This window comes from Mesoplodon densirostris, chromosome 15, assembly GCF_025265405.1.
Source record: "Mesoplodon densirostris isolate mMesDen1 chromosome 15, mMesDen1 primary haplotype, whole genome shotgun sequence".
Taxonomy (NCBI): domain Eukaryota; kingdom Metazoa; phylum Chordata; class Mammalia; order Artiodactyla; family Ziphiidae; genus Mesoplodon; species Mesoplodon densirostris.
In genome coordinates this window covers 40,443,474-40,899,586 of record NC_082675.1, presented here as the reverse complement: position 1 = coordinate 40,899,586, position 456,113 = coordinate 40,443,474, and the positions used below count along the sequence as shown (strand labels likewise).

General features: G+C 44.0%; 5 protein-coding genes and 1 non-coding gene across 17 annotated transcripts; 3 read left to right on the top strand and 3 right to left on the bottom strand.

The window, feature by feature from the left end:
- Nucleotides 1–14,746: 14,746 nt before the first annotated feature.
- On the bottom strand, nucleotides 14,747–257,259 carry LAMA3 (laminin subunit alpha 3). 5 transcript variants are annotated; one of them, XM_060119677.1, is made up of 75 exons: nucleotides 256,888–257,259; nucleotides 236,741–236,893; nucleotides 201,300–201,417; nucleotides 199,904–200,022; nucleotides 198,504–198,674; nucleotides 195,890–195,981; nucleotides 192,515–192,630; nucleotides 189,165–189,283; nucleotides 180,378–180,468; nucleotides 178,324–178,455; nucleotides 176,909–176,971; nucleotides 163,845–163,979; nucleotides 153,312–153,358; nucleotides 152,275–152,374; nucleotides 151,533–151,585; nucleotides 151,216–151,321; nucleotides 150,164–150,263; nucleotides 146,730–146,886; nucleotides 144,494–144,547; nucleotides 144,140–144,272; nucleotides 141,513–141,655; nucleotides 138,216–138,313; nucleotides 137,561–137,714; nucleotides 130,893–131,053; nucleotides 127,834–127,942; nucleotides 125,634–125,731; nucleotides 124,622–124,766; nucleotides 122,898–123,024; nucleotides 122,676–122,815; nucleotides 121,053–121,168; nucleotides 119,704–119,915; nucleotides 118,543–118,747; nucleotides 105,891–106,035; nucleotides 105,051–105,191; nucleotides 103,423–103,584; nucleotides 100,444–100,542; nucleotides 98,155–98,238; nucleotides 95,585–95,815; nucleotides 91,484–91,597; nucleotides 87,828–87,937; nucleotides 85,304–85,384; nucleotides 78,795–78,901; nucleotides 75,874–75,924; nucleotides 74,810–74,961; nucleotides 69,210–69,320; nucleotides 68,982–69,093; nucleotides 68,603–68,770; nucleotides 66,957–67,153; nucleotides 65,659–65,775; nucleotides 64,523–64,677; nucleotides 64,103–64,244; nucleotides 63,157–63,259; nucleotides 61,072–61,188; nucleotides 60,807–60,986; nucleotides 60,114–60,256; nucleotides 51,807–51,977; nucleotides 49,988–50,139; nucleotides 49,663–49,825; nucleotides 49,102–49,235; nucleotides 48,101–48,245; nucleotides 45,927–46,046; nucleotides 45,032–45,165; nucleotides 39,028–39,145; nucleotides 38,513–38,653; nucleotides 36,143–36,282; nucleotides 34,359–34,490; nucleotides 33,383–33,536; nucleotides 29,124–29,293; nucleotides 24,780–24,963; nucleotides 22,437–22,577; nucleotides 19,670–19,829; nucleotides 19,424–19,554; nucleotides 17,540–17,633; nucleotides 16,179–16,298; nucleotides 14,748–15,181 (listed from the first exon to the last, which is right to left on the bottom strand). In XM_060119677.1, exons 1-75 carry the CDS (start codon nucleotides 257,179–257,181, stop codon nucleotides 15,036–15,038), a joined length of 9,933 nt encoding a protein of 3,310 aa, XP_059975660.1. In that variant the 5' UTR covers nucleotides 257,182–257,259; the 3' UTR covers nucleotides 14,748–15,035. The 5 variants fall into 5 exon arrangements, with proteins under 5 accessions (XP_059975663.1, XP_059975660.1, XP_059975661.1 ...); XM_060119678.1 differs by having other exon boundaries at nucleotides 105,093–105,191; XM_060119679.1 differs by lacking the exon at nucleotides 144,494–144,547.
- On the top strand, nucleotides 153,981–154,053 carry TRNAD-GUC (transfer RNA aspartic acid (anticodon GUC)). Its single transcript has one exon. It is a non-coding gene; the product is annotated as a tRNA-Asp (tRNA).
- Nucleotides 257,260–280,543: 23,284 nt separating the features above from the next.
- On the top strand, nucleotides 280,544–324,658 carry ANKRD29 (ankyrin repeat domain 29). 7 transcript variants are annotated; one of them, XM_060119410.1, is made up of 11 exons: nucleotides 280,544–280,699; nucleotides 284,326–284,449; nucleotides 291,455–291,565; nucleotides 295,021–295,119; nucleotides 297,916–298,014; nucleotides 301,445–301,543; nucleotides 305,629–305,727; nucleotides 313,722–313,820; nucleotides 315,442–315,537; nucleotides 317,773–317,871; nucleotides 323,662–324,658. In XM_060119410.1, the coding sequence occupies exons 4-11, from the start codon at nucleotides 295,039–295,041 to the stop codon at nucleotides 323,743–323,745; spliced, it is 756 nt and encodes a 251-aa protein (XP_059975393.1). In that variant the 5' UTR covers nucleotides 280,544–280,699; nucleotides 284,326–284,449; nucleotides 291,455–291,565; nucleotides 295,021–295,038; the 3' UTR covers nucleotides 323,746–324,658. The 7 variants fall into 7 exon arrangements, with proteins under 7 accessions (XP_059975393.1, XP_059975395.1, XP_059975389.1 ...); XM_060119412.1 differs by having other exon boundaries at nucleotides 291,455–291,584; XM_060119406.1 differs by lacking the exon at nucleotides 284,326–284,449.
- Nucleotides 324,659–338,545: 13,887 nt separating this feature from the next.
- On the top strand, nucleotides 338,546–388,516 carry NPC1 (NPC intracellular cholesterol transporter 1). Its single transcript, XM_060119078.1, has 25 exons — nucleotides 338,546–338,714; nucleotides 349,516–349,638; nucleotides 350,562–350,668; nucleotides 352,617–352,792; nucleotides 360,486–360,653; nucleotides 361,220–361,469; nucleotides 363,241–363,314; nucleotides 363,895–364,265; nucleotides 365,715–365,941; nucleotides 368,659–368,759; nucleotides 370,964–371,066; nucleotides 374,152–374,341; nucleotides 374,802–374,984; nucleotides 375,756–375,870; nucleotides 377,989–378,116; nucleotides 378,212–378,352; nucleotides 379,650–379,739; nucleotides 380,143–380,333; nucleotides 380,651–380,766; nucleotides 381,418–381,547; nucleotides 383,512–383,712; nucleotides 384,591–384,822; nucleotides 385,791–385,904; nucleotides 386,945–387,107; nucleotides 387,712–388,516. Exons 1-25 carry the CDS (start codon nucleotides 338,658–338,660, stop codon nucleotides 387,792–387,794), a joined length of 3,834 nt encoding a protein of 1,277 aa, XP_059975061.1. The 5' UTR covers nucleotides 338,546–338,657; the 3' UTR covers nucleotides 387,795–388,516.
- Nucleotides 388,221–409,840, bottom strand: RMC1 (regulator of MON1-CCZ1). Its single transcript, XM_060119079.1, has 20 exons — nucleotides 409,650–409,840; nucleotides 408,879–408,955; nucleotides 406,100–406,184; nucleotides 405,199–405,255; nucleotides 403,781–403,867; nucleotides 400,179–400,319; nucleotides 399,766–399,869; nucleotides 398,067–398,156; nucleotides 397,870–397,975; nucleotides 397,014–397,125; nucleotides 394,055–394,099; nucleotides 393,749–393,802; nucleotides 392,998–393,126; nucleotides 392,401–392,507; nucleotides 390,371–390,490; nucleotides 389,981–390,058; nucleotides 389,577–389,681; nucleotides 389,422–389,490; nucleotides 389,105–389,330; nucleotides 388,221–388,379 (listed from the first exon to the last, which is right to left on the bottom strand). Exons 1-20 carry the CDS (start codon nucleotides 409,749–409,751, stop codon nucleotides 388,300–388,302), a joined length of 1,974 nt encoding a protein of 657 aa, XP_059975062.1. The 5' UTR covers nucleotides 409,752–409,840; the 3' UTR covers nucleotides 388,221–388,299.
- A 13,895-nt stretch (nucleotides 409,841–423,735) lies between these two features.
- RIOK3 (RIO kinase 3) lies at nucleotides 423,736–448,152 on the bottom strand. Of its 2 annotated transcripts, none has more exons than XM_060119384.1 (13): nucleotides 447,923–448,152; nucleotides 440,250–440,365; nucleotides 439,486–439,631; nucleotides 439,285–439,392; nucleotides 438,989–439,098; nucleotides 437,409–437,552; nucleotides 436,614–436,741; nucleotides 431,149–431,346; nucleotides 429,772–429,931; nucleotides 427,534–427,614; nucleotides 427,354–427,443; nucleotides 426,364–426,471; nucleotides 423,736–425,400 (listed from the first exon to the last, which is right to left on the bottom strand). In XM_060119384.1, exons 1-13 carry the CDS (start codon nucleotides 447,983–447,985, stop codon nucleotides 425,293–425,295), a joined length of 1,560 nt encoding a protein of 519 aa, XP_059975367.1. In that variant the 5' UTR covers nucleotides 447,986–448,152; the 3' UTR covers nucleotides 423,736–425,292. The 2 variants fall into 2 exon arrangements, with proteins under 2 accessions (XP_059975367.1, XP_059975368.1); XM_060119385.1 differs by lacking the exon at nucleotides 423,736–425,400 and adding an exon at nucleotides 425,426–426,202.
- Between the last annotated feature and the right edge of the window lie 7,961 nt (nucleotides 448,153–456,113).

Below are 456,113 nucleotides of genomic sequence, written 5' to 3'. Positions count from 1 at the left end.
AAAGATCTTAGCTCATTAAAATAGCTGAGCTCCACTTCATTTTAATAATGTTTCTTTAGGGCATTGCGTTCCTTCCACATAGCATAAATCATGGTGACAGCATTTAGAAATAATCAATCAATAATATGTGTAATTTGGGGCTTCCCTGGTGGCGCAGTGGTTGAGAGTCCGCCTGCCGATGCAGGGGATGCAGGTTCGTGCCCCGGTCCGGGAAGATCCCACATGCCACGGAGCGGCTGGGCCCGTGGGCCATGGCCGCTGAGCCTGCGCATCTGGAGCCTGTGCTCCACAACGGGAGAGGCCACAACAGGGAGAGGCCCTCATACCGCAAATTAAAAAAAAAAACCAAAAACAATAATATGTGTAATTTGAAATGATTACATAATTCTTAAATTATCAGAAGCCAAGAGCATGTTAATTATTCATTTGAGAAAGCTGTGGGTTTATTACAACTTAAAAATTTGCCTAGAAGCCTGGAGTTTCAAGACTCTTAGCTGCCCTCTGAATCAATTCCAGAATCACTGAAGACTAGGAAGAGGGTTGCAGTGGGGTGAGGATATGAGAACTACAAGGTCAGTAAAAAGTGTATCCAGCGTCTTGGTTTGGGTGCCCTATTAAACAACACCTGAGACAAGTACTTGGCTGTAGGTAATTATCATCCTGGGAAGTAGGAGTTAAGGAACGGGGAGAGACAGGGAAGAAGGAAAAACTGATATAAGTGCATGTGATTAAGGGGATGGAGTGTATTTGTTATCATTGTAGTTTGTGGTCAACTATAAGTGGCCATAGATACAGTGGTGGAACACAATAAGACTGTACTATCTTATAGCTCTGAAGAGCAGAAGTCCAACTCGGGGCTCACTGGGCTCAAATCAAGGTCTCAGCAAGGCTACATTCCTTTCTGGAGGCTCCATCCATTTCCATTTCTGGAGGGGACCATCCATTTCCCTCCCTTTCTTTCCCAGAGGCAGGCTACGTCCCTTGGCTGGCGGCCCTTTCCTCCATCTTCACAGTTGGCAACATCAAATCTCTCTGACACTTTTTCTGTCATCACGGCTCTTTCTGACCACAGCTGGGAAAAATTCTCTGCTTGTAAGGACTCACGTGATGAGACCGAGTCCACCTGGATAATTCAGGATACTCTTCCCAGCTCAAGGTCTGCATTTAATCCCATCTGCAAAGTCCCTTTTGCCAGTAAAGTTAACATTCACAGGTTCTGGGGTTTGGAAGTGGACATCCTTGGGGCCGTTAATTCTGTCCGCAAGGCGGGGCAGGGGATGCCAGGCAGTGAGGGGGAGGGCTCTCTTCCCCTGGAATTCTGAGGAGCACACGGAATGTCAGAACTGTCCACCTGAAGGAAGGGGCTGGAGACTCTGTCTACCAGCTCCCAAGCCCTGTTGGTTGCAGGTTCCTCCTGAAGATAACTCACCAGCACCTCCAGGCTATATACCTGGATGGGGCAAGTAGGCTCTGGTGTGTTGGGACATGGAGCATACTGGACCCTATGAGCACAAAGTGAGAAGAGCTTCCAAGGAAGGGTCTTGGCCCAGAAAGCAGAGACAGCCAAGAGGATGTGAATCGAGCAGCTGCTACATCATGGAATGGTGGCATTTAGTGACCTAAGAATCCCTTCCGCCTGGAGCTTGGCTACTAGCTCAAACCAGGCTCCACCACTGCCTGTGAGGTCTTCACAAGTGTTAGACCTTTCCTAAGCTTCAGTGTTCCCCATTTGTTAGATGGAGAGGCTACTCTGAACCCCCGGGAGCTGTGATGAGAATGAAATGCACTAACATGTGCAGAGCTGCTGATGTGTAGTGACTGGTCATAAAAATGGCAGCAGGAATTTTTACTTATTGATCCAAAGAAACACTTACTGGTTGCCAGACACTGGGGATGCATTGTGAACAAGACTGACAAGGTCCCCGCCCTCATGGAGCTTCTCTTCCACAGACAACTTAATAAATAAATATACAAGGCCTCACGGATTACAGTTGCTGCAATAAAGGACATGAATAGGGTGACACGATAAAAGTAAAGGGGCAGGGATGGGGCAGACACTGTCCAGTGCCCCTCCACTGTCCCCCTCTTTCCCTTCTAGCAGAACCTAGTGCATTCAGGTGGCACATAGGGATTCCTCGATTGTGGGAGGGTAGCCCCTACTCCAACCCCAGGGGTGAACCGTGCCTGGTCTAAATCAGTGACTGGTGATCCCACTCCCCTGGCTGAGTAACTGGCATAAAAGCAGACCCGAGAGCCAGTAAGATTCAAGAAGCAGCCTGCGTCTGGGGGTAAGTGAGGACTTGCCCGGTGAGGATGAAGATAAAAGTCTGACAGCGCAGAAGCCTCTGAAAGGCTGTGTCCTTGATGACGTCACGGAGCAGCTAAACCACAGGCAGAAACTACCTCCCAAGATGGCTCACGTAGGAAAAATAAGCCTCTATTGTTTCTCTATTTTTTATAATGCTAAAACTAGCATTTTTTTTTTTTGCTGTTGCCTGCAGCTGAACACATTCTTAGCTGATGGAGGTAGTCCAGAAGGGATGTTTAATGTGAGGCCGGAAGGGTCAACTCTGAAAAGAGCCAGGGAAGAGCACTTAGGCAAGGGAAGAAGTGGAGTATGGGACAAGGACAGGGCAGACCTGTGGGTGACCTGGGGTCAGGGAAGAAGGGACGAGTGAGGTGGCCAGAGGGCACCCTTCCATGGCCTTGACTTCGGGATGAGGACTTTCAGAAACCAAGAGAAGCTACATAATGGCTTTAAGCAAGGGAGGAACATATGGTCACAGGAGGTTTCAAATCCCACATTCTCTGATGTAGAAATGGGAAACCATAAAGATCTATAATTCTGAAAAGGATTTTAAAATGGAGTTATTAAAAATTATGCTGAAGCCAGAAACTGCAGGCCGCTAATAAGCAGCTGTTAGCAAAGAATGTTGAAAAGGTAGGAGGCTGATGACTCAGATGTCTTTGGGGGGATGATGCTCTGAGCTGTAAAGCCTTTAACATCCAATTGCTAAGGAGAAAGGCTAGCAATGTTTACAGGACATCTGACTTGGCCAGCCTTAGACTATAAATCCTAACTCAGCAGGGTGAATCCTAAACACCACTGTGTCAGACTCACTTGTTTTCATATTTGGTTTTATGAAAATGTGCTGTCTGGTTTCTAAGAACTATTCTAGAGACATCAGGGCTTTAAAAGTGTAACCTAGCTCCTTTAGAAACAAGCCATCAATCCTAAAGCAACATGTTAATTGACTGGCACAGAAAATTGTACTCAGCCCACTATTTATAATTCCTATGGGACTTGAATTCTTTTTTTTTTTTTTTCCTAAGAAAGTATCAAGGCTTTGGCTTTCTCCCTTCCACCTTGATTGAAATAAATGACTAACACATTCATTGGAATAGGTGTCTCTAACATTTATTTATTAATAAAGAATTCTTCTGACAGATGTGATCTGTCTGTTGCATTAAAAAAAAAATCATCACTGGCCGCAATGTGAACAATGATTTGTAAGGGAGCCGGAGATTATGCTACTGTGATAGGAGGAAGATGGACAGCCTGATGTGGGGAGGGCGGGTAGTGAAGACACACACTTGTGGACAGACTAGAGATGTTTGCAGGAGTTAGAACTGAAAGGATTGGCTGGAGGAACCAAAAATGACTGAAGATGACTCAGAGGGTTTTGGCTTGAGCAAGGAGCTAGATAGTGATACTGAAATTGGGACATTCAGGAGGTGCACAGCTTTGGGTGAATCAACAGTTCAGATTCGGGCATATTCGGCTTAAGGTATCGAGTTGGTATCCAAGTGGAGCTACAGAGTAGGCAGCTGGATGTACGTAAGTCTGGGGTTCAGCACAGAAGAAGCGTCTGCACAGAGAAAGGAGCTCAGGTGGGTCACCAGGACACTCCAGTGTTTACAGAAGTAACACCACCCTCCTTTACAGATAATAGGCGTTTGATACCCAAAAGAATAATGCCCACCAATTTGTCTGGGCTGCTTCTCTTGGAAGCCCTGCACATGCAACATGTGGTTTAGGTGTACCCCACTATAGAAACTGCCACTCCATGGTCCCCAAAAGACACTTCATCAATTACTTAGGTACAAATAATAGAAGCTCTCGATGACAGTGACCACCCAGGGTCAAACCATGGACGGCAAGGCCGTGTTAACGGTGTGACTCATGTCACTGAAAGCTGGCTCTGTCTCGGGTGACTAAGCCTCCTTTGAAAAGTGTGCCTTTGATAGAAGATGTGGGGTCTGGGTGGTGATTCAGTGCTTGGATTTGAGAGCATTATGTGGTATTTTTCTATTTGTGTACAGAAGTCACTTCAAGCAAGAGAGGATGAGAGAGATCAGAGCCACGTCAAAGCCTTAAGATCACTTGTGTGTCAGCTGCTTTCTTTCGTAGATGAGGTATTGGGTGAGAAGGGCTCCAGGAAGTGCACACTCCTGTGTGTGTCAGCCCAGAATGGTGTGGAGGGAACCAGGCTGAATAAAGTTATTTTGGTGATTAATTACTATTTTCACCTGAAGTCTTGGCTTAATTATCCGCTGTAAGTATGCTAATTTGGCCAGCTGTCTCCAGGTAGCTAACTTTACCCTTCATTTAAGAGCTTCCATCCAGAATGGAAGAAGCCTTTCTGGAGGAAGGAAGAATGCCCATCACCAGAGGAGAAGTATGACTTTGTTTCAGGGCAGTGTTCACTGTCTTTTCTAACCCCCTTTGGATGAATGTGCAAATCAGGGTCCCCCAGATATTCTGACACTCCCCTTCCCCATCACCATGATGCCACCAAAACAAAGGGGGAAACAGATGGCTGCCGTCTGGGGCTTGAGAGGGTTAGTGGGTGAGATTAGCAGTGGCCCTTCATGCCCTTGGAATATACTCTTGAAGGCTTTCATTTGTCTTTGAGCACAGCAATACTACTAACATACTCCTAGTACATGAGATACGATGTTTCTCTCTTGTGGTTCGGCCTTCTTGAGTGAAGTTAATGCAGGGATAACCCTGGATGTATGTACTAAAATGTAGGTCTTAGTCTCTTCAGCAAGTGGTGTTGGGAAAGCCAGACAGCCACATGTAATTCAATGAAGTTAGAATACACCCCCTCACCATACATAAAAACAAGCTCAACATGGCTTAAAGACTTAAACATAAGATATGATACCATGAAACTCCTAGAAGAGAACATAGGCAAAACATTCTCTGACATAAATCATACCAATATTTGCTTAGGTCAGTCTCCCAAGGCAATAGAAATAAAGACAAAAACAAACAATGGGACCTAATCAAACTTACAAGCTTTTGCACAGCAAAGGAAACCATAAACAAAATGAAAAGACAACCTACAGAATGGGAGAAAATATTTGCAAACAATGTAACCAACAAGGGCTTAATTTCCAAAATATACAAACAGCTTATACAACTCAACAACAAAAAAACAAACAACCCAGTCGAAAAATGGGCAGAAGACCAAAAGAGACATTTCTCCAAAGAAGAAATACAGATGGCCAATAGGCAAATGAAAAGATACTCAACCTCGTTAATTATTAGAGAAATGCAAATTAAAACTACAATGAGGTACCATTTTGCGCTGGTCAGAATGGCCATAATTAAAAAGTCTACAAATAACAAATTCTAGAGACGGTGTGGAGAAAAGGGAACCCTCCTACACTGTTGGTGGGAATGTAAGTTGGTGGAGCCACTGTGGAAAACAGTATGGAGGTTCCTCAGAAAACTAAAAATACAATTACCATAAGATCCAGCCATCCCACTCCTGGGCATATATCCAGACAAAACTATAATACAAAAAGATACATGCACCCCGATGTTCACAGCAGCACTATTTGCAATAGCCAAGGCATGGAAACAACCTAAGTGTCCATCAACAGATGAATGGATAAAGATGTACATATATACAATGGAATATTACTCTGCCATAAAAAAGAACAAAATAATGCCATTTGCAGCAACATGGATGCAACTAGAGATTATCATACTGAGAGAAGTGAGACAGAGAAAGACAAATACCATATGATTTCACTTATATGTGGAATCTAAAATATGACACAAATGAACTTATCTATGAAACAGAAACACGGACATAGAGAACAGACTTGTGGTTGCCAAGGGGGAGGGGGTTGGGAGAGGGATGGATGGAGAGTTTGGGATTAGCAGATGCAAACTGGTATATAGAGAATGGATAAACAACGAGGTCCTACTGTATAGCACAGGGAACTATATTCAATATCCTATGATAAACCATAAGGGAAAAGAATATGAAACAGAATGTATACATATATAACTGAGTCACTTTGCTGTACAGCAGAGACTGCCACAACATATCAATTCAACTATACTTCAAAGAAAAAAAAATAATTGCTTAGTGGAAAAAACAAAAGCAAAAAAACAAGAAAAGGAGGTCCTATTATTATTATGCAGGTGAGATCAGGAGACAACTGCCACTGAAAACAGCTTGTTATACTCACGGATCCCAATAGGAGGGGACACACCGTGACACGGGGGAGCCACATGAGGAAGATTCAGGGTCTGTCAGGAGGCAGAAGAAGGGAACAATGTGGGCAAGGACCCTTCACTGTGGTTTCTGTGGAAGAATGGGTGAGGCAGATAAACACGGTTAGGATTGGCTACCTTGAATAATTTCAGTAGACCCTGGGGCACAGGAGCTGTCCCTAGTTGTCTGCTACCTGGCCCCAAGGTGATTATGGTGGGGGGGGGCACAGGGAGGTGGGCAGGGAATGGCCGAGTGTGAGAGGCGCAGAGGAAGTGGTGAGGGTGTGGGCTCTGGCTTGGTTGGTTAGCATATGAAAGGCACAGTGCTCACAGCTGAGCCCTCCACTCTCTCTAGGAATCAGCTAACCATGGGAGGGGCAGCCCCTCCAGGGTCAGTCAGCAGGCCCCTACCTCCCCTAGGTCAAAGCATCAGAAATACACGGTTAACATAATGTGGTCAGCATTCTGTGAGGACTGGACGTGTAACCTTGGGGCTTACTCGCTGAGTCTCAGTTTACTTCTCTGCTAAATGGAGTAATAATACCTGACTCTACTGTAATTGTTGAGATTGAATGAGACTGTGTGGGCGAGAGGTTGGTACAGTGGCACCTGCCAAGTGCTTAATAAATGGCACATGTTTGTTAGTGGGGTGGTTGTGAGCTCTGGTTACAGAGTTTGAGTTGTTCTGGTTACAGAAGTTTGGGGGTTGTTTTGGCACTGAATGAGGAAGGGTGGATATGTTCCTTCAACACCTGATTCTCCTAGTTGGAAAGCAGCTCCCATCTGTACCCAGAAGTTTCTTTTTTCTTTTTAATTATTTTAAATACTTGAAGGGATGCTTTGCATATAGGTGATGGTCTCACCTTCATGAATCCATAGGCTGAAATGAATCCGTTTACCCCAGAGAAATTTGGACCCAGGAGGGTAAGAGGTTCCCTTAGTTTTCACCAAATAGATGAGTAGCCAAGTCATTTCTGAAAAGTCTTCCATGGATTGATTAATGGATCAATTTCCCATTAACCTTTAGTAATAAAATCCATGATGCTAGAGAGAGTGAGGTTTGGGAATCTCTACATTTTTAGTTCATCTCCCACTTGTGTAATTTCTTTCCTTCCTTCCATGAGTATTTATTATGTCTGAGGCACAGGGAGGAAGCAATTTACATAAAAGAATTTTGTGGAAGGGAGCAGGGCAAACGAAGCTCAGGATGCCTCACATTTTCTTGCTAGGTAACCAGGGTTTGCTTCTAGTTTAGATTTATCTCCATTTTTGTGAGTGTGTAAATGAAAATACCAAAAGAAGAAAATAAAGTCTGAGGCCAGAGAACGGCTGCCCTGAATAGTAATTCGTTTTAATTTTCTTTTCATTCCACCTGAGGGCTTTATCCAGCTTGTAATTATTCTGCAGTGTCTTCAGAACAAAGGGATGTTAGCTCTTGGATTTGTGGAGCAATTGACAGCTCAACAACAGCAGATAATTAGGACTTGAAATAGTCCCCGCTCAGCTGACCCTGGCAGCCAGTCATCTTTCTCTGCCGCCCCACCTTCTCCTGATCCAAGGTCAGCAGACGGTCAGGTTCAGATGCAGAGAGACTTCATACTACTACTTCCCTTCATGGACCCTCCGACTTGCTCTTTCCAGTTTTTGTCCCAGTTCTATAACCCAGAACCTGACTTTGAATTTGGCCCATCGCTCAAGCATTCTGAGCCTGAGCTTCCTGGGGCAAGATGGGGCTAATGCACCCACAGTCAGATGTACTCCTGAAAGAGATGAGGTCAGAGCGCCCCCGTCCCCCGGACTCTGGCCAAGCCTCCTCTTGGGCTGTGGTTGGGTCCCTCGGTGTACAGAGCACAGAGGGCGTCCTAGGCAAACGCACTCTCTTCCGTATCAGGCAGAGCTTTGACTTCTGCCCTGCTAACGCACACTGTGTGAGTCTCAAGAAGTCTTTTGCCTTTTTTATCTTAAAGCTACAGGTGGGCCAGGTGAGAAAACCTGCCCAAGATTATAGCTCCAATCAGAACCAGGGCCAGGCCTCCAGCCCTTCTGCTGAGCTCACAACCCAGCCTCTTTCCTCTGTATCTCCATTTTATCCCTGTGGGGGCATGAAACCCAAAGGGACCCGCTTTAGTGGTTGAGATATTAGTGAGAACTCAACAACAGAGCAAACACAAACAGTAACAACAAACAAAACGAGAACGCTCCAACTGACGCTGGAGAAGATGCTCCAAGGACCTTCCGCCTTTCGAACTCTTCGGCTTAGATTATCAAGGCAGACGGCCCACCCCGACCCATCTGCTCCTGGACTTGCTGGATCCTCAGCTACTGCATTCCCCACTGCAGCTCTGCCCTGTGGCCCCTCCCTCACCAAAGACTAACCTCTTGTGGCCAAAACGAGTGACAAGTATGGTGGGACAGGGCAGCATCCAGCATGCACCTTGCTCGCTCTGCAACTCCTGGTGAAATCGGGATGGCGTCCGGGAGGCGGGGCTTAACGATGCCGCACAGCTCCCCCTCTGGTCACCTGTGGGACTGCAGGCTCAGCGGTGGGAAAGCAGGCAAGTTGCCTGCTCAGCTGCCTCCCCCTCCCCAACTGTCTCCAACCCACAGCCAACACCATTGCTCCCGCTCTCAGGGGATCCCGTGGTGGCAACTCCTATAAGCTCCCTGGTTACAGCCTTTCAATGTCCCTGAGGTAAAAGCAGAGCCTTTAATGTGCAACAGCGGTAGAAACTGGGCAGCTACTTTGCAAAGAGCGCCCACAGCGGGTGGCAAGACATAGTCAAGGTCAGAGGAAGGCAAGGGGTCATCTTCCCCTTCCCTGAACCAGAGTAAGGGTCAGCCTGTAGTAAGGGTCAAAGGTGAGAAGAGACGTGAAAAGGTTGTGTAAACGGTGACGCGTGAGACAGGCCCTTGGAATGGTTGTTATCCTAAAATCTTCAACTAAATCCTGTGCTAGGCAACCAGCCATGGAGGTGACTGCCACAAGGTCAGAAGCAGCTGATTTTACTCAGACGGCTGCGGAGTTCCCGGACCACATCCCTCAGCAGAGACAAGGAGACAATTTAGTGGCCCTTCGCTTCCCTCAATTGAAACATAACTGCAAAGGGCAGGTTCAGCACGTTCTATGCTCTCCCTGTCACACACCTCCTGTTTCCACTTCTGCATGTTGAAGGCCTAACCCCCAATGTAACTGTATTTGGAAATATTGTCCTTATGGAGGTAATTAGGGTTAAATGAGGTCATAATAGTGGAGCCCTGACCCAAGAGGATTAATCTCCTTATAAGAAGAGACACCGAAGGGCTCCCTGCCTTCCCCACCGTGTACACACACCAAGGAAGGGCCATGTGAAGACACAGCAAGAAGGTGACCAGGTACAAGCCAGCAAGAGCTCTCACCAGAAACCAAACAGGCCAGAACCTTGCTCTTGGAATTCTAGCCTCCAGAATTGCAAGAAAATAAATTTTTATTGTTTAAGCCACCCAGTCTGTGGTGTTTTGTTATGGAAACTTAGCTGATTAAGATAAAGGTTAAAGGCGGGAGACACTTGTCCAAGTTGGGGGACAAGAAATGGGACTGGAGTAAAGACAGTAGCCTGTTGAGCAGATGGGAGATGGTAACCTGTTTTCAGAAAGACCTGGACACAATGAGGTACCATCACCCCACTCTGGGTCAGTGCTTTCTCAGAGGCACCCCAGCTTTCATGCTTTTAGACATTTGAATTCCTCTCCTAGAGTAACTAAAGCCATAAGGAAGTACTAACTTTGGATACCTCTGCTCCATGTTTTGCAGTGTTCTTAACAGTGGTAAAATTAACAATGATATTCTCCCAACATTCTTACATCTATCATCTCAGTTAATGCTGAGAGAAGACCTCTGAAGTAAAAGACTTAATTTTTTTTTTTTTTTTTTTTTTTTTTTTTTGCGGTACGCGGGCATCTCACTGCTGTGGCCTCTCCCATTGTGGAGCACAGGCTCCGGACGCGCAGGCTCAGCGGCCGTGGCTCACAGGCCCAGCAGCTCTGCGGCATGTGGGATCTTCCTGGACCGGGGCACGAACCCGTGTCCCCTGCATCGGCAGGCGGACTCTCAACCACTGCGCCACCAGAGAAGCCCAAAGACTTAATTTTTTATCCCTCAAACTTCTAGAATATTCGAAACCACATGACAAAAAGCTTGCATGCTTGAAATGCAACTGGAATTATAGGACCAAGGGAACGAGAAGTAGCTCAGAGCCAAGTGATTTCCAAGAGCAAAGGTTTTTCCTGAAGGTGGAGGTGGCTTTCCTTAGGGGCTTTGCTCTTATGGAGGGGAAGTGGGACGAGATGGATGACAAGGGAACAGTGCAGCAGGAGACAAATCCTTCTGGGGTCTGGTCTTGTCAGGAGCTATCACAGCGGCAGCTGGACTTTTTGGTCCAGAAAGCTGCCCCGAAGTCCCATGAGACACTTTCTTCCCTGTCAGGGGCCTGGCCCTCACCACGGACATTGTAAAAACATGACATTAAGGATCTCATTTTGTTGACAGCACTGCAGTTGAATGCTAGATAACGCAGTCACTTATTTTCCAGAATATAGACTTTATTTCTGAGGAAGCATATTTCCTGTAGGAATACTAAATTCCTACTGAGATTTGCCTTTGGAATGGACAACACACCAAGCTACATCACCAGACACCCAGCTCCATTATGACTGTCCAGGAATGCATGCTCCCTGAATATGGAACGATGCGTTACTGATTAATTAGCAAAAGCCTTTTGAGCCAGGGGTGGTTTAATCAGTAAGTGTGTGCTGAGCTATCATGTGCACGCATGAAGACTGAAGTTCCAGCCTTTCCCCCCTGAAACTCCCAAGCCTCATTTTATCAAGGACTCAGTGTAGAGCAAAATAAACCACACATTCAAAATTTATGGGAAATAAAACCTTCTGGCAATGGAAAGGTACGCTTTACATTCTGGGGTCATAGAACTCTTCATGAGCCAAGGAGAAAAAAAAAAAGCATTTTCAGTAAATAGTATTCATCATCTCAGGACCCTGCCCTTTACTCTGGGAGAATAATTGTTTCTCACTCTGAGAATGATTAACAGGGATATTCCAATTCTCTCTCTGCCTTCCATACAAAGGCATGAGGACATTATGCTAGAATTTTTATGCTGAGAAGTTATATTGTTTGGCAAATTAAGCAAATTAAGAATACATGACACACCTGTCACCTACCACCACTGTTATTACCATAATCACTCATGTTAAGAAAAACGAGTTCCTGTTTTGGATTTCTACTGGGGGGCAGGGTGACGGGAGGGATGGGGACTTGAGCTTTTGCCCCGGAAATTTTGCCTGAGCAAATCCTTATGAACGTTTCAATCACAAAGAAAGCAAACTTACAAGGTGGAGGAGGAAGAAGCTGCTACGGCTGAGGTTTGGCGGCTGCTCAGGGAGCACAGTCCACTCTTCCAAGCCTCCGAGGAGTGCCTTGCTCCTTTCCGGAAGGACTGAACTGCTCCCTCCCTTAAGGCATTTTGCGGAATCACCCATCAAAGCCCATCAGCTGCCCCTGCATTTCCAGGTGGTGTGCATTTGGTCAGATGAGCCTGGAGCGTGGCGGATCCGTGTGAGCTGACTTGATCCAAACACTGCTCCCTGTTTTGAAGACCATGAGCTGACCTTGGTGAGTTTATATTTAGTGATGTCAGGGGCTAAAGTCAGTTAAAAAAAGATTTGAATGTAAGGGGATAGAACCTTTTAGGAAGCAATTTGACAATAGCTAACAACAAATATAAAAAGGTTCATGTATTTTGACTTAGTAGTTTTACTTCTAAGAATTTATCCTAAGAAAATAAGTAAGTTTACATTCCAGGACTTATTCATTATGGTGTTGCTTATAATTGCAAAAATTTGAAACGACCCAGTTGCCTAATAATTGGAGGTTGGTTAAATATATTATAATAAATTCATCTGATGGCATGTTCCACAAAGACTTGGGAAACACCATATAGTTTTAAAAAACATAAAAAGTAACATTTACAGTATAACTGTCATTTTGTAAGGAACTATACATGCATTTAGAATCGAATAACAGACATGTAACCAAATTCAAATAGAATTCTGAGTGATGAGATTATGGGTGATTTTATAATTTTTCTATAACCGATATTTATACCATTTGTATTCAGTATCATAATGTTATTTGAAAATGGTTCCACTCATATGCTGGCTTTAAGTTCTCATTCCTGAGAGAGAACCTGGCCTTTCTGGGGCTAGCATGGACCCACCCAAAGTTGGAATTAGTAAAAAGAGAACCGGGGAGCTGGAAGAGAGGGGAGTGAATGTGGTGGGAATGGCAGAATTTGGGGTTCTTTACAGGGCAGCACTGGGCAGGGTTGGTGGGAGGGAGAAAGGTGCTGACTCAAAGTTCTCTGTGGGGAAGTGAGGTGACTTCCTTTCTGGGAGGATGGGAAGGTCAGCATGTTCTTCCCGGGGCCGCCGTCCTCTGACATTGGGTTATCATGAGTGTGGCAAAAACCCAACCGCCCTACATCCTGAGGAATGGGGTCAAGAGGTGAAGGAGGCAGCCCATGAAGGCACACGATTGCTCCATAGTCCCTGGGTGCCCCTGAAGTGACTGTCACCTCGGGAGATGTGAGTTGATTTTCTCACAATCCAGGCCCCACTCGCCTGGACCAGAATGACACCAACTGTGGAGGCGTCATGAACGGGTCAGGGTCAACCACCGGTGATCCTGCTGACCCCTAAGCCTCTCACCCCAAGGTCAGCCCAATTTGTGATAGGCTGTGAGCCAGGAGGAAGATAATAGCGATGATATTTATATGCACTTCACGGTTTACACATAATTCCCGTGAGGGTCCAGGTGGGGAGCTGTAGCATTCCTTTCAGAGAACAGACATTTACAATCTGAGAAGAGCCACGCTGAGGGCTCTGGGTCTCAAACTCCATCTGTGACACCCTCTGCTGCCTTCTGGTGGCTGGGATTATATTCAGCAAACGCAGAGGGACAGCTGTTCTTTCAGCCAACACAAAATGGAGGGAAGAGCAGTGGTATTAATGAAGACTCAACTGCCCCTTTAAAATGAATCTGGGAAGTACTCATGAATAACTCTGTAGATTCACTTAAGTCAACACCAGGAACCCGGAACAGAGAATCAGCCATTTAGTGTAGACCTGCCAAAGGCAGGTGAAATGGATGTTCTTCACACAGACTCAGGGTCTGGGTGGTCATCACCTGGTTGAATTTTCATTTGAAAATCAATGATTTTGGAAAGCACATGACTTAAGGTCATGAAATTCAGCCTCTGACCCAGCATAGCATCCCTAAAGCCCACCAACCAGCCTCTGTTGAATACCCCCTGTGATGGGGACCTTGCTACCTGTCCAGGAGAACGGTTCATGTTTGCATAGGTATGGCAGGTAGAAAGCATGCCCACGAGACTGCAGTGTGAGGGTCATAAAAGAGCACTGGCTTGAAGGGAACGTGCCTCAGTTTCCCTCCTGGAGGTGGAGGGCAGGTAGCTGTAAGAATACCACATAGGATTACTACATCCAAATTTTAGAATTGTTGTTTTAATCCTGATGAGCAAATGCTATGTAGGAGATACAGAAGGGCTTGGATAGCCTTCTTTGCTAGTGAGAGTGGTGCTGGGTAATAATATTGGTCTAGTACATGGTTCATTATTTTGTAGATAAAACTAGATTCCTACTTCCCATTGACTTCTGTTAGCTTCTCATGCAAAGCTTTAATTATAGTATATACAGTACATCCATCTCAGCTCCTCTACTAGACAGTTTTTGCCCTCAAGGAATTGATAATCATAATCTAGACTTAGTTGGTAGCAGACTGTATGTGGGAAGCCAAGTGGAGTTACAGGTTCATTTATTCACTTTGTTACTTACTATTTTATGAATAGTATGTGTCTCCCCGATTGGATTGCATATTCCTTGACTGTAGATCCAACATTGAGCACACACAGTACCTCACCAGCATGTGCTTGGTAATTATTTGTAGAAAACTGCATTGTACATAGCACATTGAACAGGTGCTGAAGAATTAATACAATTAAAAATGACCAGCAAGCCAATCGTTTTATGTGAATAAAACATCATAATTTGAAGAGTACACTGCATTTATTTAACCCCATAAATTATAACATCTTAACACATGTAAAACTTTTGTATTTTTAAAGTGCTTTGAAAGATATTTATTTTTTTAACAAGTGGAAAATAATGTTCTTTAAAAGACATCAAACTTTTAGTGGAAAATGATATTACCAGAAGCATGTAAGGATTTGTTCATCCTCTTCAAGAAATGGGATTTTTATGTAAAATATATATGTAGCACTGAATGCCAAAATGATGGGTATGTGTGGTTGGAATTAAAAATGAGATTTGCTAATAAACCCATCGGGATGGTGTCTTAAGTCAAGAATGACCTTGAGAGGGGAGAGGGAGGGGCGTTGGGTAATCAGTGCTTCCGGAGGTGAACTTCCCTGCCTTGTGATGGGTTTAGTTAGTGGTCAGGACAGCCATTGAGACTCACAGTCCCCCGAACTTCTGCAGCTTCAGTGACAGGGACAGGAATGTGGTTGACTTGAATATTCTTCAGGCAGCCAAAAAAGGATTTCGACACGGGAAGCTTCAGGGTTTTCAAAGTAGCTGAAAGGCAAAAGGAGAGGCATTTGATGGCTCATTCATACTGTCAAGTGAATGCACTCCGTTAAGAAAAGGTCTTGGGCTTCCCTGGTGGCACAGTGGTTGAGAGTCTGCCTGCCGATGCAGGGGACATGGGTTTGTGCCCCGGTCTGGGAAGATCCCACATGCCCCGGAGCGGCTGGGCCTGTGAGCCATGGCCACTGAGCCTGCGCGTCCGGAGCCTGTGCTCCGCAATGGGAGAGGCCACAACAGTGAGAGGCCTGCGTACCGCAAAAAAAAAAAAAAAAAAAAAAGAAAAAAAAGAAACGGAAGAAACAGTCTTATTAGAGCTAAAGGGACCCAGGCTCTCAGTCCACCCAGTCCTCTCCTGCTTTAAGCAGGCACCCAGCACACCCCCTGCTGTGAAAGGTCAGCCACAAGGCTACTCTGCACATCCTTCAGAGAAGGAGATTCCACAGCCCAAATCAATAGATAATGACTCTGAACTCTAGTGCTTTTCATGGGTCATGGAAGACCTATAACATTAACAACCAGACCATTTGGAGGCACATAAATCAACGAAGGCTGACAAGGCTCTTTCCAGGCAAAATTCCATTCTTGAACTTGACTCCATCTCACCCTGCCTGATTCCCCCACAAAGCTTAATAAGTCACCAAAACTAAGTGCCTGGAGGGGAGAGACCAGTTTCTCAGGCCCTTTTCTGATTCTTTATGATATCAGGCTTCTAGGTTCATGCAGCCTCTTAGGAGAGGCTTATAAATTATAGGCTTGGGACAAGAGGAAGCAGCAGCCACGTGGCCTGGGCTGCTGGGAAACGTTCTGTTGCTGGCAGTCGGGTTTCCCCACAAGCTGGAGAAAGAGTCTCACTGTCTACACGGTCCAGCCAATGGCTGCCCTGCTGATAACCCAACAAATGTGATGCCCCCACCCATGGGTTAAGATGGAGATGTTAAGAGTTGACATGGGACAACATGGGTGTAGAAGTCAGCACAGGAGTTACCTGGGACACCTCCAATGTGCAGATGCTCCCGCGTGCGGGCAGTGGGGACGGGGTGCCGTCCAGCGGTGGAACTATAGTCTGCGTCCAGTTTCAGGTGCAGGATGTGCTGTTTTATGGTGACTGCAGGGAAAGAAAGCAGGTCAGGTCTATCACCTGAGAGCCCTGCCCACTGTATAATGTCTACACCGTGCATCATCATTGGCTTCTTTCTCACTCACTCCTGTTGGACCTGAGGGAGCGTGGCTCGCAGGAATTCCGTCAACCTAAACACAAATTCAACTAATTTCTCCCCGCCAGGTGCTGTTTAGGTGCTTCCACATATATTACAGAATTTAATCCTTAAAATGAATCTGTGAGGAAGATATCATCACTCTCGTTTCTCAGATAAGAGACTGTGACCCTCAATCATTGAGGAGCTTGGCAACATGGCTTGGTTATAAATTAAACAAGTTGGGATTCAAGCCCTGGTTTCCTGTCTCCAGAGGCCAGGGCTTATTTCACATGATCTCTGGTTCCTTCCAAGAAGACACTGACTGACTGCTGAAAACAGACTCCAAAGACAGTGGCTTTTGACCCTCCCAAATAAAACTCCTCCAGCGTCAACAATCTTAACCAACTGCAATGCAGTTAGCTTTCAAATTAGCCAAGAGGCAGCTACTTTTAACAAAAGATATTTTAGCCAGTGCAGGTTAATATATCTCCAAACGTGTATGCTCAAGTTATTCCTAAAATAGCAGATTCGACTTGAGAGTTTATGCCTGTTCCCCATCAAGTGGTTTGTCTAAATCGTTGGCATTAATATTAAATGTTGTTGAAAAAAACAACCCAACAATGAACTTTACCGATAGTAAGAGCAAATATTTACTGAGCACTTAGTACGTACTGGACACTGCTAAGCACTTCACACACATTATCCCATTCATTTTCACAACCTTGGGAGGTGTACACTATTTTTACCTCCATTGTACAGATGAGAAAACTGAAGATAAAGAGAAACTAAGTAGCTTGCCCAAGGTCTCACAGGGCTGGAACTTAGACCTGACCTGTGTTCTCTTTGACTTCAGAGCCAAAATCTCAATCACAATGTTATGCTACCTTGAAAACAAACATAGCTTATCAGTTTGCTGGGTTCCACCCCCCCCAAAAAAAAAACCTCAGTGTGTTATGGAGAACTGGAGCCATGAATTACATAAATACGACTGGAGTTGAGAATAGACATGTTCCCAGCACCTTAACCTGGTGGGCTGACCCTGGTCAGACGCTAATGGATGGATGAACTGAGGGAGCGTTTGGGATGTTCGAGTCCAGATGGAAAGGGAGACTGTTTCCGTCTGTGAACAATAGGCTACTGGACGTCATACCTGTCACTGAGTGCCACTGTCCGTCACACAGAGATTGCTTTGGTGTGACCGATGTCAGGATCCCACCTGCCTCACTGCCCACAGAGGCCGTGACCTGAAACACACATGCATTTTCCTATTTCCTTCAGAAAGGCAGGTGGAGCCCACTTCCTGCCATCTTCCCTTCCCAGCCCTTGCACCCTGACCGCCCAAGAGCACTTGAAATATGGGTACACCCTCCCGCACCAGGTGACCATAGAGGGACTAAGGCTTTGCAGAAATCTCTCTGTTGCACCCCTTTCCAGGCAAGCAAGCTGCAAACCCAGGGCCTGGCCTGAAGTTACTGCCAAAGGTAAGGAGCCTTTCCCACCAACTCCCTACCCCAGTCCCATCAGGCCCGACTCAAAGGTTACTGATTAGCATTGAAGAGCTGCCTTAGTTAGTAGCGTGTGACAGTAGCTATGTTGAGGAGGACGTGTACAATTTGGAAGGCAAAAACGTTGGCTGAGGCCTACATCCAGCTGCAGGGGGCAGCCAATTATAATAATTCCACGAACGCAGGACTTCAAGAGGGTTCTCGTCCAAGGAATTCAGCAAGCTAACTGACTGGGCATGTGTCAGGGGTCAGGCACTCAACGTGCTGTTGTGCAGAATCCCGCATTCCCACTCTGGGCCAGGATTCTCCAGGGGCTGAATCAAGGTCAATGAAATGAGAGGACTAAAATAAGCATGTTGATAAATAATTTACATCTAATTTGCATGTAAGCAGACAGTGCAGCCTTTTCTCCGGCAATTTTCAAGCTAAACGGTGTCACAGCTGTTAGGAAGGTTATCAGGTCTTGATTTCGTTTTGGGGGGATTATTTCCTATCCAGAAGCTCTCACCAAAGACGCTCCCCAACACCTCCCCTGAAAAGTCAGCTTTGTCTGAACCACCGTTAAGCGTAGTTCTTTGCTTCTCGGGCCCGCAAGAGGCCTGCTCAGACTTAAAGCTGTAACTTAAATAAAAAGTGTCCAAGAGTTTTGACTACTGGATTTTATTCTGAGAGTTTTCCCTCACATTCAATAAACTGGAAGGATGAAGGTAAAAGAAAATGCTATATTATCAATCTCTGCTTTAAGGCCTTAACTAAGAGAGACTTCCTGGAAGGATTTGGTTTGAAAGAGCTTGTTTTGAAAAGGAAAGAGATTAAAAGTTGGTGGTGAACATAAGATATTGAGTAGGCCTGTGAGCAATGGGAAAGATGGAGCAGCAAAAGCACATGGCTGAAGAAGGAAGCCATGAAAAGCTAAAGGAAGGCTTGGGGGGAGACCCTGTGGCCAGCTTGGCTGCAGGGACCAGAAGGGCTTGGTGAGCTGTGTAGAGAGGATAAAGGGAATCTGAAACTGACCCAGCGGATGTGGGGCAGGGACAAGGGTGTGACATGGTGTAGACGGCTGGTGAGAAAATCCATCCCATGAATTCTGGTGCTGCCCTTATAAATAAAAGTAGAGGTGTGACAAGTGTGAAGGGGAGGTGAGAAAAATGAACATTTATTGAGTATATGGTAGCTTCTCTTCTCTTGACAAAAGCCCTTAAATATAAGCATCATTCTCCACATTGTAAAGATAAAGAAATTGAGTCTGAGAGAGGTTAGGTAACTTCCCAAGGGCCCTATAACTAAATGGTGGAGCTGGAATTCAGCCCAGCTTGTTTGAATTTGCCCAATTTTAAAGATGAAGAACAGAAAACATGATGACCAAATTACTTAAGGAAAAGGGTAAGTTAGCCCTGAAGTCAGGCCTCTTAAATACAAGATTGGATTCCACTCTCTACCATAACTCCACCTACTATGGTCTCCAGAAGTGGAATCTGGTTCTCATATAAATTCACACACCCTTCCCATGTCATCTGACAGCTACACACCTTTCCTGCCTCCATATAAACACATAAGTGCTCCCCGGGTTGACTTCCGATGTGAATTAGAATTCCAGTGAGACTTCTCGGGCGAATGCTGAAAACAAGCTTAAATTCTGGCCCCAAAAGCACGGAGTTAGCTTTCAAAACAAAAATAAACAAATAATAGTTTAAACATCATAATTCCAAAAAAAGGATAAGAGTTCTTCAGAATCAAAGCTATAAAGATATAAAGTCTTCCAAACTGCTCCTTACCTAGGATGACATGACCTCCTTCTTGAGAAAAATAGATGCCTTTCTCCAAAGAGCCATCCAAACAGGGAGACACCCCAAAGCTTGCAGAAGCCGTGTCCAGGGGTTTCAAATCCAGCTGAAAGTTCCTCAGGCATCCCACAAAGCTGTTTTGGGGGAGGGTCTGCAACCAAGCAGAAGAGAAAGCAAACTGTATTACCCACAACTCCCAGAAATCCATGCGCAGCCAAGGTTAAGGGCAGGGGCAGTTGTCCAAAAAAGGAGGAAGGAGGGGGATTCATCCATCCTGCTTCCAAGAGTCAGGTGGGCCTGACTGGCTCCATTTTGGCTCCCTCCACGGCGCCAAAAAACCCAGATACCAGGTGTTTGGTGGGTGGTCGAAGTTTGAAGGTGCCACCAAACCAAGGGCAGGGGCAGTGGAGATGGCTACCTAGCATGGAAACAAGAATACAGAGGGTGACTTGACCCTGGGCCACAGTCAGAGCTGCAACAGGGGATATTTCCACCTTGCTGTTCACAGATCTCACCATCTCTTTGCAGGTACAAAATACTTCTTAGGGTTTCATGAGCCCGTGTGATAGCTTAATGCAGGGCGGCTGGCTGAAAAAAGAGGCCAAAACATTCCTAAAATAATGAAGTGTAAAAAAGCTCCCTAGGGCTTCCCTGGTGGCGTAGTGGTTGAGAGTCCGCCTGCCGATGCAGGAGACGCGGGTTTGTGCCCCGGTCCGGGAGGATCCCGCGTGCTGCGGAGTGGCTGGGCCCGTGAGCCATGGCCGCTGAGCCTGAGCGTCCAGAGCCTGTGCTCCGCAACGGGAGAGGCCACAACAGTGAGAGGCCTGCATACCGCAAAAAAAAAAAAAAAAAAAAAAAGCTCCCTACACTGTTGGGCCCAGTGCACCATCAACAAATCATGAATGTCACAGGGTTAAGATCAGACACAGGGTGCGGGATCAGGGGGCTTGCGTGGAGCCCCCATGGCTGCCTAGAGCTGGCCTGAGGCTCAGGGATGAGCTTCTGGGGTTCTCTGATCCCTTACATTATATACCAGATGTCTTTGTATTTTCCTGGAGAAAGGGGCTATAGCTTTCATGAAATTCTCAAAAAAGTTAATAAATCACTGAACAAAATCCCTCTACTCTCTTCTGGAGTAAATGCCTTTAGGACTCTAGAATCGTACACGATGGATGCAAGACATGATAATTTAAAGGGAATCTAGTGGTATTATAGATGCATGTGGTGTCAGCGTCAACAATAAAGTACTGATTGGGGCCCCTAAGAAATGTTAGTTTCTTCAGATTTGCCATCATGTATAACAAAGAGTCTGTATCTGACACCACGCTCCGGCTCTCCAGTTCACGTCATAACCCAACACGGAATCACCAAAGACTGGCTGCAGGTTTTGGTATTTGGAGGCAGCCACTGGTTGATTGGATGTCGCCTGCCCTTTGAAAGGATATGGAGGAGGGTATTCAGTGGTTTGCACCCTTGGGTTGAAGGAAGGCTGCGAATAGGACCTTGCTTGTAAAGGATGTTGTAAATGGGGCGCTACTGATTGTCTCAGATTTTAGGATGTTGAGTGTGATTTACCCAAGTCAAAAGAGCACCCAGGGCTTCCCTGGTGGCGCAGTGGTTGAGAGTCCGCCTGCCAATGCAGGGGACACAGGTTCATGCCCCGGTCCAGGAGGATCCCACGTGCCACGGAGCGGCTGGGCCCGTGAGCCATGGCCACTGAGCCTGCGCGTCCGGAGCCTGTGCTCCGCAATGGGAGAGGCCACAGCAATGAGAGGCCCGTGTACCACAAAAAAAAAACAAAAAAAAAAACAGAGCACCCAAATTGTGCCCCTGGATCACTACCCCATCCTGTGATTTCTCTGAGAGGGAAAAAGGTACAGAGGTTGCAGAGAAGCAAACACTGAGTATCCTCTTGAGCAATTATTAATATGTTATACGTTATATATGCATTAGAGACCATAATACATATACTATACTATGTTATATATTATTTATGATACATATATAAAAGTTATTACATACAACAAAGTAAAACAGTACTTTGACTTGCTGGAGCTTTGGCCCAAACCACAGTGCAAAACTCAAGTGGGCCAGGCTGAGCCCTGTGGAGACACCAAGGTCAAGGCCAGGTTAGCCTGACCGCCTAGAATCCACGCTGGCAGAAGTGACCTGCTTTGATTACGTCCATTTCTGGCCCAGATTTGAGTCTCGGCCCTTCCCCCCAGCTGCTAGCGCACATCACACCAGAATGGGCACCAGCGGAGTGGGAAGGGGCAGGAGGGGCTCAGCGCCTGGCAGCGCATTTGGAGGAGGACAGTTCCTGGGCCGGAGCTGTTGACGGGCCATCTTCACTTTGTGGGCAAAAAAGGCAAATCTGGGAGAAGAGTGACAGGCGGGTTCAGCCACGCCAAGTAATCAGGGGCAGTGAGCCCTCTGGCCACGTGGAGAAGACAGGGGGAGGGCACCCACAGAACGCCACCCTGGGGCCACGGTCCCACCGGAGCCTTTGAACCTGACAGATCCTGGTACGCACCCCTCCTTCTTGGGGACAGACAGACTTGTGACTTTCTCCTTAGCCCAAATTTTCCCCAAGTTTGGTTCTTGAGATAATTTTATTTCAGTCACCAAATAACATTAAAATACAGATTCAGTTATTAAAATAATTTAAAGTATTTTGATATCCTTGAATATATGGTATAGTTATAAAGCTTATAGGGAGACTTGTTCTTATCTGTGGCTCTGAAGCATAACTATTTACCTTTGGTTTCCCTGATGGAGACGATCCCAGGTAAACTGGTCCTCTGAGGCTGACGGTGGAAGTTCCAGGCAAACTTCCCTCCCGGGCCCTCAGACCATCCACAACCAAGCGCCCCCTTTCTCCATCTTGCCCAAATGCCACCTTAAGGATAAAGAAAATACGTTAATCGTATTCTTACCTTTGACAACTGGCATTGTAGTTTATTAGTGGTCACAGGAAAGTTTTTTTAAGTTTTTCGGTCCCCTCAAGTACCTTTGAAAAATCAGAGTTTTCTCCACAGTGTCATCATCATCATCATTTTGTGAGATTATGTCAGATATTAAACAGAGTAAGCTTAAAACATGAACTAAAAAAAGATTTCTCAAAAGTGAACAAAAATATATAAGTGACTGGAAACTTATACAAAAGATAAATAACTGAAGAACCAAAGGATCATAGATAAACAGACATCCATGCAACAGAGAGGAAGGAAGAGAGTGTACAGAGCTGAGACGGGAGAAAGTCACATGCTCCTCTGAGCAGGGGTCCTGGAGCAAGGGGCCAATGGCTACTCCTCTTCCAACAAGAGGATCAAGTGTTTTAAACTCTTTGCTAAAAGTCGGGATCCCTGGGCTCTGGTGTGGACTCTGCCACCTCATGGCTACGAGACTATTCACTAATGACTCCCCAGTGTAGATGCCCAGCTGTGACCTCTGGCCTCTACTATCTACGGACACCTGGGCTTGAATGTCTGATAGGCAGCTCAAGCGCAGGATGTTGACAACAGAGCTCCCACTCTTGCCTAGCGACACCCACCTCCTGCCCATCTTCTCCCTCTCAGTAAAGGTTCCACTATTGACCCAATCACTGGTCCCAAATCACAGGACTTGATGTTGACTCCTCTCTTTCCATCAGCCAACCCTCTTGGCTCTGCCTTTAGAACACATCCTGGGTGGTCTACTCTCTCCCCCTCTACCTCAGCCTCTTGAACCAAAGGCAATAGCATCCATCTGGTTTACTTACTTCTATTTTTACTCCCTTTTAGACACTTTAGCTAAAGAGGGTTTTGAAAATATCAATCTGTTTGTGTAACGCTTTTTTAGTTTTAGACTCTCTAAAAGCTTCAGAGACTCAGAATAAAATCCCAAATCCTCACCTTGGCCTTCAATGCTTAAATGACCTGGGCCTCCCCCACTCTTTTTTTTTTTTATTTTTTATTTATTTATGGCTGCGTTGGGTCTTCGTTGCTGTGCATGGGCTTTCTCTAGTCGTTGCGAGTGGGGGCTACTCTTCATTGTGGTGCGCTGGCTTCTCATTGCGGTGGCTTCTCTTGTTACAGAGCATGGGCTCTAGGCATATGAGCTTCAGTAGTTGTGGCTCACGGGCTCTAGAGCACAGGCTCAGTAGTTGTGGCGCACGGGCTTAGTTGCTTCGCGGCATGTGGGATCTTCCTGGACAAGGGCTTGAACCCGTGTCCCCTGCATTGGCAGGTGGATTCTTAACCACTGTGCCAGCAGGGAAGTCCCCCTGCCTCACTCTTGAATCCCACTTCTTATCCTTTCTGTTCTGTTCATTCAGCTAATTCCTAACTTAGGGTCTTTGTACTTGCTGTTCCCTCTGCCTGGAAATCCTTCCTATAACTTTATATGATTGTCATCTCTTGGAGGAGGCCTTCTTTTACTGTGCTATTTGAAACAGTCTCCCTACTTGGCCACTTCCTTACCTTGCTTTAGTGTTTTCTCAAAGCAGTAGCTGACATTATGTTGGGGATTTTTTTGTTTATGTGCTCCAGGATGGCAGCTTATTACATATTTGTTGAATGACTGAGTGAGTGTAACTTATCAAGTCACTTAAGTTTTCTGAGTTCCAATTCCCTCATCAGAAAAAAAAAATATATAGGTCCCTTCTTGCCTTAAACTGTATTTCTTTAACCCTGGGATGCCTTCAGGCAAGAGCTGAGATGCTAGGGATGTGGGTGCTTACACCTGGGCTACAGAGAAGGCATTCCAGACTCACAGGGGGCCTGGAGACTGGAAACTGTCCTGAAGGAGAGAAATGGTCCAGGGAGCAAAGGGTGGGAATAGGCAAGGGGAGTGGTGCAGCCCAGGGAGGTGCATGGGGGGTTGGGGGTGGCGGGTAAAGAAGCAGGGAGGAAAGTCTGTTTTGGCATTTAGGATGTCATCCACACACGGCATGTGCAGGAGTCTCTGGGGCTGAGGCGCTGGGGCGCTCAGTGCCTCTGACCCCATGAGCTCTCCCAGTGCTTGTGCCCTCTTGTCGGGAAGAATGCTGAGACTCCCGTCTTCAGCTATTCAGCAGTGAACTTGGCCCCAGCAGAGGTTCTAGGACAGCCCCAGCTCTCACCGTGTGCCACTTCCCGTCACTGTACTTCTCTTTGCTTTTGAGCTTCAGTTGTTTCCCTCCTGCCCCCAGTGCAAAGACCAGACGTCCTTTCGAAAGATAAAGAGCCATAAAGGAGTTCTTAGTGCCTGTGTAAAACACGAGCCCTCTGGACGCCGTTGTCTGCAAGTCCACAGCAAACTGTGACCTGTGGGGAAAAGAAAGCAAAAGGCGAAGATGGAAAATAAGAGGTTTTTAGTGTTTCTTCAAATCTCCACAGCTGGGAGAGACAGTGAGGGACAAAACCCTACAACCTCATTATTTAAATGAATAAACTAAGGCACTTCTTGATCAAACGGCCCATCTCTTTGGGAATTTTTAAAAGCCATTGTATTTCAGCTGCTAAAAGTTTTGTTGTATAATTTCCTTACCATATTGGGAGATAAGAGGAAGTTTTATGACAAACTCAGCTAGTGGCGTTAAGTCCCAGCACATGGCAAGAAGGAAGATGCCTTACTTTAAAAAAAAATCTACATTTTAGGGCTTCCCTGGTGGCACCGTGGTTGAGAGTCCGCCTGCCGATGCAGGGGACACGGGTTCGTGCCCTGGTCCGGGAAGATCCCACATGCTGCGGAGCGGCTGGGCCCGTGAGCCATGGCCGCTGGGCCTGCGCGTCCGGAGCCTGTGCTCCGCAATGGGAGAGGCCACAACAGTGAGAGGCCCGCATACCAAAAAAAAAAAAAAAAAATCTACATTTTAGAAAATTATGGTAAAATATACCAAACATAAAGTTTACCATCTTAACCATTTTTAAGAGTACAGTTCAGTAGTGTTAAGTACCTTCACACTGTTGTGCAGCCAATCTCCGGAACTCTTTTCGTCTTGTAAAACTGAAACTCTCTACACATTAAACAACAACTCTGCATTCTCTCCTCCCACCAGCACCTGGTAACCACCATTCTGCTTTCTGCCTCTATCAATTTGACTATTCTAGGTGCTTCATAGAAGTGGAATCACACAGTATTTGTCTTTTTTGCAACTGGCTTATTTCACCAAGCAGCCTCGATTGTTAAACCCAGTGAATATGCTTTCTACTTTGTATACATGCAGGGAGAGGAAAGTCGTGAGGAGAAGTCGGGGGACAACTTGAATAACAAGGATTTGATTTAAGCATCAGGTAAGCATTTTCCTCCCATAAGACATATTTAACACAGTGGCACAGAAGTCCAGATCCACCTACCCTAACGTTTCTCGGACCTTAATACCTCATCTATGGTGGAACAGGAATTAAGCAAGCATCATGCAGTAAAAGCAGAGAGTGAAAGTTAATATTCCTTTGCATGATGGTTACATATCATAGGTACATGTGGCTAAGCAAGCTTTACTTTCTATGAAAACTCACATCCATCCATCCATCCATCCATTTATTCATTCATTCAACAAATATTTAATGAGTGGGCTGTATGTACAAGGCACCATGGTGGGCACTAGGAACGCAGCAATGGATGGTTCATTCTTTGAGTGGTTTGTGGTGTGTAGGTGCCTGAGGGGGTGCCTAAAAGTGTACTGGGAAAAGGTAATGGGAGATATGGGTGTCAATAGGCTACCATCAGGGACTTCCCTGGTGGTCCAGTGGTTAAGTCTCTGTGCTACCACTGCAGGGGGCATGGGTTCCATCCCTGGTTGGGGAACTAAGTTTCTGCATGCCACATGGCGCAGCCAAAAAAAGAAAAAAAAAAAAAGGCTGTCATCACCCATTCCTTGTGGTTTGTGTCCAAGTGCACACCAGACAGAGGGCAGGAACGGGGTCTATCCTGCTTAAAGCTGTATCCCCAGTGCATGATACACAGGAGGCCCTCAAGAAATAGTTACTGAATTGAATTAAATGGCAAATGGAAAATGCGGAGGCAGAATCAGGAAGTGGAAGAAATAATTACACTGTTACATCTGTTTGCTTTTTAATACCATGAGGCTGGGCAAACACAGACATGCACTTTCATTCTTCAGATCTGCAAGTTTCCTTGAGGGTATAGTTCTTCAAAATGCAAAAGAAATCTATATTTGTGAAATTAAACCAACCCAATGGTGACACGGCTCAGTATTTCTCTTGGTGTAGCTGTGTATTAGTGCGGAGGTTTGGAGAACGAGGGTTAGCCAATTTAAGGAGGACAGTAGAACTTGCTACAGAATGAAAGTACTTTACATATGCGGGCTTGGTTATTAGACTTGACATTTGCTTTCCAGAATTATTTCTTAAAGCAATTTTCTTTCAGAAAAGACTAACTGACTAACACCCAAAAATGACATCAGTAGCTTCAAATCCTGGCATATGACACTGTAGCTATGAGTCTTTATTGCTAGAGGATAGGAGGGAAAGGCAGAGAGCAAAGTAGCATTTTTATACATTCACCATGAGGTTAAAATAGTGGTACAGGGTTTTACAGGAGAGGCCAAAAGTTTCTAGAATAGAAACCAGAATGAGAATAATAGAATAGTCCAAATCTTGCAACATCCTGAAAATATACTCTGGTTGCTACAATACTGGGGACTAAAATAATTTTTAAATTATATTTACTAAGGATTATTTTTTTCCTGCTTTCCTTTAAGAATGTTAGTTTTTCCATTTATCATATATAATTCAGTTTTGGACAGGAAGATGCTGGGGTCGAATCATCAGGAGAAGCCGGTTGACTCACCACAGTGAATGTGCTGAGAGAAGATGTAAGAAAGGGGCCACGGAGGGAGGGGGACGGCAGAGATGGGGGGCCGGAGGGTGGGGAGGCCAGGAAGAGGACAGCGTGGGCAGCATCTGCAGGGAGACTGTTGTCGTTACGGTCATCTTGACCAACAGAGCAGTGATATGGAGTGGAACAGCCCCGGGAGGGGCTGAGAGGGTCACCGCTTCTGCCATCTGTCTGTCTCCGACTAGCACAGTTTTGGCAAATCAGGGATCCCCAGAATTTCCATGGATCTACTGGAGATGCCAGCAGCTGGCCGAGGGTCTCCTTTAGAACTCGGCCCCTCCCCTTTCCAGCCTTCACACCTGCCTGTGAATCATGCACTTGCTTACTGAGTGCACCTCCAAGGGCCAGCTCATTACAAGCAATGACCTCTCCTCCCTGCAAGGGAAACATTATCAACCCCACTTAACTGATGAGAAAACTGAGGTTCGAAGAGGTGTGGCAATTTGCAAAAACATGTGAGACAGGCATAATTATGCCAAGGTTATGGAGAGGAAGCTGAGGCTTAGAAAAGTTGAACAGCAGCCTGCGGCGGCCGTGGAGCTGCAGCTCAGAATTCCCTTCAGGAGACCCTGCTGCAGGGGCACGGCGGCCTGGCAGCCCGCAGCTGCCACACTCTCAGAACCTCAGTGGCACACAGGTGACCCCCAGCCAAGCACCGAGCTCAGCGGCAGAACTAGAGCCGGGCCATCGTGCCCAACGCTGGACTCTTCCACAGGGTGATCTTTGCCTGTGATGCCCACCGGCCTGCCTGACTCCCTTGGAGCTTCCCTGCTGTCTGAGGCTTGTCCCACCCACGCCTGCCTTTCCCTCTCCTTTCCCAGGCCTCAGGCCTGTGTCTCAGCTGAAGGCTCTCCTTGCCAGCTCCTGCTCTCCCCCTTTTATTCTGCACAGGAATAATAACTCCGTTGCACATCTGATCCCATCTTGACCTCTGCATCCCCAGGACCTGAACTGGCCTGTGGCCTGAGGTCACGCAGCCAGCAAGTGGCTGAGTGGGTGGATTGAAAGCCAAGGTCTTAAAGCCAGGTCTTTTGGACCGCTGGGCCATTCTGCCTCTGTAGAGAAGTCGTAAAGGAATTTTGGGCACCTTTTTGTTTATGTCTCCTTCGAATCACATGAAAATGACAAGCCTTGTTTTCCTTTTATTTTTCTGACAGAATTAATATCTCTGCTCATTCCCTCCTCCCCAAAAGAGATGCAACTTGTTAGCACAAAAAATCCAAATGTGTTCTCTAAAAATGATGGATCTGGCACCGAGTCTTCCTAAAAGAATGATTTTCCTCTAACTGTATAATGCAGGAGAAGAAAGGTGATTTATCATAGAAATAAATAGCACCTTTGGAAAGAAACATCAGCCTTATGTTTAGGACGCCGTCAATTCTAAACCAGAGCCGAGCTGATGGCTTCAGCCTCTGAGCAGCACGTGTCCTGTGTGCCTCCCAGTTGCGGGGAGGAAGCAGGCTCGGGCCCCCAGGCTCTGTGTCTCAGGTAGGCCAGCACCTCTTTTCGCAAACGTGGTAGTGCCCCCTTCATTGGTGACAGGTGCCTGCTGTCGTGCTGGCTAGCCTGCCCTAGGGTAGAATCAGATTCTGAGTTGGCTTGGGACAGGAAAATGAAATAATACCTGGGTTTCAGCAACTCCTGGGGAAGCGTGAATAGCAAGTGGCTGGTGGGACTGTCCCCAAACCTGAGGGCTCCGTGGCTGGCCTGGGTCTCTGGAAGTGGTGGGCAAGACTGGGCATCTCCCCTCACCTTCAAGCTCCTTGGGGAGGCAGCTGGCGTGTCACACAATGGCTGTGTGGGAGAGAAACCAAAAAATCAGGACAGCTGATTATCAGGGGCAAGAGTTGGAAAATGCCTATCTTGCTAAGTGCCTTGCTCAGTTTTGACTTTTGATCCTAAGAGCTGAATTCAATAGAGATGAATTCATCCTTGGGGAGGATGCATGTTATTCCCATCCTACACAGGTCTGCTATACGTAGGACCAGTGGATACCCAGAGCACCTCTCCTCCATGGAGCTTCGGAAGAACCACAGTGTCCCTCAGGAGGGCCAGCAGATGGCCAGCGGCACTGAGGCCCACACAGACAGACAGCGGACCTGGAGCCGCCAAGCTGCCATCTCCCCTCCAGGCCATTCACTTGGGCTTTAGCATCAGGGCCATGAAAGAACCCAGAGAACAGGAGGGGACCACAGCCTGTCCCCACTTTCCTCAGAGTTGACCCACACACAGAAGTCTCTCCTGACCTGGACGATGCTTTGAACTTTTTAACAGGAATGAGTTTTAATGCAGAAAAACAAGCATAATAAACATCACATGAGTCTAGAAAAGTTGTTGGAAGGAACTGAGACTCTCCAGCCCTTCCCCCTCTTTTCTCTGCTGCAAAGCCCAGATTTTGATGAGGGGTCCACAGTCCCTCCCATGGGGCTCAGGGCTCAGTGGGGCTCTCCATTCATGGAAGCCAGTGATGGGAATTCTCCCTGCTGGGGATTGGTTCAGGAACGAGCATGTGACACCCTCCTGGCCAATGTGCCTTAAGAGGTGGTCAGGGGGCGGGGCCTCTGAGAAATGTTTCCTTCCAGAATAGAGAGAAAGCCACAGATCTGTGCTTCTGGTGAGGGAACGCCCTGTCCGTAGCCCCGAACTGTGCGGGATGGAGCCGGGATGGAGCCAGGATGGCTATGGGGAAGCAGAGCCCAGTCCCGTGGGCCAGGCCTGCAGCACACTCATCCTCAAGCTGTCCCTTAATGTGACACTATAGATCCCCACAGAGGGTTAAGCCCTAGCAGCTGAAATCTTCCTAACAGATTCAGATTCCTTCAGGATCAGGTTTTCCAACCTGACCAGATTCCTGGATAGGGTGCTTGGGATGCAGACTTAATACCAGTTATCTGCTGAGTGGAGATGTTCCATCACCAGAAAGTTAAGCGAGTTGTTTAAAATCACAGCCAGACCTGGATCCTCCAGGAGCTTCCTGCCGGGGGCTCACACCAGTGGGGCCCACTCCCTCCCTGAAAGATTCTTGTGTGTCAGCAGCAGTAACATCAAGATGAACAGTTTTCATAGACACTCTTGGTACCAACTTCTCCTTAATTCTCTTAATGGCAGCATCATCCTTCAAGGCACCCAGGCCTCACACCTTGGTCATCATGGACACCCTCCTACCTGGCCTCTTGCACGTGCTCTGTGTCCATGTCCTACTGTTCATCTCCGGGACATATTTTGTTTCCATTCCTTCCCTTTCACTCCCAGTCCCTCTACCTGAAAGTCAGGCTGCTGACTGTCTTGCCTGGACCATTCCAGTACTTTGCCAGTTTGATGTTACGTCTGTAGAACTTTCCTAGGCCAAACCATTCCATAGGCTGCTGCCAGTTTATTAGTCTTTAAACATGGCTTAAAGCACTCCTTTCAATGGCTTCACACTGACTACAGAAAAAATGTCAAAATTACATCAGGCCACCTGAGGCTTGTCTGATCCGGCTGCAGCATGGGACTCTGAGCTTACCTCCCCCTGAGCAAGTGCCTATGAAGGGCACATTCTTTGGGGTTCCGTAGCCCTGAGTTTCAATTCTGACTCTACAGTTTACTTACTGGGTGCCCTTGGGCAAATTTTTCTTTTAACCTCTCTGAGACTCAATTTCCTGATGTGTAAAGTTGGCATTCTATTCTGCTCTCACAGGGGTGTGGTGGGAACTGAAAGAGAGAGAGTGAAGGCTTGTGAAGATCAGAGAGGATGCATGCAGAGCATCTACACCTGTGAGTTCCACCACACCCTGCCTCCCAGCTATGGGCTTCTGCTCACGTAGCAACAACATTCACTCATCTAAACTCAACCCATGCTCCAGACCCAGTCTCTGTCTCACCTCCTCCAGAGGAACCCCCCTGATCTCTGTAGCAGGAAAATACCTGGCGTGCCACTCCTGTAGCACGTTTTGTCCCCTTCACTTAGGTTATTAGTGTGCATAATAATGATAACAGCTAATAGTTATTGCACGCCTACCACGTGCCACGCATTTTATATTTATTACCTCATGAACCCTCACAACACCGTGAGATCGTACTGTTCTACATCCTCATTTACGCTGCAGGAAATAGACCCACAGGGAGGTTAGATAATCATTCAAGATCACACACGTAGTAAGTGACAAAGCCAGGAAGTCTGACACCAAAATCCAGTACTTAACCACAAAGCTTGGTTGCCTTGTCTCTGTCATTGGGCTTTTGGAGGCAGAATTAATGTCTTATTCCACCTAATCTGGGGGCTTGCACGGAACAGGGGGAACATTAAATACAGTGTATTCACTGGGGCTCCCACATCAATAGCCCCAGTCCCACTCTCTCTGCTGAGGCCCCCAGAGACACCTGACAGTCTCCCACCAGCTTTCCACGTGGTTGAGGCACCTGTCACTCAATATGCCACAAACTCCACTCATTCTCGTTCCCTCCAAAGGCTTGTCTTTTTCATCTCTTCATAACTGGCTTCTCCCTCCATCCAGATGCCTCAGAATTATATTAACTCCCACCTCTCCCTTGCCGCCCACCTTCAATTATTATATGAGTCTCGTACATTCCATCTTCTATATAGCTTTGAATCCATTCCTTCGCTCCATCTCCACCATCACTGTGCTAATTTAATCTCTCAGTAATTCTCAGCATTACAGGGAAATAAATGAATCTATGACTTCATTCCTGAGGGGGCAGGTCTAAAGGTGTTCTTTTCCTAAGAGTAAAATGACAACCCTTTGGGATTTATGAAATATATTTCTTCTTAAAGCATAAAACACTTCTCTTTATGTACTATCTCTTCATCTCCCCAAATCATTGTGCAGCAGGAGAAATATTGGCAGACAAGCAGCATGTGATTGATGTTAAGTGAAACGTGGGTTGAATGGAAGTGCATTGCTCTCGAGAGGGCCTGGGCTTTGGGGTCAGGCTGCCTGGGTTTGAATTCCAACTCTGCCTTCCATCTGTGGGAGCCTGGGCAAACTGCTCACCTTTCTAAGCCACAGCATCCTTTTCTGTGAGATGTGGCTGGTAATAGTACTTCTCCTATACGGTTACGTGCGGATTTAGTAAGAAAATCCACTTAAAGAGCTCAGCGTGGCACCTGGCACATTGGAGGTATTCAGTGTTATCCATTAATCATATTAATTGTAACCTCAGGTATGCGGAGGTCACATTGTAGACCTCAGGCAGAGCAAGGAATTTTTTAAGTTCTAACCCTGTGTTCAGTGTATGACAAAGCTTGCACTCCTCCAAACAAGGAATTTCCTTTCCTTTCAGCCTCTCTTAGTTCTACACACTAGAATCACCCTGGAGCTTTACAAACTCCTGCTGCTTGGACCTACCCGAAGAGCATCTGACTTAATTGAGTGGAATGCAACCCAAGCATTGGGATTTTAAAAGCTCCCCAGGTGTCTCCAATGTGCAGTCAAGGTCAAGCCACACTGGTCTTGGCAAGGCCTGGGGGCATGTGTATATCTTGTCATAGGATGCAGGCAGAGGAATGTCTGTGGGCAGGAGAAGGGTCATGAGCCCTGTATCCTAGAGACCATCATTGTACTTGCTGGAGACACAGCAGAAGTGTCAAAAGAGCAAGACATCAGCTGCAGACACTGAGAAACCGCAGTCAAGGTTCTATTTGTTCTATGACTGCAAAAATTGTCAGACGTTCAAGATACAAAATAAAAGCTAAAACAAAAACCACTTTGACCTTTTGGTGTAATCCAACTGTTGATGACCCATTATTCCTGGAGGCACTGGCCACCACCAGATCAGGTGACCTACATCCCTCCCTCCCCAACATCTCCGGTGAAGCAGGACTCTCTTATGAGAATCATCTGGAAAGAAGCAAAACCCAGGGTAAGGCTTTTTGATACTCACCTGGTGGATATTGAAAGTCTCGGCTTTGTTAAACCTTGTAGACCCTTTAAGCAACGTTAGAAAAGGTGATTCGTTCAAACTGCAGCCTCCCAGGGACACATCTCTCTTGGTGGATTTACTGGCCAAATCTAGGACTTCGGGACTCTCTGATAATCTGGAATGAGGGCAGAAACGAACGCTGACATGTCAAGGAAGACGCACTAGCGGGGAGGATTTGTTTCAAAACTACACATTCTTACTGTCCTGATCTCTGGGTAAACTTTCATCTCCTCCCCGTACAGGATATCTAGAGGAAACACTAGGCTCACAGTGGATGAGAATGTGCTGTGCCCACCTCTGCCTTCCCTTAAATATCCAGCACCGTGCCTCGCCAGCAGGAGGCCTTGGGAAACTTTTATTGCCTTCAACAGCCAGTGTTGCAGCAAAGCCAGAATATTATAGTTCTTTGGAGTGGGAGCCACATAGAAATATGAAAATGAAATATGCAGAGAGGACAAACACAGACGCTGGATGACCTAGAATGACGGTGAACAAGAGGAAACCTCAGAAGTGAGTTTGTGGGAGGATTTATCTCACTGCATTTCCGTAGGAAAATCTCACGGGTAAATCTGCTTTATCTGATGATTATTGCTGAGCCCTGATGGCAGCTCACAAGCTTGCAACAGGCTGCCTAAGGTTCATGACCAGTCCCGGGCTCTCCCTCTGCCCAGGGTAGAGTTTTGCTCTTATCTAAAAAGGCCATAATCTGAAAGTAAATTTTAATTAAACCTTTTCCAAGGTTGTGTTCCAAGGCTGCTCCTACGAAGGTAGGATGAGCCCAGAAGCTTTCAGTTAGTTTGCTTTTAATGTGTGTATCGTGCCAAAGAGGGCATCTTGAAAGTCAGCGGGATGAGAGCGGCGTGCAGCCCGCCATGACAAGTCCCCTGGGTCGCAGGCCATTCTCATCAGCTGTACGCGCACAGAAAACGGCACCCACCTCTGGATGAAAACGTTGCTGATGCAGCCCTCAAATTGACTCCCGCCCAGACGCAGGGATTGCTGGGAATGTGAAAAGCCTAGCAGCCTTTGGCTATTTTTCAGAGGCTGGTCATCAATGAGGAGCCGGAGCCTAAAAAAAGAGGAGGAAAACAAAACAGGAGTGAGAACAGCTGTGGAAAACGATTCTCGCCAGGTGGGCAACTGAGTGTCTTTGATTTAGACTCAAAATCTTTTACCTGAAATAACTCACTAAACTATTTTTAAAGAGCGTTTAAATTTTTTTCACGTGTTTCTTTTTGCACATAACATTTTTATTAAAGTACTCTACAGGCATACCTTGTTTTATTGTACTTCATTTTAAAAGTATGCTTCGCAGATATTGCGGTTTCTTACAAACTGAACGTCTGTGGCAACCCTGCCTCAAGCAAGTCTATTGACACCATTTTTCCAACAGCATTTGCTTACTCCATGTCTTGGTGTCACATTTTGGTAACTTTCACAATATTTCAAACCCTTCACCAGCAAAAAGATCACAACTCCCTGAAGGCTCAAATGATGGTTAGCATTTTTTAGCAACAAAGTTTTTTTTTTTTTTTTTTGAGGTACGCGGGCCTCTCACTGTGGTGGCCTCTCCCGTTGCGGAGCACAGGCTCCGGATGCGCAGGCTGAGTGGCCATGGCTCACGGGCCCAGCCGCTCTGCGGCATGTGGGATCCTCCCGGACCGGGGCACGAACCTGTGTCCCCTGCATCGGCAGGTGGACTCTCAACCACTGCACCACCAGGGAAGCCCGCAACAAAGTATTTTTTAAGTAAGGTATGTACATCGGGGATTTTTTAAGACATGATGCTACTGCACACTTAATAGACAGTACAGTGTAAATATAACTTTCATATGCACTGGGAAACCAAAAATTTTGTGTGGCTTGCTTTACTGTGACACTTGCTTTATTGTGACATTTGCTTTATTGTGGTGCTCTGGAACCAAACCTGCAGATATCTCCGAGGTGTGCCTATATACGTACAGAAAGCACACATCCTAAGTGCACAGCTCAATGAATCTTTGAAATGTGAAAACACCAACATCGCCAGAAGCAGAACCAGCCAGCACCCCAGGCACCCTGCCTGGGCTCCCTTTCATCTCTAGACTTCCTCCCCTTCCAAGAGTAACCACTATCCTGAATTCTGATAGAATAGACTGATTTTGCTTGCTTCTGAATTTTGTATAAATGAAATCATGGGAGACAAACTCTTTCACGTGTGACCTGTTTCGCTCAGGCTTTAGTGCAAGGTTCATCCGTGTCGTCGTGCACAATTGTAGATCTTTCATTCTCATTCTCCCATTTTGAATGTACCTCAATTTATTTATCCATCCAACTGTTGATTTTTTAAATGAGAAAATTGATATAAAACCAGGAAGGGGCTTCCCTGGTGGCGCAGTGGTTGAGAGTCCGCCTGCCGATGCAGGGGACACGGGTTCGTGCCCCGATCCCGGAAGATCCCACATGCCGCGGAGCGGCTGGGCCCGCGAGCCATGGCCGCGGAGCCTGTGTGTCCGGAGCCTGTGCTCCGCAACGGGAGAGGCCACAGCAGTGAGAGGCCCGCGTACAACAACAACAACAACAACAACAAAAAAAAAAAAAACCAGGAAGAAGGCCAAGATTTACTAGTAAAATAGTGTCAATGCTAAGGACAAATATTTCTCAGAAAAGATACTAGAAGATTCCATTAAACAAAATAAAGTAAAATTCTTCGTGCTCTGGCAGAAGAGCCATTCCACTCACCCAGAGTTGTCGCTTATTACGGACACGTAATGCAGTAAACCATCCATGTACGTCTGTGGAGATGTGAAAATTGGGCTGCTGCTGTCCCTGCGGCTCAGTTCAATGTGGCCATCTTCCAGGGTGACCTGTAGGCTGCTTGCCTGAAGTCATCACAGAACGTACCCATCAGTGCAATCCATCCGCAGTTAATGATTATGAATGTATTAATACTGAATATATGATCAAAACTAGGTACACAGGATGTTTTGACCCCAATGTTTTGACTTTGCTCTTTTGATCTAAAGATTATTTTTGGATATTTGGACTCCATGTTTATGAATATAAAAATCTTAAGCAAATTATTCCAACACTGATGAATCTGTCAAAAGCATTTTATGGACCTACATTCATAAACCACCTTAATTTCTCCATTAAATTTTTTAAAATAAATTGATCCAGGCATTCCTTTTTTAAAATTTTATTTATTTAATTGATTGATTGATTGATTGACTGGCTGCGTTGGGTCTTAGTTGTGGCACGCAGGCTCTTTGTTGCGGCACGTGGGCTTCTCTCTAGTTGTGGCTTGCGGGTTTTCCTCTCTCTGGTTGTGACACACAGCCTCCAGGGCACGTGGGCTCTGTAGTTGTGGCGCATGAGCTCAGTAGCTGTGGCGTGGCGGGCTTAGTTGCTCCATGGCATGTGGGATCTTAGTTCCCTGACCAGGGATCGAACCCGCATCCCCTGCATTGGAAGGCAGATTCTTTACCACTGGACCACCGGGGAAGTCCCTTAATTTCTCCATCAATTATACAAAACAGTTAAAATATTTCTAAATTTTCCTATTTTCACTTTCATTTTGCTGAAGTTATTTTCATCAGCATCGATGTTCTTCTGAATACATTTTTACAACGAAGACTTGATTCATCAATTTTTTTTCATAGATGACTACAACGATAGCTTCTCTTCAGTCATGAATTTTTTACTTTCGGATCCTAATTTCTAGGACGTTCAATTTTCCAAGGTCAAACTCTGAAGATCCAAATTTTGGCAAGATGATTTGATTCTTTCTGTCAATTCTTAATTTTTAAAGATGTGTGTAGTTTTAGCAGTTGTCATTTTAATTTTGTTAATTTTTTTTCCTACCATGTACGATTTTTGCAGTTTTCAACCAGATGTGATTCGTCAGTGAGCTTTTAGCCTAAAACAATTTTTATAGTGTGTGTTTATAGCCATTGTCAATTTCACTTCATGTTGATTTTTTTTTCAATTGGCAATATTCATCATAAACTGGATAAAAGAAGGCTAATTGAAATGTATTCCTTAGCTAATCCATTAAGAAGTTGAGGGCAGTGTTCCTAGGATATTTGAAGGGTTCCTGCATTGTCCAGGAGTGATCTCATCTTTTTTTTTTTTTTTTTTTTTTTTATCTCATCTTTTGCTAAGCCCATTCTTCCCCGTTTTGGACCATTTTGTATATTGGGTACTAAGTGTCCCCACTCTTGGTAGAGGAAACAAGGAGTGTGTGTCAAAAGAGCTGGGTCAAAACATCCTGCTCTGATGGAAAAGCCACTCTCACAATCTAAATGTTGGCATGTGCTTTTTCAGGGGTATTTTTGTTGGTTTTGTTTTTAAAAAAAGATCTCGAACTGCTGATGAACAAAGACAGCAAGAGAGGAGAAGCGTTCTACTATGACATAACCACAGAGGCAGCTACGTTCTTCCTTTCAACATATACTAGTTGTCCGTTGTGCTGGCAATCCTGAAGAAACAAATCCAAGAAGAACAGTGTCCTACTTCTACTTCTATTTTAAAATCCCACTCGTTCCGCCAGGCGATTTCTGAGTATTAGCTGACTTTTACGCTTACATGACCACGCCGGCTAAATCCTCTTAAGTTATAGAATCTCTGTGGCTTGTTGTACAGGAACAAAGAGCAAAGGACCTTACTCTCTCCCATTCTCCGATGTAAATATTGTCCAACTAGCTGCTGCTAAAAAAGGAATCTGAAGAGCTACCTTTTGTGGAATAACAAAGGAATAATGGGGGTACATTCTGATTTTTTTCTTAGATCTAAAAATTAAAGCTACATTATTACTTGTAACAGTTCTAATTCACCTTCACTCACAAAATATACCTAAAAGAATGAAAATGAGTTCATGAATACACACAAATTCTATTCTGTAAACGATAATGTATTTTCTAAGCCTGATTTCTTTTAGGACCTACCCCAGGATGGGCAACAGCTTCCATGTTTGAAATCCACAATAGCCTTTACTGTGTGAGGATAGATAAAATGCCTAACAAATTTACCTTCAAAATCCCTCTATTGTTTTTGACATCAAACCTTGAGTCAGGTTTAAATCTTGTTCAGTATTCATGCAATATTTCATACCCCTGTCTGATGATTTAATAAGATGCCACTGGGTTGAAAGGTCTGAAACCCAAAGGAGGCCTGGAAGTGGCTGGGCAACGGGAAGTCCAAATTGGTGAAGCTCAAGTGTCCTCCCCTGGAGAATGAGGCAGATCGCACGAGCTGAAACGAAAACACGGAATAAATTACTGGCACTGTAATCATGTCATGGCTGAAATACAGTATCTTAACCTATGTCACCTCACTTGAACCAATCCATGTGATCCATGGGAAGAAATAGTTTGCTTGTCTGCATGATAATTTACCAATCATCTGTATGTTTTTATGTGTACAGCTGGTATTCCTACTTTCCTACAAATTTAATATGCAAGCCTGAAGAGGTTTTGCAAGTACGTGGGGAGTGTAATAAATGAACCGGTTCACAGTAACACTGTGTGCTACCAGAAAACGTCAAAAGTTGGTGTGTTAACGAATGCCAAGCACGGGTTAGCTGGGGAGCATTCCTCTGCGAGGTTTTGAATGAACTCTTCACTTACCTTCCAGTCTTCCGAGCACTTTTTTGTTACGCCCACAGTATCATTCAGTCTAACGACACCAGTGGTCTTCTTCAGGTTTTTCACGCAGCCTCGGAAAGCAGGTGTAGAAATGTTAAACCTGATGTGGGATTCGACAAAAGGGAGAGATGGACCACAGCAGGCTTGACGGGGAACTGGAGCTGAAACACGGTGCTCATTCCCTACTACTTGTCACCCATGAACAAGTACGTGTTTTACAGTTATCTCTTCTCATGGGATTTCTAGAATGCTACTTATTTTGTGATGCTAGAGAAATCTATTTCCTTTCTGTGTGATTTGCATTCTCAGCTTTAAAAGTGAACACAACAATGTTGACAGAAGAATGGCCAGCATCCCCAAAAGGTATAGAGACATAGAAGATGTACAATATCTGGAATTGCTCCTCCATCCCCTCCTGGAGTCATGGTAATGCATCATGCATTAAAAGTATATTGGGCTTCCCTGGTGGCGCAGTGGTTGAGAATCCACCTGCCGATGCAGGGGACACGGGTTCGTGCCCCGGTCCGGGAAGATCTCACATGCCGCGGAGCGGCTGGGCCCGTGAGCCATGGCCGCTGAGCCTGCGCGTCTGGAGCCTGTGCTCCCCAACGGGAGAGGCCACAACAGTGAGAGGCCCGTGTACCGCAAAAAAAAAAGTATATTAATAACTTACTATACTATAAATATTATATAAATATATATTCAATATTAATAACCTAATAAGTAACTTATAAGAGCCAGAAATACTGTAGAAAACTGTTTGCTCTTTTTTTCCTGTCCACGTTTAAGTCAGCCACTGTAAATGCAGAAGAAACAAACTGTTACTTTTTGGTCCTAGTCAATTATGAAAAATGCGGCTTGGTATTTAATCAGTGCCAGGCTGGAACAATGGAAAGCATTGTCTGGCCTCGTATGCTGTATCCACCACCTCCTAACTGTGCAAGCTGGGCAAGAGGTCATTGTGAGGATTAAACAAGTTAACATCCGGGAAGTGCTTGGAACCCTCCGTGGCATGTGGTCATGAACATGCACTCAGGAGGTGCTTCTAAGAGGGGTTGCTCTGGAGCCATGGACTCTGGAGCCAGGCTGCGTGGGTTCGAGTCCTGTCCCTGCTGCCTCCTCTGTGCTTCTGTTTCCTCGTTTATACAATGTGCATGTGGTAATCTGCTTCCCAGGGTCGTCCTGAGTTTAAATGAGATATTACGCATTAACACACTCAAGTGGTAGCTGGTACAGAGCAAGGACTCAGTGTGAGATGGCATAGTCTATAACTATCCCCATATCAGCACATCATTATAACGAAACAATTTCTAAAGCAGCTCTTCCTACGTGGCTGCTTTGACATTTCCCCTTTGATTTGACTTTTGGATCTGTCTGGAGCTGACGTCACATAAAAACATTCACATACATGAAATGACTGAAGTCCGGGCAAATATTTGTGTTTCTTAAGCAAATGATGTACTAAGATAAACACAAAGCTGACTTCATTATAAATCCCTAAAGCAGCTCACTTTTCTAAATGGAAAGGGGTCTGCCTTCATTTTTATTCAATTCTTTGTAAAGAGTTGAGCTACATGTAATATGCATAAAATTAAATTTCATTAAAAGGAAAAGGAAGAAATGAATCCTCACTGGCATTACAGCACGAGCTTGATTATTTTATTAAGTTGGCTTCCTGCCTCAGGAAAGGAGGAAAGTTCATAGCCATTGCTGGAGCTTGTCTATTTATACATATATTTAGATGCATTCTCTCTTGGGTTTCAACATGTTTTAGACTCATCAACATCTCCTGATTCCTTTTTTCCATAAAGCATAGGTTGGAGGAAGAATAAGGTGGCAGAAAAGTAAAGGGGAAAGAAAGGCCACCGACAGATATGGAGCACCTGTTTTGTGCAAGGTACTATTATCTGATCCTCACAATAACCTTTTGAGAGAGATATTTTCTTACCTGACATTATTAAGCACTTATCATGTGCCAGGCACTGTGCTAACTCCTTTACTCTGAATCTCACAACCACTCTAAGAGTTAGACCATCACTGTGCCCACGTTACAGATGTACAAGGAGGCTCGGGAAGGTTAAGTGACTTGCACGAAGTCATACAGCAGGAAGCGGGCAGCACTGGGATCTGTGTGGTCAGGGTGTCGCACAAACTTGTGTGACTTGAAGCCCTTGCTCTTTACGCTTATACAGTCGTGTACCCACAGCACTGGGATGATCCTGACTCTTTCTTTGAGGAACAGTTATCTACAGCAGAGGTGTTAAGAGGGAAGATTTATTTCCACTATTTTTTGAGGTGTTCTTGTTACTCTGGCTCATCTGAGGGCCTAGAGTTCCACGTTTGCTCCAGGATTCTGGGTCTGAGCACACTTGCTAGAGGAACATGACTGCGGAGGAGTGTAGGTTGTGGTATGAATGGGTTAGTACGCTAGGGTGTGTGTACACACTACGGGCCAATCGGTTGGTTCACAAAGGCTTAGCCAGGTCCAACCTGCCGTGGGCAGATCTCAGAGGACAGAAGAGCAAAATCTAATCCCAAACTCCAGGTTGGGTTTTAGTAAATGCCCAACAGATCCCTGCCTGGGGTTTACTTTTTGAATTATTTTCATTTTAACGTTATATTATTATACTCTGTGATGCAATGATGTAGGTCCGCAGGAAGTATTTCTTGTTGGTCTGAGGCCCTCTGGCATTCTTAGGGGAGGATTTGCTCTTCTCATGGGAAGCAGATGGGATTAACAGATTGTGACTTCTGACTGTAATCCTAAACAAGTCATTCCAAGATCTGGGTCCCCATTCCCAGAAGGTACACGACAGGGAGAGAGGAGAAAACACCACACCCACAAGCTCTCTTGTCAAAGGTACTGTATTTAGAGATTACACGAGGCTTGCTTCTCTCCACATTAGGTTCAAGCACTGACTGTCTTCCACTAACGCCAGGGGTCGGGGCGTCTCCCTCCTTTGAAAGAATTGCTGGGTTCTCGGGAGAAATCCTCTGTGACCCACGTCAGAGGGGGTTCTCAGGACTCTGAACCAAACCAGGGGGATGAAGCAGGGCCAGAAACAGCTGAATATTGTTTAGCATGTTACTTTTGAGAGAGTAAAAGCTCAGTGAAATCTTTCAATTGGCCTCTATCTCCTGTATGTTCCATGTCATTGTGGTTTGAATCAAAAATCGAAGTATAAACTTGCCCAGAAAAAGGAAACAGTCCCTGTTTGGAAGACCTTAAAACAAATGACTAGGAAGATTCTATATGTCTATCTGTACATATACGTATAACGATAGCCATGTGTATTTCTTTAATGGACAGAGATAAAAAGTCAAAGAAAGGTTGAGTGTTGACTTAACCCAAGGTCACCCCGCTATTTGGTGGCTGAGCCGAAACTAGAACCATTTCTTTGGATCCTCACCCATTACTTTTGTCTAGTAAACCTTGCTTGGTTGGCACCCACATTGCTGTCTGTGGACCTTCTGCTGACACCACACAGATGCAAACCACCCACCAGTGGCTCTCGTATCGCCGCTGAGATCCCTCACGGCTCTGGGAGCCCACCTGCCCGCCTAATCTCAATGGCCACCTGTTCCCAAGCTTCGTTCATCCTTTCTCCAGCCTGGTCTTCTCTGCAAAGGTCCAGGCCTTCTGTCCAACCCCTTCTTGGCATCTCCACCTGCTGTCTCCTGGGCTCCTGGGACTCAGCCTGTCTGAGACTGAACTCACTGCCCTGTTTCTCTGCTGGTGCTGGCCATCTGTCCAAGCACTAGATCAAACCCCAGGTGTCCCTCTTGGGTGCTCCCCGAACCCAAGCAACCATTTAGCACTGCCCATCCACTGCCCTGAGTATATTGGGACTCCACTTCCTTTTCCCCAGCTGCGCTGTCCTTTCCGTGGTCGGGCCACCTGCCTCTCTCACCTCTGTTACACTCACCTTCCAACCTTTCTACCTGCCTCTGCCTTTTCCCTCTTAATCCAGTCTCCTCCCTGCACCAGAACAAGCTACTGAAAACCCAAATCTGATCATGTCCTTTCTCTGCTGGAGCCCCCAATGGTTCCTTACTGTGACTTTCAAGATCCTCTGTGGTCTGGCCCCTGCTTCCCACACCAGCCATGCGTGGCATCCCTGGCCTGCTTCATGGTGCCCTCTGGAGAGTTCACACTTTCTCCGATTCTTATCTCCTCACATATGTTGACTTTCATATGTCAGTGTCTTTCGGGTCTAGCCAGAGACCACTTTCCTGATACCCCAAGTGGGTGGATTCCCTCTCCGGGCCCTCTATCACCCTGAGCTTCCCCTCTGATTGCACTGGCCTCAGTCTACTGTCTCCCTTCCGCTATACTTGAGGCTCTGCCCTGTTCGTCGTTGTCATCCCAACACCGACCACACTGCCTGATGCCACTCGACACCCAGTGAGTGCCTGTATGATGAACAAATAAGTGATAGACTCAGATGTGTGCCATGGTGCTACCTGAGGTAACTCTATTTATTACACTTCATTGAATAAAACCAAGATTGTTGGCCATTCATAACTAGCTATTCATGGTTGAATTGCTATTTAACACTGATAATATTAAATATTAATATCACCTCTTTGACTCTCAATTTCTTCATTAAAGTTCAGAGGTGACATACCATGATCTGCACGGTCCCTTCCACTTCAAGGAATCTAGGGAGTAAAGACACTCACTCCCAAACTCTATCAAAGTGCTGAACTCTCTAACCCACATTTCTGTCTTGGGGGGCAACCCCTGACAACTGTAACACAAAGATTAGCGCCTCCGTCCTGAGGCTGGACAGCTGCTCAAACATAGAAGGAATTGAGAAGAAAGACCGCCTTTGCACAAGGCCTCATACATCACAGCCAGTGCTCCTTCCAACTGACTAATAACAGCAAGAGAGTTAACTCGCCTCAGATCTTGTATAAAAGTAATCATCACCAAACGTTTTGGGAGTGCTCTTAGCTTAGTCATGAGGCTGTACCACACACATCATTGTCAGCTATCTAAAAGCCTTTTTTGTAGGATGCAAACATATTAATAAAATGTAGAAGTTATTTTTAAGTGTATCCTCAAAGTGGTGTTCGTTTTTCTCATTCAGATTAAGCTTTACTTCCATTCAAATTAATTCATTCATGTATTCATTCATCCGAGAAACAGTTAGGCCCCTAGTCCATGCTCAATAAACGTAAGGGGGCAGGTGATACAGATGTGCCTTGCATCCTAGGAGGTGCTTCCTGAAGGAGTGGCCCCAGCTTTCAGTGTGCAGGGCCGCCTGTCAGGCCAGGGGCTACCTGCTCTCTCCTCTGTGTCTTCAAGGGCCCCAGGCCACAGCCCCTGTTCTTACTGGCAGCGTTGTCAACACCAAGCCTACGCCTCGTGGATTTTCTCCTCCCAGGAATGACCATGGGGGGGTGGCACACAATTCCTCCCCCTGCCGCCCCGCCCCAGGCTCTTTCAAATGGCCAGTCCAGTTATCCAGTATTCACAGCCTGTTCTACTCTGTTGGCTAACACCGTAAATACTGAAAAGTTAATTCTTTGTGTTTGCTTTTTGCTAGAATTAAAAAAAGGTAGACCCCGCCACTTCCCTGGTGGCGCTGTGGTTAAGAATCCACCTGCCAGTGCAGGGGACTTGGGTTCAAGCCAGGGAAGATCCCACATGCCACAGAGTAACTAAGCCCGTGAGCCACAACTACTGAGCCTGCAAGCCACAACTACTGAGCCCACACACCGCAGCTACTGAAGCCCACACACCTAGAGCCTGTGCTCTGCAGCAAGAGAAGCCACTGTAATGAGAAGCCTGCACACTGCAAGAAAGAGTAGCCCCCGCTTGCCGCAACTAGAGAAAGCCCGCACGCAGCAATGAAGACCCAACGCAGCCAAAAATAAATAAATAAAATCTACGTAAAAAAAAAAAAAGGTAGACTAATCAGTGTCAATCGTAACTCTTAAGAGAAGTGATTTGCTTCTTTAAAAGAAAAAATCACCTTACCTTTCCCTGATTGTAATTGGAATTCCTCCCAGATAATATGTGCTGAAATCAAATATATCACCTTCAATTTTAATGTTTTGAGAATCCACATTTATCCGCATAACTTTTTGGGCTTTTCCAATTTTGATCAGAATCTGAAATAAAGGAGAGATGAATCAGCAAGCAATGAGAAATAAAAGAATCCTATTCACAGTGGTTCGGAGCTATTATGTGTTTGCCTTCCTTCAGGTTCATTTATATACATGGTATATATACATGGGCTCTGAGCAGTAGCTCATTTGCATAAAATTATACTATTAAAACACTTAAATAGAAATGTTTGCTTTTTTTTTTCAATTTTGTTATTTTGTTATTTTTGGCTGTGCCATGCGGCTTGAGGGATCTTAGTTCTTTGACCAGGGATCAAAACTGTGCCCTCGGCAGTAAAAGCGCAGAGTCCTAACCACTGGACCACCAAGGAATTCCCAAAATGTTTGCATTTGAAATTAATCATGTTTTATCTGTGCCACACAGATGTTACATATTTCATGCCCAAAATGTTCAGATTTTAAAAGGACGTGTCAGGCTTCCCTGGTGGCGCAGTGGTTGAGAGTCTGCCTGCTGATGCAGGGGACACGGGTTTGTGCCTCGGTCTAGGAGGATCCCACATGCCACGGAAAGGCTGGGCCCGTGAGCCATGGCTGCTAAGCCTGCGCGTCCGGAGCCTGTGCTCTGCAACGGGAGAGGCCACAGCAGTGAGAGGCCCGCATACCGCAAAAAAAAAAAAAAAAAAAAAAAGGACGTGTCTCTCAGTTAATAACTATAAGTTCATCTGGTAATAGAAAAGGGTTCTGAGCACTGACCTAAAGGACTAAGAACATTTAACAGTTCAAATAAACAGACTCGAAGGATATACCAAATGATCTTTCCCGTCGTTTATGATGCCTCTAATTCCTTTTTCTTTTGGTTGCTCTGAATTCAGTTTGTATCGCACCATGAGACTGCCATCTTCTATACTGAGAGATATGAAGCGATCCTAGAGCACGGAAACAATGTAGATTACCATAAGACTCAGGAAGAGCTAGAACGCTGGAACCAGGGATGCTTTCAAATTCCAGACTGCCCTCAGCTTCAGCTGCCTCCTTAGTCCAAAGGAACAATAGTGCTGTGATATCCAACTCCGAGGACGAGTATGACAGTTAAATCTTGCAAATCATGTTGAACATCATATACAGTGGTTGGCACACAGGAAGGAAACAATAAATGCTAGCTATTGTCATGATTTTGTTTTATAACAATCTATACCCAGCAGGCAAAAATGGAAACTGAAAAGCTACAGATCATTAATATCATTTGAAAATATGACTGCTACCTGTTGGAGAGAGGTAGGGTCTTCCTCAAACCCCAAACATTTTCCACCATGTGTTTTCTGACATATGCCTATGTCTCCTCTAGCTTTCACTTAAGTGTTCCTTGGGGACCCCAAATAGGGCCTCTTCCCTCCCGCTACTCTCTTTGCCTTGGCAATCACAGTCGCTTCTGTGGTTCCAATTCAGGTGTGCCCATGAGCCCAAATATTTTTCTCCAGCCTAGACCTGTCTTTTCAGGGCCAGGTCTGTACATCTGATTGCCTATTTGCTATTGCTTGCATGCCTCACAGATATCTCAAATTCAGAATATCTCTAACAGAACTTATGTTCTACATGACTCCCAAGCCTGTCTCTCTGTCCTTCACCCTGTTCTCTTCTTCTTTTTTTCTCTCTCTCTTGTCACTAATCACCTTGCTTAGCCAGCCACAAACCTACTAGGGGTCATAATTGCATCCCCATCATGGTGTAAGGCACATACTTGAGCCAACCATTTCCTTAGTGGAAGGGTAAGCTGAGAAATGTCTGGTATAGGACTTGAAAGTTGGCTCTTACACAGTTTCCTAATGAAACTCTGTTTGAAGTCTACTTCCAGAGTCCTTACCTAAAAGGAAAATCAGTCCTTATCTGGACCCTAAACCTTGCTCTTAGAAGCCAGTGAGGGTTCATCACACTCATAAATAATAGAATAGCATCCTACTTAAGAGCAGCACTGGAGATAATTTTCTCTTATCTGGCTCCTAATGGCATTTCATAAGTTTTCTTCTACTATAAGTAGTATTTCTGGTTCTTAGTCTCCCAGAACTTCAAAATGTAATACAAAGGAGACCTTGATCTGGAAAACAACTGCCTTGCTCTGAAGATGCTGTGTGACTGCTCAGCTCTTTTCATTCTTCAGGCAGGTCAGGACCTCCCCAAACCATCAGAACTGGTTCAGCCTTGGAATCTCCTGAGGCGTCCAGACCAACCCCAGAGAGGAGAGTTTGACCAGGTCTGTGTCCCTACCCTGCAGACAGAAGGGTCTGGTAAAATCCCAAGCTCCATATCAATCCTACAGTCTCAGACGGGAGATCCCACGGGCTGATCCACATTTCTCCACAAATACTACCTACACAGCAGCTACAGAAGCACTCTACTCTCAGGAGAGGTTAAGTCCAGCACCACCTACCAGCAGATGGCGCTGACGATCACTCATAGATGGTCACTTTTGGCTTTTTCTAAACTAGGAGACTTAAGTATGGCCTCTAGGAACCTCAGCTGCTTGAAAACAGAGAAGCTTCCTAGACCTGGCAAGTTAAGGGTCAGACAGAGACAAAATCCCATACAGCCTGGAAACAGTCCGACCAAGAATCAAACAGCGGGAGGTCAAACAGTCTAGCTTTCAGAGACCCCCAGGAGGTCTTAACGTTTTTTAGGCAGAAAATAAGTAGATTACTAGGCAAATAGTAGTTTTCAAAGAATAAAACTGACAACACAAAAGAATGGGAAAGGGGCAATTTCTCCCACATTTTGGTGGCATCTTCTCAAATTACGGATTACTTGCCTTACTAAAACACACACTCGCACAGGCAAAGATAGTAGAATTGGGCCAAGGGAAAGAATGCAGCTAACATTTGTACATTGTTTTTCAGATCCGTTGGTTGTTTGTAATAACCCAGTTACCCCCAAATTGCTCAAATGAATGGACATATTTGGTAGTATTTGGATGCTTGTTATAGATTACCTGGTTTTCTGCAAAGAACAGCAAACCTCTATCCACGGTGGTCTGAATTGTCTGTCCAAATATTGGGAAGGGGGCATTTGGTTGAGTTGGAACTCGAGCATAGCCTGTACCTTCAAAATAATTTTTGTCTGATTCTTCCTTTCTCCTGTGAACACCAATCATCGTAAGTTAGAACACAGCAGCAAAGGACTGCCAGGAAAGCGCTCTTATTAATACGAGAGGGAAAAGGAAGCAAAGCCCATGCAATCGAGTTGCCACAATTTTATTAAAGAGGAAACATCTTTTTAAAAAAATTTTTGTTGGAGTATAGTTGCTTTACAATGTTGTATTAGTTTTTACTGTACAGCAAAGTAAATCAGCTATACGTATACATATATTCCCTCTTTTTTGGATTTCCTTCCCATTTAGTTCACCACAGCCCACTATTTCTCCTGGATGTGCCCTTACACTCTATGATGATCAAACCCTAGCTCAACCCTAGAGATACTATTCAGGAGTCCCTTTTGAAAATGTCTACTTAGGAAGATGTGGCCCAGCAGCTGAAGATCTTGTAATATAAGGAATTATTAACTTGAAATATAATTTTATTCTGAGTAGCAAATACTCAGTCTGTCTCGTATTAGAATCTTCCAAATCTTTTAAACTATAGGGTAGGTCAGGAGCTCAAGGCAGCAACTTTCAAATAGGTTCATATGCCAAAGTCATGGTGTACTTTATGGACCACGATTTTTTTTTTGAAGTTTACAGTAAATAAATAGTCTGTGCCTAAATCAGGTACCAACTAATGCTGAATATTTTGTGGTAGGAGGCATCAAAAATTGAAGAAAGATTTATTTTTTCAAAATCGAGAAAATTCTATAATCTAATATTTTATACAAATAAGGAAAAGACTTTTTCTTATTTAATTTATATTCCTTAAATATCAATTACACATATTTAATGTAATATAACTGCAAGCTACCGAAATCACAAAGAGACACCAGCTTATAGGTTTTATTTACCTTCTACAAGGCTCCACTTTTGTCGTGTTGAGATTGAAGGTCTTTTTGAAGTTGTACAAGCTCAGAACATTTTCATTGAGGTCATCTAATTCAATACAACCTTTGTATGGAGGGAATCTCAGACTACTAGGAAGCTAAAAAAAACAAAATCAAAAAATCTTCCACTAATTGAACAAAGGACAGTGAACAGGCTGACCAGGAAACAGTATAATTTTTATCACTTTTAACCATCAACATAGCATAGGGGGTAAGCATGGGGACCCTAGAGCCAGATACTCTGGCTTTGTTATTTTCTAGCTGTCTGATCTTGGGCAAGTTATTCAACCTCTCTGTTTCAGTTTTCTCATCTGTGAAACAGGAATGATAGTGATGCTTGTTTAAGTTGATATACTTAAGCCTAGATCACTGCACATAAAAGAACTCAATAAGTGTTAGCCATTGTCACTGGATATCCTGTAAGAATACATAGTTAAATCCATTTTGTATATAATTGATTAAAACATCATTATGCCAAATTAAATTTTAAATATTTTCATTCCATGAAAAAACATTCACACTTACTCTAAAACCAGATGGGTAACCTCCAACATAAAATACAACATTTTCAGGATCCAAATCGAGGAGTGTGTTGCTATTCCCACTATCCATGTCATGGAACTGAGGAGTTTCTGGCTTACTGGATGTGGCTTTTCGGGTGTAATTAAGCCTTGCAAACTGATAAATTCTGTTTAAAAATAAATTAGATAATAAAGTTATATAAAAATTTATGAGAAGATGGAAGAAATCAAAGCCAAAATACTAAAAATGGGGTTCAGCAATGCATACAATGAAAGTTTGGCGAGTGTAGGTCAGATGAACAAACAGTAGTAATCAATCAGACTCGCACCTCTGGAATTTCACCCGGTCCATAACTGCCTCCTGAGTTTCGCTCTTGGTCAACGTCTGGTCCACTTGGAGTTCAGCCTCGCGTTCTCCCAGGTTGTAGACGCTCGTGAGCTGGCCATCTACGACTGCCATGCCTATGTAGTCCCTGGAGGCCTGGAGACAAAAAGGCCACCTCAGAGCACTTCACATACTGAATCCTCTCAACTTCCCATCCCAAGAGAGCGCATTTCTGATAACTAACAGCTTTCATTCAGTTCACCCTGGGTAGACAGAATGAATGAGGCGCATCCTGGTATAAGATAAGACAGACAGCACAGTTAATTAACAATGTCTGGGCTGTTCTTGCTCACGTTATCACGAGGGCACTCATTTATCCACTCCTCCGTTCTCTCAATCTGCAAATATTTGCCAAGCACCTGACATAAAGATGAACCATATATGGGTTCAGGCCTCCATTTGATTTTGTTCTGGCAAGGGAGATAAACCATTTATGTTATTCCTGCCCCATACAAGGTCCCCTCAACACTCTGGGCATGCCTGTTCACCCTATGTTATCACGGTCAGCTACGTATGTACCTTACTTCCCTGTTAGAATGTGAGCACCTTAGGTAAAAACGAATTTTTGAAAACTGTGGTAAAATATATAACAACATGAAATTTACCATTTTAACCTGTTTTAAGCGTACATGAAGTACATTCGGGAAACACGTTTTTGTTCATCATCAATACAGGGTATGGTACCTAGTAGGTATACGGTATACACTCGCTGAGGGAGCAGAGTCACGTGCATTTTGCCGTAACACAAAGCAAAAAGTCACGTCGTAAGAAAGGTACAAATGAAGTCCCAGGACCTTGAAGCATGACCGGGTGACCAGTAACAGTGCTGATTTTAGGAATCCTTAAATACGAAGTCCACAGTGACAGCCAACCATTTTCTAATTGCCCAGAATTTTTGAGAACCATGTTTCAGGAATTTCTTTTCCAATCATGTAGCATAACCTAGTCAGTGATTACCTTTTCCTCTGACACTTAGGTGGAATAGATGTATTTTAAGAGGAGGGATTCAAAGCTAAAATAAACTATTTTAAATGCCTGTAATGGTGGTGGTTTAACGAATTTAGAATTACAGAGATGGGGCGACTCTATTTCTTACTAATGAGGCAGGAGAGGCTGCATTTCACTCCAGGTCTCATTCACAGATGGTCCCCACCCCAGACACATGGAAGGGTCTGCGGCTGGGTGCCCTGAGAAGAGGACAGAGTCCAGTGCTATGAGGAAAAACTACTCTGATCTCCATGAAGCCTTGGTACTGCTGCCCTGGTTGTAAGGGGAGGAGGGGTGCTGATCTTCAAGCCCAGGTGTGGACATGCTCACGTGTACACACATGTGTGCCCACATGCCGGGCCCGTCAGGCCAGGCCTCTAGATCCCCCAGCCAAGGACAATCGGTAATTGATGGGAGATCCCCCTGTGGAGCCATCAGAGGCGGCGGGATTTCCTCCTGCTGTGCCAATGGCAGTGACACAGTCGTGTCACGCATCTCAAAAACCATATTCTGTTTTTTTGTTTGTTTGTTTGTTTTTTGCGGTACGCGGGCTTCTCACTGTTGCAGCCTCTCCCGTTGCAGAGCACAGGCTCCGGACGCGCAGGCTCAGCGGCCGTGGCTCACAGGCCCAGCCACTCCGCGGCATGTGGGATCTTCCCAGACCGGGGCACGAACCCGTGTCCCCTGCATCGGCAGGCGGACTCTCAACCACTGTGCCACCAGGGAAGCCCCATATTCTGTTTTAAAAACAAGAGGAACGTCAAAGCAATACTTACATCTTTATTTCCGAGGTACATCACAAACATATTCTCGGTCCTCCCACTTTCTGTTGATTCAGGTCTTTGGAGAAACAAAGAAAGAGATGTGTATCCTTTCAAATCCTCCAGGTCATTTGGCAGACGCACTTCCACTCCAGATTTACCGTTGAACCTCATGGGGATGGCGACCTGCAAGGGACAAGATCCAGGGTGTTAGCTGTTCCAGATGAGGAAGGTGAGGGTGCTCAAGGTGGTGGCTTGTGACTGCATAGCTGCTCCCAAGTTGCTATGATAGGGAGCAAAGGAGTGTGGATGCCTCCTAGGCCTGGAGTCTACACTCAGCTGCATGAGGAATAAAGCATTTGTGTTCTTCCTGCCTCGGCCGAGGGGCTTTGGGAAGCACGTTTAGTCCTCTGTGCCAGCAACAGTAATCATCATAATAAATTATTACTATTATTATCACTATGATGGTTATAATATTAATTTGTATTAACCCTATTGTTATAATATTTCTATCATAATAATAATATAATATATTAATATAGAGAATAATATGGGCTTTAGATGATATATTATTATAATATAGGGTATTATAGTTATAGGGTTATAATACATATTAATAGGGTTAATATAATATTAATATTATAATCCCATTAATATTATTATACATTATAGTATAATATAAAACTACATTATATGCAAAGTATTATTAATAATAGGGTTATGATATTAATATTATATTAGCCTTACTAATAGGTACTATAGCCCTATTAATATATAAGATTAATAGTATATAAATATAATAATAATTATTATTATTCCAAGCCTAGAAGGTTTTTGTGCAAATGAGCTAACATATATGGAAGCACTTAGCATGATGCCTGGCATAGAGTAGATATACAATACATCAAAAATATTTTTTAAAAAAAAGGACTCTTTAAGGAACCACTTGCCATTAACATATTACATGTTATGTCTGCATTTATTACAGGCACTCAGTCCTTAAAAATATGTGCATCAGGGTTCTCTAGAATATGTTTCTTAAACTCAGGGTGAAGGACTATTTTTTTTCCCTCTACTCTTCCCTGGATCAATACTTTTATAAAATATATGAGAAATTAAATTACTAAAAAATGAAATAAAGGAGGTATGCAAAATACACATCCACTGATCCCATGCTTGGATATTGAAGCAATGCAAATTATTGAAAGTTTCTAAACATTTACTCTCAATTTTGTACGTATATATAACGGAACAGTAATAAAAGTTTTCTGACTAGCTCTGGTCTTTGGAACCCCTTGGGTAGCTCTGCATTAAAAACACAGAAAATAAATATTCTCTAACAATCTAAAGAATAACTCTAGGAATGATACTTACACCAACTCTACATTTTATCTCCTAAGCATTTAAGTATTTATGGAGGACCTTGTATATGCAAGGCATCAGGCAGGGGGCTTAGTGATGCATGAGCTGTAGTCTCTCCAAGGTGCCCATGACTGATGGAGCTCCCCTCCCCTACACTCACAGGCTCATTTTATGCCCTTCTCTTCTACTAGCCCTCTACCCTCCATATACCCCACACATCCTGAGTCTATCCATGCCCTTCTGCTTTCTGTCACCTGGAAAACTCCTACTCATTAAAAAAATTTTTTAATTAAGAAAACATTTTATGGACAAGCCTCTTAGATAGCCTCATCCACCAGAGGGCAGACAACAGAAAAACCACATTCACAGAAAGACAGACAAGATGAAAAGGCAGAGGGCTATGTACCAGATGAAGGAACAAGATAAAACCCCAGAAAAACAACTAAATGAAGTGGAGATAGGCAACCTTCCAGAAAAAGAATTCAGAATGATAGTGAAGATGATCCAGGACCTCAGAAAAACAATGCAGGCAAAGATCGAGAAGATGCAAGAAATGTTTAACAAAGACCTGGAAGAATTAAATAATAAATACCTAGAAGAATTAAAGAACAAACAAACAGAGATGAACAATACAATCAGTGAAATGAAAAATATACTAGAAGGAATCAACAGCAGAATAACTGAGGCAGAAGAACGGATAAGTGACCTGGAAGACAGAATGGTGAAATTCACTGCCACGGAACAGAATAAAGAAAAAAGAATGAAAAGAAATGAAGACAGCCTAAGAGACTTCTGGGACAACATTAAACGCAACAACATTTCCATTATAGGGGTCCCAGAAGGAGAAGAGAGAGAGAAAGGACCCGAGAAAATATTTGAAGAGATTATAATTGAAAACTTCCCTAACATGGGCAAGGAAATAGCCACTCAAGTCCAGGAAGCGCAGAGAGTCCCATGCAGGATAAACCCAAGGAGAAACATGCTGAGACACATAATAATCAAACTGACAAAAATTAAAGAGAAAGAATAATTATTGAAAGCAACAAGGGAAAAATGACAAATAACATACAAGGGAATTCCCATAAGCTTAACAGCTGATTTCCCAGCAGAAACTCTACAAGCCAGAAGGGAGTGGCATGATATATTTAAAGTGATGAAAGGGAAGAGCCTACAACCAAGATTACTCTACCCAGCAAGGATGTCATTCAGATTCAACAGAGAAATCAAAAGCTTTACAGACAAGCAAAAGCTAAGAGAATTCAGCACCACCAAACCAGCTCTACAACAAATGCTAAAGGAACTTCTCTAAGTGGGAAACACAAGAGAAGAAAAGGACCTACAAAAACAAACCCATAACAACTATGAAAATGGTAATAGGAACATACATATCAATAATTACCTTAAACGTGAATTGATTAAATGCTCCAACCAAAAGACACAGGCTCGCTGAATGGATACAAAGACAAGACCCATATATATGCTGTCTACAAGAGACCCACTTCAGACCTAGGGACACATACAGACTGAAAGTGAGGGGATGGAAAAAGATATTCCATGCAAATGGAAATCAAAAGAAAGCTGGAGTAGCAATACTCATATCAGATAAAACAGACTTTAAAATAAAGAATGTTATAAGAGACAATGAAGGACACTACATAATGATCAAGGGATCAATCCAAGAAGAAGATATAACAATTATGAATATATATGCACCCAACATAGGAGCACCTCAATACATAAGGCAACTGCTAAGAGCTCTAAAAGAGGAAATCGACAGTAACAGAATAATAGGGGGAGACTTTAACATCTCACTTACACGAATGGACAGATCATCCAAACATAAAATTAATAAGGAAACACAAGCTTTAAATGACACAATAGACCAGATATACTTAATTGATATTTATAGGACATTCCATCCAAAAACAGCAGATTACACTTTCTTCTCAAGTGCACATGGAACATTCTCCAGGATAGTTCACATCTTGGGCCACAAATCAAGACTCAGTAAATTTAAGAAAATTGAAATCATATCAAGCATCTTTTCTGACCACAACGCTATGAGATTATAAATCAATTACAGGGAAAAAATGTAAAAAACACAAACACATGGAGGCTAAACAATACATTACTAAATAACCAAGAGATCACTGAGGAAATCAAAGAGGGAATCAAAAATGCCTAGAGACAAATTACAACGAAAACACAATGATCCAAAGCCTATGGGATGCAGCAAAAGCAGTTCTAAGAGGGAAGTTTATAGCAATACAAGCCTACCTCAAGAAACAAGAAAAATCTCAAATAAACAATCTAAACTTACACCTAAAGGAACTAGGGAAAGAAGAACAAACAAAACCTAAAGTTAGTAGAAGGAAGGAAATCATAAAGACCAGAGCAGAAATAAATGAAATAGAAACAAAGAAAACAACAGCAAAGATCAATAAAACTAAAAGCTGGTTCTTTGAGAAGATAAACAAAATTGATGAACCATTAGCCAGACTCATCAAGAAAAAGAGGGAGAGGACTCAAATCAATAAAATTAGAAATGAAAAAGGAGAAGTTACAGCAGAAATACAAAGCATCTTAAGAGACTACTACAAGCAACTCTATGCCAATAAAGTGGACAACCTGGAAGAAATGGACAAATTCTTAGAAAGGTATAACCTTCCAAGACTGAACCAGGAAGAAATAGAAAATATGAACAGACCAATCACAAGCACTGAAACTGAAAATGTCTTTCAAAATCTTCCAACAAACAAAAGTCCAGGAACAGATGGCTTCACAGGTGAATTCTATCAAACATATAGAGAAGAGATAACACCCATCCTTCTCAAGCTCTTCCAAAAAATTGCAGAGGAAGGAACACTCCCAAACTCATTCTATGAGGCCACCACCACCCTGATACCAAAACCAGACAAAGACACTACAAAAAAAAGAAAATTACAGACCAATAGCACTCATGAACAAAGATGCAAAAATCCTCAACAAAATACCAGCAAACAGAATCCAGCAACACATTAAAAAGATCATACACTGTGATCAAGTGGGATTTATCCCAGGGATGCAAGGATTCTTCAGTATACGCAAATCAATCAATGTGATACACCATATTAACAAATAAAAACCATATGATCATCTCAGTAGATGCAGAAAAGCTTTTGACAAAATTCAACACCCATTTATGATAAAAACTCTCCAGGAAGTGGGCACAGAGGGAACCTACCTCAACATAATAAAGGCCATATAAAACAAACCCACAGCAAACATCATTCTCAATGGTGAAAAACTGAAAGCATTTCCTCTAAGATCAGGAGCAAGACAAGGATGTCCACTCTCACCACTATTATTCAACATTGTTTTGGAAGTCCTAGCCACGGCAATCAGAGAAGAAAAAGAAATAAAAGGAATCCAAATGGGAAAAGAAGAAGTAAAGCTGTCACTGTTTGCAGATGATATGATACTATACATAGAGAATCCTAAAGATGCCATCAGAAAACTACTAGAGCTAATCAATGAATTTGGTAAAGTTGCAGGATACAAAATTAATACACAGAAATCTCTTGCATTCCTATACACTAATGATGAAAAATCTGAAAGAGAAATTAAGGAAACACTCCCATTTACTATTGCAACAAAAAGAATAAAATACCTAGGAATAAACCTACCTAGGGAGACAAAAGACCTGTATGCAGAAAACTATAAGACACTGATGAAAGAAATTAAAGATGATACCAACAGATGGAGAGATATACCATATTCTTGGATTGGAAGAATCAATATTGTGAAAATGACTACACTACCCAAAGCAATCTACAGATTCAATGCAATCCCTATCAAATTACCAATGACATTTTTTACAGAACTAGAACAAAAAGTTCTTAAATTTGTATGGAGACACAAAAGACCCCAAATAGCCAAAGCAGTCTTGAGGGAAAAAAATGGAGCTGGAGGAATCAGACTCCCTGACTTCAGACTATACTACAAACCTACTGTAATAAAGACAGTATGGTACTGGCACAAAAACAGAAATATAGATCAATGGAACAAGATAGAAATCCCAGAGATAAACCCACGCACCTATGGTCAACTAATCTATGAAAAGGAGGCAAGGATATACAATGGAGAAAAGACAGTCTCTTGAATAAGTGGTGCTGGGAAAACTGGACAGCTACATGTAAAAGAATTAGAACACCCCCTAACACCATACACAAAAATAAACTCAAAATGGATTAGAGACCTAAATATAAGACTGGACACTATAAAACTCTCAGAGGAAAACATAGGCAGAACACTCTTTGACACAAATCACAGCAACATCTTTTTTGATCTACTTCCTAGAGTAATGGAAATAAAAACAAAAATAAACAAATGGGACCTAATGAAACTTAAAAGCTTTTGCACAGCAAAGGAAATCATAAACAAGACGTAAAGACAATCCTCAGAATGGGAGAAAATATTTGCAAACGAATCAATGGACAAAGGATTAATCTCCAAAATATATAAACAGCCCATGCAGCTCAATATTACAAAAACAAACAACCCAATCAAAAAATGGACAGAAGACCTAAATAGACATTTCTCCAAAGAAGCCATACAGGTGGCCAAGAAGCACTTGAAAAGCTGCTCAACATCACTAATTATTAGAGAAATGCAAATCAAAACTACAATGAGGTATCACCTCACACCAGTTAGAAAAGGCATCATCAGAAAATCTACAAACAACAAATGCTGGAGAGGGTGTGGAGAAACGGGAACACTCTTGTGCTGTTGGTGGGAATGTAAATTGATACAGCCACTATGGAGAACAGTATGGAGGTTCCTTAAAAAACTAAAAATAGAACTACCATATGACCCAGCAATCCCACTACTGGGCATATACCCAGAGAAAACCATAATTCAAAAAGACACATGCACCCCAATGTTCACTGCAGCACTAGTTACAATAGCCAGGTCATGGAAGCAACCTAAATGCCCATCGACAGATGAATGGATAAAGAAGTTGTGGTACTTATATACAATGGAATATTACTCAGCCAAAAAAGGAACGAAATTGGGTTATTTGTAGAGATGCGGCTGGATCTAGAGACTGTCATACAGAGTGAAGTAAGTCAGAAAGAGAAAAACAAATATCGTATATTAACGCATATATGTGGAACCTAGAAAAATGGTACAGCTGAACCGGTTTGCAGGGCAGAAATAGAAACACAGATGTAGAGAACAAACGTATGGACACCAAGGGGGGAAAGTGGTGGTGGTGGGGGTGGTGGTGTGATGAATTGGGAGATTAGGATTGACATATATACACTAATATGTATAAAATTGATAAGTAATAAGAACCTGCTGTATAAAAAAATAAATAAAATTTAAAAAAAGAAAACATTTTATGAACACAAAAAAAGAGACTATACCTGCATATGCATGACCTTCTTAAGAAATTAAGCATTGCTGCTATGACTGAATCCCATCATGTATCCCACCCTGTTCCCAGTCTGCTCTCCCTTCTCAGAGGTCACCACTGCGCTGGATTTGGATTCCCATGCCCAGCTTCTCATGTGTGTTTTAATATTTTTACTAAATATCATTTATCTGTAAACTGTAACTAGTCTTATTTTCATAAGGGACAGAGCAGAGATCAAAACAAGGCAGCCTGCCTCAGTTAACCAGTTCTAAGCCACTGTGCTATTTACACACTTCAAATTATGTTCAGTAAATTAGTGAATGAACATAGAAGGGCAAAAGCTAGAAACATGCTTTTTCATTTGCTTTTTATAAGATGTGTATGGGTATGAAGAGGGTAGTTTCTGCCAAACTGTGCCTTAGGCTCTTTGTTTTTCTGCTAAAAATTTTGGGTTGGGAGTCATTCTCTTTCCTAAAAGAAAAGGCAGATTTTGAGGCTCAAAAGACATAATATTGAGCCTGCAAATCAACCATGGTGCCTCCAGGGCAGTGATATTCTGCCTTGGCCTTCCAACTCTCTATCTCCAAATATCTCATAGGGAGGTGGCTGAAAAATACAAGATATTTCATTTACATTATTTTAGGATAAAACAAATTGTGAGGGAGAAGCATAAGGAATTCAAGTAAATAATGTCAGATTAAAATTAGAAAGGCTGATGGAATTTTCCAATGAAGGAAAATTGCTGTAATCTCCTATTCAGAACACTGCTCATGTTGGTAGGAACCATTCCTCCATCCTCAATAAAAGTGGACTCTACAACTTCCAAGTTAAAATGAGAAGGTAGGTCTTGTTCAATATCATATCTGCACATTCCAATCACAGAACCCTTACTCAAACTTGCAATAACACTTTACCAACTGGAGCCTGGAGGAGAATCCTGCTTCCTGTCTGCATGAGTCAGTGAGAAGGAAACTGCTCCAGGTCCTTGATGTACCAGATCATCTAAGGGATGAAGATGACGTGTATTTTTGAAGGATGACAGGAGGAAATGAACTTGCACCTTGGGAGCAATCAAAGAATTATGGCAAGAAAGACAACCAGGGGACTTGGGCGCAGTGGTTGAGAATCTGCCTGCCAATGGAGGGGACACAGGTTCGATTCCTGGTCCAGGAAGATCCCACATGCTGCGGAGCAACTAAGCCCATACACCACAACTACTGAGCATGTGCTCTAGAGCCGGTGAGCCTCAACTACTGAGCCCACGCACCACAGCTACTGAAGCCCGCGCACCTAGAGCCCATGCTCCGCAAAGAGAGAAGCCACCACAATAAGAAGCTCACGCACTGCAACAAAGAGTGGCCCCCACTCGCCTCAACTAGAGAAAGCTTGCGCACAGCAACAAAGACACAATGCAGACAAAATAAATAAATAAATTAATTAATTAATTAATTAATAAAAAGACAACCGGTTCTTGAGTACATAGATACCTTTCCTTTCTTAATGAATGGAGTAACTTATCAAAGAATGATCCTTGGTGCCTGGCAATGTGGGGACACACCCACCTTATTCGCAGCATCTCTGGCCTGCTGAATTAGCTCCCGTATGCGGTCCATGTTGTCAGAGATGTTGCCCAGTGGCAACAGCTGTTGGTTGATACTTTCAATTTTGTTCAAAAGATCAGGCAGTTTGTTGGTTAGTTTCTTTACTGTTGGTGAGATTACAAAACAGAAATTTATCATTGTGAGTTGAGAAAAGGTTAAATACAGATGTTCTCATTGATCGTACTTGTCAAGTGGTATGTCTGGGTCCCAAACGTTGGACAGGATGACTCAGAATCAGGTAATACAGTTTCTATATTATAGAAATATATATTATACATATTTCTATATAAATACAGCATGGATCTTATTCTGCAATCTAGATATCAAATCATCTTTCTTGACCACTATAAAAAAATAAATCTTTGCTTTTTGATCTTTAATATTAATAATAATTCAATTCCTCATGATTCAGGGACCTATATCTCCACTCTATAAAAGGGAAAATCAATAGCAATGTTCATGGATTTTTTTCAAAAATCCTACTTGGTTCTTTTAACTAACAGAATAGCCATACTCTTTGAATGGATTATGTGAAGTTGTTTTTAACATTTTAATTTCTAAGATCAGACTTTACCAGGGAAAAATTAAAACTGACCAAAGCACATACTGATGGAGAAAATGGATAATATGTCCTGGGCAGAGAATGCTTGCTACCTGAATTATCTGCATCAGTGAGAGCCTTGTTGAAGTCTTCACTCCCGGTGCTCCCATAGGTATCCTTAATTCTTTCCACGTCTGTCTGAATGGGGTTGAGCCCATCTAGAACATCATTTGTGATGTCGTTGGCATTTCTGACCATGCTCTTTGCACTATTGATTATACCATCGATGTCATCTAATGCACACACAAACAGGGAGGGGTAAGTATCTAAAATGTTTGACAAAAGAAGCCAAGTCCAGTGGGTTAGGGAGCTGCTGACCTCTCTGTATCCCACGAAGATCATCACGGATGGTCGTGAGATTGGTGTCTACCAGCCCTTTCTGAATGGTCATAATTTTCAGAGTTTGCTGCAGGTTGTTGAGAGCTGGACTGATTTCTAAAATAAAATAAAGCAGCAAGAGGCAATTACCCTAAAGATCTTGATCCTCCGTGGGTATTGGTGACCCCTGAAGTAGCCAAGGTCTGCACAGCATTGAGCAGACCTGCATCTTAGCAGCCATCCCCGAGATGCCCACTGCATGCATCTAGACCCACAGGTCCTCCAGTTACAGAGGCCAGGAGCATATAGAGCCTGTGGTACCAGTCTCCTTGGAAATGCACATGAGGAAATGGAGAGGCGTAATAACTCAGAGGGAGGCTTAACTTCCACTCTGCTCAGGGTGAAAGTCTCTGCTTAGTAAAGAAAAGGGATGTGTCTGTCTTGTTCGCTGCTGTGTCCCAGCACATAGTGCCATGTCTGGCACTCACTGGGGCTTAATATTAGTATGTATTTATGGAACAAACGAATGAATGAACAAATGAATGAATAATGCATAAGGGATGCCCCTTCAGTCAAAAGTACAGTAAAGGACTGTTGTTAAGAGAGCCTCACTGAAGCAAACACACAAACAGTAGGCATTGTTTCTGCTCATTTCCAAACAAATTTAAGGATATTTAATGAAAGGAACAGAGTTCATAGACATTCCTAGCTGATAATATTGCCACTTTGGGGTCATGGAAAATGACCAGTGAATGCTTTAAGATCAAGTTGACGATATATGGCTTAAACTGTGATTCCAGGACTGGTTTAAATAACAATGTAGTTAGTATCCTAATCCTTTTCTTTTTAAGTTCATATGCATGCATGCATGCATTCATGCATTCATTCATTCATTTATTGGCTGCGTTGGGTCTTTGTTGCTGCCCGTGGGCTTTCTCTAGTTGCAGCAAGGGGGGCTATTCTTCACTGAGGTGAGCGGTCTTCTCACTGCAGTGGATTCTCTTGTTGTGGAGCAGGGGCTCTAGGCACGCGGGCTTCAGCAGTTGTGGCATGCGGGCTCAGCAGTTGTGGCTCGTGGGCTCTAGAGCACAGGCTCAGTAGTTGTGGCACACGGGCTTAGTTGCTCCGCAGCATGTGGGATCTTCCTGGACCAGGGCTCGAACCCGTGTCCCCTGCATTGGCAGGCAGATTCTCAACCACTGGGCTGCCAGGGAAGTCCAGTATCCTAATCCTTTTAAAAACACATATCTTCACCTCTTAGCTCAAATTTTATAAAGAGAGCAGACGTCATACCAGGAAATTTTAATTTTTGAAATTTGCTAGGCAAATGACTACATATTGTTTTGTATTTTCTTTTTCTTGTTTTCATATTTATTTTTCATTTTAATTTTTAAAAATGAAAAAAGATAAATAAATAATTGTATTTATTTACTGGTAGAAGGCATCTAACTGCTTTGAAAGGATTAAGAAGGTAAGTGAGGGCTATGAGCTTGGATGGCTGCTCAGCTATGAGTGACTACAGGAGACCAGAGAAAATCGACACAGCATTTTCTGAACACAGGAATTTGGTGAGATCGAAAGAGTTTAATTATTTTTTTAAAAATCGAATTAAATAAGTAGAAAAAGTTTAAAGACAAAAATTTAAAAATCTTCATGCTCCATAGTGGTAGTGATTTTTGGTACTTTCAGTTGCTAAGATTCTAGGGCTTAAGAAATTTTGAAGCAGTTGCTCTAATGACCTGAAACTAATTACCTGGGCCTAAAGAAAAGAAAGCAGCACTGTACATACCTCAATGCTATGTGGGTCCACACGGGATTAAACTAAGAATCCCCTCCCCCAAACCCAAGGCCAGGCCGAAGCAGGCCTATCAGCCTCAAGATTTACTTAGATTTCTGAGGTTCTAGTTAATTTGGTATATGTTAGAATATTGGGTAGAAACACCCCAGCTATGAGTTTGCAAAGTATCATTTGCATATGGACACTGAGATTCAAGAAGTGCGTTTGCTTCTGGGGCTGCCTCTCCTGGTCTCATAGGTTGTTTCCAAGTCTTGGACTATCCCAGCCTCCACCCTAACCCTCAATACCTTGCTGTAGCTTCTTCTGGGTTATCTTGGCTTCATTTAACAGATGATCGCTGTTGGAACTCAGGGTTTTAGCTTTTCTTGGAACATCTTCCTTTATCACTGTCTGAAAGCAAAGTGTTTATCAGCTTTAAATGTGATACACCTTAGGAAATATAGTGTAAGAGTTTTCATCCTACCCCAAAGCCCTTATCTTTAATCTTTAAAGAATGAGGTTAGACGGTAAGGAGGAGGTTTAAAAAGACTGTTCCTTAAAAGATACAGTCAGGGCTCTAAGAAGACATCTGTGGCTTGGGGAGGCGGACCCATCTCTGCTGATATAATGACCAATTGTGTGACACCTTCTCATTTTCTCACTGTCACTTGTACAATACCCTCTGCAATAATGGAGGACAGAGCTAAAATGTTTTTAGGCTTTTAATCTTCGGGAGATAAAAATCTTCAACCTTCTGAGGTCTGTCCCCTAATTCTCTCATAGTTAAAAATTTGTTCTTTACTTTTAGACACAGGAATATTATATGATGCATTTAAGATCCCATAGGACTCCACAGACATGCCCAGGTGTAAGACAAATGACAGGAAATAAATGGTTATAAAATTGTGTACAAAAATTTCTCTTCTTTGGTAAATGTTAATACTCAATACTCAGTCACAGCATAAAAACATACCTGGTAAGAAGCAGGGTATAATACTTTCATGGTTCAAAATCAATAATCAGTGTGATTTCTATCTGGTTTTACAAATGATTTTTAAAAGTGGGCTACATTTATCAAACGGCCAAGTATATACAGAAATGACTTATATCTAGAGCAAGTTCAAGTCTATTCTATATAACAAATTCTAGTCTAAAATAATGCTTTTTTCTATTCCTTGGTGCACACAGAAAGAAGATAGGAAAATGAGTCGTCTCCAGAGTGCCTGGAGAGAAGGTACCAGTGCAGGTGCTCACCTGGAGGGCAGCCTCAGACGCGCTGGTGGCCTTGTCCGCTGCGTCCTCGGCTGCTTTGATGGCATTGAGGATGTTCTCATAGGCGGTGGCAGCGTCCACGGCACAGCGTACCAGCTCATCTCCACTGGTGTTCCTCTTGATCCTAGAAAATGGTACAGGAGAGGGCTCCAGTGGCCTCCCTGCCTGCAGCTGAGCCCCCTAACCTCCCGATTCATTTGACAGATGGAGACTTGGGGCTGCAGGCTCTGCAGCTCTGCCCCTAAGATGCAGCTGGGAATCAGGCCCCTGCGGCTGGTCGGGTTCAGACCTGGGCCCTGGGCGCCGCCCTCCACCCTGGTCTGGAGACCCCACTCCCCCTGAGAGGCCTTCCCACCAGGCTCCAGCGCCCCTGCAGTTAGACCCGTCAGGCCGGCCACTCACTCCTCCAGCTGCCTTGCCAGCTCCTGTAAAGACTGCGCGTGCTTCTCTGCCTCCCCCACCAGGGATGCTTTACTGGACGATTTGGAAAGTTCTCTCACTTTGTCATTTAGTTCGTGTCTTGCTTCATTTAAAGTGACAGCTAGTTTTTCATATTCCTATATTTTCCAAGTAAACAAGAGGTAGTGTCAACTTAAGCAAAGCATGTATATGCCATTTTCTTGACCTCTGTCGTAAATGACGTTTCCAGGAAGCAACAATGAGAAACTGTTTTCTGAGCCCACTCAGCACACCAATTACTCCTTGGTTACTTGAGATATTGACACTGATAATATTCTTCCAAGTTTTACCACCATTTTGAACATTTTCCATATGGTGGGTACCCACTTTGATAGATTTTATAAAAGCTCATTATCATCATTAGTGTATAGTTGTACTAAACCAAAATACCTTTTTTCTGATTTAGAAATAGTGATAATAAAAGATATTTTCAAAATGACCAATGGGCTGCTAAGAAATGTTGTCCATCTTTTACCAGTCCTAAATGTCTTCTGTTAATAATGTATGCCTGATATCTTATTTTATTTTTTAATTGTTTTTCAGCTTTACTGAGGTATCATTGACATATGATTGTAAGATATTTAAAGTGCACAAAGTGATGATTTGATATACGCATACATTGTGAAAGGATTCCCCCACTGAGTTAACACATCAATCAGCTCATATTTTATCCTCTTAACTTTTTTGGGAGTGGGGGTGAGAACATTTAAATTCTCTTCTAGCGAATTTCAATTATACAATATAGTGTTATTAACCAGAGTCATATTGCTTTACATTAGATCCTCAGACCTTATTCATCTTATAGATGAAAATGATATTTTAAAAACAGCACCACATTTTTTTTGTTATCACAAAAGTAACATTCACTCACTGCAGGCAAATTAGATAATAGAGATAGATATAAAGAAGATACATCATTCACCCCTCCCCCAAGGGACAACCACTCTTAACATTCTGGTATATTTTCTTCCACCTAAAAGACATTTATTGGAGAAAAAATTGGTTAGCCGATCTCATAGTTTCCTCAAAACATAATTTAAATGCTTTTTGATTTTCTAGAGAACAAGTTTTGCCTCTACCTCATGGCTTTTACTCATCAGCTGCAAGGCAACATTAGTTTGCAGTAAGGAAGAGTCTGCAGTGGCTAGATGCTTGGTGAAGTCACTCTGGAGGGAATTCATTTCTTTAAGTTGTCTCTGGAGAGAATAAAAAGAATGTCTGTGAGCTTCATGATATATTGTCAGAAGGCACAGGCATATTTATTGGACAACAGCATAGAAGTAATTTCAGAGTCAGAATGTCTTCTTGCACTTAAAGGTCATCTAGGAAACTCCAAAGCCGTGAGACATCAGTTCAATTTGTTGTGTAGGTGTGTTGTCATAGTTTCCACAGACAACATGCCAATGAAACAATGGTTGTCACCCTGGAGAAGGTTTCTACACTGGGGTCAACCAGGCCCATGAAGTGGATATATGATTAAGCTCTGGCTAGTGAATCAGAACGAGGGATTTTAACTAAGGAAATCAGCACCAAACATCAGCACACTCTACATGCCGGTCCCAACGAAGATGTTGGGACGCTTCAATAAGGAAACACATAGGACTTTAGGATGCCAGGGTGGAGGCTGCCAGAGTTCAGGGACCCGTAAAATTGGACCCTGCTCCCTTCCCCTTGACAAAATCAGTGACTTCCAACAGAGGTGTTACTACCTGAAGAGGCTTTGGGAGTTAACCATATTACCATCTGTGAAGATATTAATCATTGTCTTTTACGAAATTCTTGGGTTTTTTTTGGGGTGGGTGTTCAGTCCTATGTTATTCCACTTTGATCTTACTGTCATTTCATAGCCCCTCACACTTTTGTTGTTGTTTTAGCCTACAGTGTTCACCATTGAAATACACACTATAGGATTCGAGCTTTAAATCCTCATTGCAACTCCTGCATGTGGTCTGTATTTTGACGTATTTCCTATAAAGCAAGTAATGGCTTAAAATGCCTTTGCTGGTGATTCTGATGATGATGTTTACATATAGGACACAAAAAGTCAGTTATTTAGAGCATACATTGTACACTTTGAATTAATTATAACAATATTAATTTCTCACCTATTTGGCAACATTATTGGTCCAGCACTCTATCAGCCAGGGGTGGGGGTGAAGCGATTTGCTCTGCTTTCTCTGTGGTTTAAGTTCAGAAACTTTTCTGGCCGCTGAGGAGTACCAACTACTTTGATTTTGCATTTAATGCCTCGCTCCTATTTGATTAGGGCTTCCCGTACAGACAGCTGCCTGGCTCTGCCACTTTATTAACGATAAAGATTCCTGTTCCCTCATCCTTGTCATTAACCAAACCATGCAGATTCTGACCGTGACCTCACCTTGATGGATTCCAAAGCCCTCTCGTTTTCTCGGTTGAGGCCGGTGGCCTGCTTTGCTTGGGCACTGGCCTCCTGTAGAGCGGCACGGAGGTCACTGAGTTTGGCTTCGTATTCATTTAAAGAATCTCGTATATTCTTAACAAGCCCATTGTTCTCCACCTGGTGGTTTTCCAGCCAGCTCCTTATCCGAATCAGCACTGTAATACATCACCTTTTTGTTTTCCACTTGAGAGATGAGTACATTGGAAGCTAACTTATAAAGACTACAGAAGCAGAATTGAGTTTCTACTCACTTCATGGTTTTCCTTGAACTTGCAAGGGAACAGGAAAGGAAACTAGCATTTATGTTATGTTATACACACACTGTCTCATTTAACTTTCGTGACAACCACACGAAAACAGTAATTATCATCCTCATGTTTCAGATAGGAAAATGGATGGCCTGAGAAATTGGGTGACAAGGTTTCAGCCTTGGGACTTGAACTTGACCTGCAGAGCACAAAGCACATGCTCCTTCTACTACTAACACTGTCTCCTTGCAGCTAAAAGCCAAGGCTAATATTAGATTTAAACAATACAAATGCTAAAAGAGAACTGCTACTATCTGTAACCACTGATACATCATTTTACTAGAGAATAAAGGTCAGTATTTGGAAAAATATACACCAAATTATTATTTCTTACAGTTTTGAGCTAATGAGGCTTTTTCCCTAACCCAAACCTTTAGATATATTCAGTTAATTTCTAGTATATTCATTTCTGGAGGTAACAGTAGTGCTGATATCAATGTATGATTCAAAAGCTCAATGGTGATAAGGTGACCATTAAAAACGATATGAGAGAGCTGAGTGGACATGAATGAAAGAAGAATGAAAATGCAGTTAAAAAGGAACAAGAGGTATCAGTGTCTAATATCTAAGAAGAAACTTTTTTTTTTTTTGCATGATGGTAAGATATTCTATTCTATGGATAAAGAAGATGTGGTACGTATATACAATGGAATATTACTCAGCCTTTAAAAAGAATGAAATAATGCCATTTGAAGCAACATGGATGGACCTAGAAATTGTCATACTAAGCGAAGTAAGCCAAACAAAGACAAATGCCATATGATATCACTTATATGTGGAATCTAAAATATGACACAAATGAACATATCTATGAAAAAGAAACAGACTCACAGACATAGAGGAGACTTGTGATTGCCAAGGAGTGGGGAGGGAGGAAAGGATTGAGAATCTGGGATTGGTAGATATAAACTATTATACATAGGATGGATAACAACAAGGTTCTACTGTAGAGTACAGGTAACTATATTCAATATCCTGTGATAAACCATAATGGAAAATAACGTGAAAAAGAATGTATATATATGTATAACTGAAGTCACTTTGCTGTACAGCAGAAATTAACACATTGTAAATCAACTATACTTCAATAAACTAAAAAAAAAATGTTGTTCTGTCCTACGGCTTCTCAGTAATCTGAAGGGGCTACCTATTTTCACCACATGATCCTCTACCAGTAATATACGCTGAAAAGACGAGCCCCTCCACCTGGCACCGGTGACTAGATATTGCACTCTGCACACTGTATTTCAAACCAATTAGAACAGATTGTATGTAAGAATTTGGGAGGGTCCTTACGAAGCTGAGCCTCTCTTTTTTCAGCTTCTGCTTCCCTCAGGTTCTTCCCAAAGTTGCGGTTCCTCAGTTCCCTCAACATGCGTTCCGCTTCAGCCAGCTTTCTGGAAAAATCTTCCAAAGGCAAGTTGTTTCCTTCTCCTTCTGTCCCAGAGATCTGCTTCACAAGAACTGGAAAACATCAAGCAGTTTATTAAACTGGGAATTCTGGACTCCAGCAGACTACTAAAAAAAAAAAAGGCCGAGATTTTTATGGAGGGATCATATTGGTTTTTTAGTATCACTACAGGCTCTTTTTCATAATGTTGAACTTTTTCTTTATACAACAAAGGCTACAAAGTAATACAAAAGATGTATAATTGGGCTGAGTAACTCTTCTTACTGTGCACATTCCGGATGACATTTTTAATCTTTGTGTCCAGCTCTTTGGCACTTTGGGTTGTCCGATCAACATTGTTATATAATGTTTGAGCTTTTCTGGAATTTATTTGAACCTATATGAAAAACAAATTGATGAGCAACAAAGTAAGTTGATGGGAGGAAAAGACTAACAATATTCTGAAAGCAAAAAAAAAAAAAAAAAGGTAATGTTATTGACCTAACACATTACCTTTTCTTGCAAAGTTTCAAATTCGCGATTCAAGCTACTCAGTTCTTTTTCCAAGCCATCCAGTTTTGATTTATGGTTTGAAATGGTGGAACTGTAGCTGAGCAACTGGCTCTGAAAGTAATATACAAAGTTAATCTCACTTTAGAGTAGAAATTTGGAGGGAAGTCTTACCAACTTGGTAAACCTGGTGATGATGTGAAAAGATTCATTTAGCAAGACCAATGCTGATCATTAGGAAAAAAAATACAGTTCTTTGAAATAGGCCACATGAAGAATAAATTTCTGATGTAAGTTGTGATATGGCTCTAAAATAAAGTAGTAAAATTTAAAAACATGAAGAAACAAGAGATACTTTACTTGAATTAACGATCTAACCTTATAGAAATGAGGGTGATCCCACTTACTTGATGTATTAAGGTTTAGATTCTATTATAAAGAATTGTTCAGTTATTTTTAACCTATATGTTACCTGATAATACTAAAAAGAAGTGCCTATGGCTACCCTGTTCAAGGACTCATTAGATTCAAAGAATTATAGAGCAGGAGAGAAATTTGTAGCTCATTTAATTGGATACCCTTATTCAATATGAAAAAAAATGAGAAAACAGAAGCCCAAAGAAGTTGGGTGACCCATCCATGCCACAGCAGTACAGGTGATTACTGATTGCTTCAGGACTCAAATCCTGGCCCCCTGTCCTTTTCGGGGAACTCAACATCCTTGTTACTTTTAGAGGGTGACATTGCCTCATATAATATCTAGAGTAGTAAATATATTCAATTTTTGGGAAAAAATATGTTAATACCTTGAGAATTTTTACAAGAAAAAGCAAAATTATTATCTCTATTTGCACACAAGAACCAGCGTTGGGTAAAACAGCACAGGCTTTCCAGCTCAGGTTCACACCCTAGGTTCACCACTTAATAGATAAGCTCACTGGACTTTATCTCCTTCATCTGTATACGGGTGATTATAATATTAAGCTGCTGGGTTGTTTTCAGTGGTAAGTGGGCTAATGCATTATAAAATGTCACATACATATGACCGTTCAAAAAATTAGTTGCTTTCTCATACATATTCCTACTGAATTTTCATAGTGTTTGTGTGATATTGCAAGAAGATAGTTCTATTTTAATTTTGTTGTAGGCAAATGAGGCATATCGTTCTAAAGAGTGTTAGTAGAAGTATCAGAAGTAAGAAGTATAGTGGGTAAAGTATGGTCTTTAGAATTTCATCTTGTGTATGAATAATGGTTGACAATCAATCACCCTACTTTCAAAACCCTCACCAATCCCAGACATCAGAGGTTACAGAGAACAAAATGATCTGTTGGATCTTTTTTACACTTTCCTCAAGTTCATACAAATCTATAAAAACAGACTGACATTTTCCTGAGTAGATATTCTTTTAGTTTGTCAAAAAAAGTTTACAATTTTCTGTGACTTTCTACATTCACAGAGCAGGTTAACACGTGTAGATTTTACTAATTCTGTTTTATTATAATCTGTACTAGGGGACAAACTGGAATTTATGGGCAGGAATCAGGGCAACAATGCCCTGATTGTTTCAGATGTTTTATTTTTAATTTTTGCAGACAGGAAGACAAAAGTCATTCTTACCTTTGCTCTCCTTTCTGTAATGCATCTTTTTATTTTCAGCCTGCTTTTAAGTATATCAACTTATTTTTGTTTTTAAAGCAATTAATTAATGGTAGGCTTTAGTGAGACTTTTATTCTGTATCCTGCTTGGAATTCACAGGACTTCTTAGAGCTGTGAGTTAATAGTTTTGCCTCAAAATTGGAACATTTTCTACTGTTAAATGCACAAATATTTTTCTGCCCCTTACTCACTTATTTTTTCTTCAGTGACAACAATTACATATAGGTTTGGTGACTTGATGTTGTCCCACAGGTCAATGAGGCTCTTTCTGTTTTTGTTCGTTTGATTTTTTAAAAGCTTTACTGAGGTATGACTGACATACAACAAAAGGCACGTGTTTAAAGTACACAATTTGATATGTTTTGACACATGACCCATGAAATTATCTCCACAATTAAGATAAGAAACATTTCCTCATGCCCCTTGTAACCCCTCCCCCCGATTCTCCCTGACACTTCCTTCCCCATCACCAGGAACAAACACTATTAGATTACTTTTCATTTTCTAGAACTGTGCACAACTTATGATTGTCACACATAAACACACACACACTCATTAGGATATGAACTTTTCTTGGTCTGGCTTCTTTCAGTCAGAGTAATTATTTTGAGATTCACCCATGCATCAGTAGTTCACTACAATTTATTACAAACTAGTATTCTACTTTGTAGATGTACAGCCATTTATTTATGCCTTCACCTGCTGACAGACTTTTGGGATGTTTCTGATTTTTGCTTATTGCAAATAAAGTTGCCAAAAAAAAAAAAAGGAATTTCACCTTGGCTTGAATTCTTCTGGAACCACCACATACTAGCTGTGTGATTGAAGGCAAGTTACTTAGCTTTTACAGGCCTGTTAAATAAAGATAACACTATTTTCCTCATAGGATGTTGTGAGACGTAGAAAAGCACTTAGCACAGAGCTTGGCACATAGGTGGATACCAAAATGTTGGTTTCCTTCCCTTCATTGAAAAAATGCAGGGTTGTACTGATGACATCAAAGTAACCCGAGTGGCTTTTCTTTTTCTCTGAAAACTTAAAGACTTTCCCCCCTCCTCTCCATGTTAAGCCTGCAAACCATGCACTAAAATTACCCTAATGGGATGGAAAAGAACAAGTTTTCTAGCATTAGTTTCTGCTGTATGTACTCAACCATAGCCACTAATGGTTTACAATCAGCCCTCATTCCAAAAGCACTTATTAAACTTTCCCCAAACTCTCTTTCATTATGTCTAGCTTAGGGTTTATCTCATCTACTGATTTGTTTTACTTTGAGTATATTTTTTCATTTCCACGAGTTTTACTTAGATCTTTTCATATTTACCTCTTCTTGTTTGGTTTCTGGTGTTTTAAATTTTTTTCTAATTTCTTGTTCCTTCTACTGGATGTTATTCTTTAAAGTAATTTTCAGATTGTCCTATGATTTTCATTTTCTCTAAAGGGAACTCATCACTTGACTGTTGCTTCTGCTGTATGTCTTTCTTACTACCTGTCTGTTACAGTGTTTGCAGGCTCCTTCCGAGAGGGAGATTTCTTCTTCTCCCTGCACTCTCTGTGCCCTATCCAGTGATCTTGTGGTCATCATCACTCCCACCCCAGACCCCCCAGTCCAGGACCAAGTGTTATATTGACAGCTTAGGACTTGCGCATTATGGTGATAGTGAGAATGTCACATTTCAGCACAGATCCTGGTTTGTGAGTCTTGTCCACATCCTGCTGCAAGGCTGTCCTTTCTTAGGTTCTCATACAGCCATTGTCCAACATTGGGAATTAGAAAGTTTCAAGGTTGCTTTTTCAGCCTCCATTTATAGGCAGAAGAGCCCCCGTTTTCCCCCCAGGGAGCTTGACTCTGGCCCGTGGGGCACTTTCGGCCCTAGTACTTCTTAGGATACCCTCTTGACCAACTTCTTTCCAACTGTACATAGTACATGTTCTGAGCTATGAAACAGACATCAACACATTTAAGAGAACTGGAATCATAAAGTATGTTCTCTGACCCCAAAAGAGTTAAACTAGAAATCAATAACAGAGAGTTATCTGGAAGATCCCCAATTCAGAAATTAAACAATATAGTTCTAGTCACAAGAGGAATTAGAAAATTTTACTTTTTTCTTTGGCCACACTGCATGGCTTGTGGGATCTCAGTTCCCAACCAGGGATTGAACCTGGGCCACAGCAGTGAAAGCCCAGAATCCTAACCACTAGGCCACTAGGGAGCTCCCTAGAAAATCTTTTGAATTGAATGAAAATGAAAACACAACATTTTAAAATGTGTGGAATACAGCTAAAGCGGTGCTAAGGGGAAAACTTATAGCACTAAATGCTTATATTAAGAAAGGTTTTGGATAAGTAAATAAGCTTTTATCTTAAGAAACTAGAAAATGAATGGCAAACTAAACCCAAAGCAAGCAGAAGGAAGAAAAGATATGGATAAGAACAGAAGTCAATGAAATTGAAAACTGAAGAAAAGCAGAGAGAAATCAATGAAATAAAAAGATCAATAAAATTGATAAACCTCTAGCCAGAATAATCAAAAAAAAGAGATAAGGGCTTCCCTGGTGGCGCAGTGGTTGAGAGTCCACCTGCCAATGCAGGTGACACGGGTTCGTGCCCCAGTCTGGGAAGACCCCACATGCCGCGGAGCGGCTAGGCCCATGAGCCATGGCCGCTGAGCCTGCACGTCCAGAGCCTGTGCTCCGCAACGGGAGAGCCCACAGCAGTGAGAGGCCCACGTACCGCAAAAAAAAAAAAAAAAAAAAAAAAAAGAGATAAGACACAAATGACCAATAACCAGAATGAATGAGAAAGCATCACTACAGATTTTGCAGATATTAAAAGGATAAGGAAAAATTATAAACAACTGTATTGCAATACATTTGGTAATTTAGATGAAATAGAAAAATTGTTTGAAAGGCACAAATTACTAAATATCACTCAAGAAGAAATAGATAAATCCTAATTGTCCCATATCTATTTTTTTTTGGGGGGGGTAGGAGTTTATTCATTTTATTTATTTACTTTTTGCTGTGTTGGGTCTTCGTTTCTGCGCGAGGGCTTTCCCTAGTTGTGGCAAGCAGGGGCCACTCTTCATCGCGGTGCGCGGACCTCTCACTATCGCGGCCTCTCTTTTTGCGGAGCACAGGCTCCAGACGCGCAGGCTCAGCAGTTGTGGCTCACGGGCCTAGTTGCTCCGCGGCATGTGGGATTCTCCCAGACCAGGGCTCGAACCCGTGTCCCCTGCATTAGCAGGCAAATTCTCAACCACTGCGCCACCAGGGAAGCCCCCATATCTATTTTTAATTGAACTTATAGTTTAATTTAAAAAAAAAACTTTCGGGGCTTCCCTGGTGGCGCAGTGGTTGAGAGTCCGCCTGCCGATGCAGGGGACACGGGTTCGTGCCCCAGTCCAGGAAGATCCCACATAACGCGGAGCGGCTGGGCCCGTGAGCCATGGCCACTGAGCCTGCGCGTCCGGAGCCTATGCTCTGCAGTGGGAGAGGCCACAGCAGTGAGAGGCCCGCGTACCGCAAAAAAAAAAAAAAAAAAAAAACTTTCAACAAAGAAAATCCCAGGCCCACATGGCTTCACTGGAAAATTCCATCAAACATTTAAAGAAGAATTAATAACAACTGTATTCAAATTCGTACGAGTTTTCCGAATGCAAAACAGCAAGCTAAAAGATTATGAGAAAAATGAGCCCAGAAATATTCAGTACGTAAGGAATGTTCACTTAGAAGTGTTAGTTTTGTGCGTTCACTGGTACTTTTCACCAGTAAAAATCTAATCTTCATTTAGATCAGAGGAAGGAGGACAGCCCCCCTGAGACTTAAGTGGAGTCAAGTTCCCCCCTTTCTCACGTAAGGAGTATTTGTTCATGCAGCATTTCTCTTCACCAAGTATCTGCTCTGGGCCGGGCATCATGCTGGACCCACAGAGTACTTACCCTCAGGTCCTTGGTCTGGGTCTCCAAGTGCCTCATCTGTTCCAGGCTCCCCACGCTGGCACTCAGGCCCTGCAGCTGAGACTTGACCAGGAGGAGCTCGTCCTCCATGGTGGCCAGGTCGTTCAAGAGCGTCATCACACAGCTGTCACAATCTGTGGGGGCCACAATCAAAGGCACATGTGCTGTGGGCTGGAGCCACGGGAATGCAAACAGAGCCCCAGGGCTGTGCCGCCCAGTTAATACACACATAGGCCATCACAGGCAAAAATCACAATCCTGGACTTCTCCGGGAAAGATGCAAATTCTGAAAAAGGGAGATCTCTAGACAGGGGGCATTTGACAAAGAAATGGTGGAATGCGGAAAAAGGGTGAGGGTGGTCAAAAGGCACAAACTTTCAGTTATACGATAAGTAAGTTCTTGGGATGTAACGTACAGCACAGTGACTATAGTTAACGACACTGTATTATATACTTAAAAGTTGCTAGAAGAGTAGATCTTAAAAATTCCTAATGCAAGACAGAAAATTTGTAAATGTGTGAGGTGATGGATGGTAACTAAGTTAATTGTGGTGATCATTTCACAACATATACAGATATCAAATCATCATGTTATATACTTTAATACAATGTTGCATGTCAATTATATCTCCATAAAACTGGGCAAAAAAAGAAATGGTGAATCTATTCAACTTGTTGCTTATTTTGTATGTGGGAAAAGAGTAATAAATAGTCTTTATTTCTTGAGTGCTTGCTATTTACCAAGAATCATGATAAGGGATTTATAAGCATGTTTTCAACAGCTCTATGAGGTTGGTATAGTTATTACCAACCTCAGTTTTACCATTTGACAGATGATGAAACCAAGGCTTGAAGAAGTAAGGTCATTTGCACGAGGTCATACAGATTTTAGTTGACAGAGGCTGGATGTGACTCTAAGTAGCCCTCCTTCCACCACCTCCCACCACTGCTTCCCCAGACTCAAAACTGCATGTCCCAGTGTAGGGCTCACGGATTTTAAGCTGAACCCCACAACTTGGAAAGGAGGGGGCCCTTTCTCTTCTCACCGTCACATTCTTCTCCAGGGCCACCGTCTTTGGGTTCTTGGTTTATGCAGTCTGAAATGAGGAGTAACCAGAGAAGACAGCGTTATTAAACTAACTCTTCATGTGCTTTTTGACTTGGTTTTCGGGAAAGCTAGTTTTGTGTTCAGTCACCCAACCACACAGCATTGCCGGCTCTTCCCTTCTCCCTCCCTCCTCGGTGCCACTGCTTGGGGAGCTGTCTCATCTCCCAACAATCTTGCTACAGGAACTTCTCTTGTGGCCTCTCTGATTATATATTCAGTTTCTTCTCTACAAAGGGTCATGCCATTCTTATGAAATGAAAATTCCTAATCGTTGGCGTTGTCCTCATTTGGTAGCCTCCTATACAACTGCCGATGTCTCTTCTAATATCATTCAAGAACATGCAATAAACACTGAGCACCTTTGAGCATTCCCAGTGTGCCATGGCCCTGTGCTAGGGGCAGGAATACAAAGATAGCAAGGCAAAAGTCTCTGGTGTCCTGTAGTTTAATGGTCCTATGGGGGAGACAGGCACATTTCACAACAGTGTGATAGATGCTGTAAGTGAGATATGCACACAAAGTTAGTGGACTGACTCCACCACCTACCGCTCACATATGCTGAATATTGAGGTTCTCAGCTATAGACGGGAAAGCCTAATGGTCATCCCTGGATAATCTTTACTCCTCCCACTTCTACTCCTTTCCCCATACCATGCATTCTTACACGGAAATGCCCTCTCATTTTCCTGTGAAAAATCATCTGACTTTATTAAAGGAAAACTCTAAGCTTGAAACTTTCTTAGACATGCTACAGGCAGGCTTTCAGGTGTGTTCTCAGCAGCCACACCTTGTGTGTATACACATACGTTTTGAACCACATTTATTTTTAATTGTAAAAAAATATATAAGTTCACTATGAAAAATTTGGGAAAATCAGCAAAATGAGATAAAACATTATCTTTGATCCTACCACTCAAAGACGATAAGTGTGTCCTCACAGTATATTTGTAGCCATTTTATTATATGTAATCATAGGTTTCTCTTACTCATCCTTTTTAAAAAATCTTTTACTCACTCTTATATGGACATATAGCTGTGTCACTTTTATTTCCTCAATTAGACCGTAAATGCCTTACAGGCAGGAAACATGGCTTTATTTCCTTCACAAACTCCTGCAAACACAGTATATGGGGGACTTGGCTTATGAAGAGGACTGACTTATCAGTGCAATTTTCTCAACAAGTTTGAGTTTTGACCACCAAGGAATCTGTATGTTATTAATTGAAAGAAAGAATGAAAAAGAGGGAAAAAAGCTCACAGGAACAAACGTGTCTCACAGGTGAGCATTTTCTTCCATTTCTGGAACAAAGAGTTCCCATCCTCATTTTAGGTTGGTTACTTTTGCTATTAGAAAAAGCATTCATCTTGCAAGTACGATGTGTCTGATGTCGAAACTTCTCCTGAACACCTCCAGTGACAGTAGAACTCATCTCCTTTTAAACCAGTCCTTCTCATCTTTAAACATTTGACACTTCTTCAGAATGATTTAAAATAGATCTCCCTCTAGCTTCCACTCCTGGATGTGAGTTCTCTATACCTTAAGCCACACAGAACAAGACCCACCCTTCTCCCACACATGTGCCTTTCAGATCCATCCTTTCCAAGTCTCCTTTCCACCGTCCTGGTCTGTCAGTCCTTCCTCATGTCACAGGGCTCCAAGTCCCTTCACATCCTCTCACCTTCTTTCTGAACAAACTTGTAGCTTGTCTATTGCCTTGTAAAGACACAGGACCCTCGTGGGGACTTGCATGGGCAGCAGACCAGGGAACAGTGGCAGGCCACCTGGTTTTGGACACTAGAACTCAGTGGAGATAGTACAAGGCACCTAAGGGGCCACGTTACCCTCTTGATTTATATTGAACTCACTGCTGACTGAAACCTTAGCCACGTCTCATTTATCACAAACTTATTTTTTTTTCCATTCAACTATAGGACCGACTGCATACTTACCCCAACATAATTTTGTCTGGTTAGAACTGGCTCCTCATTCCAGGCTGTTGAGGCCCTATTTTATTCTAAATGTGTCATAGGAGGCATTTGCTAGCTCCTCCAACTTTGTGTCACCTGATAACTGGGTGGGCAGGCCTTCTATATTTCCATTCAAATCAATGATGTTGAATAAAACAGAGCCCAGATGAAGCCCCAAACATGACAACAGACACCTCGTTCTAGACTGATAAGACTCCATTTACTCTGCATTCCTCTGGGAACAGTCACTTGACTGGATCTAATCCACACATCCAGGGTTTAGTTCTTCATCTTGTCTATAAGATGAGAGATTTTATCTAAGGATTTGGCATTACACTATATCAATGGCATTTTCCTGATAAACCACATTAATATTCTCCATCAAAGAAGGACGTGGAGAGTCTTCCTGTTTTTCGAACTTCCTTTTTTTCCTAATGAACCTATACTAACTCCCAGTTAATGTTTTTTTCTTGGTATGTAAAAGCCATCTCAATTACACACACACATCCTAGAACAGTTACTGCTTTAAGAGAAAGAACACTCTGACTTCTTCAGATACATACACGAAGGAAGCTAATGAGATGATTACCTTATAATGTCAAAGGGAGATCTCAGCAAAAATCACCAAAATAGGGTCTGAAATTATTTTGGCTATAATTAGTGAAGTTTTAAAAACAATTTACCTAAAAAAAAAAAAAAACCTACTTGAAGTAAGTTATTTACCAAACCTGTGAATACTACCTAAGCATTCCCAACTTTGTCAAAACAAGGGGACAACTTGTTAGCTGGAATTGTGCATGTGCTTGCTGAAAATATTTGCTTGGCTTCTTTGCCAGCTATTTTATACCAGTTTGATAAAGGTAGGTTAACAGAGGTGTGAGACGATCTTACCTCCCGTCAGGGGGTCACAACTGCCCAAATGGCCGTTGCTGTTACAGCTGCATGGTTGGCAGCTGCCTCCAAATTTCTGGGGATTTCCAAAATATCCTGGTGCACACCTACACAGAATACAGAAAAAGAGGGGAAACACCCAAAGGGCTCATCATTTATTCCACCCAGTTTCTCAACTTCTAGCTCCCTGTTTGGGATATTGTAACCCTATGAGAAGAAGGGCTGACATAGATTTGCAAGAGTGAATGTGTCTCAGTACAGAGCCATTATGACTTGAATGAGAATGGTGAGGAGGGGGAGGCAGGCAGAGATTGCTCCCTTCCTCCAAAGGACACAGATGACACCCCAGATGACAAGGTCCTCAATCATCCCGACAGCCAAATGGCAGATGAACAAAATGCATACAGGAGCCAGTGGTTTGACCAATACGGAAATCAGGGGTGGGTGAATTTTACACAAGAGTTGTGTTCCTGAAGATATCACACAAATACACACTGCTTAATTTATGGCTAATTTCCTCCAAGAAAAAAATTAAAGTAAAATTCATACAATTTCAATATTTTGCATAAAGGGGGATTTTATTAATATTTCCTATTGTACTATTTCAAGCCTGCATAATTCACATTTATTTGCACTAATTGCTGCAGTGATGTACATAAGAGGCTTAAACAACTGAGCAGTTACAACTGCCACCTCAGCCTGAGCCTTTACTATTCTAGATGATTTAGTGATGAGAACTCAGTTCCTTATTTATAAGGTAAAAGATCATATTTCCTTGATTGTGAGTTTCTGTTTTCTTCAAAAAATAACACAAACACATGTTAATGTTTCTGGAACTGGGATGTAAATTAAAATATTTCTGTTCATTAGCAAAATTCCACTTCCACTCTATCCCCCCTAAATTGTCATTAAATTTATGTGTGTGTGGTGTTTTATCATCAATGGAATTGATAGAATCAAGGAAATATGGCATTTGACTTTCTCACATTTAAGCTTTTCATCAAAGAACTTTGAGGCAATTTAAATATGCTTTACCAATGGATAAACTGGTGATATAGTGCAAAGGACACAGATTTTTTGGGGTTTTTTTTTTTAACATCTTTATTGGAGTATAATTGTTTTACAATGGTGTGTTAGTTTCTGCTGTATAACAAAGTGAATGGGAGATCTTTTTTTTTAAATTTATTTTGGCTGCACCGGGTCTTAGTTGCAGCACGCAGGGTTGCAGATTTCTTAGTTGTGGCTGGCATGTGGGATCTAGTTCCCCGACCAGGGATCGAACCTGGACCCCCTGCACTGGGAGCACAGAGTCTTACCGACTGGACCACCAGGGAAGTCAGGACACGGGTTTTGAATCAGGAAGATCTGGCTAGATCTCTGTCTCCACCACAGTCCATGTAATATTGGGCTGTTATCTTAACCCCTCAAGCTTCCGTTTCTTCATCTGTTCCTCTTATGAAAATGTTAAGCTCCATGAGGTTGTGGATTTTTTTGGGTGGGCTGTTTTGCTCACTGATGCATCCCTAGCACCTGGGATAATGCCTGGATCCATATTAGGTGTCAGATGTAAGTATATGCTGAATGAATGAATGAAAAATTATACTAACAATACCTATTTTGGTGGGTGGATATAAGATAAAAGATAATATAGTAAAGAATCTAGTACAATGCCTGCACATAGTAGACATTCAGTAAAAGGTAGCTACTGCCACTTTAAGACATGATAAAATATTCATATATATGTATGTATGTGTAATTGGTGTCATTTGGAATTCTACATTTCGGAAAATGGATAGGAAGCAGAAAACCCATGTATTTCCTAAATATCAAGAAGGTAACTAAGCTGAGGTGGCTTATCCAAGTCTACTAAGCAGGTTGTCCTGATAATAGGGCTTTATTTGAAGTGATCAGCCCCATATTCTGCCTAACAAACCATGCTACGCAGAAGATCTTGGTTTAAAATACTTTTTCTTTAGATGTCTCACCTATATCTAAACTTTCTATGTAAAAGATACATATTTTTAAAATACCTTATTTAAAGTTACATAAATATTCAGGAAGTTTGATTCTGCTTCTTCCTTAATCTTGCAAAGCATTAGTTACCGATTATGAAATAACCGGTTCTTTTATTCTCATTTTATGGTAGTGCTAAACACAATGGACTAAACTAAAACTTCCTGATTTCATAGATGACATTGGTACAGCAAATAAAGAGCAGACAGCACGTCTGTCACCTGTGGCTCTGTGTGGCCAAGGGAGAAATGTGTCCCAGAGCACGGGATGAGGAGGGAAGCCTTTCCTATTCCCTCCCCACCTCTGCCCAGCTAGCTCCTGCATATATGCTTACTTTCTTTTTTTTGCGGTACACAGGCCTCTCACTGCTGTGGCCTCTCCTGCTGCAGAGCACAGGCTCTGGACGCGCAGGCCCAGTGGCCATGGCTCACGGGCCCAGCCACTCCGCGGCATGTGGGATCCTCCCGGACCGGGGCACGAACCCGTGTCCCCTGCCTCGGCAGGTGGACTCTCAACACTGTGCCACCAGGGAAGCCCTGTGCTTACTTTTCACCTTACCCTGTGCTTGTATTTATCATTGCATAGTTAACCACTAGTGCCAGATGACGCCTGGCAGCCTGGCACAGAGTGGATGCTCAGTAAGTGTTAACAAATGAAAAAATTCGACATTAAAATGGCATTAAGCTGTGGAAAAGTTTTAAAAAAAAACAAAAAAACAATAGCTTGCTTTCCTGAGACATCAAACTTAACAAACCTAAGCTGAGAAAACTGTTAATTAAGAATTTCCCTTTTCAAATCAGTTGCCTGTCAAATGGATGTCTCCTCCAGCCTGGTGCCGTTTTCCACTTCACTGTCTGTGCAAAACCATAAGGAGGATTAAATTAGGAAGCCTCTCCCAGGTGGGAGTCGCATAGCTTTTAAATCACGGAGCCTGGAAGACCCTCCCAAGCCCATTCCCCACCCCACCTGTCCTTCCCGTCTCAGTGTAGCTGCGCCTTCCGTCCCTCACCCTTCAGGGCTGGTTGATGCCCCTCCTGCTGCAGCCTGATGCAGCCCGGTTATGTTCTCTCTCTATTTTAACAGCTTATTTGTCCACCACTAGACTGGAAAACCCTTGAGGGCAGAGTCTGTGCTCTGGTTGCTGATGTGTTTCTAATGCTTAGCACAGGGCCAGGCTTACACTAGGATCTCCATCCATTTTTCATCGAAGGAAAGAATGAATAAGTGTGAGCAATGTTCCTCCGGCAGAAATGAAAAATAGAAGAACTTTGAATTGCTCCTTTTTACCATAGGATAGTGTCCAGACTCTCAGCTGATGCCCATAACAAGGCACTGCCTCCTTCTGCCCGTGGCAGGTACACTCTAGGCCCTTGGACTTTCTGGCATTACTTCCCTGACCTGAGCTGCCTTCCCCCTCCACCTCCCAGGTCCACTGGGTTCTAGTCATCCCTTTGACATACCTAAGTCCCACCTTGTCCATAAAATGTTTCAGATAACCCCAGTCTAGAGTAGCCCTCCCTTACTATGAAATCCAGTTGAATTAATTTTGTGGGTTTTTTTAAGTAAAATTCTTCTAAAGTTATCCAGAAAAATAATATGCCAGAATGGTCCAGGAAAAAATTTAAATAAGGGTTACGAGGGGAGACTTACTTAACCAAATAGTCAAAGTCATTTTATAGTTTCAGAAGTGATACAGAAGTGGTAATGGCACAAGAACCAAATAAAATGTACAAAACAAATCCAAGTTTGTATAGAAATTTCGTACACATTTACAGGACTTCCCTGGTGGCGCAGTGGTTAAGAATACACCTGCCAATGCAGGGGACAGGGGTTCAAGCCCTGGTCCGGGAAGATACCACATGCCGTGGAGCAACTAAGCCCGTGCACCACAACTACTGAGCCTGCCCTCTAGAGCCCATGAGCCACAACTGCTGAGCCCGCGTGCCACAACTACTGAGCCACCTAGAGCCCATGCTCTGCAACAAGAGAAGCCACCGCAATGAGAAGCCCGTGCACCGCAGCGAAGAGTAGCCCACGCTCACCACAACTAGAAAAAGCCTGCACTCAACAACAAAGATCCAACACACCCAAAAAATAAATAAAAACTAAAATATAAAATAAAATCTGAAATCAAACCCCTAATTAAAAAAAAGAAATTCTGTACACATTTAGCTTTAGTGAATTCAACTAACGGTACTTAGCCAAAGATGGATGAGAGGATGACAGCATGAGTGTAAGGGAAAAACAGCTCGAGTGACACCCCATCTCAGTGAGCACACGTCCTGCAGTGAGCATGACATGAGAGGTGTGAACCTGCTATTCCCCCACTGGTCTAGTTTCCCTGTGCATCTCCTAGAGTGACTGTTTCACCCTACAGGGTGTGATTCTGGGTGTAACCAAATGACATATGCATTTCATGCAACATGGCCCCTGTATTACTGAGATATGGGACACTGGGATACTCAAGGTTATGCCAGCTCCGGTCAAGGTTATGCCAGCTCTGGTCAATTTTTGCCTGACATGTAGACCCTAAATCTATCTGCCCTGTGAGATGCAATACCACAAAAAAGTTGAGGTTCCAAATTTTCACCATCAAGATCTGAAGGTGAGAAATAAAACCAGAGAAGTACTAAAACAAAATATGCATACACATTTGCATATGCATAAACCTCTCCAAGCATGACACGAATGGCTGAAACCCTAAAGAATAAAAGAGTAGGTACAAGTATAATAAAACCTAACTACTGCAGGTCTAGAATTGACAAAACCAAACCAAAAAATATACAAATGAAAAACAAGACAGAGAAGTATATTTGCAATATATAGTATGAAGCATTCGTTTCCTCTAAAAGATTTGTACAAATCAACAACAAAAAAAAGAACATTCCACTAGAAAAAAAATGGGTAAAAGACCTGGAAAGCAATTCAAAAAAAGATTTATAAATGGTCAATAAGCACATGAAAAAACCCAATCTAATTATTACCAAAAAATGTAAAATAAAACGACATACAATGTTTCCCTATCAAACTGGCAATATTTTAAAAAAGTGAACAGTCTTAGTATCCACTGGAGGCAGGCAGTTGCTCTTTTGCTGCTAGTAGGATGGTAAACAGACACAATCTTTCTGGAGGGCAATTTTGCAAAATGTATCGAAAGCCTGAAAAATGTCCCTATGCTTTGGCCCAAGGGATCGCTTCTATAATTACATCTTGAGGATTTATGTACACAAATATTTAGATAAAAAGGATTCACTTTTAGTGCTGCTTTGAATGGAAAACAGTAAAACTATTTCAAAGGCCAATAGTGGGGGATTATGGAACTTCAGTGGAACTTCCTGGTCCTGACATGATCAATGAACGCTTATTGATATGGAAATATACTATTAACGTACTATTAGATGAGAAAACAAAACAGAAAGCAAAATAGGAATCTACCTTTTTCTTTTAAGAAAAATCTATGCATATAGAACTGATCTGTAAGAACATACAACAAGCACTGTAGGTGGGCAGGCATGAGCATAGGGCAATTGCAGGGGTATGGTACATATTAGTTCTTTGCTCACCTGTATTATATCATTTCTATAATAATTATGTATTGATCTTATATTAAAGTTATTTTAAATTTTAAAATGTTATCCATATGATTCATTTGTTATACTGTTACTTTTCCAGATATACGTGTGCTCTCTTCCCCTCTAGATGACAAGTACCTTCTATAGCCTTCACAATACTTGGCAGTGCCCTGGGCATAGTAGCTAATCATGAAATACTGTTCAGGAAAAACTAAAGCTTGGCTCTGTGGCCCTTTACGATCAAGTATGTACTTCCCATTTTGTAACATGAATTCTTTTGTTTCACAAACACCTACTGTATGAATAGTACCACACTAGGTACTGGGGGTTCAGAAATGAGTGAGACACAGGCTGTCCTCCAAGTGTCCATAATGTCGTGTGGGCATTAAGAGGGGTGTGTGTGTGTGTAGGAATACCTAGGGCTGCTGATATGTGTGCGTGTGTAGGAGTATGCAGAGTTGTACATTTGTGTACAGGCAAGTAGGGATGTATATATGTGAGGATAGGAGTATGTAGGGATGAGTTTATATGGTGGTACGAGTATATAGATACATGTTGGGGGGGTATGTAGGGGTGTGCCCGGGAGTAGGGGTATGTAGAGGTATATATATAGGTATGTAGAGGGGTGTTTGCTGGAGCGTATAGGACTATGGCATATTGGACCTCATTCTCAAATGGCTAAAACAGGTACAAAACAAGAAAGAGAAGGAAGTTAATGATTTACCAAGTGAGCACACTTGTATTTTTCCCAAGAGACTTTTTTCCAGCCTCAATGAAACCAGCAGCCCCAGCCCTAGCTCTGAGCCTCAGCCCAGCAGAGCCCCACTTACAGCCAGGGTGCCTGCAGCAGCCTGCCGGAAGAGCCCACCCCTACCTGCAAGACGCGGGGAGGAGAGAAGGGGGCGGGGGAGGGGCGGCACCCACCTTTCGCATTGTGTTCCTGTGTATCCAGCTTTGCAGGAGCACTTCACGTTTCTCCCAGTCACAGCACAGCCGGTGGCAAAACTTGAAGAACGACAGAGAAAAGCCCCAGTAGAAACATAAGCTGATAGACTTTACACTCATTATTTTTTGCCATAAAGAACCTGACTTGCCTTAAGTGAAATTGGAAACCAAGTGTCTGACTACCTTTTGTGTGAAGAAAATTTTGCCCATCAAGACTTGTAGAGATAATGATGAATGCCTTTAGCTGACATCAGGCAAATTTGGCTGAATAAGGACTGAAGGCATTTACTTTGTTTCATTTTTTGGCTTGGAGAAATACATTCCTTCCCTTAAGACGGAGTAAAGTAACACACTTTGGAAGAGATGATTAGACAGCATTTTTCCAGAACTAACAAGGAAGGAATAAAACAAGTCTAGGCAGAAAAAAAAGAACAGAGTTCTGGTTCTTTAAAGAAAAAATTTTTTCTCCTTGTTTATTTTACTTCTTTTATATTGGGCACAATCTCTTCTGGGAAGAAACAGTGGTAGGTGGGCCAGGCCCTCAGAGCCTCAGAGGCGGCTGAAGCACAGAGCATGCTCGATGCCCAGGTATTTCTGTGGGCACAGCCGTTGGTGATTTCCACACTTTTCCAATCGGGCTGTTGGAATTTCAATTCCCTTTTAGTTCTTAACTGGTGTATTTTGAGAAGCTTCTTTAAAAAAAAAATTAAACGAAGAGACCATGAAAAAGTCTTGTTCCTTATGAAATGTCTGTGACTACTGAACATTACACTGACATAAATCTGAGGGGAAATAACTCCATTTATCTTTGGCTGGTAAAAGAATTCTTATTTGGGGAGCTTCTCTTGGCCAATTAGATACAGTTACACCTCTAAAGGGACAGTTAGAAATTTGTCAGCAGTATTAATATCGCCAGAAGGAGAATTAGAAAAAATAGTGTTTTACTGATAAATCTTAGGAACTGAATGTTACTTAAACTGCACAGATGCTAGAAGCTGACCTTGATGATAATATGCTTTGCAACTAAAGATGAACAGCTTTACCCCCAAAATTTCACCCCGTGAAAATCTTGCTGCTTCTTATTCTCTCTAGCTTCTGTTCAAACAAGCCTGGGCAACTGTCAAGTGATAGATCCCTTTACAAATAAAGCCACAGGACTGGGCAGGTTTAACGAGTATCAAATACACAGAGAGCAAACCAGGATACACATTTCAAATATGGGTCTCCAGAAAAGCCACATTGGGCAGGTGACCTCTGATAATTTTGACTTGCCCAATTTCTCTGCTAACTCGGCTAATATCAATCAATCAATATCTGGTCCATAACTGTTCCACGGCCTGTGCACTACTGATACTTTATCAGCATCATTCTGATCTTCAAACCAAATCTTGCTTCACTTAGTTACCTGTTATATTTTGTTTGGACCCACAGTGAACATGTCATGATGAGAAAGACCATGATGAAGTGCCAAGGCCAAGCAGAACCTGGATTATCGTGAAAGGAAAATGGTGGCTTTCTACCCACAGCATCTACTGGCCTTACTAGAGCCTGGATGATGATGCAGATCACATCTCTCTGCGGCACAGAACTGTCCATTGCCTTCCATCACACTGAGGACAAAATCCATAAAATCCAAGTGCCTTATTCTAGCCTGCAAGGTACAGGATCTGAATCCTGGTTGCCCCGCCAACCTCATCTCCTGGCCGTCTCTCTCTCACTGCCATCCAGCCACACTTGCTTTCTTACTGTCCACAAACCCATCATCACAGGAGCTTTCTCGTCTGTTTTTTTTTTTTTTTTCTTCTTCCTTGCCTTGGACCCTCATCATAATGCCACGGCTTACTCCATCTCATTGTTCATTGGTCCCTGTCCAACAACTCCAGAAAGCCCTCCTACCACCCTCTGTAAAGAATCTACTCACTACCCATAACATAACCCTTTTATCAAGGGCATGACCTATCTCTATCTGAAATTATACTTCAGATTGATTTGCGCACGTATCTACTGAGTGTGATGGTTACCCCCACCCCTCTCCCCATACTCTCCAGGTAAAGCCTCATGAGATCGGAGTCTCTGCCAGCCTTCTTTACAGCAGTTTCCCCAGCATCTAGAGAGGGCAGCCTCATGATGGGGCTGAATGAACAGCAAAAGAAAAGAGGAAAAGGCAAAACCCAGAAGCATACAACTGGGAATGTCTGTTTTTGTCTTGGTTCTGGTTTGCATTTCTTGTTAGTTCTTTTTTTTAATAGAACTGTTTTATTAAGATAGCATTCACATACCATAAAATTCACTCGTCTCAAATGTTCAATTCAATGGCTTTTAGTATGTTCCCACAATTGTACAATCACGACTGCAATTTTTGAGTGTCTTCATCACCCCTCAAAGAAACCTCATACCCTTCAATAGTCACTAACCATTTCCCTCCCACCGCCCCCTCCCCAGTCCTAGGCACCCACCAAACTACCTCCTGTCTCTATAGATTATTTTCCAACTCCCACAGTACCTGTTTGAATGAGGACACGGGCAGACCCTGCAGGATCCGTGGACAGCGTTCCCATAGTAACCCTCTTTGCAGTGCTCACAGTGCTCCCCGGCAGTGTTATGCTGGCAGTTCTTGGGACAGATAAAGAGTAACATTAATAACAGCTTTACTGCTGTTTACCTTTACTGCTATTGAGATCATTGTCTTCTTAATTACTCACACAATTATAACTCAGATCTGCTGACACTACAGAGTGATATTGGTTTTGCTAACCACATGCTTTTCCTATCTAGCCAATGATGGTTGGTGCTAAAAAAAGGAGGTGCCCTTCTGTTAGCTATTTGGTGTTACCATCGGGAGACAGGATGAAATGAAGTGAGACCAGCTGGGTTCAAATCTCACTCTAACATTTAGTAGCTGTGGGATCTTGGGAAAGTCCCTTCACCTCTCTGGGCCTCAGTATTTTTTTTTTTTTATAAATCAATATTACTGGTGTGTGATTTACATACAATTCTAATTTTCTTAAAATGTACAGTTAAAATAATACCCACTTTCCAAGGCTGTTGGGAGGATTTGTGGGATCCACAGAGGAGTCTCTCAGGGCATCAGATGAGGGTGCTGGCAGCTTCCTTTACTTTGCTCGGCTGCCCTGACTCTCTCAGAAACATCTGTTCTTTTGAACTAAGTGTTTACCTTTCCACATTAGTTTCCTTTCTTTTATAACTCCAAATGACAATTTTAAAGAAGAACTTCCTGGAGAGAGCTATTTTAGTCCTATCTCTACTTAGTTCTGAGCTGAAAACACTGGGGAAATAAGAACGTGGAGAAACAAGAATTGCAGTGAGGCCACCTGTATCCTACAAAAAATCCCTCTGAACTCTGGTCCTTTATGGGGGCACAGGGAGAGGAGTGTAGGAGGGGGTCAGAACATGAGTCACTTGCTAAAGTCCCATAAGAATGTCTGAAATGCCCCTCAACCTCAGGTGAAAGTATCTGCCCCGGAATCTGTCTTCATCAGTCCTGCAAATTTGAGGCATCTGCCCATCAGGTTTCCTTGTTTTACTGTGAATAAGTAAATGAGTGAATGAATGAATGAATCCATATCCACTCCCACAGCATGTGCTCTCCGAACTCCATGGGACACCAAACATCTACTGGGCACGAACTAGATGCCCAACTATGCTAGGTACCAGGGATGCAAAGACGGATCAGTACCCTGACTCAGGGGTAGACAGAAGCCTGTGAATAGACATCTTCAATATAATGTGGGAAAGACGATGACAAACGTGTGGCAGCATGTCATAAGAGCAGAGGAACCTCAGGGGAGGCGATGATGCCTGCGTGGGGACAGAGGAGAGGAATGAGCTGGGTGGAGAAGTGTGGAAGGGCATTCTGGGCACATGGATCAGTGTGCACAGAACCTCAGTCTTGCAGGAGCGCAGCGGCGTGTGTGGGCAATGCGAAGCAGTTGGTATTCCCTAGGGTGAAGTGCAAGGGGGCGGGATGCGGCTGGAGAAGCAGCAGCGCAGATCAAGGGGGCCCTGAGGTCGCCCGAGGAGTGTGGACATCTGGCTGTGAGCCTCAGGGGAGCCCCGAGTCAGCTGTGAGTTTCAGATAAATCATCCTGGGGGCAGGGGGAGACAGGCTCCAGCAACAGGGAGTAAAAAGGAGGAAAACTGAAGAGAGAGGATGAGAAGAGAAAGGGGAAGGGACTGGGAACCCAGGGGAAGATGAGGGGTGACTGGGCACAGAAGGCAGGGGAAGTGGGGAGAAAGGCCAGGAGAAGAGGGCGAGGCAGGGCCTTGGGTGGAGAGAAGGGAGCCTGTCATCAGAGCTCCCTCCAGCCTACAGCACCCCCGGGATGCATCACCACCTCCAGCTCCCTCCCCACTGGACACACACTGCTTTATTGGCCAGGGATCGGGCTGGTTTCTTTTCACACATCAAAGCTTATTCTTGAAACAACAGGGAGATTTGCACATGTGTGAAGGTCCCAGATTTTAAAATTGACTCTGGACCTTGAGAGGCAAAGGCCAATCTGCAGATCGTCCCATCTGCCAGTGGAAGGTGCTTGGTTTCCTCGTTTCTGTTCTTTGAGGATGAGGGCTGCATCCTCAGCTCCCACACGAAGGCCACGACGGAGAGCAGTGCCAGCAATCACTGCCTGCCACTGAGCAGCACCTGTGTGCCTGTACACGTGTGTGTACATGTGTGCAGGTGCATACATGCATGTGTGCACACAGGTACATCCCCCCACGAGACAGCAAGCCTCCTGAGACTAGGGATTATGGCCGATGGTTTTAACCCCCAGCACTTTGCTCAGTCCCTCCCACAAGAGCAAATACTCAGGAAGCGTTCCCTGAATGAATTGTTTCTAGAGGCTACATGGCCATTAGGGACAAGTGTAGATGGAGCTCAAAGAAAAGTGGGAAAGAAAATCTTGTTGTTTGATTAAAACATGAATTACGACTCTCACGAGTGATCTTTTCACCGGTGGCTGAACCACAGAGAAAACTCCCTTTTTTCTTCGGCAGTTTTTATAAAGTGGACTCGACATCTAGCAATGGTTTAACGACAAGATAAGTATTTTCATGAAATTGTCTACCTGTGTTACACACATCATACAGTATGAAACACAAACTATTATTTGAGATACCTAAGAGCTGGAAGACAACATCACCCAACATCTTTTATTCCTTTTGAACTCATACGGTTAAAATCCTACAGAATATTCCATCAGGCTCTTTACAACAATTTCCTGTCCTGGCCTGTCCCGTCTTGCAGAAGAAGCAGCTCCCCGGGACATGCCAAACGCGCATAAAATAGTCTAGGAACTCAAAGAGCTGAAACACACTCTAGTTGCCTTACACAAGGCAGAGGAAACCTGCGTCAGGAGAATGGATCTCCAAACGGCACAACGGAAGCGGGGGCTCTGGTTTCCTGGGGGCACCGGTGAGCTCTCCTTTCCTTGGAACTGTCCGTCCTCCCTCTAATGGGGAGGCCCTGGCCCCCAGGGAGAGGACCTCTGAGGACAGGGAGGAAGCCAGCAGAATAAAAACTGTTCTGCGTCAGGATGCATGAGAAAAATCTCCTGAGAATCTAATTTCCTGTGCGAGAATTTTCTAACATGTTCCAAAACAAGATAGTTTTCCAGTGGCTAAGTCGTAAACCACTGGGACTCCCCTCGCCTGTCTTCCCCCATAAACCCACTGCCTTGGCGGCCGTGGCGGTGAGTGAGTGTGTGCCCTCAGCCCTTCTTAGCAGCTCCTCCTCCTCTCATCGCTTTCTGGAGCTACCTGACAGCAATGAGGTCTCCTCTCGCGACCTCCTGTCACCCCAGCAAAACTGGGGTCCAAAGTAGTAGCTCTGGTTTATTATACCCTGGCAAGAGTTAAGCCCCAGGATCTACCCACTACTATCATCTAATGAGAAAGATTTAGAATCTAAGGTATAAGTCAATTGCTCAGACAGGTGTTCTCTGACGGCACACGTTAAAATGGAGGGAAAAGTGAGTGGGAAATAATTCAGCTTGGTTACCTGGAGACCCCTGGGTTCACACGGCAACCTTTATCTAGGGTTTGGTAGGAGATGCGACATTTGATATCTCAGGGCCTAGTAGAGGGGGATGGGGAGACATAGATTGTCTGCTGGTAGCATGAGGGCATCAATTTACTCACAATGCATATTCCCAAGCCATCCTGGCAGCGATTTGAATGTCCGTTGCAATTGCAGGGAACACACCGTCCGGTATATAAGCCTTTGTTATCCCGATAGTATCCAGGGCTACAACCCTATTTTTCAAACAGAGCATTTAGTCAATACAGAGAAAGAAATTATCATCCAAAGCAGGTGACCATTCTGACTGTCAAGGATTCACCTTTCTATCTTCACTCCTTTAGTTGGTATGTGGATTTCTACTTTCAAATGTGAGCCAGGTCCACTTGCTATTTTGGTCAGCTTCTCTGTTGTTTTCACACCATGGTAGGTGTGTGTGTTGGTGCCCACGTTGGAGACGTGTGGTGAGGAAATCAGAGCAGGGGGAGGGGTGGGGGGGGAGTATGGAAGTAGGATGCCTCTCTCCTCCCACCAGTGGTTTTGAGGGCCAGTGGAGGGGTGGAGTGCTGAAAAAGCAGAGGATCAGGACCTCAGTCCTTCTGGGGGAGGGCCTCTGAGCAAATCCCTTCAAGTTCAAGTTCTCTTTGGGTAGCCAGTCCCTCTCCAAGTGTGGGTTTGGGCTGGTGGGGAGCAGTATGGGAGGAGGAGGAAAGACGGGGTTTTCACTGGGATCTATACAACAGTGGCAGAACCGGTGGGACCCTTTCACTGCCACTCACTGGTCTATGGGCTACAGGGAACCCCAGGGAAAGCAACCAGCTTGCATCCTAGTACAGAACTTGGCAGGGATGTCTGGTTCCAATTGAACACCAAGACCCAGCCTGAGGAAATCTCCAGAGTGTGGTCTCCTCTTGTTCAATACTGCTTCGATTAATTCTATCTCCACGAACTGTCTCTTTCCAGTGTAACACACGTGATTATTTTTCATGTGGATGAAAAGAATTACGGTTTTCTTTTGATGAACAGATATTTTTTAAAAGGATTCTAGTGAAGAATGTCCCCAATAGAAAAAAAAGCAAGTATCATTATACCAGCCATTAAAAATTATTTAGATTTCTGTCTTTAAAGAGAATGATAGCCATTTTCTTTATTTTGGCAGAGCCAATCAGTGCACTGATTAAAGTCAGATGTTAACCCTAGTTTCTTTCATTAATCTCCTATACAGCTTTTTTTTAAAGCATCAGGAAAAATTAATACTTCAACATAAAAGATCATCTTTTATCTAATCTCTTTAAACAGCACGTACGTCTATGAGACTCTGAGGTTACAGTCAAGGGAAATCTGCTCTCATTCATCCATGGCCTTAAAGGTCTCTAGCTGGCCAGGCTGGGGAGAGGAAGAAGCCAATGTGCTGGGGGAGAAAGAAGCTCACATCTTCCCTAGAGTGGAATATTCCAGTTTTGGCTAGAAGCTCCTTCCAAAAATGACACAATGATGCCAAATTGTACACAATAACAATACTATAATTTACAATATAATTTTCCCTTCAGCTATTAAGAACCATGTTTAGGCAAAAGAATGCATTGCAAAAACTTAGATTGCTTTATGTGTTCTATGAATAGGCTTGTCTAAAGGAGAATCCAAATATGAAAGGAATGTTCTTGAGCTGAAAGCACGACTGAGATATATTTGAATGAAATTCAGCCAGTGGTGGTGTGATCGTATATACAATCTCTACTAACAAGGGACAAGTGCCTTATAATTATCACCATATATCACATTAGATGCTTATAAAATAATCCAATTTGGTAAAGAACAAATTATCCAAATAAATAAATATATCTGGTTTGATTATGACAACATGTCCAGTAAAAGCCTTAATTAACTATGCTTTGTGGGGGTAGGATGGTCTATCCTGGTTAAAGTAAATCACCCATCTTAATTTGCTCTTGATTAGAAACAGAAAAGTACTCTGCAAGTTATGCATCATGTGACCCTCAGAATGTTTGTCAGTTACTGAAATATAATCATTTTCTCACCTCTATAAGGCAAACAAACTCCAGATTTAACATAAAATGCCGTTCAACTAATTAGATTGTACTGAAGACTTATTCTAAGTGGAAATGAATGCATCCTAATATATTATTTCGGTAAAGAGGCTTTGCAACTAATCATTTTCTTAAGTGATAATTTTTCAGGATAACTTTTCCAATAAACGTTTGTAGTACAAATGATAAAATTACGTCTCTATCAAGTTTCCAGGGCTACTTCCACAGCCATATGATCCATTTCTCTGTGAATATACATGTACCATCCGGAAAGTTTAAAGACAGTGAAAGCAGAATTTACGAGTGTTTAATGTCTGGCAAATTGAAGCACATCTGTTAGGTATTAAAGAAAATTGATCTCATCACTTTCTTAAAAAGGGATTTCACTGATTCTCATGGTTAACTTTGTGGGTAATTTCTCTCCCAAGCAGAATTCGGAAGCCTATAGGCAACAGACTCTTTTGTCCTGAGGCCTGGGTTACTCTCAAAAGGGCACAAAGTTTCATAGATATTAACATCCCACAGGCATTCAAACTCTAGCTGTCTCAGCACTTCCAGGTGGGCTGATGTTTATAGGATTTGTGGTTAACAGCTCAGGAGAGCAATCTGTCAGGCACCGTCATAAACACTGCCTGTCAACGGGATGGGGAGCCATCAGCCCTTCCTCCAGCCCACCCTCTCCTCACTCATCGCGGTAACTTAAAATCTCACGGAGCTGGGAACCCTTCCCCATCCCAACCCAAAATGTAAAAGGGACGTTACCTGGCTGGGTTTAAACTCCACATAACTTGCTTGCCGTTGGCTTTGACCGGGAAGCTGAAGAAGCACTACCCTTTGCTGCTGTGAATTGTATCCCAGACACTGCCCCAGGGCTGCCCCAAAGATCCACAGCCATCCCGCGCTCCGGGTGGACCCCCACACTGCCGGGGGCATCCTGGTCTCTGGGTGTCCTGCTGGCTGCACGCAGACCTCTGCCTCTTCCTCTTATACCTGCCCTTCCCACTCAGTGCCCAGGCCTGGCTGACTCAGGTAAGGCAGGCTGTCTGCGGCAGGAGGCCCCACCTGTAAACTTCACCCATGAGTCAGCCTGTGAGAGAGCGCACATAACAGTCCCGTGGGGAAGCGCGCCGCTCTGTAATTCCTGCCAGGTGGGGCAGGCATCACCTTCTACCCACCTCACCCCCCAGACAGCACAGACCGCTGTAAATCACAGGCTGAGTCATGCGCCAAGGACACGCCCTGGCAGGAGGGTGGTAATCCAGAGGTCCCTCTCTTTCCCTTGGGCTCCGAATTTCTTTTAATCGGGCTAGAAAAGAGGGAGAAGGCAGGGGGAAGAAGAATAGAAGCATCTGTGGACTAAAAGTTACATGGTAGGGGTCCTGAGAAAACCACGGTGGGTAGATCATATTTTAACCTGCAAAATATATTATAATTTTAACCTGCAAATATATTGTATTTGCAGGTTAAAAAAGAAACTGACGTGCAGATCACCTTGGGGTTTTCTGCAATCCAGGGGTCAGGATGCAAAGTGAAGGTTGTCGCTAAATCCACATCCGAGGCATGTCTGGAATTCTCAGAATGACAATGCCTGCTATTTCCTGTTAATTGTACTAACCACTGTGGTTTTTTCCCCTTTCTTCAGGAAGAGAACATTATTTGCAGTTTGAGACATGAAATGGTTTCATTTTGCGGCACCTTTTAATCACTTGAGGACAGTCAGGTTGACTGGGCCTCAAATGAGGATCTGCTGTGAGCTGGAAACTTGGACTGCAATTTCCTTTGAATAATCAGGATATTCAGTGGACTGTAACTGTTGGGGTGGGTGGTGGAGGGAGGCTCTGGATTAGAGAAAGGCTTGAGAACCCTGGGTCAGCTACTGGGAAAGCAGTGGCCCACATACGGGGATGCCCATGGGCGGGGTCCTTCCTGCTTCCCAGAAAGTCCAGATTTCTGCAACCCCCAGGATCCACCGAGCTTCTGCGGCTTTCCGATGGATTTTGAGACATTTGTGGTTTCTTTTTCCTATTTAACACCTGCAAGTGGTCCAGGTAAGATAGAAGCTAGAGCCCAGCAGAAATTTGTTTGATGGTCAGAGGGCCCCAAATCGTACAGCAGACAGGAACACCAGCCACAGGAGACCCTGGGGGGATTTTATGGTTTAGGAGCATTTCCTACCTGACATGAGTCACCTGTGTAGTCAGGGGGGCAGGCACACATCTCTACGTTCTGTGCTCGACGTCCACTTCCTGTTTCCGAGGCCTCCTCCAGCCCCACCCCGCTCAGGGTGAGCCGCTGTGTCTCGGTGAAGTAGAGGCCCCGGAGGTGCACACCTTGCAGTCTAGACAGCACCATCATCAACTCTTCCCGAGACACGGGGGCACCGCTGCTGGTGCGTCTGAAGTTTCCCTACATGTGAAAGCAGAGAGGCAAGGTCTCCCTGTGGTAAGCTCACTCCCAGGGCCTTCAGAGACAGCCAGCCAGAAGGAATCCAATAAAGCCATTTAAAATGCATCAGGGGAAAAATAAATAAAATGCATCAGGAAAAATACTAAAATAAGATAGGTAAGTAGACACAGTGGATTTATATTCAGAAGTCACATGTCCTGGGTTATTTCCAAGAAGGGAGAAGGCCATGAGGAAGGGGGAAAGAATGAAGGCAGGAAATAAGGAGCAATAAAATGAAATCAGATTTCCCAGTGTTAGGCTTATTGTAAAATGCACTTTTATTTGTGCAAGCAGTGAGAGTGAGAAAGATACAGGAGAGAGACATGGAAACTGAATAAGTCACACAGCTCAGATGGTTCATTAAATGTTCATTATTGTGATAGTACAATCTTTTCTTGCACACACACATTCATATTATTTTATTTTTATGATGGTATATAACATGTAACATAAAATTTACCATCTTAACCATTTTTAACAGTAGGGCACAAGAGTGTTAATTATATTTACGTCATTGTGCAACAGATCTTTAGAAGTTTATCATCTTGCAAAACTGAAACTCTGCACCTATTAAGCAATAACTCCCGTTTCCTCCTCCCGCAGCCCCTGGCAACCACCATTCTCCTTTCTGTTTCTATGAATCTGAGTACTTTTTTTTAATATAAATTGATTTGTTTTTATTTTTGGCTGTGTTGGGTCTTCGTTGCTGCACGTGGGCTTTCTCTAGTTGCGGCGAGCGGGGGCTACTCTTCCTTGCGGTGCACAGGTTTCTCATTGCGTTGGCTTCTCTTGTTGCAGGGCACGGGCTCTAGAGCGCAGGCTCAGTAGTTGTGGCGCACGGGCTTAGTTGCTCTGCGGCACGTGGGATCTTCCCAGACCAGGGCTTTAACCCGTGTCCCCTGCATTGGCAGGCGGATTCTTAACCACTGCGCCACCAGGGAAGCCCTGAATCTGAGTGCTTTAAATACCTCATACAAGGGGAATCACACAGTATTTGTCTTTTTGTGACTTGCTTATTTCACTTAGTGTACTGTCCTCAAGTTTTATTCATGTTCTAGCATGTGACAGGATTTTCTTCTTTTTGAAGGCTGGATTATATTCCAGTGCATGTACATGCCACATTTTCTTCATCCATTCACCTGTCAGTAGACATTTCAGTTGCTTCTACCTTTTGGCTATCGCGAGTAGTGCTGCAATGAACATGGGTGTGCAAGTATCTTCAAAATCCTGTTTTCAGTTCTTTTGAACATAGAGTTGACCCTTGAATAATGCGGGCGCCAACCTTATGAGCAGTCAAAATTCTGCGTATAACTTCACAGTTGGCTCTCCATACCTGTGGTTACAAATTCGCAAATTCAACCAACTGCAGGTCATGTAGTAGTGTGCATTTACTGGAAAAAGATTCAGCCATTTTTCTTGAATAAATGCTTTTCAGATTCCACAAGCCTTTGGTTAATTGTCAGAGTTCTAAAATAGTTGATTTTGACCATTTCTGCCACATTGCTTTTATGGAGGAAAAACAGGTTCTTCACCATTTTTGCTGGCATCACCTCTCTCATATAAACAGAATCACACAATAGATGGGCTTTTGTGTCTTGCTTCTTTCCCTCAGTGTAATGTTTTTGAGGTGCATCCACAGTGTGGAAAGTATCCATACTTTGTTCCATTTATTGCCAAATAGTATTCCATTGTATGGGTGGACCAGTACAGAAATGTTACAGTGTGTCTGGGAGTTCAAGGTACTTGAAAAAGTATCACCTTGAGGATGTATTTACTAATCCTCACTGGACGTATTTAATAATATAATTGGAACACTCTAAAGGAATAATTGTAACCATGTAGGTTTAACACAATGCTTTATAATTTGATGAGCTCTCCTTTATTTAGCTATATTATTCTTACTTCTTTTGGTGTTAGATGTTTTTGTGACTTTTTATTCACCCCAAGCATTTGTTGGACAGTCACCAGGTCCCAGGCACTGAGGGAGGCCTGAGGATGACAGGGAGCTACGTCATAGCATTTACAGACTCACAGAGTTGACAAAACAAGGATACTTAGGTGTAAAACAGGAGAGACAGTGGTAAGAGCCATAAAGATGGTGCAACAAAGCCCTGTGAGGATGGAGCCCTGTATATTTTATATAATTTATGTTTTTAATTTAGATATCTAAATTACATTTATATAAATATAGTTAATATTTTAAATCCATAAAATAAGTCAGAAAAACAACTCTTTGAAAGAACTAAATCGTGGGACAAAAAGGCTCATCACGAAGAATTTCATGCTTGCTTTTCCATTACCTCTACCACCTGCACTCGCCCATGATGCAGCCGGTCTGGCCGGGGGTGATTCGGCCCCTCATAGATGACGGACATGTGCTGACCCTGTTTAAAGAAACGCATGAATGTGTTAGTGGCTTGGTTGGGATATTTTGAGGTTTATGATTGATCTAGGAACAAATGTCTATGGACCTGCATTACATGAGATGCCCGATTCTAAAAAAGTAGCTGCAAAATGAACTGACTGGCAAAAGGAGTAGTAACGTGGAAATGGAATAATAAGCCCTAACACGGTTCATTTTCACAAATAGGAAACCAGGAAAATTCTCTTGACTGAAAGTGGCTTAAAAAGATGGAAACAGTTTTTTTTTTTTTTTTTTTTTTTTTTTTTAATGATGCTTTGTAGTCAATGCATGAGGTGCTGGTTTCCTTACTGCCTACAGGACCGCATGGGTAGCAAGAAAGTGCTTTGGGGGGTGGGTTAGTGGGGAGGGCGGGGAGGGTAGAAAGTTGGCAGGGCTGCCTGTGCAGGCTGCATACATAGGGAGCAGCAGAGCTGGCACGTAGGGGAGGAATTAGCCCTGCAGCCCATACCCTGCAGGACCCAGCCCTGCTCACTTAGCCTCCGCACGCTCGTCCCCATTACGGTGGCTCTCGAGGTCCCATGGGAGGGTCAGCACCCACGAGCAGCACTCTCACCCCACACCCACACACACAAGTACAGCTTTTCTGTTGTAGCACCAAACCCCAAAGGGTTTCATTCATTAGAGCCAGTTTTCAGAAAGAAAAGCATTATCTGCGATCACTAATTGAAAACCTTAATCTAAGAAACATGCCCATAGGCTTTTAACTTCAGTGGTTTGGAACAAAGCAGCGGAGTAAATGTTTCATGAGCCTAAAGTACTTTCCATATTTGAAGATAAATTAAGAAGAAATTTTGGTCATCACTTCTCCATGAATTCCAACAGTCTGCATAACAATATAGGCAGTAAAATATAGGCATACTAATGGCCTGAATTTGAGATGCTCTGCAAAAATAATGAAGCTGAAATACAACATGTCATAACAGTATTTTTATCATGGAACTATTTTTCCTTAGACTATAACTCTAAAATCTTGAATGCTTCCTTTTCAAGTTGTTTTGCAAAGGTTCCTTTGAGAACCTTTTAAAACAACAGTTCAATACACTTGGGTGCCAGTAGAAACAAAACACAACACGGCCATGCCTGAACACAAAAGCTACCAGAATGCGAGGCCCTCATCTGGAATGAGGCATGTGGGATTTTCCAGTCCCCTCTTACACCGTGAATGACACAAGAAAACCCTTCAGGAAGCTGGAATTGCATCGCATTAATTATAGCACAAGTTCAGGCTATGGCACCTCACCCCATGTGCGAGGCTCTGTACATTGTAGGGGATTCAATGCAGGATGTGATATCACCCCTTACCTCAAGGAAATTTTCCAGATTGCAGTTCTGAACTGTGTGCCTGGCACACAGCATGCGGGTGTCACTTCTCAGAAAACCAAAGGGGCTCCCCACTGTCTACCTCAGGCCAAACTCCTCATCATGGCATTAAACACCCCCCTTCCTACCCTTCCGGGCTTGTTTTCAATGGCCCGGCACATGCTGATAACACAGCCAACTTGGACTGCTCACCCCTGGAGCGCTGCTCCTCTGCCTAGGTTCAACTTACTCTCTGCCGGGGAAGGGGAAGGGTGTTTCTCCTCTCACGCTCATTCTTAAAGGCGTGGCTCAAAACTAACCTTTTCCATGAACTCTTCTGAGGGCACCGACTACATAAGCCCCCACTTGGACTCCAGCTCCCACAGAGTCTTGTCTGAACTTTGTCTCAAAGGCTTACTGTTCAGTGGACTGTAGGTCTTTGGTCATTTCTCTCATGTCCCCTCCTGGTTACACTTTTTTTTGAGGGCAGGGATCACCTGTCCTTTATGAGCCCAGCAATGTGACTTGGCAAACAGGGAGGTCTCAAAAATGTTTGTGAGACAAAATTGAAAGATAGAAACATAAAACAAGTTTATGATGAGGCAGTGATTGTGAGACTCCAAGTGAGAGATGGTTAAGTTCTCTGGAAGGGAAGAAAAGAGAAACCATTTGGGGCTGGGATGGTCAGGGACCAAGGATCCTGAGGAGGTGCCACATGCTCTAAACTTCGCTTTGAGTTTCTACAAAATATTGGAAATGACTTAATCCAAACTTTCTGTGGGCCACTTAACAAGATATCCTAAAATTGGACTGGCTCCAATTGCAACCGCCACTTTCTGCTACTTGGGTCATGTCTGACACCTACGGTGAGCTGCACATCTGGCTTCTTTTCCAGAAGAAACATGTCACCAGGCAGTCCAAAGGACTTCATTTGGTAGGTGAGGTAGCCACCATATGAGGAAACCTGAAATTGAAATAGTAGGATTAATAGCACAAGCATTAAAAGAGAACATGGCAACATTAACTCATCTACGAAGTACACTGGCACATAGATCTGGAAAGATACACAATCAGCCTGTTAACAATGGTCATTTCTACTGAGTGGAATTGAAGACGGCATTTTAACTTTCTACTTTATACCATTTTATATCAATTAAAATGTTTAATATGAACATGATTGAGTTTTACAAGCAAGAAGATACTTCTGTTAAAAAGAAAAATAGTCACGCAGAAACAAATAAGATGCTTTTATTCTAGATGATGACTAAACCAAAATGTCTATTTAATCCATGGCTATTCTAATAAATCTAGGCCATTGCTTTCCTATTTAATGGAGAGACTTTGTTAATATCTATCAGTTACAAAATGAACCTCTAAAAATAAATTGTAAAAAAAAAAACTTCCCGGGCTTCCCTGGTGGCACAGTGGTTGAGAGTCTGCCTGCTGATGCAGGGGACACGGGTTCGTGCCCCGGTCTGGGAGGATCTCACATGCCGCAGGGCGGCTGGGCCCATGAGCCATGGCCGCCGAGCCTGCGCGTCCAGAGCCTGTGCTCCGCAACGGGAGAGGTCACAGCATACCGCAAAAAAAAAAAAAAAAAACCCCGATAAACAAAACAAAAAACAAAAAAAACCCTTCCCCTGAGGGCAGATGGTGAATATTTCCTAAGTGATTCTGCATTCTCCTGGATGCATAGGCCATGTCCGCCTGTACCACCAGGTATACGGGCCTCCTCTCAGGGCTGCCTCCGCAGCATGACGGTGGTGGAAACATGGAGGTGAATGATCATGGGTTTTTTAGACAGCGACTTCACCTCTGGTCCTGATATCTCCCACCCTTAAAGTAAAAACTGATCAAGAAGGAAGGAGTGACTGAAAGATGGAAATCAGAGGCAACATCATCTCAGGGAAGGCAGACAAAATACCCTTACTGGAGATGCAGATAAGCTGGAGCAGGGAGGAGGGGCAGCCCTTCAGGGCTCCCAATCCACTGAAGTTCTTCCCTAGAATCTACAGCCTTCACAGCTTCACAGAGTTATGACCTTAGAATCTGGAAGTATTCCAAGGTAACATCTTGAATCATCTTATTGAGATTAAGTATTGTCTTTCTGATGGACTGAGGAGGTTAAAAATATGTCTACATATTCTTTGATATTCTTGCTTTCAAGAGGTGGAGCTTAATTCTCCTCCCAGAGTGTGGGCTGGGCTTTGTGACTGAACAAAATATGTTAGCAGTGACGGTGTGTCATTTCTGAAATGAGGTCACAAAAATGTTGTTCTCCCTCCCTGTCGCGCTCTCTCTCTCTCTCTCCTCTCCTCTCCCACCCACCTCTTTCTCTCTCCCTCATTTGCTTTGGAGGAAGCCAGCTGCCATGTCATGAGGACCCTCAGGCAGCCTATGGTGGGCCTCACGTGAATAGGAACTGAGGCCTCTGACCACCAGCCAGCCAGGAACACTGGCCTGCTGACAACCACGCCAGTGAGCTTGGAAGTGGATCCTCCAGTCCCAGATGCCTGCAGCCCTGGCTGACATCTTGACCACAACTGCATGAAAGACCCTGAGCCATCCACTCCTGGATTCCTGATCCATGGAAACTGGGCAAGAAAATAACGGTCTGTTGCTTTAAGCTTCCAAGTTTGTGGGTCATTTGTTAGCCAGGACTAGATGACCAGTAAGTACAGGGCTCGCCATGTGGACGTGAAGAGGCATATCACATGAGGGAGAAGTGGGGATATATGAGAGGAGCAACATGCCCCATACTCAGAGGTCAAAATCCATAGTCCTTCAACCTGAAGACAGAATCAGAGAGCTCAGGCTGCCAAGGGACAAATATTTAGTCATTGTAGATGTGAGACTACGGCATCACCTGGGCTGGGCCCTGTGAAATCCACCCCTTCTCCAAAGCTCTATCCTGGGCCACCAGGTGCATATGTCACCTGAGGATGTCTCTATGGGATGCTCACACTTCTGTCCGTATAAATGAGTGTAGGTGGTCAGATCCTGGAATAATAATTTACGCAGCAAAGGAAAAGCAACTCCTTTATAAGCTCCCCAAGGAGCGTCTAACCACACGTGACTCCCAGTCTCCCAGTTTATCCCTCTTGTCCCCCTTCCCCCCTTGGTAACCATAAGTTTGTTTTTTACATCTGTGACATATACACACTACTACATATAAAACAGATAACTAATAAGGACCTACTGTACAGCACAGGGAACTCTACTCAATACTCTGTAATGACCTATATGGGAAAAGAATCTAATGAAAGAGTGGGTATATGTATATGTATAACTGATCCACTCTGCTGTACACCTGAAACTAACACAACACTGTAAATCAACTATACTCCAATCAACATTTTTTAAAAAGAAATAAAATGTATTCATAACCACACGTGACTCTACTAATGAAAGCCGTGCCGTCACTGGATCCTGTGCTTCTTTTAATAAGCTCATGAGTCACTTCTCGGCTTTTGTTTTCCTGACAAGGGGCCCTTCTTCTGCTTTAAAACAAAGAATTCTCAGCATTGGCATTTAAACGCATACATGTGCCATTCGCGGCAGATATTATTTAAATGGTTATTTCCCCAGAGGAAATTTCTTTGGCATTAAGTGAAAATCAGGAAGAACGTGGTGCAGGATTTCCTTTGCTGGTGAGCAACCATGTGGGCCCCTGAGGCCCGTACACACTCAGCCTCTCTATCTTCTGCATTTGTGATTAACTGAAGTTCTTCAGTTTTAGTAACCTGAACTTCCGGAACCTTCCTTCCAGACATCCAGTAAATGATGCCCTGCAGTGACGGAGGAGGTCCAGCAAGAGCGCGGGAGAACAGCAGGACATGGTTACCTTGTCCCCCAGGTAGGAAGCAGGGGCGACCCACGACACGCTGTGAACCGTTGAGGGCAGCTCCTGGAGGTCGGCCACCACGCTGCTGCTGCCCGGGTTGAAGGAGATGGGGATGTCCACTCCGTCTGCCGTCTCCAGGCGCCAGCCCATCATATCCACAAACTGAAACACAGAGGCAACGGATGGAAACGTGTGCCCATGGCGTCTTTGGCGATGGTTGAATTATGCAGAGTAGAAAGAGCTGTGGGGCAGCCACCTTACTTCAAAGGCTTCCCTCCAGTATCTCCTCTCGTGTCTGACTCCAGTGAGGGAGCCCACTCCCACTCAGCCCCCACCTGACCCATCGCAACTAGGAATTCTCAAAGGGTAGTGACCAGATGCACGTGGGACTTATCCTTGTTGCCCAGCACACATCCTGGTTCCTGACATTTAGTAGGTGTTCAGAAAATATTCAAATAATACACAAATAAGGGTGTGAATAATAACGAGGACTGTGGGCGCATTTTAATGGTGAGCTCCTTAGAAAATGTGATGTGGAATACAGTGGACCGCTGTCATTATTTTTCTCTAAATGGAGCATCAAAATTATTATTATTTTTAAATATTTATTTACTCATTGGGCTGTGTTGGGTCTTAAGGTGCAGCAGGCAGGATCTTTAGTTGCAGTATGAGAACTCTTAGTTGTGGCATGTGGGATCTAGTTCCCTGACCAGGGATCAAACTCAGGCCCCCTGCATTGGGAGCACGGAGTCTTAGCCACTGGACCACCAGGGAAGTCCCAAGAAGCATCAAAATTAAATATTCCCCAGATCACAAAGGAAGCCAGGAGTTAAACTATGAGGGGAAGAAAAAGAAGGAACTGACAAGACATAGAGTCAGAATAATGCTTCCGGGTTCCCCTGAGGGTAAGAAGAGGAGACTTCAGGGTGGATTTACAAACTTTTTTTTCCCCCCCCATTACAAGCCTGCATTCCTTTCAGGAGGCAGGCAGTAAAATAGAGAAAACAATCTTTCTTTGAATATTTGTTGGACATTAAGACATGTCACACAAGAAAGCAAGCATGAGACTAATGATTCATGGAATCATGAAAGCAACAAAAGTTTTAGTTTCCTGGAATTAATTTTACAAGTGGCTAAAGAGAAGATGTGGTTAAAACAGGTGAGAAGGAAAGTAAAACCGGAAGATAAGCAGATAAGAAGAAACAAGGGGCAAGAACAACTAACTCCATTTATTTAATGAGTTTTTATTGAGCATCTACTATGTTTCAGATCCTACTCAAGGCACTGGGATTGTATCAAGGAGCTTACATGTGAGTGGTGGAGAAAATAGATACGTAATAAACAGCCTTTAGAACTGTGATACATGCTACGAAGTACACAGAGAAGGGTGAAGCCACAGAGTGAGGGATGGCGTCTCTAAGCACTTGAGCAGAGAGCTGATGAACTGAGGGACATGAGGACATCTGGGGACAGAACACCGCAGGCTGAGGGCCAGCGAGCACAACGCTTAACATTCTAACCAAGCAAGATGTTAAAAACCCCACAACCCTTCACGTCTCATGCCAATGCATTACTTCCTCATTTGGAAGTACTAAGTAGAAACAAAAGGAGTCTAATGCCCTGCCTACCTTAGCTCTTCTCTTATGTGAGCTGTTACAGTGATGACTGACCCCGAAACAGAAGCAGCTGGTGCAACCTTTGGGGTTCGCTGGGTCCAGGTAGAATGACCCTTCCTGACACACGTTACATTCCGTACCTTCCACATTTTCCTATTGAAGAAAAACATGAAACGCGATCATTCCTTCTAAAGGTTCTCTGATTGGAGAGAGCTACGTGCACAAATTAAGTATCAACATAAGATGATAGAACATGGATGCTAACAAAGCATGCACAGTTACATGGCTGTTAGGCTTTTTACCACATTCGTTATTTAAACTTTTATACCATGTACAAACGGAAGAGAGGACTTCCTAAATTTCATAAGATGCCCTTTGGCAACCTGAAGGTAGAGAAAGAGCACCAGAAGGATTCACAATATGGGGGAACTACCGCTTTAGAACATCCACTGGGACTCGGGAGCTCTCCTACACCCTGCAGAATGCCTTGGAGCAGAGATGATTAACCTGGGTTGCATGGGACAGGAATAGGCTTCAGGGGAACCCACAAACCTCTTGAGATTATAGACAAACGTTTGTGTCGATTTTTCTGAAGACAGTATATATCTGTCATCAGATTCTTAAGAAGGTCTGTGGCCTCTTCAAAGGACAAGAGCAGTGCGGGGGCGGGGGGGAGGTCTTCGCTTCTGACTATTTCTATCCGATGAGAATGACTAGAAAATGCTATAGTCATTATGGAAATCTATCTTGGGTCAATCCCATTTCCCACCGATTTTTATACAATGACTCAGCATGAAGACCCTCCACAATGGTCAGTGGCCAACGTCCCCAGCGTTGCACATTCCGTCTTACCTTGCAGAGGCAAGACCCTGTCTCCAGGTCACAGCCTGCTGGCTCAGTCCCATCTCTGTTGCATTGGCAGGGGAGGCACTCAGGGAAGCGGTAGAAGCCGGAAGCACACCGGTCACACTGCCGCCCTGTGATTCTGGGCTTGCATCTGTACTTAAGCAAAGGAAGCAAAGGTCCTCGTCATCTTTCTACACACACTTCTAAAGCCGACCTGCACTGCCGCAAAGCAGTTGCTGTATGAAGCCAGTTAAATAGACACAGGGCCTGTCCACGGGGTGCTAGCGTCCAAGGCAGAATGGAGAGAAGCGGATACAAGGCACTCACACAAAATAGCTCAAGGTGACCGTCATCCTGATGATGAAAGGGGTCAAAAGATACACACTTCCAGTTATAAAATGAACAGGTCCTGGGATGTCATGTACAGCATGGCAACTGTAGTTAATAACACCGCATTGCATATGTGAAAGTTGGTAAGAGAGAAAATCTTAAGAATAGTTATCATGAGAAAAAAAAATTTGTAACTGTACGGTGACGGGTGCTAACTAGACTTACCATGGTGATCATTTCACAATGTACACAAATAGCGAATCATTATGTATACACCTGAAACTAATATAATGTTACATGTCAGTTATACCTTAATTAAGAAAAAACAATGACCATCATTGATGTGATTCCAAGGGCCAGGCTTGGTACTAGGCTCTGGGGTGCACAGAAGGACACAGTCTCTGAGCCTGAGAGCTCTTAAGTGTTGAGGTGGAAATGTGAACGATATACACACAGGATCTAAACAGGGGTTAGAGGGCCAGCTCAGACCCAGCATCCCTGGGGGAGGTGATGCCTGAGCTGATTGTAAAAGGCCAAGTGTCCCGGGGTAGGAGGTGGGGCAGGCGTTCCAGACAGCAGGGACAGGGGGACACGGCTTGGCATGTGCAGGGAACACAGCAGGTGCTCCTGGAGCAGGGGTATGAGCAGGGATGCTGAACCACGAGCCTGGAGAGGCGGGAGGGGGCCGGCTCATGTGGACGGAGGTGCCGGCCATTGAGACGCTGTCCCGGGACCCTGGAGTGCGGGGCTGAGTCCTGCACACTGAAGGCAGACTGGCCGGAGTTCCACCCCCGCTCTCACATGTATTCGAGACAGCGTCTCAGCAAGTTATCCAACTTCTCAAGGCCTTGCTTTCTCGTCTGAGGGAGATGCGAAGCAGTAGCCGCTGCCTCCCGGGACCACCGTCATCTTGAAAAGCTTTCAGAGAGGAAGGAGGGCGGCTGGCTGTGTGTGAAGGACTGAGCTGAGATCGGTTCCACGGCAGGTAGATGAGGGCCCGAACGAGGGCAGAGGTTCTCAGTATGGATGGGGGGATGGGTTCCAAACTATCTTAGGGGGAGGATGCTGGGGCCCGTCGTGGTCTGGGTGAGAGGACAGAAGGCAAGGAGGACCCCCAGTAGTCTGGCTGGACAGGGAGGGAGGGGGGCAACGGCCTGTGTGGGGCTGGGCTCCAAGGAGGCTCCAGGGAGCTCTGAGCACAAGAGTGGCTGAGAAAACACTAGAGGCTTCTCAGGGCTGAGAAGCCCAACACCCGAGAGGTGAGGAGAGGAAGAGGCAGCTGGGTCACTGAGCTCCACAGCTGAAGCCTGATGGATCTACATACTGACTTTTTCTTGTGGGTCCGAAGAAAGTATTAGGAAATCTGCTTTCTATTAGACTGTTAGGAGTACAATCTGATTTGAAATATTTTCTCGTTAACTTGCTACCAAATGTAAGCTATCACCTATCTCACTCGAGGATAAAGAAGATATGGTATCTATATACAATGGAATACTACTCAGCCATAAAAAGGAATGAAATCTTGTCATCTGCAGCAACATGGATGGACTTGGAGAGTGTTCTGCTAAGTGAAATAAGTCAGACAGAGAAATGCAAATACTGTATCATCTCACTTATGTATGGAATCTAAAAAATACAACAAACTAGTGAATATAACAAAACAGAAGCAGACTCCCAGATATGGAGAACAAACTGGTAGCTATCAGTGGGGAGAGGGAAGTGGGGAGTAAATGGTACAAACTATTATGTATAAAATAAGCTGTAAGGATATATTGTACAACGCCAATTTTATAGTAACCGTAAGTGGAGTATAACCTTTAAAAATTGTGAATCACTATATTGTACACCTGTAGTTTATATAATATTGTGCATCAACTATACTTCAATTTAAAAAATAATCTCACCCCAGGGACCATCCCCAAAAAAGACAAATATAACTTTATATCGCAGTAAGTTTGTCTTGGGCAAATATCTGCTTATAATTAAGTAAAGAATTCTGTACGTGATTAAGAACACAAACTTGGGACCAGGTGGCCTAGGTTTGAATCCAAACTCTGCTACTTACAGGAAGCTCGAGCAATTAATCTCTTTACAACTGACTTTCCTCATCTGTAGCTCATAATACCCACTTCATAGGATTACCGTGAGAATTTAATAAAATAAAAATCTAAAAATCTTAGAAGAGTGCCATGCACATGTAAGTATTTGCTATCATTACTCCTGTCATGGTATCAGTTAAGGGGAGCACATGTGTTTCCCTTTATCCCACTCACCACACCTAAAAAGACAAAATCACTTTTACCCGCAAGGCCTGCTGACAGGTCAAATGTCATTCAGCACAGCCCCACCCCCTCATCTCCCTCCCTCCCTGATACCTGCAGGGACTGTTTCCATGAGGAAGAAAAGTATTCTCCAAATCACACCTCTAGTGCTTTAGGTGGAAGGTGGAAGCAGTCTCCTTGGAGCAATTGCTGCAGACTGTGGACTGCAAACTCTGGAAGAGGTCAGGGACCCTCTGGGAAGCTGGAGAAACTATGGGCCATCTCAGAAAAGTACTTCCACCCACTCACAGGTTACATCACCTCTCTCTCTCTCTCTCTTTCTAGTGCACACAATTTTGTTACTAGGCGCAGGTTAATAACAGGTACTCTCTTCTTGTGAATCCCAAACTAAATGCAATCACAGGCCAGCAGAAAATTGACTGTTCCCAGATGACTCCGTATTTCTGGAGCACAAGAACTCTGGTGGGTGAGAGATGGGAAGGGAGAGTACAGATAACCCCTCCAAATAAAATGGTCTGGAAGAAGAAACCTAGGTCAGAGGAGGAACTTTGGCAGTGACCCGACTCAGCCTGGGCGTTCCCTGCTCCTCCCACCCAGCAGTGAGGAAAAGGATGCTGTGCTCAGTGCTCTTGTCACAAAGTGCCATCCAGGCAGCTTGTCGTCCTGAAGTCCAGGACACTTCTTTTAGCAAACACACAGGGCTGCTGGCCAACAGGTGCATTCACGGAAGGCTGGTGCCCACGAGCCTCTCACACCCTGAGTGCCTCTTGGGGACAAGTGACCCTGAGTGTTGACCTGGACCCCGGCCTTGAAGGTGAGGACAGGCAGACGGGAGCCTCTTTCTTATATTTTCACTTCACTGGAAAAGAAAGGAAGGGGAGTATTTTGCAGGGCGGACAGCTGCGCAAGCCCCTTGTCGAGACCAGGAGAAACGTCTGCCTGTTTATTTCAGGGCATCCGTGGGATGACGTGGTGGGAGGGAGAGCTGGGCAGAGAGGGTGTAACCGCGTCAGTAATATGGGATGAAGCGCTGAGTCTCACTCAGCACGTAGGTAGCAAGCGAGCACAGAAGAGTGGATAGAAAAAAGCTGAACAGAGTGATAGCAGCAGTGGCCTGGGAGCTGAACCCGGGGACCTCGGGTGGGACTGATGGGCGAGGGTTCACCACAACATGGAAAACACGATGTCTGGATTCTGTGTAGTGCAACGCCGACGAGCAATGAACACGTGAATCCTGCGCAAAAACAGGCAACCAAAGGAGTTTTGGGTGGTGCCATGACAACAGGGAATAAAAAGGAAACTTCCTCCTCCAGGTCCGGCTGAATGCCTTTTAAAAACGATCTAAAGTCAGCCTGACCTTGCACACGCCTCCAGGGAGACGCTGTGCTACCGGGGGAGCTGGCCTTCCTGCAACGGCAAGGAGGTTCCAGTTGCTGCCGCCAGGAGGTGCGGAGGAGCAGCACTGAGCATGTGCGTCAAGTGAAGTCATCTCCACGGCAATGAGCTCAGGGCCAAACATTACGAAATGACACCTGCACGTGTGTGGGTGCTCGTGTGTCTCACAGGTCACCAGAACTTCAGGCGTTAGGGTGAACTCTACCCTTTGCTCATTAAATACCAGGGATCCCTTAATATTGCATTCCATTCAAGTCCAGTTTTCAACTAGCATCCAAAGTCTACCTTATAGTCATTCATGTATTCATCCTATAATTACTGAGTGCCCTCTATTGATATATACACATCCTCGTGTTAGGGGACATGGGAGGGAGGGGAAAAAGTAGAATAAGCCAGTCTTGACCTTCGTGCATTTTCACTGAGGACATGGGACATAGAGATGCAGAAAGTTAGGTAATCACGTGAGAGATGGGACGGCTAAGCTTAGAACTAGCTTTCGGCAAGGAGATGACAAGGGTACCTCTGTGGGCTTGCAGTGGCTTCATGCCTTCTTCGCATTTGTACCTTTCATACAGAATCCTTGAAGGATGTGGATAATTTGGGGGTAACAGAAGAGGGGAAAGGAGAGCTGAGAACTGAAGAACTGAACTTAGGCAAATAGTGTCTAGAGAAAGTGAGAAAAACCAGAGAAGCTGAAAAAAGCCTTAAGTTAGGTAAGTGGAGGCCAGATCACCACGGAACGCTGGTCTTTATTTTCTCAGACAATGGAGACTCGAGGAAGGTTCTTATGCAAAGAGTAATGTGATGGACGTGGTGCCAGTCGGAGCCACTTCCACCCCCCAGCAGCCTGCCCACAGTATGGCACTCATTATGCTGCACTGTCATTATTGATTAGTAGAGGGTCCCCTACCAGACCATGACCTCTCGTTAGCAGGTATGTGTGCCTTCGGCACGAAGCACAGCACCCAGACTGGAGTAGGCGCTGGATATGGTTTGAGTCATAAAACATACTAACTGATAAAATAGAATTTAAAGCCAAAAAAAAAAAAATCACAGGGACTGAAGAAAATGTTTCATCCTAGTTTTTTAAAAAACCCACACACCAAGAAGATGAAATCATAAACATATGTGCATTTATCAACATTCTCTATTCACTAATAAAAAATTATGGAGAAAATCGATTTTTAAATCCCAGTATAATTGTGTACTAGCATATTCCCCTTCAATTAAGGAGAAAAGAAGGAAGGAAGGAAGGAAGGAAGGAAGCCAGGAAAAGGAAGGTCAATTCGGAGACTGTCAAGCTCATTCACACAGGAAGCGGTAATAAAGGACTTCACCAGGTGGAAGTACCTGCAGGGGGCCATCGAAGGAAAGGGGATAATACACACTTTGCTAGAAGCTGACACCCGATTGACTGTAGGAAAAAGGAATTGACTCTAAGGTGATGCTGAGATTTCAGGCTTTGGGGACCGGGAGGAGGCTGTCACCAATATATAGAAATTTTTAAAAAAATTCTAAGAGAGGAATGGCCTGAAAGGCAAGACAATGGCAAGGGTTTCAGATATGGAATCAGTGTAGAATTTAGGAGTAGAGAGGGCCCTTAAAGATCATCTAATCTAACACTTCATTATACATGTGAGGGGACAAGAGCTCAAAGAGGTCAGGGGACTTGTCCGCCAAGGCCCCCCCCTAAGGAAAGCCAATAGGGGAACCCAGGTAGAACTGATTTTCAACGAATGGGGGATAAGACAGCTGTCAGGGACCAGAACTGGAGCTCTGGATCTGGGAATCATCAAGGGTCAGGTGGTTGAAGCCAGGAGAATGGGTGGGGCTTCAGGAGGACAAAGTATAAAGGGCAGAAGGCAGACAGCCAAGTGCCTGGCAAATAATAACAACAGCTAATACTGGGTGCAAGTGTATGTCAGGTACTATTCTAAGGGTTTTCACACAGGATATTTAATCCTCTAAAGAACTTTAAAAGGTAGGTGCCTCTGGGACAGAGGAAACGTAAGTGAGAACTCTGAGCTCTGTCCATCCCCATCCATCCTGCTCACCACTGTGTCCCAGCACCTGCCTGCACGCCATCTGGAATTTAGCATTCCTATTGTTTGATGAGGTGCCTCAAAGGGATTGCTTCTCCAGGTTGTTAGGGCTTGTGGATTTCTGCCGACCTGGAAGTACTTCTGTTCCCAGAATGCCAAGTCTACGACCTTTTCTGGTATTTTGTTTCTCCATCTAACACATTTAGTAAATCTGTGAGACTGGCTGAGATAGAGGTCCCCCCAAAACGGCTTTCCTTTTGCTGCTGCTCTTCTGAAGAGGCATGTTTGCACACGTGGTTTCACTGGACGTCCAGGTGAACTGCCATCTTCTATAATCGATCTTAAAATGTCTTGAAAGTCATCGACGTGACGATAGTCTTTTAAAGCAGCGATTCCCAGCATCTGTGTATCTGATTGATAAAATCTTCTGAGGCTATTCTAGCTCTTTCATTTGTTCAAAGAATCTGATGGCACAATCATCCACTATTAAAAGCAGATGCAAATGTACTTTTTCATTGCTATTATATCTGATTCAATTACTGTGATGCTATAAAAAAATGAAATTTTGATCAATATAAGCATCTTTAAGACCACAATCCCGATTGAGTTGTGCCAAACAATGGACTTTTCATCATTTATACAATATACTTCTGTAATATTTTCCATGATACAATCAGAGACTGAAGAAGAAATAGAATCAGAGTTTTAAATTTAGGTGGGAAGTTGGAGATGATTTTACCAAGCTTCATTTTATAGCCATTAGGAAGCTGAGACCAAGGAAGGCAAAGCAACTTGCCCAGAGTCTCCTGGCTAGTTCATGACAAAGATAAGCAAGAACTCAATTTTATGGCTCCAATTGAATTTATTTCCAATTGTGTCTAAAATTACAGCACTAGTTTCAATTAAGAACAAATTGAGTATTGTGGATTGCTGCAATTATTTCTGTAATTCATTTTAAAGGAGATTAATATTTGTAATAGTTTGATTTCCCTTTAGTATGATAAATGTTAACACTTCTAAATAGTCAAATAAAATTTGAAAATTCAAATTTTTCAGCTTTGTGATTTGTGATAACTTGTACAACTGTAAGAGAGTCTGTTGTATCACTGAGAAAGGATATGTTTTTCTTTTTATTGCAAGTTCCAGGTATCTTTGATTACTTCTTTTACTTGAATGTTAGGGTCCTCTAAACACATTCTTCATTTTCATTAGGATATTTTCAGGGGCAGCAGGGAGCATTCTTTCCTCTAATATTTTCTAAAGAAATAATCCTTTAGGCAATCAAAAGCTTTTTTGGCATCAACACTGGAATTATCATGGGTAATTTGTGCAATTTACAGTCATGTAATAAACTGAAGTTTTTCTTACATTATCTGCCAAGGCCCTTTCATGACAAATCCACTTTGATCATGGAAAGATGTGTCATCCCATTAGGTGATTACAGTCTTTTTGGTAATGTCAGGATAAATAATTTCACATCTTGGTTTGGGCGTCATACAGGTCAATGAGATTCCATTTCTGTTGATGTTCCCTCGGGTGTGGGCAAAACTACTACACAACATGTCTCAGTCCTGAGTTAGGAATTTTCTAGTCTACTAAACTGTCATTGGCTAGTGAAGGTTTGTTAAATTCTTAGAATTTGTACCTAACATCCTATGGTAAATCTCTCTCTCATAGATGGTGCCTTAACTGATTTTTACAGTTTTTAATGCGTTCTCAGTTTCCTTTTTCTGTGGTGGCAGCATTGAGAAACTGTGTGTGAGGTCCTATTTGCAGCAATTTCTTCTGCTGACCATCCACGTCCTTTTAAAACTCTCCCACTGGTTCTCAGACAGTGAATTCTCCTGCTTCTCTTCCTGCCTGAAAACTGCTTCTCTTTGGCTCCTTTGCCTCCTATGATTAAACATAGGGACCCCCTCCAGGACCCACACCTGTTTTCCCTCCTGTGTGTCCACACCTTCTCCTTGGGGTCCTCTCTCACTCTAACCCATGTACATGGTTCCCCAGCCTCTACCCCCAGCCCCAAACTCTTCACGTGGGTGTTCTGTTTTCAAAAGAAAAACTGAAGTAGTCACTATGGAAAAACAGAACTTTGTTGGACTTGTTGGCACTTATTTTGTGGCTTAGTGAGTTTTTATTTTTAATTAAATATGGAGGCACTGTAATGTTTTCAGTATTTAGGGCTCTGAGTGTCTTCATGCAGCTGTGATTGGAGCCACTACAGAGTCTTGGGCTTCGTCCTCTGCCAGGATTCCATCTCCCAATAAACTGTTTCACGTCCCCTTGTTTATCTCCTCTCCTGTTCTTCCGTCTAGTTTTTTTCTTTATTTTTCCCAAGGTTATGCATTGCTCATTCTGCTGTTCAAACGGAACCTTGTTCTTTCAGCCTGTCTTTTTTTTTTTTTTTTTTTTTTTGCGGTATGCGGGCCTCTCACTGTTGTGGCCTCCCCCGTTGCGGAGCACAGGCTCCGGACGCGCAGGCTCCGGACGCGCAGGCTCAGCGGCCATGGCTCACGGGCCCAGCCGCTCCGCGGCATATGGGATCCTCCCAGACCGGGGCACGAACCCGTATCCCCTGCATCGGCAGGCGGACTCTCAACCACTTGCGCCACCAGGGAGGCCCTTTCAGCCTGTCTTATATCCAGATTCCTCGTCCCTTGAGTCAGCAAAGGATTTTAATGCTAAGACCTCCCTCTCTGCTTATCCCGCTTATTTGTCAGACTATTCTTTCCTCTGAATGATTCATGTAAACCCATTCCACATAAAGATGTTGGATTCTTTCCTTAGACTTCTTTTTCAAATATACGAAAAGGAATATTATTCCTAGTTCAATCTGTTTCCCTTTTTATAACACCCTGGATTTCCTTTTCTGAAGCCAGTTCTAATCCTACAGTTTCTTTAGGTCTGGTCTCTCACTTCTTCTACAAAGTTGATTGGCTCATGACTGGCACATCTAGGTCCTTTGAGCTTCCCACTTATCCATCTTCTCCAGCCACAAGACAGCAAGCAACTCCTGGGCACAGTGCATCTTTTTGTTCTGTAGCATCCCTGCAGGTCCTGGTAGAAGCCTGTGCTTCCACACTAAGTGCCCATGAATCAGGAATTTACTGGAAATAGGTCAGACATTTTCACAGGCCTATTGGTGCATTTGACACCCAATGCAAAGTCTTTAGTAATGAACTAAGTGCCTGACTTCCTTCCAGAGCATAGCGTAAGCACTGGAGGGACCAGAACCAAATGTATGTGATGAAAACTCTCTGATGACACCTCAAAATTCTTTGTACCAGTCACATTACATTTAGGCTCATAGTTGGAGAAGGATAGGCAACCGACTTGACTCACGGAGGACTCACAACCTGTGGTTTTAAAGACTTGGAATCTTCCATGACTCAAATTCTCACTCAGCTTCCTTCCCAGAGGACAAAGGAACTGTTAGACGTTGGGCAACAATCAGAAGTGTGGTTAAAGGTCCTTCCTCAGGAAAAGAAAACGTTGCTGCTATAGAGAGTTGAATTTTGTCCCCAGAAGGTACATTCAAGTTCTAATCCCCAGTACCTAGATTGTGACCTCATTTGGAAATAGGGTTTTTGCAGACACAATCAAGTTAAGATGAGGTCATACTGGAGTAAGGCGGGCCCTAGTCCAATAGGACTGGTGTCCTTATAAAAAAAGAAAGACACAGGTATATACACAATGGAATACTACTCAGCCATAAAAAAGAATGAAATTTTGCATTTGCAACAGCATGGATGGACTTGGAGGGTATTATGCTAAGTGAAATAAGTCAGACAGAGAAAGACAAATACTGTATATCACTTATACAGGGAGTCTAAAAACTAGAACAAATTAGTGAATGTGACAAAACAGAAACAGACTCACAGATATAGAGAACAAACTAGAGGCTACCAGTGGGGAGAGGGAAGCAGGGGCAAGATAGGAGTAGGGGATTAAGAGGTACAAACTACTATATACAAAATAAATAAGGGAACCCTCCCACACTGTTGGTGGGAAAGTAAATTGGTGCAGCCACTATGGAAAACAGTATGGAGGTTTCTCAAAAACTAAAAATAGAGTTATCATATGATCCAGCAATCCCATGCCTGGACATATATTTGGAAAAGACGAAAACTCTAATTCGACAAGATACATGCACCCTAATGTTCAGAGCAGCACTATTTACAATAGCCAGGACATGGAAGCAACCTAAGCGTCCGTCAACAGATGAATGGATAGAGAAGATGTGGTGTATATAATACATGCAATGGAATATTACTCAGCCATAAAAAAAGAATGAAATAATGCCTTTTGCCACAACATGGACGGACCCAGAGCGTATCATACTAAGTAAAGTCAGACAGAGAAAGACAAATATTATATGACATCACTTATATGTGGAATCTAAAAAAAATAGTACTTATTTACGAAACAGAAACAGATTCACAGACATAAAAAACAAACTTATGGTTACCACTGGGGAAGGAGAGAGGGATAAGTTGAGAGTATGGGATTAACAGATGCACACTACCATATATAAAGTAGATAAATAACAAGGTCCTACTGTATAGCGCAGGGAACTGTATTCAATATCTTGTGATAAACTATAATGGAAAAAATAGAAAAAATATAGAAATACATATATGTGTATAACCGAATCACTCCCCTGTACACCTGAAACTAACACAACATTGTAAATCAACTATACTTCAAAAAAGAAAAATAGGAAAAAAAGATAAAATAAATAAGCTACAAGGATATATTGTACAGCGCAGTGAATATAGCCAATATTTTAAAATAATTATAAACAGAGTATAACTTTTAAAAATTGTGAATCACTATGTGGTACACCTGAAACTTAGACAATACGTATTGCACATCAACTATACGTCAATCTTTTTTAATTAAAGTTTTAAAAAATTCAAAGGCTAAAAAAAAAAAAAAGAAAAAGAAAAGAAAGACACAGACCCACACAGAGAGGAGAAAGCCATGTGAAGACAAAGACACACAAGGAGAATCCATGAGATGACAGAGGCAGAACCAAGGAATTCCAAGGACTGCCGGCAACACGGGAAGGTAAGAGGCAGGCAGGGAACAGTCTCTCCTAGAGCTTTTAGAAAGAACAACACCTTGATTTCAGACGTTTAGCCTTTCGAACCATGAAAGAATATATTTCTGTTGTTTGAAGACACCCAGTTTGTGGCCATTTGTCAGCAGCCACGGGAAACGAACACAGCTGCCCTGGAGCTGGAGAAGCAGACGCCTGCCACTCACAGCCACGGCCCCTCCTGGCTCTCTCACCGGGATCACAGGCACCAACGCCTACGTCCATGTGCCTGGGTTGGGGGAGGGGGGAGTGCAGGGCCGGGGCAAGCCTCACGCTTTCTCCTGCACAGGTCACACCGGCCTGGATGGCAGAAGCTCTGCTTCAGCTTTCCTGCCACATAACCCCTATCAGATTCTTTCCAACCTTTTCTTCTAGGAGACTGGATCCCGTTCTTCACCCCCTGTGGCCACTCTCTGGTCCTGCCAAGATCAGGCTGATGACCTGGTATCACGTGACAACACCCTCTGGTTTCCAATGCGGAGCTGACCTGCTGAGCGAACCTCTTGGCCCCCTGGCATCTGTTTGCGCCGCAGTTTGCCTCTTGTCTCTCAGCAGCTGTGTGCTGGACCTCGGTGGCCCCGGAGGCAGCCCCGCCTCTCAGGTCAGGCTCTCCAGCGGGTACTGCCCACTCTTCCGCCCTACCCAAATGGAGCCCCCCTGTGGAGGCCCCTGCACCGCCTCCGGCTCCCCCATCTGAGTCAGGGCAGCAGGCTAGGGATTTTAGACTACATCAAGCACCATCCTTAACAAAACTACCAGCCCTTGAGGATATGGGGAGGGGGAAGGGTAAGCTGTGACAAAGCGAGAGAGTGGCATGGACATATATACACTACCAAACGTAAAATAGATAGCTAGTGGGAAGCAGCTGCATAGCACAGGGAGATCAGCTCTGTGGTTTGTGACCACCTAGAGGGGTGGGATAGGGAGGGTGGGAGGGAGGGAGACGCAAGAGGGAAGAGATATGGGAACATATGTATATGTATAACTGATTCACTTTGTTATAAAGCAGAAACTAACACACCATTGTAAAGCAATTATACTCCAATAAAGATGTAAAAAAAAAAAAAAAAAAGAGAGGAGAGGGAAGATATACATGATTGAAAACAAAAAACAAAAAAACTACCAGCTTACGAGAGTGAAGGTTTGGAGCCCAGACCTCAGTACAAACGAACAGATGGCTCACCACCCAGTGACCAAGGAGATGGAACTGATCACGTAATCATGCACGTATCGCATGCACACGCGGAACGAGGCTGGAGTGGACGGCGAGGCTGCTTGGGCCTCGGGAGACAGCCATCTGCCCACCTAGGCTCTGCCAGGCCACCCGAGCCTGAGGGGACCAGACACTCCACACACCATGCCCATCCCAGGTGGGAGCAACACCCTGAGGTCAACTCAAGCAGTCTCGGGGCCCATGTGAAGCGGGAAGTAAGGGGGAGCGGTGTGGGGACGGACAGCATCTTCCCTTCCCACCGTAGGATGCAACAGGTTAGTCCTCCAGGCCTCACCTGCACCGTCCATGGTCCCTGTCACATTCTGGGATGGCAGCCCCGTCGGTGCCTGTCCTGGAACAGTTGCAGCCTTCGCAGCCGGCCAGCGGGTGGAAACTGAAGGAATGTGTCTCACACGCATCACACTGGGGCCTGACCGTGCGGGGCGGGCAAAGGCACCTCCCCATCGTCTCCTCACAAAGGCGCCGGCCGCAGGTGCATGCTGGCCAGGAATGAAGAGACACGGTGAAAGGGTTAGATGCCCCTGACCTCCAGCAGGACTGCACCAGGGTTTCCAGAACCTTCCAAGGGGTCTGGGAGAAAGGTCTTGCTTTTCTTCCCTTATGGTATTATTGAGTGTGGTTGATCTGAAAGGCCCCTTTCTTGGGGCCAAGACCGACCACACCCAACGCTCATGGTGGACACAACGTGCAGAAGCTGAGTGAGGCACAGCTGGAGCTCCTGACACCAAGGTAGACACCCTAAGGCGCCCCCTGACCCCGAGCTGCAGTTACAGGTCATTCTTACGTGAGGCCTGTCCTCCGTCAGAGGGTCCGCTCTTCTCAGGCTCCCTGAAGGGCCTCCACGTCACCCCAGTGCACTGAGCCCAAGGTCAGGACAGGACGCAGCAGCGGGGCCCTTGTTAGGCAAAGGCTGGCCTCCATGCGGGGACTCTGCCCCCTTCACGTGGCCTGGGCTGACCCTCATCAAGGGCTGCAGCACATTTCCTACATAAAGATCCATGGCCTCCTCATTCAGTGAGGAGTACGCCCTGTGACCCTGGCTCTCCTCCCACCTCAGCTGAGCTTTGGTTAGGCTGCAAAAACTGAAGCCTATCCTATTCCACTAAGAAGAGAACTGAGCTGTCCAATATTTTGATGCTTAAGGCTATCTACCTTCACCTGCTTTACCAAGCGTATGGGACACATAGCATGGGAAACATAACTATTTATCTTCTAGAACCTTGCTACTCATAGTGTGGTCCCTAGACCAGCAGCATGGGTATACTCTGAGTGGTTACTGGAAATGCAGACTCTCAGGCCTGAGAGTCAGAATCTGCATTTTCACAAGATTCCCAGGTGAGTCTCCAGCACAGTGAAATTCAAGAAACCTGGCCCTAGGTGAGCGTCATCCATCTGGGACCAGAGATGACCCTGGCTGACCTGAACATGCACTTACGCTTGCAGTGCGGGAATCCGTAGTAGCCCACTTGACAGCGGGTACACTGCCGCCCAATGACATGGGGCCGGCATGGGCACTGCCCGCCCTCTGGGCTGCAGTGATGGCCAATGGCCCCGGCGGGGTGGCACTCACAAGGCAGTGCACCGTCATGGTAAAGGGCCACCAGGGACCTGGCAGAATCCTTACAGAATCCAGAGGCTTTCTGGGGGCTGTGGAAACAAAAACTCATGGTGAGATCCTGGGAGGCGTGCCCAGAAACAGTCCCAACCTTCCTCTTCCCACATGCCTCACCAAGCAGTGTTTTGGGGGAGGGGCTCTGGAGTTTGGATGGAAGTTAGAGAAAACCCCACCCCTGGACTCACAGTGGGTGCCAGCCACCCCTCCTCCCATCCCCATCCACTCCAGGACACATCACAGGATGGTGGGTGGGAACTTTCGGTGGCTGGAATAAATGGGTGAAAATTCACCTATGGGATGAATTGTATGGTGTGTGGATTATCTCTCAATAAAGCAGTCACCAAAAGAATTTACACCTACATGTGTAATGATACACCAGTTAGAATAATAATGAGGAGGAGGTGAATTGCCAACATTTATTGAACATGTGTGTTAGAATTTTTGCCTACACCTCACTTAACCTCACAACCACCCAACCAATTAGTCCCTAAGCCCCATTTCACAGATAAGGCAACTGAGGGTTCTAGAAATTAGGCAACATTCCCGAGGCCACAGAGCTACGAAGTGGTCGAGCAGGTTCTCAAACCCATAGCTGTTTGACCTCAGAGCCTTTGTTCTTAATATTTTCTATGCAGGAGGCATCTGGCCCCCGGCAGCCTCAGTTCCTCGGGAAACCTACAAGGGGGCAGGGTGGGTCTGCAGAAAAGAATGGCAGGAGTTGATACTCAGGGCTGTTCTAGGCTCTTAGCATTCAGGGACCCACAGAGGGAAGATGGGGAGGTCCACCCCTCTGTATGCTCCCCACTCAATCAGAGGGCAAAGGAGAGTGGGAATCAGGGCTCACATGCCTCCTCGCGGAGGAAGCCCTGTGTGGTATCAGGAATCTGAGTCGGCCAAGAGGAAGCAGGGAAGAGGAAGAGAAACTCCCAAGCAGCCTGTGAATCCCAGCTTGGAGGGTGATCTGCTGAGATCAAAGTTGAGGGGGGAATCTCGCCCAGATGTGCACAACGGCTATAGCGTGTGCCGAGGACCTGGGACTCAGTGCCCCTCCCTCAGGCTCCCAGAGGAAGAGACAGACCCAAGGGCCACCTCTCCCCGGGCCTATTGCTCTGGTCGGGAATGTGGGAGAGCTGCATGCCTCCCAGGGCCTTTCCATAAAGGATACTTACTCAATATAAAAACTGTCCCCTCCACAATTGGTGACAAACTCAAATGACTTGTCCACTGATTTTCTGTGAAGGATTTGGTAGTCGTAATTCTCCGCAGGCACCACTAGGACACGGACCTAAAGGGAAGCTGTCGGCATGTCTTTGGATTTCCAACGGCACGGCATACCTACGGCTCTGCATCACACTTTCTCTTCACTAAGATCAACGTTCTTTATTGTTAAGCCCAAGACCATATGAAACAGGGTTTATGAAAAAAGAATCACAAAATAACCTTAAGCCAGTGTTGAAGGCTCAGGCCATGTTTCCGTGCAGGAAATGATAACAAGTTGGGGGCAGACCTCCTGGAGCACCTGCTCAGAGAAGCAACAGCCTCAGGTGCTGGGCGGGGACAGGAGACGTCAGGGGTGAGCAGGACAGCCAGGGCCCTGTGTGATCCATGCCTGGGATGACCCTGGATCTCCAGAGGTTGCATTTTGTGTTTTTAAATCTGAGCGAACCGAAATGGCAGGACCAATGGGGAAACTCACATGGTGGCTTGTCCCTGAAATTCATATCCTATCAGATACTCTATCATGAATAATTGTAGCCCCAGTCTTTAAAAATACTGCTCAGTTCTCTGTACCTGTATAAACCAGACTGCGCCAGTAACAAATGCTGCAGGAAATTTCAAACATCTTCATCAACTACTCACCAACTTACAGCTTACAGAGTCTACTGCTCTCATGTTATTCAGTTCAACAAACATTGCCAAGTACCTATGCCAGACGGTGTTCCAGGCACAGGGGATACAAAATGAATAAAGCCAGGCCCCTGTCCCTAGGAAGGTGACATCCTCAGAGAGAGAGGAGGTGTGAGCAAGAACTGGAGGGCCACAGAGCAGGCCTGGGCAGTGCTTCCTGGCTCTCCAAGGCTTTACAGGCATTGGGTGACCATGATTCCATCGACCAAGGTAATGAACAGGGTAGAGGATGCCTGGGGCTGGGCTGGTAACAGGCTAAGCTGGAGGGACTTGTGAGCTCTCTGGCTATGGGGATGTGCAGTAGATGGTCCAAGAGCTCAGGAAAGATGAGAAATGAGTTCACAGATGTGGGTGTCATTCTCACAGAGGAGAGAACAGAATCGACAGGCACAGACGATGTTATTCAAAGAGAAATCTTAGAACAAGGGGGCTCACCGTCGAGCCCAAGGGAACGGCGACATATGGGGATGAAGGGAAAGAGAAATCATTGAAGGAGCAGTGGAGAAAGTGGGGAAAAAAAAAAACAAGAGAAAGTAGCTATGGAAGCCAAAAAGAAAGAAATTTTCAAGAACAAATGAGTGTTCAAGGCTTCAGAGAGAGACCTGTCAGAGGAGACTGAGGAGGGGCTGAAGGAGAGGGCTCCGGGCTCGTGCAGGGAGGTTTTTCTTCCTAGGCACTTCTCTGTTATTCTGCTTTCCCTTGATTTTAATTGTCAAAGAAAGACGTTTTTTTTTTGGTAAAGTTAGCTGCAAAATTTAAACACTTTTTTATAAATCTGGCTTCAATTCCTTGGAGGAATTATTGTCACGAGCCAAAACTGACACACAGAGCAGCCAACCAAGGCAACCACGTGAAGAGCAAGCTGAGAAATAAGCAGAACGCACCCAAACTAAGGACTTTCCTTCTGGAAACTTCACAGTCACAGCCACCTCCGGCTCCGAGATGTCAAACTCAACCTGATCTCCGGCGATCACTTGGTCCCAGCAGCCAAGCACATGGGGGCAAAAAGAGGCACGGAAGATGCCTGGGGGCAGAGAGAGGCGTTCCTATCACACTCCTGCCAAGGCAGGTGAGCCCTGCAGCCGGCCCTGCTCCCCGCAGCTCACCTGGCTGCAGCCGCCCTCTGTCCACAGACACCTGTGCCAGGAACGTCGGATGCACTGGTTGATAAAAATGGACCACAATGACATATCGACCCGGACGCGGTACGAGTCCTCGCAAGGTCACTTGGTTCTGGGTGGGAAAAAAAATACTCCTCAAGCTGCAGAGTTATGAATAATTAGAATCACGGGATATTTTGAGGTTAAAAACCAAAACAACCTCGGTATTTACCCAAGAGAAGTGAAAATCCACATTCACACAAAACCTTCCCTTGAACGTTTGGAGCAGCTTTATTTGTGATCACAAACACTGGAAACAAACCAAATAACCCTCAGCTGCAGAATGGACAAACCAACCGTGGGACAACCATAAATGATGCTGGAGGGAGTGACATTTGGTAAGATCACTTTGGAAAACTATGTGGTGGTTTTTACCAAAGTTGAACATATAACTGAGCAATTGCATTCCTAGGTATTTAACAACAGAAAGGCACACTGTGTGTGCAAAAGGCCATACAAGAATGTTCCCAGAACTCAAGCACTACTTGTAATAACTGTGTAACAAAGGGTCAGACTCCATTTTTTATGTTTGTCAGTTTTCAAGCTCCATCACTCACCTATTGCCTTTTGTCCTACACCTGGACAAGCTGATAAGAAAGCCCAGGTGTTCATCCCTTGGCACATGTGGCAAGTTCTAACCACACAAATTCCAGCCCATGGGAGAGGGAGCCCTCACCCAGACTCCCCTCCACCCCCTCCTAACCACAACGAAAACCAGATTGAGACCCCAATGCTTGCTCAGGTTTGAGTGTGAGCCCTGCTCTCCCCAGAAAGCCTCACTATGTGAGTAATAAGTCTTTTCAAACCACAAAAAAACCCTGCAAGAATAACAACAATAAAAGATTATCTTTCGGATGAGAGCTGTGCCTTGGAGGGTGACTGACTAATTTTATAGCAAAACCAGGAGTAGAGATCTATTGTCATGATTTCAATTCATTCCCCCCTACTATTCTAGGTTGCCTTGCCCATACGGGATCTTATGAAATTTTCTCTCCCAAATCCTGTTAATTTCCTATCTTGATGCAATGTGAACTGACACAAGCCATCTCTAGGATTAGAAGGACATAATGGCATCAGAACAAACATTAAGTCCAGCAACTGTGTAGTTTACAGTGAAAAAAAGGTATATTCCCTTCATATACTTCACCTTTGTGCTCTAGATGATTAATCAATATGTGTTTATTGGGAATGTCCTGCCTACACGTTGGGGCTGCAAAAAATTTGTTAGAGTTCTAAAACCGCTTATGTTCTGATCTGGGAAGACAATTAATGACTCAACAACGTTAAGTAGCAGTAGCCCATGAAAATATGACCTATCCTGAGATCGGTCATGAAAAATTGCCAAATGACTATGTAGACAGCGATGCAGAAGGGAAAAGGAGCATCAGGATGGGGCGGCCACAGACAGGATTAACCGGATGCCTCATGCCTGGGATTCTCCACAGTTGAGAGCAGAGGTGCTCAAACTTTAGGGGCATCCAAATCCCCTGGAGGATTTGTTAAAGCACAGATTCCTGGGCCCCTCTCCAGAGTTTCTAATTCAATAGTTCTGGGGTGACGCCTGCAGATTTGCATTTCTAACACGCTCCCAGGGGATGGAGACGCTGCTGGTCGGGGCCACACTTTGAGAACCACTGGTTTATGAGTAACACACTGAGGGGGAGCCCTACCTGTGGGGCCTTCAAGGTGACTCCAGTAACAGCGTCAGCAGAAGGTAAAGGGTCCTGGGGCGGGAGAGGGGAAGACCCACCACTCGGAACATCCAAAATTAATGCTGTTGGAGGAGCTTCAGGGACCAAGGAGATACAGGTGGCACTGAAAAAGAGAATACTGAAGAATAACCAAAACCCGAACAACTGTCCCCCCGTGAAGATACAGAGTCTAAGCATCAAAAGGACCCAGAGAACCACCAGCCTGTGGAGATCTTTATACAAACATACTCAGTGCTCCGGCTGCCCGCTTAATACAATAAGCTAAGAGAGAAAAAAAAAAAATCTTAATTTTGAAGGAAAGTAAGCTAGATGGAAACTTTTTAAAACTTCCCTCTCTAGGACTAAAATTCATTGTTAAATGAGATCAATGCAATGAAACATTATTATTCACCTCTAAACATCAATGTTGACGTAAAACTATACAAAAACAAAGAGAACACATGCCTATCATTTCTTTTAGGCACAGCCAGATTTCATTGTCTTGGTGGTTTCAACCATATGCATAAGATGTCATGACTGTATCCATAAATTATTTTTGAATCTACATCCAAACAACCTTCCCAAAATCCCAATAATCATTGGGATATCTAATTCTCATAACAGAGTTGTGAGATGGGTCATTATTTTCATGTTTTTTTAAATGAGAAGTCTCAGACATAGAGATTAAAGGATTGGAACAAAGTTGAGTCTTGATGAAGGCTCGGAATAGAACTTCAGAGTAACTGCCCTCAAGGGTGAGGCTTAAACATTTCCCCCAGTTGCCACTGTGTCAGCTTCCTGATATAATGCAATTCTGGAAAGATTGCTGGGATGAATGATTTAGCTCTTCTTTTTTTTTTTTTCTTAATGCATCACCAGCCTTTAGCACCTTGGCCTGTGATCACTTCTGAAGTCAAATATAAATCTACAGCCTTAAAAGCATTAAGTATCACTCAGCACAAACAAGGGATAAAGGAAGGAAACACATTACCTTTCATTAACAAGTCTCCCATAACTGGCAATGCATTTGACGTGAGGTCTCAAATATTCCACTGAGAATTCTTCAGTGGGTACGATACAAATTTGATGCTGTTGAGCAAATACAAGGGACATCCCAGTTATCAGCAAAGTCAAGGTTATAGCCAAACACATTCTTTTAAAAAAGCTGTTGAGGGCTTCCCTGGTGGTGCAGTGGTTAAGAATCTGCCTGCCAATGCAGGGGACACGGGTTCAAGCCCTGGTCCGGGAGGATCCCACATGCTGTGGAGCAACTAAGACCGTGTGCCACAATTACTTAAGCCTGCACACCCGCAGCTAGAGAAAAGCCCGCACGCAGCAATGAAGACCCAACAACAACAACAACAAAAAGCCGTTAAGAATTCATCCAGAGGAATTATAACTATTATTGTAAAGCAGTAAAAATCATAGGAGAGCACTCCCTCTGGCATCATTACGTCCAACAAATCCTTTTTACTATTATGCAGGATCACTGACTAAATTGCTCTTGGAATAATTATATGAATAAACAAAATCATGTGAAAGTTCAAAAGCAACTCTCTGTCAGCGACTTCTGACAGTTTTTTCTCTCCTGCCTTGGGCCGATGCTGGCTCTTCAGACCCCTTGGCAGGGAGAGGCAGGGATGTGGTGGGCAACCAGGGAGCCTGCTGTTCAGAAAGAGGGTTGCTCCTGCTACAAACAATCCTTCTCAATAGAGGATGACTTTATCTCAGGCACATTTGGGCTCTGTGTCCAGAGCTAGTTTCTGAGTCACACAAGAAATTCAGTCATTAACTTAATACCTTTTATTTTATTTTATTTTATTATTTTTTTTGTGTGTGTGGTACACGGGCCTCTCACTGCTGTGGCCTCTCCCGTTGCGGAGCACAGGCTCCGGACGTGCAGGATCAGCGGCCACGGCTCATGGGCCTAACCGCTCCGCGGCATGTGGGATCTTCCCGGACCGGGGCACGAACCCGTGTCCCCTGCATCGGCAGGCGGACTCTCAACCACTGCACCACCAGGGAAGCCCATACCTTTTATTTTAAATCAAAACTATTACCAGCTTGCTCACAAAGCTATTCGGTAACAACAAAATTTTAATTGAACACCTACTATATGCTCGGCACTGAGACGGTGGGATTCTGCAAGACCAAGATGGACACACTCCTACTTTCATGGAGCTTATTTTCCAGTCAGCCTTGACTCTGAATGACATCTGACTATTTCAGAAAGGGCAAACTTATGCTTAAAAGAAGGACGTTCAGCCCCATTATAATTTCCAAAAATGAAGAGGTTAAGATTCACTTATTATGTTTAGTCATCATTTTAAAAAGTCTTAAATTATTATATAGTTTATATAATAATGTTTAAAAACTAAACTCCAGATAGTTCTTAAGAGAAAGCTCAACATTTTTAATACTGTCAAGCACGAATAACTAAAACATATTAGAACAGGCTGGCCTGGCATTTCCCAGAGTGATACATGCTTAATATTAGCAGTATCAGGAAGCTGCTTCATGCTTAGATAATCTTACGTTCCCTGAGATATTTACTGTAAACCTGACCACTCCTTCGTAGCCCAGATCCCACTGCCTCTGTTTATCACAATTCTCAATATTTAAGTTATGCTATTAAAAGGGTATTTAATCTGCCGAAGCTGGCATTTTAACTCTTAATAGTATATATCTAATTAATTGAAAATACTCTTCTTGGAATTGAGTAACAATGGTCTCAATGAAAAAAAATACCAGGTGATTACAACCTTGAAAATTCTGAAGGAATCTGCCAAGAAGCTAATAGACATAATAAAATAGTAAAGTGGAAAGAAAATAAACAGTAACTAATGGCATTTCTATACACCAGCAATAATAATAAACTAGGAAATATAACAACAAAAGATAGTTCGTTCCTAATAGTAACAACAAATACAAATTAATGAAATGGCATTTTGTGAAATGTGTTCAAATTTGATGACTAAACTTTATTGGATGCTATAGAAAAGGCTCCAACAAATGAAGAGGCAAAACAGATTTCTAGATGGGAAAATAAACATCATAACACTGGCAATTCTCTGCAGGTTAACTTTATAGATGTAACACAAACCCAGCCAAAACTTTAATAAGCTTTAAAAAATATACATGGTTACCAATAAAAATACTTCTAAAATTCAGTGGTCAAAACAGAAGCGTACCAGAAGGAATGGAGCCATCCGTGCTTTGAGCCAAACGTCTGCATCTTCTAACAGCTCGTACACAGCAAGGCGACTCCTGCTGTCGGTCACAGCGCTCCGGCAGAGGACGCTACAAGGGGAAACAGTTTTCTTATCCTTACTCCCCTGGTCTCCGTCACTTTATGCCCTCTGGGGTGGCTGATTGCGCTTCAGTTTCTCCTGTTGTTAACCAGGTCACTGACAATGAATTTCCCTGGAGGTGGAGTTTAGGAGGGATGCAGCCCATGATCAGTAGGGGAAAAAGAACCTTCCCACTGTGCTCTGAGCTGCACCTCTCAGGGCTGACGGCCTTGCACACCTTCTCCACCCAGCTTTATAATACTTGGTTTGGTCATCTGGAGAAAGAGCCCCAGGGCCAGTAATGTCTGATGTCTAAGACACAGCCTTCTTGGAAATTTACCAATATCATTGGTACTGTTGGAGATTAAAGTTGCCTACTGACCTCACAATGACCATCTCATGCCGCGTCAGTAATGAGGCTGAGAAGCCCCGAGTTTGCCTTTAGAAGCTCAGTCTGTTCCTCCTAATGCTCCTTCCTCATTCTACCAGTGGCGCTCCTTCCCTCCACGGCATCAGAGGACATACAGAGCTCAGGAACGTTTAAAGTAAGATTTTGAACTAAAGAATACAGCCTCGTAGTAAAACCCATAAAGGAAGTATTATGTGAGGAATGCTTCTGACTTCATCCTCTAAAGTAGCAACTTTTCGGTCTATAAATATAATTTGGAACTAGAGACATACTAAAAGAAAATGACCATCTCTGCAAAACGTTTGAAATAATTAATGCAATACTTTTGAGCTGAGAATTAAAATGAGATAACATATAAAGATCCATGGTTTGTGGCATACATTAGAAACTCAATAAATAGCTGTTTTCTTTTCCCTTTTGTGCATGTGTGTGGGTGTGAATACATGTGTCAATTAAAATGCATTTCTATTGGATTCAACCATAACTCTGGGAGTTAAATATATCAAGTGATTACATTAAGTGACTCCCTTAGATTGAGTTTTATCCTCTATTCAATTCTTACTAAGAGTAGACTAACAGTAATAACTGGATTGATTGGATCATTAGTGATCACCTCTCTTATGGAGGGCAGATCAGATTTATCAGTTATCACAGCACTATTTTGGAAAGCGGTGTTCCTACGAGCACCACTACTTTTCTGTTGGGATATTGTTTTATAACAACATAGTTAGACCTCACTTGAGAAATGCTGGGAAAGGTTCAAACCTCAGCAGGAGAAGCTGCCACGTTGAAAGGGTCTGTCATTGAAATAGGTTTTTATGGGTCAAATATTTTCCAAGTGCATCATATTTTTGGACTCTATTACTTGCAGCCTGTTCATTTTCACTTATCCACATGACGTGCAAAGTAGAGAAAAAGGACATATTTTAGACAAGTGAAAAGACACCATGGGACTTCCCTAGGAGTGGTGAAATACAATCATAGTAATTCCTAGTCTAATGCAGTATTGTCTTGGAAATCTAATGATTGAGAACTTTGGTGTTGTCACCACGTCCAAAGTCCAAATGATCTGCAGAATATCAGGTACTTCTCTCCTTAAAACACCATTCAGACAAAGGTCCTGAAACAATGCTTATGGCTTGCGGAACCCTGGAAGGGTGTTCTTTCTTTCTTTAGTTTTGAAATCACTCCTCTGCTTGGCATAGATAGTCTCAGCCTCTTCTGAGATAGTCAAGAGTCATGAAGGTCATTAAGAATGTTTCCTCCTGTTTGCTGGGCCATCTCCACTTCGTACCCTGTGGAGCAGGGATCAAGCCCTGATCTGCAAGGTGGAAGGGGTCAGATAGCTGAACTGGAGGGTGGGCTTGGATGGATGGGGTATGGAGAAGCCATGCCCTAGGCCCTGTGGCCAACAGTCTCCAGGACTCAGGGGGTGAGTGTACATCCCAGTGGTGGCTGATGTCACCTATAGATGAAACTAGTATTTTTAGAAAATGACAGAACATTCTAGGGAACTTTTCTGGGCCATCTGGTGTTCCTATTAAAAATGCATATATAATTACATTCTTTGTTTCTTTTTTTAATCATTATCCCAGAGAAAAGGGAAGATTAGATTTTTTAAGGTTTTGAAAAGAAACTTTCACAGTTTATTTTGTAGGGTTGCCAAGAGTGTGATATTAATTTAATAACCATTTCATCAAGTCTCATAAAATTTTCCATTCTAAGCTACCAAAAGTAATATTTTTCATAAGTTCTTTTATTTGCAAAACAGGGAAAATGTCCAACTACCTCAAGTCATCTTGGGTTTGACAAAAAGCACATGAACATAGAGGTTATAAAATGTTCAAGGTCTTGGCCAAGAATTGGGAGGGTTCACTGTAGTTATCACCCCCCTGCCCTCTCAGGAGCCTCTGCCTTCCAGTGCCATTTATTCTACAATTAATTTCATGGGGAAACATCCCTTGCACTGATTCTTTAATTAAAGTATACTCTGAACATTTGCATACATCTTTAAACATTATGCAAAGAAAACAATTTTTAATAAACCTTTGTCAGCGCTCTTGGAAGAGATGAACTTTGTCAGGGTGAATCTGAGATTCCTTTGTCAAATTATTTTTCACCTGACGATCATCAAACATTAATGATCTCCAGTTCTGAAGGGCGTGTTGTGAAGGCAGGAGTAGTGGAGAATGTGCCAGGCACCCATGTACTCTACACGGTGTTTGAGGGGAGAGCCCTGGGTTCACTGCCCCCCATAGGGTGACACAGAGTAAAGCAAAAAGGTTGTGCTGCTTCATGTGAATCTGAGCCAAAATGGTAAGTAGAACATACAGCTTTTCAAGAAAATGCAAGATTTTCAAGGTACTGCCTAGGGAGAAGCCTGCTGATACCACGCTGGGGAAGATGCTGGGTCGCACAACTACTCCCCTGCTGGTTTTCAAGCTCAGCCTCCAAAAGGAAACAACTTTCCAAGTTAGATAAAAACTAAAGTCCCCACAGCTGACCTCCTGCCTGTCCAGTTACAGAGGACTCGCCCAGGCAGGATGGTTACCTGTATTTGCAGCTGTAGATGTTCACCCGGCCTGCCTGGTCAGTCCCGGGGCCCTGCACGTGCACGTCGGCCTCAGACAGCTGGTCTGCTTCCGTGGCATACTCGACCACGACCACGTAGTGGCCGACCCCCGGGACCCGTAGCTGCAGGCGCAGCTCCACCTGTTGGAGAGCCCAAGTGGACAGATGTGAGACGTACTGGATGCGTTTCCATAGGCAACGGTGAAACTGGGGCTGAGCAGACCCCAGGAAGAGTTTTATATGTCATCAGACTAAGAAATGCGGTCCTGTAGGTAGGGATGCCCAATAAAATACAGGACGCTCCGTTAAGTGTGCAATGCAGATAAGTAACACACAATTATAGTTGAACTGCAATTCAAATTTATTGGGGCATCTGGTATTTTTATTGTCTAAATCTGGCGACCCTAGTCTCTACTCCTTCTACCCATATATTTGCCTTGTTTCCCAAGGCCAAAGATCCTCCAAAACTTGAAGTGAAAAGGAATTTCCAATGGGAGATAAAAGGAATGAAAGTATGCCTTGAAGCTCTTTAACTGTTCTTTGATTAAAAAAGAGACTTTTATGAATGCAAATAATGACTTGTATGAATGCAAGTAATGTAAAGTGATACACACACCCCTCTCCTGAGATGATGACTAATAATAGCTTGGTTTTCATACTTCCAAACCATTTTCTACATCTGAAAATGCACAGTGCACACATATGTACTTTTTTTTTAAAAGAAAATCTGTAGGCAAACATGGATGCTTTCGTACCATCACAGCAGAGCTGAGTAGTTGCGACAGGGTCCATATGGGCCGCAAAACTGAAAATACTTACTACCTGGCCCTCTACAGATAAAGCACACCCACCCCTGACATTGCCTAATGGTTAGGAGCATGCAGTCTGGAATCACTGTGCCTCCAGCTGTGTGACCTTGAGCAAGTTACTTAACATCTGTATGCCTCAGTATCCCCCTGGGTAAAAATGAGGATAACGTAGTACCCACCTCTGCAGATTATGAGGATTAAGTGAGTTAATATGTGAAGAGCTCTTAAAACTGTATCTGCATGTTGTAAGCACTATATAAACGATGATTACAACTCTGGTTCTTGCTTTTTGCCACGACTTCTTTTTTTAACTCAGTAGTATTTAGTGTGTCTATACCAGTACATACAGATATACTTCAGTTTTCCATTGGCTGCCTACCATTCCATAGTATGAATGTAAAATCATTTATTTAACTAATCCCCTATTGATAGACACTTAGGTTGTCTCTAACTTTTCCTAAAACATATAAGGCTATATGATCATCTATCTATATCTATATATCTATGTATATATCTGAATCTATATCTATATTTATATCCTTATGCTAGTATTTCTGTAAGATTCCTAGAAGTGGAATTAGAATTGCTGGATCAAAGTGTATGTGCATATTTAATGCCTGAGCCAATATTAGAACTACACTCCTTAGCAGTTTAACCCACTTCAGCCCGTAAGTGCAGGCCCGGCCAAGCTTCACCACACTTAATTAAAATCCTCTTGTCCCTTGCCTTCAGGAAATTCACATTTACTGTTCCTTCTGTACAGCTCTGAAGCCCACAACTGCTGTTTTCCACAGTGATTTTTCTATCACTTAAATATAGAAAGACTTCCCTCAGGGAGAAAATGTGGATTATCCACACCACCTTTCCACTCTGTGTTTTACAGTGAAATATGACGCTGCCATTGGTCCATGTGGGGAGGTTATTGCCAGCATCTCTCCTCTGGGCACCTCCAGACCAGGGCTTGTCTGTCTTCACCCCACCATGGAACACACACAAGCCAATGATGAGCTTTCTCCCAGGAGTTATCATTGGCTGCCAGTTCTATCATAGCACTCTATTATAAATTTCTATTATTCTTCCTACTCTGAGTCCTATGGGTTGATTTCTGGAAGACTTGTTGGAAGGGTTTTGAATGTATTTGATGGTAATAATGGGTTTTGACAAGTCAGACAAAAGATGTAAATGATGGAAAACAGAAACCCTGCTGTCGCTATTTGCTATCAGTTATTAGCTTTGAAAAAGGGAACTTTAATGAAACCAGTGTCACTCTGGCGGGAGCTTTCCCATTTTATGGCACAAAACTGTCTTCACCTAGTTATCAGTGTTTCAGGGTAAAGACATTAAAGGTGGGTGTACCAAATCTGTTGCTTACACAAAGCTAAGAGGGATAACTAACCTGCCTGATGTTAAAGTAAGGATTCAAAATGATTTGGTCAACATATACTTACTAAACACCTACTCTATGTCTGCCCACCAGCAAAGTGATGGACATGCAATGGTAAACAAGACAGATCTGGTCTCTGCCCTCAGACAGACTTTAATCAAATAATTAGATAAGTGGACAAACGCAATGTGAAATTACATGTATGACAAATGCTCTGAAGAAGGGCTAAGAGGGGTGCCTGAGCTAGTCAGGAAGATGAGGGGGGAGGGGAAGACTTCCCTGAAGAAGCAACAACCAAGCTGAGTGCTGGAGGACAAGGGACAGACAGCCAGACCAAGAGGGGAGGGAAAAGCATTCAGGCATAGGGAACAGCCTACGACATAAAGGGTAGCCTATAATGTACGTCCAAGTGACTGAAGGTAGGCCACAGTGACAAGGAACAGAGAGCAAGAGGAGGTATGATAAAATTGGGAGGTAAAAGGGGCAACCTTAGAGGACAATACAAATTTTTGTCTCTATCCTAAGAGCAATAAGATGTTATTGTAACGTTCCAACTGTGTATGTGTGAGGGTGGGGTGAGAAAGTCAGTGATGATTAGATACTTCTATCAAAATGAGCATACTGGGCTTCCCTGGTGGCGCAGTGGTTGAGAGTCTGCCTGGCGATGCAGGGGACACGGGTTCATGCCCCGATCCGGGAAGATCCCACATTCTGCGAAGCGGCTAGGCCCGTGAGCCCTGGCCGCTGAGCCTGAGCGTCCAGAGCCTGTGCTCCGCAACAGGAGAGCCCACAACAGTGAGAGGCCCACGTATCGCAAAAAAAAAAAAAAGAAAGACAGGCAACAATATCATCAACTGAAGATGAGTTCACTTCAGATGAAATGAACTTTATGAAACAGTCTAACAAAGGCTTTAAAATAAATATACTGGTCCCTTATCTGGAACTCCCAAAATCTGAAAAGGAAATCCTGTTTTTGTAACTCATTTGATGGCAAAACCTAACCTAGCCCTAACCAGGCAGCAGTTGGTGGCAAAATCTGACCTGAACTGATATAAGTCCATGTATATAGTCTTCATGTATCTCCCTTGGTGTGCCTACTCATGCTTTTCATTGGAGAAATATTAACCTGTTTGATTACAAGGTGCTATCCCAGACCCCACTATAGATGTTATGCATGTGTGTATCATTTTATCTTTTTAATATCTTAAAAATTCTGAATTCTGAAATATACCTTGCTCCAAGGGTGTTCAGATATTCAAAAAGATCAATAGAGTAACTCTTCTTTGAAAAGCAAATGAAGCTATGAAATAAAAATTGGCAGCGGAGAGACAAGAAAAAGTAAATATGAGAAAGAGCCAATGAGAAATTTTTTGAGACTAAAAGTACAAATTACATGGAATTGGTAGGCTGAATAAAATCTAGACTGGAGATAGTGAAACAGAGCATTCATGTATTCTAACAGAGTCTTGAGGATGTCATCCAGAAAGCATCACAAAGAGCCAAAGAGATATAAAAATACAGGGCCTCCCTGGTGGCGCAGTGGTTAGGAGTCCGCCTGCCGATGCAGGGGATACGGGTTCGTGCCCCGGTCTGGGAGGATCCCATATGCCGCGGAGCGGCTGGGCCCGTGAGCCATGGCCACTGGGCCTGCGCGTCTGGAGCCTGTGCTCCGCAACGGGAGAGGCCACGACAGTGAGAGGCCCGCATACCGCAAAAAGAAAAAAAAAAAAAAATACGGAAGAGCAGGGCTTCCCTGGTGGCGCAGTGGTTGAGAGTCCGCCTGCTGATGCAGGGGACACGGGTTCGTGCCCCGGTCCTGGAAGATCCCACATGCCGTGGAGCGGCTGGGCCCGTGAGCCATGGCCACTGAGCCTGCACGTCCGGAGCCTGTGCTCCACAACGGGAGAGGTCACAACAGTGAGAGGTCCGCGTACCGCAAAAAAAAAAAATACGAAAGAGCAGTCTGGAGACAGATTGAGAGGCTCCAACATTCTTCCAGTCTGACTTTCAGAAAAGAAGATGTAAGGACAAGCAGCAAAGTAATATCTGTAGAGATACTAACTGATAATTTCCCAGGATGAAAGACATGACTCTTCATATTGAAAGTGCACTTTGAGTATTAAACTAATAAACAAAAATAAATCTGCACCTAAACATATCGTAATAAAACTTCAGAATATCACAAATAGAAGTCCATCTTAGAACTTATGGTTAAACATACTGGATTTAGCACACATATTTATTGATCCTCTCTCTCAGAAATCCACAAAAATAAGAGTAAATATTTTTTGAATCATAAACCCACAAAGAAAAGAGAATTGAGAAGAGGAAAAGAACAGACCAGAGATATACAAAAGTTTGGAAGCTAGAAAGCAAATGGATGTTAACTAATTAAACAGACCAAAGAAAGTTGGAACCTAAGTGTGTGTGTGTGTGTGTGTGTGTGTGTGTGTGTGTGTGTAGGGTTGAGTTGGGGTTGGGGTTGGAAAAAAATCTAGGAAATCTCCCCAAACATAAAACTAGATAAAGAGATTGGAAAGGTGGACGAAAGATAAAGAAATAAATTATCAAAGAAATAACTCAAGAAAGTTTCCCAGAGAAGTTTCTAGGCTAAAAGGGTCTGCCGAGAGCCCAGCACACTGGCTGAAACTACCTATATCAAGGCACATCCTTATGAAATTTCAGAATACAAAAAAATAAAAAGATGATGCCAAAAGGTTTAGGAAAGGAAAAGCAGGTTGCATCCAAAGAACTGGGAATCAGAAGGTACCACAGGTGCTGCATTAGGCTATCTCTAGAAGAAGTGAGTCCCCCATCAATTTAAGTATTCAACAGAGGATAAATGAATAAATATCTGACAAGGATAATGTAGAAAGAATTCTTTCACAGGAAGGGAAATCCGACGATTCCTAAGACCTCTTCTATCTCCATTTGTCTCTGAGTTTTAGCACAGTGATCTATTAATGCTGTGCAATAGAGCTTTCTGTGATGGCCAAATATTCTGTAATCTGTGCTGTCCAATAGGGTGACGACTAAACATATATGATTATTGAGCACTTGAAATGTGATTAGTGCAACCACGGAACTGAATTTCTAGCTTTACTTAAGATTAATTAATTTAAATGTATATAGCCACATGGGGCTAGTGGCTACTGCATCAGACAGCACAAGTCTATAAGCATTCAGATAAAACAGTAAAAATGACTGTTAAATAAAACTGGACAGCCCAGGGCTTAGTTTTGTGCATCATGCAAATAGAATAGCTCAGTGCTGTGGCTCTGGGCTAAGTCAGAGGTAGGGACAGCCCTGATGAATCATCAGCATCACTTCTTGGAGATCAGCCCTTCCCAACTGTACCTCCCTGCTGTGTGGGGAACACACACACACATGCACGCTCACGCACACACACACACACACACGTTTGTATATATGCGTAGGCATGTATATGCATCTGTATACACACAGAGCATGGGTAGGGAGAGAGACAGTGGACTGAATATTAGAATGGAGAGGAAGTAAGATCGCTTCGTTTTTCTTTATGCATATTGTTTTACTTTTTATAACAAGTATATATTTTTGTAAAATAAAACTCAAATAAAATAAAATGAAATGAAGACTAAATTTAAGAAATGTCCTTAAAATCCTATAACTTCTACCTTGAAAATGTTAGGAATGTAGTTTACAAAAAGGTACACATCTAAATGGTCAGTGAGAGTACCATATATATTTTCATTCCACAGATTTAATCCCCCAAATAAACATTTTCCTCAAGGATAAGAAACACAGAACATTGTAGAAAGTCAGGAATGGAAATATGGTGGAGGAAGTTTTCTTTTCAGTGTCTTCTTTTTGAGGTGATGAGTTCTAATTGTTGATACACAATACTTCTAACTCAATCTTAAAACAGTGTAGTCTTAAATTGTTTTGAGGCTCAGAGAACTCCTGGAAGAAAAGTAATGCCAAGATCTGTACTAACCGGTCCTCTGAGCCATGAAGGAGGTCCCTTTGGGAGTAGCAGTTCCAGATTATGAGCTCAAGGAATTCAGCTGCTACAAATCACCTAGCCTGAGGGGATGAGCAGTCAGGGAGCATTGTATCCTTTTAGGGTAAGCTGTGTAATTTCTGGAAGCCTTGTAGAGAGATCTTGCCCTGAATCAGACAGAACAGGATGCCCCCTTATAAGCCCAGAGGATCAAAAGGAAAGGATTCTGTGGTCGTCCATGTTCCCCACCACATCTACTGCAGAATGTGCTCAGAGCCTAGCCCTCTCATGGGTCAGTGTGCTGGACCACCCAGCCCCAGCCCGAATCAGAGAACTCAGCACACCTTTAATTAACACCTCTGAGGAAGTCTTCCAGGTTCCCCTGAATGTGAGAAGCAATTACAGCCAAGGGTTTTCAGCAGACGGACTGGGAAGTAATAACAGTTTTGACAGTAAAGAAAAGGTTGCCCCACCTCTCTCCCACTGAGGTCCGCCATGACTGGGTGTTCAGGGGTGGGCTGCCTCACTGCCAAGGGTCTTGGCTCCCCGTCAAGCAGGAAGTGTCTGGCCTCAGAAGCCAGGGCACAGGGGAATCGGGTCACTGGCAAGTGCTGGTAAAGCAAGCAACTTCAACAACAACAATAAAATACGACAGTTACGACCGAGAACAGAACAGAGAACACCACAGTGCATCCCCGGGGCTCTTATCCTTTCCGTCTTTCATTCATTCACTCATCATTCTTCAACAAACTCTTACTAAGTGCTTACTATAGGAATCGGATGGTCCATTTTCATCTGCATGAGGAATGGGAGAAGCAAAGGTCCACAAACCTAGATACCATTTTAAGCGCTTCCCCTCACCGGATGCATGACCCTGAGGGTATTACTTGGGCATGCGTCGCCACTTCCTCATGCGAGAGGGTGAGTCACTCTTACGCGCCAGAAACCGTGTGCAAAGTACTTTGTGAATCTTACACAAAAGACAGTCACTGCCACAGAGAAAAACCACAATTAAGGAATTAACCAGAGCACTCTGTTCAGTCGTGACCCTGAAGCCTATTGAAAATCCTTGCACCCAAGGCTCCTGAGTTAGAGGCCCCTGACAATGCACCCGCTGCCCATACTAACTTCTCTCGGGGAGGGCCTACGTTGGCGCATGGCTCTGTGACCGGCAGCTGCAGTGAGGGAGCCTCATAGTAGTCCCTGGGGAGCAGCACCAGGTAGTCCTAGGAAATAAAGACCAAAAGGACGATTACTCATTAGGAGGGAGGCCATAAGTTAGTAATAAAATAGCTACACATACTAGCTAAACTAATAATAACCAAGTGAAGCACTCTAGTTAAACTGTCCGCATCAACTGCTTTGTTCTGCCCCCGATTCACCGGAACACACAAAGCAACCTCTCACAGGAGCTTCAAGCATTGGAGATAAGCGCCTTAGGCAAACATTTTTATTTTCAAATCACAGGGGAAGTTTTACCAGTTCTTCTGGGTTGTTAATAAATTCAGAAATAAAGACAATAATCACCTGTCAATTGATGAGACCTTCCTTTGACATGCTGGTTGCCTTCATCCCTATAGAACCCTGAGTTGTAGGGTCATGTATACTGGCTTTTTATTCCCACACCAGAGCAACGCTCTCCTGGCTTCGTGTAAAAAAGTGATGTTTGGCGATCCTGGTAAATCATAGCTTGAAACTGGCCCACTGCCTGTCCTAGGTCAGGAGAGGAAGAACATGTGTTCCACTGAGGGTGCCACGTGGAGCCCACAGCGGGAATTCAGAAGCAGCTCTTCCGGAAAGGGCAGAGTTTGGGCTTCTACAAATCCTGGCATCACTGACTGTCTACCAAGGGAAGAAGGGAGGGAATGTTTGCCACAATGGTGAGAGACTTGTACATGGGCCATGAGGCTTTTGTCTCTTCACAGCCCTCAATATGTCTACAGCAGAGAGGAGGAGACTGTACAGGAGAGGAAAAGTAGGGGCTCAGCGGGCTTCTATCTGAGTGGGGTTTAATTTAATTAAAAAAAATTTTACTTGAAGTATAGTTGATTTACAGTGTTGTGTGAGTCGCTGGTGTACAGCAAAGTGATTCAGATGTGTATTGATATATTCTTTTTCATATTCTTTTCCATTACGGTTTACTACAAGATACTGAATATGGTTCCCTGTGCTATACAGTAGGACCTTGTTGTTTATCTATTTTATATACTGTAGCTTGTATCTGCTAATCCCAAACTCCTAATGTATCCTTCCCCCACCCCCTTTCCCCTTTGGTGACCATAAAGTTTTCTATGTCTGTGAGTCTGTTTCTCTTTTGTAAATAAGTTCCTTTGTATCATATTTTATTTATTTATTTTTTTTATTTTTTATTTTTTTTTATTTTTTTGCTGTACGCGGGCCTCTCACTGCCGCGGCCTCTCCCGCTGCGGAGCACAGGCTCCGGACACACAGGCTCCGCGGCCATGGCTCGCGGGCCCAGCCACTCCGCGGCATGTGGGATCTTCCGGGATCGGGGCACGAACCCGCGTCCCCCGCATCGGCAGGCGGACTCTCAACCACTGCGCCACCAGGGAAGCCCTGTATCATATTTTAGACTCCACACATAAGTGATACCATATGGTATTTGTCTTTCTCTTTCCAACTTACTTCACTTAGTATGATAATCTCTAGGTCCATCCGTGTTGCTGCAAATGGCATTATTTCATTCTTTTTTATGGCTGAGTAGTATTCCATTGAAAAAAACATATATATGTGTGTATATATATATATATATATATATATACCACATCTTCTTTATCCATACATCTGTCAATGTACATTTAGGTTCCCTCTATGTCCTGGCTATTGTAAATAATGCTGTTAGGAATATTGGGGTGCATGTATCTTTTCAAATTAGAGTTTTCTCTGGATATGTACCCAGGAGTGGAATTGTTGGATCATATGGCAACTCTATTTTTGGTTTTTTAAGGAACCTCCATACTGTTTTCTATAGTGGCTGCATGAATTCACATTCCAACCAACAGAGTACAAGAGTTCCCTTTTCTCCACACCCTTTTCAGCATTTGTTATTTGTAGACTTTTTAATGATGGCCATTCTGACCGGTGTGAGGTGATACCTCATTATAGTTTTGATTTACATTTCTCTAATATTAATTTTTAAATGGCTATTGCTCTATTAGTAAGCTTCCTTTGGTTGGGACCAAATCTCCTCATTACTTTATGGTCCCAAAGATCCTAAAACAGTAAAGGTTGATAGTAAGTGCTCAATAAAATATTTTTAGAGAAAATGAGATCATAATATGGAAGCATACATATGAATTATGACACAACTGCAGTGGCTAAAGGTCATGAACACTCTTCCATGCCTATGCAGTAATTTTACCATGAACCTCTTCTTTCCATTAGTCCAACTTTGTGCCCTGTTACTGGACTCAATGGAATTTTCCTCTTCCTCATGTCTAATATCTGTGAAACATTCAGAAACTTTAGTAAAGCAACAAACCTTTCTACCAAGAAGTGCAAGAAAAATAGGGACTGAATGAACAGCTTAAACCTTCACATTATAAGATCTCAGATTTGGAAAGGACCTACATGGATAAGCATGGTCTCTACTGTATGGGGCAGACTTGGAGTTAAGGGACTTGCCTGAGATCTGCTCATTTAGCCAATCAAAAGAGTTGTGCCAGAAGGAAAAGCTTTCTGTTTTCCACTCTGAGTGCATGAAGCCAAGTATTGCCAAAGACGATTTTGAAAAGACCTTGCTATAAGTGAAAGCAGACATCAAAGAGGGGTATCTGAAATAGCAGGCTTCATCCCTACAACTCCCCTGGCCTCTCTGGCTATTCTATTAATGCGCGAGGACACAGCCCTTCCCCTGATGAAGAGTTCTTTGTCCAAGGCAATCTGTTTGATGATGCTACTGCCACGGTCAAGGCAGAAGGGGCAGGAAGCATGTCACAGAGAGGCACTGGCTCTTCGTCTCTCCCTTCGCTTTTCACCACCAAGAACTTCACTCATGTTAGGATCTTCTCTTCCTCTAGCTCCTTCTGATTCGTTGTGCACAGTTCCCAGAGAGGTTAATTTTTTTCTTAGTGCCCTTCTGATTCATGATGAAAAATCCCAAAGAAACTTTTGAAAGGCTGGGACATACGCTCATAAAGGTTGTGCATTTATTTTAATATCTTTGAGTCATTCTGAGTAAAAAATTTCTTTTTTTTTAGCCTGTGAGATAGTTGGCTGGAAGAATATAAAAGCTATTTTAAGTTGGCTCCTATGTCATTATGTCATGTGAGGGCAAATGTCACCATAGGTTCCTGTGTCTAAAAGGGAACCAGCTATGATTTTTCTATCTTCTGGTCACTGTGGGTCACTGTGGATGGACCCTCTCTAAGAGGGGAAGAATCTCCCCTCAGAACCATCTCTTACCAGGAGGACTCCTTCCGCCTTAATACAAGCGATCCATGTTCCTGGTACAATTGAAAATGGATCTGCAAAACCATTTCCGGGTACGGTGACAAAGGCCGGCTCCTTATTCGGCTGGAAGATGGTCTCTTTGCTTTGAGCAGCATCTATCAGAAATAAAAAGAATTGCTTAGGGCATTCTTCTAGCAGCCAGTGTTCTGACTTTAGATACTCAGCTTTGAACATTCAGTTGACATCTTAAAAGGTTTCAGATCGTTTACTGATAATATGAATTGATCATATTTACTGATCTTATTTTCAACAATTGCATGAATGCATATATCTATGTATAAAATAGACTAGAAAGATATCACTAATAAGATGTTAGCAGTGGCTATCTATGCTGGGATTGTAATCTTTAAATTTATAAAGTATATTAAGACATGTACACTGCTTAGAAAAGTTCTTTGCACATAGTAAGTATTCAGTATATTACATTAGATATTAAACTATCTTTTTCCTTTTTTGTTTATATGTAATTAAAATTTTTTTGATTTCTGTTGAAGAACAGGCAATCATTTTGAAATAAGAAAAAGTTTCGGTTTTCTTTTGTTTTCAGGATGCAATGTTTTCTTCTGCATTAAACAAACAGAGGACCTTCTGTAGAAGGTTCAGAAACAAAACTGTTGCATCGGAGTCCAATGGAGGCTTCTTCTTTAGAAGAAATGTTTACTCCAAATACCTGCATTCACTCTCCTGTTCTACAAACATCTACGGGGCCCACTATGTGTCAGGGCTGGAACTAGGTTCTGGGGACCAGGCAGTGAACACAGCCAGCATGGCCTTTGCTCCCTGACAGTGGGGACAGGGGAGGTGGTGGGTTGCAGACCAGAAGAAAATACGGTATAGCGTGGACAGTGACATCTGGGAGGAGGCATAGGTTACTAAGGAATAAATACACAACTGGGCTCCTGACTCAGACATGGGGGCTTAGGAAAGGTGTCCCAGAGAACAAGAAAACAAACCTGTCTGAGTTAACGGAGGGCAGATTGCTGATGGCATTGTCCCCTGGGAGGCAGTGGGTCCATTAGAAAGGGTTTGGGCGTCCATCAACAGATGAATGGATAAAGAAAATGTGGCCCATATATACAATGGAATATTACTCAGCCATAAAAAGAAACGAAATTGAGTTATTTGATAGTGAGGTGGATGGACCTAGAGTCTGTCATACAGAGTGAAGTAAGTCAGAAAGAGAAAAACAAATACCGTATGCTAACACATATATATGGAATCTAAGAAAAAAAAAAAAGGTCATGAAGAACCTAGGGGCAGGACGGGAATAAAGACACAGACCTACTAGAGAATGGACTTGAGGATATGGGGAGGGGGAAGGGTAAGCTAGGACAAAGTGAGAGAGTGGCATGGACATATATACACTACCAAATGTAAAATAGATAGTGGGAAGCAGCCACATAGCACAGGGAGATCAGTTCGGTGCTTTGTGACCACCTAGAGGGGTGGGATAGGGAGGGTGGGAGGGAGGGAGATGCAAGAGGGAAGAGATATGGGAACATATGTATATGTATAACTGATTCACTTTGTTATAAAGCCGAAACTAACACACCATTGTAAAGCAATTATACTCCAATAAAGATGTTAAAATAAAAGAAAAAGAAAAAAAAGAAAGGGTTTGGGGTCTGAAGATTGGGTCTTGTCTACAAAGACCAGCTGTGTGCTTAGAAAATTTACTACGCCTCTCAGCTGTTTCCCTCCTCAACCTTCTTCGGTTTCACAAAGTTCTTATCATGTGAGGAAATGGGTGCCAAAGTACTCTGTAAATGATAAAGCAAGCTTGCCAGTTCTTCCTAGTAGTTACTGTCTAATCAGCCTCCAGCCTTACAAGCTTGGCTGACACAACTGGGTACATCATTTCTTCCCCAAGTCCGACTCTGCCATGGATACTAAACGAAGGCGCTTAAATTTCGCACCTAAATTAGATTTCTACTGGCGCCATTTTGTGTTCTTGTGGAATTCCCAGTAGTCTGTTCCTGGACTAGCGGAAGCCCTCACTCTTTGCAGAGCAGACTTCCAGGCCTCATCCCTGACTGTGGTGAGATCTGCCCTCTGACTGCGGCTCCTCGTCTGCCCTCAGGAATCCCTCACCCCTGAATGAGGTTGGCATATTCCTCCCTGGAGCTCTCTTGGGCTTTATGCTTTACCCCATTCATCTTAAGAATTCCTGTCCTCACCTATTTCTCCTTGAATTACTTGGTTTGCCTGAAACAATGGGAGAATTTAGGGCAGTAGGCCAGGGGCTCTCAAGTAACACCACAAAGGTGACACCCACTTTACCTGAATGAGTTATAAATTAGCTTTGCCCTGTGGTGATATCGTAACCCATGGGGTTCAGCCAAGGTACATAGGTTGTTACACTGATTTCTTTTATGACAGTTAATAACAAATCTAACAGTAAAATTTCAATACTCAGAACATTTAGAGGTTGAAAAGGTACAAAGGACAGGGCATCTGTGTCTCAAACAGACTATATCCCAGGCTTCGTGTTTTCTAAAGATCAACTCTGTGAAAATTAGAGAAAATGTTTCACTAATTAATCACTTCTTTATCCAAAAGAGGCTTGAAAATTTACTCACCTGCCTTAGCCCAGGATGGATAAATAGTTACACGGCCAGATACTGCTTCAGCTCCAGGGTTAATATATCTCAGAACAACCCAAAACAAGGAGAGACTTGACTTCCCCACATTCAACACGATCCTTACTTCATTCTGAAAAATACCCAAAACCCATAAAGTATAGAAGAGACAGCTGGTTAAAAGAAATGTTAGCCAAACAGTGATGGCATTCCAGTTTCACTACTGAGCTTGTAGTGAAACCACACACACACACTCATATACACACACATTCACACCCACTCAACAAACACCAAGTGACTAACTCTGCGGAAGATGAACACAGGCTAGTCAGCCAATAAATTAAAATCACTTACAATTAAAGGTTCAGTGAAAACGCACTCCCTCAGCAACCGAGATCCTCTTTTGACCTTTTAGTAATCAGGCAGACAGAGCGGAATGTTAGATGGATTAGTTCAGGGAAAGAAGCAGTGACGGGGCAACCACCACTAGCTGGGAGAAATAAAAAGGCAGAACAGAAGGAAAAGGAAGTATGTTATTTAACACCACCAGCCCCAGAGAGACAGCACTCCAGAGTCCCCTTCACATACGTAACGTCTGAAACAGTCACAGAAACCAGTGGTGGCTAAGGAGAGGTTATAAGATCCCAAACACATTAGCGATGAAATCTAGATGTAACTAAAATCTGCCTGCTAAATCATATAGAATTTATCTCAGTCCCTGTCTAAGAAGAATATGGGCTCTCTGCTGGGGACAGGGGTTCTTGCTGGTCCCCAGGTCCTGTTGCCAACACAATGCTCTGTAAGTGTGGCTGGGCCCATGATCTTGAAGGAGACACTAGACTATTTCAATTCTGAACCACAGACCACATGTCCAGATCCAGCTGTGGCCCAAGGAAAGTTCATGAAACATGGAAATTTCTAAACCAGTGTTCTTTAGGTCTTTCCTCCAACTCCTTTGGTTGAAATGAAGGGGACTTTTGTTGAACAAGACATCCATGGCAATAAAGACTGGCATTGGGTAGAATCCTTTGCTCTGGAAGCAGGAGTTGCAGCTGACCCACACTGAGGAACTCCAACTGGCCCTCTCAGTTTGACAGAATTCATCTTTAAGGGTTAGTTCCACATCGGAAAATAAAAATGCAAGAACATATTAAGGGCAGAGTAAAGTAAGTGGTGATTCCAGGGAACACCACCCAAGTCCTCTGACTAAAAATACTTACAGAAAAATCCATCATTAGAAATTCATTCCTTTGTGTTTACCAGCTATTCTTTCAAACTGCAAACACCTGTGAGGAGGTATATACCTTGACTGGGCTCTTAGTCATTCACATCCTATTATGACTCAGTGGAATGCACTGCTTTTTTCTGAATAATGAAGTAAAAGCAGAGAACTAAAGAAACTGAATTGCTGTATTTGGGGAGAAGGAGAAAACAGTGAAGTGTCTTAAGATCCCAGGTACTGTTAGCAAAAGGCATCTTAGATGGGGCACTTTGCCAGGCAAGAAGCAACATTAGAATCAATGGGGGCTCCTAGGGAACTGTGACCCCACCCCTGTTTCTCTAAGGGCTGCCTGATTTAGAAATAGCAAGCACTAGTCCTGGATCTGCTAAGGAAACATACAGAGCTACCATCGTCATCAACTTGCCTCTTTTATTCTGAATTTCTCCACTGAGAAACAGCTTGAAGAGAGCAACCTCAAAGAGAAATTCTGAGGATAAAACTACTCCATGACTATGAAGAAATGTTCAGTTATAAATGTTGTATAAGTTCTAAAGGTAAACAGACAATGTGTAAATTCCTTAATCATTCCACTGCAAAACCAAGAGAGATGGATACAGTAGAGAAGACTGAAGGAGAAATATGGGAAAGAAAAATTAAATAGCACTGACTAAAACTCCTCCTTTATCTTAGTTTCTGTTCACATAGTAATTCGGAGTTATAAAAAGTAAAAAAAAAAAAAAAAAGCATTGTTCAAAATTCAGCAACACAAGTTTACTGGAATTAAGTTAACTCATTTTTTTTTTTTTTTTTTTTTTTTGCGGTACGCGGGCTTCTCACTGTTGTGGCCTCTCCCGTTGCGGAGCACAGGCTCCAGACACGCGGGCTCAGTGGCCATGGCTCACGGGCCCAGCCGCTCCGGCATGTGGGATCTTCCCGGACCGGGGCACGAACCCGTGTCCCCTGCATCGGCAGGAGGACTCTCAACCACTGCGCCACCAGGGAAGCCCAAGTTAACTCATTTTTATTCTCCACAAATGGCTTTAAAGAAAAATGTCTCTCATGTTAAAATATAGCCTAATTTCATCTGGAAAACTTCTTATAAAAAGTCTCCAGAGATAAGCACCATCTTTCTTTAATCCCTTCATTTTCTGATTTGGTGACCAAATTAAAGCAACAATAAGCTGTGAAATCGATATATATGCTTATCAGTTAAAATCCAACCTTACCCAGCACCCCATCTACCCTCTCAAGAACAAGAGTCCTGGAATCAGTTTTGAGAGAGTTCACCTTTTGGGGGTCTTGCTGAGAGGGCTGTGGGCAAGTGTATGGGCTGCTCTACCCGGAGGCTGCTTCCTCCTGGCTGCTCACCTGTACCGAGGTCATCTGAGCATACCCTCTCCAGCTGAACTCAGGAAACTCCAGGGGATCAAATCCAAACCGAAGCGCTCTTCCGTTGGGTGTAGTGCCATCTTCAATCTCATACCTCATATGATGCAAATCCGGGAAATAGTAGTTGTTTTCAGGTCTTTTATAAATAAAATGTAAATGTGGATACAGAAAGTGAGGTTCGTTGATAATCTGGATATCCTTTAATCCCAATAGCTATCAGTGAGAGAACTCCCACCAAACTGACAGAGCACATTAAATAAGGACAAATTGGCGGGGGGGGGCCGCTTTTTCTCTAAATTATTGCTTTCACTCATGTAAACATTCACAGAAAACACCCAACACTACTCGTTCCAAGCAGTCAAATGAGAGAAGCATTTAGAACAGCCCATAGTGGTAGCACCCTTTAAAATGTTTTAAATGGTTGCCAACGATTTAGCAAAAAGTCAAATTGGGCTATTTACCATAAATTCATTCATTTATACTCATATTCACTGATTACACAAATATTAGTATCTTTGCCAGGCACTGTTGCTAAGCACTGCAGATATAATAGTGAACACGACATAAAATACGTCGTATGCCAAGTTTACAAATTAGATACATTTTCTCTACATATACATATATATTTTGATCATTAGAATGACTTTTCTATGTCTTGTTTTCTCTTAAACTATATGCCTATAAATGGATTCCTTTCAAGAGTCTGGTAATGGTGGTCACAGAGAGGGATCAAAAATATTCTAATGCCTGTGTGACATTTTATATTCAAACTACTTGAAGTTCTTCAAAATGGCACATTTTGACAATCCAGTCCCAAGCTAATAGCTGTTAGTGGATTTAAAGCCATAAAGACCAATTAGTCAAGGGAAATAAAAGGGCATGCTCCTATATTGCAAGTAGAATTAGGAGTGCTTACAATTTATGAAGGTAATTTATGAATGTAATTTATGGAGGTAATTTATGAAGATCCCTAAAAACGTTCATTCCCATTGACATAGAAATTCTACTTCAGGGAATATATTCTAAAGAATGCTTTCTATAGGGTCAAAAATTAACATAGGGCTTGCCTGGTGGCACAGTGGTTAAGAATCTGCCTGCCAATGCAGGGGACTTGGGTTCGAGCCCTGGTCTGGGAAGATCCCACATGCCATGGAGCAACTAAGCCAGCGTGCCACAACTACTGAGCCCACGTGCCTAGAGCCCATGCTCCACTACAAGAGAAGCCACCGCAATGAGAAGCCCACGCACTGCAACGAAGACAACAGCAACTAGAGACAAGTCCACGCACAGCAAAGAAGAGCCAACACAGCCAAAAAAAAAAAAAAAAAAATTAGCATAAAAGAATGTCTACAACAGTGAAAACTTGGAAACAAAATATATGTACAATTATGAAATAAAGAAATTATTAAATATTATATAACTATTAAATATTTTGAACACTACTTAATTACAATGGAAAATGTTCATATGTGAAAAAATTGATATAAATTATATGATAAAATACAATACTAATTTTTATTCATAGAAAAAGCCTAGAAAATATACAAAATATATTAAAAGGGGTTATCTCTGGGCAGCGGAATGAAGATTTTCCTTTGCCTTTTTACTTTTAGGTACTTATTAAAATTTTACAATGTAACACATATTACATTATCACAAAAACTATTTAGAAAATAAAGTGAATGTGAATGCTTTCTAAACTTGTAAGAAAAACTAAAAATACACAAATAATACCGTAAACAAACATTTGGAGGAATTTAGGACAAAAAGACGCAAGATTTATCTTGCATCTGGAAAAAGGTGCTGTGACATCCATGTTGTTGGTGTGCTATCCTTTTATGTCATTTATCATTTACTACTAAATCAAAGGATAATCTAAATTCCATATATATATGTATTGACTGTAATGTCAATATTTTGGCCTCAGGGTGGGTAATTTATTCTGACGCATTATTTCAACCCCCAAATTAGCCAATCACCTACATAGTTGGAAGGAGAAAAAACTCATGCTGATTAAGTAGGGCGAAAGCTCACTTTATCAACAGGAAGGCGGGAAGAGGTAAAATATGGATGGAAAATGTTTCTGAGCCAATTTATGAAGTTCCTCTGGTCTATGGTGAACCTTGCTCGTCTGCAGGAAAACAAAACTACAGACGTGCCTTTCTTCACATACATTTTACTATGAGGCCCTTTTACTGTCATTTAGAAACAATGGAAGAAAGCACAGCTGAGCTGCTCTGATCCTGAGAATTCAAATGTTGGAAACATCGAGGAAAAGAAGAGACGCGTCATTCTAAGTACTGGGTTGGCCAGAAAGTTCGTTTGGGTTTTTCTGTAAGATGTTACAGAAAAACATGAACGAACTTTTTGGCCAACCCAATACATATGGTTCGCCTTGATTACATTAAAGATCTCTTTATTAACCTGTTGACAATGCAGAAGTAGTGAAGGTACTTGAGATTTAGAAGTTGCATTTCACAAGAGTTTCAGTGTATGATTAAAAGTCAGAGGGCTGCGCTTCCTTGGTGGCGCAGTGGTTGAGAGTCCGCCTGCCGAAGCAGGGAACACAGGTTCATGCCCCAGTTTGGGAAAATCCCACATGCTGCGGAGCAACTAAGCCTGTGCGCCACAACTACAGAGCCTGCGCTCTAGAGCCCACGAGCCACAACTACTGAATCCCCTGCTCCTAGAGCCCGTGCTCTGCAACAAGAGAAGCCACCGCAGTGAGAAGCCCGCGCACCGTAACGAAGACCCAACGCAGCCAAAAATAAATAAAATAAATTTTTTTTTAAAGTCAGAATATTAAAAATTTTCTTCCTTCCAGTATTGGACAATTATGGATGGATCATGGTTTCATATAAATATAGAAACTGCTAAACAGGCAGCACAGAGGCAGCGTGCTCCATACCTGCTATAGCCCCTCTGGGACCTCATCCTCCACTTGGCTCCCTTGCTCCTTCCGTTCGTTTTGATTTGCTTCTACATGAGATGAGGGACTTCCTCCCACTTCTAAAGTTGTCTTAACCCCCAGCCCCACAGTCACGGATCCCGTGGGAGAAGCAGGAGCTGCATCTGCTGGGCTCCTCCAGGCTGTGACTTCCACGTGGAGGTTCAGCTGTGGGAACCCACCTCATGCATCCAGCCTAAGTCTCGCTCACCTGGCTTTTTGCACCTCTGGGAACTTTCCAGTGAGGCCACTCTGTGATCTACAAAGTGGAACCATTTTTAGGGCAACTTTACCTCCTGTTTTAATTGGCCTCACTGACAAGTGTCCAGATTGCAAACGACAGTACAGCTTCACTGGCCCTCTTACCTTGGGACCGCTTCTCTCTCCCCCAGAACTGTCAGCACAGACAGGACTCTGAGAGAGGCTTCACGACGTCAGTATGGAGGGGACCTCCGTGAAGACTCACCGCTGGCAGGTCTTCCCTATGATGTGCTCTCGGCACCGGCAGACTCCAGAGGGTCCGCTGCACACAGGGGTGACGGCTCCACCAATGTCACACTGACACCCTGAGAGTCGGGAAACAGCAGTGGTCACCCATCAAAGCATCTCCACGCTGGAGGCTTCCCCTCCCTCTACGAGAAGTGGAAATCAGGAAGCCCAGGGTTGCAGGGCTGCGCCTTCTTTCCCTTGCCACACCTTACATCTGGCAGGTGTTTGAAATACGTAGGAACCTCCCAAAGTAAGACAGCAAGTCCCCCCAAGAGTCCACCTGAAAGTTGGAGGTGCACTTGTAGACCAGTTCCAACACTGTTGTCCCACGTAAGGCAACAGCAGCCCAGGAGCTAAACACGATTTCACAGCATGGTGCTACTGTAAACAGTGGGTACTAAGGAGAGGCTGCTTGAGAGATACCAGAGTAGCCTTGTGGGGCTCCTGCAACTTCATTATTTAACACAATATTATTGTGTGAGCTTTTTTTTTTTTTTTTTCTCATGGTACGCGGGCCTCTCACCGCTGTGGCCTCTCCCATTGCGAAGCACAGGCTCCAGACGCGCAGGCTCAGCGGCCATGGCTCACGGGCGCAGCCGCTCCGCGGCACGTGGGATCCTCCCAGACCTGGGCACGAACCCGTGTCCCCTACATCGGCAGGCGGACTCTCAACCACTGCGCCACCAGGGAAGCCCTGTGTGAGCTTTTTTAATATTTCAAAATTTATCTTTAAAATCTCTAAGTCTTGATGTTATTTACATCTCCCCTATGGCTCCCCCGCATCCCAATTATGATTTTTTATAATTAAACCAACAGTGTGCTGGTAGAAGAAAAGTGGAAGCAGCCCTGTTTGCAATTTATTTCTAGTTTTAAGGGAATGTTTGGTCAATTTCCCTGGACAGATCTTTTCAGTCCCATCCCATCAGAAAGTCTGCAAGAAGACAGTGAACTCAGAAGCAAGGTTACTCTGCCAGTCTTTCTCCATCTTTTGTCCTTTTGCCTTACTCAGGACCCCCTGGAAGGATTTACCTTGACACCCAAAGTAACTGCTCTTTTCCAAAGCAAAATATCCATCTTCACATGTGTCACAGGAATCACCACCGACGTGGGACTTACAGTGACAGTCACCATCTAACTGCAGAACAATGAGAGGATGACAAAATTTGGTGAGATTACAGAATTTGCTAATCTTCAAGATTTCAAACTGGCTCATTGTGTCATATGAAGCAGGGTAGCTGGGATCTGAAAACTTCCATGAAGATGGCACTAACACCCTCCTGCAGAAACCCCACAATTAACTGCTAGTATATTCTACCGGCATCCCAGGAAAAATAGGCCCACATTACCTGCCCGCACTCTCCAATTCCGCTCACGGTTCCCGCCACATGGCACTGGCATTCTGGGAAGATAAGAGAGCATCCTTGGACCAAGGTTACAAAAAGGGCTCTGGGAACAGGACACACCAGCAATACTACAATCACTTTCTAGCATGCTTCAGCAGAACTCCACTTTGCACCAGTCAGACCTAAAACTGAATTGCTTTCTGGGGTCAGCAGAACCCAGCAGCCAGATCAATACCATCTACCTACAAGGAGTACTGGTTTGTTCATGAGCACTCATAAAACACAAAAGCTGCAACATCATGGGATTTTTAAATGATTCTTATGTCAAGGTCATTATCGATATGCTTACATGAAAATATACCCTATTAAAAGATATTCACTCCACTTAGCTGTCTTAAGCTTGGTGTTTCCAAGTTCCTATACTGGCTTCAATCTAAGCATAAAATGAAAATACAATTAAACCGGGAAGTGTGGATTATAAAAACAAGGCAGAAAAACCATTTATCAAGCAGCTGCCTTCTCAAACATGATACATATGGAAACAGGATATAAATCCCTTGCTGAGATTTTGAAAATGACAGAAGTTCTGCCAAAAGTGGCGGAAAAAAAATCAAGACATTTATACAGAATTTCAAACAAACTGAACAGATTAACTCAGTAGCTGTTTTGTGAGTTTAGTCATTGAGGTAAAGAAAATCAAGGGGAAGTTACAATATAGTAAAATATTGTTCATAGGAAACCTCACCTGAACATCCACTGGGGTTTTCTTTGGCCAGATTCCAATATAATGGTTTGCAGATGCTACAAGTAGGACTTTCAACATGAAGCTTGCATCGGCAATGCCCCTTTAAAAGAAAATCAAACTAATGCTTGACATCTCAGAATTAAGAGGTGTCCAAACAAGTGTTCTGAACAAAGCTTGTCACAGAAATATATTTTGGTCATGAAATGTAAACTAAGTGTATCCAGGCGGAATAAAAGTACTAGGTTGATTTCAACAGTCTGCTAATTGACTTTGTCTTATTATTTATTTATTTGTTACACACATAAGCCATATACGTGGTTAAAGCAAAATTGGAAAATTCAGAAAAAGAAAAAAATTTTTAACGACCCATTTATAACACTGTCATTATTTGTTGATTCTGTTACAGCATGGACTATAAATCTTAACGGAAAATATCTGAATATTTAACATGCTGAGAGCTAGTAGAAAATTGTTTATCTGCAAGTGTGTCTATAATATGCCAGAGTCACTGCCTTGCTTAAACATCGTGAAGCCCCATAGTGAAAAGGCAAAATGTCTCTCCCCTTTCCCTCCAGGGCCTGGAGTTCCAGCTTCTCCAAGCTCTGAGGCCAAGAAGACATAATTTCTAAAGTGCTTAGAAAATGAATCAGAATGCCATGGTATTGTGCTTGGAGTAATAGCAAATAAATTGCAATTACTTTGTACACAGCTTAATTAAATGTGTACTGGCCTCTGATTTCCTTAATTTTAATTATGTATGGCAGGCTTATGTGCAGGTTTCCAGGGTGGCAACGCCCTCAGAGTAACGCTAGGACTCTACAATTCAAAGTTTAAATAAACCGTATTCTTTCGTTTGGGGCAGAAAATCACAATATCACATATGCACTTTGAAAAAGAGCAATGGTCTCTTCAAGCTATTTGGCCTCAAGTCTTACTTTAATTTACTTTTAATTTCAGGAAGCTCCCAAATGTGTCGGTCTCAAATAAGTATCAGAACAATAGTTAGAATCGCAACCCTTTTACAATCCTCTACTTACCAAACTGGAGTCCAGGGTTCCGGCTGGGTCACAGACACTGCTGGAACCTGTATATGATTTAGAAGTGGTGTAAATGTCTGGGGTTTTAATGTTTGTTTGTCCCTTTGTTTTGATGTTTTGAGGGGTTTTTTGTTTTGTTTTGGTTTTGGTTTTTAAGTTTTACTTGTTTTTAAAACTGGTGCATCTACATTTGTATTTTTTGATAGATGGGTGGCAAGGACTTTGCATGTAATTCAGAAAAAGACACCTTGAACAATCTTCATGGTCCTTAATCCCCAAATCACCCCTTTGGCCACTGAACAACTCTCTTCCCTGCCTACTACTAAAAGTTCACTTCCAACTGATAACAAAGGAGACTGGGTAAAGGAGTCTAGAATTTTGAACATCGTTAGGGTTATCCAGAAGAGGGCAGTATTGTACCAAGAGATTTTTTAATTGTCCAATTAGATGTCACAGAATTTGTAAGAATATTTTTTAGTTACTCAAGACAATTCTTTAACTATCACAGCCCCCTTGTCCTCCACTTGTATTAAAATTATTTCTAAAATTAATTAATTTGCTTTCTTGCCTTAGTATTATAAACCCAATGTAATAATCTCTTTTCAACAAGTTAGGGTCTTGCAGTGTCTCAGCATTACTATCACACTGCATTAAAAATGAAGAGGGAACTCCCTGGTGGTCCAGTGGTTAGGACTCGGCACTGTCACTGCCGAGGGCCTGGGCTCAATCCCTGGTCGGGGAACTAATATCCCACAAGCTGTGAGGCCAAATAAATAAATAAATAAATAATAAAAATGAAGAGAGTTTGGGTAAGCCTGCTCTGAGCCTTTTTCAAATAATTTAAATAAACCCATAATATGATCTTGTTTTCTTACATGTTGCTCCCTAGACTTTTTGCCTTTATTGTCTCCTCTCTTTGTTTCAACTTCCCCCTTGATGATATTCTCTCTGTCTCTTCCATTTTTTTCTTTTTACAAATTTATTTATTTATTTTTGGCTGAGTTAGGTCTTCGTTCCCGCACGCGGGCTTTCTCTAGTTGCGGCAAGTGGGGTCTACTCTTCGTTGCGGTGTGCAGGCTTCTCACTGCGGTGGCTTCTTGTTGCGGAGCACGGGCTCTAGGCGTGCGGGTTTCAGTAGTTGTGGCTCACAGGCTCTAGAGCGCAGGCTCAGCAGTTGTGGTGCACGGGCTTAGTTGCTCCGTGGCATGTGGGATCTTCCCTGACCAGGGCTCAAACCCCTGTCCCCTGCATCAGCAGGCAGATTCTTAACCACTGCGCCACCAGGGAAGCCCTGTGTCTCTTCCTTTTTTGATGCTCCTGAATTCTTCTGTAACAAGCCAACACAACCTTCCAGCTCCTTGTTGCTTTCCAACCTGGCCCCGCCCAGCCCTTGGCTCCTCCCCAAGCTGCCCAGCAGCCCATCCAGCTCCAGGGAACTTGTCCTGGCCGACCAGCCCCTCTGCCCACTGCTTAGCACTTCCTTCCACTCCCGACCCCGGGGAGGTGAGGACACCCAGCATGGGACAGCCTCCCTCTCCAGGGACCTCCAGGCCCTCTCCAAAGTGAGCAGTCCCCTCTGACTGCTGGCTACTGTTGCCACCGGCAAGAAAGCCTGGTCTCTTGAGGATTCTGGTCAGCGAGGTTCTGGGGAATCAAGCTGGAGCTGCAGCCCTGTCTTCAGATGGTCCCGCGTGCCAGGCTCCAAGCGCCATCAGGAGCAGGAAAGGGTGTGAGAAAACCAGTCTCCTGACGCAAAGTCTGGGTCAGCCTTTCACAAACACCCGCTTCTCAACAGAGAAAGGGTCTCTGAAAGCAGCAGTCAGGAGCTACTTGCCACTGGGGGCTGCACACTCCAGGGGCACAAGGAGATTCCTGGGCATCTTTTTTTTTTTTTTTTTGCGGTACGCGGGCCTCTCACTGTTGTGGCCTCTCCCGTTGCGGAGCACAGGCTCCGGACGTGCAGGCTCAGCGGCCATGGCTCACGGGCCTAGCCGCTCCGCGGCATGTGGGATCTTCCCGGACCGGGGAAGAACCCACGGGGCACGAACCCACGTCCCCTGCATCGGCAGGCAGACTCTCAACCACTGCGCCACCAGGGAAGCCCATCCTGGGCTTCTTTGGTCTGTGCCCTGAGTCACCGAACTTGGCACACTCTCATCTCTCGTCTCATTGCAGGCATGAGGATCAACCCAGGACAGTGTTTCAATCCTTGGCTCCCTCTTTCCAAACTGAATGGACTCTGGTCCACCCCACTCCCCGGCCCCTCACACCTGGGCTGATGTGGGATGACACCATCCCCCAGGAGGCCAGTAGCAGGCAAGAGAGGGGAGCAGAACCCCAGCAAATCCCTGCTCTGCCTGTCTGCAGGGGGACCTGTTAGAACACCTGCAGGAAATTACGGAACAGACATATCGGTGCCGCCACCCAGGACCAGAGAGAAGCCACTTTGCCTTGGGAAGGGGGACAAGATTGCTCAGCTTAGCTAAAAGGGGTCACCTCTGCCACACTGCTACACAGAGAATTTACTTGCAAATCAAGAAACACAAATTTATGGGGACTTCCCTGGTGGCGCAGTGGTTAAGCCTCCACGCTCCCAGTGCAGGGGGCCAGGGTTAGACCTCTGGTCAGGGAACTAGATCCCACATGCATGCCACAACTAAGAGTTCATATGCCACAACTAAGGAGCCCGCGAGCCACAACTAAGACCCAGTGCAACCAAATAAATGTTAAAAAAAAAAAGAAAAAGAAAAGAAGAAACACAAATTTATAGCACATGAAATAATTTTTAAAATTTTTAGGAATAAGTCATTTTTAGATTTCTTTTAAGATGTATAACTGGTATACCCGTTTTCAATGGACTCAAATTGGGGAGGAACCAGGCAGATTAGGGTCAAAAGTGTAGCAGTGACCAGTGGTGGGTCTACAGGGGTCTGCAGGCTTCTTTGGGATGCTGCCCGCACATACTTTAGAGAGGAACCCGCCCTCCGGCATTCTGATGTCTTCCCTACCTTGGCAGTGGGGGAAATCAGAGGCGTCTGGGAGACACCTGTCACACCATTGTCCTGTGATTCCCAGCTGACACTCGCACTGTCCAGTCACTGGGCTGCACAGCGTCTGGTAGGAGCCAAGGGCTGAACACTGGCAGGCCGGATGAAAAGACCTCAGTAAGACCCAGGGCAGGGGGGCACAGGACCCGGATAAGAGTATGGAGGCGGGGCCAGAAAGACCCAAATGCAAGTTCCAGCTCCACCTCTTATCAGACATGGAACTTGAAACAAGTCGCTCAATTGCTCTAAGCCTCAGTTTCCCCTTTCTTAAATGGGAATAATATTAGCATCTACTTGACAAGATTGTTGCCAGGATTAGATAAAGATAATACTTGAAAGAGCTGGGTCCAATGCCTGTCTCATACTGAGCAATCAATAAATGCTGTTTTTTTTCTGTTGTTAATTTCGTACTGACCAAGACTGGCTGGTTGTGGATGAGGATTTGGGGGATGCTTCTTGCACTCAGTAACGGTGCTCATCAGAGGAAGATGCAGGGAACAGCTGACTGGGGATGTGAGTCAATGGAGAGGCCACATTAATTCTACATCCCACTGGGGATCAAATGCAAACCATTCCAGCCCAGATTGGCCTACAGTGATCCCCTCCTTTTTCCCCTCTCCTCATACTTAGTTTCTCAAGGTGAGGTGTAACTGAATAATCACGAAAAAAGTGATGCAGGCAGGGTTGGGAATGGACAGGAAAAGCATCCCAGGTTCCCTTCTTCCCCCTCAAGCAGGTGACTAAACACGCGTGGATGGAGAGAATTCTGGACATTCCCCTCTCTGCTCCTTCCCACTGGGTCAGGTTCCTACCGGTCCCTGCAGCTAACCTCCCACAAGGTGGCAGTTACTCAGCTTCACTCAGCACTCACTCTGCGAGGACCAGCTTCTGGGGAAGAGGAGAGCGGTGGAAATGGCCCACTATTTCCTGAGCTGGAGGGTTTCACACCTTAAGCACTGGAAGGGACTGGAGAGATTATCTCGTTGAATTCCAGGGTTACATAGTGAAGTTCAGAAGTTCAGTGACATGTCTGTCCAAGGTCACCGAATGAGCCTGTAGCAAAGGGCTTCAGTCTCTGGGGCAGACGCATCCAGATTCAAGTAACAGCTCTGCCACTGAACAGCTGTGTGATCACGGGCACGTTGCTTAGCCTCTCCAAGCCTCAGGTTCCTCTTCTAGAAACGAGCTGATGACGGTACCCACCCCATGAGGTCACTAGAGAACCAGCAGCCACAGACAAGAAGGGCAGTGTGCGCAGCGCTTGCTCAGGGAGCATTCACTCTTGCTAACATTACTACCGTGACCATCCGAGTCCCCCAGTGCTCGGGATGTGCTCTGTACACCATCCCATGCTGCGTTAATGGGAACCAGTGGATTAGTGTTCCCGACTTCCAAATTTATATTCGGTGTATGCAGTTAAAAAAAAAAAAAAAACCACTTAACTATATATATATATATATATATATATATATATATATATATATGTATACACACACACACACACACACACACACACACGACCTTGTTTGCAAGGTTTCAAAATTTCCACACTTGCTGAGGCCTTGGGAAAGAAAAGATGAGATAAAGTGCCAGTTCCAGTGATTTCTTTACAGGCATCCTTAGGATCTGTAAAGGCCCACATCGTTAAGCCTTGAAGCACAGAGCTCCCACAGGGACGAGACCATGCCATTTTCATTCTCTTTGACAGCACTCGGCCCAGGCCCGTAAGCGGTGAGTTACCCTGATAGCGCTTTTCTGTGATAATAACAGTGGTAGCGTTTACCCGAGTTGTCACTAGAATCACCAAATAAACTCACTGCTGGAAGGGAATTTGGCTCGTTTTCTCATTTACAAGTTACCTGGGACTTCAACGGGCTATGTGACTTGTCCTGAGAGGCCCAGTTAGGAAGTGGCAGGCCTAGGAGCGTTTACCATCCTTCCACCCTCCTATTTTACATGCATCCATCCAGCAGACCTTGATTGAAGCCCTATTGTGTTCTACGGCCCCATGACCAGGTGTCAGGGTGGAGGCAAATATGAGAAACACACATTCCCTGACCACATCGAGCTAGAACTCCAGGAGAGGGGCTAGAGCATGACTGACATGGTGCCGAGAAACTAAACATAAGACAGAGGAAGAAACGGGCCGAGTGCCACTCAACCAGCTCTTGGCAGGCAGCAGGACAAGGACTCAGCTCTTCTGCCGTCTAGGTCAGCATTCCTTCATGGCCCCATGTTCCCCGCAGGCCTGTCTGCAGAGATCAAGTCCCTCCCCAGGGTCAGATTACTGAGGAAACGTTCTTGGGCTTTGTGATGGTTAATGTTTTCATGTCAGCTAGGCTATAGGGCTCAGATGTTTGCACACCACCAGTCTAGATGGTGCTGTAAAGGCGTTCTGTTAGACGTGACAAACATTTAAATCAGCTGACCTTGAGTAAAGCAGGTTACTCTCCACGAAGTGGGTGGGCCTCATCCCATCAGTTGCAGACATGAACGAGAAAAGCGGGAGGTCCCAGAGGAAGAAGAAATTCCGCCTCCAGAAGGCCTGTGGGCTCCAGCTGCGGCATCAGCTCCTTCCTAGTCTCCAGCCTGCTGCCCTGCAGACTTTAGCCTTGTCAGCCCCCGCAATCCGGGAGCTGAGTCCTTCAAATAAATCTATCTATCTATCCCCACATCTATCTATATATACAGACACATATCCTGTGGGTTCTGTTCCTCTGGAGAACCCTAACACAGGTTCTTTCTGCTATTCTTCCTTTAAGGAAAGTGAAGGCAGAGAGGACCCACTCGTGCAGGCAGTCAGGGTAGCAGCAGCAGATCCTGGAGCACAGAGGTGGCAGCTCCAGCCAGCATCACGTGGGTGACACCGACCCTGACTCCCAGGGCCAAAGGGGTTGTCCAGGCAGCCTCAGGAGACGCAGTTACACCCCAGAAGTGAAAACAAAGATGCAGCCTTAAACGCAGGTACATTATTTTAAGTCCTGAATTCCTCAATCTGGCATCACACTTCGCATTTCAATCCAACTATCAGCGAAAGTTGCCAGATCCCAAACCCGAACCCCAACCCCAACGTTGGCAGCCTTTTCTCACTCTTGGAAATACTACACGTCTTTGTGCATATTTTAATTCTGCTCTTTGTTCTGAGCCAGGTCCTTCGGAGTTTCTGGAGTATTTTCTTCTCGTCTGCTCCTCACTGTGCTTTTGCTTTAAGACACTTTTATTCCCAAAGAGTATTAAAGAAAAAAAAAGATAATAAAGGTCCAGGGAATCAGGGAGCTTGTCTGCTGTGCTCCCCCCAAATCTCCCAGCATCAAGCACAGTCCTGGTCCCTAGTACATGCCAAACAGATGTCTGTTAAATGAAGGGATAAGAGCTATTGAAATGCTCTTCCACGTCCAGCCCTGTAGTTCTACTGATGTGCATTCTCTCCTTGACTCTTGCAGCGCTGCTGTGAGAGGCATTGCTCTGAGGGAGGCCAGCTTCTTCCCCTGCAGGGAATAAGCTCACAGAGTGAGACGACAGTACGAGACAACACAGAAATGGCAAGGGACACAGAACTCCTTACTGTTTCAGGGGTGCTCTCGTCGCGCGTGACTTTAGAGCTTTTCCTTCTGTTGGAAAAGCAGGCTGGTGCCTTCTTTGGCGCTCTTGACTCAGAGCCGCAAAACCATCATTTCAGTTCCACGATACTTAGCACCCTCCACTTCTCTGGCTAACTGGGCTGAGAGCAGATCAGATCTACAGAAAATCCCAAGGCTTCTTGCAATCACCTCAATGTTCTCCTAGATACACGTTGAATTACAAAGCAAAGGGCCAGTTCAAAGCAAAATTGCACAGAACTTGGCCCAGACCTATGGATTTTGTTTTCCCCCTTGGAAAGGCCGGGAGGGCTCTCCCGGGAGCATCTCAGGTCAGAAACGTTCCCCTGCGGTGCCTTCTGCCATCTGCCGGTGCATTTGGCTTCTTCCTGGGGCCAGTTTGTCGGATTCATGAGAATATGCTGACACTCAGAAGGAGGTTAATCTTGCACTGGCAACATATGTTGCCAGGACTTTTTTAAGGAAAAGTCTGCAACTACAACCCAAGGACTAGAGCAAACTCCAATGGGGACAGTTCGGGCCCTGGGCCACTGCGGTTTGGGGACAGCTGCACTTTGAGTGCCTTCAGTGCCAAGTCATGGGAGGACCGCTGTCTCCACACTCCCACCCTCCTGGCCTTTGTTCTAAGTGCTGACTAGTTGCGACTTAGCAAACTGCACCAGAAGAAAAAGGGGGGAGGAGGAAGGAAAGAAGAGGAAGTGAAAGATGAAGGACAGGAAAGCAGGAATGACGATGGACAGGACGGAGAGGAGGAAAAGGAACAGCAAACCCCCAAAGGACCAAGTTCCCAGAGAGTCGTGGTGTGTTTTGTGGTTGCACATAAAGAGCTGAGTCAGACGTCAACACAAACGTAAAACTGAAATACACAGAGACAATTCTCTATGTGGCCTCACATCTACGATTTGACTTTCAGCTACAAGAAAGAAAACTGCAGGGCATCTGAGTGAGTCAAAAATAAACTGAGGGCTTCCCTGGTGGCGCAGTGGTTGAGAGTCCGCCTGCCGATGCAGGGGACACGGGTTCGTGCCCCAGTCCGGGAAGATCCCACATGCCGCAGAGCTGCTGGGCCCGTGAGCCATGGCCGTTGAGCCTGCGCGTCCGGAGCCTGTGCTCCACAACGGGAGAGGCCACAACAGTGAGAGGCCCGCGTACCGGAAAAAAAAACAAAAAAAACAAACTGAGAAGGAGATGGCCTTGTGCTTAAAGTCTGGAGTAAATTAAGTTAATGCAAAACATAAACGCTGGACTGCAGTTGGCAAGCGCAAATGAGAAGGGTTTTAGACTGCTTTTTAAGAAGACTTTTTAAATTTTTAAAGCAATATAGAACAAAGCCACACAAACATTTTTTGGCTAGAATATACCAGACCATCTGATGTAGCATTTGGGGCCACACTGGTTTGATTCTAAAACTCCATGGGCCAAGCAATCAACTTCATCTAAGAAAGATCACAAAACACTGGGTCAGACCTTGATGCTAGACCAGATTCAGATTTCAGCATGTCTGGGCTTCAGCCACTGGCTTCAACGCTGCCCCCGAGGAAAAAATTTTAAAGATCACAAAAGCTGTTAGAAAAAGCAAGCACTAGAGAAGGGAGACCATCGCTGACAGAATGTAGGAGCATCCAAAACACTTCCAGAGCCTAATGGTTCAAACCTGGAAGAACAAACTTTAGGGCACACCTCTACACCCCACCAGGAAGGAGGCTGACCTGAACCTTCTCCTTCTGCTTTTGTCCGACAGACCTCGTCTTCACTACTCTTAACCTTGCCTGCTCCCCACAGAGGTCCCTCTAGACTTGGCCCCTAGTGGACCCTGAAGTGGAAGGCCTCCATCCCGTCTCCCTCCTGATAGTTCTTCTTCATTTGGTCAATGAGAGATTCAGTGCCTCCAGCTTGAAACAGAAATGTAAGCACCCCCAACTCGTGCTCCAAAACTTCATTATTTGGGACATCTTTCAACAGAAACAATATATGTACAAGGACAAGGTGACCACACCAGGCCGTAGCGCCAGCTCAGCACTGAATCTGCCTCTAGAATGATTCATAAAACTCCAACATAGGGGCTTCCCTGGTGGCGCAGTGGTTGAGAGTCCGCCTACCGATGCAGGGGACACGGGTTCATGCCCCGGTCCGGGAAGATCCCACAGGCCGCGGAGCGGCTGGGCCCGTGAGCCATGGCCGCTGAGCCTGCGCGTCCGGAGCCTGTGCTCCGCAATGGGAGAGGCCACAGCAGTGAGAGGCCCACGTACCGCAAAAGGGAAAAAAAAACCCTCCAACATAAGCATCACCTGTACTGAGGTTTCCACAGGAAATGTGCTGGGCATTCCAAATTCTAATACTGAACTTCTCTGGTTGAAGTCAAGGCAGGGAAACAAAAGATACCCCTTCCTTTCCTTACCCTTCCACCTGCCAGGTGACCTAAATCTCTGGGCAGGGACTGCCGAGAGCTTCTGTGGCCCAAGAGGCAAAGGCTGGGAAGTGGGGCAGAGGACAGAGGTCCAGGACGTGTCAGGGGATCAGGAGGAAAAAGAAGGGCTTGGGATATGGCACACAGGCACCTATGCAGACAGGGAGATCAACCAGGATTGAGGCTACAGGCTCTTAAAATGATGTAGAGGGAAGGCAGAGAAAGGAGGGTTAAAGGAACAGCAGCTACCGTACAGGTGAGTGCTTCCCGGGATCTGAGAATTTTACACATCAGTACACACGTAACCCACACGACATGTCACAGGGCGGGCACTATTACCAGGAAACTGAGGAACAGCGTGGGTAAGAACTTGCCCAGGTTGACAGCTACTGTGAACCTTGTTCTTTGCCACTTTGTCTCCTGCGTCGGGGAGGGACCTTCCTGCTCCTGCCCCACTCTCCCAGCTCCTTAGCGTGGCCGCCCTCATGGATGACATGCCTCCGTACCGATGCTACCCTCCTCCTGTGCTCAGAAGCTGGAAGCTAGAAACAGCACTTCCCAGATTCTCCTGGAGCTGGGCTCTGGGTGCCAATCGGGTTTTGCAAATAACTACTTGAATAAGATTAGAAAGGCTGAGCATTTCTGCTGCTGTGCCCTGGCTGGCTTCCTGGGGGCCTTGGATGGCCGTGGAGGCAGAAAGACCGCAGTCCCCCTGTCCCTGAGCTGCATGGCAGGAGTCTAGGCTTGACACCAGGAGCCTCCTTGGAAGCCCAGCCTGGAGGCTAACTGAGTCGGTCAGCACCTAATAACCCACAGCAAGTCCCTGCTGGGTTTAGTTCCGGCCCTGAGTCCTGACTGATCACCTTCCCTTCTTCTCTCCCCTCGTTTTCCCTACGACATTAGCCACCGAGGAGAACAATGGCAGGCAATGGGAAGGAGGCAGAGAAGGAGAAGGGGGGCAAATTCATTCATTCATTTGCCGGTCGCCCAACATGTACCGCACACCCATCATGGCCCATCATGCTCTAGGGACTGGGCCAGACTCCTCCCCTTCCCCTCCAGCGCCTTCAGTGACTCTTACTAGGATGGGGGACTAAGAGGCCAACCAAGTCTGTGGCTTTGTGTGTGCCGTTCCCTCTGCCGGAACACCCTGCTCCCTGCCCTTGTCTCCTTGGCAGTTTCCTCAACACGATCCAGGTACCACTTCCTGCCCAGAGCCTGGATTTGTACCCAGGTGCTGACTCCAGAGCCCATGGGCTTGACCACCTGGGAGGAGGAAGAGTAAGGCTGAAAAGGCAAAGGAGGGGAGGTGACATGGCCTGGCCCTGAGGACAGTCACGTGTAACATACATATATAGACCAGGGGCTCATTTATTAAACAATAGGCCACACAGCTCTGCCCAAAGGAGCCTCTGCATCTCCTCAGGGGGAAACTTACCTCGGGGGACTGATGATCACTACGAACGTGTGGCCCACTTACCTTGGCAAACAGGGAAGGAGTAGAAACCCCAGCGGCAGGCATCGCACCGAGGGCCCCCCACCCCGGGGCGGCACAGACACCGCCCGTGGGCATCACATATCTCGGGGAGCACTCCTGCCGGGTTACAGTCACAGCCTGCGAAGGGAAGAGGTTTTCAGAGGGGTCTCCACCCTCCATCCCCTCACCCACAGATTCTGAGTAATCTGTGGTTTACATACATTCCTAACCCAGAAGACTGCATCTTAAGGGGAGTAAAACATCTCTCCTGGCAAGATCAGAGATACCATTCAGAAACATCCAGGGCAGGCACTGGTTTGCAAAGTACCTACAATCTTCTAGCATCTACCCCCGTGGGAACAATTTTTTTTCCCCAAACTGAGCCTTGTTTAGTAAAACTTCAACTTCATAGATTCCCATCGAATGACAATCTTGAATTAAACATATTCCTACTTCCATTTTTCAGAAGCAAAGAGATGAACATACATTTAGCCCTAATAAGTGCCAGATGTGGCTTTGGGGGACCTCACTCGGCTTGTCTCAATCCTCCAGGCATGAGCCCTTCCCAGCAGGCAGGCTGCTTCCAGTCCTACCTCAGCACCTCTGCTCTGGCCGGCAGGTAACACCCCTCCCCTGGTTCCCTCTCAACCTTCAGGTCTCGGTCAGGAAGGCCTTCCCCACCCAGTCTGTACCAGCAGCTCCCCCTTCCCTCTCCCACTCTCTATTTAGCTGTGTTTGTCTTTCACACTTTAATTATTGAAATCACTTATTGGCCTCATGACTGACTTTGACCAGTGGAATGAGAGGAAAGTGCTGTTGTGGGATTTCAGAGCCCAGGTCACAACAGGCTTTGTGGTTTCCATTCTCACCCTCTGGGAACCCTGAGACCACCAGGGAGGTACCCTATCTGACCTCATCGAGGATAAAAGGCCACATGGAGAGAGACACCGAGCCCCAGCAGATCCTCCAGCAAGTCCGGCAGAAAGACTGCCCAGCCAAGCCACAGGACTGCGAGAAATAACCCTTATTGTTTTAAGTCACTAAATTTTGGGATGATTTATTACATAGCAATAGAAGAAGGAAACACCTATCAAACTGAAAACTTAGGGAGAGTTCACCTCAGGACTCCCACTGCCATGTACAGTATGTCTCAATCAATAAATATTTCCCAAGAAGACAGGGCTCTTGCTTGACTTTATTATGGATGGATTAAATAATGAAGTCAAGCAAAAGCCCTGCAAGATAGGTAAGCATTTTATAGTTGAGGAAAAAGATGCTCAGAAAATTTTTTTTAAATAGATCTTTATTGGAGTATAAGTGCTTCACAATGCTGTGTTAGTTTCTGCTGTACAACAAAGTGAATCAGCCATATGTATACATATGTCCGCATATCCCCTCCTTCTTGAGCCTCCCTCCCACACTCCCTGTCCGACCCCTCTAGGTCGTCGCAAAGCACCAAGATGATCTCCCTGTGCTATGCAGCCGCTTCCCACTAGCTATTTTACATTCGGTAGTGTATATATGTCTATGCTACTCTCACTTCGCCCCAGCTTCCCCCTCTCCCCACCCTGTGTCCTCAAGTCCATTCTCTATGGCTACATCTTTATTCCTGCCCTGCCACTAGGTTCATCAGTACCACTTTTTTTTTTTTTTTAGATTCCATATATGTGTGTTAGCATACGGTATTTGTTTTTCTCTTTCTGACTTACTTCACTCTGTATGACAGACTCTAGGTCCATCCACCTCACTACAAATAACTCAATTTCATTTATTTTTATGCCTGAGTAATATTCCATTGTATATATGTGCCACATCTTCTTTCTCCCTTCATGTGTCGATGGACATTTAGGTTGCTAGAAAGGTTAATTAAGTTGCCCAAGGTCACACAGCCAGAGGAGCTAAGTAGGGCTCTGAACCCAGGTCTGTCTGATTCTAAAGCCCATGCCCTTTCTATGATGCCAAGAATACAAGCTGATAACTGATTTTAAAAGCTGTGTTCAAGGTATATTCCAGATTAGTGTATGTATTCAAACCATTCTCATATTTAAAAATCTACATTTCTATCAAGGACATTAGCATCAGTGGGAAGCAGCTGTGTAGCACAGGGAGACCAGCTTGGTGCTTTGTGTCCACCTAGAGGGGTGGGATACGGAGGGTGAGAGGGAGACTCAAGAGGGATGGGATATGGGGATATATGTATGCATATAGCTGACTCACTTTGTTGTACAGCAGAAACTAACACAACATTGTAAAGCAATTATACTTAATAAAGATTTTTTAAAAACCAAGAACACTAGCATCTAAACCTGCAACATGGTCCCTTGAGGAAGATCCTGAAAGACTCAAAGATTTGACTGGGTTCCCCCTACTTCTCATGGAAGGGAAGTCTCATGCATTTCAGAAAGGTTTTCTACAAGGGTTAGAATAATAGATAATCTGAAAAGTTAGCTAAATCCCACTCCTTCCCTTTGCCCTTTTTCAGGTAAAAGGTTAGTAACAAAGTTGTGGAATTACTTTTTTACAATAATTAAGAAAAAAAAGATGAGGGTAAATCAGAGCAACTTTACAGTCTTTGCATGATCTCTAACTTGTTTATACTTCAACAGTCACCTAACTTGACAAGAAGGGCACTGGATGTGTCCAAGGGCATGTTCATCACAAGAGAAGCCTTGGAACCCAGGCTGGCATGAGCACCGCCCTGACTGTCCATCACAGCAGCTGTCCATCACAGCTGCCATACAAAGTCCCAATGCCAGGGCCCCACAGGCTGAGAACACCGCAGGGAAATGCAAAGGTTTACTGTCAATTACAGTCTTGGCATTAGACCAGGCATTGGAATTCAGTAGGAAACTTGAACTTTACAATGGCATTGAAGTCCAAGGAATCCAGGTTTACAACCACTTGTAAACAGAAAGGAAGCATCTAGTGCCTATGCATTTCTAAATTTCTGTTTCTGAAATTCACTTTTTAACTTAGGCATGGTTTCCATAGTGTAGTGGTTACCACGTTCACCTGACACTTAACTTATCTGGCAAATACTCCTACACGGTGCAGGAGCCAGAAACCGTTGAGGTCCCTCACTTCTCCCCCACCCTCACCTCCCACGCCTCCTCACCAGGCCGTAGTGCTTATATCTCAGGAAAGCGCCCGCAATCCTCCTCTCCTTCCAGACTTCCAGAGCCTTCCTCCAGGACCTCATCCTCGTTTGCCTGGATTATTTCAAGAGCCTCCTGACAAGGCTGTCTGCTTCCTGTCTTCTTCCAACCCACTCTCCACCCTGGTGTCAGGAGTGATCTTTCTAGAAGGCCAATCTTTGCATATCAGTTTCCAGATTAACCCCTCAACGGTGACCCAATGCCTTCAGTACACAATCCAAAGTCCTCGACATGTGTGACACAGCAGACCCTTCAAAATCTTCAGGCTGCCAGAGCCCATGCAGCACCTCTAGGCAAACTAGAAAAAGGTGTCTCTTCCTCAAGGTGCTTTCCTGTCACTTGCTGTAAAATCGTCACCATATATATATACAGATCTGCCACATCTTCAATGCCCCCTCCTCCTGGTCCCAGGAAGCCCTTCTAGAACCTCTGCCTTTTCCCTTCCTCCTTTCCTTCCCTCCTCCTTCCACTGTTCCTTCCGTACTTCCTTCTCTCCTTCCCACCTGCCTTCCTGCCTTCCCTGCCTCCCTTTGTAAGGAGCTGTAAAGATGCCCCTTGTGTTTGCCCCCATGGCTCCGTGTTCTTGCCCTGTCATAGCATCAACTCCTGCTGTTCTAACTGCTTGTCTGTGTGTCTCCCACAGGCCTGGGGTCTTCCAGGGAGCAGGGACCATGAGAGGCAGCTGCCTTGGTCATGCCTAGTATAGAGGAGGCACTTAATAGGAGTTTAATGAATGAAGAATATGCTAAATATTCAAGATGACAATTCTCTTGGGTAAACACCATTCCTTGAATTTTATTTTATTGGCACAGAGCTGCCAAACCGAGATATCAGAATTCACCTGTTCATCTCTAAGCTGTATCTGGTTTGTCTCCATGCCAACAATGAATGCCCCACCCTGCCAGGCAGGTGAAATGCCCAGCCTGGGGACAGGCAGCAGGAAGGCATGCCCTAGTGGCGGTCGCCCCATCTCTCAGAGTTCTCATCATTAGCACATGCCCCGGCCCCAATCACACTGACGCAACACTTCGGCAATGGCAAGTAGCTCCTTACAAAGTGATGGGGGAATCAAAACCTTTTCATGGTATTTGTCAAGAAACCTCTGGGCAGCCATGTCTTCAGGCCAAATGGGCTGCTTTACAAAATCATCCCAAGACTGTATCAATCTCCTAAGGTAAGCACCTGGAGTTTTCCTGCAGCTGTTGATTTTGCTTGTCACCGCTCTTTGATTGAACTTGGAGGAATAAAACTGTTCCCATGCCCAGAGGCCAGGGTCCCTCTACAGTGAATGTTTTGTGTATCCTGTCATTTTCAAAAAGAGCCCTTGAAGATGTGTCTACTAAACACTGACTTCCTAACAATAAATGTTAAGTGGTTATAAATGATCACTTGGACCCAGAAAATCCAAATAATATCCAGTCATGAAATATAACAAAAAATCTAAAAACATTCTGATCTGCAAAATTGTTCTGTCCTTTTGCTTCATATCCCCTTTGGTTCAAGTGTCTGGAATTGAGCCTATGGATTTTATAAACCAGTAGTTCTCAATTGGGGCTGCACACTGGAATCTCCTGGTAAAATATCATTGCCTAGCTGTGGAATCCCACACTCAGAGATGCTGATATAATCCCAGGATCTATAAACTATGGCCTGAGGGCCAGATCCATCCCTGTTTTAGTAAACAAAGTTTTACTGGAACACAGCCAAGCTCATTCATTTATTATACATACTGTCTATGATTCTTTTCATGTTACAACAGCAGATTTGAGTACTCGCAACTTTGCCTACAAAGATGAAAATATTTACTATCTTTATCTTTACAGGAAAGTCTGCCAACCACTGAACAGGAATTTCTACTAACTAGAGCAGTTGTTCTTAACAAGAGACATATAACAGAATCATCTGGAAAACCTGTGCAAAATACCAGCCTAAACTTCACCCTCGAAATCTAGATTTAAGATCTGGGGGTGATATATGCCATCTACAAGAGACCCACTTCAGACCTAGGGACACATACAGACTGAAAGTGAGAGGATGGAAAAAGATATTCCATGCAAATGGAAATCAAAAGAAAGCTGGAGTAGCAATTCTCATATCAGACAAAATAGACTTTAAAATAAAGACTATTACAAGAGACAAAGAAGGCCACTACATAATGATCAAGGGATCAATCCAAGAAGAAGATATAACAATTGTAAATATTTAGGTACCCAACATAGGAGCACCTCAATACATAAGACAAACGCTAACAGCCATAATAGGGGAAATCGACTTTAATACCCCACTTTCACAAATGGACAGATCATCCAAAATGAAATAAATAAGGAAACACAAGCTTAAAATGACACATTAGACAAGATGGATTTAACTGCTATTTATAGGACATTCCATCCAAAACCAACAGAATAGGGCTCCCTGGTGGCACAGTGGTTAAGAATCTGCCTGCAAATGCAGGGGACATGGGTTTGAGCCCTGGTCCGGGAAGATCCCACATGCCACAGAGCAACTAAGCCCACATGCCACAACTACTGAGTCTGCACTCTAGAGCCCATGACCCACAACTACTGAGCCCACGGGCCACAACTACTGAAGCCTGTGTGCTCTAGGGCCCATGTGCCACAATTACTGAGCCCGCGTGCTGCAACTACTGAAGCCCAAGTGCCTAGAGCCCATGCTCCACAACAAGAGAAGCCACCGCAATGAGAAGCCCACACACCACAATGAAGAGGAGACCCCACTCGCTGAAACTAGAGAAAGCCCGCATGCAGCAACAAAGACCCAACGCAGCCAAAAATAAATAAAATAAATAAATTTATAAACAAAAACAAAACAAAACAACAGAACACACTTTCTTCTCAAGTGCTCATGGAACATTCTCCAGGATAGATCATATCTTGAGTCACAAATCAAGCCCTGGTAAATTTAAGAAAATGGAAATTGCATCAAGTATCTTTCCTGACCACAACGCTATGAGACTAGATATCAATTACAGGAAAAAAACTGTAAAAAATACAAACACATGGAGGCTAAACAATATGCTACTAAATAACCAAGAGATCACTGAAGAAATCAAAGAAGAAATCAAAAAATGCCTAGAAACAAATGACAATGAAAACACGGTGACCCAAAACCTATGGGATGCAGCAAAAGCAGTTCTAAGAGGGAAGGTTATAGCAATACATTCCTACCTCAAGAAACAAGAAAAATCTCTAATAAACAACGTAACCTTACACCTAAAGCAATTAGAGAAAGAAGAACAAAAATACCTATAGTTAGAAGAAGGAAAGAAATCATAAAGATTAGATCAGAAATAAATGAAAAAGAAATGAAGGGAACAATAGCAAAGATCAAAAAAACTAAAAGATGGTTCTTTGAGAAGGTAAACAAAATTGATAAACCATTAGCCAGACTCATGAAGGAAAAAAGGCAGAAGACTCAAATCAACAGAATTAGAAATGAAAAAGGAGAAGTAACAACTGACACTGCAGAAATACAAAGGATCATGAGAGATTACTACAAGCAACTATATGCCAATGAAACGGACAACCTGGAAGGAATGGACAAATTCTTAGAAAAGTACAACCTTCCAAGACTGAACCAGGAAGAACTAGGAAATATAAACAGACCAATCACAAGCACTGAAGTTGAAACTGTGATTAAAAATCTTCCAACAAACAAAAGCCCAGGACCAGATGGCTTCACAGGCAAATTCTATCAAACATTTAAAGAAGAGCTAACACCTATCCTCAAACTCTTCCAAAATATAGCAGAGGGAGGAACACTCCCAAACTCATTCTATGAGGCTACCATCACCCTGACACCAAAACCAGACAAAGATGTCACAAAAAAAGAAACTACAGGCCAATATCACTGATGAACACAGATGCAAAAATCCTCAACAAAATACTAGCAAACAGAATCCATCAGCACATTAAAAGGATCATAGACCATGATCAAGTGGGGTTTATCACAGGAACACAAGGATTCTTCAATACACGCAAATCAATCAACGTGATACACATTAACAAACTGAAGAATAAAAACCATATGATCATCTCAATAGATGCAGAAAAAGCTTTCCACAAAATTCAACACCCATTTATGATAAAAACTCTAGAGAAAGTAGGCATAGAGAGAACCTACCTCAACATAGTAAAGGCCATATATGACAAACACACAGCCAACATTGTTCTCAATGGTGAAAAACTGAAACCATCTCCTGTAAGATCAGGAACAAGACAAGGTTGCCCACTTTCACCAATACTATTCAACATAGTATTGGAAGTTTTAGCCATGGCAATCAGAGAAGAAAAAGAAATAAATGGAATCCAAATTGGAAAAGAAGTAAAACTGTCACGGTTTGCAGATAACATGATAGTATACAAGAGAATCCTAAAGATGCTACCAGAAAACTACTAAAGCCAATCAATGAATTTGGTAAAGTAACAGGATACAAAATTAATGCACAGAAATCTCTTGCATTCCTGTACACTAATGATGAAAAATCTGAAAGAGAAATTAAGGAAACACTCCCATTTACCATTGCAACAAAAAGAATAAAATACCTAGGAATAAACCTACCTAAGAAGACAAAAGACCTCTATGCAGAAAACTATAAGACACTGATGAAAGAAATTAAAGATGATACAAACAGATGGAGAGATATACCATGTTCTTGGATTGGAAGAATCAACATTGTGGAAATGACTATACTACCCAAAACAATCTACAGATTCAATGCAATCCCTATCAAACTACCACAGGCATTTTTCACAGAGCTAGAACAAAAAATTTCACGATTTGTATGGAAACACAAAAGACCCTGAATAACCAAAGCAATCTTGAGAAAGAAAAGTGGAGCTGGAGGAATCAGGTTCCCTGACTTCCGACTATACTACAAAGCTACAGTAATCAAGACAGTATGGTAGTGGCACAGAAACAGAAATATAGATCAATGGAAAAGGATAGAAAGCCCAGAGATAAACCCACACACATATGGTCACCTTATCTTTGATAAAGGAGGCAAGAATATACAATGGAGAAAAGACAGCCTCTTCAATAAGTGGTGCTGAGAAAACTGGACAGCTACATGTAAAAGAATGAAATTAGAACACTTCCTAACACCATACACAAAAATAAACTCAAAATGGATTAAAGACTTAAATGTAAGGCCAGACACTATAAAACTCTTAGAGGAAAACATAGGCAGAACACTCTATGACATAAATCACAGCAAGATCCTTTTTGACCCACCTCCTAGAGAAAGGGAAATAACAAAAATAAAGAAACGGGACCTAATGAAACTTAAAAGCTTGTGCACAGCAAAGGAAACCATAAACAAGACCAAAAGACAACCCTCAAAATGGGAGAAAATATTTGCAAACGAAGCAACTGACAAAGGATTAATCTCCAAAATACACAAGCAGCTCATATAGCTTAATATCAAAAAAACAAACAACCCAATCCAAAAATGGGTAGGAGACCTAAAAAGACATTTCTCCAAAGAAGATATACAGATTGCCAACAAACACATGAAAGGATGCTCAACATCACTAATCATTAGAGAAATGCAAATCAAAACCACAATGAGGTATCACCTCACACTGGTCAGAATGGCCATCATCAAAAAATCTACAAACAATAAATGCTGGAGAGGGTGTGGAGAAAAGGGAATCCTCTTGCACTGTTGGTGGGAATGTAAATTGATACAGCCACTATGGAGAACAGTATGGAGGGTCCTTAAAAAACTAAAAATAGAACTACCATACGACCCAGCAATCCCACTACTGGGCATATACCCAGAGAAAACCATAATTCAAAAAGAGACATGTACCACAATATTCACTGCAGCACTGTTTACAATAGCCAGGACATGGAAGCAACCTAAGTGTCCATCGACAGATGAATGGATAAAGATGTGGCACATATATACAATGGAATATTACTCAGGCATAAAAAGAAATGAAATTGAGTTATTTGTACTGAGGTGGATAGACCTAGAGTCTGTCATATAGAGTGAAGTAAGTCAGAAAGAGAAAAACAAATACCGTACACTAACACATATATATGGAATCTAAAAAAAAATAAAAAGGTTCTGTTGAACGTAGGGGCAGGACAGGAATAAAGACACAGACGTAGAGAATGGACTTGAGGACACAGGGAGAGGGACTGGTAAGCCGGGACGAAGTGAGAGAGTGGCATTGACATATATACACTACCAAATGTAAAATAGATAGCTAGTAGGAAGCAGCTGCATAGCACAGGGAGGTCAGTTCGGTGCTTTGTGATCACCTAGAGGGGTGGGATAGGGAGGGTGGGAGGGAGATGCAAGAGGGAGGGGAGATGGGGATATATGTATACGCATAGCTGATTCACTTTGTTATACAGCAGAAACTAACACAACACTGGAAAGCAATTATACTCCAATAAAGATGTTTAAAAAAATTTAAAAATAAAAGAATGAACTATGCTACATGTGCTTTGAGTATGCAAAGATTCATTCCAAAAATAGCCTCTCAGAGTTTGTGTAGCTGACTTCAGGCCCAACTAACCTATAAGAATGCAAGAACATTTATTTTAGCTAAATAGTTAGATATTTGCCTAGTAAAATCTTTTAGGATAATTAGAAAGTTATACTATTTTTTTTAGAAAAATGCATCACTATTATTAACATAACATGGAATTAGTATCTGCAGAAACTAAAAAAAAAGAGTAAAAGAAAAAAGAACAGTGGAACTTCAAAGGAACAAATACATAAGAAATTTATAAACAAACTTTAGGAAATTATATGTATATATGGAAAACTTTAAATAAGATATTTAACTGGGGAAAAAAAAAGATCTAGGGGTGAAACACAGGAATTTATACTTTGTAAAAGCATGGGGTTCTAAAACATAGCCCTGTTTAAGAACCACTATATCAGAAAACACAAAAGCATTAATGAGCCTTAATGAAATAAAATTCTCTGGGGTGGGAGGGACTTGGTATCATCCAGTGCTGTGTATCTCCTGGCAGTTGAGATGTCTGTGCTTCTAATGTTCACTGCCAGAAGTTAGGCCCCAAATTGGGTGTTTTTAAAATGCATTAGTGGAAACCAAATTGAAGTGGGTATCTGTGCCTTCAAATGCCCAAATAAATCTAACTGCACCAATTGAAACTTCTTTTCTCGAGGCTGTGTTCTGAGGCTTCCCTCATATTTTGTAATAGACGTCTGAACTTCCCTTCAAGTTCAGTTAAATTTCCTTCCCTGAAGTCACCACCAATCTAGTTGGGGAGAAAAAAGAATGGGATAACAAAGGGATTACTGGAAACAGACCAGAAATGAAAGATCTAAAACATGTTTGTGGAAGGAAACCAGAGATGTGTGTCATAATCCAGGCTCAAAAGTTGAGTCCCATTCTAGTCAAATGACAAACATTTAGGCAAGCACTTGCTGATACCCGCTGTGGGCAGGATACCACGGCAGGTGCTGTGGGGATTAGAAAGCGAGTCAGGCACAGCTACTGTCCCCAAATGACCAAGTGTCTGATGAAAGCTAAAGACAATACCCCACATAATACCCCAGCACCGTGGTCTGCTCAGAGGAGCTGGGTGTGGGCAGGGCACAAGCAGGAAACAGCACAGGATGGTAAAGTGGGTCACGTGAGAGCTGACCTCCGGTGAGCCCTTGTGCTGCCCCAAATCCCGTGACACTCCCCAAGCCCATTCACTCCCCCACGTTCCAGGATGCCTCTTTCATACCTTCTCTCTCCTCAACTCCAAGGCCTTCTCCCCAGCCTCAATTTCTGCCCCCATCTTGATTCTTATTTTGCAAAGAAAAAGAGAGAAAGACCAGAAGAGAGCATCCACGTGCTCCCGCCACGGGTCTGCAGGCCCTTGCCCAGCCCGTCCCCGCGCTCCGCCTTCTCCTTTCTGACGGCCTTTCCCGCTCAACAAATGGCACCCCCTCCCCTTCGCTCCTTGTGTGCTCCATCCAGAAGCCGGGAGCCACCCCCAGTCCTCTTGCTCTCAAAGTCCACCTCTGCCCAGCAACCCCCAGGCAAGTCCTGTGGGTTGCATTCTCAGATTATATCCACGGTCTGTGCACTGCTGGTCACCTCCACTGACACCTCCGGGGTCCCAGCCACCACCATCTCTTCCTCACGGATCATCATCGTGATGGCTTCCCTGCTTCTTCTCTCCTCCTCCTACAGTTGGTCTTCAACACAGTTGCCACACCCCAATGAAACGTTGTTTCCCTGTGCCGAACTCTCCTGGCTCATCAGAGTAGAGGCTACGTCTGCGCAGTGGCTGACGAGGGCCTGCAATCTGGTCCCCGGGTTGCCCCCCTCACCCCTTCCCCTTTGCTCACTCTGCTTTCACACCCCTGGTCTCTCTCTGTTCAGGGAACACTCCCAGCATGTCCTGCCCCAGGGACTTTGCACTTGCTCTTTCCTGCATCTAGATGCTTCTCCCCAGACACCTGCAGAGCTCAGCCCCCAGCCCCCTGACGATCCTGCTTAATCATCTCTTCAGCGAGGCCTTCCCTGACAACCTACTTACATGTGCAAACCTCACATTCCTACCCTCTCTCTCTCGGCCTTATTTATTCTACAGCACTGATGGCCGACGCACCTGGAGCTAACATACTGTTGTAGAACCTGAATTCCTTGACCAAGGATGGGCCTTCAGAGACCATGTTCTTGTCTGGCCACCAGTGCCCCTTCCCTGCCCACTCACACTCCAGACGCACCAGGAAGAGGGGTCCATGTGCTCCCAGTGAGATGAGCACATGACCATCAGGCCTTTCCCCATCCTGGGGGACGAGACCAGGTGGGTTACCCAAGCCTGACCCAGATGGTCGTGGGCTGTGTGCATGCAATGTGCCACGCCCTTCTGAGCGTGTGTGTCCCTGTGAGCACCACTGTGGGTTCACATAGCAAACTGCTCACAGCTCCAGAATCGAACCCAAAGGCCTGGAATACTCTCATATGGGTTAATTTACACCTACAATGTGGATGACTCCCATTTAAAAGTAACACCTTGTGCAGGACACAACCCTGCATATCATAATCTATCACATTAGTGATTTTACTTGTTTGTATATTAAATATGTTATTGTAGGAGTCACCCCCACCCCCGACTGAAATATAAGCTCCAGGAGAGTTGGGACATTCGTTTCACTAAGTCCCCAGCAGCCAGAACAGTGCTATGCACATAGCAGGTGGTCATAAAATACTTGCAGAATCAGGGATTAGGTAGGTGTAGCACCTCTCCACCCCAAAGGCTGCTTCCTGCATCCCCCTGCCACTCTCTTCCCTGGGTGTTTTTCTGGCTGCAGGAGCTCCTCTGACCCCCTGCAGGCCGGGCCCAGAAAGTTAATGCCCCAGAGGTAGCCCTCCATGCACATCAGGTGACTGAAGTTATCCGTTCCATTGGGATAACGCTGAGCAAGTTCTCTGCTGCCTCCCAGAGTTGTTCCGAGGGCTGCAGCTCCAGGAGCTACAGCAGGACCATGCCCGCTAACGCGTCTTCATAAGGGTTCCCTTCAATCTCAGACTCATTCCTTTACTGATGTTTCCTGGTGTCACCTCCCAAATTAACTACTTGCACTCAATTCTTTTCTCAGAGTCCCTTTATGGAGAACCAAATAACACAGCAGGCAACCGACCGCTACTGAAGGTTTTTGAGCAATCTAGCAACATACAATCTAAAAACTCTTCTTAGTCTCCATCAGGTGGTGCCATTGCAAAGGACAGACTGGAGTAGAGAATGGTGGGAGGTGAGAAGCCCAAATACGACACACCTGCAAGGCACCACCATGGTCCCATGAGGATGACTTGAACTTGGACATAGCCATGTGCACAGGAAGTAGAAAAGGGATATGGAGCATAACATCTTCACTGAAGTTAAACCAAAAGAGAAGTTACTTGCCTTTTATATCTCCAGCTACTGGATCTTCTGAACTTGGTGTAGAAATAGGGAAAATGGGAATTCCTAGAAAAATAGTTTATCAAAAAATACAGAGAAGGATGATTAAGTAGACAGTAAAGTAAAACATTAAATTGCACTACCTAGGAAGATGCCCTCTCAGACTTAGTGAAAGCAGCATGTGGAAACTAACTGAAAGAAAGGAAATGTTGCTACACTTAAAATGCATCTAGTAATAGAACCAGGATGGTCAGACATTCTGATTTGTATATTAATGAACAGAAATGGATATTTCGTGCTCACAATAGCTCAGACATTCTAATTTGTATATTAATGAACAGAAAGGGATATTTCGTGCTCACAGTAGCTAAGTCCCAGTCTAGCAGGGCTGAGCTGGACTTCTTTAGTATCTTTATTATTTTTTAATGTAACATCGAGACTAGCTTTTTAAAAATGTTTTCTTTCAAGTCTTTTTCCCTAAAACTTTGCTTATGAAAATGCAATTTCTGCTCAGCCTCTATCCAGTCATTATAGATTCTAAACTGATTGAGCCCTGATTCAGTGTCACTATGTTTGGGCTTAAAAACTGGTTCCTTTAACTTTAAGATGATCATGTAATTCATCCTCCAAACTGGGACACTTGACAGTGGAAGTGGGTGCTCGTTTAACAATGACCCTGGGACAGCAGGTGGGAGCCAGGACACGTGCACTCCTGTCCACAGAGCCCCACAACTCAACATGGTTTTCCGGGGATGGCAGAGTTGTGAGGTGGGAATGGGCAAGAACTAACGCAGCAATGGGGTAGCTTCTTCCTGAGAGCGTGTTTCTCCGTCCTGACCCCAAAGTCCAGGTTTTACACTAATTGCAGAACAAATAGGGTCATGGCTCTTGGAACAGTCTGCACAGCTGACTTCACACACTCCCCTGCTCCACGTTCTACGCTGTTTCTAACAGACACGTATATATCTCTCCAAGATGCCGAGATGTTCTCTTAGATCACGGCAGTGGGATAAGAACAGATACATCCCCCCGGCCACTGGAACTACAACACACACTACGTGTGCCCACGCGAACACCTGGAAGCCTGCGACATTTACTCTAGGTTTATGAAGGAAAACCCCACACATGGATTCCTATTACTTTGAAACTGCCACTATCTGACCCTTTGACCTGCTGAGATGGTAATGTCTATGGTACAGCCTAGCACTCTGGAGATAAATAACACTATAAAACATACTTATAAAAATGTAATGTTCCCAACTTTGGGGAACATTTTCACACAAATAGAACCTTCCTGGCCCTATTTCTGTCCCTCTACCACCCCCCTGCCCCATGCCTGCCATGCACTCAGGGATCGATGCACAAAGCCCAGGTCAGCGCCAAGAAGCCAGGCCTCTCCTTCCGCCGCTGGGACTTACTGGAGCAAACCGGGAAATGGTGGTAGCCGGCCGCACACTCCTCACAGTGGTCTCCGCGGAAGTTGGGCTTGCAGGTGCAGCGGCCCGAGCCCTGCTGACAGTCCTCCGCGTGGTCGGGGTGACAGCTGCAGGCTAAGAGAAATCCCCAAGAGTCCGTCCTTCACTGCACCTCTTAAGGCAAATACGTCCTAATCCTTCTCAGGCAATGTTTACTACTTCATCACTGGCTTCCAGGGATTCCTGAAAGGGCACAGCCTGTTTTCCACTTCACACCTGGTTGATGGTTTGCATTGACTGAACCCCATGGACCCTCAGAGACAAGCTTTAATGAGCAGTCACACCGAGAAGTTCTCGAGGATGTGGTTTATTACACTGAGCACCGCCCAGTTCACCGTGTAGGGGGCAACCCTGCACAAGCCACCACCGGAGGGGCGGGGTGGGCGCATGCTATGGCTCCTGGCAGGGCTGTTGGGCACAGCCTCTCCCAGCTATGAGCCAACTATGAATGTCCACAGAGTGGTCGTCATTACACAGCTGTGATGTGGACACAAGTGTGGGATGCCTAGACATTGATATATGATCTGTGCACAGCACAGCAAGATCGTGCCCGTAACCCAAATGTTAGAATCCAGTGATACAGTTCACTGAAAGCAGTTTTTGCAACCAGCCTGACTATTGGGTTTGCATTCCAGAGGGACACACTTGGGTGTAAAACACTCGGGAACCCCCTCACTTGGGAGCTTCCATTGACCTGGCAAAAGTCCTCACCTTGGACAGCAAAAACACTGTCATAGCTCAGCTGAGTCCCTGTCCTGTGAGGAACTGGGAGGCTGGAGAAGTCGTGAGCACCAAGCAACCCCCTAGCCTGGCTTCTCCTGGTGTCCTTTGCTTAATTTGTTTAGGATTTATGTGTCCTGTGGATTCTTTATGCTAAGCCTCTAATATCTCCACAAGACCACTTCAGTGATGAAGGAAGAAATGAGAAAAGTGATGGAAAACTGAGGCTCCTAATAAGGCATGAGTTTATTCACGATGTCCTGTTTTCCTTTGCCAAAGCTGATTCTTCGTGGGCACAAGATAAATCATGGGCATACTTCATAGGATGATGTGGAAAAGCAAGGGAAAACAAGGACACACTTTTAGTAACTAAGATGCCCTACAGAGGAACAAATCAGAGTTTACACATTCTTTGGATTTTGATGCTCTCAAACATTAATGATATGATGAATGAATGTGGGGGGGAAGGTGGGCACAGAAGCCAATTTCAGGACTGGAACTGTTTTCTAACTGCCATAGCCAGAGAACATAAAAGAACCAAATAAAATACACATACAGAACAAAGTCTATAATCTGATCTACAACTGATAATTCCACAGGGAAAAAAAAAAAACAGTGGCATTCTTCTGTATAATGGAAGTGGTATGTTACAGCAGTGCTAGACAGATATGAACTATACCCTGGACCTACCAGTTAGTAGTTCTCTCACCTGGGCCAAAATATTTAACTGCTCAGACCCTTTGATTTCTTGATATCTAAAAATGAGACTAATAATACATTATCTTAAGTTTGTTATGATAATTAGATAAGACATTTGGGAAATTATTTAGGCAATGCCTTGCATATAGCAAGTGCTCAATAAATCATAACTATTTTGAATATTATGACTATTATTACATCCTTGTGAAATCATTACTATGTTGCCTTGAGTCTAATTCTGATGAAATTTAAAATTACCGGAGATCATAGAAACGTGTCAAAACAACAGAAAACATTTGTTGCAGGCCTAGTATGCGACAAGCCCAATGCTCAGTATTTTCCTAGGTGGTTTTGATTGCATTTCATTTAATCTTAGAGACTAGATTATCATTTCCATTTATATATATGAAATCTGATTCTCAGAGAGACTATGTAACTGCCTGAAGTCACACAGCTAGTAAGGAGTAGAACCAATAATATGAAGAGAGAGAGAAAATGAAGGAAATTACTAGCCAATCAGAATTTAGCCTGATGACCTCCCTGAAGTCTAAGACACACCAAGTTGGAATGAAACTTACGGATGCAGCCGTCGGGGGCACGGACCGGAACGCCGTAAGGGCGGTAATAGCCCTTAGCACACTTTTCACAGTTTACACCAGCTGTGTTATGCTAGAAATAAACAAAAGAAACTTAGGGGGAAGAGTAGTGGACAAGTGCTATTCATCCAGAGAAATAATTCTGTCATACACAATTGTAATGTAAAAGTCACCACAAAAAAAAAAAAAAAAGCACTGATCTTGACCTTGAATCTCTAAGATTTACCACAGGACACTGGCTTGAACTTGGCTCTGGGATTTTTTTTCCCATTGGAAGAGGAAATGAGGGTAATTTCCATGAACTGGACAACCCAAGTTTTCCTCTCTACCACTTAATGAAGCACCTGACATTTGAGTGAGCAAAAATTCTAGAGGACCACTCTTCAAAGCTTCATTCGGTAGTGATGAATGGATCATACATCACCCTTAGGTTTAACCCAAGGAATAAAGGGTTATGTGTGTATTTTTATCTTCTCCAATTTTGGAAAAGACTGCACATACAGATCCTCTTCTCTCGTCATTCCAAAATTTTATCTCTGCTTTAGTCTGAAAACATTTCTCAAACATTTCTGCTACGGGAATGGAAAATGTAGGCATGTGCTTCATACACAGAGCTCATTTTAAAGTACAATACAAGGCAGGCTTTCATATTTCACAGCTAATCCTTGTAATTGCCAGAAAATCAAATTACCCAACATGCATCATCAATTTCCAAGTACTATATACCATGGATCTAGCTCAATTCCACCTCTCTCTCTCTTTAATTTGGAAACAATTAGAACGACAGTGTTCTTTCACTAATGAAAGGAAAGGCAATAGGAAGTTAAAAAGAACAAATATAACACACTGACTTAAAAGGAGTCTGCATAGAAACACAGAGAGGAGAACAAAGACCCTTTCTGTATCCTCTACCCTTTTAGATGATTTTATTAATTACAGAATTTTATTTATTACCACTCCTTGTCCTGCAGGCTAAAATCTGAATTCACTTTAACATTGAGGTCTAAAACCATACTGGCCACTTCTCTGACCTAAGGTTTACATGCATAAACATCTTGGACAAACGGGAAACAGCTGTAGTCCACCCTCTCTTCCATCAAATGCCAATGAACCTCTCAACTCTGTTGTTTGCTACTGTGGCTTATAATACACAGAGGACATCAGGTTAACCTTGGCTCCCAATTTTTTTCCCATTGGAGTAGGAAATGAGAAAAAGTTCTCTCAAGTGGGTACTCCCCTTTACCACAAGGGTTCTCCCCTTTACCACAAGGTTTGTCTAATGAAGCACCTGCCACAAAGAAGTTATATTTTTAAAACACAAAGAACAGCAACAAATCACCCTAAGAATACCTGTAGTTTGCCTTCAAGTTTTGGGTGGTTCTCTAGGACCCTCACCACCTGAGGGCAAGATACACCACTTATCCATGGACGCCAAGGTCATGGTTGGACCAATACCAGAGGGAGACTCAAGGACAGTAGTGGCTCCAGATTTCAACGTTGGAGGTACCTAGGAAGCACTCTTGCCGGGAGGAGTGGGTTTCTGGATTTGCATACGTTCGACACAACACGAGATGAGAAAGCCTCCGTTACCCAAGCTAAAAAGTGGGGTGGACACCGATGGGATCTGTGCAGGAGGTAAGCCCACCCCCACCTACTCCTTTTCCCTTGGCACCATCTAGAGAGGCTTTCTAAGGAACGCCCACCTAGAAACCTCAGGCCCTGCTCTGATAATTCTCAGGTCCTAATTCCTCCAAGCAAAACTTTTCCTACATGCTTTTCAATCTTCAGTTAAACGCCATCTCTCTCTGACTCTCTCTCTTTCCTTCAATTCCTTGACCACACGTACAACACTGTTGCTGACTTCTACTTCCGTGAACCTCAAGTACAACAAGACTATTGGCTAGTCCACTCGTTGGCCACACTCTCCTGGGAAGACCCCATCTGATATTCCATCTGAAGGTCAAAGTGATCTGGCCTCTGTGACCTCTCTGACGCATCTAGCCCTGCTCACTCCCCTCCAGCCACGAGGGCCCCTTGTTCCCTCTCAAAGTCCTTTGCCCTGCCGTCCCCTCCACCTGGAAAGCTGTCCCCCAGAGAGATGCCTGGTCCATTCTCTCGCTTCTTTCAGGTCTTTACTCAAATGCCATATCCCAGAGAATGGACCACTCTATTTAAAATGTCACATACCCCCAAACCAACACTTAAAATAGTAAACCCAAGAAACAAAAGCGAAATCAATACCACGTGAGAAAACAGCCATCTCTGACAACCACGTGCCCTGCAGGATAACGATCTGGCTCTTACATGCTGGTTGCTTGGCTACCTGAAAGTCCCCAGGACCAGCCTGCCTGTGATGTTCCCACTTCCTGTTACCTCCCCAGACTGATGGCAGAGATTTCATCATTCTCCCATTACCAGCACTGCACAGAAAAGGCAGGAAACAGTCAGGTTAGCTGGTGCTATGGAAGAAATGTTCGTGTTCCCCCCAAGTTCATTTGTGGAAGCCTAATCCCCAATGTATATGGAGATGGGGTCTGGGGAGGTAATCAGATCATGAGGATGGAGCCCTCATGATGGGATTAGTGCCCTTATAAGAAGAGACAGAGAGAGCTTCCTTCCTTTCTCTCTCTCTCTCCTCCATGTGAGAATACAAGACAATGGCCATCAGCCAGCCAGGAAGAGGGCTCTCACCAGACACTGGATGTGCTGGCACCTTGATCTTGAACTTCACAGCCTCCAGAACTATGAGAGATAACTGTTTATTGTGTAAGCTACCCAGTCTATGGTATATTTGTTATAACGGCCTGAAGTGACTAAGGCGGCTGGGTTTCTGATAGGCAGACCTTGCTGTACGGTATGCGTGTTCTACCAGCAAACTCAAATTTCATCTTGAAGCATCACCACGTAGCTCACCAAATCATCTGCCCTGCTGTAGCTGCACCTGTTCTCCTCCCTTCCTGTGCAAGACTCCCCATGTCCCTCTGTATATGGCATAAGATAGGGTTACATTTTCTTCCCAAATGAAGAGCCAATTATTCAACATCATTTATGTACTATCCATCTTTCTCTTCCATCAGAAATGCCAATTTTACCACAAACCAAATTTTAATATCTGCATGAATTTGTTTCTAAATTCTCTATTAGGCTCTATTGAATTATCTATCCCTGCATTGAGTCCACACTCAATTAATACAGATTCACGGTATATTCTGATATCTCGCAAGACAAATTTCTCCCGTCATTGTTCATCTTTTCTAAGCTACTTGTCTATTCTCATATATTCTTTTATTGATAAGAACTTTAGAATCAGTCTGTCAGTCTTCATTAAAAATCTGATTGAGGGCTTCCCTGGTGGTGCAGTGGTTGAGAATCTGCCTGCCAGTGAGGGGGACACAGGTTCGAGCCCTGGTCTGGGAAGATCCCACATGCCGCGGAGCAACTGGGTCCATGAGCCACAACTACTGAGCCTGCGCGCCTGGAGCCTGTGCTCTGCAACAAGAGAGGCCGCGGCCCGCGCACTGCAATGAAGAGTGGCCTCCGCTTGCCGCAACTGGAGAAAACTCTCGCACAGAAACGAAGACCCAACAGAGACAAAAATAAATAAATAAATAAATAAAATCTGATTAAAATTGCACTGAATTTATAGATTGGTTTTGAAAAAATGGTATATTTACAATACTGAGTCTGGAAACATATTATGCCTTTCCATATAGGTCTTCTTTTATAAACTTCAATAATGTTTTATAGGTTTAAATGTAGCTCTACAGTTAATTTCTTCTATCTGTTGCCTCTTGGAGTACCTCCAAATTGTTCCAATAATCACAGCTGTGTTCTCCTGCATGTATCTGTTTCTGCTTTCTATCTTTCAGGAATCTTTTGAAACTGCTGGTCTGTTGATAACACTCTTTCTTATTTTTCATGCTATTGTGGATTCTGGAAGGAGAGAGTATTTTGCTTGTTTGGTATCTTTTCTGTCATTTTGTAGGATTTGTTGCAGAAGGGAACGTAGCCATATGTGCTCCGTCTGTTTCTTGATCCCATCTCTTAGCTTTGTGTGGTATGTGTATGTGTGTGTGAAAGAGAGAGAAAAACAAACAGTTTGGAAATAGTGAGACGAACACATTAGGGACACACAGTTCAAGACTTAGATTAGAAGTCGTGTCTCCACGGAAGAAGCTAAAGACTCTGTTTTAGTTAATGGAGATAAAGTATCTTCCAGCATCATCTAAAATAACATGGGTAATCTTCAACCTTAATTAAGAGCAACAATATTTTATCAGACAGAAAGGAATCAAGGAGTCAATACAAAAATGTTGTGCTCTTGCCTTCTTTCATTGCTCTTTCCCCCAATATTTTATGACCAAAAAATTCAAATTTCACAATAAACACCTATACCCCCTCTACTAGAGTGTACCATTAACATTTTACTACACTTGTTTTTTCACATAATTATCCATTTATTCATTCTTCTATCCATCCATTAATCCATCTTATTTATGCTTCTCAAAATAAATTGCAGATATCAGTTACCGTCCCCTAAATACTTTAGCTATTTATATTAACTGTTATTATAATAACTCCAGTTAATTATATGCATAGCTAAAGTTATGCATATAATTAACTGGAGTTTAATGTTTGTTCATAGTTTTTTTTCTTTTGGTATAAAATTTATACACGGGGCTTCCCTGGTGGCGCAGTGGTTGAGAGTCCGCCTGCCGATGCAGGGGACACAGGTTCGTGCCCCAGTCCGGGAGGATCCCACATGCCGCGGAGCGTACCGCAAAAAAAAAAAATAAATAAATAAATAAAAAAATAAAATAAAATTTATACACAAGGGCAAAACTCTTGTACATTCACTGAGTTATAACAAATGCATATATCTGTGAAACTCAGATGTCTATCTAGATACAGAACAATATTACCACCCGTGAAAGTGTCCCCATGCCCTTTCCCAGTCAATCCCCACCACCAGCTCCGACAGTCAACCACAGTTCTGATTTTTTCCACTTTTTTTTTTTTTTTTTTTTTTTTGCGGTACGTGGGCCTCTCACTTTTATGGCCTCTCCCGTTGCGGAGCACAGGCTCTGGAAGCACAGGCTCAGCGGCCATGGCTCACGGGCCCAGCCGCTCCGCAGCATGTGGGATCTTCCCAGACCGGGGCACGAACCCGTGTCTCCTGCATTGGCAGGTAGACTCTCAACCACTGCGCCACCAGGGAAGCCCTCCACTATTGATTAGTTTTGCCTGTCCCAAAATTTCATCTAAATGGTCTTCATACTATCGGTATTCTTTTTGGGAAGGCTTTTTTTCACTTAACACGATGCTGTGAAGATTCTTGCACGTTGTTGCACCATCAATAGGTTGTTGCTTCCTACTGCCCGTTGGTATTCCACTGTATAAATATGCCAGGGTGTGTTCCTCCATTCTACTACTGAAGGCCACCAGGGCTATTTCCAGTTTGGGGCTATTGTGCATAAAGCTGCTATAAACTTTTTGTAAACACACATTTCCATTTCTCATGGATAAACGCCTAAGCATGGAATTTGTGAGTCATGGTGTAGGTGTATGTTTAATTATATTTTTAAAACTGCCAGATATTTTCCCAAAGTGATTGTACCACTTTTCACTCACACCAACAATGCATGATAGGTACGGTTGCTCCACATCCTCACCAAAATTGGGGGTAAGTCATTGTAACTATAATTTATATTTCTCTGATGACTCATGATGTTAAGCCCTTTGTTGTATGCTCATTGGCCATTCATACGTCCACTTTTGTGAAGTGGCTATTCACATCATTTGCAATTGTATTGGGTTATTTGTCTTTCCATTATTGAGCTGCGGGAGTTCTTTATATTGTGTATCCTGGATACCAACCATTTGTCAGATTTATGTTTTCTGAATATTTTCTCCCTATTCATGGCTTGCCTATTCATTTTCTTCAGTGTCTTTTGTGAGCAGAAGTTTTTAATTTTGATGAAGTCTAATTTGTCAATTTTTCATGGTTATTGCTTCCTATGAACTAAGAAAACTTTGTTCATCCTCGAATCACAAAGATATCTGCCTATATTTTTCTCAAAAGCTTTAATTTTACTTTAGGTCTGATCCATATCAATTTAGTTTTTGTGTATGATTTGAGGTCGGGGTCCGAGTTAATTTTTTTCCCATATAAATCCAGTTACTCCAGAACCATTTGTTGAAAGGACTTTTCTCTTCTCTCCCACTCCCTGTCACTGTATTGCTTTGGTACTTTTATCAAAAATAAAATGTCCAGGGATTTTCCTGGTGGTGCAGTGGTTAAGAATCCACCTGCCAATGCAGGGGACACGGGTTCGAGCCCTGGTCCGGGAGGATACCACATGCCACGGAGCAACTAATCCTGTGCACCACAACTACTGAGCCTGCGCTCTAGAGCCCACGAGCCACAACTACTGAAGCCCGCGCACCTAGAGCCTGTGCTCCACAACAAGAGAAGCCAACGCAAAAAGAAGCCCGTGCACCACAACAAAGAGTAGCCCCTGCTCGCCGCAACTAGAGAAAGCCCGCGGGCAGCAACAAAGACCCAACGCAGCCAAAAATAAATAAAATAAAATAAATTAATAAAATAAAATGTCCACGTGTGAGTCTGTTTCTGTGCTCCCTGTTCTGCTACACAGACCTATTCTTCTAGTCTTATGTCAATAGCACCATGTTTTCATTACTGTAGCTTTATAGTTAATCTTTTTTTTTTTTTTTTTCGGTATGCGGGCCTCTCACTGCCGTTGCCTCTCCCGTTGTGGAGCACAGGCTCCGGACGCGCAGGCCCAGCGGCCATGGCTCACGGGCCCAGCCGCTCCGCGGCATATGGGATCCTCCCAGACCGGGGCACGAACCCGTATCCCCTGCATCGGCAGGCGGACTCTCAACCACTGCGCCACCAGGGAGGCCCCTATAGTTAATCTTGAAGTAAGATAATATAAGTTCTCCAATTTTATTCTGTTTCTTCAAGATGGTTTTGGATATTCTAGGTCGTTTACATAACCATATAAATTTTAGAATCCATTTGTCAACTTCTTTTAAAAAAAAATAACCTGAATTAATTCTGTAGAGCAATTTGGGGAGAACTGGTATCTTAATAATACTGAATCTTCCAATCCACAAATATATTACATCTTTCTATTTATTTAGTCTTTCTAGATTTCTCTCAGAAAAGTTTTTTTTAGCTTTAATATAGAGGTCTTGCATGTCTTTTGCTAAATTTAGTCCTAAGCATTTTATGTTCTTTGTTACTATTTTTAATTGAATTTTAATTGCATTTTCCTATTGTTTGCTACTAGTATATATAGCTGGTTTTTCTATATTACCATTGTATCCTGCAATATTACTAAATTCAATTAGTTCTAGTAATTATTTTGTACATTCCTTAGGTTTTACATAAAGAATCATGTCATCTACAAATAGAAACAGTTCTACTTCTTCCTTTTCAATCTTAATACCTTTTGTTTCTTTTTCTTGTCTTATGCAGAGGTTAGGACCTCCATGGCACTGTTTCACAAAAGTGGTGAAAGCAAGCATCCTTTCTTGTTCCCAATCTTTAGAAGGAAAGAGTTCAATATTTCATCACTTATATGATGTTAGTTGTAGGGTTTTCATAAATACCCTTCATCAGATTGCAGACAGTCCAGTGCTTCTGCAACTTTAATGTGCATGCAAATCACCTGAAGGTCTTGTAATGCATAGCTTTAAGAAGATCCTGGGATCTTTCACTTATCCGTGAAACCCTGTGATTTGTAACAAACCTATGACTTATATTTACTTGTATTTTAATTAACTATGGTGACAGATGATATAAAATGTGTGGAGTGGGAGACAGGTGGAGAATAGTGGGTCTCTCTAAGGGTGTGTAGCCCTGGTTCCACATAAACGGGCATCTCACATAAAGAGTGCCTCCTTACTGGCAACATTAATGAAACATCACTCTAAAAGCACACAAGACAGAATGACAATATAGACCAAACTCATGAACGTTTTACACAATTTTTTTTTTTTTTTTTTTTTTTTGCGGTATGTGGGCCTCTCACTGTTGTGGCCTCTCCCATTGTGGAGCACAGGCTCTGGATGCGCAGGCTCAGCGGCCATGGCTCACGGGCCCAGCCGCTCCGTGGCATGTGGGATCTTCCCGGACCGGGGCACGAACCCGTGTCCCCTGCATCGGCAGGCGGACTCTCAACCACTGCGCCACCAGGGAAGCCCTCATTTTACACAATTTTTAATGAATATCTCAAGGCAGATATACATATACCCTCCTCTGCCATACACTCCTCTTACCTAAATTCCAGTGAACCCAATCGTCCTTATAGGAGGGATGAAAAATCCATTTTTCTTATTTAGTGTCAACAGCAGACATCATTAATTGATCATGATATACTTCCTCTAGATTCAGAATCCATTTGAAAATAGGATTTAGAGTCAGCACAGAAGTTGATACCTATTTGCCCTCCTATCTTAGAGCCTTTCTAATATACGATGGATAGCAGTCAGGATGACAGCCAGGAATTCTCCCCTCCATTTAGGCAAAGACCCAAATGAAGAATCTAATCAATGGAGTTTGGACAAACATGCTTCAGTCCATTTTCCCTAAATTACATCCAGCTAACGAAGCTTTCTGTGTACAAAAGTGGAGAAACGGCATCAGAAAACCCTTAGAATTGCATATCACTTTCTTGACATCTTTTTAGAGCAGGGCTTACTGAGTGTTCATTTCGTACTTTGACTTAAATCGTGCCTCACCTGACAGTCAATGCAGACCCCTCCACCTGCGTAGATGCCTTGGCTATTCAAGCTTGCCCGCTGCCTCTCAACTTCTGGATCATAGTAGCAGTCGATGGCGTGGCCATGGCAGTTGCATGCTGAAAAAAGAGCATTCTAAGTTAGTACTCCACCGTGACTATGAGAGCCTTCGTAAATTCCCCCAGAGAGTATTGTTGCTCACTGAGCTACAAGAAAGTCTATTCTGGAACACCAGGGATACCCCCAGTGGAAAATTTGGGGGATTTTTACACAAAGACCCGCCTATAATCATATGCAATTTATACCTTCTTTCATCTGATATTAAGTGAGAGAGGTTTCTCTTTTTTAAAAAATAAGATATATAATTACAAATTAAGTTAAACCAAAATGCCAATTAAGCTTTATGCACAAAGAGAATATTACTACTACTGCTATTGTCAAGAATAACTGAGGGACTTCCCTGGTGGTCCAGTGGTAAAGAATCCGCCTTACAATGCAGGGGACGCAGGTTCAATCCCTGGTCAGAGAACTAAGATCCCACATGCCGCAGAGCAACTAAAGCCCAAGTGCCACAACTACTGAGCTCGTGCACCTCAACTACTGCCTGCATTGCCACAAACTACAGAGGCCATGCGCTCTGGAACCCACGTGCCACAACTAGAGAAGAGAAAAACCACACTCCACAGCTAGAGAGTAGCCTGCGCACCACAACAAAGAGCCTACGCACTGCAACGAAAAAAGATCCCGCGTGCCTCAACAAAGATCCCACGTGCCACAACTAAGACTCAAGGCAGCCTATAAATAAATAAATAAATAAATAAGAATAACTGAGTTCTTGGTACACTGTGAAAAGCATTTTACATGCATTATCTCATTTAATCTGCACAATAACTTTCTAAGGGTGGTGCTATTATGCCTGTAGCCCAGATGGGGAGGCTGAGGCTTAGAGAGGTTAAGGGACGTGCACGACGTAGTCACAGACTTCACGAGTAAGAGAGGCAGAATCCTGACTTGTCTTTCTGTGACTCCAAAACCTATTCCCAGTCAACACTCTAAGCCTTTCATCCCAGCACTATCTATAATAGTGATCAATTGGAAATAATCCTAATATCTAATTATAGGGAAATGGCTAAGCAAACAACAGTATACTTGCTTGCCTGTCAGTTTTGTGAAGTCAAGAACTGCTCCTGTGTTGTCTGTAATAGAGCATCGTCCCCAGCACACAGTAAGTACTCAAACACTTTTTAAATACACTTGAATCCAGAGAACAATACTATTGAATATGTGCCATCAAAAAAGATGTCAAAGAGTTTTTAATGATATGGGAAAATATTTTAAAATATCAAGTGAAAAAGCTCAGGATATAAAATTGTATAAATAATATACCCTTGAGCATTTAAAGTATGCATGAAAAAAACACTAAAATACCTAACAAAATATTAATAGTGGTTCTCTTTGGGTAGTAAAAGTATTAATGATTTTACTTAAAAAAAATTTCCAAGTTATCTACAAGTACTGTATGATGCTTCTAAAATTAGGAAATATGATTTAAACCCCATTTAGGATTTTCATCTTTGCCAAGATGAAAAAAGGTCTAACAAGTAAAACACTCATTCTCTCTTAGGCAGAATATATATTCACTACTTTCCACCCAGATCCAATTTTCCAAGTCTTTCTAGGAATTTATGTGTTTTAACCAAGTTCTCGGATAAATCTATTAGGATTAGGTTTTCAAGTTACCCTGTTTTTAACAGACTGAGCTCTTTCTTATTTTCATTTCCTCAGTGGTGCCATGATTTTTTTTTAAATTCTAAGCATTTACATTTACTATGTCAGTTATTTCTTAAGAAGTCTATTTATTTTGAATTGCAGTAACTCAAATGGAATTTAGAAAGCATCTAACATATATCTTAACAGGTCTGATTTCCATAGGCTGTTTATAATTTTTAACCATTTTGGCAAGTGTAAAAAGAAAAGTGTACTTATTCAGTCAAAGTATCCTAAACCAGCACCTGAAAGTATTGGAAGAAACAACCCCCAATTATTACTTTTCCCTCTTTGGGGCCCTGTTATCTAGGGGGAGGACTCAGGAATTCACTGCACAGGAACCTGTTAACTATGACTCTAAAGTGAGAATGGCCATCCGGGTAACGACCTGGACCTAGAGATCACCTGAGCGTTCACCTTGAGCAACACCTTCCAACAATGTTAGCATCTCTCAAAGTGTGCTCAGAATTCCCCACTGGAAATGCATTTTCAGTAATTTTGCTGGTCACAGAGATCATCAGTCTCATCTCTTAAAATTACAAGAACTATTTGGCCAGAAAGTATGAAGTACAGATTCTTTCTCACACATCTAGTTCAACAAACCTGGATCCAAACGCCTTTTGGTCACTTCAGAAAAATAAATCCGGGCTTCCCTGGTGGCGCAGTGGTTGAGAGTCCGCCTGCCGATGCAGGGGACACAGGTTCGTGCCCCGGTCCGAGAGGATCCCACATGCCACGGAGCGGCTAGGCCCGTGAGCCATGGCCGCTGAGCCTGTGCGTCTGGAGCCTGCGCTCCGCAACGGGAGAGGCCACAACAGTGAGAGGCCCGCGTACCACAAAAAAAAAAAAAAAAAAAAAAAATCCGTCTTCAAATGCTAAGAATATTCAGAAAAAATAGGCCACAGTCTCCAAAGCCAATAACTAAAAGTTCCAAAAATGTTTCCAGCAATTGGAATAAATATATGGCCTTCTAAGAAGATGGGTTTAAAAGAAAATCTTCAGTTGGTTGTCATGGGCTTGTTTGTTTAAATAACAGTCTTCTTACTTTATATTGTGCCCATAATTAAAAGCAGCCTCTCCTCTTTCTTCCTTCCTTCTCTGGTCCCCTCCATCCTGCATCCCCCTCAGTCCTATTTCCTCAATACTTCCAGCTCTCTGTTTAGACATCAATCTCACCACCTTCTCTGCATCTCGGTCCTCAGAATAATTAGGATTCCAATCCAGTATCACATCCTAAGAAATAAGGGTTTACCATTTAATAAAGGCTGCAACACATTTTAGATTGCTAAAAAGGAAGGCCAATTGTCAAAGCCCAATCCTTGCATATAGTGAATGCTTAATATATATTAACGAGCGTTACTGTTGTTATTTTTGTTCTCATATTTGTATCTGAATTTAGAGTGGGGCACTGTTACCTCCAGTCTGTGAGTTATTTGCTGCATCAGACAGTTCTGAGCCCCTAAGACCGACATGATCTCGCCCTCTTCATGAGCATGGGGAAAACACTGCATCAGTCCTTAGAGATGGGGGGATGGGGACCATGGGTGGGGCCTCGCTTCCTAGCACCCCTCCCCCACACTCACCTTCACACTCATTGCGCTGCTCCCGCGTGGCAGGCCGCCAGTGCCTCTGATTGTACCCTGCACAACAGCGATCACATGTCTCCCCACAGGTGTGGTGCTGGCATTCACACTGAAACCTGGGCATGTAGCAAAGCACACCTCAGTTACTGAAAAGTTGTTTGTTTGCTTGTTTAACTGAAGTATAAGATCCGTTGCTCCTGTGTGAAAAACTGAGTCAGCACGGTCACGCATGGTACCATTGAGTGATTATGAGAACAAAGCACTTTGCAGACGCTATTTCAAGTCCCCCAATCTCGCTTACTATCTCCATTTTACAGGTGGTGACACTAAGATCCGGAGATATTTAAACACTTGCCAAAGGTCAGGAGGTGATAAACCGAGGGCCAGATTTCTAACTTAAGTTTGTCTGACTCCAAAGTCCCAGCTGTTTCTTCTTTATTATGTTATATAATGATAAATCAACACAGGAGCAAGCAAGTGTTGAGTGTACTGAGGTGTGTTGAATATCAACATCTTCACAAAAATCTAGAGTAGTCCTGTGAGAGGGGTCAGGTTTTTTACTTTCAACCCGGGGTCTAGTGCAGAGATTCACCAAATCCAAGAGACAGTTACTAACAAGATCTCAGAGGACCCTGCTCCAAGAGTCCATGCCAGCTCCAATAAACAGCTCCATCACAGGAACCAAAGCTCAGATTACTCAACAAGGCAATGGGGTAAAGACAAAACTCGACATTCAAAGAACTATACACCTGCCTTAGAACATTTCTGAGCTAAAATGAAATCGTTGTAGCCATGGTGTTAGATGAGAACTCCAAGCCCTGAGCTTCCATTCGTCTGTGCTTGAAAGAGGATTCAAAACAGAGTCTAAGAAGACTCTTGGCTGTGCCCATGGGGATCCCCTCAGCTCTTCTGAGGGGAGGTGGGATGGTTATGCTCCTACGGGAAGGAGTCATCCCTCTCCCAACTCAGCTCCCCGTTAAAGCAAATGGACATAGATTTAACTGGCAGCACAGAACAGCTGGAGTCCAAATGGGCTTTTGTCAGAGATGCAATTTCAGCTCATTGCCAATGATGTGTTTATTTGCAAGCTGAACTGAAAGAATATTTAGGGAAAATTGCTTGAAGAACATATAGCCCTACTACTCTTTTTTTTTTGGAGGAGGGGTTTATTGTGGAGTCCAGCTACTCTTATAGGGAGATTCACATTGAGCACTGAAAAAGAAAACAGAGCTGGGAACTTGTCTGAATCATATTGTCACTCCCAAATAATTGCTTTTTCTGACTCTCAGCCCAGGTTGATGGTTGATGTAGAAAATTTGTCCTTGCATCAGTTGTAAGGATGTTATTGAAGATGTTGACTGGAGAATACTCTTCACGATGGCCACTCCATCCACCTCCAGGTAGATCTCATCTGGCCCTAGCATCAACACTCATCTTCTCCTACACAACTGATTACTTTTTAGATTATGATCATAGTGAAATATGAAACTGAGCAGGTCTCCCTTTTTGAGTTGACTGCCAGGAAGCTCAGAATTAAATCTGTGATCCATCCATGTTTCCATACATCAAAGTCAGCATGGTACCCATGCTTGATTAAATCCTCCTCTGCCTCATCAATAGGTTCTGCTTGATTTCTGATTGTCCAGCCATGGCTCCCTCCATTGTCACTGAATCCCCTTCAATATAAGATTCTTTCCTATTCATGGAGGCCTCCATGAGTCATTTGTGCAGGTCACAACAGGCAGGGGAAGGCAAGGCAGTTGTGCTGATATAGACCAGTGGCAAACTGAGCCTTTCACTGAGGGATGGGGAGACAGCCTCTCCACTCACACACACTGGGAGCAGTAAACTGCTCAGTGCAGAACCCCCCAGGTCTGCCAAGGGCACAGGGCTCGGCAGCTCTTCCAAGTGGGAAGCTCAACCCCTCTCTGATGGCTTCTCCTCCTCTCCCAGGTGGCACCACTTTATCTCAGGCTCAGGGACCAAGAGTGACCTCTTTTCTCCCCTCTCGTTCCAACTCAGGTCTTCCCTGACCCGGTTTCTAGTGCCTTAGGGCCTACCCTTCAGGAGTCTACATGGCAGTGATGGTTTAATCATTAATAAGCTCCTTGCTGATTAAGGACTAGTCAGTTGATGGATTCACACTGCTATCTCAGAGAGCACCACCGGATCCCTGAAGGAGGGCTGACAGCCTTAGGGCTGGTTTCTAGACAGGGAGAAGGGTGCCACAAACTTACCACGTAAGTTGGTAGCTGGCACCTCTGCCTGACCATGAAGCTAGGCCTTATGATGTACAAACCTGAATCTGACTAACAGTAAAATGTAGCCCTGGTAAATGCTGCTCATGTGTAATTGGAGACTTTAAATAAAACATTGAGAGACGATCATTACTATATCCAGCGTCTGGTAATTTCCAGCCCTTCAAAGTATCCTTCCTAAGGTGATAACACGAGTGTATACAATTGCATAACACAATATTTGAGATCCATGCATCTTACTGTATGTGAAATATACCTCAATTAAAAGCAAAACAGTGTTACACCCACGTTCATAGCAGAATTATTCACAATAGCTAAAAGATGGCAGTAACCTAAGTGTCCATCAACAGATGAACAGGTAAGCAAAACGTGGTGTATATATAATAAAATATTATTCAGCCTTAAAAAGGAAGGAAATTCTGACACGTGCTATAGTGAGGACAGTATGCGAAGTGAAATAAACCAGTCACAAAAAGACAAATATTGTGTGATTCCACTTCTACAAGGCACTGAGAGTAGTCAAATTCATTGAGTAGAATGGTGTTGCCAGGGGTTGCTGGGAGGAGGGAATGCAGAGCTGCTGTTTAATGTGTACAGAGTTTCAGTTCTGCACACTGAAAAGAGTTCTTGGCTGCACAACAATGTGAGCGAACTGAACACTAGTGAACTTAAACCACCCCCACTTAAGAAAGGTTAAGACGGTAAACTTTATATTATGTACACTTCACCACAATTTTAAAGATGAAAAAGGATTTGAAAACATATACCCCTGATCTCACTAGACCAGGGATGACAAACAAATATTATTTTTCTTGCCAGCTCTACTCAATTATTTGTGGCTGCCTGGGGCAGGGGTGGGGGAAGGGGGTTTGGGTGGCTTTGTACCTGATCATGCAGAGAGTGCTGTGATTGATTAACTATGTCTGCTATGGGCTGGTTGCAGGTGAGAGGGAAGTGTAGGGGTGGAGGAGGGGAGACATACACATCACCTACTTGTTGACATTGCAACATTCTTGTTGCGGCCAGGAACTTAGGAAGTATTTAATAGGATGTAAACATCTACTGAAACAATTAGATTTATTCATAGAAAGCTGAAAAATGTGTACAATGTACTCACAGTTTTTCAGGATTGTTTGCACTGCACACTTCAGCATGGCCATTGCAAACACACCGCCCACCAATGCTGATATCCTTTATGCTATAATAATACTATAGAACAGAAAACAGAATGTGTCAGTTTTACTAAACCCCAATGTAAACTTTCCTTTACTAACCTTTAACATACATCTGTATTGACCCTGCTTCCTTCCATCCTGTACTCCTGAGCCTCCCTCAACAAAAAAGGAGCCACGTTTGGGTGTAACTTTTCTTACAAAGCAAATACATTCCCCAATCAAATTTAATAGCACACTGCTGAATTTGTCCATTTTTAAAAATCAAATGCTTTAAATGCATGGAGGGAAATTACCTCGGAAAAGAATCATACGCTATAGCCTTTGGGAAAGGGATTAAGTGCTTCCTCGTTTCTCTTTTTTTTTAATGTAAATCTGAGTTCCATAAATTGGACATATCTATTTACCAAAAAACATAATTTTTATAACAAAAATTTTGTAACTACTGTGTTTATGCTTCAGGAAAGGAGAGAATATTCACAAAGATGGATCAGATACAGCGCTGAGACTGGCAGGACCCGCTAGCAGTTGCGGAAGCCTTACTAGGTCAGGGTTAATAAAGCCAAAGGCAGAGGTTCAAGCTCCAGAAGGCCAGACAGTTTCAGACCCAGCTGAGGCTCGGTCCCTACACCAGGCCAACGATATGCATAGCCCATCTCGTGGACAAGGCATGTCTCCAGCGTAGTGGAGGCCTCTCCACTTGTGACCATAGGTGGCACCATCCGCCAGCTCCCTTACTCCTCAGACTTGGCAGGAGGCACAGGACTCAGTAAGGAATTCAGAGGGTGTGAAATCATCTTTCTCACTGAGGTCATGCCACCAGTAAGAATATCTGTCAGTGAGGAATTCTGTGAATTCACAGGGACAAGAGGGGTTTTGTATCTTTTTGTTGTTGCTGAGATTAGTCATCCTAAACCTCCCCACAGTCACTCAAGGTTGGGGTCCTGTTCTGATCTCCTCCCTAAAAGCTGTTAAGTGTCTTAGCTTCCCGGCAACGTCTTACTTAGTCTAAAGGCATCAATAATCCCTCTTGTTCATATGGATAAAATTCAGTATTGGAGGGCTTCTGTGACAAGTTCACACTCAGAAGCTTTCATGCTGATCACCACAGAAATTTCTCTCTACACATGGGTTAGGGCAGCAGCGGCAAGAGAGAAGCCCTCCATCAGCCTTCACCCCAGCACACATGATACGTGTGATAGGACGCCTGGTATTCTGGCTCGTCCACTTAAAGAAGCAACCTAGACCGCTGGGGAGGGAGTGTCAAGATTATATATGTGATGCGTTCCACAAAAAATTACTTCATAGAGAAGACTACGTTCACCTAAGTGAAAAGAAATCTACATGCATACGAGTACCAGTCTTGCAACCCTAAAAAGACAAAAAAAAAAAAGTGATGAGGTACATTTGTGGCGAGGCTCCAAAACAACTGGAGGAATGGAAACGCAGTCTGGCTACAGTTCATCAGAAAGCCCGGCTCACCCCTGTAAATTGCGTTCTTGGATCCAGTTGTAGTTCCCACATACAACGGCTCAGAGGGAGCTAAGGGGGCTTAAAAAGTCAGAAAACAGGCCACCTACACTCCAGATGACTGGCCTTTTTGGAAAATGCTCAAAACTGTAGCAAAACTTAACTTTTCTCTCTCCCTTCCTTTCCCAGCTCCCTGACTTACTTCCCTAAGAAGCCAAACTCTATAAGGTAAGCTGGCATCTTCCATTCACCCTCCCAGGTCCACTCTCCACCCCTCTCCACCCTGCCCTTTGCCCTGGGGCTAAACTTTATGGGATGACAAGGGCCTCTTGCTCTCTGGCCTCCTGTTAGGTTTGACCATTGGGAGGAACTGGGAGGGAATGGGAGGGTGGGAGAAGAGTGAGCTCAGGGTATTTATTCTGCTGGTTCCCTCTGTGCCCAGGCGACAGGGTACCGTCCTGACACTGAGAGTAAACGATGTTCATCTAACCCTAGTGGAGGGTACTTCTGCTCACTGACGCCCACACCCCTCTGCTTTGGCTCGATTACATTACCCAGCCTCCTGCATCTCCACGGGGCTCTATGACCAGTTCCTGCCAATGGAAGTGAGCTCTGCGGTTAGGAGATGGCTCCTCCCTATGTTCTTTCTCTCTTCCCCCATCTGCTGACCAGGTGCAGGAGGTGCAGAGGAGGACCCTGAGGCACAGGATGGCTGTGCCTCTACAGAGAAACAGCCTGGTTCCCTGAATAACTGTGTGGAGCTGATCCCACCTGCTGACCCACATTAGACTGTGACATGAGCAAAAAATTAACCTTTATTGTGTTCGCCTCTGAGACTTGGGGATTATTTGTTATAATAGCAGACTAATACCAGGACGGCTGTCCTCTTTTGCCTTTCATCTTCTCTGAGTATGATTTGTCTTTAACCACCAAACCTCTAAGCTATACCTAGTATTTCAGACAAGAACAACTCCTACGCCTATGACATTACTGGCTATAAAGTTTACTTGAAGGAGTTCGAGGCAATGAATTTGATAAGCAAACAAGGTACCAAAAGCTGCTGTCTTGGCACTTAAAAGCACTACTCACCCGCCGAGTGACGGTTGGATCTCTCTGTGCTTTGGAGATGAGGTGTCCAAGAAGAGTGTTGGTTCGGAGAAAACGCAGGCGGATGTTTGTTGCCTTGGTGAACTCCCTCAGGGTGTGAGAGAAAGTAAAATTTTTTGCGCCTGGACGACCATTTATCAAGGACACCACAACCTAAAAGAACCACACACATATAGAGGGGGAAAAAATTCTTTTATCAAAACTTAGCTGCAAGTAGCTAAAAATAACTCACATGCCCCCAAACACTTAACTTGGTTTCTTTGAGTCATTAGATGTTTCAAAACCTGGGCTCTCAGGTTTTGTAAATCATTTCATTTACAAACCCTTTGTTCTATCACTGTCATTGCGGGGCTATAAACACTATGAAATGTTCAAAGTATAACATTAAAATCTACAAATATAAAGAAACAATTTTTGTCAAGCTGCATCAAAGAAACAAAGCTAAAGTAATCTAAAATCCCGAAAGAGGGTGAAAAAAGGAAGTCTTTGGATATAAAGTTGGCAGTGAACAGGACAAAAAAAAAATCTATATAAAACCCAGGTTTAGGGTTTTTTTGTTTTTTTTTTTTTCCCCACACCACGCAGCATGCGAGATCTTAGTTCCCCGACCAGGGATCGCAACCCCTGCAGTGGAATCGCGAAGTCTTAACCACTGGACCGTCAGGGAAGTCCCCCAGGTTTTGTTTTAAAGCTTGAGGCGATGAAGTCCAAGTCCCAACCAGTTACTGAGACATGGAACACTGACCGATCACTGGAAGATACTAGATACAGCTGCTCAAGAAAGATCCCTCTGCCTAAGGAGAACGAGACTGACACCCTTTAAAGAAGTTCATTGGAAACTCACTCCGTGGGATGCTTCTCTGATCTTCCCCACTCCCTTTTCTCATCTTCCCTAACAACAGCCTGGCTGACTTCACAAGGACCACATGCCCCCAATGAGACAGCAATCGTTTGCTCCCCTACAGATGATGCCCATCCTGCCAAAAAGGATCAGGCATTTGTTCTGCCACCAACCCCTCCTCTCCCCACTCTTACGGGAGGCAATGTGCTTGTGAAGCAGTGGGAGGGGTCTTCACCACAATCACCAGTGACCCACTTTCTAAATAGTCCACCAGAAAAAAGAGTTCAAGACCTGTGGGCCGTGAATCCAGAATCCTGAATTCCCAAGGAAAATTAGACCTCACATAGAATTTGCAATGTCAATTATACCTCAATTAAAAAAAAAAGATTTCCAACCCAACTCAGTCTGGGAGTCTTCGATGTGATTCCTTTCCATCTAGGTTAGATTCCCTTGAAAGTGCAAGGTTCACAATTATGAAAAATGTGGCATCTTCATGTTCATTTCTGAGTCTTATCTCTCAAGGCCTCCCAAATCTACTTACCTCACCATTCTCCAAGGGCACGATCCGGGAATAATAAGTAGTGCAAAGTACATCATCGTCTCGCGTGATCGCCCTATTTGCTTCCTGTCCAAACTGTTCCAAACAGTCTACTTTAGAATCTAGGAAGGAAACATGTTAATATTGTATAATAAAATATTATCATCTTGCTGTAAATCTCTTAAGAAATCTTATGTTTACTTAAGAATATACATGAAAAGGGGAAGAACAGAGAAGCATTTAAGATTTTTAGACAGAAGCTTAGAATGAAATTCTTAATTCACGAAAGAAAATACCAAGCCATTTCAGGCCACGTGACTTTCAACAGAAATGTTTGGAGATATGGCTCTAAATCCTCACTCCTCATTAGGCAAGTTTACCCTCTAAGGAGCATTCCTGGAAAACCCAGTGCCTTTGTAAGCCAAATTCCTGTCCACCTCAATTTGTCACAGGGTTCAGAGACCCAGACATTCTTCATTAGTGAAAAAGACAAGGTCAAGGTAAGTAATGTGAAAGGCAGGATCCATAAAGATGGAGCTTAGTTCCTAACTCTATATAAAAGGAAATGGACTGGGACTTCCCTGGTGGCGCAGTGGTTAAGACTCCATGATCCCAATGCAGGGGGCCCGGGTTTGCTCCTGGTCAGGGAACTAGATCCCACATGAATTGCCACAACTAAGAGCCCGCATGCCTCAACTAAGGAGCCCGCCTGCTGCAACTAAGACCTGGCACAACCAAATAAATAAATAAATAAATAAAATATTTTTAAAAATAGGGACTTCCCTGGTGGCACAGTGGTTAAGAATCCGCCTGCCAATGCAGGGGACACGGGTTGGATCCCTGGTCCAGGAAGATCCCACGTGCCGCGGAGCAACTAAGCCCATACGCCACAACTACTGAGCTCTTGTGCCACAACTACTGAAGCCCGTGCGCTTAGAGCCCGTGCTCCACAATAGAAGCCACCACAATGAGAAGCACACATACTGCAACAAACAGTAGCCCCCACTCACAGCAACTAGAGAAAGCCCACATGCAGCAACGAAGACCCAACACAGATAAAAACAAATAAATACAATAAATAAAATTTTTAATATATATATATATATTAAAAAAGGAAATGGACTGAAGCTATGGCCCAGTTATAGGTACACTGCTTCCCCCTAAATAGTAGCAAGAACCATTATCATAAGAGGTGTTTCAACCCCAGTTATACATGTGTATCCTTGGAATTCATGCAAATGCGCTTGAGAAACAGGGATGTTCCAAGGGTAACCTAGAAAGTTAAAATTGACCAGCCCCTGACTAGCCACACTGAGAGACTAATTTTCTACTTAAACCCAGTCTTGATCTGCTGCCAATAATTCAAACCCCTCATAACATGGTAGGCTAGATTACTTACGAGCAAAATATTGCCAAGGTGAGTAGGTGCTTCCGAAGTCGACGGATCTTTCCAAGACCCAAAGATCAGGGCGAGGAGAATTTGCAAATTTAATTAAAATATAGGCCACCTGGAAAAGCTGATAAAGCAAAGGACATACAGTTACTCAAGTCACCACATCTGTCCACACCCTCCATCACCTCTATATGATGCTGGTTCCCAAGGCAACACATCTAGCCACACCTCTCCCAAGATCCAGATCCCATTTCTAACTGCCTACTGGACATCTCTAATTGGATGCAGCCTCTCAAGCTTATGTTCAAAACCAAAATAATCATTTTTTCTCTTTCCACCGAATCTATACATTAATCTTTGTCACATCTTAATCATTATACCCTTGAATTTCAACCAGCCTACACAGCACCTTCAAGTCTGTACATTCAGAGAAGTCTGATGTCAAACAACAATCATCGTGGGCTAAGCTCTTCCAGGAGCAAGAGCCGATAGTACAGCCCTGAGTGTCTCCTGCGAGTGACACAGCCCTGGTTCCAGGTCTTGGAGAGCTCACGGCTGCAGAACTGAGACCTGAGCGGCTGCTTGGTAGAGTGTGGCACCTCCTTCTCCTGTGCCATCTCCACTCACCCCCTCTTCTCCTGATTTCTCTTCCTCTTACTGATTTTCTGGTTCATCCTCATCACTCTTTGCCCACGGCCAGGACAATGCAAACGTATGGGAGAGATGAAGCACGGCTTTGGTCCAGTTTCTTCATCCTCCCACTCTTGAATCCCAGTATGCCTCCATGATGGACCCCAGGAGTCCCTGCAGTCCACTCCCACCCCCTTCCCTCAAAACTTATATCTGGCTTGACTTGTGGACCCTGAGAGTCTATAGGCTTAGCAAAGTGCCTAGTATGAGTTCATTGTTCATGAACATGGGTGTTAAACAAATCTGCTAACATGTTAAGAAGTGGGGATTATCCCCACCCCCCACTCCCCAACCCCAAGGAAGAGATTTCATAGTGACTTTCACAAGAAGACTCTGCCACCTTATTAACTAGCCCAGTAGAGCCATTTGAACAATGAGCTCAACTAGTTAGAAAGGCAGTACTCAGACCCTGTGGGATCCTTCTATTTCTTAGGGGAAAAAAAATAAGGGATTTTCATCTGTATATTTTTCACATACAATAGTATGGTAAGAGTCATATATATATATATATATATATATATATATATATATATATATATATATATATACTTTTTTTTTTTTTTTTTGCAGTATGCGGGCCTCTCACTGTTGTGGCCTCTCCCGTTGCAGAGCACAGGCTCCGGACATGCAGGCTCAGCGGCCATGGCTCATGGGCCCAGCCGCCCCATGGCATGTGGGATCTTCCCAGACCGGGGCACGAACCCATGTCCCCTGCATCGGCAGGCGGACTCTCAACCACTGTGCCACCAGGGAAGCCTCCATATATATTTTTTAAAGTCTCAGAGCTACTAGTTGATTGTGAATGTTCCCAACTCGACACTAGAAGCCAAAATCTCTAGGGCAATGGTTCTCAAATTTTAGTCTCAAGATACCTTTACATTTTTAAAAATTATGGAGGACTTTCAAAAGCTTTTCTTTACGTGGGCTATGTCTATTAATTAAGAAATACCACATTAAAAATTAAGGCTGAGAAATTTTTAAAATACATATTACTAATTCATTTAAAATAATAAACCATTACATGTTAACATAAATACCATATTTTATGAAAAAATTCTATATTTTCCAAAACATAAAAATTATAGTGAGAAGAGTGGCTTTGATTTACATTTTTAAAATCTCATTCAGTGTCTGCCTTCATAGAAAACAGCTGGATTCTCATAGCCACTTCTTCAGTTTGTTGTAATATGTTGTTTTGTTTGAAGTATTTGAAGGAAATCTGGCCTCCCATAGATCTGTAATAGGAAAAAGGACCTAAGAGCTTGTGGACCTCTGGAAAGGTCTTGGGAACCCCATGGGTTCTCAACCGCACTTCGAGAACCACTGATCTTGGTCACAGAGATTATCCTTTGCTCTAAGAAGCCCCTTTGCTTACTTCACTGTGGAAGGAAGAATTGTACACCAATTACTGAAAACCCTAAGTTCAGCCAGTTTTGTCTCAAACACTTGCTCTTTGATCTTGAAAAATCTGCTTCCCTGGGTTCAGATTAATGCTCTCAGATTGTCTACCGATCCTTGGAAAAAAATGATCCAACCTCATGTAAAGTAGCAGGATACAAAATTAATGTACAGAAATCTCTTGCATTCCTATACACTAATGACAAAAAATTTGAAAGAGAAATTAAGGAAACACTCCCATTTATCACTGCAACAAAGAGAATAAAATACCTAGGAATAAACTTACCTAAGTAGACAAAAGACCTGTATGCAGAAAACTATAAGACACTGATGAAAGAAATTAAAGATGATACAAACAGATGGAGAGATATACCATGTTCTTGGATTGGAAGAATTAACATTGTAAAAATGACTGTACTACCCAAGACTATCTACAGAGTCAATGCATCCCTATCAAACTACCAATGGCATTTTTCACAGAACTAGAACAAAAAATTTCACAATTTGTATGAAAACACAAAAGACCCCGAATAGCCAAAGCAATCTTGAGAAAGAAAAATGGAACTGGAGGAATCAGGCTCCCTGACTTCAGATTATACTACAAAGCTACAGTAATCAAGACAGTATGGTAGTGGCACAAAAAAAGAAATATAGATCAATGGAACAGGATAGAAAGGCCAGAGATAAACCCACGTACATATGGTCACCTTATCTTTGATAAAGGAGGCAAGAATATACAATGGAGAAAAGACAGCCTCTTCAGTAAGTGGTACTGAGAAAACTGGACAGCTACATGTAAAAGAATGAAATTAGAACACGTCCTAACACCATACACAAAAATAAACTCAGAATGGATTAAAGATCTAAATGTAAGACCAGACACTATAAAACTCTTAGAGGAAAACATAGGCAGAACACTCTATGACATAAATCACAGCAAGATCCTTTTTGACCCACCTCCTAGAGGAATGGAAATAAAACCAAAAATAAACAAATGGGACCTAATGAAACTTAAAAGCTTTTGCACAGCAAAGGAAACCATAAACAAGACCAAAAGACAACCCTCAGAATGGGAGGAAATATTTGCAAATGAAGCAACTGACAAAGGATTAATCTCCAAAATATACAAGCAGGTCACGCAGCTCAATATCAGAAAACCAAACAACCAAATCCAAAAGTGGGCAGAAGACCTAAATAGACATTTCTCCAAAGAAGATATACAGATTGCCAACAAACACATGAAAGGATGCTCAACATCACTAATCATTAGAGAAATGCAAATCAAAACCACAATGAGGTATCACCTCACATCAGTCAGAATGGCCATCATCAAAAAAATCTACAAACAATAAATACTGGAGAGGGTGTGGAGAAAAGGGAACCCTCTTGCACTGTTGGTGGGAATGTAAATTGATACAGCCACTATGGAGAACAGTACGGAGGTTCCTTAAAAAACTAAGAATAGAACTACCATATGACCCAGCAATCACACTACTGGGCATATCCCATGAGAAAACCATAATTCAAAAAGAGACATGTACCACAGTGTTCATTGCAGCACTATTTACAATAGCTAGGACATGGAAGCAACCTAAGTGTCCATCGACAGATGAATGGAGAAAGAAGATGTGGCACATATATACAATGGAATATTACTCAGCCATAAAAGGAAACGAAATTGAGTTATTTGTAGTGAGGTGGATGGACGTAGAGTCTGTCATACAGAGTGAAGTAATACAGAGTGAAGTCAGAAAGAGGAAAACAAATACCGTATGCTAACACATATATATGGAATCTAAAAAAAAAAAAAAAAAGGTTCTGATGAACCTAGGGGCAGGACAGGAATAAAGACACAGACATAGAGAATGGACTTGAGGACACAGGGAGGGGGAAGGGTAAGCTGGGACAAAGTGAGAGAGTGACATGGACATATATACACTACCAAATGTAAAATAGATAGCTAGTGGGAAGCAGCTGCATAGCACAGGGAGGTCAGCTCGTTGCTCTGTGACCACCTAGAGGGGTGGGATAGAGAGGGTGGGAGGGAGATGTGAGAGGGAGGGGAGATGGGGATATATGTATACGTATAGCTGATTCACTTTGTTATACAGCAGAAACTAACACAACATTTAAAGCAATTATACTCCAATAAAGAAGCTTAAAAAAAAAAAAGCTAGTTAGGAATTGTAAGGTACTCTGAAAACCATAAAGCAATATCTAAAGGAAGGAGAAATAATTTCCAGAATACATGTACCATTATTACATAGTGAAGGAATTCATAGGAAATCCAAGAACTCCCAGTTTAGAAAGTCAGAACAAATATATTTCCCTAAAGACTGCACATCTCTCTTAGACCACATCAAAATAAGACTGATTTTACATATGTAAGAGAGAATACAAATGAAACATTTTTGGATACAGGAATCATTTAAAACATTCTTAATCTCTTCCATCAAAATCCTATAATCATAGCATGTCCCCTAAAAACCCTATTTATTTAATAGTGTGTGACCGAATGGTTACTATGTTCTAGGTACTATGTCAAGCACCTCAGAAACATTCTCACAATGAAAGTGGGATTTTATTAACCCCACTTTACAGACGAGGAATGTGTGACTTCGAGAGGTGAAATAATGTGTCCACATCTTGCAGGTGTAAAAGTCCACCACCTTTGTATATTCTACTCACTGATCATTAGCATATACCACTGAACCTGATAGGTACTTAACATTTAACCTGTTTCATCCTGGGGAAAATAACTGTCAACGAAGTTCCAAACATCATTATTTCCAAATATGCTAAAAGTCCATTACAGGGAGCCTGGAGGCAGAGAGCTATGTGATAATACACCTCGATGGTTATTTGAGTGTGTTGATTTCTAAAGCTGCACTTTCTGCTAGTACAAATCCCCGTAAATGAAATAGCCTTGGTAGCTCAGAGGGAACCTCTCTTTGTTTTGTTTCATCCTGTCTGAGATAACATGTGATCCCTTTAAGGCAGCACATCAGTTAAAAATCCCACATCTAGCAGCAAGGGGAGGCATGCCACAGTGTGTCCCCTCTGCATGTTACATAAACCTGCCACCTGGACCTAATTTAACAAGCTCTGGGGTTCCACCAACTCATCTTCCAGCACCTACCAGACAGGACTTTCCACTCCAAAATGCTTCCCTCCCACTTTCATCTTAGGAACTTGATTCTGAGATTCCTCAGCACAGGATTATGTGCCCTGACACTGGGAGGCTGCCTTTCATTCTTGCTGAGCCCATCTGCACTGACAGACTCTGTTTCTCTCTCCCTACCACTGTGGTGCAACTTGCCAAGCACTCCAGCTCTGCAGCCAATCTCCCCTCGATGTGTAGATTCAAAATGGTGCTGAGAGGCGGCCTCCGGAGTGGGTTCACAGGGGGGTCACGCGTGTTAAACCAACAGGTATGGATTTATTCTCTTCTACTTGATAATTTTAAATGCTGTGCCTTCTAAATGGCTCCTTCTGTTAAAGCCCTGTTATCGGTTACTTATGTTTGCTCTTTGATCACTCAACATACTTCAAAGCACACCTGAGTGACACTTGAGATGCATGGATGTAAATGAGGGCCCTTTAGGAAACAAGAAAGCACCAGGCGATGGAGTCACTAGAAGCAGAAAAGCAAAGGCCAAGTTGTGCATTTTCGGAGAAATAACGTTTGGGAGTTAAGGTAAGGAGGGAAAAGTGACCGAGAAGGATTGAGTTGCATCCTCTCTCCACATGCTTCTGAAACAAGCTAAAGATGGCTTGACCTTTGCTGATGAGCATTTAGATGGAGGTACAAAGTAGTCTTTTAAATAATGTTTTAATGAAGCAGGTAATAGTCATAAAAGGTGCAGCAAGAGGCACTTTGACTTCAAAAGCCTTCAGGGGGAACAGGTGAGACAAGCCAGCCCTTTCTGATCCTCATGCTCATCACGCTGAAGCCTGTGAGATTCCAGCTCCTACAGCCCAGCATCTATCTCATTCCATGGCCTTCCCAGATGCAGGTAGTAGCTGTTCAATAAGTACCATGAGTGAATGGATGAATATTAAAGTTGTGCAGTCACCACCGAGTTTGGGAACTGGGCACCAGTTAGCACCGTTGGGTGCCATGCTCAGCAGTGGACTGCTAATGGCATAGGAGAATCAACTCCTGGTGGCAAATCTTTGCTCTGCTACCCACCAGCCATGTGACTCTAAGTCTATCACTGAAGCATTTTGCGACTTTATTTCCTTGCCCATAAAATAATAACATAAAACGATCAAAAAAGATATTTAAGTACACAGGTGAGGGACAGTAATATCCACTTCATACAAATCTTACATCCTCCATCTAAAAGAGCACTTACTATGCTCTGTGACATATACGTGTTTTCATATGTCATTTCCACTAGACTGACATCTTTGTGTCTCAATCACTCCTGTTTCCTCAGAGTAGATGCTTAATAAATGTCATTGAATTGCAATGAAATTTAATAAATGGGACACGTGAAACTGCAAAATATTGTGCACATGTATTTAAAGTCACATCCAAAATTAGCTTCTTACTCAACTAAACAGCACTCTCTCCTCCAAGAGTCTAAGTTATAATGTGAAATAAATCTATTATCATAGCCTTATAATTTGATAAACATACTGTTCCACAATGCAGTGTTTCCTGATTTGCTTCTTCCAACTTTTTATTTTGCATAATTTTCAAACCTATAGGAAAGCTCAAAGAACAATACAATGAATATCCCTACACTTTTCGCTTAGATTCACCAAATGTTAACATTTTGCCACATTCGTACTTTCTCTCTCTCTCTCTCTGTCTACACAACACACACACACCTTTTTGTAACCTCTGAAAGCAAGTTTCAGACATCATTATGCTTCAACCCTAAATATTTCACCATGTACCTCCCAAGAACATGGACATTTCTTCTACATAAACTCAACATTTTGATGCCTAGGAACTTTTACCATTCATACAAAAATCTTACACAACACACTGTACATATTAGAATTACCCTGATCCTCTTAATACCGCCCATTGCATTTTTCCAATCTGGGATGCAATCAAGGATTATATATAGCATTTACTTGCCAAGTCTCTTGTCTCCTTTAATCTAGAGCAGTCCTCCCACGATTTTTCTTTCCTGACATTGGCATCTTTCCATAACAGAATATTCCCCCATCTGAATGTGTTTGATTATTTTCTCATCATCTGATTCAGGGTAAACATTTTGGCAGGATTACTACCCATGGGACATACTCTTCTCATGGCATCACGCCAGGGAGCACGGGATGCCAGGTTGTCCTGTTATCAGTGATGCTATGTTTGATCACTTGCTTGAGAAGACGTACACCAGATTACCCCTTTACAAAGTTATCTTTCTACCTTTGTCATTAATAAGTAACCCATGGAGAGACATTTTGAAACACTTATTTTTATTAACTAAATTACAAACATTCCTACTATCCATGTAAAAATCCAAATAAGAGTTAAGAAAAATAAGTCCCAAGATACAGAATCAAAGTTATAGTTCCTTTAAGGTTGATGCCCATTTGAAAAACTTATCTAATGAGCTAATTTTATAAAAACTTTTAAAAATATTTATTTATTTATTTGGTTGCACTGGGTCTTAGTTGCAGGCTGGCTCCTTAGTTGTGGCATGCGAACTCTTAGTTGCAGCATGCATGTGGGATCTAGTTCCCTGACCAGGGATTGAACCCGGGCCCCCCGCATTGGGAGCGCAGAGTCTTAACCACTGCACCACCGGGGAAGTCCCTATAGAAACTTTTTAATTGAGAAGGAAATATGCAGGTCAAGTGGAATTAAACTCCATTTTAGTAAACTTGTTTGAAAACTTCTTATAAAATGAAGTACAATCCTCATTAAACGATCAAGGCCAGTGATGAAAATATGACTCAGCTGGCCTGAAAAAGGATCCTTTTAATCCTGGTGCAAAGAGCACATCGGCCAATGGCTTGGCAAGGGCACTTCTTTTGGGTTTATCATCACCCTGTCCTATAAAACCCAGAACTTGGCACCATCGAAAAGAGAGTGCTTAGGAGGGAAGTCACTGTGTCCTTCAGGTCCTCTTACTGTTTCCCAAAAGCACCTGCTCACCGTTGAGGGAAGGTTGCTCATTCCAGAAACTTACAGGAAGGGACTCAAGAGGTCCCAGGTCAATCTCTCACCCAGGGTAAGAACCTTCACGCTAGAATCTCCTTTTCAGAGGAAAGGAGACCCACTGCGTTGTTAAGTTCTGGCCACTACATGCTTCCTCGCTGTCCTGAAAATTTTTCCTCATAATTCCCCCACCTACCCTTTGGGGTAGCACAGATTTCTACCATTTATCCCACATGACAGCCTGCCCAGAATTTAAATACCAACACCACATCTCCCTAGGTTCTTTTTAATGAATTAAGATTCAAGTCAGCAGGAGGCAAGGATTAGGGTAGGAACTGGAAAGGGGAAGAGAATTAAAGTATCTCGCTTCCTCATTAAAAATAACTACAATAGGGCTTCCCTGGTGGCGCAGTGGTTGAGAGTCCGCCTGCCGATGCAGGGGACACGGGTTCGTGCCCCGGTTTGGGAGGATCCCACATGCCGCGGAGCGGCTGGGTCCGTGCGCCATGGCCGCTGAGCCTGCGCATCCGGAGCCTGTGCTCCGCAACGGGAGAGGCCACAGCAGTGAGAAGCCCGCGTACCACAAAAAAAAAAAAAAAAAAAAAACTACAATAACCTTAGAAATAAAAATCCTGAACCAAAATCGAGTCTAAAATGTTGGATCACTCCAATAACTTGGAAAATGACAAGCCCGCTATTTTTTAATGGAAGATTTCAAGAAAAAGATCAAAAGACAAGGACAAGGTGAAACATTTGCATCTGTATTCTATGACTGATGAGTTCTTAACTTTGGAGGAAAAAAGAGATTGAAGACATATAGCATGGTTTTCAGTCCTTGTGGACATTATTATTCCCCAAGTAGACTCAAAGGGCAGAGCTTGAAACGAACATATGTTACTCAAGAGCATTTTATCCACAACTAACAATTTACAGATAGATTTGGTGGTGATTTTAAATAAGTTGAAGCCCATTGGAATCCAAGAACTGAGCTCAATTTCACAATGAAGTCTAATATTTTATCCAACGCTTTACAGCTACACTCAACTGTCAGGGAATTTTTTTTGTCCAGGACCTGATTCTCCCTATAAAACTCACTTTCCCTCATTCACGCTTTTTTTCTTGTTGTTGTTGTTAACTTATAATAAAATTGGGTATGACATTTAGTTCACTCACTGAACTGATCAACAGCCTAAGAATTTGTCTGACAAACTATACAGGACAAGGGAAATGATAATCTTGTTCTTCCAAGGCAAAGAGATTTAACTAACTCAACTTTCGTAACAAGCAAACCAAGTTATCTAATTCCTCCTTTAATCGAAATTTTTTTAACTCAACAACTCCTAAAAAATATGTTGATTTCTACAGGTGACTCACACTGTGATAAAGTTCAGCAAAGTATTGCTCAATGATGATTTACCCTAAATCAGATTCTAAATGATGTTATTTATCAGCATTTTTCATAAATGAGTCCACTTCCTTCATAATGTTCCAGTCCTCCTCTTGGCCAATATCTTTCTCCCTAAAGGGTATTCTCATTTCTAACCTGCCCTCATAATGGTCCTTTCCTAATTTTAGTCACATCTCTTCCTTTCTCCCTGTGACATCTTTCCTGAGATTTAGCATCCATGGTTAAATCAGAGTGTTACCTAAAGCTAAAATTTTCCTTTTGGCTGTGTTTCCATTGCTCTTATTAATGGCAGGGCACTTCGGAGACCTTTTTGACAATAGCTGTGCATATCTGTAAAGCATAATGCTGGTCACTTAAATTGACTCAGCATATTCATTTTTATTAGTCAGCTTTTTTTTTTTTTTTTTTTTGGAATAAGGTTTAGGCTGAAGTGTGGTTTCAAATCAGCTGGGCTATAGATTAAATATTCGTCTTAGAACTTGTCCTTCGGCCAAAAGCTGTCCTTACTTTCTGAACACTAAATCCCCTAGCGTGGCAGTTCTCCAAATGGATGGTATCACCATCTGGGGTATTTTGTGGGTTGTCACAATAACAAACCCAAATAAGGAGAGAGACCATGCACCTGAAGAGGCATCAACCTCCACCCTGAGAAAGACCACTGCCAGTTCTGGGTGGGGAGGCTGGAGAAAGGGGCCTGTTGGAGGTTTTGTCTTTTGTCTGTTGGACTTTTGAGGATCCAAATGCCCTTCCCACCTTATGAATCCTGCTGGGAACAGAATGCACCCCCACCTTTACAAGCTGAAAATGCCCGTTTTTCCAGCTCTCCTGGCAGGTAAAGCAGCACGGGTACCTGACCCAGGCTCAGTGAATTGGATGTCTCCTTCCGAGATTTTGCATCTAGAGCAAATGATACAAAAAGGCAGGGACACTGAAGAATTGTTTCTAGAAGCAACAAATATGGCGGCCCCCTCTGGCTTCTGGGGACAGTGGTTGACCCCAGCAGGGACATACTGAGTCCAGGATCCGGGCTGACTGTGTCGTCACCAGCGGCAGCAACCAGCATTCAGCCACAGCTCTGTCCTCGCAGAGGGACCTGTGATTCTGGCCGTGCTGCCTCCTTTGCTTCTGCCCATTTCCTGAACCTGATTCTCTACGATCCTTAGATCCTCACCCACTACCCCCCGTCCTCTCCTTCCACCCTCAAAGGTGACTTTTTCTCTTTCACCAGTACAATTAGAACTATCGAAAAGGAACCCCTTGCCTTCCCATCCCCAATCCGTGAGCACTTTTGCATCTGCACATCCTCCTCCCTTCCCTCTGGACCAATGGAACAGGAGCCTCCTCCCTCTGCGCTCTGGATCTCATTCCCCTCCTGCCTTCTCCTGGATCCTTCCCAACAGCTTTTATCTTAGGTATTTATGTTTTAGTTAAAGTACAGTTGACTTACAATATTCCATTAGTTTCAGGTGTACAACATAATGATTCAGTACTTTTATAGATTATATTCCTTATAAAGTTATTATAAAATATTGACTATATTCCCTATGTTGCACCTTACACCTTTGATTGTTATTTATTTTATACCCAGTAGTTTGTACCTCTTAATCCCCTTTTCCTACCTTGCCCCTACCCCACCCCCTTCCCAACGGTAACCACTAGTTTATTCTCTGTATATGTGGATCTGTTTCTATTTTATTATATTCACTCATTTCATTTTTTAGACTCCAACTATTAGTGAAAACATATAGTATTTGTCTTTCTCTGTCTGACTTATCTCACTAAGCATAATACCCTCCAGCCATCAGCTTTCAACTGACTCTTCCATCCGAAGTCAAGAAAATCCCTCTCCTTCCATCCAAACCCTCCTCTAGGTCCACCTACCTCCTTCTTCCCGATGCAGCCACACTTCAGCAAACGGTGGAGTATCCCCCTTCCTCACCTCTCCTCTAGTTCACCCAGAGTTCAGTCCTCAGCCTTCTCTCACCTCACTCCACGCTATTTCCATCTTACACCACTGACTCCCGATTTATACCTGTAGCCCAGACTTCTCACATAAACTTCAGACCCAACAGCCTAGTTAATCTCCACTTGAGATACCTTACCACCACCTCAACTCAATGTGACCCAATTGAAGCCTCATCCTGGCCCTCTGGAGCCTGCTGATTCCTATGGAAACTGTAGGTCTCAATGCAGCTTTCCTCCTCTTCAGTGAGATATCTGTGTTTGATGCTTCTTGGAACACTGTACTTTTCCTTTAAAACACCCATCCCATACGGTATTTGTCTTTCTCTTTCTGACTTACTTCACTCTGTATGACAGACTCTAGGTCTATCCACCTCATTACAAATAGCTCAATTTCGTTTCTTTTTATGGCTGAGTAATATTCCACTGTATATATGTGCCACATCTTCTTTATCCATTCATCCGATGATGGACACTATGCTAACACATATATATGGAATTTAAGAAAAAAGTGTCATGAAGAACCTAAGGGTAAGATAGAAATAAAGACACAGACCTACTAGAGAATGGACTTGAGGATATGGGGAGGGGTAAGGGTAAGCTGTGACAAAGCGAGAGAGAGTCATGGACATATATACGCTACCAAACGTAAAGTAGATAGCTAGTGGGAAGCAGCCGCATAGCACAGGGAGATCAGCTAAGTGCTTTGTGACCGCCTGGAGGGGTGGGATGGGGAGGGTGGGAGGGAGGGAGATGCAAGAGGGAAGGGATATGGGAACAGATGTATATGTATAACTGATTCACTTTGTTATAAAGCAGAAACTAACACACCATTGCAAAGCAATTATACTCCAGTAAAGATGTAAAAACGAACAAACAAAAAAAACAAGAGTTTGAAATTAGCACAGATAGAATTCCATAAACCAAATATGTAATAGACAAGACCTACTCCTTGCTAAATAAACTGGACTCAACACCCCCTTTTCACCCCAGAAGAATATATCTGACTAGTAGGAATCTGAAAACCTATTTATTGATATCTCTCTGTAAGTGAATCAAGTGTGTGTAAAATGGCATAAACACAGCAGTGAAAATCAGCTAAACCCCATGATAAAAATAAATTTCAAAAACAAAACACACACACACACACAAAAAGACAAAAACACCCATCCCAGGAGTAACTAAATAAATACTCCTGGCTCGAGTGCACTTGGCCTGTAAATACAGGATGTGAGCTTGATTATCCTGCCCACTCACGAACTGCAGCAGGAATACTCTGGCTACACGTAGCTGTAGGCCAGGCCAGGTCACGGTCCACACTTGGCCTGGATCAGGGTGATGCTGGTGGTCGGCCAAAACCCTAAGGATTTCACTTACTTGGCCAAAAACAGGATGCTCAAAGTCACTTTCACTGTGATAAAAAGGTGCATCCCCAGCTGAACTCTCGGATCTGGACATGAGATGCCCTCCTGTGTCCCAAATGCTCCCACTTAATGCTCTGGCTCCCGCAAGGACCCCGAGCAGGCATCCTTCATAGCAGGGCGAATGGGGAGGCCTGGGTGTGAAGGGTCAGAGTGGGGTGGGTGAGGGACAGTGTCTGGGCAGCGGAGAGCAGTGTGGCTGGGCTGACGGGCATCAGGAGAACTGGAGAGTCCTGTGCCTGGCTCGGAATCAGTGGGGAACCAGATGACCTTGGGTGAGTGAGCTGAACTTTGAGCCTCAGTTTCCTGAAATCCAGCTCCTCCGGGCAAGACACTGTTAGGAACTAGGGCAGGGATTCAAGCCTGCCCCAGAGGGGATGAGAAGTGGGACACGAGCCAGGGAAGTGGGCAGGGCAGCCAGATGGATCCTCCACCGCAGGTGGGTTAAACGGAAGAACTGGGCCAATCAGCTCCAGGCACGCCTGGTGGGCAGGGGCGCAGCACACTCCCGCTCTGCCCACTGGTGGAGAAGGGGACTGACGTGGGAAAAACACCTTAAGTGCCAGCAGGAACCATCCCACTGAAAGCAATGTGGCCACCTCGCCAGGAGTGAGGTCTGGGTCTGAAGATGGTAGATGGGGGTGAGCGGCCAGGCTCCGGAAAGGAGAGTCTGGAGCTGGAGGATGGGTGGAGCCCCAGAGTTCCATCATCCCAATGCCACACAATGGCCTGCCCAACCCCCTCACTTCCTGGGGGTCCACTTCTGCCCCTCCCCCACTCTCTTACTCTCTGGTCTTTCTTCCCCAATCCGGGGCCCCTTTTCTCCTCATACCCCAGAAGCTACACAGAGGGGGGAGGATTATACCATAATGTTTATACCACCCTCCTTGCAAATATGGAATATGACACTATTATAAATACACTAGGGACTAAGTGGGTTTTAAGGCATAGCTTAGAGCTCCTTATTTATAAATTTTTCTGGGAAAAAAATGCAAATTAAGTTCTAAACATCTGGTGTAACTTTTGGTGCACCTCATTTACACCCATATATGACTCCCCCAGGCAATATTCTATTAAATAAAATCAACGTGAAAGACAGTCTAACTAATGACCATACAAATACCAACCATGTAGTGGTGAGAAGCAAGGAAATAGATACACAGACACCATCAATGAACCTTCATAACATGAACATAACATGGCCAGTGTTGGGGCCAGAATGTCTCGCTCCAGGTTCTGAGCTGTGCAATCTGGGCGATTCCCTTCATCTTTTTATGCCTTGGTACCCTCATGTGTAAAAAGGAATAATAATAGTGCTTAAAGTGGGAGTGTTTGAAAGGGCCCAATAAAAAGCATCCCGCTTCCCTATCTGGCTCAGAACCAGTTGAGCAGTAAGACAAAGGAAGAAGGGCAATGGGGACAAAATATCGCCTTTACTTCTGGTGAAGCTTATACTGGAGGACACAGGTTGCGTCTGCTGATGGTGACCGCCAGGTGAGATGTCCCAGGCCGGTGGCCCATGTGTCTCAGGCAGGAGAAGCAGAGAAGGGCACGTGCCTGCCTCTGGACACCTGCTCTCAAGGGACAGGACAGAGCCGTGCATGACCAGTTCCTGATTCACACTCACCACCCAGAAGAGGGGCCTGATAGAGGCTGGCAGCATGACCCAGGAGGAATGTCGGTGACCACGTCCCACAGAGGGCTGGTGTGAGGGGTAAAAGAGCCGATGCCCAGAGAGCACTCAGCACAGAGCCCGGCACGTGTGAGGACCTAACCTGTGGAAGTGAGTGTGTCTTAAGGGCGCAAGTGTTATTTCAGATTAAGTAGCAAAGATGTTAGAACAGATGCTTGCGAAGGGCCATGGAACAGGAATGGGAATTGAGGATGATAGGGGAAATAGAAGAATAAAGCACGAGAGGGGCACAGTTCATAACATGCTGTGCGCTCATCTCCAAGTGGGGACCACATCTCTAAAATCCTCCAACAACTGCTTCCCAAGGAGATAAGACAATACAAACCTAAATGGAACATCAGCCTTTAGTCATCACAAAATATATATTGCCTCCTGTCCTGGTCAAGTGACTTGGCAAAAATCCCAAAGAACCATTCGAAATGGCCACGAGCACCTTGTGCCCTGGTTCCAGGCTGGCAGCAGGAGTGGCCTCTTGTTCGGGAGGCGGGGAGATGCCCTGACCGGGGTGATCCTTATGAATGCAGACACCAGCGTGCACAGGCACCCTAGAAGCAATTGTTTTCTTGTGGTTTGGGCCGCCAGTAATGGAGAGGGGTTTTTTTCTCCTCATTCCCACTGGCTAAGACACGTGGGTCCCTTCACTGCCAGACTTGCAAGAAAAGAAAGCTGATTCCACTTGAACTGCAATTCCACTAATGGCCCCCAGGGAATAAATCCACCCCAAATCTGGGAAAACACCCTGAGCTTGAAACTATCCATTTGGACGGCTCGATCCTGCTCCTGCCTTACAGCTCCATGACCTTGTAACCTCTGGCACCTTCCTTTCTCGGTGTTCCTTTCAGGGTGGCAAGACCTTTCCATGAGCCAAGCCTGCAACTGGTCACTTCTTGAAACTGCTGGTGCAGGTGGGAGGGCACAAAGGCCTGAGGATGGGCACGTGGGGCTATCTCATCATCAGAATCGAAGTTTCTGTTCAGGGACTTCTAAAAGGAAATCCTTGCTTTTTTCTCCTCCATTCCAGGAAATCAATGAGGGAAGTTCTGTGCACCCGCCTTTTGCTTTACAGTCAAGGACTTGAAAATGGTTAGAGAGTCACAGTCATTAGAATGGAGGCCGGTCCATTGGAGTGGGCTGGTTGCGTTGCAGTGGCAACACCAAAATCTCAGTGGTTCAAAGCTATACGTCTGTTTGTATCTCGTCCGTGTGACATGTCTCTTGAGGGTGGACCCTGCTCCATGTCCTCCTCACACAGGGACACAAACCAATGGAGTCCGTATGTCTGGAACGCCACTGAGGCAGGAAGGGAATGTGGTATGTCATGCACCAAGGCCGGTCCTGCCCCCAAACTTTCCTTCAAAGACACAGGCAGGTGCGGCCCTGTCCTGAGCCTGGAAGAAGAACTGGGGGGCTTCCCTGGTGGCGCAGTGGTTGAGAGTCCGCCTGCCGATGCAGGGGACACGGGTTCGTGCCCCGGTCCGGGAAGATCCCACATGCCGTGGAGCAGCTGGGCCTGTGAGCCGTGGCCGCTGAGCCTGCGCGTCCGGAGCCTGTGCTCCGCGACGGGAGAGGCCACAGCAGTGAGAGGCCCGCGTACCGGGCAAAAAAAAAAAAAAAAGAAGAAGAAGAACCGGGAATCCTGCTGAGCCAGGAACGCAGAGGTGCTGATGCTGAGAGGACCCTGGTTCAGGCCAATTTGGCCCTGCCGTTCCTGCTAAGTCGGGAATTAATGGTGGTGGAGGTTGAGATTTCAAAGGGGTTGGGTTCTTTCTTTTATCACCCAGGCTACCTACACTGGCCATAGAGGATGACAGTGGCTGAGAGAAGACAAGATCAATTCTGGGCATTCGGCCAAACTAGGGGCAAAATGTCACTACTGCACCCTCAGACTCAAGTGTGCATTAGAAGCACCTGGGGGTGTGTCACAGTGAAGATTCCCAGGCTACAATTCGAGACATTCCAGTTCAGTAGGTCTGCAGTGAGGCCTAGAAACAAGGCCAGCTGTACAATTTGCAGAGCTCAGAGCAAAATGAAAACACAGGGGTCCTTGATTAAAGGCAGGAAAAAAGTGCTTTTAAAGGTACTAAAATATGCTTTTTCCTTTCTTCCACAGTTCCTCTCTTGACCTATCATGGTGACTTTTATTTGCTATTTAATGTTGCACTCCCTTGGGCAAGGGTGAATGCAGACCCGCACAGGGACCCCACTCTGCCGCTGGCGGTGCACACGCCAGGATCCCCTCCCGATCGCTGCTGGGTTGACGTGACGCACCGTGCCCTGGTCAAGGGCGAGGTCAGTCTCCCCTTCCCTCCCCTTCTCATGGGCCCACCGCCCAATCCACACAGACAGACGATCCCCAAGGGACTGGAACCTCCACACTGGGATGAGCTTGGTACCTGGAGGCAGGATGGACAAGAGGCTCGTCCCTGTCAAGTCGCCCATGGTTCTGCTAGCTTGGGATGCAGATAGCACCGCCCTGCCCCTCCTCCTCACGGTGTGCATGCAGCCAACCTTCCCTGCACCTGCTCCCAGACCCCAGCCAAAGGGTGGCAGGGTGGGGACAGGGAGGAAGAGGATTGGAGGAATTGAGGCACCAGGACTTGGGGGAGCAGGTGGCCTAGAACCTGTCGGGAGGCAGGGTGGCTCATGAGGCAGCATACACTCCGTGATGGACTGGACTTCACTTCCCAAACACAAACTCAAACATAAAGTTATTAAGGATTTCAAGACGGCATTAAGCCCCAAGCTTGGGTCCCCCTCCTTAGCACAGGGATTCAAGGACCAACTCTGAGAAGCACTGACTTAAAGACAGACTGACCCAGTTGAAGCAGGTAATCAAGACAGGTCCCAGCACCCAGGAGAGGGACAAAAGGGTTGCCACTCTGAGAGCTGGTGCCGCTCCAGGCAGGAAGTCTCCCCGTGTTCTAGAATTAGATATCAGGGTCCCAGCCACAGACTACATGCTCTCAGATAACTGATGAAAGAGAATAAGACTCTCAAGATCCAGACAGATCATCATAATGAACTCGTAGGGTAACCAGCCATTCTGGTTTGCCTGGGACTGTTCTGGTTTTAGTAACAGAAATCCTGCATCCCAGCAAAGCCCTTAGACTCCAGCAAAGTGGGACGGTTGGTCACGTTATGACCAGGCCTAGTACTGACCCAACGAACTCCTTTTTATCCTTGAAAGACCAGTGGAAGGGCTGCTGCCTTGTGAAATCTTCCCCACACTCCCCAAGCAGAGGTCGTAGCTCACTCCATGGTGGTTACACTTCTCAGGGTGCACGCTGATTCTGCATTCGTGCATTTGACTCCCCAAGAAGCACGTGAAATCCCAGAATTTTATGTGAATATACCGGAGGGAACCTGTCATAAATGCCGGGGAAGGAGAAGAGAGGTGGAGAGGACCCCGTTGCTAAGGTGTGACGTGGGGACCTGATGTTAGTGGGGCCCCAGGACAGCTCAAGGCCAAGCAAGTGCGGTCCCCGAGCCAGAAACCCGGGCTCCTCCGCTTTGCTCACTGGCCTGCAGCTCAGTCCACAACCTGAAGCTCTGTCTGCTGGGATTAGTGCCCCAAGATTGAGGAAATGCAGGGCCACGAAACAGGAAAACGGAGCAGGTGGCTGTAGTCACAGGGAGAAGAGGGAGAGGTGATACCTGTGAGAAGGAGTCGTCAAGTGGAATTATTACCATAATAGTAAGGAGGAGGGAGGGAAAAACTAGCATTTGTTGAGGATTTATGACGTTCCGGGTACTAATGCCTCTGTGTTTCGGTAGCCTTTACAATAACCCTAGTGTTTTGGTACTAATATTCTCTCCACTTCATAGACGCAGAAACTAAAGTTTGCAGAAGACGCGGAACGTGTTTATGGTCACAGAGCGTTGGTGACAAAGCCAGGACTCAAACCCACGTCTGATTCCAAAGCCCAGGCTGGTATGCAGTTAGCTGTGCAGGCAGCCCCGGGGCCAGACGGGGCCAAAGGAGGAGTGTGGTCCTTTCTTCAAGGAGTCATTCCTCCCTGGTTGTCCTGCCAGAGTCAGAAGTTGCTGCACAGCCTGATTTTCTGACCCTGTGTGTACCACGCACAAGAAAGCCAGCAACTGGAGGAACACAAAGAGTTACCTGGCTGTGAGGACGTTTGCCCCAATCTCCAGGTCTGTGTGTCCCTAGCAGAGTATCTCTTATCACTGGCGATGGGAGGCTTTGCCCCCCGCCCCGGACCTCATCTTCTCCACTGCCCGCCCTGCTTCTGGCTCAGCCTACGCCCCGCTCTTCACTCCCCAGGGAGGCCGGCTGATGAGCAGAGAGCCCTTCCGGCCCCTCCCTGCTCAGAGTGTGGCCCCCAGGCCAGCAGCCAGGCATCACTGGGAGCATCTCAGAAATGCAGAATCTAGAGGCACGCCTGCAACTTCTGAGTCAGACCTGTCATTTGAAGAGATGATTCAGATGTACATTCAAGTCGAGAGGCACTGGCCCAGCCCACAATATATATCCTTTTTTCCATCAGGCGCACATTGCCAGCGCTGTTCTTTCTCCTGTGGAAACCCAGTCTCAAGTGAGTTTTAAGTCAATGTATTACGTCTCCCAACAGCATTAGCCTTTGAACAGCTTTATCCTCGGTGAAAGGAATTCCAGGGGTGGGTGGACAGGCTGCTCTACACCCTGAAATCACACCATGCCCACAGCCGCCAAACCATCTCCATAGAAAGCTAGCCCAGTTTTTCCAGCAATGGACTATGTCTTCTCCATGCTATGATTACAGACCAGTTTGGGGGACAAAATAAGTATTTCAGGTAGCCAAATTACAAGCTAATTGTGCGAATCTATCTTCTCTAGGATAACATGTCGAGCAAGAAATTTCAGCAAAGAACATGTTTTATTAAATAAGCTCCAACTGTTCTCCAAAGTAAGCAATAACTCTTAGCAACAGTAGCAATAATGGTAGGAAGAGGTACAATGTGGGCGAGAAGGGGTCTTTTGAAAGAATGCCTTGAGGAGGTGTTATGAGTCATGATATGCATGCTTAGGATAAATCCCCATATATTTAGAAATGAACCCTCTCTCAGCTGTCAACACACACATTATTATCCTACTGTCACTGGAAACATTTAGGGGCAAAAGAAAAAATATTTGGGAATGAAATAGTACAATAGCTAATGAGGCCTTATAATTAAAGGATATATTTGCTCAAGGGAAAAAGACCATATCACATCAGTTCTGAAAGGAAATAGCTTAGTAAAAGCAGGTTCTTTGTCAGTTACGTATTGTAAAAGGAAAATTATAACCTGGCATGCTCTTCAGACAGCATTTAATGCTTGGTCATTCTGCTTGACTCTGAGCTTCTCTGTGACAATCCACTTAAGAAGAAGAAGAATCGAAAACTGAACCTTAGCCAGCTTACAAAGTCTGAGTGTTTTCTATAGGATCTCACTGTACTTCTCAAAATGACTCAGAAATATCATTAACACTATAAAATAAGAAATGCTTCTACATGAATATACAAATCTTTCAGGCTTAGAATAATCATGAAGTCAGGTAAAATACGTCTTGACAGTTTATTCTAAGTGTTAACCAAATGTATGACTGGAATGAAAACAGTGATTATATTTTTACTGTTTCATCAATATACTGCTTGTCTTCATCTACATCCCATTTTGTTTAAGAAAAAAGGGTTGGGAGGGATATAGAACCCTAAATCCTAAAAGATGTACAGAAAACAGCAATATGAAATTACCCAAGAGCAAAAACAAACAAACAAAAGAAGTGAAAGGAAAATGATCAATAGTGATGAAATCTTGAGCCCACAGTGAAGTTTGCACACAAAATACGGGTCATGAAGTTCTATACACTTGCACAGCGTAGCCATAAATTTGCTTTTAGTAGCCAATATAAATAGGGAAACAGGATCCCAGTGTCCATATGTTTTGTTTAGTTTTGGTTTTTGTTTTGTTTTGTTTTGTTTTGCAGTACGCGGGCCTCTCACTGTCGTGGCCTCTCCCGTTGCGGAGCACAGGCTCCGGACGCGCAGGCTCAGCGGCCATGGCTCACAGACCCAGCCGCTCCGCGGCATGTGGGATCTTCCCGGACCGGGGCACGAACCCGTGTCCCCTGCATCGGCAGGCGGACTCTCAACCACTGCGCCACCAGGGAAGCCCTAGTTTTGTTTTTAATGCCCCCAAAGAAGCACAATTATTTCAGGGACTAAAGGGACTTCTCAAATGGATCTTCTTAGGGGAACACTCTGGAAGGTGATGGACAACATCCTGAGAGAGGGACATGGTTCTAACCAAACACACACACACACCCCAGCCCAGGGGCCATAGAGGTTCATAGAACTGGAGCAGGGACAGAACGGGAGCATCACGTGCAACATCATCCCACAGCACCTAAGGTCGGCTCTGCAGCCAGACTGCACAGGTGCCAACCCTGTGTCTACTGAGTGCTCACCTGTGACCATCAGTCATAGGGTCAGGAGGCTACATAACATCCCTGAGCTTCTGTTTCCTCTTCTAGGAAATAGGAACCTACCCTACAAGGTTGTAGTGAGGATGAAATGAGTTCATACTTGAAAAGTGCTTAGAACGGTTTCCAGCATAGGAAGGATGTTAGCATTAAATTCACATTATAGCTGCCATAGAACTTAAGGTTCTCAATTCTAAATTATTCATCTTGTGAAGCAAGGTGTTATGACTGTTGCTTCATCTTGTGAAGCAGATGTTGAAGAATTTTCTAAGACTCATAAGTGGATCTACCACAAGGAAAAGGGCAACAGACCTTCTTGCCACCTATTTTTTCTAAATGTTTCAATGAATACTCTAAATGTAAGTGACCAAAAATCCAACTTTTTCATTATGTCTTCAATATGCTCCAAATTGCAAGGGATAAATATTTTACAATCTGTTGCATATGTATGGCTTTTGGTGTACGAGGGACATGTGTACACTGGACAGATATAGTAAGGAACTCTCTGGACACTCATTCATTCATACATTAAACATACATTCACTGAGTTATTTCTGTGTACCAGGCATTCTCTATAGGAAGGAACACAGTACTGTTCCTTATTTCATGGTCATAATTCAACTGAGCCCTCTCCCTCTCTTCCTCTTTCTCTCTCTCTCTCTCTCTCTCTCTCTCACACACACACACACACACACACTTACATTATATGTACTTTCTAAAAATTTACAGTTAGTCACCTCCTCAATAATTCCCTTTCAGAGGTGACAACTGGGGGGATTTTGGTCACTTTCAACCAGTCAAAAAGCATCCTTCAAAAGTCAGAGTGCTGGTGTCACTCAGAGCCCCAGCGGGAGACGGAGGACCTACTAGAACGAAGTACTTGAGGAGACTTTCATAAAGCAGCTTTCTACAACGGAGTGAGCAGGGGTGACAGCTAAGAGCATCTGAGCGCCGTTCCCACCCTGGACCTGAAGGGCAAGGACAGGAAGCTGACACAGAGCTGTTGCTGTAGGAACCAAGCGCCTCAACAGAAGCACTGAGATCCTGCAGTCGGTGGGGGATAGACGCCCCAGCCTCACTCTCCTTCTGCCCTCTGAGCTGAGCACGTGCATGCACATCCCACTGGCCAGACTCTGCCAGAAGCCCAAGGGCAGGGAGAATATAGATTCTGCCCATGAAGGTCAGCTGCTTCGGGCACTGAGCAGGGCGGAGGGTGGCTGGAGGGAGGGGAGGGAGACCATCCCGGTCACAGGGGGACTCGAGGCTACAGTCTTAGACAATTACCAAACGCACCTTGACCTGCGTAACCAAGTCTGAGCCAGAGAAGAGACTCATGGTCACAGAAAGGAGAAGCAGACTTTTCAGGGCCAGCATCAATAACGCTGAAGTTCATGGTCTAGAGCAGCGCTACTCAGAGTGTGGTCCGTGGGCTGCTTGTGACTCATCCACAGTGAAACAAGGACAGAAACCAAGGGTGAGCACTGAGAAACCTTCATAACAATTGGAAAGAATAAGTTGGCATCTATTGAATCTGATTTTATTAAATGAGGCTTATATTTTGTATGTCTTTAGGCTTTATTTTTCAATTCATTTTTCTAAGAATTTCTTTTTATTGTATTTTACAAAGGTACTGGTCTGTGACAGCTTAGAAATGTTTAAAAAAAAAATGGGTCCCTTGTAACAGACGGTTTGAGGAGCCCTGGTCTAAGCAGTGCTTCTCGAATCTTCATGTGCCCTTGGATTGGGCGGTGGTTTTTTGCAGCCTTGGGGAGAGGAGGGGACACACACGGATGGAGGAAGTGACAAGAGAAGGGAGGAGAGCAGAATCTGGGGCTGAGGTGGAGGCTGGCTGGGAGAGTAATAAAAGGAGTTCAAACCACAGCAACCTAGCAACGGGGGCAAGCCGGGCAGCCCGGGCAACTTGTCAAACCCACCTGTCTTAAACACCAGACGCTTCCAGGTCCAGCCCTGCCCAGGCCGCGCAGAGCTGGGGAGATACCCTCGCCCTGAAACACAAGAATTTGCAAAATGGCTGCCCTCTACCCAGTCTCCCTGCCCTGGCCTCCCTCCACAGTAAGGAGGCTGGACTCTGCTTTCCTTGTGGTCCACCTGACCTCAGCCAGGCCCTGGGCTCTGCTCTCTCACGCTGATGCTACCTGCCACCTGGCTCTGCCCACCTGCATCCTCTGATAGAGACACCAGCCTGAATTCGTGCTGCTGGGCCACCCCAGATGGTGGTGAAGCAGGAAGAGGTCCCGAAGCAGAAGGAGGGCGCTGCATCTCCCCGCCCCTGGTGAGCCCCCTCCATCTCGCTGGAGCTCCTGGGACACCGTGTGCTTAGAACAGGCCATGCAGGGACGGCGAGAGGCTGCTGGGCCAGGGTGATTGCGAGAGGCAGGGGAAAGACCCCAAGGTTCATTCCGGTTATTCCACAATGTTGAGGAACTGTAAAGGTAAACATGCAATCTCATCGCTCAGGGTGCTTAAAGTATATGGCACAGAGCTCGTCATGCAGGATGTACTGAATCGGGAAATTCCTACACTGCAGGACATTGCCGTTAGTGGTTTGAGAGTTAAAGAGAGGAGTGCAAATAGAACGGGAGCTTGCTGTTGAGTTAGAGAGACAAAGGAGCAAGCATGAAGCATCTCATCCGCAGGCTGCATGCCAAGGAGACCTCGCGAGGAAGAGTGGCAGAAACTTCGGGACGGGATGGGGGCACGTAAAGCCGGGCCCCTCTGGTCTGGAGGGAGCTGCAGAGGTCCCAGAAGGTAGGATGTCCATGCTGCCCACGTCGTGAGGCCATAGGAGGCTGGGCCAGTGGGTAGGGCTGGAGCTAGGCAGGGAGCCTGGTCCTGGTGGAGCCCTAACCCTCCCACGTGGCTCCTCGGGCCACCACTCTGGGGCTGGGAGGGGCGGCCGGGGACACGCACAGCACCCCTCCTGAAGGCGGGCAGGAAAACCAGGAAAAGGTGGTGGTTTGATTTGGTTCTAGTTTTTCTCTAAAGGAAGGAAATGCAATGGAAGAACGGAAAGTGAAAAGCACAGAAACAGGACTAGGGAAAGGAGAGGCTTCAGGAACGAAAGAGTGAAGGAAAATGGTGGCACAGGAAGGCTCCAGGGCCACCAGCAGAAAGAGGGGCAGAGGCTCTGGTGCGGGTCCTGGAGGACGGCGGGCACAGGAGGGAGGGCGCCGGGGCCAGGGATGCTCCGAGACGTTACATTTAACACAAGCTCTCGTTGGAACCCTTGTGAAGAATTCATGAAATTCAGTTTTTCCTTATATATGCTTTCCATTAATAGTAATAGGAAAGCTGCCATGATTTAAAGCTAAAATAAGCCTGAAATCACGAAAGTTTCACAAGGGAAGAAACAGTTTTCAAGATTAGCTAAAGAATAAAAGAGGCTCTTTTTAAAAAATTTCCATTTACTGGGCATTTCTCTGATTCTGTTGGCATTTGAAGATCTCTAGCAGGCTGACCTCATTGAGGGAGGAAATGGTCAGAAGTTTATATGTGGGGGATGGAGGGCATCAGGAAAGCTCCAAGTGAGCTTTTCCATCAATACCTCCAATCCCACCGGGAATAACTGTGCCTTTTGCCCTCTCTGTATTGAACTCTTCTTCTTTCCCCAAAAGGAGAGATTTTCCCAATTGTCTTTACTGTCTTTCTAACTCTAAAAGTAATACATGTTCAGTGAAAAAAAGTACAGATATAATAGCTAACATGGACTGAGTTCCCATAGTGCATGAGGCATAATTTTAAGAGCTTTTCTGTATGACCTTATTAATTCCTCACAACAACCCTAAGTGGGTGGTTCTAGATTCATCCCCAAATCTCAGATGAAGAAACTGACCCCGAGACATTAACTAGAGGGCCTAGTGTCACACAGCTGGAAAGTTCTGGAGCCAGATTTGTACCTATGTAATAACCCAGAGCCATGCAGCTGAATCACACTGTAAAAGAGATTCACAGAAGAAAGTAAAAATCAATCATTGCTCCATCCAGAAAAAGCACTCAGCATTTTAGATTCCCTCTTTCCTGACTTTTTGCTTTGCTTATACACACAAAGAAAATGAAATCATACCACGCTATATATACAGCTTACATATAGTTTGCTTTTTTTTCTTCACACTATAGCACGAACATATGTCAGATCAACAAAGACCCCCTCTGTGGCACCCTTCCAATGGTTGCCAGTTAATCCATTCAATGAATCAGTCCCCTTTTACTGGACGTGAGATGGTTTCCCACGTTATATAATTATAAACAATGCTCCCAAGAATATCTTTGCTCAAACATTTTAAGCACTTATTTCATTATTTCCTTAGGATAAATTCCTAGAAGTACTAGTTCCATGGCAAACGTAGATAATAATTTTTTAGGATGCAAACGTTCTGGGAAGACGTAACATCAGTATTGAGCTTCCAGAACTTTACTGTGAATATATTTATAGATCCTTCACTCACTTGGAAGAGATAAGGCAGTGTAAGCTTATTGGAAGCCTAGAAAAGGAGAGAAGGAGGGGTGTCAGTGACAATTTCTCTAAGCAATGATAGTACTAGTCTATGTTTGCCTAGTGCTTCACAAGGATCAAAGCACGTTCACCAACACTGTTCACAAGCGTCTCCAGCCATAGCAGGGAGTCCTCCCCACACACACGGGGGAGGGCCTGCCAGGACACTCCAACCCCAGCCTGCCCGGGTTCTATGCCTCAGTCAGTCTCTTCTCCACCCTGACCACCCTGCTGGGGCCAAAGGCTGGCACAGCAGCCTGGGTCCTTCCCAAGAAACCAAGTGGCTCTCCTTCTGGTCAATTCCCAGTTCCACAGAACTCAATACCAGTGCCTTGACATGCCACCTTCCTCCTATCTTCTTAACGGCATGGCCAGTCCTCAAAGAAAGAGGATTAACCTTTTCTAGAAGGTACCAAGGGCTTTGTTTCTGTTTATTTTTCTCTCGGCAGCTTGAGCCATGATCCAGGGAGTTTTCAAGAAATGAACCCCGGTGAGTGTTTGCCATCTAGCTCTTTGAGAGACGAATTCGATGGGGGCTGACCCACAGCCGGGGGGCTACCCCCTCTAGTGCCTCTTCCTGGACTGTAGACCTCACCTTCCCATGGGAGGCCAACCCTGGTTATCACCCTTCCTGACAAGAAAGACCCCTCTGACCACTCTGCCATGGCCTTAATCCTGGCACACAGCTGAACACCAGAGTCACAATGGTGTGAGACTCAGGGTGACCTGGTAAGAGTCCCAAGAAAGTCACAGTGACCTCTGTTTAGCACTTTATCATATTAACATATATTCATAGAGAGTTTGGGAGAAAATTCCAGTAGAAAAGTATTGCTGCTTTCTAGTACAATTCCTATCCCTGCTTCTGCTTCTTGGTTTTATTTTGTCTGACTACAGCCTACTGAATGTTTTGGAGGGAAACATATTTAACTCATTTTCTGTTATGTCTGTTATACTTGTGGTGCTGGTTATATGGGAACTAGCAAATGTAAATGTAAATAGGGATATTTAAAAAATAGAGCCCAGCTGTTCGTGGTTAGAGCAAGACACATAATCAAATGGGATACTATAAAAAGAATAGTATTGAAATGTTTCTTTCCATTTAATTCATCATGTATTGAGGATGTAGGACCTACCAGGACTTTTTTTTTTTTTTTTTGCGGTATGTGGGCCTCTCACTGTTGTGGCCTCTCCCGTTGCGGAGCACAGGCTCCGGACGCGCAGGCTCAGCGGCCATGGCTCACGGGCCCAGCCGCTCCGTGGCATGTGGGATCTTCCCGGACTGGGGCACGAACCCATGTCCCCTGCACCGGCAGGCGGACTCTCAACCACTGCGCCACCAGGGAAGCCCCCTTCCAGGGCTTTTAAGGTCCATGGAGAAAAAGAAGACTATGATATGCTCCTTGACCTTAAAGGAGCTCACGGTGTACCGAGCCTTCGTGACAGAGCATAGCAACTGCCTCAGAGTAAACAAAAACAGAAGGGAGGGAAGCAAGCAGTCAGGGAAGGTTTCCAGCAGGTGATACCTGAGTTACCTTGGGAAGGAGGTAGCCAGACCAGGTGGTGAGCATGAACAGCACCCAAACAAGGCCACAAAGCAGGAAATGTCATGGAATGTTTAGGGAATTACCAATAGGTCCCTACTGATGTGACGTAGAGTCTGCGGGAGAAAGTGGCATCTAGAAAAGAGGCTGGTGAAAAGGCAGGAGCTAGACTGTGAGGGGACTTATATGCCACGCCAAGAAACCTGGACTTTATTCTGAAGGTAATGCGGAGCCAACTAGAGGATGTTCATCAGGGAGAAGGACACGTTTAAACCTTTGTTTCGCTCTGGAAGCAGTGAGAAAGATTGACAGGTAGATGCCTGGAAAACAGCCAACCTCAGTCATCTCTATTGTTTCTCAGCTCATCTTTCTGCACCATGAGTGACTGCAGAACTAGGGGAGGGACCTGAGAGCAGAGGCTGGGAGATGGGTTAGAAGGCTGGTGGACTAATCACAGGTAAAGCTGTCAAAGGACCAACTAGGATAGCATGGTATCGATGAGAGGAGGAACGGGACTCCAGGATATTAAGAATCAAGATGTAGGGCCTCCCTGGTGGCGCAGTGGTTGAGAGTCCGCCTGCCGATGCAGGGGATATGGGTTCGTGCCCCGGTCCGGGAGGATCCCATATGCCGCGGAGCGGCTGGGCCCGTGGGCCATGGCCGCTGAGCCTGCGCGTCCGGAGCCTGTGCTCCGCAACGGGAGAGGCCACAGCGGTGAGAGGCCCGCGTACCGCAAAAAAAAAAAAAAAAGAATCAAGACGTAATAATTAATCAGCTGGTAAGGAGCGGCAGGAGGGGGAAATGCAGGAATGTGGAAGAGACTCAGTGAGTCGTATGCTGGTGTACTGGCTCCTGGAAAGAAGCCTTGATGTGTAACATTGGCTAATTCCTGTGGTGTAAATGCTCCCACCACGGCTGCTGTCAGTGGATACAGGGCTGGGAAGAGATACACAATCTCAGCTTTCACCACAGGTAGGGGCCACCTGCAGCACACAGAAGAGACTGCCTGGCTGCCTAGAAAGCTTGCTTCCCTTCTAGGGCAACAGCTAGACTACGTTTCCTGCCTTCTCTGTAGTTAGTTAGTCTAAGGCTTTGAACCATTGTTTGGAGGGGGTGACCAGGCCAGGATCGGTTACGCTTCAACTATTCATGAATGAGAAATAAACTAGCATTGTGTTTAGCCACTAGCATCAGATCTATCTGTTTCAATCTTAAGTAACCTTAGGTAATAATCTTATGTAATATATGGAGTCAACGTTAATTCAACTTCATGGCTTGAGGAAATGGGTAGATGGTGGAAAAATATATTGAGAAAAAAGAATACATCAATTGAGGAAAAAAATACTGAAAACAACCAACATGGCCAGAGAATACACCGTTTTTAGGTCAGAAACTATTTCCCGGGCATTATTTTCTATAGTAGTGTTTAAAGATCTTGGAATCTATTCACAAACATACATTACCGATGTTGTTTGGGATAGTGATTCAGAGACCAAAGCAAAGGTGACATCTCAGGATTCTATTCTGTAGCTATGGGTCCACTTAGCTTCTTTGAGTTTTTCACACATAAAAAGAAAATGCCAGGGCTTCCGTGGTGGCGCAGTGGTGGAGAGTCCACCTGCCGATGCAGGAGATGCGGGTTCGTGCCCCGGTCCGGGAAGATCCCACATGCCGCGGAGCGGCTGGGCCCGAGAGCCATGGCCGCGGAGCCTGTGCTCCGCAACAGGAGAGGCCATAACAGTGAGAGGTCCACGTACCGCAAAAAAAAAAAAGAAAAGGAAAGAAAATCCCAGACTGCCAGATTCTTCCTAATGTGTAAGTTCTTTAAAAAGCACTTCAAAAGCAAATTGCCATTTTTAGGTTATTACAGTAGCATAAAGGATAAAATTGCATCCCTAGTAGCTCAGGAGATTTTATCAGTCCCTATTTTTCTACCCACTAACAAATTATTTGCTTTCAAGGGTTGAGTCTCATGATTATATGTTCATTAATAGAATATTTTTAATTATAAATTTGCTCTGAATAAGACATCTATCTTGTGTTATTCCTCTAAAATACTTAAATGATGTTGCAAAGAGACCCAAGTATTATAAGTGGAACCAATTATCTAGTTAATTACAGGGCCAATGCTGGTCCACTCCCACCCAGAGATTTGGTCTCACAGCAATATGCTTCCACTGGTACTACATGCCCAGGAAATTCAGACCGACCCTGAGTCATCCTTGGCTCATTCTACATTCACCTGACAAATATTTATTGAGCATCTACTATGTGCTGAACACTATGCAAGACGTTGGGAGCAGAATATCATGTAGTGAACACAAGAAGACATTGTCCCTGGCTTCCTGAACCTTACAGGCTAGAGAATTCCTAGAAATTCTAGAAGACTGAGTCAAATCCAATAGTCATCCACTTTCTGGATTGAACTGTATCCACCCAGGGACCCAACTGAGTCAGACTCTTAATGACTCAGGCAACCCGAGAACCAATTTAATCCCCCAAACCCACACACTCAGGAAGAATCAGAAAGTAGCCCAGGCCTTCCTCCCATCTGAGTCAGAACTGACAAGGGCTACAAAGAATGTTTTGGATTCATCCACCAAAGTCTCATAAAAGTTGAAGAGGACCAGGGGGGGAAAAAAAAAAAAAAAAGCTCCTAGAAGGCATCTGAATACTAAATTCACTCTCAGATGCATCTGGACCCTGAGGAGTTCACAATCTATGCTGAGTTCATGAAAAAATAGGTAGACTAATGGGAAATTTCTCTGTGACCTATTTTTTTTTTCTTTAAAAGTTATAATGCTGTTTCTTTCGTTACTCTTAATCTGAGAGATTTAGAAACATTTTTCTGGATTTTCTACTTACTGCATTTTAAATAACTTGTTCATAGTATTTGCTTGTGTGGACACCTAGTGGGGTTTCTGGACCTCAGTCTTGGCCCCTTTCTTCCCTGTCTTAGTTTGGGTCCTCTCTAAAACCAATTCTGGGGCTTCCCTGGTGGCTCAGTGGCTAAGAATCCGCCTGTCAATGCAGGGGACATGGGTTTGAGCCCTGGTCTGGGAAGATCTCACGTGCCACAGAGCAACTCAGCCCGTGTGCCACAACTACTGAGCCCGTGTGCCACAGCTACTGAAGCCTGTGCATCTAGAGCCCGTGCTCTACAACAAGAGAAGCCACCACAATGAGAAGCCCGCGCACCGCAACAAAGAGTAGCCCCCACTCACCGCAACTAGAGAAAGTCTTCGTGCAGCAACAAAAACCCGACACAGCCAAAAATAAATACATAAATAACTTTTAAAAATAAATAAATAAAACCAATTCTGAGATAAAGACTTGGGTACAGGTAGTTGATCTGGGAGTTGATCTCAAGAAGTATAAATTGGGAGAGGGACACAGAGGAGGGAGAAAAGCCAATGACTGAGGTGTTAATAGGCAGATTCCACCAGGGCCAACTGGGGCTCCATCCTGGTGGAGACTCTGAAGAACTGTGAAGAAAGCTCCTCGGAATTGTCCCAAGAAGGGGCAGGGAAATGAGGGGATTTTCCACCAACTCCTGTCTCTTCTGGGCTGAGGGTTGCCTTGGGGGCATTAAATCCTGCACTTCACAGCTAGCTACTCTAAACACAGGCTAAGAAAACTCCCAGGGCCTGGAAAGAGCCCTCAGGCAGGAAGCAGGGAGTCAGCTGGAGGCCCTGGAGATGGTACATGTGTGAACCGGCACAGGAGCTGTGGTCCGGGCTGCACACTCAGAGGTCCCGGAGGGCTGAAGGCAGGGCCTGGCCTCAAAGCCTTTGCCTCTAACAAGGCCCAAAGGACTGTCTTATCTACGGTAAGATAAGATAAGGGGTCTGTGTTATCCAGCCAGGCCCCTTTCCCCAGCAACCCTGCAGAACAGGGCGCAATGGCATCTTTTCATACCTCCAGCCTCTGCGGCAAACATTCATTCCTTTTGCGGTTTTGGGGGGGAGGGGTGTTTGTTTGCTTTGTCTTTGTTTATTTCTACTACTAATAGGTTAAAAACAGTACTCTTGAGGGCATGACAAGTTGTGTAAAAGCCTTAAAATTCTTCTTGAGACGGTTTTCCTGTTGTTCCCTGGAACCCATGAGTCAGGCTTGTTCTGCTGGGGATCCTGTCTTGCCCTGTGCTGGTCCCCCTCTTCCTTCCCACCTGAGATCCAGCCCCTCCCAACCTCCCGGCCACCTTGACTTCAAGGGACCATGAGAATCCCTGCTTCACCCACATTCACGTGTTTTTCCTTATACCTCACCCTGGGGGAGGAAAAGCAGAGTGAATATAGGGAGTCCACAGAGTAAGATTCGTTCTGATTCTGAAGGAAATCCAGGAGCGTAACTCAAGCCCATTGCTACACCTTCTTATCTCACAGGGGGAGATGGCCAGAGGTCACGCCCCACCAGGAAGAAACAAATGTCCCTACATTCCAAAAATTCCCCTTTTAAAAACTGGACATCCACATTTTGCTTCAAATGTCAAAATGAACTCATTATACTTGGCCGGACAAGATGAAAGTTTCCAGTAACACATTCTGTTCTTATTCTATAGCCTGAAACTGATTAGTAATATACAATGTAATGAACTTGAACGGCCCCAGAATATGCCACTGCCCCTGGAGAATTGCAGAACCTTCCTACGTTTGCCACCTTGTAAGGAGGAAAACTGCCCTTCAAGATCAAGTCCTGAAGGCAATGTTTTCACTTGTCAAACTGTGTTGGCCAAGAAAAACAACAATGAAAACCACCAAGCAGTCCAAAACACAACAGAGAAAAGTAACTGCCTTGCGACAACGTAAGCTGTCAAACTGACTACAGCACATCAAAGTCAAATTCCAGTTCTCAATAGCTAGAAAAAAAGCGGTTTTGTAATAACAAGTTCATGGCCTATATTTGATTTCCCAACTGTGCATCAAGATTCGTACTTCCTTAAGTCAGAAGGAGAAAGACAAATACCACATGATATCACTTATATGTGAATCTAAACTATGACACAAATGAACCTATCTATGAAACAGAAACAGAATCACGGACATAGAGAAGAGACTGGTGGTTGCCAGGTGGGAAAGGGTTGGGGGAGGGATGGAGCGGGAGGTTGGGGTTAGCAGATGTAAGCTTTTATATACAGGATGGATAAACAACAAGGTCCTACTGTATAGCACACAGAACTATATTCAATATCCTATGATCAACCATAGTGGAAAAGAATATTAAAAAAAGAATGTATATATATGTATAACTGAATCACTTTGCTGTACAGCAGTAATTAACACAACATTGTAAATCAACTATACTTCAATTAAAAAATAAATTTAAAGAACTAAGAAAAAGAAAGATTTGCACTTCCTAAATCTAAGGTCTGTAGGTCGCTATTCAATTATGAAATCTAACCTCTCAGTGACACTTTCATGGTTAATTCCAGCAAAAAAGGAGAAAATACAGATCCCACTACTGGGGCATAAAATGATTCTTACAAGATAAAACATGCTTGTTAAAGCACGTGTTGCTCCAACACAAGGAAAAAGAAACATCCTCAGTCTGACATAATGTATATTGCGTTCCCTGCTTCTAGACTTTTCTAGAGTACTTTCTACAGGATTATATACAGTATTTTCTAGAGGAGCAGAGGTTAGGAGTCGGTCTGTTTTAATAATGAGTGTTTACTAAAGTTCACTTTATTTTATTAAATAAAAATTTACTTAAAAACCACCAGCCTGAAGAGGTTTAGAAACAAAGTAGTCACAACTCATTCAAACCTCACGGCAATCCTATGAGTTGAGCACTAGTATCATCTCACTTTATAAATGTGGAAACTGCAAGAGAGAGCAGTGAAGTCTGTGGCTCAGGGTCACAAAGAGAGTAAGCAGTGCATCAGGGCATGAACCGGGGTGGGCTGACCCTAGGACCCACACTCTCAGTCACCTACAGAGGAGCATCCCAGCCAGGATGGAGGTGGGTGGGCACAGTCTTCATGAAGATGTTTACCATGGCTCATGTCTGTCAGAAACCAGCAAATTACTAAATTGTTCCTATGCTGGTGTTTTTTTAATTCATCTATCTGAATTAAGGATTTTTCGATACATCAAAAGGGTACTTTTAAAAGGTAGGTTTAAAAAAAAAAATAGCCTTAAGGGAAAAAAAGCAAATCCACAAGGCACTGGTATGTTCAGTGAACATCATTTAATGGGTTAAAATTCCCAGCTAACTACAGAAATCCTCAGTTTAAAAAGTGGTATGACAGGTAAATCCTAGTCATTATAGGCAAAATCTCTACTGAATTATTGCTAGAAGGATAAGACTAATTCATAGTTGAAACTGGGGTTATGGAGTCTTTCACACCATGACAGATCTCCCTGAATTATCTCAGATGCAAACTGACAGTGAAAATATTCTCAGGAGAGGCCTGAGTTAACAAAACATATGGGCAGAAGAGGTGGAAAACCCTTCTATCACCAAACTGAAGATAGCATGTTCATTGGAAGGAATCTCAGTATCATTCGATTTCCAGTCTGTGGGATGCATTTCCCTTTTGTATTTCTTATGTATCCCAAACACCAAGAACAGTACCTGGAACATAGTAGGTACTCAAGAAATATTTGTTGAAGGAATAGGGTGAAACATATGGGAGGCATTGCCTGGTCTGAAGGAGGAAAAAAGAAGGTGCATTAATTTTCTACTGCTGTTTAACAAATTACCGCAAACTTAGTGGCATAAAACACCATTTATTATCTTGTAGTTCTTTACGTCAGGAGTCTGGGCATGATGCAGCCAGGTTCTCTGCCCAGGGTCAAGGCTGCAATCAAGGTAATCACCAAATGCCTGGGAAGACCCACTTACGAGTTTGCACATGTTGTTAGCAGAATCCATATCCTTAAGGTTGCAGGACTGAGGTTCCTGCTTTTTTTTGCTGGCTGTTGGCTGGGGCCTCTCTCAGTTTCTAGAACCCACTCTTAGGTCCTTGCCATGTGGCCATCACCACAGGCAGCTTTCCCCTTCAAGGTCAGCAGGAAAATTTCTCATGTTTCAAATCTCTTCCTTGGGGTAGGACTCAGTCACTTTTAAGAGCTCCCTTAATTAGGAGAGGTCCCTCAGGATAGTCTCCCTTTTGAGCAGCTGACTTGGGACCTTAAACGTATCTGCAAAATCCCTTCATCTTTGTCATATGATGCCACTTTATCAAGGAAGTGACATCCATCATATTTCTAGTGTTGTCCACAGTCAAAAGAGAGGGCCATGTACACCAGGAGGGAGGCACTGTGGGGACCATCTTAGCCTACCACAGGAGGACAGGTCTGAGTCAGGTACCCTCGTGGACCAGCTGGCCAAACAAGGACAAAAACTGTGGTAGTCAGTGTCCACAGAGTCAGAATTTCCAGGAAAGAGAATGCTATAAAAACATCTCTGCCATACCCATGTTCATAGTAGCATTATTCACAATAGCATAAGGGTGGAAGCAACCCAAGTGTCCATTGATGGATGAATGGATAAACAAAATGTGATACCCATACAATGGAATATTATTCAGCCTTTAAAAGAAAGGAAATTCTGACACATGCTGCAACATGGATGAACCCTGAAGACATTCTAAGTGAAATAAGCCAGTCACAAAAGGACAAATACGGTATGATTCCACTTATATGAGGTACCAAAGGTAGTCAAATTCATAGAGATAGAAAGTAGAATGGGGAGTTGGTGTTTAATGAGTACAGAGGGCCAGTTCTGCAAGATAAAAAAGAGCTCTGGAGATTGATTTCACAACCATGTGAATCTGTTTAACACTACTGAAGTGTACTCTTAAAAATGGCTAACATGTTAAATTTTATGTTATATGTACTTTACCACAGCCAAAAATAATAATAAAAAATACCTTTGCCAATTATACTACTTACAGCTATTTTTTAACTCATTTAATAGACAGGTATGGGTGTCTGCCTCATGACAGGCACTGTGCTGGGTGTCAAGGGACACAAATATTAATGTAACAGGTTTCACAGTGATTAGTGAACTGAAACTGAAGTTTGTTTTTAAAATAATCATTATTATATCAGAAAAAACCACAGAGGATATACGTATATGTATGACTGATTCACTTTGCTGTACAGCAGAAACTAACACAACATTGTAAATCAACTATACTCCAATAAAAAAGTAATTAAAAAAAGAAATAACCACAGAAACAATGATCCAAACTGATTTTTCCTCATTCCAGATGAAATGCCCCAACTCACCTGCCCCAGATCCAAGGTGACGTTGACTTTGTTGTATCGCGTGCCTGAGGAGAGAGGAGGGCTTTGCCACCAAAGTTCGGATCCATCAATTGCGTTGGTGATGGGGTGTGCTTTCCTGGGGTCCTCGGAATTGCAATAGTCACAGAACTGGCCCTGAAATAATAAAGCTCTTGTTTTATTGTCAAGTAGTTTTTCTTATCAATTTAGTAGAAGAGGTAATTGAAACAAAGACTGTTTTCTATAGCTTAGAGAATTCAGCTATTGAATTTCATCATAATGTTTTCTGAAGACAGTAGTAAGGCTTTCTCTTTCTCATTCAGTCTTAAACCATATCACCTGTTTATACCTCTGTTTATCGTGTTTCTAGGATACACATTATATTTATCTTCCATCAGTTAGAGCTATGTTTTTCTTGTCTTGTATGACACTTTAAGAAGAGCCTGTTGGGCCTGGGATGCAATGATGTTCTCCTTCAGCAAATCCTTTTTGCTCTTTACATCCTCCTCTGCAAGTTCTGTGTCAAGCCCTGGGATACAAAGAGGATCCCTGCTCACAGCCCCGGTGGAGGTGATGCGCATACAAGTAACCATACAGGAAGTAGGTTTGGCAAGAGTATAGAGCGCTGGGTCTAAGGCAGGGCAGAAGAGGTGGGATTTCAGCTGCCTGTGAGGATGGAGAGGAGGTTGGTAAGTGTCAGTGAGCAGTCAACAAAGAAGGTGTTCCAGGTGGAGGAACGAGCACCAGCAAAGGCATAGAGACCAGCTGGTCCATTTGAACAAGAGCATAAGTAATGGAAAACCACACCTGAGGGGTAAGTGGGGGAGATGTGGCTGGGCTGTGGATACTGGAGTGAGAAGTCGGCAGTTAATTTAGTAGGTAAGTGGGAATCCATTTTTACCTGGAGTGGTATTTATTTGATATTATCATCTCTACTGAATTCTGATTCTACTGATATCATCTCATCTTCTTACTGAATTACTCTTTTTTAGTAGGCAGATTCTCTTGATTCTATTTTGTTTTGTTTTTGTAATGAATTTTAGCACCATTACCACTCAAAAAGCTGAACATAGGCCTTTCTTATATATTGAATATACTTTTAACTGGTTCAAAGCCTTGTGCTTACCCAGTAGTGGATGTCACATATTGAACTGCTTTGCTCCCCAATTAAATGATCTAAGGGCATAACTACCACATAGGAGAAGGATAGAGAAGCAAACTTAGACCCGCAGCCCCTCCAGAAACGTGCTGTGACAAAAGGGTAACTCTGCCCCAGACAAGCATCTTGGAAGTTAATTTTTTAATGCTCAAGAATAAATTCAATCCTGGTGTGGAACTAAATGTGTGGCCGAATGTTTTCATCGAGTGTGTTACAGAGGGTTCTTTCATATGTGGTGATATATTATGTACAACTTTATCTTTTGACCCTTCATGAAGATACTTCTGTAACTCAGAAGCAGCACCATGGGGTATGCAGTCCCATCAGTTCACGAGCCCAGAGTCCACATGTGTCTTGCCTTCCCTATATCACTTTAGCTTAGACTGTCATAGAAGCCCAATAAAGGAATAAACCCCTCAGGGTTTTTGAAAAAACTGTTTGAGTCCTTTCTATGAAATTTTATTATTATAGTAAGTATAATTGATAACTATTTAAGCTAGGACATACTAACATTTATGAGTATTTTGCCCTTTAATGATTTTTATTTTTCCCATTTTCTCCCTAGAAATCATTTTACCAGTTTAATTATTTGGTGAGGGAATTAAATTATTATTTCTTCAAGTTTAGAAGATTTACATGTGATAGAAGCAAATCTCCTCCAAGGATGTGGATGCTTATAATCTACATTCATTTCCATCTCCAGAGTATAGATATGAGGAATGCAGATGTTCCTGTTTTGTTGTTATAGGTGAATTAAGGACTCACCATTAGAAATAAAAGTTTAAAATCTCTCAGTGGAAAATAAAGGTGAATACCTTTAAGAACTTGGAGCAAGGAATGAGTTCTTAAACAAGATTCAGAAAGCACTGACCACAAAGGAAGAGACAGATTTGAGTACATTAAAATTAAGAACATTGGGCCCATCAACAGATGAATGGATAAAGATGTGGTATATATATACATATGCACATACACACACACAATGGAATACTACTCAGCCATAAAAAAGAGTGAAATAATGCCATTTGCTGTAACATGGATGGACCTAGAGATTATCATACTAAGTGAAGAAGTCAGACAAAGAAGGACAAATATGATATCACATGGAATCTAAAAAAATGATACAAATGAACTTATTTACAACACAGAAATAGACTCACAGACATAGAAAACAAACTTATGGTTAACAAAGGGGAAGGGGGGAGAGATAAATTGGAAATTTGGGCAGATACACACTACTATATATAAAATAGATAAACAACAAGGACCTACTGTAGAACACAGGAAACTATATTCAATATCTTATAATAACCTATAATGGATAAGAATCTGAAAATATATATATATGTGTGTGTATATATATATATATATATATATATATATATATATATATATAATTGAATCACCTTGCTGTACACCTGAAACACTGTAAATCAACTATATTTCAATTATTTTTTAAAAAGAAATTAATGTTAAACAATAAAATCATTCTCTCCCCCCAAAAATTGATTAATTAATTTTAAAAAATTAAGAACACTGGTTCATCAAAGGCACCTTCAAGAAGTAGAAAGAAAAATTAATAACTGAATGATAGTCACAATACACAGTGGCAGATAATCCCCAATGATGGCTGCCATCAATTCCTTCTCTGTGTGTGTCTGCTGCTCCACCTATCAACAGGTGGAGGCTATTTACCCTGGAGGTTATTGTCTCCCCTTGAATCCAGACTGACTTTATTATTTGCTTTGCTATAGCAGAAGCATCATTCTGGGATTTTCAAGCAGAGGCCTTAAGAGGACTGACAGATTCTACTTCCTTCCTCTTGGAAGACAGCCTCCAGGTAAGAAGTTCAACCACTCCCAATCACCACGCCATGAGAAAGCCCAAGCTAACCAAGTGGAGAGGACATATGGAAGAACACAGGGGCACTCGGCATGTTAGTGAAGCCCTGGACTGTCCAGTCTACCCTAGCCAGCTGCTGACTACAACTCAGTGAGTCTCCCCAGCTGACAACACATGGAGGAGAAGAACCGCCCAGCTGAGCCCAGTCATCCCACACAATTATAAGAAAAACATTGTTTTCATTTTAAACCACTAAGTTTGGGGATGGTTTGTTACACAGGAACCAATAACTGAACAAAGAGCACAAAATCAACAAGGAATTCTCATCAGAAATACATATCAAACTCCTACAAATCAATAAGGAAAGTATAAACAACAGTTCAATAGAAAAAATGAGCAGAAGAAAGAAAAAGCATTTTACACAAGAGGAAACACATTTGTCAATAAACATTTGAAGAAATGTTCACCATTACCATCACTAGTGATCAGAGCAGACCACAGTGTAATACTGTTTTTTATACCCAATCAATAGGCCCAAATTTAAAGTTTGAGAATAACAAGAATTGGAAAGGGTGTGGTAGGAGTATGAATTGGTGCAAAGACTTTGGGAACTATTTTGACATTACCTCCTAAAGTTGAAAATTCACATTTCCTATAACCCAAGAATTCTACCCTTGAGCTCACAACCTAAAAAGAAACTTCTGCACAAACTTGATGCATCATGTTTAAGAATATACATGGCAGCACTGTTCACAAAAACAAAAAACAAAATCCTGGGAGCAGCCTAATTACCCAGCCACGGGAGTGTGAATGAATCAACAGAGGTATAGTCACACAACAAATGAAGACATGAACAGTGATGGATAAATGAACATACACAACAACATGCAACAATACAGATGAATCTTAGCAACAGAACATTCAACAATGATATACTTTTTATACAGTTAAGAACAACCAAAATGAAAGGCACTTACTTTTTAGGAATATGCATATAGATGTAATAAAAACTGTATAGAAAGGAAAAATTAATAAAGGATTCAGGATGATGGTTACCCCAGATTGAGAGAAAAAGAGAGACAGGAGGTGGGGAAACCATATGGTTAGGCATAAGTTATTGCTAAGGCCCTATTTTGAGTTTTGGTAGCAAGTTCATGGGTGCTTATTATACTATTAAAATTTTATTTTGGCTGCACTGCACGGCATGCGGAATCTCAGTTCCCCGACCAGGGATCAAACCCTTGCCCCCTGCTGTGGAAGGGTGGAGTCAACCGCTGGACCACCAGAGAAGTCCCTTGTTATACTATTTAAAATCCATCCATCCACATACACATTAAGGCTTATCATGCAAGGACCAATGACGAAAGCATGTCCTAAACTGAGGGTCATGAACAATCCATAATCTAATCTAATTCTGCACCTGAGGTCAAATATTTTTTAAATAACCATAAATAAATAAAAGCAGGACAAAAACTGGTAGAAGTCAGAGAAGAGGGGGACAGACAGAGTACAAAGAGGATTCTTACATCCTTGTGTTCAGTTATTCATCCATCCAGGCAACAAACCGGTATTGACCATGTACTCTGTATCAGAAGCTATTCCAGACAGAGATGAGAATATTGAAAGATAAACAAGATAAGGGACTCACGCTCTGAATTGTGTCAAAGCTATTATTAGCCTAGTCGTGTGGGAAACAGCAAATGTAATAGAAGGGGCTAGAAGGAAAGGGGACAAAACTGTTCAAATAAACAACAAAAAGAGAGTTGAGATCCAAGGCTGGAGGTCCCCAGAGGACAAGCTAGTGTTTGCCCAGAAGCCCACGGAGTGACCTACCCTCTTTTAGAAAGATGGAAAAAAAAAATAGTCTCTCCTAGTTGCTCACATTTTTGATGATTCTCCTTAACCAAAAGCCTCTCGTATATAATACTGTGCAGCTGAATTCACAGCATAAACACTGGCTTGTTCTAAGAAACTAGAGGTTGATTACAGCACCACTCCCTAACACGACTTCTTTTATTGTCTGAACAGTCATTCATTTATTCAACTTTTCCAAATCGCCACCAATGTGTGGAGCACTGTGTTGGATGCTGGGGTAAAAACAAAGGAACAAATGCTAAGAGCTGGACCTGGCCCCGGAAGAAATTCAGTGGGATAGAAGAGAAGTAACTCAAACACAGCCTGTTACCAGCAGGTGCTGGGATCAAGCGAGCGTGTGGGGCGTGGGAGCCCAGGAGAGACACGCCACGCCTTCCCTGCCAAATCTCCACCACATTCTCAGATTCGTATTAAATCAGGACCTAAAGACCCAGAAGTGAAGGCTCACAGAGGTGAAGGGCCTCACCTCACACCACACAGCCAGGACGTGCAGGAACCAGGACCCGTGTGTGGGTCTGGCCACAGTACTTACAGCTCAGAACGCTTTCCACCCTGGCCTGGCTGCTCTGGAAGCTGCATCAAAGAGCCCCGTCTTAGATTTGGATGGAGTGTGAGGCCGCACTGCAGTAGCAATTATGTGGTTTTCCAAACACCTGCCCACGACCAGATGTGTGGGAAGAGATCCAGCTGAGGAGAGAACCGCGTCTGACAGAAGCTTAGCTGCACCCATGCCCTGCAGCAGGCACAGAAAACACGGCAAGATCTAACCACGCTCACCCATCGACAGCCCTGTTTCATGATCACCACGTTTGCGCTACCACGAACCCTCCTCCTCACCATCACTCACCGAGGCTCCTGAGGTTACGGGCCTTAAAGGCACTGTCTCAAGTGGCCAGACCCAAGGCAGCTGGAGCCCTGATGTGGAGGACATTCTGGAGTGCGCCCATTCCAAACTTGGGATTGCTCCTTTACCAAAACCTTGTTCAGAACGTTCTCCTTTCTGAGAGGCACAAAGCACGTGGGCGTGGTTACCTACAACTAAGACAAGCATCTTGTAAATGTCCTGAGCACCTAAACATCTGCACAGAGTGGGGTGAAGGGCGATCACACAGCCCAGGAGAGCGCCCAGCTCTGTGGCCCACACACAGCTTTCACCCCACCAGAAGGGGGCGCTTTGCCCTCTAGTGTGCCGGGTAGTGGAGGAAGGGATTTGAGAGACCAAACAAGGGGCTCCAGGTTGGTTCCAGGTACGTATATTTTAATTAATTTATTTTTTATTTCTTTATTTTTGGCTGTGTTGGGTCTTCGTTGCTGTGTGTGGGCTTTCTATAGTTGTGGCGAGCGGCGGCTGCTTTTCTTTGCAGTGCGCAGGCTTCTCATTGCACTGGCTTCTCTTGGTGCAGAGCATGGGCTCTAGGCACATGGGCTTCAGTAGTTGCAGCATGTGGGCTCAGTAGTTGTGGCTGGTGGGCTCTAGAGCGCAGGCTCAGCAGTTGTGGCGCACAGGCTTAGTTGCTCCACAGCATGTGGGATCTTCCCGGACCAGGGCTCGAACCCGTGTCCCCTGCATTGACAGGCAGATTCTTAACCACTGTGCCACCAGGGAAGCCCAGGTATGTATTTTTTAAGGCAGATAAGCAAATATCTGCAAAATGTATACCTATTACTCAAAAACTATGTCCACTCAGACCAAATTCCAGAGGGTTTTTCTTTTAATTTGTTTCAAAGAGATGCATTTTGGAGTAGAATGATGGAGGTCTAAATCCTGCCTCTACCAGTTACAGCTTCAAAATGTTAGTCAAATTATTTAGTCTCCCTTGGGTTCCATTTTCTGTTTGTTAAAACGGGCTAACACCACCAACCTTACGTGGTGATTTTGATGATTCAGTGAGACGCCATCCACAAAGTGATCACACCGCCATCAGAACCACTGGGGCGTTTATCCATTCATCTGTTCATCAACACTTAGGTTGCTTCCATATCTTGGCAATTGTAAATAATGCTGCTCTGAACACTGAGGTGCCTGTATCTTTTCAAATTAGTTTTTGTTTTTTTCAGATATATACCTAAGAGTGGAATTGCTGGGTCATATGGTAGTTCTATTTTTAGTTTTTTGAGAAACCTCCATACTATTTTCCACAGTGGCTGCACCAATTTAGAGTCCCACCAACAGTGTACAAGTAAAGCCCATCTTTTTAATGGTTTCCATATAATCCTCTTCCTTCTACTTCTCCCTCTATTCTCTTGTTCCCTATACGTAGTGTTGGCATATCACTGGCAATAAGGGGTCGCTTGGTACCTGTAGTTGCAGGTAATTGGCCTGCTCGCAAATAAACTCAGGTTTCTGAGGTGGGCCAGGCCACACTTAGGCCTGTCCGCTCAATGCCCCAAACCTAAAGCACTTCCTCTTTAGAGCTTCATCCCAAAGCCTAGATTTACAAAAGCAGCTCTGCCTTGACAGTTTATTCGTCCAACCGTCAACTATGGACCTGCTAAGGGCCAGATACTGTCCTCAGGAGGGAGTCTGACCTTGACCTGATGCATTCCTCAAACCAAATATTTCCCCCTCAATTCCATGTCAGTTATTAATCTCCTTATGAAATAACTACATTCTTTACCACTTTATTTTCTCATTGTCCTAATGCCCTCAACTCTCTTTCAGCCTTTTAAAATTTTATCAGTCACCTAAATTCTTTTGAGAACCAGAAAGGGAATACATACATACAAAATAAAATGAAGTATTTATAAATTCTGGAAAGTGGTCTCACTCAGAGGTAACATTCAAAACATATAACAACTAGGGCAGCGTGGCTTTCTGAGTTCCTAGAAACACCAAACATGTTCCCACCTCAGGGCCCTTGCACCTGCTGGTCCTCTGCCGGGAACACATTTTCCCAGCCTTTTCTTGGGGCTGGCTTCCTCTCAACCCTCAGCTTTCTGTACCAATAACACTCCTTAGAAAAGCTTCTCCAACTACTTGACCTATAGAAGCTTCCCTCTTTAATCTCTATCGCAAAATCCCATTTATTCTCTCCAAGACACAATAACAATCTATAATTATCATATGAGTTTGCTCACTGGTTACAGTCTCCCCATAGAAGGTTAGCTGCTTAAAAGCAGGGACCTTTTCTGCCTTGTTAGGAATTGTACTCCCAGCTCATCATATCCCTGTCCTCTGTGCCTGGCACATAGATGTCAATAAATATTTGTTAATATGGTAGTGGATGAATACTGCACACAAGTATGTGTACATGCATGCTTCCAGGTGGCAGTTCTTTCCTTAGGTGATAAAAAGCTACAATAGGGATCATCCACAAAAGACAGGCTGCCAGCTCTGGGTGAGCTGCCAGGTGTTAGGTAGTCAAGGAGGACAAGGGGCTAATTTGAAAGCAGCAATCAAGACCATTCACTTCCTGTGCCTGACGGTGCAGGCAAAAGGCAAAGGAGAAAGGTGCCAGCTCCCCAGGGTTCCATTTCCCCCATGGAAGGGCACCAGGCAAGGGTCAGATGACAGGAGAATGATCTCACTGCTCAGGAACCACAAACAAAAGGCTCCTGCCTTCTTATGCACTCAGGGAGTTGGGAGGGGGATGCAGAGAGGAGTACAACAGTACCGAGTCGGAGTGGGGGAAAGGGCCTCACCCATAGCAGCCCGATAGCGCCCCAAAAAGGAGTCTCAGTGGAGGCCTCCGAACAGAGGCTCTAAGGCGGAGAATGCAGATAAGTACATGAGCATGGCTGGTCCACGGGGGCTTGACTCCTTGACTGCAGCTCCCTCCAGAAGACTGCAATGCACTGGTATGGGGAGGGCAGCTGTCCCTGCTAGGCCCCAATTAAAGCCTTTGGATTGCCTATGATGCAACCTAAAATCACACAGACGATTCTGACCTGGAGACAGCCTTCTTGCCCTCCTCTCTGAAAATCCTTTCAGTGGTGCAGTGCACTGAAGGCAGTCCTTCTCCACAGCTGAACTCAATCCTTCGCTCTGCAAAGCTACACCACCCTTTGTATTTTGTCTTCAGTGAAGATGGAGAACCATTGGTTACAAACATTCCTATCATGATTGTGAAGGCCCTTGGCCTCATCTTCCTTGTGGTTAATCAAGCAGATTTACTCTTTCAGCTATGGTCTTCCTAAACTACAGTGATAGTTGCTATCTATTACAGCTAGGGAAAAACCACACTCCAGAACCAAAGCAAGCAACTGATCAAAGAAAAAGGTGGCTGCATGTAACACCAAGTATGTGAGGGGTACGAAGAGTTACTTCAAAGCCAGCATGGTGCTCAGAGAAGGGGAATGAAAACTTTACCAGGTCCTGGTATTTCTATTAGAAAAAGTGCCTTCAAGGTATATTTTTATTTAAATAAAAGTCTACTATTTGACCTAAAAGATCATGAAATAAAACAACAGAAAAAAAAATCAACTAGTTTCTCGCAATCTCACTAAAAGATTTTCCTAAAGAGGTCTCTCAGCAACTTCTGCTATTTTTTCCGGTACATTAAAAACATTCGAAATTCAATGTCACGTTAAAGATACATTAAGTGATCAGCTGTCACAATGAAATAGGAACATCACTTAGAAATAGATAAGACATATAGGAAAGTTTGATAGTCTAAAATTTTTGTGTTCTCATCAAATCACTAGGCAAACTACCTGGCATAGAATCTTTGCCACCAATGTCTTTTGTACACACAAATCCTCAGCCACATTCAGTCTCTGCAGAGCCAGTCTCAGGAAACAAGGAGCTGGGCCTTTCATTTCACAATCCCACACCATCCTTCCCCTGATGCAGCCCCCAGAGTCCTCACTAGTAAAGGAATCACCCAACCACTGGGCTGTGTGCAGTTCACTGTGTCCAGAGCCCCCAGACTCCCACCACCCCGTCTGTGTGATTAGGCAATCCTTATTTTATGCCCCGCTGATATGTTCTTCATATTTAAGGATTACTCTCAATATGGGTGATCCCTAAATATTTGTTCAACCAAGAGCTCTCCTTATTCTGTTCAGGGACTAATTTTGAATATCAGATTGCAAAGTCTCAAAAGCAGAGACCCTAGGACCACCCAAGAACTTCATGTAGTCCCCCCATCCTCCACCCTCCCATACACAGATAACTCACACGCTGGTCAATAAACACTGCTGACTGACCAAGAGGTTGGTTATCTGGCTCAAAGCTGAAGCTACTGCTAGGGACTGAATATCTGTGTCCCTCCCCCAAATTCATATGTTAAGACCTAACCCACTAGATGACGGTATTAGGATGAGGGTTCCACCTACATGAACGGAATTAGTGCCCTTATAAAAGAGGCCCTGGAGAGATCCCTCACCCCTCCCACCTTGTGAGGACAGTGAAAAAACAGCAATCAGCGAACAGGAAGTGGGTCCTCATGAGACACTGAATCTGCCCACACTTTGACCTTGGATTTCCCAGCCTCCAGAACTGTGAGAAATAAATTTCTGTTGTTTATAAGCTATCAATCTATTTTTTGTTACGGCAGCCCAAACGGACTAAGCTGAGCTGCCATAACAAAGTACCACAAACTGCGTGGCTTAGAACAAGAGAAAGTTATTGCCTCACAGTTCTGGAAGCTGAAAGTCTGAAATCAAGGCATTGGCAGGGCCCCTTTCCCTCTGAAACCTGTAGAAGAAGGATCCCTCCTCGCCTCTTCCAGCTTCTGGTGGCCCAGTCCTAGTCATTGGTCTCTGCCACTACATTAGGCACTACTTTGAAATTCAACACACCAGGGCCACAACTGTCTTCCAAAGGCAGGTTGTTGAAAGTCAGGTATTTTTTTTGTCAAACAGCACTTCCATCAAGGTGTTGCTCTAGTAGGAAAATTCTATGATGGTGTTGCCCTTTGAACATTTCTCCAAAAAGCATCTATGAAGTGTCTGTGATAAGCTGCCGCAGGGAAGACAAACAACGGGAAAATGTGGCCTCACACTCAGGAATCTCATGAATTAATAAGGATACAGACATGAAAATCAATGGCTCCAAGGCCATGAATGGAGTTAGGGAGGTGGCCCAGAGTTTGGCTGGAACTCTGAGGGAAGAGTAGTTGGCTGGGCAGTGGCAGCATAGCACAGCAGGTAAAGGCATGAACTCTGCAGCCAGAGTACCTGGCTTTTCCACGTACTAGCTGCATGACCTTGAACAAATCACTTAACCTCTCTGTGCTTCAGTTTCCTCATTTGTACACTGAGTATGCTAAGAGTACCTCCTTTATAAATTGTGAGGATTAGGAAGTTTGTGAAAGGGGCTTTAGAACAGTGCCAGGTATCGGTTAAGTGTTAAATTAATACTCCACATTAAACAGGGGAGCTATTGAACAAAAAAAAAAGAAAAAAACAACAGGGGAGCAAGTCTCCTGGTTACTAGGCTTTTCTCCCTATTCCCCATTCTGCCCGTCTCCCTTAATTTGGTATCACTCTTGTACACAGTATATAGTGCAACTTGAAAGTAATGGAGAATTACATCTATACCCCACAGTTAAGATATGCATAGATAATCTAATTAAAACCCATATTTCTCTCAAGCTAATATTCATTTACTACGTCCACATGTATTTTCTAAACATCTAGGATGGGAAACCAAGAGAATACAATATGCTTACGATATTGAGAAACAGGCAGGACACATGGGACTCAATGAGTTGGCTCTCCCCAGGGCAGGTTCCACCCTGTTGGCAGGAGGGATCTAATCAAGGATCTGCTAGCTCATGCAAACAGCTCTTTTTTTTTTTTTTTTTTTTTTTTTTTTGCCGTACGCGGGCCTCTCACTGCTGTGGCCTCTCCCGTTGCGGAGCACAGGCTCCGGATGCGCAGGCTCAGCGGCCATGGCTCACGGGCCCAGCCACTCCGCGGCATGTGGGATCCTCCCAGACCGGGGCACGAACCCGTATCCCCTGCATCGGCAGGCGGACTCTCAACCACTGCGCCACCAGGGAGGCCCAACAGCTCTTTTTTGAGAAGCAGAAAAAGGCTCCCTGCCTCTGAGCAGATACAGCCTTGCCTGGGCTGGATTTTCAGCCCCCTTGGCCAGGAGCCCATGTATACAGCACAACACAGGCAGTTCTATTGACTAAGACCACTGAGGTATCATTTAATAAATCTTTTCCTCACTAGGCAAATGGTTCCAGAATGTTGAGCAAAAGTTAACACAGATTTCGTGAAAGCCTAAATCACAACAGGAAATAAATTTATGATCTGGAAGAATGTATTAGTGCTACCAAAATTCACCTTAAAAATTTAATACCTCCCCAAAAATGTTAGCTTAGCTGATAAAAATGAGTGTATATATGATGTGTGTGTATATAGGAATTAGTAGATATACATATAACTCCTAGCTCTGTCCCCTGAAAGGGTCTAGAAGCAATGACACACCGGTAACAATGAGCACACCTCATATCCAGACTTGGTTTCTACATACCACACTCAATTAAAAAAAAAAAAAAAAAAAAAAACAGAGCTTTTTGGAAAAGTAGTTAGTTCCAACACTGGAGCAAAGAAAATTAAAAGTGACCCTGGAATATCTTGTGGTACCAGAAAGTACATAAATAAATGAAGTCCCTACATAAATAATATCTGAACTAGTTATTAACACATTACCAAAACAATTCAACATTGCTATTCTATAGAAGGCTATAAATGTCTTTATGCCTGTGGATTATTCAGCTTGCCAAACGTGTTCAGTGTATAATGCACTGTACACTTCATCATTAAAAGAACTTTTTACTCAAAAATTTAAAATGACTATTGTGATAAATCATTTTTGTAGCTTACCACTTTAGAAGTCTTAAAAAGAAATTTTTCTCTCCATGAAAAAACACATTTATTGAGCACTAACTATGTGCCAAGAAAAATACTAAGTGCTTTTATCCTCCAAATAAACCTGTGAGATACACAGGTTTATTAATCCTGTTTTATATATAAGAAAACAGAGATTTTGCAATTTTCCAAGGTCAGAGAGCTGGCAGAGTTAGAATTCAAACTCAGGTCGACATGATTGTAGAGCCAGAGTTCTTCATCTCTAAGTGAGAGTAGTTTAATAATATCTACAGTGAGATGATGTTGTATTTTCCCTCACAGGAGTTTCCCTGGTCTTTTAAGAAAATTGGGCCATAAAAAGGCTAGTCATCTACAGAAAGATCCACACCAAGACACATTATAAACAAACTGTCAAAAGACAAAGAGAAAATCTGAAAGCAACATGAGAGAAGCAATTTATCACATATAAGGTATCCTCAATAAGATTAACAACCTATTTTTCACTGGAAACCATGGAAGCCAGATGGCAGTGAGATGATAAAGTGCTGAAAGAAAAAACTGTCAATCAAGAATTCTATACCTGGTAAAATTATTCTTCAAAAATGAAGGAGAAATTAAGACATTCCCAAAGAAAAGCTGAAGGAGTTTGTTGCTAGTAGACCTGCCTGACAAGAAATGTTAAAGGGAGTCCTTCATACTGAAATAAAGGACATTAGACAGTAACTCAAAGCCATATAAAGAAATACAGAACACCAGTACAAGTAACTACATAGGTAAATAAAAAAGCCAGCATTATTGTATTTTTGGTTTGTAACTCTTTTTTTCCTATATGATTTAAAACAAAAATGCATAGAACAATAATTATGTTTTTATCTTAAGGGGCAACAATGTATAAAGATGTAATTTGTGACAATAACATCATAAAAGGGGGGACAGACCTATATAGGAGCAGAGTTTTAGATGCTACTGAAATTAAGTTGATATCAACTTAAATTGGATTGTTATAAATTTAGGATGTTAATTGTAATCCTCAGAGTAAGCACTAAGAAAATTACTTTTAAAAATTTACAGGGGACTTCCCTGGCAGTCCAGTGGTTAAGACTCCAGCTTCCACTGCAGGGGGCACAAGTTCAATCCCTGGTCAGGGAACTAAGATCCCGCATGCTGCATGGCACAGCCAAAATATAAATTAAAAAAAAAAATTAACAGAACAGGAAATGAGGAGGAAATCAAAATGACACATTAGAAAAATTAATTAAACACAAAAGAAAACAGTAATAGAGGAACTGAGGAACCAAAAAATATATAATGCATATATATATGACATATATAAGACATTTGTCTTATATATAAGACAAATAGCAAAATGGCAGAAATAAGTCCTACATTATCAATAATCACTTTAAATGTAAATGGATTAGACTTAGTTAAAAGCAGAGACTGGCAGAATGGATTTATATATATATATATGTATGTTCTAAAACTAGACTCTAGTAATAGTTGCACAACTCTATAAACTTTCTAAAAATTACTGAATTCACACTTAAAATGGATGCATGTTATGGTATTTAAATTATGCCTCGGGGCTTCCCTGGTGGCGCAGTGGTTAAGAATCTGCCTGCCAATGCAGGGGACATGGGTTCAAGCTCTGGTCTGGGAAGATCCCACATGCCACAGAGCAACTAAGCCTGTGCGCCACAACTACTGAGCCTGCGCTCCAGAGCCCCTGAGCCACAACTACTGAGCCCTCGTGCCAAAACTACTGAAGCCCACATGCCTAGAGCCGTGCTCCGCAACAAGAGAAGCCATCACAATGAGAAGCCCGTGCACCACAACCAAGAGTAGCCCCCACTTGCCACAACTGGAGAAAACCTGAGCGCAGCAACAAGACCCAATGCAGCCAAAAATAAATAAATAGATTTATTTTAAGAAAAGAATCATTTGTCCTTCAACTGCTGACTGTAATCATTTGAAGTTTTGAAATAACTCTATTAATAATTGTTACAGGGCTTCCATGGTGGCGCAGTGGTTGAGAATCTGCCTGCTAATGCAGGGGACGCGGGTTCAAGCCCTGGTCTGGGAAGATCCCACATGCCGCGGAGCAACTGGGCCCGTGAGCCACAACTACTGAGCCTGTGCGTCTGGAGCCTGTGCTCCGCAACAAGAGAGGCCGCGACAGTGAGAGGCCCGCGCACCGTGATGAAGAGTGGCCCCCGCTTGCCACTAGAGAAAGAGAAAGCCCTCACACAGAGACAAGGACCCAACACAGCCAAAAAAATAAATAAATAAACAAATGTGGGGTTTAAAAATAAGAAAGAAAAAGAATTTTTAAAAAAATAATAATAATTGTTACAAATATATCAATGAACACAGTAAATGTTTTAGATTTCCCCAAAATTTTCACATCTATATCACAAAGGAAAAGGCCCTTGTTGAAGTTAACACGTGGCTCTCTTTCACAATAGTTCTATAAACAGAGCCTTAGTGAAGTTGAGTTTCCTTTATGGCTATTAGTGCAAGTTACACAAACACACAACTGGGACTGCTTTGTGGCAAGCATGCTCGCTCTTAGCCATAACTCAGGTGAGTGTACTTCTCTATCAATATCATTTAGGTTAAATACAAATTCTTATGCATAAATCAAAGTGCACTGAAAGAACTTATAAAAATATGTTGAACTGTCGATGTACAAAATCAAGATCATATGTTTGCTGGGACTTCCCTGGCGGTCCAGTGGTAACACTGCACTTCCACTGCAGGGGGCGCGGGTTTGATCCCTGGTCAGGGAACTAAGATCCCACAAGCGGCACAGTGTGGCCAGAAAAAAGAAAAAAAAAGATCATATGTTTGGTAAATACATGCAGGTCATTTCTTGTGAGCATAGTGTTTATGTCAAGCTAAACCAAACCCAAGGTTATATTTTCAACACAGCCTTCCACGTCCATTTTATCATCACCTCTATCAGATGTCAGTAAATTCAGTCCTCCCCTGGTATTTGTGAAGGACTGGTTCCAGGAACCCTACAGATACCAAAATCTGCAGATGCTCGAGCCCCTTATATAAAATGGCATTATAGTATTTGCATATAACATACATACATTCTCCCACGTACTTTAAATCATCTCCAGATTACTTATAATACCTAATACAATGTAAATGCTATGTAAATGGTTGCCAGCATAGGGCAAATTTAAGTTTTGCTTTGGGGAACTTTCTGGATTCTTTTTCTCCCAAGTATTTTTGACCCACAGTTGGTTAAATCTGTGGATGCGAAACCCAAGGATACTGAGGGCCGACTATAATGTCTTCACACTCCATAGGTAAGTAAACATTTAAAGTTAAAGTGCAAATTGTGACATATTTCGGTTATAATTACTTTTCATCAGAATAGAACTAATTTGCATACTTTTCTTGTCTACTCTTTATATTAACTTCAACTGTACCTTCACTCCGTCATCCTTTCATTCAATATTTTCCAAGCACCTATTCTGTTCCAGGCTTTTGTGCTCAGCACTGGAGAGATAGCCGTGAACCAGACAGATAGGATCCCTGAATCACAGAGCTCTCAAACACCAAAAACTTAATGTCTGAGCAGTAGCAAGTATATAAAATCTTATTTAATGAATCTTAAGTCCAGAGAAGCCACAGCAAACATTTTTCGCCCAACAAACAAAATGCAGACTTTTTAAATGCTCTGCCTGTTGACACACGTTACCGTTCAAGCATCAGCATTTGTTATTATAGAATCAGGACCATAAACCCTGGGTTTTTTTCTAAGATGTGACTTTTATCCATTTTTTTACATTTTTTTGCATCCTTTTGGCCTGAAATTCTAAACTCTGGCTGGCTCCCAAAGATCTATTTTTAGAAAGTTCAAAGAAGTAGAACTTTTTTTGTTAACTCTTCTCCATTCCCCATCTTGAGCTGTACATGAGCAGATTCAAAATGATTATCACTCAGGTACAGCCACATGATTAATCACAATCTCTCTTCCTTTCCTCCACCCATCTCCCACCACACCCACTTTTCTGAAAGGCAGCTCTGCACCAGCTGCTGCCAGCACTGGGCTAGAACAAGTGTCTAACAGCCCAGCTTCTGGAATTTGCCTTCTCCTTCTTGTCTCCAACTTGCTTCTCTCCTCATTACACGAGAACCTCTCACATCAACAATCAGTGCACCTGCTCAGGCCCTCAACTGTGAAAGCAGAAAGCACTTTTGTTCACCCCGTTTTTAGAGAAAGAATAAGGCAAAACACCAGATAGCATCCTTTTCCTGCAGGCTACACCTTGGCCTAGAAATGCAGTCTGTTGTGTGAGCTCAGAAAGGCACTTCCTACTCTATCTAGGCCTGTGGACCCAGGTTTAAGCACCTATTCTGGAAACTCAATCAGAACAGGAAATGTGACTTTTCTGGACTTCCCAAAACAGTAGTGCCAACTTATGACACTTAATTAAAATTCCAGCTGAGGAGAATGAGAGTTGGCCCAATTCTAGGCAAACCTGGGGAGAAGAGACAGCTGAAAATTTCCTCGATAACTTCCTTCTCCTTACATTTACTCTCACCACAATTAGAACAATTCTCTCCAAAGTTGTGTGTGCCAGGCAATCTAGTGGGGTGCAAGAAGGGAATATTAAAACTGTTTATTTTGGGTTTCCCTGGTGGCGCAGTGGTTGGGAGTCCGCCTGCCGATGCAGGGGACACAGGTTCGTGTCCCGGTCTGGGAAGATCCCACATGCCATGGAGCGGCTGGGCCCGTGAGCCATGGCCGCTGAGCCTGCGCGTCCGGAGCCTGTGCCCCGCAGTGGGAGAGGCCACAACGGTGAGAGGCCCGCGTACCACAAAAACAAACAAACAAAAAACTGTTTATCTTACTTAAAGTGAAGAAATTCAATTTTTCTAATATTTAATATACAGATTGCCTAAAGGCCTTCATCCAGTCCACAAGTTAGCAGGTCACAAGAGTCCTGAGTGTCTGTTCAAGGGAAGAGGAGAGATTTCACCAGGCTATCATCTGATCAGGACACACGAAGTGTATGTGCACCTGGCAAAGTGGACATGTGGATTCTATTCTCCTAAGTAGCAGAAGAGTAAAAACCTTGTACTGAAATGGGGAGTGATTATGAAATACTTTTGACTACACAGGCTCACTGGTTTTCTCACGGAAAAGTACTTAAAAGACCCCTTAAATTTAAAGATGAGTTATACATTTTTTTTCACAAAAATTCCAAATTGGCTGACTTTTGAAAACTGGGATGACAAGTGACTGCCAGTAATATACTACCTGATAGATATTTACAAAATAATAGAAGTACTTTGTTCCATCAGAGAAAAGGTGTTGTTTTAAAAGTGTGTGAAAAAGTAAATACTGTTCTAAAGAAATGCATACTTTGGAAAGAGCATTTCGTAAAACAGATGTTTGGAAATGTGTCATCTTTTGTTGCTGAAAAGATGGAACTGTGTTACTCTAAAAGTTCTTATATTTGCACATTTTAAAAACACGGAAACAGAATTTTGTAACTTTTTTCCAAATGAAGAGTGAACTTCGAATCTATTGTTTAGAGCATTAAAACACAACACTTTCCTATCAGGAAGTACTGAATTCCACTTGAAAAATGAACATATACTGGCCAAGTTTCTACTTAAAAAAAACTTTTAGAATAATTGGAGGATGGAGCAGAAGTATGAGTCCCACAATTTAGGAAACTCTCACAGGGTCCCACTCCTAGAAAGGCCCCTCACTTGGTTTAATGCTCTGCTATCCCCACATCTTGAAATTCATAATTTTTGAACAAGCAGCTCCATTTCCTTTTGCAATAGACTGTAAATTATGCAGCTGGTTCTGGAACTCAGGAGTCAATGCAGTTCTTTCATTTGAATTTACATATTTTTGAGGTATTTTTTCAGTGATGACAACTACTAAATTCCAGTATTAATGTAAAACTAACTATGAATGGCTGTATCATATGTGCTAAACTACACTTGCCAAAAATAATTATATATATGATTAACACTTGAATATTTGTTTATAACGTTACACAAAATCACAAAACATTTAGAGAAAGCAAAATTATTTGGGGCTTTTTTTGTTTTTTAAGGGAGGTTGCAATTTTTAATTTATTTATTTATTTATTTATGGCTGCGTTGGACCTTCATTTCTGTGCGAGGGCTTTCTCTAGTTGTGGCAAGCGGGGGCCACTCTTCATCGCGGTGCGTGGGCCTCTCACTATCGCGGCCTCTCTTGTTGTGGAGCACAGGCTCCAGACGCGCAGGCTCAGTAATTGTGAGCCACAGGCCCAGTTGCTCCGCGGCATGTGGGATCTTCCCAGACCAGGGCTTGAACCCATGTCCCCTGCATTGGCAGGCAGATTCTCAACCACTGCGCCACCAGGGAAGCCCTATTTGGGGCTCTTAATAAAGAAAAAAGCATTTTCATCATTATTATTTTTATTTCTATTTTTGTATATTTTATAGTACACACAAATTAATAAAGTCATACATGCATGTAATTTATAAATAAATTAGCATCTATCGCATAAGAATATACTGCATGTTCAACAACCTGTCATTTATGGGAGTGCTTAGTCAAAAGACCTTCTAAACTACTGAACTAGACTCGGAATGATAATCTTTCGCTTTTGGAGCCCAAACTCCAAAATTACTCCCTCTTCTGGCAACAACTTCCTCAGCAATACTTCCCGGGAGAGGGAGGGAGGCAACGACGTCTTAGTGTAAAGAGGATTTGGAGTCAGGACTGGGTTCAAATCCAGATGTCCTCCATGATGACGTAGGCACATTTCTTAACCTGGTCACCTGATCCAGTGCCCAGCGCTGTTGTGAGGCTCGTGTGTAAGGACCTGGCGTATTTCCAGATGCTGATGAAGCACCAGTGACACTAGCATTTACACAGGTGTTCGCAGGAGTCCGATGGACTCTGAGCACCGTGTCTCTGTCCACTCGCGCCTAATGGCTCTGGATGGTGGCACTTCAGGCTGTGGGGTGAGGCGCGTTTTTCTGGTGAGATGGGAGTGGTACTACTGATACAATCTAAAAGTTCTCTCTTTAAATACACCACGGAATCGAACTGCTACCAGCTTCTCTGCATAAGGCCGGGGAGATGAAGGGCCTCGAAGGAGGGGCGCCAGTGAAGCCCAGGGGGGCTCAAGCCCTGGCCAGGCGCTACCTGGGTGACGGAGGCAGGACAGGACCACAGTTCAATACATCCCGAGAGCGCAGCTTCGGACTTTCTCCTGGGCAAGCCCAAACTTAACCTCAGCCTGCATTCACCTCGGGATGGGCAAAGAATACCCATCCCGGCCCCGAGCGGCGCATCGGCGGAGGCGGTGCTCCCCAGTACCACTCCCGGGGTCGCCGACCCGCGCAGGGGTTGGGGGAGCCCTTCCCGGTCGCCTCGGGTCCCGAGAGTGCGGGGAAAAGGCCCGACCCCTTCGCCCAGGGTGGCTGGCCCGCGCGGGGAGGGAGCCCGTCCGGGAGGGACCTGGGACCTTACCTGGATGGTATGGCCGCTGCTCTGGACGGTGGGCCCCCCCACCAACTTGCAGTAGAGCTCGGGCCGGGGCCGCGTGCTGCCGGGCTCCTGCTCCCCGCAGGTGGCGGTGGCCCAAATCCTCGCCGCCTCGGCCAGGTTGAAGTAGGGCGGATGCAGGCTGAGCCGCGCCGGGGCCGCGGGGTCCCGAGCGGTCGCGCACCCGGCGGGGGGCGGCGGCAGCAGCAGCAGCAGCAGCGGCAGCAGTGGCAGCACTGACCGCGGTGCCCAGCCCCGAGCCCGCCCGGCTGCCGCCATCTCGCCGCGCGCGGTCCTCCTGCCTCGGCGGCCTGCGAAGGGGTTAGGGGACACCGCGTTCCCGGCGGACGATCCTCGAGCGCGGCCCGAGTGTGGGCGGTGTCGGCGGAGGCGCGCCCGCGCCCCACGCGCCGGGAGCCCGCGGCGAGGGGGCGGCTCCTCCGGTTTGGAACGTGCTGCGGCCGCAGCGGGCACCCGCCGGATGAGGAACTGACAGCGCCCGGCCTCGGCCCGCAGACGTTGTCTCCGCCAGCGCGCTGCGCGCTGCCAGCTTTGCGGGCTGGGAAGGCGAAAGGCGTGTCCCCGGCTCCCACCCCCGCGGCTGAAGCGGGGACCTGGACCGCCCCACCTCCCCACGGCCGGGGCAGAGATCCGAGAGTCCTCTTCTCCGGAGCCTCACGCTGGATCTCGGACTAGCGGGAAGGAGGCTCGCGGCGAATGGGGTGAGACAGCAGAGGCAACTGCCACTGCCTGCAGGACCTACACCAAAGACACTGTGGTTTCCCAGATGAGTTTCAGTTGTCAAAGGACAAGTCCCGTCAATCCTCAGACCCTGGGCGCCAAGGATACCTATGGCACGGCACACGCGTACTGAGTGTGGGATCAAAGGGGCTCTGGGGAACTGGGAGTGGCAGAACGTACACAATTTAAGGACGGCCACTAGTGCAAGTTGTAGTGTGCCCAGAGGTAAAGGTACTTGGAGGAAACTCTTCAGATGCCCCATCTGCTATATTTTACAGGTGAACAGAGACGTCGAGTGTATTACTCGAGCTGTCACGTTGGCCTCTGGGGAGAAGGATGCGAACCCCCCGCCTCCCAGGGCTGAGGCTTGGTCTTGCATGCAGGACACCTCACCAAAACGGAGCCCTCAGAGGCCTCTAACAATTAGACGGAGGTGTCATTGCCGCAGGCCAGGGCGGACGCAAGTGCCCCAGAGGAAGAAGGACGAGAGCTTCGAAAGATGGAGAAGGAAAAACGAGGGAGTGTGTGAGAGCACTGCTCGGACAAAGACTGAGATGGGGATTGAGCGGGAACAGTTGAAAGAAGAGAGAACTAACCAGTCACGAACCTACACTGCTTTGCCCTAATAAGAACATTCATATTTTAATAAAGCAACTGAACGAGTGCCCAGCACTACCTGGAATAGTCTTGCAGAGGTGGTGTGGTCCTATCTAAACTGATGAAAGAAGATTGCAGAAAAGTGAGAAAGCTTTTACATTCTTTTTATAAAGTCCTTCCCGACAAGATCATTTGCAGGAAAACGTTCAACAAACAGCTAAGATTCCAAAATTACTTTATCAATAGGCAAATAAGAAGGCAAAATCTACATTGAAGTAACTGTTCTCGACCCAGCCAGTAACTCCCCACGCTGCCAGGCCTGTTCACTGAGAGGTTCTGATGTCAGAATCCTCAGCAGCAGAACTGACCATCTGTGGATTCACAACAACGCTTCTTCCTCATAGAACTTCGCATTTTGCTCCAAAAGGCAAAAATTACGAGCGTGACATACAAATTGCTGTATTGTACCTGACAACATTTCTCTTTGGTATGTTTTATTACACTCCCTAGTCAGAAGGTATATAATATCATTGCAATTGAAAAATAACTTTGTGAAGTCAGGGCACAAAAGGTGTTTTTGCCCACTGAGAATAGCTTTAAAGATGAGCAAATAAAAGGTACATGTCTAAAGTTCATATTTGTTAGTAAAGTTCTCTCTGTAAAGGCTATGTATCAAGAACAAACATCCCAGGAGCACCGACCCTCCGTGGTTCTAGATATGGGAAATATGATGGGAATAATGATACTTTGGTTGGGAGAGGGGAGAAAGGCTGCTCTGAAGTTTAAATGAAGAAATGTATGAGCAAGTGCTTTTAAACACTAAGGCAGCAAACAGAAGGGACACTTGTGTTTTTAAGGCAAAATGGGGCTCTTATGTTTTCATGGGGAAAGATGATGCTTGAAGAAATTAAATGACTTGCCCATGTTTAAAGAAAAATAGGAATAATAAGCAGGACCCATAGCTTCTGATTCTTAGTTCATGCTCCTAGGAGGACTCCGGGTGGGGGGGGAAGCCACTTGGGTGAGGCCCATGTGAGGTGTGAAGGCTTCAGAAGTGTCCCAAGCACAAGAGGAGCTATTGGTTTACTTAGCTCTAGAGGGGTGGGTGCGAAAGACATGCATAGTTGGGTGTAAACAAACCCAAACTAACACAGTGAATTTGGGGTTTGGCTGACCTCTCAATACTTCAGTAGTGATTCATGCATAGCTGTGTCCTTCAGATCTTAAGATAGAAATGCAACTTGCCATGCCATTGTCACAAAGAATTTCCCTAGAATCAAGAAGGTAGACACGCAAGGGTGGCAAACTCACTGTCTTGCAAGGGCATAGTCAGACTCGATCATGTGCCATTAATACAGTGATGGGCCTAACATTATCCTCATGACTGATGTTTCTTTAGGTGAAAGCATAGATTTTCTCCTTCTCCTTCTTTTCTACCCCCTCCCCAATATGGCAGCTCTTCCTTCTGCCCGCCCAAGTCGTCCTAGGAATATGAACTGGGATTATATAAATCCTGGGTCCTGCTTATTATTACTGTTCTTCTTAAAATTGTATTGTTAAACTACACCTTACCATTGGTTGGTCTCACTTTAAAAACAAGTTGCACTTTTCCTCTTGTATCATCACTTCACAGAGAAAACAATGACATTGTTCTAAACCAACAGCAGTATGTGGGTCACCAACAGCAGTGAAAAGAATACAAACAAAACAGAAAAACAGAAGGTGTTACTGCTGCTTGTAATACCACACAAGAGCCCGGCGAGAGCTCCCCCTGAAAACCAGGGGTAACTAAACGATGAGGGAAGTTCTGCTGTCCAACTGGCCAGCTTCACTGCAAACCCAAAGATCAACAGCATCTTTTGGAACCCAACCATTCTATCATAAAATATAGGAATATAAGGATATATATTAATATCCTTTTATTACTCTTCTCCCATGACCTCCTGCTTGGAAAGAATTTCACAAACTGTATTTCTTAAATATTTTCCATGTTATCAAAGATCTATATAACTGTCAATATAGGCTTTGGCTTATCATGAAGTAATTAGCATGACCACCCTGAGCTTTAATCATTCCAGCTCAAAGTGGAGAAAGTGAGCTTCCATCTGCCTATGTGGCTAAATAAAGGCAGGGTTTCTACTGGTCATTTTGAAAACTGAGAATTGCCCCTAGACCCCTGGGCTTTGGAAAACATGAATCTAACACCACCCACTTTTATTTATAGATCAGAAGTCAAGGTTAAGGGACTTGACCAAGTCCTCATTACCACAAAATGGTGTCCAGAGCCCAGCCTGTGCCTGCCTGGGATTACAGCACCCCCACTGCCTTTTGTGGTGGGCCCCCTGCTCCAGACCCCTAATCTAATGGCTCCTTGTAAAGTAGTGATGCTCCCTTGGCACATGGCCTGTGTCTGATTCATCGTCTCAGCTCAGAAACCCCAGTGTTAACCGAAGTGGAGCGGAAGTCTCAGTATCCAATGTTTCTGCTCACTACAGGCAGATCCCAGCTTCGGTTGGAACCTTGACACTGGTACGTTGCATCAGGGCACTCTCTGGTAGTTAGCTCCGCCGAAGGCCCTATGAAGCATTCACATTCCAATTACATGAATTTCCTCCCCAGCTCTTGCTGCACACACTCCAGTTTGGCCTTTATGTGAAATATGCAGTTGGGCAGAGAAGGTAATTTTATACATTTGTTATTAAGGAAGATTCCTTTTTCCACCCCAAGTGTGTGTTACTACAAGCAGTAGTGCTAGGATAAAAGAAAGGCTAAACCTAGGTAACAGTACCTTTTCTTTACAATGAAATTTTTTCCTATCAGCCCAGAGCTAACCCTGAAAGGTAAGTGGACCATTATTCTCATTATTATTATTCTCATTCTGTGGATGAGTGAAAATAAGGTAGTGAGTAATTAAATCATCTGGCTCAGGCTAAGTGGAGATTTAAGAAACAGAGCCAGGGCCTCCCTGGTGGCGCAGTGGTTGAGAGTCCGCCTGCCGATGCAGGGGATACGGGTTCTTGCCCCGATCTGGGAGGATCCCATATGCCGCGGAGCGGCTGGGCCCGTGAGCCGTGGCCACTGGGCCTGCGCGTCCGGAGCCTGTGCTCCGCAACGGGAGAGGCCACAACAGTGAGAGGCCCGCATACCGCAAAAAGGAAAAAAAAAAAAAAAAAGAAACAGAGCCTTGGGCTTCCCTGGTGGCGCAGTGGTTGAGAGTCTGCCTGCTGATTCAGGGGACACGGGTTCACGCCCTGGTCTGGGAAGATCCCACATGCCGCGGAGCGGCTGGGCCCGTGAGCCATGGCCGCTGGGCCTGCGCGTCCGGAGCCTGTGCTCCGCAACGGGAGAGGCCACAACAGTGAGAGGCCCGCGTACCGCAAAAAAAAAAAAAAAAAGAAAGAAAAGAAATGGAGCCTTCATTCTCTTGACATGAAGGTTAAGTAACTTATCTGGCAGAGATTTTGAGTGAAAATTAGAAAGCAGCCTCTAAATTATCTTCTTGAGTCATTTTCACATTTTCTCCTTTTGGGCCACCCTAAGTTTAAGGATTTGAACCCAGTTGAATTATCTCTGTGACCACAGGAGGCAACACTACTGGCAATGTTTAGCCATACTGCACGCTGTTTCCATGTCCAAAATACCTCACTTCGACAAGGATTAAATAAAAAAATGATTGGAGCTATCTCAGCCCAATGATGGTACCCAGAGAAGACCAGCAAGAGTTTTTGCCATGTAGAAAGAATCTCAGAATATTGGGTAGAGTTCCCTGTGTTATACAGTAGGTCCTTGTTGATTATAACCTAAATGGGAAAAGAATCTGAAAAAGAATGGATATATGTATAACTGAATCACTTTGCTGTACACCTGAAACTAACACAACATTGTAAATCAACTATAATCCAATATAAAATAAAAATTTAATTAAGAAAAAAAATACGTAACTTCAGAGACATGTATTTTGGTAAGGATTTGCCCAAAAGATCCAATAAAAGGTTATTTCACAATAAAAGATGAAAACTCTTGTGGTCAGAGGCTGGCCCAAAGATTTTTTTCTTGGTATCCTTTGAGATCTCTATAGGAGTACCTTATACAGAGCAACAGGTTGGTAGATACCTGTCACAATTTACCAAGATGGAATTAATTTCACTTGAGCCCTAGAACACAGTGTTAATAGGTAATTTTGTAACCATATAATCAATGAAATCTCTCATCTCTTTAATAACCCTCTTAATGCTGAACAGTTCACAGAACAAATTGAGGTGCTAACTTCAATACTTTTTTTAATTGAAGTATAGTTAATTTACAATGTTTTGTTAGTTGCAAATGTACAGCAGTGTGATTCAGTTATACATATATATTCTTTTACAGATTCTTTTCCATTATAAGTTATTACAAGACACTGAGTATAATTCCCTGTGTTATACAGTAGGTCCTTGTTGTTAACCTATTTTATATATAATAGTGTATATATGTTATTCCCAAACTCCTTATTTATCTCTCCCCCACTACCCGCTATCCCCTTTGGTAATCATAAGTTTGTTTTCTATGTCTGTGAGTCTATTTGTTTCATAAATAAGTTCATTTGTATCATTTTTTTAGATTCCACATATAGGTGATATCATATGATACAATACTTACTTGTTAAGAAGTCAATGTAGATTCAACTTGCTCATTTCTCTACTTTTTTACTCTAGATTTATAGTAGAGTACTGAATGATGTTTATGGGACTCACAAGCTATTTCCTTATCTCAGACACTGCATTCTTCATGGATGATTCTGAGAGTGGCTGGTTAGACAACCAGGCCTATAAATCAACTGGAAAATATGAGTGAACTTCATGCGTGGCTCTGAGGAGGTAGGAGGAGATGAGGGAGGGACAGAGTCAATAGTACGTAAATAATACGAAGAGGTGAGGAAAAGAGACACCAAAGAGTCATGGGGACTCGCAACATAATCTAGTCTGGTGGGATAAAATGACTATCTGCCCACCAAGGAGCGGTTCTCCCTTTCCATAGCGTAGAGTTGTTCTGAGAAGTGGCTGGTGGCTCCAGGGATACATTTCCCACCCGACTTGCATCTAGGTGTGGTCCTTGACTGATTCTGAACCAATGAAAAAGTGAGAAGTGGTCCATAAAAACCTCTTGCATGATCCTTCATGCTTTACCTCTTTTCCTGCCTGAAAGCCCAGGGCTCCAAAGCCCTAGAAGGTGGAGGACCACAGGATGGAAGGAGCCTGGGTCCCATGTGGGAGTCTGCTTCCTACATACCTGCACTGCACTCTTATAAATGAGAAACAGACTTTCATTAAATTAAGCCACCAAGATTTGGGGGGTTTTCTGAAGTTAAAGTAGTGTTACCTTAACTAATACATCTGAATTATTATTGTTGTAATATTTTTACATATACGGGAGCAGAAAGAAGACCCTCCTAATGAAATGTTCAATGGTAAATAAGAAGCTAACCAAGGCCTTACAACTAAGTTATCACATGGGTCATGACTCCATTTTTCTCATCTCACAAACTAAGTAGGTTTATTGTTTTATTTTAAAATTATGTTGGGGCTTCCCTGGTGGCGCAGTGGTTGAGAGTCCACCTGCCGATGCAGGGGACACGGGTTCATGCCGCAGTCCGGGAAGATCCCACATGCCGCAGAGCGGCTGGGCCCGTGAGCCATGGCCGCTGAGCCTGCGCGTCCAGAGCCTGTGCTCCACAATAGGAGAGGCCACAACAGTGAGAGGCCCACGTACTGCAAAAAAAAAAAAAAAGAAAAAAAAATTATGTTGGAATATTGAACTGGGTTCACTTGGGTTTAGCTGGACCAATAACATTAAACACCTGTTTGGTTTAGTTGTTGCCTGTTACTTGCACTCTATTATGCTTAGCATTCTTTATTTTCCTATTAACTCTGAAGGCCAAAGACCTTTTCGCTATTTCCATTTATGTGGGCCAGCAAATAAAATAATATGAGATCTGTTACCTTGAAACTACCCACTATCAAAGAAATCTCTTAAAACTGTTCATAATTTTTTTAATCCTACGGTTTAGACATCCTTAATTGTCTTTTCTCACCTCCTCAACAAACATACACAGAAAAAGATCTTCCACTTAGGATATACCTCATTTTCAAAACATATGCAGTGGGACCTACCAACATGCCCCCTTCTTAACTGATCCATTTCCATCAGTGACAACACCAATTTGTCTAGTATCCCAGAGAAAAATTTTTGTGAACATATGTACCATAGCGCTAATTAATAGATGCTTAACAATCATTAATTCACTTGTCCCTTTTCTTTCCTCTATCAGACTGGAAAACATGGCCTTCTCATTGATTATTCTTTTTCCATGATCCCTTATGTTTAAATGACATCGGTTGCCATTCACCTGAATTCACTTACTTATCTTCCCTCCTGCTATCTCTACCTTCATCCAGACCACCCTCAACCACGCCAAGAGCAGCTACCCTGCTGCTCTCGCTGCCTCCAGTCTCTCTCTCTTACAATCTATTTTGCGTAACAGTGGAAGACCAGGATTATGTGCCAGATCAAGGTGTTGCCCAACTTCCTACTGCTCCACAGACTCTGGATTTGGCCTCATCCTCCTAAGTGTACTTATTTGTCCCTACTCTTGAGTACCCATCTTCTTCTCATGATCAGGGCTGCTCCCTCCTGTCAAATAAGATACCAAATTCTGTCCATTTCATTTCCTAAATAGTTCTCAATTTGGTTGCCTCAACTGCATTTCCATGGCCCCAGCCTTAATTCAAGACCTCATTTTTCCCACCTGAGTTGTTACAGTCTTCCAACTCCCTCCAGTCTTGTCCACATCCAATCCATCCTCCACACTGCTGCCAGAGGGATTTTTCTGAAGCTGACATGTCCAATATGGTAGCCAAGGGCTACATGTGGCTATCTAAATTTAAGTTTAAAAATTAAAAATTTAGGGCTTCCCTGGTGGCGCAGTGGTTGGGAATCCGCCTGCCGATGCAGGGGACACGGGTTCATGCCCTGGTCCGGGAAGATTCCACATGCCACGGAGCGGCTGGGCCCGTGAGCCATGGCCGCTGAGCCTGCATGTCCAGAGGCTGTGCTCTGCAACGGGAGAGGCCACAACAGTGAGAGGCCCGCATACCACAAAAAAAAAAAAAAAAAAAAAAAAAAAAAAATTTAGTTCCTCGGTACACTGGCTGCATTTCAAGTGTTCAATAACCACATGTGGTTAGTGGTTACCATATTAAACAGAGAAGATTATAGAACATTTTCATCACTGCAGAAATTTCCTTTGGGCAGTGCTGTTGCTAGAATGTAAATTTGATCATCTCTCTACCCTGCTTAACACATTTAATGTTTCTCATTGCTTAGGATAAAGTCTAAACTCCTTAGTAGGTTGATTTGTAAGTTGGTCCATAAGCTGGTCCTAGGCTTCCATTCTGCCCTATCTCCTTATTACTTGCCTGCATTGGACCATAGTCTTCAGCCTTATTGAACGATTTCCTGTTCCTCAGCGAGTCTCCATGACTTTGCACACGGCTATATCTTATGTCAGGAATGTCCTTCTCCACCTAGGTGACAAGTATACTCCAATTTGCTCTTGAAACTTCACTTCAAGCATCACCTTACTCAGCAGACTTTCCATAGTCTTACCCAGGACTCTCCCTTTACTCTCAGAGTTGGCCGCTCCTGTCACTGTGCCCACACAGCATACTATCCACACCTCTATGGAGCATTTAGACCTGCCTACTTATGAGACAGGGAGCTCTTTGGGGACAGGCACCAGGTTTAATTCACTTTGTATCCCCAGGGTCTAGCAGAGTGTCTGGAACAGAAGCAGGTGCCTAGAGGAGAATCAGTGTTCTTTCTTCCCTGCTCTTCAGCTGCTCCAAATGCCATCACGTTCTCCACAATTCGGTGTAACTATCCAGCTGTTATCCCCTCCCAGTGCACTTGAACGTAGCCCTGTGGCCAGACTGTAGGTTACTAACAAAAAGGAGAACCAGGAAGATGCTTACAAATTGACTTGCAAGGCACCTGCCTTCTGAAAGAACAAGGACTCAGCCTTGAGAATGTATAACCACCTTTCTTTAAGTGTCTGAGTGCCCTTGTTCTCTGCATTCATAAAACCAGTGTCCATCACCCCGGAGAGGAGTACTAGTAGAGCCAAACAGGTATTGTAGTCAAGTCTGCATGCACAGACTTGGATTAGTAATGGATTGTTCCAATTCTGAGACCATATCTCCTATATTGAAAGGAGATGACTAAAAGTCTGAAATTCTTTACTGCTTTGTAGTCTATATTGCACAATTTAACACATGGTTATATTGTCTTACACTGTTTCCAACATTAAATATTATTTGTATTCAACTCTATCATAGGTATCCTGAATGCAAGAAAAATGTGTCTTCCATACCACCTTGCATAGTGATAATAACTTAATAGGTGCTCAGTAAATATTTACTATTGATTTGTTGGCTTGGTTGGTGTAATCTGGTGAGTTTTTATAGTCCTTCATGCCATTAAGAGTGTTTCCAAATACTGATGCCACTTTACAATCTCTAGAACATCAACTGGATTTTCCAAGTAATGTAATTCTGCCTTATTCAGAAAAACAGAATTTGTATTTATATAACTTTTAAACATAATTTAGTTAAAAAAATTTTTATTTTATAATTAACTGTTACATCAGTGGCCCCCAATGAACCACGCCTCTCAGAACTCCTGCCCTTGTGTTGTTCCTTCCCACCTTGAGTCTGAGTTTGGTCCAGTGACTTGCTTTAGCAAATGAGATATTGGCAAGTTTGATGCAAGAAGAGATTTGGCAAGTGCTTGTCATCTTACAATTCTCCCTCTTGGAACATAGACTGCATACTGTAAGGAAGTCCAACCATACCGCTGGAGAAAGAAGGTATGTAGAGAGAGATTCTGGAATATGTGAGACCATGCAAAGCATGTGAGCAAAGCCAGCTTGGTCTTAAAAGACCTATTCAAGCCATCAGATCAACCTGCATGAGAGATCCTAGGTGAGACCAGCAGAACTGTCTAGCTGATTCCAGCCCAGGTTGCTGAATCATGAACAAATGAAGAGTTGTTGCTTTAAGCCACTGGCTTATGGTCTCTTACACAACAGTAGACAACCACAACAGTCAGAAATTTGTCTCTTCTTATTCATCAATATGAGCTGATCAGTATCACCTACTACTTGCAGGTTCTATTTTTAAGTGCCTTGAGTTAGCATTAAAAGTGAAATATGAATACTCTTTCCAATTAGAGTGAGAAAGTTTTTATTTCTAGACACTTCTGGGAAACTGAAATTTTAGAATTTGACTTTTGCATTTAGAATTTTTTCTATGTAGTTGATGTCTTTAAGACAAATTAAGTTTAAGTTTATCTCTTCTAATTTTTTTTCCTGGCTTTTGCCCCTGGGTAAGCATCTAGGGAAAAGAAAAATTTGACCTCATGAATTTTAGGCCCTGTTTTTTGCTCTTGCCAAAATGCTCTGTTAACTTCATTCCAAGTAAAAGAAAAAAAGTTCTTGTGAATATGATTTCTGCCACGGCATCAAGAACTGTGCCAGAAAGGACAATTCTATAAAAATAGGTTTCTTCATTCTGTATCTATGTGAATTCCACGCAGTCAGATACTCCTTTAGCAGCTATCTTGTAAATCATAGTTTTTCTGTGAAAGCAGGATTTTTACCATTTGTGAGACCTCGGCCTCCCTTTTTCCCCTCAGCTTGGGTTTATATTTTATATTTCCTTCTTTCATTCTTTATGTACCTTTCATAGGTTGGTCTCCAAAGGAACTATTTCTCCCTTATCTCTCAGTTGGTAAAAGTGTGGTTTACCTTGAATAATAATTTCTTTAATAGGTTCATCAAGTATAGGAAGGTCCACTAACATGATAAGCAAAAAGAATTCTAAAACTGGAAGAAAAAGCAAAAGCTCGTTTTTCAGTTGTTGGATGGTTTCAGAATGGTCATGCCTTGTTTAAATCATTACTGATCAAAGCATGGTCTGTGGACCACTTCCAGTCCATGAACTGTTATTGCAATGAGAAAAAGAGCGAAAACTAGAGTGTTTATAAATGTTTTTAGCAATTTCATATTGCCATGACATGTGATCATTTTTCTCATAACCCAGTTTTATTGTGTATTACAAAATATTGGTCAACGATGGATTGGAATTTTTTTAATGGTCTTTCTTCACAGATGGTTTAAAAAGCACTAGTCTAAGTGATCTCTCCAAGTGACCTTCCAGCCTCAGGCCTAGAACACTGTGGGACACAGAGTGGACAGTTAAGAAACATTTGTTGATTGATTGATGGTTACCTGATGGGTAGTTTCTAATCCTATGATGCTCTAATATTGTGTTAAATCTTTACTATTCACTAAACAGTACATATAACAAATGTACTGTTTTAGTCAGAGTTTTACAACCTTTTTTTTTTTTTTTTTTTTTTTTTGCTGTACGCGGGCCTCTCACTGTTGTGGCCTCTCCTGTTGCAGAGCACAGACTCCGGACGCGCAGACTCAGCGGCCATGGCTCACGGGCCCAGCCGCTCTGCGGCATGTGGGATCTTCCCGGACCGGGGCACGAACCCATGTCGCCTGCATCGGCAGGTGGACTCTCAACCACTGCGCCACCAGGGAAGCCCTACAACCTTTTTTTAAAAGGGCATGATAACCTGACTAATTCTCTTGGCTTGGTATGACTAATTAATGATACCCAAATTTAGAGAACTCAAAAGAAAGGGCACATATGCTAAAGTTAAAATTAGCTTTCACTTACTCCATAATAGCACTGACGGATTCAGCTGTCTTTGAGCAGGGAGATGGCGTAAGGTGCTGAGCTCAATGTAAGGACTAAATCCATGACTCATTCCTTATGAAGAATAAATGCATCATTGGGTTATATCAGGTGAAAGCCTCTCCTTACACCTAGTACAGGAAGTCAGACTCCTTGAAGTTGTCTGTCTTTAAAATCACTCCCTATCCTAGGGGATCTTTACTAACTCAGATTCCGGATGAAGAAGGTCTGAATGCACAGCAGGTATTACATTTTGATGTGTAGATCTCTTCCTTCCCCACAGCACATCAGCTTCAGGGCAGCCTTGCTGCTGGTTTTGCTCTGACCTGTGCCCCAGTCCCATTAATTGGGCTATTGCCTCCTTCCTGTGTGATTTTAGGCAAGCCACTTAGTCTCTATGTGCTTCAGATCACTCATTGGAACATTTTTTTTTTAAATGAGGACAAGGGCACTGTAAAGAGTAAATGATATAACGCATGTGAACGCGTCTGTGGCAGCGCTGGACTGGCCCCAGTTGGAGTTCACTGTCATTCGCCCTTCACCTTGACGCTGCTCCCCAACCAAGCTTTCACCATGCAGTGCAGTGTAGTAGTTAAGCCCACAAACTGCAGAGCTCTAGACTTGGGTTTAAGTCCCAGCTCCCCCATCTACTAGGTTCTGTGACCTCATGACTTTGGTCAAGTTCTTTAGGCTCTTTAACTCTCAGTTCCTTCATCTGAAAAATTTTACCCATGGTGAGAGATTTGTGACTACTGAATGAAGTCATCCTTCTCAAGGATCAAAAGCAATGACAGCACATAGCACGCCTCGAATTAAGCCAGCTATTGTTATTTTATGCCCAGTTCCAGAAACAAGTTTTGACCGATTGTGTCTGCATATCTGCCCCAGGGCCTGCCTAGGATCCTGATTTCTCAGAACCTGGAGCTTTCTTTGCTCTTGCCATTAAGCATCAGTCCTTAGCGACCGCATTTCTGCTTCTACCTGCTGACCACCTCTGCTGCTGCCCTTTTTACCTCGCCAGAGCCCCAGCATCCTAGAGGGCTGTCAGGAGTCCTATGGAAGCTCTCACAGCCTTCAGATCCTCTGGTCAGCTGGTCTGCCTTGCCGACCACCTACGGTCTGCCCCCAGATTCCCCAGGACACGGCACTGGTCCCCAGGCTTCTTCACTTTCTGTTGGGAGCTTCTGGATCCCTGCCCCCTCAGTGAGTCCGACTAGCCCCGGGATTGAGCCAGAGTGGCCTGGCCCTCAGGCCACCTGCTGAGCCCCAGCTCTGACAGGACTTGCTATGCAACTAGTCAAGGCCTTGGTCCCATCCTGGGATTGGTACATCACCTCCGGGTCAGAATGCTGGCACAAGACTGAAGGCAGATATTACAAGACCCGTTTTTTGTTTTTTGTTTTTTTGCGGTACGCGGGCCTCTCACTGCTGTGGCCTCTCCCGTTGCGGAGCACAGGCTCCGGACGCGCAGGCTCAGCGGCCATGGCTCACGGGCCCAGCCGCTCCGCGGGCGTGTGGGATCTTCCCAGACCGGGGCACGAACCCGTGTCCCCTGCATCGGCAGGCCGACTCTCAACCACTGCGCCACCAGGGAAGCCCTACAAGACCCGTTTTGTCTAGAAACCATGTTTGATCGTGGCTCTCCTGGGAACTTCTGCTGACATTTCCCTTTCCAATGAAATCCTTTGGATTTCCCCACACACATCCTACCACTTTTTGTTTAGGGTTCCTTCTTCAGCCCCATCCCACTTTCTGGGGGAAGTGAGAATCCTACACCTGCATAAAAGGCATGGAAGCCAGCAGTGGCCAGTGAGGGGCTGTGACCTAAGTTTGTTTGAGCTGCACCTTGTGGGGCGTCGGGGGGAGGTGATGGGAGTGTCCCGTACCAGCACAACGTCCCTCATTCAACTCAAAATTCCAGAGCACACCCCCACTCACACACACGGAGCACACATACACATACATGGAGTATCAGTTCATTTAAACACACACAGACACACAAAGATAGAGTCACAGCCCCTTAGTGCAAAAATAGGACTTTTTTTTTTTTGCCTGCCCAATGGCCTCCCTTACAGGCTAGTAGCTACATGCCTTAGATTCCTGAGTAAGAGAAGAACCTCACAAATACAGACTCCAAATCTCATTAGAGAAAAGAGCATCAGAAGCTTTGATTCCGTATCTGAGAAGCTTGTAGATCCTCAGGTAGTCTGAGAGAATTCCTTCAAAAATACTCAGTGAGCACCTACTTTATGCCAGGGCCTGGAGTTGGCATTGGAGCTACAGAGAGAATGAGGCAAGTATGGTTTCTGATTTAAAGTGGCTCACCGTCTAATTTTCAGTCTCAGTGAAGTTCCTGTAACCTTATGCTGCCTTGCAGCGTAACCCTAGACTTACCTCTAAGCTGTGAGAAGCCAACTAAGAAGTCTTCACTGAAAGAATGAAGCTCCTGCCACACTCGAAACTTGCACAATTTTAAGACACAGTTTGGTACATTACTATATAATTGCCAAACAAGAGCTCCAAAGTCAGTCTGTTATCTCCACAAACAAAATTAAACTTGAAGTCCACTCTTGCTCCCATGTAAGACTGTGAGAGAATTTCCATAGCAAGGGAGTCTTCTAGTCCATCTTCCCTAAGGATTGAACTCAGCCTTTTTGGCTTCTCTTAAATGGTTTTTGTTCAATTAAAGATTAAGTGAGGGACTTCCCTGGTGGCACAGTGGTTAAGAATCTGCCTGCCAATGCAGGGGACACAGGTTCGAGCTCTGGTCTGGGAAGATCCCACATGCTGCAGAGCAACTAAGCCCGTGCGCCACAACTACTGAGCCTGTGCTCTAGAGCCCAAGAGCCACAACTACTCAGCCCACATGCCACAGCTACTGAAGCCCATGCTCCTAGAGTCCACACTCCACAACAAGGGAAGCCACCACAATGAGAAGCACGTGCACCACGACGAAGAGTAGTCCCTGCTCGCCACAACTAGAGAAAGCCAGCACGCAGCAATGAAGACCCAACGCAGTCATAAATAAATAACTTTATTTTAAAAATAAATAAATTATTATTATTTTTTTTTGGCGGCACGCGGGCCTCTCACTGTTGTGGCCTCTCCCGTTGCGGAGCACAGGCTCCGGACGTGCAGGCTCAGTGGCCACGGCTCACGGGCCCAGCCGATCCGCGGCACGCGGGATCCTCCCGGACCGGGGCACGAATCCGCGTCCCCCACATCGGCGGGCGGACTCCCAACCACTGCGCCACCAGGGAAGCCCTGAATTTATTTTTTAATTAAGTAAATAAATAAATAATAAAGATTAAGTGAAACCAGTCACAACTTTGGAAATAATTTAACCTGTGTGCACATTTCTGCTACACTTTTGCCCCTATGGGTTTAACAACTTGGTAATAAAGTGTAAGGGCTGAGATTTCAGCTGATCAGCATTCAGGGTCCTCCAAACATTAAAAAATAAAGCCCTTGCATGGTACTGCAAAGCCTCAGCGGAATGCTGAAGGCAGCTTCACTTAGGATGCGCCTCCTCTGGGCCCACCCATAACACATGCTTTTATTACCAAGGGCCAGATTACCAGCCCAGTGATAGAGTACTTCCCAGTCACTAACCCAGACTCTCTTTAAACAAATGTTGGAAACCGAGGCAGCTGAGAGAGTTACACGGTAATGCTAGACATAAAATAAAAATCAAACACTTCAAGCAAAATCTGGACATCTGACCAAGGGATGAGGGCTCCTGGGTTGGCATTTCGACCCCAGCACTTAGTCCACTGGGTCAGAGTAGCGCTGCGTAGGGGTAAGAAGGCTGGGTCTTTATACTCCCATTGTCAATGTCATGAGATGTGGGCCCCAGGAAGACAGCATGACCTTAGCAAGGTGGCTCTCTGTAGCTGAGGCCGTCCCAGAGGGCTAGCAGCTGAGAGTTATCTGCCGACAGCACTTGAATAACTGGGGTGACAGATCCTTCTGCAGAAGAATCCAGTTAGGGACACACATGTCCCAGACACCCCCCCGCCTTGTACATTCAGAACCACTTCATACGTGTGCCCGGAGCAGCTCCTCTAGGATTCTGGGGGGCCCCTCTTCCTGGGAGGAAACATGGAAGAGGAAAGTTGGTGAGACACATCACAGCCCCCGCTGCTGCAGCTGGTCTCAGGACTGCAGCTAACGCTCCTCATCTCACTCCTCGAACATCTGTTCCAGATTCCCCTCATCCTCAGCCAGCATGTCTGCCCATCCTGAAGACTTCTCAGGCTGGAGTTTCATCCTTTGTCCATTTACTATCAAATGGTCAAGAGATACCCAGGTAGAGCAACTGAATTCCGTAAGTATTCCCCTCGCCCCACTGTGTAACTGCAGCCCGCCCTCCTCCTTATGACCGTGGTCAATTACACCTGCCAAGATGGTGACTCCCCTGCTCACCTGCTGCCCCTGGACACAAAGAACCTAAAGTGTCCAAGCAATGGCCATAGGTTATAGTTCAATAGAACTATTACTAATGCCCATTGGTAGAAGTCTTCCCCTTTTTGGAAACTGGCAGAGCCTAGAGTTGCAGAGACAGGAAACACAAGTGGATCATTGCGAGTGATGGTAAGTGGGGCCACTCCCGCTCCCCTCCCCCCGGTCTGCAGACCCTCATATTCTTTCTATGGGACACAGCACCATAGACAGCTCTTCATTCCAAACTGCATATTGTGTCCTGGAAGATGGTACCCTATGCTTGTAAAATACCATCTCCAAATTGGTCCTTCAGCTATGCTTTCAACAAGCCACCCCCAACAGTGAAATGTGTGTCAGCTTTGGGTAATGTGAATGCCATGGGCTTCAGCCCATGATGGTACCTCCTTTGCTATAAAGTGGGTCTCTTGGTTTAACATAACATTATTCTGGATCCTGTGCTAGTCTACTAGTCCAACAAACACTCCATAAGCTCCCAGATAGTGGTGCTGGCTGACCCCCCACAGGCAGGAGTAAGGGCAAACCCATACCTAGAATGTGTCTATTCTTATCGAAAGAAATCATTGGCTTTCTAGGATGAAACATGTCCAATATAGTCAATGTGCCAGCAAATGACCAGGCGATCTCCTCAAGGGATGACGGCATACTGGAGGCTCAGTATTGAGGCCTGTTATTTGCTATGTAGTGGCCACAGTAGCTAGATCAGGCTTGGTAAGTGGGAGCCCATACCCTTGGGCCCATTCAATGACCTTCATCCCTGCCACCACAGCTGCATCACTCACAAGCCCATCATGTCAGCACTGGGGAGGCCAATGATAGAGGCTGGTTGATGTCAACTGGTAAGTTATTTTTTCTGTTTGGTCATTTAGTGCCTTTCCTGTGGTGAATGCTCTCTGTTGAGCATTAATATGTATTACAAGTCTCTTCTTACTTTCTGCCCACTCTCATGAGTCACCCACAGGACTCCTCCAGAGCTCCTTCTCCCCCGTCCTCCAACATTTCTTCTTCCTAGGGCATGACCACAAGTCCAGGCATTCTCCTCTGCCATGAGTCATAGGTAGGCCACTATGGGCCTATCTATGGCCCATAGATAGATGGGCCACTTCTCTTTCCATGCAAAGTGGATGACCATGTCCTCCACCTGCAGTTCTGTTTTTCAAGCCACCTCTGAATGGAACTACAGTGCAGCCACAATCCATATTAGCTTATACTCATATACATCCCCCATCCTACCAGGCAGGCCAAGACCCAGGCTTCAGTTCATTCCTGATCCATCTGGTTGACCAAAGGGCTACCCCATAGATCAGCAAGTGTAAGCTGAGAGAGGTACAGTCGTACAGGTTTGCTTGTGCCCTCTGATCCTGCTCAGACTCAACCTCAGATGTACCACTTCCACCTTATGATGGATTATTGCTGGGTCCACTCAAGCTTATGACAGAACCTAGCTCATGATGGAAACTTCTGGCCATATTGATACTTGATGTTCATGGTCAAGCACTCTGTCTTTACCAGGGCTCAGTAGCATCCATCTTGGGTTCTTCCAGGGCTTTATCTACTCTCTGGCTGGGTGGGTAGTCTCCCGTTTAAGTTCATGTCAGGTTTCTGAGCTATTATTAGAAAGGAGTTCTCATTTCCATGTTTACATGATTTAACTCCATGCCTAAGCCAGCTGAGCTCCAGGTACCTGCTGGAAAATGAACCTCAAACTGAGCCATTCAATGACTTGAGAAGAACAGTATTTATAGAGGATCATTTAAGGGTCAGTGGTCCCCCCCAACCTCCTGGAAGCCAACCCAGCAGATGCTGTACCTAAGCTGCACTATTTTGAGTTCTCCTGAATTCCTCTGATGTTAGGTTGTCAGCCTGCATGAAGGAATAGCCCCAAATCAGCTCTGTGAAATTTACCAATGCATTTACCATAACGATAATGCTGAGGAAGCTGTGCATTGCTCTGTATAGTTTTAGTTTTGCCTGTAATAGCTGACCGTTTCACAGGCAACTGGAGAGTTTTGATCTTAGGGACACTCATGAACCATAAAAATGATGGTGTCCCGGCTCTGTGTTGGTTGTTGAAAAGCCAAGTGTGTCCCTCCTGCCTCCCCTTTTGTGTTCTCTCTTATTCCTGGCTTTGTGTTACCTTTCCTGTTTTCAATTTCTCTTTGTCCCATTTTTTTATTTCTTATTTTATTTTTACCTTGTTTTATTCTATGCAATTGTTTAAGAGAGTTTAAATAATGTCTGGCAGGGGTATAAATAAGCAAACAAATAACTAGAAAGCTTAGTGCATGTAATGTTTGCCTACACAGTCAGCATTCAGAAAAATCCAAAATAATAATTTAATCAGCCTGGATGGAGGTATAAAACTGCCAGAGAATTTCTGTAAAGCAATTGGTAGATATGAATTAGCAGCCTTTACAATGTTCATATATTTGGCTCTGGAATTCTAGAAATTTATCCTAGTATGAAATAATGAGAGGTGTGGATAAAATTTAGGTATGAAATAATTATTCTAGGATTATTTTTAATCACAAAACTAAAAGCAATGAAAGGTCTTGTAATAGGATAAAGGTTAAGTCAATTATAGTATACCTCAATTTTAAATGCAGTCATTAAAAGCAAGATTTTCAAAGTATTTTTATGCCAGAGGAAAACGTCCACTTTAGCATGTTTGTAAAAAAGCAGAATACACGTGATTCCAATTATGTTATTATATGCTTTTTAAAGATCAGGGGCATAGTTAGCAACTGATAACTCTAGGAAGTTGTATTAAAGGTCATTGTTATATACCTTTGTTCTATATCATTATTTTATATATATATATATATATATATCATTGTTATGTACAGACCTGGAAAGATAGCATAGTGGAGAGAGCAGGAGTTTTACTCTCAAATTTGCCTGGGTTCAAATACCACATTCTTACTTTTTGTCCCTGTGATTATAAACAAATTCTCACCCACTCCGAGTCTCAGTTTCATCATCAAGAATGCTTTCATATAAAACTGGAATGAGAGTAAAATGTAATGGCACATTTAAAATGCCAGCACGTAATGGACATTAATTAACATGGGTTAAGTTCCTGACCCTTTGTCCCCCACCCCTTGCTTTCATTCTCACCCAGGATCAGAATACTTTCAATGGAAAGTAGCTTAAACAGCAAGAAGTCCTGGGACAGGGCAGCCCCAGATGGTCCACACAGACCTTAGTGACACCATCTCTTTGCTCTGCCACCCTCAGAAGGTAGCTCCCCTCATGGTCACGAGGTGGTTGCAGCAACTCCAGGCATCACATCCGTTCAGGACAGCATCACAAGGAAGAAAAGACTTTCTCCTCCTGGGTATCTCTCTTAGAAGCAAGGAAATCTTTCTCAGAAGCCCCCAGCACACCTCCTCTCATGTCTCAGAGACCAAAATATGCCACACGCCCACACCCAAACCAAGCATTGTCACTAGCTTAGATTAGAAAGTTTTGGACAGAAAATAGGGCTGGGGTCCCTGAAGCATATCCCAAGGTGCAGTACAGTAGATGCCTGAGCAAAATTGGTGTCTTGATCAGGAAAGAAAGGGGCAATGGGTGTTGGGCAGATTGTTCAATGCCGTGTCTGCTACACTCCCAGCTGTAGGAAGCCTTGTCTGGTGTAAATTCCAAAAGGAGAGACTGAGTTAACCAGCTGGAGATGTGGGGTGGGAAAGTAGACAAGGGATGTAGACAGGCAAATTGTCCAGGGTAGACTCTTAATTGGGGTGAAGGGGCCTGATGACAAAAAGAGGAGCAAGAGGGCTCAGTAGACCAGCCTGACCTACTAGAGCAAGTCCTGCTAGGGCGTAAACTGAGAGTGCAAAATTGAGAACAAACACATTACAGTCTGTGCTGGTATAAACCGCGGTGATAACAAACACGGCCTCATTTGAAATGAACTCAGATGGCTGGGCTTATGTGTCATGGGTGTCTGCAAAGGAGTGGTGGGCTTTCTGACCGTGTAGATGTGGAGAACACAATTCCTGAATCTTCTATTCAATCAACAATGAATACATTTCGACCACCTACCGTATCTCCATAAACTAACCCCTGAAAAAAATAAAAGACATATTATAAGACTCAGAGTCTGGCTTTGAAGAATTTAGACTCCGCTGGAGTCAAAAGTAACAGAAGCAAAGTGTAGAGAAATACCTCGGGCTAACGGATGTGGTGCAGAAAAGAATTACAGCAAGAACTCAACAAAGTTGGGAGAGAGATGGCTGAGGGGCAGGGTGCAGGAAGGGACTTGAGCTGGGAGTAACTCCGCTAGGTCAAGATTGGGGTTAGGGCAGACAGAAGAGGGAAGACACGAGCGAGCCATGGGGACGGGGTGGGGAGGATGATAACAAGGAAACGCCTAGGACAAGTGTGGAGCCCTTCTTTTGGGGGAGTGAGAAAGTATTTGAATATGGAGGGTGGGGCTACAGGGATTGAATTTCCTGTGTTAGGCCTGGTGGGTTCCTGCTAAGTTCCAGAGTAGAAGACTTTAGAAGGAGATGCCTGGCTCTGGTCATGAGAGTTTTGCTCTGTTTGGGGGCTTTTTCATGAAGACAAGCTGAACCACGTGTATGGGATGGTGTATATGCACATTCTTTTTTTTTTTTTTTTTTTTTTTACCATTTAAACTTTTTATTCAGGCATTTTCTTTCCTTTGACAAGAATCCCATCAGCAGCCTGGCCAGAGACAATGCCCAAAACAACTCTGAGTGGAAAGGAAACAGGCTTTGAAGCCAGAAAGACTTTTTTTTTTTTTTGGCTGCGTTGGGTCTTCGTTGCTGCACGCGGGCTTTCTCTAGTTACGGCGAGCCGGGGCCACTCTTCGCTGCGGCGCATAGGCCTCTCATTGCGGTGGCTTCTCCCGCAGCAGAACACGGGCTCCAGGCACGCGGGTTTCAGCAGTTGTGGCACGCAGGCTCAGTAGTTGTGGCTCGCGGGCTCTGCAGTGCAGGCTCAAGAGCTGTGGCACACGAGCCCAGTTGCTCCGCGGCGTGTGGGATCCTCCCAGACAGGGCTCGAACCCGTGTCCCCTGCATTGGCAGGCAGATTCTTAACCACTGTACCACCAGGGAAGCCCACAAAAAGACCTAATTAAAGGTCTAGCCTGACCACTCATTAGCAAATTACTTCATCTTTCAGAAACAGTTTTTTCCAGCTGTGGACTGAGCATAATACACACCTCATAGCATTCTTACAAGGGAAGCTCCTGGTACATAGCACTCAAAATATTAATTCTTACCCTTCCTCTTTTTGTTTATCAAAACTATTAATAAAGTAAAGCTTCCAATGCTTGATTTTATATAATAATGTCATGTAGCTACTTCAAAACTACCTCATCCATAGGCACCCAGGGCAGGGGAAAAGTTTTGAGCCTTTTTTTTTTTACTTTTTGGCAGCACAATGCAGCACGTGGGATCGTAGTTCCCCGACCAGGAATGGAAACCGCGCCCCCTACAGTGGAAAGGAGGAGTCTTAACCGCTGGACGTCCAGGGAAGTCCCTGAGTCTAACTTGATTTTAAAAATTAGAAATTCCTATCAAATTTTGGAACGTTCCTTAAAATTGTTTTAAACACAAAGTAATACAATTTATCCATACAAGATAAACATTTTTATGTTCTTTATGAACTTTAATTTTTAGTTATTTTTTAACTTTTAAATTAAAAAATCATTACAAATTGATTGGAAAAAAGAAGGAGGCTCAAACAGAGATGAGGGGGAGGATGAGTGGATTCCTGTAGTGTGAGGGTGTGAGACGTTCACTTTTACTTTAGCGTTCGAATTTTCTAGAAAGGATATTATTGCTGTTTATACTTTAAAAATAATATATTTTTTAATTAAAAAAATATGACTCTCCCACTTTTACTCCCCTCAGACCAACCCTGGGCAATTAGCAAGCAGTACGTTCGAGGGAGTGGACAGCTCCTGTGATACTGCAGGTGTGCAGGATAAGGCCAAGAGGAGGAGGTGATCGGTGTGGTAAAAAGATAGAGTAATATGTGTCTATTTCAAACTGTGCCCTTCACCTTCAAAAAGGAAAATACCACTTATCATTCCTTTAGTCAAAAGGCTTGTTTCCCAGCTCTTTCCCCAGGAGGAAAAATCCCAGATTCTTATAAAAGAAAAATAAGAAAAAGAAAAGAAAACCTAGAAGGTCAGAAACAAAAATGAAAATAGTTATTTGAAAGAGTGGTGGGATGATGGGTGAATATTTTTCTTATGTTTCATTTCCATCATCATCATATTTGTGCTGTAATGAAGGTTAAGAGTCATCTGATGAAGACCATGCCCTTCTGGAGGATGTGGGTGTGTGTGGATTTGTGTGTGGATGTGTGTGTACTGTGTATACATGGATGTGAGTGTGGAATTATGTATTGTGTGTGAACCTGTGTGTGTGGAATGTAGAGTCTGTGTAGAGACTGCAGTGTATGTGTGTGAGGAATGTGGATGTGCATGGAGTGTGTGCATGAGAGAGAAGGTGGGTGTGTGAGGGGTGTGGGTGTGTTTTTTTTTTCCTCCTGAACCAAAATTTTATTTTAAATTAAGTTTTTAGTGCATACGAAAATTTTTCATAACACATGACATATAAAGATGTTAGCACATTGAACTACAACAGAAAACATTTTTATCCAACTTTTGAATCATTAATATGCTTATTTCTCCTGTGAATGAATGCAGTTAGCTTAAATCAACTTTGTCACGGGGTATCAAGTAGGTTTAAAACGTGGGGCTAGGGTTGAGTGTGTGTAACCTGGAAAGTGTGCACAGTGTGAGGTGTACAGTTTGGAGTGGGAGAGAGTGAGCCTGGATGTGTGAAGAGTGATGTGAGGTTGTGAGCGTGCAGTGGTGTGTGTGTGAACCTGTGTGTGTGTAGAGTGTGCACAGTGCGTGCGGAGTTGGGAGTGTGTGTGTGTAGTAGGTACGCGGAGGGCGGTCGCGTGTGAGCCCCCGCCCCTCCCCTCCCCCTTCCCCTCTTCTCTCCCCCCGCCCCTCCCCTCCCCCTTCCCCTCTTCTCTCCCCCGGCCCCGGCCCCGTCTGCGGCGGCGAGAGCGCGCAGCGCCGGGAAGGCCGCCCCTCTGCGGAAGGCGGCGGGAGAGTGGGGGAGGGCTGGGCCGGGCGTCCGGGCCGGAAGCGCGCCGGTCCCGGCGGGGCGGTCGCGGACATGTGCAGGATGTCGTTCAAGGTGAGCGCCGTGGGCTCCGGGAAGGGCGCGCCGGGCGGGCGGCAAACCTGCGGCGGCGGGGCCCGCACCCACCGTCCGCCCGGACCCGCCTCGGGCCCGCAGGGTGGGGTGGCCGCCGCCCCGGGGGTGCTGGCGGGGGACGGGAGGGAGCGACCAGGCCTGGATGGCTCCTGTGGTTTGTGGTCTAGGGGTGCGCTTTTTGCCCGAAAGGCTTTCAGTACTTCTGGCTGCAGGTGCGGTGAGCCCGCCCGCGGGGCGCAGGGGCGGCGAGGACTGTTGCCGGGCTAACAGTCGGGCGGGGGCGGGGAAGAAGCCCCGGGTCTGCGCTCCTCTGCGGCCGCCCCTCTTAGGGACCAGGGCTGCGGCACCGATGCCCGATCCTGCGTCCGCGTTCCCGAACGCCAGCCGCACCACTGCTGCCTCCTCCCCACACGACTTTTTTTGACCCTGAAGCTGAGTGACCAGCGCAGAGTGGAGCTGCGATTGATTACCAGACTTCAGTGTCCAAAGAGGTTATTAAGGTCATTCATTTAACGCCCACATTTTAGGATGAAAATGAGTTCATTGATATGCCTCTATTGAAGGGTTTAATAAAAATAGTAGTTAAAATGTATTGAGCACATAAAATGTGCCCGACTCTGAACCAAGGGCATCATGGTGCATCTTCTGAATCCTCAGGAGGACCCACGAGATGGTACTTTGGTGCCCCCCACTTTTTTTTTTTTTCCAAATAAGAAAACTAAAACATGGAGAAGTTAAATAACTCCTCCCACAGCCGTGCAGCCAGTGTGTGAATGGTGTTCAGATTGAAACCCTGGTGTGTCTGGCTCCAAAGCCAGTGTAATCCCACCTTTTACAGTAGCTCGTGTAAGCAGAAGAATGACACGGTGAGATTTGCATGTTAGAAAGATCTCTGGCTATGGTTTGGAGAAGAGAATGGAGCTAGGAGACCAGTCAGGATGATGTTGGGGTCATCTTGTTAAATGGTACCAGACTAGGGCACAGCTTTTGAGGATGGGAGGAAGCAGACAAATGTGAGTGACAAAAAATTTTTTAATCAGAAGAATTCGGTAATTGATGTTATTCACTGAGTTAGAGAAGGCCAGAGAAGTAAAGATAAAATGTTTGGGGTGGGACGTGTCAAGTTTAAGGATGGATAGGAGTCCAAGTAGAGATGTTGGTTAGACAGATGTACAAACTGGGAGCCCAGGAGAGTAGTCTAGGCAGGAGATAGAGATGAGATTTAGGAGTGAGCAGTGTTAAGTGGTCATTGAACCCTTGGGGATGAATGTGATTGCCTAGTGAGATCACGTAAAGGTAGAGAATAAGAGGACTGGGCTTCCCTGGTGGCGCAGTGGTTAAGAATCCACCCGCCAATGCAGGGTACACAGGTTCGATCCCTGGTCCGGGAAGATCGCACATGCCACGGAGCAGCTAAGCCCGTGTGCCACAACTATGGAGCCTGTGCTGTAGAGGCCGTGTGCCACAACTACTAAAGCGCGTGAGCCTAGAGCCCGTGCTCCGCAACAAGAGAAGCCACTGCAATGAGAAGTCCGCGCACCGCGACGAAGAGTAGCCCCCGCTCACCACAACTAGAGGAAGCCAACGCGCAGCAACCAAGACCCAAATAAAATTTATTTAAAAAAAAAAAAAGACTGAGGACAAAATCTTAAAGAAGCTCAAGACTTTAAGAATGAGCAGAATAAAGGAAACCCATTGAGAAAATGGAGGAGCAGACAGAAATGTATGAGAAAAATCAGAAGCATGTGCTATCATTAAGCCAAGAATCTGTAGTCTTTCCATAAAGGCAGAGAGGGATGCAGAGTTAAATACCACAGAGAAATCAAACAAGCTTAGAATCGAAAAGTGCCCCTTGAATTTAGTAACAAAACAGGCTCTGGTGACCTTGCTGAGAGCAGTTTTAATGTAATGTTGAGTTCAGAAGCCAGATTGTAATAGCTTGAAAAGAGAGTGGGTGGAAACCACAAGTGGAAAGAACTCTTTCAAAAAATTCTTCGGGAAACAGTGGCTGCAGCAGGAATCCAGACTTGGCCAAGGGTTTGTTTGCTTTAAAATGGTAGAGACTTGAGCATCTTTAAATGATAATAGACCTCTCAACAATAAACAAGACAACCCAATTTTAAAATGGTCAAAGGATCTGAATAGACGTTTGTCACAAGGAGATATACAAATGGCCAATAAGCCACTGAAAGGATATTTGACATCATTAGCCAACAGGGAAATGCAAATCAAAACCACAATGAGGGCTTCCCTGGTGGCGCAGTGGTTGAGAGTCTGCCTGCTGATGCAGGGGACACGGGTTCATGCCCCGGTCCGGGAAGATCCCACATGCCGCAGAGCGGCTGGGCCTGTGAGCCATGGCAGCTGAGCCTGCGCGTCTGGAGCCTGTGCTCCGCAACGGGAGAGGCCACAACAGTGAGAGGCCCGCGTACCGCAAAAAACAAAAACAAACAAAAAAACCCCAATGAGATACCACTTCACACCCATTAAGATGATTACAGTCAACAGGACAGACAATGACAAGTGTTGGCAAGGATGTGGAGAAATTGGAACCCTCATACATTACTGGTAGGAATATAAAATGATGCAGAAATAATAGAAAACAGTCTAGTCATCCTTCAAAGAGTTAAACAGAGTGCTACCATATGATCCAACAATTCTGCTTCTAGGTGTATATGCACAAGAAATGAAAACATATGTCAGGAATTTATATCTCATGGTGCTGGAGGCTGGGAAGTCCACCATCAAGCTGTTGGCAGGTTCAGTGTCTAGTGAGAACCCTCTTCCTGGCTTGCAAACAGCCACCTTCTGGCTATCTCCTCAGAAAGGGGAGAGAAGGAGCTCTAATGTCTTCCTTTTCTTGTAAGGGCACTAACCCCACGATGGGGGCTCCACCCTCAGGACCTAATCTAAACCTAATTATCTCCAAATGCCCCACCTCCAAATATCATCACAATGAGGGTTAGGAATTCAACATAGTAACTTGGAGGGGGGAGGACACAGTCATGCAGTCCATAACATGGTATATCCATACAATGGAATATCATACAACCAACAAAAAGAATGAAGCACTCATACATAGCAACATGCATAGACCTTGAAAACATTATGTTAAGTGCAAAACGCCAGATACTGAAGGCCGGTATTATCTGGTTCCCTTTATACAAAATGTCCAGAATAGGCAAATCCATAGTGACAGAAAGTAACTTAGTGGTTGCCAGGGACTGGGGAAAGAAGGGGGTGATGGGGAGTGATTGTTAATAGGTACGAGGTTTCTCCTGATTGATGAAAATGTTCTGGAATAGTGGTGATGGTTGTGAAACCTTGAGATTAAACTAAAAACCACTGAATTATATGCTTAAAAGGATGAATTTTATAGTATGTACATTATATCTCAATAAAAAAGTATTTTAAGATGACAACAGGGAGTGCTGAGAAGGCTTGCACACAGAGGGGATGATTGAGCTGAGTGCTGAAGTTCTCAGGAGGTTGGGGGGGCAGAGATATTGATGTTTTGTAAAGTGAAGGCCAGGATGCGGTCAGAATTTGGGGTGGGCAGAAAGGAAGGTGCCAACATTTTCAGTGAAGAAAATGTTCATTTTCAGCGAAGAAAATGTCAGGAGGCGACAACTACCTTGAGGTGAGGCAGAGGATGAGAAGGTGGGATGGCCTGAGTCTTGAAGCAGCAGAGATGTACACCTGGTGAGAAGGGCAGTGTCTGGAAGCCAGGTGAGGAGGGCCCAGCCCCATTCTCCACCCTAGGGCTGGGGTGGGAGCAGGCCCCGCCTCCACCAGGGAGGCAGAGGAAGCTCGGTGCTAAGTGAAGGAGAAAGACAGTTGATTTTCCAGCAAGTGGAGGAGTTCCAAAAGGCACAGAGGGAAGGCTTGAGGGGGAGTGGGGGAGGGGAGCAGTCACAGGACGGTGACTAACCCTGCACTAGCCCCAGCTCACATCATACCAAACGTATTAAAATGTACCCTCAGCCCACAATGAGAATAGCAACTTTTGGGAATTCCCTGGCAGTCCAGTGGTTTGGACTCAGCACTTTCACTGCCAGGGGCCCAGGTTCATTCTGTCTGGGGAACTAAGATCCCACAAGCACTTTTGTTGTACATTTTTGGAAGGATTTGTATACTATTGCTTTTTAAATTATTTAGCAACAAATAACATTTAATTTACATTTGTCCAGGATTTTTCTGCAATTCAGTAGTTCTTGTATAGTGAGAAAATCAGACCTGCCGATTATATTCATGTGTCAGCAGCGACATTTTATGAATACCAATTTTAGCAATTAGTAAAGTTGACAACATGTTACATTTCGTACATACTGAATCAAGTTTTCATTAACTTTGATTTTGGAGCCATAGATTAACTGTTTCATTTTCATCGGCAGCTGAAAGGCTTGTAGGCCCGAGGCCCTGGATCTCCAAGGCCTGCATTGAAAAGACCCAGCATTGTTGGCTGAGTCTGTGGGAGGATAAACAGAGCGTTAGAAGCCACAATTTTGCTTCTTCTCGATGACTGAGTCACCACTTGTAGGGCTATTTGCTTCTGAACCATGTGGACACCCTTTTTTTTTTTTTTTTACAACTTTATTGGAGTATAATTTGCTTCACAATGGTGTGTTAGTTTCTGCTTTATAACAAAGTGAATCAGTTATACATATACATCTGTTCCCATATCCCTTCCCTCTTGCATCTCCCTCCCTCCCACCCTCCCTATCTCACCCCTCCAGGCGGTCACAAAGCACTTAGCTGATCTCCCTGTGCTATGCGGCTGCTTCCCACTAGTTATCTATTTTACATTTGGTAGTGTGTATATCACGTGGACACCCTTTTTTATCCTTTGTCCATTATGCTGTCAGCAGTCCCTTCTTGCTGGTAGCGCTTTGCCTCTCCAGTAAACTTCCTGTTTCATGCTTGGCAACTCCCAATTTGTTCTGGTTGGGAAAAGAGATACATGTTTGTTGGGATTGTTTTTAAAGTAAAAGCAAACTCAAAGTGCAGGTCTGAGTCTTTTTGTGGAATGAAGCTCGTGGATTTCAGTACATTAACTTTTGTCTTTATAACAACTATTTCTCCAAGGCTGAGGTTGCCAAAAGTCTGGCACAATTTGGGGGTTAGACCCTAACCCAATGAGGGAGGTCACCATTCCAGGGGAATCATCACTAGATAAAGAATAATGCCTAGGTCTTTCTCGTCTTACCCAAGAGGATAAAGCATCTCAATACCAGGCTTTATCTTGGTGATGGAAATTGCTCATGTCTTGGCCAGACGTACAGGAACTTGTATGTTTCATCTATGTTCTGAAGGTATGTAAATTATCTCAAAATCAATTCCAGTTCATCAATCACCTGAAATTTTTTGGATGAGCCACAGGAGAATAAATTAACAAAGCCATGTATTTCTTTAACAGCTTTATTGAAATACAGATCACATACCATATAATTCACCAAGCTAAAGTGTTCGTTTCAGTGGTTTTTAGCATATTCACAGAGTTGTGCACCCACTAGCACAATCAATTTTAGGATATTTTAATCACCCCAAAAAGAAACTCTATACCTCTTAGCAGTCACTGTATTCCTCCAAACACCGTTGTTTCAGAAAACTGCGCAACTACTTTCTACCTCTATCGATTGGCCTATTCGGGACATATATGTGTTAAACAGACCTTAAACGTGGTCTTGAGTTCTGAGTTTGGAAACGCCAGTGTTATACAGGCCTACCTCTTAGGCAGAATGCCTGGCTGAATAAATCACTTCCTTTTTCCTCTTAGGTTTCCTATCACTTACAGAAGTGTAATGATGCTTACAACACAGGGTTAACTCTCAGTTAATGTTTATTAAGCAATTCTGTAAATTTCAGCCATTTAGCACAAAGTGGAATGGTGACATATCCAAAGCCTCCTCCTGCCCCGTGGTCCCTCAACCCTCCTTATCCCCTTGTTTAATGCGGCTTCGAACATCAGAGAAATTCATCATTGAACAAAGCTAATGTTCTCTTGATTAGATTAATTATACAAATGAAATCCACATTATTCTCAACCCTTTTTTAAACCAGTAGTTTAGATCTCTACCGCCTCTTAGCTTTTAATCAGAATTCCAGTTCTGTACAAGTAACAACTTCCCTTCTGTGTTTCTCTCCCCTTCCTTCCCGGATTTAATTTCTGGTAGTGTGCTGATGACCACTGTGTGAGCCAAAATTCTGGCAGTAAATAGGGGGAAAAAAGAGAAGGGAAGGTGGCATATGTGGAAGGTTATACTCAGGTTTTCTCACAGCGGATAAGATTTAGCATCTCAGACTCTGGACCCAAACAGACCTGGGTTTGAATCCCGTTACTTCCTAGCTGGATGACCTTACATAAGTCACTTCTGTGCCTCAGTTTCCTCATCTTAAAAATGGAAACAGTAACACCTACCTCATGGGGTTTTTCTGGGAATTAAAAGCATTAGAACAGTGAGAGTACTCAGCACACCGCCTGATACAGAGCAAGAACCCAACGTAGGTTGTCACTGCTGTGATGACAGTGTCACAGCCAACAGCCTGCTTGCAGAGACCCGAAAAACCAAGGAAGAGGTTAACTAGTAATCACACGATTGGTGAAGTGCCTTAAGATTTGTGTGAAGCATTTTCACGTGCATCAGCTCCTTTAAAGGCTTAAAGGGCTGCCCTTTGTAAACAGCATTTTATGATTATGTGCAGATTGTACCCAGAGGAGGTTTGGAAGTTAACCAGGCAATGTGGTCTGTAGACCCCAAAGAGAAAAGAAGGTTGTGGGACTTTCCATCTTGGCAGAAGAGGACTTGGAATGAGGGTAGGAAGGAGGTCACTGGGGTCCACACTGCCTATTCCTTGCTGTCTCAGGAGGAGAATTCCGCAGGAGGCAGGACGATAGGGTGGCTGAAAGCCCAGCCTCAAGCACCAGACTGCCTGGGGCTGAAGCCTGCCTTGTTGCTTCTCGCTTCTCGCTTACGTCATCTGAGCAGTGGGATAATAATGCACCCACTTCCCCGAGCTGTGATGAGCATTAAATGAGCTAGTCTGCAGAGGATGTGCCACTGGTACAGAATAAGCACTTGGTAAGTATTAGCTCAGGATTCCTGCACTCCAGTAAAACGGGTTGGCCGCAGTGTCATAGGAGAACTTATGCATTGCTTTGCTGGACATTTCCACCTTGATGCCCCATAGGCATCTGAAACTCGGCATGTGCAAAGCTGAACTCATCACGTTTCCCCATAATCTGCCTTTCAACCGGAGCTTCCGACTTCCATGAGTGGCACCACATCTGCCAGGCTCCCTCTCCCTCTGCTCCTGCACAGACAGTCACACCGAGACTATTCAGTTTAGCTCCTTGAAATTTCTCCCGTCTGTCTCATCCTGCTGTCCCCACGATCGTAGCCTCAGCTCACCATCTCTTCCCTGTCTGTACAGTGTCTCCTAACCTTGTAGACACCAGTCTCAGTCTGGCTCCAGTCCTCAGACCGGCTCCAGTCCTTCCTTGACTCCCTAGTACCCACCGGATGAAGTCCAAGCTCCATCACATAGCACAGCAAGTCCTTCAGGATGTGGCCCTGACTACCTGCCCTACAGCATCTCCTGTCCTCTCTCCCCCCACGTCCTTCACTCCAGCCCTTCCGAGCTAGTGACGGTTCCCAGGATGCCCCCATGTCATTGCATCAGCACCCTGCATGCCTGGGATGCTCGTTTCCTACTGGCCCATAAAGCCATTGGAGCAGAGATCAAGGTTGACTGGTACCTCTAGTCCTAGCCCCTGGCCAGTGCCACTGTCCCAAGCACATGCCAGTGACCAAGCAAATGAATTCTCCTGGACAAGTCTTAAAGGGCTGTGAGGACTGTGCATCTAGAGCTCACATCTCTTGAGCGTTTGCTGTCAAAGTGCATTTGCACGTATTACTTCATTTAGCCTCTTAACAGCCCATGACAGAGGTACAGTTGACCCTCCGTGTCTTCAGGTTCCACATCTGCCTATTCAACCACAGATCAAAAGTATTCAGAAAAAAAATTCCAGAAAGTTCCAAAAAGCAGAACTTGAATTTGACCTGCACTGGCAACTATTTACATAGCATTTACATGTGTAAGATATCACAAGTAATCTCGAGATGATTTAAAGTATGTGGGAGGAGATACATAGGTTATATGCAAGTACTGTGCTGATTTATATAAGAGACTTGAGCATCCACAGAGTTCAGTATCCGCAGGGGGTCTAGTCCCCCGAGGATGCTGACTATACCACCACTATTAATATCATTCTCGCTTTCCTAGGGCAGAGAGAAATTAAATAACCTGCCCAAGGTCCCAGAACCGGGAAGTAGCAGGGCCAGGACTTGAACTCAGCTCTCTCTCACCCCAAATCAACTACTCTATCATGACTCCACCTCCCAGTATATCAAGCTCTTGAGGGAAAATGAAGGATTTACACCTTTTCCCAAAGCTCAGTTTCTAGAACCTTTTAGGAAACCAGGATGTCTAGCCCGTGCAGGAGAGGAATCCCCGAGGCCATCCTAAAGGCAGGAGAGGCTCCTGGCTGGAGAGCTTGTTATGACAATAGAAGTTTGGGGCTTGCAAATGGTTTTTTGAAAGGTATTTGGGGTTAAAGGGAAACAACAAAATCATTGAAAATGATTTAGTTTATGACTCTCAAGGTTTCGTGTTTCCAGACAAGCCAACAAAGCTGTTCCATGGTGCATATTAACTTGTCTTCCTGATTCACCCTCCCAAACTTCATCTTGGCTTTGTGCAGTCTCTCTATTTAAGGGGCATTGTTTCATGACTTATTATACAAGTCAAACCAGCCTTGCCATTGCTTCACACACTTACTAACAACTGTAACATCAGACCCAGCCTGGTGCAAAAACCACAGACACTGGGTGTGAAAACTCCTGGGACAGTAACACTTACAGCTTCAGGGGAAGCAAATTATTCACCCGGAATTTAAGGTGAACTTTTTCCTCCTAACTGAGCCAGGGAAGCATTCCAAGTATGTTTGTCATCTGCTTATCACGCCCCACTTTGCCACGCTCTTGTCCAAGAATGCACAAGAACACTAAGTTGTGTTGTGCATGTGCTGAAGAGCTCCTGAAATTAAACCCTCACACCTACAGGTGCCGTCACCCCTCTGCTGCCACTGGACTTTCACTTGTGATGGTTCGGTGAAGCAGCTGAAATTGTCGGTGTTTTCTTTTTAACTTAGCATTGGTGAGTTAGGTTTTGTATGTAATACCTTATACATATACTTAGAAGACGTATTGCATAAAAGACCCTCTGGGTCAGATATGTGCTTTGAGCCCACCCCAAAAAGTGTTTTTGTTAAACAATTTGAATACTAGAAAATTTCCTGAGACCAGCAGAATTCTTTATTAGTACCAATACTCTGAGTTCAGTTTTGCCTGTTGATTCTAACTTTGTAAAGAAAGTGAACAGAAGGAAAGAAACTAGTATTTGTAAGCATGGATGATGTGCTGGGCACCGTATTAGCCAATTAACCTGCATCATTTAATTTTTACCATAAACTTCAAGGCAGTAATGTGATCTCCATCTGAGCAAGAGGAATCCAGGCCTCAGCAGGGCCAAGTCCGTTGCCCAGGGCTGGGGTGGAAACCCTGAGCTGTCTGGTTCTGTCTGCCCCTCACCCCCACCAGGGACTGTTCTCTGCAAATTCAAATTGATCTGTTTTAGAGAAGGTGGTGGTACTACAGTCAACGCTGCAGCTCTGATTCAGGAGAACTCTTCTCCAGCTCTGTTCCTTCCGTAGTTGTTCCAGTGTTAACTTAGCAACTTTAAAATAACCCAGGAGTGGAGTGAAGGATCCACTGGAGAGAACTGGAGTGGGAATGCCCGTTTTCATGGTGGCCTCACCCACTGACCATGTGGCTGACCACTTTACTCCTTTTTCTTTCTTTCTTTTTTTTTTTTTTTTTTTTTTGCGATACGTGGGCCTCTCACTGTTGTGGCCTCTCCCGTTGCGGAGCACAGGCTCCGGACGTGCAGGCTCAGCAGCCATGGCTCATGGGCCCAGCTGCTCCGTGGCATGTGGGATCTTCCCGGACCGGGGCACGAACCCGTGTCCCCTGCATCGGCAGGCAGACTCTCAACCACTGTGCCACCAGGGAAGCCCCTACTCCTTTTTCTTAAAGGACTCACAGCAACATTTTCTGCCCAGAGTTCCTTGTTCTCAGCAGAAACCTCTGGCAAGTTCCAGCTGAAACAGAGAAAATTTGGTGGAGGGAAAGTGAGGCATTTACCCAGGCAGCTGGAATCAGGTAGAAAGTATTGAGGGCACAGAAAAGGTACCTGTAAACTCAGAATTGGGAGAGATTTCCCTCTGCTTAGAGGCAAAGAGAGATTTGGGAACACTTCAGGGAGGAAATAACCTTTAAGCAGAACCTTGGCCGTGAAGGATGGGGGAAAATTCATTTCACACAAAAAGGAAACTGTGAACAAAGACACAGAGGCAGGAAAGTGAGGACATTGGTGGGAAATAGGGTATTAATAGTGCTGTGTAATCAACAACACGGCTCTTCATCACAGCCCCATGGCTCGGGTATCTGCATCCCATAACCAAGTACACGACAATCACCTGTTGCCAGAGGAGCACTCTCAAATGATCAGACACATCTGGAAGGTCTCCCTTTTGAATGGTAGTGCGTACTTGCGTAGAAGTGGTCGTGTTAATGAAAGTCGATTTTAAGATCCTGTTTTGTTTTGCTTCTGCAGAAGGAAACCCCACTTGCCAACGCTGTGTTCTGGGCAGCGAGGAGGGGCAACTTGGCTCTGCTCAGGCTGCTGCTGAACAGTGGCCGAGTGGACGTGGACTGCAGGGACAGTGTACGGACCTGTCCATTCGGTACACGCATGCTGTACCCCCGCTGGCATGAGAGCGCCTGCTGAGTACCCTTCCTTCACAGTGTTTGTCCGCTTTTTCATGTGTTTGCTTGCTTCATCCTTTTCAAAAAGTCCGAAGTACCATGGGGAACTTCAAAACATACTGGGGGGCTTCCCTGGTGGCGCAGTGGTTGAGAGTCCGTCTGCCGATGCAGGGGACGCGGGTTCGTGCCCCGGTCTGGGAGGATCCCACATGCCGCGGAGCGGCTGGGCCCGTGAGCCACGGCCGCTGAGCCTGCGCGTCCAGAGCCTGTGCTCCGCAAAGGGAGAGGCCACAGCAGTGGGAGACCCGCATACCACAAAAACAAACAAACAAACAAACAAACATACTGGGAAAGCCATTACCTGCATAAAACAGGAGGGGCCACAATAGGGGAAGAGACACGTCACTGGGAATCAGAATCGGCCAAGTCCGAGAAGAAAAGGGGGAGATGATTCAGAACGGAAGGGGGCTGCCGCGGATGTGGGAGTTGGGTTTTTTCTACTGAGAGATGGAAGCCTCCACCCAGCCTCTTATCCCTTCCTTACCTTTGCAAACACCAGTACCCTCATCCGTAATGAAGGGGAACTAAAAACAGGTCCTCCCACCTACTTTCAGGCATCACTGCGAGAGCCCTTTCTTCCCCGGCTAGAGGCAGCAATTTCTCTGTTCTCAGCAGGACGTCGCACCTCTGGGGACTAAGAGGACCTCAGATGAGGAGAGAGGAGATGTTTTGATTTTAAGGATTAAATAGAAATGTTTTCACAGGAGCCTTCTTGTTTTCCTGATAACAGGGTGTGCCATTTCCAGCTTTTATTGCGCAAATTTGGTAGGTGATGTCAGCCACCAGCCCAAGCGAGGTATCAAAGTTTGCTCCACTTTGCCCCACCCCGGGCATCAGTGCAGGACAGCTTGGGGTGCACCTCCAGACCCACTTGTAACTTTCTCCAGCTTGCTCTGTGTCCCAGAGTTGGAGCTGTCTGGCCTGCCCCAGGGGACTGGCTTCCCTCGGGCCTCCAGTAGGGTTTGGCCAGTGGGAGCGTTGGCAGGAATCAGAGGGAGGGAGGACAGGGATGTTGAGGAGTCTAGACCCCCCCATCCTGTCTGGCAGCAGGACTCTCACCCTCTCCATTCTGGGAGCCACCACCTGTCCCTCGCGCCTTCGGGTCTAGGCTAGCAGTGCAGCTCCGCTGTTCCTAGCTCCCAGTGCTGTTCTTTGTGGTTTCCCTACATCCAGAGCATAGCCTTATAAATAGTCTCTTTATTAAACTTTCGTCCAGTTATCCCAGTTTGAATGTACCATCTGTTCTTTGCCAGGACCCAAACTGATATGGGGTCCTGGGCATCTGTGAACTGGTCGTCGGGTCTTACTTGGGTCTTGCTGGGCAGCAGTGCCACACTGGACAGAACTGGAGTGGGAATGCCCGTTTTCATTGTGGCCTCACCCACTGACCATGTTGATGACCACTTTACTCCTTTTTCTTAAAATCACCCCTTTTCAGACACCCCCTACGACCTTCTCCTGACTTCCAGCTTTGTGTAGCTTAATACATCCACAGATCCCTCCTCTTTTTTAAATTAATTTATTTGTTTATATTTTTGGCTGCGTTGGGTCTTTGTTGCTGCACACGGGCTTTCTCTGGTTGCGGCTAGCGAGGGCTACTCTTCGTTGCGGTGTGCGGGCTTCTCATTGCGGTGGCTTCTCTTGTCGTGGAGCACAGGCTCTAGGCGTGCGGGCTTTGTATTCTATTTCTCCTTTGTCCCAACCTCTGACTTTTCCTCAGTCGACCATGATATAGAAGTGAAATACAATGTATAAAGGAGCATTTTGGTTATTTGTTTCATTCATCTTCCCTTACTGTAAAATAGATGAGCCTGATGTTTTTTATTTTCTTTTTAAAATATCCAAGTTAAGTGCTCTGTGGTTCCTCTAGCTCATGATTGATTTGTATTTTGAGACCAGTGTGACCCATGATGAAAAAATGTTCTCATCTCTCATGCAAAGGATACATTCATAGCTTGCCTGTTCAGACTGGCTTTAAATCAAGGAATCTTCTGTCTGAATGCTGAATAAAAATGTTCTCACATTCAACAGGAAGTTGGTAACTCCAAGTTTGCTACTCTAATCTTGAAGAACATGGAGGAAGGAGTACCCCTGAATGACAGGTGGTACAGCCGACATGAAGGTCTTAACATTCAAATACCAAATGCGGTCACATGGGGTAGAAGAATATCATAAAGCACTTCTGTGAAGCCACTAACTCTTCTTGATTCTACCTGTACTTATAGCAAACAAGACTTTCCCCAAACTAGGATTGTCTTTCACACGAGTCAACAAAAACCAAATAATAATCTAACATTTACTGAGGCATCATAATATTATTTTAACATCTAACTCTTACTGAATATTTAACATTACTAAGCTAAGCACATCGCCTGAATTATTGCTTTTTCCCATTTAATTTAACCAGGCAGATACTTTTACTATTCCGCATTACGGATGAGGTGAATGAGTCTTTGAAAGCTCAGATAACCAGCCCAGAATCATACTGTCAGTGACCACTCAACTATACTGCCTTCCTACAAAATCCCACAGATGTATTGAATATATAGCATGAGGCTTCTAAGAATCACCACCCCGTACCTAGTGAGGCTTCCTCACAGGCAGAGCCGTCTGTCTCTCTCTTATCCTCTCCACAGAAGCAGGCTGCTGACCACACAGAAGAGGTGGTTCAGATTACAGTTTTGAGCCCTTGAAAACAAATGTAAATTAAACCACAAAAGTCCACTTGAATTGGAATATCAGGTGGTACGTCTCAAGTCCTTGAATCTTAAAGCTGGCAGGGACCTTGGCAATCATGTCATCCAGCTCCTCATTTTAAAGCTGAAGTAAATGAGCCCCAGGAATTGTGAGCAGTGTGCCCCAGGTTACGCTGCTGGTTGATGACAGAGATGGACCCCGGGGCTCCTGACTCGCACTTCTGTAATCTCTCGTTGCATCTTTACCTGAATCAGTTTGAAAATAAAGAATTCTAAACTCAGAAAACCAACTAGTACCACTTAACCCACTTTTTTGCCATTAGTAACAGTGTTTTGGCTCAGGAATCATAAAACGAGGCCACTACATTACAGCCGCCTCAAAATGCAGTAACCATGGTTCACTTGGACTGTGTGTCTGAGGGTAATGGAAGTAAGTGAATGTTTGAACTGAAAATTCCAGCCTCAGCAATTTGTCACTTTGCTTTTTCCTGTTTGGTCTGCATTATAAGATTATTCACGAGACACTTTTATTTACTGCGGGAGATGTTGCGCTCAGCTCGGACGTGTCCTGGGAAGAGCTGACGTCTGCGGCATCTTCTCCAGGCCACCTCTCTGGTGTCACGTGGCCTGACTGCTCATCTGTCTCTTCCCCACCCAGCACGGCACAACACTCCTCATGGTCGCCTCCTATGCTGGCCACATAGGCTGTGTGAGGGAGCTCATCCTGCAGGGAGCTGACATCAATCTCCAGAGAGAGGTAAGTCAGGTTTTGCACGTGAATAAGAATAACGCAGCTCTATTTACAATAGCCAGGACATGGAAGCAACCTAAGTGTCCATCGACAGTTGAGTGGAGAAAGAAGATGTGGCACATATATACAATGGAATATTACTCAACCATAAAAAGAAACGAAATTGAGTTACTTGTAGTGAGGTGGATGGACCTAGAGTCTGTCATATGGAGTGAAGTAAGTCAGAAAGAGAAAAACAAATACCGTATGCTAACACATATATATATATATGGAATCTAAAAAAAAAAAAAAAAACGTGGTCATGAAGAACCTAGGGGCAAGACGGGAATAAAGACACAGACCTACTAGAGAATGGACTTGAGGACACAGGGAGGGGGAAGGGTAAACCGGGACGAAGCGAGAGAGTGGCATGGACATATATACACTACCAAACGTAAAATAGATAGCTAGTGGAAAGCAGCCGCATAGCACAGGGAGATCAGCTTGGTGCTTTGTGACCACCTAGAGGGGTGGGATAGGGAGGGTGGGAGGGAGGGAGATGCAAGAGGGAAGAGATATGGGGACATATGTATATGTATAACTGATTCACTTTGTTATAAAGCAGAAACTAACACCATTGTAAAGCAATTATACTCCAATAAAGATGTTAAAAAAAAAAAAAGAATAACGCCGGTGGCAGAGATGCGAAGCTCTCACAATAGTGAATTGTTAAAAAGGACTATAGAGTACAGTCATCCCTCCGAATATGCAGGGGATTGGGTCCAGGACCCCCCGTGGATACCAAAATCTTCAGATACTCAAGTTCCTTATGTGAAATGGCATAGTATTTGCACATGGCCTACGCATATCCTCCCATGTACTTTAAATCATCTCTAGAGTACTTATAATATCTAATACGATGTAAATGCTATGTAAATAGTTGCTGGTGCATGGCAAGTTGGAACTTTATGGAATTTTTCTTAAATTTTATTGGAGTATAGTTGATTTACAGTGTTGTGTTAGTTTCAGGTGTACAGCAAAGTGATTCAGTTATACATATACATATATTCTTTCTTTTTCAGATTCTTTTCCCGTATAGGTTATTACGGAATACTGAATAGAGTTCCCTGTGCTATACATTAGGTCCTTGTTGGTCACCTATTTTACATAAAGTAGTGTGTATATGTTAATCCCAAACTCCTAATTTATTCCTCCGCACCCACCACATTTCCCCTTTGGTAACTGTAAGTTTGTTTTTGAAATCTGTGTCTGTTTCTGTTTATAAATAAGTTCATTTGTATCATTTTTTAATTAGATTCCACATATGAGTGATATCATATGATGTTTGTTTTTCTCTGTCTGACTTACTTCACTTAGTATGATAATCTCTAGGTCCATCCATGATGCTACAAATGGCATTATTTCATTCTTTTTTATGGCTGAGTAATATTCCATTGTATATATGTACCACATCTTCTTTATCCATTCCTCCGTTGATGGACATTTAGGTTGCTTCCATATCTTGGCTATTGTAAATAGTGCTGCATTGAACACTGGGGTGCATGTATCTTTTCGAATTATGGTTTTCTCTGGATATATGCCCAGGAGTGGGATTGCCAGATCATATGGTAGCTCTATTTTTAGTTTTTTAAGGAACTCAGATTCTTCTGAGTAATTTCCACAACACCGAATCATCGTTTTAGGTCATTTTCACTTCAGTAGTTGATTTTCTTCTGGAAGGAAGATGTTTGGGCCCCCTTAGAATTCTACTTTAAAACTTCCCTAATCTTTTCATTTTTCCTCTCTGCTTTACAGCCTTTGTTTATTTTAACTTTAAAGAAAAGACAGATTTTCTCTAATAAAAAACAATACAGTCCAGGTCTGCTTACTCAAAGACTTTATTGTGAAGGGCTAGTTCAACATACACAAAAATCTCTTAAGAAGAACAGAGAGAAGCTGGGAGAAGAAGAGAAACGTTTGTTTGATTTCCACCCAATGTATGGTTCTTATGGTCTTTATATTTATCTGTTTGGTTCCAACTGCTCAACTAATGTTCTTGGAGATGAAAACTATTGTGCATTGAACACAGTGGCCCTTGAGGACTTAAGTGTGTTGGGTTTAGAGGTAACCTGTGTGGCGCAAATAACGATGACGTGTAGGTCCCCGGTGACCCCCTGAATTCCCTGAGCCAGGTCAGTCTGGAAAAATAGCCAAAGAGAGGCCCTGACCTCACCCCGCGTATTTTGGAAGCTGAAAGAGAGTGCCTGGCAGTGCTGTGGAACTGACGCTTAGAGCAGACTTCTTCCTCGGTTCATCTGTAATCCATTTTGCAATATCAGAATATTTGTCTCCTGAAGATGTACCTGCCATTGTTTCCTTTAGTTGGCTCTCTAGACACATAGTGTTTGCACACTTTGGTAGTCTCTAAAATTCATGTCTATTAAGAAGGTGAGGGATTTCCATGGCAGTCCAGTGGTTAGGAGTCCATGTTTCCACTGCAGGGGACACGGGTTTGATCCCTGGTCAGGGAACTAAGATCCCGCATGTGCACAGGGCAGCCAAAAAAAAAAAAAAAAAAAAAAAGATGAGAATTTTCCTATTCTAGCCCAGTTTCCTCATCCAGACCTTGTTACATCTTAACATTTCTGGAACCCAGCAGCCTTGACACTGGTCACTTACCTGAACAAGGAATACAGTCTGTTCAATATAGCCCCCTCCTAGGCTGGAAGTTTATATGCAAGGATTTTGTTTTGTTTACAAGCATATAAATCAAATGTAATGTAGCCAAATATCTTTTAAAGCCAGCCTCTCTCTCTCTCTCAGTCAGGTACAACTGCCCTGTTCTTCGCTGCTCAACAAGGACATAATGATGTTGTGAGATTTCTCTTTGAATTTGGAGCATCCACTGAATTCAGGACCAAAGTAAGAGAATTTTCCTGATTTTATACCTTGTTGAAGACTTTCAGCAGTCATGAGTTTTCATTTCTCTTCATCTATAGTATGAATTTTTGCTTTGCTTTTTACAAGATTTTCAAGCCTAAAAAGGTGGGTTTCACAAGGTTAAGTTGTAATGATTCAGGGGTAGTCCTAGGAATCCAATTCAAAACATGACATTTTTACTTTGGACTCACAATTGGAGAACTCAGGGTGGGAGGAATTGCTTAGATTCTTTCTTGTACTGGTAACTTTCTACTCTGGGACACTAAATTTTGTTATCAGGATGGATACAGTAGCAGGTGCTTTATAACTTTCCCTGTTTTCATATGCTTTTTTCTGCTTCAAGGTTAATCCCAGTGCTATGATAGGAATTGTTGGAAGTATTAAGCCAATCCTAGTGAATCTGAGAGATTTCTAAGGAGGGTTTGGCAGGCAGTTTACTCTCTGACATGTCCTCACTGAAATATATAACATATGATTACAGTTTATATAGTTTATATAGTTTTTACAGTTTATATAGTTTAACTGTAAACTATAAACTAAAAACTGTAAACAGTTTTTACAGTTCATATAGTTTATATAGTTGGGCAAGTTGTGGTTCTTCCTTTGCAGAAGTCATTGATTCTTCATGTTTGACATGTGGATAAGAAAACTGAGCCTGCAGAAAGATAAATTTTGTGTTCACAGCATGACTTTTCATGATAATGCTTTGTAGTAGAAGAATTTGAACTGCCATCACATTGTAATTGAAAACTTATTTCTGTCATAAAAAATGACTTCAGTCATAAAAAATTCCTAAAAATTTGCCCTAGTTGGAAACTTTTAGGTTTTCTTAATTCATTGTATGTGATATTTTGATATCAAGGGAGTTTCCAGTGGAGTTTTTTTTCCCGTTAAAACACTATCAAGTAGATCTGAATTTCAGAAAGGGTTTCTGTCTTTTCTAAAACCTACTGTTGGACTGTGTACATGCCTCCAGACATGCTGAATATAATATACAGTAATCCAAAATACATGTGTACAAATATTTTATATTAAATATCATTTTATTTTTAATTATAAAAGTGATACAACTAAAAATAAAAAGTTCTACAAACCTGACTCAACTCTGAACTACGTCAAATGATCGTGTGTGACCACATGGCTGCTTCATTCTTCTTAGCTAACAAGTTAATGCTGGCCTTTGTACACGAGCCAGTTTGTGCTGTCCCAGAAATCCATGGAACATGGGACCCAGGGCGAGCAGTTCCACATGTTTCCATTAGGTCAACTGCAGGTGGCCAAGAGTTTTCCATGGGAAGAAGACAGTGTCAGGACGCTTTGAGTTTTAATATGATCCTGTCATCAAAACTGACTTTGTGGGCTTCCCTGGTGGTGCAGTGGTTGAGAGTCCGCCTGCCGATGCAGGGGACGCGGGTTCGTGCCCTGGTCCAGGAAGATCCCACATGCCGCGGAGCGGCTGGGCCCGTGAGCCATAGCCGCTGAGCCTGTGCGTCTGGAGCCTGTGCTCCGCAACGGGAGAGGCCACAACAGTGAGAGGCCCGCATACCGCAAAAAAAAAAAAACCAAACCAAACTGACTTTGTGTCAACTGTTCTCATTGTAATTGAACCTATGTCCCCCAAAATGTGTTTTTTTAAATAAAAGGTATCAGCTCTTCTATGACGATCATCATGTTTTATCTGTTCTCTAAACCCATTAGGCAAAGAGCTGGGAAGATTGACACAACAAAACTTGGAAACGTTGGTGCTCGTTGCTGCTAATAGCTTAATAAGCAACTTCTTAGTGCCCACCAGCCTCCACCTACACCCACCCCCACCAGCCTCAGCCCTCCAGTCTCTCTCCTCCATTCCCCACCCTTCAAAACGCAGCTCTTCCCACCACATAGCCGGGCCCTTGCTGAAGCCTTACTCAGCCATGTGCATCCCCCAGCACCTTGCCTACCTGTGAATGCAGGACCATGTGCAGCAGTGTTTCTTCAAAGGAGGCCCACCTGCCTCCTGCACCTCTTGGTCACCTCACATGGCTGGTCAAATGCCTCTTTCTGGGCCTCACTCCAGACCTACTGAATCTGAGGGTGGGGCTGCGAGGGTAGCCATTTTGAATAAACACTCTATGCCCAAATTTAGAAACCACACTATCTTATATCTATGACTTGTATTTTAGAACCACATTCCACGTTCTTCGATTGTTTACAGTTGGCTCAAATGTCCACATACCCATTCACAGAGCCAAAGAAACAACACAACAATCCTAGATGGGAAAAGAGAAAGCCTCAGCCCAGCACATGAGAAAAACCATTAAGGGCTTAACGGACTTGCCTGGTGGCGCTGTGGTTAAGAATCCGCCTGCCAATGCAGGGGACATGGGTTCGAGCCCTGGTCCGGGAAGATCCCACGTGCCGCGGAGCAACTAAGCCCGTGCACCACAACTACTGAGCCTGCGCTCTAGAGCCCACGAGCCACAAGTACTGAGCCCGCATGCCGCAACTACTGAAGCCTGCGTGCCTAGAGCCTGTGCTCCACAACAAGAGAAGCCACGGCAATGAGAAGCCAGCGCACTGCAACGAAGAGTAGCCCCGCTCCCCGCAACTGGAGAAAGCCCACACGCAGCAATGAAGACCCAACGCAGCCAAAAAAAAAAAAAAGAAAGGGTTTCAGTTGACCACAAACTCAGTGAGTCAGTATTTGGTGTGGTTGGCGTAAAAGCTAATTCTAAGTTAGGCACAGAGATAAAAGTAGAGGAGAGGGAACCAAGGAATGTCCCATCAGGCCGCATCTACTTTGCAGAGCTCTGTTGAGTCCTAGCGCCCACATTTTAAAAGAGGTCTGGACAAATTGGCACATGTTCAAAGGAAAATGCAAAGCAGGAGAGTGAGAAGCACATGGAATAGGCTGCAGTTATCCCCGCTTTCAGTGCATGCAGATCTCGTCCCGTGAAGGCAGGGGCCCAAGAGGTCTACTCCCTAAAAACACCTTAATCTCAGAGACCCACAACTGGGTGGACCCACAGGGAGAAGCCAGTGTTTGTCAGTTGGGTCTCTGGTGAAACCACAGGAGATGATTCTGGTGATTCCAAGATACAATTGGTACAGACTTCCTGTTCTGTTTCCTTTATTGAGAGGCAAAGAGATGATTCTGCATTTGACATGAGAAACTTCTAAATTAATTATAATAACTTAGCAAATAGCTATAATATATCTCAAACAAGTCACCCCAGTATACAACATAATGATGCCCTTAAGATGAACTCTGTCATGATTATAAAGAAAAAGTAAAAGAGATAAAAGAGGAAAAGTGAGTTTGTTATTATGTATGGGAAGTTCTTTTCCAAAGTTCTCACCATGTGAAGAGCATCTGCTGGTAAGATGTGTGCTCTCACTGTTTCTAACGCGTTTATACTTCTCATGACCGCAGGACGGGGGCACTGCCCTGCTGGCCGCCAGTCAGTATGGGCACATGAAGGTGGTGGAGACCTTGCTGAAGCATGGAGCCAACATTCACGACCAACTTTATGTGAGTGTGTTTCAAGGGGGCTCTTGGAGGACACTTGCTCATTCCCTCATCACACATAGCGTCGCAGTCTATGCCAGAAGTGGCATCTGATATAAATTATTACAGTTATCAGAGAACTTCAGGGGAGTTGTAAACAGTGTAGAATGATAGAGAAATTAAGAAAGTTGGTGATTAAGATATGACCAGTGGATTTAGGCATTAGGATATATGTATTAAAAGAGCAAAACACTCAGAGGTCACCAAAGAGACCAGTACTGAAGTCAGAATGTCAAGGGTTAAGAGAATGGGAGGTCAGTGAGTGATAGTAGAAGGACAGCACTCACCTGAGAAGTATTAAAACAAAAAAGAGAGAAAGTTGATGCAAGATAGAAGTTTCACTCATTAGTTATATGCTCCTTTCCTTCTTGACAACCATAGACAATATAAATGCATTTATGTTTTACTGGCATCATAATCAAAGATGTCATTAAAGATGTCAATCTACTGTATCATTAAATTTTTTTTCCAGGACCAAAAGCATTATGACATTTAAATAAAAATGTTCCTGACAACTTTATCCACCCTTCCAAAGTTCAATACCTATGAAATGAGTGATGGGGGAGGATCCTCCGGTAAAAACCCTGTTGAGGACTTGCTCCAGAATTTCTTGTCTGATCATCTCATGGATCTAAAAAGAACAGAAGAACCAATAAAATATTCCTTGGTGACCTTCAGCTTACAATTGTATCAATGCATGTTAGGCAGAATAAAGAACAGTTTGAATATGGGTAAAAAAAAAAAAAAAGAATTGGCGTCTGAGACATCAAAGGAAAAAGATAGAGTTAAACCAGGTGAACTTTTTCTATGTAGAAACCCATAATCTTATTTACCCATCTTTGCTCTGCCCTTTTAAATCTCTTGCACATATATTTCATGTACCTATGTAATTAAGAGCTTCAAAAATAATGTGATACATACTTATTTGTAACATGACAAGCCCAGTGTATGGACTTGCTGAAAACCAACATAAGTCCTCCTGTTGTAGAGTTATTTGGGAGGAAGAACACAAAAAAGGAGAAATCAAGTTATTTGGAAGAGAAGTGAGGATGGTTGAATGAAGACCTCTGAAATACATGTACGCCATTGACCCTGAAAGGCATTCACTGCCAGTGTGGGTCTGTTTGCAGCTAATTGACAATTAGCACATTACCCAAGCATTTTTTTTTTTTTTTTTTTTTTTTTGCGGTACACGGGCCTCTCACTGTTGTGGCCTCTCCCGTTGTGGAGCACAGGCTCCGGACGCGCAGGCTCAGCGGCCATGGCTCACGGGCCCAGCCGCTCTGCAGCATGTGGGATCCTCCTGGACCGGGGCACGAACCCGTGTCCCCTGCATCGGCAGGCAGACTCTCAACCACTGCGCCACCAGGGAAGCCCCACCCAAGCATTTTTAATGGTCACTCTAATTCCGTAGAATTTATGGCAAATGTTATTCTGGTTTTGGAGGAAAAAATAAAATATGGGGAGATAAAGTGACTTGACAGACTCATGGTGAGGAGTGGAAGAATTCCTGCTTCCATTTGTCTAGGAACCATATTTTAGGTTATTGTACCACTAGACATGAGCCCTATGCCCAGGGGTGCTATACTTTCATAGACGTGTAATGAGATGAGTAAGTGTGAACTTTTCCACTTGAACACCCTTTCCAGAGTTTACACAGATACCTCTGACAAATCACCGGCCTCTTTGAAATCCATAGAAAGTAGCCTTAGGCTTTGCACTTCAAAATCTGTTACCACTCTGTGAACCTGTAGCATTCCTGGTTCAATGACTAAACTACTTGACTGTGGTCTGAAGGAGTGATTCTCAACTCTGGCTGTCCATTAGAACCAGGGATCATTAAAAAACAATTCCACTTCCTGGGCCCACCCCTGACCAACTAAACTGGATTCTCTGAGGGCAGCTTGGGCAACAGGTGGTTCTGACATGTGGCCACATCTGAGAAACAGGGGTCTGCAGCTCTGTATTTCTTCAACTGTATATAATGAAGTTGTATCTGAGAGTGTGTATGAGTATATGTATGTGCAGGTTGAATAGGAAGAGCCCCTGTCTTTGGAAAAGGAAAATGGGTTATGATTTTCATAGCATTACCATTAATAGTCAGCAACCCAAATTGACTGTGGGTATAGATTTTGTACTGTTAGATTACATTCTTCCGTAAGGCTCCTTGAAGCAACACTTAATTTTAGAAATGTAGAGTTTGGGGAGATCCCATTCCCATGGTAAATTCCTCTCTGTTATAAGGTAACCTAGAAATTTCATGCACCAGAACTTCCATTTTGTATTAAGACTTTTACCCTTACCTAAACAGTCCAAATATAAATGTTTCCATTAAAAACAGTTGAAATACAGGGCAGGGGGCAGGGAGTGTCAATGATTCTTGAAAACTTCTAGGAACAGAAATGTGTAACGCACAGTAAAAAAAAAAATCCAATGCATGGAGATCCGTCTTGGAAAATTCCTAAGAGTTATCGGCTGCTAAGGGCAGGGAAGACTTTCTGTGGCAACACAGTAAGGAACAACTGAAAATTGTATCCCCATATCAAGCATTTGCTTAAAAATCTGTACAGGCTGAGGCTTCCCTGGCGGTCCAGTGGTTAAGACTCTGAGCTTCCACTGCAGGGGTGCAGGTTTGATCCCTGGTCAGGGAACTAGGATCCCACATGCCGAGTGGCATGGCCAAAAACAAAGAAAGAATCTGTACAGGCTGATTACTTTTTTAATGATTGCGTTGAGGGCAATCTGGCAGCTCAACTGACACCCACTGGAAATTCAGCACCCTCTGCCTGGTTGGACTAGTAGGGAAGGTGCTTTGATCCTGTGGTTAGTGTTCCTGACCGAGAGGGGTGGTAATTAGCTGGGTTAAGTAGTTTTCCACTTAGGTCTGAAAGTAATGAGGCTCACTCTGTCCTGTGAATGCTGTCTGTGTGAAGTAAGCACCTGGACAGGAGGTGTGCTCTCGACTGACCGATGTACTTGCTGAAATTAACCAATGATACGTCTTCAAGAAAAAAGAAATGCCCAAAAGATGTACAGGCCCAGTTAAAAAGAAAACTAAAGAAAATTGGAAACAAGCACTTGCTTTGGGCTTTTTATGTACGACTGCTTAGTTGTGTATATAAGTATTGTTGGCGTCCGCTGGGCTGGCACGGAGAGAATTCATGGACATTCTTACCAGGGTGGGTATTCTGGAAGCATCTTGTGTTTTAAAGCTTAGAGGAACTGCATGTTGGGAGAACATGGATAAGGGAGCACGAAAGAGAAAGGAGTAGGGAATATCTAATTAAAAGGATACTTTTCATTCCCAATTCATTAGAGCACACAAAATAGATTTGAGGGATTTGTTTTTTGGGTTTTGTTTTTTTGTTTTTTTGAGGTACGCGGGCCTCTCACTGTTGTGGCCTCTCCCGTTGCAGAGCACAGGCTCTGGACGCGCAGGCTCAGCGGCCATGGCTCACGGGCCCAGCCGCTCCGCGGCATGTGGGATCTTCCCGGACCAGGGCACGAACCCGTGTCTCCTGCATCGGCAGGCAGACTCTCAACCACTGTGCCACCAGGGAAGCCCTGTTTTTTATTAACAGATTTTATTTTGTTTTTTGTTTTTTAATGAACACTTAGCTCTTAGTGACAAAAGGATTGCAATGGAAAATTGTATTAAATGTGTATGTTTTTTAAAATCTAAATACAAGAGGGTGGACTCTGAGATCATGCAACAAAAGCAGAAGGCAGCTGATGAGAAACCTATGCAGACAGAGGAAAATGATGATTATCTGGAAAACCTGAGTTTTCCAACTAGATGTATCATAAGCTGTATGACCAAGATTTTATAGAGTGAACAGTCATTACATATGTCGTAACTCATCCTTATACAACTGTCTACTTTAAACTTTACCTTTCAGCCTGACTTAGTGTGATGTTTTAGAATGGTTCTTCAATGAAGAAAACGCCACACATGTTAAAAGGGGGGAGGGGAGGAAATAAAAATCTAATTTCTTTTATAATAAATGTGAAAGATGACTTGTTAACACTTTCAATTTGCTATCTGTCAGGATGGAGCCACCGCACTCTTCCTAGCTGCCCAAGGTGGTTATTTGGATGTGATTCGATTACTGTTGTCCTCAGGAGCAAAAGTCAACCAGCCGAGGCAGGTAATGTTTGCGCGTGCGCATGGGGCGGTAGGCGGGGGCGGGCCTGCGGGCCTGTGGCAGCACGTGCCTAAGATAACCAGTCAGCACTGGGCATCTCTAAACCCTTTTGCCTCTGGGGAAAAGTTCATCTTTGATTAGGGTTTTCCCTGTTCTTTGCCTTGGGCTCACCCGAAAGCCTAGGAAATCAGGCTGACGCCACTATTCAGATGTTTGGCGTCTGAGGTCAAGTACATACTCTGCCACCTCCTGTTCAAATAAATGATGGCTGTACTGGGGTCAGGAGAGTAGGCTAGCCTGGGACATAGGTAAATAGAGGCTAGCCTGGGACATAGGTAAATAGAGGCGGGTCAGGTAGCCTTGCCGTTGCTCAGTCCCTCTGCTGATATGCTGCCTTATCTCTTACCCACCACTTCTTGTGCTGAGCCAAAGAGGAGTCCATGTTCTTGGAATTATTACTGGGTTCTGCACCTTTATCTCTCATGATTACAACACCATTGAGACTTCATTTACCAAAAGAAGTTGTTATCTGGCAAATCAATTAACTGATACTTAAAGGAACAGGACTAAAAGGTAATACAGGCCACATTTATAAATGGTAAAGAACCATCCAAATTATATAATTTATTCTATATTTATTATAAATTATAATACATTATATATTTATAAATATATAATTATATAATTATAAATATAATTATATATAATTAATATATACATATATATAATTATAAATATATAATTTATATAATATATTTGTAAAATATATAAAATTATATATTATATATTTATTATTATTTATTATAATTATAATTAGCCTCTCATAACTATTTCTGCGCTAATCCATTTGTTTTTAACGAAACATTTCAGATTAAGGTAACATTACTTTAAAGGTAGTTTTCTAGGGAAAAGTCAAGCTGATAACTTACCAGTAAATGACATGCAGGCAGATTCCCACTGTCATGTGGCCTGATATGGGAAGACCTGTATGCTCGTTAGTGAATAGCTATAGGAACCTTAAGGTCGGCCTGAGCTCTTGGCCACAGGCTTCTTCAGACTTCAGAAATCCAAGTGCATAAGGAATCTGAGAAAAGAAGGAGCCTTTGGGCAAAGTGGATTGGAGGTCAGGAATCCTGAGTTGTAGATCCAGCTCTGCCACTAACTAGCTGTGTGGTTTTGAACATGTAAATGAACCTCTCTGGACCTCTGTTACTTTATCTGAAAATTAGAAGGCTGGACAAAATGATCCTGATAATATCTTCAAGTTCCCAAATTTTGATAGTTGTTTTATTCAATGTTCAATCTGTATTTCTTGAGCACTTGTCACATGACAGACACTGCTATGAATATAAGATCATAATTTTAGAATTTTAAAGATGTTCTTAGGTTTGGATGGCCCCAGTAATACTCCTGGGAAAGGATGCTTTTAGAAAAAAACAGCACTTCCATACCTTCCAATGTTGACATTTGGGAATTGGAATTTAGTATTTTCTTGTTGGTCCTTCTTATTTTGAAATCATTGATTGATTCTGAATCAGAGTCTTCATTTTTGAAAATTAATGAAAGGAATTTATTTTAGATTGCTTAAGTTTGATTTGGAGGCCATTATTGAGGATAACTGTGAATTTAGAAATGAGAGATTATCAAGATGGTCAAGTCTCTCTGTACATCTGGCACTTCAAAAACTCTGGTTGTAAAGATGCATTATTTGTATGCCTAAGGTACTGTTTGTAAAAAACCAAGTTGACATAAGAGATCATATTTCAAATGTTGCCTGAATTATGTCCATTTAACCCTAAATTGAGTCGTGTGATGGCATTAAAGCCAAGAAGTTAAAGAGTAAGCCATCAGCGCCGTGGTAGCCACAACACACCGCAGCTGTATTTCATCCCTCAGGAGTGAGGGTAACCTGGGCAAAGTGGGCTACCCAGCCTGGGAACGGGAGGAGCCCACCCTTGGGTCAAGGAGCAAGTGACATGCCCTTCCAACAACTGCATCTAATGCAACTGTTTGGAATTGTGAGTGTCCAGATCTGAAAAGATTGTTATTTAGGGAGAGGTGTTTTATAAAATAAGAATTGCTTTAGTGGGGGAAAGCGATGAAATTTTTCCTTTTCATAGAGTGCAGTAACCCCTTTGTACCCTCACACCATAATCTTTTTACTACCACAAGCTTATAGTTAAAGGTGATCTAGCCAGGTCAGACTAGTCCAAGTTCTGTCTTCTGTAAAAGAGTAAACTTTGCATGTTTAATTCCATTCCAAGAAAACAAGAAGTGTCAGGAATACAGCAAAAGTGATATCAACCCCAGCTGACTTTGTCACAAGTTATGAAGAGGTTAAAAAAAAAGTCTAATTAAAAGTTTCCATTAAAATGGCCTGTACGTGGTAGACGGTTATATAGGTAGGACATTTGGAAGCCAATATTTTATTCTGAAATCTCAGCTGACACATTGAATCATTGTCAGAAAATTCTTGAATTTACAAAATGAGGACAAGGATATTTGCCTGGTTTAATTTCTTAATATTTTTAGATAAATCTGATTTCTAATTTTTGCTTTGCCATTCCAAAGAGTCCTGACATTTTATGGTACACTGTGCCAGGATGTGAATGAAGCTGCACTGAAATTATTCAGCTAACATTTGATCTGAGCTTCAGGGAACCTGAACGGTAGTAGAAATGACTTTTCCTCCTAATTCTATCACTGAAGAACTAACTGAAAACCTTCTTAGTACTCTTGTAGAAGGAATCATATGCATAAAGCAAGCCATAGGCAGATTTTGGAATGACTAATTTCTTTTTTTTTCTTTCTTTCTTTTTAATTTTTTATCCCTGGAAAGACTAAATTACTTTTGAAACTTGAAAAATTTCCCTTCTAAGCTGTCCTGAATAAAGAGGTCAAGAGTCACAGACATAATTGAAATCCACAGTCATTTAAAACCTCATTTTCAGTTCTTTCTATGTGTCCTCACCAAGTAGAGTTGATATGACTCAAACCTTTTTAATCACTAGCTGAGATGGCTAGTCTGTTTTCCTACCAACAAAATGCTTTGACATATACTTTTCCTAACTCAATTCACGCAGCCCACTAACATGATGCTTTTATAGAGAGGCGAAGGTCGGGCTCTGTTTACCTGGGGCTGAGGTTGGCCTGTCATCACTCACCTCTGTCTAGTCCTCTTAATATGCTAATCAGCATTTCTTTGAAGCCTGACCAAAACGCCATCTCATAAAGTGCCTTCTCTATCAGAAGCCTTGGTTTGGACTTGTATGCAGAGGTGCTGGGACCCAGACAGTATCCTTTCTCCCAGGTTGTAAGCTTGGAGGGCAACCCAGTGGTGGGCAACGGGCAACATAGAGTCAGCAGATGGGTGCAGTGTCCTGAGGGTTCCGAGAAGGGAGCGGACCACAGTAGGGAGGCCCTGCTGCTTGCATGCCCTCTACTCTCAGAAAAACCATGTTGACCGCCAGAGGGCACCCTGTGGCCTGGGCAGAGCGCCCATAAGGCCTGGAAGGCTGCAGGGCATGGTGATCAGTACTGGGAACTGGAACAAGGCTCCGAATCAGGGCCCGGGCTCCTGAGCAGGACAGGAGGATTCTAAGAGCCAGCTAGGAAGCCAGAGCCACGTCTCGGGGCTGGGACTGCGGATGGGGCAAGTGGGCAACTTGGTAGTTACAGGGATATGGATAAGAAAATGAAACACAGTCCCAGTTTTGCTTATGAACTGTATGACCTTGAACAAATTGCTTTCTCTCCCTGAATCTCATTTTTTTCATCTGTAAAACCATGATAATGATGGTACCTTTGCTATAGGAATACTGTGAGAATTAAAAAAATAAACAGTCCCTGCAAAACTCTTCATGCAGTGGCCAGTATAAACCGAGTACCTAGTAAATGTTAGGTATGGTATTATCATTTCTATTCCATCCAGGCCTTCCTGGAATAGAAAACCCATCAGAAATCAAGGCTGCTCTCTTTCCCTCATAAGCCAAGTTGTCTCTGTCATCTCAAAGTCCCTTCTTTCCTCTCATTCTCTCTCCCTACTCCTTTTCATTTGGATCAGCTTCTTCTGCCTACGTATCTTGTATGCGGTCCCCAAGTTTACAGGTCAGACTCCCAGACTCGGCGTAGCCATGTCACTGTCGCAGCTCATCCCTGCCCTCCAGGCCACAGTGGACTGGCTGGCCTGCCCATCCTCAGTCTGATCACTTGTGGCTGGGAGAATGGGTCAGGGTGTGGGCAATGAAGGCATCTAGTAACATCTTTTACAGATTCATTTGCTGGACCAAGGACACAGAGTAGAGGGACCCAGTACTGAGAAATGGGCTCCAGGGCCGGTAGCAAAGGTGTCTCCATATTGAACCCCCTGTGTTACTGATGAGGTTCCTTATAATCTCTTGAACCCCCAACTTAGAATAGAATTGGTCCCCAGCACTTGCTGTCTGGCTCAAGCCTGCAGGTGAAGTAGTCTAAGTATAGGTACTGGAAGGCAGTAGAAGCAAAGAGCTAGTGCCACTTAATACACTTATTGCCATGGGAGAGAATGGCTTTATGGTTTTAATTCTTTTTTCTAAATCATCTTTAGGAGCCTAAATAAGACCAAATAAAATTTAGTCTCTAATACAAGTCACATCATATACTCCATCTCATGCTGTGACCTCTCTATAAAAATATATTAGAGGAGACTTGAAAATATTATCTCAAATGGAATGAGGGAATAACAGAGCTGGAAGGAACTGCAAAGTTCCCCTATTTAACCATCCATCAGGTACTAGAAGCTGATTGGTAATCAGCCACTGTCAAACCTCTCCAGGCCTGGGGAACTCATTACTACCTCATCAGCTCATTTAGTCTTTAACCAGCCCTCCTTATCATTCCTTTCTTACATTGAGCCAGTGTACCACTTGGTATGCAAAATAAGTCTAAATTTTTTTCCGCTTGTCATGCACACAAATAGTAAACAACAGCTGTCATAACCCAGGTGAATCCCATCTTCTTCAAGCTAAATGTTCTATTTCTTCAACAAAAAAAGTACAGCTGAGATTGTAACGTCTACTTCATGACAATTTCTTTGATTTAATATACTTTAAAACTGTATATTTTTGTCAAGAAGTATTTAAAAACTTACATAAATATTTTCAGACGTTTTTCCTATTCCGATTCTCTCCAAAGCTCTACAAAAAAGAAGCTAAATCGACTTAATTGCCCTCATTTTTATTATGAAGGCATCATCACAATGAAGATTCTGACTATTGTAATAGAAGGGAAATATATGACAAAGCAGAAATTGAGGTGTACGGAAGAGGAAAACCTCTCCTCTTCACAAACTAGATAATCAACTGATAAGTAATTGGATCTGACAAGAGTTCTCTAATTCACATTCAACTTCCTGGGTTCAAAAATCAGCTTTGGGGCTTCCCTGGTGGCACAGTGGTTGAGAGTCTGCCTGCCAATGCAGGGGACACGGGTTCGTGCCCCACTCTGGGAAGATCCCACATGCCGTGGAGCGGCTGGGCCCGTGAGCCAAGGCCGCTGAGCCTGTGCGTCCGGAGCCTGTGCTCCGCAACGGGAGAGGCCACAGCAGTGAGAGACCCGCGTACTGCAAAAAAAAGAAAAAAAAAAAAAATCAGCTTTGAAGAAGTAAGCACCAGTAAGGAAATACACAGGTTTTCCCCAAATCTCATTTTCCCAATCGTTCCTACCTGCTCTATCAGTTATCTCACAGGGTAACTGGGAGAATCAAATTAAATAAAGCACACGGAATGCTTTGTAGACAAAAGTACAAATTAAATTACTTACTGTTTTTCATGATAAATAATATTCAGATCCATTTTCTAAGCATCTGTTGGCCACTCCTTGTGCTTAGCACATTTCTGTATGTTTTCTCCTTCACAAGTATCTCTGTGAGGCTAATGTTTTTGCAGAAGGGGACAATGAGGCTCAGAGGGATTTCCCTAAGTTCTCACAACCAGGAAGTGGTGACTTCTTTTTCCACCTACTATGACTATTGCAATTAAGGTGATAACATTTGATAAAATATAGAGACATTGCTGTTATGATATTAATAGTTGTTGCTAATATAGCACCTCTCAGCACTTTCCCACATATTAGTGTCAATTAATAGAATTTAACTAAAAACAACCAAACCCTTGGAAAGCACAGGGAACAGCCTGCTGGCTGCCTTTCCTTGCCTGCCCTCTGGCGGCGATGACAAAGAACAGATGAACCCAGAGCGGGCAGGAGGGGAAAGTGCATCCGCACCTGAGCCCAGGAAAATCCTTTGTGGAGCCCAGACCCTCTGTCCGGCCTCCCGGGGCCCTGCCCACAACCCTGGGCTGTAGCCAGCTGGATTTCCCCCAGATCCTTCTAGGCTCCTGATTTACCATCACCCCACTCAAAGGTCTTGGTCCTCTGTCCCTTTGCCAGGACAGCAGTGGGCAGTGACCCTGTGCCTGCTGCAGGTGGTTCACTGGAGCTGAAATGATATCCTCCAGCAGAAAGTGACACTTTAGCTTCTGTACCTGAATCATCTTGCTCTTCACCCCGCAGTCCCACTGATGAATAATTCAGTCTTATCTGACTAAGGCAGTCTCTTTGGGTCCCATTACCTTAACTGCATTTGAGGTTGTTAGTCAGTTCTGGGTTCTCCCTCTTCCTGACCTTCTCTCCAGGTGACCCAAGTTCTCAGAGGTCAGACTATCACCCTGGCATTGGAGTTGGGGTGGGGATGCTCGTGTCTGCTCCCTGTGCTGGCTTGTCAGCCTCCCTGGTCCCTGAGCATCCTTCATTGGTCCCCAAAGGCGCAGCTGGTCCACCATATGTGGGCCCTGCCGTCATCTATGTCCCTGACGTCCCGTGGCCTTATCTCCCCAACCCAGGCTTACTCCAGGCCGCTGTTCAGCCAGCACTTCTGATTTCCTGCAGGCAGGCAGGTAGGGACTCCTGGGGGGATGTGGGCCCGGGGTATTGGGGGCGTGTCCAACATGGGTCCAGACGGCTTCCACGGCCGTTTCTCTTCTACCTGTGAGGCACCAGCCAAGGGCAGAGCTCCTTAGGGGGCTTGCAGTGTTCCTGGGTTTCATTCCAAGAACGGGAGAAAATCCTTTCCTATCTGGAATTCACTATAATTTATCTGGGTGTTTCTAGCACCCTAGTTTACCCAACCCAGATTCAACCCAGAGCAGGAGGAAAACATAGATGCTCATGACCCTGCCTCTCCCATTCCTCTCTAGTGCCTCCCTCCTGCACTAGAAGGGTTTTCTGGTTTCCTTTCTGTCCAGCAGGAACCACCCTCCTTCCTGTCAGCTCCTTCTCTGTCCCTTGGATGTTTCACCTCTTCTTCTCTGGAGCAACATACCTCAGCTTCATGGCCCAGTGTTCACAGAAAAAGGGTCACTGGGCACGTAATACACAGCAAGTTTTACCAAAACTATCAGTCTGCTGTAGCTGGGCACTGTGCAGCAGCCCCCTGAAGACACAGTATCACATCCTGCATAAAATTACGGTCCCTGAGAATGGCATGGCTTGGAGGGATGCTGGACACAAGAGCAGAGTGGGAGCAATGTCTTTAGCTTTCTGACCCTCAGACCGGCCTCAGAGGAAATCGCCCCCTCTCCTGTAGGAATGAGGGGGCCCCACGAAGCAGGGTGTGTTGTGTGAACCCACCAGTAAAGCAAGCAGGCAGAGTCTGGGCAAAATAAGGACAGGCTGGCTTCTCCCCGGGTTTGTCGAATTTGGTTCTGCTTGGTATGCCTGCAACACAGCCGCTTCCCACGCCTGTTCCCTGGAGCCCCGCAGCACACTCGGCCATGAAAGGTCCTGCCGTGCAATGGCTTTTATAAGCCAAGATTTGAATACTGGCACTTACCCAAGTAGTCCGGGCACTGCCAAATGCCAGCCTACTTACGTGGGTTAGAATCACCCTCGTCGTGGGCCGTTGGGAGCCCTCCCCGGGGCGTAACCCGCCATCCCGTGGATGCTGTGTCCTCTCCCCGCAGGACGGCACAGCGCCGCTGTGGATCGCGTCGCAGATGGGCCACAGCGAGGTGGTACGGGTGATGCTGCTGCGCGGAGCCGACCGAGACGCCGCCCGCCACGTGAGTGCGAGGACGGCCGCGTGCGCGGGCTCGGATGGGGACGCCTTCCTTTGAAGCCTTGACCTCCGAGTTTAACTCAGCCGAAACGTGCGGAGGAGACGCAGCTTTATTCTGTCTCTTCCTCACTGGGGTTTTCTCCCAACCTCCTCCTGCTCTTCAGCAGGAAAACAAGGGAAAGTTCTGAATCAGTTGAAACCTAGCAACTGCTGCTCAGTCCCTCTAAGGGGAAAGTGTTGAATTTCTTGAGATCCTCCTCCACCTGGGCTGACCTCTGGATGACCCGGGAGGACCAGGTAGGAGACTCAGGCCTCGGCTGCCCTTGGGGATGTGTCCCCCAGAGGCTGCTGGTCTGCCTGACGCTGCGCCTCCTGTTGGCCTCCAAGCCACAGTGCAGCTGGCTCGCGGGGTCTGTGGTTTGGGGTCCTCGGTGCCCCGGCTCCCCGAGCTGCAGACCCCCGCACCACATCCCCCATCGGCCTCCACTTAGCCTCCGTTGGGGTCACTTCATTTTTTTCTTTTTTCTTTTTTTTTTCTTTTTTTTACAGTATGTGGCCTTTTTGCCCTTAATATTACCCTTGCCTGTGTGACCCACCTCCACTCTCCCAAGTCTGAGCCCACAAAGGGGGAAACCAAAAGACACATTCCCGACCACTTCTCTGTCCTCTCTCCCCTCTCTTTTTTCCTTCCCACAATCTCTGAAGTCAGAAAGGAAAAATCCTCTATTCTCATCTTCCTCCTGATTCCACCTAAACCTTTAGAGCAGCCTGGGGTGTTTCCTTTACTACAGGAGAACTCTGTGAGCAAAATCCTCCAAACACAGAAATTGATGCGTGAAAGTAGGAGAAAGGGGGAATTGGAAAATCTCTTCTCAGGCCAGAAGAGGATGACAGAGCTTAATATTAATTTTTAAACTTGTCTTTGCATTCTTTTTTAACAGATTTCAATCTATCCCCTTCCTACTCTTCCCCCCATCACCACTACCACAGGCAGGCAGGTACCCAGGACAGACTAGAGCAAGGCTGTATACACAGGAAGGCAAAAAGAAAAGCAATTTAAAATTTTAAAACGGTAGATACAGTTCAACAATTATTTAAATCATTAAAAACAGTTCAACTGGGAATTCCCTGGCGGTCCAGTGGTGAGGACTCTGCACTTTTACTGCCGAGGGCACAGGTTCAATCCTTGGCAGGAAACTAAGATCCCACAAGCCGCACAGTGAAAAAAACTTTAAAAAAAAAAACAGTTCAACAATTAATTTCTAAGTCATGAATTGCAGAGAATGCCTCTTTAGTCCATCTATGTTCTAAAAATATTCTCCTGAAATTCCCCTTGTTCCTGTACCCAATATTCTAAGGGACTAGAAGACCATGAATTCCCAGATGGCAGGGTTTGAAGATAATGTAATAAGTCACATATTTTGTCTGGTATTCTTTCACGCAGAATTAACTGTTTAATATGCTCTAAAATGATTTTAGATTAAGAGACACTGCAGGCCTCTGCTTTAGTTTACACATTTTGCCTCCTTCTGACAAGCACATTCCCAGTTCTCAACCAACATTTCATTATTATCCAACACACACATATGTTAATAATCAACTTTTCTTTTCCTCTCTCTGTAAAGGATGGTACAACAGCATTACTGAAAGCAGCCAACAAAGGGTATAATGATGTTATAAAAGAGTTGCTGAAATTCTCACCCACCCTCGGTATTTTGAAGGTAAGACCTACAGAGAAAATTTTACCAACCTGTAAAAGAGAGAGGTTAGAAATTTAAGAAGTCCACACTGGGGACTGCAGTCGAATCTGGGTACCATTTGCATGGTTAGTTGTATTACTGAGAGGATATGCCTACAACTTATCCATGTTAGAGATTCCTGGGCACTGGTAGAAATGGGAAGGTAATAAGAAGAGTGAACCGGAGTCTGTAGGTACCTAGTTTTCTAGGGGGAAAAAAAATTAAACAATAGTACTGAAATTGCTAAATTGGAAATCACCCATATTGATATATCATTGGAAGATTTGTGAAATCCTCCACAAATGAAACACATGATTTGTGTCCCAGAAAACATGAGAGATAGGAACTCACATTCCTTCTCTTCATTATCTGGGGCAAAGAACCACATTGTTACCTTAGGTGGAATGAAAAAAGCCTCAAACATCTGGACACGTCAGAGAATGTGTCATTCTGGAGGGCTGTGTCTTCCAGAAAACAGAGAACCAAAACTCCTTTTTTAAGTTGTAATCATTTTGGATTAAAATATTCCTCAACTAGAGTATCTACCAGAGGTTGGCAGTCTTTTTCAATAAAGGACCAGGTACAAATATTTTAGTCTTTGTGGGCCATACAGTCTGTGTTGGAACCGCTCCACTCAGCCATTGTAGAAAGCAAGCAGCCATAGAAAATACGGCAACAGCAAAAAGTTTGGCTGCATCCAATCAGACTTTATTTATGGATGTTGTGTTTCTAAAATTTTATATTTTTATGTGTCACAAAATAGTCTTCTTTTTTAAATTTTAAAATGCTGAGCTCATCAGGATGTAGAAAAACAGGCGGGGCAGGGGGAGCGGGGAGCTAGATTTGTCCTGCGGGCTGTAGTTTGCTGACTCCTGGTATAGACTCTAGTGTTTTGTTAAATAGAGGACACCAAACCTGTTCTAAACTTGGGACAGTAGTTTAGCACTTTTTTGGATTTATTGATGTATCTGAAGTCTACTTGCCCTTTGGATGCCTTCTGTCTGATCTTTATGTGTTTAGGCTCCATTGTTGCTGTCAGCTGATACGGAGCTGCTGTTGGTATGCCGTTCTCTCTTGCCCCAGTGAGCTAATTCTAATCTTCCATGAGCTTGCGAGTCAAAAAATCTGTACTTTGTCCTTGTAAAAATTGTTTGGAAAGTAAGAATAAACAGTCTGTGAAAAAGAATTCTCTATGAATAAAAGAAACTAGCTTCAGAAATGGACTTTGCAGTAACTAGTCGTGTTGCAGACAGCTCTTTTTAGGCTTGGTTTTTTATTCTTAGCCACACTGCACTTTGGCAACACTGATAAGTTGGTTAAGATTTTGATAGGTGAAATATTACCAGATTAGTGTATTGCTGCACATGGCAAACATGGTAAAGCAAACAGGATAAATGGCTACTTTGCTGGAGTTTTTCTCTGGGTATGATATTTAACATGCCTACAAGATCAGAAAGTGTTTTACGTATATATATGAAGTAGTTAATTTGAAAACTAAGCTTGCATTTAAGTACTATTCACAGACATATGTACCCTCTAGAGCAGATGTCTTGTGACTGCTCATCGTTCTTATATTGGGTTTGTTATATTCTCTTTTCCCCTCCCAGAACCCAGCTACATGCTGCACATAGCTGCTTCCTTATGTCAATAAATATTTGCAGTAAATTCCATAAAATGTCAGCAACCTATCCACTAGACCCCTCAGTACACAGAAATGCTCCAACTCAGGGCTGGGGTCGGGGGTGGTCCTCAACGCACCTACTCTTACTCTTAAGCCATGTAGCTCCCAGTCGCTCTCCTGCCCACCTGTGCATGTGGAGTGTGTACAGCTGGGTTGACAACTCGGCCCATAGGTGAGCAGGCTATTCCTCCAGCCTTGCAGAAGTGTGCTCACCAAAAGCACAAAGACCTTAAGAAAAAAAAAAGTTTGACGTAGCATTGTTGTTTTTCCCACAGCAAGTTCTGATGCCTCTACAACAGACCAAGTGAGCATGAAGTCATGTACATGCTGGGCAGATGCCTTATTTCACTTGCAAAAGGTTATTGGCAATATTTACACTGACCGTACACAGTGTCCCTGAGGACACTGTACTAGGTGCTGATGTGACTTTGAAAAGGGAAGATAAGGATGAGCAAGGCTCTAGCATTACAGTCTCATCAGGCCGAGTGCTGATGGCTGTGAGCTCTCTCCTGACACACACTGTCCTTTTCTCCTAGAATGGGACCTCGGCACTCCACGTGGCAGTGCTCAGCGGAAATATTAAGGCAGTCGCGCTGCTCCTGGAAGCAGGGGCAGACCCAGCCCTGAGAAACAAGGTACCGTCTTAGTCATCTTTTCCCTCCATCGGGCGCCTGTGCAAAGAGATAAGGTGGCGTCTACTGAAGCCAAGACAGCATCTCTGGCTCCAGTCACTATCCTCATCCTTGGGCATAGTAAGGGCATAAAATGTTGTCATTATAGGTGATGAGTGAGCAGTACATTTGGACCCAGAGGATTATACTAAAACCCCTATATTATCAGTGATTTTCAGCTAACAGTGGAGCAGGGGTAGGGGGCAGTGGTTGTGGGGAGTAAGGTTATAAGTATTCTATCATCAGAGAAGTGTCCTAAAAATGTCAAAGTTCCGGTAGTTTAATCACCATCCTCCGTGAGTTGGATACTGGTACCTTGAGAACTGCCTGTGCTCTATTTGGTGACCTCATGGGGAAGATGTTGCTTTTTATATTGTTAACAGGACTTTGCCCCACAGTTCCAAAAACAACCCATTTTTTTTTTTTTTTTTTTTTTTTTTTTTTGCTGTACGCGGGCCTCTCACTGTTGTGGCCTCTCCCGTTGCGGAGCACAGGCTCCGGACATGCAGGCTCAGCGGGCCCAGCCGCTCCGCGGCATGTGGGATCTTCCCGGACCGGGGCATGAACCTGCGTCCCCTGCATCAGGCGGACTCTCAACCACTGCGCCACCAGGGAAGCCCCCATATTTTTTTAAATTGAAGTATAGTTGAGCAAAACCAACCCATATTTTTTTATAGCTCAAAAATTTTCTTAGTTTTCAATTAAGCCAAACTTGGAGGTGGGAGGATGCCCAGTAAAAAATGACTGTCATTGTATTTCCTCCTACTCAAGAGCTGCATAAGCAGTCACATGTAGAGACTGGGGGTGGGATAGTAGCCTAGGAAAGGTCTAGAGGAAGCACACTGAAACTACTGACTTTTGAAGGAGAAAGTATGGTGGGGACTTATTAACAGGGGAGAGTATGAAAAGCAACTTTCGCTTTATACTTAGATAGTGTTTGAATTTTTATAAGCATCTATTACTGTGTTAGATTTTATTAACAATAAAACCAAAATCATATAACATTTCATGATATTTTTATTTTTATTTATTTTATTTATTTTTTATTTTTTGCTGTACGCGGGCCTCTCACTGTTGTGGCCTCTCCCGTTGTGGAGCACAGGCTCCGGACGTGCAGGTTCAGAGGCCATGGCTCACGGGCCCAGCCGCTCCGCGGCATGTGGGATCTTCCCGGACCGGGGCACGAACCCATGTCCCCTGCATCGGCAGGCGGACTCTCAACCACTGCGCCACCGGGGAAGCCCTTCATGATATTTTTAAAAGAAACTATTAAGAAGTGCAATTAGACAACATGCCAAGAGCCGCTTTTTCTCATTCCACTTAGCACGTGGAATTATTACTTCCCATGTTCCTACCATTGAACTGCTTGAAGACAACATTTCTGTTTATTTCTTCCTGAGATACATGGGTTTGTTTTCCATTAGCTGGTCTGGCTGTGTGATGAGCCCGCTGAAATCACAATTGCTCTCTTATCTTTGCACCTTGGACACAGATGTCCTAAAAAGATCAGTCTTCATTGCTAAGCCACCCAGTACTGAATTAAGGCAGTTTCTTTACATAGAAACTGAAAGATGCAATTCCTTGTGTGTCTTGTGGAATCTCAGCAATAATGGTTATGGGGAATTTCCAGTGACCAAAATGCTGGTCTTTGGAGTGTCTGTGTAGCTGCCTGTGTTGGAGTTTCATCCTACAGAAGCCCTTGGAGAGCCGGGAGTAGCTTCCAGGAAGCTGCCCGCCTGCACTCCAGGCAGCCTGTAGAAGCCAGGCTCTTCAGAGGCAGCTCCAGAAGCAAGGGTGTTGGGATTCCAGCAGCCACTCAGGACTCTTGAGGGGGTATCCTTGACCTTTATTCATTCATCCCACAAACACTTATTGAGTGCCTGCTAGATGCCATGCACTGTGCTGTGACCATTGTCTATGGGAAGATAATAGTGAAAGAGATTCACATAGTGTCTGTCTTCATGGGGCTCAGAGTTTACTGGGGAATAAAGATAATTAAACAAGCAATTGCAACACACAGTGACAAGGGCTGTCAGCAGGAAGTGAAGAATGCTATTGAAGGCTTCCTGGAGAGAGTCACTTTTCAGCTAGTACAGAAGCACCCTTCTGCTCTAGGGGCTCCAGGACTTCTGCTCTGGGGCAGATGCCAGAGGAGAGGGTAACCAATGGCCCAGTACCTCTCCCCACACCGTAGCCATCCCCATGGGTGTGGGGATCCTATGTTCCTGATACTCCCAACTGAGGACTCAGAACACATCTTCTCCCAGGAGCAGTAGGGACAGAGAGTGGTGTGATGCTGTGGGTCATGAGGATGGACCTATGGTCCTGCTCCATAATGAATAAGATGGCCTTTAGGGGCTAGCCTGGGCACTAGCCATCATTACCTGAGCAACTTGAGAATTCAGTGGGGACCCTCCTGAGAGAGGAGGAGTGAGACCAGGTTTTTAAAACTATGTGGATGACACACAGAACAGTGATGTGATTGACTGAAACAACACAATTTGAGAGTATAAAGCCTATTTTAATGGTAATGGATATGGACATTCATGGAGATGGTCACACACACTGTAACTTAACAAGCTTGTAGACAGAGGTACAGCTTCTTAGATCCACTCCTCTCCCTGACTGTAGAGGATCCTCTGGCTACCTGCCAGCCTGTCACCAAGGACCAGTAACGGATGCAAAACACTTAGTTCTTCCTGAGGGTACTCTGACTGGATGGTGCTCAGGTCCATTCTCCAGGAGCATTATTCTTAGCCCCAGGCATTAGGCCTGTACAACATCTGCTCCTGCAGGAACTAAGCTAATACCAGAATTAACCCCACAGAGGGGTCTCTGGTCTAAGGCAGCATCGAATAGCACCTCTTGTTAGAGTCAGTCCAGCACCAGCATCAAGGGTCCTTTGGGTGGGCAGGAGTGCAGCTGCAGGACATGCTGCACAGCAGACCACCGTGGCAAACTCATCATTCCCAGCAAGTGAGGTCCCAGCCAGTAGGTGGGGGTCAGAGAGCAGGATCCAGCCTAGAAGGTAGGTATTGCAGGAGCTTCACCTAAGATCAGGGTTTCAGCTAAAGCAGCTGGGGTTCCAGGTTTAACTGCAGGGGAAAAAAAAAACTACATCCAAGTTCTCTCCCTGATTTGGTTGCCTTTCTACCCTTTAATTGCCTCTCCCCTGAATTCCCAAGAACATCCTTTTATTCATCTGTAACAACTGTTCTCAAAGTGTGGTCGGTGGACCCTTGGGGTGTCCTCAAAACCCTTTCAAGGGTTCTAATATGTTGAAACAATATTCTTAATAATACAGAGATGCTATTTGCCCTTTTTCACTGTGCTGACATTTGCCGTAATGGTGCAAAGGCAATGGCAGATGAAACTGTTGGCACCTTAACACACATCAAAGCAGGGTCACAAACTGTAGTGGCAAATGATTTTACAAACCTCTAATTCATTTTACACGTTGTAGATTATTTTATAAAAATACCAGTTTTACCTAAGAATGTCTTTGATGAAGCAGTAAACAATTTTAATTTTATGAAACCTTGACCCTTGCTGTATGTCTTTTTACTATGTAACAAAATTCGAAGTTTGCACCAAGCACTTCTGCTGTAGGCTGAAGCACATGGTTGTCTCAGGGAAAGCACTTGTGCCATTGTTTGAATGGGAGCCAGGCACTTTTTGGGGGGATCTCCACTTTTCCTTGAAAGAACGGGCTTGTATCCATCACATGAGCCTGACAGCTTCCTGATACCTGTAGCTTTTCTGATGAATCAGTGATAATATTAATGAATGATGTGAGCTTTGAGGATTGTATAATGAAATGTGTCAACATTTGGGAGATCTGTATAACTCAGTGAGCTACTATTTTCTAAATGGCCGGTACATGATGTTACAAACATGCATAGGTAAAAAATCCATCTGCAGATAGATAGACCTATGGATTTTAATGCAACAGAGTAGAAAAATTCATTGATGTGGTTTCAAATTCCACGTGGCAATTTAGCTTTAAGATAATTGATTGGATACAGAAGCAGATATAAGAATCCAGTTATCTTCTTTTAAGCTACACAGTGAAGAAATATGCAAAACTGTTAACAGTGCTACACTTCTAACTTTTCTGTTTTTGAAAATTTAGTTCTTTTTCATAAATATGTTATTTATGTTAACCTGCAATGGGTTTATTATTTTTAATGAATTAATAAATATACTTAATTTTTTTTCTTTTTTTTTTTTTTTCTTTTTGCGGTATGCGGGCCTCTCACTGTTGTGGCCTCTCCCGTTGCGGAGCACAGGCTCCGGATGCGCAGCCCCAGCGGCCATGGCTCACGGGCCCAGCCTCTCCGCGGCATGTGGGATCCTCCCAGACCGGGGCACGAACCCGTATCCCCTGCATCGGCAGGCGGACTCTCAACCACTGCGCCACCAGGGAGGCCCTTCATTTTTGATTAGTTAAAAACAAAAGCTCTTTGGGGTCCTCAATAATTTTTAAGAGTGTACAGAAGTCTTGAGACTAAAAAGTTTGGGAACCATTGCCCTATAATGTCTATTTCTTAAGATAGGGACTCGCTCACAAAGTAAACACTTAGGGAATGTGTCTCAGCAGCACTGTGAAAAGAAAGGACATAGAGTGAGGCTGGATCAGGTGGGGTGTCGGGCCACTGAAGCTTTCTTCCCCACGTGTCTTATGCTCTGGATGTTTCCTAACTCTGCCTTCTCATCAAAAGATGAGTCTCAAGTCCCTAGCAGAGAGACTGCCTTATATAATAAACAAACAGGTTATCAAATCTATTTGTTGACAACATACTAGATAAGCTAGGCATTGTGCTAGAAATGAGGATACAGTGATTAATAAGATATGGACCCCGGCCTCCTGGAGATTATAGCCTAGTAATGGATATGGCTAGATAGAAAACTCTAAAAGACAAATATCACATGATATCACTTATAGGTCAAATCTGAAATATGATACAAATGAACTTATTAATAAAACAGAAACAGACTCACAGACATAGAAAACAAACTTATGGTTACTAAAGGAGAAAGGGAGGGAAGGATAAATTAGGAGTTTGGGGGGCTTCCCTGGTGGCGCAGTGGTTGAGAGTCCGCCTGCCAATGCAGGGGCCACGGGTTCGTGCCCCGGTCTGGGAGGATCCCACATGCCGTGGAGCGGCTGGGCCCGTGAGCCATGGCCGCTGAGCCTGCGCATCCGGAGCCTGTGCTCCGCAATGGGAGAGGCCACAGCAGTGAAAGGCCCGCGTACCGCAAGAAAAAAAAAAATTAGGAGTTTGGGATTAGCAAATATAAACTACCATATATAAAATAAATAAACAATAAGATCCTACTGTATAGCACGGGGAACCATATTCAATATCTTGTAATAAACCATAATGGAAAAGAACATGAAAAAGAATATATGTATATGTGTTTGTGTGTATGTGTGTGTGTGTGTGTGTGTGTGTGTGTGTGTGTATCTGAATCACTGTGCTGTACCCCTGAAACTAACACAACATTGTAAATCAACTATACTCCAAAAAATTTTAAAAAGAAAAATAACTAACAATGAGATAAGAAAGTAACTGGTGATATTTATATTTAAATATATCTAAAGAAAACCTTTAATGCCTTGATACAAAAGACTGAGTCCAGTGGGGTTTTTCATCAGTGGAGGAGCAAGTGTGGGTCAGGGGCCCCTCTTTGGAGTCCCTGAAACCACACCAACTGTGGGAACTCACTCATACCTATCTTATCTTCTTTCAGGCCAATGAACTTCCAGCAGAACTAACCAAAAATGAACGTATATTGCATCTCCTCCGAAGTAAAGAAGGACACAGGAAGAGCTAACTTAGTTTTATATTAGACTGAAAGATAGAAAGCTTAATCATATTGTCCAAAAAGAAATTGCTTTTCAAATAGTGTTGGAAATTCCTAGAAGAAAGAAAATGCCCAGAATGCCCATGCTGGGTCCCTGACCAAGAAGAGCTGTGCTTCATGCCCTGAGTCAAAAACAGAGCAGCTCAGGGGCCCCTTCCTCTCATGTAGTGGACTTCTCACACTGGCCTGTAGCCCCACTCCAGGGGGCCTGGCATGTTCATGTATTCCACAGAAACTCGTTTTAAACTACATCAACTTGGGTCTTTCAGTTAAACTCTAAGATAGAGTTAAACCCTCTGTCTTAAAAATAGAAACAGAAAGGAAGCAGAAAGCTTTGTTCTTTTAAAAAGACTGAAAGTCTGACCTTCAGTGAATTGGTGCACTTTTGCTTTTGTGTTAAATGTATGTGTGCTCAAAGATATGGCTCCATCGTATTTTACATATATATGTATGTCATTCCAGTGTAAAATGTTCTCCTCTATGAATCAATAATGTATAAAGTTATATTATTGAAAAGCCACTTCTGACATTCCACCATGTGCTTTTCAATGATGGACTGTTGAACTATAAAAAAAAGAAAAATTGTTCATTTTTACCTGGAGTCAATGTTGTAGGTATGGTAGGATACAAGTGGCAAATTTGGAAATTCAGAAAATTACAAACCACAAGAAATGTAGGCTTGTCTCTTTGAACCATTACTTTGGGCCTATTGCTGGGAATCTATTTCCTGTGCCGTAACTAAGTATGCTGTGGAATCTTGAGCTTCCAACACCAATTGCTCGATACAATAACTTTGGAGTCCTTGGATAAAATGTGATATAATATGTTGCTATTACTATTGCAGAAGTATAAGTAATAAAAGACTGTTACTAGTATTTAATAAGTGTTCATCTATGCGTGTTTTTGGGCTGATTGATTCCAAGAAAGAAACCTGGGTTTTGTTGAATTATTCCTTTGAGGGGGGTCAAAATTTATACTTAATGCACTTTATAATCAATGGTGTCTAAATGCCTCAGTCAGTGCCTAATTGCACACACAAAAATTAAACCTTCTTTCTATAATCTGCCATAATAAACACTGATGGCATTTTGTTATATAAACACATCTTTAGTTTTCTTGTTCATGTTCTGCTCTGTTTTCCAGCCAATGTTCTATGTTAAGATGGAGGGAAATGTTCTAAACCATATATATATATTTTTTCAACCAACTTGCAGTGGTGCTGAAAGTATTATCTTTATGTCAGTAAATGAATTATAATTTTGAAATTAGAAGATATTCTCTTAAAGTTTGTTATGATCAGTAAAACAATCAATCAACAAAGATCAGCTTATTTTAATCCATGTCACAAGTGAAGCCAGTAATGAGCAACCCACAGGGCCCCCAGAGAAGCCTACAGCCCAATCAGCCAGGCAACGAGCCTGCAATCTAATTTCTGGATTAAAAAATTAGAAAGCTGTCTGTATTGCTAAAACATCCAGATATAAACATTTTAGTGGTTAAAAAGCAGTGCCCATCTCCTCGCTGGCTTTCTTTTATTCAACAACGTTGTACAAATACATCTTCTTTTATGGGAATTTCATAAAGCTATATTCATTTCGAAGAGGAAAATAATGTGGCCTGAAGTGCTTTATTTTTTTCCCCAACCAAAAAAAAAAAAAAAGTTGCTCATCACTGATATAAATCAAAACAGTATAATGGGTACTGATAACAAAGTTCCAAAAGACAAAATGGGATGAAATGACAAATGTAATGTTGACAAACTTAATGTTTTTCACTAGAGCATGTTGTCCTGGGCCTATTTGTTAGATCCTTTAAAATGGATAATGTTCTTGACCAATATTAGGGGCATAAAGAATGAATTCAGTAGCTTTAACAATATTGAAAGGTGGCCTTCTTAACTGTAGGTAAGAGGTCTCTAGCTTAGAAGGATCACATTTAGTCTAAATGAGATGAGATGACAATATTATCCATAGCAGGGAAGAAGATTGTATTAATCCCTCACCAAAGACTGAACAAAAGTTCTGTTATTTGAAATTAAATTGCGTTTTTCACTTTTTTTAATACAGTTGAATTGCATTTATTTTGCACACAGGTGGATGATTCTTACTTTATGTTCATCTAATTCACAGTTCAGTGCTCTGCATCTGAAAACGTAGAAGCAGCAATTCCTATGCAAATCGTTTGCTTAATTGAACCCCCAAAGCTTTTCATTACATTCATTTGTTTGATGACAAATTCCATGTTATAATTCAAAATAAAGTTAACGTACTACCCAGTCTGCCTTTGCTGATTTTTCCTGTTTGTTTTTTTTTTTTTTTTGTTTTTTTGTTTTTTTTTTCTTTTTGCGGTATGCGGGCCTCTCACTGTTGTGGCCTCTCCCGTTGCGGAGCACAGGCTCCGGATGCGCAGGCCCAGCGGCCATGGCTCACGGGCCCAGCCGCTCCGCGGCATATGGGATCCTCCCAGACCGGGGCACGAACCCGTATCCCCTGCATCGGCAGGCGGACTCTTAACCACTGCGCCACCAGGGAGGCCCTCCTGTTTGTTTTTAATCAGAAGTTCTTTCAGTGTGATTTTTAATAGTATGGAATTTTAGAGTGAATAATTCCACTCTGTTGATAAATATATTGATATGTGGAAACTGAATAGGATTGTTAAGCTTTATGGACCTATGATTTCATTACTTCTACCATGGAGAACTTTTGTAATGATCCCAAAAGGTTTTTTATTCAAACAAAAATTCCTGGGATAGTCATGAAAGGTACTGAAAGGTACCTGAAGGTACTGGAAGGTACTGAAAATGAAACTCTAAGCTGTACGTCTTGACGATTTGATATTTGTAGACGTTGTGAAAGTATTCCCCCAGCTAGGTAATTAACACATCCATCACCTCACATATCGATCTTTATGTGTGTGTGTGTGAGAAAGTCTTAATATCCATTTGTATTATCTGTGATGCTCCTGGCTCTTCAGTCCTTTGCATTGGCTCTTTCTTCTGCAATAGTTGAGGATTTTTGCACAACTTCATATTTAGGAAACAAGTATTTGCAACGGTAACTCTAGGAATCTGGAGCACTCCATGGCCGTTCTGGGGTCCTCCCCTGTTCCATCCACCCTCTGCAACTGAAACCGCACAACTCAGATGGGACTCAAACCCAGCCAAAACCCAGATGGAGACTTGAATCCTGTCGTTTAATTAAGATTGCACACGTGGTCTAATGCTCACGTGGACTTAATGAAGCTCAGGTTCTTTATGTCTCAGCACAGAAGGAATTCAGGGAGAGGCAAAGTGGTAGGTAAGAAGTGGATTTATTTAGAGAGATACACTTTCCATAGACAGAATGCGGTCTGTCTCAAAAGGCAAGAGCAGCCCTGGGGGAAATGCATGCCACATATAGAGTGTGGCCCATCTCAGAAGACAAGAGGCCCCGAAATATGGGGCGGTTAGTTTTTACAGGCTGGGTAATTTCACAGGCTAAGGAGTGGGAGGATTATTTCAACTATTTGGGGGAAGGGGCCGGGATTTCCAGGAATTGGGCCACCGCCCACTCTTTGGCTTTTTATTGGAAGCCTCAGAACTGTCAGGGTGCCTGTCAGTATGTCATTTAATATGCTGATGTATTACAATGAGCGTATGACGAGGTTCACCGCGAATCTTCCGCTATCTTGGACCGAATCGGTTCTAACCAGTTTTTGTCGTATTCTCAACAGCTATGTTATTCTTTTATTTCATTTTGTTTTATTTTAAGAGAGCTTGGGAATAGGCTATTTTATTTTACTTATTTATTTATTTATTCTTTTTTTTTTTTTTTTTACCGTGCCCCGCGGCATGTGCACTGGAAGCGCGGAGTCCCAACCGCTGGACCGCTAGGGGAGTCCCCTTAACTGCTGTGCCCTGCCCCCTCCCTCCTCTTTCACAACCACAGAAGAGTTATGTCTCATCATTACCCCACACTGGGGCACCTACTCAGAGGAAAAGAGAACCCCCCAAAGCCAGGCTACTTGGAAAGTGACGGCGATGCCTGCATTTCGGGGTGGGCCTGCGCTGCAGATTACAGGGGTGAGAAGCTGAGGTCCTAATTTCATTATGAAGTGGTTTTGGTGCTGGAACTGGCTGAGCCTCACAAGTGGAGTCTACAGATTATTAGTACTAACAATAGAAAAAGCAGTTAACATTTGTTAAAGGATGTGCTCAGCACTCTACAGATAATCTCATGAAGTTTATATGCATTTTCTTTTTTTTTTTCTTTCGGTACGTGGGCCTCTCACTGCTGTGGCCTCTCCTGTTGCGGAGCACAGGCTCCGGACCCGCAGGTTCAGCGACCATGGCTCACGGGCCCAGCCACTCCGCGGCATGTGGGATCCTCCCGGACCGGGGCATGAACCCGTGTCCCTTGCATCGGCAGGCGGACTCTCAATCACTGCGCCACCAAGGAAGCCCTATATGCATTTTCTTATTTACCCCTGATAACAACCCTATGGAACAGGCACTATTATCATCATCATCTTGCAGCTGAGGAAATGGGCTTTGAGAGTGTTTTTTAAATTAATTAATTAATTTATTTTAAGGTTTGTTTATTTTAAGATTTATTTATTTTAAGATTTATTTTATTTATTTATTTACTTTATCTGCGCCGGGTCTTAGTTGAGGCATGCAGGCTTCTTAGTTGCAGCATGCATGCAAGATCTAGTTCCCCGACCAGGGATCGAACCCAGGCCCCCTGCATTGGGAGCAAGGAGTCTTATCCTCTGGACCACCAGGGAAGTCCCAAGAGTGTTTTTAAAAATAAACAACAGGCCCAAAATGGAGTCAGTTGCCCCCAGGACAGCAAACCAAGGTTTAATTTCAATTTCAGCTACTCCTCGGAGTGTGAACTTTAAGCCGTCAATCTGGAATTACCACATCAGCACCTGTGAGGTGAACTGCATGATAGATCCCCACCCTTCCCCCAAAGGAAGGTGACTTTGCCTGAAATACTGTAACCTTTTTTCTTTTTTATGACTTCCTTGTCCCACTCCCTTTCTACCTTTAAAAAACTTCCATTTTGTACAGCTCCTAAAGCTCATTTCTACTTACTAGGTGGGATGTTGCCCAATTCATGAATCCTTGATTTTTTTTTTTTTTTTTTGGCTGCCCCGCGTGGCTTTAGGGATCTTAGTAAACCAACCAGGGATGGAACCCATGCCCTGTGCAGTGGAAACGCAGAGTCCTAACCACTGGACCACCAGGGAGTTCCCATGAATCCTTGAATAAAGCCAAATAGGTCTTCAAATGTACTCAGTTGAGTTCTTTTTTTAAACAGGAAATAACCTCCCAATGCTATGAGGCCAATGCTAAACCCTCTGATCTTTGGGTTTTGCTTTTTATAGTGGGGGAAACGGGGGAGAATGGTGCCCAGATGGAGTCATGATTATGGCATCAAGGCAGTGAGAGTGGAGAATACGGGACTTTTTTTGTTTTTAATATTTAGAGGTAGAGCTAATGATAATTAGGTGATTAAGTGAACAGGGAGGGTGAGGAAAAGAAAGAAGAATTAGAAATTATACTAAGGTGTGTCAGGGGACCCTAAGACCTCTCCCAGGTTTGGTGATTTGCTAGGAAGACTCAGGAGGCTCATTGTATGGTCATATTCATGGCTAAGTTTACAGCGAAATTGATAAATAGCAAAATTAGAAAAGGGAAAGGGAAATGAAATGGAGATATAGAGGAAACCAGGTTAAAGCTTCCAAGAGTCCTCTCCTCTAGGCAAGTCTTGTGACAACATTTCGAAGTGTTATCTGCTGCGGAAGCTCATTAGAGACTCACTCAGGCTTTTAGCTGGGAGCTAGTCACATAGGCACCCTCTGCCTTAGCATTTACCAGAATTCCAGACTTCCAGAAGGAAATCAGGCATTTGGCATAAACCACATTGTTTGTGTAGACAGCAGAGGAACAGTGAGCCATTATCACTTAGGGAAAATTTTCTATCAGTGCAGGGAACTATTTACCAGTCAAGAGTCCAGATGCCAGCCAGCAGCCAACCTTGTAAGCAAGACTTTCTATAGACAGCAGTCTCAGGTCTGCTGTGCTCTTTCCCACATACAAGGTTTACATGGAGAATGGTGAAATTTTCTCTAGGAAATAAAGAACAGCAGAGTTGGGGTGGGGACAGAGAGAGAGGGAGTTTGGACACGTTCAATTTGAAGAATATGTGAAATAGACGCCAGAAGGCAGTTGGAAATAGCAGCTTAATGTTTAGGACAAGACCCTTCCTGATCTGGGCATCATCTACATAGAAGTGATGGTCAAAGTCATGGGACAAATGAGGTCCCCAGAAAGACTCTGGTGAGAGGAAATAGCTGAGAAGGAAATTGGAAGGAAGAAGGGAATCAGCAAAGGAGAAGAGATGAAATGGACAGGAGTGGGAAGTGAAACGTGGGTCAAGGGAGGAGAAAGTTTCAAGAAGAGGAGAGCAGGCAACAAACCCCATGAAGAAGTGTCGCCATGAAACACTAAGGCCGGCAAATTCCAGACCTCCTTTGCTGCACAACCTTGCCCTTGGTGAACTTGTTCAGTCGTCAAAGAACTCTGGCCCTGTGTTGGAGAGGAAAAGCATGGGGTCTGGTCAGGACCTGCAGCTAATGATAAATTAAATGGTTGACTTGAAATGATTCTAGTTCTGTTGGTAGAATTGTTTTTTGAAACCACTCCTAACACTTTCTAGGGATTGTTGGCAGCCATCAGAATGTATTACCTCTGCTTGTCACCAACAAGGAACTTGGTGCAGGATCTGTATGGTGCCTGAGAGTTAATGTTTTACTACCTTCTTGGTAAAGTGCAAGAAAATATACTTATCTATGCTGGTCAGTTGGTCTTAATTAGTGAGTTCTATCTCACTGTGAGAAGGTGCTAAAAAATGAGCATGTAGAACCATGCTGAGACCCAGCTATGTACAGACTCACACTGTGTGATGATTATTCATGCCATTTTCCCTCATCAGCTCACACTCATGTACTTACCTGTGCTTCAAAATACAGAGAAAATCAAAAACCAAAATCAAAATGAAATAAGACAAAAAATATGTTCTATGCTCTCTGGGCAAATTTAGAATAATTTATTTCACATTCCTCTGACTGAGACTGGCCTGTCTCTTTACTCTGTTTAACTTACCAAACATAATGAGAGAAGCCAGTAATACTAACTGAGGTGTTTTCTCCAAGCTCTCTGACTGTAGTTAGTCCTCAGTTAAATAATTTATGCATTACTGGGCCTGGAAAGTCTTAGAATCTTTTCCTGGTGACTTACCCTTATTTTTTGGCAATATTTTAAGACAATTTAAAAATATAAGTGAAGTCATGTTTTAACAATTGAAGGAAGTTAAAGATCTTCAGGCTTTTTTTTTTTTTTTTTGGCCACGCCTTGAGGTTTGCGGGATCTTAGCTCCCCAACCAGGCAGTGAAACAGCCGAGTCCTAATCACTGGACTTCCAGGGAATTCCCAAGATCTTCAGTTTTTATTAGATGCCTTGTCAGCTTTATCTCTGGCAACAGAAAGAATCACTTCTCCCATCGCTGGTCTCTTCTTCTCTCCCTCACTAGAATTTAACCCTCTATTTTTTAATGAAGGAAATGCTGTTATTGTTCCTATTTCTCGCAGTTGAACTTTTAAGAATAGCCTTAGAAAAGTCTTGCGTTTACAAGTTAGACTCCCTAGTTTAGGAAAGATAAGAGCAAAAACCACCCCAGATGAGGGAAACTGTAATATGTGACTGAATCCTCCAGATTAGGGAATGCCAAGTGAAAACCACTGACAGCCATGTTTCAAGGTATCCCCATGCTAATAGCATCCTATGTGACTGTAAGCTACACCGCAACCCATGACTGGATTAATCACCAATTCAAGTATCCTTAGTATGGTGAGTAATACTTTACCATAAGTCTGACCAAAAATAACCCATTCCTGAAACCCTCATAAACCACTGACACTGAAGTCATGAGTTGTGTCTGTAATCTATTTTAAATGAAGATGTCTGTAAAATTTGGCTTGCTTAAATATGGAGTTTTAAAACTCTATTGCAGAACCCAAAAGAATTGAGGGCTTATTTCAAAGAAATGACCTGTACAAGAATGTTCATAGCAACTCTATCATAGCCCAAACTGGAAACAACCCAAATGTCTGCCATGGTATTTTTATACAATGGAATGTTACTGAGCAATAAAAAAAGATGAACTATTGCTATAAGTGATGGGGATGAATCTCACAGACATAATGTCGAGTGAAAGAAACCAGACACAAAAGAATATGACTCCATTTGCATGAAGTTCAGAAACAGCAAAAGCAATTTATGATGATAGAAGTCAGAATCGTGGCTATCTTTTGGTTGGAGGAGGGGATGATATTGACTGGGAAAAGGCATGAGGGAGCCTTCTGGGTCCTGAAAATGTTCTATAGGCTTCCTCTGGTTGGTGGCTACATGGATCTGAGGTAACTAGCCTCCAAGAAGGTCCCCAATGCTCCCCTCCTCTGGAATTCTTGTCCCTGTATAGTCCCCCTCCTACATTGTATCAGGACTGTTCGGTGTGATCAGCAGAATATGGCAAAAGTGATGGCATGCCACTGAGTTGAGGCTCTGTCTTGCTCTCTCTTGGATCACTCGCTCTGGAGGAAGCCAGCTGCAAGTCTTGAGAACACACAAGCAGCCCTGTGGAGAAGCCCACACGGAGAGGAACTGAGGCCTCCTGCCAGCAGCATGTTGCAAGCAAATATTCCAGCCCCAGTCAAGCATTCAGATGATGTAGCCCAGCTGACATCTTGACCAGAACCTCACAAGCCAAAACCACCCAGAACCACACTAATCCCTGGCTGACAGAAACTCTGATATAGTAAATGTTTCTTCTTGTAATCTACTACATTTTGGGATAATTGGTTATCAAGTAATAGATAATATAAGTATATTATATGTAAGAATTCATTGAACTGTACAGGCAAGTTTTATATACTTTATATATGGGTTATATAATAATAAAAAAGAAAAAAGTCTATTACTAAAAAGAGGCTGTCAAAAACACTCAACCTGAAACTCCCTAGAGGTTTGGCAGAAGCATTAACTCAAGGTCTCCTATATTTCACCAAAATGTGTTCGCAGTGTGTAGCCAGACGGAGGGAGACAGGTGTGAGCTGGTCACCTTCTCCTGTTCCCTGTGTTGAACTGGTCATCCTCTGACTGTCTACAGGTGGTGCTTTTAGAGTCAGCTCTAGCTGCTCTTCCTGGACCTTTTTGGGGGCTGTTAGCAAAATTTACAATGTCTACAAAAGTGGGGCCGACTTCTCCATTAAGCCCAGTAGGCCTAGTGCCTAGGGCCCCTGACACTTTCAAGGTCTCATAAAATGTTTTAACATCAACTTATTTTAAAATCAGAAGAAAAATAAAAATATAATAATAATAAATATATAATAATGAAATCAGCTTGGATTATATCCATCTTTATACCAAATGAAGTTGTAAAATATAATTTTAAGTGTTTTTTTTAAGGAGGGAGGGGCCCCCAAAGGCAAGGGTACTTAGAGCCAACAAAAGTCATAACCCAGCCCTGAGCATAAGGAGGCGTGCTATGGACTGAACAGTTCCTCCCCCAAATTTATATGTCCCCCTAACCCCCAATATAACTATTTAGAGACAGGGTTTTAGGAGGTAATGAAGGTCAAATAAGGTCATAAGTGTGTAACCTTAACCCGATAGGATTCCGTGACTTTCTACAAAAAGGAAGAGATTTCTCTCTCCACATACGTTCACCAAGGAAAGACCATGTGAACACACAATGAGAAGCCAGCCGTCTGCAAGCCAGCAAGTGGAGGCTCACCAGAAATAGAACTCACTGGCAGCTTGATCTTAGACTTCTCTGTCTCCATAACCGTGGGATATAAATTCCAGATGTTTAAGCCACCCAGTCCATGGTATTTTGTTATGGCAGCCTAAGCTGACTAATACAAGGAGGGAAAAGTGGAAAAAAAAAAAAGAGCAAAGTGAAGACATGCTGAGTCCAACAGGAACGGTCTCAGGTATCACCAGATTAAGTCAGTTGCATCCTAGTACCCCAAAGGCCCAGCTCTATCTTCATTTCCTATTATTGAATTTCAGCCTTCAAGTTAGAAACTAGGCAAGCTTGCAATCTGTGCAGAGGTTAGGCATTCTTTTTTCTTTGCCTACTTGAATCACTGCCTACTTTGCAGTTCCAAGTTAGCAGCAGCAGCAGCAAAAAAAAAAAAAAAAAAAAAAAAAAAGTTTCTATATTAAAAGAACTCAAAGTTATTTTATTGGAATAAAATTTTATTAACATGAGTATCCTGCTCAAATCACATCCCTAGTCTAGAAAATGAGATGCAGTGGTTGCTTAGCCAATGAGGTAACCCAGGAGAATGAGGGTTAAAGAAGACTATGTTTTATGAAGACTATGTGATCATCTGCTGAATGTTACTAAGAGGGCAAGTGAGATGAGAACAAAGGAGTTATCATTGATTTGGCAACACAAAAACCAGTGATGACTTTTAGAAGAGCAGGTGTCCATCTGATTGCTGAGGCTCTGGGGGGAGGTGGAGAGCCAGATCTTTACATCACTCCTTGCAGCAAAATAATTCCAGATGGATCATTATCTTCATGAAATCATTAAAACTCTAAAGGAAAACATGGAACAATTTTTTTTTTTTTTTTTTTGCTGTACGCGGGCCTCTCACTGCTGTGGCCTCTCCCATTGCGGAGCACAGGCTCCGGACACACAGGCTCCGCAGCCATGGCTCGCGGGCCCAGCCGCTCCGCGGCATGTGGGATCTTCCGGGATCGGGGCACGAACCCGTGTCCCCTGCATCGGCAGGCGGACTCTCAACCACTGCGCCACCAGGGAAGCCCGGAACAATTTTTTATAACCCTGTAAACTAGTAAATTAGTAAAAGTTTCTGCACTGCATTTGCTAGATCAACAGGTGAATTTTCTTAAAAAATAGTTTTTACAAATCAATATAAAAAAAACTAACAGAAAATGAAGAATACAGAAAAAGAAATAAAATTTATAAGTGTATGAAAAGATTCTTAATCTCACTTATAATTAATAAAATACAAATTAAAGCATCATAATAAGAAACAAAATAATTAAAATCACAGATACTATTTTTCACCTAACAGAATGGCAAAGATAAGTGTTGGCAAAGAGGTGGAATCAAGTACTTCCATATGTTGTTAGCAAAAGTGTAAATTGCAATCTCTTTGGAGGGCAATTTGGCAATAATCAAAACTAAAAGACACATTTCCTTTGATCCAACAATATATGCATTTTTCTGACAGTTCTATTTGTATATGATTGTAAAGATTTAGGTACAAGGATGTTCACTGCATCATTGTTTCCTGTAACAAAAGTGACAAACCAAACATAAAACAGGAGATTGATTAAATAAATTATGTAATGGATCAAAAACTATTAACAGACTATTTCTAGCCTTCCCCTTCCATCTGCTAGGTAAAAAGAAATTTGTTTTGGGTCAACGTTCTCATCTCTCTCCCTAAGGAAAATGTTCAATAGCTTTTAGACTTCTGTGATGCAATACCATGAGGAAAGCAGAGGGCACAGAAAGATGCAAAGCTTTGTGGAATCCAGACAAGCTCAGGAATGTGAGGAGGCATAAGGAAAAGAAAGGTGAATTTATACAATATTACTAGAGATATACAAACCCTTCCCATGTTTCAGAAATGCAATTTTGAGGCTTAAGTCATTTTGAAATACTTTTTGGTGGTGAACTCTATTTCACTGACTTAGGCACAGCTCTGAGACTGGCCTACAGTGCTAGCTTCAGAAATGTCATATACACACAATGAAATCCATAAAGCTAGTAAAAGTATTGAGGTGGAAAAGCATATTGCTAAATGTAAAAAAATGCAAGCTGTAAACTGTATACCGTATGTTCCCACTTGTTTAAAAAGCCCATCCATATATTATTCACGTACATGTTTTCGAATACATAGATGTTTTCTGGAGGATGTTTCTGCACATTTATAAAGATGCATACATGTAATAATTTCATTGACCCTCTTATTTTGTCCTTTATTTTTATGCAATCAATGCTGAATGGTGTTTATAATGATAGAGGTATTGAGTATTATTTAAACAAAAAGTCTCTCTTAGGACCTCAACCATGTGTCAACTGAAATAAAAACGCACAATGTAGGACTTCCCTGGTGGCGCAGTGGTAAAGAATCCACCTGCCAATGCAGGGGACACTGGAAGATCCCACATGTCACGGAGCAACTAAGCTCATGAGCCACAACTACTGAGCCTGAGCTCTAGAGCCCTCGTGCCACAACTACAGAAGCCCGCGCACCTAGAGCCCATGCTCTGCAACAGGAGAAGTCACTGCAGTGAGAAGCCCGCGCACCGCAATGAAGAGTAGACCCCCCCCCACCCCGCTCACCGCAACTAGAGTAAACCCATGGGCAGCAATGAAGACCTAACACAGCCAAAAATAAATAAATCTATATATATATATATTTTTTTTTTTTTTTTTTTTTTTTTTGCAGTACGTGGGCCTCTCACTGTTGTGGCCTCTCCCATTGCGGAGCACAGGCTCCAGACACGCAGGCTCAGCAGCCATGGCTCACGGGCCCAGCCGCTCTGCGGCATGTGGGATCCTCCTGGACCGGGGCACGAACCCGTGTCCCCTGCATCGGCAGGCGGACTCTCAACCACTGCGCCACCAGGGAAGCCCTAAATCTATATTTTTTAAAAAAAATGCACAATGTAAATGTTGTGAGTCAAGTTTTGTTTGGGGACCTTCCTGAGGACCAGAGCCTGGGAGACAGCCTCTCAGAGAGCTCTGAGAAACTGCTCCAAAGAGGTAAGGGAGGAACCAGGATGTATGTGAACTTTTCTGCTTGGAAAAAAAACTTGTAATCAAGCATAAAAAGATCACTGCTAATCACAAAGAACGGACATTTCAAGTTAATGATTTTAGTGCTTTTCTAAGTAGGGGAAGATGAAAGAATCTAGGGTCTTTTTGAAATTTTTCCTTAGCTACCTATCTTAGCTACCTAGTGGTCAGTATATCCAATGCACAGAATACTTCCAGTTTTTCTCCATCCTGAATGCCCCTCAGGGTGCACACATTAGCAACTGCAGTGGTTAAAGGCTTCATTCTTGTAGAATTGGGATGGCAGGCAACTTTTTTTTTCTTTACATGAGTGAAAACAATTTCCAGAGAAGAAGAAAATACACCATGATGTGACATAGATTATCCATAATGGTGGAATTATATATGACTTTTTTATTCTTGTCTGTAAACTTTTGTGTATTTTCAAAGTTTCCACCATGAGCATGGATTACTTTATCAGCAAAACAAATTTCTCTTCAAAATATGATAGTTTATTTTTAAAATATATTCTAGCCTTTTGGATATTGTCAAAGCTGTACAAAAAAACAGAACCAGAAAAAATATATATAGTTAAAAGATCTTTTAGTTACTATTTTGGTGAATAGTAGACATAATTTGTTGGGTATCAAAATTTCTGCCCATCCCAGAAATGTTTCATGTGGTGCTTAAAATTACCTTTATTCAAGTCAATTATTTAGTAAAGGTTGTTTGTTTGCTTCCCCCATAAGGACTTTGGTAAAATTGGAAGGGTAACTAACCCACCAGGATCCAGGGAATACATTACAGAGGTAGTTCTTGAATTGGAATGTGAATTGGAACAATCAGGACGGCTTGTTAAACTAAAAAGGGCAGCTTCATCCCCTAGGCTTTCTGATTCGGTGGGTCCAGGGTGGGACCCATAATTTGCATTTCTAACAAATTCCCAGGTGGTGGTGCTGCCAGCTGGTTCAGTGACAACTATTTGAGTATCTCTGCATGAAGCATACTACCTTATGATACATATAACAAAAATAAGTGTAGAAAGATATAATAAGTGTAAGACTTAAAAACGTAGATGCTTCTTTATCTTTGTGTTACTTCACTTCACCTAGAACTTAACGGACTCTGGTCCCACCTCAGGGTCAAACCTCCCCCCGGGCTGGTGGCGGGCTCTTCTGACGTCCGCACATTCCCTGCCACGCTTGGCTCCGCCAGCAGATGGTGCGGTTCTAGCGCTTTTCCAAAAGTGGGCTGAGAGGACAGAAAGCAGAGATTGGGTAGCTCTGAGGCATCGTCCACAGCCACGCACCGCCCGTGGAGCTCTCGGATCACAACACTGTCATGCCACTGCGTGGCGCCGCCCCCCGCTTTGCTAGAAGTGCCCGGGCATGGATTCCTTTTGGGCTACTGGGTTTGGAAGGAGAACTTGCTTAGGGTGCTAATTGGACCCGCTGAGAAGTGGGGTCTTAATTGGGAAGATAGTCCGCACGCAATCCCATGTGCTAAAACCTCGCCCACCGTCTCCAATCGAGGAAAGACAAAAAGGGGAGAAAGGAGTTAAACCATCAAAACCACACGCCGTTGGGACAGCTCCAGAAGTATCCTTCCCGGGCCGGATTCCAAATGTTCAGGGGCCCGGGTCTGCGAGTCACTGGCCTGAGGCTGCGCCCCCAAGCGCCTCAAGGCGGAGAAGTGCCGAGCTGGGACTGGGGAGGGCGCTGTGGGATCCGGCGGTGGGGTCCCGACTAGCCCCGCCCCTGTCCCGCTCCCCACCCCGGGCCGGCCCCGCCCCAGGACAGGTCTAGGGCGGGTCCAGGCAGTGCTGGCAACGGCCCCACCCAAAAGTGGGAGGAGCCGACGACGCCTTCGTCCTTCCTGACCTGCGCGCGCAATCAGCCGCAGCTGGCGTTTGTTCACTCCCTCCGCCGGCGCCGGACCCAGACAGACCCGGATGCTGAGCGGAGCCTGCCAGCCGACTCTCACCGACGTCTGCAGCCCGGCGCCACGGCAGCATGAGTGCGTGCGGCCCGGCCCTCGGTCTCCTCCTGCTGCTGCTCTGCCCGGCGCAGGTGAGCGGCCGCCGGCGACCCGGGCAGGCTGTGGGGGACGTAGTGAGGCCGCGAGGCGGGGAGGGTGGCGGGCTGTCCAGCGGCTCAGGCGTCCCCGGCCCCAGAGAGGACCAAATGCGGGTCCAGCGGGTCCCGGGGAAGTTGGTCTAGCGATGGAGCCCCTGGAGGTCCACCCCCCCCAGCTCTCCTGTGCCTTTCTCCGGCCACGCAGTTTTCCCTGTGGTCTGGAAGAAGGTGGCAACTGGGGGCTGCTTGTTTGACCTGTTTGGAGCTCCTTTCACCTGTGGTCACCTCGTTTCTGGATTTAGGGTGTGGGGTGAAGAGAGGAGGAAGAACATGGGCAGAGAGGAAATAGGGTTCGTATTATTTAACCTGCCTTTCCCCCCGTAATTCTGCCAGATGCACGCGAATTCTTTGTAAATGTGTTTAGAAGATCTGACCACTTTATTTCTTCTCCTCTTCCCCTAAAGGTGAAGGAGGGAGGGGAGATAAAGTTAGCAATCCGTCAGGCCCCAGCTTGGAACAGCCCTAAGTACTTTACAGAAGGCAGCTTGGTCTTCTAAAGAGTGCAAGTTACCTCTTACCGACTCCCTTTACATCTCTAGAAGCTGAGGCCGACAGGTGCACGTGTTAATTGGATTTCGCAATACCAGCCGTGGAGAGGATGGGGCCTGGAACTCCCTGGGTCGGCTCTCCCCTGGTTTGGTAGAAGCCCTGGGCATGAGCGCCTCGCTGCTGTTTGTGTGTCTACAGTTTTATCCTTTAAAACTGTGGGTGTTCGGAGGGATGTCTAAGGATTTAGTGCTGTTTAAACCAGATCCGGATGGGAATCCCAGGTTCTCGTGCCCACTCATAGATGTGTCAGTGATGAGGGGGCAGTGAGTCCCAGGGGAAGGCAGATGAAGGGGTTTCCTGCACCAGAAAAAGCCCTCCTGAGACGTCTGCATAGTTCTCAGCAGGGGGGTAGGTGTGGCTGACCCGGGAAGGGCCTCCTGTATGTGCGTGTGGGCATCGCCAGGGGTGTGGGCTTGTGGAAGAGCACACACCTGGTGGGGAGGGGAGGCAGAGGAAAGCAGGTTTCGGGGAGGTGCTTTGGAATGGGGTCAACCGGTAGACCGCCTGCTCGCCCTGTGGCTTTGGGCTCATTACTCTTTCAAGCCTCACTTTTTCTGAAGATAAGCAATACCTCGTACGATTATTGAGGTCCCTCCATGCATAATGATGTTTGGAGAGACCGCATCACTGTAGTAAAAACTCAAGAAATAGCAGCAGTTATTTGCTTTGAAAATACAACTATTCAATTTCCCGAGAGTTTTAGGTTAGGATCTAACAGGCAGACTTCACGTGGTTAAGTAGCTTTAATTTATCTCTGAAATTCGTTTACCTCAAGGTAGCAGCCAGGGCTGATGGTAAATGAGTGCCTCTGCTCCTAGGACTTTTGGGATAGGTCAGGGGTTGGTCACAGGTTTCTTGCAAAACGCCTGGAAACCTTCAGAAGGTTTGCAAATATGAACTGGAGACCCTCGTGTTGATTTTTTTTTTTTTTTTTTTTTTTTTGCGGTACGCGGGCCTCTCACTGTTTGTGGCCTCTCCCATTGTGCGCAGGCTCAGCGGCCATGGCTCACGGGCCCAGCCACTCCACGGCATGTGGGATCTTCCCGGACCGGGGCACGAACCCACGTCCCCTGCATCGGCAGGCGGACTCTCAACCACTGCACCACCAGGGAAGCCCTCGTGTTGATATTTTTAAGATTAGCTCCCTCATGTCTGCAGAGGCTTTCAGTACCTGCATTTCCTCACACCTGCAATGTGATGGGGGGGGCGGGTGGTTCCCGCTTTTAGAATTCTCACCAGTGATAAGCAGCTCATCTGGGTTCAGTCTGAGCACCAGTAAAGTTCTGTCACGGAATTGCAGACTAACTGTTCTTCATAAAGTCTGAAATACCTTTGGGGGGTGGGGGATTTTTGCTTTCCTTAACTTTTAAGTTTTACAGATGATGAAATCACATTACTAAGACTGCGTGGTTTTTAAACCTTGTGCTCATCCAAATAATGTGTGTAGTTTTGAGAAGTAGTACACATCTCTCCTGACTGTAATATTTATAAGCTTTTTCCTGAGGGACTTGCACCATAATGAGGCCTGGGTAGGAATTAAGCCATTAAAACTGCTTTCCCTGAGGAGATCAGGAATGGGTTAATCTTTCAGCCTGAGAGCATTGAAGAATAACTTTCTGAAATTGGAGCAAATGTGGGTAATCTTCCCCAGTCTCTCCCATTCCTTGATTGATGCTGTGATCAGTTATTTTACTAACATAAGTAATCAAGGGAAAATGAGGCTTTTTATTATTAGCAAGTGGGCAGAAAGAAAACGCCTTGCTGAATAGGTCTTTGTATTCCTTCAGTGTTTGTCATATTACCCAGAACAAAGAATCCTCTTTCCTGGATAACCCTTCCCCTCCCTCCACTCCTCCTAAAAGGGATGCTTTTCATGGGTGTTTTACAGATGACACATTACCTGTGCGGAAGCCTGGAGTGGGCCGTCTCTAACCTGAGCTCAGGTGCCTCGTCTGCTCCTCCACCCACAGATCTGTGAAGGGCACCAGCTCTCCAGCCAAATAAACTACTTGCTGTCAAAACCCTGCCCATCTTCCAAGGCCCAGTTCAAAAGTATCTTCATCTGTGACATTGTCATTCTGTTCCCCCAACTAGAATGCCTTCCCTCTGAAGTTCTCAATCTTTGTTTAACCTGCTGCAGCAGGAGCAGCGTTTACGGCCTGGCACAAGACTTGGAGTTAAAAGACCTGGTGTGGGTCTTGACTCTTCCTCTTACCAGGAGTGATCTTGGGCAAAGGCAGTCTCCTCCTCTGTAAAAGGGGGTTAACAACTTCGCCTGCTTCTCAGGGTGCTTGTGGAAAGACAGAGAAATATTGTTTGAATTGAACTACCATGCTGCAGGCTCCCTGAGGGCAAGAACTATATTTTACCATCTCCAGCGTGGCCTGAATCAACAAATCATTGGGCCTTCATGGATTTGGGTGAGGGGATAAGATGGGTGGGGCATTCAGAGGCTAGTAGAGATCAGAATTGGATTTGCATTTGTTGTCTGGGTGTTTGCGAAGATCAACGGTGGCCCGACAGGCTTTCCTTTGCTTGCAACATGCTTGTTATTTTCAGTCTTTAGAATATTTGCTTTGGCAAGAAAACTTTAAAACACACACACACACACACACAAACCCAAAAAACCCCTGCTCTCTCTGATGCAAGTGTGCTCTTGGGGGATTTGAGAGGGAATCTTTAGAATTGGGCCACGGAGGAACTCAAATTACCGTCATTCAGTAATTTCATAAATGTGAAGTGAGTGCAGTGTAGGATACAATAGTAGATCGAAAGAATCACCTAGCCAGAAAGTGGTCTGTCTATAAACTGTAAAGTGCTATGTAAAGGTTAGTAGTCACTATCCCTGTCTTGTTCATAGTTGATGGGAGGACGAGTGGATACATAAAAAAAATTACAGTGCAAAGAAAAGTGTGCTCTAATGAAGGGACAGAATGTGCTGGGGAGTCCATTTTCGAGCTGAGTGTTGGAGGGTGAATTAATGCTTATCAGGCGGATGCAAGGAAAACTGGAGAAAATAGGGGGGAGAGTTACCCAGTTGTTACTAAAAACCATTAAGCTGTACACTTCAACGGTGAATTTATGGTATGTAAATTATCTCAATATTTTTAAATGGCATCCTGGATTACAAGAGACTAAGGAAAAAGGAATTACCTAATTTTTGCATGGTACTCCATTGCAGTGACACCTCTGATCTTGTTTTATGATGCTGTTTTTCCGGTTTTACAGATGTGGATATTAAGGCTGAAGTTTGTCTCAAGGTCATAGTTGGTAAATGGCAGACTGGGGCTTGAGCCACTGTCTTCTGACTTCCGGGCTCTATTCAAATTCAGAATATTGCTGCCAGGTTATTCATATTTAGCAAGCTCTGTTGAATGGGTGTTTAGCAGATGTTCTACTTGGCCAGTAACATTCAAGGCATGTTCCTGGCTCCAGTGTGGCTTCTCCAAAAGCCTGTGATAGATCAGGTGTGGATTTAGCCTACTGGCCTGACCCTTGGTTTAATTGTCACGTTGTGTGAACATTCCTTAGGAAAAAACCTGCGGACAGTATATACCCCCACCCACTTTCATGGTTTTGATTTAGCCTTGTGGCTTTTGGATTATTTTTCAAACTTGTGAGTGTGGGAGCTCAGAAATGTCTAAGACTAACTAATAGTGTGACCTTGGGCAAGTCAGTTAAACGGCAAGCTGGAGGGGTTATCTGTAAAGTGAAGATTGGCTGAGCCCATCTGACTCGAAAAATATATCTAAAATACCCATCTAAAGGCGCGCCTGGTGCTCACACAAATTATCCTTTGTTATGTGTGTATGTTTACCCCAGATTGGCTATAAAACAGAGTTCCAGAGAATTCCGTCATTAAAAGTCAGAGCAGACCAGCCTCCACCCCAAATGTCCTGTCATATTTGTTTGTTCTGTGTACCTGACCCCGAAGGACACAGCAGGCAGCTTAATCTCTGGACAGGATTCTCTGGGCCACCGCCTCCTGGGTTATCCTGACTGGCCAGGTCAGCCCCTCAGCTCCACCCCTCGCCAGAGCTGCAGCTGGGTGTGTCTCCAGGTTCCATCGTGAGCTTTACTCATCCAGGACAGCAGCAGAGGTGAGGGGCCCAGGCCCTGCACTGCATCTGCATGGGATGGCCAGGTACAGGCCTGGGGCTGAGGACAGTCAGTGGTCCTGAGAAAGTGAGTCAGGACTTGACGGCTGCCTAGAGTTGTATGTAAATGGTAGTCATTGGTCCTGTAGGTGAACAAGGCTGTGTGGAAAGAGGGACACCTGTGTAGGATGATAGTGGAGGGGACAGCCCATCCCCAGCACATTGTCACAATCTAAGGATACGTCCGTGTACAAACTGAGCTGAAGTTTGAACAGTGCAGCAGCTGGTGGGGTGGGCATGGGGGTGAATAGGAGGGAGAATGCTTAACTTGGCGTTCAGAATCTTGTTTCTCATTACTGGTTTTGTCACTTATGAGCCACGTGACCTCAGAGAATCCTCTCTGAGCTCCAGTTTCCTTACCTGTAAAATTCTGTGATACTACTCCATGGGATGTCCGAGAAATAAACGAGGCAATGAGGGAGAAATCACTCAACTTTGTGCCTGGCACTCGGTTGATGTTCATTAAGCATTTGAACATGAGTTAATATTCACCCTGGAGTATAGAATTCTGTTGCTGATGTTCAGAGCTTCTCCATGTGATAAGATGTGCTTTCAGGGAGCTCCCAATTAGAGTCTGTTTAGCAGCTGCTAGAGTTGCTGACATGTAGCAGAAGGGGCATTTTTTTTTTAACTTTCCTGAACTATTCCTATTATTATTGAAAGATGCTTCCCTGTGCAGTCATATATCCAATAATTAAACTCTAGAGCATGTTGTGAAATAAAGCAGAGATGGCCTAGGCTTGTAACTACTAAATTCTCGGTTAAAGCCAAAGCAACTTCCTGCATAATCCAGTCAGGCTCCTTTAACTCATCTTGTACGGTTTGATAGTTTCTGAATCAGTGAACACTGGATGCAATACTATAGAAAATTTCAAAGGAAGTATAACACCTGGGCTCTGCCCTTTAGGATTCTGTGGTCTTACAGGGCATTCGAGACAAACACAAGAAAATACTCTTGCAACCTCTGCCTTCATGCACAACTTTGTGATACTCATAAATTCTCCTTGATCTTAGAGCAGGAGCCAGCAAATTATGACCTGGCTAGAGCCTGTAGTTGTGGATAGTTTTCTTGGGACACACCCACGCCCATCTTTTACCCATTGTCTGTGGTTACTTTTGAGCTACAGCAGACAAGGTTGAGTATGTAGCACAGAGACCTTAGGGCCCACAAACCTATCATATTTAATATTTGGCCCTCTAAGGAAACGTTTATCCACCGCGTCCTGGTGGATCCCCAGGGGAGCTTGTGGAATGTAAGTCACAAAGAAATGGTTCGCCTGAGCTCTGGGTGCAGGACACCTGCTGACTCAGTGAGGATGGATGCCCGTGAGCACCAGCCATGTGCTGCCTGGGGCCAACCTGCCTCTGCCCCAGGACAGCTCACCCGACGGGGGGAGCACCGTGACCAGATCCAGGTGATAGGAGTCAGAGTTAAATTTAGTGGAGGCAGTGAGTCTTGGGTGAGGCTTGTAAAAAGGGAGGCCGTTCCAAGATGGGGGCGGGGACTGAAATGTGTGGAGAAAACGAGGGACAGCAGACAAGGGCTGGAGTCCGGCCTTGGGGACCCCGATAAATACAGTTACAGGCAGTTCAGGTAGAGTCAACAGCCAGTCACGGAGGGTAGTAGAGATTATGTAAAAGTTACTGCATTTGTGTGTGTTTGCGTGGATATATGTCTACAGGTTTGCCTGTGCGAGGGAATTGAAAGCCCGGAAGACCTAGATCTAATAAGTTAGCATTGGTTAAGTCTGAGGAATAGGGTGGCAGTGGAGAGGTGAGGGGGAGCTTCCGGTGTTATCTCATATACACCTGTAATGTTTGAATATTTGTGATGGGTGGGTACTCTGTAATTAAGGAAAATAAAATCTACACTCATTTAACATTTTAGGAATCGGTCAAATGTTTAAATGCTTAAATAAGACAGTTCTTGTGGTCATGAATAGCTCTGTAAGACTGGTCGGTGCCCATGAGATGAACTGTGAAGAATTATCATCCTTTGGACTTGTCCCCCACAACCCCAAGTGGAGCTTTGGCAACACCTGTTATTAGAGGCTCTGGCTGTGTCACATGACACTCAGACCCATGGTGTTTCAACTGACGGTCACCCTTCTCTGTTTAATCTCAGTATAACCAAGAACGTGCTGTCTGCAGTCCTTGCCACTGGCTTTTCTCTTCCATGGTGAAGGGCATCCGAGCTCATGTTTTGTGATAAAATACACATAAAATCGACCGTTTTAAGTTCAAGTACAGTTCAAGGACATTAGGTACATCACACGTTGTGCAACTACCGCCACCGTCCATCTCTGGAGCTGAGCTCACATGCAGTCTGGTGCCCTTTGGGCTCTGGCGGACCTCCGGCCTTGGTGGGTTTATTTCAGTATCGGGCAGGAGATGGCCTTCCCCAGGTGAGTATCATTGGTGTGAAGTCAGCACCAGTTGTTCTTGTATCAGAGTGAAGGCAGCTTTCACCCAGACACCTTGCTTCCCTGAGAAAGGAAGTACGTGGCCTGTACCTGAGCCCTTGATTGCTCGGCGTGCCCTTGGTCTTGGTGTCGGCTTGTGCCGCCCTGACGTTCCAGGAAATCTTCCAGGGATCTTGAGGTGAGCCGTTGTCTTCGTTGATAAAGTCTGACCGCTGGGCCCTGGCGCTTTGGAGCCTAGAAGCCCCAGTTGTTCGGATGTCGGCTAGGTTCTTGACAGGCTGCGTAGATGAGCTCGGCCTAGTCAGTGGTCCGCTGAGGAGTGACCCTCGTGCAGCGTAAGAAGTAAGAGCTCCAGCTTCCAAACCAGCCAGGCCTTGGGTCGGGTCTGGCTCTGCCGTTCTCACATGTGGCCTCAGGTGGGTCACTTTACCTGTGTAACCCTCAGTTTCCTCATATGTGAAGTGGTGTTATTTTAGTGCCAGCCTCACAGACCTGCTGCGGGATTGAGGTGACAGGGGCACCCTTATCCAGTGCCTGGGTGCCGTGGGCGTGGTGTACCCCCATGGGAGCAGACCACGTGGTGGGAGGTGATGAGGTGGACAGAGGATGGCTGTGGGCTCGCAGGGAAGGGGTCGGGGGGGAAGGGGTGAGGGAGGCTGCACCGGCGAGGCTTCCCGGGAGGTTGGTGGGGAAGGTACCTGGGCCTGAGCCCCTGATGAAGAGGGCCTGGCGATGGAGGAAAGACTGCTTTCCTTTTGAGCACCTGGGCTGTGCAGCAGGTGGTTGGAGGTACAGCTGGAGAGGAGTTGTGTGTGGTCTGACTGAGCAGGAGGGTGAAATGGAGCAGCCTTCGTGGGCAGGAGCAGGTGAAGGGACCAACACAGAGATGAGGTTGAACATGTGGATGAGGAGGAAGCCAGGTGGTGGAGGTCCCCAGGGGGGCTCAGCACCAGCCGGGCCCTGCGGTTGAAGGAGATGCTCGGGTTTCAGCTGTAGGTGAGCCGAGGGGAGGCTGGGAGAGAGACTTGAGGTGGGGAAGAGGCCTCCCAACCCGTGCAGCCGTGTGAGTGAGTGCACAGGCGCACAGGCCTGCACAAGGGATGGGTGATGGACCCCCTTGAGGGAGGACCTTAATTATATATTGAGAGTCTGTTTCTGGAACTAGAATGTTCTGGTTTGAATCCTGGCTCTGCTGCTTTTGGACAAGTTATTTAGCCTCTCTGCCTCTGTTTGCTCATCTGTAAATTGGGCATAATAGCACCTCCCAGGACTTCCCTGGCGGTCCAGTGGTTAAGACTCTGTGCTTCTACTGCAGGGGGTGCGGGTTCCATCCCTGGTCGGGGAACTAGGATCACGCACGCCGCGTGGTGTGGCCAAAAAAAGAAAAAACCTTCCCTCATGCATTTGTTGTAAGGATTCATTGGGTTAATATGTAAGAACAGTTAAAACAGTGCCTGGCACACAGCGAGTGGCCTGTGAGTACCTTTGGGCCCCGCTGGTTCATGCTTCTTTAGGTAGGTGACTTGGGAAAGCAAACCTAAGAGCAGTGACTCAAGCCCAGTTTTTTCCTGGCCCCAAAGAAACCACGAGCAGTTTATTTTCTTCAGGTCTTTGGATCCTCTTTGGTGAGGTCCCAAACAGTTGGAAGGCATTAAGAATAATTCCTTACGTTTGAGTGGTAGTGCTTTCTAGTTTCCTAAGCACTTGCTCCTTTATTCCCGCATTCAGTGTTCACACCAGAACTGTGACATAAGCGGGGTTATGAGTGCAGTTCACAGGTGGGAGACGCCTGCTCTGCTCAGCCAGGTTACCTGCTCCAGGTGCAGCCGGGCTCAGCATTTATTGAGGAACCCAGGACTCCTGATCTCCCACCCCTCAAGCTCAACCCTCAGCCCTTCCTCCCTACCCGCCCCCCCCTCCGCCCCATCTCTTCTACTTGGTGGGTGGAAACAACTTTGCTTTGAAACAAATGGTGTAGATTATAAAGGACGATCTTGTAAATAGGGACCAAACAGCATTGGGTCATCTTTATTTTCCCGTAGAGTGCTAAGTGCCGAGGAAGGGGAACTTAGACTCCAGATGCCCGTCCTGTTAGTCATGCCAGAGTTGCAGTTTTATGACTGGATTCCTGCCACACCTGTGGGTGACGTGCCAGAGTGCCCCCTGGCCGGGACCTGCTTGCCCTGTTGGTCTGTTGAGAATTCTGTGAGGGGGGGTCCAAGGGACGGGTCCCTTGTGTGTAAATTATGGGTCAGTATCAGCAGTTGTCACCCCTTCTTAGCTTATTTGCCTTTTCAAACTTCAGTAGATGGATAATGACCTTTTAGTGGGAAACCCAGAGTTTTGGAAAGAGCAGTACTTTCTCTAGATTCGCTAGGTTTATGGACATAATTATGAGTCTTTTTATATAGAAATGGTGGAATTTTGCAACTTCTTGCCAAAGGTTTGGGATATGACGTTGTTAAATGCTTGTTGCTTCCTCATTTGTATAATTTCCCTTCCTTGTGGCCTAAACATATGACTTTTAATGAAACAAGATGGGGTAAGTCATAATTTCTGTTTTAAAATATCTGAAGAATGAATTCAGAGACAAGTCATTTGGGCCTTTAGATTTCCCCTCAACACCCCTCAACCTCCTGCCTGTTTTTCCTTTCATGTTTTCAGGGCCTGTTGTGGGATTTGTGTCTTGATGCCGGCGACCAACACAGCCCAGCTTAACTCCTTGCGGTGTGCAGCCCACGTGCTACTGCCCCTGGAGAGAATTCACTCTCTTGCTTCTGTGCCGATATTTCTTTAATGGCTTTTCCACCAGGTATCTTGGGATCCATGGTTGCTTCTCGACAGTCCCTGTTTCCCTACACAATAGCTGATTGCAGGGTCACGCTGGCCGTGACCCTGGCCAGCTTGGTGGAGCTCAGTGGCCTTGCTGATGGGATGAGTCACGTGGTGCCCTCCTCCCCCCAACCCCACTGCCGTGTGACTCTCACGTGGGGAAGAGGAGTGGCTCTTGAGAAATCTTTACACAAGAGGTTTTATATTTTTAAGATTCTGAGGGGATTTTCCTTAAAGTGAGCACATTTCTTGCCTTTTACTTAAATCTCAAGGACAAGGTATTCATTCTTCTCCTCCTTACGGTCTTTTCTTCACATTACTCATGGTGTGCTGATATTAATTAACCTTAACAGATACGCAAATGATCTTTCATTATTTAGACCTGACACAGTTCCTCCTACAGATGTGCAAAAATAGAGCCTTAGTAATCACAGACTCACATACTATCTTGCTTTCTTCTACACTGATTGTTAGTGACTCTTATGTGGAACTGTAGCTTCCTCTTGTTAATAAATAATCTAGCAGGAAGTAGAAATCATGTAAACAAGGAATTTCTATTACCTCCTTCGCTGACTGACTTGACAAGTCCATTTTGGTCTATTTTAATTAATATTTGTCAAAATGTTAAACTAACCAGTGCCTCTTACTGTTACTTGGCTTTGCAGGTAACCTTGGAAGCTTCTGTGAATGGGGCTTGAGTGGGTGCCCTTTGCTGTTGAACTTTGTGTTATCCCTGAGGCCCTAATGAAGCGAGTTTTGGCTTGACTTTTGTAGGTATTTTCACAGTCCTGTGTTTGGTATGGAGAGTGTGGAATTGCATCTGGAGATAAGAGGTACAATTGCAGATATTCTGGGCTACCAAAGCCGTTGCCAGAGGATGGCTATGACCTGGTGCAGGTGAGTTAGTTGTCTTGGGCGTTGGGAACACAAAATGCTAATCAGAGATCCTCTGCAATTATACCTTAAATATTACTGTGGGGTGGGGATAGAGATGAAATGAATGGGCTTTTCCTATCCTAAACTCTTATCTGTAGCACAAAGAAGATAACATAACTCCAGAGGCGTAATTTTTGGGGGCTGACTATACCTTGCTCATAAAGTTTCCCATTATCAGGTTACTACTTAGGAACTGATCTTGGTACATCAGATGTTGCTTTAGCAGCTTCTTCAAAATACACTCAAAGTTACCTCTTTTTGTTCCTAGATTTCAGGACTTGAGTGGACGAGGCTGCTAAGTGGCTGTGACTCCCTTGTCCTTTGTTCACTCTAGTGATTCCTCCGGTTTCCACCAAGAGCCTATGAACTTTGGCTGCTACCAGGAATCTGTTTCCTGTTGTCTCTTTCCCCATCCCTGATACACAGGGATATTAGAAAAGAACTGGAAAACTCCAGGTGGAAAGACGGGTCTTAGAGGCTGCAGTTGACACGATAGCAGGTCACCTGGACTTACTCCTTTCATCAGAATTATTAAAGGCATTCGACATTCCCTGGAGTGACTGAGGGAAAGAGTAAATAGCATTCTGGTTAAACTTAACCAAATAACCTAAAAAGAGGTAAAATGATGATCAAGGGAGGAAAGTGAGCTTCCCAATTAGAAAAAAAAAATTAAAATGCTTCTACTGCCTCTACTTTTGTGAATCCCTAGTTATAAACAGTAAATCTGATAACCTTTTAAAAGAATTCTGCAAGCACTTTGCATATAGGTGTCTCACCCTTGTGTACCTAAAAAGGGCGATATGAATAAAATGGTCTTATATTTGAGGAATGCTTGTCCTTGTTTAACTGTGCTCCTCTGATGTCCGTGCTTTCTCACCCGAAAGGAACTCTGTCCAGGGTTCTTCTTCGGCAACGTCAGTCTTTGCTGTGATGTTCAGCAGCTTCAGACACTGAAAGACAACCTGCAGCTGCCTCTGCAGTTTCTGTCCAGGTGGGTTGACTGCCAGGCATGCAGGAAAAATGGGTTTAAAAGTTAGTTCTTGTTTTAAGAATGCTATCTTACGACTTCTCAGAAATAAACAGTAACTTCTGATAAAGTAATAATTATCAGACTCAGTTCTCTCTTTACATTCAGAGTTGCTACTTGGTTTTCCTCTGAGATGTCTTCATCCCAAAGGGGACCTGCACTGGGGTCTGGGTCCTTTCAGACTTGATCCCTTTCGTGCTGTGGGGAGGAGAGGGGTTTCTGCCCATTTCTCTGACCTGAGACCCTCCTCCGAGCAGTCCCCTGCATTGCCTCCCTCCCCTGCTTTGTGCGTGGTTCTCTCTTCCTGTGGTGACCCAGGCCTCAGTAGAGCTGGCCTTTGGTAACTGCTCAAAGCTTGTTTTGGCAGAGTCGGCTGGTTTTGTCAAAATTAGTTTGCCATCCAGTGTGTTCTGTGTGACCCGGGCAGTGAAAAGGGCTTCGTAATACATGTTCTCTAAGCTTACCCAGCGGTTCTCGAATGTGCAGAAGAACGAACTGGTGGTGGTCTTTAGAACAGCACGTTGAGCACCGTGATAAAGGCAGATGGGAAGGACATGTGCTTCTCTATGCAGGTGTCACTGCAGGTGATAGGGCACAAGTCGGTGTCCGCTAGGAAACCTTGCTTCTTCTCAGATTTTCAGTCGGCAATATAGAGTGGAAAACCATCTGTAAATTGTTCTCTGAGGACAACAAACAATATAATAGGTCAGAAAGTTGAGACTCTAATCAGGCCAGCTTATCTTGTGGAAGGAAGCCTAGTGGAGGTTGCTGTAGCCAGATTGGAGCTGTCAGTTAGCCAAAATACATTTATCTAGCACCTGCTCTACGTGAGGTATTATGGGCATAAGTGAGGTATTATGGGCGTAAACATCAAAAGATAACCAAGTTTTCCCCATGTTGTCAGAGGTAGCAAAGCTTTATTTATAATAGCAAACAGTGAGATGCTAATATGGAATACTATGCAGCTGTCCAAACTGATGACTGTAGAGATTAAATGGAGTAACATAGAAAGAGGTTTGTAATTTACGGAAAGTAGTAGAAAACTGTGCACCCCAAGAGCGAATTCTGTTTGAATGGTGTAATTGTTGTTCCTGTTTGTCACAGTAAAGCACGGAACTCCTGAAAGCAAGTCATTGTGGGTGTCTGCTCCTTCACTAGACCAGAGGCTTTGAAGGCTGGGACCACACCTTCCTTGTTCTGTGTCGCCGCGTGTGGTCGTCTGGATGGGTTCAGAGTAGAGAGCAATCTTGATTGGTTTTGTTGCAAGAATGCAAGTCTGATGAAGCAATAGCTTTTGCAGATAATGGTGAACCAAAGAGGAGAGAGAGGTCTTCTGCCACATAACTGGTCAACATTAGAAGCTTAAACTTTGAACCTGGAAGACAGCAGACGGTTGTGGTTCTTATGAAAACCCGGGTGCTTCTGAAATGCATGCAGCCAGGGGATACCACTGCTATTCTCTTTATCTTCTCATGTCACGGGGAAATCCTCTTGTGTTTAGAGAGAGCCTAGGATTATCTGGGGATCGGAAGAGAGTCCTTCAGTAGGTTATAAGATGAAAACTAATGTGTAAATCTCATTTTTTCCCTTTTTTCTTCTCAATCAGAATTGTCACCATGATGCTTCTAAGTCCTTCTAACTTCAAGACAGAGAAAACATGTCTGAATTATAAAGTGCAGAATTCAGAGAGCATTTGTCTCTTTTTGAAATTACATCTGGGCAGCACAAATGTAGTAATTAGGGCAGTTTCTAAACAGGTGTCTATTTTAACATGAGGTTTTAGGTTTGGAATTGCTGGGTTTAATATGTCCTCATGTTAATCCATTTGCCATTTTACAATAAATTTTAAACATTCTTTTTGCTGGCCCTATTATCCGTGAAATCATATACAGTAGCTTACTTTTCCTTTTAGATGTCCATCCTGTTTTTATAACCTAATGAACCTGTTTTGTGAGCTGACATGTAGCCCTCGACAAAGTCAGTTTCTGAACGTTACAGCAATGGAAGATTATGTTGATCCTGTTACAAACCAGACAAAAACAAACGTAAAAGAATTACAATACTATGTTGGAGAGAGTTTTGCCAATGGTAAGTAAACTTTTAAATTATTCCTCTTTTATATTTGGTATCAGGACAGTGGATCAAATCGTCCCTTTTTGTTGTCCTGTCAACTCTGTGAAAATGACAGTTTTTAGTTCCATTGGCCTTGAAATGTGAGTTGTTGCTTTGCTTGTATCCTGGGACTTGAGCTACAACCTTTTATACAATCTCCTTAAAGCATTTGCTTTAACGCCTTCCTAAGTATAAGTTCCCACATGGAAATTTTTAGTATGTGCAAGCTTATTTCTATACATTTTAGAAACCATTGGAACTTTGGTTCTAGTGGACATGAAAGGCATAACTTCATGAATTACTGCAAGACTGAGGAGATGGGGTGGAAGGTAGAGCTAGTTGGCAGAGGAGAGATTTTTGACCTTAAAGAAACAGATCACGAGAAGGGAAAGTAAGCAGGTATAACAAATAGGAGGAAGGGTACCCCAGCAACTAGAAATCATAGAACACTCTGAAAAAGACCATGTCATGTTTGTTGAAAATGACTGAAATGAAAGAATTCTAAAAGAATAGGACACTAAGGAAAAAGAATGAACAGATTAGAAATAGAACTGTAGGGCTTCCCTGGTGGCACAGTGGTTAAGATATATAACAGGCAGGCAGTGGTTAAGAATCCGCCTGCCAATGCAGGGGACACAGGTTCAAGCCCTGGTCTGGGAAGATCCCTCATGCCATGGAGCAACTCAGCCTGTGCACCACAACTACTAGGCCTGCGCTCTAGAGCTGCGCGCCACAACTGCTGAGCCTGTGTGCCACAATTACTGAAGCCTGCGTACCTAGAGCCTGTGCTCCGCAACAAGAGAAGCCACTGCAATGAGAAGCCCACACACTGCAACGAAGAGTAGCCCCCACTTGCCACAACTGGAGAAAAGCCCACGTGCTGCAACAATGACCCAATGTAGCCAAAAATTAAAAAAAAAAAAAGGAATAGTCATTTAAGTGGATTAAAAGAAGATTAGATGCAGCTGAATAAAGAATGTGCCCAAAAACAATAAATAAAATAAGAAAGTAATTCATCAAAGTTGTTGACTATAAGAGCAACATATAAATTTAATTATAATGATCAGTTAAAAACGTAACAAAAAAACTTACTAGAAAAAAGATCCCATTCACAAAAGCAACAAAAAGTAGGGTACCTAGGAATAAATCTACCAAAAGATGTGACATAAAAGACACTCTGACAGGATGAAGAGAGATCATTCTGTGTAGAAACAGAACCATCCATGTGGACAGTTGATACAGGTGTGTTGTTATAAATCATTAAGGGAAAGAGTGGGCTAGTTGATAAATGGAGTGAGCAATTAATTATTCATCTAATTTTTATTTTTGATTAACAAAGTAAAAATCCTAATCTTGGAAATTTTTAGAAGTAAATATAGAATGTCTTTATGACTTTAAGGTAAGAAAGGATTCTAGACAAGAGAGGAAAAGCAGAAACCAGAAGTGAAAGGATTTATAAATACAGATAATTAGCATCTGTAGCAGTCAGTGAAATGCAGATTAAAACAGTGAGCTACCATTTCACATATCAGATTGGCACAGATTTAAAAATTGGTCAATTCGAAACATTGGTGGGGATGTAGAGGCAGAGGAATGCTAATATGCTACTCCACTGGAAACTGTAGCTCGGTGTGAGTGTTTGAAACCCATTTGAAAAATAGTTTTGCAATACCTGGTAAACTTGAAGATAAATATACCCTCACCGCAGAAAGTCCACTTAGAGGTGCCTACCTTAGAGAAACTCTTAATGCATGTAAGGAGGGAGAACCATATAAAAACGTTCATTGTAGCATTTCTGTGATCATGAAAAATTGGAGACATCAAGAGAATGAGAAGACAAGCACAGACAGGGAGAAAATATTTGCAAAAGACATAATCTCATAAAGGACTGTTACCCAAAATATATGAAGAATTCTTAAAACTCAACGATAAGGAAGTGAACAACCTGATTGAAAAGTGGACAAGAGACCTGAACAGACACCTTACCAAAGAAGATACATGAATAGCAGATAAGCATGTGAAAAGATGTTCAACATCATGTCATTAGGGAATTCTAAACTAAAACAACAACGAGGGACTTCACTGGTGGCACAGTGGTTAAGAATCCGCCTGCCAACACAGGGGACACGGGTTCAATCCCTGGTCCAGGAAGATCCCACATGCCTTGGAGCAACTAAGCCCATGCGCCACAATTACCGAGCCTGTGCTCTAGAGCCTGCGTGCCACAACTGCTGAAACCCACGTGCTCTAGGGCCCGTGTGCTGCAGCTGTTGAGCCACGTGCTGCAACTACTGAAGCTCACACGCCTAGAGCCCATGCTCTGCGCACCACAACGAAGGGTAGCCCCCGTTTGCTGCAACTAGGGAAAGTGTGCACGCAGCAATGAAGACCCAATGCAGCCACAAAAAAACAAAAAAACAATGATACCACTACACACCTATTAGAATGGCCAAAATCCAAAACCCTGACACCCCCAAATGCTAGCGAGGATGTGGAGCTACGGGAACTCTCATTCATTGCTGCTGGGAATGCAAAATGGTACAGCCACTTTGGAAGACAATTTGGCAACTTCTTAGAAAATGAAAAATATTCTTTTTTTAACATCTTTATTGGAGTATAATTGCTTTACAGTGTTGTGTTAGTTTCTGGTGTATAACAAAGTGAATCAGTTATATGTATACTGAAAAACATTCTTACCACACATTCTAGTAATCATGCTCCTTGGTTTTCACCCAAAAGAGTTGAAAATACATATCCACATGAAAACCCACACGTGGATGTTTGTAGCAGCTTTATGCATAACTGCCAGACTTGGAAGCAACCAATAATGTCTTTCAGTAGGTGAATGGAGAAACCGTGGTACCTCCAGACAACAGAATATTATTCAGCACTGAAAAGAAACAAGCTATCAAGCCATGGAGAGACATGGAGGAGCCTTAAATGCATGTTACTAAGTGAAAGAAGCCAACCTGAAAAGACTATATACTGTGCGATTCCAACTCTCTGACACTTTGGAAAAGGCAAAACTATGGAGACCGTAAAAAGATCAGTGGTTGCCAGGGGTTGGGGACAGGGAGAGACGAATAGGTGGAGCACAGGGATTATTAGAGCAGTAAAACTAATAGTTGATACTATAATGGTGGATGTGTGTCATTATATGTTTGCCAAAACTCTAAAGAATGTACAGTACCTAGAGTCAACCGTAACATAAACTGTGGACTTTGGGCGAATATGATGTCAATGTAGATTCATCATTTGTAACAGATGCACAACTCTGGTGCTGCTGATAGTGGGGAGGTTGTGCTTGTGTAGAGGCAGTGGTTATATGGGAACCCTCTGTGCTCTCTGCTCAGTTTTACTGTGAACCTAAAATGCTCTAAAAAATAAAGGCCATTTAAAAAAAACATTGGAGACACTAAATGCTAATTAAGAGGAGAACAGATAGTATACTGGAGCATAGTCATAGTCTGTTACGTTAAAATGGATGAATTAGGATTGTGTCAGTCACGTGAATGACACTTAAAAATACTGACTGAAAGTAACAGAACATATGTAGTATGTTTATATTAAACAGTACTACGTATTTATGGATACAGTATATCATAAAAGTACACAAACGTGCATGGGAAAAATAAACATCAAACTCAGGATTGTGGTTACCTTGGGGAAGGGGGGCTGCCCATAGGAAGGGATAGTGAGGGAGCTTCAGCTATATCTATAATGTGTTTTTGTTAATGTTAAGGCAAATGTTGTAAAATAGTAAGATCGGTAGAGATGGGTGGCAAGTACATGAGAATCATATTCTCCATATTTTCCGTATCCTTGAACTATTTGATAAATTAAAACCTGAAAATCAAATGGTTAGCTGGAAGATATGAGGGAATTACTCAGAAAACAGCATAGAGATATAAAGTTCTGGAAATCATTAAAAGTGACATATGGGGGTAAGAGAGCTGGGGAGAGACAGTAAGCAAAAGGATAATGGCTGGGGATTTTCCAAAATGGATGAGAGATGAATCTTCAGACTTAGGAAAAGAAAATGAATCCTTAAACCAGGTAAATTAAGAAGAAATAGAATAGGGGCTTACCCGGCAGTCCAGTGGTTAAGACTCCTTGGTTCTACTGCAGGGGGCGTGGATTTCATCCCTGGTCGCAGAACTAAGATCCCACATACTGCGTGGCGTGGCCAAAAAAAAAAAAAAAAAAGAGAGAATATATATATATAAATCAGTTGTATTTCTATACACTTGAAATGGACAATCTGGAAGTGAAATTTAAAAAAAATTCCATTTACAATAGTATCAAAAAGAATAAAATATTTAGGAATAAATTTAACAAAAACAGTGTGAAACATATTCTAAAAGCTAAAGAACATTATTAAAAGAAATTAAAGAGGATCTTTATAAATGGAAAGGCATCTTGTGTTCATGGATCAAAGACTTAATATTGTTATAAGATGGCAGTACTCCCCAAATTGATCTATAGAGCCAGTGCAGTCCCTATCAGAATCCCAACTGACTTCTTTGTAGAAATGGACAGGCTGATTTTTAAATTCACATGAAATTACAGGGGACCCAGAATAGCCAAAACAATCCTAAAAAAGAAGAACAAAATAGGAGGAATCACACTTCCCAGTTTCAAAATTTACTAACCAACGAGTGGAAATCAAGATGGTATGGTACTGGTATAAGGATAGACATACAAAGAAATGAGACCGAATTGACAGTAATCCCATACACCTGTGGTCATCTGATCTTTGACAACGGTGTCAAGACCATTCAATGGGGGAAAGAATAGTCTGCAACAAGTGGTCTTGGACAGTTGGATAGCCACATGTAAAAGAACAAAGTTGTACCCTTACCTCACACCATATACAAAAATTAACTTAAAATGTTTGCAGCAACATGGATGGACACATTATGCTAAGTGAAATAAGTCAGACAGACAAAATTAAATACTGTATTATCTCACTTATATATGTGGGATCTAAAAAATACAACAAACTAGTGAATATAACAAAAAAGAAGGAGACTCAGATATAGAGAACAAACGAGTGGTTACCAGTGGCGAACGGGGGCGGGGCAGCATAGAAACCTGGGGGAGTGGGAGGTACAAAATGTTGGGTATAAGATAGACTCAAAGATGTACTGTACAACATGAGGAATATAGCCAGTATTTTGCAATAATTTTAAATGGAGTGTATCCTTTAAAAATTGCATTTAAAAACTTAAAATGGATCAAAGACCTAAATGTAAGAGCTAAAACTAGAAAACTCTTAGAAGAAAACATCAGGATTAAAAATTAAAAAAAAAGAAAAAACCATCAGGATAAATCTTCATGACCTCAGATTTGGCAATGAATTCTTAGATATGACAGCAAAAACACGAGCAAACAAAAGGAAGAAATAGATATCTTGGACTTGATCAAAATAAAAAACTTGGGCTTCCCTGGTGGCGCAGTGGTTGAGAGTCTGCCTGCCGATGCAGGGGACACGGGTTCGTGCCCCGGTCCGGGAAGATCCCACATGCCGCGGAGCGGCTGGGCCCGTGAGCCATGGCCGCTGAGCCTGCACGTCCGGAGCCTGTGCTCCGCAACGGGAGAGGCCACAACAGTGAGGGGCCCACGTACCGCAAAAAAATAAATAAATAAATAAATAAAAAACTTGTGCTTCAAAGAACACCATCAAAAAGAGGTGAAAGCAATATTTGCAAATCATGTATTTAATAAAGGATTTGTATCTAGAATATACAAAGACTTCTAACAACTCAATAAGTAGATAACCCAATTTAAAAATGGGCAAACGAGTAAACATTTCTCCAACATGTTATACAAATGGTCAATAAACTCATGGAAAGATGCTTGAGATCATGAGTCATCAAGGAAATGCAAATCAAAACCACAATGAGGTACCGCTTCACACCCACTAGGGTGGCTAGAATCAAAAAGATAACAAATGTTGGCCGAGATGTAGAGAAATTAGAACCTTCATACACTGCTGGTGGGGATGTAAAATGGTGCAGTCACTTTGGAAAACAGTCTGGCAGTTCCTGAAACAATTAAACACAGAGTTACCATATGACCCAGCAGTTCCACTCACAAGAGAAATGAAAACATATGTTCATAATAGGTGGAAACAACGAAGATATCCATCAACTGATACATATATAAACAAAATGTGGTACATCCATATGACGCAATATTATTTGACCATAAAAAGGAATGAAATATGGATCCATGCTGCAACATGGATGGACCTTGAAAACATCATGCTAAGTGGTAGAAGCCAGTCAAAAGACTGTATATTATATGATTACATTTATATGAAATGTCCAAAATAGGCAAATCTATGGAGACAAAAGTAGATGAATGGTTGCTTAGGGCTTGAGGGGACGGGGAGATAAGGGAGCATTAGTTAAAGATACCAGGTTTCTTTTTTTAAGGTGATGAAAGTGTTTTAAAATTGACTGTGGTGGTGATTGCACATATCTATGAATATGCTGAAAGCCATTATATTTTAACTTTAGATTGAGGAATTCTATGGTACGTGAATTATCTCAATAAAGCTATTTTAAAAAGGAATCCATACCTAAATATAGCTCATAAAAACTATAAAATTCCAAAGACAAATATCAAGTAGAGAAAAGATAGAAATCACTTCAAAGCAAGTAGAGAAAAGATAGAAATCACTTCAAAAGAATGACAATTGGAGATTTTCTAACCAGCAATGATAGAGGCCTGAAGGCAATGGAATTATCATAGTTCTAAAGAAGCTACTATCGCTCTAGCTAAATTGTCTTTCAAGAGTGAGGGTAAAGCACAATGAATTTATAAGTATCTCCTTAAAGTTTAGGGGAAGAAGGTCCTGAGAGGTTTCTAACAAGCAGGGACGGGTAATTGAATATTAAGATAGGACCCGGGGCCTCCCTGGTGGCGCAAGTGGTTGAGAGTCCGCCTGCCGATGCAGGGGATACGGGTTCGTGCCCCGGTCTGGGAGGATCCCATATGCCGCGGAGCGGCTGGGCCCGTGAGCCATGGCCGCTGAGCCTGCGCGTCCGGAGCCTGTGCTCCGCAACGGGGGAGGCCACAACAGTGAGAGGCCCGCATACCGCAAAAAAAAAAAAAAAAAAAGATAGGACCCGTTACCACTGCTTCCTTATGTGCAAAATGTCATTGACATTATTACTTCGTGTGTTGTCTTTATGCATACTAAAATAAAACCCCAAAAGAGAGTGGTATTAGGGTCATTCACATGTGAAGTCTGTCCTGAAACCAATTTTTACCCTGGAAGTGCCAGCATTCTCCAGCTGTAGAGCTTCCTGGAACCAACTTTGCTGGCTGAAGAGGCACTCAGATCCTTCGCTTCTCCTTGCTCGGCCTTCAGGTTGCTGTTGCATGCCCTGGGGGTGATACCGGGATGACGTAAGCCTTTACTGTCTTTGACTTTTAAGTTGCTTGGAACCTGGCCTGATGTTACTTGTAGGGTGACAAGCTGGTTTCAGAGGTGACCTCCGATCCCGCCCTTAGCGTTTACTGTCCCGAGTCCCAGCCCGCGGCTCCCGCTTGCAGTGTGTCTGGATTTCCAAGGTCACACGTGAGAGGCCTCTGGTAAGATCTCATCTGGTGAGTTAACGCAGCGCAGCTTCAGCCTTTTCCCTTACTCCCCTGCCAGCCATGTACAATGCCTGCAGGGACGTGGAGGCCCCCTCAAGTAACGAGAAAGCCCTGGGGCTGCTGTGCGGGAAGGAGGCCGAAGCCTGCAACGCCACCAACTGGATCGAGTACATGTTCAACAAGGACAACGGCCAGGCGCCCTTCACCATCACGCCCGTCTTTTCAGGTGGGGATGAAGACCTCCACGTTTGGTGTATTAGGATTTCTTTTAAAGCCCAGGAACCTTAACCTGTAGTAGGAAGATAAATTCAGATCCCTAGGTCCTAGAGTTTCCTCCAGCGAGAGAGGTAACTAGAGCATTTATCCTACCCCTGGTTGGTTAGGGACTGGGCATGGGAGTGGAGAGAGAAGAATTGCCTTCAGGTGTTGCTGCAGAATTGAAGGAATAAGCTGTTTTTAAAAAAAAGTTTTTTCAAAAGCTCTGCCATAGCGTTAGACTAGCTCCTCAGTGGAGATAAAACTTGATTGAAGGTTTACTGTGGAATGTGGTGGACTTGGATCTCAGTGACAAACCCTATGCCCAGAGTTATAGAGGTTAACTTAAAATTTTACAGGACTAAGCAGCAAAACATAACTTGATCCCCCAGAAACCTCCAGTCCTTTTTATTCTTCCATTTGTGTTACTTCTTTCAGTGTGCTTGTCATTGGGTTTAAATAGAATTTAATACAAGCCTTGTAGTGTTTGCTTTTTTTTAATGGAAATTTTCTCACTCAACACAATCCTTCCCACAGATCTGCCAGCCCATGGGATGGAGCCCATGAACAATGCCACCAAGGGCTGTGACGAGTCCGTGGATGAGGTCATGGGGCCCTGCAGCTGCCAGGACTGCTCGATCGTCTGTGGGCCCAAGCCCCAGCCCCCAGCCCCTCCTGTTCCCTGGAGGATCCTGGGTCTGGACGCCATGTACGTCATCATGTGGAGCACCTACATGGCATTCCTGCTCGTGTTTTTTGGTGCATTCTTTGCCGTGTGGTGCTACAGGTAATCCGTTTTGTTTTTCCTCCAGGACAAGAAGAGCAAAATTACCCAAGTGGCACTTCTAGCTTTCGCTCAGTAGACTTTGGTTCATTAGAATAGGAAACAAATATCTGCATGAATACCATTCCACGAATTGCTTATGCCCTGCAACTAGTCAATAATCAAAAGCCTATTTAGCCATTGAAACATTTGAAGTCAGTTTTATTGATTTATTCAAAATGGCATGTGATTTAAAGCAGCCATTCTTTAACAAAGTCTCATGAGCCAAATCTGATTCAAATCCTTTCAAATGCAATACTGTAGTCCTTTTAGATATCTGCGTCTTGACTTAGGACAACACATGTTTTTAAAACTTTTTATTTTGAAATAATTTTAGACTCACCGAAAGGGTACAAAAATAGTAGTGTTTATTTATATCCTCTACTGGCTTCCTCTAGTGTTACAACGCACATCACCCATGGGATATAATTTAATCAAAACCATGAAAATAACATTGGTTTACTGTTGTTGGCTAAACCACAGTCTTTTTTCAAGTTTCACCAGTGTTTTCTCTAACACCCTTTTTCTGTTTCAGGATCCCATGTCACGTTCACTTTTTGTTTTATTCATCTCCTCCAATCTGTGACAGTTTCTCGTCTTTCCTTTTCTCTTATGGCCTTGACACTTTTGATGAGTGCTGGTCAGTTATTTTGTAAAATGTGCCCCAGTTTGGCTTTATCTGATATTTTCTCGTGATTAGGTTGAGGTTAGGTGTTTTTGACAATATCACAGAAGTGACGTGTCTTTCTCAATGTATCATATCAAGGGCTTATGATGTCAATATGTCTCATCACTCGAGAGGTTAGCCTCGATCACTTGGTTAAGAAGGTGTCTGCTGGGTTTCTCCACTACAGTAATAGTGAAGTTACTATTTCTCCCTTTGGAGTTGATAAATATCTTAGAGGAGGTATGTTGAGACTATGTTAATACCTTGTTTCTCCTCAAACTGTCGCCCACTGATTTTAGCATCCATCCGTGGATCTTGTCTTCAACACTTATTTCCTGTGGTGTTTGCCTGCTGGTGCCTTTGTATTTCCCTCGTTCCTTCTCCATTTACTAACTGGGCTTACTCTGTACAGAGTTATCCCTTCTTCTCTACTTATTTATTTATTCAGTTACGTTTACATCATGGACTTTAAAAAAAAATTCTGTGGTCTCTGTTCAGTCTCATCATTTATCTTATTGCTAAATTTTCCCAGTTTCAACCACTGGGAGCATCTTCTGGTGGCTCCTATGCTTTTTTAAGCATGCCCCACCCCACCCCACCCCCCCAATTCTCAAGCTTGTTCTTATTTTCTGGAATCACAAGATGTTCTCTTATTTTCCCTGCTCCAGCCCTAGAAGCATCCTCTTCTGCAAGGAGTCCTGGTTCCTTTCATTGGAGAATGGTGTTTAGAAACCAAGATCTAGGCACTAGATGTGCTCATGGCTCCTGCAATATAGTGTTTACTGTGTTTTTAAAGAACCTAAAACTTTTAAATGTAAATGAGGGCTACAAGGTGAAATTATCCTTTATTAATTTTTTTTTCTAATACCCTCATAAATTCTCCCCTGAGACTGATGAGCAGAGAGACCCAGAGCAAGGGAACTTAAGGGAAGGCAGGCACCAATTAGGGAGGAAGCAAACAGGATGAGGAAGTGAGCTTTCAATGGGAAAGCTCGCGTGGGAACGTCAGAAGAACAGCCTCACTGTGCCGAGGTCCATGAACACGACTTGCATGCTTTTATTTTCCAGAAAACGGTATTTTGTCTCCGAGTACACCCCCATTGATGGCAATATTGCTTTCTCGGTAAATGCCAGTGACAAAGGTAGGCACGTTAGTCCTTAACTAAAAGGGTTGGGACCATGTTGGCACGAGAGCATTCATTTCCTTGACAAACGTTTACATGCCTGTTCCAGGAGAGGCCCTGAGCCTGTGCCGAGGACACGGCTGTGATGGAGACAGGGTCCTTGCCTCTGTGGCACTAACAACCTGGTCAGGGTGGCAGATCAGAGCCATGCAGTTAATAATAGCAGTAGAATGATCCTGGCCTGGGATGAGAGCTGTGGAGGCGCCAGCGTGGCGGGCTGAGAGCCAGGGTAGCAGGAAAGGTTGGAGGGAACTGCTCCGGACAGAGTGCTGAGAGCACTTTGTTTTTCCGAGGCTTGTGTGTGAGCACTGTTCCTCTAGGGGTGGGGATAGGTGTGGGCAGGTGAGCAGGGCCGCTTCCAGAGCAGACAAGTAGCTGGTGGGGGGCGGGCAGGGGATCGTCTTGTGCACGTCCCGGTGTGTCCTGTGTGGGCGCAAGTCCCGTTATGGGCAGTGGTAGCTGATGCTCTCCCCGTTCCGGCTTTCAGGAATGGCTTGGCTCTTAACCTCCACCCTCTCTTCCTCTCCTGCTCTTCCAGGGGGGCCGTCCTGCTGTGACTCTCTGGGTGCCGCCTTCGAAGCCCGTCTCCAGCGGCTCTTCGCACAGTGGGGCTCGTTCTGCGTCCGACACCCCGGATGCATCGTGTTCTTCTCCGTGGCCTTCATCGCCGCCTGTTCTTCGGGCCTGGTGTTCATGCAGGTCACAACAGACCCGGTGGACCTCTGGTCTGCGCCCGGCAGCCAGGCGCGCCGGGAGAAGGAGTACTTCGACACACACTTCGGACCTTTCTTCCGCACCGAGCAGCTCATCATCCAAGCCCCCCTCACCCAGCCGCACGTGTACCAGCCCTACCCCTCTGGAGCCGACGTGCCCTTTGGGCCTCCACTTGCCATAGACATCTTGCACCAGGTAATCTGCTCTTTGCAGAAATCAATTCCGGGGGACGTGGCACTTTGTCAGCTTTTGACCAGTTTATTTGATGTGGGTTTGAGGCTGAGTGTGGTGGTTTATCTTGTGAACCTTAATGATAAAAGTAAAGGCGCTTTTCACTTAATTTTCAAAAAAGTGATAGCTGTTGAATTTAATGAAAAATTTACTGTAGACCGCTTTGGTGTTTATTTCATACAGATGGTCTTGCTTGAAATTGAGATGAGCGTTTCTCTTTTGAAACAGAATGTATTTATAATTCACCTAAGAACTTACGGATTTTTTCCCGTGATAATTAAAAAGTAATACACCAGGACCTAAAGGGATAAAGCCTCTTACGCTGTCCGGGGGACCTAGGAAGGAGCTGCTGGATCACTGCTGATCCACCTGCAGGAATGAACTTAGTGTTGCCTGAATGTGGGCTCCGTGCCTGCATTTGGTGGGAGGTGCATTTGGAACGAGATCCATCCCGTGGTCTTACAGAGGCTTTTAAACCTGCCCGTTCTCCCTTATCACACTTATCTGTAAATAAACTGCATCCACTTATTTTTTAATGAACAGTTGCACAGTTGCATGGTTTTTCCTATAAACATTGCTCTTGCCCTACAGAAAGTCTTGATAGCTTGAAAAAACATCAAAATAGTCTCAGGACTTTAGTAGGATCTTTTTTCCACCCAATGACTGTCTGTTGCTTTTTCCCAGCTTGTTGCAAAAGGTGCAAATGTTGTCATTTACCTCCTGGAATATATTCTCTATTAGAAAGTACGAGAATATACATAAATGATCATAGTATGGAGGAAGGTGGTATTTGTTTGTGAGGGGAGGGAGTGTCAGGAAGATCAGGCAGATGACCCCAGGCTCCCCTCCGTGGCCTCGTGGGTCCCTGTGGAGAAGGGTGGGAGGGCAGATGTTCGTGTGTCCTGCGCTGGGACCTGACCTCTCGTGGTGCCCCCTCCTCTCTCTGGGTGCCTGTAGGTGGGGTCTCCATCCCAGTTTGCTGTTCCTCCGCAAAAATATGTTTGGTTTTTTTTTAAGATGTTTTTTTTGACGTGGGCCATTTTTAAAGTCTTTATTGAATTTGTTACAGTATTGCTTCTGTTTTATGTTTTGGTTTTTTTGGCTGCAAGGCATGTGGGATCTTAGCTCCCCAACCAGGGATTGAACCCTCACCCCCTGCATTGGAAGGTGAAGTCTTACCCACTGGACCGCCAGGGAAGTCACCAAACATATGTTTAAAGACACATTTTTTTATTTTTTATTTTTTACTTTTTTTTTTTTTACCCATCGTGTGTCTCAGCCTTCCCTGTCTCAGGAAGGAGCTTCGCCGAATACCCTGTACCTTCTGACCCCTCCGGGCGCTAACGGTTAGTCAACCTCCGAGGGAAAAGTGATGCATTTCTGGGCTTCTCTGTTTTAAACACCATCCTTCAGGTTCTTGACTTGCAGACGGCCATCGAGAGCATCACTGCGCCTTACAGCACTGAGACCGTGACGCTCCGGGACATCTGCTTGGCCCCGCTCTCACCGTACAACAAGCACTGCACCATCGTGAGCGCGTTGAACTACTTCCAGAACAGCCATGCCGTGCTGGACCACAGAGTAGGAGACTACTACTATGCGTACGCGGATTACCACACACACTTCCTGTACTGCGTTCGGTAAGCGGCGGGGACAGTCCTTCCTTCACTCCTCCAACATGGGAGCCCTTGCTGTGGCCACACGCCGCTCTAGGTACCGGAGGCCCAGCAGGGATAAACAGCGGGACCCGCCCGGCAAAGCCTTCGTTCGAATGAAGGGAGGCAGAGGGTGAACGGTAGCCGCTGGCCCCGACGCTGGGTTGAGATGGTGCCAGGTCGAGGCGATGCCGTGGGGAAAGGAAGCTGGGCGGGGGCGGGGAGTGCAGGGGGCGTGCTGCTCTCGGTGCAGCGGAGACCTGCTCAGCAGAAGGGAAGACGGAGGCCTGGGAGAGTTGGGGTGGGGGGGTGGGGGGAGTGTTCCGTGTAGACGGGCAGCAGGTACAAAGGCCCTGGGGCGGGGCGTTCGTGGTGTGTCGTCGAGGAACAGCAGGTACCACTCAGTCCCTGACTCCCGCCTGGATTGATAACACATAGTTGCATCTACCACACCACCCCAGGCATTCCTGAGCTGGTTAAATAGTGCAAAAATAGAAGCCTGTAGTGCTTTTTCTTGTCTTTCAAGTATACATTTATTTCATGATACTGAGTTTTTAGAACGTGCAGCATCCCCTCGAGGAGTGGGGGCTGGATTAGAGTGCAGTTAGATCGGAGGGCACTGAAGCTGCTTCCCCTCGGAGGCTCGACTGGCTGGGCAGGGTGCGCGTGTGGTTTGAATTAGAGAAGCCGTGCTTGGTGACCTGTGAGGTGACCTTTAGGCCTGTCCCGCGGCAGGAGGAGCGGCTTGCGGCTGCTGTCTCTGGATGCCATGTACCTTGGCCTGATATCTGGCCCAGAGACAGTTGTTCAGCCAATCAGACCACCACCGTGGCTGTTTCTTTCTTTCTTTTTTTTTTTTTTTTTTGTGGTACGCGGGCCTCTCACTGTTGTGGTCTCTCCCGTTGCGGAGCGCAGGCTCCGGACGCGCAGGCTCAGCAGCCATGGCTCACGGGCCCAGCCACTCTGCAGCATGTGGGATCTTCCCGGACTGGGGCACGAACCTGTGTCCCCTGCATCGGCAGGTGGACCCTCACCCACTGCGCCACCAGGGAAGCCCTGGCTGTTTCTTCATTATGGAAGCAGAGAAATTATTCCTTGTCACCTGTGGTTTGGTGACCTTAGGTTCCGTCTCTTTTTTGTTACTGGAATATAACTGACTCTAGGTGGTTGGGCTGTGTTTACTCTCTTCAGGATGTCACATCTATAAACACAAGCCCGTGAAACAATAAGTGTAGCCCGTGTACCCAAAGCAGTGTTCTCCGAAGGACAGGTGGTACAGGGCAGCCACGGGCAATTGGAAAAAAAGGTTCAGTATTATTTAACTTTAATTTTTAAAGAAAAAAGTTATTTTCTCTTTGTTTGTTTTACAAAATAAAAATCAACAGAATTTTGGCCGCAGGGGAGACGCATGAGATGGGTGTTTTGCCCGAGGGGAGCGTGGTTCACACAGGTGTGGAAACACCACCGTGAGCACCTCCTCTCCTGCGCAGCAGGGGTGTGTGTTGTCTGTGGTTCTGCTTGTGCGTCCCCAGCTCTCAGCTCCCTCCTCACCCTCCACCTTTCCCTGGGCTGTTCCCCCTGGGGCACGCAGGCCCTGCAGGAGCCCGGCTGGCCCAGAACCAAGTACAGACCTCCTGCTTCCTCTGCATCACATGATGGCATCAACGCCTACCGCTTATGGGATGCCTGGACTCTTCCTCATGTAACTCTTGTGGGTTTTAACCTCAGCATGAGCCCTCAAGCCTGCAGTGTGGCGGCAGAGCCCCACATGTGTGGGTTGACAGGACTCAGCTTCTGTGCAGCCCTGAAGCCCTGCTGTTCGCCCCCAGCAGTGACCTGACCTCCAGGACCTGAGCCTGTCCCTTGTCCCTCGGCGCTGAAGGGCGGTGGTTCACATTATATACACATTATTATATATATATATATACCTTCACGTGTGCCCAGGGTCCGCCTGACTTCTGTGCTAAAATGCTGGTTCCCTGTCACCGGTTGTCTGTCTGTCTCTCGTGCACTGCTGGCGTCCCTGGCCTGGTCTCCCTGCTTCTTTCTTTCCTACTTCCAGACCTCCTTCCACTTTGCCACCGGAGTTATCTTTGTCAAACAGCTCATGACCTCCCTTTTGCCCAAACCTGATTGTTCCCCAGTGCCTACAGGATAAAAATCCAAACTGCTTAGCACAGCGCCTACCCCTTTTTTCCACTGCTTCCCTCTTCCTTCCTAGCCCCACCCCCTGCCTGGGAGGCCCCCCTTCGTGGGTACCCCATGCTCTAGACCCAGGACTTCCTGTGGTCCCTCAGGCCACCGTCCACTCTATCCTCTCCTGTACCTGTCCTCACGCTCTTTCTTCTCTTCCCGCCAGTGTGGTGTGTGGAAGCCCTCACTTCCTCCCTCCCAGGTGAAGCCCCCCTCAGCCTTAGAGACCTGGTCTGTACAGCTCTTCTCTTTACGGTGGCGGTTTTCCCCATGGATTAGCGGCCCCCTCCTCTGTGCAGCAGGTGACATCAACCACATTGCGCTGCATGTGCCTGCCTCTCAGTGATGCTGAGCTCCCAAAAGCAACTACTGAACTGTTGTTATTCATCCAGGGAACCAACCTCAGGCCCACATTCTTAATCCGCCTCATGACTGCTGCGTAAACGTTTAGGTCTCTGTGACGTCTTAAGGTTGTTCTAATCGGGTGGTGTTTTCTGAATTCTTGGCAGGGCTCCCGCCTCCCTGAATGACACCAGTTTGCTCCACGATCCTTGCCTGGGGACCTTTGGTGGACCAGTGTTCCCGTGGCTTGTGTTAGGAGGCTATGATGGTGAGAGAAGCTTTTACTTTTCCTGCTAGATAACGTAGTCTTGGTTCTGTCATTAACAGTCAAGTGGTAATTAACGAAGATTTCATCAATCGAGCACTCTTATTATTTACCCAGTATATTGGGTCCCAAATATAATATTTCCTTTGGCTTTGGGTTTTATTGTGCATTTGAAGGAAGTGGCGTTAGCCATTTTTAGGTTACTCTTGGGAAAGCTGTCAACAGCTAAGGACGTTTTCCCAGAGTAATGCCATTGTGTACATCCACGTAATACATTGCTCCGTTTCAGGGAGTTCATGGAACCCTTGAAACTCCTTGAGAGAGCCCCTGTGGAGTCTGTGGCCCTCTGGTTAAGAACATCTGTAATGGGGGAGAGATAATATGTGAGATGGGGGAAAGAAACAAAGTGGATAGATTTTTTCCTTCTAAACCAGTTGGCTAAGAATTCAAACACTTTTATAGTGGGAGAGGCTGTGGGTTTGCTCTTTGCTGGTTCCTGCAGCACCTTGGAGCAGATTATATTAGGTATATGATGGGGTAATGAATCATGTGACAGTTTTGGCATCTGAAGCCTAATTACAGGCAGCCAACGGGCTTTTCTCCAGCCTAATGAAGGAGCCAGATGTGCTTCTCCTCATCCAGTGGGAAGGGAGAAGTTGTGAGCTGTATTTAAATTTTACTCTGCCTTATGTAACACAATGTGGTTTCTACTCAGTGGGGAAAAGATGGTGTCACCAGCTGGGTAGCCACAGCCATCAAAATTAAATTTGTCCTCTACCTTATTCCTTCCACCAGAGTAAATTCCGATGGAACAAAGATTACAATATAAGAAGTGAAACTATTAAAGTACTAGAAGAGAATGCAGGATGAATTTTTTCAAATAATTTTTAAATGGAGAAGGCATTTCTAAGCAGGACAGACAATGCAGAAGCCACAAAAGGAAACACTGGTGAATCTGACTGCATGAGAATTTAAAATTCCTGTGTAGAGAACAAACATAAAGTTTAAAAAACAGACAAACAGCCAACTGGAGAGAAAAAAAAAGTCAGTATACATAACAGACAGCATTTCCTTAATACGTGGAGAGCTCTTGGAGAAAAGAGAGAAGGTCAGCCACCCAAAAGAAGAGTGGGCAGAGCCGTATGAGTGTTAACAGAAGAAGAAATACAAGTGGCTTTCAGTTATATGGGGAAAATGCTGAACCTCACTGCAAATTAGTGAAATGCCTCTCACTTCAATCTTTTACATAAGAGATTAGCAAAGATCTAAGTGCCTGATAAAATCTTTTGTGGATGAATGTGGGGAAACCACATTGTTGGTGGAAGTATAAATGGTTGCTAGAATATAAGCTCCAGGAAGACCGAGATTTTTATCTCCTTTGCTCACTGATGTATCCATGGTCTCTAAGATAATGTCTGGCACAGAGTAGGTCTCAGTAAATATATTGTTGAAGAAAGAAATGAAAAACAGGATGGCCTCTTTGGACGGCAGTTGGGGGGAATCTATCAAAATTAGAAATGCACATATTTTTTGATTCTGTGATGGTACTTATAAGAATTGATTCTACAAATTACATCTTACATATTGGAAATACCAGGTTATTCTTTGTAGTAATTCTGTATATAATACCAAAAACATTTGCAAAGATAGCCATCAACTGGAGATTGGTTAAATTACACTAGGAAATACCATACAGCAGAAAAAAGAATAAGGACGCTCTCTGTGTAGTAAAACAGAGCATTCTCAGGATATGACTTTAAAAGCACCATTTGCAGAAGGGTGTGTCACTGCTTGTGTAAACAAGGAGGGAAGGGGAGACTGTGCTTATGCACGTGGACCGTGGCTGGAAGGAGTCACAGTGCCATGGTGTGGGGAGGAGAGCTGAGACACAGACGGGGGCTGAGGGAGGAGAGAGGCTTGTCCCTGAACACCTTTCCGCTCTGTTTGAAATTGTCACCATGCACGTGCCGTGTAGTAATGATGATACGAATGACAACTGTGCCTACTTCCACACGAGGGTCCTTTTTCTTCATTAGCTGAACCGCACGGGCACCAGATCTCCTGTTGTGTTCCTCGAGCTCAGGTGTGTATAGGCTTCAGCCCCATGAGAAACCAGGTACCTAACTGGCTTGTGATTTTCCCCTCGTATTGATCTAGTTTTCTGCAAGCTTGTAATCTGCTTTTGATGTCACCTTTTTCCTTTCTAGATCAAAACTACAATAACGCCACAGCCCTGGTGATTACCTTTCCTGTCAATAATTACCGTAATGATACAGAGAAGCTCCAGAGGGCCCAGGCCTGGGAAAGAGAGTGAGTTGCTCACAGGGTCTAAACAAGCTGTTCTTTCTGTGGGGAGGTGGACTGTAGCAGAAGGCATTTACACTTAGTTCAACTAAATTAACCAACAGTAGATCTAAGTTATGCCATTTTTTTCACTTGGTACTGGTGGTGCTATGAAAAAAAAATCTATAAATAAATTTACCTATAAACATTCTTTTAATACATATCCCTGCAACAAGAATGCAAAAGTATCCATGCAGAAATGTTCCTTGCATTATTTTCTAACAGCAAAACCTGAGCAAGCTGAGTGTATATTAGTAGGGAGAAGTACAGTAGAATATTATTTCGTCATTAAAGATGGTGAGATAAATAAATGGTTCAAGATAGTAAATAAAAACTGCAGTCAGCATGTTTGGACAAATATATGCTATGCATGCCATCCATGCCTAGAAAAGATATCAAAAAATGACCTGGGAACCGGTTAGCTGTGGTATAACCTCTAGAGAATGGGAAGAGGGGACCGAGGAGGACAGGGACTCTGAACAGCTTTGTTGGGATATAATTCATATACCATACAGTTCACCCATTTAAAGCGTACAGTTCAGTAGCTTTTAGTATATTCACAGATGTGTGCAAACATCACCATGGTCAATTTTAGAACATTTTCTTTACCACAGAAAGAAATCCCGTCTCCTTTAGTAGTCACCCTCCTAACACCCAGCCCTACACAGCCACCAATCTACTCTCTGTCTCTAGATTTTCCTATTCCAGACTTTTATATGAATGGAATCACGTACGTGGACTTTTGGGTCTGGCTTCTTTCAGTTAGAATAATGTTTTCAAGATTCATCCAAGTTGTAGCATGTGTCAGTACTTCGTTCCTTTTTATGGCTGAAGAATATCCCATCCTGTGGATATACCACATTTTTAAAATTTATTCATCAGTTGATGAACATTTGAGCTGTTTCTACCTTTTGGCTATTAGGAATAATACTACAAACATTCGTATACAAGTTTTTGTGTGAACATGTTTTCATTTCTCTTGGTTGGTATATATCCAGGAGTAGAATTGCTGGGTCATACGGTAACTCTGAGGAACTGGCAGACTTTTTTCCAAAGCGACTGCACCGATGGGACTTCCCTGGCAGTCCAGTGGTTAAGGCTCTGCTTCCACAGGTTGGGGAACTAAGATCCCACATGCTGTGTGGCGCAGCCAAAAAAAAAAAGTGACTGCACCATTTTACATTCCCATCAGCAGTGTATGGAGGTTTCAGATTCTCCACACCTCACCAACACTTGTTTATTATTTGACTTTTTGATTCTAGCTATCGTAGTGGGTGTGAAGTGGTATCTCATTGCAGTTTTTTTGTTTTGTTTTTTCGTCCACACTGCACAGCTTGCGGGATCTTAGTTCCCCAACCAGGGCTTGAACCGGGCCACGGCAGTGAAAGCACCACGTCCTAAGCACTGGACCACCAGGGAATTCCCTCATTGCAGTTTTTATTTGCATTTCCCTGATGACTAATGACTTTGAGCATCTTTTCAGGCACCGATTTGTATAACTTCTTTGGAAAAATGTTTCTTCAGGGCCTCCCTGGTGGCGCAGTGGTTAAGAGTCCGCCTGCCGATGCAGGGGATACGGGTTCGTGCCCCGGTCTGGGAGGATCCCATGTGCCGCGGAGCGGCTGGGCCCGTGAGCCATGGCCGCTGGGCCTGCGCATCCAGAGCCTGTGCTCCGCAACGGGAGAGGCCACAACAGTGAGAGGCCCACATACCGCAAAAAGAAAAAAGAAAAAAAAAAAAAAGGGCCTCCCTGGTGGCGCAGTGGTTAAGAGTCCGCCTGCCGATGCAGGGGATACGGGTTCGTGCCCCGGTCTGGGAGGATCCCATATGCCGCGGAGTGGCTGGGCCCGTGAGCCATGGCTGCTGGGCCTGCGCATCCGGAGCCTGTGCTCCGCAACGGGAGAAGCCACAACAGTGAGAAGCCCGCATACCGCAAAAAGAAAAAAAAAAAAAAAAAGTTTCTTCATATCCTTTGCCCATTTTTTTGACTGGGTTATTTGTAGTTTTATTATCAAATTATAAGAATTGCTATATATTCTACAAGTCCCTTATCAGATGTATGATTGTCAAATATTTTCTCCCATTCTCCAGTCTGTGTTTTTGCCTTTCTTGATGGTATCCTCTGAAACACAGAAGTTTTTAATTTCAGTAAAGTCCAATTTATCTATCTTCTCTTTTGTTATTCATACTTTTGGTGTCATAGCCAAGAAACCATTGCCTAACCCAAGGACCTAGACATTTACACCTTTGTGTTCTTCTGAGAGTTTTATAGTTTTAGCTCTTACATTTAAAAGGTCTTTTATCCATTGAGTTAAGAGTTAATCTTTATACATGGTGTGAGGTAAGGGTCCAACTGCATTTATTTGTATATGGCTCTCCAGTTGCCCCAGACCATTTGTTGAAAAGATATTCTTTCCCCCATTAATAGTCTTGCCACCTTTATTGAAAATTAGGTGAAGGCAGATACATGGCATATTTCTGGACTCTTAGTTCTGATCCTTTGATCTGTATGCCTGTCTTGCCTTGTGCTGGTAACCACACTGTCTTGCTTACTGTTTGTTTGTAGTAAGTTTGAAATTGGGAAGTGTGAATCTTCCTACTTTGTTCTTCTTGAAAAAGAAGATTTGGGCTATTCTGGGCCCCTCGCAATTCCATGTGAATTTTAGAACAGCTTGTCTTTCTACAAAAAAGTCAGCTGGGATTCTGATAGGGATTGCATTGAATCTGTAGATCAACTTTTAAATTTTTTGCTCCATGAGCATATGTCTGTAGTATAATATACTTCATTTAGAAATCTTTTTTAGTAAAAAAGAAGTGAGACCATGAAGCAGTTTTTAAACTTGTTCTAAACCTGTTTTAAATACTGGAAAACTCAGCATGTCTGGAACTTCATAATCTGGAAGTGTCCTACCTTCTCCTTGCCAGTGTAGAAGGTCCTAATGAGGTATAAGGGTTAAGTGTGGCTTTTGTGTCATAGAAGTTAAGAAGAAGTTCCTTACTTAGTTGTCACTAAGTTTTAACTAAAATTACAAAATTTTGCTTACCCTTTTAGGTTTATTAATTTTGTGAAAAACTACAAGAATCCAAATCTGACCATTTCTTTTAAGGCTGAACGAAGTATTGAAGATGAAATAAACCGTGAAAGTAACAGTGATGTCTTCACTGTTCTAATCAGCTATGGCGTCATGTTTTTATATATTTCCATAGCCTTGGGGCATATCAAAAGCTGTAGCACGTTTCTGGTAAGTGGGGTGTGTAGGTGTGTGTGTGTGCATGTGTGTGTGTGTGTGTGTGTGTGTTAGAGGGAAATGGCAGTACACAGCGTGATGGCATGTTTTTGCCTCTGCTTAATCCTAATTCATTATGTTCAGAACTGCCTTAAATTGTCCTGTGTTTTACTTGTTTGTCACATTTTCTGCTTCCTGCATCTGTTTTCTTCAGTTCCAATTTCTTATCTTCAACTTAAAGTTTATTTCACATAATCCAGTTTTTTTTCTAACGTGCCATCACCTAAGAATGTAGGCTGATAAAATATGTTGCTAGGGAAGACCTAGACAACTTTTCGTATCTTCTCTCAAACCGGGAACTGTACTTTTAAATCTAGATGGGCAGTATCCAGGTAAAGAGGTAAAAATGAGGACCTTTTAGGAACAGGACAAAAAACACCCTAAATGAGGATTTATGTCTTTGTGGCATCTGCAGGTGGATTCGAAAATCTCCCTGGGCATCGCGGGCATCCTGATCGTGCTGAGCTCGGTGGTGTGCTCCTTGGGCATCTTCAGCTACATCGGGATCCCCTTCACCCTCATTGTGATAGAAGTCATCCCGTTCCTGGTGCTGGCTGTGGGAGTGGACAACATCTTCATTCTGGTCCAGACCTACCAGGTGCATTTCAGAGTCTCACAGAGTCTGACCGAGTACCAGACTCCACATACGGCTGTTCAGCTCCATGCAGAGAATTTGAGTGTGACACGTGGAGACGTCGTTTCCGTTCCTCTGTGTTGCTTATTGGTGCCTGTAACTTGTTCTGGACATTTTGAGACCAAGAAGATTGAGACCAACATTCTCTTTGGTTGGTGGCATAGATATAAAGTGAGAATTTGGTTTTAAAATATGTGCAACATGTGTGCAAAAAGGGCTAACACACTTGTGGAAAATATTTTGGGCACAACAGCTATTAAAATGATTCTCAATATAGTGTAGAAGAATGAGGGATTTGTCAGAGGTGCCACTAAAAGGCAAAAGGTCAACACAGGACCCACTGATGTAAAAAATGACGTCAATCCGTTGGTTCTCCCAGGGTCCCTTGTCCTGTAGCGCTTACCTGGGCAAAGACCCAGTGGCATGTAGGAGTGTTATTTAAAGGTCCAGCCACCTGCAGCCTGCGTTGCATGTATTTTCCTGATAACCTGATGCAGTCCTTCCTTTAGATTCTCACCTGTTACCTGGCTCCGGGCTTCAGAAATATCCCGAATGAATCAACATGAGAAGTTTGGGGTCCTCCGCTTTATTGTATAAAGTTTACAAACAACAAGTAGATGCTACTAATCATTTTTTATCATCAGGTTAACACAAGGCACCAAAGAAGCAAAAAGGTGGCATTGTAATTGAGAAACTTTAATGTCATGTGTTTAACTTTTTTTTTTTATTTTTAAGAGAGATGAACGCCTCCAAGGGGAGACGCTGGACCAGCAGGTGGGCCGGGTCCTGGGAGAAGTGGCTCCAAGTATTTTCCTGTCGTCCTTTTCAGAGACGGTAGCATTTTTCTTAGGTAATTACTCTTTGAGTCTGCCAACCCTGAGGTTTGCTGAGCCTGGGTGTATCAGTGTATGACCCTTTGCGTTCTTTTTTAAGTTTTATTCTGTGATTGGAAAGTGTCAGAGTGGAGCACGAGAAAAATTGGTGGCAGTATCCCGGGTGCCATTAGCAAGTGTCTTCTTTTTTTAAACTTTCTTTCTTTATTATTTATTTATTTATATTATTTGTTTGTTTGTTTGTTTGTTTGTTTGTTTGTTTGTTTATTTTGCGGTACACGGGCCTCTCACTGTTGTGGCCTCCCCCGTTGCGGAGCGCAGGCTCAGCAGCCATGGCTCACGGGCCCAGCCGCTCCGCGGCATGTGGGATCCTCCTGGACTGGGGCACGAACCCGTGTCCCCTGCATCGGCAGGCGGACTCCCAACCACTGCGCCATCAGGGAAGCCCTATTTATTTATTTTTAATTTTTAATTTCTTCAAATTTTGGCCACACCACGTGGCATGCAGGATCCTAGTTCCCCCACCAGGGATTGGACCCGCACCCCAACCTGTGCCCCCCCCAACCAGTGGAAACATGGCATCCTAACCACTGGACCACTAGGGAATTTCCAGCAAGTGTCTTCCTTATCACATTGTTTCAGGACGGTGTTGATGCTGGGGTTCAGATACCTAGGACTCCTCCCCCTCCACGTTTAGGGCACCCATGGCGAGTGCTGGGGTTTGAAAATAGCACTCTTGAAGGACAGCCACAGAGTCCTTCCCGTCACAGCACTCTTGGCAGCAACTCCAAAATCACAGGCGTTATTAGCTCGCAAGGTGTTTGCCACTGTTCCGAAAGGCAGTCTCCCCACCTCTGCACACACAGGTCACTGGGAAGCAGCCTCGTAAATGAGCAGAAGTTCTTCAATCTTTCCTCAATACAAGGAGCCAGAATAAGCTGGCACAAAACCCAGCACTTCTGTATTCTTTCATGTGGAGAAATCGGTAGTCTTACTAGCAGGGCACTCCCCACCCCCATGTATGGCATGTAGTAAGAGAAAACTGATCACATCCTCTGCAGAGGATGCTGATTAGAATCGCCCAGTAAGTCCAGGGAAGACGCACTATCCGTGGGTTCCAATGGAAATGCCTGCAGGGGCCACCAGGTCATCTTACAAGGGGCCATGGGAGGGACATCGTATGTGTGGTCTTTGGACACAGACACGCCATTAGCATATATCATCCCCCATTTCCACAAAGCAGTGCACTGTGAAACAAACGTGTGGCTCTTGTGGTTTCTTCTTATGGATACAGATGCAAAACAGTTACTTCCTCTTTTTCTATTATAAAAAAACCCAGTGCAAGTGTGTTGGTGATAGCAGCTGACCCTGGGCCTCAAGGCTGGAGTGACTTTGGGGGCACAGGAGGAGCAGCGGGGACCGTGGCACCCAGAGTCTGGGGTCCCACCTGCAAGAGGCAGCTATGTGCTGCCGGCCCAGTGCTGCCAGGTCCAATTGTTTTCTCAAGCGACGCTGTGAATCTAGATTTTTTTTTCTCTCAAGTGACACTGTGAATCTCATTGTTAAATATTGGCTATTTATTTTTTTTAAACTTTTTAAACTCTAAAATGGGTTTATATATATCTGGCCCATGGGCAGCCAGTTTTCAGCTTCTGAGTCTTAGCCTGGAGGACGCTTGGAGCATCCTCATTTGTAACTAAACCGAGAGACTGACTGGATGATATAATAGCAGATGGGAAATACCATCCCTCTTGTGGACTGAAACGTAGCAGGTAGTATAAGAAATGGCCTGTGTTAATGGATCTCACATGTGAAAGTGCATGCATTTGCTTGGAGAGCTTGTTAAATTATAGAGTTGGGATCATAGAATTCTGAACAGTAGAATTGGGGTTGAATTCCCATTGTCTTGATAAAGTAGGATGGGGCCCGGTCCCTGGAACGTACACTTTAACCTCCCCAGGTGGTTCTGGTGTGACACCCGCAGACTGCGCAGAGTGCCTTTGGGTGGGAGGATTGGGGGGATTCTTCTTGTGGGATTGGCCTGCTCTGGTGCTGCGTGTTCATACGTGCATGTGCCTGTGAGGCCTGCTGAGCCCTCAGCTGGGAAGGACGTGGCTGCTCTCTTCTCCCCTCAGGAGGCCTGTCTGTGATGCCGGCTGTGCACACCTTCTCTCTCTTTGCGGGGATGGCGGTCCTCATTGACTTCCTCCTTCAGATTACCTGCTTTGTGAGTCTCTTGGGGTTAGACATAAAGCGGCAAGAGGTAAGTTGTCATCAGGCGTGCAGCCTGTTTCATCTGAGTCTAGAATCTAGATGAGGCGGCTGGAGGGTGACCTCTGTTCCTCTTCATCCCCTCAGAAGAACCGGCTGGATGTCCTCTGCTGTGTCGGGGGCGCGGCAGACAGAGCAGGCATCCAGGCCTCGGAGAGCTGCTTATTTCGCTTCTTCAGAGACGCCTATGCTCCACTTCTGCTTAAGGACTGGATGCGGCCCATTGTGGTAGGAGCCTGTCTGTGGTTTTTCTCCCCCAACAAAGTTGTCACATGCCTTCTAAGAAATCAGAGTGCTTGGGAAGGATTCTGACAGCTGGGGTGTGTGTGTGTGTGTGTGTGTGTGTGTGTGTGTGTGTGTGTGTGTGTGTGTGTGTGTGTGTGTGTGTGTGTGTGTGTGTGTGTGTGTGTGTGTGTGTGTGTGTGTGTGTGTGTGTGTGTGTGTGTGTGTGTGTGTGTGTGTGTGTGTGTGTGTGTGTGTGTGTGTACAAGAATGCAGAAGCAAATATATACAAATATATAAAATATTTTTAGCAGGCAATATAAGCAAGAGTTTCTGTTTTAAGTTGGTTGTTTTGTTTTTAAATAATTACAGATTCGTAGAAAGTCACAGAGGTAGTGCAGAGAAGGACCCAGCTGCCCTTTGCCAGTTTCCTCCCAAGGTCTTACATAATTGTAGTTCAATATCAAAACCAAGAGTTCGACATTGGCACAGTGTATGTGTCCAGTTCTGTGTCAGTTTATCACAGGTGCAGATTCGTGTAAGCACCAAGATGCAGATCTGTTCCATCACCCTCGTCCTGCCCCTCCAGTGTCACCCACCTCCCTCCCCTGCACTGTCCCTCATCCCCAGCAACCATGCAAGAGCATTTTGTAGTACAGTTTACACACTGGATATAACCAACGGCTCTAATCTATCACATTTCCACTAAAAGAATGTAAATTCATTCCAGTAAAAGTAATAGTACCACCTAACATTTACTGAACACTTAATATCTGGTATTGTGCTCAGAACCAGGTGCTAGGCTAAATTCTGGATTATCCCTAGAATTTTCTCATTTAATCCACAAAATTATCTGATGTTACAAGTCTTATTTTTCCTGTTTTATTGAGGAGGAAATAGAAGCTAAGAGAGGTTAAGTGACTTCCTCAGGGTCACTCAGCTTATAAGTGGCAGAGCCAGGATTTGAACCCAGGTGGCTTGACTATTGAGACCGTGACCTCGGCTACTGTCCCAGACTCCTTGTTATCTTAGCGTGTCATTTAAACTTGCTTTTCGTTTAGGAAAGTCCTGTTTTGTGTGTTTAAGATTTGATTTAGGGAGTTCCCTGGTGGTCCAGTGGGTAGGACTCAGCGCTCCCAGTGCAGGGGGCCCGGGTTCAATCCCTGGTCGGGGAAGTAAATCCTGCATGCATGCTGCAACTAAGACCCAGTGCAGCCATAAATAAATAAAATAAATAAATAGATAAATGATTTATGTTCTTAATCATGATAACTCTAACTCTGTAACTCACTTCGCATTCCAGGTAGCGGTATTTGTGGGTGTTCTGTCATTCAGTATCGCAGTCCTGAACAAAGTAGAAATCGGCTTGGATCAGTCTCTGTCAATGCCGGATGTAAGACGCTTTCTTTTTTATTCTAACTCATTTAGCCCATGGTGAATGCATTTTTCAAAATACTCACGCGGGTGTTTCAGCTGATGTCCGCTTCTAAACGTGGGTGCTGGCAGGCTCTCCCGCACTGCAGGAACCTCGCCAGAGCTCTGCCCATGAGGCCCGGGCCTTCTGAGCTCACAGGCCTTGGGCATGGCTGCAGAACGCGAGCAGCCGGTCTTGACCTCCTGAGGTGCCCTCCTGACGGTGGGACCAACTGGAAAAGCCCCTGGGCCCAGGGTGGGGAGGGGGCGCTGGCTGTGGAGGGAGTCAGAAACCTGGGCTCGAGGCATCTCGGCCAGGAGCCCCCCTCTCGCTTGCACAGGACGTTCACACTGTGTCCTGTTGTCCTCTCTCTCTCTCTCAGGACTCCTACGTGACGGATTATTTCCAGTCCCTCAATCGCTACCTGCACGCGGGCCCGCCCGTGTACTTTGTCGTGGAGGGAGGGCACGACTACGCTTCTCTGAAAGGGCAGAACATGGTGTGCGGGGGCCTGGGCTGCAACAATGACTCGCTGGTGCAGCAGATCTTCACCGCCGCCCAGCTGGACAACTAGTCAGTACCCCAGCCGCGGACGGGCTCCTGGCCCGGGACCTCGGCCTGAAACCTCTCTCTAAAGATAGCTTTTTCTGGAAAATCTATCTTGTACAATGTGGGTTGAATCTAGCTTTACCTAAGCAAAACCTTTTAAAGGGCAAATTTACCACCTCATATTCTGAAGCTTTTCCCATTAAGCACTAATGTGGTTTGTCTTCTGACTGGGTGGCATTAAAAGGTGTAGAAAAGGAAGTTTTGGATTTCAAGAAAAGGGACTGAAACTGAAGACTTCCTCCCTGTGGGGGCATCAGTAACCCTTTCTCGCCTTTCTCTAGTACCCGGATAGGCTTTGCTCCCTCGTCCTGGATTGACGATTATTTTGACTGGGTCAAGCCACAGTCGTCTTGCTGTAGAGTCTACAACAGCACAGATCGGTTCTGCAATGCGTCAGGTACTTGATCCTTTTCCAGATCTTTCCCTCTTTTCTGAAGAACTTTAACATTATAATTTAAAAATCATTTGCATTTTACCTCCACGTCCACCTGTTTGTCTGCCATTGCTGCGTCTCATTCCCCTTGTCATCATCCCCTTCCTCCATTGTTCACTCTGGAGATACCTTGTTGTCCCCTTTCCAGCCCCCCATGAGGCTGCAGGCTGAACAAGGCCCAGGTCAGGGGACCCTGGTTTTCAGGTTTGTCATCTTTTCCCGACAACGCTGTTGGTCTCTCTTGATTGGTATCTGGCCGTAGCTTCTCATGGGAGTGCTTTTCTGTGTTTATCACTGTTGCCATATGGTTTTGTAAAAGCGTTGAGTCTGTCCTAGGATTTTCTTGATAAAAACATGGATGTCCTGGGCTCTGATAATAACATACTGAGGTCGTCCTTAAAGCAGGAAACCTGCTTTGGGGAAGAAAATTTGTATAGCCTGTGTTAGATGAAGATGGGACCTCAAGTTTGACTGTGAAAACCATGTGTTTGAAGCTTTTGGATAAACAGAAGGATTCAGGAAAAGAATTCCCGTCACTTCTTTATCATTATTTTTAAATGTTTTAATATGGAGACCCATCCTTCTCACCGTGGCTCCCCCAACCTGTTTGCACAGTGGTTGACCCTGCCTGCGTCCACTGCCGGCCTCTGACTCCAGAGGGCAAGCAGAGGCCTCAGGGCGCAGACTTCATGAGGTTCCTGCCCATGTTCCTCTCCGATAACCCGAACCCCAAGTGTGGCAAAGGGTAAGTGACACGGAACCATTCAGCTCTGTGCCCGCTTCCCCTTTAATTTGCACTGGGAAGCTGGGGAGGGCTGGGGTGGGAATGGTGGGCGGGAAGGTCCTCTTCTCTGCCACTCCCCACCCTGTCCCGCAGAAAAACCAAAACGCCTTTAAAGAAAACTCCTCATCTTAAAAGAAAATGGTTCTGGAGAACTTAGGGGCAGGATAGGAATAAAGACGCAGGCGTGGAGAATGGACTTGAGGACCCGGGGAGGGGGAAGGGTAAGCTGGGATGAAGTGAGAGAGTGGCATGGACATATATACACTACCAAACGTAAAATAGAGAGCTAGTGGGAAGCAGCCGCATAGCACAGGGAGATCAGCTCGGTGCTTTGTGTCCCACTAGAGGGGTGGGATAGGGAGGGTGGGAGGGAGACGCAAGAGGGAGGGGATATGGGGATATATGTATACATATAGCTGATTCACTTTGTTATACAGCAGAAACTAACACAACATTGTAAAGCAATTATACTCCAGTAAGGATGTTAAAAAAAAGAAAACTCCTCCTCATTCTGGCCCGATTCCATCCTGGCCTGAGCATTCTGTCTCACGCGCCCCTCCTGGCAGCGTGAAGGACACAGTCCTGTGCAGACCACCGGCAGGGCAGATCGCGGGGAGGGATCTGGGTGATTCAGGATGGGAAAGGGTTTGTCCAGTTGTGTCTGGGGCATATGGGGCCCTGCAGCTCTGCTCTGGTGACATCACCCGGGATGAAGGTTTAGATTTTTTTTTTAATTTATTTTTGGCGGCATTGGGTCTTTGTTGCTGGGCGCGGGCTTTCTCTAGTTGTGGCGAGTGGGGGCTGCTCTTCGTTGTGATGCTTGGGCCTCTCATTGCGGTGGTTTCTCTTGTTGCGGTGCATGGGCTCCAGTAGTTGTGGCCCACAGGCTTAGTTGCTCTGCGGCATGTGGGATCTTCCCGGACCAGGGCTCGAACCCGTGTCCCCCGCATTGGCAGGTGGATTCTTAACCACTGAGCCACCAGGGAAGCCCCGAAGATTTAGATTCTTTTAGCCCCACTGTGCTTCTTGCCAGCCTGTCTCTACATGAGGTTATGGGCTGTCTGACTCCCCCATCTAGCCAGGCAGCCAGCTACCGTGGAAACAGGATCTCTGGCCCAGAAATAGCAAAGATGACTGCAGTCTGGAGTTGGGCAGATTTGGATGTTTTGGTAGGAAGGTGAGTGTCCAGGTGTACATTAGCTAAACGCTGGATATCCCTCTTCTTCATAAGAATACATAATGTGACCAGAGTCCCGTCAGTCATACATCTCACGTCTGTGTTTTGAGACCTAGACTAGGTACCATGGGAGGACTGTCCCTAAAAATAAAGAAGAAATGAACCCTGTAGCTTGGTCTCCTGGCAGACTGAATGCTCGGCTACATAAAAGAAGTCAGAATGAATTCAACTCGTAGGAGGGCAACAGACAGGGAGCCTCCTGTGTGCCAGGATTGTGCCAGGCACCTCACCGACACTATTTCACTGACTCACCACACAGCCCCATGAGTAGGTGGTGGTATACCCTTTGCAGATGACACTGCAGCCCAAATTTAGTAATTCTACCCAGGGTTCCAGCGCCGAGGCCGACCTCATGGCGGTCTGACTCCAGGGCCCTTGTCCATTCGCGCCTCCTGTTACACAGCACTGCTGAGCAAACCCTGTAGAAGAACACACTGGGCTGTGAGCAGAACCAGCTACAGAAACAGTACCAGCTACGCATCAAAGAAACCAAAGCAGCAAAGAAAAGCCAGTGTGGGAAAGAATGAGCTAAACCTTCATCGCGCCTTTTCAGGGGCTTCCCTGTCCCTGAAATTGACAGCTGGTCTGATCCCTGAGTCCAGGGTCAGGTGACACCACTCAGCCTTGATGCTCAGATTCTGCAGGTACGGCACGAGGTGTGGCCTTTGATACCACTGTCTTCTCGCAGGGGACACGCCGCTTACAGCGCGGCAGTTAACATCCTCGGCAACGGCACGGGCGTCGGAGCCACTTACTTCATGACCTACCACACGGTGCTCAAGACCTCCGCTGACTTCATCGATGCCATGGAAAAGGCCCGCCTCATCGCCAGCAACATCACCAGAACCATGGGCCTGGAAGGAAGTGATCACCGTGTGTTCCCATACAGGTAACGTGTGGATTTTGTAAATGAGGGTACCCTGGGGTTCCCTTGCTGGGGAGCCGACACTCGGCTTTCCTTCTGAACCCGGCTCCGTCCTGAGCACAGGTGAAGCCTGTCTCAGGAAATGGCACCTGGGCCAGAATCTGCAGCACCTACTGAGGTCTCGGGGCTGGAGCTCACACCCTGCAAAACAGGCGGGGGACAGGGGTCGCGGTGCCTGGGGAGCAGCTTCACAGAGAGGGCCCGGCAACTGATGGCTGGGGACAGTGCCTTTATGGAGGTTTCTCTTTTTTCATTTATTGTTTTTCTTTTTTTTCCTCATAAAGAAAATATTTTATGAAATAACTGAATTTGGAACATATAGAAAAGTAGGAGAAACAAGTGATTTTCCCCCCAACCCCTTTAATCTCATTGAAGGGAGTCTGGACCTGTTCCTGGCAGGAGGACAGCCTGTTTTCCTGTGGAAAGAGTTCTTGGAGTGGGTGTCCTGACTCCTTAGAGGAGCTGGTTAACTTTGCCAAAAAAGCATTTTCTTCTCAGGCCCTGCATAGACCCTGTTTGGCTGGGGGTAGCCCTCAGGATAAACCAGGGCTTGTTTTCCCAAAATACCATGGAATATTCTTTGTCGATAAATGCCTATAAAGCAGAATAGATTGGGCACATGAACAAAAACCTTATATAAAATACACATCTCGGAGGCCCTTCTTTGGGTGTCAGTGGTCAGAGGTCCAGCTTAACTGCTGGAGGTGAGTCTTGCACAAACAGGGAGGTTTTATGTGAGGATGTCTCTCAAGGTAGTTTCCGTTTTGCAGTTGTGGCAGGATGAGGAGGAAAGATTCCAGAAGCAAAAACAAGCTGTAACAGAACCTTCTCCCCCTCTCCAGTGTGTTCTACGTCTTCTACGAACAGTACCTGACCGTGATTGACGACACTATCTTTAACCTCGGTGTGTCCCTGGGTGCCATCTTTTTGGTGACCGTGGTTCTCCTGGGCTGTGAGCTGTGGTCGGCGGTGATCATGTGCATCACCATCGCTATGATCTTGGTCAACATGTTCGGTGTCATGTGGCTCTGGGGCATCAGTTTGAATGCGGTTTCTTTGGTCAACTTGGTTATGGTGAGTCCTGGTCCACTCAGTTTGTCCCTCACTCCTTATGTCACTGCTGTGAATTGTTTCTTGGGGTGAGAGATCAAGGCCAGCTCTTGGCGCACATGGTCAGGTGGGGTCAGTGGCAGGTGGAGTTGGACGTGGGTGGTACGTATAGCAATGGAAATGTGAGGTCATGGTCTGGCTTAGGCATTCTGCCTTTAAATTATTATTCTGGGGCTTCCCTGGCGGCGCAGTGGTTGAGAGTCCACCTGCCGATGCAGGGGACACGGGTTCGTGCCCCGGTCCGGGAAGATCCCACATGCCGCGGAGCGGCTGGTCCCGTGAGCCATGGCCGCTGAGCCTGTGCGTCCGGAGCCTGTGCTCCGCAACGGGAGAGGCCACAGCAGTGAGAGGCCCGTGTACCGCAAAAAAAAAAAAATTATTATTCTGAAGGGTGTTTTGCCAAAGTATGTAGCCTGATGACAGCATGATGTTCAGTTTTCAGTTAGAAAAACTGCCCCTTCTCAATGGAATTTTCTGACCAAGACCTTTTGCCTTCCACGTGGTTGCCAGGTGCATTTTAATAGTCTTGAATACGTGCACATTTGAGAAAGTATTAACAGAAAACAGACACAGTGCATCTGCTCTTCAGATACGAACGGAATGTGGCTTCAGGGGGAGTGGTAGTGAGGCCCAGCTAAAGAAATGACAGTGTGCTGTCTGGCTGGGGGTTGGGGGGACCTTGAGAGGTTTCAGCTGCTTCCCCCTAATAGAGGCAGATCTGCTGGAGGAAACTGTGCCTGGAGGGTTCCACAAGCTTCCTGGGACAGTTTAAGTTGGTGTGATGGGAGCTTCGTCTTATAAGTTAGAGGCGGGTGCTCTGGGCTCCTTTACCTCCCAGGTGCCCTGATAACCACAGATCCCGGGAAAGGGGTGGTTGTTTTTTCTGTTTTTAACTGGAGAAGGGCACTTGTAAAGGAAGCACTTTATTTCAGAGCTGTGGCATCTCCGTGGAGTTCTGCAGCCACATCACGAGAGCGTTCACGGTGAGCACGAAGGGAAGCCGCACGGAACGGGCGGAAGAGGCGCTCTCCCACATGGGCAGCTCTGTGAGTACAGCCCGAGCAGGTGACGCGGGCAGGTGCCTCACCGTGAAGTACCCAGCTTGGTGACTGAGTGTTTCTCAGGAGAAGGAGCTGTAAGATTCAGTAGGGAAAGCAGAATTTGTATCTTTTACTTAGCAGCAGCTCCTAAGGATTCCAAGTTTTCAGGCCATTACTGACATAGCTGTATCCTGCACAGAGAGCTCCGCCCTGAAATCCTTCACAACTGTTACTGCTGGAGCCTCCTTTGCAGACGACAGTATGGCTGAAGCAGGAAAACAGAGAAGTTTGATTTGAGAGCCGTTGAAAACCCAGGCCAGCCATGTGTGTTGAAAAGCAGGGGAGCTGCCATGCTTGGAGCCCAGTGTGCAGTTTGTGGTTCACATTTGGAGAATCTTCTCAGGCTAAACCAGGATACAGGGCTGAACTATGAACCAGTTACTTTACCACCAGACAACATTGTTACAGAGTAACAACAAAAAGTGTGTAATAAATAGCATTGTCTAAAAAAATAGTACATATCTTAATTGAAAAATAATGCTGTTGGAAAAATGGCACTGTTAGACTTGCAGGGCTGCCATGGGGTCTATGCAGAATACACGGCTTTTACCCTTATTACACCTTTTTTTTTCCCCTCAGATTCATAAGTAGCAAATAAAACAATTTAGGCAGAGCCTAATGCTACTTATCAGTAAATCTGAAAGCTGGGGTTCAGTCCCCCATTATTTTGGACCTTGGCTTTTAAGAAATCCCTCTATGGACTTCCCTGGTGGTGCAGTGGTTGAGAGTCCGCTTGCCGATGCAGGGGACACGGGTTCGCGCCCCGGTCCGGGAAGATCCCACATGCCGCAGAGTGGCTGGGCCTGTGAGCCATGGCCCCTGAGCCTGCGTGTCCGGAGCCTGTGCTCCGCAACGGGAGAGGCCACAAGAGTGAGAGGCCCGCGTACCGCAAAAAAAAAAAAAAAGAAAGAAATCCCTCTATGAGGAAGTATTCAATTACGGTAGGTTGATAAAAGTTGCTTCTAACCCCATCTCTCTTCTCTTAGGTATTCAGTGGAATCACACTAACAAAATTTGGAGGCATTACGGTTTTGGCCTTTGCCAAATCTCAAATTTTCCAGATATTTTACTTCAGGATGTATTTAGCTATGGTCTTACTGGGAGCCACTCATGGATTAATATTCCTCCCTGTCTTGCTCAGTTACATAGGTAAGAGTTTTTATTTTTAACCTAGTGGGATGGAGGACGCATGATACTAAAGGAAAAGGATACCCTGAAACATTCTTTTGAAGTATTTAAATGTACTTATACTGATGGTCATTTGATAAATAACACTGAGTAAAAAAACTTCTAAGAGAAGAACTTCAATCCTGGGGCTTCATGTTCGTCCATACTACTTCATTAGAGAACTGGAGGCCTCGCGTCATCAGATTGGAAGTGAGTTTGTGCGTCAGCAGCCCAGGGCTCCTCGCTGCTGAGGTGAAGGACACGAGTCCAGCCACAGCCCAGCGGTGCCCTGGAACAGCTTTCATTTCCGTTCGCTGTTCTAGCAGAACACTGCCTCTGCTGTTCATCTCTAATTTGGAGTTCTCCTTAGGATCTTTTTGCCTCTGTGGTCACTTCAGCTTCTGTAAATGACCTGTGGCTGAAAGAATAGTACTAATTTGCTTGATTTATAGCTTTGTGATTAAGAAAATGAGGGTTTTTTTCCCCCCCTTAATCTCTGGGGGATAGGAAGTTGTGTTACAGTAGAAACTATCTCCTTTTCTCCTAAAGAAATGATCCGAAAGTTCATTCTTTTTATCCCTCACAGGACCGTCGATAAATAAAGCCAAAAGTTTGGCCGCTCAAGAGCGATACAGAGGTACAGAGCGAGAGCAGCTCCTCAATTTCTAGCCCGCTCACGGGCTTCGGAGACTCTGCAGGTCAGTTGGTCGGTTTACCACTGGACAGCAGCTGCATTGTCAAGGCTCGGTTGAACCCTGAGTGCGAGCAGATGTCAGGCTATTTAACAGCAGCAGCTTCGGCCATAGCGCTTTTAAACTCAGGAATGCAGACTCTGCCTTGAAGCAGTATTACTGAGCCTGGAGGTAGCCCCAAGACGCTGGAGCGCCTTCCGGTTCTCCAGGAACGAAGCCTGGTTCTCGGGCAGGCAGAAGGGGACGCCAGGAAGGCTGCCACCTGCTCACTGACACTTTCTAAAGGCCAATCAATGCAATGCTTCTCCTTTTGTAGGAGTAAGCCATCACACAAGTTCTATACCATATTTTTAGTAACATTTGAGGATGTCGTAGATATACTTTATTACAACATCTTGTAGTTTAAAGAGCTTTATTAACGCAATAAATTAACTTTGTACACATTTTATATATATATATAAAAAAAAAACTAGCAAGTGACCTCAGAACGTCGTAGGCCTCATTAGAGCTTGGTCTCCAAAAATCTGTTTGAAAAAAGCAACGTGTTCTTCACAGTGTTCTCCTGTAAAGGAAAATACAGGTTTAATCAGTTAGACAAGGCACGAAAGGAGGAAAACAAGAATGAACACTTTGCAGCTCCTAGATGTGGATACTGGGTTTTAACTTATTTTTCTTTCATAAAATACTTTGTTTTCCTAAGCTCTTGAGTTGTCCTTTCTGTTTACCCAGCTTGTGCCACTACAGAACCTTTACAGCCTCCAGCAAACTGCCCTCTGCCCTGAGAGATGGGGGAGACGCAGGGTGATCAGTAAATGCTGGGAGCCCTCAAAGAGTTACAGGTTCCTCCCCGTCCTAAGGAAGAGGGTGCTTTAGATTTCATAACTTTGGAGATAAGAGTGATTAGCCAATGCTTTCTGCCTAAAGCTAAAACATCAACAAGCCCCGGGCCATTTACAACCCTCCGCAGAGCAGCCATTTCCTGTCTCAGAAAGGGCCATTCCAGGCCCAGATGTCAGACAGAGCTGGGCCCAGGCTACCCTACCTTCCACCCCGACACCCCACTGCAGTTCCAGAGCAGAACTCCAGTTCCATCAGCACCTTGAATCCACTCTCACTACAACAGGCTAAGGATTATGCGGGCTGGTACAAAATTTTGTCTTTTAAAAACTAACCTGAGAGTTCTCCAAACCAAAAGGCTTCTCGCACACCCCTCAGCTGCCAGTGCTCTCCTGCTACTGTCCGAGTCTGTGGTCGCCCCAGGTCTTTTCCCTGCAGCTATATTCTCACCTGGTGTGAAACTAGGGTTCCCTCGCAAACGCTGGTTTCGCTGTTCAAAAAACCGGAATATAGTGTAGAAAAGCATGTGGTCTTCAGTCTGCTTTGCAGCGTCTAAAAATTTTCGTGCAGAGATGTTGTCATGGCCACCAATGCCGCGGATAAACCTTAAGGCAGCTAACACTTGGTGTTTGGAAAGGAGAACTTCTACTATTTCATCATTTGCTGTGGAAAGTCGCTAGAAGTAAGGGAGAAAGAGAAATCCGGGTCAGTGCAAGCAAGAGGAACAGCCTTCTATGGGGTTTAAAACTCTGCTGTATCAGAGTTACCTTCAACATATCCAGAGACAGCTGATGAGCAGGAGGGTAAAAACTTTCCAGGGAGAGCAGCAGACAAGCCTGGAAGACCCATTTCCAGGTTAGATTTGCCATATGCTGAAAGGTCAAATTCTAAGTTACAGGAGTAAAAATTGGGTGGTACTTACCAAAGGCTTCGAGTCGCTGAGGACATGGTACTGCAGGAACTGGTGCAGCGTGTAGAAGAGGTTGTGCTGGACGAGCGTCTTGATGACAAGCTCGTGCAAATAATGCTGAGACAGAGGCAGAAGGAGAGACGGTGTCCATGTCGCTCAACTACGACAAACTAGAGGCTCAGCATGCCGAGACCACGGCTGCTCTAAGTGACAGGTGAAAGAACCCGACCTGGCCTGAAACTGATCATCCCACCTGAGAACGGGGGGTCACGTGAGGAGGGTCACTGAGTCTGAGATAGGTGTGCAGACTCTTGTGGCGTACAGAGAGTCATCTCAGTTAAGGCACTGACAGTGCTTTTACTTTAATAACCCCCTGCCCCTCTAACGTGGGACCACAGATGCTGGCTTGAAGGTACCTGTACTGTGATCTGAAACTGGTTCAGAGAGCGGATATATTCCATGAGCACGGCTATCACGAATTTCTGAGGCATCTCCTACAGAGGGGAAGAGTGTTTAGAACCCGAGTGGCAGAGGAGGCTCCGTGTAACAGCTCCTTGTTTATCTGCCCCCTTGCTTCCAGGGTTCTACTTGGCTGCTTTTGCACAAACCTCTCCAGAACCTCCCGGGTCGGGGATCATCTTTAGGCCTGAGTCTTAGAAGCCAAACCATGAGCATTCAGTCCTCACCCAAGATAACCCGGTTACTCTAATCACATTCTGAGTTCTACTCATTTTCCTCAGTCCCCTTCAAATGAGATCCTTGTTTTGGGAATCTTCAGTCCAGAAGGGGCGGCGAGCCTCCCCTACCTTCTTCTCCGCAAACGCCGACAGCACGTGGGTGTACATGTCAGACTGGTCAACCACGGCCTGGGTGCGCGCCGGCCTCCTGAGGAACGGGCCGCTCCGGCTCTGCCCTGCTTCCAGTGCCTGCACAATACATCACAGACGGGACCTCAGTCGTCTTCCGGGACATGGCGTGTTCGCAGTTAATCCAAAAAGACTGAACCCCTAGATGCTGGGAGCCTAAGACGTGAGCAGAGGATGACACTTACTTCATTACTTGGACAAAACTCTTTCCTGTGCTGGCCGGGGAGGAGTTTAGGAGGTCAGGAAATAGACCAGTGTTCACGGGTGGAACTAAAAAGCCTAAGTCATAGTTTTATCGAGACTTTTTTTTTTTAATTTTTGGCTGCACCGTGCTGCATGCAGGGATCCTAGTTCCCCGACCAGGGATCAAACCTGCGCCCCCTGCAGAGGAAGCGCAGAGTCTTAACCACTGGACTGCCAGGGAGACTTTTTTTTTTAACCTCTTAAAATAACTCCCTAATTTTATTAATCACAGACCATCTAGCATTTGGGTTATCCCTGAGTAAGCTGAAGGGGATGGGCGTTCTGGGGTTTTTGTTATTGTTTAAAACCACTTCCATTTTTAGCCTTTGGACTAATCAGATTCTTGAACTGGAATCATTCATTCCACTTGTCCTGAACTTCTTTCTACCTTCAGAAGATACAATAAGAAACAAACAGTACAGCAGACCCTGATAAGCCATGTTAGTTTTTTCCAGCCCTTCACAACAAACACTTGAGCCTACTATAGGAAAAGCACAGTGCTAATACTGAGTCATCACAGTCCTAACTGAATGCCAGGACACGTCTTATTTTTTATAGCTTTTACATCCTCAAAGGAAAGGAAGAACAAGCGGCAAAATGATTATATTTCTGATTTACTGAGTCTAGGCTCTGGATTGGCAGAAAGACATAAAATAACCAAACTGAGACTGATTTTCTTATCCATAAAATGAAGGCAGACCAAGGAGCTATCTACATGTAAGATCAAACATAGATTAAAAACAACCAAAGAGGGCCTCCCTGGTGGCGCAAGTGGTTGAGAGTCCGCCTGCCGATGCAGGGGATACGGGTTCGTGCCCCGGTCTGGGAGGATCCCATATGCCGCGGAGCGGCTGGTTCCGTGAGCCATGGCCGCTGAGCCTGCGCGTCCGGAGCCTGCGCGTCCGGAGCCTGTGCTCCGCAACGGGGGAGGCCACAACAGTGAGAGGCCCGCATACCGCAAAAAAAAAAAAAAAAAAAAAAAAAAAAACCAAAGAGGGCTTCCCTGGTGGCGCAGTGGTTGAGAGTCCGCCTGCCGATGCGGGGGACGTGGGTTCGTGCCCCGGGCCGGGAGGATCCCACATGCCGCGGAGTGGCTAGGCCCGTGAGCTGTGGCTGCTGGGCCTGCGCATCCGGAGCCTGTGCTCCGCAGCGGGAGAGGCCATAACAGTGAGAGGCCCGCGTACTGGAAAAACAACAACAACAACAACAAAAGAGGGCTTCCCTGGTGGCGCAGTGGTTAAGAATCTGCCTGCCAATGCAGGGGACACAGGTTTGATCCCTGGCCCGGGAAGATCCCACATTGCCGCGGAGCAGCTAAGCCCATGCTCTGGGCCGCAGCTACTGAGCCTGCGCTCTAGAGCCTGTGCTCTGCAACAAGAGAAGCCACCGCAATGAGAAGCCCACGCCCCGCAATGAAGAGTAGTCCCTGCTCGCTGCAACTAGAGAAAGCCTGCACGCAGCAACAAAGACCCAACGCAGCCAAAAGAAAAAATAATTATTTTTAAAAAACAACAAAAGAAGGTGAAGACATTAAATGATGTTCAGCCTCTAGCTCGTGGGACACAGGGACTCTGGATTTACGTTTTCCCTACAGCCAGCCACCTTGCCCTCTGGCACACAGCAAACCTCAGTGGTGTCATTCTGTCAGAATCTTGTGTCATAATTACACAGACAATATACCCGGGGTGGGGTGGGGAGGAGGCCCTCATCACGTACATACAACTTACCAGCGTGTAACTCTGCTCGGCGTCCAGGTACTTCTTATACTCCTGGTTGAGTTTATCAAAAACAGTGGCTATCACAGGCAGCGTTGCTCTGTCTGACTCTGTCAACACTGGAAGGAGTCAAGGTTCACAAAGGTCGGCCAACCTTGTGTCAACGTTAGAACTTAAACACTGTGAGAGAAATGACTCATTTCCTGCGGTCGCCAGGGCATTCCGAGAAACGTGTAGAGACCGGCGCCCAAGGGCACTCGCCAGCCCTTGCTGGTTACTAACGTAGCTACGGAGGGCGTCAGAAGATTCTCAGAGTAGGTATAAATGTCGTGAGTGACTTGGATTCTGAAAAAGGTTTGTTTTCAAGCTGGGGAGGGCAGCCTCTACCCTCATGTGTGCCCATGTTTAGGTCTGCTTTATTTAGTCTTTACCCAGGAAATGTCTCGTAGAGACAGGTCATTTTTATACTGAGCAGCCTTTCCAGGGGGTTAAGTAATCCACTTGTCACTGAGCCTACCGGCTGCAGACAGGATAAAAATGTGGCCCGTCTCCCAGGGGGCGGCACAGGCAGTGTCAGGAATCAGACCGCAGGGTGAGGACCCCACTTACTCTGCGAGCACACCGACAGGACGACGGTCTTGCATTCCCTTCTCTGGAGGAGGAAGTCCATGAGCCTTCCTTTATCTGGCAAGAGGTTTACTATGGGCTGAAGTTTCACTTGGAGGTTCCAGAGGTAACCTGGATTGAGAGGCAGCAAATTTAATAGTGGGATGCAAACCAAAACAAAAGCCGCAAAGCCGGTTCCCCTCAACATTCACGGGGGCAAGTGCTGCAAAGCACAGCCAGTGGCTGCTTCTCACGCCAAAGCACAGGCTGCAATGTTCAGACACGTCTGACAACAGTGGGACTGGCAGCCAAAGCACCTGTGCGTGTCGGCTGACTCCTCAGTGACCCTCCACGTGTACCCGTGGAGCGTCCACTGCGTACAGACAGGCGACCCCTCCCCGCACCTGACCAACCCCCTTTGACCTTGAAGGGAGAACGGGTGTCTGCAGGGCACGAACTTCGGTCCTGGGCTCCGGTTTCTCCTGCTCTGGCTCATTGGTCAAAAGGCAATTCCTGAGGCTCCCAAAGGAGCTCCGTAACTCAGCCATCCACCAGCCCTGAACCTCCCACACTGCCGGGCAGGCGGGCAGAGCCCTTCTCAACTGGGGTTCCAGGAGAGAAGAACCAAAGGCTTCACTGGAAATGATCTGAGTCACCCCCTTCTCAACCCTCCCAGGGCTGGCACCCCTCAAGACAGACGGGAGACCATCAGCAAGCACAGCTTTCTAACAGGGTGACCCCCACCCCGACCCACCTTGGCTTGCACTGATGATGATGTCAGGTTGAAAGACAATCCAGGATGAAGAATCTACATGTTATAGGAAATTCTAAACCAGGAAGAGATGAAGACAAAAGGCAAACCCAGCTCCGATTAGCATCCTCCCACCCTGTTTGCTGAGGCCGCCCTAGGTGCCCGGCCCTCGATGGGAAGGAAACCCCACAGGCGCTTCCCACGACATTATTCACACCTGACCAGGGGCTCGGACCACCCTCAGACCCCAGTGTAAGGAGAGGTGACAGCTCCCCTGTTGTGCCCGGCCAAGGCCTTCGGAAAGGATACAGAGTTTACACGGGATGGGGGACTGGCTGGTCACGGGAGCAGGACCTACAAAGAGAGAAGACGCGTGTGTGTGAGGGCTGGTGATGCGGCCAGAAAGTGCTGCCAACACTGGGACGTAAAGGTAACACTTAATACTTCCTTCAGTAACTGTTCATTCGACTCTAGTTAAATAACGAAGAAGTGAACTGTTGTGTCCCACTGATAACACCTATAAGGAGGAAGGGGAAAGTCGAGAACCATCCATGAAGATGTCTCGCCAAGGAGAAAGCAGGTCAAGGTTCAATTCACAGTGTTTTCTTTTTTACACACATGCACATTAAAGAACTGAGAAATTCACCTGAGTGATTCAGAATCAAATACTCAGATAATTCACTGAGACTATTTCAAATAAAGTGTTTTGTGGCTTAATTATCTAAATAATGAGCTCAATTCTCCACTGCACAGAGTAGGTCCGGGCAGAGATCTCACCTGGGAAGCAGACCCCCCCAAAAAACCCTCACGTGACAGGGACTCACAACGACCAGTGACATTGCTCGAGTGTGTATGTCTGTGGGGGAAGCCCACAGTGACCTTGAGAAATGCAGCCTGCAAACTGAACATGACCATTCCTAGTTCTGTTCCAATTACCCAGGTACAATCGGAAAATAGGTTTCAATCGGCAGGTTGGAAAAGGTGGTAATTTTGCACAGACCCCCCAGTAGAGGACAGGGCCAGACAAGCTGAGGCAAAGAACACTTGCATTTGAAACCTACAAGTGAGGGTCCTAAACGTGGGCCTTGATTGGCTACTCATCACGTTGACTTAATGCGCTCAGGTGACAGCCAGATGGCTTCGGTTTTGAAAGCCCCCCAGGTGATCCTAACGTGTAGCCGGCTCGAGAGCCACTGGTCGAACAGACCAAAACCAGAAGGGGAAATGAGGGAGGCTGGCTCTTCCCCAAGTTGCTGGTCTCGTCTTTCAAAATAGTCCAACAAGCTCTTCCTGACCTGCGACAGCACACCTGTGACAGCACACCTGCGACAGCTCAGGTGGGCAAGATACAAAGATGCTACAAACCTGTGAGGGGCTTGGAGTCTAGCAGGAAAAACAAAAAGTCATTAACCACAAAAAACGCTTTGCCAACCCACTCTAGAAGCCCAGAGATTCACGGACTCTTGAATTCTTATTAATCTCTGGGCTCTTGTTTTAGCCACACCTGGCCTTTGCTTTACAAAAACAGCCAATCAGAACCCTGACTACCTTCTTACTGGTCCTAAACAACTGGAACAGAGCTGAAGGGCTGAAACGTTTATAGTTGTTTCTGCCCCAATTCGCCAGCAGTTACCTTCATGCTGAGTGAGCAGCAGATACAAGCCAATCATCTGACACACTCTACCCTTTTAAACATCACTACCCTGGGAAAAGGAAGAAGCTGGAAAGAACAGAGGGCCAAGAGACCTAATCAAACGTGCGAACTACAGCTGACCCTCAAACAAGGCGGGTTAGAACTGCATGTATCCACTTACACAGGGATTTTTTTTTTCTTTTTTTTTTAAGTTATTTATTTTTGGCTGTGTTGGGTCTTCGTTGCAGTGCACAGGCTTCTCATTGCGGTGGCTTCTCTCGTTTTGGAGCACGGGCTCTAGGCACATGGGCTTCAGCAGTTATGGCACGTGGGCTCCAGTAGTTGTGGCTCGCGGGCTCTAAAGCGCAGGCTCAGTAGTTGTGGCTTACGGGCTTAGTTGCCCCGTGGCATGTGGGATCCTCCCGGACCAGGGCTCGAACCTGTGTCCCCTGCATTGGCAGGCGGATTCTCAACCACTGCGCCACCTGGGAAGCCCAGGAATATTTTTCAACAGTAAAAACCACTGTGGTTGGTTGAATCCTTGTATGCAGAACCTCGGCTATGGAGAGCTGACCATAAATTATATGTGGATTAACCCCACTGTTCAAGGTTCCACTGTAGCTTATTCTCAACCTCTGCTCAGCTTCTGGCTGATCTGGGTGGGCAGGCAAGAGGCAGTGCTCTTGCTAAACTATCAGCCAGAGCCTGATCTGATTCTTCCCTGTGACAGGTACAAGGATATCCTGCCAGCAGGCGAGGCTGACACACCAAAGCTATCTGATGGGGATTCCTTTTAAGAAAACACTCCTCCCAGAGTTCCAAATGTGTACCATCTGACTACGGTTTACACACTGAAACGTCAACTAGCTTACTCTAGACTCCAATCTCCTTAAAAAGAAGAGAATATGATTTGAGTTCTACCTTAAAATCGATTACACTGGGAAAAAGCAAGAGGAACCAAATGGTTTCCTTCCCTTTTTCTGAAATCCTGAGCCTCTCTCTTCTCTGACTTCCTACTGCCATCTCTTCAGGTTGGAGGAGTGGTTCAGGATAACCTCAGGACCACAGCCTAAGCACTTACTGTGACCATCAGCCAAGGGAAAACGCAGCATTTATTATAATTATGACGCAGAATGTGAGAAAGATAAGGAAAAGTGATCCCAGGTTAAAACAACAGCCATAAGCAGCCAAATTTAACCTCAGGGCTACAGAGCACAGACCAACAGAAATGTCAAGGTCTTATTCAACATTAAAAAAATCTTTGGGCTTCAATGGGTAATCACAACTCTCCATTTTAAAGCTCAGAGAAGAGAATCATTCTATTTTCTTCAAAGGAAGATTCTTCTCTCTTATAAAACACTTTTCACGGGACTTCCCTGGCGATCCAGCGGTTAAGACTCTGCACCTCCACTGCAGGGGGCGCAGGTTTGATCCCTGGTCAGGGAACTAAGATCCCACAGGACCAAAAAATAAAAAAACACTTTCACAAGAACACAATTTTAAAGAATCAGCAGAAGTATCATTTAAAAAACAAAACAAAACAAAAAAACAGAATCACCCCTTACAAAAGCAAACAGATCTGGCAAGCCCTTTATCTACTCCCCCATCCATGCACACACAGAGATTCCCTTTTACCTGCCACAGGGATCTGATAGGGCTGAATGGATCGAGCTGGAAGTACCGGGTGATGGAGGGTAACGGTGCCATCGAACTCCCCCCTCAGCTTGATATCAAATATCACTGATGTCTGAGGGGGAGAAAGACAAGACTGGTATCAGCCCAGACAAACCACGGTTCCACCCGTCCCTCTCGTGACCTCACATCTGCTGTTTGGGATGAGCTGAAGGAGCCCCGTGTCTGCGTTCCACCCCTGCACGCTGGTTCTTATTTGAGGAGGAACCTGCTGGAACATCCCAGCTCTCTGGTACATGTCTATCAGCTCTCAGAAGTATTCCTGGAATCTATGACATGCTGCCTCTGAAGAGCTCCAGTGATTTGAACAGATCTTTTTCACTTTAACTTGCAACATCTTTATTAGTTATCGACACGGGTGTTACCAGCCTCCAGGAGGCAAGGAGGGAAGTGGCTTGTCTCCCACCAGACACCCAGCTGATGGGGTACAAGCAGCAGGATCATTTTAGTTCTTTCTCTGTGGCCACAGAGCCTCAAAGCCATCATCATCTACACTCACAGAGGAAGTACAGGGCTCACGTGCTCACACAACACACTGGCTCGGCAGGGAATCCCCAGCTTAGATGATTCGACCAAACAGTTGTTCCAAAGTCCAATCTCCTCACATGTGTTACTTTGTGAAACAGTTTTTAATTATGCTAATCAACTGGTAGGGTTTTCCTAAACCATCTAGAAATCCAAACCCATTTCCACCTGGAAGATCAAAACTTTGAGCATAAAGAGCACTTTCTAGTCTCTTTCAGAATATTTTGTCCATTTTCACAGCTCTTTCAAGCAGGACACCCCCCAACACTCGTACCTCCGTGTCCTGATGATGAACAACCACCAGGTTGTCCACCACGTTCAGGGCGAACTTCCCTGTCCGGTTTAACTTCAATATGTGCATCTTTTTACAGGCGCCTTCTCTGTAGGACAACAGAAAGGTCAAAAGATAGATCGACAAACTTTAGTTCTTATTTTACAATCAGAGAAGAGGGAAGAAAGCATTAAATATACCGTGGTAGGTGATATAGGACTACCTCCGCTCCAGTACTATTGGAGGTCCGAGAATGATGCCTCAGGAAGAGAACATATAGCTGTCCGTATCTAATCACAGAACAAAGAGACGTAAGTCAGGCTGGCTGTTTGACGTCCCTCCATTCTAACTGCAGAGTTATAAGGCCATAGTTAAGTAAATTAAGAGATATTCACTTAATGGGGTATTTTGCAACCAACAAATATTTACAAAGACAGTGCAGTTAGCTTAAAAAAAAAGCCTATTATAAAGTTAAGTGAAAAGGGGGGATGCAAAACTAAATATAGCTTGGGCTTCCCTGGTGGTGCAGTGGTTAAGAATCCGCCTGCCAATTCAGGGGACACGGGTTTGAGCCCTGGTCCGGGAAGATCCCACATGCTGTGGAGCAACTAAGCCCGTGCGCCACAACTACTGAGCCTGTGCTCTACAGCCCACGAGCCACAACTACTGAGCCCACGAGCCACAACTACTGAAGCCTGTGCATCTAGAGCCCGTGCTCCGCGACAAGAGAAGCCACCGCAGTGAGAAGCCTGCACACCGCAACTAGAGAAAGCCCACGCGCAGCAACGAAGACCCAACGCAGCCAAAAGTGAAATAAAAAAAACAAAACTAAATATAGCTTGATCACAATATTTCAAAAGAAAAACACAAACTTCTGCAGAATGACTTATGCAGAATGTCCAAAACTACTGGAATGAAATACATGTTGTCAATAGCTGCCCTTGAGTAATATGCTAAGTCCATTTTCTTTTTAACTCTCTGTAAATTTCCAAGTTTTATATGATGAGTACATTCCTTAATCACAGGAAAATATTATCACTCTTGATTCTGAAGCCTCGTCTGATAACTGGTGCCTGACCAGTCCCTGCATGTACATTTGTACGCCAGGGGTTCACACTTTGCTGGGGCTGCCTCGGGGACAAGGAGGAGACTGGGGGAAGGGTCTCCCCCTTGGCAAGGACTGTTCTCATTTTATCTTTTTCGAAACCAGGATGCTGCAGATTTCTTAAAAAAAAAAAAACAACAAAAAAAATTCTAAATGCTAAAAAATTTTACTGTTTGGAAACCACTGTTTTAGGCCATAGAAGAACCATAGAAGAATCAGAAGTAATTTAGGAGCAAACTGTTTATATTTTGTTGAATATGGGTATATAGGAGATTCTTTGTATCAGTTTCTATTTTTGTGTGTTTGATACTTTCATAATAAAGTTTTAACATTTGAGATATCTGCATTTCCAAATGAAAATATACCTTCCTACATAAGTAATTCAGGTCTACATTTGTTAGATCAAAAATGTAAACTGTTTTTCTTTAGAACAAGTATGATATATTTTAGCTAAAAAATAATGTGTGATAAGTTTTGACTCACCAATTGAAAAGAAATTTCTAAAACTAAGAAACCTAAGAAATAAATCGGTTCAATGTTCTCATTTTATCAGATTAGAACGGTGAAAAAGTCCCTAAGATCACAGTTAATAAAATCAAAAAAGAATGTCAAGAAGATGATGGGCTTTCTACATTCATAAGATCTGGGTACAAAGCAGGGAAGGCGGAGTCCTTATCATGTGTTCCAAGGCTACTGGAGCACGGGCAGCCCTGGAGTTCTTACAACATGCTTCTTCTATCATGATATCCCTGAAAGCAATTACGAGAAGGAATTCTCTCAAAGAACAGACGTACATCGTCGCCATGGCAATGTCTCTCTCTGAGAGGCTCAGTTTAGTTGACTTAGGTGCAGCTGGTAATTCGATCTCAAACTTGGGCAGCTTTGACATAGTGCCAGCCTGTTTGGGGAAGAAAAAAGTTTTAAGAAAAGCTTATTAAACCCCCTCTGATGTTTTAGCACTTGCCACATCAAATCATTGAGGATATACACGCACTATGTCTTTCCATCCTTTCCAGGGTCCCAGGGGCCTGTCCCCAGAAGGACTCATTCTTGGCGGTAATGGGATGGTACGGGGTGCCCTCTGGTGGTTGGAAGTGGCAAGGCTCTTGTTGGAGGACCGTGCCCCTTGGAAGTTACTGGATCAGTTAGGATGTTAGAGGAACAAGGTAGGAGGGGACATTTTTTTTAAAGGGAAGCTGACTCTCACCCGGAAATAGAAGGGCTGCAGCACATTTCCAAGCACCGTGGTGGACAGCAGAATCACAGCACTCTCAGGACAGTACATGTACCAGTTCACGTTGATGTTCTGGCTCTTCAGGAGTTTCAGATTCCGTTTCTCTGGTAATACCTGATGCAAAGTTCAAGAAAGAGAGCCTTCACTTAAAAACAGCAAATGGGGAATTCCCTGGTCGTTCAGAGGTTAGGATTCCATGCCTCCACTACAGAGCACACGGGTTCAATCCCTGGTTGGGGAACTAAGATCCTGCATGCCACGCGGCTTGGCCAAAAACAAACAAACACAACAGCAAAGTGTCTGAAGACTGGGACTTCCCTGGTGGCACAGTGGTTGGGAGTCTGCCTGCCAATGCAGGGGACACGGGTTCGAGCCCTGGTCTGGGAAGATCCCACATGCCACGGAGCAGCTAAGCCCATGCACTACAACTACCGAGCCTGTGCTCTACAGCCCACGAGCCACAACTACTGAGCCTGCACGCCATAACTACTGAAGCCCGCGCGCCTAGAGCCTGTGCTCTGCAGCAGGAGAGGCCACTGCAATGAGAAACCAGTGCACAGCAATGAAGAGTGGCCCCCACTTGCCGCAAATAGAGAAAGCCCACACGCAGCAATGAAGACCCAACGCAGCCATAAATTAAAAAAAAAAAAAAAGTCTTAAGACTGACACAGTAAATAAAGAAAATAATAAAAAGCAGAAGAAAAAACCCAGTAGGTTAAACAGAAGAAAATAATCATTTTTATTTATCACAGCTACCATTTATCCAGCCCTGTGCTTAGCGCTTCCAAATCTTAGCTCATTTACCCTCTCCACAACGCTGAGAGCTGGGCATCATTAGGCCAATTTGAGGGGAGAAAATAAGGCTCGGAGAGGGGAGGGGACCTGCCTGCCCAGTGACAGCCTAGGCAGCCCACTTCATTGCAGGGCAGCGCTGAGCCTCCTCATTCCCAGGCACCGTCCACCGAAGGGCAGGGAGGAGCAGCATCCTCACTCGTCATGGAAACGGTCAAAACAAACCCAAGCCCCTGGAGCCACGTGTACCAAACCAGGCACCACCCAGCCTGCAGTCTCAATTTGAGGCTGGGAGGGGCTCCCTTCTTCTAACAGACATGTTCATGAGACTCCGCATGCAAACCTAGCATTTTATAATCAAGGCACATTTCAAATATACTCTCAATCTTCTGACACATCAAGGAATGCCGAATACGGCCCCAAGATGTTAATGCTCCCAGAACACTGCCCTGCAGAACAGACCTGGAAGTCAGGGTTGGGGGCGTGGGTTTCTCGATAATCCAGGTACAATAAAATAAAGATGTGCTAGAGTCCTCTTTCTTTCTAACTTATTTCTTGAAGATCTGAAAACCATCTAGATGACCTGAATGTACACTTTTCTACTACTGAGAACAGAAAGCTATACTTTTAAATGACTGCCCCAGGGAACCCTTCTGTAAAGCAAGCAGTCATTTGCTATCATAGGTACAAAATTCTATTTCTGTACGTATGGGATTCGTGTAGTTTTTCTTTCTTTCTGCTGGTCAGCTAAGGTTCTGATTACAGCCCTACAGCAAAGCACCACAACATTCACTTTGCACACTGTTGTACAGGTGTATCTCCTCCATTCGTACATTCTAAATTACACTGCTTTCGTTAGGGCAACAAAGTTTAACACCTCAAAGACTACTAACACTCTCCACATTGGCTCCACTTAGCGAGATCTCAGAAGCTTTCCCAATAGGTCAGGCAGCTAGAACATATTAGAAGATAAAGAGGAAGGTGCAAAGTAAAAATCAGTAGAGTGAAAAGGCAACCTACGGAACGGGAGAAAACATTTGCAAATCATCTATCTGATAAGGGGTTAATATACAGAATATATGAAGAACTCCTACAACTCAACAACAAAAAGAAATAACCCAAATAACAAAGCACTTGAATAGAGATTGTCCAGAGCACATACAAATGGCCAAAAAGTTATGAAAAGTTGTTCAATATCACTAATCAGAGAAATGCAAATCAAAACCACAATGAGATACCGTCTCACAACCAGCAGGATGACCGCTATCAATAAAACAGAAAACAACTAGTGTTGGTGGTGATGTGTAGAAACTGGAACCCTGTGCTCTGTTGGTGGGGATGTAAAATGGCATAACTGCCACTGGAAACAGTATGGAAACAGTATGGTAATCCCTCAAAAATTAAAAACAGAATTACCATGTGATCCAACAATCCCATTTTAGGGGTATATACTCAAAAGAATTGAAAGCAGGGTCTCAAAGAGATACTTACACACTCATGTTTATAGCAGCATTATTCACAACAGCCAAAAAAATGGAAGCAATCCAAGTGTCCATCAGTGGAAGAATGGATAAACAAAATGTGGTGTATGTATAACAATGGAATATTATTCAGCCTTAAAAAGGAAGAAAATTCTGACACATGCTATAACATGGATAAACCTTGAGGACATTATGCTAAGTGAGATAAGACAGCCAGAAAAAGACCAACATTGTATGATTCCACTTATATGAGGCAGAGGTCCTTAAAGCAGACAAATTCATAGAAACAGGGGAACAACAGTGGTTACCACGGGCTGGGAAAGGGGAAATGGAGGAGTTGTTGTTTAATAGGTACAGAGTTTCAGTTTTACAAGATGAAAGTTCTAGAGATCTGTTTCACTACAATGTGAATATATTTAACACTAATGAATTGTACACTTAAAAAATGGTTACGACGGTAAATTTCACGTTATGTGCTTCTTATCACAATTAAAAAAATTCTTTTTAAGAGGAAGAGGCAGTTCAAGAGGAAACACAATATACAAAAGATGCCTACCTCCCTCATAATGAAACATACAAATTAAAATGGCTTTCCACCTCTCAGATTGGCAAATGTCTACAGACTTATAACATCCAGTTCTGCTAAAGGTTTGGAAAATGGAGATTCCTACATTGCTAGTGAGAATGCAACTTCTAGAAGAAATTCAGTGATATCTTTTCAGCTTTCTAGATGTTCGTACCTAGGCTGTTATTTCCCTTCTAACAACTGACTCACCTAAGAATATAAAACAATGGTTACAAACCCGTTCACTGCTTGAAATCACTGTAGAATTGTTTGTAATCACTAAATAATGAAAGCAAGCATGAAGTTCAACAGGAACTGGTTGAACTGTAGCAGGTCCACACGACAGAATACCAGCCAGAACAAATATGGAAAGATATCTAACGACAGCTATGCCCAAAATAAATAAATAAATAAAGCCAGCCACAAGCTTATATACAACATAACCATTTCTGTAAAATAAATGTTGCTACCTGTGTAGGAATGAATTGGAGGAACATGCATCAAATGGTTCATAATGGTTACTTCTAGGGACTATGGGGGACTTTTACCTTCCATATATCTTGGTAACGTTTGAATGTTTTACAAAAAACATGTATTACTTGTAATTAGAAAAAAAGAATAAAAACCCAAACGAAAGACTAAAGCTCTGGAATCTCAAAATATCTATTTAGTGAATTCAAAAGGCGGCCAAAACACGATCACAGACCTTTCTCTAGCACACGTAAGTAATAAAGTACCTGGTAAAATTCGATTCCTTGATCTGTGATGAAGACAATTTCAGTAGAACTGGTCCAGCAGAATCCTAGTATGTTGGCATTCTTGGTCTGAAAAGAATTGTAAAAGATTTTTTTTAATTAAAAGAAAAAAATGTATGTATAATTCTCTTCAAAAGCTTAAAATACCTTGTTGTTTGTATTGCTCTTTAATTAAAGTTACCGAGATTTGATTACTTATGAACAAATCAAACTTTCTTTTAAATACACCGCTCCCAGATTTTCACCTGTAACGCCTCACTGAAGCACTTGAATCTGAAGTCCTTCTCGTCAACAGGACAGAGGGAAAGGCAACTGCCCAGCACTCACCGATACCAACCTCTACTTTAGGAATCAAAGGACAGCTGACACTCTGAGTCAAACACATCATAAAAGCTGGCATTATAAAAGTATAAAGGCCTAGGGCTTCCCTGGTGGCGCAGTGGTTGAGAGTCCGCCTGCCGATGCAGGGGACACGGGTTCGTGCCCCGGTCCGGGAAGATGCCGCGGAGTGGTTGGGCCCGTGAGCCGTGGCCGCTGAGCCTGCGCGTCCGGAGCCTGTGCTCCGCAACGGGAGAGGCCACAACAGTGAGAGGCTCACGTACCGCAAAAAAAAAAAAGTATAAAGGCCTAAAGATTCTCTGTGGCTCTTGCCCCAAATGGGGTTGGAGGCCTTGAGCCCTGTCCCAAGTCACGTGGTGAAGAGCAGCGCTGGGAGCCAAGGGGCAGCTGGGCCAGGGCCCTGCTGCACACAGAGGACCCGGAGCTCTGCCAGGGGCTCAGGCATTTGCAGATGGGCCCCTCCTTGCTGAGGGACCCACCTGGATCCCCAATCAGCAAAACCGTCACAAAAATGAAAAAGCTATACCCAATCCACCTGCAGCTTCTGCGGGTTTCCCGGGTGCCGCGATGCCCGCTGAGCTGAGCCCCCACTAGCCTAGTTCATCATAGCCGGCAAATCTGATTAAAATGGATTAGAATCTCAACCGAGGGAAGGAAGGGAGGGAGGAGGGAAGGGGAAGGACACGAAGAGCACAAGTCGAGAAAAGAAAACATTGTCAGGAAAAAGGGAAAAAGAACTCCTTTTCCAAAAACCTCCGAAGAGGCTGCTATCGCCGCCCAGCAGAGGAGGGCAGGGGCAACAGGAAAACAACAGCCACCAAGTGCTGACGTGGCTCGGTGTTCAGCATCCTGCGTCCATTTAATTCTTCCAGCTCCATCTTACAGACGAAGAAACAGGCTTTAAAAACTTTAAGAAGTGTCCAAAGTCAGAGCCAACGTGAGGCAGATCCCAGCATTCAAGCACAACCTGCTTCCAAGTTCGTGCTCTAAATTACCACGCTACCCTGTGCCTCTACCCCCGGAGTTAACGCTCACCAGCTGGGAAAGGATCAGGCCCATACCTTGCACTCCTGAGTGTACTCCAGCTGAGGACTATCTGAGGTAAAATTAGAAAAATCCTGGAAAACAAAAACATACACGAGGAGAAATGTGGATTGGGCAGCATACTGCCAACCTACTTTGGTATACAATGAGACAAGAGAAAAAGACAAATAAATTTAAAAAGTGATGAGAGAAAAAACTTGACAAAACCCAAAGACAGGAAAAATAAAAAGACTGATTTGGACAAGCTGCCCCCTTAATAGCAGCAGGTCGACAATTCAATTTTTTAAAAACGAGTTAATCCAAATACTGCTCGGGTTTAGAAACTGATTTTGAGAGTTCATTCCTCAAATGGTTGATTTCAGAGAAATGGTTGCTGTATTTTACTAGGGGCTTTCCAAAAATTTTAGTAATTAATACTGACAGAAGGAAACAGGATTCTGCCTCCTTCCCGACAGCTTTTCCTCTACTTCACAAATGGCGATGGTGAAGATTTATGAAGACTAAAATGCCGACGGGCTGCTCCAGCTTTGAATATCTGCTCCTATTAGGCTGAGCATTCAAAGATGAGAGAATTGAATAAATGGAGTTACTCTGGTAAGCTTAACTCACAAAGTCACCAAAGATATGCTTCGCATAACTTATGGTGCTGGATCTTAATCAATACAAAAGATACCTGAGGTTCCAACTTACTTAAAAAAAATTAAGTAAAAAAAAACTAAGGCCATAAGTATTTACCCATTTAAATGTCTTTCTCACCTTCAAGAATCCAAAGGCTCAAATACAATGCAGCATAACTATAGCTTCCATGACATTAAAATAATAAATGGTTCCTTTAACACTGGAATTTTGCAATTCATTCTCTTCCAAATGTATTTCTAATGTCCTTTTCTTCATACTGTATTTAAAGATATGTCTTACCACGGTCTTTGAGGTCCTCTGAACAGCCAATATCTTATTTTCTAAGGAAAACTTAATGCACTTCACTTCTCCTTTGTCCTCCATTCTTTAAAAGAAGAGAGAGCAGGTTATGAGTTACACTTCAAAACTGCATTCTAGCATCTATCATTTTGTGAGAAGAAAAAAGACAAGTTAAATATTCAGGAAGGGACTTCCCTGGTGGTGCAGTGGTTGAGAATCCGCCCGCCAATGCAGGGGACATGGGTTCGAGCCCTGGTCCAGGAAGATCCCACATGACGCGGAGCAACCAAACCCGTGCACCACAGCTACCGAGCCTGTGCTCTAGAGCCCACGAGCCACAACTACTGAAGCCCACGCGCCTAGAGCCCGTGCTCCGCAGCAAGAGAAGCCACCGCAATGAGAAGCTCATGCACCGCAAGGAAGAGTAGCCCCCGCTCGCCACAACTAGAGAAAGCCCACATGCAGTAAGGAAGACACAACGCAGCCACAAAAAAAAAAAAAAAAAAAAAAAAAAAATTCGGGAAGCAGCAAATCTTAGTTTAAAATTAAAACTATGTTTCTGAAGCTATCAGTAGGACTGCTTTTCAAAGAACAAAGTCCAACTGGCAACGGGTGTGGCGGGAGAAATCGACAGAATTGCAGGTAACAAGCGACTGAGGTGTTGAGAACGCTGCACTTTCACCTGAGCCTCCCTTTAGGCGTAACTAAGTCTAGACCCATGCAGTAACCTTCTCCACACACTGCCGCCTTCCCTCTCCGTCGCCCTCACAGCAGCACCTTCTTTTTTCTTTGAGATGCTGGCAGCTGTGAAATATTTATTTACTTACTTTTTTTTTTTTTTTTTGCGGTACGCGGGCCTCTCACTGTTGTGGCCTCTCCCGTTGCGGAGCACAGGCTCCGGACGCGCAGGCTCAGCGGCCATGGCTCACGGGCCCAGCCGCTCCGCAGTATGTGGGATCTTCCCAGACCGGGACACGAACCTGTATCTCCTGCATCAGCAGGCGGACTCTCAACCACTGCGCCACCAGGGAAGCCCTCCTTACTTATTTTTGATTGACGTACAGCAGTGCTTTTGAAAGGAGTCTACTCTTTGCCACCCAGTACCCAATGGGCTGCACCACCAGGTGGGCTCCACCTCGGGTCTCACAACTGCCTCAATCGGACGTTACATGGGAAGTTAAGAAATGGACCACAGAGGAAACTCTCAGAGGAAAGGGGATGTTCACTGTCCTGACTGGTGATGGTTTCATGGATACACGTGTCGAAACTCATCAACTGCATATGTCAAATATATGCAATTAATGATAAGCAGACCACAATAAAGCTATTAAAAGTAAATAAGATGTTTTGTTAAAAGAGGGTTAAGTTCAGTATCTCCCCCCTCAAGCCTTCCTGAGCCCCTTAATCTGGATAATCATGGCCTCACCCTCAGTTTCCACACCCAAGAGACCACCAAGTGTTACCCCAGACCTTCTTAAGCAACCCTTGAGTGCCTATCGTTTGCTGGTCTACAGTGCCTTCAGGCTGGTCTTCCCTGCGCCTGCTCAGGTTATAGCAATTGTCTCTTAATGGGATCCCTGACTGACAGGCTCCCAATAATCAAGCTTCAATGCTGCAACAGTGCGCTCTTTCCAAACATTGATCTCATCAAGCCACGCCCCACCTTTACCTTCAGGAACGAGATAAAGCCCGAAATCCACAGCAGAATATAGCCGACTGCTGCCAGAGGTCACACCACCACCCACCCCTTCCCTGCATGAAACCTCATTTTTAGTCACACTCGGAGTCCCCCCAACACGGTGCCTGCATGCCTTCTTGTTCTCTCCATCCAGAAGTTTCTTCTCTTCTCTACCTAGAATCTTCTCTTTCAAGCCTCGCTCCACTCTGAGGCCTTCCCCCGCCTGGGCAGTGGTCTTCCCCAGCCCATCCCAAGACCAATGTCCATCTCTTCTCTGTGGCCACATTCTGAACAGAGCACTACTACAGCACCTACCACAGTCAACTGTGTGAGTCCACTCACCTGCCTCCCACACTAAATGTATGACTTTTCCAGAAAGGAGCCAAGCTAACTCAAAGCCTTCCCACGCCTGGTGCCCAGCACAGGGGCTGCAATCAGTGTTTTCCAGATGATGATCAAAGAAAAAGAGGCTGATTCATTTTCTGCTTCAAAAACTGTTTCCTATTTACACAAGCCAATTGTAAAATGTAAAATGAGGGCATACACTGTACTTTCCCCTTCTGTAATCAAAAGAGTTAAGGTGACCAGATAGTTTATCATCCAAACTGAGATATCTCTGAAAGTGAAAGAGGCTGCTATTCATTCCCCTTAAGTATAGTGGAAGCTGAGATTTTAATGCACTGTATTAGATGGGAAACACTGACCTAGGGATCTTCTCCACCTCCCAAACGCTCTGCAAAGACCCTGGGCCCAAAGAGGAAATGAAGGCCCTCCCCTCAAGAAACCGGAAATAGGCACATAAACGCACCGACCGGCTAATTTCAAGTGCCAGGAAGTAGGTGCCCTGCGCTGGAGTATCTGGATCCCAAAACAACAGGGAAGGCCTCCACACATTCACTTTGCAGGAGGTACTGAGATGTGCCACCAAGACTGCACAGCAGGTGTCTGCTTCCCTTTTCCTACAGACTGGGATATGCCCCCCACTTCAGCCCTCTTAGGGGAGACAAGGACAAAATTTAAAACAATCTTCTGAATGACAACAGAAAAATACCATTTTGTTTACATGCTGAAATATTCTGAAAACGTCAATACAATCATTACCTAAATGAGATGGGATTCCTGTCATCTGGGCCTTTAACTACCACTCCAGTAGCTCCACCGGATCGAACAGCAAAAACCTGAGAGGGAAAAGCAGCAACGTTTTAACGGCCTGAACTTTCAAAGGCTTTAGGCACATATACCAACCTGCAACGATGATTTCTGCTACACTCTACCCTTGGTTCAACTAACTAACGTGGCGCATAGCAAAGTGCAGAGGCTTGGTGTCCACATGAATCTTCAGAAACAAGAGAGTAGAGACCAAAAAAGTCTCCCATTCCGAGAGCAGCCCGCCGAGCAAGGCTCCAAGTTTTAATCCGTTTCGGCAAAGGCGACGCGGCGGCACTTGCGCACACCCTGCTCCTCCGCCCCGCTGCCCCCCGTACCCCGCCCCTTTACAAGATTCCCAGAATAATGAAAATCTCAACGTCTACATCTTTGAATGCAAGGGAAACTAATGACAAATACAGACAACAAAAGGAGCCGAGGAAACACCGGAGTGCTACCAGCTGACCACACCGGCCGAGGGGCGCAGGGTCGGCGCGGGAGATGGGGTTCGCCCCGCTGTCACTTCGAGGGGGAAAGCCCCGGCCGCGGCGGAGCCTGGTCCCACAGGAAGGGACTGGCGCGGATCCCGCGCCCGCACGGCAGGAGAGGCCCCAGGCCTGGTCCCCGGGCTCCCGGCCCCAGCGCGCGGGACACCCAGGGGCACCGGGGGCGGCGGGCAGGGCGCGCCGGGCCGCGCGGGGGAGGAGGGCGCGGGCCTGCCCGCACCTGCTTGTTGGCCTCATCGAAGAAGACACAGTTGACCGGGTTCGCCTTCTCGAAGTGCACCGGCCGCTCGCACAGCTCCAGGTAGTAGTCCTCCTCGCCCATGGCGGGCGCCGCAGCGGCGGCAGTGGGCCCGGGGGCGGCCGCCAGCGTGGAGCTGAGCTAGCGGCACCGGGCGCGGGGACTCCGGCAGTGCGGCGGCGGCGGCGGCGGCGGCGATCTCGCGGGCGCTGAGGCCGCTTCCTGGTGCCACGCCCCCAGCACTCCGGCACGTGACTCGCGGCGCCTGCCCCCTGGCCGCGGGAGGGGGGGCCCGCCCCACCGGCCGAGACCACGGCCAGCTCTCCGCTAGAGGTTCCTCTCCTTTCCAGGAGGGCGAGGTCCCACTGCGGCCCACCGGGCGGAGGGCCGAGGGCCGAGGGCGGAGGGCCGAGGGGTGACCCGGAAGCCTGTCGTGTGCCGAGGGAGGGCGTCGGCGCCCTGGATCCCAGCTGTACCTTCGCTGACACGTTCCGGGCCTGGCTTCCACTCCGTTCCGGGAGGCTTGCTCAGGGCCGCGTGCTCGCGTGGGGCAAGGCTGCCCCCGGATCTAGGGAAAGCTCATCCTTTCTCCTGGGAGGGCTTCTTTGAGCCTGCCTCTGAGGGAGCTTAGTAAGGGAGAACAGTACTGTGGTCAGCACCTGAACGCTGTGAGCTTGTAACAGGGAAACCTAGTTTAGCTTGCAGGTCTGAAGGCCTCTTTTGATGGCTTTGATAGTTGAGGGGGAGGGCGGGGGTAGGTGGGGGTAGCTCCTCATTCAAGAGATAGAAGAGAGAGATGGGAGGGAAGAAGGGAGGATCACGGACGACGCCCTAGGTGTCCATTCTCGACAACCAGATGGATTTTGGCACCATTCTCCAAGATACAGAGGCTTGAGAAGTTCGGCAGGGAAGTGGGAAATATCAAGAGTTGGGTTTTCAACATGTGAATCCAAAGAGAAATGACAGCTAGACAGATGGATATGTAGGTCTGAAGCTCATCAGAAGAGTAACAAAACTGGAGATAGAAATTGGGAGTTATTGGAATATTTGAAGCAGTGGAATTGGGTGGGATCACCTGAGACAGGGACATAAAGGAAAACACACACACAACCAGCCTTTAGAGGCCAGGACCAGGAATCAGCAAAGGAGGACAAGCAGAGCCTGCCAGAGAAGTAGACAGAAAACCAGGGAGAGGGTTGTTTCTGGAGCTGCGTGTGGAGACTGTTTCAGGAAGCGGGTGCTGTCCGCTTTGACAAAGGCGCTGGGAAGTCGGCTAGAGAGAGCACTGAAAATGTTCCGGAGCAGGACCCTACTGAGCCTTCCTGGGATAGACCCCCTCCCCCATATCCCCTACTGAAGCTCCTCTCTTAAGTACCCAGATAATAGTATCTCATGCATATTTCCTGCGTTTTTCAGATGCTGCCCCATCAATTTGAACAAAACACGGCTCCTCAGGGTCCCCAGAGACCTCCGTGTCACTATGTTTGTGAAGATTTTTCGGCCATTGTATGTTATTTCCCAGAAGCGTTCAGTGCCTCTTAATCACTCCCTCACTCTCTTGAAACTTTGTTGATCTTTATTTTTGTAATTATTTGATTATAATCTGTTCCTGTTGCACTGTGAGATCCGTGAGAGTAGGGGCTGTGTCATTTCTATCACCGTCTCTCAGCCCCTTACATCAGTAGCCTACTTCCTCATCTCCCCTTGGATGTCTCAAAGCACCTGGAAATCAACATCTCTAAAATAAAACTCCTGATCAACCCCCACCAGGGTGTTCTCCAAGGGTCCCCTATCCCAGTAAACGGCACTGTTACTGAATTGGTTGACTGGACCCACTCCGGGGTCCTAGCCCGGGTGAGACCCCTTGTCTTGACCACAGAGGAGGCTCTTTTTCCAATCAGATTTGCGTAGCCAACCGTGAAACTGATGCTGAGACTGGAGCAGCACAAGCTTTATTCAATGGCCAGAGAATGGAGAAGCAAGAACCTAGTTTGCAAATCAACCTCTCAACCCAATTTGGGCAGAGACACCAAAAATATAGAAGGGTTGAGGTAAAACAGAGGGAATTGGAAAGAGTGGGAGGAATATTCATGAGTTATTCAAGAACAGGGGTCTTATTTGGACCCAGAACTGATGCAACTCTCCTTCTCAGTCCTTATGTGGGCTTTTCCAGTTGTTGTCATGGCAGGTGTCAACTGTCTTGCTGCTGGTGGGCATGGCATTTAGCTAACGTATTATCATGAGCAGGTAATGAGGCTTTAGGTCCACAGGAAGTCAAATCTGCCGCCATCTTGGGCCTAGTTGGTTCTAACCAGTTCTTGTTTTCTTTCTCTTTGCAGCTTTCTCCTGAAACTCAGATACGAGTAATTGGTTTCTAGTCGAGGGAGGGGCAGGTGGGTAATTCTGGGGTAACAGCCTTGGTAACAGCACCGCCATCCATCCAGTTGCACAAACCAAGAAGCTGGAGTCCTCCTGGTCACTTCCCCCTCTCTCACCATCCCCATGCCCTAACACCAACAGGCCATCAATTGGGAATGAGAAAAGTTTGGAGCTTGAAGGGGCTCCCAAGGGAACCCAGGCTTCTCCACAGAAGAGCGTATTTTGAGCACAACTCCCACAGGGATGCTGGCCAAACCCCAGCAAGGGAGGTAGTAGTGTGCTGTGTCGGCCCGGGGTGGGGGGCTGGGGGTGAGGGTCGCTCTGAAAAGACGGTTGTGTCTCTTTGACTCTGGGGATCTTACCCCTTTTCCCTGAGAGGTAGCTTCAGTCGATTATGGCAGACTTTTGCTCCTGACAGACAACGAGGCTTAATTCTTTTTTTTTTTTTTTTTGCTGTACGCGGGCCTCTCACTGTTCTGGCCTCTCCCGTTGCGGAGCACAGGCTCCGGACGCGCGGGACCAGCGGCCATGGCTTACGGGCCCAGCCGGTCCACCGCACGTGGGATCCTCCCGGACCGGGGCACGAACCCGCGTCCCCTGCATCGGTAGGCGGACTCTCAACCACTGCACCACCAGGGAAGCCCTAGGCTTAATTCTTGCGCAGCTTACCTTGGGTCTGCAAGCAGCATTGAGATCTGCCCGGCTGTGGGCAAGAGGCCCAGGAACACAGTGATCTCGACAGCGGCTGTGGCCCGGGAAATGCTGAGCACGTGGGCAGCCACTGCAGGCCGCAAAGAATCCAGAGGATCCAGAAATGCCCTGGGCAAACCAAGTCTTTGCCTCTCCATCTCTTTCAGTCGCAAACTTAGGTTTTTCTGTAGAGTTCAGCATTAAAGACAATTTGAATATTTGTCCCATACTCATATAGGATTCCCTATTCTTCCCAGATTTAAAAAAGTTATCTTTTCATTGGGAAACAACAAGACTCTTTAAAAATGGACCAGCAGACATTTCTAGAGTTTTGAGGTTCCACATGTTACCAGGACTCAAATCTGTAGGTGCCCAGCATCAGCTTGGAAATCACCATGAATGACGGGCCAGCATTAGAATCGAGAGTCTTCTCTGTCTTGCGTCCCCTCACCCCCACACCTGATAATTACTTCTGTTACCAGAAAGTTCTTTCCATTAATTTCCTTTGTTACTTAGGTAAATGTTTCCTTCCTCATTTCAGTTATTTGTGTAACAGTTTGTTTCCATTGTTTCTTTTAAAGATTAAATCGAAGAAGGGATGCAAAGCTCTACCTCTGTGTTGGTGTCTTTTCATTGCTGCCACACTTTTTCTCTGCTCAATTTGATTTTCAGAGAAAAATAAAACTTCATTATACAAATCAGAATAATTTTAATATCTAAAATTCACTTTTGGGCTTCCCTGGTGGCGTAGTAGTTAAGAATCCACCTGCCAGTGCAGGGCACATGGGTTTGAGCCCTAGTCCGGGAAGATCCCACATGCCGCGGAGCAACTAAGCCCATGCGCCCCAACTACTGAGCCCGTGCGCCACAACTACTGAGCCTGCGTGCTCTAGGGCCTGTGCTCTGCAATAAGAGAAGCCACCGTAATGAGAAGCCCACGCACCGCAATGAAGAGTAGCCCCTGCTCGCTGCAACTAGAGAAAGCCCGCATGCAGCAACAAAGACCCAACGCAGCAAAAAATAAAATTAGAAAAAAAAAAAATTCCTGGTTTCCTTTAGAAAAATAAAATAAAATTCACTTTTATTGGGAATTAAAAGTTGTATTTTTAAATAATTCATTAAACAATTTCAAAGCATTGTTCTTTTAACTGTATTGCGTTGTTTTAGAAGATAATTTGAGCCAAAATTTCCTAAAAACTTGCTTTTACGTTGAAACCCATGGAAGGACAGTAAGCCTCTTGCCCACCCTGCTTGTGATTCTCCTGGAGTAAAAGCTCACAGGAGTGTTTGAGCTCAAAGACTTTTCCCAAGACTGTCTAGTTCAATGGCTCCATGAACCAACCAGCTGGTTGTCAGAATCAAGAGTTAAAATAGGGCTTCCCTGGTGGCGCAGTGGTTGGGAGTCCGCCTGCTGATGAAGGGGACACGGGTTTGAGCCCCGGTCCGGGAAGATCCCACATGCTGCAGAGCGGCTGGGCCCGTGAGCCATGGCCGCCGAGCCTGCACGTCCAGAGCCTGTGCTCCGCAACGGGAGAGGCCACAACAGTGAGGGGCCCGTGTACCGCAAAAAAGAAAAAAAAAAAAAAAAAAGAGTTAAAATAATCAACAAAAACATGCTGTCATACGAAAGGAGTGCATTATGGGGGTTAAAATAATTCCAATAGTACAGAAGATATAGAGTGAAAAAAAATCTCCTTATTCCTCCTCCCCAGCAATTCTCAAGGCCACAGCCCAGAGGAAGCCACTGTTACTAATTTCTCTTTCTAGCTCTGATGATAACACCGTTAACTCTCAGATACTTACCTTGTTTTATCAGCTTCACGTAGTATATGTTACTTTCTGCTCTGAAAAAGATGAGGAATTTAGCACGTTGTCTGCCTCTCACCTCCCTTTCCCCCATACTTCTCAATTTTTGTTACTTGCATTATTTTTAGTTCTAGAATTTACTTGTGTAACTTTATATACCAAAAAAGGTTACCTAAATAAGAAAGGTGTTTTGCTACTTCAAATATCTGGAAGAGGAGCGACTCTTCAAGCACTGTGGAAAAAAAAACACAGTAACACGGTATCACAAAAAGAAAATGACAGTTCTCCAGAAACCAAACTTAAAGTCATAGAAGTTTGTGAATTATTATTATTTATATTTAGAAAAAAGATTAGGATCTTTGTTTTCATTATTTGGGGAAAGCAGGAGATCTTGTATCTTCCCTGAAGGCGCTGGAGAACTACCAAGGCAGCTGGAGCCCAAGAAGTCATGATCCTGGGGAGCAGGGAGGCCAGAGATGAGAGTCCAGCATTGCTGCCACTTTGTTCCACAATAAAACCGCTGCTTTGAAAGCGATGGCTGAGAGGCTGAGGCACCGAGCGGATGGGGAAAGATAAGACGCTGAGAAGCTGAGCAAACTGTATTTTTAGATACCTTCGGGGCTGCAGTGGAGGAGTGGTGCTGGTACCCACCAGGCTTTCAGTGATGCCCTAAAGGGCACGCCTACCCAGGAGGAGTAGGTAAACTACAAAATTGGCAGAAGGGAAAACAGGGGTGGCCTCCAATCAGCTCAACCCCTAATGGGCTTAGGGTCACCTGCCCAGCCCTGACTGCCCCAGTGTTAGTGAATCAGCTTTAAGTTCATAATTGGTTTATTTTTTTCTTCTTTCTTATTTTACTGTGGGCTTGTGTTTTCCAGAGCCACCGAAAGCTCAGTGTAACTCCTGGTGTTTAAGATAAGCAGCTTTACAAGCTTGTGTTCCTCCTGTAGTAGCTTAAAAGGTGCTTCTGACAGCTTCTAAAACCTAAACACAAAACACACAGGCTTTTCTGTTTGTCTGAGCTTTGTTTCTGTTTTGTCTTGTTTTTTAATTTTTTCAGGCTTTATGACACATCTGGAAGGATATGTTATCAACATTTTTATATCAGTTCTCAAGGCCTGTGACTTTCACTTTCGTCTTTGACCTTTTCAAATTCCCCTTGGTTTTTACAATGAGTGTAATTTTTATAAAAGGAACTATCTTTAAAAGTTTGTATGCCTACATTTACTGGCAAATCTTGACTATCACTGTTTCACAACCTACTTTTCATTTTGTATTTCGTGTGTGAATTCATGTTTCCTTACATATATGTATTTGCATGTATATGTGTATACAAGAAGTGTCAGGAATAGTATTGATGGTGGCTGTCTCGTACTGTGGGTAATTTCTGGTTTTTTTCTACCTTTGGCATTATTTGCATCAAAAAAATAAATGTGCATCATCTTCATAAACAGAAAAATTTCTTTTTAAGTTTAGGGTAATAGAAGATATAGAAAAGTCGCTAACAATTAACTAATCTAACCAACCATCTCATGCCCTTCTATACCCCACCATGAGGTCATCCAGCCCCTGTATCTACAACTCAGGTAGTAAGAAGCTCACGTCCTGCCAAAGAACTTGTTCCCTTCTTGAACAGCTAGTAAAGACTTGTTTTAAACTGAACCCGATTGCATGTAATTTGAACAAAAAAGTGACCTGATTTAACTTCTGTTTAAAAAAGATCACTCTGGGGCTTCCCTGGTGGCACAGTGGTTGAGACTCTGCCTGCCGAGGCAGGGGACATGGGTTCATGCTCCGGTCCGGGAAGATCCCACATGCCATGGAGCGGCTGGGCCCATGAGCCATGGCCGCTGAGCCTGTGCGTCCGGAGCCTGTGCTCCAAAACGGGAGAGGCTACAACAGTGAGAGGCCCGTGTACCACAAAAAAAAAAAAAAAAAAAGATCACTCTGACTGTTGTGTTGAGACTTGTTCGAAACAGGAAGAGAGACAGGCAAGAACAGAAGCAGGGAGACCAGTTAAAAGACTAACTTGAACTAGGGAGGTAGCAGTGGATGCAATGAAAAGTGGTCAGATTCTAGATACATTTTAATTAGATGTGGAGCACAAAAGAAAGTTTGAGATGCCCACCAGATGTCCAAGTAAAGATGGTGGGTATGAAAACTGGAAAATGTTGTACAGCGTTAAGTTCCCTTCCTCCACTCATTATTTAGTTAGGCATTCATTCATTCACTCATTCACTCAAAAATTAATTGAGCACCTATTGTATGCAAGACAATTCAGGGTGCTGGAATTCCAGTGAAAAAACATAAAAATCCCTCCCTCCATAAAGCTTACATTTTAGTGAAGCCTCACCTATATTATGACATATAAGACTCATAAAACAGTATATACTACAGTTATCTTTATTTTTTTAATGCAAACAAGGAGACCTAATAGGTCTAAGTGGGGCACTTCTAGATTAAGAAAAACTAAAGAGATATAACAGTCATATTCAATGAGTGAAACATGTTTGAATCCTACATACAAAAAAACCCCCTATAAAACATTTTTGGGGACAACTGGGGAAATCTGAATGTAAACTGCATATTTATTAGACAATATATATTGGGTTGGCCAAAAAGTTCGTTGGGGTTTTTCCATAAGATATTACCGAAAAACCCCAATGAAGTTTTTGGCCAACCCAATAGAAGTATGTTAATTTGTAGACTATCCTTCTTAAGTGATCCACACTTGAAGGACAGTTCTTGGGCATGAAGAAGCATGATGTCCGCAATGTCCTTTAAATGATTCAGGAAAACAACAATGAAGAATATAAAGAGACAGGCAAATGTGGTTAAATGTTAACAGGTGAATCTAGGAGACTGGCATACAACTTTTCTGTAAGTTTGAGTTTTTTCAAAATAAAGTTGGAAAACTTAAATTTCAAACAATCACGGATGCACACCCATTTGGATGGCTATTACAAATATATATGGCAAATGCTGGTGAGGATGAGAAAAAATTGGAACCCTTCTGCATTGCTGGTGGGAATGTAAAATGGTTCAGTGGCTATGGAAAACAGTAAAGAGATTCCTCAAAAAATTAAACAGGATTACTAAATGATTCAGCAATTCCACTTTTTGGTATATACACACAAAAAAAGCACGGACACAAACAGATATTTGTGCACCCACGTTCACAGCAGCATTATTCAAAATAGCCAAGAGGTGGATACAACCCAAGTGTCTATTGACAGATGAATGGATAAAGGAAATGCGCTATGTCCATACAATGGACTATTATCCAGCCTTAAAAACAATGAAATTCAAGGGGCCTCCCTGGTGGCGCAGTGGTTGAGAATCCGCCTGCCGATGCAGGGGATACGGGTTCGTGCCCCGATCTGGGAGGATCCCATATGCCGCGGAGCGGCTGGGCCCGTGAGCCATGGCCGCTGGGCCTGCGCATCCGGAGCCTGTGCTCCGCAACGGGAGAGGCCACAACAGTGAGAGGCCCGCATACCGCAAAAAGAAAAAAAAAAAAAAAAAACAATGAAATTCTGACACATGCTACAACCTGGATGAACCTTGAAGACATTACACTAAGTGAAATAAGCCAGGCACAAACTGACTAATATTTATATGAGGTACCTAGAGTACCCAAATTCAGAGAAACAGAGTAAAACTGTGGTTGCCAGAGATTGGGGGAAAGGGGAGTTTAGTGTTTGATGGATACAGAGTTTCAGTTTGGGAAGATGAAAAAATTTTGGAGATGGATGGTGGTGATAGTTGCATAAAAATGTGAATGCACTTGGGCTTCCCTGGTGGCACAGTGGTTAAGAATCCACCTGCCAATGCAGGGGTCATGGGTTCAAGCCCTGGTCCAGGAAAATCCCACATGCCACGGAGCAACTAAGTCTGTGCGTCACAACTACTGAGCCTGCGAGCCACAACTACTGAAGCCCGCATGCCTAGAGCCCGTGCTCCGCAACAAGAGAAGCCACCGCAATGAGAAGCCCATACACCACCATGAAGAGTAGCCCCTGCTCGCCACAACTAGAGAAAGCCCGTGTGCAGCAACAAAGACCCAACGCAGCCAAAAATAAATAAAATAAATAAATTAATTAAAAAATAAATGTGAACGCAGTTAATGCCACTGAACTGTATGGCTTTTTTTTTTTTTTGGCTGCATCGGGTCTTAGTTGAGGTGGGCAGGATCTTTCACCGTGGTGCTCGGGCTTCTCTCTGGTTGCGGTGCACAGGCTTCTCTCTAGTTGTGGCCTGCAGGGTTTTCTCTCTCTAGTTGTGGCATACGGGGGCTCCAGAGTGTGTGGGCTCTGTAGTTTGCAGCACGCAGGCTCTCTCTTTAAGGCGCGCGAGCTCAGTAGTTGTGGCATGTGGGCTTAGCTGCCCCACAGCATGTGGGTCTTAATTCCCGACCAGGGATCAAATCCACATCCCCTGCATTGGAAGGCGGATTCTTCACCACTGGACCACCAGGGAAGTCCCTGAACTGTATGTTTTAAAATGGTTAAAATGGTAAATTTTATGATATGTATGTTTAATCACAATTTAAAAAATCAAATTAAAAAAAAGAGGAAGGAAAAACATGATTTAATTGCTCAAACCACAGAGCTTAATACCATAAATGGGTCTCAAACACAGGTCTGTTTGATTACCGAACTCCTGCTGTTAACTCCCATTCTACATTGCCTTTATAACAAATCAATGTTTCTTTCCTTTTAGAAGATAGACATTAGGTCCTAAATCTTTTCCAGGCTAACCACCTTCAAATTCTTTGGCTAATCCACATAAAACATGATATGATTTCTAGCCCAATTCGAGCTGCTTTCCTTTAAGTACATTCTCATGCTTGTATCCGTTAGAGCAGCAGTTCTCAAACTTTTGGCCTCAAGACACCTTTTTACTTTCAAAAATTACTGAAGACTTCAATGAGCTTTTGTTTATGTGAGTTAAATATACTGATATTCAAAATTAAAACTGAGAAATTAAAAAAAACTTAAAAATAACAAAACATGTCAATATAAAGAATATTTGCAAGTAAAAAATAACTGTATTTTCCAAAACTTCAGTAAGAAAAATGGCATATTTATATTTTCCAAATCTCTTTAATGTCTGACTTAATAGAAGACAGCTGAATTCTTATATCTACTTCTGTATTCAATCTGTTAAGGTATTTTGTTTTAGTTGAAGTATATGAGGATAATCTACCTACATATAGGTAGTTGGAAAAAGTAAATAAATGGCCTTTTCAGATCATTGTAAATATTCTTTAATACACCAATACTCAACAAGTCATAATTTCTTAAAGGCTAGTTGCAATGTGGAATCCAAAACTGTATCAATGAATTTTGTGTACTCTGTTACATTAAAATCCATTGGTCTTTCTTGAACTTTGAATGAACCTCTTATCTACTGTATTAGTTATCTATTGCTCCAATACAAATTACCCACAAAACTTAATGGCTTAAGACCACAAACATTTATTATGATTTTTAAAAATATTTATTTATTTATTTATTTTGGCTGTGCTGGGACTTAGCTGTGGCATGTGGGATCTAGTTCCCTGGCCAGGGATCGGCCCCCTGCATTGGGAGTACAGTCTTAGCCACTGGACCACCAGGGAAGTTCCCACAAACATTTTTTTTTTTTTTTTTTTTTTTGCGGTACGCGGGACTCTCACTGCTGTGGCCTCTCCCGTTGCAGAGCACAGGCTCCGGACGTGCAGGCCCAGCGGCCATGGCCCACGGGCCCAGCCGCTCCACGGCACGCGGGATCCTCCCGGACCGGGGCACGAACCCACGTCCACTGCATCAGCAGGCGGACCCTCAACCATTGCGCCACCAGGGAAGCCCCACATTTATTTTTTAACCGTTTCTCTGAATCAGAATTTGGGCACATGCTTCCCTGGGTAGCTCTGGCTCAGGGACCCACCTGAGCTGCAGTTATGATGTTGGCCTGGGCTGCTGCCACATGAAGGTCTGACTGAAGACACAAAGGGTCTGGAGTTGCTCTGTAACTAACCTAAAGTTACCATCATGTTGTCTACATTCTTCTAGCTTATGGGGGTGGGTAGCAGAGACACCTAAAGTCCAAAATCCTACCTGTTGTATTTCCCTATTTTAATAACCCTGCTTAATAGTTTTTTTAGAAATTCATGCAAGCTCAAATGGTAACAACATAATTTTAATAATTCTGTATGTGCAATATACTGTCTTACCATATACCATCTTCTCTCTTTATAAATTTCCCCAAATATCTTGGATATTTTTCACCTTAGCAACATTCTTAAATTAGCTGAAGGAGTAGGATGCCCTCCCCAAATCCCACCCACCAAAACCACTGTATCTACCTTGGGTTTTGTATTAGTCTGCTTGGGCTACTGTAGCAAAATACAACAGACTGCGTGGCTTAAAAAACAGAAATTAATTTTCTCACAGTTCTGGAGGAGAGAAGTCCAAGATCAAAGTGCAGGGCTGATGTCTGGTGAGGCCTCTCTTTGGGGTGCAGACAGCTGCCTTCTCGTGTGTCCTCACATGGCCTTTCCTCTGTGCTTGCGTGAAGGGAGATCTCTGGTGTCGCTTCCTCTTCTTATGAGGACACCAGTCCTGTTGGATTAGGGCCCCTATGACTTCACTTAACATTTATACCTTCTTTTTTTTTTAAAATACCTTCTTAAAGGCTCCATTTCTAAATACAGTTTTCCTAATAGGGGTTAAGGCTTCATATGGATTTAGGGGAGAAAACATTTGGAGGAAAAGGCTTCAATTACTCTGTCCAATATTTGTTTTATCCTTTTCCGAATATAACTCAACTTCAAAAAGATGAAATAGGAAATGAGTAGTTCTGTTTTTGTTACTTAATAATAATATATTAAAACTTCAAGCAATGGACTCATGTGTTTCTTCTTAAGATTTAACTTTTCAAACCCTTTTTGATATTTCCCACATTCTTCATAAATTTTGGCTCATCATTTGGCACTTTACCCAGATACTGTTCTTATGGTTTTGCATCAAGCATTCTATTTGATTATGTGTTCTTTCCCTGCCAGAAGGCATTAGAGAGAGAAAAACAGTTTAGAGCTATAAGTTGTAGTTCACTCATTTATTCTGAAATGAATACCCCACCTTCCCCCTCCATCTGCTTTGTTCTTATCTTTCTACTATATTTGGTCTTAACTCCTCAAAAAGCTAGCTACGTTTGGGGAAAAGCTGGAAAGCCTAGGACAGCAGAAGTAAGGCTGCTCCCAAATGTAACCGTTTTATATTAATGACTTGGGAAACAAATATGAAATCAAAGAATAAAAACAACAGGCTTTGAAATGAATAAACTGATATGGCTCCAACTATAAACTCTGAGAACTCAGGGACTTCCTTCGTGGCGCAGTGGTTAAGAATCCACCTGCCAGTGCAGGGGATGTGGGTTTGAGCCCTGGTAGGGGAAGATCCCACATGCCGCAGAGCAACTAAGCCCGTGTGCCACAACTACTGAGCCTGTGAGCCCCAACTACTGACCCCACGTGCCACAACTATTGAAGCCCATGCACCTAGAGCCCATGCTCCACAACAAGAGAAGCCACAGCAATGAGAAGCCTGTGCACAGCAACGAATTGTAGCCCCTGCTCACCGCAACTAGAGAAAGCCCACGTGCAGCAACGAAGACCCAACGCAGCCAAAAATAAATAAATAAATTTAAAAATAAACACACTTTGAGAACTTATAATCATGCTTAAAATATGTATCTTCAAAAATAGAAGTATTGAGGTTTGAAAATATAATCAGATGAGCTTTTCCCTAGCAATTTCTAAAGGGTTGGAAACTGCTCAGAAGTTTTCCAAAGGTGCAGACAACAATCTCTTCTTATGCCCAGGGCCTAAATGAGCAACAACAGAAAATGTACTGCCTCTACCATATCTCAGGGCCTCCATTTCCTTCATCTTCCTTAGGGGTTTACCATGATCATCACTTCACCATCAGCTACCTCGCTTCATCTCACTTTCTGTTCAAAGATTTTTTTTTTTTTAAAGAGAATATAACATTTGCTGAGGGAAAAAAATTGGCAGGGGTGTATGCCCCACTATATGCAATGATTTTTGGAATGCAAGGGACCTTTACTTTAGCATTTCTGAATTTCTATAATATTTATATTTAAATGAGCATGCACGGGCTTCCCTGGTGGCACAGTGGGTAAGAATCTGCCTGTCAATGCAGGGGACACGGGTTCGATCCCTGGTCCAGGAAGATCCCACATGCCTCGGAGCAACTAAGCCTGTGCACCACAACTACTGAGCCTGCGCTCTAGAGCCTGCAAGCCACAACTACTGAAGCCCACACGTCTAGAGCCCGTGCTCCGCAACAAGAGAAGCCACCGCAATGAGAAGCCCGTGCACTGAAATGAAGAGTAACCCCCGCTCACTGCAACTAGAGCAAAGCCCACGTGCAGCAACGAAGACTCAACACAGCCAAAAATAAATAAATAAAATAAAAATAAAATAAACGAGCATGCACGTCTTACTTCTGTAAGCAGAAAAGATGATTCTTTTCTATTTATTTGTTTGCTTATTTGTTTGTTTTTGCGGTGCGCGGGCCTCTCACAGCTGTGGCCTCTCCCGGTTGCGGAGCACAGGCTCCGGACGCACAGGCTCAGCGGCCATGGCTCACGGGCCCAGCCGCTCCGTGGCATGTGGGATCTTCCCGGACCGGGGCACGAACTCGTGTCCCCTGCATCGGCAGGCGGACTCTCAACCACTGCGCCACCAGGGAAGCCCGATGATTCTTTTTTAAATAAAAAAGAAACTGGCAAAAAATTATCTTGTTGAAATAAAAACTCTCTACACATAATCTTCCTTATTTTGATAATTTATCTTATAGATATTCATATATCCACTTCCATTAAAGTGAAACAAAATATGCTTATTTCCATTTATTTTCCCATCTGTATTTGACTATTTAGCAAACCAGTATTTTTCACTTTCTTTTTCCACTGTGTGAAAAATTTACTTTCTGATCTATATGAGAGGAAAAACCTGTTTGTAATGTGAAGTAGGTCATTTAAAAGTGAAATCTAAAGATGGGAAGTTGAGAGGAAAAAAAACTGCTGAAAATAGCACTGTTTAACTTAAACAGAAGGGGTAACTTGGTGCCAGGACATAAGTTAACACTTCCAAGGAACAGGAAGAATCCACACAAAGAACCAATTCTAAAATGATCTCTTCATTTTTAATTTCTTAAAAAGCATGTTCACAGCACACTCCAAGAATGCCGCACAGCAACAGTTTGCTGCTATTGTCAGAGTATGTCAGAAAACAAAACAAAACAAAATTTAATGGCTAATTGTTTTTAAAATTAGTTCTTTGAAACTTCTGTAAAGCCAATAATCACCAGTCATCTAAATATTTCTTTCATAGTGGTAAACATTTCAGAAATGTAATGAGTACCCCAAATCACACTTCTCTGAAATGCAATTAAAAGTTATACAACAGAAACAAAAATATTTTTCTAGAAAGAATATATTTGGCATTTTAAAATAGTTTTAATGTAGAAGCTTTCAAGTGTAAAGTTCAGATTTTTACTTTCTATTACCAGACAGAAAGTTTAGGTCTTTAGTGATTCCAATCTGATTCCAACAATAGGAGGAATGATTCTGTTGCAGTGAATGAGCTTCAATCCTAACAAAGCCAATGTACTTTGGCTGCATTAAGAAGTGGAGTCCAGCCAGTACTAAACATTATTAAAAGTGGGGCCAGATAGTTCAAATTAGTTGGTTAATTTGGTACCCAACTTGTTTTATACATACTTCTCATCATTTGATTATTTCATCATTTGATGGTACAATGTTTCTAATTAGCTTGCTATATATCTCTCAAAATCGATTAGTAAGTATATAGTTTGAGTGAAATGTAAACTGAACTTTGTTTCACTGACTTCATTAAAATATGTCAAACATGGTTAAAGATTCCATTTTGTCCTTCTAGATAATTTACATTTTCATTATAAATGCAGAGCAGCTGCACCGTGAGTTAAATCCTAACCATTTCACCTAAATGTATAAAAGCTGAAAGTTAAATTTAAAAAATTTGGATAGTTGAAAAGTACTTATATATTTATCTCTTTCAGAAACCGATGATGCCTTTCCTCGCATATGAGTGTGGAAAAGAAGAATTCAGTTCATAATTCAAGATGTACCAAAAAAAGTACTTTGCTTATGTCTATTTCTGTCAGCCATTCTGAAACCAAATTTCCATTTATATCAGCTACTAAAGAGAAGAAATTTTCCTTTAGAATCATGGTCACAGTCTGGAAAAAGAATTGAGAAGGGCTAATTTTAGGCAAAGAAAATATATGAGGAAAGACGCAACACAAAACAGGGAGGTGAAAAAAGCAAGTAAGTTGTAATAAAAACCTCCCTTGTAAACACATCTGTCCTTCCTCCCATATTTGGAAATGTTAAAAATTCTCATCAAAACATTTTATGCCACAAATCCTTAAAATCAGGTTGATTTCAGCTAGATAACCTGTAGCTGTTAAGAATTATATTATCCTATTCATATCATGAGAGGTAGTTGACATTTCAGTCTCTCAATGCCGAGCTAAAAATGCCACATACCTGGCATACGGGTTACAAGGGAAAAAAAGCACAGAAGCACCATTGTACACTCCGCACGTTTTAGTATTTCAAGTCACGCATAACTTCATTTGCTAATGGCAGCTGACAATCACCACTGTGTCAACACTGAAAGCAGTGGATATTAGTGCTATTCATCGTATAGGGCTGGCGGACCTCCATCATCTTTCAAAAATGAAGCAGCTTTCCTTCCATTCTTCTGAACATGATCTTCATTCATTTTCTCCAAAGCTTCTATCTATAAAATTAATATATTAAATCCATTTGTCAAAATCCTGCTTCACAGCAATCATGCTTGAGACTGAACCAGTATTTTTACTCTCTTAAAACTAGGTCATTCCTAACGACACTGGCCTTGAATTAGAATTACAGTGTGTGACACATATTACAGTGGGTCACATACATGTATGTTTTTACTTGATTACATTACCAGGGTTGATGTTTAGTGTCTTTATCAAGCTAGCAATTGGCATCAGATACGTTTTACTATATAACATATACAACAGCTTTCAGGGAACAAGAAAAAGGAAATTCCAAAGTTGATTCAACAGCAGTAATAACCAGTAACTGTACAGAGCAACTGAACAAAAGGCTGGATTTACAATCTTCCTGTTACTTCGCTTCTGGCCTTAGACTCCAGCACAGCTTGGCCAAATTCAAGTCAATATGGGGATTTCTGGAACAGATTCTATAATCATTCTCTGCTTTGGCAGGTTGCTGGGAATAATTAGCTGCTGTTTCACTTTTCAGTTTTTGTTCAACATTAAGAGACCTTCCCCGGAGGTTTTTGGGTTTTTTTTTGTACTGTTCTGTAGATCCATATTGTAATGACTGGGTATTTCCAAGGATGGCCACTGCTGAATCTCTGTATTCAGTTAAAGGCAGGCAGGGACCAAGTGTTACTGCTTTTTGTGTCACCCGGAGTGTTTACCAGTCAGGGAAAAAGGCATATACTGGAAATGTGTTATCTGTCCATCTCAACCAAACTATGAACTCCTTGAAGAAGTGTTTTGCTGTTATGTTTATCCTAGGGTTTAAGCCTGGAAAAGAAGGATCAAAAACAATATCTCAAGAAAGGAAAAATCTCTAATTAATTTTGTTTTTGAGGGGATGAGAGGATAAACTTAGCTCTGGGTTTCATTATTTACTCTATCCAGGTCCCCACTATTAGCAAGGTGAAAAACAGCCTTATAACACTTACCTCAGCTAAGAAATCAGCTTCATTATCTGCTGAGATGTTTAAGCCTGAAACGGCATTGAAGAGTTCTCGTTCACTAAGGGCTTCCTTTACGCCTCCTTTCTGGAAAAACTAGTAAAGAAATATAAGAAAGTCAGTAGACTTATTAGCAAGGTTCTCCTAGAAACGAACAAAAACAGGGAATGGTGTACTTGTAAAACACCAGTGAATTCCTTCCATAATTTTTAAGCTACAGATGTTTCCAATTCAAGTATAATTACACTCAGGTTCTACTTGCTTACTGTCCTCACACATCCGGGCTGTCTTCTAGATTTAGTAAGTTTGTCATATTGCACCTTCTATAGCTATGTATGAGTGGTATATATAAAATTGCTTGGCACTGCTCTGAATGAGTAGACACAAAATAATCACTAAATCCCATGAAGTAAAATTTTCCAGTAGGCTCAGAAAGTATTTCCAAAATAAAGTTGTTCTGTCATATTTAGAAAGAACATCTCTATCTGAATCTGTTGCTGACAATTCATTTCCTTTAGAAATAGCAAACAAATGCTTCCCAACTCTGTGATTACTGAGTTTTACCTTCCCTAGTCTGTTCACCCTGCCTCAGAGAATGTGGTCAGACTATACCACTAGGAAAACTATTCTTTTAGTATAATAACAACGGCAGTAAGCATGCAGGCTTGCTTCAGGCCAGCTTTCCTTAAAGCACTGTGCATATATTAAATGTCTACTTGACTGCTTAAATATTTAGAACCAAAGTAAAAGCTTACTCTCTTGGAAATTTAATTCCGTGGCCCAAACGTGAGGCATGCAATCAAATTCTTGCAAAAAATGAAATCTGATAAATCTTTGTCTCTTTACCTTGAAAGCAACCAGTTAACTAAACCCTTCCTTTAATTTCTAAGAATACAGTCACCTTACTTGCCTTAGGAGTGAGAAAAATGTTTGAATATGTTATAGCCCATAAAAAAGACAGTTAGTTTACATGCCTACCTGTGAGACATTCCTACAGTCACGGAACAAGAACTCCAGGCCATGAGGATGGGTTGGTTCTACAGACTGACTGACGTCGATCAACCAGACCTATTTAAATACAGAGCACACAGTGATTTCTGTACCTTCAGTAATTTACATCACGTCACTTAACCTGAACGTTAACAAGATGCTCCTCACCTTCCCAGCATGCCACAGCATGTTGTACTCACTGAGGTCGGCATGTACGAGCGTACATTCATTATATAACTGCTGCATCAACTGTAAGGAGGCAAGGCAGACATTTAGAAAATGAAGGAAAAACTCTAATTTACCTACACAACTAAAATGTCTATGTCACCCAATATCTTCCATAAAGAGCAAAACTAGGGTAAAGAACTTACTTCTTCTTTATACAGTCTAGGACTGGTTTTGTTTTTTTTTTCCTACCCTGAAGGAGGGTGAGAGCACAGTGAGACAACGGAAGGGAAGAGCACGTAACACTCTACTTCCCTATCCATGTGACAGCAATGAGATCAAGAGACTAAAGGGTAGTCCTGGATTCCCACATACGTAAGTCAGGTATGGTCACTAACCAGGGGACCTAGGCTTATCCTTCATAAAAGGGCAAACACCCCACTGAAAGCTCTATGGAGTGTATACAACTCCAAGGTAAAAAGTACTTCCTGCCAGACAGAGTGGGAAAGAAGTATTCTTCTTAATTAAGTGGCATTATATATTCATGATTGATGGTGAGCCCTAGCCTCATAGTAGAAATCAGCATTAATGCTTTGTTTCCCAGCTTTAATAGAATCAAATAGGAAGGGCACATCACTACTTCATCTCTTCCCCAGCCACCCCACAGCCAAAAGAAGCCAGAAAAGTAGGCTTAATTTTCTTTGAATGTTTTCCAACTGAAGGCAGAGAAAGTTGGATTATCTCTCTAACTATACCTTAAAAAATTAATTTGGATAATACGCTCACATTCACATCAACTACCGCATGATATAAGAGTTCCATGCAGAGACTGTGTTAAAAACATGTTTTGGACTTCCCTGGTGGCGCAGCAGTTAAGAATCCACCTGCCAATGCAGAAGACATGGGTTCAAGCCCTGGTCTGGGAAGATCCCACATGCCACGGAGCAACTAAGCCCGTGTGCCACAACTACTGAGCCTGCGCTCTAGAGCCCACGAGCCACAACTACTGAAGCCCACGTGCCTAGAGCCCGTGCTCTGCAACAAGAGAAGCCACCGCAATGAGAAGCCCACGCACCGCAACGAAGAGTGGCCCCCACTCACCACAATTAGAGAAAGCCCATGCTCAGCAACGAAGACCCAATGCAGCCATAGATAAATAAATAAATAAACCAAGAAAACATGTTTCTCCACTATTCAATTAAGACAAAAAAAAAAAGACAATACAGAGGAACAACAACAATATGAGCATTTTCTTTTTTTTTTTTTTTTCTTTTTGCGGTATGCGGGCCTCTCACTGTTGTGGCCTCTCCCGTTGCGGAGCACAGGCTCCGGATGCGCAGGCCCAGCGGCCATGGCTCACGGGCCCAGCCGCTCCGCGGCATATGGGATCCTCCCAGACCGGGGCACGAACCCGTATCCCCTGCATCGGCAGGCGGACTCTTAACCACTGCGCCACCAGGGAGGCCCCAGAGCATTTTCTTAAGCTTGAAGGACCCCAGACTGAATTTGGTTGCTGTCCCAAAGTACAAATAGCCTCCTCAAGACTCCTGACAAGTGCCTCCCAGCTCTAATGCCTGCACAGATGGAGAAACCACTCCTTACTATCTTCTTTTCATCATCACTTACTTTTTTTTTTTTTGCGGTATGTGGGCCTCTCACTGTTGTGGCCTCTCCTGTTGCAGAGCACAGGCTCCGGACGCACAGGCTCAATGGCCGTGGCTCACGGGTCCAGGCACTCCGTTGCATGTGGGATCTTCCCGGACCGGGGCACGAACCCGTGTCCCCTGCATCGGCAGGCGGACTCTCAACCACTGTGCCACCAGGGAAGCCCCATCATCACTTACTTTTATTGACCAAATTTGCTTCCCTCAATTTCCCAACAGGAAAGGTATTTCCTTCACTGTTTCAAGAAGGCATACAAACTAATGAAGCACTATATCTGCTAAATATAGTAACATCAAGTTTTATTTAATGAAGTTTTGTCAACAATAGCTTCTGGCTTCTATGTCATTAATGCTAACAACTGAGCCTTCGCTTTCTCCACTATGATTTTCCTAAAACATCTCAAGACACACGCATAATGACGTAAAGACAACTCTTCAATATTAACATTCCTTCACGAACTTCAGTTTGTCCTCGTTATATCACCTTAAAATAGTACTATTTTAGGAATTTCTTTTTTAGTTTAGAGGAAATATTGTTTAAAGTTGGGGTGTGAATGGTCTGAAAGGCACAACTTACATGGAGAGTTTGATAGTAGGCTTCTTTCATTTCTTCACTGCTGAGCTTTACTTCTTTCAATTTCGGGGCTGGAACTTGATCATGGCCAATAAAAGACATAACCAGAATGTGTTTCTTTAGTAACACAACTGTTGGACAAGGAATTCCAGCTCTCTGCATTCTATACAGAAAGAAATGATTAAGAATGTAAAGATCAGAAGGAGAGGAAATTTCATTTATTCAACAAATATCTAACGAGGTCCTGCAATGAGGGGGCACTATGTTGTAATCTGGGGAATGTTGGAAGGCAAAGGCAGTAAGAACAGCCTCTGCCCTCACGGAGCCTGTGGCCTGGTGAAAACAACAGACAAGTGAGGAGATGATTACAGTGCAATGTGGTACATGCACTGGCAGAGGTGGGGGTAGGAGGCATCAAGGAAGAAGCAGGCAAATAGGAATTAGCCAGGTTCAAACTGTGGGGAGATGCTGTGGGGAGATGCTGTGGAGATGCACAGAGGAGTCCAGGAGCACAGTCCATGCGGGGAGTGTGTATAAATCAACGCAGCTGGATCATGAGTAGGAGGAAGGGCAATGTGGGTTTAGGCTACAGAGACAGGCAGGCTCCACATCGCAAGATGACTTTGAACTTTACACCAAAGACTATGGGAGCCACTGAAAAATTTTAAGAAAGGCAGTGATGAGATCTTAGTAATCCAGAAAAGAGATCGGAGGGCAGCAAGACCTCTTAGGAAATTATTCTAATTAGAAGTCCTACTAAGTAGAAGACTTTTGCAGCTAATAGATATAATTACTTTTGAAAGCAAACATCTTTAGGAAAAGCAAACTAAAATTAAAAGCTTTCACGGTTCAGATGTGGGCAGGTTTGTATGTAAGAAAGATTATTAATTTCTTGGTTGACAAAACAAATTCCTTGAAAAATTCTGCGTAGAGAATTGAGAAACAAGTCTAATAAATTAAAGCAAAATGCAATTTGACTGGTAAAACCCTGCCCTCACCAAATGAACAAACATTAGATGGAATAAACATTTTCTGAAACAAAAAAGGAAATCATTGTTTGTAATATGCCTAATTGGAAACTGGAAAAGATAGCATTTAGATACATGACAAAATATCTGCAGTTGAAAATGACTTAATTTCCCTCAAACTTTACTGAGGAAAGAAAAACAAAATGGATTTTTCATCCTACAAGTATGAATTCAGGTTATATACATGGAAATGTTTTCTTACAGAAACTTTCCTTAAGCACTAGAATTTCAAGGCCTTTCATACTTTCTATAAATGAATTTAAAAGAAAGTGTGGGTTTTTTGCCTGGCTGGTAGGCCTAATACAAACAGGTGATCACCCAAGATGACTTCTAGCACAATGATTTTCTTTACCTTGTGAGATTGTGCATTTCTTTTTCTGCCCACATGCGGATGATCTTACGCGGATTTAGTTTACTGAAGCGATCTTTAAACCTGAAATCATCTTTAATATATTTGTCACGATTCTTAAATTCATTAAGGGTTGTTTTAAATACCTTGATGGCACATTCTGTAGGTATAACTTTACTATCTTCCTTTTCATCCTCCATGCTAAGTGGAAGAAACAAACATTAAGTCAGTTCAAGTCGCCAGATAACAAAACAATTTCAAAATAAAGATTTTATGACATGAAAGTGGATCTGCCTTCTCTGAGAATGTCAAGCCTTGGGTTGTTTTTTATTTTAAGCCTTCAAGTTTGAGGTCTTAAGAAAACCCTAGGTTTTAGCTTTTTTAATAAAACACACTTACAAATAAATTCTCAACAGTTTTCAACAACCCATAATATAATCTTCATTTAATGACTATGGAATTAAACTTGAGGAACAATGAAGACCTAGACACTTTAAAATAGGTTATGGTCTGCCTGGGATGGTTCAGAGGCAAAACTCGATGGAAGGGAGCAAAAGAGTCTAGACGATGCTTAGGGTGCTAATTCAACAGTCCCACTACAGCGAGCCACTGAGAGGATCTGAATCATGGTGGTGGCAGTTCGAACCAAAGGGGAAAGGTGGAAGGAGAGACAAGATTTACCTTTGAACCTCTGAAGGGATGTTAATCTGGAAAAGAAAGGAACTATATCTAGAGCACAGAATCTGACTCAAACTCCCAATCCCCTCTTTCTGGGACCATATTTTCCCAGCAGACTCCTCCTCCTCCAGGTAGCCTCAGAAGGCTACAGTACAAACTCTAACGGGTTCTAAGTAACGCCCTCTCTTCCTAACTGCCTTCTCTTCCTAAGAAGTTTGACTTAGCTCCATGGCTTTAGATATCATCTAAATACAGATAACTGCTACATTTCTATCCTTAGTCCTGACTTTCTCCAGAAATTCAGGCCTATTTATCTCATCCCTACTTGACTTCAGTTGGATGTCGAGAAGGCACCTCAAACTTATCATGCCCAAAACAGAATTCCTGATAACTGTACCCTAAACCTGCCTATCCCCAGTCTCTCACCTCAGTAAATGGCACCACCCAGCTGCTCTAGCCAAGAATCTATCCTCTCACACCCCACATCCAATCCAACAGCACAGACTGTCCATTCTCACCTTCGAAACACACCTCACCTTCGAAACCTTCATCAGAGGTTCCCCTGTCCTACAGATAAAAAGCAGTCAACCAGGCACTATGACATCACCCTATTTTATCTATTTGCGTAGCACATATCTGATAGTCCTGGAAGGGGACTGAAGGGAGGGGTGGGGAGGAAGCACATTCTATGAGAGCAGGGACCTTCCTTGTACCATACATTGCTGTAGCCCCAGCACCTAGAAGAGTCTGGAACACAGAAGCTGCACAAATACTTGGTGAATGAATGAACCAATTTTCAGGGAGACAGACTAGAGATCCTTTACAAGGAAGAAATTCCCAATAATTTAAAGATGTTATAATAGAGGTCTTTGAATTTTGAGATGGTAAGTTTCCTGTCACTGAAATAATTTAACCATAGGTAGATGAGGCGCTATCAAAAACACCACTTAGAAGATCCCTAACTTGGAAGGTCTCTAGGATAAAATCTAATTTGTAAGATTCATCTCGTCATTCTCTTACTAAAAAAACTTCTGTGTTTCTCACTAAATTACACATCCCTCTGCCTAGATTTTAAGGCCCTCCTTACCAATTTCTGGTTTGCTTACACAAGTTTACATCTTATCACCTCTACATATATACCTTCTAATTTCCTCACTGACAAATCTCATCACCTAAATTTCAATCCTCCCATTTTCAGCACCCCTGCCCCACCCCACTTTTTTTTTTTTTAAAGAATTAAACTTTACAGATAAAGCTGAAGTTCCCTTTGATTATTTACCACCCCTGGTAGTTTCAGTCCCCATTCCAACTCTTTAGAGACAATCACAATCATGAATAGTAGCCTTCTAGTCTTTTTAAAAAGATACACACACATACGTAAGTATCCACAAACACACATTTTTAAAAAACCATGTATGTTACATTCTGTGTAACTAAAAATTTAAATAGATGGTATACTATATAAATTCTGCAACTAGCTTTTTGCACGCAGTACTGGGGGGTGGGGAGGGTTGTCTTTTTTTTTTTTTTAACCTATTTTTAAAATCCAGGTTGAGATCCAACTTCATCATGACCTCTTCCTTGAATGTGACCGGCAATGATCTTCTTCTGTTCTCTATTCCTATCCCGAAGTCTCACTTGTCTAACTGTGTACTCTATTATGTATTATCTTTAATGGACCATAACGGTTCTTACTGTAACATTCTCCCCTTGGCTATACCATAAGCTCTTTGACAGTAGAAAACATGTTATACACTATTCCCTGAAAAATCTAGAACATGTTACTATTCAAATAACTGTTGATTACTTGGCCAACCTGAGAGTGACAGAACCCAGAAGAGCTTTGTGGCAGGCAGAACCTAAAATGGCCCCCAAGATCCCAGCCCCTGGTGTACAACCCAGTATAAGCCCCTCCCTTTGAGTGTGGGAGGGATAGCCACTCCCTTGAATAGCTTACGTTATATGGCAAAGCCACTCCCTTGAACAGCTTACATTATATGGCAAAGGTGATGGTATAGTTATGCCCAGGATTACATTCCATTGTCTAAGACTCAGTCTCAGTGGACTGAAGGGAGAGAGTCTCCCGCTGGTTTTGAAGAAGTAACCTGCAGTATGAAAGGGCTACATGACCAGGACCTGCAGGGGCCTCTAGGAGCTGAGAGTAGCCCCTGGCTGACAGCCAACCAAAAAGTGAAGACCTCTGTCCTACAGCTGCAGGGAACTGAACTGTGCCAAGGGAAGAGGAACCCATGTCCAGAAAGGAATGTAGCCCAGCTGACACGCAGATTGCAGCCCTGGGAGAGCCTGAGCAGAGAACCCAGCTAAGCCGTGCCTGCCCGAACTTCTGATCAACAGGAACCATGAGATAATAAATAGGTGTTGTTTTAAGTTGCTAAATCTGTGGTAATTTGTTATGTAGCAGAGAAAACTAACATACACTTTAAAAAATATTTACTCAGTTGCTGAAAACCGAATGCTCTCTAGCTTTGCTAATTTACAAATGCCAAAGTACAGATTACAATACCAATTCCACCAGTAGGAAAGGGAGCTCATTCATTACATCAAAGTATCATTAAGTAAAACAGAAAATGGAAAAGGCTAAACAAGGCAACTGACAAGAAAAAGAAACTTAAGAGGCCAATACACTCAAAAAGAAAAAAAAACTTAACCATAGTAAATAAATGCACACCAAAATATTAAAAAGGTACTTTTCATCTTTCACACTGACAAAAAAAGTATTGTTTGATAAGACTAGGCACTGATGAGGACGAGGAAAACAGGCTCGTACTGCTGGTGGTGGCATCAACTGGTCAACTTTCTCATAGGGCAATTTGGTAATACCTACTGACATTCAGAATGTACACAACCTGAGGATTTGACTAGCTCGTAGAGAAAACTGCATCTGCCCTACCATTAAAATGTAAACACAAATTCGAGATTTCTGGTCTTTGGTGTGACACACAAGAAAAAATTTTTTCGTTAAGTTTTAATAAATAAAAGAAATCAAGAAACATTGCTTGCTACAACAGCCAGCTCAGAGGCCCAAACAGTGAGCAAAATCTGGTACTTTCCATTCAATAAGACCTTCCACTGCTTAACAGAAAGGGGAAAAAAATGCATGTAGTCTTTGCCCCAGAAATTTCAAATGTTAGGAACTTAGCTTAAGGATTTATTTGCAAAAGCACACCAAAGTATATGTACAAAGATATTCCTATATATTCACAAAGTAGAATGTTCTACTATAAAACTGGTATGATATAAACCAGTAATATAAAAGGATATAAGATACATTAACTGAAAAATGAAGATGCTGAATGCAGAATATAATCTCTTTTGTACAAACAAAATAAGAAATACATGCATAAAAATTTCTGGAAGGCAAGACTAAAAACTATTAACAGTGGTTACCCTTAGAGGAAAAACCTGTGGGGCGACAGTTGGTAAGATGAAGGCTACCTTCATTTTAATCCTTTCTGTACAGTTTAATTTCTACCATGAGTAATCTTTCATTTTAAAATAATTTGTGCAATTAAGTTATGTCTGCCTGGTCTCAGGGAAAGCTCAACTGAAATTTGGAAAGAGGGCAACAGAGCTTAAAGCCAGAAAAAAATAAATGTTTACTAAAATTAATATATACCAGGTACTATAAAACATGATTTCATTTACCCCCAACAAAATCCTATGAGGTAAGGGTCAGTTTTTAAATGACTTTTAGTAAATTGCTCCAGATCACGTTGCTTGAAAAATGTTGAGCCATTTTATCCTAAAATTCATTTTATCCCTTTCCTTTCGGAACTTAGTATAATTCAATACATGATTATATTTATATGTCTCATTTAGAAAGGGAGACTAGTTAAATAATTGAGAAAACCAAAGACAAGGACTTGACCGATAATTGTTTGAATCCCCTTAAGTATACAATAAATACCTTCTAAACCTAAAAAAAACTAGAATAATCTGTAATCTGTTTTAACATTTTTCTTTATAAATAATGTTCAGGTAAAGGAATAGCTGAGCTAGTAAGCCTTGCTGAACTAGTAAGACTTCAAAGCTAAGTAACCAGATGACTTCCTATTCCTGGCTTAAGCACGTTCTCTCGACAGCATCCACGTTTAAAATTTTTTCTCTTCCTCATAACATCCTTTACTCAACTAAGCCCTCATAACAAAAGTAAAGTGGGTTAGCTCTAAAATGGCATAAGATCTTTAAAGACATTTCTTTAAATAATGAAAGCATTATGAAAAGGGTAGGAATTGGTAACTGATCTAAGTATGGCCCTCCCAACCTGGTACCAAAGGGTCCCACAGTAGAAAGACGTGGGTTTTGAGTCAAACTCAGGTTCAGATTTTGCTATGCCACTTACAGCTGCCTGTATGTTATGGTATAATTACAATAATGTGAAAAATAATATATTCATAGAAAAAAGACTGGAGGAGTCTACACATAATTATTAATGGTTATCTCTGGATGGCAGAATTGGGATGATTGTGGTTTTTTTTTTTTTTTTTTGGCTGCACCGCACAGCTTGCAGGATCTCAGTTCCCCAACCAGGGATTGAACGTGGGCCACAGCAGTGAAAGAGCTGAATCCTAACCACTAGACCACCAGGGAACTCCCCTGGTTGTGTTTTTCTTTATACATCCCTATATTGCTGGGACTTCCTACAGTAACAGTTTAAAAATTACTGCTTGCCATGCAGAATGAACTTTGATTTTGTATAAATCCATTAATATCAGGGAGAAGGGGCTAAGCTTTTGTTGATATGATGGTATTGTATTTTGCTCATTTACCTCCCTCCGTATGCATGAAAGACAACAGATTCCTTTCCTGTACTAATACAGCCAGTGATTGTCTCCAACATTCCACAGTTGACCATTTTATACATAAGTAAACGTGTCTTAGGATCAACTGCTTTTTCCTGCAAAAGATAAAGCACTGTAAGTGAAAATAACTGGTAATCACAAAACATTTTCTGAGCCATTTCTAATATCTAACATTCAAAATATACACTTTTTTTAACCTTTATTAATTTACCTAGGTGTATATACAACAGGCTCTTAAAAGAGTGCTGTCAAGATACAATTCATTTCTGTAACTCTAATGTCTTTGAAAGTGAATATCTAAAAGAACCATTAAAAATCAGACTCTAGCTTAGTCAAAATTTTATCTCTGAATTTTAAATGGCTCTCCTAATGTACTTACCATTAGTTTGTTTTTCTAAAGGTTTAAAAATTATTCTTAAGATACTATATACTATCTTTGTTAAGGTAAACCATTATACACTATTATTATAAATATGTCATGACAGGAAACAACTTTTCATACGCAATGTAAACTATACAGTCCAAATTAATTATGACCACTGAAATGTTAGTTTTGAATAAGTGATCAATAACCACTACATGAAAGCTGAAAAGTCAAATGGCAAAGCTACTTGGGTTTTATTTACATCTTTGATTTGAAGTCAATCTCATGAAAAAAATATCAAACATGAAGTTTTATCTTGTTTTTTCCCTGAACATGAAGTTTTCTAATATGAATCTTTCCACTAAAAAAACAGAAACAAAAACGTTAAGAATACTTACTGCAGTAGAATGCTCCTTTTTCTCATGCAGGCGGGCACTTCGACGTTCTTCTGAGTAGGCATGTTGTTTTAAAGCATTGAAAACATGGTTTGATAGTTTTAAATCCATTCCAATTCCATCTCCTACCTGAAACCCAGGTGCAAACTGCCAAAAAGAAGAAGAAAAATTAGCATCTGAGTACTTTAAAATGGGGAAGTGAAAACAAAAAACAATGAGAAAATCAGTTTTACATGGACTGGGTTTTCTACTCAATAGATGATAATGCTATGAAAGCAGAACCCACAGGTATTACAGAGGAAAAAGCAAAATAACTCACTGGTAAGCCCAACAGAAAGGGAAACAAAGCTTTTAAAGAAACTGTATCCCAAAGGAAGGGAAGGTTTATTATATGCATAGAAAACATCCAAACACATCTAAAAACTAAGGTATTTTAGCATATGCTTTGAACATATGCTAAAATACCTTATGCTTTTACATCAGACAAAGGATACATTATATTTTGAAATCATACCAAATCTTACCAAAAAAAAAATTTTCATAGCCAATTATTTTTGAAGAGTGGGTTAAAATCACAAGCTATGCCCACACCATGACAATTATGTCCAATATGGAAGCCACTAGCTACATGTGAATATTTAAAATAAAATTAAGAATTCAGTTCCTCAGTTGTACCACCCAAATTTCAAGTGCTCAACTGTCGAATACGGCTGCCATATTAGACAGCACTGACACAGAACATTTCTATTATCACAGAAGGTTCTACTGGACAGGGCTGTTCTAGAGTCAGATCTGGATTATTTCTAGAATATGTTTACTTAACAAGTATTTGTATTCTAAAGTCTAAATGTTTTATATTAACCACGATAATTATGAAGGAGGAAAAAATGCCATTTTTCTTTTTCTCCTTTTTTTCTTTTTTTTTTTCTTTTTTTTTTTTCGGTACGTGGGCCTCTCACTGTTGTGGCCTCTCCCGTTGCGGAGCACAGGCTCCGGATGCGCAGGCTCAGCGGCCATGGCTCACGGGCCCAGCTGCTCCGCAACATGTGGGATCTTCCCGGACCGGGGCACGAACCCGCGTCCCCTGCATCGCCAGGCGGACTCTCAACCACTGCGCCACCAGGGAAGCCCTCTCCTATTTTTTAAAAATTACATTGTGTTTCTGATTTTGCAGGGGTAGTTCAGGCACAAGATAAAAAATTCAAAAATTATAACAGAGTATACAGTAGAAAGTATTTTTATCTCCCATTCTTAACCCCCAATCACCATTGTTATCTATTTCTCGGGTATTTTATGGAAAATAAGATGCTGAAAAATGTTACTTTCAGAAGTACCGTTTCCTAATTTTAGAATCAATGTAAATCAAACTAGTTTTCTTAATATTGATGTAGGATTTTATTCTGAGGTACATTATATTCTCATTAGTGGCTCAGTTTCCCCGGTGTTGCTATACTGTCATCTAAAATATCTTCAGAAAGGATGAAGGATACTTTTAGAAATTTAAAGATATTGTATTTAGAATGCTATGTTTTTAACTTATTCTAATAAAACTTTTGATTCAGAGTAATACTTCTGTAACTTACATTTTCCATTCTGGCTGTATTCTTTCTCCCACATACTACTTCATCATGTTTGGTGGTGATGTCTTTTCCTTTTCCAATAAAACCCTTTTTGGGAGTAGGAACTGGTTTTGCTAAAGGTGATTAAGACAAGCCAAGTATGTAAAAATAGCAAAGACTAAATTGCTGCATTCACTATTATCTGAAAAAGATATCTGAACCTAATAGTAAATTACCAAATGAGATTCAAAGACAAATATAAAATACTTAGTCTTCCTACATCCCCATTCTATGCCCCCAGAAAATAAAAGCACTGATACCTGGTCTGTAGGGATCATCACGAGTATCCTGCCAGTCAACCTCATCTTCAGAGCTATCACTGTCTTCATAAGGATGTACTTTTCGATAATTTTCAAAGGAAATGGAAACTTAAAAGGCAAGAATGGTTGAAGATTTATTTAGGGGCACATTACAAGCATTTTCTACCACCCGATGGAGTTGACACAATAAGGTCATAGTACCTTTGCTATCTCCATTGAACTTTTTTTCTTCGCGCCTAAGCTGTGCATCATATTCTCTGTCAAATTCCATCTGTAGCATCTGAGCCAGCATTAGGTCGCTGGAAGTGTCAGTGTTTTCTCCAGTAATAAATGGTCCTTCAGCAACACTATTCAAAATAAGGCAGTATAGACTAATATAATGTGCTTGTGTAAAGAGACGCTACCAGTTATGGGTGAGATGTGCCTTTTCAGTGTTAACTGTATTGAAGAAACAATGGAAAATAACTTTACCAAACCCTTCACCCTCTCCTGCCCAGCTGCCCTCTGACCAATAGCAGGCACCTGTGAAAGCACCAACTAGGATTAGGAGAGCTTCAAGAGAAAGCTAAAGGGCCTATAATAAAAACCAAACAGACCCAAAATTCATTCGTTCTGTGTTCTGATCAAAGGAGAGATAACATATATATGAAAAGATAAACAACAAACATTTGATCAAAACTGTACCCTACTTCATTATTTTTTAATCTATTTGATAACAGAGTTCAACTGTTGCAATGACTAAAACCCAGAGAAACAGAGTGGTTTGCCCAAGATGATACTGAAAACTAGTCACAAAATTAGGACCAAAACCCATGTATCAGTGAACTCCCAATACGGTGCTCTTTCTATTGCACTGCTTTTCTAAATGTATTTCTGAATCATTTGTCATGAGAATCACTAATCAAATCCTAAGACTGTTATAACAAGCTGCTAGATAAAATACAGTCTCTATGAATTTTACTTACACAACTTCAGGAAAAGCAGCAGCTTCTTCTTCCAGCTGCAATTCTTTAGCCAACTGTTCACTCATTACATCAGACAAAGAACAAGATATTGTATTTTGAGGGGTAGCCCATGGACACTATGAAAAAAAAAAGGGCAATACAATTCATAATAATGAACTTAAAGTACTTTCCAAACTTGGAAATAAGGTTATCTTTTGAGAATTAGACTATCTAAATCAACTCAAAAGGAATGCTTACCTTTTTTGCAGAAATCCTCTTAAAAGTAAAAATATATCCCAGCTCAAATCTAATCAAAGATAAACCCAAACTACGACAGCCAAAAGCACTCTCTAGCCTGCCTGGTGGGTATGTCCTTATAGTTGAGGGGAAGCACAGGCTGCTCTAGCATCACCGACTAGCCAGTGAGTTCATGTAATGCCCCTTGTTCTGATTCCATGCTCACCCAGCAACCTTCTGCTTATAGTTTGGCTTCTGGGTAGATTCTCTTACAGGAACAGGCTATACCAACTACCACAATTCAAAGCCCACTTAGAAGTTACACTTCCTTCTAATTTAAGCAGTAAGTCTTCTACATGTAAAAAGGGTGTGGCAGCCCCTTTCAAGACACCTTGGAATATGCCAAAATAAAAATAGCAATAATAAACAATGAATCCTATATTTCTGAACTTTGGAAGCTGAGAAATAGATTCTTGAAACAATACTACTAGAGCAAAGTAATACTCTGTGAGACTCTTCTAGAGAGGCCAGCCACTCAGCCCTCCTCAATGGCATCACTATCTCAGCCCTCTTGAAATATGTACAAACCGTAGGTTTACTTCACAACTCCTAATTTTTGAGGGGGGGCAGGCTTTACTTAGCAGCAGCAAATGATTCCATTTGATAGTCTAGTGATTAAGACCGTTAATACTGAATAAGATGTCTAAGTATCTCTTGAACCTGCCCAGCTCTCTATCCCCTTTCCAAGGTAACATCCTCCCATCACTGGGCTACTATAAGAGCCTCCTAACTCATCTTTCTGCTTGCTTCCATTCTCCACACCACAGCGTAATGGTTTTCCTAAAATGCAGATCTGATTGGTTCAGTTCCTTACTTAAAGCTCTTTATTGTTTTAATGTTTCCCACTGCCTTTAGGATAAAACCCAAACTCATTGCTTAACTATTACTGAGAGTCTAATTTAGAATACAGCATATGATGGTAAGTGTTTTGGCCACAAAATTGTTTAATCAAGTTTAGCCAGTACAGGCCCTCTAGCTGGTCTAAGGGCCTGCTGGGGTGACCCCCAGGGATAACTGGGCAACTTACCCTTGCTCAAGTTCCGTAACGTTGAGGTTTAGGGATTTATTTGGTTCAAACTGTTAGGGTGAAGCACATAAGGGTGATAAATGATCATTATATTTATGCCTAAGTTAATCAGAATCAAGTTTTATCTAGTCTCACCCTGAGACTGGTGAGATGCCCCCAGCCCCCACCTATACTAGCCTATTGCAGAACTGTTCTGGCCTTCTATAAGGCCAGGCCTGGAAACAACAGGGAGGTTTCCTCAAGGTGGTATGACTTTCACTGACTCAGATCTTGTCAGCAACTGAGCACTCTCCTGGTGAGGATTTTGAGGTCTGTACTCTTGAAGCTCTCTGTAATCTGGAGAATATAGCTAATCCTTTGGCCACATGACTCTGCTGACTTGCTTCTGCATCTTCTAGGTAGAAGATAAAATTCTGCCTCTTAGCCTAGAAATGCTTGGTCTGATCAAAGTCCAGGTTCCAAAAGGCAAGTAACTGTATTCTATAGCTCAGAACTGTCAATCACATTTTGCAATGACTAACAGTAGCATAACAGGCACCATGGGGATATTCTCTATATTGGCTAAATACACCTAACTTACATAGATTAAGTGACACACTGGAGTAGTTGCAATATCATCCCTATTTTATAGATTCAGAAACTGAGACACAGAAAAGATTTTTAATCCAAGATAACACTGTTGATGGAAGTGCTGAGATTTGAACCAAGGCAGTAGGGCTTAAAGAGTGTTTTGCTATACTGCTTCCCTAAGCACCTTGTCCTGGGATGGGAGAAGCAAACTGCTGTACTGCCTGCAGTCTAAAATCCAAATTTCTCAGGAAGGAATGCCCTTCACAGCTTGACCTAATTTATCCTTCCAGTCTTGACTCTCACCTATCCTAGACTCTGGCAACACTAATTAAATGCTAAATATGGCATACTTTCACCCTTCCACGCCTTTCACCCCTCACACATCCCCCTCTCTCAAAGGTTTTTCTTCCTTCTCTATTTCGCCCAATTAAGTGTCAGCTCTTCCATAGGGTTATCTCAGTTTTATCAGACAAAATTAGATCCTTTCCTTTATCTTCCCATATCAGTGTTAGATAGTTAAATGCATCAGCCACAACACAGCAAGAGCCCCTTGAAGGACAAGGTCTTCTCATTCTGAGTCCAGTGTAGAGCTTCACACATAAAGAGGCATTCAAGTATTTACTGAATAAGATGTGCCAAAAGGAAACCTGGAGATATCTCATGGAACTGCCAGGCTGTGCCTAGGCGGTAGAGGTCTGGTGCCTTTCTACACCCCTCCTATATTAAAGTCCTTCTCTCCACTTTGCAGTCAGCCGCTTTGCCCACCCATTTCTTTTGTTTTGTTTTTGGCTGTGCCACTTGGCATATGGGAGCTTAGTTCCCTGACCTGGGATGGAACCCGTGCCCCCTGCAGTGGAAGCTCAGGCTCTTAACCACTGGACCACCAGGGAAGTCCCTGCCCACCCACTTTTTTTTTTTTGCAGTACGCGGGCCTCTCACTGCTGTGGCCTCTCCCGTTGTGGAGCACAGGCTCCGGACGCGCAGGCTCAGCAGCCATGACTCACGGGCCCAGCTGCTCCACAGCATGTGGGATCTTCCCGGACCAGGGCACGAACCCGTGTCCCCGAACCCGTGTCCCCTGCATCGGCAGGCGGACTCTCAACCACTGTGCCACCAGGGAAGCCCTGCCCACCCACTTCTGATGCTTCTAATCTCTTGCCAGCAGTCAATCAATTCTAAGGTGTTAAAACATCAGCGGAAAATCCCCCGGAGAGGCAAAAATGAGAGGCAGTAACTGTGTTATTTTGTGGCAGAGATTTACCTACCCCCAAGATAGACTGAATCAGAAAGGGAAACATGCAGAGACCAAGAGGGCACCAGGACACCCTAACTGCCCACGCCTACTGACCTTGCTCCTCGGAGCCTCAGACTCTAGAGCTGTACTTCCCTGCACCTCTGCTGACTGGCTCAGCTGGGCAACCTCACACTGAGCCAATCTCCTTGGGTGGGATAAATAAGTGAAGACTTCCGAAAGTGTGCCAACTTCTAAACTTTGAAATCAAATCCAAACTCTTCAAAGCAGTAGCCAAAATCCCTCCATAAAATGTTCTGGGCTGGAGGGAGAGGTGCTGGGCAGGGACAGTCCTCCACAGGCACAAGCGGTTCACCACCCTGAGGGGGGCTTACAAAAGGCACTGGGGGCTCCTCCCACAAATGGGCGCCAGGGGGTGTATGGAGGCGAATCCTGTGTCGTCATCTTGCAACTCTTCAGTAAGTCAAACACTCCTTGTGAACAGAGAAACTCTGTCAAATGTTTAAATAATAATAAATCCAAGGAGATAAGAGTAAAAGGCCCTTCATCATCTTGCTCTATCCTAGCGATCCAACGTCCTTTCCCTACTCCCTTCACCAACATAAACTTCCCACTGCATCAAGATCTGATGGGAAATGCCACACAATCCTTTCCAGTTAGTTATTCTGCTTTAAATGACATCTATCAAGCCCATCACTAGCTCCCTGATTCCGGTTCGCTGAAGACCCCTCACCCACCCTGTTTTCCTCTCCTCTGGGAAACTGCCGCCACTAAACTCAGTAACTTGGGGTCACCACAACTACCATTCTCCCACATCTGGCTGGCTGCAGATTAGAGGGAAATCATTTCCCCTTCCTTCTACTCCTAAAGATGCATCCCCAGCTGCCCATCCCACTTTTTTTTTTTAAGGTTTTACTGCACACAACTATGGGGAAAGAATCAAGTAAACTGAAAAAAAAAAAAAAAAAAAAAAGCAAACATGAAGGAGGCACATAATAAAAAAAATTCAGTCCTCAACTTGAAGCAAGTCAACAGAACCATAACCCTACAGGAAGGTCCCTTTTCTGCTCATGCATGCAGGTAGAAGACAATCTAGGCAAAATATTTAAGTGGGTAATTTTACTCCTCAAGACAAGGATCTCTGCAAAACGTGATCTGGGTCTGTAGAACAACACTAATCTTTTTTTTTTTAACTTTCAATTTTATAGTATTTTTAGATTTACAGAAAAATCACAAAGATTGTATCGAGTCTCCAGATACCCCATACCCAGCTTCCCCGTATTAATACTGTACATTTGTCACAATTAATGAACCAAATCATTATTATTAACTAAAGTGCATACTTCATTCAGATTTCCTTAGTTTTCCCCTAACGTCCCTCTTCTATTCCAGGATACCATCCAGGATACCATATAACATTTAGCTATCATGTCTCCTTAGGCTCCTTTTGGCTCTGAGTTTCTCAGACTTTGTTTTTGGCGACCTTAACAGTTTTGAGGAGTACCACTATCCATTTGTTACAGCTCTTTCCAACAGAGCTACACACTTCCTCACTTTTGCCTACAGTTTGTCAATTCTCCCTTCTTGGAATATTCCCTAAAATTCTTTGTTCATAACAGCAGTTTGGGATTTTGTAACTGGGGACCCCAAGTCCCTTTCAGGGTGTCTAAGAGGTCAAAATTATTCTCATAATAGTTCTAAGATAGTTTTTGTCTTTTCCATTCTCATTCTCTCAAGAGTGTAGAGTGAGGTTTTCCAGAGTCTGTATCAGATATGATGGCAGCACTCTGGTGGCTACTAGAATGTGTGCATGTGTATTCTTATGTTTTCTAAACTTTTCAAAGGTAGTAAGTAGGCTGAGGATATAAATGTGCATTTTAAACTATTATATATAGGATGGATAAACAACAAGGTCCTACTGTATAGCACAGGGAATTATATTCAATACCCTGTAATAAACCATAAAGGAAAAGAATATAAAAAAGAATGTATGTTGGGCTTCCCTGGTGGCGCAGTGGTTAAGAATCCGGGACACGGGTTTGAGCCCTGGTCCAGGAAGATCCCACATGCCACGGAGCAACTAAGCCCGTGTGCCACAACTACTGAAGCCCGCATGCCTAGAGCCCATGCCCTGCAACAAGAGAAGCCCCCGCTCACCGCAACTAGAGAAAGCCCGCGCACAGCAACGAAGACCCAACGCAGCCAAAAATAATAAAATAAATAAATTAAAAAAAAATAATAATGTATGTATATGTGTAACTAAGTCACTTTGCTGTACAGCAGAAATTAAACACAACTGTAAATCAACTATACTTCAATATTTTTTTAAATGTGCATTTTTAGAGATTAACTCAGTTTCTTCTTAGTGCGTCTACCGTGCTCTTATTACCCATCTTCAATTATGCCTGCTATAATCTACATATTTGTTAGGATAGACTTTCATCATATACTTCAACTAACACATATCGCAACAGATTGAAGAAAAAAGGAGCTATGAGAATCCAGCTCTTTTCTATTAAGTCAGACATTAAAGAGATTTGCAAAAATACAAAACAATACTACTCTTCACTGATTTTTTGTTTTGGAAAATAGGGTTTTTTTTAATATAAAAATGTTACTTATATTAACGTAATCACTTAATAAACATTTTTTTCAATACCTCAGTTTTAATTTCTGATATGACAAATATCAATAGATATAACCAATATAAACAAAAATTCTTGGAGTCCTCAATGTTTTTTAAGAGTGTAAAGAAGTCCTGATGGAAAAGTTTTGAGAACTGCCAGCCTTTAATATTCTTTCCATTTTCCAAGATTTCCTCAAACCTCTACCTCCTCCACAGAGGCTTCTATAATCACTTCAGTCTTTCAAGAGGTTAGAGAAGGAAATGATTATGTAATACTTGTAGCATCTTTCTATTTGTTTTGCCTATGAAAATGCTGTCTTCTCAACAGAACACCAATAAACCCCAAGATGATTTTTTGTTGAACAATTAAAATGAAATTTTATAGTTCTGATGATGTACACCTAAATGAAAATGACTGATATCAAATATTTTATTACTGCATTAGTTTTGTAAGTTTGTTCTGAGGTTAGGTATTCTAAGCAACGTTTGTTTCATCTGACATTTTTACAAGCTTTATAAATGCTTACCTGGAGGAATTTAACATGTAAAGTATATATTTATTAGTATCTCTCTACTGATTTCATCCTTTTATGTCTACTGATCTTGGCCTTATAAACAAAGCCTTGATAGAAAAAAATATGCAAAGTAACACATAGATGTAACCACATTTGCCAATGGAATATTTGATTCTCTCTATGGTTGTATGAGAACTTTTATAAAAATTTACCTAAAAGCTTTACCTAAAAGCTACTTATTTCCCCCACTTTCTGTTAAGACCTAGTCTGAAGATCTAGTAAGAGTCATGAGTGACCCTTTATATGGAACGAATGTTCTGTGTTAGCATGTAAAGAAGTGCATGAAATGGGTAAAGGTGGTCAAAAGGTAGAAACTTCCAGCTGCAAAATAAATAAAGCATGAGATGTCATGCACAGCATGGTGGCTATAGTTAATAATCCTGTACTATATATTTGAAAGTTGCTAAGACAGTAAACCTTAAAAGTTCTCATCACAAGAAAAAAAAATTGTAATCCTGTATGTTAACTAAACTTATTGTGGTGAGCATTTTGCAATATATACACATATCGAATCATTATGCTGTACACCTTAAATATGTTGTTATATGTCCATTAAATCAAAAAAGAACCATTATGAAGTTTAAAAACCTTCACAACCTTAATCTGAGGAACACAAAATCCCAATTGACCCACTTTTGCTTTCAAGTAAACCCTCCATAAAGTGGCAGAAGAATCTTTTCATCCTTCTAATGAAAGTATCATGAAAAGAAGCAGCCTGAAACCAGAAACCAAATGTGAAATAAACATTTTAGTTGGCTATTACAGGGAAAAGCTTAAACGTTAAAACCCAGGCAAATGAGAATTTCATAACCGTCTTAACAGTATGTAAACACTTGAGAATTAGCCTGGAGCCGAAGGAGGGTGCGCCTGGATTTATCTTTTACTACTTCAAAAACAAGAAACTGCCCAAGTAGGATAACCACGCTTGCCAAGTTAAGGAAACAGCTTCCTAAACCACCCTTCTGTCGGGCTTTCTGTGTATAACTGAACTGATTCATGTGGCCGGTGAAAAACAAGTTCGTGCTTGTTTTCCGTCAAACGTCAGCACCTTTAAGCGAGTCCTGCCCAAATATATGTTACGGAGGTTCAGAAATCAAAGTGTGGAACTAGACGGAGACTCCAAACCGCCCAGGGTGGACTTTGGTAGCCTGTGCCCCTTCCCTGCCTCTCCCACCCCGAGCCCCGCAGCCTCGCCGCCCGTCCCCCGTTCTGAGGTGGTCAGGGTCCCGCCCAGAACTTCCCGAATCGCCCGCGGAGCCGCTTCGGCGCCTGCCACCCTCTCCGGGCCCTCCGAGAGGACCAGCCCAGGCGACTGTGGCAGGTACGTCAGTCCCGACCGCCACTCACCTTGCTGGGTCCCCAGGCCGCTGCCGGCCCGGGCTCAGGGGATGCCACTCCGACCAGATCCATGTGGGGGAAGGAGTCAGCGTCGAGAACAGAGCAGAGAGGTGGCAGGACCGGGAAGCAGCCTCCGCCGAGGAAATAGGCAGCGGGGTAGGGGCGACGGGGTGCTGGTGCCGGAGCTGAGATGACAGATGGCGGCCACAGCGGCGGCGGCGGCAGCCGCGTCCGGAAGTAGACCTCTTCTCTTCCGCCCTTTACGCTGGAATGCTAGCTTCCGATTGGCCGCCACCCCGGGCTCCGCGTTGGGTCACCGTTCCCCGCCCCCGGCGGACCGCACTTCCGGTCCTGCCCGGCGCCCGGGACTGGTGGTGGCGACCGCCATTGCCCGGGAGAGCAGCGGATGGGTGTGGCTTCCGCTGGCCAGGCTGTACCCTGTCCCTGAACCGCATACCCGGTTGCCCGAGAGGGCAGCTGGATCTCTTTGAACGGAATCCGACTGCATGGACTATAAATAAACAAGCAAATCAGGCTCTCTGTTCATGCATTATTTCCCGGGTGAATTCTAAACTGGGATGGTATGGGAGACAGAAAATAGCAGGTTTAGAGAGGAGAGACTGAAGAAGACGGTCGGATTTTGTTTTTATTGCAGTTGTCGGAAGGAGGCGGGGCGTGGAATGTGAAATTTTGTAAAATGTGTTATGTAACTTTGAGCAAAAAGAGAACTGCATAATAAAAGGTTTTGTTTGTTTTTGTTTTTGGCCCCGCCCCGCAGCGTGTGGGATCTTGGTTCCCCAACCAGGAATCCAACCCACGCCCCCTGCATTGGAAGCACAGTTTTGATTCAGTTTTTTTTAGGGAGATTTTCATAACGTGACCAGAAAAATCCCGAATAGGTAAATCAATGAAGACAGAAATGAGACTGGTGGTTGCCAGGGAATGGGGTGGGGAGGAGGGAAACGGAGAGTGACTGCTTAACGGGTAAAGGGTTTTCTTTTGGGGTGATAAACTGTTTTGGAACTTGATATTAGTTGATAGTTGCACAACATCGTGAATCTCTTCAATGCCACTGAACTTTACACTTTGAAATGGTTAATTTTTTTTTTCTTTTTTTTTTGCGATACGCGGGCCTCTCACTGTTGTGGCCTCTCCCGTTGCGTAGCACAGGCTCCGGACGCGCAGGCTCAGTGGCCATGGCTCACGGGCCTAGCCTCTCCGCGGCATGTGGAATCTTCCCGGACCGGGGCACGAACCCGTGTCCCCTGCATCGGCAGGCGGACTCTCAACCACTGCGCCACCAGGGAAGCCCTGAAATGGTTAATTTTATGTTAAGTGAACTTCACCTCAGAGAGAGAGTGTGAGTGAACTCCTTAAGGGTTTTAGGGGTAGAGCAGATGTAGGTTATTCCCAGATCAGAGGAAGCCACAGTGAAACAATGGTGAGGATGAGGTCGGGAAGCTTAAGGGAGCAGGGTAAAATGCCAGCGTGTTAAATGGGTGATGCACATGGGCCTTGAAATTACCCAGCAAGATGGCAGGGCTTGGGGTGGAATTGGAAGAGTGTGAGCAGGTGCTGGTCTTCAGAAGATGTGCAGATTGTAATCCAGAGGGGTTGGTAGATGCTGCTGCTAGGGAATCTTAGAGACAGTGACAGCGGGATGGGCAGAGATGCCAGAGGAGAGCCATATTCCTGAGGCAGCAGGATTCATGTTTTGGGAGCTGCACTGGAGAGAGCAAAGAGTGCAGACCCTCTCCCCTGCCTTGCACACTAGACAAAAATGAATAGTCTCAGAGGACACTAAGGTTTTACTCAAGACAGGGAAGAGAGAGGGTGAGCTGTGGGGACAAGGGAAGTTTATTCATCCTGAGTTGGAGTTCCAGGTTAGAACAGAGTTTGTGGGTTAACAATTTTAATGGTTGTGTGTCAACAGTTAAGGTATATACCTGATGCCACCAACTACGTGCTCCTTAAAAAGGACAATAGAAATTTACAATACTTACAGTTTACATTTACAAATATTATTAATAGGAAAAATGGGGTTTACCAACGACAGCATGTTATTGTATGTTATCTGTTTGTTTAGTCCTATGCTATTTAACAGTGAGTTCTTGAATGGTGTAACGCCATTTTGCTGTGAAGTGGAATAAGCACAATGTTTAAAAGTTTTAGTTCCAGTTTTTACTCCTATCATCTCTGTTGATAAACTCGCTGGTGATCAACAGAGATGAAGCTATTCTAGAATTTGCACTGCCTCAGCATGTGGAATCAGCAGATTCTTCAGTCTCTAAAGGGAACAGAAATAAATCTCTTTAGTCTTTATTATTGAAATTAGTTAAGTCTATTTTGCAAGTACCTGTTTCAGGCAATCAACAAATATTTACTAACTGCCTAGGATATTCCTAAAGTCCTGTGGGAGAAAAAAAGGACTGTGAGATATGGTTGGAGAGATAACATATTCACATAACAACATTGACTGATAATACAACACTTCTGTCTAGAAAGTGTGCATGATTAATTGCCACATGACAGCTATAGACAACAAACGTTTCAGGATTCATTGTGGGTTGATGAGATGTGGAAAGGCTTCATGGAGGAGGTGTTACCAAATTAGACCACGAAGTTTGGAGAGAAGCTATAAAGCTAGTTTAGCTGAAAGGAACAGTATAAGACTAGGTATAAGGATGGGAAAGTCCATTATATATTTAGTGATGACTCAGTATTTTCATAAGGTTTCTAGAGTGGGATGTTATGGATATAGGTCAGTTAGGTTCAGTTGGGACACAGTGGCTTTTGAACGTTATGCAACCCAATGCCATTTTCTTTCTTTCTTTTTTTTTTTTTGGCCAAGCTGTGGGGCTTATGGGAGCTTAGTTCCCCAACCAGGGATTGAACCCAAGCCCTTGGCAGTGGAAGCCCAGACTGCTAACCACTGGACTGCTAGGGAATTCCCCATTGCCATTTTCTAATAACAAATGTTTTGTTTTGTTCTCTTTACTGCACATTACTTTTAAAAAATTGATGTAGGGCTTCCCTGGTGGCGCAGTGGTTGAGAGTCTGCCTGCCGATGCAGGGGACACGGGTTCGTGCCCCGGTCAGGGAAGATCCCACATGCCGCGGAGCGGCTGGGCCTGTGAGCCATGGCCGCTGAGCCCGCGCATCCGGAGCCTGTGCTACGCAACGGGAGAGGCCACAACAGTGAGAGGCCCGCGTAACGCAAAAATAAATAAATAAATAAATAAATAAAAGTTGATGTAATGTTCTGACTATAAAGGATAAACAAAAGGTGAATAATTTTAAATAAAATACATGTACTTGATTCCATTTAGATAAGGTATCCAAAGTAGTAGAAAGAAAGTAGAATGGTGGTTCCCAGGAGCCGGGAGAGCAGGAAAAGAAGAGTTGTTCAGTGGGTATAGAACTTCAGTTTAGCAGGATGCAAAAGTTCTAGAAATCTGTTGCATAACAATGTGCATGTAATTAACACTACTATACACTAAAAAATGGTTAAAATGGTTATATAACAAATTATATGCTGTATATTTTTAATACAATAAAAATGTGAATTTGAATATGTAAGTATGTCTAAGAGTGCATTTCTTTTCATTTGGTTTGCTCAGGATTCACTGTATCTGAGCATTCATGCCTTACATTAGTTCTGGGGAAAAAATGCCTCTCACGTTCTATGTATTCTCTTTTTACTGAATTATTTATTTATTTATTTTGGCTGAGTCAGGTCTTAGTTATGGCATGCGGGCTCTCTTGTTGAGGCATTCAGACTCAGTAGTTGTGGTGCATGGGCTTAGTTGCTCCGTGGCATGTGGGATCTTAGTTCCCCGACTAGGGATCAAACCTGCGTCCCCTGCATTGGAAGGCATGTTCTTTACCACCGGACCACCAGGGAAGTCCCTGAATTCATATTAAATAGAATTAGACCTGCTCATTCTGCCCACCATGACTCTTAACCACATTTTCATATTTTCCATATCTTTGTCTCTTTGTGTGCTTTTTATTGAAGTAAAATACACATACAAAGTAATACATACACAACTATATGAATATTGCAAAGTGAGCACATCATGGAACCATCAGGAAACAGAATAGTACCAGCACTCCAGAGCTACCCCTCATGGCCACTTCCAATCCTAGCACTCTCAAGGATTGTCATTATCCTCTTTCCCTTAGTTTTGAAGTTGGTGGTCTCCATGGGATGTGGTTTTGCTAGAGGTGTGTGTTTTTTCTTATAACATTTTTTTTTTTTTTTTTTTTTTTTTTTGCAGTACGCAGGCCTCTCACTGTTGTGGCGTCTCCTGTTGCGGAGCACAGGCTCCGGACGCTCAGGCTCAGCGGCCATGGCTCACGGGCCCAGCCGCTCCGCGGCATGTGGGATCCTCCTGGACCGGGGAACGAACCCGCGTCCCCTGCATCGGCAGGCGGACTCCCAACCACTGCGCCACCAGGGAAGCCCTAACATTTTTATTGAGGTATAATTCACATACCATATAATTCACCAATTTGCAGTGTACAATACAATGATTTTTTAGTATGTTCACTAAGTTGTGCATCCATCAACACAATCAATTTTAGAAGATTTTCATCACCCCATAAAGAAACCCCACACCCATTAGCAGTCACTCTGCATTTTCCCTAGCCCCAGGCAACCACTATTCAATTTTCTGTTTCTATAGATTTGCCCACTCTGGCTATTTCTATAAATGGAATCACACAACATGTGGTCTTTTGTGACTGGCTTCTTTCACTTAGCATTTGAGATAATTTTTGTATGTTGTATGAGGTAGGGGTCCACCTTCATTCTTTTACATGTGGATATCCAGTTGTCCTGGAACTACTGGTTAAATTTGCTTCTTGGATTCTCTTAGTGCCCTTGTCAAAATTCAATTGGTCATAAGTGCGAGGAGTTACTTCTGGATCTCACTTCTATTCCATTGATCTATATATATATATTCTTATGCCAGTATCACACTGTCTTGACTACTGAGGTTTTGTAGTAATCTTTGAAATCAAGAACTATGAGTCCTTTAACTTTGTTTTTTTCAAGATTGTTTAATCTATAATGGGTCTCTTGAATTTCCATATGAATTTTAAGATCAGCTTATTAATTTCTACAGATAAACCAGCTGGAATTTTGATGGGGTTTTGTGTTGGATTTGTAGATCAAATTGGGGAATATTGCCATTTTAACAGTATTAAGTCTTCTGATCCATGAGCATGGGGTATCTCTCCATTTATTTTGGTCTTCTTCAGTGTCCTTCAACAATGTTATGTAGTGTTCAGAGTATAAATTTTCACTTATTTTGCTAAATTTATTCCTAAATATTTTGTTCTTTTTGGTGCTATTTTTAATTAATTAATTAATTAATTAATTAATTAGGTCACAGCTGTGGGGCTTGCAGACTCTCAGTTCCCTGACCTGGGATTGAACCCGGGCCAGAGTAGTGAAAGTGCCGAATCCTAACCACTTGACCACCAGGGAACTCCCCTTTTTGGTGCTATTTCAAATGAAATTGTTTCATTAATTTCTTCTTCACATTGTTCATTGCAAGTGTATTGAAATACAGTTGACTTTTTGATCTTGTGTCTTGCAAACTTTCTGAACTCATCTATTAGTTCTAATAGTATTTCTTTAGTGGATTCATTAAGATTTTCTGTATTCAAAATCCTGTCATCTGTAACAGAGATAGTTTTACTTTTTTTGCAATCTGGATGCCTTTAAAGTTTTTTTCTTGCCTTATTTTCCTGGATAGAGCCTCCAATACAATGTTGAATAGAAATGGCAAGAATGGTCATCCTTGTCTTGTTCCTGATCTTAGGGAGGAAAGCATTGTCTTTCATCATTAAGCATAATGTTAACTGTAGGTGACTTTTATTATGTTGAGGAAGTTCCCTTCCTTTTCTAATTTCTTTTATTTTTTTTTAATTTATTTATTCAATTATTTTTGGCTGCGTTGGGTTTTCGTTGCTGCGCGCGCGGGCTTTCTCTAGTTGCGGCAAGCAGGGGCTGCTCTTCGTCGTGGTGCACGGGCTTCTCATTATGGTGACTTCTCTTGTTGCGGAGCACAGGCTCTAGGCGTGAGGGCTTCAGTAGTTGTGGTGCGAGGGCTCAGTAGTTGTGGCACTCAGGCTCCGTAGTTGTGGCTCGTGGGCTCTGGAGCGCAGGTTCAGTAGTTGTGGTGCATGGGCTTAGTTGCTCCGCGGCATATGGAATCTTCCCGGACCAGGGCTTTAACCCGCGTCCCCTGCATTGGCAGGCGGATTCTTAACCACTGAGCCACCAGGGAAGTCCCTGTTTTTTTGGCCATGCCTTGCAACATGTAGGTGGGATCTTAGTTCCCTGATGAGGGATTGAACCCCATGCCCCCTGCAGTGATAGCACAGAGTCTTAACCACTGGACCGCCAGGCAAGTTCCTCTTTTTATGTTTTTGTTATGGAAGGGTGTTGAACTTTGTCAAATGCTTTATCTGTTTCTATTTGAGATGGTGATGTGGTTTTTGTCCTTTACTCTATTGATATGGTGTATTGCATTAATTGATTTTTGGATGTTAAAACAACCTTATTTCCTGGGATAAATCACATGTGGTCATGGTGTATACTCCTTTTTTATGTTGCTGGATTCCATTTGCTAGTGTTTTGTTGAGGAGTTTTGCATCTATAGCCATAAGAGATATTGATATTCTTTTTTCCTAAGGGAAATTTAGGAAGTTTCAAAAAGTGTGCAGCCACTTCTGCCGTCTTTTGAGAATTGTCCATGTGTGCTGTCAAAAAATTCATTATTAAAAAAAGATTTGTGGGCTTCCCTGGTGGTGCAGTGGTTGAGAATCTGCCTGCCAATGCAGGGGACATGGGTTCGTGCCCCGATCTGGGAAGATCCCACATGCCGCGGAGCGGCTAGGCCCGTGAGCCATGGCCGCTGAGCCTGCGCGTCCGGAGCCTGTGCTCCGCCATGGGAGAGGCCACAACAGTGAGAGGCCCGCATACCGCAAAAAAAAAAAAAAGATTTGTGAGGGGAAAACCCCCACAAGTTATTGTTTAATCCAAGCTCCCTTCTTGTTTATTCAAGAAACATTTTTTTGAGCACTTATCAGTCAATTTTCAAAAAGTAAATTAATGACTATGACCCTTCAGTCTCAAAGATCTCAATTAACAATACAACTAGTTAAATCTTTTTGTGTGAATAGAAGGTTTAACACAGTCTCATATATAGCAGCTTGTTGTTTAACAATGTAAGACCTGATAATTTCATTTTTACTCAGTATTAGTTTAGTTTGTTTTGTGGAACAGAATAATGCAGCTTTGGAAAAATCAATACTTCTGGTAAGGTCTACAGCACTTTTGCTACAAATGTCAACTTCTATTTGCATGGTTCTTTACTGTTCTGGTTGTTCCTGCTTGTTAAGCAAATTTTGTCAAAGAAAATAGATTAAGCAATAACTAGGAAATAATAAGGCCTGAATTGAATTTGTTCACCTCTTAAAAGAGTTCAGGGAAATCTCAGGTATATAACAACCGTTTATTTCAAGCAAATTCTATTGGGCAAAAATTTTCTTTGTAAGGACTGTTTAGCTCTGAAATAGGTTTTCTAAATATTGTCAAGGAAAAATAAATTTGTAGTTTATTTGTGTTTTATGTGGAGACAATATATCCAGTATCTTCTTGGATAATACAGTTTGATAAGCAGTTTTACCTTGGGCATACAGATAAAAAAGAGTGAAGGCTTCCTGGTGCATGGGGTATTTCTAAAAATATGTATGTTTCTATATGTGCGGACACTTGTACCTCTAGTTCCTGACAAAGTCCCTCAGTATGTTTTTGTGCATGTTTACTGCTGTCTGCCCGAAGCCTAACTAGGTCACTTTTCCTCCCTAGAGACTAGAAATAGGGGCTGTGCTTGAAACTCTACTTCTGGAAGTATTTATTTTATGGAAATTTCAAAGCAATTGGATTGACTTCTCCTAAAGAAAAAACTACACTGATTATAGTTCCTGCCCCTTTTTAAATAACATTTGTTGTTAGCTTTCTTGTGTCGTTTGCAAAAGTAGTACAGACTCGATGAAGAAAATTGGGAAAATTCAGTAAAGCACAAACAACATTTTGCTCCCACCGCTTAGAGCTAGCTATGGGCATTTTTTCTTTAAATGCTAATGGACTGTTGTGAACTGTTCTGTCAGCTGCTTTTTTCCC

Excerpts from the sequence above, each read along its gene's own strand:
- ANKRD29 (XM_060119406.1), top strand. The coding sequence starts at position 280,679 with ATGTGCAGGATGTCGTTCAAG. Across the intron at positions 280,700-291,454 it reads TGTGCAGGATGTCGTTCAAG|AAGGAAACCCCACTTGCCAA; the intron begins GTGAGCGCCGTG and ends TTGCTTCTGCAG. Across the intron at positions 313,821-315,441 it reads ACCGAGACGCCGCCCGCCAC|GATGGTACAACAGCATTACT; the intron begins GTGAGTGCGAGG and ends CTCTCTGTAAAG.
- NPC1 (XM_060119078.1), top strand. The coding sequence starts at position 338,658 with ATGAGTGCGTGCGGCCCGGCCCTCGGTCTCCTCCTGCTGCTGCTCTGC. Across the intron at positions 349,639-350,561 it reads ATGGCTATGACCTGGTGCAG|GAACTCTGTCCAGGGTTCTT; the intron begins GTGAGTTAGTTG and ends CTCACCCGAAAG. Across the intron at positions 387,108-387,711 it reads TGTCTTGCTCAGTTACATAG|GACCGTCGATAAATAAAGCC; the intron begins GTAAGAGTTTTT and ends TATCCCTCACAG.
- RMC1 (XM_060119079.1), bottom strand. The coding sequence starts at position 409,751 with ATGGGCGAGGAGGACTACTACCTGGAGCTGTGCGAGCGGCCGGTGCAC. Across the intron at positions 406,185-408,878 it reads AGGAATCCCATCTCATTTAG|AATGGAGGACAAAGGAGAAG; the intron begins GTAATGATTGTA and ends CTTCTTTTAAAG. Across the intron at positions 390,491-392,400 it reads CCGAGCAGAGTTACACGCTG|GCACTGGAAGCAGGGCAGAG; the intron begins GTAAGTTGTATG and ends TGTATTGTGCAG.
- RIOK3 (XM_060119384.1), bottom strand. The coding sequence starts at position 447,985 with ATGGATCTGGTCGGAGTGGCATCCCCTGAGCCCGGGCCGGCAGCGGCC. Across the intron at positions 439,632-440,249 it reads GCTGCTTTTCCTGAAGTTGT|TGTTGCTGAAGGACCATTTA; the intron begins GTAAGTAAAATT and ends TATTTTGAATAG. Across the intron at positions 431,347-436,613 it reads TTTCATGCATACGGAGGGAG|CATGGAGGATGAAAAGGAAG; the intron begins GTAAATGAGCAA and ends TCTTCCACTTAG.
- LAMA3 (XM_060119677.1), bottom strand. The coding sequence starts at position 257,181 with ATGGCGGCAGCCGGGCGGGCTCGGGGCTGGGCACCGCGGTCAGTGCTG. Across the intron at positions 125,732-127,833 it reads GGATGGCTCCATTCCTTCTG|CATCAAATTTGTATCGTACC; the intron begins GTACGCTTCTGT and ends TTTGCTCAACAG. Across the intron at positions 64,678-65,658 it reads TGATGAGTAAAAGCCATGAG|GAATATGAAAAACTAGCTGT; the intron begins GTAGAGGCAAAA and ends TGGAAAATATAG.